A 564,796-nucleotide genomic window follows, 5' to 3' on the forward strand; every position below is an offset into this window, starting at 1 on the left:
TGTCAAGGGAGAGGCCCAGAGTTAGTGACACTTAGTTGAGCCTCAGGGAGCAGTGAACACTCACTCACCAGGCTGGGGGGCTGGGAAGCGGGTGGGCAGTGGAGCCAGGCTCACACTCAGACCACCTGACTCCCAAGGGCACACCCTCACCCTCCACAAAGTACTGGCAGTGATGGGTCACCTTCCCATCAGGAACATAGACACAGCCCTTCTGTGAGCCAGCTAGGGCTACCCGGAGTGGGTCACCAGCCCCTGGAGATGCTGAAGAGCCAGTGGAAGTCACAGGTGGAAGAGAAGACCCTCCGCTGCCTTCAGGAGGGTGAGAGCCACACCCATGGGTCGGGCATCCTGCGTTTTAGGTCAGGAGACGTGTGGTTACGGTGCTGTTTTCTCCTCCTCGCAGCCTAGCCAGGGCCCTGCTTGTAGGTGGAGAAGCAGAAATCTCAGGAGGTGATGGACTTCTTAGAGGGGAAGGCCGCTTGGAAGAGATCCTCCTGCCTCATTCTGAGGGGAAAGGCCTTGTCCTGACCCCCTACGCTGGCACACAGTATGTGGAGGAACTGGCCCCAGGATCCAACCCATCTACCTCCGCTGCCAGTACCTTCTCTCTTGCACCCACTGCTCCCCCACTGCCAGGGCCTGAGCCTCTGGTGAGGCAGCCCCATGACAGTGGGGACAGGGGGACCCAAGAGCAAGATGTGCAGAGGAGCCTGGCCTCTGGCAGGAGGGAGGCCATGGAAGCAGCACTGGAATCTGAGCACTCCTTCCTGCCCCCAGAGCTGCCTCATGGCCACTATCCCACCTCCCCACTCCTCCTGCCTCCCCATCCAGTCCTCATGTCTGTCCAGAGACATGGGAGCGAGTGCGAGAAAGTGCTCAGTGCCCCAGTGTGGCTGGACCAGGACCCGTCCTTGGGAAGGGTCAGTTCCCTTGGATGCCCAGGTCTCGTTCTCCATGTCCCATTTCCCTGTGGTCCTCCAGCTGCTGTCCCTTCTGCACCCAACCTGGCCCCACTCCGCCCCAGCTGAAGGCGCCAGCCTTGCGGAGGTCACCTGTGGGCAAATGGTTCTTGAGCAGGACTGAAATGGGAAGTCATTTTGCCTAAAACACAAACATTTCTCTACTGAAATGCACCACATACACTCCACCACCACCCCCCTGGCCATTTTCTCTTCCGCATAGAAAAAGAGGAAATGGGTCAAAATTTTCACTTCAGGTACACAAATGGTCAAGGGATGCAATGAAATTTTAAAAAATGGGAATCTATTGCATTAACTGAAGCCCAATTACATAAAGATTTCCATTTAAAATCTCCTCTGGATTTGCCTCTGAAGGACCTGATATCCTATTCCTCCAGCTTATGGTCTACAAGAAGAAAAAAATGTCTGAGGATACAAGGTTTGTTTCTCAAAATAATTACAATTTGTTCTTCCATTCATTGAAAAGGAGGATCAGAATTCCCCCTTCTCTTGTATTTCGGTGAGTGTGCTTAACCGTTAAGAGTTGGCGGGTAAGCCGGGCCTACTGGGCCTTCCAGCTTCTCTGTTTTCCTTTCAGCCTCTTTTCCCCTCTGAATTTTCTAACTTGAGTCAGATACATAAAAGCAAGGAGGTCTGTTTAGTGTAAGCGAGTGCATTCAGGTCTTGGAGGTCTTCCTAATGTGACAGCTGCCTTCCTAGCTCCTAAATTATGCATTATGTGGAGTCTGTTGAAAACTGACTATGAAAGAAAAACTTAGAAAGCAGCTAGCTTTCTGTGTAAAAGAGGCTTAGGGGAAGATTGAAGGGCAAATTCTGGCTTGCTCTCCACATTCCACATGAATTCTATTCTGTTGGGAAACAAGATTGCAACAGGAATTACAGCTTGGAAAAAATAAATGAGCCTCCAAGGTATGCCTACAGTGCTTGGACAAATACCTGGTACAGTTCGTTATGAAAAAGGAAATCGTTTCTTAGCTGATCAGGGACACACAAGAGTTCAGAAGAGGATGCAAACATATATTGACTTTCTTATCCAGTCCTTTCAATCAATGTGGAGCTAGTCTTGGATGACCCAGAGACCCTTCTCCTTAATTTCTTGTCCATGCCCTCTGCTCCTCTGCCCTCTCTGAGAACCTGGCTCAGTCCTAGAGCTCTGCCTGGAGTCATAGCTGTGGGGATATACACTTTCTCACATTCACTCCCATGTCTTTGGAGAGAATGGATTTGTTTCTGGCCAAAGCCTCTCAGAGTATGGGGAAGAATAAACCCATCTTCCCCTGGCTAATACTGACCAGCTTCCTAACTTGGATGAGTTATTATTACACTTAAATAATTTGTTGTTGCACTGTCTTACCAAAAACCCTCTTCCCATAGGAGGTGAGAAGGAGGAGAGGTGAGGGCAGGGGTGGGTAAGGGAAACCTGCCCCGCCATAATGCGATCGCCTATCTTTGAGTCTGTAACCAGCACTCAGTACTCTTCACTGTGTCTCATCAGACCCTGCAGTAATGGCAGCAATTGGAAACCAAAAAAAAGCTTTTCTGGGGTCCTTCCCACCCACTCACTGCCTGACCCTGCCCGACACCTGCTCACTGTACACCCCCACACTCTAGCTTCAGATCTCAGTTTAGATGTTTCTACCTCCAGAATATCTTCCTCAAATCTGGGTGAAGCCCACCACTGCGCTTCTTGGATCCTAGAACTGATCACACCCCCGTCTCTCCCACTAACTCAAAACTTGGTGACGGAAAGGATTTTGTTGGTGTCATTTACTGCTCTAGCCCTGTACCTTGAGCCGTGTCCAGTCAATGATCAACAGTGGTTTTGTACGGGTGATTGAGTTAGTGAATAAAAGGACAAATGCATCTCCTTTGAGTTTTTGGCCAACTCAGTCAGCCAGGCAGGCATCTTGTCAGTTTGAATATGCTACCAATATCCAAGCTTGAGATCCAAGGAGGGGATTTTGGCTAGTTTATCTTATCATTGAACCTCAAAGCTAACCCTGTTTGCTCAATCCAGAGTGCCCCAGCTTACATCACCCTTGCACAGATACTGTCTCAGTTGGACTTACCCACCATACTTTGAGATAGGTGCCTGTCAGTAGGTCGGGTTCCCTGGAAGCAGGGGCTGTGATGGGGATTCTCGTGCATGTGGTTTATCATGGGCAGCTCTCAGGAGACAAAGAGTGAGGGAAGCAGGACAACACAAGGGAAGGAGCTGAGCAAAGATGTGTGTTCATCCAGAGTCTAGCCTCTGCCTGATCCCACAGGGAGCTCTGGAGCACAAATGAACCACAGACTTGCTCCGCCTTGAGGCAGGAGGACTGGGCTTTTGTACCTCATAATAATTAGCAATTGGCTGTGGGCTGACTTGAAGAGAGGGCAAGGATGTAAACTCCCAGGCATTTCCCAGCAAGATGGTTTCCATCAACCACGGGCTCCCTTGGGAAGGAAGAAGCTGTGAGCTGTGAAAGCCAGCATCCATAGCTGCTAAGGGCGGATGCAGTGGCCAGGTTTTGGGGGTCTGGGTAGACCACCAACAGCACATACCTGAGTACCCACAAGGGTGCTGATTCAGAGAGAACAAGTAACCTGCCCAGAGTTACCCAGGTATTAACCAGCAGAACAGGACTCTGGCCCGAGACATCTAGGCTCTGAATCCCCAGCTCAGTTGCCCCAGTCCAGCCCCACCTACTAGGGCCTTTGTTGAGTACACCCTATGAGCCAGACCCTTTATTCCTGTTTTTTAATTAACCCTCCCAACTGTGTAGGGAAATAGGGGCTACTGGAGCCATTTTACAGTGCAGAAAAGTTGTAATTTATCTGTGGTCACAGGTTAAATAGATGATAGAACTGATATTTTCATGCAGACCAGCCTAGCTCCAAACCTGTATTCTTTTTACCAGTAAAGAGATCTTACTGAGTGTCAGAGTAATGGCATCTGTTCTTGGGGGGAGGGTGTAGCTCAGCAGTAAAAGTGCATGCCTAGCATGCACAAGGTCCTGGATTCAAACCCCAGTACCTCCATTAAAATAAATAAGTAAATATATAAACTTAGTTACCTCCTCCCCAAAACAAACAAAACCAATAAAAAAAAAATGACATCTGTTCTCAAATGTCAGTCACTGCCATGTTCATTAACGCGCTAATGGAGCATTAACACCCCCATGTTAGGAGATGAACTGAGACTCAGAGAGGTTAAGTGACTTGCTCAAAGACACCCAGCTAGTAAGTGGTGCAAAGGTTGGTTATTAATACCAGAACCTGGTTACAATTTTTCCTACATTTAATTTATAAATGCCTGTATAGGATAGTTGTGCTTAAACTAGCGGGGGCAAGCTCTTGGGGAAATTTCATGCTGTAGAGTAGATTCTGCTCAGCCAGGCCATTTGTCAATGCTGTGAAGTCATGATTTAAAACAGCAACAACGTTCAGGCAGCGCTGAGGGCCAGGACGGGAACTGACTCTGCTGCACTCACCTCCTGTCCTTTCCCTTATGTCCAGGCGGGGAGTGAGGGGAACAGAGCCAGCCAGGGCCCTTCCTGTCTCAGGGGTCCAGCCTTACCAAACAGAGGCCTGTGCTTGGCCTTGGCCCTGAGGATCAGGAGACAACTCTGCTCTGACCCCAAGGGACTGCACCCCCAAGAAGAGGAAAGCAGGTGCCTAGGTCTCTACCCGAGGTTTACGGGAGAGTGTGCGAGTGCCAGCCAGTCAGAGGAAGGAGACAACTTTGATCCATACCAGAGGCTGTGTCTGAAAGAAGTGGCCTTTGGAACCGATAAGCTCCAGGAAGCATCCTGGACACCTGATTTCTCATAGCAGAGGGTAGGGGGGTGGCGTTTTCCTGGAGTCAAGGCCTACGCAGCCAGGACTGTTCATTCCCTGCCCCTGCAGGTGACAGGTCCGGGAAGAGACCCTCGAGGAAGCAGACTTACAAAGCCGAGGATGCACCGGGCAGGTGTGGAGCCCAGCCTGGCCAGAAGGAGCGGGCTGGGGGCAGCTCGAGGCCGGCGTCTCCCCGGAGGAAACAGGCAGAGCGCAGGGGACGCCAAGAGCAGCTGGGGGAGCGGGAGCGGCGAAGCGCAGCAGAGAGGACCAGCGAAGGGAGGAGGAAGAGGGACAGGACGGCTTCCCTCAGGAAGCAGAGAGCACCCCCAAAGAAGGAAAAGGAAGCGATGTGGAAGCAGCTGAAGAAACACAGGTGTGTTGTGACCCGGATTCAGGCGCGTTTCAGTCTGCCCTCTCCCTCTACTCCCAGCCTTGTTCCCTTCCTTGATCTCAGCTAGATGTCCCCTCCCTAGTGAAGGGACGGCCCCTGCTGTCTCCTCCTGCCTCTCTTTGCCCCTGCCTTTGCTCCAGCCCAGCTCTCTGCGTCTGGTCTGCAAGGAACCGGGATGAGGATCACAGCCATCCCCAGGGGAGTGGCTGCTGGCACTGCCAACTCAAACCCCTCCTATAGTGTAGGTGCAAGCAGGGGCTCCGAGTGGGGAGGTGACATGGCAGCAGGACGGGACAAGATCCCAGTCATCCTGAATTTCAGCTGCTGACACACCAGTAGCTCTTGTTGAGAGCAGAGAGAAATTAACAAAATGAATTCAGAAATCATCACGATTTCCCACTCTGATCTGTGTCCTCTTCTGTGAAATGTGGCTTTGCTCTAGAAGACCTTCAAGAGTTCCACCAGCTCTGAAATTCTAAGATTTGGGGGTTTGATTTATTTGCTGTGTTTCCTTTGTTCCATTAGCATTCTCACACGGGTGGTGGACAGAGCCAGTTTATGGAATCAGTTGGGATTTTAATTTCATTTTTTGCTACTAATTTTGATGGGACATCTCCCTCTCTTTGCCTCCCTTTTTCACTTCACTCACTTCTCAGGCTGTTTTAAGAATCCCTATTGATAATAGGCAGGGAGGCTTTTGAAACAGTTGGAAACAATTTGAAACAGTTGAAGAGTTTTGAAACCAGGATTGTGCTGAAGAGTTGGTGCTCCTCCCACTGGGTTCTAACAGACTTTCTTTGCCTGCATCCTCATTCAGGTGTCCCACCAGACTTCTCTAACTTCACAGAGAGGAAATTGAGGCCCTCAGAAGGAGCCACTGGTTTCTTCCGTCACCCATGCCAGCCACCCCTGGCCCAGTTAGGGCCTTTGTCTACTATCTGGTTGTCCTTGGACATGAGCTAACAGGGTAAAGGATGTGCGGTGTCCTTAGCAACTGAAGGAGAACTTGAATGCATCACTGATGGGTCCTGGAGTATCCTGAATTTTAGAGGGAGGCTATCCCATCCAAAACAGACCACAGGTGTCTGGATGCCAGATACAAAATGGCCTTTGTGTCATTTTCAGCTGAGTGCCCTGGCAGGACAGAGAAAGATGAAGAATGCCCAGTCCTGTTCCCCAGATGCTGACAGTCTAGCAGGGGAAATAGAACAGGGCATCAGCTGTCATAAGACAAAGCAGAACGCAGTGTGTAAATGAGAAAGGATTTGATGAGTGTGTGTTGTTGGGGGATGGGGCATCAGGGTTCCTCCACAGAGAAGGAAAGCATTTCAATAAGGCTTGGAAGCACAGGTGGAGTTAGGACAAGCAATGGGAGGGAACACTATGCAGACTCAAAGGCAGATCTCCTAGGGTGTGCAGGAGATAAGACAAAAAGTCCCTGTGCTCCAGGCTTTCCAGCGCTCAAGGGCTAGGGCCCCCTCCTCTTCACTTCCCTCCTATGATCTCTCCTTTGCTTCTCAGGAGTTAATGAAAAGCTAAATCTCACAGAGGCTGCTGCAAACTGGTCTGTAAAACCTGCAATAACCAAAGCCCACATCCTGATATTTCCATGTAGGAAACTTGCCAAGTTAAAGACTTCCCAGGCAGAACCCTTCTCCAGCTCTTCCCTCACCACCCATCAGCTGCTGCCAACTCAGCTGAGAGTCACTGTTTTTGAGTGAAGGAGGCTGTGAGCAGCACAAACAAGAACTTGGATTTTGCAGCATCTGAGTACACACTCTTGTCTGTGAGATGGCGAGGGTCATCACACCGTCCAGCTGGGCATTCTCTGCAGCTGTGTTGTCCAGTACACTAGCCACTAGCCACTAGCCACTAGCCACATGCTGGGCACTTGAAATGTGGCTGGTGTAACTGAGGAACTGAATTTCTTTTCTTTTTATTTATTTTTATTTTTTACTGAAGTGTAGTTGACTTACCACATCAGTTTCAGGGGTACAGCAAAGTAATTCAGTTATACACATACACACAAATATATATACATATATTTTCAGATTCTTTTCCATTGTGGAACTGAATTTCTAATTCAATTTAATTTTAATTCAGTGTTAATACCACTGACTTAACCCAAGAGCTAGTGAATTTACTTAACTTGAACAGACAAATGTAGTTCTGAAAATGATTTAACTTTCAAGCCAAAGCATTTCTTCTTAAAAAAAAAAAAAAAAACTAATTTTGTCAATACAGAATGCGAAAGTCCAATGAAAATGATACTCTGTTACTTGACTCATTTATCAGGAAACTTAAGCATGTCTAAAACAATGTGGGTATGTGAATCTACTCTTTCAACTACATATATTATGAAATCTAAATACAGATTAAATATGTTCGGTGAAAATTTCACGTCTGATGACATCTGCTGTGAGGACAAGTCGAACGTCGGATTTTTAAGACAGTACAGAAAGAATGTAAAATATCTCGTTAGTAATTTTTACATTGACTACATGTTGAAATTATAATTTTAAATATATTGGGTTAAATGGAATGTATTATTGGTAGGGAGAGTACAGCTCAGTTGTAGAGCGTGTGCTTAGCATGCATGAGGTCCTGGATTCAATCCCCAATACCTCCCTCCATTAAAATAAATGAATAAAAATAAATAAACCTAATTACTTGCCCCTCCCTCCAAAAAAAACACACACACAAATTTTTGTCTGTTTCACATTGTTTATTTAACAACAGGTAATAAGAAATCAAATTTAACAGTCTGTACAGTGATCCAAACTTCATATTTATAAGTAATCAGCTTTAATTGCATGATTTACAAGTTGAGGATTTTTGCTTTCTATTTTCAAGAACAAAAAAAATTTTAATGAAATGTATTTTAAAATTAATTTTACCCACATCCTTTTATCATTTTAATATGGCTACTAGAATTTTTTAAATTAAAATACATGGCTCATATTTATTTCCATCAGGCAGCCCTGCACTGGGGTGTGTTGTGTTGGGAGGACCAGAGAAATGGAGATTGGGGAGGCAGCCCTGGCAGTGCCTTGGGCTGCAGGACAGAGTGGTGGCCTCCTCTGCCAGGAGGTGGGAGTTGAGCAGGGCAGGCCTGTGCAGGTGGTCAGAGCCAGGAGCGTGGGGAGCATGGCCCACCTGTCTTGCTGTGGGCTCCTCGCATCCCACAGAACACCTGAGGACCCTTGCCTCCTCCTCACTCTCCTCTGCTCCTCCCTGCCTCTGCTCCAGGTCTTCCTCCTCAGCCTCCAGTGCCTCTTGTGGGGAGTCTCTGTCTGAGGAGGAACTGGCCCGGATTCTGGAGCAGGTGGAAGACAAGAAGAAGCTCATTGCCACCATGCGGAGCAAGCCCTGGCCCATGGCGAGGAAGCTGGCGGAGCTCAGGTGAGCGGGTGTGGTCTGCCAGGGCCTCTCCACGTTCAGGAGGCTCAGCTCCGCTGATGGGCATGGGAGTCCCTTCCTCCTCTCCACCCCAAGAGGGCTTGACAAGAAGCGGGATTCACCCTCCCGCCCTGCTTTGGTCCCCCACCCCGTCCCCGACACAGCACAGCGCTGAGAGGGGTGCCCATAGAGCCAGGCCTGTTGGCCAGCGACAAGGATCTTGGCCCTCTGGCAACGCCCCACCCCTCACTGCCTGGCCAGCTCTTCTGTCCCAAGTTCTACCTCATCTGGTGGCTTCTGTGCCTCCCTCATAACCCAGCAGAGATGCCTCCTTCGGGGGGGCTTTCTGTGACCCCCACCTCAACAAGTTCAGACCTCTCGTGTTCTTCAAGCACCACAGTCTCTCCATGTGTCACACACTCACATGCAGCGTGGAGAGCAGGGAGAGGGTCTGTCTTAGCTACGCTTGTGTCTCAAATACCTACGTGGGGCCAAGCTTGCAGTGATGCTGCATGAGTACCATCTGGCCCCATACCCTCGCCCCAACTCCTATTTTCAACTCAGCCGCTTCCCTGGTTTCCGTAAGACAGGCCGGCACACCAAGCATTTTATAGCTCACGTCCCTGCTGTACTTTGGAGAGAAGGGCAGGAAGTTTTTACTTAAAAAGTCCCATCCAACGCTACCAACTTCCTCCAAGTCCCACCTCAGTCTTTCTACCACAAGTTTGGGGTGACACCCCCTTCCTCCTTCCTTCTGGATAAAGCCATTTTCCCTGGCTCCTCTCACACCTGAGTTGCCTCATTGCTCAAGTCAAACGCCTCGCCCTTTATCACATAGAACAGTTTGGCTGCCATATTTTGACATTCAGCCTCACTGTTTGTGCACAAGAGGCCCAGCAGAGATGCCGGCTGCGCAAACACAGTGCAGACCCTGGCAAGGAGCCTGGTAAACAGACCTTACTCCACTGCCCTGCAAATGTTTGCGTTTTCTCCAACTCTGCTGCAGGAAGAAATGGCTCCGTGCGTGCCCTCCAGGCCAGCGCTGACCAGCAAAACTTTCTCTGATGATGGAAGCGTTCTAAATCTTCACTAATAGCGCAGCCGCCAGTCACATGTAGCTAGTGAGCACTTGGCAAGTGGTCAGTGCAACTGAGAGATGGAATATTTGTTTTATTTTAATTTATTTCAATTTAAATCATCACCTGTGGCTGGTGGCTGCAGTTTGGGCAGTAAGGACAGCTGCAGGCAGTGGGCTGTCTGCCTTCCCACCTCTCTTTTCCTGAGTCTCTTCTTCCTGATCCCCCAGGGCTGGGTTCTTCCTCCTTCCATCTGTCACTCTGACAGAACCTCACCCCCACTCAGGTGTCACCTGAACACATCTTTTATTAACAGTGGAAAAAGAGCAACCTTGATGCTTATGGAAATGAGATCTCCAGCTGGCTGGAAGTCTTAGGGACCATGAAAATCCCTGAGGGCCATTCAGCTGGCCAGAGGAGAAGTCTGACGTCTCCTCCTGGCCTGTGGGGCTGAGTTCCTGCTCTGGATGGGAGTGGGAAGTGGCCAAGGCCTGAGATGTTGAAAAGACTCTTGTCTCTCTCATTGGAGCAGGGCTCCCTGACAGACAGTAATCTCTTCCCGCCAGGCCTCCCTCTTTCCTCTTCCCTCTTACAAGACTCCCTATCCCAGACTCAAGTCTCGGGCTCTCCAGCCTCTGGGTCTTCACCCCAGCAGTGCCGCTACCAGCCCACCTGGCCACTTCCTAATACACCCTGTGACACTCAGGCCACGTGTCCCCTCTGCAGGCAAGTCCCCATTGCCCCTCCCTGCATTCAGACTGAGTTAGTTACTGCCTCTCTGATCCCCAAGGCGCTGCCCCTCACTTGTCTAGATGCTCTTGTGTGCAGAGCTGTGTCTTACTCATCTTTTACTATTCTTTCTTTTTTTTACCTATCACCAACATTTGCTGAGCGCTCCCGTTATGCCAGGAACTGTTCTGGGTGCTATATGTGTAACAATTCATTTCATCCTCATAGTCACCCGATGATGTAGGTGCTGTTGTTATTGCCTCCATTTTCCTGATGAGCAAACTGAGACACAGAGCAGTCTAGTAATTTGCCCAAGGTCACACAGTGAGTTAAGTGGAATTCTGGCTCCAGAACCTGCACTCTTAAATTGTAATTGCCTCTCTAGAATTACTAGACATTCTAGAATACACCTCTTTGTCTCCTGTATGATTTCCTCTTCTGGCAGTAAAGTCTTCAACTGCAGATAGCATCCCCAGACTATATCATTTTTTAGAAGCGACGGTATGGGAACCCCAGTCTCTGGCCCACTCAGGCAGCTGGTTGACCTCAGCATAGGTGTTGTAGACAATCAAAGGAGGATGTTAAGGTATAAAAAGCAACAGCAGTGAACTGGGGCAGGCCTGCATTCACACCTCTACCATATCTGGGTGGCTTTGGCTGGCTTTTGAATCCCCCTCAGGCTGCTTTCCTTCCCTTAACCTCCCCAAGCCTCCCATCCCTCATTTGTTAAAGTAGGAATAATAATAATATCTCCCTTGCAGAGTTGTTCTGACAAATTCAAAATATTTATTTACGTGCCCAGCATATAGTATGCAATCAATAAATAGTAGTCATTGCTATTATTAAAGCATGAACATCTTTTGTGCCAGACGCCATGCTGAGCTCTGAGAGGAGGATGGTAAGCAAATATGAATCAGAGAAGACATCATTAATGTCCATGTTAGTAATGACACAAGGCAGGCTGTGATGTTGGCAGAAGAACCTCTAATGCCCATGAGTTAGGTAATTTGCTTTAATCATAGAATTAACCAGGTGTGTCCCTCAGCTTTGTCAGAAACCTGATGTGTTAGAAAACTACCCAAAATGCTTGCTTCCTTCAGAGAGATCTGAAGAATTCTACTTCCAGGAAGATGGAGTGGACATACTTCTCCATCTTCTTCCCACTAAGTACACCCTAAACCCTGGATAGTGTATGTAAAGCAAAAATTAGAAACTCGGAATGGTGGAGAGAAGAAGGCAGACTGGCTAAGGACCTCAGGGCCAAAGAATGACAGGGCATTGGGTTCCAGACTTCCTTTTTGCCTTATGTATCCAGACTGGATAATGGAGAAGCTGGCAGCCCCAAAATGCCAACAGACACAGACAAAAACAATTCAAGAAAAGTTTGCTCTCTCTAGCCGAAGGACCAGGAAAAGGACAGCCTGGCAAGGCGGAAAACTTGTAGACAATAACAACCCTATTCCAGCCAAACACCACAAGCAAAAGAGCAGCCCTAGTTCCACCCCAGCAGCAAAAGCCAAGTGGGGAAGCCTAGCTTTCCTCCATGCCAGGCTGTAACATGGTGCCCACAATGCTTCCACCAAGGTGCTGAAGAAGGCCAAGTGGGGAGCAGAGACTTTCATCCCTACTGGGCAGTAATGAACCCTCCCTCTCCCCATGGTATCAGTGGAGGCCGCATGGGGAATCTAAACTTTCACCACCAGCTGGCAGTTACAAGGTATCCCTTCCAGCCAGGATGATGTGAGCCTGAACTCCCATCCGTGGTGGGAGCCTGAACTCCCAGCTCTGCTCAGTAGTAACAAGGAGCTCCGGCCCAGCCCCAGGTGTCAAAGGAGGCCAAGTGAATAATCTGGACTTCCACCTGGAAGTAACCAGGCAGCAACCCCCTTCAGCTACTAGAGTGGTGTCGGTGGAGTCCTGCTTAAACACAGGATTTAAATATGATCCAGAGCTTCATAATGTAATATCTCAAATGTCCAGGCTTCAACTGAAAAATCACTCATCATACCAAGAACCAGGAAGATCTCAAACTGAATAACAAAAGATAATCAACAGATGCTAACATCAAGATGACACAGATGTTAGAATTATCTGACAAAGATTTTAAAGAAACCATCATAAACAGATTTCAGTAAGCAATTATGAACATGTGAAACAAATGAAGAAATAGAACGTCTCAGAAAATGAAAACATATAAAGAAGAACAACTGGAAATTTTAGAAGTAAAAAATATAGTAACTAAAATTTTTAAAAACTCAGTGAATGGGCTCAACAGCAGAATTCAGAGAACAGAGCAGAGAATCCATGAAGGTGAAGGTAGAACAAGAAGAATCACCCAATCTGAACTACAGAGAGAAAAAAGTGAACAGAGCCTCAGATACATGTGGGATTATACTAAATGATCTAACATTAGTGTCTCCTCCAAATCCGTTGTCCTCGATATGAAAGGAAAAAAGGAGTCTTAAAAGAAAAGAAGAAAGAGAGTGGGGCTGAAAAAGTCTTCAAAGATATAATGACTGAAAATTTCTCAAATTTGGCAAAACAGAAAGCTAAACAAAACCCAAACAGGATAAACCCAAAATAATCCATGTTCATACACATCATGGTCAAATTTCTGAGTACTTACAAGCAGTCAGAGAGCAACAATGCATTACTATGGAAGAAAAACAATTAGAATGACAAATTTCTCATCAGAAGCCATGGAGGGCAGAAGGTGTTGACACAATTCTTCAAGTGCTAAATGAAAAGAATTGTCAGCCCAGAACTCTATATCCAGGAAAAATATCCTTCAAAAATAAAGGAGAGGTGGGGAGGGTACAGTTCAGTGGTAGAGCTCATGCTTAGCATGCACAAGGTCCTGGGTTCAATCCCCAGTACCTCCATTTAAAAAAAAAAAAAAAAGGCTATACAAATAGATACACTCAAAAGTGCTTTAGATGAAACAAAATGGAGTCCTAAAAATGTTCAAGAAACCCACAGAAAAGCAGGAAAAAAAGGAAAGCAAAAATGGAAAACATAACAGAAACCAAGAAATAAAATGACAGGTTTAAACCATAATATATATATAATTACATCAAATGTTAGTGATCTAAATACATCAGTTAAAAGACAGAGATTGGCAGAGTGGATTTAAAAGATGATCCAACTATATGCAGTCTATAAGTAACTCACTTTAATACAATGTATGTGTGCTGAGAGTAAAAGGATGACAGAAAGTATACTACGCAAACATTAGCCGAAAGGAAGTAGAAGAAGCTCTGTAAATATCAGATAAAGTCAACTTCAGAGTAAAGAAATTACCAGGAAAGAGAGGGACACTACATAATGATAAAAGGACCAATCCACCAAGAAAACAGGATAATCCTACACACATACGCACCAAAGAGATCAGTGGCTTGGATTCTACAGTGTATTAATTTTCCAGTGCTATGTAACAAGTTACCCCAAAAGTTAGTAGTTCAAAACAATAATAAACATTTATTATCTTTTATTGTTCAGAAATTCAGGAGCCGCTTAACTGGGCAGTTCTGGCTTGGGGTCTCTCATAAGGTTGAGTCAAGATGTTGGTCAGGGCTTCAGCCTTCAGAGGATGGGGCTGGTGAATCCACTTCCAAGGTTGCTTACATGGATGAAAAGTTGGTTCTGGTTCTTAGCAGGGGGCTCAGGCCTCTCCATAGGCTGCTTAAGTGTCTGCCTAACAAGGCAGCTGGCTTTCCCCAAAAGAGGGGGATTTCAAAGGGAAAGCCACAAAACCCTTTATGTCCTAATCTCAGAAGTCAGAAACTATTGCTTCTACCATTTTCTAATCATTGGAAGCAAATCATTAAGTCTGGCCCACATTCAAGGGGAGAAGAATTCAGTTCTACATTTTAAAGGGAGGAATGTCAGATAATTTGCTAACATAGTTTAAAACCACCACATATGGGAAGCCAGGCAAACTAAGTTAACCTCAGCTGCCCTCAGATTGATTCAGTGACGTCCCTAGAGCAGATGCCGTGGCCTGGCTGATCTGAATTTCCACTTAGAGTGAGCTCAACATCTGTTTGATCCTTGTCTCCACAACTGAAAAATAAAAACTGCTTCGGGACAAAGGAAAACAACAGACCAGCATAGCCCACATCACCTTCAACCTCCAGCCACCTCCAGCCACCTCCAGCCACCTCCTTTTGGCCACCTGTGTTTTCTGCCTTTATCCAGATGTCTTCTGGAACTCAGGCTGGCCAATACACTCTCCCAGCATTCTGCATGGGACAGCAAAGCTCTGTAAGGATGCCACCAGATGCAAGCTGCCCTGTGTCTATTTTTACCTCTGCTTCTCAAAATTAAGTGTGATTTTGAATCTGATCTCCTTCACGGTGAGGGGGAGGTTTTGGAGGTATATAGTCTCTCTGAGAGATGCTCTAGGTCAACTTCAGAGTGTTCCCTCGTCCAGGCAAGTTGGGGAGCAGAGGGCTCCTCACATCAGCCCCCTGGGCTAGTACAGAACCTTATCAGCTGCTCAGTCCAGGAGCTGCTGTTTTCCCAGAAGGGGACGGGTGACTGCCTGCTAAGAGAAATCACTGAGCTCACCTCACACACATTTACATAATTAAGTCTCATAACATTATCCCCATTTTTAGATGAAAACTCTGCCACTCCAAAAGGCACAGAATCCTGCCTGGGTCTCTCTGGCACTAAAGCCACACAATACACCCCTTCTCTCCCAGCAGTAATCGCTGGCCACCCCAACTGTGTCTCCCCAACTGCTATTTGGGCCACTTTATTGACAAGAATATTTAATAGACAAACCCATCCACATATCTCTCCTGCAATCTTACTTGGATGTTCCCTCACTCATCCAACGTTCATGTACTCAACGAATATCTCCTGAATGCTGTATTTGTTTTTTACTGCTGTTCTAACAAATTACCACAAGCTTAACAGTTTAAGACAATATTCACTTATTAGCTCACAATTGTGCCAGTCAGAAGTCCAGCATGGCGCAGCTGGATTCTCCGCTCAGGGTCTCCCCAGGCTAAAATCAAGATATGGGAAGGCTGTGGTTCCCTCCCATGTGGGACTTGAGGTCCTCTTCCAGGTTCCCTGGCCTTGGACAGAATTCATTTTTTCTCTCTTGCCTTCCATGTGGTGTCCTCCAGAGGGGCCCCAGCAACAGAGGGTGGAGAATACTCTTTCTTCTAATTTCGCTGATTTCCCCATCTGCCACATCTCTCTCTGTCTCTCCTGCCTTCCTCGTCTTAGTTTCTAAGGACTCACATGATTGCATGGGCCCTTCCAGATATCCAGATAATCTCCCTAAAGTCAGTAATATTAATTACATCTGCAAAGTCCCTTTTCCCTTTCATAGGTGTACCGCCAGGGGGCAAAGGTCATGGGAACCAAAATTCTGCCTACGGTGCCTACCGTGTACCAATCACTATTCTTGGCTTTTGGGAAACTTCAGTGGACAAAACAGACAAAATGCCCCACCTTCGTGGAACTTACACTCTAACTAGGGATGTAAAACCCTTAGGGCTTTCAGCCACATACACATCCTCAGAGTTCAGATATCTTTTGCTTGGGTGTTAATTGAATTCCTGCCTTTTTCCCCCCCTAACCAGGGAGGCCCAAGAATTTGTGGAGAAGTATGAAGGAGCCTTGGGAAAGGGGAAAGGCAAGCGACTCTACGCCTGTAGGATGCTGATGGCTAAGGTGTGTGGTGCAGAGCCCGCAAACCTGTGGGAGGACTTGCTCAGCTCCTGAACTTGGGTGACATCCCAGGCCCCTACCCTGATTCACTGTTTGTGTTCGGCTTCCCCAGAATCCTGAGCGTGAGGTCCAGTCAGCCATTCTGATTTGTCCGGGAGTAGAAACCAACTGTATCCTGTCCATGTCTCTATACACATCTGTAGGGGGCGTCAATATACTTGAGACTTGTTTCCTCTCCAGGGAAGAACTAAACTCACAAAATCAGTGATGCTGAATCCACTAGGATCTTATTTTCTAGTCCCCCAAATCAAGACTCATTGACTGGGTGGAGACCAAGAAGGGCTATGGTGTCGTCTGAATCATACAGACGATAAACTGTGGTGTTGACAGGGCGTAGGGACAGCTCTGCTGTGTTGAGTTATGTCATAACCTGGTCTTCTGATGGAGGCTCGGGTAATGTTCTCTGATTGGACATTTATTGTGGAACTTACTGAATTAGCCTTCCTTTACCTACTGATTTGAAAAACTATCATTTTCATTCACTTAATCCTTGCATAGCGCCTGTTTTAGAGCTTTTATTGAACTCATCATTTCAGCTGTTAATTCTGTGCCTCATAGGGCTAGCTTCCTCTTTTTACCTTTGTTTTTCAAAAATATATTGGCCAGTCTTGCCTACGTTTTCATATGCATTTGTTTTATTTTGTTTGCATTCTTTTTTCCCCCCATATGCATTTGTAAAATCACTTTGGCAATTTCCAGTTATATCCCATTGAGATTTTTATTGGAAATTTTTTTAAATCCTTGATTTAATTTGGGAAAACTTAGCTATACAATATTTAGTCTTTACATCTAAGAATACCATACATTTCTCAAGACTTATTTTTACATCCTTCAGCAAAATTTGTCATTTTTCTTTATAGAGACCTTTTCCATGTCTTATGTTTATTTCTACAAAGTTTATGTTTAGTTGCTTTTGTAAATGGGATCATTTTCTGTTTATTTAATAACTAGATATTGCTGGCATGTAGGAAAGCTATATATTTGTGTATTAATTTTTTTTTAATGGAGATACCCGGGATTGAACCCAGAACCTCCTGCATGCTAAGCATGTGCTCTGCCACTGAGCTATACCCACCCCCACCCCCGTGTATTAATTTTTAAATCTGGTTCCTCCCTTGTACTCCCTTATTAGTGCTAATAATTTTCATCTGATTGTGGATATAAAGATGCTTCTTCTTGGGTTCTTCTAAATCATTCCTATCCTAAAGTGTGAGTTAACAATCCTAGGACAGTTTCAAATGATGATGGTGATCACAGGTCTCTGCTTTTCCATCACTTTAATGAAAATGACTCTAGTGTTTCACTTTAAGTAGATGGGAGTTTCTGCCTTGAAACAGATCTCCTTTCTCACTTCCATTTCATTGGAAATAGATGTTAGATTTGATCAAATACTTTTCCCTTCTCTTAGTAAACTTACTTTTATTTCTGGAATAACCTTAGTCATAATCCATTATTTTTAACTCCACAGGCATGTCTGATTTTTCAGTATTTTATGATTTTTACATAAATTTTCATAAGATTGATCTGAATTTATGTGTGCACATGCATGTACACATGCTGTCTTGGCAAATTTTAATACTAGGGCTACACTTGCTTTATAACATTAAATAAATAGCATTATCTCCTTTTTATGCTGTAAATCAGTTTCTAGAGCACGATCATTCTTTTTTTGGAAATCCAAATGACGACACCCTTAAAACTGTATAGATCAGGAAGCATTTTTATAGAATATCTTGGTAATTTTTAAAATATTTTTCCTGTTTTGAATATTGGCTTATTCAAGTTTTAACTTTTTTGGGGAGCCATCTTAATATTTTATATTCTTCCCCAAACTTGATCATTTCATCAAGATTTTCATATGTATTAACAGAAAGTTGTATATGGTAGTTCCACAGTTTGTGTAAGTTACATTCTATATATGTTAAGTTTGAATCCTTATTATTCCTAATATTACTTTTTCTCCCTTTTCTGTTACAGTTGCCTGACAACTATCTATGAGTCATTTTGTTAATTTTATCTTAAAACCATTTACCACTGAACTGCACACTCAGATCTTTTTTTTTCCAATTGAAGAATGTGTGCTTCAAATATATCTGATAAATGATTCTGTTCAATCATGTTTCAATTCAAATGTATCTAGCTTCTTTGTTAGGAAAAGGATGGCTGCCAAGCCTCTGTTCTTTGTGTTTACTTTCCCTCATTGTTTTTAATTCTTTGCTTTCTCTCTCTTTGCATTCTCAGAAATTTCTCAAGTTTATTCTCAATATCATTGAATCAATTTTCTTCTGTCTCAAAGTGTCATGTTAATTTTCATTCTATTACTGAACTTTTAGCAATCTTGTAATCAGTCCTTCCGTACTTTACCTGTGTTCTTTTTAAAATCTCTGGTTGCTATCCTTTACTCTAGAAGCCATATTTCTTGTATCCTACTAAGAATTTAGTTATGTTTCCTACAGGAAATGCTTTCCAAAAATCTCAAAGAATGTTGTCCCTTTTTCCTTGTTCTGCCATACTATTTCTCAGATTTCCCTAGTTGTTTTTAGTTATTCAGATCCAGATTTCATCCACAGACAGGATGTGCCCGTGTCTCCTTCGACCACTGTTTGAACTCTTCTTTCCTACATACAGCTGAAGAGCAAGACAGCTCAGAACCCAGTCCCAGGGCAGCAGCTACCACCTCAGCAGCTTGAGGAAAGGAGTCAGGGTCTTCCCCTACCCACACCCCAGCTCAGTTTTCTGATTCCCTGAACCAATGAAAGATGAGCGTTTCAATGCAGAGCTTCCTCCAGGCCTCTCTCTGCTTCTGCCCTGCCTGCCTCCAGGCATCACTTTCCAGGCTGAGATGCCCACAGCCTTGAGGGGCTGTCAAGTGGTTGCCAAGTGACCAACTGGCAGACGACGTCTCCAGGGACCTCACTTAGCAACTTTCGTTACTCCATTGGTCCTCAGCCTTGCAAGGATATATTTTTTACTGATTTTATCAGCACCCTGATAGGTGATCTGTCTCTCAGGGGAGAACTCACATTATTAAAGCTTATGAGACTGATAAAACCAGATACCAGATTCTTAATTTATAAGGAGAAATAACTGATGCAAGAATTGAAAATTTTTAAGTCCATGTCAACAGTGCCTTTTATTTTTGATAGTAGAGTTAGTTATACGGGAAGCTAAACCATAATCCCAATTCCAATTTTTTAATTTGCAATGAAAAAATCACTGTCATAAAACCCAAAATACTCACAGCCCAGGTGATGGGCAAATGCTTTCCTTACAGACAGACCTATAGAAGAGGCCAAATAAGCCAAAGCTGGGTTTTAAGCACAGAAATGGAACTTGGAAAGGGAGAGGAAGCAATGGGACTGGAGTGCCCAGTGTCCGCCATCTGCCATTCCCTACGTCCGTTCCTGCCTTAGGGATATCCTTGCCATTATTATCAACCAGCCTTTTGCTTATGGGCCCCTCTGCTCCTTGGCATCTGTGAGTATATCTCTCTTCTGCCAGGTGGCTCTACCTTCCTTATATAATAATTATCTGATCATGATATAGTCAAAGCCTTCAGGTCTGGAAGCCCACCTGTTTCCTTTGGATAAATTTTTCCTTTTATTCTTTAGTGAATTTACAAAGGCAAATATCATTTCCTTTATGAACAAATTCTTTTGAGACCTTTGCAATAATAGAAACTGATCTTAGGATTTTTCCCTACTTCCTCTTTGCCTGCTGTTTTCTATGAGTTGTTTTTTTTTTTTTTTTCAATTCCAAATGGATTTATTCCCAGAGGGTGGGGCTGTTGGAAAGCAGCCCTTTGAAGAGTTGACAGATTTTCACCCAGCTAGCAGGCAGGCAAGCTACTCAGGTTTCTAATTAGTACAAACTGAGTGTCAGAGCTGGAGCAGACCACAGAAATGGGCATAATGCCTTCCTAACTTCTTTTAGAAAAAAAAGCAGATTGTAGTTTCACCAGGAAAGAATGGGAAACCATAGGCTGACATCTCTTTATCACTTCCATCAACCTTGGAGTTTAGCAATAATTCCTGTCAGATTAAGGCACTTGGCTCTCTGCCAAATGTGGATGTAGGAGTTGTAAGATTTCTTTTTTCCCTTGAATTTTTGCTTTAAGATGAAGGAAGTTACTATCAGAGGTTGTTAAGCCAATTTGATCCCCCCAAATCAGAAATTGTATGCAGAATTCCTAAGTTCATGTATAAACTGTCCAAACCTGAAATTTTATCGGCACTGTAGACAAATGCAGGGTATTGTGTTGCCCTGGGTTTTCTCTTATTCACATCTGACTTTGGAAAGTGGAGATGTGAGCATCCACCGCTGGCAGCCTGGGCTCAGCAGCTCACACGTCGACCTCATGTTGACACATCAACATCTACGTGCGCCTCCATCCTCCCCCCTCCAGGCCCCAAGGCAGCATGTCAATGAACTGAGGGTGTTGCCTGTTTAATTTCAGAAATGGGCCAAGTTTAAAAGAGACTTTGATAATTTCAAGACTCAGTGTATTCCCTGGGAAATGAAGATCAAGGACATTGAAAGTGAGTATTTTGATGTCGCTGTGTTTAGTTGGTTTGCTGAAGGGTTTTCCAAGGGTTTGGACTGTGTTCTTGACCAACTGATTAGATTATGTCATAGGTTCTGTTGTATCAGAAGAAAAAACGGGCTTTGGACTAGTCAGACCAAAATTTAAATTATGCTTCTCCACTTTCTGATTGTAGGAACTTGGGTAGATAGGTTAAGGTTATTCACCTGAAAAGAAAACGGAGGTCAGGGTGTGCATTCCACAGACAGATGTGAAAATCGAATCCATCACACACACAAAGTGCTTGGCAGTGTTAACATCCCCCTCTGCCACCTTTACAACCCCCATCTCTCTCTCTTCAGGTCACTTTGGTTCTTCAGTGGCATCATATTTCATCTTTCTCCGATGGATGTATGGGGTTAACCTCGTCCTTTTTGGCTTAATATTTGGTCTAGTCATAATCCCAGAGGTAAGAAAAGAACTGCCTATATCTTTGGATAGTGTTGAGGCTTATTTATCATGACCACCATTTTCTTTTATATTTATCAAATACTCTGTTTTACAAAGAATCCATCATTCATTTTAAGTTCTATCCTCACATCAATTGTCTTGTTAGTGCAGTACAAATAATAGAACCAAAATATTTGTGTTTCTGAATTAACCAGTGGACCCTACATTTTTCTACCTTTAATTTCACTTTTAGATTAGTGGAGAATTCTTATCTCAGTGAGGCTTTTTTTTTTAATTTTACTCTAAAAAAAAAAAAGAGAGGGATAGAATGCATTATGTAATAATGTATTACCACCCTGCCAAAAAACCTCTTGCATTTGAATAGCACTCCTCACTATCCTCCCAGATATAATCTTATGCATGTAGGTAGGTCCTTACCTACAGATGAGTAATTGACAGGCAAAAAAAAGGCTAAGTGACTTTTGCAAATTTACACAGGAAATTTGTGGTGAATGAGATCCCAGATTTCCACAGTGTTGGCCTGGAGCATTTTCCAAGGGTGCCTGTGGTCCACCAGCACTGGGCACAGTAATTCCTATAGTCCTGCCTGAGCCACTTGGCCCTGGTGCTGGCAAGAAGAAATCTCTCCTTACCTCTAGCCCTTGACCAGCAGTGATCAGACTTTGTCCCTAAATTTTTGCCTTTATCAGAATATCATGTAAATAGAACCACACAGTATGTAGCATTTTGTGTCTGGCCTCTTTCATTTAGCACGAGGTCTTTGAGATTCATCCATGTTGTTGCATGTATCAATGATTTGTCCTTTTTATCACTGAGTAATATTCCATTGTATGGATGTACCATCGTTTGTTATCTATTCACCAGTCTATGGACATTTGGGTTGTTTCCAACAACCCAAGTGGGGCTATGATAACTAAAGGTACTATAAACATTCACATTCATGTATCTTTATCATGTATCTTAATCATGTATCTTAATTTTCTATTTCATTAATTTCTTTCTTGGTAATTTCTCTGGGTTTGTATTAGTTATCTATTACTATGCAACAAAAATACCACAAAATTTTGCTGAAAAAAATTTATTATCTCAGTTTCTGTAAATTGGGAGAGGCTTATCCAAGGTGGTATGAAGGCCAGGTGATGCTGTTTCTTAAGCTAGGTAGTGAATACACAGTAGTTAATTTTCTTTTCATTATGATCAAATGTACACATGTTTTATATATACTATTTTATATACAATCTATTCCCCAATATGAATATAAATTTTAAATCAAACAAAAAAGAATAGGAGGGAATTACCTAAAAATGATTAAGCTATAAATTTAAAAACAGAAATAATGTTACATTAAATGATGAAATACTAAAGCCTGTGTTAGTAAAAATCAAGAGAAATATGGAGTGCCCCATCCTAGTACTCCTCAACATTATTCTGAAATTTCTACCTAACACAATAAGTCAAAAAAAATAAATTTACACATTTTATACAAAAAATACAAAATTCTTTTAGTTTTGAGGTGATATTATTGTATACCCAAAAAACGCTAAGGAATCTACCAAAAGTTTCTTGAAGAAGAAAGAGTATATTGAGATGGCTGGAGTTTTTTTAAACATTAACAGCATTTTCTACACATTCAATATCCAGTTTGAAATTAAATTTTAAAATTTTGCCCTCACAATAGTAATAAATCTCTAAAATAACTAGTAATAAATTTAACAAATTAGAAGATTTCTATGAGGAACACTATAAAGTATTGCAGGAAAAAAATATGACCAAATAAACAGGAGGATACATTCTTTGAAGGGAAAACAATATCATTTAAAAAAAATCAATCCTTTCTAAATCAACATGTAAATTTAATACAATTCTGATTTTATCTACTTATATATTGACATAAAGTTGATTTACAATGTTGTGTTAGTTTCTGGTGTACAGCATAGAGATTCAGTTATACGTATGTGTGTATATATATACACACACACACATATATATACATATACACACACACATACACACACACACACATTCTTTTTCATATTCTTCTCCATTATGGTTTATTACAAGCTCTTGAATATAGCTCCCTGTGCTATGCAGTAGGACCTTGTTGTTTATCTATTTTATATACAGTAGTTTGTATCTGCTAATCCCAAACTCCTAATTTACCCCTCCACCACCACTTTTGCCCTTTGGTAATCATAAGTTTGTTTTCAATGTCTGTGAATCTGTTTCTGTTTTGTAAATAAATTCATTTGTGTCATGTTTTAGATTCCACATATAAATGATACCATATGGTATTTGTCTTTCTCTTCCTGACTTATTTCACTTAGTATGGTAATCTCTAGGTCCATCCATGTTGCTGCAAATGACATTATTTCATTCTTTTTATGACTGAGTAGTATTCCATTGTGTATATATACCATATCTTCTGTATCAATTCATCTGTTGATGGACACTTAGATTGCTTCCATGTCTTGGCTGTTGTAAATGGTGCTGCTATGAACACTGAGGTGCATGTATCTTTTCAAATTATAGTTTTCTCCAGATATATGCCCAGGAGTGGGATTGCTGGATCATATGGTGACTCTAATTTTGTTTTTTAAGGAACCTCCATACTGTTTTCCATAGTGGCTTCACCAATTTACATTCCCACTAACAGTGTAGGGCAGTTCCCTTTTCTCCACACCCTCTCCAGCATTTGTTATTTGTAGACTTTTTAATGATGGCCATCCTAACCAGTGTGAGGTGGTACCTTATTGTAGTTTTAATTTGCATTTCTCTAATAATTAATGATATTGAACATCTTTTCATGTATCTCTTGGCCACCTGTATGTCTTCTTTTGAGAAATGTCTATTTAGGTCTTCTGCCTATTTTTTTATTGGTTTTTTTTGTTGTTGTTGTTGTTGTTATTGAGTTATATGAACTGTTTGTATACTTGAAGAGTTAAGCCCTTGTCTGTCACATCATTTGCAAGTATTTTCTCCCAGTCCGTAGGTTGTCTTTTCATTTTGTTTATGGTTTCCTTTGCTGTGCAAAAGCTAATAGGTTTAATTAGATCCCATTTGTTTATTTTTGCTTGTATTTCTATAGTCTTGGGAGACTGACCTAAGAAAACATTTGTACAATTTACATCAGAGAATGTTTTGCCTATGTTCTCTTCTAGGAGTTTTGTTGTGTCGTGTCTTATATTGAAATCTTTAAGCCATTTTGAGTTTATTTTTGTCTACTGTGTGAGAGTATGTTCTAACCTCATTGATTTACATGCAGCTATCCAGTTTAATTTTTTTTAATAATTAAGGATGTGAATAAAGTCATATATATAAGGATATTAATAACAAAAAGGTGTATACATGAAGAATTAGAAATATTCTAATGGCCAAAAATAGGGAATTTTTTAAATTTTATTTTTTATTAAAGTGTAGTTGATTTACAATGTTAGTTTCAGGTGTGCAGCAAAGCAATTGTTATATATATACATACATATATAAACATATATTTTCAGATTCTTTTCCATTATAGCTTATTATAAGAAATTGAATATAGTTCCCTTTGCTATACAGTAGGTCCTTGTTATTTATCTATTTTATATATAGTAGTGTGTACCTGTTAATCCCAAACTTTTAACTTATCAATAGGGAATTTTTTAAGTAAGTTTATGATACATACATGTGATTAGATATTTTGAAGTCATTTTATTTTGAAAAATACCATATGCCACAGGGAATTGGTCATAAAATAACAGTAAGCTAAATAACCAAATTAAAACATATATAAAACTCACAACAACTAAAAGAGAATATATGAATATCTAAGAGTCATTATCATTAAGATTTGAAGTTAATAAGTAATTTTTAAAAACTTTTTGGGTTTTTTTTTTTGGAGGGGTAGGTAATTAGGTTTATTTATTTATGTATTTTTCTAGTGGAGGTACTGGAGATTGAACCCAGGACCTTGTGCATGCAAAGCATGCACTCTACCACTGAGCTATACCCTCCCCACAATAAGTAATTTTTTAATACTCTTCTATACTTTTTCACATTTTCTACAATGAGTGTGTCATACTTTTAAAATCAGGAAAAGGATTAATGTTTTTTAAAGAAAAAAGATATATGTGTCCTGCTCTGAGAAGGGATTTAACCCACTATGTGCTTGTCTCCGCATGTTTGCATCTTCTCCACATATAATCATGTTGTTCTGTCCCCACACAAGGTACTGATGGGCATGCCCTATGGAAGTATACCCAGAAAGACAGTGCCTCGGGCTGAGGAAGAAAAAGCCATGGATTTTTCAGTCCTTTGGGACTTTGAGGTACCATTGCCAACATGCCACTGCACTTCCATTTTGTGATCATGGATAAAAGTGAAATGTTGCATTTAATTATTGGAAAGCCAGTGCTTTAATCAAATGGGATCCCAGCACTATGCAGAATGAGCTAGCCAGCCATGTCCTCCTAGCTCCCTTCATGGGTCCTTTCTTCAGCCACGTACTCTGATGGATGTGAGTTCCCTGTGAGGCCATTGTTCCCCTCATTCTGCCAGGTCCATGTAAGGTAATCTTACAGGATGCTCAGGATGGTTTTTTCCTGGCCATAACCACAGTAAGACCCCAGGGCTATTGCCAGTCCAGCCTTTCCCCAAGCTTCACGTGGCATCTTCAACTGCATATCCTATGTGCTCCTCAAATTCAACATCTATCCAACCAAACCCACATCACTTTTTCGCATCTCCTTTATTGGAATCACCATTCATCCAACCATTCAAGTCATCCTACATTTTCTCTTCCTCACCACCACCATGCACATCCAGTCAATCACTAAATCTGAGCCTATCTACTAAACATCTCTTGAATCAGTCCCCTTTTTCTCCGTCCCTCTCACCTCTTCTTTGAATAACGCCCCCATTGTACCAGGACCACTGTCAGACTTGTCTACCTCTGCTCCCTGCATTGGCTTAGCCCCCAAAATCTCCATTCCCTCTGCTGCCAGGTAACCTTTCTAAAATGCAAACCTGACCCTGTCACTCCCCATCTCCAATATTCATTTATTTCCATTCCCAGATAAAATAAAACCGAGTGTTGTGAACTGGGTTTATAATTATTCATGACCTGATTGCTCCTCCCTCTCCAGTCCCATGTCTATCTAACACCTCACACTTTATGCCCCAATATTATCAAGTTTGGAGGAAGTCCAGTTGCTGCCACCATCCTTCACTCTGATAGTCAGACTCAAGACCCCTCAGAAACATGTGAAAGTGAGGTGGAATATTTTCCCAAGTTGTTTGGAACAGAGATGTTCCAAGTAACTATTATATCACTAAGAATTATATACTGCTACTAAGAATTTCTTTTATTCTTTACTTCATCCAAAGACCCCTGTTGAAACATGCTATCTACCCAAAAGCAACAGTTTATTCAGCAATAATCTGTGAAAATTTAAAATTTCAAAAACTTATATCCATCACATCAGTGGCTGTTTCTCAATAAATACTTCCCTGATGAAATCAATGGAGATATTAACAAATGGGATTTTTTATATTGTATAAGAAATGTGTCAATATTTGGCATATTTGCATAACTCAGTGAATCATTACTTTCTAGATGACCAGTACATGATGTTACATATTCTTTTTCATTAAAAGTTATTACAAGATATTGAATATAGTTCCCTGTGCTATACAGAAGAAATTTGTGTTTTTACCTATTTTTATATATAGTAGTTAGTCTCTAAAAATCTTGAACTCTCAGACTTATCCCTTCCCCTGGTAACCATAAGATTGTTTATACGTCTTCTAGTCTGTTTCTGTTTTGTAGGTAAGTTCATTAGTGTCTTCTTTTCTTTTTTCTTTTTTTAGATTCCACATGAGTGATATCATATGGTATTTTTCTTTCTCTTTCTGGCTTACTTCACTTAAAATGACAGTCTCCAGGTCCATGCATGTTACTGCAAATGGCATTATTATATTCCTTTTTATGGCTGAGTAGTACTCCATTGTATAAACATACCACAACTTCTTTATCCAATCATCTGTCGATGGACATTTAGATTGCTTCCATGTCTTGGCTACTGTAAATAGTGCTGCTATGAACATTGGGGTGCATATACCTTTTCGAGTTAGAGTTCCCTCCAGATATATGCCCAGGAGTGGGATTGCTGGATCATATGGTAACTCAATTTTTAGTTTTTTGGCTAATTTCTAATTTTATCCCAAATGTTAACAACACTCTCCTCTTCATTCTGCGTCTCTGTGCACTCTGTGTAATGGAGACATGGATAGAAGAAAGGAAAGAGGGGAGATATGAGGACATGGATAGACTCTGGAGCAACTAGTGGGGAGTGACGGGAAGAACAGGAATGTTCAGAACCCAGCCTTCTTCCCCTCGGGATCCCATCACACCCCTGAGAAAGAAGTCCCAGGCAGAAGAGCAATGTCTGATGACTGTAGCACTGAGCTTACAAACCCAGAGCATGGGCTTGTGCTGTCCCACAGGGCTACATCAAGTACTCTGCTCTCTTCTACGGCTACTACAACAACCAGAGGACCATCGGGTGGCTGAGGTACAGGCTGCCCATGGCTTACTTCATGGTGGGGGTTAGCGTGTTTGGCTATAGCCTGATGATCGTCATTAGATCGTAAGTATGACCATCTCATTTACAGGCTTTTTATTTTCCTCACACAAATAGTCCACTCCTGTGGCCACTCTGTACCTACTTATCTTCTTGTCGGGGATTTAGAGAGAAAACAAGGAAACAAATAAATAAAGCAAATACATATTGTCATATATGGTATAAAAGGCATAAACAGGGTAATGTGGTACATTCTGGGAGATGAGATAGAAATTCCTTTAGATGAGGCTGGGCACAGCATTTTAAACATACCAAGAGCATGTGCAAAGGCCCTGAGGCAGCAAATATCCTACTTAGTTCCAAAAACTGTCAAAAGGCCAGTGTGGCTTGAGGGAGAACATTGTACCCAGAAAGGAAAGGCTAGAGTAGTTTGTGATGCCTGTTTCTGCTTTCCCCAAAGCCCACCTTCCTCAGAAAAATTCTCTGCTTCTCTTTAAGTCTAGCTGGCAGGCGAGAACCGAGCTGGCACTTAACAAAGATATAAACAATGAGCCTAAACATGTGTATGTGGCTGAGAATGAACCATGGTGTCCTCTCTGGCCCCAACTCTACCTGTCTCTGTGGTCAGAAATGGCATTTTGATATGTCTGTGCCTCTTAATTCATATTCTCTGAAGAAAAAAATTGGCCCAGCCCATGAATTGCCTTGAAAGTCAGGAGACCATAGTCAGGGACCACAGGCTGTGCAGGGTGAGGGCACCATCTGCTGCCAGTCATCTGCTATTCACAAAAGCCTGCCTGGTGCAGTGACCCTGGGTGACATGTGGCTGCTACTGTCCCAGATAAATATAAGGAGATGGGCTGTTTTCCTGTTGAACCAAAGTGCTAACAAAGGCAGCCAAGCCCCTGGAGCAGCAATCCCCAAAGCAGACACATCAGATAGAGTCAGAGAGGCACAAGCCCCCATTATGTCTCATGGAGCCCCGGCCCAGAATTCTGTGGTTCCCACAAGGCTGATCTCCAGGAGGCTCAAGAGAAGGTGAGGACAGGTAGTATGAAATAGGTGGGTATCAAGGCAGGTCCACCTTGATGGACTTTCCTCCTGGCTTGCTTAAGAAAATGATGTATGTGTTACCTGGTTGCAGTGTCAACTGTCTCAGGGCTTATTGAATTTTGTATCAGAAAAAAAAATGTAATTTCTATCCAAGAAAACAGATGAATTAGAAGGGAATGTTCTTGGTGAGAATCAAGAATTCTAAAACATTGGCAGGTGAGTCAAGCCACAGGAAATCAGATGTCAGGATAGAAAACATGGTTAAGTGTCCTGTACCCTGCAGACTCCTTGTTACCCAACTGACACCACGTATGCTCACAGGGTCTCTGAATTTGGGGAGAAGGTGCCCTGCCCATCAGTAGTCTGGTTCACATTTATCTTGGCCCTTTCCCCTCACTGGATGCCTGCCATCTGTGCCCAGAGTTCCCTTGGGCTGACACAGAAACAGGGCAGACATAACCACAGTGGCGTGCACCCTGCAGGATGGCCAGCAACACCCAGGGCAGCACGAGCGAGGGGGAGAATGACAACTTCACATTCAGCTTCAAGATGTTCACCAGCTGGGACTACCTGATCGGGAATTCAGAGACGGCCGACAGCAAGTATGCCTCCATCACCACCAGTTTCAAGGTAGCCACCTCAGGGCCATTCCCACCTCCCAGGGGAACTTTGGGTACCTCTTGTCATCGGGAGACTTCTCCCTGCTGGGATGTGGGAAGTAAGATCCCCAGTTATGGTAGTAAGAGCTTTACCAAAAGTGGGAGCCTAGCTCTCAAGCCTTCAAGGAAGAATGCTCATGGCTGGTACCCACTATCTGTTTCTTAATATGGCAGAGAATCATGGATGCTGGGACCTGGTCCAGCCTGTTTCCTTGTGGAACTGCTTTATGCTGGGGGAAGTGGAAGGACTCACTCGGGGCAGCCGTTATCAACCTTCACACATGTTTGCAGGATCTGAGGAGCTTTAAAAATCTTCTGGGCCCCACTGCAGAGATTTTGGCATATTGATCTAGGGTGGGGTCCTGGCATTGGTTTTTTTAAAACTCTCTCAAGTGATTAGAACACCCAGAGAGAGTTGAGAACCCTGGCTTGGGGGTGTGAGAATGAAGGACTCAACTAAGTGTAAAACTCCACACTTGATTATCTCATCACTTTGTTCATAAGAGAGATGTGAGGTGGCCTGAAGAATATAGAACAAAAACAAGCCTGTAGGTGAGCAGATTAATGAAGGTTACTATGACACCCACCATGACTGTAAAACCATTCAGAGTTCTTGACAGTCCAGTACTTCCGGCTGATCAGTCTCGCCCCAGGGCCTGGCAAGGGTCAGATTTACATCGCAGTTGTGCTTGGTTGTCTTGTCTTCTTCCCACTCCTCTCCCCTGGCCCTTCTGGGAGAAGTGGGCCGCTGCCCACCGATACCAGTCATAGGCTACAGAAGGCGGGTACACCTACCAGGGACAGGGCTTGGGCTCAGCAAGTCACTGCATGGGTTTCACGAGCCCCGGAGTCTGTGGGCTTGGCAATGGGTGGAGCAGGGCGCTGCCTTGGTCCTCCTCCTCTTCTCCTTCCCACAGCCATGGGGAGCCTCTGGCAGAGCATCCAAGGGCAGGGCAGGGATCAACAGGGGCTTTGACCCTTCCTTCAGGACTGCCAGAGAGAGACAAAGAAGGTCAATGCCTGTGTTACCGAGTCCAGACTCATTCTGCTCGCCACATGACAGGCCAATAAATCGGGAGAGCTGGGACAAGGAATAACGACTTTATTTGGAAAGCCGGCAGACTGAGAAGATGGCGGACTGATGTCCTGGAGGACCATCTTCTCCAAGTCAGAATTCAGGCTTCTTTTATACTAAAAAGGGAAGGGAGTATGGTTGGTTGTTGCAAATTTCTTGGTGTCAGAATACTTTGTTCTTTGTTCCAGTAGGTCAGGTCATGGTGTCCCTGCAAATCTCCAAGAAGACAAATACTATTTTCTATTCTACAACTTTTTATCTTTATATGAATGGGAGAGTGTTATACCCTTAAAGTTTGGAGCCTTGAGAATAGGCTATCCTGTATGTTTCAGGCTCTAGGCGACGCTCTTTTATAAAAGGTGCAGAAGCAGCAGAACTAAGCACCGGAACCAGAGCACAGGGTTAGAGCTAAAGGAACAGATCTCATATAGAGTCAGGTTTGTTCCTCCCTATTACATCTATGAAATACTTTGAATATCTGGGAAGGAGAAGGCTTCTCCTCTGAGTCTGTTAAAAACCAAGATAATACACATACATAACCCTTGAGAACTGTGAGCACTAATGTATATTAACTGCCTGATGTGTTAGTAGAAACGGAACTTTAATGGACTATTAATTGATTGAAAAAGTCTCCTTCCAGGTACTTTGGTGTCCAGAGGACCTTGTTTTCCTTCCTGGCTCTGTCGTACACTAATTGGTCTTTCTATGAGAAACTTACTAATGCAGGAGACAAGGTTAATATTTAGAAGTCTATTGTATTTTTATACACTAGCAGCTAATAATTTAAAAAATTCTATTTACAATAAAATTACCTAAATTACAAAAAACTCCAAAGAATAAATTTAACCAAAAAAAAAAAAAAGTGGGAGAAAAGAACTAATTCTCCATTGGGCAGCAGTGCTCTATTGCCATCCCGTCAGAATTGTTTTATTTCTGGAAATATAGAAAGTAGTCATCTCAGGAACCCAACAACGATGGTTCCTGTTGGCTCCTGGCTGGTCATTATTCACATCTCATTTTCACACATCAAGGAATCAATAGTGGACGAACAAGAGAGTAACAAAGAAGAAAATGTCCATCTGACGAGATTTCTCCGTGTCCTGGCCAACTTTCTCATCATCTGCTGTTTGTGTGGAAGTGGGTACCTCATTTACTTTGTGGTGAAGCGATCCCAGGAGTTCTCCAAAATGCAGAACATCAGCTGGTACGAAAGGAACGAGGTAAGGAGGGCATGTTTGCTGAAGGGAACACTGCTGGCCGATACTGAAATGACCCTGGTACTTCTGCCCGTCAACTGAATTACTGAATTCTGGACGATAGGACTTATTTTAAAAAGTGACATCTCTTTCAAGTCAAGTAGTATGAACATCTTGAAGAGTCACCTGTTACTAGGCTTCTGTAGCTGGGGAAAGCTGGATTTGACTAGCATGTCAGTCAAACACATAGCCAGTTGTCTTAACACCAGTTATTAAAAAGATGATCCTTTCCTCAGAGCTCCACAGGGTCATAAATCAGTTGTCTAGTTGTGCATGGTGTGATTCTGGGCTCCCTTTTCTATTCCATTGGTCTGTTTGTCTTTTCCTGCACTCATAAAACATTGATAAACTATGGATTTACATCATGTCCTGGTATCTGTAGAGTGAGTTCTCTCATCAAGACCCACAATAAAACACATTACAGTTTTATTAGAATTATATTGAATCTATAAATCTCTTTGGGGAATTTGACATCTATAGTAGTTGGCAAAAATGCTACAAATTCTCCCCGTTCTTGCATTCCACATTTTTTTTTTCCAATGTGATTTTCTAGCTCCTCCCACAAAGAGGTGGAGTCTGTTTCCCCATCCCTTGCCTTAGCCAATGAAATAGTAGCAACCCTGATACAAGCAGACTTGAAACATGCTCGTGTTTTAGAATTTGCTCTCTTGGGAAGCTGAGACCTCCACCACGTGAACAATTCCTGGCTAGCCTCCTGAGTGATGAGAGACAGACGGCCCAATTACCTCCTCACACTAGGTGTTAGCAAATCAACCACCAGACATATGAATGATGCCATCACCCATCAGCTGACCACTGATACATGAATGAATCCTGGTGAGGCCAGCAGAAGAACCACCTAGAAAAAAATACTGAAAAAAATACTGACCCAAAGAATCATGAGGTAAATAAATCCAATAATGAGAAAGAATCTGTCTCCCCACATAAGGCAAGAAACGATAGAAAAAGAAATGTGGAACCGGCAGGACAAATATAAAACACAAAATCAGATAGATTTAAATCTAAATGTATCAGTGCTTATAATGAATGTGAATGGATTAAAGCTACAGTTCAAAGTCCACAATAACCAAATTGAATTTTATAAAAAGCTACATGCTGTTTACAATTAACTGTAAAACATCAAGTCACTAAGCTATGAGAGGGATACAAAAGATGCCCAAGATGGATTCTGCCTTTAACTGGATTGCAGTCACCTTAGGAAGCAGGATTGACAAGAATAAACTTTGGCACATCGAGGAATAGGCAGGAATAATGTGATCCAATAAGATGTTTTGGGTTACAGAAGTGTGGCAGGTGGAAAAGTCCACGTGAGCTGCAGAGACGGGGATTTTGTGGCAAATGCGAGAATTAGGCTGAGCCTTAGATAAACTGAAAGAAGGGCAGTGGTGGGTGTGGGGCTGAGATGGCTCTCCAGGTGGGAAGGAAGAACTGCATGAATAGGTAAAGGGGCACGAAGGTGATGGGAAGCCATCCCAACAGTCAGTGAGAGAGAGAGAGTGGGGGAGTCAGAACCAGCCCGGAAGAGTTGGCTGACCTGCAGTTTAATCAGCAGTTCAAGGACTCACTCTCCACTGGGTGAGCAGTTTTAGGTGCAGAGAGAACGTTCTGCTGTGGCTGACAGTTCAGTTATCTGAGTCAGCCAAAATGTAGTGCTTGCCAGGTCTGGGCTAGTAGGCATATGACTTATCTCTTCTGACTTCACGACAAGGACTGCCGTCACCATTTTACACGTGAAGAGACAAGAGGCTCAGAGAAGTTATATGACTTTTCCCAAATTACAAAGCCAGCAAGTGATGGGGCTGGGGGCCCAACCCCAGAGAGCTGGCTCCAAATGCCACACCCTGCACCACATCCCTCTACTGTTGGTTCCTTTCTGTGATCTGAGTTTCCTGCCTTCCATGCTCCTGAGATGAGAGCTACCACGGTGACTCATACCTAGCTCACAACTTTTGCAGAACACAGAGCACTGTTCCATGTGTTACCTCATTTACTTCTCAGAGAAAGTTTGCTATTTTTATCAATGCAAATAGCAACACTCGTGACATCAAGCAGTCGCACAGCAATTATGACCTGTGGGACATATGCTGACTGCTGGGGGCACGTTGGTGCCTTGGGCGGGGTCACACAGCAAGTTGCGGTGACCCTAGGGCATTTCCAGAGGCAGAGGAGGGGGCAACAAGGAGATGGAGATGCCCGGCCCTGCGGGTGCAGAGATGGTGGGGAAGTGATACTTACGGCACATGTAACCCCGCAGCTTTCCTGATTTCTCAGGTAGAAATTGTGATGTCCCTGCTTGGGATGTTTTGTCCCCCTCTGTTTGAAACCATTGCTGCTCTGGAGAATTACCACCCACGCATTGGACTGAAGTGGCAGCTGGGACGCATCTTTGCGCTCTTCCTTGGGAACCTCTACACATTTCTCTTGGCCCTGATGGATGACGTCCACCTCAAGGTAAAGACCACAAACTTCCCCCCAATTCCTAGTGCCCACCATATTTCCTTTTTAAAATATAATACATTCCTTGTGTATAATGTACATGAATTAAAGAAATTTTGGAAAGGTCAGAAAAGGAAAAGGAAAAAAATCATCGCCGGATCCGTATGACCCAACGGTTAACGTTTTGCTTCTGTTCTTTACTCTCTTTTCCTTAGGTTGTCTTTTTTCACATCATCTACATCTCATTGGGTACCCTTAAGATTTTATCTGCAGCCTTTCCCGTATTGTTTCTTAGCTGTCGTCAATGTTTACCAGTGGAGTAAGTGTCCACTGAGATGATAAGTCATGGTTGCATTAACCTTTCATCACTGTCACCAGACAGTTACAGTGCACCCACTCAGGCCCCAGGGGTACATCAGAGAGCAAGACGCAGTCCTGTTGCAAGGGTGATCACACTCTGGGCCGGGAGACGGACTCGTTCATCTCATCATGCTATGGCATGTGCCTCAGTGGGGGCCAGCCCGGGGCAGTGTGGCAGTGCACAGGAGGGCTGCAGACCCCACCGTGGGCAATCTTAGCAGACACTGAAAAAGCAGAAGGAGCAGCTTCTGCAAACAGGGAACTTCAGGTTAGCCGAACAGTTGAGTTGAGGGGAAAAAGTGAACACTGAAACTGGGAGAGGGGCCGGAGGCTGGTTCTCCTCTTCCCCACGCCTCCCTCCTCATTTGTGAGCCACACAAACTTTTCCCTGAGGTTAACAGGAAGATACTGGAAGGTTCTAAGCTTGGAAGTGACTGGATCTGGCCCTGGCCACCCTCCACCTCCATCTCTGGCTTCCCTCCTACCCTAGCAAACGGCTCCACTCTCTGGAGCCTCCCATTTCCTCCACAGGGCAAAATTCTCTCTGGTCTCTCTCTCCACACTTCTCCCACTGTTTGACCAGTTGACAGACCCTCGTGCAGTTTTGGCTCAGATGTCCCTGCCTCCAGGAAGTCTGTTGTGGCCCCATTATCTGATGTGGATGTCCATAGTCCCCAGAGAAAATTTCCCACAGTTCCCATCGCTCTTTTCTGTAGCTGTCTGTTCATCTGTTACTTAGCAGACTGTGAACTTTCAAAGGTAAGTTCCATTCACTCCTGTGTCCCTCCTATTCACTCCTGTGTCACCATTGCCTTATATACCCAGAACAGACCCTGAAGAAAATTCATTTCAACAGAAGAATGAATAATTGGATGGATGAATGGATGGATGGATGAATGGATGGATGGATGAATGAATGAATAGATAGATAATAACTTAGAGAAGAAAGAAGACCGGAGGACTCCAGCCAGGGACCCCTGTCTCCTCTGTGGATCGAAAGACTGGGAAGGGCATTTCTGGAGAGACTGTTGAGGGGAAGGGTGGGAGCCAGGTGGGAGGGTTGTGGCATGTGCTGGCTTTAGTTATTGATCCTGTGAAATCTGTTGGACCTTCTTTGGCTCCTTCCAACTCCGAGTCTCTGTCTTCCATCCTAGCTTTCAAATGAAGAGACAATAAAGAACATCACGCACTGGACCCTGTTTCACTACTACAACGCCTCGGGTTGGAACGAGAGTGTCCCCCGGCCACCCCTGCACCCTGCAGACGTGCCCCGGGGTTCTTGCTGGGAGACAGCCGTGGGCATTGTGTGTAGTTATGCTCTCCTGAAAGGGTGATCCCTCTTCTCATTTCCTTGTCATTCCTTCCTTGATATTTCTATTTTTTTTCTCCTTTTTCTGTTTTATTAAGTAGAGTTATTACAGTCAGACTGCACATACACATTATATTGCATGTAAATACATATATACAGTATACTGCACATTTTTTTAGTTTACATGTGTGTGCTAATTATTGTTTCTAAGAACATATTAGATCTTTAGTTTTTTAAACTTACATAGTTATCAAAGGAATAAAGCCAACTACAAAATAAGAATCAACAGAATGCGGTAATCCAATCATAAAGGACAGTCAAATGTGCTTACACATATTCAAGACATTTCTATTTTTAAGCCACCAGAATGTCAAGCCAGTATTCCTTAGGAAAGTCTCATCTTTTCACATTTCCCTTTTTTTTTTTTCAGTGTCTTACATATTTCTCTATATGTTCCCTCTAACGATCTCACATCACTTGGATTTATGTAATAGAGTTGTACTGCAGATTTCACAGAAAGCCTGAGGTTCTCCACCTGGAAATCATGACTAAATACTCCTAAAAATTGGATACAGGATTTTGTGTGTATATACATCAGTAAATTTTTCTGTAAAGAGAATTAAATGTTTTCATTAGAATGTCAAAAATGAACAACCACCTTTTCCCCTTATCCACTTTCACTACTGTTCCTGTAGCTTACTCAGTGTGAGCTTCAGTGGCTTGTGTTGGTTTCCTAGGCGGAAACCTGAAGTATTTACAGGTAACACAGGGACCAGCTCCTTCTCTTCCTCAGCGTCGTCTCTTTGCACAGGGTTTCTATCCATCTGCCACCTCAATGAGATTCAGAGTTTATTCTTTGTGGTTCCCCCTGAAGAATCCACTCCGATAGAGCATTAGACGACAGTATTTTTAACTGAGGATAATGAAGTACAATGGAGGAGTGGATTACATCAGACACTCCATCAAACACTGCCTACAAGTCCTCCAGCAGATACTTGCCTCCTTCAGGGTCTCCTTCCCATGGGGTCCCGGGGGCTTTTTCTCTCCAATTCCTTTTGTGGGGGCTCAGACTCACCACTTCTTGTCTCCTCTAGTCAGGATTCCCCCATTCTCTTCAAATCCTCCTCATCTTTAATGTGCAGAGCAACTCACATTTCTAAACCCATCACAATCTGTAACAGAGAAAGAGTCTTCAAGTCAGGAAAGCCCACCTTCTTTGGGAGGCAAAAGAGAGTTCATTACCTACATGATTCTTTTGAAATATTCTGCTATAAAATTTCTCATTTCCTGCTTCACATCTTTGGATGACATCTCACTTGCCTTCCCCCCGAATGTCCATCCCTGTCCCCATCACTGATTGAAGCTTATTTCTTTTTGAGTTTGCTGGTAATAATGAGTTTGAGGTGTTCTGTCCTGCTCACCCAAATCCATCACCACCTCCACCCAGAGGATTGCCTTGCACAGAAGGGCAGATCTGAGACATGTCTTAAATGAATTAACCTGAATTCTTATTGAGGAATAAGCCTGAAAACTCAGCAGCCATATATCCAGCTGACATTTATTAATCATCTTGTAGGATTCACAAATGAACAGAGCAGAGGGTGGGGGAGTATAGCTCAGTGGTAGAGTACATGCTTAGCATGCATGAGGTCCTGGGTTCAATCCCCAGTACCTCCATTTAAAAAAAGTTTTTAATGAATAGAGCAGACCCTGTGCCCCCTAGGAACTCCAAGTCTATTAGATGTCTTAAAGATTGTGATGCTATCTGGTAGATCTTTTCAACTTTTCCCCCCAAATTAATAAATTATACATACTTTACAAAGCAGAGAAAGCTTTGTTCCTTTGCTTTTGGCCCTTCTTCTATGTGCCTCTGTGAACACCTACATTACTTTCTCTATGAACCAAAAAAAAAAAAGGCCCAAGTAGCAGAGGGTGAAGAAAGCCAGCTGTTTTCCACAGGGACAATGGGCAGATTCAGTCTTACCTGGAGTACCTGGAGTCAGCCTTCAGAACCTAGATCTGTGCAACAGTGCTGATAACTCCCAAATGCTGGGTATTGCCAATTGCCAGGCAATTTGAATACATAATCACCAAACTTCCAAATAACCCTGCAAGGTTGAGATTATCAACTTAAAGAGGTTCAGAGACTATTCCAGAACAATACAATTAGCAACTTGCAGAGCTGGGACTTATAGGAAGCATTTTTCAAAGCCTGGGGTCTTTTATCTGCACCACCACTCTGCCACCACCATCAGAGGGTCATGGAGAAGAATACAGGTGGGTGGGGGAGAGCTTGTCCAGCTGCAGTCAGTTGGGAGAAGCAGGCCTGATCAAACCCTGACCATCCCTTGCTCTGTGTTCCTCTTCGCAGGAATTCATGAGGCTGACGGTGTCCGACATGCTGGTAACGTACATCACCATCCTTTTGGGGGACTTCCTGCGGGCTTGTTTTGTCCGGTTCATGAACTACTGCTGGTGCTGGGACCTGGAGGCTGGATTTGTAGGTCACCATTTCACAGACGTTCTGCAGGAAGGCCTTTCAGCCACCCTCTCTGATATAGTCAGATACATTCTGTGCATTTCTTTAGATGCTTAATATCAGTTTCTACTCTGTGAAAAAGTAAAGTATTTAATCTGTCTTTCCTTTAAGTGTCTCATTTGCCATTTTAGAGGAAACCCTGCTTTTTCCTGATGTAATTAACAGTATGACCTTCTTCTCTGGGAAATGGAGGTGTTTGGCCTTGGGAAAGGTGGACCACGCCCCTCAGTGCTGAGCGGGTGGGTGGTAGAGAAATGACAAAGCAGCATCAGCCCTCATTAGGGAAGGCGAAACCATTAGTCTTGGAAGTCCACACTGTGCAAGCTCCAGGGAAGTGATAGTTCTTAATTTTTGACGCTCTAATGAAATTCTAGAGTTAGGGAGGCTAGATATGGACATGAATGTTTCAGGAAGTCCTAGAACACACCAAGAATGCAATAACCATTGGTGCTGTCTTTCAGTTGTTGCTTTGAGAAACCTTTTTGACTCTTACTCCCTCCAGCTAGGACACTCCTCTTCTACAACTGCCTGGTAAAGTGCTCATTTATATGGGGGTCATTTCCTCTCTGTGGTGCCTTCTATGATCTGGCAGAGTCTCTGGCCTCATCTGTCCTGTGCCTGTCTCTTCCACACCACCTCACTCGCCCACCCAGTAGTCACTTATATTGGGGTGGGGACCTACTCCTTAAGTGATTTCCGTATTCTGTTTACCTGTGTTGTCCTCATCCTGGTGCACACAGCTGCATGCCTGGCCCAGGTAAGGCTTCCAGTACCAGTTTCCATCCTATTTTTTTTCTTTTAGTCACCAGCCACAGTTTTCACACAAGCCTACTCAACTCCTTCTCAGCAGCAAGGAAAACTTCATAATTTTATCTGAGAACAAGGAGGAAAGAACCTCATTCTCAAAGCAGATGCCATCTTTAACAGGAAGGCACGACATTGCTAAGATGTCACTGCCCTCAAATTAATTTATAATTTCAACAAGATCCCAAAATAATAAAATCCATTCAAGAAATAAGCATATGGAAATAGCCAGGAAATTTTTTTAAGAATGAAAGGGACTAGACCTGACATTATATTAAAACATATTAAGAAGCTATAATAATTAAAACTGGTATTAAGGAACAGACAAACTTATCAATGGAACAGAATAGGAATACGAGAAATAGATAAAATCTATATGGAAATTTAGTCTATAATAAAGGGAATCTTTCAAACCAGTGGCAAAAGCAGGATTATATAACAAATGGGTTGAGATAGCTGGTTTACCATTCAGGGAAGTTTACCATTCTCTTTCTCTCTCTCTCTCTCATTTCACCTAAACACAGGAGAATCAAAGTTTTAAATATCAAAAGATGAAATCATAAATTTCTAAAAGAAAACATAAATAAACTTATAATCTTGGCGTGAGGAAGATTTTCCTAAATAGGATGAAAAAGTCAGCAGATAAAAAGTTTTTAAAAATACTTTTAAATGTCAAATTTTAAATTCCCAAGATTTAACCCTCGTGTATTGGATTTTGCATGTTTCCTCCTTTGACCCCAGCTCACGGACCTTCCTTCCCTCTCTCCTGACCTCGCATTCCTCCTTCTCTCATTTCTGTCACTTTATCTCCATTTCCAGAAGATAAATTGGGAAGCACGATTAAGCTGGCCTCAGAAGGCCCCCAGACTCCCCAGGGCTCACACACCTTGTGTCCCTTCAAATAGTAGGCAAATGTCCAAAACTCTGAAAGTCAGAGTCAGGCTGAAAATCTGAATCTGGCTGTGCTCGTTCCTTTTTGTAAACTCCTCTCAGACTAGAGGAGGATGAGAAGGAAAAAGCGGAATTAGTGGAGTGATTTATTTTGTTTGTTTTTAAAGCTTTCTTTTCACTTGACTCCTCATTTAAGTATTTGCATTTTGTTATTTATTAGATTGACTCCTTGATTATCGTTTCAAGGTACATTTCTGATCAGAGCATTGATAAAATGTTCTCTTGAGGGTCAGGGTCCTCCCAAGAATACACTATCAACCTGCAGGGCCTAAAAGGTAAAAATTCTCACTTTTTTAATTAAGGAAGACATTAAAAAAAGTTTCAAGTCTGAGAACTTCAGGTCTTTTTTCAAAAGTTGAAAACATGTTAAAGAAATAGAACCTTGAGTCTAAGATACATCTCTGGTCATCAGAGCAGGCCCTTTGGGAGGGAGGGTCTTGACCAGCTGGCTGGTAGAAGGGCCTAGCTGGCACCACCTAACTCTCTCTCTCTTTCTCTCCAGCCCTCATATGCTGAGTTTGATATTAGTGGAAATGTGCTTGGTTTGATCTTCAACCAAGGAATGATCTGGTGAGTTATCTGTTTTCTCTGGGGATCACCTCATCTGGGGAGTCAAAAAGCTGGAATCCCAGGCTTTGCTTCATCTAAGAAGAGGCTGGACAAACCATCTGGACTCTCTGAGCCTCCTTCTTTCACCTGAGAAACAGAGGACAGGGGTCCATGAGAACCTGGACCTTGTCCAGCCCACCCATCTGCTACCATGGATGTAGAGGGAAGAGAAGAGGTAGGGAGAGAGAAGGAAGAAGGAAAAAAGGAAAAAGTCAGAAGGGAAAGAAAGGGAGGGAGGAGAGAAAGAGGTGGGAAGGAAAAGAAGAAGGAGGAAGGGAGAAAAAAGAAGGCGAGAGGGAGGAGATAAAGGAACTGAGGAGCCTCCCTCTGAGAAGGGAGTGAGAGGAGGCTGCACAACTTCAGCCAAAGGCTTTCAAGGGCTCATTACAAGCCAAGGTTCAATTCTTTTAATTTAAGGACTTCAAATCCTTTTCTGAGCAGCAATGCTGTTCTCTAGAGACCACAGAGAACCAGACAGGAGGCCATGTGATTAGCTCGATGGCTGGTAGGGGGCAGTGGTAAAATCCTGGCCAGAACCTAAGCCAGTAATGCTCTGAGTGTCTCCCCATCCTGAGGACTGGATGCCTATGGCTTAGCGATAAATGTCCTGGTTAAATGCGAGGCCCCTTCCCTTGGGACCTACAGAGAAAGCAGCAAGGCCTTGTGCCCCTAACCCATCAATCCCACTTCCTTCCTCCATCCTTCCCTGGCCTCTTCCGCTGTCGGGCCAACCAGGCGTGCGGTCTCTGCCCTTCCAGGATGGGTTCCTTCTACGCCCCGGGCCTGGTGGGCATCAACGTGCTGCGCCTGCTGACCTCCATGTACTTCCAGTGCTGGGCGGTGATGAGCAGCAACGTCCCCCACGAACGCGTGTTCAAAGCCTCCCGGTCCAACAACTTCTACATGGGCCTCCTGCTGCTGGTGCTCTTCCTCAGCCTCCTGCCCGTGGCCTACACCATCATGTCCCTCCCGCCCTCCTTTGACTGTGGGCCATTCAGGTACACAGCATTCTTGGTTGCAGGGGAGTGGCTCCCTCCACCCACCGGGGGCAGCCTGTTCAGAGATCCCAGGCTTGGAATTCCAGTCCTGGTGTCACATCAGCCTGTAAAAGGCCATGGGGCTCTGGACGAATCCTTAAGGCTATTCAATAGAGTTTTCTGCAGGCTGGAAATGTTCCATGTGTGTGCTCTCCAATATGGTAGCCGTGAGTCGCATGTGGCAGGTGAGCACTTGAAATAAGGACCAAGAAACTGAATTTCTAATTTTATTTCATGTAATGAATTTTAATTTAAATAACCAGAGGTGGCTAATGGCTACCATATGGGACAGCGCAGCTCTAACCTTTCAACATATGGATCATCTACTGCCCTGGTTTATTGCCGTAGGATCAGTAACGGGGGGTTCTGAAGGTGAAATGACCATACATTTACAAGTGCCATTCAAATGTGGAGCAGCTATTAAGACTGCTGACAGGGTCCCCACGCTCTACAGAGCACTCGCCAGCACTGCGGCTTCAAGGTGTAAGTGGACTAGCTTCAGAGGCTAGATTGGAAATTATATAAAGAGATAAATAAGTATGTAAAGAGGTAGGTGGAGAAACAAGGTGCATCTACTGCTCTCTTTCCAAATGGACACCCTCTGAAAACAAAGCCCTTTCTCCTCTGCCTCAAAAGGGATTCCATCGTTCAAGAGTTTGGGACATGCTGCCCCTTTGCTCCGCCACTTCCTCACTTAGAAATATACAATGCACACTCCTTTATTAAAGGCTGGGAGGAAATGTGCAGGAAGATACTGTGTGCAGGCCAGTGCCTCCATCCCTACTGACCACAGACCCTTTCTTCACGGAACACCATCCCAGGCCTGGAGGAGGGTGGGGCGAGGGAGGGGCCCACCTGCACCCACACAACCCCGAGGGCAGCACCTCCATAAACTGTGCGCCCCACGGCCTCGCCTACCTCTCTCCAATCCCTACCCCGCCTACTACGGGGATCAACACTCTGTGGGAAATGCTGACCTGGCGCTTCTCAGTTTGTAAGGGACTGACCTAGAGCCCTATGGCTGGTGGCCCACAGCAAGCGCCGGCAGAGCTCAGAAGAGTCATTAGCAGGAGAGCTCACAGCAGAGTGTGATGGGGCTGAACGAGGGTCCAGGCAGAAGGAGAGGGGGGCTGGATCCAGAGCAGAAGACCATAGGAGGCCTGGGCAACAAGCTGAGGGGCAAGCACACAGCAGAAGTGGCTGAAGCCTCTTCTGGATTCTTCCTGAGCAAGCCTTGGAGGGCTGGGGCCTGGGTACAAACACCAGTGCTCCCTTGCCTGAACCACCAACCGTCTAGGGCAGTGAGTAGGCCTGTGCCGTATCTGGCCCTCACCACCCACCCCATCCTTGCTCCATCACCTTCCTGAGAGGCCCTGACAGCCCACACCCAGGGAGCAGAGGAAGGGACGGGAAGGTGCATCTCAGGGGGAAATCTGGCTGCCCCCTCCTTCGGGTCACTCTGCTGATCAAAACCCACCAACAGCTAGAACGTTCATCCCTCAGATATTTTCACAGCTGCCCTCTCACTTCAGATCTTTACTCCAAGGCCACCTTTTCAGTGAGGACTTCCCTGGAGACCCTCACTGAAATCACACACACACACACATGCATGCACGCATGCACGCACGCACACACGCATGCACACACACACACTTCTTTTCATAATTTCTGTTTATTACATTTCTCTATCAACATCTAGCATATCATTATTTTTACTTTTTTATCTTATTTGTTGTCTGTCTCCCTCACCAGGCTATAAGTTCCATCCAGGTGTGATTTTTTTCTTCTTTCTTTCTTTCTCCCTGCTTTATACCCAGCATCTAAGAGAAACACCTGGTTTATGGTCATGCTCGAACCAGACCCTCCACCTCATGGAAATTCACCTTCACAGGAAGGAATTTAGGGTTTGGACCAGATCCAGGCAGGCAACATAAGTGAATGAGATGGTCAGCATTGCATAGCATAGAGTTAAAAGTAGGAGTTAATGGACCAAATCCAGGCCACCACCTGTTTTTGTAAATAAAGTTTTATTGGAACACAGCCTCACTCGTTTGCTTCCATATAATCTATGGCTGCTGTCTCGCTGCAACAGCAGAATTGAGCAGTTCCAACAGAGACCATCTGGCTCACAAAGCCTACAATCTTTGCAGAGAAAAACTGCCAACCCCCTGATTTAGAGCATCGTCTCTTCAGCTGGCTCTGTCATTTGCCAGCTGGGGCATCCTGAGCCAGTTACTTAGTTCCTTCCCCCTCAGCTTCACAGCCTGTGAGATGGAAATGACGGCAGTGCCTGCTTCACGGGTTGTTGTGAGGATTTGGTGTGCTGTTGTCTGTAAAGTCCTTAGAGGATGGTGTGAATCCATATAAGGCATACATCGGAGTTGGTTAAGCTTGAGCCCTGTCCAAGCTTGGGGTAGCTGGTACTCAACAAGGCTGGGAGGTGGGAAGCATTATCTACACCAGGAATCAGCTCATTTTTTCTTTCAGAGGCTGACAGTACATATTTTAAGACTCTGGAAATGACGAGGCAAAATCAAGCATATTATGTAGGTACTTCTATAACAAGAGAGAAACAAGTACCCACAAAGTTTTTACTTTTAATGGCAAAATTCAAGATATGATGATGAGTACGACTTTTAGTAATGCAGGTCTACCAATGAGAAGAATGGAATTCTTTGGGGCAGGGCAGGTGATAGTTCACATAATGGAGGTTCAAAGTTACTGTTCCCCATCATCAAAAATCAGTTGTCCTGCCCAGATTGCCACTTTTGCTGCCTGGATCCATGACTGTGCCAGAAGTGGCAACCCATCTACCACCATAGGAAAAAAAGGTTGCAATAAAGCCTTATTACCACTAAGCCATTGAACTGCTATGCAGTAGAGCAAGGCAGGATATTTGGTTTCTATTTCTGATTTTAAAAATTCACAGATATGGAAATGATTAAGTTATGAGAGCAAATGAAGTTTACTGTTGACACTGTTGATTCAATTGCACCTGGTAGATTCAGATATTTTCTGCAAATCATTTACTGATGAGAAAGACAATGAATAACCATAGTCTGTACACACCTGAAATTTCCCAAGCTTCATTAATTTGCTCAAGTGAGAAAGCCAAGGGGGAGGCTGGACAACCTTCTGCTAGTGCTTCTGAAGGATCAAGAGATCTAAATATTCAATCACGCAGAGGGTTCTTTTAAACATGTAACTTGATCCTCTCAACCATCCCAGCAGAAGCCAGAAACTGAGATGGAATTATCCAGGAAAGATCTGTGTAGGACTCTCTTGTGTAGTGGACTGAGTTCCCATGACATACATAGAAGACCCACCAGGTATCTGAGAAAGTTATATGAGCAGGAACACAGCCTGGACTGAAAGGGGCAGAGAAGAGACAAAATGAAGGCGAGCCGTTGGACTCCAAATATTCGATGAGCAGTAAACAGGTTGATAAAAATCTTTTCAGTTAAAACATGTGCTACTCTTCAAAACAAAGGAAGGATGACTCTGAGGCCAGAATCTTGGGCCTGGAGGGCAGAGCTTCAGGCACAGAGGATGGACCCAAGAGCATAGAGGGTTATTCTCAGGCCTTTGAAATCTAATAGAATTTGGCTGATTGGATTTTAAAATTGCTGGGAACTGGTTATTCCTTTCTTCCTTCCATTTCCTCCCTTTTGGAATTGGAATATCTATAACTGTTATCCTATGGCTGACCCACAATTAAATTTTGGGAGCAAGTAATTATTTTCTAGTTTCACAGCTCCTCAGATAGAGAGGAATTTTGCCCCCAAATGGATCACCCGCAGATTCTCCTCCATACCTGATTCAGATGATGAGGTTTGGGACTTTTGACCTGATGATATTGAGATGAGATTTTGGACTCTGAGTTGGTGCTGTAATGGGTTGAGACTTTGGGGGATGTAGGGATGGTGGTGAAAGTATTTTACAGGTGAATGAGTACGAATCTTTGGAGGCCAGAGAGTAGAGTGTAGTGGATTGAATAATGGCTTTTAAAAAGTCCAGGTCCTAATCCCTGGAATGTGTTACCTTATGTAGCAAAACAGCCTTTGCTTATGTGATTAAGGATCTTGAGATGGGAATTGTCTGGATTCCCAGAAGGGCACTAATCCTTATAAGAGTGAGGCAAAGGGAGATTTCACTAGAGAGGAGCAGTAAGTGGTGTGACCATGGAAGCAGAGAGAGATGTTCGACGTTTCTATTCTGCTAGCTTTGAAGATGGAGGAAGGGGCCGTGAGCCAAGGAATGCAAAGAACAAAGCTCTAGAAGCTGAAAAAAGGAAAGGAAAACAGAGTCCTCCCTAGAGCCGCTCTCTGAAAAGAGAGCAGCCCTGCCAACACTTTGGCATCAGCCCAGTGAGACCATTTCAGACTTTCTGGCCTCCAGAACTGGAAGAGAATAAATCTGTATTATTTTGAGCCACCAATGTGCTCATTTGTTCAGTAGGCACTGAAAATGCATCCATCATTGAATGCAGCATAATTCAGTGAGAAGACAATCCACACTCTATTGTGACTTAAAATCGTCACGTTTGAAATCCACTTGTCTTTTCTCATTTTTACATAGCGAGTATGCACTGGTAATAAATAATAAATTAAATGTTACAATATGGCTATATGCATGGCACTTGAAATGCTGTCCTGTTATAACTGCATCACTGCAATTTGTAGTGTGCTGGGTGACAGTGCTAAGCACTGAGATGGCCACCGATGTTCTCTACCCCAGCTGCTCATCTCTGCTCAAATTGTAGCACAAAAACAACCACACACAATATGTAAATAAGTGAGTGTGGCCGTGTTCCAATAAAACTTTATTTACAGACACTGAAGTTTGAATTTCATATTTCAGTTTTTATGTCACAAAATATCCTTCTTCTTTTGATATTTTTCCAACCATTTAAAAATGTAAAAACCATTCTTAGCCCACAGGCCATATGAAAACAGGTAGCAAGCTGAATTTGGTCCACGGGCCATTTTTTGCCAAGCCCTGATTGACAGTTTACATAAGAGAAAAGTGAAGCTTCTAGATGCAACATTTTAGAGGGCACTTATAACTTGACAGCCCCTTACTCGATGTTTTATATGAATTCATGTCTGTGTCCTCTAAACAATCTTTGGAGGCAAAAGCTATTATTACACTCATAATACCATATTATACTAGATTATTATTGTGCTATGTTATACAGATGAGGAAACCAGGGCTGAAAAATCTTCAGTATCTTGCCCAAAGATATCAAACCTCTCTACAGCACTATCCAACAGAACTTTCTATATGAGGGGGAAAATCCATATCTGCACCTCAAATACAGTAGCTATTAGTCATATGACTTGAGCACTTGAAATGTGAAACTGAGAAACTGAATTGAACTGAACTGAATTGAATTGAATTGAATTTTAATAGGACAGTACAGCTCTAGTGGGAAAAGCGAGGGTATGAATACAGGCAGAAAGTGAGTACATAAATTGTCCACAGTGTTCCACAACTAATAAATGGAGGAATGAGAATTTAAATCAGGAATTTCAAACCACAAAATCCAGGTCTTGGTACCCAAACTACCAACCAAAGCCAGCAGCAGCCAGCAGTCTGGGCAGGCATGTAGCAGTCTGCATAATAGTTCTTAAGTATTCACAGAAAATCAAAATTACTGTTGGGAACTGTCCAGGAGCCTCTCCTAGGCAATCCCATCTCCTGGAATTCTAATCTGAAGACAAATTGTAGGCACTTTTGAGTCATCATGCGAGCATCCATCACATCAGTCTCTGGAGAGTGGTCTCCATGCCCGGGGGCCCGGAGGAAGCTCCACGTTGGTCCCCGAGCTACATCACAGGCAATTTTCTCCCACGAGAGTGTGGGAGAAAACCCACTTCCATCTTGCTGAGGGAGGTGCCAGGCACAGGAGACGAATGTAGTTTGAGAGGTTGTGAGGCACAGAGGATGGCAGCCTGGGGCAGCTATAAACCTGAGCCAAAAGGGCAGCCCCTTATAGGGCGTTTCTTACTTGCAGTCCCTGTGGAGCAGAGCTCGGGTTCTTCCAGGAGAGCAGTGGTGGGTGGTAGCTTGGACCCACGGGGGCACCAACACAGCTGTTTATACCATAGGAGCTCCGAGCAGGCTGTAATGTATCCTCTCCTCTTTCCAGTGGGAAAAACAGAATGTATGATGTCATCCAAGAGACAATCGAAAACGATTTCCCAACCTTCCTGGGCAAGATCTTTGCTTTCCTCGCCAACCCAGGCCTGATCATTCCAGCCATCCTCCTGATGTTGTAAGTTAGCCAGGCTCTTACATGGCCCTGCCTCATGGAACCCTCCGCTTGCAGTTGAGAATTCCTTGGCAGGTCCTTCTTTCTCGCCCTCTTAATTTGGATTTCCCAGAAGCAAATCCTAAAACAAAGATTTAAATGCAAGTAGTTTATTAGAGGGGAGGCGGGAGGGAGTTGGAATAGGGAAGTGAGACAGAGAAGGGACAGGAAGGGGCATTCCTACTCCTGGGATGACGTTAATCCCGCTGGGAATTCTGGGAAACAGCGTACCTCTGAGTTATCCCGCTCAAGGGTGAGGGATCCAGAGCATGTGCAGACCAGCTCCCATCAGTCACTGGTTGAATGCTGCTGGGAGACATGGAAGGGGAGAGGCATCGGTTAATTCCCTGGCAGTTTGGGACAAATGGTTTCTGTGGAGGGGAAGCATCAGGTATGGGGTGAAGATACTGGCTGCTGCAAGTCTGTCAGGGAGCACACAGAAGGTGGGGCCTGAAGAATGAGGTGGTTGGGGAGGGTACAGCTCAGCAGTAGAGCGCATGCGTAGCATGCACGAGGTCCTGAGTTCAATCCCCAGTACCTCCATTAAAATAAATAAATAAACCTAATTACCTCCCCCCTCAAAAAAATAAAATTAATTAAATAAACAGAGAATGAGAAACGTCCACTAGAAATATCAGACCCCTGAGTCCCTGAGAAAGCTGGGGCCTGATGCAGCCTGTCCCTAGCTGGGCCCGCGGGACTTCTGCACGGAGCACCCTGTGCGCTGAACATTTGGTGCGTTCATCGCTGACCCTCTCACAGGCTGAGAACCCCCCTGAGATAGTGGAACTGCTCCAGAGAAGCACATTTTCAAAAGTTTTATATCTTATCAGAACAAAGAACATTAAACAAATCAGGGATATATTCCTTCAAGGTTTCAAAAAAAAAAAAAAAGACCAGCATTCACACAGCAAGTCAGTAGGGCCTCGACACCTGGGAAGGGAATCTTTCCATCAAAGGAGGACCAACACCGGCGTCCTAGGAAGGAAGGCATTTAATCTTTATTTTTAACGTGGACTTTCTTTACTTCTGGTCAATGCACCCTTTTCTTTAATAACCAAAACATATGTACAATGTGTGTTTGATGGGCCACAAACAGGCTGATCTAATTAGCATCAAATTCAAGTTAGCTCATGCATAAGGCAGAATGACTTTCACGCACCTCAATATGGGAAAGTTTTCTTTCATCAACTGTATGAATAAACCACAATTTACCCATTTCTCCGCATGGAGATAGGCTGTTTCCACTTTTTTGCTATTGCAAATGTGCTCCTTACGTATGTGTCCTCGTGCACATGTTCACGTTTCCCTAAGACAGACTTCAGGAAGTGAAACTGCTGGTTCAGAGGTGTGGGTTTCTTCAGTCTTTGTAGACAGCGCTGAATTGCTCTCCAAAACAGGTGTCTGCCTTACATCCTCATCTTCAGATGTCCTCTGCTTCTAGTCCTGGTGTGAGTGGGGGCTGCCATGACAGTGATCACCTGGACTGCCCTGTGACCGCCTGTGGAAATCCTAGAACCCAGACAGACACCAAGCCTGACCCTTGTGGGCAGCACAGGGAAATGCTAAACTTGTAAACAGCCTCGGGAGAAACACAGGCACCATGAGCATTTTCTCCTCTCTGACCTCCAGTTCCTCCCTAATAAACGGGCTGTGAATTAGGAGGGAGGATGAGCCTGGAGGGTGCCTCACCCATAGATAGCAGTCCCTTTGCCTGACCTCCCTTCTGGCCGCTCTTCGTCCTTGAGTCTTTGCTTCAGGAGGATCAGGACAGCCTGACCCACACTCTGCCAACAACCACAGGGTTCCTCCCCTCTGGCTACAAGACAGCCCGCAGCCCCTTCTTAAGTGGCTCTGGGTGGCCCTACCCTGAGGGGGAGGCTCAGAGGACCCAAGCTGGAGCAGCTGAGGCTTGAAATGCAGGAAGAAAAGTGTCAGATAAGGACAGGCTGACAGAGCACCCAATCCAGGTGCTTTTGTGGCCCCTCCCTCTCAGGTGGTACGCCCAGGTCACAGTCCCAAATCCTGGGTCCTGTGAAAGGGAAGCCCGGGCTACAGCCTCAAAGGACACCCTGCAACCCAGTCTGCTCATAGGGGTGGACTGAAAACCACAGGCGCGGGACAGACATTCCCATCAGTGCTCCCCGGGCAGAGACCCTTCGGGGTCGACGCACTTGTTTCTAGGCCAACGTGGAGCAGGTCACTTAGTTCCTCTCTCCCTCCTCTCTCAGCACTTGAAGCTGGTGGCAAGGGCCCTGGAGTCAAATGCAGGCTCCGACAAGTTCTAATAGAGGGGGTGACCTTGGGCAAATTGTTTCACCCCTCTAAATTCCAGGATACCAATCTGTAAAGAGGGGAGTCGTCCTTTCTGCTTCATAAGGTTTCATCAAAACCAGTCAGATGTGGAGTGGGCTAGAGATGTGTAGGTCATTTCCACATTGAGTAAAATAGAGAACAGGGATGCCCAAGATCTTGTCCATGTTAACTGGGGAACTTAGGATGGTAGGACCTCCCTCCACCCTGCCCAGAGGCAAAGCCTGGACACCTATTCCAGGAAGCCTGCCGTGATTCCTCAAGAAAGGCATCCAGCTCTTGTCATCTTTCAAGATCACAGTGCCCCAGGAGCATGCTTTTCTCTTGCAGCCTGGCCATCTACTACCTGAATTCAGTTTCCAAAAGTCTTTCCCGATCTAATGCCCAGCTGAGGAAGAAAATCCAAGCGGTGAGTCTGACGGGAGTTTTCAATCAAAAAAATGTTAACGTTTTTGGTTTTTGCTGATTTGCCCTGTGAGCCTGTTATGGAGTCCAAGCTCATACCGCTCGCCGCACGACTGGCCAATAAATCGAGAGCCAAGTTGTTGGGGCTAGAAATGGCAACTTGATTCAGAAAGCCAGCAAACCAAAAGGGTGGTGGACTAGAGTCTTAGAGAACCATCTTAACTCAATAAAATTCAGGCTGCTTTTATGTTAAGGGAAAGGGGAGGCGGGAGGGTTCACGATCAAAGGGCAAAAGCAAAGTGCAGACTTCTTGGAGCCACTTGACCTGCAGGGGAAGCATAACATTTCTTCTGCTTTCTCATGTAGGCTGGATGAAGGCTCCTGCAAAAGCTTCAAATTGTTAGCAGTTATTTTTACTCTACTATTTTTTTTCTCTTTTCTTTTTCTTTTTGTTTGTTTTTCTTTGTCTTTCATGGGAGTTTTTTGTTTGTTTTTTTCTTTCTTTTTTTTTTCTTTCTTACTCTACCCTTCTTATCTCTGCTTATTAGCAAGTTTTCTGGGCCAAAAGCAAATTTATCTGTAATAAGTAGTAGCCATAACTAGCTCAGGACCGTGAGATGGGGACTTAATGAGCTATTTGGGCACAAGCAACACCTCTCGAACACTTACCTCTGGGTGGGCAGGGCCAGAGGACATAAGCTCAAGAGTGAGGGAGGCGGTTCCCACGTGGTGTTAGTTCTGCTCTTCCTTGGCTACAAGCCCAATTGTGTTCTTTAAATGACTTTCTTCTAAACCAAATCCAAAAGTAGCCGTATGCGAGGAAGCAGCCCTGAGAGACCTGCATTTACATTCTGAGGGTATTTGGGAGTACATGACACTAATGACTTAAATTTTGAGAGGTTGCAGAAGTACAAGAGAAACTCAATGGATTCACCCAATGTTCATATATAATAAAAACCAGTACCCACAATAATTTTTACAGATTAAAACTAGTACTAGAAATATTAAAGAAAATAGTATTGTCAAAACGACATGTTGCTCGTGCCCCACGGCCCAAGTTGTCACCTAAGTCCTCTCCATGCTCGGGCAGCCTGTCTCAACATCAGCTGACACCCTGACAGCCTCCGCTCTCCCAGCCCCCACCCCGACCTCCTACACACGGTAAAGGGTGGACCCCAACTTTCCCTAAGCCCTGTCCTCCTGGCTTCCTCGCCTCCTCTTCTGGAACTAATTTCATCAGCCTCACTGTCAGTTCCCCACCCATACTTCCTTCTGGTGCTCCCACTGTCCTCCTGCCCAGGTATAGAAAACCACTGAAGTACCAGACTGGCAGAGTTCCTGTCCTGTCCTCCTCTGGCCAAAGGTTCTTTCAAATGCTGTTCAAACCTGAGTCCCAGGTGCCTCTCCAGTCAGTGGTGGGGACCAGAGCCGGCGATTTAAGGTGATTGCCCTCTAGAGCTCACCATCCTGGGCTCTGAACCTCAAAACCCCATTTCCCTGCTCAAGATCAACTTTTTTTTTTTCCTGCAGCTCCGTGAAATTGAGAAGAGCCACAAATCTGTCAAAGGCAGAGCCACAGCCAGAGATTCAGAGGAGACAGCTAATGGCAACTCCAAAAATTCCACCCAGCTCCAACTCCCCAAAGAAGGTAAATTCTATTTCATTGATGGTTGCTTTTTACAAGGCTACCTGGGAAAGTATAAAGCATAGGCTGTGGAATCAGATGGATTTGGGATTGAAATCAGACATCTGACCGTATGAAGTCGGGCAGATTAACATAAGAGCAATCATAGCGCCGACCTCGTGGGATGGTGCAGATGAGATGAGATTATGCCTGTGATGTGCTTCACAGACTTCCTGGCATAGAGAAAGAACTAATGAATGTAAGCTGGTAGGAGGAGGAGCTGTAAAATGGGGGAAATACCAGGCTTGTCTCCCCCATTCTATCCCCTGAGTCTCTCACTACATTTTCTAGGGTGACAGTTCTTTCTGTTCTTCGTTATTCTGTCTTCGTTTCTTGGATGATTTTGTCTTGTCTTCACGTTCCTTCCTGAACCTGTCATTTCCCACGTCCTATGCTCTTAATGTCTGGCTACTTAACCTGATGGAGGAGCACGATGGGTGTCCCACCCAGATCCCTTTAAGATGCTTGGAGGTTGGCTGATGTGAATTGCAGCTGCCAGGGATGGAGGAGGTGTTTGTTCTCCACGTTGTTTTGAGTGTTTTCTTTAGGAAGAGACACAGGGAGATTTGCATCTGGGAGCCTCTACTCCCACCAGAACCAGTGTGTATTCTCTGAAAGAAGAGCAGGATTGGAATAGCTGGAATAACAGGGTGAGAAAAGGCCACATACATTCCAAAGACGGTGTCACCGAGCTTCAAAGGGGAGTAGTCACAGACCACCTCTCTCCACCTTAGGAGTGAGGAGGGATCAAACTGAAAGAGACCAACCATCTCTGAGCAGATCCCGTCTTCCAAGGATTGCTCCTGTGTTAAAATTTAACAGAGTCAGTATCCTGTAATGTTGGCCTTGGATGAGGCTGTTGAATGAGATGCACAAGAAAAGGCTGGTGGTTTAGGAGTTAGACTTTTTAGTGCAGAAATTACTTATCACTGATTTGATGCCTTTACAAGACATCGGCAAGACTCTAGGAAACAGAACCAAGAAGAATTTAAGCCCATAGCACTACTTCCCTGAGCTCCAGGAGTGCAGAGAGTGACTGGGGAGGCAGATCAGGAGAAACAAGGGCACCTGTGTGCAGACCTTTGTCGATCCTGGGATGGTACTGAAATAAACCACAGACAAGTGGATGTAGCCAAAAGAGGACAGGAGGTCTGTGTTAACACAGAACCTACTCCCGATGCGTCTCCAAAACATATGGAAGGCCTTTTAAAGCCACAGATGCTCTTGTCAGTAAGATTAGCTGCAGTCCAGCCATTGATGCCCTGAAAGACTGGTTCAGAGAGGAAAACCACTTAGTGTGGAGCTGAGGAAAATGTTTGAAATCACCTAATCACCTAGTTTTTCCCTATGGGGCAGGAAATGGAAAAAAGGTGATATTTTGTTGTAATATCACCAACAGAAACAAGATCAAAAATGAAATGGACATGTTTGGACACTGATGGAAGGGGAAAAAATAGGTTTATAAAACATTTTCTCTGAGAAACCAGGAAACTTGCATTGGTTTGACAGTGGACCATTGGTGTCCCCAGAGTCCCAGCATCCCTGTCTACTGCACCCACTCCTGTCCCTCCTCTTTGCTGGCTGCTGGTCTAAAGTTTGCCCCTCTCCAACTCTGAATGTTTGTTACAGATGTAAAGCTCTTTCTTTCGATTGTATGCTGATGAATCACCATTGCGGTATTTGATTTTTAAAGCAATGAAAGTGTATCTGAACACGTCGGTGGGACTAGGGTGTGGGGGAGTGCTGAGGAAGGTGGTCAGCCTTTAACCTAGAAAACTCCAGCAGCCTCTATTCCTGCCCTCATTTGTCTCCTCTTTCTTGAAGTACTCCCTAGAATGACACCAGCTGCTGTAACAGAAAGGCCTAAGACAGCTCATGGCTCAAACACAATACAAATGTATTCCTCACTCAGCATAGGGTCCAAATATGTTTCCACCTGATGGCTACTTCCTCCTCAAGGGATGATGTGGGGAGCCCTGGCTCTGTCCATCCTGTGACGGCACCTGCATCGAGCTGGGGCGGGGAGGAGCCTAGAGGACACATATGGACTTGGTGCACATCAAAGCCTGGACTTTGGCCACAGATCACACCATCCACAATGGAAACTTACTCCATTTCTGTGGCCCAGGAACTGGGTTTGGTGAAGAACAAGCCAGGAATTGCCCCCAACTTGGAGTGAGGGGAGGAAGGAAACAGTGAGTGAAAGAGCTGGAAATGGATCTGAGTTCCAGGAGCACTGTCCTGGGGTTGGTCCAAACAGCTCCCACAAGCCTTCCTCTCGTCGTATCTGACCCTGGTAGCTGCCTGGGAGGCTGTCGTTATTATTGCTCCAATTTTATTCTCAAGAAAAACCAGGCTCAGAGAATCTAGCCTAAGAGCAGCATTCAAAGTCTAGTTCTCCAGCCAGCGGATCCTACTTGTCCAACGCGTCTGTTTATGCCGAAATTAGGTCTAGGTGCCCCTAGATGCCTGAGGGTGATCCCTTCTCACATCTCACATCTCACATCACTAGATCGGACTGAAATCTACCTACAGTACAGGGCAGCTCCAGAGAGGTCCAAGTCCATACCAGGAAGCTGTAGTGAAGCCTTGCACATTCTCATTCTTGTCTTGTTCATTTTCCAGGGACCATGCGTCACTCTGCCAGCCAAAGCCAGACCCTCGACCAGAAGGCACAGGGCCCTGAGGCCTCCAGTTCTGCGGGCAAGGCTGTGCCGCCCGCCTCTCAGCACCTTCCTATATCTCGGTCCCCTGGCGCCAGAACAGGCTCTGGCCAAGCCCGGCCTCAGGCTCATCCTTGGAGGTCAGCCTCTGGAAAGAGTGCTCAGAGACCTCGCCACTGACCATGGGGACTGGCGGAAGCCGCGTCCTGGGGTTAATCCTCGGGCCCCATTGGCTCACAGCCCCCAGTCGTTCTCTCTTCCTCTCTTCTCTCATCGAATGTGGGAACTTTGATTACTCAATCTCAGGCCTTGTTGGTAACCAAAACAGGAGGACCAAGGCTTCATCCACCCTTTAGGAGGGCGGGGACTCCCCAGGATCCTGGCTCAGGCGGCTTGGACCTGAACTCACAGCTGTTTCCTTCGGCTCCAGACTTTGCGGGGAGGAGCTGCGCCGGGCCCACCATCATAGGCTTTTCTCACGGAGCTCATGTTGGGACCCAGGCTTCTGCCAGCGCCACCTACTGGGCAAGGCTTGGTGGCTCCTGGGACCCTCAAGACGCAGGAAGCTTCCAGCGAGCTAGGGAGCTGGGTAGAGGAGGAGGGCATAGGTGAGAGGAGGGGTGTTGATGTAGGGTGCTTTACAGCTGGGATGCATTGTGAGAAAACAGTTTAAAGGTTGCCTTCATGCCTGCATTCTCGGGTTTGACCTTCCAGCTCATTCCATCTTAAAGCTTCGCTATTCAGCCTGTCCAGGGGTCATCAGGCATGAAAACCATTCTTCCTTCCTTCCTCTCTTTCTTTCTTTCCTCAACTCACCTAAGAATGACTTGAACTAGAAAGTCTATTTAACAGTTTCTCCAGAGAAATATAACTGGTATCTTACTGGAATTACCCGAATCTGCCTGTGCATTCCGTACTGGAGGGAAATGAAACAGACCCTGAATCTTACCTGTCAGAGGCAGTTTTACAGGCTGATCTTTCATTTCTAATAACCTACACGCTCAATGTCCATAAGGAGCGCCACTGCACAGAGTCGCGTAGGTAGGAACACATTTCTGGTGAAGATCAAGGGGACGCCTGATCGCCCTGTGACTCACACACTCACAAAAACTGGAAGTGATGCACCAGCCAGTAGGCGGACCTGGGCAGGGTACCAAGTGCATCCATGACACTGGTGATCCTCGACTCACATAGGCTTTGTAGAGCCCCAGCCAAAGCTGGCGCACCAAAGTTCCACATGCTCTAGAAGGGACAAGAAGGAATAAACCCGCCACACAGAATGGAACATTAGTCTCTCTCGACTCCAGCAGAAAGTGGAGGAGAAAATCTCCCTTGAGAATTTATATCCACAAGGCAGCCCTCACACAGAGGGTCTAAGTCCCCATGCCAGCTGTGTGTTTAAAAAAACTCAAATGGAAAATTTTAAGTGATCTTAAGTTAATAGTGCCTCCAAGAAAAGGGGATGGGTACAAAGAAACAAAAACCAGCCCAACAAATAGAAAGCATGTAATACAACAGAAATAAATCAAAATATATCAGGAATCAAAATAAATGCAAATGGACCAAACCCTCCAGACAGAAGACAAAAATTATCAGATGGATATTTTAAAATTCCATGTGCTATTTCCAAAGGATACATTTAAAACCTAAGGATAGGGTGTGTATGGACTTTATCCCTTTTGGGTCCCAGGAAATACAGTCTTCAAGGGCGAAATCACCAGGTGTGTGAGTGTAAGTTGGAATTGATTTTGAGTGCTGAGGATTCCTACTAAAGACAGCTGTCCGCAGTCTTGTGCCAGACTTGTGGAAAATGTAAAGAAAAGCCCAAGATCGTAGCTGGGCAGGTGAGGTATATAGAGCGTGCCCGATCTCTCTACCGCCGACTGTGTCTGGAGAATGAGCCATATAAACCTAACCTCCAAATTCTATTGTGAAGTTTCAACAAGCATCTGACGCACGTGAGACTAAGTGCCACGCATTAGGCTGACTGCTCAGTGAGTAACAGATGTCAGCACAGACATCCTCAGGCTCGGCACTGAATGAACAAAGCTTTTCTCCTGGACTCCTGAATGATCTTCCTAGAATGCTTCCCTTTCTTGCCTCTGTCGAAAGCAATGTTGCATATATGTGTAACTCATTACCAAAGAATGTTGCAGGGTTTCTTTGGCCTAGGAATTGCTAGAAGCCTCTGAAATTTGATGTGAAAAATTCGCATCAAATGAGTGCAGTGCCGCCATCTTGTGGTTGTTTCATGCAACTTCCTTTCCTGACGCTCTCCAGTCCCTGGTACTAAACCGCACATTCACTTCCGTAGTAAAAACTCTGGGTTGATTTACACCAGAATGACACAGTGAGCCATAGGCTGCCCTAAATAAAAGAGGAATGGATGCTGTAGTGTGTTGTCCTTCCCAATGGGTGAACACAGAGAAAGAAAAGGCCCCACGTGACTTTGCAAGGCTGGAGCCTGGAGCACCCCCAGGAAACCCGCAGCTCCCGGTCGACTTGCTGCCCAGGCAGGACATCTTCCCAGCTGGAATTTTTTGGGAAATCGGTCTTGCATATCACCTTCCAACTACTCTCCAATCAAACACTGCTTTATGGATAACAAGAGTCTCATCAGACCCAAGCCATTCATCCAGCCTTTGTTCAATGTTCGAGGTCTTACCTACAGCCTTTAGTATTGTGACCGACTAGTGACCAGGGTGAGTCTTACATCTCTAGCAGTTTCTTCTCTTCTCTCTGGCATTTGCTTCCACTAACTTTCCACCCTCCATCTCCAAATGACCTACACATCTTTCTATGAATACCTAAACTCCCTTCCAGCCATGAAGTCTTTCTCGGGAACCCTAGCCCGGACTGCTTCTGGTCAGCCTCTCACACTGCTGCACTTCCCCACTTCATTATTACAGTCTCGGAAGTAAGAGGTCATGGGTTAGTAGTAGCACTGCTTTTATTATCCTCCCAGGTCCCTGCATTGCTTATCCTCTTGCTTAAGATCTCTGCCCAGAATGTTGCCTCCTCACTGCCAGCCTCTGTAAAACAATGCAACATTCTTTAACACTTACAAACATTTGATGCATGGCATATTTACTTGATTTACTTGATTTTTGTCTCCCCCTGGGATGTAAACTCCATGTGGGCAGGGACTTAGTTTTGTTTACTACTGTATCCCCAGCACCTAGAAAGATATGTAGCATGCAATAGGTACACAAAAACTTTTTTTTTAAGTGAATGGAAAAACTGATTGATTCTGTAGCTTCTTGAACACCGACAGCTATTGCTAATTCCTCATCTGCAGATGTTAGACCACACAGTCTCCCCAGGTGCCCACTAACTCAAAACTTGCCTGTGTTCTCAGGGTCCCCAGAAAAGACCAGCTGAATTGCACTGCTTAGTCTGGGTTCTGAGAAGGTGAATAAATGTAGCTCTGGGCTCATTTCCCTGCTCACTCCTCCCACCACCCGCCACCACTCCAATCTTACTGTTAGTGAAGTGTCTGCAGCCTAAAATGAGTCCCCTGGGTCCAATACATGTAGAGTGATGCCAGCTCTCAGGGCCACACCAGCACTTAAAGAACTAGGCTGAAGTTGACAGAAGCCAGAACAACACAACCACAGTAGGAAATCTGAGGTTAGGAAGCCCAACTGCTTGGGGCACCCCAAATTGTTCTGATCAACAGCATCTTGCCTCCTCATCCAAAAAGTAAGTAATGTCCTCACCAGTGCAAAATCAGATGCAACCAGGCAGTGATGGGTGGCTGGGGTTTTTCGAAGAGAAAGAGGAGGAAATAATGCTTAGAAAGCCACAATGGAAAGCAAAGAGGACTTCAGCCTTTAATATCCATCTAAACAATGTATGGGTCATAGAAGCAATCATAATTGAAACTAGAATAAATTTGGAATTGAATTATAATGAAAATACTGCACGTCAAAATTTGCAGAATACAACTAAAACAGTAGAGGGAAATGCATATTGAAGAAGAAAAGTTTCAATGAGCCAAACATCCATATTAAGAAATGAAACAGAGAACAGCAAAATAAAGCCAAACAAGTAAAAGGAAGGAAATAATAAATATAAGAGCAAAAACTAATTAAAAAGAAAATAAACATACAACAGAGACAATCAACAAAATCAAAGTTCATTGTTTGAAAAGGTAAGATTAAATATTTTCTGAGAAAACTGAACTAAAAAAGAAGATAAAAATAAACATTAAGGATAAAAAGATCACAACTTTAGATGCTGCAGAAAACATAATGTTCTCCAGTTCAAATTTACATTTTAGACTATGTGGGCTACATATAGCCTTTGTTACATACTATTTTTTTTTAATCCTTTAAAAATATGAAAATTGTTCTTGGCTCTTGGGCCCTACAAAAACAAGCCATAGGTCAGATTTGGTCCCAGGGTCATAGTTTGGCTGACCCCTGCTCTAGGGGTGGGACATTCAGCCCAATGCAATGGTCATACAGCACAGGAAAGCTAATCCATCATTCATGAGGGAAGGGCTAGGATCAAAGTTGCTCTGGTAATGAGCCTGGTCCTCCCTGCCTGCATGTGGCAGGCAGGTGATCCCAACAACCATGCAGTGAGGAAATACACGGGTGTCACCTGGCATGGAACCACTAAAGGCCTGAAGTAAGGAGACCCAGAGCTCAGAGATTTTGAACATCTGGCTGAGATTAGTGTGTCTCAAAGGATAGAGTGCACAGGCCCAGGAGCCAGTCCCCAGCAGCATTTTACAGCAGGGCTTAATGGGGTCCCAAGACACAGCACAGGAACCTGAGCACAAAGAACTGAGATTCCCCCCTTTTCCCTCAGCCAGGCTGAGAGTGCTCTCACAAACCCAGCGCCATCTAGAAAAGAGCTGAAGAGAGAGGACATCTGAAAGGCTCTTGGCAACACTTTAAATCAGAAAACAAACGAGATAGCAATCATTGGCAAGTTTACACGCTGAACATATTTTCCAGGTTCTGATGTTTAATCAGTAAACTGTCCATCTACTGCTACCAGAAGTTGGAAAATGGAATGCATAACTGATTTACCATGTGAAACTAAACTGTTTAGAGATGCCCTGTCTACATGTATAAGTTAATGGCTAAAGTGATAGAAATGAATCAGAGCAGCTGGTTGTATAAAAAAATGGGGTTTTAGTAGATTCTATGGGAGGTGATGGGAGAACTCATCAGAGTTCAACAGAGAATATGTAAAATGAAATGTTGTCGTGCTGTTTACTGATAAAGGGGACAAAACAGCAAGATGAAAGTCCACTAACATTTGTTGAGTTCCTACTACATGCCAGGTACCACACCTGCGTCACACCTGGCCTCTAGTAGACGTTCAGTAAAATGTTTACTGAAGGGATGAATGGATCCTCCATCTTCACTCAGCAAAAGAAAGTTCAGGAAGGTTGGGTGATTAACTTAAGGTCACATGGTAAGTAGCAGAGCTGGAGTCTGAACCCAGTTTTGTTGACTGAGTAATATTTACTGCTGCTTAACAATGCATCCCAAAATTCAGTGAAGCTACCAAGTAACTCAAAGGGAAGGGAGGTATGGTCTTTGACATCACATGCTGCAGAGATGCCCATCCGGGTCAGGATTAGGAAGTATCAGGGCAGACAGTTTAGTAAAGAGAGGGAGGTAAGGAAGCTGAAGAAATATTTTTAATGTTCATGCCAATGTCTGCATCTAATCATAAGCCTTTCTGTCTTGCTAGTTGAAGTGCACTTTTCTTTAGCCACTTGTTAGCAAACTGCTTTAGCACAGTTCCTTTATAACCAGAGGACTCAAATCTATCCAAAATATGACTGTGGTCAACTTTGAGCTCAGTGACTCTCAGGCTTTTTGTATCTAATCCCCAGTAACGTGCATTTAAATAACATTTATATGCTAAATATATTTGTACCTGTCTATGTGTATGTTTATACATATGTATACGTATGAATGTTGAACTGAGACAAAAGTTTTACAAATCAGTACTCCTTATTCTATGTAACATAGTATTATTTCCTATATTCTTTCAACCTATTTTTTTTAACGCTGGCCAATAATGTCTAAGTTAATTCTGCAATTCATTAATGGATTCCAACTTCTCCTTTGAAACCCCCTACTGCAGGAGATAAACACCTGTAACCCCAGGAATATTTAGGATTAAGTATAGAAATAATGAGGTAAATCAAAGTCACAGCATCAATATTTTCCATTACATTTCCAAAACTTTTATTTAATTTGGCATTTATGTTTCAGAAAATTTAACATACTGATGTTGTAATTTTGGAATTTCATTCCAAAACGTAAAATGGAGTAACTGATTCCGACTCATCATTGTAAGTGGGTACATGTAATAAAATGTAAGCACATTTGTAAGGAATATTGAGACTGAGACTTTAAGATTAATCAACCAGTATTTTAAAATTTAACCTATTAGGTTTTAAGAGTGAGCTCAGTATTTGGATTTTGTCAAGTAGATGAACTGCTTAAGAAGAAAATATCTTAAATTTATAAATGCACTTCAGCTATGGGAATTTAAATTATAAAAATCCCCTTAAAATACCTTTAAATTTACTAGCATATATACTATTTGTGGGTAGCCAGGTTTTTGTTTATTACTATAACTCCACCATTAATTTTTATAGCAAAATTAATTTCAAAATAGTCGCCTGAGTGTCCAAAGCCGCCCCCGAGGACAGGGAAGCAGCTCCAGTTCACTCAGAACTAACCGGCGTTAAGAATTCAGGGCCCTTCACCAGGGCCAGCAACACGTGGCCCGGCAAAAGGAGCAGGATTCTGTCCAAGCAGGGGAACGAGAAACCGACCTAGAAGGAAGTGGGGTCGTCCTTCTTTCCTACTTATCACCTTCCTCCCTCATTTAAAGTAAGTAAATAAAATACAACTTAAAAGCACAGAGCCAGTCACGAGGAATCACGTTGCATCAGGGTCTGCCCAGCGCGCCGCAGGCCCCGCTTCCGCCCAGGTGAGGAGGGAAGGGCGTCCAGACCCCGGGCTCCGGAGAGGGTTGCCCACGAGCAGCAGGTGGGGAGGAAGGGGTCCTGGGGCGTGGGGTGCAGGGCGGGCACGGGTCCCGAGGTCCCCGGCGCTGCGGCAAGCGGGCTCCGCAAGTTTCCGCTGGGAAAGGTCGCCGCGGCCCGCGCTGGGCCTCCCGCCCGGATTTCACCCAGCTCTGCTGCCTATAATTTATATGATGAAAACATGAAGGACTGGACAGTTATGCAGAAAAGTGCCTTTCCAAACCGTTTGGCTGCCTGCAGGGCCCGGCCCGACCTGAGTGTCCAAGGTAACCGCGCCACAGCGGAGACCGGAAAAGGCCAGCCCGCCCGCGCTCGCGCCCCAGCCTCGGCCCCGCGGGCCGTACCACCCCGGCGGAACCCCCCACCGAGGCCCGGAAAGGTATCGTCCCCGGCTTCTGATTGGCCGACGCCGCAGGGGCGTGGCCTCCGGAGCCCGGTTCAGCGCGCCAGAGCCTGCTCGCCGCAGTGCGAGCCGGGCCGGGAGCGAGCGCCATGGTGAGGAGTGGTTGCTGGGCGCGGGTGATGCGGAGGCCGTGATTCGGGCCTGAATTTGGGCTGGAGCCCGAGCCGGGGCCGGGGTCTGCCCCGGGAGCCGGGCAGGGCGAACTCGGGGGCCCCGCTAACGCTCGCGCCTTGTCTCCCTTTCTAGGTGCTGCTACACGTGCTGTTCGAGCACGCGGTCGGCTACGCGCTTCTGGCTTTGAAGGAGGTGGAGGAGATCAGCCTGCTGCTTCCGCAGGTGGGTGGACGCGGTGGCCTCAGCAACTGCGCCGCAGCCCCTCGGGCCGCGCGGGCCCCAGCATGCACTGCGCGCTCCCACGTGGCCGGCCGCGCGTTGTGGGGTGCGCAGGGCCCGAGGGCTCGGGACCAGGGGGTCCTCACCTGCATTCGTGATTAGAATCACATTAGGAGCATTTAAAAGCAAGCCTGAACGCCGCCCCATACCGATAAAGCGGAACCGGGACTTAGGACCCATGATGCGTTCGGCTGGTACTTTCGTGTGTTCAAGTCTGAGAGCTGCTGCTGTTTTACTGCGCCCTAGAGGCAAAAGCAAGGGAAGGAAACCACCTACTGTTTCTCCCCCCAGGTGGAGGAGTGCGTGCTGAATCTGGGCAAGTTCCACAACATCGTTCGTCTCGTGGCCTTTTGTCCCTTTTCCTCGTCTCAGGTTGCCTTGGAAAATGCCAACGCTGTGTCTGAAGGTGAGTTGGCCACTGAGTATTTTAGAGAGAGAAGCCGAGATGTAGTTTCTGCCACTCTTGTCCTCCTAGGCTAGGGAGCTTGTGATAATACCCAGTGGTGGGAAGTACCTGATGTGAACAGGTTGTAATTTTAAATAACCTTCACAGAGCTCAAGGTCTGGTGAATATGACTAAATGTTATATTTAAAGTGCACAATCCAAGATGTATAGGCTTTATTTCCTGAAGGCACTGTAATAAGTGGCTTTTTAAAAATTTTTTAAATTTTAGTTTTGGGGGGATAGGTAATTAGGTTTATTTTTTAATGGAGGTACTGGTGATTGAATCCAGGACCTTGGGCATGCTAGGCATGCACTCTTATCACCAACCTATACCCTCGCCCTGATAAGTGATGCTTAAATGAAATCTCATAGCTGGCAGAGGCTGGTAGGCTAAATCCAATCACGTAGTTCTCTACTTCTCTGTTAAATTGACTGGAAAGGGTGATTTTGATACCAAAAGCCAAGAGAAAGAGGTTAGGTCCCAGAAAGCAAATTGGATACTGACTACTTTGTGCTGTAGGTATGCTTTAAGCTTTCATACTTACTAGGCCAGAATCCTTTTCTTCCTGTGCAGGCTTTGCAGTGATGACTTGAATCTGTCAATCCCCTGAGTGTAATCACTGATGTCTCCATGTCTCTGAGCAAAGCCTGAAGGGGAGGGATATAGGCATGCCATCCTAGCATGCTCTGTGAGACCAATGTCAGATCGGTCTCTCAATCAACAGTTGAGGGGACAAGGATCTCTTATGATTTAAGCATCCTTCCGCATGTTAGTGGGAGCTCTGTTCTTTGCCCTGAGGTGTTGTTCATGAGGACCTCCGCCTGCTCTTGGAGACTCACCTGCCAGCCAAAAAGAAGAAAGTACTCTTGGGGGTTGGGGACCCCAAGATTGGTGCTGCTATACAAGAGGAGTTAGGATACAACTGCCAGACTGGAGGTGTGATAGCCGAGATCCTGAGAGGTGAGACCACCCACTAACATTCTTTGGAGAGGTGGTAATTAGGTTTATTTTTTAACGGAGGTACTGGGGATTGAACCCAAGACCTTGTACATGCTAAGCATGTGCTCTACCGCTGAGCTATGCCCTTCCCCCCATCTAACATTGTTGACGTTTTGGGGTAAGGGTCTTCCAGAACTTGTTAGGGTGCTTAAGGTTGCTTCTGAGAAGCCCTCCTGTTTGGCTGCTACCCATGGGTGCAGGAGCTTGTTCAGAGCCCTTTTTCCTTGCTCACAGTCTTGCTCTCCTCCAGGAGTTCGTCTGCACTTCCACAACCTGGTGAAAGGTCTGACCGACTTGTCTGCTTGTAAAGCCCAGCTGGGGCTGGGGCACAGCTATTCTCGTGCCAAAGTTAAGTTTAATGTGAACCGGGTGGACAATATGATTATCCAGTCCATTAGCCTTCTGGACCAGCTGGATAAGGACATCAATACTTTCTCCATGCGTGTCAGGTAAAGTGCAGGGGCAGCCCCTGAGAAACAAGGTCTTTGGTCTGTGGTTTAGCTAATTTTGAACCCTGAGATCAGGACTAGCTCCTGTGGGTAGAACCTGTGGGGTAGGGCTGGGCCTCCTGGTGCTTACCACAGGCTGTGTTCTTACACTGACTGTATAGAAAGAGGAGGCAGAGTGAATCCACCCCATGTACACCTCAGCCCAGGCCCTTTGCCTGGTCTGTATTGTGAATGGGGGGACATGGAGTTAAGGTTTTGGATCTATCTTGTTCCCTTTTCCTCCGGGCAAAGAGTAGGTATGGAGAGGACTAGGCTGTAGCTTTATTTGAGACATGGCAGCTGGGCCAGGGAGTGATTGTGGCTCGTTGCAGGGAGTGGTATGGGTATCATTTTCCCGAGCTGGTGAAGATCATCAATGACAATGCCACATACTGCCGCCTTGCTCAGTTCATTGGAAACCGAAGGGAGCTGAATGAAGAAAAGCTGGAGAAGCTGGAGGAGCTGACAATGGATGGGGCCAAGGCTAAGGCTATTCTGGATGCCTCGAGGTCCTCCATGGGTCAGTACAGAGCCTGGCAGCCAAAATAAGGTACGGGGCTCTGAATACCTGGCTCCTGCATTCACACTTGGTGTCCCTTAGGCATGGACATATCAGCCATTGACTTGATAAACATCGAGAGCTTCTCCAGTCGTGTGGTGTCTTTGTCAGAGTACCGCCAAAGCCTACACACTTATCTGCGATCCAAGATGAGCCAAGTAGCCCCCAGCCTGTCGGCCCTAATTGGGGAAGCGGTGCGTCACGGGGAACACGAAAATGGGGGATTAAGGAATTACCGTGCATATTCATACTGTTATACTTGCTGACCCATCGTATCTTCCCCAGTTGTACTTGATGGGGAGGAGGTGAAGCAGGATTACACAGTTGGTAGGTTGGCAGTTCCAGTTCCTCTAATTCCTTGGCTCTTTCTCCAGGTAGGTGCACGTCTCATTGCTCACGCTGGCAGTCTCACCAACCTGGCCAAGTATCCAGCATCCACAGTGCAGATCCTTGGGGCTGAAAAGGCCCTGTTCAGGTACCAGTGAGGGCACCTGCCCACACTCAGGTGCCACTTCTGGTGCCCATTGCTTGTTTGGGGATCACGGTGATGGCTGACCAGGGCTCCCTGACCTATACAGGCCTCTGCTATGGGGGTGATGGCCAGTCCTGGTGTCTGAGTGATTCCCTGGGCCCAGCAAAGGGACCAAGTTTCCAGGTCAGCGACACTGGATGCCTTCCGTCTGCCTCTGGGAGCTGTGGGTTGGCATGAGGTGGGGTAGAGACCCAACCTGGCCTAAGGCTCACTCTGGAAACTGGAGGGAAAAGGAAGGGGAGGAGCTGCCTTGGCTAACAGGGTTGAAATTTCTGATCTTAAAAGTCTCCACTGAATATTCTTCTCCCAGAGCCCTGAAGACAAGGGGTAATACCCCAAAATATGGACTTATTTTCCACTCTACCTTCATTGGCCGAGCAGCTGCCAAGAACAAAGGCCGCATCTCCCGATACCTGGCAAACAAATGCAGCATTGCCTCACGAATTGATTGCTTCTCTGGTATGGGTTGAGGGAGTTGGCGGTTGGAGGGAGGGGAGGCTGACTACCTTAGCAGCTTCTACAATGATGGCAATATTTTTCGTCAACAGCAGTTCACCTAGTGAGTGTTGATACTCTGGGTCTGAGTGAAGCTGAAGGTAGAGGGAATACTGGGGGTGGGGACTAGTTTGTCACTTTACAGGCTGACAGGCTTTGTTTACCCACATATACATACATCCAGAGGTGCCCACCAGTGTATTTGGGGAGAAGCTTCGAGAACAAGTCGAGGAGCGGCTGTCCTTCTATGAGACTGGAGAGATTCCACGAAAGAATCTGGATGTCATGAAGGAGGCGATGGTGCAGGTGAGTTTGAGCTTTGCTAGGTGGGGGAGAAGCGATGCTGGCTGTTGGAGGTGATGAGCTCTCTTAGCCTGACCTTGTAGAGTGGAGGCAAAAAAACTGATTTAATGAGCCTGATCCAATAAAGCCAGGAGAGGCCCCAGAGCAAGGGTTCTTGAGAGCCTTTTCAGCACTTTTCTTTGGCCAGGCAGAGGAAGCGGCTGCTGAGATCACTAGGAAGTTGGAGAAACAGGAGAAGAAACGCTTGAAGAAGGAAAAGAAACGGCTGGCTGCAATGGCCCTGGCTTCTTCAGAGAACAGTAGTACTCCGGAGGAGTGTGAGGTCAGTAGGCAAGATTCTAGGTGTAGGATTTTCAACAGCAGAACAAAGGATATGCCACCTCAAGTCATGGTCTGGAGTGCAGGCTTTTGGACTGAAGTAAGGACCTGAAACCTGAAACTATGTCTTGATTCTATACGAAGGATATAGGTGCTGAGAGAGCTCACTCAAGAGCCCAGGGAGCTGGTTGTAGCAACACTGTTCTTGGGCGAGTGTGTTCTGTCCTCTGCTGTCTCCCAGGAGTCCTCAACCAGGAGTAGTGTAAATTCCTGCTCCGCTTGTTCTCAGATGTGTCCAGAGGTGGTAACATTTCATGGTGATGAGGGCAGGGAGGTCTCCATTGAACCATTCTCCCTGGGCTTGTCACAGTACCCAATTTGCCAGTGTTTTGGGATCCCCTCTGGAACCTTGCATGGCGGGGTTTTCTACTTGATGGGCTTAGGTCACTGTGTGTTCTCTCCACCCTCCAGGTTAGTCGGTGGGGGGCGGGGGGGACTTTGAGGTGAACTTCCAGGGCTATAGCCATACGATTAAAAATCCCAGAAACAGTGGGCAATTTTAACACCACTTCCACAGTCTTTCTGCCCTGATTACTTACCAGCTGGAGTTTCGGGGGGGGGGGTGTTCATACAGTGAATGACACTGCTCCATGCCCGTTTTCCCCTTTCCCCCGTCAGGAGACAAGTGAAAAACCCAAAAAGAAGAAAAAACAAAAGCCCCAGGAGGTTCCTCAGGAAAATGGAATGGAAGACCCATCTGTCTCTTTCTCCAAACCCAAGAAAAAGAAATCTTTTTCCAAGGAGGAGCTGGTTAGTAGTGATCTTGAAGAGACAGCTGGCAATGTAAGTCTTCCCAAGAGGAAGAAATCTTTCCCCAAAGAGGAACCGGTTAGTGACCTTGAAGAATCAGGAAATAAGAGTGTCCCCAAGAAAAAGAGGAAATTGTCCAAGGAGGAGACACTCAGCAGTGGACCTGAGGAGCCCGCTGTTGCCAAGAACAGTGGCTCCAAGAAAAAGAAAAAGCTCCGGAAGCTATCCCAGCAAGACTAGGATGGACATTTCCTGCATAATATTTCCCAGCCCACCCCCTATATCCCAGTAAATAAAAACAAGTTCAGAGTTCACAGTTGACATACCATGTTTTATTGAAAACACCTTACATGGGTGTGGGTGGGGCCTATGGGTAGGACAGGGCGCCAATAACAGCCTCAGTGAAGTCCTGGCAGGTGGCATAGCCACCCATGTCAGAAGTTCGAACCTGTAGGGGAGAATTGCAATCATCCCTGTGGCCTGAGCCCCACCCCTAACCCCACCACCACCTAACAGTCCCCTAAGGAAGCCAGCCCCAGACAACCTAGGCTCTGCCCATAAGGTGATTATGGTCTAGAGGTTTAAGGGCTCTTCTCTGGTCCACTGTACTGAAGGGAGGTGTGGTGTGGTCCTTGTGAGGTTGGAGGGAATAAAGGACTCTAGCCCCCATAGGGGTGCAGGTGGCCGATGACAGACTTGATGAAGTCGGTTGTGGTGCTGTAGCCGCCCATGTCTCGAGTCCGTACCTACAGCCACCACCGGCAACAGCCGTGGGGGAGAAGAGAAGAGAGCCCATGAAGGCGGAGGCAGGGCAGTGTGATGGAAATGGAATCCAAAGAGGGAAGACAAGGCCAGAAAGAAGCAATGCAGCAGAGACGCAAGGAAGCGGCCAGGTTTAGAAAAGCAGACCAGTCCACTCCTGTCTTCTGAGGGCCAGAGCCACTAGTGAGCCCCACTGCGGCCTGGGTGAGGTGGGAGGCCGAGCATGAGTGAGATGGGAGACGCAGATCAGAGCCGGGAGGAGGATGCCGAGGAGGAAACAAGACCAGGTAGGAGCAAAGATGGCAGGGAAATGGCAGATGAGAATGGGCTTCCAGGTGTGGAGAAAGTGACACTGGTGCCTCATCCTGCCAACTGTTCTCCCTCTGCTCCAACATCCCCCCAGAGGAAAAGCTGCAAGTTCTGCATTAAGACGGCCAATGAAAGAGCCAATGGATGGAGCAGGAAAGAGAAAATAGCAGGTGGGAACCAGGAGGCAGAGGAGAACCAAGAGGATGAAACAGCCAAGAGAAGGGAAATGAACAGCCCTGATAAGAACGGGGCAAGATCAGAGAGCAGATGCTCTGGGGACCCGGAGGGAAAAGAGGCCCCAACTCAGGTTCCCCAGAAAGTAGTGCTGAGACCCTAAACCCCACAGCCTTTCTAAACTCACCTTGCCAACTTTGATCACCTTCTTCACCGCGTCTGCAATCATGTTGGAGTGATGCTCGAGACTGTCAATGTGCACAGAAAGAAACTGAGAATCCCTGCTCCGTCGTCCCCAATTTCCCAACCTGTGCTCCCTGGGACAACACCCAGAAGCCTCCCACCCACCAGGACCTACTTAAGGTGCCGCAGCATGTTGGAAGCTGACAGCAGCATGGCTGTGGGGTTGGCTATATTCCTGCCCACCGCCTGGGCAAATGGATGCCGGGCGCCCTGTGGAGAGAGGAGCAGCCCAGAGTCACTGGGAGCAGACATTCTGCAGAGACTGCAGTCAGGAAAGGGCATTAGAAGAAAGGTTAGGTCAGAGGCACTGGGAAGATGCAAGGGCTGGGGACAGGAGCAGGCCAGGATCACAGAGGAAGGGGACACACTGGGGGAGAGCTATCAGGGGGACCTGAGTTCAGAAGAAGGGCACACAGAGGGCAGAGGTGACCTCACTCACCATCTCAAAGACTGCATACTCTGCACTGTAGCTCTCCCCAGGGACCACACCAGCTCCCCCAACCAGGCCGGCTGCCAGATTGTCAATAATGTTCCCATAGAGATTGGGCATCACCAACACATCAAATTGGTAAGGATTCTGCACCAGCTGGTGGGGAGGGGGGCAAAATGGTGGGCACAGAGTACAGAAGTTAAACCCCACTCGCTGCCCTCACTCAGCACTGAGAACAGAGACGGGAGGCCTCACCTGCATGCAGCAGTTGTCTATGATCATTGTCTCGAACTTAATCTTGGGGTAGAGTTCAGCAACTTCCTCACAGCACTGCAGGAACAACCCATCCCCAAGTTTCCTGTCCATGAGCCAAAGGGAACAGACTCAGCCAAGAAAGTGCAGGGGCTACCTTCCCAGGAACCCACCCCACACAAATCACATCCCTCACATGATATTGGCCTTGTGGACAGCTGTGACCTTGCCCCGCCCCTTCTTAGTGGCATAGTCAAAGGCGAACTTCGCTATCCGCTGAGATTTGGTTCGAGTAACAATCTTCAAGCACTCAATCACGCCCCTCGCACTCTGTGTAAGAGAGAAGCAACTGGGTGACACTGGAAAGGAGGCACAAAGGAGCTCTGCCTCTGTCCCACCTTCACCCCTGCCCTCACCTCGTGTTCCAGAGAGCTGTACTCCCCTTCTGTCTGCTCTCGAATGATCACCAAATCTAGATTGTTGTGTCGAGTCTTGTACCCAGGAAGTGACTTCACGTGGACTACGTTGGCAAACAAGTCCAACTTACGCCTGGGGGTGGGGCAGAGTCATGAGCACTGTGCCTGGGGCCCCAGTACCCCCACTGACCACGGGCCCTCCACCACCTACCTCAGCCGCATATCATAGGAAGCTAGTTCCCCCTTATACTCCATTGGGGTATGGATCTTTCCTGCATAAACAGAATCACGGGGGAGAGCTGTCAGTCACAGGCCAAGCCCAAGGGAACCCAGACTGGCAGCCAATCCCCTCAGTGACATAATGCAACCCAGACTCCCATCTCCCACTCCCAAACAAGTGGCTCTTAAGTGCCTCTGGAGACAAGGGGGAAAGGAGAATAATATACTCAGAGTGAGAAATATTTTGTCCACTGTTTTATTTTTAGTTACTATATTTCTATGTTGAAACTTTAAAATGACCTAAAAGGGGAAAAATTTCTCGTGTTATCGAAGAGCCTGGGTTCAAGGCTGAGAAACAATGCCGGGGATCTGTGACCCTTCTGGATGTTTCTGTGTCTACTATTTGACATCTTTCCAACAAACACTGAGTATCGACCATCTGTCAGGCACTAGGGATAGCGATCAAAAAACACAACACACAACTCCTGTCCTCAAGGGGCAAACAATGCTTTGGGGAAGACAGTTAATATGAAAGACATGATAAATACATGTGAAAGGTATTAACAACATGCCTAGGAGCACAGAGAAGAAATTCCCTCTGGTAACATCAGGCAGTATCATAGAACAGCTGGTACTTCAGCCAGAACTTAGGTTAAGTGAGTGTACTAGGTTGAATGGTGACCCCCAAAATGGTATGTTCATGGCCTAACCCCCAGAACCTGTAAATGTGACCTCATTTGGGAAAATAAGTGTCCACAGATATAATACAGATCTTGAGATGAAATCATACTGGATCCGGGTGGGTCCTAAATCCAATGGTAAGTCCTTATACAAGAAAAGGAGAAACAGATACACAGACACAGAGTGGAGAAAACCATAGAAGACAGAGGCAGAGATTGAAGTGATGCATCTACAAGCCAAGAAACACCGAGGAATGCCAGCGGCTGCCAGGAACCACCAGCAGCTGGAAGAGGCAAGGTAGGATTCTCCCCATATCTTCAGAGGGAGCTCTGCCAACACTTTAATTTTGAGATGCTGGCTTCCAGAACTGTGAGAGAAAAAAATTTCTGCCATTTTAAGCCACCAGGTTTGTGACAATTTGTTACAGCAGCCCTAGGAAACTAACATAGGGAGGGAGGAAGGTTCTGGCAGGTGGCACCAAAAGGAGAACACTGTGAGTAGAAGGAAAAGCAGAAATCAAAATACATGTATTTGGAAACTAACACAGTCTGGTGGGACCAAAACACAGAACAAGTGTTGTAAAAATGAAGGCAGAAAGGCCGAGGGTCAGCTCATAAAGAACTTATTTTCCTGCACTAAGGCTGGGCCTGGCAAAGTCATGCCAGTCTTTCCAAGAGAGGAGACGGAGAGAATGGACTGTAGGGGCAGAAGTGAAAGCCAAAAAAACCTAATGAGGCGATTACAGTAGGGAAGCAGAAAGAAAGACAAAAGAAAAGAGGCAGCTAGAAGTGGCATTCTAGAAACACAATTAAGACTTGATGGCTCACAATGTAGTCCCATGACAGACTCCAAATTCTTGGGGCCTTCCTGCATAGACATGATCTCCCAACTCCTGGGTTCTCAAGGGAGAGGAACAAATGGCCACCAATCAGTGGTGGGAGCTAAGGAGAGTTAACGGATTAACAAGCTGAGGAAAGCTTAATGAACTTTTATTCGTTAGATTTTAAATAATTCTTTCGGGATAGCAAGGTAGCACACATACCAATTATGGCCACTTTGTTCTCCTTCATGGAGCTCAGCACCTGCTCCAGCTTCTCCTCAGATGCCATATTCTGCACCTCGCTCAGGTGATGTTCCTGGAACTCCACTGGGACAGAGGCAGCCTTCAGGGACAGGTGCCAAAAATCACAGAGTCAGGATCGAATTAAGCCCTTTGCAGCCCACACCATCGTCCCTGCTGGCTGATTCCTCCAGGGCACTCACCTTGAAAACCTCCTTGACAGCGTGCATCAGCTCAGGCCCCACGCCGTCTCCAGGCAGCATAGTCACGGGAAAGGCGCCCTCCACCCTCACGTCCTCAGCCTGCGAGCGAAGCCAGCAGAGAAAGAGCTGGGGCGGGGGCAGGGGTGCTGGGGGGAGGGAACGGGACAGGGAGGCGGGGTAGAGGCCAGAAAAGGAGGAGTGAGGGGCGTGGGCGAGACTGGAGCCCAACTTGCGCTTACCTGGCTGCGCGAGGCGGCTTGCGCCACGGCCGAGGTACACAGGCTCCTCCATGCCCCGGGGTTCGGGGCGGCGACCAGCGCCTACGACAGACACATAAGCCTGTGAGGTCGGGTCTGGACTCCTCAGATCCCGAAAACTTTTCTGAGCCCGGTACAGACCCGCCGCTCTCCCGCCCGCCCCGGCGTGCCCCGACCCTCACCCGGGTCAGCCAGCGGACACCGCTGACGGCCGCCATGTCCTCCGTGGGAAGTCGCGTGGGAAGTGACGCCGGAAGCCGGAGCGGCCGGGTACCTCTATTTCCGGTCCGGCGCGGTTGCGCGCGCTTCTTTCTTTTCCTCCAACCGAAACCTCCTTCCCGCTCGTCTTCGTCCTCTTTCCCGCTTGTCTTCCTCCTCTTTCATCCTCTTCTGTTCACCCTTCCCCTGGAGGCTGATGCGACGCACAACCACTTTGTCAATTGCTTTATTTTCAGTTACCGTATGTAATTTATGTTGAAACTTCAAAACATCTAAGGAGATTTCATTTTTATCCAGTGAGGACCTGAGTTTAATAACAAGTTGAAAATCGGTATTGGGGAATCTGTCTTTTCTTAATGTTTTTGTGCCTACGTATTTGTCACTCTTTTAACCAATTTTCACTGAACAGTGGTATGTCAGACACTAAAGGCATTAACAAATACCATACAGTCCGTGGGAGAAGGTGTGTGTGTCTGGTTTCTTCGGTCTCCTAGCCCATCAAGTTTCCTTGTGGTTTTATCCTATGTGTTCTTGTTCTTTGCTCTGTAAGTTATTTCCCTAATAGTATATCCCAGACCTGAACTCCCCTGAGCAGGCTCGTAATTGGAGACAGAAATTACTTCAAGCATGTAAGTGTGACTAAAATAGAATTTCAGGCTGATTTTTTTAATTCCAGTCACGTGCTGTTTACAAATGACCTGTTAAAACAGATGACAGAGGAGGATTTGCCTAAACCAGTATTCTGGAAGTGTGGTTTTGGATCACTTGTCAGTTGTTTAAAATGTAGGCTTATGAGGCTCACCCCAGACTTGCTGAATCTGAATATCAGGATTCAGGCCCCAGAAAATACATGTTTAACAGGCTCCCCTAGATGACACACACCACTAACTAGGTTCTTTGTGACTTGTATATCTCATCCATCCGAAAAGGTGCAGGGCATTCTCCCACCCAAGGGAGAGAATGCAGTCATTCTAATTTGGGGGACTAAGCATAGTTTTTTCTGCATTCTTTTAGGCAGGACATTCTCTACAGTTGTAGGGTGAAAAGATTTAAATTAGATAATAAAAATGTAAGAAACTTGAACAAGGGGAAGCTATAGCTCAGTGGTAGAGTGCACGCTTAGCATGCATGATGTCCTGGGTTCCATCCTCAGTACCTCCACTAAATAAATAGACCGAATTACCCCCAGGAAAAAATACATAATTTTTTTTAAAGAAACTTGAACAAATGAAAAGTGCTGTGTAAGTGAAAGGCTGTTAATATTATAGCTAATATAATTTGTCAATGTATAATGAATAGAACATACTCCTCCATCTCCACAGTCAAAACTAGAGAGCAGCACCATCTTGCCTCCACACATTCCCTAGTCCCAGCGTCCACACTCCATCTGCCGTCACCACCATTTTTCTCTTCCAACTATTGCTCTTTCTGAGGGAGAAAAATTGGGAGATTTATGGTTTTTGAAACTATATTTTCCATTACTTTAGGAAATTTAAGATGGGAAAGAAGAGAGCTATGCTATCTTGATCCAATCACTGATCATCTAATTTTCATTCCAGAAAATACTTATTTTCTTGAGGGTAACTACAGCATTATTTCCATCCTTAAATTCTGCACAGTTCTGACAAACAGCATCTGCTAGTTGATAAAATGCCATGTGGCTGTCAAAAGGGTGAAAGGAACTGATGAAGTGTACCAGTTGACTCAGGCCGAGGAAGTGGGATCATCACTGTCTGAGGCTGTTGTGTTCTTCCTATGAACTTGGTGAGCTCTCCTGGACTTCAAGTCCCTATTAAGACATCTCTCACTGATACTACCTGAGAAGAGGGACATTTAGTCAGGACCCTTGAAAGGTACCCTTAACCATACTCTTGGGAAGGTGGGAGAGGTTAAACCATCTTGTTCCTTCTAATTGTTAGGAAGCATACATGAGCATTCAGTATGAGGCTGGGTGACTTAAATGTCAGTTTCCTAGGCCTATAAATTCTCCAGTACAGACATCCTAACCTGAGGTCCACAGAGCTCCAGGCATCCATAAATATAAATCAGTACCAAGAAGTTGGATGGGGAAAATCAAAAAATCACACCTTTATTCTCACTAGCCTCTAACTGAAATTTAGTGTTTCCTTTCATTATGAATATAAAGTGAAGTTATAGTGCTACCTGTAGTTCCCTTAACTTTGCCACTAATAGAAATTATATTTCATATCACATTTCAATTGTGGCAGATATCTTGAAATATCATTTACTCTCATCCCTACTTTGACATTATTTAACCAAATGCTAGATTTTGTTATTGGATGCATTAATAAAGCAGCACTCATTGTACTATATTACAAAGTGAGTTTTAAGAAATTATTATCATCATTATTACTATATATCAATATAATGAGTTTTCTTTGTAATGCTATTTGTTTTATTTTATGCATTTAAAGGCCCTTCTTAAGAAGAGGGCAGGGGATGGAGCTCAGCAAGATGTAGCCTCAGCTGGAGTCTACCTCAGCTTGTCCTGGGGAGATCTGAAGCAGGAATGATGTCTCAGGGTTGTCTCAATTTGAGGCAAGACTTAATAACCCTGCTTCAGTCCTGCATGTCCTAATCTTCCAGGCATCTCTGGCTCATGGAGGCTCCATCTGGCCATGGACAATCCTCCCAGGGAAGAGGGTAGCTGTGAGCAATTAATGACCAACACCTGAAGCATTTGGGGGGCTGGATGCACCAGCTGGCAAAAAAAAAGAACTGGACAAGGCAGCTACTACCCCGTGGAGGTGAGAACAAACATGGTGCCCTGTGACACAATGAGGAGAGCAGGTCTGTTTGAGGAAGTGAGGTACAGTGAGGAGTCATGAGTAAGACTGGTTCAAGTTCTAGGGCTGGGAGAAATGGAGAGGGATTTCTGAGCAGTACTAAGGATCCTGTTGGAATGATGACCATGAATTTATCATGGTATGATTGTGTGTGATTTCATGGAGAAAGCCAACACTTGGGTTCATCGAAAGGTGTATTTTGAGGGGGGAGGGTATAGCTCAGTGGTAGAGTGCATGCTTAGCATGCACAAGGTCCTGGGTTCAATCCCCAGTACCTCCAGTAAATAAATAAATAAACCTGGTTCCCCTCCCGCCCCCCCCAAAAAAACAAAAAAAAATTAAAATAAAGGTGTATTTTGCCACAGAGAGGTACAAGGGGGTTGAGGGTGTTGGCAAAATGGGATCGGGAGGGAAGTGAAGACAGACAGAAGAGAGTTAATGGATAGACAGGTGGGAAAAGGATCAACAATCCCCAAACAGTCAGAGTGGTGCTCATGGGAGTCACTGGACATGTAAGATAGAGGGAGAGGCGGATGTCTCCACTAGCCGTTTTGGAAGTGGAGCGGATGCCAGTGATAACGAAGTCCCAGGTTTCCCGAAGAGAGCTCGAGGAGACCCCTGCATAGAAGGACTCAGACCCACAATACTGGATGTGTCATCTGTGTCACCATGGGAGTCACCCAGGATAGTGCCATTGGCGGAGGCAGGGGAGAGGCTAGGATCTAGGTGCCAGAGTCTTCTCTTGATGAGCAAGAGCAACCAGGAGGTCAGAGATGGCAGAGGATGAGAAAGGTGATGTCAGTGCCTGGAAGAGCCCGAAAGTAGAACTCTTTTTTTCCTGTTAATTTTAATACAAAATTTTGCTTGGGTATTTTTAATTGGACAATAGGTAAATGATTACATTCCTCTTTTTTTTAATGTATAAATTATAAATAAGGCCAAAGTTTCTTACCACCCCAACCACAGCCCCAATCCTTTTGCCCTGTCCCCAGAGGCAGTTGTCTCCTTTGAAACCTTTTTCCTGGGCATGCACACTCCCTTACACACACGCAATGTATGGTATTGTTTTTAGTGTATGGATGTGTGCTTCAGAAAAAATCGTTTCATGCTCTATATACTTACTGTCTTATAATTTATCCTTTTCCCTCAACACAGTGTCTTAGAGATCCAAGATACCATGGTTTAGAAAATGAGCAGACTCATTGTTTTATTTTGCTGAGTAGTATGTGAATTTAGTAAATTTATTGAGCCTTTCTCAAGTTGATGGATACTAGTTTCTAGATAATAACCTGGGTTTAGACTATATCCTGGCTGTCTGAAATAAGACCTGCTGATCCCCTTGGAACTTACTCACAGGTGACTGAGTCCGGGACCCTGGGTGGCCTGATAGAAGCCAATACTTCAGGTTAGCTTCATCTTGCTGCTTGAAGTTCTAGTGATAGTAGCCTGAACTAAATTCTGTCTGAGACAGACTGAGCAGATTTGATCCCAACCTCTGTTGACTAGATTTATCAGAGTGACGAATGGAGTGGCATACTCATGAATATTCAAGTTCATCCAAGAATGCGTAGGGCCAATTGTTGAGACGGTTTGGATGCCACATGCCCTGAACACCACTGCACGTTTTTATGGGGCACGCCAAGAGTATAAGGCCCTGAACACTCTGCTTGTGCTGTTTCTCAGGGTTGTGTGTGCAGACAGCAACCTTGAAGAATGAAGTAATACCTCTCTCCAGGACAAAGAGCTTGCTTATTGCCTTCTCTAAAAGAGCTGGGCTCCCCATTCACGTGTTCCTCAGATGCAACACAAACCCAGTGTATGCACAGCACCCGCAGGGCTCCTCCGCATTCTCCCTGTGGGGCCTGGGAGCAGGGGTGGGCAAGAGCGACTGAGGCGAACATGATTCCTTTGCTACTTGTGGCTTTGAGTCATAAAGTTCTTTGTCTCTAATCCAGGAATCTCATGTCTTCTGCCAGCATCCATGAAAACAGTAACGGGTTAACTTACTAGCTTGAAAATAGGGCAAAACCAAATTCCAAATACTTACACATAGTGGGTGAAAAAGAATAAACAGTAACTGCTCGAAAAGGCCTTGGGAGAAAGGATGTCCTGGGGTGTTGCCTTAGTATGCCCAGGCTGCCATAACAAAGTACCACAGACTGGGGTTAGGGTTAGGGTTAGGGTTAGGGTTAGGGTTAGGGTTAGGGTTAGGGTTAGGGGTCTTCAACAAAGAGAGTTCTTTTCTTACAGTGCTGGAGGCTGGGAAGTCCAAGATCAAGGTGCCAGCCAATTCAGCTTCTGGCGAGTGAAACCAAGCAGGACCCCATGAAGCTTTCCTGGTGGCAGACCCCTCCATGTCCCCTGTTTCTTGTTTGTAAAAAAGAAGGCTCTTATCTCCCAGACCTTCCTGTATTCCCAAGAGCAGATCACTCATTTATGGTTCTGGAACCCAGGAGAAGAATATATTGACTGAGAGAGTTACCAGAGAGGCTGCTGGGATGTTGGAAATGGTTTATATCTTAATCTGGATGGTGGTTATATGGGTATATATGTGTATAAAAATTGACAGCAACCTTGAATTGTTCCCTGAGGATGCAACACAAATCCACTGTTTGCACAGCACCGACAGGACTCCTCCACATTGCCCCTATGCAACTTAGCAGGGCAAGGTATATTTGTGCAATTTACTGTGTTATGCATAATTTAAAAATAAAATAACATTTTTTTAAACTTAAAAAAAATTGGGCCTTGGGTCAAATTGATCATCCATATATATTTCACTGACATGAAATGATCTTGCTCGTAGAAAGAACTGCCCACATACAGCCTGGTGCAGAATATAGGACCCCTTCATCCATCACTCTTGTTCATATAAGGGGAGACTTCTATCACTGGGGCCCACACTGGGGTGTGCTTGAGTCAGTCTGCACGGGCTCTGGAGGAACTTACTGTGTATGTCTCTTCCCAACACACTCAGTAACATCATGTTGGTAGATTGAAGTCAGTCATGGTGGGAACCTATACAGCATGAAATTGTTAAGTGCTACAAATCAGGTTTATTTATTTATTTTTTTGAAAGGCAGTTGTTAAGCCCTTCTCATCACACTACTGGAACTTTCAAACCCCCAGCTTACCCACAAAGTAACAAGCTGAAGATAATCAGGTGATAATATTTAATTACATTAAATATAATAATAGTTAGACAATCTTGCCGGCTCCTGTCCTCCCAGTCCTTTCCACCATGTGGTGTGTTCTGAGAGCCTGGCTCCAACTGGCCGAGCATCACTGAAGAGTAAGAGGGAGAGGCCTTGATGCTTTCAGTCCCAGGAGCTAGCCTGGGTGACAGGCAGAGCAGTGCTAGGTGACAGACGGTAGGTGTGCTGAGCCCACCTATCTGGGGCACCCTGTGGGACCCCACTGACCCAATCCATCATGAGTTCCTGACCTCTACCACCCAGACAAGTATTCGTTCCACAAATATTTGTGCGTTAGGCACTGTTCTGAACACAATGGATACAGAAGAGATGCAAAGAGCCAAAACTCCCCATCTGCAAGAGCTGCAGGCTGGTAAGTGACAGTCCATTTCTATTAAGTCATATCTCTCTTCTGTTCCTCTCAGTCCCCTTTGACCTGATCTCTTATCTGACCCGTTCCTATCCAACTCTAGGTCCTAAGGGAAGATTTAAGTTTGGGGGAGTCTGAATCTTATACAACTGGGGGGGGGGGCTCTTTAAGAAGAAAAATACATTACAAATACACGACTATATATGAGCATGGGGACATATTGTAAGGAGCTCTTGGGCCTTGGGAAGGGCTTGTGTGGATGAGGATCCCTGAAGCTCAAGCCTCCTGGGGAGCCAGCCTCTGCCCAGTCCTCTCCCCACTTCACCCTGGACAAGGTAAACAATGGCCCCGTCACCTACCCCCTCCACTTCCCTAACCTCTACCCACCCTGCTACACTTCAGGGGAGATGGCTTCCTTTCCTGATGACCCCACAACAATCAGAAAAGAAATTTGATCTTGTCTCATAAATTATACATATAAAATTAAAGTATGCACTAAATATGGCTGTTTATGTAGTTTGATGAAGAAACAAAATGGCTAGGGTCATCCCAGAAGGCTTCCGGGTGGGCATGCCCTGACTCTCAGCCCTCCTCCCTGCTCACTAAAGCCTCTACAATTGGAGGGGGGCAGAATATATATAAAATATATCAGATTTCCTGCCACTGCCTGTGGGTAGCTAAGGGGCAGCCTTCCGGGGGTAGTGTTGGTGCTGTTACGGCTTTAGGTTAGAAACCTGCAGGTCCTGGGCCCTCTCTGAAGCTGGAAGATGAACAAAGGGTCCGCCTCGTGCAGATCGTGCTCCACCAGGAGAATGGTTCCCTTCCTCTTCCTCAGTGAGTATTGAGATGGAGACTGGTTGCCTTTGGGATGGTTTGTAATTGGAAGGGGTGTGGACAACTCGGAATATCAAGAGGACATGCAGCCTTCGCTCCAGCCCAGAGACTGAAGACGGGAGTACCACTCTCCTGCCAAAGTGTCCACCATTCTGGCTCCCACTGCATTGCTATTTAACATGGACCAACTCAGCCTACGTGGATCCTAAGGCCGATGAACACCTGTAGTGTGGGTTTTCCTGAAGCAGTTGAAGAGACCTCAGAAGGCGACATGGAGAAAGGCTAAGAGCTGGGGCATGCCCACCAGGAAACAATATGGGATGGCCCTAGCCACTTCTATTTCTTCATAGAACTATGTGAACAGCCATCTTTAGTGCATGCTTCAATTTTTAAATTCTTCCTACATTTTAATTCCCATCAGGGAGGTTGACTTGAAGTGGATCCAAGTGCCGACGTGACACTCTGGGGCCTCTAGGGGGCGCTAAGGCCCAACACACAGCCTGGCCAAGAGCGCTTCCGCTTAATGCGCCACTTTGGATCCTATTTCTATGGTGTTGCACCCCCTTCTGGAGAAAAAAAGACAGAAGTGGGGAGAGTTCTACTGATTTTTAAAATATTGTTTTAAGGCTAAGGCCTATGGGAAAAATTCCAAGCTCCTCAGCATGGCATCCTAAGCACGAGCATGATGCTCCAGGTGCTAAAAGCTTCTACCTTGAAGCAAGTGCAGCAAACCCACTCACTCAGCTCTGCCAGTCTTTACAGATGCTGGTCCTTCTGCCAAAGACTCCCTTTGCCCCTTTCAGGCTCAGTCCTTCTTCTATGATGGTCCCAGGACTTGCCCCTACGTCTTTAGCAGCCCAGATCACTCTGGAGTGACACTGAGTGTTTACAAGTCTTCCCCACCACACTGTGGTACCCATAAGGGCACGGCCTGTGTTTCAGTCTTTGCTTATTCCCTAGCGCCGGGCCCATGACAAAAGTTCCTCCCATGGTGTGAGCTCAAGTGTCCATGATGGAGAAGGATGAGGTCAGAGGCTCTGGGCCGGCAGTCTGGCATAAGCCTCAGCCTGGGCCAGAAATGACTGGCATTCTCGGCGGGCTTCGACCCAGCATCCTCTACCTGTGACCACCACCGCTCCAGCTCTCTGTGAACCCAGCTACAGCAGGCCCCCAAATTCCTTTCTCATGGAGAAGATACAGCAGTTTGAGGGAAGAAATGTGTCAAAGGAACTAAGATAAATAATACAAAATAAAAACACACATAGAGTTCCAAGAAAGACTTGCTGGGTCTAAAGCAGAAATACTTACCTCTGACCCCCAGAGCTGACCCCAAATTTTCCCAATGGCCTTTTACCTGCTGGGCCCAATGGGTACCCCTTGGTCCAGTGGCTCTAACCCAGAAGCCTTATTCTGGGGCTGCAGGCCCTGAGAAGCCTCAAACAGCATCCCAGTTGGGGTTTCTTTCTAATCTATATGGTTAAAATAGAATAGAAACCCACGCAATTCAGGAGCCCATCCAGACTGGCCTTTGCTCAGTGCCACTTTCCTGGGTTGAGTGACTCCCCTTTTTGCCCAGGTTAATTCTGAGAACCTCTCCTCCAAATCTACCCTGGGAAGAGTCTTCTAGAACCATGAAGATCTGCAACACTAAAGCCTTTCAACCATCATGAAAAAGAATGTGGACCCCGATGCATCCCAGAGAAGAAAGGTGTTTTGCAGTAAAGGCATAGCAGCTGGGGGACAGCTGGAGTAGAGGCAGGAGTTGAGAGGTGGGACCTGTGTCTGCATTTGGGAAACAGTAAGCTCTTCTGTGTCAGGCAAGCAAGGGACTCGCACAGCAAGGGAATGGAGGGAAGGCTGGCAAGAGCATTCGGATCAGGCATCAGAGGGCCTAGACTGTCCCTAAACTGGGTCCCCAAATGTCTACTTGGGGAGCCACGAGAGACACTTGAAAGTTTCTAAGCACGTGATGGCCTGATTTTAAAAACTATGGCTGGAGGATGGAGGGTGATTGGGGGTGGACATCTCGGGGCAGGAAGAGAACTAAGGAGGCTGTCATCAGACCGGGGCAGATCCCTCTTTCAAGCCAGGGTGGAGTCCAGTGGAGGACAAGTGTTTCATTGTTAAAGATATTCACTGTGGGCACTGGGTGGGGAGGAAGACGTGGAGGGCGAATCCTTAAGAATGAGACAAAGAGGTGGCTGTGGGAGGGGCGAGGAAAATACCAGAGATGAACTCCTGAGCCCCAAACCTGGTGGGCATCAGGAGGAGGTGCCATGGGCAGACACAGGGGAACCAGGAGGAAGAGCTGGTTTGTAGGGACTGGGCATGAATGTGCTCTGGGCACATGGAGATGAAGCACCCCAACCCCAGCTCAGGGGCACAGCTACTTGAGAGAGGGCCGCTGTCTGGAAGCAGGTGCCCCCCTCCTCCCCAAGGGTCAAGCCCAGCTCTGTCCTCACCAGTGGATGTTCAGGACTGACAGAAGCAGATGGGGGCCCGCCCTAGGACATTATTTCCTCAAAGATGGCCTCTGAGACTGTGGGAAAGCATGAGTTCTCCCGAGCGAAGGAAGGGGAAAGGGAGCAGGACCCTGGGGCTGGGGCGCCGAGGGGTACGAGGGGAGACGGTGTGCTCTGGTCACCAGGATGGTGTGTGGAGGAGGGGGTGGTGTGCAGAGCCCAGTGAGGCATGGGGGTCAGAGGGCCTGAGGCCGAGAGAAGAACAGACAGCAGCAGAGCTGGAAGGGAGCCGGACCACTAGGGCTATAAGAGCAGCTCGCTGGGGGCCGGCAAGGCAGCCTCGGGGGAGTGCGCTTGTGGACTCTCTCAGAAACAGGAGGAGCTCCAGTTGGAGGAGGAGGAGGCGGGGACAAAGGAGTGTTCTTTGAAGAATGGGGAGGTCTGAGCAGAGGAAAGAAGGAGAATCCGCACGCAAACAGATCAGATGGGACAACATCAGGAGGTGCAGAAGATGGCACTGAGCAAAGAGGTCCCTGAGTCCACATGCTTCTCCGGGTACAGGGGGAGAAGAGAATGGCTGAAAAGACCAAGAAAGGTTGAAAACCATGGACAGCTGAGAAAGACAGCAGGATTCTGCCAAGATTCCCTGTAATCTCTTCACTAAAGAAGAGGTAGGGTATCTGCGGGAAATTTAGAGAGCCAGACGCAGGTTTGAAGGTTGGACAGAGGGGTGGAGCAAGTATGGAATAGCCTTCGGGGTTTCTCTAGAGCAAAGCTTCTCATAGGTGATGTGTATGCAGATCACCTGGGATCTTATTAAAAGGCAGTTTCTGATTTAGCAGGTCTGGGCAAGGCCTAAGCTTCTGCATTTCTAACAAACTCCTGCTTAATGCCAAAGCTGCTGGTCCAGGGACTACATTGGGAGGAGCATGGATTTAGAGAGTCAGATAAGGAGATGGAATGAGACTGGCTTAACAATTCACTTTAAGGAGAGACCTACCTTTGACAATCTCACCTGGGATAAAAACTGAGACGTCTGGGTGGGAGTGACAGCCCTTGCAGGTGATGGAGAGGGGGGCATGGAGAGGGAGGGATGGTAGAGGACAGAGGTCAGAAGGAGGTGGGGGTGCTCTGGGGTGGTAGGAGGCCCAGCAATGTCCCTGGGACCCATAATTTGGGTCCATGTTGGGTGGATCACTAACTGCACACTTAGAGGCCCCCCAAAAGAGTATGGGAGTCAGTTGGGGCAAGAAAGCGGTATTCCTGGGGTGTCTGAGAGTGAAGCAGCAGGCTGGGCGGGCCACCACCATGCTGTTCTGCAGGGAAGTGCTGGACTCATTCTGGGCTTGCTCAAAGCCCGGCCAGGATACACCAGGCCAGAATGTGGGGAGAGGGGCAGAAACGGCTCAGCCCTCAGGTCAAGGGTGGGATGGTTTCTGCGAGGAGCTAAGAAAAGGGGAATGAAATCGGAGAGGGAAGATTCTCTGGCTGGGGAGAAAGAGGACGTCCGAGTCCTAGCTCAGTATCCAACTTGTGTCAGAAATCAAGAGGTTTCTAAAAGGCACAGGTTGGAAACGAAAATGCTTTAGTTTTAGGGAAGCCAGGGACTGGACTAAGGATGGCGAGTGCATCGACGCCGCTTGGCGTGTCTGGGGCCCAGCCTAAGAGGAAAAGGTTTGAGCCCTAGGCTGAGGTTAAACAGAGGTCAGGCTTGCCAGGGGAAATGCGGGGAGGGCTGCCAGGGCGAGCAATGAACACCAAGAGTAAAAGCTTGAAGGCGTCAAAATGAGCAGCAAGTGCAGGAAGTGGGCGTCGGTGTGGAGAGTACGGTGGGTCTTGGGAGACGAAGATGAGTCGAGAAGAAGCCGGGACTTCGTCCAGTGGCGACCCGGAGGCAGTAGACGTTGCTGAGTGCTGCGCGGCACGCTCCTCTAGCTTCGGCCGGGCTCCCCCGCCGCGCAGCCCCGTCTGCTCCCTGTCCCGGCCTCCTGGGCCGCCGCCAGTCCCTCCGGTTCCTTCCCGTGGCCTCGGCCAGGCCGCAGCCCCCAGCCCCGGCGACCGACTCGCCAGGGTCCGCCCCGCCGCGGCGGCCCGGGCCCGGCCGCTCCTCCCCCGATGATGTCACGTCCCTGGCCGCCCCTCGGCCGGCCGCGCCGCCCCGCCCCCGCCTCCCCCGGCCCCCAGTCCCCTGGGCCCGCCCGCTCCCGCCATCCCTCCTCCCGCCCGCTCTCCCTCCCTTCGGCTCCCGCTCCCCCGGGAGCGGCGGCGGCGGCGGCGGCGGCGGCGGGATGGCCCGGGCCCGCGGCCAGGCCCGGGGGAGCAGCGGGCGGCGGCGGCCGCGGCGGGGCAGCGCGGGAACCGGGCCCCGGGGGGAGTCGGCCGGGCTGCTGCTGCTGCTGCTCCAGGTGCTGCCGCCCGGGGCTGCGGCAGGGCCGGGGCGCCGGGGCACGCGGGGCGCCGCCGCCGCCGCCGGCGTCTGCTGGCCCGGCGCTGCCCCTGCCTTTCCCCGGGACGCGCGACTGTTGCTGCTCCTGCCGCCGCTGCCGCCGCTGTCGCCACCGCCGCCGCAGCCGCCGCCGCCGCCGCTGCTGAGCTCCGCGCCCTCAGCCTCCGCCTCCCGGATGGTAATCAGCGCCCCGCGCCGGCGCCGCGGGCGGGTGGGTGGGAGGTGGGGGCGGCGAGGGGGAAAGGGCGGGCAGCCCGGCGCCCCCGCCTCGCCAGAGGCAGCCCCCGGGGGCGCTCGGGCCCCCCCTCCGACGACCGCGGCCCTGGGCAGCCGCCAGAGCGCGCCTCTGGGGCGCCTCCGCGCGGACCGGGTGCCGGCTCCGCTCCCCGCCCTCCCCGCCCGCTCGCAGTTCGCCCGCCGGCGCTCAGGCCGCGGGGGAATCCCTCCATCTCCCCGCCCCGCGCCCCGGGAGGGGAGGGGACAGCGCCGGCGCTCGCGGACCCGCTTTCTCCGAGGGAGCGCCCTGGAGGCTAGCGCGCACTGAGCCACCGGGACTGGCGCTGCGCTCCTGTAGGCGCCCAGTGCCGTCGGGCGGGCGGAAGGAGCTGAGACGCCCCGCAGCCTCGGCGGGACCGGATCCCCGGCGGTGGGGGCGCCCACCGACTGCGCGCCCTTATGTTCCCTGCTCAGGACTCTCTGCCCCGCGGCGGGCTGAACCTGAAGGAGGAGCCTCTGCTGCCCGCCGGCCTGGGCTCGGTGCGCTCCTGGATGCAGGGCGCGGGCATCCTGGACGCCAGCACCGCGGCGCAGAGGTAAGCGATCGGACGCGACCTGGCTCGCTCGGGTTGGACGGCTCCGCGCCGCCTTTGCTCAGCTTGCTGAGCTGCAGGAGCGAGAGGGTGGAGGGATTCCTAACTTTGGCCGGTCCTGGAAAGCTCTCGCGCCCACCCTGCCCTGAGCGCCTGTGATTCCTCCTTTGCTTGTGGGGCGGGCCGGGGCGTGGCTTCTGCCTTCACTCCCGGCTGTCCTGGCTCTGATTTCTGACTGTCGCTTGCGGGCCAGCCGTCCATGGCTGAGAAGGAGGTCTCCCGGCTACCCGCAGTCTCACAGCTGCCAGCCGTCAAGGAACTGCTGACCCCTCCTTCTCAGGCAGTCTAACTGCCCCTCCTTATCCAATTCCACTGATCTCTGCCAGGAAAGGCACAAAACCCAGCCCCCTTTCTGCTTTCCAACGCCCCTCAGAGTTGGAGGATGGGGATGTGCAGAATTGGAGAAGCGGCTGGGGGCTGAAGAGTGGGAAAAAAATGAGGTGGGCAGTTGGCTTGGCTGGAATGATTGGAGCTGAGAATGGGGCAGAGCTGCTCAGGTCCCCTCTCTCCTCCAGGTGTTTTTCTGGCGGGTCCTGCGGAAGGCAGGGATCGCTGAAAACCCAAAACCCACGCTCATCCCCTCTGGCTCCTTTGCAGAAGTCTGGGAAGGGGGCCTGGGTGGGGGATGGATTCCTGGATTTAGAAAGAAAGTATAAAGGTTTGTTGACCTGACTCCCACAACACCTGGGATCCGGGCTTTTTTGTATCCCCAGTTGTGAGCAAGGGGAGCTCGGGTTTAGATATCCTACCTGGAGTTCTCAGTGGCTGGAACTAGGGAGGTGCTGCCTCTGCAGACAGCTGGGGCACCTGGGAGCTGGGCTTCCCAGAGGTCTCCCGCAGTCTGAAGAGGTTCTACTGGGGAGTTACCTGGACAGAACAGGCCTGGACACCAGCCACACATTCATATCCCCAATCCTGTTCAGGGGATACCACCTCACCCCTTAACAGACACACACCTTGTTTCATGTGCAAACAGAATGGTGTTCCTGCAACTCCAGTGCTTTCATGACTCGAGAGCGAGCGCCAGGGCCTCTCTCTGGACCTCACCTCTTCAGGAACAGAAAGGGTCTTGCCTCTGAATTAATTTACATACCTTTACTCATCATATAACTATATTCCAGAAAATAAAAAGGAAAACAGAAAACAAACCCCCACCTCTCTAATACAACTACTGTCAATATTTTAGTGTATTTCCTTCCCATCTTTCTTCCCATTAACATATTTTTTCCTGTGTTATACATACAATTCTGTATCCTGCCTGTTTTTCTGTGGGTTCTGGTTTTTTATTTAACTTGAAATGGTCAATTTCTTAGTCTTTTTTTCTCTACTACCGGCTGTGTGGTAAGAGTGGGTGGAGAGTTACAATGGGGCCTCTGGGTTTAAGATTCCTATTTCTCTCTGACCCACCCCTCTGTCCCTGACAGCAGGTCTGACAGGAGGGAGTGGAGGGAGGGGTGCGGTGGGAAGGAGGCAGTGCCCTTATAGCCTGTGAAGGGGCAGGAAGTGTGGGGACATGGCTCTTCCCCCAGGATCAGGTGTCAGCAGTGTTTTCTGCACTTGAGAAAGAGGTCTGGAGTGGGATGAGGAGTCCATTCTGAGTCCTCAGGGCCACATCACGGGGACTCAGAAGGCCTCCCCAGTTTGAAGAGAGGCATATCTTCAGGCCTGGTCTGCTTGACATCTCTGTCTCAGACACAAGTTGGGAGCCACAACACATTTGATTGCCTCTGGGCACCTCCTTCCAAGGGGAGCAGGCTACTCCTTTCTCCTCATTTTTCCTAAAGTGCTGTCATCTTGTTGGTTGGTTCGTGACCCCACCCCACCGCCAACTACCCCCACCCCACATCAGTCCTGCTCAGGTCTTTCCATCCTAAAACAGCAAGGACAGAAATTCCTTTCCCTGCCCCGCCCCCCTCTTCTAACACTGCCTGACTCCACTTGCCTGGGAGAACCCTCCCACCCCCCGCAGGGCTGCCTGGGGTCTGACAGCTGTCTTTGGTGCGCTCCTGGCCTTCACCCCACAGCCACCTGGTTGTCAAGGCTCCCGGCTGTTCCCTCTGCAGTGCCCATGGCCAGCTCTTAACCATGACACACTCTTGTCCTCCATGACTCTCCACCCTGTCTGGAAGGTTAACCTCCCCCAGTTTACCACCTCGGCCTTCTAGCCCACTGCCCCAGCCTCTCACCACGTCCTCAAAACCTGGACGGGGGCCAAAGCAATATTTCCAGAGAACTTTTCTCTGATCATGCTTCTCCCCAATTAAAAACTTCAGTGACCCCCTACTTCCTCCCAGGCATTCAGCATTCAAGACCCATCACAGTCTGACCCCAGACTTCCTCTCAGCCTCTATGTGATACTTGGCATCCAACAGTGTCGCTTGAAACAGTTCCCCTGCCCCCAGCACCCACACACCCACTGAATAAAATCTTAACAGCCTCCAGGACTGCCCCCTCCCCGCCCCAGCACCCTCCCAGGGGAACTGTTCTTAGTGCTGTCCACGGATGCTTGTCATAGGCCACAGTCAGCTGTGCCCTGCCCATCCCGGGCTTCCTCGCCCTGCCAGCCCAGCCCTTCCTTTAGGTCAAGCATGGGAGCTTGTTCATTCTCGCATCCACAGCACCAGGCTCAACAAGCTCGAGCAGTCAGTAGTGGGCAACGAGTGTCTCTGAAGGAAGCAGGACTTAGAAGCTTCTCAGATCCCTTTTGGTGGGGCTCTGCTTTCCACACTGCTGGTTTCCAGGATCTACCTGACCCCAGGAACCAGGTCCTGGAACAGCCGCTGCTTCCCAGCCTCATAATGCCAAGGTCTAACAGAAGATGGAGAAGGCCCCAAGCCTGCTAAGATCTATGAGGGAGGCTCTGCCAACAGGAAGGAAAGTTCTGAGCAAAAGAGGGCTAGGGAGAAAGAGTGCATACTCATACACTGGTGGTAACAGGGAAGGCGAGTGCCAAGGGCTGACAGGTTCTTCCTAGTGGGGAGCTCTGCACAAGGACCCCTGGCCATTGCTATGACTGGCCTTAAGCTGGGCCAACAGGACTTTATCTCCAAGACCCATATCCCAGCCCCAGGCCACCTTCTCTGGACTCCCCTGCAGACCCACATCCTCTTGCTGGGATGCTCAGCACGGAAGCAACTCTCCTCTCCTGACTCCCAGCCTTGGGAGACTTGGAGGATCCAGGTCAGCCCTCCCCATTGAGCTGGTCCCAGAACACTAGCAGGGCCCTATGAAGGAAGGCGGCTGGGGCTGCCTTTCCTGTAAGCAGCTGCAGGCTAGCCTCCCTGCTAGGAAATGCTTTTGTTTGCTTTAATAATTAATAGCCATTCCTCAGGCTGGGACCTGGCAGGCAGGCCTGGGGGTGGGTGGCGAGGGGTGGGCAGAGAGAAGCAGGGTGGACAGGCTTTAGGCAGAATTGAGAGCAGGGGGAAGTGTGGGAGAGCTGGCTGGTGAGCTCCTTCTCCGCCCTCCTCGTCCAGGGACCTGGTGGCTGGGGCAATTTCTCGGAGCAGGTGAGCAGAGCCTCTGCTGGGCAGTGGGAGCAGGGGATACTAAGCAGCCGCAAAGCTCCCTCTCCTGCAGGCCCTTCTGGGCAGCTGCTTCTAGGTGCCAGGTCCTTCTCTTGCCCGCACCATCACATTGTCGGAGTGGCTTCGCCCCAGTGAGCTGCTACTTTTATCTTCCCAGGCTCTGGGCAGGGCTAGGCCAGTAGATCTCGGCTGGGGTCAGGGATACCAGGCCCTGCTTGAGGATTATGAGCAGTCCCAGGGGCCCAAGAGATGCCTGAAGGGAGAGCCAGGGCCAGCAAGATGCTTAGAGGAAGAGTGGATGCAGAGGAGAGGAAGGGGAGACATACGTAGCCATGCGAGGATGGGAGGAAGAGGAGCTGAATTTAGCAGAAACGGTAGGGGAATCTGAGACAGAGGATGAGATGAGGAGATGTGCACTTTTCCCTCCTTCCTCCTGGTTGGAGGGATGAAAAAGAAGCCTCCCCACCGCCATCACTGTTGATCTCAGAGCTTCTCTCCATTTCCGCAGGTTCCCAGGTCGAGCAGGCCCTAGCAGAGGCACTGCTCAGAACTGCCAGGGCAGGCCAGAGTTAGAGGGTGGGGGGAAGGCAGAAGGCCTGAGGGTGCCTCTGCGGGGAGGCCAAAGCACCAATCCCGGCCACTTGTCCTCGGTGGGGTTTGAGATGCTTGTTTTAAATTGCTTGTCTTAGGGGGAGGGTAAAGCTCAGTGGTAGAGCAAGTGCTTCGTGTGCGCTAGGTCCTGGGTTCAATCCCCAGTCCCTCCATTTAAATAAATAAATAAATAAATAAATAAATAAATAAATAAATAAATAAATAAATAAATAAATAAATCCATCCTAATTACCTCCCCCCCAGAAAAACAAAAATAAATTGCTTGTCTTTATAATAAGCATGTAGTTGAGGATGTGAAGAGTTACGATGACCTTCTGAGAAGAGAGCAGAGCCAGACTGTATGTAAGGGACCAGACAGCTGTGGTGAGATCCCACAGGTGCTCGAGAAGGGTCCAGGGCATCCTGCTCAGCCTTGCAAAGGAGCATCTCCAGGGCCGCTGGACGGTCCCAGCAATAGCAGCCAGATAACCGCGGCACCCCCAGCATGCCCTCACATGCATCCCCTTGTGCTCTGGAGCACAGGCCACCTGAGCGGCTGAGGCTGTGAAGGTCAGGTTGCCCTTGGTGTTGACTTTCACCTGGATTCCCAGCACAGGACCCAGGAAGCCCACACACTCCCATGTTTGCTACGAAGCAGATGTCCTGCAGCCAAAAAATAGCTGCAAAGCTTCTGTGTCGCGGTTGCCTTTAACTTGGGGGCTATTTCAGAACAGAAGATGGGAAGGGGTCATTGGGCCATGGTGGAAATACAAAAATGGGCACTTTTTCCTCCCGCATCTGGGCTCTTCAGTACAGGAGCAAATGCCCTGCCACCTCAGCACCCTCCAGAGTGGATGGGAAACTGTTTTGAACATTTTGGTTGAAAACAATCTTAAGAAAGCAAGGAGATGTGTAGTTCATTTTGGAGTCTCACAAAAGTGGTTAATGTGGCTGTTTTCAGCACTCAGCTGCATTTATCTAGAACAGGCGCATATGGGCACGCTTTGTGCGCTAATCATGCTAAGTGAATGAGACATTTCTGAATTATATGCTCCAGCAATACGCGTACCAGGTGAGGCAGTTCTCATGCGTATCTGCCAAGCTGCACGCAGGCCCTTGGGCTGTAGCTTGCTGGCTTCCAACACACAGCGGGCTTCTGGATGGTTGGTGGTTGGTACCCAACCCACATCCCCTGGGGACCTTTGGGAAAGGGTCTGCTTCGCCCGCTAGCATCTGCCTCCTAAGACTTTCTTACACCACTAGAGCCTGCTCTGCCCACCTGCACACCAGATCAGAAGCACCTTAGAAATGACGTCTTGGAAACCCTCAACCAATGACTGACTGGGGCTGGTGGACCAAGACCTCCCCCAGCCCTCTGATGGGATAGCTGAAGCACATGTTCTAGACTTGTTTCCAGAGCTGCAGCTGCCCACAGTGGTAACTCTGGTATAACGCACCCATTAGGGACTCCTTTCCTCCTCTCTCACTCCCCATCCCCACCAGGGTTTCCTGGGATTACCTACCACACAAACTCTGTGCATTTGAATCCCTGTCTCTGGGTCTGCTTCCCAGGAAACCCAGATAAAACACTAACCTGTCCAGACCAGGGGTCTCCTCCTGCCTCCCTTCTCTCTTTTAGACAAAGGATTCCTATCAATAGACATCCTCGCAGTCTCTCCCCACACCCCAGTGGTTGTCTTGTGAATCTCATTTTGGAGACCACAGACTCAGAGACATTGGCCTTCACCCGCATCTCTGTCTCTAAGCCAGTGTGGGAGCACATGTCTGCTCCCAGGATGCCCTAGACCCCTCTCAGACCGCTCCATGGCTCCTGGCTCTACTTTCTGAGTTTTTTGAGCATATCTCTATGTTTCTTTCTGTTCTTTAATCTTGGTTTGTTTTCTCATTACAAGAGCATCAGCTGTTCCCAAGGGAAGAAAAGCAGAAGTCTCCCCCTTCCCCTCCCCACCCTCTCCTCTGGGGCTTGCAGCTCCGTTCACACACATGCAGTGGAGGTACCTGGGGGAACCAGGAGAAGGAAGGCACAGTCCAGACCAAAGCCTGGCACTCTAGCTGCCGTGGTGATCTTCACATCATTCTCCGTCTCGTGTTCGTAGAAAATACGAGGATGTCTTTAAACCAAACTTTTCCTGTTTCACCTGGGTCTTCTCACTTGTCCCGCAGGGATAGGAACAGGATCAACAGAGGCATTCACAGAGCAGCTGTCATCCGGGGCATGCCCAGCAGGGGTCTTGCCCATTCTGCAGTCCTCTCCTGGTCTGCAGGGGCCAGGGCTGTTACTTATGTTGTTCTGTTGTTCATGACAGTGATCCTGTCCCAGAGCTGTAAACTAGCCACCTCTGTCCCACTGCCTTGCATGGATGGGCGTGAGCCCAGAGGGTACTGTGCCTCAAATCCATTAGGCAAGGTGGGGAAGGGAGGATGATGCTGGTCTGCCTCAGGGCAAGTGGGACTGAGCCTGCTCCCGCTGTGGGGTAGGACACAGTGCACCCTCCATGCCCCACAGCTAGCAGCCCGAGATACTGGTCTGCAGATCCCAGCAGGGGTACCTGCTCCCTTTCCCCTCCCTGGGCCCCCCGACCTCTCTTCCTGGGAATTCCCTCCTGGGAGAGGGCAGGCAGGCCTTGTGCAGGGAGCTTGGCTTGGGGCTTAGGCCAGACTTCCCAGGTCTGGTCCTTAGGAGCCTGGCAGGAGCTGGCAGGCAGCTAGGATCCAGGACTGAGTGACATTTGTCAAGAGTGATGGATGGGAAAGGAAGCTCAGGCCAGCATCATGGCTTTACTCTTGGCCTGGGGAGTGCAGAAGCATCTGTGTAGAAAGGGGGTGTTGAGCAGTCCAGGGGACTGTGTTACTACTCAGCGTCCACCCCCCTCTAAGGCCTCTTTCTCTCTCCATACCCTCTCTCCCCACTCTCTGAGCCTTCCAGAGACCTTTCCTGGGCTAGATGACTGAGTAAAGGGCAGCGTGATTTGGGATGGCCCCACAGCCCACCCCCTTCTGGCCTTCTCTCCCCCCAGGCGGTCCTGAAACCTGTCCCTGGGGAGCCTCTCTCCCCCTAAGCTGGTCCTGGGGGCCCGGAGGGAGGAGTCAGGCTTGCTGCCTCATTAGCATATTCATCAACAGTAATCAGGGACCTGCTGCGATCAAAGCCCTCTTAGGGCTTCCCTGCCTCTTGGCAAGTGGAAAGCAGGAGGGTTGCGGCCTGGTCTTGAGAAGACTGTAAGCCTGAGGGGGAGGAGAAGGGAGGGACTGAGGGACGAAGAGGAGAGGGGAGGATGATCTGGGAGCAGAGAGAACCTCTGGTGAGGAGGAGAGGGTATTGGTGGCCCCCTCCTCCTTATCTTCGTCAGGGACAAGCAAGACTCATCACTTTTGGCTCCAAAATCAGCATTTCACATGGCCCACTGAGGCTCCCAAGCAGACTTTCAGGAGGAAGAACAATTTTCATTTTATTGTTTATGTGTTTACTACAATCTGTATGAATTAAAAACACAAACCTCTCCAGCCCGTGACATTTCAGATATTATGGCTTCGTATGCAGCCCAGTAAGATTTAGTTGACTTAAAATTACGTGAAGAAAAACATTAAGTAGTGATGCGTATGGCAGACGTTCACAGTGACACGTCCCCACTGGGACTCTGGTCTAGATGGTTCTCAAGGCAGTTACATCCTCGATCTCGCCTCTGCATCCCTGCAGCAGCCTCTCACTTTCCCACACTGTGCCCTCCCTGCCTGCAGCATCTTCTAAGCCCTGCCTGGCTTCCGGTGGCCTTTAGTCTTGTTTCCCAAACAACGTCCCTCCACAGAAGTACTCTGTACTCAAGTAACCATGGCAGGTTAGTCAACCTTCTCTCTCCCCACTTCACTTTTTGAAATCTGTGGTCCAGTGACACTAACTCTCACATCCACAGCCATTTCTTATGCTGTTTGTTCTGCCCTTTTGCCTCCTACTCCTGTTGAGCTCCTATTCATCCCTCAAGGACCAAGGGAAAAGCCATCATCTCCGTGAAGTCTTCCCTTCACCTCTCACAGAATGAATGAGTTTTTTCTTCCTTTGCTTTTATCATTTTTTATATAGTAACGTCTTTCAGGGAGCACCCAACACTCTGTCTTGTGTTACAGCTCTCTGTATCTGTCCTCCCTCCCCTTCCAAGTATTTCATTCCAGCCCCACGTGGTGCCACATGGCCAGTGCTTCGTATATCTTTGGGGTTCAGGGAATACTTGATGAATAGGGCTTGGTTCTTCTCCTCTTCTTGCTCTCATCCAGGCTTTGCTTCTGGGACTGCTTTCTGGCAAGGCCACAGCAGAAGATCCTCCTGCCCAAGGGAGCCAGTGGCTGTCTTTCCCAAAGTGTAGAGGCAGGTCCCTACACCTGGGGCGGGCATCCCCACCTTCAGCCATAGCCCAGGGGCCAGGCTGGGCAGACTGGCGGCCCTGAGCCAGCTGGATGTCTCTGAGAGTCTGACGGACTTTGTCATCTCCCAGGCAATGCCTCAGGCTCAAGAGCGCAGCTGTGAGCTGGGGTTCAGTGGGATATCTGTTCCCAAACTTCCCAGCTGCCCCTTGAGGCCCCAAAGGGCAGTTACAAAAGCCTCTGGTCAGTAAGACGGGTCGCTTGTATGTTTGGTCTTAGAGATCAGCCTTTCAAAATGCGAGGCCCCGGGAAGAGCCCGGGAAGGACCTGGCAGAGATGCCTCCGTTGCCACGTGCTGTGCTGTTCATTCCCACGGGAGCCTGGGTGACCTCAGGGCTGAGAGGCCTCTGTCTGGAGCTGAGATGGCCCTGGCAAGGGTGGAATGGGCCCGTCCAATTTCTTGCCCAAACTCTAGACACATCAGAGCCCAGTCCCAGCCAGCTCACGCCCCGGGACAGAGGCAATGGGGTCTTTCTCCCGGGAGGGCACTGCCAGTGGTTTCCCAGCAACTCTCCTCCCACAGTGGCGTGGGCCTGGCACGAGCACATTTTGAGAAGCAGCCTCCCTCCAACCTCAGGAAATCCAACTTCTTCCACTTCGTGCTGGCCATGTATGACCGGCAGGGGCAGCCGGTGGAGGTGGAGCGCACAGCCTTCATCGACTTCGTGGAGAAGGACCGAGTGAGAGGCTCGTGGGCTCGTGGGCTGGCTGGGAAGGAACAGGGCGGGGGTGGGGAGGGCTTCAGGGATCCCCTCCCACTGGGGTAGACGATGGATCAGTGGTGGAGGAGCAGAGAAGGGGTAGTGAACAGATGGAGGGAGGGAGGAAGGTTGACGGAGGTGGCGGGAGGATCCCTGGGAGCACCGAGCATCCTCCCCACCTTGTCCCTGCAGGAGCCTGGGGCTGAAAAGACTAACAACGGGATCCATTATCGCCTCCGGCTGGTGTACAACAACGGTGAGTGAGGCCCACTGCCCACTGCCGCAGCACCATTTGACACCCCGCTGACAGGGTGTAGGGCGCCTGGCTCCATCTGGGGAGGGTGTGGAGTGTGTTCAGTCATCAGAAGCCACAGGGACTCCCCATACAGCAAGCCCTCTCCGCCTTCCCACCTTAGGACTTCGGACAGAACAGGACCTGTATGTGCGTCTCATCGACTCCATGTCCAAGCAGGTGAGGCGGCCCAGGGGATGCTCAGGCCTGTCCAGCCCCTTCTCTGACCTCCATCTCCCATGTGGTCTAAGCAAGCATGCTTGTCCCTGCCCTCAACCCTTCCATGCCCCTCATCCCCACCAGACTATCTCCCCCCGTTCTCACCACAGCCTGCAGAAGGAGGTGTGGCGTTTGCCCTATGGACTAGAAGAAGACAATATTTGTACAGGTTTTGTCTCAGGTCCTGTTGTCTAGAAGTCCAGCTTAGATGGGGATCCAGGTGCACGTGATTTATTGAGGAGAAGGGGAGAAGGTCTCAGAAGGGGAAGGAGGGAAGCAGGACAGAGCAGGGGATACTCAGCAAGGATGTGGTCTCAGCTAGATCCACAGGGAGCCCTGGAGAAGGAATAGCACTAGAGGTGTTTCCCCTTGAGGCAAAGAGGCCAGGATTCTGTCCCCTGTCCCAGTCACTGGCTGGGGACCACTCCCAAAAGTACAGTGTAACCTTTCAGACATTTTCAGGTGAAGCAGCTCCTATCTACTGAGAGCTAACACTACCAACAGCTGGGGGATGGGTGCGCTGGCCCAGTGAAGGGGACTGGGTGGGACCCCAGAGCTTCTACGGCAGACCCCCAGCACCCCTAGGGCAGCTGAAGCCCTGAGGGATTGTGCAGGGGCAGAGCCCCTAGCCTCACGCTTTTCAGAGAAGTTGTGCCTGCTGGTAAGGAGCGGAGCTGAGTCTCAAGTGGGAAAACCAGGGGCCAGCAATGCAAGGTAGAGACTTGGACTTTCCCCCGCAGACATCTCCTGGCAGCCTCCGCCCATCCCCAAGGCAGAGAGAGAAATGGTGTTTCTCTAGAAAGCCTGTGGTCGCCATGGTGCAGGAGGCAGACCAGGCAGTGGCAAAGTGGGATGGCATGGGGGTCGGGTGTGGAAGGGCTTGGGGGATGTCCAGAGAGAGGGGGACCCCACAAATGAGGGATGGCTGGGAGGCCCAGAGGTTATAAAGTGGGAAGCCAGATTCGCAGGTTGGGAAGCTCACTTCCTGCTTCACGGCTGAGGAGAGGCTGGGAGACTGGTGGGAGGCTGATCCAACAGTCCAAGAGGCAGACTCCGGCCTGGCCTGAGGAGGTGATAGGGATGGGGAGAGAGGCTGAGGAGCTGGCGGGGCAGCCCAGAGGGACAGTGCTTGTGAGAACAGCGGGGCTGAGGGTGTGTCTACCCGCCTCCCCCCACCCCCGCAGCTGACCTTGGTCAAGGTCATCTGGGGACCTCCCTGGCCCCTGGGGCAGAACTGGCTCCGGAAAGAGCTGCCTGTGGACAGACAGAATCTGTAGACCTCGCCACTCTTGCCCATTCTTGGGGAAGGGTGTCCTGGTGTGGGGAGCCAGGCTCCCAGCTCCCACTTTGCCCTGCTAGCCCCCAGAGAGAGTTGTAGGGTGTCATCTTCCCTGGGGGCAGGGCCTGTCTCCCCAGCACCCAGTCTGGAGAGGAGCCTCTCTCCCACAGCCTGCATCCTTCCCCTCCCCCAGGCCATCATCTATGAGGGACAGGACAAGAACCCTGAAATGTGCCGAGTGCTGCTCACCCACGAGATCATGTGCAGGTGAGAAGGGCTGGGTCACGTGCACCTTGCCCCTTGGCCACGTCCCCGAGGATTCCCACTGGGCCCTGCCCGCCAGCCACCGCCACCGCTGCCACCAGCACCCTCCCCGCCCATCCCTAGGAAAGCCTGGTGTGGGGAGGTGATTAGGTAGGAGTGAGGCCCCTGGGCACAGTGCTGGCTGAGAGGAGGGTCCTTGAGGCCCCATTAGCCTGGCCTGTTTATGTGGCTTCTGCGAGTGTTTTTGTAAGAGAGGCCTCCCGCTGCTGCTGGGAAGCTTAACTAATAAAGCTCAGGGGAGGCCTTGCTGGGGAGGTGGGGGCAGGGCTTGGGCCCCTGGATTAGCTCAGGGGCTGGAGGAGGAGACTGCTGCCTCTTAGGTGAACTTCAGGGCACCGCCTGGGCAAGTAGGGTGGAGGTGGGGGGACACAGCTCTCAGCTCCCCCTCCCCATTCCCCCAGAGCTCGGCCTTTCTAGGCAGGGGCCCCCCAGGAGATGCCGGTCAGACAGGGTCCTCCGAGGCAGATCCTCGTGCTTGGAAAAGAGAATAGTGTTCATAAATCTGGTTGGGACAGGCTGCCTTTGGGAAGGGTAGTGACCAGGAGGGGGCTTCTGGAGCGCTGATCGCATGGTATTTCTTGGTCTGGGTGCTGGTTCCACGAGTGGGTTCACTTTGTGTTAATTCACGAGCTGCCTGCTAACATATGAACTCTTTTCTGTAGGTAGAAAAAGTAGACAGTAGGTGGCTAGCAGCCTGCCCTTTCCTGGATCCTCCAGGAGCAGCATGCCTTTGGGACAAGGGTTTCCTGGCCAACCTTATCCCCAGGGCTGGCCTCTGCAGGTCCCTGTGAAAGACCCTCATCACCCTTCTCCCCCAGACCCCTGGGAGTGAGCCCCTCTGGCCCAGAGATTCCATACTCAGAGACAGGAACTCAGCATCCTCACCCGGGGCCACACACACACACACACACACACACACACACGTTGTAATCTCCCTCTCCTTCACCCCCTTCCCCCTTCCCTCCCTCCTCCTCTTTCCTTCAGCCGGTGCTGTGACCGGAAGAGCTGTGGCAACCGGAATGAGACACCCTCAGACCCCGTCATTATTGACAGGTACTGCCTGGGGGAGGAGGGCTGGGTCCTGCAAGGCCAGGGCGGCTGGGATCAGCCACAGAGCACAGCAGTGCCCACCCCCGTGTTGGTGGCTCTGCGTGGAGAGAACAGCCCTCTGAGTGAAGCCCCTGGTGGCACACTTTCTGGGGCCGGGCTTAGGAGTTGTGTTCCCTGATGGAAGGACCAGGACCAGGGAGGGCAGGGATAGGGGGTGGGAGAGGCTGCGAAGGCTGGAGGGGCTAGCCGAGCCTGGCAGAGAAAGTGGGGTCTAGTCCTGGTTCCACCTCCGTGACTTGACTCTCTGAATGTCCGTTTCCTTTGTTTGAAAAATGGGGAAATACTTCGCAAGTTTCAGTCATAGGATTGTCAAGATGATGCAAGTGAAAATGCATTCTCCCACCATGATTTTAATTATTTTTTTGAATAGGAAATGCATATATAGGGTATAAAATTTGAAAGGTACCAGACAGCAAATGATGAAAAGTAAGCCTGCCTCAGCCCTATGTACAGCATACTGTACACACTCTTTTCTTCCTTACCTTTTTGTTTGTAACAATATATCTTACAGGCTATTCCCTATTGGAACATAAACCCCGCCTTATGCTTCTTTTAATGGATAAACTATTCACAAAGTGCAAAAATTCAAGAACTTTAAAAGAGCTGACAGCAAAGTGTCCCGCCTCTGCCTCTGGCCCATCCATTGCCCTCCAAATAAGCGAGCATTGTTACCCATTTCATCAGTATCCCTCCTGAGATGGTCTGTGCCAGAAAATGCAGGCTTATATTCTTTTTCTCATCTTTCTCTTTATTTTTATAAAATGGCATACTAAACATACTTTTTAAAACCTTTCTTTTTCTCTAAAAGATTATATATATATATATATATATATATATATATATATATATATATATATACACACACACACACACACACGTATATATATATCAGGGAGCTTATATCAGGACACAGTAAGTCTCCTTATTCTTTTTTTGCTATTGCAAAATATTCCATTGTATGGATGGACTATAGTTTCTTTATATAGTCTATTGCTGGACATTTTAGCTGTTTTCATTTCTCTTCAGGGGTAGAATATGCTGCCATGAATTACTTTGTCCATGTGTGAGTTTACATGAAGGATGATACAGAAGCACAATTGCTAGGTCAAAGGAGATATGCATTTCCACTTTTGATAGTTATTGCCAGGCTGCCTTCTGTAGGAATTAGACCAATTGATATTCGTTACCAGCTATGCTGAGAATGCCTGTGACCACACTCTGGCCAATTAGTATGTTGTTTATCCATTCAACAAATAGTTTTTTAACTCCATTCCGTGCCAGGGTCTCTACTGTGTGCTGTGGATCAAGCAGTGACCAAAATAGACCAAAAAAACCTTGTGTTGATGGGCTTATGGTCTAGCAGGGGAGATAGATATAGACTAACTGAATGAATAAAATGTATAGCAAGTTAGACGGTGACAATAGCTAAGGAGAAAAAGGAAGCCATCAGGGAAGATCAGAGAGCGCTTAGGAAAGGGATAGTGCAATTTCAGAGTATTTAAGGATGGTGTTGCTGAAAAGATGACATTTGAACCAAGATCTGAAGGAAGTAAAGGAGTCAGCCAAGTATGAGTCTGGGGGAAGAATGATCTTGGCAAGAGTGTACCTGTCATGTTTAAAGAACAGCAAGGAGGCCCGGATGACAGGAGTGGGGGGGACAGGAGGAGACGATGTTGGGGATACACTAGGTGGGGCAGGAGGAAGATTAGACCATGAAGGGCCTCGTGGGTTGCACAGAGGCCGTGCTTGTTGGCCGTTGTAAGGACTCTGGCTTTTATTCAGGATGACATGGAAGCCACTGAGGGTCCGAGAAGGATGATATGACCTGGTTTATATTTTGACACGATTTTATCTCTAGTTCCTGTGTTGACAGGGACCTGTAGGAAGCAACAGTGGAGGGAGGTGAGATAGGAAGCCATTGCAGTTATCCAGGGGAGATGCTGGAGGCTGTGACAGAGAGGGATGTTACAGAGGAGGTGGTGAGAAGTGGTGGGATTCTGGATACACTTCATAGGCAGAACAGACAGGATGTGTTACAGAGGGGAAGACAAGGTGGCAGAGCAAGAGAAGCCAAAGAAGGATCCAAGGCTTCTGACATGAGCATCTATAAAGGATGGGCTCCTATTGACTGAGAAGGGAGAGATTTCAGGAGAAGCAGGTTTGGGAGGAGGAAGGTCAGGGCTTTGGCTTTGGATGTGTTATATTTAAAATACTTGCTAAACCTCCAGGTGGAGATGTTGAGAAGCAGCTGAAAACATGAGTGTGGATCTCAAGGGGAGGGTCCAGGATACGGAGGTAGATTTGAATGAATGAAATAACTGAGGGAACTAGTGTTGAAAGAAAATAAAAGTCCGAGAACTGCGTCCCAAGGTGTCCAGGGTTTAGAGGTCATGGAGATGTGGAACCAGCAAAGGAAGTCAGAAGCCACAGCCAGGAAAGTAAAAGGAAAATCAGGGGCGTGGAGTGTCCTGGAAGCCTCTATAGAAAACCTGTTCTGATAAACAAAATGTGGTGTAGCCATACTGTGCAGCATTATTTGGCCATAAAAAGGAATGAAGCACTGATACAATGTGAATGAACCTTGAAAACATACTACATGAAAAAAGTCACAAAAAACCCCATATTATATGATTCCATTTATATGAAATGTCCAGAATAGGCAAATCTATAGAGACAGAACGTAGATACGTGCTTGCTTAGGGCTGCAGGGTGTTTACTAAAGGGTGTGGCACGTTTTTAGGGGGGTTTTTGTGTGTGTGTGTGTGGTGATAGAAATGTTTTAGAGGTGAAGGTTGTGATGGTTGTGCATGTCTGTGAGCATACTAAAAACCATCAAATTGTATACTTTAAATGAGTGAATTCAATGATTTATATGAATCGATCTCAATAGAGATGTTATTTTTTTAAATGCAAAAAAATATCAAACTATTCCAAAAGGAGGCAGTTGTCAGCTGCATTGAATGCTGCTCATGGATATGAGAAAAAGACTGAGAATTAACTATTAGATTGGTGACGTCAACAAGAGCTATTTCAGTGACTAAAGGGGCAGAATCCTGATACGGGGATGTCTAAGAGAGAACAGGAGAAGAGAGATTAGAGACAGTGGCTAGAGGAACTCTGGAGTTTCACTCTAAAGAGATCAAAGAAACAGGCTGGTGGCAGGAGCCCAGTGGAAGGCTGAGAAAAAAACATAGCTTGTTCATATGCAGATGACAAAAACCCAGGAAGAAATGGCAAAATGATGATGCAAGAGGTCGAAGGGGGAATTGCTGAAGCCACCATGTGTCCTCTAGTCAGCAAAGGGCAGGGCATCCCCTGCCCAGGTGGAGGACTGGTTTGAGCCGGGAGCCCAGATAGTTATCCACGGAAACAGCAGGGAAGACAGAACCTGGGTGTGGAAAGAGGTACATGGGAGTACCCAACAACACCCATGTACCCAACATAGGAGCTTGCCAACCTTCTTTTCTGATTGCTTTGTTTTCTCAGTGAGATGGGAGGATGAGGATGGAAAGGGTGTGAAATAGTTGTCCAGAAGAGTGAGTGGACCATGGAAATGTTCTGTGATTGCCAAGCGGCACTAAGGGCTCGCTTGGAGATTTGTGGTTATAAATTTAAAGTGAGACATTCCCCTAGCCACGCTGAGCCGCATGAGTGCGGTGGAGAACAGGTGAGTGGTTGCATGTAGCCAGAGCGAGGGGTTTGCTAGGTGACTACAGGGAAACATGAGAGAGCAAGGGAGTGACAAGTGTAAGGGCTGTTTACAAAAATGGAGCAAGAAATTTAAGCTGGGTAAGGAGAGGTGCAGGGGAGAGTAAAGAGAAGGCACGATGAATGGAACACAGGTTATGATGGAGCCAAAGAATTACTGGAGTTTAGGTACTAGACGGGGTGGGGGGGGCGACCTGGAGGTTAGAAGGTGGTTAGAGAGCGGGCTGTCTATAGATAGGATTATATGGAAATTGCATTTATTGGTAATGTGTAGCCAAGGGAGACTGGAGACAAGGTCACTGGAGGAGAGAGACTCGAAGAATGAAGAAGAGAGTGTGTTGGAAGATTTACCTATATTGATACTGAAATCCAGGAATTATGATTGATTTTAATGATTTTTATAGATCCTAGAGACTGATCCTTTGTTGGGGAAGTAAATATCAAGTATCTCAATGCCGCTGAACTTATCAATCTTTTCCTCCTGGATTTTATTCTGTGTTTTATTTTAGAAATCTTTCTCCATGCTGAGTCATAAAGATAGTCTCCTATATTTTCTTCTAAAGAGTTCACAGTTTTTCCTTTCACATTTAAGTTAGTAATCCCTGTGGAACTAATCTGGGGGCATGGTGTGAATTAAGATATCAATGGACTTATTTTTATTTATGAATCACTAATTATTCTGTTATCATTTATTAAATAGCTTATCCTTTCTTACTGAACTGCGGTACCATCTATGTCCTAAATAGATTTTCCTTCTATTTGCGGATCTGTTTCTAGACTCTTTGTTTTATTCCCTTGATCTATTTGATAATCTCTATGCTAACGTGACATTGTTTGAATCACTACAACTTAATAACTGATATAGACAAGTGTATAGGGCAAGCCTCCCCTCCTCTCTTGTTTATCAGGGGAGCACTGGCTATTTGGCCTTGTGTGTTTCCATAGAATTTTAGAATCCACCTATAAAGCTCCATTCAAACAAACACACGCACATCTTTGGGGGTTTTGATTAATATTACAATTAACTTATACATCAATTTGGAGGAGAATTCACATCTTTATGCTACTGAGTCTTCATCCATGAATACAATTTATCTCTCCATTTAGGTAGATCTTCTTTAATGACTTTCAATAAAAGTTTATAATTTTCTCAATAAAGGCCACTTACACTTGTTGTTTTCATTCATTCAATAAGTATTTACTCAGCATCTACTATGTACCAAGCACTGTTCTAGGTTCTAGAGATGCCACAATAAACAAAGCGGACAAGAATATCCATACTCATGGAGGGAGAAGAAACTGGGGAGTGGGCAATAAACAGTAATTATAAGTATGTTAGAAAAAATAAGTATGTTAGAAGATGATAAGTGGAATGAAAACAAATATATATACAGGGAAACATAAGAGAGCAAGAGTGGAAAGTGTAAGGGGTGTTTATATATATATATAACTGGGACATTATGCTGTAGACCAGAAATTGACACATTGTAACAGACTATTCCTAAATTGAAAATAAATAAAATGCTTATTCTCTGCACACTTGCAGGGGGTAAAAAAAGATGATAGGTGGAAAATACAGAGAAAAATAAAACTGATAAGAAATTTGGGGGTGGAGAAGGTGTGATTTTAAATGGAGTGGTCACAGTAGGCCAAAATAAGAAGGTGGAGTTTAAGGAAGGACTTGAAGAGGTGAGGGGATGAACCATTTGGTTGATCAACTATAGCTTATTTCTAGGTACAATTTATATTTGTTATTGTAAATTATATCTTTTGTTATGTCTTCTTTTTGTTGAGATAGAGAAATGCAATTGCATGTAGATCTTTGTCTTTGGATTCGTTGTTTTTTGTTTTTTTTTTTCCTGTAGATGCAGACATCTTATGTAAACAGTGACTTTTATTTTTCCTAGCCAATCTTTATGTATTTTCTTTCTTTTTCTCACTTTACTGCACTGACTAGAACCTCAAGTTCAGCCTTGAGAATATAAACAGTGGTAATGGGCAGTCTTGTCTTGTTCTTTATTTTAAGGAAGTGTTTCCAGTGTTTCACCATTAAAAGTGTTGCTGACTATAACTATTTGGTAGCTATACTTCATCAGGTTAAAAACAGTTGGTATGAGAGGTTTTTATTTTTTTGTTTCTTTTTCACGGACAGATATTGAATTTCCCATGTTGCTTTTTTCTACATGCATTGCATTGATTGTATGGCTTTTCTCCTTTAAACTGTAATGCACTGAATTTCATTAATGGATTTTTTTTAATACTGAACTACTCCTGGCATAAACCTAACTTGATGATGATTTACTATCTTCTTTATATGCTTCAGGGTTTGCTTTGTTAATATTTAGGATTTTTGCATTTATATTCAACACTGATTGGCTTGTAATTTTCTTTTCTTACGATATGTTCGTATAATTCTGACAATCAGCGGTATACTGGCCTCAAACAATTAGATGGGGCATGTTCTTTCTTTTACTATTTGCTGAATGAGTTTGTAAGAGTTTGCAATAATTTGTTCCTTGAAGATTTCTTATAATTTGCTTTTAGTTTATGGGGTTGATGAAGAGAGGATTTTTAAGCCATTTATTTAAATTTTAATGGTCATAAGACTATTCAGGCCTTTCTGTTTTGGTGAGTTACATTTTTTTAAGGAATTTGTACACTGTACCTAAGTTTGCAAATTTGTTTCCATAACGTTGTTCATAATGTTCTCTTATCTTTTTGGTCTCTGCTGTATCTTTAGCTGTGAACCTTTTCCATTCCTGATATTAACTGTGTCATATCTTTTTCTTTGATGAGTTTTGCCAGCAATTTTTCACTTTTACTAGTCTTTCCTAAAAACTGTCAGCTTTATCAGTCCTTTTCTGATGTTTTGCATTACATTAATTCTGCATTTATCTTCATTATCTCCCTTCTTAGTTCTTTGGGTTTATTTTGTTGTTCTTTTCTCATTTCTTAAGTTGGATGTTTAGTTCATTAATTGTTGACCTTCTTCTTTACTAATATAATCATTTAAGGCTATGTCATTTCCTTAAAATACTGCTTTTCCTGTACCTCACATTATTATATGTCACGTTTTCATTATCACTCGGTTCCAAGGATTGTTAAATTTCCATTATGATTTCTCTTTCAATACATGGGCTGTTTAGAAGTGTGTTTCCTTATTCTTTACCTGTAAATTAACTTTATGAGGTATAATTGATATATGATAAAATATGCGTAAAGTATACAATTAGAAACGTTTTGACATATGTATACACTGACGAAATTATCACCACAGTTGAGATAGTGAAGGTTTTCTTCATCCCTGAAAGTTTTCTCATGCCCCCTGGACTCTCCCCCTCCCTCCCCTTATCTCCATCCTCAGGCAAATGTTGATCTACTTTGTGTCATGGGAGATTTGTTTACATTTTCTAGAGTTTTGTATGAGTGGAATTATACCATGTGTGCCTTTTTTGTCTAGCTTCTTTAGCTCAGTATAATTTTTTTCATTTCATCCATGTTGTTGTGTTTATCAACAGTTCATTTCTTTTTATAGCCGAGTATATTCCTTTGTATGACTATAGCAAATGTGTTTGTGTCTTCATCTCTTGATAGACATTTGGATTGTTTCCAGTTTTTGTCTAGTACAAATAAAGTCTTATAAACATTTATATACAAGCCCTTGTATGAGCAAGTGCAAAAAATAATTAGGAGTGGAATGGTTGGATCATATGGTAAGTGTATGCTTCGTAAGTAATTGCCTATTTTCCAAAGTGGTCGGACCATTTCACATTTCCCACCAGCAGTGTATGAGAGTTGTAGTTCCTCTACATTCTCATCAGCACGAGAATGATCTATGCTTTTAATTTTAGCCATTCTATTAGGTGTGCAGTGGTATCTCACTGTGGTTTTAATTTGCACATCCCTAATGATTAGTGATGTTGAATATCTTTTCGTGTGTTTATTTGCCATCCATGTTTTCTTGGGTGAAGTGTCTTCTCAAATTTTCCACCTTCACCCCCTCCTTTTTATTGGTTTTTTTTTTTATTACTGAGTTGTGAGAATTCTTTAACATTGTGAATAAAAATCAGATAAATATTTTGCAAAAAATTTTCCCAGTCAGTGGCTTGTCTTTTCATTCTCATAACTGTTTTTTGAAGAACACAAGTTTCTAATTTTGATAAAGTCCAATTTATAAATTTTTTCTTTTGTGTATTGTGCTTTTGGTGTCATAGCTAAAAATATCTTTACCTACCCCAAGGTCACAGAAAATTTCCCCTTTCTTCTACAAGTTTTGTATTTTTAAGATTTATATTTAGGTGTAGGATCCACTTTGAGTTAATTTTGTACATGAAAGAGAAATATGGATTCAAGGCGTTTTGTTTTGCGATACATACATATTCACCTGTTCCAGCATTATTTCTTTTAAACTTTGTACAAAATCAGTTGTTTATATATGTGTGTGATTATTTCTGGACTCTTTATTCTGTTCCATTGATTCTTTGGTCTAGCTTTTATGCCAGTACCACACTGTTTCAATTATTGTTGCTTTATAGTAATTCTTGAAATCAGGTAATATAGGTCCTCCAACTTTGTTTCTTCTTTTTCTTTGCAATTCCATATGAATTTGAGCTAGTCAATTTCCGACAAGCCCATTGAGATATTGATTGGGATTACTTTGAATCTATAGATCAATTTGGGAAACTTGATATCTTAACAATATTGAGTCTTCTGACAGATGACCAAGGTAAATCTCTCCATCTAAATCTTTATTTAGAGTTTCCTCAATCTCTTTCATCAGTATTTTGTAGTTTTTAGAGTACAGATCTTTCACATCGTTTGTTCAGATTTACCCTTTAGAACTTCTTTATTTTGATGCTATTGCAAATGCTATTTTAAATTTCAGTTTCCAATTATTTGTTTCTGGTATATATAAACATGAATTTTTGTATAACTGATCCTGTAGCCTGCAGCCTTGCTAAAGTCACTTATTAGTTCTAGTAGCTTTTTAAAGAGTCCATCAGATTATCTTTATAGACAATCATGTCGTCTCCAAATAAAGACACTTTTCATTTATTCCTTTCCAATTGGGATGTCTTTTATTTATTTTTCTTGCCTGGATATACTGGCTAGACCTTCCAGTAGTACAATGTTAAATAGTAGTAATGGCGAAGATGGACATCTGTCTTGTTCCTGATCTTAGGTGGAAAGTACTCAGTCTTTCACCATTACGTATATATGTATTTATGTATGTATGTATGTGTGTGTAGCTATAAGTCTTTCATAGGTGCCTTTTATCAGGTTGAGGAAATTCTCTACTATTTTTAGTTACTGAGAGTTTTGATTTAACATCCAGAAATGGATATTAGATTTTGTCAAGGGTTTTTTCTGCATCTAGTAAGATGATCATTTTTTTTTAAGTTTAATTTTATGAATTACATCAGTTGGTTTCCTGAGGTTAAACTAACCCTACATTTCCCAGGTAAACCTCACTTGGTCATGGTGTAATATCTTTTTTATATATTGTTGGACCAATGATAAAATTTTGTTTAGAGTTTTTTCATTTATATTCATAATGAATATTTGTCTCTAGTTTTCTTGTAACTTTTTTGTCAGGTTTTGGTATCAGGTATGCTGATATAATGACCTCATAGAATGAGTTGGGAGGTAGCTCCAATTCTTCAATTTTTTAGAAGCATTTGTGTGGAATTGTTATTAGTTCTTCCTTAAATGCTTGGTAGAATTCACCAGTGAAGCCATCTGAGCCTGGACTTTCTTTGTGGCAAGTATTTTAACTGTAATTTCAATATCTCTAATAGATTATTCTATTATCTACTTTTTCTAGAATGAACTTCGGTAATTTGTATTTTTCAAAGAATTTGTCCATTTCTTATAAGTTGTTGAATTTGTTGGCATAAAATTGTTCATAATATTTTCTATCCATTTAATATCTCTAGAATCTGTAGTGATGTCACCACTCCTATTTCTGATGTTGGTAAATTATGTCTTCTCTCTCTTTTTTTCCTGATCATTTTGGCTACAGGTTTATGCCTTTTATTGACCTTCTAAAAGAACCCATTGGTTTCATTGATTTTCTCTATTGCTTATCTGTTTCCTATTTTGATATTTATTAGTTCTTTTTTTCTGCTTAGTTTGAGTTTAATTTCCTCTCCTTTTTCTACTTTCCTAGAGTGGAAGCTGAGGTCATTGATTTAAGACCTTTCCTTCATCTAAAACAGAATTTTAGTACTATACATTTCTCCCTGAGTACTACTTTAGGGTCATACCACAAGTTGTGATATGTTGTGTTTTCATTTCTACTTAATTAAAAATACTTTCTAATTTCCCTTTTGAGTTTTTTAACCCATGTACTATTTAGTTTCAAAAATTGGGGTATTCTCTTAGGATCTTTCCATTTTTGATTTCTAATTTAATTCAATTGTTATCAGAGAACACATATTTTGTATGACTTGAATACTTTTGAATTTATTGAGACTTGTTTTATGGCCCAGAAAATAGCCTAACTTGGTAACAATGTTTTGCATGACTTGGGAAGAATGTGTATTCTGTTGTTGTTGGATGGAATGTTCTATAAATATCAAACAAGTCGAGTTAGTTGATAACTGTTGTTTGAGTCTAGTATATCCTGACTGATTTTCTGCCTATTTTTTCTCTCACTGAGACTAAGGTACTAGAATGACCAACTGTTATTGTGGATTTGTCTGTTTCTCCAAATTGAGGCTCTATCAGTCTTGCTTCACATAATTTGAAAAACTGTTACTAGGTACATAGATATATGGGATTATTATGTCCTCTTGTTTAATTGGCCCCTCTCTTATGAATTCATGAAATCTACTTTGATAATAATACTGTCATTCCAGCTTTCTTTTGACAATTATTAGCCTGATAAATCTTTTCTACTGTTTTACTTTCAAGGCATTTCTTATAGACAGCATATAGTTGTCTTTTTTTAAAATCTGATCTGATCATCTCTTCCCTTTAATTGACATATTTAGACCACTTACATTTAATGTGATTATTAATATGATTAGGTTTGACATTTTCTTTCTATTTGTTCTGTCTCTTTTTTGTTCTTCCTTTTTTCCACTTTCAGATTATTCAGGTCAATAAAAGGCATAATTATTATTATTATATTCCATTATTATTATTATTATTATTATTATTATTATTATTATTATTATTATTCCATTTTATCTCATTTTTATTATTATTCCATTTTATCTCATTTTTGGCTTATTAACAAACCTGTTTTGTTACTTTAGTAATTGCTTTAGGATTTAAAATACACATCTTTAACTTATTGCAATCTACCTCCAGTTATACCACTTCATGCTATTATTATGAATGTAATTTTTATATATTTTATATAATACAGAGTACATTATTTTCATTTAAACAATTATTTTTAAAGAGATTTAAATTATATGAAAAACATGTTATATATTTATCCATATAGTTACTATTTCTAGTGCTCTTCATTCTTTTCCATAGATCTAGATTTCCATCTGGTGTTATTGTTCTTATGCCTGAAGGGCATCCTTTAAAATGTCTTATATTTTTTGAAAGATATTTTCACTGAGTATAGAATTATAGGTTGACAGTATTTTTTATTGTTATTTTTGTTGTTAATGTTGTTTTAAGATGTTGTTCCACTGTCTTTTCTCTGCATTCCCAATAAGGAATCTGATACTGTTGTTATCTTTTTCCTCTGTACCTACCATTTCTTTTTATCTTTGGCTGCTTTTAAATTTTTTCTGTTATTCATTTTTAGCAACTTGATTATGATGTGCTTTGGGGTAGTTTTCTTTGTGTTTCTTGTGCTTGGAGTTCATTGATCTTTTTGGATCTAGGAGTTTACAGTTTTTGTTACATTTGGAAAGTTTTTTTTACCATTATTTCTTCAAAAAATTTTTTGACCCTCCTCCTTTGGGGACTCCAGGTACCCAGATATTAAAATGCTTGAGATTATCCTGCAGCTCACTGAATCCCTTCATTTTCTTGGATTTTTTTTTTCTGTTTTTTATTTTGGATAGTTTTTGCTGCTGTGCCTTCAAGTTCATTAATCTTCTCTTCTGAAATGTTTCATCTGTTGTTAATCCCTTCTAATATATTTTTCATCTCAGGCATTGTAGTTTTCATGTCTACAAGTTCGATTTGTATCTTTTTGATATCTTCCATGTCTCCGCTTGAATTTTTGAACATGCCAAATACAATTATAATAACTCTTTTAATGTCCTTTTCTGGTAATTCTAACATCTGTGTCTATTCCATGTCAGTTTCACTTGAATGGTTATTCTCCTCATTTGGGACCTTTTTATGTGGGTGTATGCATGTTGGCATGCCTGGTAATTTGTGATTGGATATCAGACATTGTGAATTTTTCCTTATCGTGTGGTGGATATTTTTGTATTCCTGTAAATCTTTGTTCTGCGATGCAATTAAATTACTTGGAAATAGTTTGATCTTTTTGAGTCTTGCTTTTACGATTTATTAGATGGGTTTGCAGCAATACTCAATCTGGAACTCATTTTTCCCCACTTCTAAAGTAAGTTATTCCTGAGTACTCTACCCATTGTCCTGTGGATTATGAGTTTTTTTCAGTCTAGCTAGTAGAAACAGGCATTATTCCCATCTCTATGCGAGCACCGACTGTTTCATTCATTCCTTTTGAGTGATTCTTTCCTTGGCATTGGTTAGTTTCCTCCAAGGGGACCCTTTGCAAGTTTCTGGTTTCTCTTTCTATGCAATTCTCTCATTTGTGAGACTCTCCTATGAGTCTAGCTACTGTGATCTCCCTGGATTCTCAATTCCATCTCCTCAACACTAGGAGTTTGTTGTGCTCTGTCTCAGTTCCCTGTGCCTATGCTGAAGCCTGGAATCTCTCAAAGCAGTCTGCTGGGACATCTGTCAAATCTACCTCATCTATTTCCCATCTTTCAGAGGTCACTGTTCTTTGTTATCTAATGTCTCAGAAAATGTTGCTTTGTGTATTTTGTCTGGTTTGTTTTGTTTTCCGACCACAGATAAATGTGGTCTCTGTTACTCTATCTTGGCTAGAAGCAGAAGTGTGTTTCTTAATTTCCAAACATGTCATACTTTCCTAGTTATTTTTGTTACTAATTTCTAACTTAATTGTGAGTTTAAGTGGATCTACCATTTTATATATGCTCGTTATATCAGGATTGTTAATTGTGTTGTTCAGATCTGTCTTTATTTATCTTTGTCTGCTTGACCTATTAAAAACTGAGAGATGAGGTTATAATCTTCAACATGAACTTTCAGCTTACCTTTTTAGGTTTAATCAATGATATCCCACATAGATAAGCTAAAAGTTCATGTGAAAGATTAATATATAATTATGTATTATATATATTATTGACTATTTCATTATGTATGGACAAGTTTTAAAATCTTATAGCTTCCTCCTGAATTGAACCTTTTATCAATATTGATCCTTTATTTGTAATAATATTTTTGCTTTAAAGTTATTTTATCTGATATTATTTAGAGGCTCTCTCAAGTTACTTTTGGTTATATTTGCCTCATATGCCTTTTTCCATCCTTTTATTTTCAACCGTAATGTGTCCTTATGTTTCAGATATTTCTCTTTTATCAGTATATTGCTGGATTAATTTTTTTAATCTAGTCTATTTTTAACTGGCAATTTAGCTCATTTGCTTTCTTGAGATTATTTATTTTAGCTATTTTCTACCATCTTGCTTTATGCTTTCTGTTTGTTCCACTTCTACATTTCTTTGTTTTTCTTCTTACTATTTAAAAAATTACTATTTAAAAAATTGTTTGATATAGTGTATTTCTTTTTTTAACATTTTTTATTGATTTATAATCATTTTACAATGTTGTGTCAAATTCCAGTATAGAGCACAATTTTTCAGTTATCCATGAACATGTATATATTCATTGTCACATTTTTTTCTCTGTGAGCTACCATAAGATCTTGTATATATTTCCCTGTGCTATACAGTATAATCTTGTTTATCTATTCTACAATTTTGAAATCCCAGTCTATTTCTTCCCACCCCCCGCCCCCTTGGCATATAGTGTATTTCTTATTCAATTTTTTCTCATTACTGGCTTAGAAGTTTATTTTCTTCATTTCTATACTTTTAGTTATTACTCTTGAAATTTACAGTGTAGTCTTAACAAAGTCATAATTCCTTTCCCATTTATTTTAGAATCTTTGACAGTGGTATACTGGAGCTGGCTCATACTGATTTACACAAACTAATTGTTAGCATCTTTTCTCAACCCTGTATTTAGTGACATCACATTGGTTGCTTGAAATCAGCCATGGTGGAAATCAACAAACATTATAAATCAGAAGGCTTTCCCTCTCTGGAATTGGTTGTTAAACATTTACCAGCACACCACTGATCTTAGACCATTCTGTTACCCCTGCCCCATTTATAAGCCATGTAGTACAGATTTTTAATTGCTTTAAAATTCTACACATTGTTATTATTCTTTTTGTTACATATGAACAATTTTTCTTTAGATTTACTAAGTTTTTTGCTCTACTTTTTCTTCTTTTATCTCACAACTTCTTCTGGGGTCATTTTCTCTCTTTCTGAAGAACATCTTTTAGGAGTTTGTACTTTAGTGAAGGTCTGTGGTGGTAAACAGCATACTCACTTTTGTTTTGCTATTAATGTCTTTATATCACTCTCTTTCTTGAAAGATGGTTTTCTTAGCAACACAATTCTAGATTGATAATTATTTTCTATTTAGCACTTTTAAAATGTTTCCATTATTGCTGTTGAAAAGCACAGCACAGTTGGCACTCTATTGTGGGTAAACTGTTTCCCCTCTCCAGCTGTGTATAAGAACATCTCTTTGTCTTTGGAGTTCTTCAGTTCCATTCTGTATGTATTCTGCAGTTTCATTCTGTGTGTAGTTCTGGATTTTTTAAAAATCCTGCTTAGTATTTGCTGACCTACTTGTATCTATGGATTTATATCTTTTATCACAGCTGGATAACGTTAGCCTTTGTCTAACGTTACATCTCATTCATTTTCTCTCTTTTCTTCTTCTGGCACTCCAAATGACACCCCATTTTGGACTTTTATTCTATCCTCCATATATCCTAAATAACTTTATATTTCTAACCTATTTTTCTCTTCATACTACATTTTGGGTAATTATTTTTATTCATATTCCAGTTCACTAATTCTCTCTTTAGCTGTATCTAAGCTATTGTTTAATTCATCCAATGAATAACTTCTAATTTTGGTGATTTTATTTTTCATTTATAAAAGTTTTACTTAGCTTCTTTTCAGACAACTTGGGTGGTTGCTTGTTGCTTACTCATTTTTTAAAATTAACTTTATATTTCTTTAAAGTTGTTTTGCTTATTTGACATTTTGTATTTGGTAAGTGCAATACCTGAAGTCCTTGGGGTTCTAAATCTGTTGTTCATTATTTCTGCTGACTCTCATTCATGAGGCTAGTTTCTTGATTTGGTATTTTTGTTGTGGTGTGGTGATCATTTTAGCTCATATTTTATTGAATCAAATCAGGTCCGAAATGGGATATACTTTCCTCTGGAAGGATCTGTGTTTGATTCTAACAAGAACAGGAAGTACTACCCACCTGGGACCTTTTTGGGTTCCTCCAGGGCCCTCCTCTGAGGTGTCTCTGTTCTCCCTCCCCATGTTTATATTAGTGTTTGTCATAGTACAGCCTTACTATTTGTGTTAGCTTATAATTCATGGCTCTCACTCAGATTTTAACTCACTTGTTTTAGTTTTTAATATCCTTGGAGATTTTCCTTATTTTTTAGATAAAAGCTCAGGATCTAGTTGTAAGGAAGTCACTTCAAGATATGTAGTCTGCCATAATGCTGGAGGAGGAAGTCATCCATTTGGAATTTACTTTGGTGAAAGGTAGGAAATAAGGGTTCATCTATATCTTTTTCTGATAGCTGCTAGTTGTCCCAAGAGTGATTATTGAATAATCCATTTTCCCCCACCAATTGTAAATATCACGCATGATGCAGTCTAAATGTAATAGTGTGTATTTCTGGACTTCCCATCCTATTTCATTATACCTGCCATCTCTTTATTGACATGGAAATATGATGCTGTTTTAATTTGTGAAGATTTCTAACATGTTTTAGTACCTGGTAGATCTAGTACTCCCTCCCCATTTGTCTTATATTTTCCCAACTATTCTTAATTATATTTTTCATATTAACTTTACAATTAGATTGTTTAGGTCACCAAAAAATTACTTCCTGATGTCATTTTTTAAATTATGGTGAAAAATACATAATATAAAATTTGCCATCTTTACTATTTTTAAATGTACAGTTCAGTAGTGTTTAGTATATTCACATTGTTGTGCAATAGGTCTCCAGAACGTTTTCCTCTGGCAAACCTGAAACTCTATACCCATTAGACAACAACTCCCCATTTTCCCCTTCCCTCATCCTGACAGCCACCGTTCTACTTTCTGTTTCTATGAATTTGGCTACTTTAGATACCTCATATAAGTAGAATCATACAATTTTTATCTTTTTTTGTAACTAGCTTATTTTTACTTAGCATAATGTTCGTCCACATTGCAGCATGTAACAGGATTTCCTCCCTTTATGAGTCTGTATAATATTCCATTATATATATAATATTCCATTATGTATGTGTCTGTGTATGTGTGTGTGTGTGTGTATAGTTTGTTTTGCTATTCCTCCCTTACTGCCTCTCGTGTTAAAGGTTCAGCATGTGTGTTGGGGCATACCTTCAGTTGCTCCAGCAATTTACAACTTTGCCTTAACCTTTACTTCCTGCTTGTACAGGGATTCAGGGTCAGCCAGAGAAGAGAGACTAGGGCCTTCAGAGATCTTTCCTGTACGTGTGCTCTTCCCTGCACGTACACATGGCCTTCTAGATATCCAGGAACATATAAGAGCTTTTCAGTGCCCCCTATGAACATCTTATTCCCACTTTTTTCTTAAAAATTTTTGGCCAGACTCTTGTTTTCTCCAAACAATATCATTGCCTCAAGCAACAGCAGTGTTAAACAATTGCCACTTGTTTTCAGCAAACACCCTGAGGACAGGGCATTTCCCACTAAGAGAACTCTGAGTCAGGTCAAGTAACAAGTCCTGCCAAGAGGGCTGTCAGGGAGCTGCCAGACAAATCGCATAGTGACATTTGCCTGGGAATACAGCTTGTTGAGAAGCTCCAAACTCAATCTGTCCCTTCTAGTGGCTACTGGGCAGCCTAGTTTTCACAACTACCATGGTTGCAAAGACTATTGCACAGCTAGGGAGAAGGGGATGGGAACAGGACAAATAAAAATACTGCAGAGCTCTCTGTTCTTACTAAGATTCAACCATTTTTCTTGAATAAATATTCCTTGGATTGTTGCAAACCTTTTGTTAATTTTCAGAGTTCTGAAAAAGTTGATTTTGACAGTTTTTGCCTGTTGTTCCTATTGCTGTGTGGAGAAATGGATTTTTAAAGATCCTTGCTCTGCATTTCTCAAAGCTCTATCCCTGAAATTGATATTTTTTAATCTAGGTACAGAATTTTACATTGTTCTCTGTTAAAAATGATATAGGGGCTTCAGCACAGCATTCATCCCATCACAGTAATCTTGAATCAGTGAGCACCTGCTGTGGGGCAAGCACTATGATAGATGCTTGGGGAAAGAGAAAGAAGTTTAAACAATAATTCCTGCCCTCTGAAAGCTTACAGAGCAGTTGAGGAGACAAAACACAATTGCATAAGCCTTTACATAATGATAAAAGGAACTAGAGGACAACGTAAGGCTTTAAGACAACACTGTGCAAAAGAACTTTCTATAATGATAGAAGTGTTGTGTGCTGACCAATATGCTAGTCAATAGCCACATGTACCTAATGGTCACTTGAAATGTAGCTACTGTGACTAATGACTTGAATTTTAAATTTAATTTTAATTAATTCAAACTTCAATAACCCCGTGTGGCTACCTTATTGGATATCACAGCTCTAAGACTAAATATTTACGTGATAGGCCAGGATGACTGTGGTATAGAAGTGGGTAGGGAAGACCCCCTGCCATGGGAGGCCCACAGCCCTCCCCCTCTGGCTCCTGTGGGCTGTAGATACTATGGGCTATGGATGCTCTCTGGCATGTAGTTGTGTCTGGTGCACAGTGGATATTGTACAGTGACACTGTTGAAATAGGTGGTGTCTGCCACCTGGCAGAGGTAAGCTCTAGTCTCCCCTGTTGTGGGCAATTAGATGCCAAGCCTCGGTCAGACACAACCTGACAAATGCAATTTGATGAGAAGGGGTTGTGGGAGCTGCAAAGAATCAGCTCACCTTCCTAGCCCAACGGTGAATGCAATGTTCACTGTTTTTCTCCGCAGCCACAAAACAAGTTCACAGAGGCATCCATCTCCTTCCATGCTTTTCACTAGGGTCTCTGTTTCCACACCGATGCTGCTTCTGTCTAGGGCCCATTCTGACAATTCCTCTTAGGGAACTGAGTTCCTAGGACCTCCCTGCTGGGTCAGTGCTGAAGCGGGACTGAGGTTTTCCCTCTTGCCTGCAGAATGAACTTCATTTCCTTCCCCACTCTACCCCTTTCAGAGTGGGGAGCATTTGAGGGAAGGAGAAGCAGAAGGGGTTCATGAGAGATTCCCTCATGTGCCCTTGGGATCCTGTGGGCTGGGATGCCAGTCACAAGGACGAGGATCCCCCAAATTACCCTTCATTCAGAGCAAGGACTTACGGGAAGACATCTGGGCAGCTGAGGCCAAGCTCCCAGTCAGAGTGGCCCCGTGCTGAGGCAGGAGTGGAGCTGTGGTCAATGTCCCCAAAGGATATTGAAGGAAAGAAGGAGTGCAGACATGAGCAGACCTGGGGACTGTCAGAGGTGGAGTGGGAGGTGGCTAGTGAGTAAACTGTCTGCAATTTGATGATAAATTCTTTCCCTAAAGGGCTATTCAGTGTTGAGGGACTCACACCAACCCGGACTGTCTCGCTGCCTTCGTCATATGACTTGAAACGCAGTCTCACCTCCCTCAGCTTCAGTCTCCTCATTTGTAAAATGGAGCTAACTCTGGGATGCTATAAAGTTAGGTAAGATGCATTTATGCAGGGCCAGCATAGTGCTTGCTGCAGTATTATTTCATCCTCCACCCACCCTCACCCCAAATGATCACCTTTGAGGGTAAGTACAGCTGAGCCTAGACAGTAGCAAGGAAGTTCAGTTGGAGCCAAGGAAGGGCTTCCTGACTCTGACCACAGTCGGATGAGCAGGAGAGGAGTGTGAGCCTCTGCCAGAGCCCTGCAGGGTCTGAGCTGGGAATGGGTCCTTCTCTGAGTAGGTTGGGAGCAACACTCAGCCTTCTGTCTGTTCTCTCTGCCTTGGGTCTCTTGCCACATTGTGGAAGGTGCCAAGCCTTGCCAACTCCCACCTCTTCCTCACGTGATTTACAACCAGGGAGTGCCGGGGCCTCTGGCTTCAGAGGCTGACTCACCCACCCAAGGCCAGAGGAACACATAACTTCTTCTTCCTTCAGTCTCCGGACCCTCACCTTCCCCTTTACATCCCCAAATCACTCACAAGCACACCAGCCTTCCCTGTGGCTTCCATCTGCCCATCCATCCCCCAGTCCCCCAGCCCTCCTATTTTTTCTCAGTCCCACATCCTCTTCTGTTCTTCCCCTGAAATCCAGTATTCTGCATTCAGAGGACCTGCCCAGGGCTGAGGAAACACGTAGGGGATGTGTGTGTATTTGTGTGTCCACGCATGGACAAAGAGTCTTCATGCTCAGGTGACCCGCCCTCCAACCTGTCCCTGAAGCACCACATGGGGTGCCCAGGGCCTCCCATCAGCATCCTCTTCGTCCCCCTTCCCCTCCCCTCAGGCCCCATTAGGACAAAGTGGAGACACCACCACTCATGGGCAGCTGGGGGCCCCTTAGCTGTCTCTCCACCTCCTCTCCCGCTCTCCTCAGGCCCCATGCCCAGCCCCGAGGTTTGGAGAGCCTAGTAAGTGCCCTATCAACATGTTAATCAAATTACTTAGGAGCTAAAATTGACGCTGTTCATTAATTATACAAGATTATGCTAATTGTGCATGCAAATGCATGCAGGGGAACAGAAGGTGTTCAGGCGCATGGTGGGCCATTAGCATAGAGGATGGGGTGTGGGTGCATTGGCATGCTAATGTATGCGCCCCAGCTATTTATAGTCCCCCAGCCCATCTGCACTGCAGCCACCTCTGCCCCACGTGGGGATCATGGTGGGGAGGCCAGGTCCAGGCCTGGCAGGTGGCTATGGCCCTGGGGATGCTCAGCCTTGGCTGCGGCCCCAGGCCACGACCAGGAAGTAGCATGGGCCACCACCACTGGGGCCACCGCCATTGGGGCCACCCCCATTTGGGCTTGGACTATCACACCAGCCTCCTCATTCGCCTTTCTCTGGCCTAGGCCCTTTGGTGCCTAACTTTCCCTGGAAGCAAACTGACTCTTCAAAATGGCACAGTCAATAAGGGACCCTCTGCTGACTCTCCATCACCCACAGGATCCAAATCCTGCATGATTTGGTGCCCACTTCCTGAGGCCCTCGTCCATAGCTGCCCTCCTCGGTCTTGTCAGGCACCACTGGGCACCAAGCATGCCACCTACCCTTGGCAGGACTGTTATTCCCTTTGCATGGAGGGCCCCTGCCTCTTACTTCTCTGTGAGGAAAAGTGCCCTGGGTCCTCCAAGACCCCAAATGCCCATGATCACATGCAACTTCTAGGAACCCTTCCACCCCTCCCAGGCAGAGTGGCTGCTGCACATTGCACTTGGCAAGTTATCCTGCCAGGCCCACCATTCTATCTTCTGGCTGTACTTTGAGTTTCTCTCTTTCCTGCTGGATTGTAAGTTCCTTAAGATCTTGTTCACCTCTAGATTCCACTGCTTGACACATGGAAGGTGCTTAATACATCTTTTTTAATGGTTGTATTGAGGGAATGAGGGGTCCAGCAATTTGCATCCTCCTCTGTCCTTGAGCTGGGATCAGGGAGCAGCTGACAGCTGAAAACTGCGGAGAGCACGGACCCTGCCCCAGATGTTCCATTTTCAGAGGCTCATGAGCCCAAAGCCCAGGTCTTTGGGGTGAAAATTAGTGGAGGGCCCCCTCCCCCATTTCCCCATCCCAGGCTTCAGTGTCAGCTTGGCACTGGAAATAAATGTCTAGCTTTACTCTACCCCTTGCTGTCAATCTGTTTTCTCTCCCAAAGCCTTCACAGGACACTTGTTTTGAACACCTGTCCCAACCCATGTATCTTTTGCATCACTTCCTCCTTCTAGGTCTGCACTTTGTCTGATATGGTAGCCAAGAGCCTCATGTGACTATTTAATTTTTAATATTGAAAATTAATTTCTCAGTCACACTAGCCCCATTTCAAGTGCTCAGTATGGTTAGTGGATATCATTTTTGGAAAAGTTCTGTCAGACAGCTTTATAACCTAGATATCCTTGCTCCTGGCAGTCCTGTAGCTTCAGGCGCCGTTGGGCTCAGTCCAGCCTTTTCAGGTCTTAACAGCTTTCTTTTTGTAAGTGCAGACATAATTTCAGCTCTCAGTAAGTATCTCACAGGGATGTAGTGAGGGAAAAGCTGGTAGAAAAGTTCTCTACCTTGATTTCTTAGGATGAGATTCCTAGAAGCAGAGCTGGAGATGGGGAGTCTTGTGAAAGTGATTTATGGGAGGAGAGCTCTGGGGAGAAAAGGAGTGGGGGGCAGGACCGGGCAGGAGAAGGAGCTTAGCGAGGAGATAGTCTCAGCTGAAATCTAGCATCAGCCTGCTCCTGTGGGGAGTGCTGAGTGTGAATAGCGCTAAGAGCTGGTTCTCCTTGTGACGTCAGTCTTTCTTCGGCTGTGGGCTGCTGGTGAGGAGCATATGCTTCTGGCTGAGGGTAATTCTCCCGAAGTGGGGGCAACTGTGAGTCCTTTACAGCCAGCACACCCAGCAGCTGCGCATTGAAGGGATCCAGCCAGGCACCAGTCCCCATGATACCTGGACCCAGCCTTCCAAAGAGCAGCTCCATGCCGCTCTCCTCCCCACCTGCTGAGAACCCAGAGTTTAACAGTGGGCTCACATCCATCACCTCCATATTTTCCTTTTCGATTGTCTCTCAAGTAATGCCACGTGCGAGGGGAGCTTTCCTTATGCGGTGGCGTCACATCTGAGAAGTTATGTATAGGTCAAATGTTTGCACTTGAGTCATATTCAATCCAGCATTTGCTTCTTTGGTAGGGACTATTCCACTGACAAGGAAGGTTCATTTTAATTTCATCTTGAGTTGTGTTTACAGGGAGGAATGAAAAGCGTTTATAGAAATGATTAGAGGGCTAGACTACGTTCAGGATGTGGCAAAGTAGGTGTGCGGTGAACTGCTCTCTCACGTCCACCCTAGACGTCAGGGTCCTAAGGCGTAACTACCACCTCTTAAATGCTTTATTAGCTGGATGACCACTGTTCACAGCCCTTCATCTGGTCTCTTATTAAACTTTTATTATGGAGAATGTTGAACATATGGGCAGAATGGAATAATGAACTACATCTGTCCTTCGCTGAACTTCAACAATGACCAACTCTTGGCTCATCTGAAAGTCCTGATCTTGAATCCTGAAAATCTTCTCAGACTGAGAGCAGCTGTCAGTGTGACAATAGCCAAAGGCCCAAAACTAGGGGCAAGGGGACCTGAGTCTCTCCTGTGCCCCCCTGATGCATTTGTAACCTTGAGGAAATCCCCATGAAGTGGCTAACCTGGGACCTGCATAGCTTGCCTGCCTCTCAGGGCTGCTTTTGAAGGAAGGCTTGCTGCACAGTCCTGCAGGGGCAGCCTCGTGGCTGGGGTAGGGTTGGACTCTGAGAACCCCACTTGGAGGGACTTTTCCATGACTCTTGTCAGTGTCTGTGGTTCATAAAGTCCCAGGTTTGTACCATGACTTTGGCGTTTACTGTGACTTTGTAGCTTATCCTTGCTGACCCTTGGTTTTCTCATCTGTAGAGTGGGAATGATTGCAGACCTACCCACCACCTCAGGATTATGAGAGGATTAAACCAGATAATGCATGTGGTAGGCTCTGCAGAATTCCAAGCACTTGCTAAATGCTCGATAGATTAGTTCTGGATCACTTAAAAAATTTTTTTGCATCATTTTGCCTTTTATCTGTAACTCATGCTTGCATTTACGGTGGTTTCTTCTAGTAATTCTAATAGCAGCTCCTAGCACTTGACCTTTCACTGAGGTCCAAATGAGGAATCTGTGCTCCTAGAGAGCCTCGTGGCCACAATAGTGTTGGCACTGGGCACAGGTCCTTGCCCCAGGGCAGGGGATATGTAAAATGCTCACCCTCACCCTCGTGTCAACCAGCACTGCTGGCTTGGCCTCATCTTGCTTCCCCAGCCAGGGAAAAGGGGCTTCCCAGGCTTTCTCCAGCCCATAGGGCAGGGGGAGGGGTGATGCTCGGAAACACCCCTCATCCAGGCTTGGGGAGTGGAGGTGCTTCCATGGCAACAAGCAGGATTTCACAGCCCCTCAACAAAATGCACATTTCTTCTTGCCTTAGGTCCCTGTAGGGTGTCCCCCTACATCTCCCCCCCCACTGGGTTCCCTGACCCACCCCATTTCCCAGCCCCCACATCTACCTCTGTACAGATGTGGTTTGGAGGATCTGCTGCCCCACTTTCCTTTTCCCTAACTCCATTCTTATCCTTCCCAAACTGCTCTGCGTTCTCCTCCACCCCTCAGTGTGGGACAAAGTGTCACCCCATGATGCCAGCCTATGGAGAAGTCTCCTGGACTGTCCCCACGTTATCCTCCCACCCCTCCCTCCAGCCTCCAGGGGTGTGGATGAGTGTGTCTGTCTCCCAGTGGTAGGAAAAGTGGGGCCCAGAGCCCCCTTCCCAAAGCTGAGGGTAGCCAGGCACTGTTGGGAGGAGGGAGAAGTCGGGGCACTACTTTCGGTTCTCCTAGACCAGAGCGGAAGTGGTCCAACTCCAGGCCCCGTGATGCAGAATTTCTGAGACTAGCCTTGGAGGAGAGGACCTTTTGAGTGCTAGTTACCCTTGTTGAAGCATAATCTTCAAAATGTTAGAAATATAAATCTCATTCAAATTGTTACTGAGCATGTGTTGAAGTTTTCTGTAGCTTATTAATGACGGAACCAGCAGGATGGCAAAGCTGGTTCCAAGAAGGCTAAGAGAAACTGACATAAACATTATATATATGGAGGGAATTGAGGGCAGAGGGAGGGAGGGAGAGAGAGGAAACAGGATATGTGAAAAACACCTGAATAAGAATGCCAAGTTAGACACAAAGCCAGTTAATGTCCATAGGATAGTAAAATTATAAACTTTAGGGTTCATTTCTCTACCAAACAGAAATTATTTACTTCTCCCAACAAAAATCATTTGCATCTTAATCAGTTTTCTGCAAATTAGCACCTAACTTTACAGAGCCTCACTCTAGTTAATAGCACATATGAGTTTTTTCCCCAAGAGAATCAGCTAATTATTAGGTGGCTTTGTTAACATAATACTCTGGAACAGCATAGTCCAATATAAATATAATGCAAGCCAATATGCATTTGTCACTTAAAGTTTTCTAGTAGCCTCATTTTATAAAACAAAAAGAAACTGGTAAAATTAATTGTGATTGTATATTTTATTTAACCCTAGATACCCCCAATATTATTTTGGCATGTAATCAATACCAAAAAATTACTAGTGAGATATTTTTACATTCATTTTTTGTAAGTGTTTGCAAACCAATGTGTACTGTGCATTTACGGTACACTGCAATTCAGACTAACCATATCCCGAGTGCCCAGTGCCGCATGGGGCTAGTGGCTGCCTTATTGGATCCTTCGTCTCTAAAGCAGTGGTTCACGAACCTTAGGGTGCATCAGAATTACCTGCAGGGCTTATGAAAACGCAGATGGCTGAGCCCCACCCCCAGAGTTTCTGAGTCAGGGGGTCTAGGGGGCGGGGCCTGAGAGTCTGCATTTCTGTCAAGTTCCCAGGTGCTGCTGCTGCTGGTCTGGGCACCACCCTTTGAAAACCACTGTTCCAGGATGACTTTGAAAGATCTCACAGTCATCTTTTTGCCTTATTTTCAAGTTGTAGATAATTTCGTTTAACAACCCCGAAGCTGGTGGTGGGGCCACAGGCTCTCTGCAGTGTTGGCATCAGCTTGGCCCCTGACTGGGTGTGTGCTGGCTGGTGGCAGCCTCACCAACTAGCAGCTGGCAGTGGGTGAGAGTTTCAGCCGTTCCACCACCGAGGGCGCCAACAGTGTGCACCGCTGAGCTAGGGGCTCCAAGGGAAAGAAAAAGGGGAACTGACCCTCATACCGCCCGAGAGGGCCCGTGCCTGTGTGGCTGCTTTTTACTCAACGCCACTGTGCAGATAATGCCAGCCAGACTCAGAAACTGGGATGTCACAGGACAGGCCTGCATAGATGGAGGCAGGGCCCCGGGGTTCTCAGGGAGGGGTGGTCTCCAAAGCCTAGAAAAGCCAGAAGAGTTTGGCCAGACAGGAAGTGGGAATTGGTGTGGACCCAAAGGACACATGCAAACTGTACTGGGAGGGGAGAGGCTGGGACACCTGCCAGGCAAGAGCTGTGGGAGGGGTAGATGAGATGGCTCCCCCAGGGAGCCAGGACCCTGCAAGAAACAGCAGCCTGAGGCCTTGGGAGGCTGAAAATGAAGGCTGTCCCGGAGGCAGGACTGGAAGGCCCCTCAGCAACCATCAATTACTACTCTCCTGCTCCATGGATGAGGAAGGACCCCAGAGATGTGAAGGGATTTACTGCAGGCCACACAGTGAGTCGGGGACTGGAAAGCTCTCATGTCCAGCCCCATCCCACAGTTCTGCAGCTTTGGGAGTGGGTTGGGTGCAGTGGGCACGTGTGTGGATGTAAGGGAAGTGTATGTTCTTTTTGGGACACTCCCGTGCTTGTTGCATCATTGGTGATATCCAAGAGTTCGCATTAATCCCCTTCAGGACAGGGACTGAGTCCTATCCCATGTTTTGCCCTCTTCCTTCTAGGACTTTGTAAGGGAATCAGCACACGCATGTGGGATTTAAATGAAATGGTGTGCACCATGTGGGGTGTCTATACTCCATGTCATGTAAATGTGGGACATGCACGTGGTGACTGCTGTAGGCATAGGGGTATCTACACCACAGGGTGTCTTACAGGGATGCAGGGAGTCACCGGAGTGTCCACACTGGGCAAGTGTACCATTTGGGAATATTTGAGGTATCTGTACCTTGGGGCAATCTACTGAGATATACAGGGCATCTACACTGTGGTGACTACTGTTTGGGGGCATATAAGCTGTCTGCACTGCAGGGCATCCTGGAGGGGTGGATAAGGTGTCTACACGTGTATCTGCTGTTTGGAGTCTTACGAGCACCTCAGAATGCTCAGCGGGGATGTATGGAAGCTCCAAACTACATGAAAGTATTCTTTGGGCGGTGTCCACCGTGGATGGAAGTGCGTGCTGATGTAATGTCTCTATGGAGAGAGAACTGAAAGGGCTCCCAGAAGGGTACCCACTGTGTGGAGGAATCTGACAGGGGGTGGGGATGAGAGGTAGGACCGAGGGGAGATACATCTCCTGGAAAGCGACTGCTGCCAACTCCCAACAAGGGGCGGCTCCCAGGGGACCCCTCTGTCCAGGGGTGGTGCCCACCCCTCCCTGCATTTGGGCACCTCCTCTTTTGGGACTAAGCTTTCAGAGCCTGAAACAGATTGTACTCTGGTTTCATGTTTGTAGAGTTTGGAGGCAACTCCAATAAGTAAAATGGACATAAATTTGGTGTTCATTATGGGTGGCAGTTGGTGAATGGAGGAAGTTGCCTGGAGGAGCTCATAAAGGTGCCCAGGAGGCTGTGCCAGGTGCCCGGACCCCCACAGAATTTAGCCCTGCACACAACAGTGTGTAAAGGGCATCTCCCCAGATACTCACAGAGTCCTATAGGAGCAAAGGCAGATTATTGATAGTATCTTGAGTTAACTAAGAGTACAAAACCAGAGTATTATCCATGGTTACCTCACTGCGGGGTGGCAGGGCCAGTCAACTGCCTGGAAGGACTGGAGGATCAAGTTCACGTGTGTTTGTCTAAAAAGCAGTCACATCACTGCATACAGTGGGCTTTTCTCTAATTACTGGATGTGAGAAAGAAGATGTTCACTGTATCTGTGCGTGTGTCTGACAGGTACCCCATGTGTATGTGGTGCTCCATGTGGTTAGGTTTTGCTGTGCGTATAACGGATATAGAGTGTGCGTGAGGGAGATCTGTTTGGGGGAGATGTGCTGGGGCAGAGGGTCTGCTATGTGTGATCAAGATGTGTTGGGGGGATGTGCTGGTGAAGGAGGATGTGATGACGGTACAATATTTGCAGTGACTATATTTCAGATAATTATATACAGCATAAAATGGTGTATATAATGTACATCCTCATGGTCTTTCTGTGCATATACTGTGTAGGATGGGCATATACTGCGCACGAAGGTATAGACTCTGTGCAATGTGTGTTCCACGTGTGTTACGAGTATAGGCTGCATGTGGAGCACATATCGTATACGCTTCTACACGGTTGGACCCTGAGTCGTGGGTCTATGCTGTGATGGCTGTATCTTGTGAGGAGTCGCATATAAGGCACACAGGGTATATGTAATGGAGCTACTGTTTATGACGCATATACAGCTTGTGGCTGATGGGTATACTTTGGGGGAAGGAGATGCCATGTGATATGGATGCACTATATGTGTGGGCTCTTTCTATGACAAATATATATGGTGTGGGATAAGTTTACAGTGTGAGCAGCTACCACATAATGGAGTATACATTGTGTGCTGGGTCTAATGAGCACTAGGTATATATAGTATATATAAGGGACAGATTCTTAAGGATGAATGTACTTTGTGTAGATGTGATGAGTATATACTTTGCGAGACAGTTAAGCACCGTGTGATGTATGCACTGTTGGTGGTGGAAGGGTGTTCTAGCTAGTGAAGTCTTCGCTGGGACAGGTCTACTGCATGTGTAACAGGTACCCTGTATGTATGCAGCTTATGGTGGGAACTTAGGGTACGGGCCTGCGTGTGAGAGGGCGAGCCACCCTGCTGGGAGGGGGCATGGCAGGAAGCTATTGGATCTTCATCTGTTTCCAGAACCCCCAGACCCTTGAGTCCACTGACTCCTGTTGCAGGTTCTTCCTCAAGTTCTTCCTCAAATGCAACCAGAACTGCCTAAAGAATGCGGGGAATCCCCGAGACATGCGCCGCTTCCAGGTGGGTCCCCTGAAAATCTGCTCCTTCCTGACTGGGGGGGGAAGCTGTGGCCCTGCCACCCTAGAAAAGGCCCCAGGGGCAGATCTCTGCTCAGACCAGTGGCTGGGGGCCTAGTGTCTGCTGGGGGTGGGGCAGCTCCGTCTCAACTTATGCTGGCTGCCAAGGGAGGCTTCATTAGAGTCCCACTTAAGGAGATGCTAATTGTGACATTTTTACATGATTAACGACCCAGCTAATTTGCATAGCGTGAAGCAGAGAGCAGCTGCCCTTAGCGCATCCCCAACCTGCACACCCCTCCCAGTGAAGGATAGGGGGGAGAAGGAGATAGCCCCAATTTGCTCCCAAGGCGGGGCAGGCTCCTGCTGATGGCTTCTCAGGCCGATGCTGCCAGCCCTGGAATCAAAACTTTCACTTCCTCTTGCCTAAGACCCATTCCTGCCTTGGAGCCCCAGGGACACAGCCTGAGGTGCATATGGGTACAAAAACTGTAGTTGCTCGGCCCCAGGAGTCAGATTTTTTTCAGGGCTTTTGATTTTTCTAGCTCCTAGGGATCAGTTCCCCTGGGCAGCCAGAGATTGTGCATCCAGGAATGTCACCTGACTCAGCTGGTCCCCCTTCCACCAGCTCAGCCCCTCAGGGGCTGAAGCTCTTTCCCAAGCTGGTAACCCTGAATTCCAGCATCCAGACACCAGCCTCAAGTTGCCAGTGCCCCGTAGCAGTCCATTCCCTGGAGCCCCAGCCATGCTGGCCTCGGCTCTCCCCACAGGTGGTGGTGTCCACGACGGTGAGCGTGGACGGACACGTGCTGGCCGTGTCCGACAACATGTTTGTGCACAACAACTCCAAGCATGGCCGCAGGGCGCGCCGCCTGGACCCCTCCGAAGGTCAGGACCCCCGGCCCAGCCCTGGCTGCCGCGGGCCCAGCCAGCCCCAATCCCCACCTTGGCGCGGGCCCCTGACCTGGCTCCTCTCGTGCCTCCCAGCTGCCACCCCCTGCATCAAGGCCATCAGCCCCGGGGAGGGCTGGACCACGGGCGGCGCCACCGTCATTGTCATCGGCGACAACTTCTTCGACGGGTTGCAGGTCGTGTTTGGGAACGTGCTCGTGTGGAGTGAGGTGGGCCACTCCCGCCAGTCTCCCTCCGGGCCTGGGGCTGGGCCCTCCCCTCGCCGGGTCGGAACCTGCAGGCCTCCCCTCTCCCCTCGCAGCTCATCACGCCCCACGCCATACGGGTACAGACGCCCCCGCGGCACATCCCCGGGGTAGTGGAGGTGACCCTGTCCTACAAATCCAAGCAATTTTGCAAGGGAGCCCCTGGCCGCTTTGTCTACACAGGTAAGGAGTCGGGCGGGGCAAGGGAGGCCCAGGGTTGCGGGAAGGAACGCCAGGCACACTAGCCCTGGCGGTGGCTGGGTTAGTGAGTATCTACCGTGGCCACACCCCTTAAGCCCCTGCTGGGCTCTTCCCACGCCCTACGACGCCTCCTCTCCCGCGCTTCTTTCCCTGCACTTTTATGTTTCCCTCCCTGGCCTCCATCGCCTCAGTCCCCTCCTGGGAGAGAGCGCCCCCCACCCCTCCCTGCCTGGACATTCTCTCCGCCTTGGTCTTTCCCGCGAGAACGACCCCTCCCACTCCATCTTCTGCTCCCCGCTGTCAAGAATATCTCCGCCGGCATGTTTATTTCAAAGACGTCCCCAAATAGATCGCTGTTCCCCGAATCTTCCCGGGTCTCTTGGTTCCTCCAAGTCACCCTAGGCTTCACTCTGCATGCACACGAACACACACACACTTACCTTGCACGAAGCCAGTCGAGAAGTTAACACAAGACAGGAGTGAAAGCCACTCCCTGAAAATAGGGTGTAATCCCCGATCCAGGCTGGGACCACTGGCCAGTATCCTCTCTACCTCCAGCCTCCGGCACTTCTCCCTATTCTCCCACCCTACCCAGCAGAAATTCACCAAGCTCTCTGCGGGGCACTGGACACTCATTAGTGATTCTATTTACTGTTGAGGAGCTCCAGTATGGAGTGGGGGAGTGAACACAGCATGGGGTGGGTGGAAGTTACACGGTGGAGGAGCTGGCTGTCAGAGAAAACCTCCAGGAGAGAGTGTGGGCTAAACTGCTAAGCTGGAACCACGGGGGTGAATAAGGAGATCGAGATGAAGAAGGAATGGCAAGTAGGAAGACTCAGGAATCAGTGCCTTATGTCTGAGGGGAAAAGAAAAGAAATTCATTACATCTCAAGTTGGAGGCAGAGAACGCAGGTAGTATTTTGAGGCTGGTGAGATAGGTCCAGGCTAGGCTACTGGAGGAGCAGAGGCTGGGGGCTCCCAGAGCCTGGGCTGCTGCGCCCTCCCCAGAGCCCTGGAAGCGGGTCAGCCCCTTCCCTGGGGCACAGGCATACCTCTAACGGTCAGGTGCTGCTGAGAGGCCACGTGAGCTGGGATAAATTAAGATGGTTGGGGTTTTTTCTTTTTATATATATGTATACACACATACATACATACTTATATACATGTATGTGTGTGTGTGTGTGTGTCACACACACCCTACATACTTTATTCCTGATAAGACCAAATGCAGACAGAAAACTCTCCAGTCCTAGTAATAGTGAAGCTAACATATACACAGTTGCCTTTTTCCCAATCACAAATGGGATGGTACAGTGTATATGTGTTGATGACAAGCAGCTGGCACATGGGTTGGCTCAGAAAACATTTGTTGAATGAATGAGCAAGAAAGGAAGCCTTTCCGAACCTCCCTGACCCGTGTGCCTGAAGTTTTCCAGGAGGCCTGGGCTGGACTTGGGGGAAGGGGTCTGCAGCTAGGCTCCTGGATCGGTGGCTGGCGGGCTTGGCTCTGCGCGGGCGAGCCGGGAGCGGCGTCCTCCAAACGCCGCCCCTCTCCCCAGCCCTGAATGAGCCCACCATTGACTACGGATTCCAGAGGCTACAGAAAGTCATCCCCAGACACCCCGGAGACCCGGAGAGGCTGCCCAAGGTACTCAGAGGGGCGCGGCGGGGTAGGGATGAGGGGGTCCGGTGGTCGAGGGGGAGGAGGTGGCTCCTGGCTCCTCCGCCACCCGCAGGAGCCACCCCTCCGTCCCTCTGTCTCCTCCCCTGCCCCCAGGAAGTGCTGCTGAAGCGGGCGGCCGACTTGGCGGAAGCCCTGTACGGAGTGCCCGGCAGCAACCAGGTATGGCGCCTCTGCCCGCCTCCCCGCGCCGCCGGGCCCAGGGCTGCCCCTCTCCGGGCGCCCGCCACTGCCCCGGCCGTACCCGCTCCTGTCTTCGCAGGAGCTCCTCCTGAAGCGCGCGGCGGACGTGGCCGAGGCTCTGTACAGCGCCCCCCGCGCGCCCGCGCCGCTCGGACCCCTGGCCCCCGGCCACCCGCACCCCGCCGTCGTGGGCATCAACGCCTTCAGCAGCCCGCTGGCCATCGCCGTCGGGGACGCCACGCCGGGGCCAGAGCCCGGTGCGTCCCGCCCTCAGCCGCCCCCGCCGACCCCAGACCGCCCCTTCCCAGCCCGCGCCGCGCCCCTGACGGCCGCTCTCTCGCAGGCTATGCGCGCAGCTGCGGCAGCGCGTCCCCCCGCGGGTTCGCGCCCAGCCCGGGCTCGCAGCAGAGCAGCTACGGCGGCGGCCTCGGGGCCGGCCTCGGCGGCTACGGGGCGCCGGGTGTGGCCGGCCTCGGCGTGCCCGGGTCCCCCAGCTTCCTCAATGGCTCCACGGCCACCTCACCCTTTGCCAGTGAGTGTCCCCTGCCCCGGGGAGGGAGGGACTGGGCCCCAGGGAGCAGAATGGGGCTCAGCCCGGGCCTCTCCTTGCCCATGGAGGTTGGGGGAGCTCCTGGCACCTGTCCCATGAGCTTCAACCCTGGCCTTGCCTTTGGAGGCAAGGGCAGTCCTCCCTGTGTGCGACCTCTCTCTGCCTCAACCTTGGGACCAGGGCATTTCTTGCACCTTTAGCTCTCTTTGCTGACCCCAGGTGTACACATCGCTTCTAGCCCTCCCCTCCTCCTGAAACGGGCTTTAACACGGGGACATCCGGCTTAAACTTAGTGGACTGCCACCTTTCCGTCTTATACCAGGACTTCTGGAGGAGGCTGGTGCCCCCTGCCGGAAGCCTGAGGGAACTCAGGACCAAAGAAAAGTAGGTTTCCACCTGGCCCCACGCCCCCCAGGAGCTTCAGTCTGAACGGCAGGCAGGGATCCAGGCAGGGATCGGAGGAGGGAGGATGTGCTCCCAGCCATCTGATTGGGCAGAGAGAGCGAATTCGGTGTAATCAGATACCTGAATTCAGAGTTTGTCCAAATCAGGAGCTGTCTGACACTCAGCAAGTTACTTTACTTCGTTTCCTCTATGTAAAATGGGATCAGTATCACCTGTTGCCTAGGGTTGGTCTCAGACCTGAAAGTGCCAACTGCACATAAAGGGCCCAGACACAATTCAGAAAGAGTGTGTGACTTCACATCCCAACACTGACTGTGGGCACTAACCGTCTTCTGTCTGGCTTCTTGGGGTGGGGACCTGTCCCCTGTCTTATGTTTGCTGTAAGACCAACATAGCTGGCCACCTGTCTAGCCTTCCTTGCCATGACCTGCATCCTGGGTACTGCTCTTTTTGGCCGTTAGCCTGTCTCTGTCCCTCTGGCCTGGGCTCAACTTTGAGTGTCCTCTAGTGTCCCCACCAAGATGCCTGTCTCCCCTTTGCTCAGGCCAGGCTCCACGTCTCCCCCTTCCCTTCAGTTCTGGACAGTACTCATACCACCTCTCTCAGGGTGCCCCCCAGACTTGAAGCTGGTGGAATTTGGAACACTAGCCCCCCTTCTTCACCACACACACAGTGCAATCAGCAGTGGAGAAACACACTGCCCCAGTGGGCAAAGCCAACCACCTGGGGTTTTCCCACATTCAGCCTGAAGATTAAGGATTCTATAGCTGCTTAAGTCCCACTCCAGCATCAGCTGGGGATACCCAGGACTGACCCCGGGGGCAGTCCCATCTGGTGGCATTGTCCTATCCAGTCCCCATCCACTCCCCTTGCACACGGCACTTTGTAGCAAAGCGCCAATGGGCATAATTCTCACTGAGTTTGCCAGGACATGTCTGGAATGACATCCAGAACTGTCCCTGGCAGAGGCTGTCTGCTCAGCCCTCCCCCTCAGTCTTCTGCTTCAGCCACCAGCAGCCCTGGACTGACCCGCAACTTCCAGTACTACCCAAGCTGCACAATGCAGCTGTAAGTGCTGGGCCTTGAGAAATATAGTACATTTTCTGGCATTTGTCTCAAGCCTTCCACGGAGCTCTGTGGCCCTCACCAGCTAGCAGTGAGCATTGCTTAAAGGAGATGATGATCCACAGGGCTGAATTCAGAGGCAGCTGTTTAAGGCATCACTGTACCAACGAGGGGGCCGTGGAGGTGTGTTCTGAAGCCAAAAGCAGCTTTCTCAGGCTACTGATTTCTTTCAGGAAGCCCCCACCCTCACCCCATTGCCAGCTGCTTGGACAACACTCAAATCACAGTCTTATTGGTCTTTAAAAAAGAAAGGCAGGGAATTGGGTTCAGAAGAGGATGTGGAAAGGGAGATTCAGAGATGCCCTGGGCAGGAGCCCTGGAGGAGGAGGCTGCAAGAAGGAGGGGCAGGCAGAGGCTGTGTGCAGGAGGCTCCCTGACTATTCCCAGGAGAGCAAACCACAGCCCTCAGAGGGTAGGGGTTAAAGAAGAGGATCTCTGTACTTTTCTTTAAAATTGACCGGCTGGAAGAGAGAGATACAGCAGGTCTCCAGGACCGGGGCTGAAGATGACAAGGACCTGTGTTAAGCCGGAAGAGAACAAAGTGTCAGGGGTTGGGGGGAATGTAATTGGTAAGGGGAACATGTTTGTGGAGGGAGTTAGGGTTCTTGTATGAGCTGTGATCCTGGACAGAGGGGCCTTATAACAGGGATCTATGGGCACCCCCAAACTTCATCCCCGACCACTAGCCCCAGCCCTGCTATGAACCCTGACCTTTGACTCTAACCTTGATGTCCCAGGGCCCATCGATGTTTCTTAGCATCTCAGAATCCCTGTGGTTTTCAGCAGGAGTCCAAACCCGTTCCATCTCTGGCTCATCCCTCATCTTTGCGGGCACCTCCCAGTATTTGGTTTTGTTGGATGTTCTGGTTTTGCTTTCTTTTTTTTTTTTTTCTTTTTTTCTTTTTTTTTTTTACCTAGTCTGGCCTTCTCATCTCCAGCCCTGAGAAAGGGTCTCCAGAACCCCTAAAAAGGCAAGTGCTAGCCCACGACCCCAGAGTCTCCAAGCCTGCCTCTAGCCTTGATGAAATACTGGTCTCCCCAGGAGCCTCACAGCTCCAGTGAGCTCTGAGCCCTGGTCAGCAGCCCACACAGGGCCCACTGCTCATGCCAGGGCCGCAACCCAGCTGCTCACTCTGGTGCTGTCTCCCTGTTGTGTCTCCCACCACCTTTTCTGCTGCGCCTGCCCCTCCCCGCCCCGCCCCGGAGTCATGCCCTCTAGCCCTCCGCTGGCCGCTGCCTCCTCCATGTCCCTCCCTGCGGCTGCGCCCACCACCAGCGTCTTCTCCTTCTCGCCTGTCAACATGATCTCCGCCGTCAAACAGAGAAGTGCTTTCGCCCCCGTGCTGCGCCCACCCAGCTCCCCATCCCAGGCCTGCCCCAGAGCCCACGGAGAGGGGCTTCCGGGTAAGTACTCTGTATAGCCCAGCTGGGACCTGGCAGGACAGCTGGGCTTGAGGGGCCCACTCCATCCACATCTTACTCGAGTTTCATGCTGGTTGACCAGTTCTCTCTGAGAAGGTCTTTCTGGACCCCACCTCCCTGGGCCTCATAGCTAGGAGTGGTCCCACTCTGGTTGCTATCAAGTGCCCACTTGACCAAGGGGAAGGAGACTCAAATACCAGCTGGAGAAGGTCCAGAAACCATACCAAGGTCTCACTCCCATCCAGTTGAGCCCAGAGCAAAGACCCAACACTCAGAGCTGGAGGAACCCCACCATGGCTGCATGCCTTTGACCTGTGCCTCCCTGTGTGCCCCAGAGGGTAGCATAACACTGCTGAGAGAGACTGGGTCAGTCACTAGATGGAAGGGGACTGACCTTAGATAGGGTTTAGCCCAGCTTCACCTTCCTCACTTTACAAATAGAAAGTTAAGACCAGATCACCTCTCCCATAGCCCATTACTAAAATAATTGTTCTTTGCCATTTATCAGTCTCCTCCAAGTCAACGTCCAATTTAACAAAGCCTGGGTTCTAACCAAGGGTCAATGTGGCAAATCAAAAAGAGTAACATCCCGTAGAATAACATGACTTAGGGTGGGCTAGTATGATGCTCTAGGATGCTTTGAAGTGGTACACAGTCATATTTGGCTTTGTTTCCAAATTGTGGATATTTTTTCTTAACATAAGTATATCTGGAGCTTAGAATGCAGGGGATAGAGAGGACACAGGGCCATAATTTCTCCTGCAGTGAACCATGGGGAGGAGATTAGGCAGAGCCAAGGGTGATGGAAGTGAAGCATTTTGTGGAGATGTGGGAGGCAGACTTGCTGCTACATTAGGTGTCACTTCTGGAGGCCGACCTCTTTCCTTTTCTGTCCTGATACATGGCCACTTGCTTCCTCCCCTTGAGACAGGCCCTCGGAAGGAGACAGGGCTGGGAATAAGAGCCGAGTCATCTCGATTGAGGAAGCTGGGGGAAGGGCTTGAGGCTGCACCTCCTAAGAGGTCTGGGGGACACACCTCACCTAACTGTCTGCAGTGCTGACCCCAGGCTGGAGCTGGGGGTGGCTGACTACCTTCAAGACCCTTGATAGCTCTGCCCTCAAAAAATGCTGTATGCCCTGCATGCTGCCCCCAGTCAAGAGGGGCACAAGCGATAAGGTCCCCAGGCTACACGTGGCTTACCGCTCTCCTCTTTGGTTCCTGCAGACCAGCCTTTTGAAGATTCTGACAAGTTCCACTCTCCAGCTCGGGGGCTTCAAGGCCTGGCGTACTCCTAATTACGGTAGGTCTCTAGCTGGGTCTTGCCTCCTCCTCTGGCCCTGGGTGGGCTTTCTCTCCAAAAGACTTCAGCAGGGATGGGGAGTTGGGGTCCAGGTCTCCCTCTCCAGGGCCTATCTAGCCAGTTGTCAGGGCCACCCAGCCCACCCCAGTGGCCCAGGCTGAACGAGCGGGGAGAAGCAGCTTCCTGTCCCCTTGCAGCCAGCCTTCCTCCAGGACCTTCATCTCTCCGTCTCCCCACCAGGTCTGCAGGTGTTGCCCCCACTGAACCTGGACCGGAGTTTCCTCCAGGATTCACACCCGCTCCCTGGATGGCAGCACAGACTGATGCAGGGCCAGGGTTGTGGGCAAGCCTCAACCCCCAGGCCTGAATGGGGAGATGCCTTCCTCCCTGTGCTCAAGGGCCCCCCCGGTCCCACAGGCTTCTCTCACCTCCCTTTCTTGGGGCTGGTCGGAAGCCCCAGCACTGTGCTGATGCTCTTGGCAGGAGAGCATTCCAAGGAGGTGCTGGGATGCCGGACCTCACTCACTGGGTTGGTTCCTCTGGAAGAGATGGACCTCGTACAGACCAAGGGCATCGGGTGACAGGACCATGGGATGGGGACTGTGGGAAAGAGCTCAGGGAGAGGAGGCCTGGGAAGGTCCTGCTTGCGTCCACCCATCTCAACCATCCCAGCATCCCAAGTACTCTCCAGGGCCAGGGATGGTGCCCAGCAGCCTCCAGAGGCCTGCCTAGGCTCCTGTGGAGTTTCTGACGGCCACCTGACCCCGTGGCTGCCCCACTCCCTTTGAGGCCTGCGCACTCATGTTCACCACCTCATGATTCCCAGTGGGGGCTTTGGGTGTAGAGGGTACAGAAGAGGAGGTGCCAGGCTCCCTAGATTGTGGACCTTGCTCCCAAGGGATGTCTCGTGGACTCTGGCCCCGCACAGAAGATCTGGCTGGCCCCATAGAACCATGGAATGGGCCAACCGCCCCCAGCCTCATATTCTGCTCTGCTGAGGTTGGAGAAAATAAACCCAGATGCAGGTGGCCACCCAGCCTCTCTTGTCTGTTTCCTTGGCATGGGTCTGCTTTTCTCAGCAGTTCTGCAACTCTAAACCATGCCTCTCGGCAGCTTTCTTGTACCTTGGGCTTTTTCAACAGCTCCAGATTTCAGCAAGTATTCCCTGCCCCATATCTGCTCTTGGGTGTTAGCAGGCCTGAGGACCCAGGACACAGGCTCAGCCTTGAGAGCGCTGGCTGGAAGCACATTCTGGACACTGAGGACTCAGGCCAGGACCAAAGTGGGGGTTGTCAGAAAGACATTGCTGGGAACCAGAACAGAGCAAACAATTCTACCCAGATGTACAGAGGCTCAGAAGTGAAAGCCTTCCCCCTTGGAGGCTGCAGGGCCTCACCCGGGCTGGGCAGGGCAGCTTTTGGCTCCTAGGGTTGCCTAATTGGGTGACACCCCAACCGTCCTCCATCCTCTCCTAGGCACTTCCTGGCTCTCTTGTCTCAGAGTTTGGGAGGAGAGGTGGTAAAGAGGCAAGATTCCCAGGCTCACTTACCCACCTCCCAGGATGAACCCCAGTTGTCCCCCTGAGACATGTTCCCTAGACCTCAAAGTTCTAGCTGTCTGACGCTGGAAGCCACTTTTTGGATGCACTGTCTAGGGAGCCCAGTGTCTAGGCAGGCCTCAGGCTTTCTTCTCTCCCCTTCTGATAGCGCTCCTTGGCTCTGGAAACCCTGTCCTTCTGACCCATGAGCCCATGCTCTGCAGCCCTCTGGACACACACTTGCCAAGGCAGATGGGCTGATCCTGTCCTTTAGAGGCCTCCACTTTCTTCTCTTGTGTTCTGGCCAATCCCTGGGATTCATCTCACCTGGACCCATAACACGGGTAGCATCGGGTCATCCTGCCTTCTTCTCAGTACTCACCTGGCCTCCCCTCAGTTCCTGCTTTCAGCCCGTGTTGCAGAACCCTGGGGCCTGCCAGCCATGCCCTGCTCCACTCAGGCCCCAGGCAGTTTCCACTTTCCCGGGCCCTCGCAGCCTGAGCACCAGCAGGGCTCTCATCTGTGCCAGATGCAGGTTATTACTGGATGGTGGTCACATTCTGGTTCCTGGAATGGGTCAGGTGCTGTGATTGGCATAAATAAGTTGTGATCTTTGTCTTCAAAGGTCTCACAACTATGCTCAAGCCACCATTTGAGTCAGCACTGCCCACTCCCTGACCCACAGCAGGCAGCACTAATCAATTATGGTATTTGCTATGGACTGAATCATGTCCTCCCAAAATTCATACGTAGCGCCTAACCCCACCCCCTTTGTGGCTATAGCTGGAGATCAAGCCTTCAAGGAGGTGATTAAGGTTAAATAAGGTCATAAGAGTGGGGCCCTAGTCTGATAGAACTGGTGTCTTTGTACGAAGAGGAAGCGACTCCAGAGCTCTCTCTCCACCGTGTGAGGACACAGCAGGAAGGCGGCCATCTACGAGTCGGGACAAGGGTCCTCACCAGGAATCAAACCAGTGCACACCACGATCTGGGACTTCTAGCTTCCAGAACCATGAGAAAATAAATTTCTTTTGTTCAAGCTGCCTCGTGTATGGTATATTGTTCTGGCAGCCCAGGCTGACTAATATGGTGTTCTTTCCCATGTCTTTTTTGGGGGAGGAGGTGGGGAGGTATTTAGATTTATTTGTTTATTTATGTAACAGAGATACTGGCAATTGAACCCAGGACTTTGTGCGTGTTAAGCGTACGCTCTACCACTGAGCTACCCTCCCCATCCTTTTCCCACATCTTAGTTTTGGTTCCCCTAGAAGCACAACCTGAGACAAGTTCCCTGCTGGAGAACTCTAGAAGACAGTATAGAACACACCTCAGATTTTTCCCACCCAAGGGGCAAAGGATCTAGGATATTGATCCTAGTGGTCAGAGGCTTCTGGGGCAGTGGGAAGGGAGCACTGCCTTCCTGCACTTGCAGTTGGCCTCATGGGTGGTAAAACAGGTCCCAGAAGCTGGAGAAAGTTCTCAGGCAAAGAGATGCGGTGCTGGCAGAGCCAGACAGGTGTACACTGAAGAGGTAAAGATGAGGGGGTCTGGATGGAGCACAGCAGTGTCTGCACTGGAGGTGGCCCCTGGCAGTCAGCCTGTGGGAGAGAAAGTGGTTTCTCCTAGTTGAAGTAAGTTTAAGATGAGCATAAATTTTTCATTATCTGCAGGTCCCACCTCTCCTGGGACCAGGTGACAGAAAGTCTGCCCAGACTGTTTCCAATTGAGGTACCAAGATGTCAGGTGACAAAGCGACCCTCTCAGCATCAACCCTCCCCCAGGATTTTTTCCTTCAGAGCCAATGGGGATGGGAGTGAGATGGGGGTCAGAGGCTTGGTTGCTTGCCCACTAAGAGAGAGCAACCCCAGGAGAACCTCTGCTTCCCTTTTACATGTGTTTCCCAGCAGAAGCAGGCTGCCGTGCTCTGCGTCCTCTAATATCTTCTGGGGCTGCACCTGGCTCAGACAGGACCCCCTGGGGATAGGTCACTGACTTGGGAAGCACGCAGCCGCATTGACAAGCCCTACTGCTGACTGTTCTACAAAGCATCCTCTGTCTTTCCAGCTCTGCCCATATTGGCGTGACCCTTAGATTCTTCCAAAAAGAAAAATCTCCTAGAAAGATGGAAACTGCCATATACTGGGGAAAGGATGGTCTTCTCAATAAATGGCACTGGGCCAACTGGATATTCCTACGAAAAAATTAAACTTGACCTCTACTGCACACCATGCACAAGGAATCAATACAATGTTGAATAGAAGTAGTGTTAATGGACAATCCTGATCTTAGAAGGTAAAGCTTTTTTTTTTTTTAAGTTAACTTTTAACATTAAGTATCATGTTCGGTTTCAGAGATACCCTATTCCTAATTTTCTAAAAAAAAAATTTATGAATTATGAATAGAAGCCACATTTTATGAAATGCTTCTGTGTGCATACATTGAGAAAATCATACTTTCTCCATTATTTTGTTAATGTGCTGAATTGCATTCATTGTATGTCTAATGTTAAACTATTGCATTAGCTGTCTAATTGTATGTTTAACGGTAAACGCACATATATCCTTTACCCAGGGTATACCATTTGTTAACATGTGGCTCCATTCTCTTTCTTTCTGTTTCTCTCTGTCTCTCTCTCTCTATTTCTTTCTCTTTTCTTTCTTTATACTCTTCTCCTAGAAGACACCCATTGGCCCTCACCTCCCCACTTCTCTTCAGGAAGTTAGGTTTCTGGGAAACAAAATGCAGAGACCTGCAGACCACTTCAGTACTTCACTGTCATGTTACTTTTTGCTATCTTTGGGACTAGGGGAGGGAAAAACACACGAACAAAAACAAATCAATCCCTCACTAAGTCATTCTACCTAGCCTGTCTCTCCTCAGCTGAACTCTCAGCTCTGGGTCCCTGCTTTTGGAGTTCCAGAAAGGCACGAGTGGCCTCTGTGCAGGAACCGCTGCCTCCACTCACTTCCCAAAGGGGAAGATGTCCAAGCCTCTCCTCCCCCCGCGCCTTGCCAGGGAGATGGGGTGGGGGTAGGTTCTGGGTTTAGAGCTGCAGGGGTTGCCAAGGGGAAGGGGGGGCCTTCTGAGTACACAGACACCCCCCTCCACTGGAGACAGAATGGAAGGAGCTTCGTGACTCTAAAGATAGAGAAGAGGCTTCTCAGCAGGGCAGTATCAGAAACAGGACCGTTTTTGCACACTTTTTGACTGTTTTATTCCTTGAGAGAGAAAGAGCCAAGTGTTTAAAAGGGGAAGGAAAACACCGTCCAGGAGCAGGTCTGTTGTTCCCTGGCGCCCAGCATCCTGGCCTCCTGATTCTCCAGAGCCTTTCCTTCCTGTTCCCTGCCAGCCAGGGAGTGAACGCTGCTCCTGAGGCACCCTTGGCTGTGCAGAGGGCCCCTCGGGCTGGGCTGCCAGGGCTCCCAGGCACGGTGTGGATTCCTCCCCATGGCCATGTTGTTAGGGGCTGTCTGTCCATTTGGCACCAAGGCCAAGGGCCATGCCGTAGTGGGCAGCCGTCCAGTGAGTCCAGTTCCTGAAGGCCTGCCTCGGGGTGGAGGGGAGGGCAGGAAAGCCCTCTGGCCTGGGTCCCTGTCCCTGTCCCTGTCGCCTCTCTCGGGGCCCCGCCCACCCGGGAGCCTAAACCCTCTCCGCACATCCACCCGCTAGCTCAGGGCCTGAGTCCACCTTCAGGTGGGTGGAGGAGGCTCTGGCCACTTTGGGGCTGGCACTGATTCAAGCAGAGCCAGCTTTGGCTTCTGTGGTGAAAGCGGGTTTGTCTGGGCTATTCCCCAGCCCTTCCTGGATCGGGGCCTAGAGGGCCACCTCCCAAGACAAACTGTGGCTGCCAGTGGAATGTGGTCCAGGGGCTGCTCAGCCAGCCTGTCAGAGGAGCCTCTGCCGGTTCTGCAACGTGGAGCCATCAGGGGTCCCCAGGGTCAGGTCAGGCCAGGCCGGAAGCAGGTACCAAGAGGCAGGTACCAAGAGGCTACCAGGCTACCAGGCCTATCTCTCTGCCCTTTTTTGAGTGAGGTGGGGGCATCCCCTCTCTTGGTCTCACCTAAAAACCAAAAACCTATAATCAAGCTTTCAGGTTGACAGAATTCTTCCAAATCCGCTTCCTGCGGGGGAGCAGCTCAGTAGCAGCAGGTGGGCGATGAGGGGTTGCAGGGAGCTGTGTGCACGTGCGTGCGTGCGTGTGTGCCTGTGTGTGGATGTGGATGGGGGCTGCCAGGACAAGATGAAGGACAGCAGCAAGGTCTCTCTTTCCCTCATCTCAGCCCAGGAATAAGGAGGTGACATTGCCATTAGATCCATAGCTTATGCAGCACTTGCTATCAGCCATCCCCTCAGGCGGGTTCCCTGGAAGCAGAGCCTGGAGTGGCAGTCGGGCGCACGTGAAAGTGCTCCCTGGAAGAAGAGGGCCGAGGGGGACAGACTAGGGCAGCGGGAAGAGCTGAGTAAGAATTGTGGTGTCAGTGGAGTCTAACATCACGCCACAGGGAGCCCTGGAGCATGAAGGGCATGACAGTTGGACCCTCTTTGTAGCAAGGAGATGGCTCTAATACCCCTGTGCCAGTCAGTCATCGGCTGCAGGCTGCCAGAGCCGGGGAGAGCATGGAACCCCTGGGTCCAACAGCTCCCGCTTGGCCAAGAGCAATCCTTAAGGGCAGGGTAGCAGTGAACATTCCCAGAGTTAGGGGATGGGTGCAGTGTGGATGAGGAGGATCTGGTGAGACACTAAGGGCCTCCACTCCACCCATCTACCTAGTGCTTCCACGAGCAAGGGCCAGGCCTTTCTTCACGGCACCAGGGCTATTTGGGTGGTAAGGACCCCACCTTCTGTTTCAAGCAAGGGTTATAAGGAGTGTCCTGAGCTGCTGACAAACAAAGGACAAGGGTCTACCAGGGAGATCAGCCGAAGCTGTGCGGAGCTCTGTACCAGAGGTGGACACATAGCCAGTGGAGCAGCTGACTCAGTGGTGGTTCCTCATTGGGAGGGTGATGGGTGGGGTCTACATCGGCTCTGCTGATGTGAAGCTCCCTATTCGTTGCCACAGATGTCTCCAAAAGCTGACCAACCCTCTTGTGCCTGTCCTTGTCCCCCTCCCAATTCGGGCCCCATTTCCCTTCTCCTCTACCTCCCAAGTCAGGGGACCATCAGCTGGTCCCCTAGGAAAGGAGAGATGGCAGTCTTGCTGTCCATCTAGTCTCTTTCCAAGGTGTCACCTTGGCGTCACCTCCTGTTTTCCTCAAGTCCTCCCTTCTTACACAGAAGAGCCAATTCCTCAAACAAAACCAAGACTACTGAGCCTGCTCTGTTCTCCCTCTGAGCTGCTGGATAGCGAGCTCAGTTCTCCTGTGGGCGATGTAGACACTACTGATCTGCTGGGGGAAGATCACAGAAATGAGAAAAGAGAGGAGGAGGGAAGTCCAAGGGGATGCAGGACAGTGCCCCGAAGGTAAAGACAGCAGTGGGCTCCACAGCAGGAGCCTGGGAAGGGGGCACTCACTCCCCAGGAAAGCCAGCCAGAGGGAGCCTTAGGCAAAAATAAAAGATGTGTGGAAAGTACTTTATGCACCAAAAACAAACAAACAAAACAAGCAAAAGAGCAGGAGAGACCCCCACATGGGAGGAGATGGACTAGATGTACTTTCCCCTCTCCTTTCTGCTGAGTACAACTTAAAACCTTGGACATACATGAAACAAATTGTGAAAGGTCTCCGAACGGTGCAGACAAGGAGGCAGATTATCTGGGGACCTCAGTATCTCAGGAAAGACACTACGGTGAGTTCTGTGGGTTTTCTTTTCACCTCATGTATCCCAGGTTTGGAAATGAAGCTGGCAAACTCAGAAATGCCAATGGGTACAAAGAACATCAAAAGGCCCCAACAAAATCCTGCTGTCTCTCTAATCAAGAGACCAAGAAAGGAGCAAACTGGTAAGAAAGAAAATTTTAGACAAAAATGTTTCTATTCCAGCCAAAGCCCCGAGAAGAAACTGTAGCCCCACCTACACACGCACCAGCAAAGACCCAATGGGGACCCTCGGTTTCCACCCTGCCCAGGCTGCAAGGAGGTACCCCAACACCCTCGCCAGCGTGGTGTCAGAGAAGACCAAGTAAAGGGCCAAAATTTTCATCCCCACTGGCCGGGGATGAGGCCTCCCCACAGCCCTACTCTCATGTTCTTACAAGCTCCTCAGGGAAAACCGTGTGAAGGGCCCAGGCTCCACCCCACTCAGCAGTGACAAAGGGCCTCTCACCCTCCCTGCTGGGATGGTGTCACAGGAAGCCTAATGGAGAATCAGGACTTTAACCATGGTCCAGAGGTCAGAAGGCTATCTCCAACCCATGGTGTCAGTGGAGATCACACTTGGAGCCAGACCTCCCACCTCTGCCCATCAGTGAATAGGAACACTGCCCCCCAGGTGTCAACAATGGTCAAGTGAGAAACTTAGACTTTCTACCTCCACCTGGCAGCCCACCGCCTTGCCCTGGCAGATGGGTAGCAGAAGAAGCCAGTTGAAACATAAAATTTAAATAAGATCTAGAGTCTCATAGCACAGTGCAAAAATGTCCACGTTTCAAACAAAACCATTCATTGAACCAAGAACAGGAAGATCATAAAATGAACGGGAAAAGACCACCCACAGATGCCACATCAAGATGGCAGGGATAGTAGACTTCTCTGACAAAGATAAAACAATCATGATAAAAATGCTTCTGCAAATGATTACAAATACACTTAAATTAAAAATTGCAAAGAAATAGAAAATACCTGTGAAGAAATAAAGCACATGAAGAAAAGAGACAAATTGAAATATTATCATTGAAAATTACAATAACTTGAAATAAAGAGCTCCGTGGATGGGCTCAACAACAGAACGGGGGACGCGGGAGGAGAGCATTAGTGGACAGAGGACAAAGTAATGGAAAGGACCAAATCTGAACAGAAAGCAAACAGACTGAAAAGATAAACAAGAAGCCCCTCAGAGACCTGTGGGGCTATGACAAAAGAGCTAACATCAGTTAATGTCACCGGAGCCCCAGAAGGAAAGGAGAAAGAAGGTAGGACTGAAAAAGTACTTGAAAAAAATAGCTGAAGAATGTTCATGCCTCACTCAGGTCTTAAAGTCTCCAACCGCTGAAAAAGACCTTGTTTGAAATTGAATTAGTAACCTAACTCCATATATTTGTGTTTCTTATAAAGCTGTGATTAAAAGAACATCTGTAACTTCCAAGTTCCAAGAAGCCTGAGGAATTGGGTCACTATACTGGATGTGCTCCTGCAATCCTTCCTAGACGCAGTGTTTGGTAAGCCATAGTTTGACATTAAATTTTGAGTCTGTGGACTTGATTTTTTTTAAGATGTATCATAAAGCTACAGTAATCCAGACAGTGTGGTATTAGTAAAAGAAGACATGGGTACTAATGCAATAGACTAAAAATTCCAGAAACAGACCCACAAAAATATGGTCAACAGATTTTTAACAAGGCATAAAGGCATTTCAATGGAGAAAGAACAGTCTTTTCAACAAAAAGTGCTGTAAAAACTGGACCTCTATTTGCAAAATAACAAACCTCAATTTACATCTCATATATATAAAAATTAACTCAAAGAGATTATGAATCTAAAAGTAATGTGTAAAACTATAAAATCTCAGAAGAATGGATAAAGATGTGGTGTTAAACACAGTGAAATACTACTCAATAATAAAAAATGAAATAATGCCATTTGCAGCAATGTGAAAGGACCTAGAAATTATCATACTAAGTAAGTCAGAAAGAGAAAGACAAATACCATATATCACTTATATATCGAATCTAAAACATGATACAAATGAAATTATTTACAAAATAAAAACAGACTCACAGACACAGAAAACAAATTTATGGTTACCAGAGGGGAAATGGGGTGGGGGCGGGATAAATTAAGAGTTTGGGAGTTACTATATATAAAATGGATAAACAACAAGGTCCTACTGTATAGCACAGGGAACTATATTCTATATTCTGTAATAAACCATAATGGAAAAGAATATGAAAAAGAATATATATATATAACTGAATCACTTTGCTGTACACCAGAAACTGACACAGCATTGTAAATCAGCTATAATTCAATAAAAACTTTTTTAAAAACTCTCAGAAGAAAACATAGGAAAAAACCTTCATGATTTTTGGTTAGTCAAAGAATTACCAGATAGGACACAAAAAATACCATCATCTATAAAAGAAAAAAATTGATAAACCAAATTATCAAAATTTAAAACTTCTCTGCAAAGAACTCTAGCAAGAGAATAAAGTGACAAGCAAGAGACTGGGAGAAGATATTTGCAAATCACATATCAGACAAAGGACTTATATCCTACTCGCAACATTCAAAAATAAGAAAACAAACTACCCAAGTTTTTAAATAGACAAAAGAACCCTTTGTGGTCCCTATACAGGATGAACTGCTGCCTTCTTGCTGCTTTTAAGATTCTCTTTTTGTCTTTGGTTTTTTGACAGTTTGATAATATGTCTAGATGTAGATCTCTTTAGGTTTATCCTCCTGAAGGTCCATTGAGCTAAAGCAAAAATTGAGGAACAGAAAAGTAATCGGTGGTTGCCTAGAGTTGGGATGGGAGGAGAGTCCAAATGTAAGGGACAGCACAAGGGAATTATTTATGTCTGTGTCTATGGTGGTGGTTCTAAGAATCTGTGTAAGTGACTCATTGAAGTATACATTTAAAAAGTGGGTTTTATTATATGTAATATTTTAATAAATGAAAACAAGAACTTTTTAAGTTTATAAAATGTTCACACAAAGTTTAACATATATTTCTAAGTGAACACCAAAGGATTCCCACCAGATAAAGGAAACGAATATTGCTAACACTTCAGATGTGTCCCCTCACCCCCGCCCCCGCCATGTTCTCCTCCTTGTCTGTTACTCCATTGCTCCTCCCAGAATCAATCACTATCCTAACTTTTATCATAATCATGTCTTTGCTTTTATTATTTTATGTCTCCATAAACAATATGATTCAATTTTCCTTTGTGTTTTGCTTATTTCACTCAAAATTGTTTTTTTGAGAATCATCCATGTTGTGTACAGTAGCTGTTTGCTTTCACTCCTGTATATAATTCCGCTGCCTAAATGTACTATTTTCCATTCTCCATTCTTCTCTTGAGGGACTTTTGGGCTGATTCCAGTTTGGGTCTATTACAAATAAAGCTGCTGTGAGCATTCATGTATCTTTTTGTACACGTGCAAGAGTGTCTCGATGTATATATTGTACACCCAGGAATAGGGACACGTGTGCCTGCAGTTTTGCTAGATTAGGTGAAATGCTCTTCATCCTGTGATGTATGTCGGGTGTAAAGCAAAGGCAAACACCTCTAATGATACGTGGCAGGCATAAATAAGGGTTTATTGGAGGGAACTTCTAGGCAAAGAGTTGGGATAAACGCATATAATGCCCCCAAAGTCCCATTATCCAAAAGGTGGCTTGCCAGCCAGGAAGGGCTGATCTCACTGTTTAAAAAGCACCAGAATTTGGGGAAGGTATATCTCAAGTGGTAGAGCGCATGCTTAGCATGCACAAGGTCCTGGGTTCAATCCCCAGTACCTCCATTAAAAAAATAATAAAATAATTGCCCAGCTCCCCCACCAAAAAAAAAAAAAGCTCCAGGAGAGGGACTCCATTCTCATAGCACTTTACCTATTTATGAGGATGGTAGGAGGAACCTGGGGACCCCTTGACAACTATGTAATAGAGGGAGTTTCCGGCCAGGGAAATGTCTTGCTAGAAGTGGGGAAAATCCAGAGCTTGGAGTTCACATGCCATTTCGGTTATGCTGCACTAGCCCTTTCCAGGCTACCTAAGAGAGAAGGGAGAGATCACTGGAAACTTCCAGCAGTCAAGCCTGGGTGTGTTCAGTTATATCATTATATAATGTCACTTTGTCTCTGGTAATTTTCTTTGCCCTGAAGTCAACTTTGTCTGATATTAAGATAGCCACTCCTGCTTTCCTTTGTTTAATGTTTGTGTGATGCATCTTTTTTCATTCTTTTACTTTCAAGGTGTCTATATCTTTACACTTAAAGTGAATTTACTGTAATATATAGTCGTATCATGTCTTTTAATCTGCTTTGCCAATAAACTGTGCGCTTATGTGTACTTTTCAGTATATGCATTAAACTTCGATGAACCAAAACAATTTTTTGAAAAGGTGATGCTTGGAGGTGGGGAGAAAAGGAGCAGAGAGATGGGAGATGTGGCACTAAATCCCTCTTAGTGATCTGAGATTGAAAATATGAGAGGCAGAGACAGACATCTTGAGAAACAGAGACAATACCACAGCCCGGCGCTAGGCAGCGCTTACACAACAGGCTTCGTGGATGTATTTGTGCCATATTTTGCCTGTTAGTATTTGCCCCATTCCTGCTCTTGCAAGCTCTCCTCCAAACTGCAGGGGGCTTAGGAACCTGGAAACTACATTTTGTGGGCTACTTTGCAAACTAGGTTACAGTTAGATTTTTGCCAGTGGACTTCATATGTTGGAGTTTAGAAAGTGGAAGGAAAGGAAAAATTATTCTACTTCTGACTCTAGCCATGGCAGGTGACCATAAGTAATCCCTGCTGGCCTACGTGGCCACAGGTGACGGTGATGGTGGTTCCCAGCATCAGAATCAGCAGGGACAAGCTTATCAACACCAGACCAAGGGTGTTCTCAGCTTCCTGACTTCTAAGTTAAAAACTCCTTCTCCATTTTTCTCACCCAGCTCTTCCAACATCTTTATATCCAATATCCAGCATTAAATTTCCCTCTGCTTGAAATACCTAAAGCAGGTTGTTCTCTTGGCAAGATATTGACACAGACCTTACCCTGCGGTCTGAAAGACACTAATCAAATCCTGCCATTTGCCAACACTCTCCAAAAATGGCAGTGAAGCAAATTCAAATGCTTTCATCTGTTCTCTTTGGTTCTCTCCTTCATGGGGCTGTCCTTGGCCTCCCTTCCATCTAAACTCCAAGAACCATCACCTCTATCGCATCCTGACAGTTGAGTCCCCGTTGGTCTCCTGTGCTGTATTTCCCTCCCCTGTGTGCAACTCCCTGTCTAGGATCCCACAGCAGGCAGCCTCCGCCCTGGCGCGCCTCACACTATACTTAACAGTCCCGGCTCTTGACTGGGAGCCCCAGGAGGTTGGATGAACACCGTTTATCCTCGGCTCTTTGCATGCTTGGCCCTGAGCAGGGGCTTACAGAATGTTTAACGGTACCACCAGCAGTGGCGCCTGCTGCAGAAGTTAAGGAGCTGATGAGACGAGTGCCTCTGCCAAGCCCTCGTTCAGTAAGAACCCAGGTGGGATCTGCTTTCTACACTTTTTCCAGAAGTCAACTAATGAGAGGATGCAAGCATGTGCAGAATAGGACCCAGGAGGAGGGGATGTCAAGGCCTGGCCCAGGGGGAGGACCTGGGACACAGACACCACGGGAAGATTGGCTGAGGTACCACGCAGCTTTAATGAGCCCAAGCGCCTCTTCCCCCACTTCGTCCCTCCCCCCACCCCCGCCCCACCCTCGGCATCTCCTCCAGTTCTGGACAGGACCAGCCTGCCCAAGGCTCTGGGGCTTTTCAGCTGGAGGTGTTAATTCTTCTGTCCCCTCAGCCGCTCCAGCCGCCTCCGAAGATCCGGGGGCACCTTGGCCCCGGCTGCCAGCAGCTCGCGAAGTCTCTGTTTGGGAGTCTTGGTGAGACGGAAATTGCAGGGCACAGGGCCCTCTTCAAAGGTGACCCGGCAGCTCCGTGTCACTGTGTGGTAGCCCTCAGCACTGGCGGTCACCATGTAGTCCCCAGGGGTCAGCAGGCGCCAGTAGTCCCCACCCCATGCTGAGGAGAGAAGGGTAAGATCACAGTCCAGTGACCCTCAGCTTCTGGCCCAGGCTAGACCCTCCCCCACCACCACCACCCCGTCCCCCCACACACATACCCGTTGTTACATCATGGTTGATCCCATCCACCGCAATGACAGCATCAGCAATCCCGAGCTCCGTGTCCTTGTCCCTCACGACTCCCGCAATGCCCATGCGCACCTGCGTGGGAAAAGGTTTTCAAATCCCCTTCCCTTCTGCATGAAAATGTGACTTTCAGTTCATTTTCTGGCTCTGTTCCCTGCAAATCTGATAGAGGCAGTATGTGTACTCCATTCCCAGGTGACAATACTCTGGTGAAAACGTCTCCTGACTGATAAATTGCATCTGGCCCGGGAGAACTAAGTACCCAGCAGGAGGGCATATCTTTGGGCTTCCCCAAGTTCAATGACTCTTGTTATTGGGCTTGTCATTTAGAACCTTGGACACTATACTCATGGAGCCATTTCCAGGGACATGAGTTCCTGTGGAAAGTGCAGCGTCTGTGCCAGGGCACCTCCTAGACTTGCATCATCTGAGCCTTTTCTCAGAACAGCTCTGGGTCGGCTCCATGGACCACTGCCAAGACTGCTGTCAGGTCTACTCCGACCCGCTAACAATGTCCGCCGCCGCCCTACTGGCAAACCGTGCTTCCTGTCCTACATCTCTCCGGGTCAGTCTGGTGCCAAGTGTGACCCACAGCACCTGTGAGTCAGGACGTTCAGCCTGACCTTAGGAGACTCCTGTTGGCAGCTGCAACCGACATGGAGAACAGAAGGGCCAGGAGTGACCCAGGCAGGCTAGGGGTTAGGGGATTTGGATCCCACCTGTTCCAGGTAGGTGAGAAGAGCATCTTTGTTGTTCTCCCATTCCTGGGGCAGCTCATTCTCATGAGGGAACTTGTCACAGGACAGCTCCACAGTGACCTCAAAGCAGTTGGTGTGTAGGTAACTGAAGTCATTCATGCCTAGGGGTACCACAGACACTGGAACCTAGAGGGGCAGGATGGGAGCCCCGCCCCCTGGTCCCCTCCTCTGGGAGACACTTGCCGGTGACAACTGACACCGGCACTGTGACAGCCGACTGTCGTACTGGGGCAGAGTTAAGGAGATGGGGCTAACTCCACCCTCGGGCACATACTCCCAGGGACTGTGTGCCAGTCAGCCCCGTTGATGACGTTGCCATACAAGGAGAAGTCCTGGTTGTGGCAGGGTCGGCGATCTGGGTCCTGCATGACCCGATTAGTGCCCGCATAGACAGTGCTGAGCCAGCGAAACACAGCCTCATCTGGGGTAGGTGTGAGTTCGCGGGCCGCCCATGGAGTCCGAGTCATGTCGAAGGGGTAGGACACCACGAGCTCACCCCCGTGGAGGTTGGCGCTTAGCACAAAAGGGATCCGCTGCATCCACCTGATCACTGCCCGAGTTTCAGGAGCCACCTGGACGAGGACAGGTCAGGAGGAGCGGAAGACACAAAGGCCCCCAGGGTGGCCCTCCACCACTGCCCCCAGGATACTCACAGTGGCATTGGGCAGGGTGTAGTAAGTAGGCAGTGGCAGGTGATGGTTGGGGACAGTGTCAGGCACCAGCCCATCATCCTCTGCTTCCCACAGTGGTGTGTTGAGGTCAGCAAAATTATGGTTAAGATCAATTCCCTGATGGTTCCAGCGGCCCTCTGCCCAGCCCACCATCTCCGAGCCCTGCCAGGGATGGGGTTTGTTCAAGCCAAGCAGGCTCCAGGCACCAGGGCAGAAGGAGCAGACTGGCCACATGGCCTACCCGGCGGAAGGCAGTCTCATAGCCATCAGGGTTCATGGAGGGCAGCAGGTGAATGCGTGTCTCGGTGAGCAGCCGGGTCACCCGCGGGTCCCCTCTCAGGAACTCGCGGCACAGGAACTGCATTAGGAGCAGGAGCAACTCCCGCCCCAGGGCCTCGTTCCCATGCATGCCGGCCACGTATCGCACCTCAGGCTCTCCTGGGAGCACACAGGGGCTTGCAGCTGGCTCCCGCCCCTGGCTCCCGCCCCTAGCCCTCCCCTCCCACCCCATCTGCCAGTACCCAGCTCATGCTCCCCAGGCTGGTCCGACATTTCCATCACATACAGCTTCAGGCCCTGATGGCTCTTCCCAATGCTGTAGACGCGGGTGATGTTGGGGCACTGCTCGTTCACCTGCTTCATCAGCTGGGGACGGGGCGGAGAGTGGCATGGCACAGGGCATGAGAGGATCAGACCCAGATCACATGTGCCCATCAAAGGACTTCTAAAGCCAGTGGTGGCCCATACAGATGGGGACACCATGGCACGGTACAGGAGGGGGCAGTAGCAGACCGGAAGGAAGGGTCAGAACAAGGGAGGCACCACAACAAGGGAAATTGGAGTAGTTTAGGATGAGATGGGGGAGGACATGAGGGCATTCACAGCAAGTTATGCCCTGGTGGGCAGGGGACCTGAGACGGGCAGATCCTCCGAGCTGGGTCATAGGGGTTATGCCTGACCTTCCTCATGGCCTTATAATCGTGATGCCGGAAGTCCAGTGGGTCGGAGGATCCCAGCATGGGGACCTCAGGGAACAGGCTGTTAGGATCTGCTAGAGGGTGAATTCACAGTAAAGGTTGAGTTCACAGTGGAGGGAGCACCCTGCCCATCCAGCCCTTGTCTGACTACCCACCTGAGACTGGACAGGCCAGGATCTCTGCCCGGAGGCAAGATGCACCTCCCTGGAGCCAGGTCTGGGGCAGCAGGCGAATGAAGCGGGCCACCTGGGGCTCAGGCAGGAGGTTCAGCACTGGGGTCTCTGGGTCCGAGTTGGCAGGAAACACCTGGGAGCATCAAGTCCTTTGTCAGGGTAGCTCGAACCCCAGCAGCAGCCCAGCCCAGGACCCAGGGAAGGAGCTCAGGCCTCCCCATTCACTGGAAAACCCACACTGGTGGGCTCATCTGGAGACTTGCACTCTGTGTCAAACACAGACCCCTGCCCACAGCCTTTGCCAATGGGCAGCCCTAGACAGCCAAGCTTTCTGGCTCAGTCACAGCTCCTTGGACCAGTATGGCCACATGACTCAGGAGCAGCCAATCCTGAAGCTGGCCAGGACCTCACACTGTAGCCTGGGGTCAAAAGAGGTCCATGAGATAGAGAAGCCAGAGCTATGAGGAAGTGAGAAGTGAGGCAAGGACCAGAAGCCCATTGCCAGAAGGGGTGTTCCAGCAGGAGACTGAGGCATGAAATGGCACCCACTCTATGGAGAAAGTATTTGGGGAGGATATGTATATGGTCCAAAGCAGTGTGGCTCCTAAGGCTGCCTGCTGGGTACCACCCATCCTGACAACAATCCCCTTTCTCCTGGGATGCCCAAGTGGGCACCTATTCCTTGTCCTCAGAGGAGTCCCAGCCCAGCCCAGCCCCCTACAATGGGCCAGGAGCCCAACTCCCAGCCTAAAGGGCCCCAGCCACCATGGGACCTCTCACCGCGTCCATCCCAGTGCTGCGGTTCTTACTCCCCCACCAGGTCCGACTGTCATTGCTGAACTGGACCTTGTAAGATGTGACCCAGTCATACCTGGCAGGAAAGGTGGTGAGAGACCATGGTTGGTCCCCAGGACTCCCACCCCAGCCCTCCTGAGTCTGCCCATGACCTTCCTGGCCTGGGGCTAGGCTGCCTCACCTCCAGATGGAGTTTCTGCCCTGGGTGATAATGCCCGAGAAGCGGGTGGGGTGCCTGGCGTCCACCTGAAGCCACGGCTCAACGTCCTGCTCCTCGGCACACCACGCTCCATCAAAAAGATCACCATCCTCCAGGCCTGACTGTGGGCACAGGACATAGTAATCAGAGCCAGGTGGGCAGTGTCGGGTAGGCCGGAACAGAAGGTGGGGAGGGGCAGGGAAGAAGGTGCTAGGGGTTGCCTTGCTCGGAGGCAAGGTTGCTGACCTGGATGTTGAGCCGTCCTCGGTGTGGTCCAAGACCAAAGGACTGGCTGCTAGATGCATCGAGCTGGTTATCTGAAACTCGCAGGGACTCCAGGCCCAAAGGGGGACAACCTGGGAGAGGAGCAGAGCAGCGAGATGGGACCAGAGAAAGAGTGGTCAGGGCAGGTGGGAAGCTGAGCCTAAGCTTGCCTGTGTGCTGGACAGGCTAGGGGCGTGTCTATGCCCGGGAGGCCAAGAGCTCCGTTAGTACATGCCCGAGAGACTGCGGGTCTGGGCAAGGCCCCTGGAGGGGTGGTACCTGGTTCTTGCTTCTCAGGGATGTCAAGGGCCCCTACAGGGCTGGTGGTTGTTGAAGGCCTGGCAGTCGTTGAAGGCCTGGCAGTCGTTGAAGGCCTGGCAGTCGTTGAAGGCGTGGCAGTCACTGGGGGTATGGGGCGAATTAGCTTCTTTCGCTTCTTCACAATGACCTTTTTCTTCCTGATGACTCGAATCCGGATATGCTGTTCTGAGGTCCCTGGGGACCAGGGAGACACAGCACCAGGGAAGGGAAGAATGGCACGAAACCCCAGATGGAGAGGTCTGCCCAAGAAAGCCCGCAAGCCCACAACAGACCCCACCACAAGTATCTAAGGACCTTAGCATGAACTGAAAGGCCCGCACAGTCTGACCCCAACCCGCCTCTCTAGTCACTTCCCTGGCTCCTTCTCCCCTCTGACATGACAACAGGGTTGGCCCTCGCCAATAAAGAGCGACACTGCCCCAGGAGCTATTTGCTTGCTCCATAGGGCTGAATTTGTTCTTTACCTCCTACTTTGCCCTGGCTGACCCCTCCCCTGTCATCCCATCCACCACTTCATTTTATTCCCATTCCATTCACCTGATTCCCATTCTTCCTTCACATCTCAGCCCCCATGCCCTTCAAGGAGACTTCTTAGCCCCAGACTTGGTGTCATGCTCAAAGCCTCTGTGTCACCTCCATCATTGTGTCTGTCACTAAGCTGAAATGTCCTGTCTTTCTTGGCTGCCCTCCTCTTCGGCTTTCCCTAATTCAGAGAAACCCTTCCAGACCAGTTCCACCTGCCTCTCCTGAGAAGCTCTCCGTGGCTGCCATCCTCTTGCTTTCCCCTCCCTGCTCCCACATTTGAAAAGTTGGGAAGCCAGGCCACCTGCCTCTCGGCCTCCCCAGACAGTGCCCCGACCCTCCAGGCAGCCTCGCAAACCCAGCTGCTCCTCCTGTCCTCCGGCCCTTTACTTCCTTCCTGCCCCCCAGCCTCAAGCTCTTCCTAAAATAGTGTGTCTCGCTCTGCGCCTTTTAGTCTCCCTGCCTCTGTCTGCATCTCTTTCTCCCCTCCTCCTGGTTCTGGCCTCAGTTTCCTCATCTGTGAAAAGGGAAGGTTTGGGGCTGGAAGAGGCAGCATTCTGCTGGCTCCTGTCCCAGGCCGACTGACTTGGTTTGGCCGGGAAGTGAGGCTGCTGAGTCAGCAGCCATTGCACGGGGAAGGGAGTGTGTGTGAGTGTGTGTGCGCGGGGAAGGGTCGCCACACAGGCGCCAGGCAGGGAGTGGGGTGTGTGCGGCGTGGAGGGTGTGTGTGTGTGTGTGTGTGTGTGCGCGCGCGCGTGCCAGGGAAAGGTCGGCACACGGCGGGTGGGGGAGTGGGGCAACCGACTTGCGGGAGAAGCGGGCGGTGGGTCCGGGAACTCACCGTTCTCTTTCCCCGCGGGCGGCTGTGCCGGGCTGCTACGCGGGGCCGGGGTCGAGACCGGGGCCTCGGTGGTCGCGGCCGGCGCCAGGCCCAGCACGGAGGCGCTGGGTGCCCCCAGACCTAAACCGACGGCAGGCGCGAAGGCGGCCAAGGCGAGCAGGAGACCCCACATGGCGGGGTTCAAGGTGGGGACGCGCGAAACCCTCAGCAGCTGGTGGGTTTACCTCTTCCTGCCGGGGCTCCGGAGCCCCCCGCCCCTTCCTGCCGCCGCCGCACGCCCCCTGCGGCCTCCGGCCCGCCCACAGCCTGCTCGCTGGCCTCGGACCCGGGAGGGGTGCCGAGGAGAGGGGAGGAGAGAGGGGGAGGGGAGGAGGGAGGGGAGGAGTGGGGAAGGGAGGGGAGGGGAGGGGAAAGGAGGGGGGAGAGGGGAAGAGAAGGGAAGGGAGGAAGGGAGACGGGAGAGGATGGAGGAGGGGAACGAAGGGGTCGGCTGCCCAAGGTCTCTGCACCCACCGACCCCACCCCTCCCTCTTAGGCCCCCGAGGTCACCTGCTTCGCTCGAGTGCTGCCCCTTACAATAGGCAAAGCCCCTCGGAGCCCTGGATTCCCCGCAATCCTGTGAGGCTCCCGTCCCACATTGGGCACCCGCTGTGTACCATGCACGATGCCAGCTGCTTTACACGTGGCCTCTCAAACCTCATTTTACAAACTGGGAAACAGGCTCCAAGCGGCTGACCTAGCCGCGGCAGCGAAGCCTAGAACTTTGGGGAGGAAACTACAACTCGAGAGAGAAATCTATCCAGAGCCAGAGCCCCCTGCCGGGACGGGTGTGATGGACAGAAGAGTGAGGGGAAACTGAGGTGGCGGCTGGGGTACGGGTTGGGGAGGGCTGTCCTCCAGGAATCCTTCGGGAGGACACCCAAGGGGCCCAAGCAGAGGCGGCGCTTCCCCCCACTCCCCCGCCTCTCCTCTCTTTTCCTTTCCCTCCCCTCCCCTCCCCTCCGCCTTTGCTCACCCGGTTGCCACGTTCCGGGGTTATATAACCCAAGATGAAGAGCCCGAGCCTATACCCAGCGGGCTGGGGCCGGGGGTGGAGGGGCGAGGCTTGGTGTGCGTCCTGCCCTCCAGAACCTCACTCTCCTCCGGGAGCCAGCAGCTGTGGGTCTCTGTCTTCGGGACCAGCCCCCGATCCCCAGATTCCTGAGCGCAGGACCCTCCCCATCCCCCTCCGAGGTCCCCTTTGGCTTCCACACGCTAGGGTCGCCTCCTCAAAAGGAAGGAATTCGTTCATTGTGCGCCTCTGGCTGGTGCTTTGCCCTTGCGAGGAGCCCGCCAGAGAGACACTGCCATCCCCATGTAAGAAGCGATGAGCAGAGATGGCCAAGAATCCTCTGGAGTGCGCAAGGCCTCTGAACAAATGTTTTTTGCAAGGCCAGTATCCATATGAACAATTTGAATTACCCCAAATCAGCGTGTCAGCACCGTTCTGGCGGCCTAATCTCGCTAGATCTCTCGAAAGAAATATGCGCTCTGGGAGTTAAGACCCGCCTCCAGTAAGAACGAGCCTCACAGACGCGAGTCCGGGAGCTCCGCCAGGCATCTGGTCCACCTCATGCTCTCGGGGAGGAGAATCCCCGAAAGCGAGTAACCGGAACAGGACGCCCGCAGGTCCTGCTCCCGCCTTGGAGCGCCCCTCCTGGACGGGACTGCCAGGTCCCAGGCACCAGAGGGGGATCTAGAAAAACTCAAGGAGGGCGCCCTGACGCTGAAGGGCTGGGTCAGCGGCAGAAAGCCAGCCCGGCGGCCCCAGGCTTCACGGAAGTGGGAGGCCAGGAGAGGCTCCGGCGGAGCTAGAAGCGGGTCTATACAGGTCCTGAGGGCTGCTCTACTTCCTGTCAAAACCCAGCCTATCCACTTCCCTGGCTCTGGTCCCATCCTCATCCAAGTTTCACAGAGGGGTGCGAGTGGGTCGAGGATGAACCCGACTAGGACATGTCAGCCTCCTGAGGCTTCCACGCCCTCCGAGCCTTTCCCCTACTCACCACAGCAACCAAATCGTGTCAAGTTCCTCCTGACTTACATCCGAGGGGGCTCACCTGCAAGGTGGTTCCTGACAAGGTTCTTCTCCACCCACAACCTTGCCCTCCTCATCTCCCTGTCTTCTCCCGCTGGCTCATATCCCTCCAGCCACACAGGCATTCTAGCTATTCCTCCCATGCACCAGACCCATCCAGCCTCAGGGCCTTTGCACTGGTTCACCAAGTTTGCATCCTCATCACTATGATCACCTTTCAGGGTCACCTGCTTCCCTGACCGACCATTCTGACAAAAGTAAGCTCTATCCTCCATACATACTCTATCCTCTCATTCTGTTTTATTATTGTCTTCAAGACACTCAACACTATCTGAGATTATCTTGTTTTATTTGTTGTATGTTTACTGTCTGGTCCCCACCCCCATCTAGCAGGAGATAAGCAACCCCAGAAGAGCCTTTTGCACCCAAAATGTTCACAACTGTACCTCAGAACTTAGAACAGTGCCTGGTCTCCAGTCAGTGCTCAAAAGGTATGTATATAATATATTCAAGTTTAGAGGGGACCAAGCAGGGCAGGAGGGAAGCTGACCTCAGCAACAGTGCCAGGTTTTGCAGGAGTAGAGATGGCAGGCCATTAATTGGGACACCTGCCCCCAAAGGGACTGGTGGGAGGGGGCACGCTGGCCATCTCCCGCTGATCCCGTAGGGGTTCGGGTCTGCAGAATGCTCATACCTCTTGTGTCCCCTGCACCCCCTCATCCGTCTCCTCACCCCTCTGTACTCCTTGCCTCTCTGCCCTATTGCCACCTTCAGGGTCCCTTTGTGCCCTCTGTGGCCTTAAGCCCCTCAGCACCATCATAACTTCCTTATCCATTCTGTGCTCCCTGCCCAGCTGCTGCCTTTAGCCCTTGCTACTTGGTTACCTGGAGCTGTAAAGGTGCCAAGCCTGGAAGTAGGGTCTGAAGGTGGCGGCTCCCAGGGTGCAAGTTGCACAGCCAGATCTCTAGCCCCAGGACCCAGGTGGAGCATTTCTCGTGACCTCACAAGAGCAAGGATATGGTGCAAAGCACAGCAGAGCAGGGCTCAGCAGACTGGATGGAGACACTTGCCCCAAAGGGATTTGGCTTAAGAGATGGTCTGGGACTCTACTGGCAGCTTCCCAGCATGGTCAGGTGGCTGGAGGTGGAGACGATAGATGACTCTGGTGCCACACAGGCTTAATGTCATATCTCACTTCTGCTGTTCATTTTGTTTGGGTACCCTTGGAAGTAATTTCATCTCTCTGAGCCTCAGTTTTCTCATCTGTAAAATGGGAATGATAATATTATCCTCTTAGGGTTGCTGTGATGCAGTGAGACAATATGTGGTTCCTGGGGACCTCTAAGTTAACCAGATGAATAACACAATCCTCTTGCTTAACACAGTACTCTTGCTCCCACATGCATGGATGGAATAAAACAATGTCAGGAGAAGAAAGGAGGCTATGTGTCTGGCTGCACAAATTGAAAAGAAGCCAAATCTATTGCCTTGCCTGTGCCTCCTAGTCTCCCCAGTAGGTGCTCCCCCTATGATGTAGGTGAGCATTGATGGAGACTCCCATGGTACCTAAATGCACGGGGAGGCATCTCCCCTCACGGCCATCTCCACTCACCACTACCTCCTCCAGCTAGCTCTCTTGTACATCTATGTCTTCTAGAGCCTTGCTCCTCAAAGTGTAGCTAATGACCAACAGCATCAGCATCCCCTGGAGCTTATTAGAAATGCAGAATTCCAGCCCCAGACCTACTGAACCAGAATCTGCATTTTAACAAGATCCCCAGAGGCTTCAACCCCAGGAGATTCATGTGCACATTAAAAGTTGAGAAGCACTAGATGGAGGTTGAGAGCAACTCCATCTAAAATGCATGAGATTCACAGCTAACTTTGATGATTTTTGATGCTGTTGCTGCAAATTTTATCTCAAGCCACAAGAGTACATCCACATAACATTAGGAAATTGGTATTTCATTCACCCTAGGCAGGTATAATCCTGACCTGCACCATAGGACCATATATTGATTTGCTTTTTAAAAAACTAAATCGTTTTTTAATCAAAATACCACAGAATATAATTTTAAAGCGAAATCACATTTAGGCTTGTAAAAGAAGACTGTTTTCTTTGATTCTCTATTCCCAAGTCACCCACTTTTAGTTTCGTTTGTTATTTTTTCCATGTATTTACCTCCATGCTTCTATTGCTGTTTCTTGAATTTTTATGTTTAGGTGTTATCTGTAGACTTCCTGCTATGGAATTAAGGATTTAGCTTTCCTACCACCCTTCCCCCCAACACACACCAAAATACATCAAGATACACATTGTCTCCTGCCATCCTCCCAAAGAGGAATTAATATTCAGTGTTTATATTATGTTTATATTAGGACTATGTAAATATTATTGTTTAACTTTTTGTGTTCCCTGGCATTAGCAAACACTTTGATTTATGATTTGTTTGGTTGTCTAGGCACCAATTGCTAATTCAATCCCAAAGCTTCCAGGGGAACTGAACATTTATTTTGCATATGTCTAAAAACAGCAGATCATTGTTACCATTTTCTCCTGGAGACATCCTTCCTAGAGCATCTATCTTTTGATTCCAGGCTGGATTGCTTGCTTTCTCCGCCTGGAAACATAGCTGACATCTCAGGCCTTTCTCATCATCCCTCTTCAGTGTTTCACCTCATTTCTTAAATCCCATATTATCTTCCTTCTAAGTTTAATTCCTATTTTTCTGAAGGACATCCTCCAGCAGCTTCCTAAGGAAATGTATGCAAGGTCAAATTTTTGAGACATTGTATGGCTTAAAATGTCTTTATTCTACCCTTACACTTGATAACCATTTACACAGATAACATATTGCTAGGTTGGAAATAATTTTTCCTCCTAATTTTGTAGCCATCGCTTTATCGCTCTGGGAAGAATCAGAAAAAGGCAATTGATGAATGCCTCAAAAGCTATTGAGCCCATTACCACCAAAGATGCCAAGGCCACCAAGCTTGAGTCTTTGGATAGGGCCCACTGGAGATAGATATGTTGCCGAGTCCAAACTCATTCTGCTCACTGCCCAACAAGCCAGTAAATCGGGAGATGCGGTGTTGGGGCAAGGAATAACAGCAGACTGAGAGGATAGCAGACTAATGTCTTGGAGAACCATCCTGCTCTAGTCAGAATACAGGCTCCTTTTATACAAAAAATAAGGGAGGGGATGTGGTTGATTGTTGTAATCTTCTTGCTGCAGGCATTCTTTGTTCTTGCAGCCATCCCCACGCGCTAGGTCATGGTGTCCCTTTAAACCTCCAACAAAACAAAGGTTATTCTCTACTACAGAGATGCAGCTGGATTCTTGCTCTGTCTCCTCTCTTAGGGGCTGTATATTGTGAACCAAAAATACTGCAAACCATATCAGTAAACAAAGAACGCTGAAGCCATCAAATCATCAGCCACTGCCACCACCACCCCATAAAGACAAGCCTGCAGCCCAGCCTCTGCAGCCACTCACAATGGCGCACTCTGAGGGGACTCAATAAGAAAGGACAAGACTGGCCCTAAATAGCTAGGTGCTTGTCAAAGGAATGAGTTCAATGAGCCCAAGTGTTTCCTTCCTCCCATACATATAGAAAAGCACTAAATTCTTTAACTTGAGATGCCTGGTTTTCTTCAGATAACAAGGAATCTTTTATTGCTCCAACAACCTGGTCTTTGTTGTAAAGCTTCTATATATCCTAGCTCCTCCCCTACCTCTTCAGAGCAGGCGTCAGAGCGGATCTGAGAGGCTGTCATCCCAGCTCGAGTCCTCCCGCCAAATAAAACATAACTCAACTTCTAGGCTGCGCATGTATTTCAGTCGACAATATCCACCGTCCCCACCCTCTTCCCCATCAGTTTTCCCTCATAGTACGACATGTGAACAACGATTAAATTCTCTCAGTTATAACCCATTTCCACTCCTGCCTCTCAAGTCACTAAACTAAGATATGTTGGAAACTCTGCAACCATTTACAGATTCTCCGTGGTGAGAGGATCTTTCCCAGGTGACTGATACCCTCATAAATATTCATTTTCCTTAATTCCATACTCCAAGGGTATCCTTAACCTCCAGTTGGGGGTTACAATGTTGTAGCCCTCTTACATTCACATTCTGTGTTCCATTTCTGGAATCTCAGTATCTGGAACACCTCCCACAAACCATAGTGCTTCAGACGCCTAAACAGTCCTCTCCTGTCCCACCCCCATTGAGCAGGGCATGTGGGAGTGTGAAGGAAAAGCTGGGCTGGTCTAACAAGATAACTCACAGGTCTAGGAATGTGAAGGAGAGGCTGGGCTGGGCTAACAAGATAACTCACAAATCTAAGTATTGGAATACTGATCTGAGTTCTATTAGACTAACTTGTAAATCTAGGTTAATTAGTGTGGTTTGCTGTTCATGTTTTTTGCTAGCCAGCTGGGTTTTCAAAGATACATATCTGGCTTTGGAATGTTGGTTTGCTGCCTCCCCACCTCCACTTTTGTGATGATAATACTGCTAAAGCTGTTCCATGCCTATTGGCCTAATACCCCAAGCTTGTACTTTACCCTATAAAACCTCATGCGCACGTCTTGGAGGTGCTCAGAGCTTCGGAGCAGAAGCCCCTCTGAGCCCGCCGGTGTAATACATCTGAGTACTCCAACCCTCCGAGTGGTGCTTGTTTCTTGACTGGCCTGTCGTTTCCGTAACAGGAGCGCCACCCCAGAAAGTCTCAGGTTGCTTCCCAGCAGAGTCTATCTCTGCATTCCAGGGCTGCAGTTCTGAAAAATCCCACAGGCATCACCCTACTCTCAGGGGAGAGGAGAGGGGAGGGGACAGAAAGATTGAGTGACTTGCCCTTGGACACATAGCCTTGGGAAGCAACAAGACAAAGAAAACAGCCCTTCCTCCCTTGGTCAGCTGCCCAAGTAGTGATGGGGTTAGAATGCCTTCCTGGCAACTCAGATCCCCAAGGGAGGGCCCTGGGACGATGAATTAGCAGATTAGCAAAAGCAAGAGGATGAGTCTTAATTCTCAAAAGTCACCACCCTCCTTTTGGCTAAGCCCCACCTAAGCCAGAGCCATCAAGCTGTAGCCCCCTCCTTACCCCAAGACCCCACCTTGCAATATGTCACAATGCCCCCAGCTGCCCAGCCCCTCAGAATGGCTGACTGAAGTGGGAGGAGGTGAGGAGGGTATGGTGGGTGGGTATGTGGGGAGATTCCCGAGGAGCCCCAACTCCCCACCACCTGAGCTCACCCTTGAGTGTCTGCCAGGGCCCCACCCCCTCCCATGCTCCCACCCCACCCCCACTCCCTCCAAGCACTAGTCCTTCCTGTAACCTCCATCTGCCTCCATGACCCAGCTCCGTTTTCCCAGGCCCCAAGTCCTTGCCTATCCTATCCCAGCTTCTCCCAGGGGCCTGGGTGCTGGGGAAGGATCAGGTAGCCCAGTGGGTCTATGCGTGTACCCCTGGGGCCCTAGCTCAGTGCAGCTCGTGGACAGGGTCCTAGGGCTGGGGGCACTGGGGTTAACAATTCAAGCAGTCTTTTCCACAACTGGCCTGGCCTCGCTGCTGCTGCTGCTCCTGGTCAGCTTCCTGGCCTTCGACCTGCTCCACCGGTAAGTGGGCAGCAGGCTGGCAGCTGGGCAGCAGCCTGGCAGGTGGGCAGGCGAGCAAGTGGTCAGCCTCCCAAAACCACCTTTTCTCTGCACAGGCCTGCCAGTCCCTCCCGGCCACAGCACACACATCTCATAAGGGGCCAGAGTCAGGGAGCTGGTGAGGGTCCGGGACAGCAGGAGGCTCTACTCCTGCCCACGGCGGCCATCACAGGACGACTCAGCCTCCAGGCGGCTCTGCTGCTGCTGCTCCTGGGCCTGGGGCTACTTCTTGGAGCCAGAGGCATACCCTTGGCCCTGCTTGCCCTGGCTTTCTGCCTCCACCCTCGGACCTGAGAGTCCTCCAGAAATACACCAATTGTCCTCAAGCCTCCTTTCCTCCACCCTGAGCTGGGAAGTTGGGAGGATTACCCCCAGCCTGAACCTCAGGAGACTTCTGGCCCCACGATATGGACAGTGGATCCCTAGGTCTGAGTGTGAGGACATCGGTAAAAAGTGAGATAAAGGACAGGGAGCCCAGGGCAGGATGTGTTAGCCATCTCAGAGCCTGTAGATTGGGGGCGGTCATTCTGGCTTCTGTGGTTCTGGAGAATGAGGGTCCAGAGAGAGAGTCTTGAAAAAGGGCAGAGTGGGACTGAATATCAGATAGCAGTGAAGGGACAGGGACCTAGAGAGGGCTTCCCACAAGAAAGCATGAGAAACTACATCTTTGGGTTCACAAGGCTCCTCAGCAGCCTGGAGTGTCCATGGAGAGAGGCTCAGGAAAGCCTCACATCCTACAGTGGTTCCTCTCTTGGCTGGACCCCACCCCAGCCTGGGTCACAATGGGGCTCCTCTGGGGAGGGTGGGGGAGTAAGAGTGGGACTTCAAGGCTGGCTGCCAGGTTGTCCTGGGCGCTGCAGGAAGCAACATGACTTAGGTGGCTCTTCCCAGAGGTAAGACCCAGGCCCCAGCTCAAAGCCCCACCACAGCCATGCTGGTACCCTCCTGACACCAGCACCTTACCCGCCCTGAGGTCCCAGGCATCTCCAGGGCTGCTCCTGCAGCTGGCCTGGCCCTCTCCCCAGGTGCACCAGCCACGATGCAGCAGCTGCGAGTGGAGACAGATGCCATCGGGGCCGGCGAGGGGCCACAGCGTGCAGTGCCCTGGTCGACCTGGGTCACACGGGATGTCTGGGTGCGCTGGTGCATGTGCCACATGCCCCCTCGCTTGACCCAGTGGTGGACCACATCGGGCTGGCGGCAACCGCTGCAGCGTGTGCTGTGGGGTCTGGAGGGGATCCTCTACCTGCTGCTGGCACTGATGCTGTGCCACGCGCTCTTCACCACCGGCTCCCACCTACTGAGCTCCTTGTGGCCCGTGGTGGCTGCAGTGTGGCGCCATCTGCTACCGGCTGTCCTGCTGCTGGTGCTCAGTGCCCTCCCCGCCCTGCTCTTCATGGCCTCCTTCCTGCTGCTTTTCTCCACACTGCTGAGCCTCGTGGGCCTCCTCACCTCCATGTCTCACCCAGGCCACGCTGAGGACTTGGACCAATAGAAGGGCAACCCCATCCCGCTGCTTGTGTCTGTTGAGCCCTGGCCTAGGGCCTGAGGCCCAGGGGAAAGGGAGGGCAGTGGGGCCAGGGCCTTCCCGCCTCAGCAGGCCCCAGACCTTCCATCCCTAGCAGGGACTGGTCAGGGCCTGCGTGATGTTGCTGGAGCTGGCAGGGTAGACTGGCCTGACCTCTGGGCACCTCCCTCAAGCTGATGCTGCAGGTACTTGGTGTAGGGGTTCAGGGGTTTTGAGAAGAGAGGTTAGGGCAGAAGGCTTAGCCAGGGGCAGAGCTTGGCCAGGCTGTCAAGAGCTCTCACGTGCCTGTGGTGACACCGCCGGGGCCCCCCTAGCAGCTGGCAGCATCTTTTTCTTGCTGAACTGGCTCAGCTTCAGATTCATAGAGAAACTTCCACCTGGGTGCCCCCGGACTTGCCATTCCTCCCACAATCCCCTCTTTCCACTTCCCCAGGCTCTAGAAAGGGCCCACTGACAGAAACTTAGCTGGGAGAGGGCTGGTCAGAAGTCCTGTAAGACCTCAAGCCAATTCACCTCCCAGACCTTTCTGCCCAAGCATTCCCCACTCCTTAGACTTCTACCTCCTGCCTCAGTCCACATCCCCAAGTCTGGGAAATGGGCCAAACAGGATAGTGAGGTTCCCAGAGAGCACCTACTCTTTAAGACTTTGGTATAGAGAAACAAGGAGTCCCATTCCACCCACCTACGCAATGTGTGACCTTGATCAATTAATTCTTTTGAGCCTTGATATGAAGTGGGTCCTGTCACGGAGCTGTTGTGAGTCAAAGCCAATAATACCTATGTGTGAAGCACTTTGCAGGATATTGTATTGAACTCTAAAGAGCAGAAAGCTTCCCTAGGCCTTCAGAGAAATGTTCTGTTATGGATACAGTTTGGGTCCTACAATGGTTCACAGAGGATGCACTGGGTGTGAACAAGATGTAAAAGGTTGTGCACCATGAAATCTCAAAATATGCAGGTGTTGAACTCTTCAGATTGTGAAATGCTTGGGACTGGGGCTTGGTGCCAGAGGATGCTTGCACAGCTGTGTGAGTTGGGGAAGCATAGCTCATAGGTTGCTAAAACCAACCCAACAAGTTGCTTACAGCACCAGGAAGGCCTTGGAAGGTGGAATCCCTTTGTGCCCAGAATGCTGGCTGTTCACACATCAGCTAACCCTCCAAACTGAACAATGAGTGATCACTTATTACAAGTAAGGCCCTTGATGGACAGGTAAGACCCACCCATCTGACCCCTACTCCACTCCTGAGCCCCAACTAGTCCCTGACCCTCCTCAATTCCTGCTCAGTCTTGACCCCACTGTATATCTAACCCTAAAATCCCTGCTCCTAAAGCCCGCAACCCAAAGCCCCCTCTCCTGCCTCCCAAATGCTCAGGCCCTGAAGACCAGCCCCTAGAACCCAGGTTCAGTTTTGCTAAAACCCATTTGCTGTGGATTTTCATAACCCTGCATGCTACTAGTCAGACGCTTTCAGCATCAGTGTCTGAAACCCCAGGCACAGTCCTTCCTTTTGCCTTGTAGTTCTCCCTGGAAAAGGGCAACGCATGGCATGGAGCAGGTATAGCCTCGTGGTTAGCTTAGGTTCTGGTGTATTAGCCGAGGCTGGGTTTGAACACCAGCACTATCACTTTCTTTTTGGTAAAAATTGCTAAACCTTCTTGAACGTTATTTTTCTCTTGGTTAAAATCAAGGCAAGAACACTTTGGGGCCCCTGTGGGGCACTTGTTATGTGGGCAGAGTTTCTGGACTGACTCCTCACACCACTAACTGTAGCTATGCTGTTACTATCGCATTTTAGAGCTGAGAAGTCAGGCTCAAGATAGCCGCTTGCCAAAGGCAAAGCCAGGTTGTTTGAGTCCTTGTCCACCCTTGCAGGCTACTACAGGGAAAGCAGTGCAGGAAATAGAACCTAACTGAAGACCCAAGGGCTTCTCAACTCCTATTCTAAAATCTCCTGTTCAAAAAAAAAAAAAGCCACAAAAGAATAAAAGGAAAAAATAAAATAAAAATAGAATAAAAATTTAAAAAGTTCCTGTCAGAGATGAAGCCTGGATGCCCATCTTGAATTCATCACTGACTTGGCTGTGCACTGCTGGCCAGGGGCTTCACTCTGGTGCCTTAGGGCCATTCTGATGGAAAGAAGAGGTTTGGGCCCAGACCAGACACACTGAGGGGCAGGATTTTGGCAGGTGCAAGGAGAAGGCCTTCTTCCCTGCTCCACATAAATATATATCTTCTACCCTCCTGCTCTGCTGGTGCAGAGTAAAGTGGTACAGACAGACTGGAGCAGATGGGCAATACTTATCCAATTAGAGTAAAACAAACCCTGTGGCCCGGCAACCCAAAATGAATTCTCCCAGAGCCCCATAATGGCCTTGCTCCTCAAAATGTGGTCCCAGGACCAGCAGTATAGGCATCACCTGGAAGCTGGCTAGAAATGCAGAATCTCAGGCCCCACTCCAGGCCTGATGAATCGGAGCCTGCACTTTGACAAGACATCCAGGCGCTACACATGCACACTGTTTGAGAGGTGCTGCAGGTGAGGGATATGTTTGAGAACGATGATTGCACTCTCATTGGTGGTGGCAGGAGATGAAAAAGGCAAAACACAGTGGATCAGCATGTGGAATGGAAGCAGTTAGAAGGGGTGGAAGCTCTGTGGACTGATCTGGAAATGCTAGCGTTGCATGCAAAGAAGCTGAATGAGAAAGAATACAATTCTTTTTACACAAACTTAAAACACATTTTTGGCAGGACAAATAAGAACAAAAATTAGAATGGAACAGCCAACTCTAGGGTCAGGCAAATGGGAGGGGAGTATTAAGTAAGGGACCTTGCAGAAACGATAGAAAAATATCACGAACATAATTCCTGAAAATACTTTATTATTTTTATTAGGTTTATTATTTAAATGGAGGTACTAGGGATTAAACCCAGGACCTCATGCATACTAAGCACACACTCTACCACTGAGCTATACCCTCCCCTCTGAAATTACCTTCAATGTAGACAAAGTTATCCATTCAGACTTAAAATGCTTAAAAATGTAAACCTAGGAAGAATGAACATGCTGAAATGAAGATGTAAGCCTTTCCATTTGGGCCAAGAAGGGAAAGCTGTCCCATTGGCCTGAGTGACGTTGGCAGCGAGATCTGTTTCTTTGCCGTCCCTCCCCTACCCGACCTCGCAGCGTGCTCAGATGGGGTGGAGGTGAGGAGCCAGTAACCCGTGTGGCCTGGCCGGAAAAATGATCAAATCAAGTGGAGCATAAGGAGCGGAGGAGGTGTCAGCCGCGAGGAGCTTTGCAGGTGAGAAAGCAGAGAGGGGATCCACAGAGGCATACGCCGCCTAGGAGCGCCCGGTTGGACTTTCCTCTGCCCCAAGGACTGGGGAACAATGAGTAGGAGCCGCTGGGATGCGGGAGGGTCTGAGAGGATGGTGTTCGGGGGCTCATAAGACTGAGGTTTCACTAGAGATAGAGCAGTCAGGGGCCAACCTCGGGGGAAGGAGAGGGGTTCCTGGAAGGAGGAGGCTGCGCGGCGCGGGGGAAACCTGTAAGAATCAGCTACGGGAAGCCGGGAGGGGGCGCTCTCACCCAGACTCGTGTGTGCCAGGGAAAACGGGAGGCTCCGTCCCAGCTAGAGGGTGAAGGGAGCCGCTGTCCTCATTGATAGTCCGTGGACACAGAGGAGTAGCTGGGAGACTGGATCCTGGGGGAGGCTGCGGCGGCGGCGGCGGCGGCGGCCTGCGATCCGCTGGGAGGTCGCCCCAGGAGCAGATGCAGGATGCGGAGTTCTTCGCAATCACCTAGGTTCAGGTGCGCGCGGGAGAGCGGTCAGGGCGACAGCTGGAGAGCGCCGAGCTGACTCTTTGACCGTGGAGCCAGAATGGGGTGGGCTTGGGCCTGACGTTGGGAAGAAAATCCCAAACCCAGCTAGGGATCGGAGCGTTGCGGACACCCACAAGGGGAATGTGCTAATGTCAATCCGGGTAAATCGACACAGCACGCCCCCCCGCACCCCGCCCCAGCTCCCGGAATCACAGCCTGCGGACTGATCCGTGCAAGGTGCGGCCCACTGGCGGAGATCTTAGCTCTAGCTGCAAGAGTCGGGCTTGGCGGGGTGTGGAATGAGAGGGAAGAGGGGAAGAGGTATCTCACCGGCCAGGACACGGGCAGTGGCAGGGAGGGTAGATCGTGGGGCCAGGAAGGAGCATCTCCAGCCCACTGTCTTCGCTGACTCCTCAAAATCTCATTAACCGAAGTCTCTAGCCTGGGTCCCCCAATCAGAAATCCAGAGGCATTGAGGGCAGAGCTCATGAGGATCCTGGAGAAGGAAGGGCCCAATCCAGTTGGCTTCACTATCTCACCCATTGCTGTCCCAACCTTAGTCTATTATTCCATTCCTCCTGGGGGTAAAGAGCTGTTTGTTGTGAGGCTCTGGACACAATCAACTTTGGATAAGTTATTTTCTGCTGAGCAGACATCTCTATAACCTTTCAAATATTTTCCATCTTAAAAATAAAAGAATTTAAGAGCTGTTGCCATTACCGTATTTTCTGGCCGGTGTCTTCAAGTGTCTAACCAAAACCCAATTTTTAAAATTGATATGTGATACTGTATACTTGAAAAATGTTTGTAACATATATGAAAATTGTGAAGCCTTCTAAATGGAATACCACATCCATCTAAAAGCCAGATGTTAGGAGGGTAAGGCTTCCTCCTTTGGGTTCATCTTCTGACTATACAAGCTGGGATTCCCAGACAATGGCATGTGGAATTGTTGTTCACAGGAACTTTGACTTGATTCCCATTGTCAAGAACCTCTTCTAAGTTATAGAAAAGTAATGAACTACTGATACAACATGGATGAATTTCCATGTTGTTCCATTAATCCCATTAATCAGACTGAATGAAAGAAGCCACATGAAAAAGAGTACCTGTGGAATGATTCCATTTCCGTAAGATTCTAGGAAATGCAAACTGATCTATAGTAACAGGAAGTATGTCAATTATCAAGGGTGGCTTATGGATGGGGGTGGGAAGATGTGAGGAGGTGGTGGGGAATGGAGGCAGGGAGGGCTTATAAAAAGGCAGAAAGATAAATTTCATTATCTAGATTGTGATGATGGTTTCACATTTGTATATATGTTAAAATTTATCAAATTATACATTTGAAATGTATGCAGTTTATTGTCTATCAGTTACAGTTACCTCAATAAAGCATTTTTTTTAGGTCCATTTCCTTACGATCAGAAAGAGTTTATCTTTCACTAATGTACATGGTAGATGTATTTAAACACTAAAATGAACTCAACACACAATCTATGCAATGAACTGGATAATGTAACAGAAAACAAGTTATCTATTTTTGTTGGGAAACCTCCAGTTGGGTTAAGATTTTTTGAAAAAAAAATTCCCCAAATTTCTTAAGACTTTTTGTTGGGCTATACCCATAGGCCTACAAGGCCTGTACTTGCCCAACTTCAAGAGCTAGCCTTGAGTCCTTGACAGAGAAATCAACGGTTTAATAGATAGGGGTGGGGGTCTTCCACATCTGAAGCAAGGTCCTGGAGTGACTCTCCACCATGTGCAGCAGACAGCAGGCAGCACAAGGCAGTCTTTGCTCCCCAGGGCAGGGGAGGTTAGCAGTTAATAGGGGGAAATTGATGTCATTGGTTACCAGGGAAAGCAACAGAGGCACACAACCCCTCACTGCCCCTTTGATAAGACCAATCATTAACTGGGGCCTGGGGCAAGTGCGTAGGAAGGTCACTCATGTGAGTAGGTGTAGGTGAAGGGGGCACTGGCTGAGCAGGGGGATGTACAGAAAGCAAGAGAATAGCCACCTTGAGTGGCCTGACCATACACTATTTTTCCCTAAAAAATAAAGGCTGGTGTCACAAAGTGCTCATGTATCTTTTACTCCTTTCAGGAATATCTTGTTATGGCACAGGAAAGGATATTGGAGCCGTTCTTTAGAAAATCAAGAGTCTATGAATGAGAGGGAGTCTATGTAAAATTGTCTTCTTAAATGATTTGTCAATGGTCAAAATATAAATGGTTTTTGAGGCAATGAAGTTTGAGTTCTGTCATGCTTAATTAGCAAATAGTGTGCCTACACACTGGAGAAACGTACGTTTTTCATTGTTTTTACACCTCAAAACAAGAGCCAGGAAACAACTGAAGTGCATGTAATGACTTGTATGTGGCTATTTTTAAAGTTTGTTTCCCAGTCACAACTGAATAAAATCTGTAACAGAGGAGTCAAGTGTCTTGAACTATATACTTAATATGACAAGCTGAAAATAAAATAACTTCTCTCCATTTTATTCTGATAGATTTCAAATCTACATTGGGAAGCTGAAGAAAAGGTTATGAAACCTCACTGTGGGCAATGGGAGCCACAAAGAAAGATGGTGTGAAAATTAGGAAGGCAGATCTAGAATGTCAAGGACATGGAACACGCTGAACAGTCTCAAGGTGCAAACAGTGTGAGAGTTTCAAAATTAGGATGGCATTGGAAAGGGGAAAAACCTAGGCAAGGCTCAGTAGGGAAAGTGACAGGGAATTAGAGAAAAAGATGGCAAGCAACAGAGAGGGCTCCATGAGGCTGGGTAACTCATATGACTCTTTTGTGTAAATCAGTCTGGGTGTAGTCTTCCCTAGTAACACTGAGAAGCCCCAGATTCAGAGATGCAGATGGAGAAAAGAGTTTTGTGCGAAGGCAGGAAGGAATGAACAAGAAATTAGGCAAATTAATGAAAAGAAAAAATTACTTTTTGCAATAAAAATGATCTGAAATCTTATCTCTTTATCAAGAGGCTTTCTTTCATTTCTGTATGTTGCGTTCCACTTTTTGCAAGCTCATTTCAGGCACTGTCTCATTTGATTCTCAACAGCCCTGACAATGGTGCTCTCTAAAGGTTTTTATTAACTCACATTGTCTATACCAGTTTCCCCAGCACGGGTGTGTGTTAACTTAGTAGCTTCCCTTCATTTGCACTTAGTAGATTTCTAGCAAGGATAAAAAGTTTTCTGGTCTTCTGTCTCCATGTCCATTTGAGCAGGATGTTATACCCTTTGACAAAGTAAAATTTCAGTAACAAGTATGGAAAGTGAATGCCAGAGCTCTGCATCCCTCTCTTCCATCCCATTCTACTTGAAAATTATTTAGTGGGTCTCTGTGCTTCCTTATTACCAGCCCACTGCCATGCTGTGCCCCCACCCCCCCACACCACCACTTAGCCTACATGATACCCCTGATGCTTAGTAGTCACCAACCTCGGGTCAAGACCACTTGTCAAAGCCAAGACCCTATCCTCTTTCTTAACTTCCTTAAAAAGTTTGCCCAAGCTCCCTACCCCCACTCCATGCTGAAATTCTCCCTCAGCTCCTCCTCTCTGGCCCACCCACCAAAGAAGTTGGCCTATGATCACTTTGCTCCCATTGTACACTGTATCTATTAAATACGGGGTTTCTAATTGGCCTCCCACTTGACCATGGGAGCTTCTTTAGTTCCAACCACTTATTGAGTGTCTACCATATGCCAAGCATTGTGCAAGGTAAGGTATGTGCCTACCTCCAGGAGTAGTTCAACACTGAACGTACACATGAATGTGTGAAACCAGTATAGTTAAGAACTAGCCAGACCCAAAACTCCATATAAAATATTGGTAATTTTAAACCAGCCCTTGATATGTCCCAATCCCAAAGAGCTGCTGACAACAGGGGACCCCTCCAGGATCTTTGTTAAGTACATGTGTGTTCTGGTGAGGGTGTAAATGAGTGTGTGAGACAGCAGGAAGGACTCAGTGTGAGTTGAAAAGTCCAAGGTTGGAGAGACACTAGAGGCAGCCTCTCCAACTCTCAAGATCATGGTTTGGGAGATCCACTCCCCCACACAAAAAGATGCCGCTCTGTTCTTCCATGCTTTTATTGGTGACAGCAATGGACAAGAACAATGCCAGGCACAGGAGACACCCTGGCCCAGCACCTGGGGTGGCAAGCAGGCCCTGCAGGGCCACTGGCACATCCACCCCAGCACAAGATCCAGTCTACACGGGCCATGTCCCCGAATGGGCAGGAGGCCGTCTGTCCAGTTTGTATGTGTGGATCAGCCTGTCTGAGTGTCTGAGCCGCTGCTTGCAGGGCGCCCCCATCCTCGGCACATGGTAGGGGCTGTTGTGAACACAGCGCGGTATCCCCCGGTGGACCACCGGGCCCCGATGCTGACCTTGGGGGATAGGGCTGGAGACTGGAGGAGGCAGGGGGCCAGGCACAAAGTTCCCTCCAGGACCACATCCTACAAAAGAACCAGCAGTTATGAGAGTGGGCTTCTGGCCAGGGTGAACCCAGCTCTGCCTTCAGGCAGTTCTGGTCCTCCAGGGTGAGTTTTTCCAGGTGGGCTTCAGTTTTCCCATCTGCAAAATGGCAATACCACCTCCCTTACCTCCAAATCAGGAAATTGTGACAATCAATGAGCTAACTAATGAGTCTGCAGATGCTGTTCCAGACTCAGCTGTGACTGAACCCAATCCTGGGGGATACTCTAGGGCTGCCCAACTCCCCTCAGCCCACCTGGACGTAGGAGGCTGGGCTAGGGGAGGTTCAAGAGAAGGCTGGGAAAGGTATGATGGGAGGCTGTGGAGGCACCTACCTAAGTGGGGTGGCATCGAGAAGTCTTCCGTTGGATTATAATTGAAGAATTCATGGGGTAGGAAGGGCTGGCCTGGGAAAAAAGGGGGATCCTGGGGCAGGGGTGGAAACAGAGGAGGTGGGGAGGGCTGAGGGAGAGGGTGGGGAAAAGGCATGGGAGGGGGCAAGGGAGAGGGCGGGGGCAAGGCCAGCTGCTCCCCAAAGTCTGGGGGCTGCCCCTGGCTCCCCTGGAAGAGATGCTCTGGCTCTGGCCAGTCTTCAGTCCAAGGATCTAGGAATGGGATGGTTGTTTCAGGCAGGCCTGGGGAGCCAGGCTGCCCTGAACCCTGGCTGTCCACACGCCTAAACCTCTACTCCCACCTCTTAAGAGAACAGGGCACCTTCTGCTTCCTGCTTCCTGAGGTTCCCTCCTCCCCTCTCGTTTCACGCCAAGCCCAAGCTGTGTTCCTTCCTTCTTGCCTTTCTTAACAGGCAGTGGATCTGCCTTTGTTCTAACTTCACGCTCCCCTCCAGAGCTTTCTCCCTTTGTCGTCGGCTCCCATATCTTTAGCTTTGGCCTCTCCCAGCTCCTCCCCGCAAACCAATAAATAAGCTCAGTCAGTTTTCTCTCTTAAAAACAGAGATCCTGTCTCTTCCTTCTCACAGTAGTCCCTGGTTCCTTTCAAACTTCCACACACAGCATTCTGCCCGGTTGCCATTCCTTCATCAACTGCTCCCTGACTCTTTTAACCCTACTTCACTCCTTCAACACTTCTCCTAAATGTAACCACTTCCTCTCTTCCTGATAGTCACACAACATGACCAACAGCCTCTGTCCTCCTTGAAACTGCCACCACCCTCATCTCCTTTTGTTTCCTCCATTGGCTCCTCTTCTGTTCCAGCTCCAAAACACGATCATGGTTTCACCCAATCCGTCACAGTTCACATTCATGCCTTCAGCTGCCATCTCTCTGCTGCGCCCTATGACTCCAAATCTACTCAGCATCTCCACAGGAATGCCAAGAGATCTGCCCTGACCAAACTCACCAACTCATTCTCCCACCCAACTCTTCCTTTTGACGTTCCTACTTCTGTGGCTCCAAACTGGGTTCGGAAGACCAAGCCACCCCAAACTAGCCTTACAACCTTTAGAGGAGCCCTTCCTTTGTTGCAGATCAATTCTCTTGTCTAAAAAAACAAGGAAACTGAACCATTATACAATCAATTATTATATAATTCGCCTCCATGATGCTCCAACTCCAGGCTACCAAGTCCCGAATTTGACATTCTTGGCCTCTCTGTGCCCCGACGCCCTCTGGTGCTACTACAGCCTTCTAACATGAGTCATGTCGCCAATTCAATAAACACCATCCCATAGGCACTATATACACGACTGTGCTAGACACTGGGGTTGAAAGGAGTGAGCTGTCAACAAGTGAGGCAAGAACCTTGCCCTTGGAGGACATGATCCAGGGGAGAAGCAGACATGCAACATAACTCACGATGTCCCCTTTTACGGGCAGGCAGGAACTGAGAGCCTGATGGCACCAGCCAAGGGGCTCTGATGCTTCTGCTACACTGCCTGGACTGCCTTTCCTCTGTTCATCTTTCTACCCTCCAAGTCCATTCCTATTTAAAAGTATCCCCATTTCTTTCCTGTTTATCTGTCTTTTGACATGCTGCCTTACATGCTTGATGCTTACACAAGCTCATTCACGTACACGGAGGTCACTATACCGCTAGACCACACAGAAACCCAGGGGAAGAAGAAGACACTCTCAGTGTCCGCAACAGTCCTTCAAGGGGCCTCTACTCCCTTTGGGTATCTCTGTCCTGTTGTGTCTGAGCCTTAGGCTCTGAGGGCCCTTTTTGCATCACTACCCTCCCAACTTGTGGTAGGGCTCACCAGGGAGATAGTCACGCTTGGGCAGCTCCACACCCCAGGCATCGGCCACGTGGCTCAGAAGCAAGTGTGAGAGGTGGCGGTGGGCGTGCTGGTCCCAGTGGACCCCGTCCCGGTGACGGTGCTGAACTGCATGCCGGAAATGAAAGTGGAGATCCAGGACATCGAAGCAGTAGTCCCCGGCCAGTGTAGCGCTGTAGAAGTTCCCTTCAACCACATCCCGCCGCAGAGAGCCCGCCAGGGGCTGGAGCTGAGTGAGAAAGTGCAGCATCCAAGAGCCACAGAATGAAGGCAGGATTGGGAGGGAGGGTCCTCTATGTACCAGTCAGTTGCCCATCCTCCATCCTGAGGGGCCCCGGTCACTTGCCTCAGGCAGAAGGAAACCCCCAGTGACACGCTCCCCTAGGGGCATTGCCATGTTCCACACCAGCAGGCAGGAGTCTGGCAACACCTGGTCCATGCGCACGAACACCCGCTCCAGGTTCTCTCGGTAGCTCTCCATTGAGCAGCGGCCATACCTGTTGGGCAGCACAAAGGGTGGGCAAGAACACAGGGATGGATGGCCTCTGAGCCATACCTCCACCCTGAGTCAGTACTGCCCTCTCCCCAGCCCCAACCTGGAGAGATCCCAGAGGCAGGAGTTGATGATCACCAGGTCTGGGGCAGGCCCATACGTCAGCTCCTCCAGGACTCCCTCGAGGTACTCAGAGTAAACGCGGGTGAGGAAGTAGAATCGCACAAGGTGGTGGCCAGAACCTGAGCAGAACTGGCGGACCTCCCGGTACTGCGTCCCGTTGTGCAGCTCGCCCAGCTGACCGCCAGCCACCAGCTGGTCCTGTTCAAAACTCAGCTCCCCCTGCCCACCCCCCCCAACCCAGCTGGTCAGACCCATGCCAGGGAGGACAACCCTACCAGGCCAGGGTCTGAGCTTGCCCACCACTGACATGGCTAGTAGGCTTGCCTCACCTTGGCTTTCAACTGGGCAGCTGTGAGCAGTGAGTCTTTCTGGAGCAGGAGCACCAGGTCCTTGTACACAGCCCGCTGGACTGCAGGGAGACAGAGATCCCAATGCTGAGGCATGCCTCACTCCACCTCAACCCCTTTCAAGTCCAGGCCTCCCATCCTCCCAGGGCTGGGTTGCCTAAAACCACCTTTGTGGAGTGTTGAATGAGAAGCAAGAGAAAACGTGATGTTAAAAACTCCTGGCACTGCCTCTGTTCCTTCTACCTATATGCCATTCCTCAACTTGATGCACAGTGACTCAAGATCACCTGGCAGAGGTCAAGTCATCCAAGACATACACAATCCACCGCTTCCATGAGAGAAATTGTGGGGGACTGTTAGGAGGAAAAATGCTAAGCAAGGATGGGGTGAAAAGCTTGACAGGATACATCTGTCAGGACACCTGTAGTACCAGCTGGGGAAATAAAAAGAGAAAACCTACTGATTTGAAACTGACTAGGGATCAGTGAGGACGTTTGAGATAGAGATGATGGGTCCAGACACAGAACATAGGCTGCAGATGCGGAAACGCAAGTGCGATTCCAGAAGGGCACTCACTTGAGTCCCCCAAGATGACCACGAACTTGTTGTGTAGTAGCTGCTGGACTTCCGAGGCTTGGAAATGGACCATGGCGCTTCGCAGCGGGCGGCGAGGCTCCTTGTTCTCCAGACAGAAGACCATGCCGCCGCCAACTACGACGGGCTGTAGGGAGAGGCCACTAAGCCGCGCGAGGGCGGGGACTTAGGGCATGACGACCCCAGGGCCCGCCCCGGCATAAATGAGACTTGCGCTGGCCCCTCCGGGGCTACAGGGGCCGGGTGGCAGAGTTAGAGTGGGGCCCACAGTGGCGCCAGCCTCGACTACACCTGGCAAAGGAGGCAGGAGGTCACCCCGCCCGCGGACCTCCGGGACACCAGGGCGCTTCGCGCGCGGCGCCGCCCCGCGCCCCACCACGTGCCCGCCCCCGCCCCGCGCATGCGCGCGCCATCGTGCCAATTACCGAATCCCGGGGTTCCGCGCTGTTCACCTGCGGCCCGGGCAGGCCCACGTACTGCCCACGGCAGGCTCCGGGCCTAGCCTCATGTTCCCGCGCCCGAGGAGGCCGGTGGTGGGTTCAGCACAGCCCCTGCCCCGCAGAGCCCGTGCGTCCCGGTTAGCCGTCGATGCGCAGCCTGACGCCCAGCGCTCTCCATGCGTGAGTCGCAGAGGCCCCGACGGTGCCTCGGGCCTCCGCGCCCCGGGCGGCGATGTTCACAACTTTCACTTCCGGTCACCCATGTCCCGCCCCGCCCGACCCCCTCAACGCCCCAGGGGACAGGAAGGTGGCGGCGGAGGCCGCCACTGGGAGCAGGAACCAGGGCCCGGCCCACCCCGGCGGGCGCGAGGCCCGGGCGTGGGCGGGGGCGCGGCGGCGGTCAAGTGCAGCTGCCCACAGTGGTGATGGCCGTAGCGGTGGCCTCGCCACGTGACCCGGACGGGCGGAAGCGGAAGTGCCTGCCGGGATCCCGCGTTAGGCGGGTGTCCCCTCGCAGCTGGCCAGCCGCCGCCTGCACCAGCCATGGACTGCTACACTGCAAACTGGAACCCGCTCGGGGACTCGGCCTTTTACCGGTGAGCCGCCCAGCCCTCCCGGCCACGATCCGGCTTACCCTGCTCGCCCGCTCGGGTCCGCCCCTCTCCGACTCTCCCCGGGTTTCTATCAACTAACGAACAGCTGCCTGTGGCCCGGCCTTCCCCTCTCCGGAGAAGGAAACCGAGGCAAAGCCGGTGGTCACACAGATAGGGGCACAGCCCAGCGCTGAAGCCCAGGTCTGTCGGCTCCCGGAAGGATGCTCAGATCATGTTGAGGGTGGCCGCCCTCGGGTGACAGTGAGTGCCTGGTCTTCTGCCGGGAAGTGCTGCTGAACAGTCAGACCAGAGGGGCGCTTCTAGGGGAGGCGGGGTCGCACGGCGGGCGGGGTAACTGTGCCTACCGAGGCTGGGAGGAGGCGAGTCGGGAGTGAACCAGGGGCAGCGCGAGTGGGGACTCCATGTTAGGGGCAGCCCGCTCATGAGAGTTGTAGAGTCCTAAAACGCTAATCTTTCTAAAGTGTTGACTGATCATCTTATTACCCTGATTAGGATTTTTCAATGGCTTTCCTCCTTTGTTAGATAAAGTATAAACTTCTAATCATGTTGCATCTGTAAATCGGCCCTTATTTGTTTTTTCAACTCTCCTATCCAAATTTTGTGTTCCAGTTGCACAGAACAGGACCCCAACACACCAGGATGTTTCATGGCTCCCTGTGTTTGCACTAGCTTGCATTTCCTTCTGTGGGCATTTCCCTCTTTACCTCACTGGAGAGTTCTTGCTCATCCTTCAGGACTTAGTTCAAGAGTTCTTTCCGAAACTTTCCCTGACCGAATCCCAATAGAGTTGACGTTCAGCTGACTTTCCTTTGGGTCTCAAGGACCGAGGGCTAGGGTCTGTTATGTATGGCACAGTAGGGCAATATCTGTATAGCTTTCTTCTGCTAAACCAAGTGCCCTGAGGGCTGAGAGCATATTTCTAGCATCCCTTTTTCTCCAATGTGTATGTAGAATAGTGCCTGTTATGTAGTAGTTGCCTAATAAAGTTTTAAAAAATACTTTATTAATTGCAACTAAAGATCACAAAGACTTCGAATTGCCGTCTTCTTTCAATAGAAGACAACTGTGCTAGTTAAACTGTATACCATTGTTATTCACATATTAAAACTTTTAAAAAAACATTTTTATTGAGTTATAGTCAGTTTACAATGTTGTGTCAATTTCCATTGTAGAGCACAATTTTTCCGTTTTACATGAATATACATATATTCATTGTCACATTTTTTTTCCACTGTGAGCTACCACAAGATCTTGTATATATTTCCCTGTGCTATACAGTATTATCTTGTTTATTATTCTATATATGCCTGTCAGTATCTACAAATTTTGAACTTCCAGTCTATCCCTTCCCACCCCCCTCCCCACTGGCAACCACAAGTTTGTTCTATGTCTGTGAGTCTGTTTCTGTTTTGTATTTGTGTTCTTTTCTTTTTTTTTAAGATTCCACATGTGAGCAATCTCATAGGTATTTTTCTTTCTCTTTCTGGCTTACTTCACCTAGAATGACATTCTCTAGGGACATCCGTGTTGCTGCAAATGGAGTTATGTTGTCGTTTTTTATGGCTGAATAATATTCCATTGTATAAATATACCACATCTTCTTTATCCAGTCATCTGTTGATGGACATTTAGGCTGTTTCCATGTCTTGGCTATTGTAAATAGTGCTGCTATAAACATTGGGGTGCAGGTGACTTTTTGAAGTAGGGTTCCTTTTGGATATATGCCGAGGAGCAAAACTTTTTTGATACACGAAATGTCAGCCCTTAACACTTCTGAGATGGACAGATGCCTTGTGGCAATTTTTAGAAATGGGTTGAATTTGTTATTTAATTCTTATCTTTTATCATTGTGCCTGTACAATGTGAAAAAATTGCAAAAATTTAGTTAAAAATCAGTAAAGTCAGTAGAAAATAAGTGATTTAAACTGTTTTTGTGGCGAAGAGGTGTCAGTTGACATAGGTAGTCACATAATTTAGTGTTTATCACAGAGTGTACTTTCAAAAATACTAACTTGTATTACTTTTGAAAATATCTGTTGCCTACATGGGCTTGTTAAATAGGAGAGTACTGAAAATGATGATCTCATTGTCATAGGAGTCCCATTTATCATATGGAGTCTTAACTTTGTTTACAAACCTGTAAAGTTTGAAATGAGTGTAAGCGCTGAGTACAGGCCGTAGTCACGACCTGTATGGCTAGCCCACCCTTACCTCTGCTGTGCTGCCAGGAAGGGGTAGAGGTGTAAGCCTTGCTGTAGAGGTTATGTTACTTTTGCTCAAAGATATTGAGCCTTCCTATGTACTAGACACTCTGCTAAGTACTTTATGTGTATCAGATTGTTTAAGTCTGACAGCCCCATGAGGTAGGTATCATTATTTTAACTCCATCTTCCTGATGAGGAAACTAAGACACAGAGAAGTTAGATGACCAAGTTAGACAGGTAGTAAGCAGTGGGGCCAGGACTGGAACCCAGTCTTCTTCTAGGACCTGTCTTAAAGCATGGGGTTTTTGTTTTTAAGCAGAAAATAAAATATAGCGTTCTAGCTTCTCTACCAGAGTGGCAATATTTTAGGTGCAGACACTTGGTTTTATTTGTATTTGTGCATAGCCTTATGACAGGACTTAATACATGTTCAAGTAAGTGAATGAATGATAGGCAGGTGGCAGACATTAGAGCCTTATCTACAGGATGAGATTCTTTTGCATTGGAAGCACTGTTCTGGAAAAATCCAATTTGGGAAGGCAAGGAGAGAAAATGGTGACAAGTTCTTATGGGGCTCCAGAATTTTAGCCATTTTTATTCTTAAAACCCAATTTGGGATAATTCTGTTAAATAATTTTGCCCAGCCCTTTGTCAGGCTGAAAGTGTATTGGCCAATAAAGAGACATAGATCCTGTCCACTCTAATAGAACTTACAGCCAGCAGGGGAGACAGTTGATAACCACAAATGAGTCTGTATTTGTTTGAGCATAATTGGTGAGGTAAGTCGGAGGTAAAGAAGACTTTCTGAAGGAAACAGTACCCCCTCCAGAGGATGAGTAAATGTAGGTGCAGGGAGTGGGATGAGAGAAAAGCATATACAAAGGTCCTGAGGCAGGAGAGGCAGGGACACTCTCCATGTTTAGGCCAAACAAAGAGAACCATTGCGGCTGGGGGGCAGGACAAGAGATGAGACAGGTGCTTTTCTCTTAGGAGCCACACCCTGCAGGGCCTTATAGACCACCATTATTTGAAGAACAATGGAAAGCCTAAATGAAAGGATTGGTGTGATTGGATTTGTGGGATGTGTGTATGTGTTTTAAGTTCCTTCTGGAGACAATGAGGGGATAAGTTGGAAGTAGCAAGAAAGAATGGAGGCAAGGGAGACTGGTTAGGAGGCTGGTGGAATAGACCAGGGAGAAGTTGATTGTGGCGAGCACTGGACGTGGAGAGAAGGGACCTGTCTGGGAGATATAAGGGGGTAAAATCAAAGGAGATTGTGCTGGGTTGCACTTTTAAAAGATTACACAAAGAGACATTTAATTGTAAACAATGAAATTATTTTGGCCTCCCCCGATCAGATCTACCTGTTGTGTTCCCAGCCTGATGAGATGTGCCCCATCTCTCTGACTTCTCAGAAGCCATGTGCTATCAATCCACACCCTCCCTCAGCCACAGGTTTCTCCAGCTGTTGGTGTCCACCACCCCCTGCGTCAGGGTCTCCTGAAAGGCTGGCTGCATGCAGCTTCCTAGGCCAAATCTACTGTGTTATCTGTGGGGTGGGTCCTGGGAATTCGATGTGTGTTTTAACAAGCAACCAGGTGTTTCTTTGCTGCAGGAAAATCTGAAGACTACCACTCTGCATTGTTTTCCACCATCCCTACCCCTAAAGGCTCCCTATCAGATCTCAAGAACTGTACTTAAGTCTCTCCATCCTAACAAAAAATAAACATCCCTATTCAAGAAACAAACCAGTCCCTCCTCGTCAGCCCATCTTTTGCTCCCCTACCCCAAAGGTCTGAAAACTGCCATCTACACTTACTTCCACTTTCCCTCTTCCCACCCACCGCTCACTCTGGTCTGATCACCCTGTTCTCAGTGACATCCTGCTTCTACAGTGGGCACAGCTCAGGCCTCATGTGAACTTGACTGTCTGGAGCATTGGATAGAGGTGACCTCCCTTCTTTCTTGGGATTTGTATTTAACCTTTTAACTATAAAAATTTCAAATGTACAGCAAAGGAGGAATAGCAGAATGAACACCCACAGCCATCATTTAGGCTTAAAAATTGTCATCGTGTTGCAGTACATTTGCTTTAACTATTTTGTAGGTTAAGAACTATTAGAAGAAGGTCCAGTATACATAAATGTACAGAAAGTAATGCAGTGGACATCCCTGTGCTTAACACGCAGCTTCAGCAAGTGTCAGCAGCTTGCTGTTCGTTCTCTTTTCATCTTCCCTTCATCCTCCTCCCCCCACAACACACACATACTTTTTGAGACCATTTAAAGACAAACACAGATGTATCTTTTCAATCAAATACATTTTCTGCTATAGTTTAAAATAAATTACTCACATAACTTCAGTGTGCATTACTTTGGGAAAAAAAATGACAGTTGCCTGTAAAACTGCAGTAGTCTTTCACACCAAACAAAATTAACATTTGATATCTAACAACCAGTTCTTACTCAGACTTCTCCAGTTGTCTTCAGTATCTTTTTATCACTGGTTTATTCAAATCCAGACTCAGATAAGAATCATTCACTTGCTTCTCTAAATTAATTAAGTCTTAGTTAAGCCTCTTGTAAACTTGAACATTGCCATCTCCACTCTTCACCCCTACCTCTTGTTTTCATGACAAATTGGAAGGAGAGTGCCCTCCGCAAGCTGGGGTTCCGACCTCACTAAAGAAGGTTTAGTTGCAGCCCACTGGGTGGTGGAAGAGTTGCTGGTTTGCTTGGCCGAGAGCTGTTCCGCAGTCACTGGGCAAGCAGGACGCAGGCATCTCAGGCCCAGATAGGGCACAGGGGAGCCAGAGCTGAGGGCCAGGTTCAGGGACTTGCACAGGGAGTGAGAGCATCACTGTGAGCAGGAGACCGGGAGCACGTAGTGTCTATGTGGAGAGAGGTTCAGGAAGGTGGACGCCAGTCCAGGCCAAGGCTGTGCGGTCACCAAGGGACAGTGTGTTCTGGGCACATGGTTGGTGCAGTGTCACCAGATGTCCTCATACCCACACTGCTGACTGATCCTGTAGATGCTGCAAACAGCCAGAGGGCCCCTTCCTCCTGCAGTGTCTCTGTACTACAGCGCCCTCTACCGAGAAGCTTAGCATCTGGCTCGCTGTGGAGCACATATTAAAGGGTGAATTTGGAGCTGGGAAGCAGTAAGTTGATAACTGACGTGGTCCACCCTTTGGCTTCTCGGCTTCCATATGCGTCCTCAACACACTTTTGAACTCCTTCACAACAACCAAACAACTCTGTATTTCTGCTTAACAAGATACTACCATCCTTCTTACAAATAAACTACTCTTTCCCAAAATGAGAAAACACAGTCTTTGCACTGATCACTGTATTAATTACCCCTCAAATTGAATTACAGTCCCACTGAATATTTTGTCACCTAAAAATTTAAATTTGTGTATAAAATAAAAACGGGAAGGTGAGAAGACAGTGGCTAGTACATACATAGAAACACAAGCATAGAACAAGCACAGAGAAAATACGCAGAGTGCCTGCAGTCACTTTGTAATTGGTCACCAGCTCATAGTTGATATCTTTGACTTCCTTCTTCAGCTGCCCATCCCATATTTCCCTGGCCCTCAGCCTGAACCTTCACTACTCTGGGATTTTTACATAATGAAGTGACCCAAACCTTCATTTCTCAGTCATTTAAAAAAATTTTTGGTTGCTGATGTTTTTCATTAATCTTTACTGTTAGACATAGAAGTCCTTCGAGGTGTCCTAGATGGTCTCCTGGGTTTCAGACATAGTCCTCCTTGCCTCCATTGTGTAGCAGCAACTTGAATTCCCCTTGGCAATCAGGATAATCACTTCAGTCGGTAAATTAACCCCATTTTCTTGCCTGTTGGTTCCATTGTATAAGGAGCCCAGAATGGCAAGGTGGTGCTCTTATCTTCTGAGTCAGTGAATCCATCGGGTCCCCTGGTGGAAACATTCTCCCCTTAGGGACTAATAAGCACTCCAAACCAAAAGATCTCAAAGTTGCTGGAACTGGAAGCAACATTTTAATAAGAGAATCATTGGGTGTAATAGTGAGAGCACCCACTCCCGCTTCCACTCCTTAATTCCAGGTTCTGTGTATTCTGACTGTGAAGGTGATAACACCATGTCATGGTCTCTGATGCAAAGCATAAGCTTGCATCCTATAAGACAGTGCCTCATACTTTTAGAATATTGTCTCCCAATTGGTGCTGTAACGGAGTCGTCATTAAATTTAGGCCAGCCACTTCTGGGTAATGGGGTATAGGGTAAGACTAGTTGATTCCTTGGATATGAGTCCACTGCTGCACTTAAATTTGCTGTGCAGTGAGGTGCTTGATTAGATGCATGGCTTTGCAGGGTGCTATCGCGGTAGACAAGACATTCTGTAAGTGCACAGATGGTGGATGCTAGCAAAGGCATTACAGGGAAGGAAGACACATCCACACCCAGAATTTGTATTCCAGTGAGGACAGCTCTTTGCCCATGATGGAAGAGGTTCAGTGTAATCAGCTTGTAGACTGGTACCCCTGGGAATGATGCCATACTGGGGCCATGTGCTCGTCTCTGCTATTGGCAGATTAACCACTCAGCAGTAGTGTTAGCCAGGTGAGCCTTGGAGAGGGAGGCTCCCAAGACATCTACCCTAAGTGAAGTCATCACAGGGTTTTCAAGCACAGGAAGGCTAGTCTCGTGAGACACAAAAGGGCAAGCTACTTCCAGTGGTGAGGAAGACACAGAATGACTTGGGGGTTCAAAACTGTCATTCTCATCTGAGTCTAAACAGATATCCCCCTTCCAAGTTTCAGAATCCCTTTCTTTCCTAATTAGTACCCTGACTTTTACATGAGAAATGGTGTACTGGGGACTTCAGCTGTCAGTTTAACAACCCACACAGCTAAACTCTGCCTTTGATTTTCAGAATTAGCAGCTGTGTCGCTGCAAGAACTAAGAGACTTTTATGCTGTCACAGAAGCTTTCTGCTTCTCAGACCATGATTGGAGCTGAAAGTTCATGGACCTAAGCTTGTCATTTTCTCTTTGTAAATGTTCAGGTGCACTCAAAATAACCCTTCTACACCATAGCCTGTATAATCATCATTACTGCCATACGGTCAAGCACAGAGGTCACTCCCAAAACACGTGTTTGACTTGGTGTTTCACCACGGTGAACTGCAGGCTTGATTAGTTGTGATGCTTCTGCACGCAGTGGGTTACTAGCATCCATTTCCCATTGCAGAGAACTCAGCACTGCACTCAAGCCCAAGCATGTGACCAAACAAATCCCCAAATCCCATCTTTAGAGTTTTGTCTCCTGGGACCACTCCCTGCGCCAGTTAGTCTGGATCCATTCGGGAGACTTAAACCAGGAAAGTTTAATAAATATAAGGAATTATTAAACTGTGATAAAAGAGTAACTGTGAGATATAGGAAAAACTTAGACAGTGACCTAGGGCTAAGGGATAGTACCCCGAGAAAGCTAAACTTGGAAGGGGGGCCCTTCTCCAGGCTGGGGTTTAGACCGTGAGAAGATATAGTTGCAGCCCACTGGATGGCAGTGAATCTCACTGGTTTCCCCAGGGCCAGAGCTGGTCCATAGTTGCTGGGCAAGTAAGACGCAACCCTCTGGGGCTCAGTGGGTAGGAGGACACAGGCAGTCTGCAGCTGGGGGCCAGTTGTTTGGGTGTGCAGGGGCAGTCACAGAGCTGATGCAGGCAGCCTGGAGCACTCAGTGACTGGGTGCATGGTTGTGCAGAGGGGTCAGTGGAAACACTCAAGGGCACAGGCAGGGTAGCCAGCAGCCAGGCATCTCGTCATGCTAAGGAAGTAGGCCCTGGCGTGGTGGCGCGGGCAGGAGGTCAGGAACATCGTGCCTGTCTGAGGAGTCATGAGAAGGTGATCACCAGTCCGGGCCAGCCTTGGAGGTTGCTACATGGCTGGGTCAGAGCAACACCAAATGTTCTCACACCCTGGCGCAGGCTGCCTGCCCTGCTGCAAAGCAGCGGGAGAGCCCCTTCCTTGTGCTGTCCAGTGCCCTCTATTGAGAAGGCTTAGCCTCCTCACTGTGAAGGAGTAATGCTTAAAAGAACAGTTATCCCCAGAACACATATGGAAGGATGAGTATCTATTTCCCCATCAAATTTCATCTAAGGATTTTAGTAACAGAATGTCAAAAGAAATGCAAATGGGGTTAAAAAGCTCAAATACTGCAAAAGTATATAGCCTACATATTGTGAGTCTCCATTGTTTCCCAGCCTCATTTGCCACCCTCCCTAAGGGTAACCAGTGTCTCTGGCCTAGTGTAGAGGCCTGTGGGAGTTTTTCTATGTATTTACACACATACATGTGATTATATGTAAATATGCTTGTCAAAAATATTTGCTCAGTGTTTTTATTGCATAAATGGATTCATATGGTTCCTAATGAGCTGCAGCTTCCTTTTTTTTTTTTTTTTTTACTTAACAATGTATTTTAGCGATCACTTCATGTCAGTATACACAGTCACCTTGTTAATAGTCACATAATATTCCCCAGAACGGGCATAGAATAGTTTATTTAACCAGTCTGATTTTGAAGGAGTTTTTTTAAACTATTTTAAACAGTGTTGCAGTGAATTCATACCTTTGAATACTTGTGCAAGTAGTCTTATAGGTTAGACCCTTGGAAGGAAATTGCTAAGTGAGAGGGGTTACGCACTTACAAGTTGGATAGTGTTTCATTTTCTGTAAGGGCTGAACCATTTTATACTCCCAGGAATGTGTAGGAAAGTGTTCATTTTCCCACAGCTTCAACAATATTACATGTTATTTATTAGCCTCTTAATTTTTGCCATTCAGATGGCCAAAACATGGAAATAAATTTAAAATTCATTTTTACCTAGTCATTAGTATGTCTGTTCATATCTTTGACTATTTTTCTATTGTGTTGTTTCTACTAATTTGTGAAGAAACTCTTTATATGTTCTCCACGTTAACCCTTTGTTACAAATGTGACACATCTTACAGTGGTCATTTGACTTTTATGTATTAATTTTTAATGTACATATTTTAAGTTTTTATGTAATAAAATCTATCTGTCTTTTCCTTTGTAATTCTGGGTTTTGTGTCTTGCTCTGAAAGACTTTTCTGTAGTTTACATAATGAAAATGTTAGCTTACATTTTTCTCAAGTTTTTTTATGTTTAGTTTTAAAATATTTTCACATAAAGTGGTGTATTATTAGCCCTTGGCCATTTTTCTTTTACTTTTATTTTCACTTTTTACAGTTAATTAAAGCCTTTTGTATTTTTAAGAACAATATTCCTTTTTCATGTGTTACTTTTTTTCCCTTTTTGTAGTTTGTCTTACTACTTTGCTTTTGATGGACTTTTTAAATGTTAACTATTTTAATAAATAACCATTAATGTGGTTTAAAAACTCAGTTTCATTCCCATCTCTACCCCTCTTCAACTGATTCCACCCCTCACCTGCAAGTAACCACTGTTAATTAGATTCTTAGAAATTTTTCCAGTTTCTTTTTTTAAATAGAAGCAAATGTAAATATGTACTTTTTAACCCCTCTTATATAGAAGTACACAGAAGTTCTTAAGTTTTATTTAGACTCATTTGTTAGTCTTTTTCTTAGTGACTTCTAGGTTTTATATCATATTTAGAAATTGTTTCTACTTTATAAAAATAAGCAAGATTTGTTCTGATGTGGGTTTATTTTTGTTAACATTTAGATCTTGAATTCCACCTGGAAAATATTTTATTGCAGAGATTAAACAATGAAGTAGTATTTATTGGGGTTCTTCCCATATGGCCCATTGTCTCATTTCATGTATCAATTTGCACCAATTTGAAATGCTGTCTTTATTACATACTCTATTCCCAGATATTTTTCTGGATTCTCTTCTGTTCCATTGATCTGTTTACTTACTCCTGTGCCAAAAGAAGTTTTAATTAACTTTAGTTTTTAAGTGTATTTAATTTCTGATACATATCTGTTCTCACATTTTCAAATGTTCTTACGTATTATCCAGTATTTTCTCTCTCAGATGATCTTTTTTTCCCCACCGATGAACTGTAGAATCAGTTTGTGCTTTCCTCCCCACCCAGAAATTGGGGTGATTTTTATTGGAATTCTTGTGCATTTATAGATCATTTTGGAATATTTTTCCATGTTTTCTATATCCTTAAGTAAGCTTTGATGTGATTTTACAAAAAAATTTTTATTAGGTCTGTCCTTGGGTACCTTATAGTTTTATTGCTATCATGATTAGAATCTTTTTAAAGTTATGTTTCTAATTAGTTCTCACTAGCCTATAGAAAACTAATTGGTATAGAAAATACATTGATTTTTGTTGATCACTTACTGAGCTTTTTTAGTCATTGTTCCATAGACTGCTTTGGATTTTCTAAGTAGACAACCTCATTATTTGTGAACAGTAGCAATCTCACTACTTCTCCAAAATGGAAACTTCTCTTTATTTTTTTTTCTTAAATTATGTTGACTAGAGCTCCAAGAAGGATATCAATAGAAGGTAATGATGGGTCTCTTCCTGATCTTCAGTGGGAAGGCTCCTGAAATGATACTAGCTGAAACACCCTCCTTCTCGAATGTTGTCTTCTCTTGTTGACCTGGATTAGTGCCCACTCCTTCGCTGTCCCCTTTTCCCCACCTTCAACCATCAAGTGATGGCATTCCTCAAGCCTCCTACTCCGTCTTCTCATGCAGCACACACTCTGGTGATCCACACACATCTCAGATTGCGGTCATCTCATGCCACTTTGTAATTTCAGTTGCCTCCTGTAAGCCAAGCATTCACAGATTGGTATCTCCAACCCAGGACTCTACCCAGCTCTGGACTCACTAAAGAGCTCCTCTTGGATTTCTTTCAGGCATTGCTCACTCAGTACCTCTAAAACTGAGTTCAGTATCAACAAGCATTGAAGTGGACCCCTGGGTATAAAGCCCAGGGGTCAGATTCAGTGTTAAGAACCAGAAATAGAAGAAAGGCTCCCTAACCTGAGAGGCCCTCCTGAAGGGTCTTATTTCCTGCTAATGCAGGCCCCAGCTGGCCGCCCCAGCCTAGTCCCACCTCAGTCTGCGTCCTGGCTTATTGGCCGTACAGCCTGCCCTGCGGCATCCTCTGCTCCCTCACCTGCTGTCCCTAAGCACGCATGTGGTCAGTGAGCCTATATGTTTCCAGTCACCCCCCTCTCCCTGCCCATGGGGGTCCTCCTCAACTTTCCTGTGGAAGATGAATGGAAGCTTTAGGGGCTCCTCTGTGGCTCACCCCATCTGAGTGCAGGGTCATGAGGCTAACCTCTGCTCGCCTCTGTGTGGGCAGGAAGTATGAGCTGTACAGCATGGACTGGGACCTGCAGGAGGAGCTGAGGGACTGCCTGGTGGCCGCTGCGTCCTATGGGGGCCCCATTGGTAAGTTGCCCACTGCCGTCTCATGCTCTGGGACCACGGCAAGAACTCAGGGTCCTTGATTGCTGGTGGTCTCTCTGTTGGGTGGTTCTTGCTGGCATGTGCTACCCACCCCCACCCACCCTACTGAGATGCTTTTAGTTCTGGTTCTCCTGAGGCCTGCTGCACATGGGGTGGGCCTAAGGAGCTAGCTGTGAACTAGTTAAGCAGGCTACCTAAGGCCTGCCTCACACAGAGTGGGCCCGGGCAGCTAGGGCAGAAGGTTCCTTCTCAAACTGCAGCACTGCTGAGGAACCCCTGGAAGAAGGAGAAGGCTGCCAGCATAAGGCCGGTTCTCGAGATCTACTCAGCTTCCGGCATGCCTCTGGCCAGTATGCTGGTAAACACCCTGCCCTGGGGCTGGGGCCAGGGGTTCACCCTGAGGATGGCCTCAGGAACCTCCCTCTTCTCTGCAGTGGAAGAGTGGGCCCGTGGTGTCCCTGGGCTGGTCAGCCGAGGAGGAGCTGCTCTGCGTTCAGGAAGATGGTGTGGTGCTGGTTTATGGGCTCCATGGTGACTTCCGGAGACACTTCAGCATGGGCAACGTAGGGGCCCGAGGGGCTGGGGAAGAGGGATGGAGTCTGGGGCTCTGAGGATCCCTTAACCTACGGCCCCTCTCTCCAGGAGGTGCTCCAGAACCGGGTCCTAGATGCCCGGATCTTCCATACTGAGTTTGGTTCTGGGGTGGCCATCCTCACAGGGGCCCACCGCTTCACCCTCAGTGCCAACGTGGGGGACCTCAAACTCCGCCGGATGCCAGAGGTGCCAGGTGAGCCCACAAATGTGCCTCCAGACCATGGGACCATCAGAGGCAGAAGCTGTGGGCCTTGGTCACCCTGAGGTTGTCCTGTTCCCTGGCTGCAGGTTTGCAGAGTGCACCATCATGCTGGACCACGCTGTGCCAGGACCGAGTGGCACACGTTCTTCTGGCTGTAGGACCTGATCTTTACCTCCTGGACCACGCAGCCTGCTCTGCAGTGGTGAGGGGTCCTGTGTGGGAGTGAAATGAAGGGACTGGGGGAGGTAGTGGGGAGGTTCTGAGAAGTCAGTATCTCTGGTGTCCTCCCGGTCCTGCCCCAGACCCTCCCTGGCCTGGCCCCAGGAGTGAGCAGCTTCCTGCAGATGGCTGTCTCCTTCACCTACCGACACCTGGCGCTCTTCACAGACACAGGCTACATCTGGATGGGGACAGCATCACTCAAGGTGTGATCCTGGGACAACACAGGGGCACCATGCCTTGTCCAGGAAAGATCTGTTGGGGGTAGGGGAAGGGCTTTTCAACCAAACTGGTGACTGCTGGGGCATGGCTATGACATTCCCTGCACCCTTTCAGGAGAAGCTGTGTGAGTTCAACTGCAACATCCGGGCCCCCCCGAAGCAGATGGTCTGGTGAGGATGGGGGTGTTATGCTAGGGGTGGAAGTGGATGTAGCCTTGTCTCCTGGGACATGTTGATTCAGCCTGTCTACTGACCAAGCCAAGTGAGCTTATCTTCTCTGCCAGTGCACATTTGAGGGAAACCCCAACCCACTGTGGGCCCCAGATGCCCCTGGTTGCTGACAACACAGGGTGAGAGGGATGCAGACAGATCAGCCAGAGGAATGGGATAAGGGACAGCAAGCATGTGCAGGGCTAGACCCAGGCAAAGTGATGTGGGAGACATGGCTGTGGGCCAGGCATCCTGTGCGTGTCCCAGACATTTATATGTGTGTGTGTGTGTGTGTATGTGTGCTGCTGCCCACAGGTGCAGCCGCCCTCGCAGCAAGGAAAGGGCTGTCGTGGTGGCCTGGGAGAGGCGGCTAATGGTGGTGGGCGATGCGCCTGAGAGCATCCAGTATCCTTGGAGGGCTGCCAAGGGTTGGGGGGATGATAGCCTGCCCTACCCCATCTCTTCGTGCTCTTGGGAACCTTGACCAAGCTTGGGTTTGTGTTGGATGAAGACTCCTACCTGGTGCCTGAGCTGGATGGGGTCCGCATCTTCTCCCGCAGTACCCACGAATTCCTGCACGAGGTTCCAGGTGAGGCCCTCACAAGGGCACTGGGTGACCCAGGGCAGGGTCTCCTGGGCACCACGGCTGCCCTGGGCTAGTGCCGCAGAACAGGATCAGGGCATTGAGGCAGGGCTGAGGCTTCTTGCCCCCTTCTCCTACTCACCAACTCCATTCCTCCAGTGGCCAGCGAGGAGATCTTTAAAATTGCCTCGATGGCCCCTGGAGCGCTGCTGTTGGAGGCCCAGAAGGAATATGAGGTAAAGCCCTGGCTTTTCCCCCGGGCCCCAGGATGCTCTCCTTCCCCTCCCCCTTCCCCTGATGGGCCCAGCCCCTGCATCCAGCTGCCACCTGTCAGGACAGGGGTCCAGCTAGGACACTGGGCTGGGCTGGGCTGGGCTAGGGAGGGCTGGCTCAGGTAGATGGAAGAGACATAGTGTCCTCTGTGTGGTGATAGGGAGGGGCAGGGAGCTCCCACTATTCCCAGTCTAGGCACAAGTCAGGGCTACTATTGAGAGGTCTCAGGGCCCCCCATAGGCAATGGTGGGCTGATATGGGGTGGGGTGGGGGCTCCGACCTCTGCAGCCCGCCAGGCTAGCCCATTTGAACCACAGCCCCAGAGGGGTGGGGGCCAGACTGGCGGTGTTCCCTGCCATGACACATTGTCTCTTGCACCCTCCCTCACCCCAGAAAGAGAGCCAGAAGGCTGATGAGTACCTGCGGGAGATCCAGGAGCTGGGGCAGCTGACCCAGGCCGTGCAGCAGTGCATCGAGGCCGCAGGACACGAGCACTGGCCAGACATGCAGAAGAGTCTGCTCAGGGTCGGCCCAGGAGGCAGGGCTGGAGGGAGGGCTGCTCGGTAGGGGTGGGCTGGCAGAGGGGAAGCTCTCCTCTCTTGCCCTCTGGCTCTTCTTAGGCGGCCTCGTTTGGAAAGTGTTTCCTCGACAGATTTCCACCAGACAGCTTCGTGCGCATGTGTCAGGACCTACGTGTGCTCAATGCTGTTCGAGACTATCACATCGGGATCCCCCTCACCTATAGCCAGTATCCCCAAGTGTGCTGGAAGGGTGTTTACTGCCTTGGGTTGGGGGAAGGGGCTGGAGATGATGCGTAAAGGTCCTTGGCACATAGGGCTTGTTCCCCTGCTGGAACCTTAACCGAATAAAATACAGATACAAGCAGCTCACCATCCAGGTGCTGCTGGACAGGTACAGCAAGCCTAAGGGTGCTGGGAGGGGGCTGCAGTGGGCAGCATTACAGCGCCGGATGTGCTCCTGTGGTCTCTGCTCCTGACCCCCTTTCCTTGGGATCTGGGAGGCCCGAGTTCGAGGCTGGGGCCACTCTGCCCTCTTTCTACCCACCTCACCCCTGGGCCCTTTACCCCCCTTGCCTGCCAGGCTTGTGTTGCGGAGGCTTTATCCCCTGGCCATTCAGATATGTGAGTACCTGCGGCTTCCTGAAGTGCAGGGCGTCAGCAGGATCCTGGCCCACTGGGCCTGCTATAAGGTGAGGATGTAGGACAGAGTTCAGTGGCATTTAGGGGCTTCCAGACCCTGGTGAGGTGTAGCAAATATGAAGTGTAGACTGAAAGGGTGGGTCCTGATGGAGGCAGTGGGAGTGGGGGCTAGGAGATGAGAGCCAGGTGTGTATGACACCCCTTCCCTCTGCAGGTACAGCAGAAGGACGTGTCTGACGAGGATGTTGCGCGGGCCATTAACCAGAAGCTGGGGGACACGCCTGGGGTGTCTTACTCAGACATTGCCGCACGAGCCTATGGCTGTGGCCGCACGGAACTGGCCATCAAGGTAGGTGCCTAGCCTTCCCCAGATGCTCTGATGTGGGTAGTAGAGGCCCGCAGGCCAGCTCCTTCCCTGTGTGCCTTCCTCCCCACCCACAGCTGCTGGAGTATGAGCCACGCTCCGGGGAGCAGGTACCCCTTCTGCTAAAGATGAAGAGGAGCAAACTGGCACTAAGCAAGGCCATCGAGAGTGGGGACACCGACCTGGGTGAGCAGGGTTTGGGTGAGGTCAAGGCTGGGGTCTCTGAGTTGGGCAAGTGGTGGCAGGGCTGGAACCCCCATCCCACCTCATCGTCCCATAGTGTTCACGGTGCTGCTGCACCTGAAGAATGAGCTGAATCGAGGAGATTTTTTCATGACGCTTCGGAACCAGCCCATGGCCCTGAGTTTGTACCGACAGGTGTGTGTGGTGGGCAGGGTGGGGCTGGAGGCTCCGAGCCCCTGAGTTGGCCTTGCTGACTGCCCGCTTGCCCGTTGCCCCAGTTCTGTAAGCATCAGGAGCTGGAGACGCTGAAGGACCTTTACAATCAGGATGACAACCATCAGGAGCTGGGCAGCTTCCACATCCGAGCCAGCTACGCTGCAGAGGAGGTCTGAGGGCCACGGGGCGTGTGGGGCCCATGGGCTGGCTTCTTCTCCAGGTGTCTGGGCCTTGAATGTGGTGCACACCCCATCTGATCCTCACTGTTGAAGGAGAGCCTGAGAAGACATGAGGCCAGGATGGGGGTTGGTCCCAGAGGAGCCGGCCTTCCTGCTAGGGACACTAGAGCAGTGTGCCCAGCGGGTGAGGCTGGCACTGGCGACCCTGGGCACAGGGATGAGGAGAAAACCATCGGCTAGGTGGGGAAAGCTGAGGTGCTTTGTGCTGTGAGCTCAGGTGTCCCTTCTTGTCCTGGTAGCGCATTGAGGGGCGAGTCGCAGCTCTGCAGACAGCAGCCGACGCCTTCTACAAGGCCAAGAATGAGTTTGCAGCCAAGGTCTGGCCCCTTCTTTTCTGTGAGCCTCTTCTTCTCCCCTCCCAGTATCCTCTCCTTGTCTCTCTCATTCCTGTCCTGCCTCATCCCTGTCCCCAGGCCACAGAGGATCAAATGCGGCTCCTACGGCTGCAGCGACGCCTAGAAGACGAGCTGGGGGGCCAGTTCTTAGACCTGTCTCTACATGACACGGTCACCACCCTCATACTTGGTGGCCAGAACAAGCGCGCGGAGCAGCTGGCGCGTGACTTCCGCATCCCTGACAAGAGGTAGGAGAGGGCCCGGTCAGCGTGTAGTTCCTGGGATCCCCTGGCCCCTCCTGCAGCACCTCCACACCCAGCTTCCCCACAGGCTCTGGTGGCTGAAACTGACCGCCCTGGCACACCTGGAAGACTGGGAAGAGCTAGAGAAGTTTTCTAAGAGCAAGAAATCACCCATCGGCTACCTGGTGAGTAGGGCCCACCCTCCACCCCACCTCCAGTGAGGGTCCTCCTGGGGAGAGGACCAGGCTCAGAGACAGGCTGATGGCCTGTTCACGCATCTGTTCAGCTACTCCACAGAGTTAGTGGGTGCTTCCTGTGTACGCACGTTTGAGGGCCAGGCATGCGGGAGGTGGGCCCAAGTCTGCCTGCAACTGTTGGCGGTAGGGAGAATCAGCTGCTCTTCCCAAGGAGGACCATGGGGGACACCATGTGCCTGAAGGAAAGTCCTGTTGGAGTGGTGGTGGAGGGGCACAGGGAGGAAACATTTGCGAGGCAGTGGAGGATGTTGATAGGTTGGTTTTCTGTGGCAGGCGGTTCAGATGTGTGGCAGGTAGTAGGGCTAAGGGCAACCTGGGAGGACAGGGGATGCCTGCTGTGAGTGGGTAGCAGTGGATGGTGGAGTGCACACATGGAATTGTTGGGTTTCAGAGCTCCAACAGATCTTTGGTTTAGGTCGTTTCTGCCCTAAGAATGTTAGGATCACAACACTGTTGTGTACGTGTGTAACTGTTGTATGTGTATTTTGGGCAGGGTTGAGGGGTATAATGTGGGGTATAATGTAAGGTATACATACTGAAGGGTATAGTGTAGCTACTGGGCTTTGTTCATAAGAGAGGACAGGAGGGCTCTGCCTTATCTTTTCCCTTCACCCTCTCCCCCTTCTAAGCCCTTTGTGGAAATCTGCATGAAGCAACACAACAAATACGAGGCCAAGAAGTATGCCTCCCGTGTGGGTCCTGAGCAGAAGGTCAAGGCATTGCTTCTCGTTGGGTGCGTCTGCCGAGGGCCCCGAGGGTGCTGGGTGGCTAAGCCAATGGGCTGATGAGAGGCATGGTTTGTGCCCCTGGGCAGCCCAACAACGGCTCCCCTCCTGCTCAAATCCCAGGGATGTGGCTCAGGCTGCAGACGTGGCCATTGAGCACCGGAACGAGGCAGAGATGAGCCTCGTTTTGTCCCACTGCACCGGAGCCACAGACGGGGCCACAGCCGACAAGATTCAGCGGGCCCGGGCACAAGCCCAAAAGAAGTAAGGGGCCTGTCTGCACGTCTCCCCGAGCCCTGGGCCTGGCAGAAACGTCACTGCTCATCCATCTCTTCTTCCAGAACAAAGTTGAGGAGCTGGGGTGTGGTGGGAGCTGGGGTTCTAGTTGTAAATAAAGCTGAAACATTTTAGAGTGCTTGTATTGTGCAATCCAGCCTGAGCAAAAACAAGCTGGAGGCAGAACCAACCAGACACCTCAGGAGCTGAGGGCTCCTGTGTCGGGCTGGAGAGGAAGGTTCTCCAGCGATAGTTACAAGAGACCTGCCCCCCTCCACAGTTACTAAGGAAAGTCCTCGCGAGCACACAGGCCCTAGGAAGATTATGGGGAGAGAGGACGTAAAATGTAATGAGCACCAAGTCACCAAGAACCGCACTGAAAAGCATTGCACGTGTACACACACAAACACACACACGAAACTTGCTAAGCACTTTAGCTCTGTTTTCATTTATTTCACAAGACAGCCCTGGGAGACAGGTAATATCAGCCCATCTTAAGAGAAAATTAGGGATTGAGGACTAGGGAGCAAGTATGTGGCAAGACTGGGATTTGAAACCATGTTGGACATTTGGGGGCCTTAGAGCTGCTCCTTGGCTGTTGTGGTAACAGAGGAGGGATGACTCAGCCGGACCTGAAACAGGGCCTTCTGAGCTGGGGATCCTGAGGCTAGGCCCCTGATGTGCACTTCAGTGAGGAGTGGAAGACTGATGAGAGGCGTGCAGCCGCTGCATTGGAGGGATCAGGGAAACCCTGCCTACTGGACAGTGGGGAGCAATTCCTGAGTGGTCTCTGGGCTGAAAAGAAAAAGAGGATGGTGTTCTCCTTTAGGCAATTCTGCCAAGGAAGGGCTGCAGACTGGCGAACCTTGGCTCCACCCTCCCCCCCGATGGAGGCTTCACCCCTAGTCGGTAGGAATGCCTTCATGGCCTTCAGGGCTCCCAGTCTGTAGCCTCAGTCTACACTCCAGTGCACCTTGGCTTCATGCCCCAGCATCCCTACCTAACACTGAGGGCATTGTCTTTCTTCTTGTGGCCCCCTTTAGTCTAGAAGGAAGACAAAGGAGGAAACCAAAGCCCAGAGAGAAGGCAGGCCTCCCTGGAACTTCTGGCTTCCCCTCTTTAACGCCCCTAGGACTATGCTTAAAAAGAGCGAAAGACTCAGCTTGGTAAGGTGTTTCTTTTTCTTCCCCTACCTGGTTTGTAAATGTAAATTTGTGAAAATCCTGCAAGGGGATATAAAGCAAACTGTAAGACAACCATGTATTATGCTCACCACTTATTATATCGGTCAAGAATTTGAACAAGATAAAACAAGGGATAGTGCGTCTGCCCCACAAGGTCTAGGCCATGAGCTGAAAGACACAGGTTAGGGGTGACTTGGCAGTGGGGCCTGGAATCTAAAGGCTTGTTAACTCACATGTCTGGCAGTCGAAGCTGGTTGTTGACCTTAGTTCTGCCAGCCAGAATACCTGCAACCTGCTGTACCTCACAGCATAGCAGCCAGGTCCCAAGGACAGCATCCCAGGAGAGCCAAGCAGATAGGTACTGCCTTCCCTAACCTAGTTTTGGAAGTCACACAGTATTACACCTGCCACATTCTGTTTGCCAAGGCAGTTGCACAGGCCTACCCCACCCAATTCCAAGGGGAAATAGATTCCACCTCTTAATAGGGGAGTAGCCAGGCTCTGGAAGAGGATGTAGAACTGGAAATGTGGTCAGTTTTTGGAATCACAATCTGGTACTACCTATAAATCTTCTCTCTTAGAATCAACAGACACCTGGGGAAAGGAAAGGAGATTCTCAATGCTGGAGATTGGAGGAGAATTTTTTTTCCTCCTCCGTCTTGGCCTCACAATTCTTCACTGCCCTGGTAGCTCTTCCATGCCTTTAACAAATGTTTTCTCCAGCTTTCCTAACTAGAAAAGGGTTGGTACCATCCAGTCCTCTCTCTGGAAGGGGGGCGCTGGGCAGTGCATTTAGAATGTACACAATAAAAAGTCTATGTCCCCAAAGTAACATACAGCGTAGTTACTCATGTGATATGCGAACATTAAACACTGTACACATGAACTTTAAGAAATATGTGAGAAATAACAATAATGACATTTATACAAATAGTGTTTACAACTTTATACAAAGTGTGTGTACCTGTGGAGAAGCACTGGAATTTTCCCTGGGAAGAGTTGTTTGAAAATTAAAAGCAGTTTTGTATACTCTCTTGTAGAGTTAAACATTGCTTCCCACCCCCCACCCCCCACATTTTATCATGAAAACTTCCAAATATACAGCTAAGTTGAAAGAATTTACAATGAACACCTGTATACCCACCACCTGGAGTCTACCAGTAACATTTTACTAATATGCTTAATTTTCATACATCTGTCTGTCCATCTGTCCATCTTATTAATCCATCTTATTTTTGATGCTTTTCAAAGTAAGTTGCAGTCATTCATTTACCTCCCTCTGAATACTTCTGAATGCATTTCAGTAATTAGAATGCAGTTCATTGTGTGCTTTTTTTTTAAAGACAAAAATCTGTATGTGATGCTCAGATCCTAACTACGTTTGCTGAGTTTTGACAAATGCATACACTTATAGTGATTATTTTAAAAACAACTAGTTTGAGCCTCATCTGGAGCACCAAAAAATAAAAAACAACTAGTATTTATTTTTCAAATCCTCAGTTGCTCAACCATAATTAGTGTAAAATGCCTTTCTCTACCTTGAGTGATTTGCACAACAGGCTTGGACCTACAGTCACAGGTAGAGTAATCTTGGCCAATGGATGGAACTAGAATTGAGCCTGGGACCAGGATTTGGGGCCTCGGGTCAGAGAATTTGGGAGCATTTCTTCTGGTTTAGGATATCATTGGCAGCCCTGGAGTGAGAGTCAGGGCAAAGGTTCCTATAAGCCACCTTCTCAGGGTAAGGAGGCTGCAGTCTCTTTTGGGTATAAAACAGCCAAATGACTCTTGGGTATAGACAGTGAATGGCCTGGGAAGGCACCTGGCTCTCATTTACTTCAACCTTCTATCTTACTGCCTTGCTTTATTTTCATTACAGCACTTAGGAAATGTTCTTGTTCATTTGTTTATTGTCTGTCTCCCCATCCAGAATGTAAGTTCCTGAGAGCAGAGACCTTTTCTGTTTTATTCCCTGCTGTGTCCAGCACATGGTCTGCACTCAACAAGTATTTGTTGAGTGAATGACTCATTGTTCCATTTACTAGATGGGGAAAGGAGGCCCCAAAAGGGGAAGTGACTTGCCTAAAGAAATAAGCATCCTTTACTCCCATCCTCCAGCTCTCCTTCTAGTCCAGTCCTTTTCTCATAAACCTGTGACTGGGGTCTCCTGTGGGGTGGCTGAAAAGTGCCTACGTGTAGGGTGTGCTCCCGTCGGCTGGGACTAAAGCAGGACCAAGAGCAGGGCTTTGGCCTCCTCTCTCCTCACAAGAAGTCTGCCTCTCTCAGCTCCTCTCTTCTCTCCTCAGGGAGAGCGCTTTGCCTTGTGGTGATGGGGGTAAGCTGTGGACACCTGGGGCATCGGTAGGATGAGAAGTCTGGACAGATCTCTACAGGTGGGCAGCTGAGGATGGGACTCTGTTCTCTCCCGCTGCAAATAGGGTCTGTGTGGTCACCAAACTGAAATTCCCTTTTCAGGGTCTCAAGGATGAAATATGCAAGGCCCTGTCTCTCCTTGGTGTGAGGTCCTGTCACCTCTGCACACACACCACAGATGCTCTGACCACAGAGCAGCTGTCTCACGGAGAGAAGGAACTGCATTTCCTGAGAATGGGTTACTTGCCAAGCTGTACATGCCTGCGATTCTCAGAACAGCCCTGGGAGGTTCCAGGAAGAGAAGCAGAGGGAGACTCAGGTCAAGCAGCCAATGGCAAGGCTTGAAACCCAGGGGCTCTCTCTGACTACCACACTCAACCACAGCATTTCCCTAAGTGTGGTCAGATTCCATGGGGATACTTCAGATGAGCTCAAGGATGAATGCTTTTTATTTTAATAGCTATTTTAATGTAGATTAGGAAATATAAGTAGCACGTCAAACCCTTTTATGGTAGTGTTAAGTAAAACTATAAATTAAAAAAAAATTAACCAAAAGAAACATATTAAGGAATAGTAGTGTAGGTTAAATGTAGGTAAAGCAAGCCTAGTGGAGTTTGGTTCTGGGTGCTCCTATCCTGGTTACCCAGGTACCTCCTGTACTCGCAATCATTATTTTTCAGGATTTCCGAACAGTTAAGTTCGGACTTTTTCACTTTTCCTTTCGGTGTGCGGATAGTGTTGGGGCTTCCTGGGTAACTGGTTGGTGTGCAGAAGGACCTGCCCTTCTTGGTGCCCCTGGGTTCCAACAAGAGACCAGGGGTCTGTCAGGCTGAGGCGTCTTGGACTCAGCCATTTCACAACACTTCTGGGTCAGCCTTGCTGAGAGGCAGCGGGAGATACAACTGCTACTCAAGGAGGACTTCCCCGTAAGGGAGGAGATGGCTTGAAGGAGGCCCACTGTACCCCGTATTCCCTGGCCGTGGCTCTGGTCAACACATACTTATTCCACAAACACCGAGGGGAGCAGGGTATAGAGAGTCCTAAATTGGCGCCCCAACTCGAGGTGGTGGTGGGGACTGGAGGTGGTGGGAACGTCAATGGCGGTGAGTGACAGCTGACATGGGCTTCTCCTGCTCTGAAATGTCTCCGACGCACCATCCCTGCCGCGAATAATTGCCACCAGTCACAGGCCCTTCCCCTTAGGGCGGGCCGAACCTGGGACTCTGCCCGGCGACGGGTGGGAGAGGGTGGCTCAGGGGCTGCGGGCCTGGAAGAGAGGCTCCGCCCACCCCAGGCAGCGCGGGCTCCAGATCAGGGATGAAGGGTACCCCAGCAAGCTCCGCTTGAGCACTGCTGTGCAATGTCTCCAGCCCACAGACTCGCAGCCACAATCCCTGTGCGGTTCCCGCTTGGGGACTAAACCAGGGGAGTGTCTCAACCGCCACCGACCACGACTAATTCATAGGCCTTCAGCCGTGCATCCCCAAGTCCTGCAGCCTGGGAACCTGCTGCCGCCCAACATACGGACCACTTTGAGGCGCCCACGTGCGGCAGGGAGCGCTGGGAAGGAGGTCCGCGCCTTCTACCCAGTTCCCTACCCCAGAGGGAGACGCATACATCTCCCTGTCCTCTCTGCACTTTGAACCTCCTCTCTCGCTAGGCCTATCGCAAACGACACCCCCACTGCAGAGCAGCGCGTGTGGTGTTTCTACCCGCCTCGGTGCGAGCCAGGCCCCGGTACGCGCATCTGGAAAGCTGGGGAGATTTCCCTGCGGCTCGGTGGGGATGGCGTGGGTTGAGATGATGTAAAACGACAGCCACGGTACTAGGCCTCTTCCAGGGGCTTTATAGATACGTCTCCCTCCCCAATGAGAGCCTCCGTTCCTTAAATATCTTGCAGCAATTAGAAAAGGAAGGAAACAAAATTTGAATGGAACACGTCTGGAGATTGGAATGGAAAGAAGACTTCTGAGTTCCAGGCTGCCTTGGCCTCATTGGTGTAATTTGCGTTTGGCCTCAGTTTTCGCATCTGTAAACTGGGAAGAAGGCACACGTCCAGGGGGCTGGGACTATCGAGAGGCGGAAGGCCTTGGTCCATGGACGGCCAGTGTCCCTGGAGTCCGGCTTCCCAGAGGATTGGGCCGCGGTGGGGCGCACATCTCCCGGGCCACGGGTGAGACCTTGACGCCTCGCTACGCGGTTCTGCGCCCAGGATGGGCGGGCGGCGAGCGAGCACTCGGAGGCTCGCAAGGGCGGGGCCCGCAAGGGCCGGGAGACGCCCGTCCGGTGTGGGCCAACCAGTGCTCGTCTCTGAACCGCCAATGAAGAGGCGCCTTACAGCCAAGGCCGGGTCTGGAGCGAGGCTGCGGCGAGTGCGGCGCTGACTGAGGCGCGCGCGCGCGATCCCGCTCGGACCCTGGGCTGACGCCGCCATCACCGCCGCCCGCGCAGTTGCCCCTCAGCTGCTACCCCTTGCCATGGAGGCGAGGCCGCCGCCGCCGCCGCGGGGCTCTGAGCCGCGGGCCGGGCGGCGGCCCTGAGGGTGTGTGGCGGGCCGAGACGCCGCCGCGGCACCGAGGCGGAGCCGCCGTCCGCGTCCCCAGCGGTCCCGCCCAGCGCCGGACTCGGTGAGTGTTCGCGGCCGCCGCCGCCCCTGCGGGCTCTGGGGGTGCGGGCGGCCGTCGGGCGCGGCTGGGAGGGGTCCCCGGCCCGAGCACAAATCCCTCTTTTCCGGGCAGAATCCATCCGGCTTCTCCAGGGATCCCACATCCTCGTGCTGTCCGTAGGTGGGGGGGGGGGGGATCCCCGGAAACGCGCCCCGGGGCGCCGACCCCTCTCCACTGCCCGGGAACTTTGCGTCCATCCTCCTGGGCCCAGGCCGGGGCGCTGCCATAGTTCATTCTGAAAGAAGAAACTTGGACAGTGAGAACACAGTTTGCTCAGGTCCGTTTAATGGGAAGAAAGAGGAAAACTGGCATGAGAAAATTTGCTCTTGCAGTGACCAACTTTTACCTTGAAGCCCCCCCTGGCCCCTCTCCCAGGCCCCTCTCTTTTCCGTCCACTCCCAGCAGTTGAGGCCGCTTAAGAAGGGAAATCGGGACTCGGAGCTGCCCAGAATTCAAAATGAACCAATTGGGAATGCAGATCCCCTCCCTTTTTACTTTGGTAAATAACACAGAAAATATCGTTTTTGGAAAAATTATTTCCTAATTGTATTTCCTGAAGATGAAAATAATAGTAGCAGATTTGAGCCCAATGTTGAGGGTTTTTGTTTGTTTTTTGAGATCAGTGAATGATGTTTGTAAGACAGGAAAGGAGGAACGTTCAAAACCTCTCTAGGCAAGGTGAATGCCTTCAGAAGCCTGTGCCTAGGGTAGGGATTCCTGCTCTTGAACCAGTCACATTTCTCACAAGAGCTCTCTTTGCTTTCCACCTGTTTGCTGTTAAGGCAGCTCTAGAACAGAAGATGGTGGGCGAGGAGAGGACTGGCGGTGGAAAATGGGCGAACATCTTCCAGCCTGGCCACTCCTTTAAAAAGCACAGATCTGATGCTGTCACTTGTTTACTTAAAACTCCTTTGCCTTCCTTTTCCCATGGGATGGATGAAGCCCAAAATGCCTTATCAGGTCATACAAGGCCCTTGACAGTCTTGCCTCGACTTACTCTTACTTTTAGCTTAATCCTTCAATTCTCCTTCCCTTCATCCCTGTCTCTGGCCTTTCAGAGTAGCTTGATGGCCTGTTTACATGTTTGGATGGTTTTGCTTGTGTGAGCCTCTTTCCTCCCCACCTTTACCTGGCAATCTCCACCTCTTCCTTTAAAGCTCTTCTCGTTTGAGAAGCTTGATGAGGGCAGGAGCTGTCTTATTTAACTGTCCATCTCTCATGTTGAGAGATTTCTTCCTCCCAATTGTCTTATAGGTCCTGTCCCATCTCTTCCTCTTTATGCCTCTGTTCTGTTTACTTCCAGGTACCTACTTCCTGAGAGAATCTTTCCGGAGTGTTTCCTGCTTAGAATGCACACTTAGGGCTTTTAGTATCTTGATTCCTCCCCATCTCCCCATGTTCCCCACCTCGCCATCCAGCCCCCATAAGTGATCAGCAGGCAGGAACTGTTATATCCCACGGGTCTTCAGTCTGCTTGACTGTCTCTAAAAGGCTGAAAGCCCCATGTCTCTTTTTCACCTTGGCCTGCCTTAAGTGGCCTGTAATATGTGTACTCGGAGGCACGGTGGGGGATCCAGGAGACTGTTTACTGGGTACCTTTTAGACACTTGTTTACCATCTAGGTAAAATTGAGAACCAGAAAAGCCAGTCCTCTGATTTAAGTGCATTCATGTAGTTCTATTTGCCCGGCAGAGTTTTGGAGATACAAAATAAAACTGAGAAAGTCACATCTTTTCCTTTGAGGGGCTCACAGTTTAATGCAGGACAGATGGATACAAATACTTATTCACAGGGGCTATGAGCGTGTATAATAATAGTAGCTATTTTATGCCTTGTGTCACGCTAGGTAATGAATGAATAGTTTAATCCTTTCTACTGTCGTGTAGGGGCTTATTCCTACTAGGCAAGGGTGGAAACTGAGTCCATACAGTGTGCAGATGAAGGAATAGGTAGGATTTGAATCTTGGTAGTCAAGTTCCAGAGTGTCTGCCTGGCTGGATAGACAGCATTCCTTTCCTGGGTAGGAGGGGGCCTTTGGGTCATGAAGGATGGATAGGAGTTTATGTGTGGTGGACAGGATACAGGAGAGAGGGAGCAGCATAGGCAGATTTGGAGGTGGAAGGAACTCATTGTGCTTGGGGAGCAGGGAGAGGTTAAACACAGATGGATTGGGTAGAGGGAAGAAGGAAAGGAGAAAGGAGATAAGATTAGGCCATCTTGAAGGCCTGTGTGTGCTGAATTTAGGCAGTGGAGATTTTAAAGAAGGATTTTAGAGGGGGTTCAGGGACTTGGGCAGACTAGGCTTTGGAAAGGTCATTTGGGGGCAGTGTGGGGCCAGAAGCTGATGCCCTCCAATTTAGGAGGCAATGACCAGACCTCACAGAGGCAGAATTGCAGCCCCTGAGGCCCAGAGCAAGGCCTAAGGAGATACTGCTGAGTTTTGGGAAAAGATATGTGTGAGAAAAAATTCTACCAGTACCAAAGTGTGTACATAGAGAAATGTCTCCCTTCTACCCTGACCTCCCCATAGATGGTTGAAATTTCCAGTTTCTGTGGCCTTACATAGACACTATTCCTTTATAAATGTGTTTCTACCTATCCATACTCCTACCCCATGGTACATACCAGTCACACCTTGCTCTTTTTTACTTAACATATTTAGGAAATCATCACATGTTAGTACATATAGAGCTGTCACTTTTTTTACTGATGTTCTTTTACTTCATTGTATGGCTTCCCCGTAATTTGTAGCTAGTTTTTAGATTAAGCAACATTTAAGTTGTTTGCAGATTTTTCTTTTGTAGCATTGCAATGAATATCATTCTACGTACTTTGTTATGAGCTCATGTGTAAAATTATCTCAATAGTGTATTTCTCAAAGTGGAATTGCTGGATTAAAGGATATGTGTGCATTTTAAGTTTGCAGACATGTGGCCAAATTAGCACTCCGTGGAGGAAGTTGTACTAATTTATCCTCTCTCCAAAAATGTGGATGGAACTCAACAACTCTTCATTGGAGTATGCGTCAGGATGGCCTGGGATGCTTTTTCAGATATATGCCTCCTTTTCCCTCACCTAACCTCCTCCCCCGATGTGATTCTAGCGTTTTTCTTTCAATTTACAAAGGGAGATATTGAGGCTCAGAAGGATAAAATGACATGTGCTAGACAGTATGTGCGGGCAGTGGTTGTATTTTTAAGTAGCTCTGTTGTTTGTATTTGCCCAGCACCTTTCATTGGATGTGCTCAAAGTTGATTTGTAAAATTGTTGCATTATTTTTCTCCACCTTCATGTGGAAAAAATGAGTTGTAGATGAAACATGAATTATAAGCAAGAATCTGGCCAAATATAGAATCTTGTCTTTTTATTTCTAATGCAATAACTAATAAATGTTCCTTAATGCCAAGCCTGAATGAATTTTTAAGTGAGTCTGAGTACAACAAAAATAACAGTAGTATATAACTAATTTCATACAATTGAGCAGCAAACCCACAAATAACCCAGCATTAAAATTTGTCTTAATATATTCTCTGTAGAAAGGAGAATCCATTAAATGTGAAATTGCATTTACTTTACTCTAAATTCATATCCATTTGTGTCAGTGTATAGGCATTTTTTTTAAAGTTATAACCTTTTATATGTACTTAGCAGGTACATACAGAATATGACTTTTGTATTCTTAAATAACATCAAATAGTTTATGTTTGCTCATTTTGTTTATTATTTTAGATCAGATAATAGTGTTCTGTGCATTGATAACCAAAGTTTGTACAGTCTTTTGTATGTTTGTGTTTTGTTTGTTTTTCGGGGGGTAATTAAGTTTGCTTATTATTTAGCAGAGGTATTGGGGATTGAACCCATGAGCTCATGCATGCTAAGCATACCCTCTTCCACTGAGCTATATCCTCCCGCCCATGCAATCTTTTAAAAATTTTCCGTTTTCCCCTCCTTTTTAATATTATAAATGGTACTTATGAGCACCCTTGTTTAAATAATTCCTTTGGATTATTTTCTTGGACTCTTACCCCTTAAGTGGGTTCAATGAGTCAGGATATGGCTTCAGTGCCGAATTGCTATCTAGAAGGGTTGAACTAGTTTACAACACCATCAGCAATTTATGTGGCCCTATTTCCTGACAATACAGCTAGTGCTGTTAGAAACAAACCTAATATTTTATTTTATTGATTTAAAAGAAATATAATAGTGATTAAGGAAATTAAAGATGATTTAAAGAACTGGAAAGGTATCCCATGCTCTTGCATTGGAAGAATTAATATTGTTAAAATGGCCATACTACCCAAAGCAATCTACATATTTACTGTGATCCCTATCATATTACCCAGGACATTTTCCACAGAACTAGAATAAGTAATCCTAAAATGTATATGGAATCACAAAAGACCCAGAATTGCCAAAGCAATACTGAAGAAAAAGAAAAAGGCTGGAGGAATAACCCTCCTAGACTTCAAACAATACTACAGAGATACAGAAGACAAAACAGCGTGGAATTGGCACAAAACAGACATATGGATCAGTAGAACAGAATAGAGAACCCAGACACTTACAGTTAATTAATCTTCAACAAAGGAGACAAGAATATACAATGGAGAAAAAGTCTTTTCAGCAAGTGGTATTGGGAAAACTGGACAGCTGCATGTAAACCAATGAAATTAGAACACTCCCTCACATCATACACAAAAATAAACTCAGAATGGCTTAGAGACTTAAATATAAGACAAGACACTATAAACCTCCTAGAAGAAAACATAGGCAAAACATTCTCTGACATAAATCTTAGCAATGTTCTCTCCTAATGCTGTCTACCCAGGCAATAGAAATAAAAGCAGAAATGAACAGGTGAGACCTAATTAAACTTATGAACTTTTGCACAGCAAGGGAAACATAAAGAGAACAAAAAGACAAAAAGAAAATATTTGCAAATGATGGAACCAACAGAGCTTAATTTCCAGAGTATACAAACATCTCATACAACTTAATAATAAAAAACCAAAAACCCAATCCAAAAACGAGCAGAAGACCTAAACAAACAATTCTTCAATGAAGACAAACAAATGAACAATAGACATATGAAAAAGTGCTCAATATCACTAATTATCAGAGAAATGCAAATCAAAACTACAATGAGCTATCACCTCATACCAGTCAGAATGGCTGTCATTCAAGAGTCCACAAATGATAAATGCTGGAGAGGGTGTGGAGAAAAAGGAACCCTCCTACACTGTTGGTGGGAATGTAGTTTAGTGCCATTATGGAAAACAGTATGGAGACTCCTCAAAAAACTAAAAATAGATCATATGGTAATATATGATCCAGCAATCCCACTCCTGGGCATATATCCGGAGGGAACTCTAATTCGAAAAGATACATGCACCCCAGTATTCATAGCAGCACTATTTACAATAGCCAAGACTTGGAGACAACCTAGATGTCCATTGACAGATGACTGGATAAAGAAGTTGTGGTATATTTATACAGTGGAATACTACTCAGCCACAAAAAGGAATAAGATAATGCCATTTGCAGCAACATGGGTGGTCCTGGAGATGGTCGTTCTTAGTGAAGTAAGCCAGAAAGAGAAAGAATAATACCATATGATATCACTTATATGTGGAATCTAAAAAAGGAAAAAGACACAAATGAACCTATTTACAAAACAGAAACAGACTCATAGACATAGAAAACAAACTTATGGTTACTGGTGGGGGGGAGGGGTGGAAAGGGATACATGGGGAGATAAAAGATTTGCAGATATTTAAAATAGATAAACAAGTTTCTGCTGTATAGCACAGGGAACTATATTTCGTATCTTGTAACCCATAATGAAAAAGAATATGAAAAGGAATATATGTATGTATATAACTGAAACATGCTGTACAGCAGAAATTGACACAACATTGTAAACTGACTGCTTCAATAAAAAAAATGTAATGGTACTTTGAATTAGGTTTAATTTACATTTCTTTAGAGAAAGAGACTAGTAGCTCATTTAGATTTTTGAGTAAGTACAATGCTGTGATATGTATCATATCCAAGAGTTATGTAGTTAAAGCCAGCTTGTTTTTAAAGAAGACATGGTTGATAGGACAGAAATATTGTGGAAATTTAGCATTAGATCATATTGGTATGAAATCTAAGACTGGGTGCTGTTCAGTGGAAAACACCGTTCTGCCAGGAGTTAGAGATACCCCAGAGTAACATGGATGCGATATCTGTCCTTATGCAGTAGGTATTAATCACCTTATGGTAATCATAGGTGTGATCAAAGGGAAGGAATAGGATGTCTTGGGAGTGCCAGAGAAGTTCAACAGTTAAACAACATTTGCAGTATAAATAACAGAAAGACCCTGAGCTGGAAGGGGTTTGGTACCTTAGGGCAGTGCTTCTGTAACTTAAATGTTCACATGAACCATCTGAGGATCTTGTTAAAATGCCAAGTCCTGATTTAGTAGGTCTGAGGTGAGACTTGGAATTCTGCAATTACTAACCAACTCCCTGATGAAGAAGATGCTCCTGAAGGCAGAGCTAAGCCATTGAAGGATTTTAGGGAGGAGTAAGCTGATCTGATTTGCATTTGTGGAAAGTTCACTGTGGCTGCCATTCAGAGCAGTAGTTATCTTTTTTTTTTTTTGGAGCGGGGAGGTCAGCGTAGTTTTCAAAGTGACTAGATAAGATATTGGGATGCTGGAAACAAATCTTAGAACTTTATTACTTTTTATCTTAAAAACGATAAAATGTTACATTTAGGGACTGTCACTGGCATCTTCTTGAGTCTGTAGGTCAAACAGTGTTAGCATGTTAACACTAGAACTTTGGGTGTCCAGGAATAAGAGAAGGTGAGCAAGCAGTGAGCAAGCAGAGCTGCATTCATACATTTGCTTTCAGTGTATTGCAACATGTTGATAACAGTTTATATTACCCAGTTTTCATTAGACTAACCTCCACAAAATGGACAAGCAGCTTAAAATGATTCCTGCCAAAAAGCCAGTGACTGAAGAAAATATTAAAAATGCAAGCACAAGAAAACAAACAAAATGTCAGAGCTGACTCTTGTCAGCTCCTGTTATGAACTCTTGGTGAGCTATTAAATCAGATTAAGTCAGTCAGCTCTTACTACACTGGAAAGTATCAGGAAGCGTGTTTGAAACAGGGATTTACATCCTGTCATTAATAGAAATCTTGCTTTAAGTGTATGTAGAACCTGAGATATTAAATAATGAAATATGAGGCTATCAGTAGTACCAAGACATTTGAAAACTAAGTGTAAAGAGAATCTCTGCATTTTTTTTTCCACCAATGATTTGGGAGGGGGGCAGTGGCAACTAGGGTTCGTGCCTGCCTGCTTGCTTGCCTGCCTGCCTGCTTGCCTGCCTGCCTGCTTGCCTGTTTGCTTGCCTGTTTGCTTGCTTGCTTGCTTGCTTGCTTGCTTGCTTTCTTTCTTTCTTTCTTTCTTTCTTTCTTTCTTTCTTTCTTTCTTTCTTTCTTTCTTTCATTGGGTATTGAACCTAGGACCTTGTGCTTGCTAAGCACACACTATTACTGAGCTATTCCCTCCCCCTTCCCAATGATGTTTAAAGTCATAGGCTATTCAGTCAGAGGCTTTACATAATTTTACTAACATAATGATTAAAGTATATATTTTGAGGTTTCTTGTTCTTATAAAAGATAAAAAGGCACATACTATTGACAGGTTTTCCTGTCCACACTGCCCCCCCCCGAAAAAAAGACCGATGTAGTATATGGAAAATAATATGTTAAAATGCATACCTTTGTCAGCAAATACTCTTATAAGATGTATAGAAAATGTTGCTGACAACTTGAACAAACAGTATTAGAACAGACTTTCCAGCGTGGATGGCTTGCTATATGGTTATAAAAGTGTAGACTCTTCTGGCATGCCTTAGTATTTGCTAGATTCTCTTTTAATAATTTAAAATCCAAGAAAAGTCACTTCTTTTGTGAGCTTCTGGAGTAAAGTTGTACTGGAGAAGGCATTCTTAATAGTAAATGACTGCCTTCATAACACTGCTGCATGGAATAATTGTCTAAATGTAAACTACTGGTAGAATAGCCACTTTGACTGAATTAAAAAATCAAATTCATTCGTTGCCTTTTCGTGAACTATAGAGGCCGATTATCATTTATTGGTTATCTTGTGGTGGAGTTGTTGATGTTATATATTTTTCTTTTGCCAAAAGAAAAAGCCTAATTTTTCTGTGATAAATGGCTATCTAGTATATATTGTTTGAGAAATTAATATCCTTAATCTGCATCTTCAAGTAAAGATGTTACTTTAACAATGAGTGAGAAGGTAACTGCTTTTTTCTTAGAAAGAAACGTGCTATGGAATAGCATTTTTCCTATAATTAATAAAATAAGCTTTATTGAACTATATTTTACATACCGTAAAATTCACCCCTTTGATGCATACAGTTCAGTGGTTTTTGGTATATTTGTGGAGTTGTGCAGCCATCACCATTATCTAATTTCAGAACATTTTCATCACGCCAAGGAGAAACCCTGCATCTGTTACCTTCACTCTCCATTCTGCCCTCCCTCTTACCTTTGCAACTATCTTTCTGTCTCTGGATTTGCCAATTCTGGACATTTCATGTAAATGGAATCATATAAAATGTAGCTTTTGTGACTGGCTTCTTTTACTTGGCATGTTTTGGGGGTTCATCCATGTTGTAGCATGCATGAGTACTTCATTCCTTTTTAGAGCGGAGTAATATCCATTGTATAGATATACCATATTTTGTTTATCCATTTATCAGTGAATATTTGGGTTGTTTCCACTTTTCGGCTGTTATGAATAATACTGCACTGAACATTGATGTACAAGTACTTGTGTGGACATACGTTTTCATTTCTCATGGTTATATATCAGGAGTGGAATTGCTGGGCTAACTGGTGGTAACTGCTTAATTTTAGAGGAATTGCCAAACTGTGCCATTTTACATTCCTAGCAGCAATGCTCAAGAGTTCCAGTTTCTCCATATCCTCACCAACATTTGTTATGTTCTGTCTTTTTGACTATAACTGTCTTAGTGGTGTGAAGTGATAGCTCATTGTGGTTTTGATTTGCATTTCCCCAGTGACTCATGATATCATTGTGATTTTGTTGCACCTATAAAAAACTCTTACATTTTTACACTTGAAAAACTTAGAAACATAAACTTCTTACCTGATAAAAATCTGCAAATGTATTTCTACAGACAATTGCAGATAATCTGATGAAACAAAGGACCTAGGCATTGATCATCAGTTACTATTAAAACTATTAGGGAACTTCATAATAGAAGGATCAAACTGAAGATCTTCTGATCAGTCATAACATCTCTAAAATGACTACAACCAAATTTTATGTTCCTATGATGTGGTCTGATAGGAAAAATATAACAACATTCATTAAATAATCTTACCACACCAAAATCAAATCAAGCCTGACTGATTAAGCTTCTAGATCTATCAGTCAGCTTACAAAATGTAGTTAGAAAATTCAGAATGTGAGAAATCCTGTAGGACAAATTAACCTAGTTACTTCAAATAAATGGCAGGAAATAAAAAAAGTGGAGAAACTATTATGGATTAGAAAAGATTTGAGACATTAAATGTAATGTGTAGACTTTGTTTAGATCCTGTTTCATGCAAACCAACTGTAAAAAGATTTATGAGACCATTGGGAGTAATTTGAATACCACCGAATATATTAGGTGATTTTTAAACAATTATTTTTTTTAAAGATATGATAATAGTATTATAGTTATATTAAAAGGAAAGACTCCTTTCTTTTAGAGATAAGTACTGAAGTATTTATGGATGAAATGATACAATGTCTGAAATTTGCTCTAAAATAATTCACTGTGTCTGGTGGGTAATAGATTATTTACTGTATATTGATAATTATTGAAGCTGGATAATAGACATATTGGGGTTTATTATAGAGTTTGCTCCTGCTCTCAGTTTTACTGGGTTTCAAGTCAGTTTGTTGGAAATAAAAAAGTAACATCTTCTGAATAGTTTTCAAGAATAATTTCTCTTTCCGGGGAAGATAGACATTTGGTAGCTAGATTTAAAGGGAGATGTTTGTATAATTGGATAGGGTTGGAAAAATAAATATCATAATTTAGTAAACACAACCATAGCGCTTCTTCCTTTTGGACCCATGTTTCTTTTTGACTATGACAGCCATTAAAACCAAGCATTGACTTGAAATCAGACTTTCAGATTGCTTTGTCATAAGTATTAAAATGAGATTTTTCAAGCATTGTGAGAAATATTTGATCAGATAGATCACACTAAATCTTTTTAATTTAATATTAATATCTTAGTGATAGCAATGATGGTTTTTATACTTATGCATATAAAGCCCATATTGCAAATCATTATTTTATTACATTTGAAAATGAATGAGTGTTTTGTAGTGTTCATATGTATTAGTACCTTTGTCATACTCATTGGTGAACATATGTTGGGGATGTGCACATTGAATGATTGGCTGGGTATGCAGTGAAAAGGTTTCATTGTCATTATTGTGGAGAATGAATTGGACAGAGCATAGAGACTAATTTGGTGATTGTTAGAGCAGATTTGGCCAGGGATGATGGTGTTCTGGACAGATTTTGGGATGGGGGAGTGGTGATGGGGATGAGGATATGTGGATAATTATGATTAAGCAGTAGAAGCATTAGTAGGGTTCCAGAGTTCTGGCTTTTTGGAAGTGATGATTGTTAGTGAACTGAGCTTTTGTGTGTAGGAAGAAGTTAAAACCCGACTGCTATAAATTGTTCAGTAGTTTTCAAATCTTGATTGACAAATAGGTTAACCAGCAATTAGTTTTCAAATATTGGTTGACAGGTGGCTTAATAAAACATTGTAAATGCATTAATACTAATTAATAAAGGGAATGTCCTCCATTGATGTGTCAAGAGTGCATCAGTATGTGGAATGGTTCCAGGACTTCCACTGATCTTCTAAAAGGAAATGTAGGGGTGTGCGTGGGAGAGCTTCCACAGGGATGCTTCTGTTCTCCTGGTGCCCCTTTCCATGTCTCCAGTGGTTTGAATGCTTTACCCACCTTTCAGGGAGTGAGGCCAGTCGCTGAATTAGAGCTTCTGCCTCTCTCTGTGTGAGACTGCTCTCCAGTGCTCCTTGCTTCCCACCTGGACTTGCTCACTTTGTAAATAGGGGCAGAATTTACGGTGACTTTCAACGGGTGTTTCTCTGTTTCTCCATTTTGAGGTGTTAGCCTGGCCCAGGATCTTGGTGCTAGGTAGAAGTCATAGAAGATCCTTTCTCTTCTGTAGTTTGTGCCCTGAAAGCAGTAGTGCTGTTGGTAGCAGTTGTAAACCTCTAAGGCAGTGATTCTCGGTAGTGGCTGGCTGTGGTGGGGAGGAGGAGGTAAATTTGAAGAAGAATTTTTTTTTTTAATGGAAAAGGCATGGCTTTATGTTTTTTAGTCAGTGTGCATTTAAATTTTTTGCTTCATTTAAAAGCATGTATGCATTTGAATGACTGATACGTGTATGTGATAAAATATTCAAATATTAGTACTAAAAATGTACAGTAGGAGGTAATTCTCTCTCCCTCATCTTCCAGCTTACCCTTTCAGCAGCATCCCCAGATACTCTGAACAGTACTTGTGAAACCTTTCAGAAACGGTACATACCCATACAATATGAGAGTTACTTAAGGTTGACATTTCTACTAATATTTCCTACTTTTTCACTTGCACTCAGTTTTCAAAGGTACTACTTTGTAGAAGGCTGTTGTAGAGCAAGTAGTGGTTAACAGAGCACTTTGGTTGTGTGTGTTTTTTAACGTCTGAGTGGGGCTTTAGTGCTCAGAAGGGACTACTTAAAATTACTTGGGTTTCAAATTAATATTCGATTTACTTAAGTGGCAAATTAAAAACCTAATTTTCCGTTAGTCTTGTTACTGTAGTTACGAGCATTGTAATTTTTGTATGGAAATAAGAACAGTAACTTTCATTTGCTCTTTAATTAATGTTAATTCAAGCTTGACTGATTAGATTCCTCCATACCCCTTTGTTAGTGATTTTTTTAGATATTTAAAATACATTTATACCATTAGTCTGTCAAACACAGCCAGTCCTTGACAGGTCACAGTTACTGCCTTAACAAGCAGAGCACTTGAGCATTACTAAGAAATTAAATTTATAAATGTAGTAAAGCAGGTTCTTTTAAGATTTTCAGTGCTTTTCATTAGCTGAATCTGAATTACCACCATTTAAAAAACACGTATCCTAAACTTAACTCCGAAGAACCGTGAATTTGGTACACATCATCTGGTTACTAACATCTTTTTCTTCAGGAATGGCCATGTCACCCAATTAAGGAGGACAGCTTTTCCACCTAAGAGAGCCAGGGTTACGGGACTGAAAATAGACCACAGTGCAGTTATCGGTCAGAGGTTCAAGACTGAGAGAAGAGAGCTCAAGGCTCTGTGTTACCAGGATCGTTTCTGCTTAACAGGCGGCCTTCCTGTGTTAGATCCCCGAGTTTTCTGCATCAGTCGGGGAGATTGATGTCTGGCATTTGTTTTTGTGATCCCCTATATGTTTTGTTTTGGCTTTTTCAAATTAACCTCTTCCCCTCCCCCAAATCAGATTGGATTTTGTTTTTCTTTCATATATTCCTGTCAGGCCTTGTAGTTATTTTAATTTGGGGAGTTGGAAGTGACTAGAGTTCATATCCCACACCTGCAGTGCTTTGCGAAGTTGGGCAGAGTACTTGCCCCTTCTGACACTGTTCCTTCACCCAGTGAATTGGTTCAGCAGCAGTACGCTCTCATTGCACGTGTTAAGGATTAGACAGTGCGTGTCAAGTGCTCAGCAGTTCTTAGCATGTAGTAAACTTTCACTAGAGGGTAGGAAATACTATAATGTTTTTGATTCTATTTGTCTTTTCTCCCTAGTGGTTGGGATATAGTGTAGCTATGTACTTGGTCACAGAGTTATTTTTATCTTCTGGTTTCAAGGAGGGGAAATGTGGACAGGATGGGAGAGGGATGAGAGAGGGAGAAGAATTGAGTAAATGTGATAAACTGTACAACGTTTGCTCCCTGAACCATCTTCCCTGGGGTTTTGTGACACACTTTCCTGGTCTTTCTCTGCCTCGCTATCCACTTGGTTCCCTTAGGCCTCTCTTTGACCACTCTTTGACTTGCCAGAGTCCGTCCTTAGCCCCCTTCTGTTTTATCCTACACATTCTTCCTGAAAGCACATCCCTAAGCCCATGCTTTCTGCTTCCAGCTCCTTGCTAATTAGGAGAAAATTTGTCCTCAGCACTGGATGGTAACCAACTGGCCATCTCCATTGGGCTGTTTCCCAGGCACCTGTAACAGGCTCAGAACTGACCTCAGCTTCCCTTTAATTGTGTTATTTTTGTGTTCTCTGTCTTGATGAATGGCCCAGCTCCGTAACCCAAACCAGAAACTTGGGTGACGTTGTTCATCTGGTTGGTGATGTATTCCTGTCTGTTTTAACTTTAATGTTTCTTAAATTTGCTGGCTCTCCCCCATCTTTTCTGTCCCTTAGTTCTGGTTTCTTCTCACTTAGATGGCTGCTGCAGACTCCCTGGTTGTCTGCCCATTATTATTTCCTCGTTCCAGGTCATTTATCATGTTGCTGCCTAGAGTGATCTTTTTGACTTCTTTATCTAATCACAGCATTCCCAGTTTAAAATCCTCTGGATAAAATCTAGACTCCTCCTCAGAGCAAGCTTTTGTGATCCAGCCCCTCTTAATCTTTTAGTCTTACCTTTTCCTGTGCCCACTACATCTTGACCATGCTGTTCACCTTGTCACTAAGAATTACCACACAACTTCAGTGCTCATGTTTGTGTGTTTAAGATCATTCGTTGTCCACTTCTTTATTTGCAAATAAGTCGTTTGTGGGACCAGTCAGTGGAAGGCCAAGTAGTGCTGAACACACTAGGTGGCTTTTTTGTAGTTGTTTAAAAGGGAAAGCGGTGGGAGAACCGGTGTTATATATGACATGTATGTTTAGGCATGCCAAGCTAAAAAAAAAAAAACAAACCCAGAACAAGCTGTAGTAGTAGTCAACGCAATAGCCATGTTCTGAGTGGTGAATTTAATTCCAGCATTAAATCTATTGTTATGTATTTATATTGTTAATTTGAATCTCATTATTTTATATTTTTATACTTAATTTGTGAATTTGTTTTGATTTTATAGCTGTATGATAGCACAGTGTTATATTTATTCTTTAATAAAAATTTTTAATTAGCATTGGAGGTGTGTTAAGAATTTTGTTTTACTTTAAAAGGGTCTCTTTATCTCTCAAATATGAGAAACCCTGCAGTAGTGATTTTGTTTTGATCTTATTAATAGCTTTGCTCATACTGAGCGGAGTCCATGGGTGCTCAAATCAGAGGCAGTTTTCTATACACCATTTCTCATAATTGAATTTTGTTGCATTAGAAAAAAAACTTTGAAATCATGAGTTACAGTTGCTGATTGATAGCAAATCCAGCTTCCTTTGAAGGAGTCTGAAGACAGCACTGCCCTGAGTAGATGGTGACTCCATCTCTATCTGTATGGAGCAACTGCAGGCAGAACTGAGTTGATTATCAGCAAAGAGTTCAACTGCTCTAACCCACAACTGAATGGATAGACCAGGCTCCAACCCTCTCAGCAACTGAAGAGAGCATGATTTGAATGAGTTTAGTCTGAAAAAAATGTCAAAGTTGCAGTCCTTGTTATCCATCTTAGCTATAGAAAGGTATCAGTATTTCTAATCTGCCTAGTTTCAAACAGCATTATTTTCTGGTGAGTCCTCTGGTGAGTCCTCTGGTGAGGACAGCTCTTTTGGAAAAGGTAATTCTAGAAAACAGAACTGTGCTGTTTAAAAAAATTGTTGAATATTAACATCGAGCTCAGAATGATTATTTTCACTTTAAAATTGTTGATCCTAAGTCATTTTTTGTGTTAGTAGCTTAGAAGAATCATTTTTCTATTAAGGTAGTTGTTCTTGACATCAGAACAATATTTATCAGCCTAGAGGAGATAACTTCTTTTTTTGTCTTGTACATTTCAAATAATTGTGATAGAACTTTAAAAGAAGGGTGCAAGATTTTATATTCTATGCAGTGTTATCTGATCTGGCAGGAGTCTGTTGAATTCTACCCTGTGATTCTTAGAACATCTTGGCTGTTGACACCATTTATCAAATTGAGGATGTTCCCCTCCATTCCTTGTTGCAAAGAGTTTTTAATGAATGATGTTAAATTACATCCCATACTTTTTCTGCATCTATTGATATTTATATATTTCTTTAAATTGTCAATATGATGAATTACATTAATCAACTCTTCATGAGAAAATGCTATTTTATTCTTTTTTCTTTCAAGCTCATTTTATCGAATTTTTATTATAAAAAATACACAACAAAATGTACCACTTTCACTACTTTTAAGTGTTCAGTTCAGTGTACATTCGCACTGATTGTTGTGCTTTTGTCACCACTATCTATCTCCAGAACTCTTTCATCATCTCCAACTGGAACTCTGTACTCTAAATTTAAACAGTAAGTTCCCTGTTTCTCCCTCTCTGTAGCTCTTGGCAACTACCTTTCATTAAGTAGTTTTAAAATTAAACACAATTTGGTCATGATGTGTACTGTATTATCATTTTTATCTTATACATTGATGGTATCAGGTTCCTGATATTTTGGTTGGATTTTTTTTCAACAGCAATTCAGACTATTTTCTAATTTCCATTGTTATTTTTCTTCTTTGATTCATGGATTATTTATAAGTGTGTCTTTTAATTTTCAACCATGAGGGTTTTCTTTTTTATATGAGCTTATAGATTTAATTGCATTGTGGTTAAAGAATATGGCCTGTATGATTTTAGTCCTCGGGAAATCAATATTTGTTTGCTTTTTGGCCGAGTATATTCTTCACCCAGATTCTACATTATTAATGTTACATTATTAACATTTTATCATAACTGCCTTATCTTTGTCATTGTATCCTTCTAGCTATACAGTTTTTCTGAATCATTTGATAAGTTGCAGACATAAGGCTCTGTAACCTCTGAATCAGTATGTGTATCCTGAAAATAGAAGAGGATACTGCTGCCTAATTCACAGACACCAACCACTCAGATTTCACTGATCTCCCAGTTATATTCTTTACAGAAAAAGGAAACAAAACCCCAAAAGATCAATAATAACCCAACTTTCCCCCCAAAAACAAAAACAGAAAAACCTCTTCCCTTTCCCCTTGTCTTTCCAATTCAGAGACCATCCAGGACCATGCCTTGCATTTAGTTATCATGTCTCTTCAGTTTCCTTCAATTTGGTATTAAAATCTTTTCTTGTTTTCAGTGAGTTTGACATTTTATAAGAAAAGGCCATTTACTTTGTAGAGTGTTCGTCAATTTTGCTTAGTCTCCTTATAAACAGATTTAGGTTATGCATTTTGGGCAGGAACACCACAGACAAGATGAGTTCTCACTGCATCGTATCGGGAGGCACATGTCAATTTGTCTCATTCTGTTATGCTAAATTTTATCACTTGGTTAAGATGTGTGACAGATTTCTACACTGTGAAGTCAGTTCAAAAGTGTTTTGCACTTGATAATAAGTAAATATTATACCTTTTGTGGGATGATACTTTGAGGCTATATAAATAGTTCATTTCTCACCAAATTTTTACCTACTAGTTTTACCATCCATTGATGATTTGTGCCTGAGTCAGTTATTACTATAGTGGTTACCATATGGTGAAATTTTAAAAATTTCATCATTCCTTCTGCTTTCATCATTGGCATTTCACTGTAAGGAAAAGCTTTCTCTCCCTTTTTTCCCCCTTTTTAAAAAATAATTTAAATGTATCAGCATGAATTCCTGGAACCTATTATTCATTTATTGCTTATCCTCATGCTCAAAATTGTCGCAGATTTGGCCAAGAGAACCTTTTCAAGCTGGCTCCTGTGAACTTTTCTCATGTCCCCATCAGTCTGATCACACATGTTTCTTACTTTTTGGCATAGTGAGATTTTCCATGCGCATGTTTCACTGCCCCAGTCCTGGAATCAACGATTTCATCAAGAAACTCTGGTTCCTCTTATTAGAGGATGCATTTAGGAAACAAGATCTGAATGCCAGATATGTTCTTTGGGGTGTCATTGCTCTTCAGCTCTATTAGAGGTCAGAGATAGGATATTGTTTTAAAATGTACCTGGGATTTAACTTATAGATATGACTGATTGATGACATGAAGAGGTCAGTGCCATTAAAGAAAATTTATTATTCATGGTTCCCAGAGGCACTGTGCTATGCAGGGCCACATGGGAGAAACACCAGGGTCAGTCAGGAGGCAGGAGTGAGGGGAAAGTATGGATGAGAGCCTTTATCACTATGGTGGTGGGAATGTCCCCTATTGGGCAGAAGTGAAACACACATGTTGGGATTTGTGGTTGGAGGGCTTGAAATATATTTATACATAATACATACATACATATGTATACACAGACATCCATATCTACCTATAAATATTGGGGTTTTTTAACATTTTTTAAATTGAGTTATAGTCAGTTTACAATGTTATGTGAATTTCCAGTGTAGCGCACAATTTTCAGTTATACATGAACATACATATATTCATTGTCACATTTTTTTTTTCGCTGTGAGCTACCACAAGATCTTGTATACATTTCCCTGTGCTATAGAGTATAATCTTGTTTATCTATTCTACATATGCCTGTCAGTATCTACAAATTTCGAACTCCCAGTCGTTCCCTTCCCATCCCCCTCCCTATAAATATTGTTGAAAACCATGATTTTGCTCTGATACCTTTAATTCTCTTTCAGTACCACAGGCTTTTTCCTAGTCTCTTCTCTTTCTGAATTTGTATCACCTTTCTCTGACATTTAGAATCTCGCTTTCTGTCTTTTCTGCTCCAGCCCCCTTGTGGGTAACAATCTCCTGACGGTGAGGGCCATCTCACTGACCCCAGCCCCACTGAAAGTGCTGGCTGAGTACCCCTGTCTAGTTCTAAAATGAGTAAAGACAGTTCTTATTTTGCTCAGTTCCAATATGCATGAATTTCTGTTAACATAGTTTAACTAAATGACAGTTAATGAAATGCAGAATATAACTTGTGACCAGGAATAGCTTCTCTAAAACTTTTAAAATTTACTCTGACCCTGTAATAGCTGGTTAATACCTCCCTAGACATTATTCAATTGAAGGTAGCCTTTTTTTTCCAAGGAAAATTACAATCTTTGTGCTACTCTCAGCTGAACTTTACATAGCTCTGCATTTCCCTCTGTCAGTTCCTCTTGAAATAGTGGGTGGATAGCAGAAGAGAGGATATGTACAAAAATGTATTTTTAGTTCTTTTGAACAGAGGGGTTGCTCCAGCCATTGCTGTTGATGACAGGAAGTATATTTATAGCTCTTGGGAAGTAGGGTCCTGGTTTAAGAAAACCTGGGAGGCTGTACCTAATATGTTTCATTAAAGCTCATTTGTGCTTCATAGGAAATGAAGTTGAGATGAATGGAATCGTAACTTATGTTATGAAGTATAGTTATTTTCATAAGTATTTTCAATCTGCTCCTGAATTTGGAAGAACTTTCCATTTTGAAATTTCACAATTTGTAACACCTAAAATAAAGGACATTTCTAGAGTATACAGGATGTGCGTGGAGAGTTCAGATAGTATCAGGCAGTTGTATAGTTGAGAAGTTACCAAACTTTGTTCCCAATTAGATATTATTCATGAAGTTTTTGCTGGTACAGCTTCTATTGTAATATTCTTTTAAAGACTGAAATCAAAAATAATTGTTTATAGATCATAAGATAATCTCTGTAAAACCAATTTGGGGGTATTCCACTAGGCACCATATAACTTTCTCATAAGTTTGATTGGGACAGGACTTTTGCCATTGATTATCACGTGCAATGAACACATTAAACTCAAGTTAAATTATTCTGAAGCTTTCTCTCTTTTTTTTTTCCAACAAAGCAAAGAGTTGGTTTCCAGGGATACATCTTCTCTCTTACACTGGTCTCAGATTGATGCAGTCATGGAAACCAGGCAGTAAACTCATTCTTGGCAGCTGCCAGCACTGGTCTGATCCTTTCGTTTAAAAGCATGGAAGTCTTTAATAATTCATTTTGGGAAGGTTGGTGCCAAATGATTCCAGGTCATCCCCGAGTGGGGTTGGGAATGTTATCAAATACATTTAAGTGATTCGGTTAAGACAGGTTGCTAAACAAAACTGCAGTGATTTAACAAAGATTTTTATGTTTCATTTAAATTGGACTATAAAATACAGAATTATTAATGTTTAGTCCTTTTAAAGAATATTTTAAAACATTCCTAAGCATAATTTGAGGATTTTTTTTTGTTTTTCACTTTATGAATTGTAAAATGTTAAGAACTGTAGATATGCTGAGCTTTATTTAGCACAATGAAGATTTTCAACTGACCCACTAAAGCCTGTCCACTGATGAAATGAAAATAGGAAATAATGTGCTCTTTAGAATATTTTGTGGATTCTGAAGCTGACTGCCTTGGTTCAGATTTCCATCTCTGCTACTTACTATGTGTGTAACCTTGGTGAAGTTACTTAACCTTTCTGTGTCTCACTTTCCTTTCTGCAAAATGGGGCATAATAACATCCATTTTCATAAGGTTATGGTGAGGAGTAAATGAGCTAAATTAGGTAACATGCCTAACTTATAGGGAGCATTCAGTAAGTTTTGGCTATTCTATTTATACATAAGAAATAGAGTTATTGATGAGGTTGTAAAGGCTGAAAAATAAATCCAGAGGTTTGTACTGAGTTCATTTATGAAAGACCTTTAAAGGAAGGAAGATATTTTTTGACATAGGTACTGTTGTTTTTTTTAATTGAAGTATATAGTCAGTTACAGTGTGTCAATTTCTGCTGTACAGCATAATGTTTCAGTCCATGTGTACTATTTTTTAGGTTAACAAGGGTGATGGTGGATTTAAGAATCTCTTTCCTATCCCAAATGAATAAACCATCTGTTTTCTTGTCTCTTTTAAAGATTTAGTATTGGGTTTACATAACTTAGCAAGATACTTGTCAATTTGAGAACCAGTCATTGATTGTTTGATTGCTGCATGCTAGGTAAGTGCTAGGATTTCAAACGTGAATGAGACACATCCTCTTCTTCCCTGGACAGCTTCCTGTTTTGGAAGAGTGTGGATGGAGAACGGTGAAGAAGTGAGAATGACCTATTCTCACAAAACTTAATTCTTTATAAATTATGTTAAATGCTACACTAGCAGAATTTTAAATTAAAAAAAATGATACGGTGATAGGAGAGAGCACAACTTAACTTAAGAAATATGCAAAACTAATATGAAGAAAACTATAAAGCTTTACTGAAGGATTTTTAAAAGATATAAATAAATTCAATATTTATGCTGTGTTCCTGAATGTGAGACTTACTTATAAAGATATTGCATAGACATTAGTGCTCCTCAAATTATTCTACAGCTTTAATGCAAATTGTTTGTAAGCCCAATAGGATGAACCTTTTCGAGAGCTTGACACATTGCATATACAGTTCACTTGGAAGAGTAAATTCGGTAGTTGAGAAAATTTTGAAAAACTTTGAAAAAGAATGGTAATTGGAGGGCAGTAGAAGTGGGGAGGGTATGTGACACTGGACCCTCCAGATAGTAAAGTATATCAGAAAGTTAAAGATATTTAAGACAGTTTGGCATTAGAATAGACAAAACAAGTATTTAGGGCAGAACAGTAAGTTCAGAAACAGACCTGGACTGTATGGGAATTTAGAATGTGATAAAAATAGCATTTAAAAATCAGAAAAGAACGGAGTAGTCAATAAATGGTCCTGCAACAGTGGGCTGTTTGGGGGAAAAAGTAAATAAAGATTGCTAATTTAGACTATGCTCAAATAATCACCAGATTATAGAGTATACTTAACCAGATTACTGAATTAACCACATTTTTCATTCTTAAGAATGTACTGAGTGATTCTTAAAATAAGCTGAACATTAATGGCGGATAGACTACTCTTGCCTTCTGCAGTCACTGGTTGAATTTATACTTTCAGGAGTCAGTATGTTCTAAACCTGGTTTTATGCCAGTTATACTTAGTATTATAATTTTGTAGCCTAATTAAATATTATAAACCAAGGTGGGGGAGGGTATAGCTCAGTGATAGAGTGTGTGCTTAGCATGCATGAGGTCCTGGGTTCAATCCCTACTACCTCCATTAAGAAATAATAAATAATAAATAGATAAACAAACCCCAATGAAATATGAATATAAAATAGTATGTTTTTGAGAAAGTTAAGTTGAAAATCTTGAAAGGATTGGCTAAATACACGTCCTTCCCCAGCCAGATTAGTTTTGGGCATGAACACTTTAAAAGATTAAGGGAAAAAAATCATAAAAATCTTATTAAAGTTTCTGTGCTCAGTTGTCCCACGTTTTGTCTAAGTTCTTGTTTCATTCTAGAGAAACTGAAGTTTGAAATCATAGATATGTATATGATCTATGCACGAAAGAACATGTGAAACATTAATTAGTAGATCTGTACTCAAAAAAGATGTCTTGGCATTCGACCAAAATATTGGCAGGTGAATGTACAAGTATTTGTTTTAAGTAAAAATCAAGTATTTAAGTTACATACACTTTTTTTTTGAATACCTGATTTACTGTATTTTTTAATGTAACCAATCAGGCCCAGGTCTTATTTGTGGCAGATGTAAGTTTTTACCAATCCTTGGAGGAACTAGAGGAGATGCTTTTCTATGCTTAGGCTAAAGAAAACTTTCTCAAAGCAGCAATCATCAGACAAGGGCCATAGAGTAAATATTTTAGGCTTTGCAGTCCAAAAAGCAAAATTGGGATTCTTATGTAGGTACTTTATAACAAGAGAAAACACATTTCCACGAATTTCTTATTGATGAAATTCAAATATAATAATAGTAATAATAATTATTGTTACTCAGTACAACTTTTTGTAATATAGATATACTAATGAGAAAAATGGACTCCTGTCTTAGGTGATACATTTTGCTTAACTGAGGTTCAGAGTTAGTGTTTCCTGTCATCAAAATTGATTGCAAATGTTCATCTGTTAATGCTGATCTGTAATGAGATTTTACATATTTCATCTTTGAAAATATCTTCACACAGATGCACAGCCAAATACTGATATCAGCCCCCAAGCATATGATTTTAATAGTGCATAGTAATCACTTGGGAAGCATTTATAGAATTATATTAGATTTTTCTTTTAGTATTTGCCTTTTAGCATATCATTACATTGCAGATTAATTATTTCCAATTGAAGGTTAGGTGGAAGTGCCATAATTGCACTGTTAAATAGATTTTGAAATACAGAAATTTTCTTTGCATTTGCACTGAAGTCCTAAAAATGCTTCCAAAATTGTAGTTTGAGCTAAAAATATATATCCACTGCAAATTTGTTTGAAAATGGAGATCTCACTTCTTGTTTTAACTTTTGACAGCACAGGAAGTGTATAAAGCAGCTTAACATTACATATGATTCAAATATTTTTGTCTAAATGACTTAACTGCAATTTAAGTTTCACATGTAAGTCCTGTTCTGTACTATAATGTTAGGTTGAATTTATTAAATGTTATATAATCTGCAGCAAAAGCCAAGTTTCAAAGCTATTCATTTATAATAATAGTGACTGAGAAAGGTCTAATTGTTCTGAAATTTCAATCTAAGCCCCAAGCTTTAAAAAAAATTCACAGTGAAACTTTACTACTGCTAAGCCATCAAACTGCCGTGTGCAGGCAGGACACATTATTCTGCTTCTGTTTCTGACAATGTCCATGACAGCGAATGAAGTTTACCATGGACACTCTTGGTTCAGTAACATGATAGATTCACATATATTCCAGAGTACCTGCTGATAAAAAATATAATAACAATTATCTTACATCTTCACAAGTTTTGTAAATTACCCAACTAAGCCTTTTCCTACTCCACACATATTTTTACAGACATCATCAGTTATAACTCACCTTAGCTAATTCTACCTCAGGTTATTCTGAAGTAGTATTTTCTCAACTTTTGGCCACATAGACTATTCGTAGAAGCTGATTCTTCACAAACTATTAATTTGGCTTTGACTCCTTAAGTAAATAACATCAGCTAAGCAATATTAGTAACATCTAACTGATTAAGCAACAGGGGCTCTACTTGAAATCATTTGCCTTTTTTTTTTAATAGATTATTAATTTTACTCCCATTGTCCTCAGCTTTTGGAGCAACTGGTTTTGCTGTAAGTTTATTTTCTCTGAATACATTTCTTGAGCTCCTGCAGTCAAGCATGATTTAATTAACTCACAGTCGGCAAATTACTTTTCCTTTCTTGGCTAAAAAATGACCCTCTTGGAAACTTAACTTTGGTTACAGCCTCCTTTTTTTTTCTTCTCTCCCTCCCTTTCTCCCTTCCCCCTTTCCTTCCTTCCTTCCAGAAATTCTGCTGTGATGAGATATTCTGCTTTAAAATTTCCACTTTTCCTGACCATTGCTTTCCTGTGAATTGGAAATATTGAGATGACTAGTGAGTCTGGTAATGTTGTATAGAGAGTTCTTCTAGCACATCCATAGTGTCATTGCATAGTAAACACAATGCTTTCCCGTCCGACTTGATAACAAAATAATCCACACTCTCCACCGTGCTTTGAAAGTATGACAAAGTCCACTTTTCTCTTCTTGTTTTGACTTGATGACTGTGCACTGGTAATAAAAAAAAAAAAACGCTATCACAGTATGTTAATATGTGAATGTGGCACTTGAAACACTTTGACTTGTAACTTTGTCACTGTGATTTGTGGTGCACTGAGGAGCAGTGCAGAGCTCTGTGAGCACCACATATCCAGGAGCCTCTCAATTCTGCCATTGTAATGTTGAGGCCAGCCGCACGTAGCCAACTCATAAATGAGTGGTGCAGCTGTGTTTGATACTATTTGTAGACACTGGAGTTTGAATTTCATATAGTTTTCACATCATGCAATATCATTCTTTTGATTTTTTTTCAGCCATTAAAAAATACAAAAATTTTTCTTAGTTTGCAGGTCTTACTGAAATCAGGTGGTATGCTCACCTGTATTTAGTGTAAAGCATTACAAAGCCAAATTCAGGAAGGGAAAGATTGCATAACTCAACTGCATAAAAAGATAATACAAACAAAACTAAAAGATAAACTGCAGATGGGGGGAAATATTTGCAATCATATGTCAGGGAAAGGTTAAAATCGCCCTAGTATGAAAGAATACCTGCAGATAAGAAACAGACCAATACCCTATTAGAAAAATGGGCAAAGACAATTCACCAAATAAATACAAATGTCAGTAACTGTATGAACTATTGATCCAATACTGAACCAGGAAACACAAGTGAAAACATGGGAGGCTTTCACTTTGTACTTCATGAACTTGAGTATTGCTTGAGATTTTTACAGCGAGAAGATACTACATTTATCAATGTTTATAAAGAAACCAGAAAAAAAGTTTTCTTGTAATTTTTGAATTGCTGCTTGGTTTTCTGTATTCTTCAATGGAGATAGAAGAGGAAGAGTCCTATGCCTTTCCTGCCTCTGCTACACTGTACATGTTGCTTTGGTTCAGAAACCAGAGCATGTGGAATTGAGGCCCCAGAACATTCCCTCATTCTGGTCTTGTGTATTGTCTTGTGTGTTTTATTGGGACATGTTGGGTGCTGCTTGCATTGATGGCTTGTTGACTTCGAAGTCTAGAGTTTGATTTTTCCAGTGAAGCTGGAACTTTGGTGAATACATTAAGCATTATATAAATAATTTCGATTTCAAGAGTTTTGAGTTCCTTTAAAATTTTATTTTTATTGTTTTAAATAGTTATTAATAGAAGCAAGGGGTTGGAGAGAATTTTCTTAGTCAAGTCTTGTTTAAAATAATTCTGCTTGTAATAGGATTCTGTCTTTTCCTAGATTTGTTAAATGTTTCTAAAGATGTTTGGCATAGGTGTTAAATTTGTGGGCCTGTTACATACAAGCCAGTTTTTTTTGGGGGGGTAGGGGTTGGTTTTTTTTTTTTTCTTTTCTTTTTTCTAGTTCTGAATTGTCAGTCAAACAATAACAGAACCTGGTAGATGAATGACTGCTACTGCATTTGCTCAAGGCAGTAGGTTATCAAGGTAAATCACAAGCGATGAGAATTTTACTTTGCATTTTTTTTCGAATCTGGGGTTTTGGAATTTGATGTGTAGGAAGCATGCTGTGTTATTCTTTTCCTGTTTTCTATGTAGATGATTTCATTATATTAGACTTTGACTTTTAGATCTTGGTTTAAAATACTGTTGACTTACACACAAGTGGTAAGTATATTTCATGGGGAAAAGGAGTAATATGCTTATCTTGAAATAAGCTGATTTAATCAGGAGGAACCTTATCCTGGGCATGGCAGGAAATAAATTCCTGGCACCAATTTAAATAAAGTGTAACAGCTGTGATAGGGGAAGATGAGTAGCAGAGGGAGTAAGTAAAAAGTATAAATTATAAGAAGACTGGGAGAAAGTGACTTTGTGATCTAACTGTGAGAGACGGAGCGGGGAATATTGGGTAGATATGTACATGTCCCTCGCTATTTGAGGAAGGCATACTTCAAAAAAGTAGAGAAGATATGGGTATAAATCAATAGGAATGATATACCAAAAGGAAAATCAGTTTAAAGAAAAACAAAAACTGGCCTCAAACTAAAGATAAATGACTGCTTTCTAATAATAGATATTCAGACTTGAATAAGAAATTAGAAGATAGGAGTTCTGAAAAATATACAGAACTATTAGTCTATTAGCAAGTATAGAAAAAGTAAAGTAACTTGTTTTAAAATGTATTATTAAACTAATTCTTAATGAAAAAGTTCTGTAATCTTTCTTTTAATCTAAACTCTTTTAATCTAGTCTCACAAGTGTGGGCACACTCGTGAATTTGATGGGACTTTTTTTTACTCCAGTGCTTATTTTACATCACATTGCAAAAGGGATATTAAAGATGTGACTAAGTTACTAATAAATTGACTTTGCACCAGTTAAAAGGGAGATTATGTAGATAGGCCTAACCTGATCACATGACCCCTTAGAATCTGGCTCCAGAAGTCAGAGCAAGGAAGAGTCAGAGGATTTAAAACATGAAAAAGATTCAGCAAGAGGGAGATTTTTCCATTGCTGGCTTTGAAGATGGAGGAGTCTGTATGGCAAGGATTACAGATGGCCTTTAACAGCTGAGGATGGCCTTTGGATGAGCAGAAGAAACAGGGACCATAGTCCTATAACTACAAGGGACTGCATTCTGCCACAACCATGTGAACTTGGAAGAGGATCTTGAGCTCCAGGTGAGAACACAGCATGGCATAAATCTTTATCCTTGTGAGATCATGAACAGAAAAACCAGCCATGGTGTGCCTGGACTTCTGACCTCTAACTGTGGCAGTTTGTTATGCCTCTGGCAGTTTTCTCTGCTTTCTTCAGAACTTAGCTAAGCTTTTCAAAGGATGTAAGCATTTATCCAATGTTTTTAGATTTTTGTAGTTGGGAAGTTTTAGCAGATTTTCTAGACTGCTATATTAGAAGATAAAAAAGATAAGTCTGTGTGCTTTAAAAATTGAGTTTTAATATTCAGAAATATTGGGTGTCAGCCAGAGTATGAATTACCTTTTACATATTCATTTATTTCCAATTTTAAATGGTAGCTTCCTCTTTGAAAAAAGAGATTAAGAGCCTGATTTTCCTGTCTGTTTCCTGACGAAGCAAAAAGGCAGAAACTTGGTGAATAGCAAGACCAGTGGTTGCTATAGTAATCTTGGGACTTCCTGGCAATGGCTCTGTTAACAGTGGGAAATGGAACCATGGCAGTGTTCTCTAATTTGCTACAAGATTTTGCTTCTCATCTTTAGAGTAAGAAGTCCTGCTCTATCATGGAATTGGCTCTTCCAGTTTATTTTATTCATTGTTAGACAGTGATTAGAAAGCCTCACTGGCTGTGTACATTGCGCTATACTTAGCAGTTTTGTAATTATATGACAGTTATGATGCATTTCAAACAGGGGCTTTGAGACTTTCCATCTAGGTCCTTCTGGAGGAAGCCCTTTTCCTCCAGTGGCTATTGACATACCTTGGTTATATAGACCCTATTCAACTAGTGGGTGAGAACATAAATTTTGGAATCAGATATACCTGGGTTTGAGTCTCAATCTTGTCACCTACAGATGTTTGGTAGGTTATTTAATTGTTCTATGCCTCAGTTTCTTCATCTGCAAAATGAAGCATCTATTTTCTGTGCTTGTTTTGAAGATATGTTAAGTAATGTACACTGTACACTTTGATACAGTGCCTGACACATACTAAGCATTAATAAATGGTTATTATTCTGATCCTGGTTAAGCTGCTGCTTTTAGATGTGTCTGGTTATTTCTTTAAAAAAATGTTTTTTAGCATGCCTGGTTTATCCTTCTTTATATGATAACTTTCAAGATTTGATTATAGTTGAAGGTGCCACTTAGAAAGGAGAGGTGTGTAGAAGACATAAAGGTTGCTCATAGACCCAGCCCAAGTGGTAGTCAGCCACTGTAGCGGCATCTTCAAGGTTTGATCAAATTGGTTGTTTCAAAGACCCATACAGCATTTCATGTCCTTGAAAAGCAGAAAAAGCACCAGAAAACAGGAATTAAGCAGTTACTGAAGCATTGACCAGTAAGGATCACTATTATTTATTCTTAATAATGAATATGCTACATGTTTGCCTGAGCCTTTATTTAATGCGTTTTAAAATTTGCTGTGTTTTCCTTTTCCCTTTAAACCTTACTGTTAAGTTCAAGAATAAGCTGAACTAAAAAGAAACTGTCTTAGAATAAAGAAAGATTCAAGTTAGTAGGATACACCATTTACTCTCATGGTGGTGGAATTTTCTCTGTGTCTTGAACTAGGGGAAAGACTTAAAGGAAAAAAGAGCTCTTTTATAGATTGCTTGCAGGATTCTAGGAGGGACTCTGCTTGGCCCTGTGGATATTGTTAAGACATGTTTCTTAACCTTCAAGGATCTTACTGTCAGTTGAGGGAGGCCATATATAGTTACAATAGTTTGTGACAAGTACTTTACTGGAGGTAATGATTGACTCTTGTGACTAAGGGAGAGGAAGGAATTGGGACGACTAGGGTCCCTGGCTTGGGTGAGGGGGCAGACTGGAGTTGGCAGACTGACCTACTGACAGGTTTTGCACAGTCCACAAACTAAGAATTGTTTTTACATCTTTAAATGGTTGAAAGAAAGTCAAATCAAAAGAAGAATGATATTTTATCATAGTGGAAATTATATAAAATTCAACTTTGTGTTCATAAATAAAGTTTTATTGGACTCAGCTTTAAACTTTACCTGTTGTCTGTTGTGGCTCTTGTGCTGCAACAGCAGAGCTGAGTAATTGTGACAGAGGCGTGAGGACCTGCAAAGCCAAATGTTCACTAGCTGGTTCTTTACAGAGAGTTTGCTGATTCCTGGGGTAGATAGTGATTTTTATGCACTGAGTTAAGCAATTAAGGAGGAACAGATAAAAGAAAAGATAACGTATTTCTATGAGGGTTGGTTATTTGAATCAGTGTTACTTGTGAGCTACACAGGCCTAGAAGTAAAGGGCATATGTAGATCTGGGGCTCTGGAAATAATTTGAGGTTGGAGATAGAGGAAGGAAAGGTGAGATCCAGAAAGCCTGATAGAGGAGTGATTCTCAGTCCTGGCTGCACATTGGAATCACCTTAGGTACTTAATTTAAAACAACCCGAAAAACCCAAACACACATTGCCAGGGACACTTTCCACCCACACCCTCTGAAATTATGATGTCCTTGAGCTGGGGCAGTGGCAGGGGAGGAGGGCTAAGGAGCTTCCCAGCCTTTTCTAAAGTGGAGCCAGCTTTGGGAACTGCTGGTGTTGGTGAGGATGGAACCAACATTTGAGGGGCAGTTCTAGATCGATTGAGAGGAAATGCTGATCAAGCGATGATGGGAGTTGTGGCAGTGGTCAGATTCGCAGTTTGGTGGAATCAGTAAGGACTGAAGTCTCCTTTGGAGATCACCACTGACTCTGTCAAGAGCAGTTCCTGTGGAGACCGAGTGAGCGTGTGTATCAGAGGGTTTGTGGTTGGGGAGGAGAGACACTGAGTGTACATTGAGAAGATTGGCAAGGAAGGAAAGGGGAGAAAGTGATAGCTGGGATGGGGAGACATTGGAGATTAAGAGGGGTTCTTTAAGATGATAAAGGCTGTGTCTATTCATGTGCTGAGGGGGTCGGCACTCAGAAAGGAAACTGCCTGGAATGGCGGTATCAGATGCCACCATTCAGTTTTCATAGAAAGAGCTAGATTTTGAATAGTTCTTGGAATAACCTTGTTATTTTATCTGTTTTGGAAACGTATGTTTAATGTGCTTCCTGCATTTGGACACTGCTAGTATAGCTGGAAAGAGAAGTGGACATAGGCACTGAGACACAAGGCCAGGAACTGTTCTTTGCCCATCCTGTCTAGGGCACTGATCTCATCTGTGAGAAAAGGATGGTGACCTGAACAGGCTTCATTGTCTCTTCTAAAGGTCTTTAAACGAGTACAAATTTTAATTAAACAATAAGGAAGACTGTGAAATGTCTGTAAAAAGCATATGAAATGTCTGTGAAGCCCACTGCCTGACCTTTTAGTTCCTTAGTACCTGGGCATGTGTGTTTATGAAGAACCCCAGCAGTTTGTTTATGACTCACTCCTCCGTAAATTTGGGTACATTGTGTACAAAATATACCAACTTATCTTACCATTAGAGTATTTCCTCAGAAGCAGAATTTAGTATAGTTTTCTTTTAATTTTTTTTATTATGTACAAGTCATAGAAGGAATACTTAGATAGTACAGAGGTCCCACCATTAACATTTTGGTTTATTCATTGGGAGTCTTATTTTTTTCCCAGTTTTTTTTTTCCCTCCATCAATGTAAATAGTACACTTAATACATGTGCTAGTTGGGTTCTCCAGGAATCAGATTGAGACAGAGTAGGAGGGCAGAGGGCTTACTGGGGAGTAATGCCTATGAAGAAAAAGAGAAAGAAGTAGGCTGGACATGAGAAGCCACCAGACTGCAGCACACACCTGACAGAGTCTCCGCCGGACCAGACAGCCTCATAGAGGAGCATCTTACTGGTTGGAAAGGGCTAGACCATTGTTCCGCCACATTGCCCAGTCATTGGCAGGGGAGGGGGCAGTCCCAAGGAAAGGATGCCCTCTGTTTGAAAGCTGAGGTGGATTGTAAAGGGGTTAACAGCAGGAAGCTGTCAGCTAACCACACTAGTTGCAAGTAGGCAGCAAGTCCCTTGTTGAAGAGGGATCTGAGCAGTACATCTTTGTGTCTGCCAGGACATAAAATGTTCCATACGGCTCACATCTATTAGGATGGCTACTATCAAACAAACAACAAACCAGAAAACAAATGTTGATGAAGATGTGGGGAAATTAAAACCCTGTGCACTGTGGGTGGGAATGTAAAGTGGTCCAGCAGCTGTGGAAAACAGTGTGCAGGTTTTTCAAAAAATTAAGCATAGAATTACCATATGATCCAGCAGTTCTGTTTCTGGTATATGCCCAAAAGAATTGAAAGCAAGACCTTGAAGAGTTATTTGTACACCAGTGCTCATAGCAGCATTATTCACGATAGCTAAAACGTGGAAACAACCCAAGTGTCCATCAACAGATGATGAATAAGCAAAAGTGCAATAAACCAGTAACAAATACTGTATGAGTCCATTTATATGAGGTACTTAGAGTAATCAAAACCATGGAGACAGAGGGAATAGTGGTTGCCAGGGGCTTTGAGGGAGGGGAGTATGGGGAATTATTGTTTAATGGGTATAGAGTTTCAGTTTTACAAGATGAAAAGAATTTTGGAGATAGATGGTAATGTTGGCTGCATAACAATGCGAATGTAACTAATACCACTGAACTGTGCATTTGAAAATAGTTAAGGTGTTGGGAGGAGGGTATAGCTCACTGGTAGGGTGTGTGATTAGCATGCATGAGGTCCTGGGTTCAGTCCCTGGTACCTCCATTAAAAATAAATAAATAAACCTAATTCCCCTCACAGGAAAAAAAAAAAAAAAAAAAAGCAACCCAACCAAACAGAAACGGTTTAAGGTGGTAACCTTTATGTTATGCATATTTTAACACAATTTTTAAAAAGTGAAAAATGCTTCCCACAAAAATTTAATCAGTCGATCTGAGAAAGAGATGGGAAATTTTGTTTGTGCCAAATTTGAAGATTACAACCTGGGAAGAGCATCTCAGAAAGCTCTGATAACTGTTTCGCGGTTAGAAATCAAAGCATAGTTTTATCAGTTTTTTGAGATAGAGTGCTCTGCATTAAATGATATATTTTTGACAGTTTGCAAAATCCAGATCTAAGTGGATCATCCTGGTGGGTCATGTGACCCCTACAAGCTCAAGAAAGAATGTTATCTTTTAAGGAGTCTTGGTGCTGGAGGAATGTTGCTCTTGATGGTTGAGCAGGTATTCCTGCCGATGGGCGAGGTTTGGTTGACGCATAATGCAGATACACAGTGCACGGTGGGGTGCGAGAAGGTCAAAGGGCAGAGAAGACTTTTTTATGTTTAAATTTTTCTTATCTTGCCGTAAAATAAGAATTTTATTTCACACCACTTTTCCTTTATTTCCTTTATTTAACCTAAGTGGGTTATTTTGTGATCTTCATAAACTTTTTAAGATGGATACATAATATTCTAACAAGTGCTTACTTAGTTTATATATCCATTCCCTAGGTTTCTGAATTTTCTATATTAATAAAAGTACAGCAATGAATACCTTTCTATGAAGTTATTTACTGTATTTAGGATTGTTTTCTTTGAATAGACGTGCAGAAGTAAAGTAGATTGAAGAGTATAAACATTCTTAAGGCTCTTCATGTTGAAAGCTCTTTCACAGTGTCAGTGCAAGGTATAAGCAGCCGGTACTGTCTGATCCTCAACAGCTTTGGAACTTGTTTCTTTTTTTTTTTTTTTTTTAATTGATGTATACTCAGTTACAATATGTTGATTTTTGGTGTATAGCATAATGTCCCAGTCATGCATATATATACATATATTCGTTTTCATACTCTTTTTGATTAAAGGTTATTACAAGATATTGAATATAGTTCCCTGTGCTATAGAGAAGAAATTTGTTTAGCTATTTTTATATATAGTGGTTAACATTTGCAAATCTCAAACTCCCAAATTTATCCCTTCCCACCCCCTTTCCCTGGATCTTGTTTTCTTAATCTTGGCTAATTTGTAGCTGAAAAATGGTCTCTCTTTGTTTCTGACCTACAGTCCTGTATGGTCTGTGGAGGGCTGTGAATTGAGGGATTTGGTTAACTCAGTACTCTGTCCAAAGGTCCAAAGGGGAAGAGAAGATAATAATAAGAATGAGGACTCCAGAATCAGATTGACCAGGTTCAAATCCTGGCCCTGCTGCTTACCACCTTGTGGCCTTAGGCAAATCTCTGTGCATTAGTTTATTCATCTGAATAATAAGGATAATGGTAGCATCTGCCTTATAGGGCTATTTTGAGGGTTAAATGAGGTAGAACACATGAAAACAGAGTGATGTCTGGGCCATTGCATATGCTTAAATGTTAGGTATTATTTCAATATAAATTTGATTATTTTAATATCTTAAGATTTAGAATAGGAGAGAACATTAAATTCAGACTCTAGTCTTTTTCCAAGAGAGAAAACTGAGGCTTAAAGAGGTTAATAATTTTGACCTGGGTCACATAAGCTTATAGGTTGCAGAGCTTGGACCCGAAGGTGGGTCTTTGACCAATGCAGGGATTTTCAGCCTTTGGGGATAATTCTTTGTTATGGAATGGCTGTCCTGTGATTTGTTAGATAATCAGAACTGTCTTCAGACATTGCCAGATGTCCCCTGAGGGGACCTAGTGGTTCATAAGCCACCCTACAGTAGAACAGTCCAGGTTTTGGGATTAGGGAGGAAGGACGTGAATGCAGTTCTTGTGAGGTCTTCAGTGATCTGAATAGTTAATTCACTATTTAAGATGGAGCTTTGTCCTGTGGCTCCTGGAATGTTCATCATATTCTATGAGACATCTTGTTAGCGTGTACTCCTCTCCCCAGAGCAACCGGTGGTATTCAAATAGGGCTGTTTTATCTTTCTAAATTTTTTTCCCCTTTAGTTGCAGGTGGCACGACTGAAAAAAAGGTATTTATGGAATTCCAATGAGTGGTGATGGATGATGCAGTTCAAATAACTAAGGTAAGAGATATAAAACCAGAGCTGCAAGGAGATTTTGTCACCCAAGTTAGTGTCCTCATAAAATATAGCTGAAAGCAGATTCTCTCCCACTCCATTTATTTCCAAGCTATAGGAGTATAAATAATATTTTTGTAATTAAAAATGTTATAATTATCATCCTTTAAGACAATGATTCTCAACCTGGTCATGAATCAGAATCACTTAAAGACCTTTAAGAAGTGAAAGACCAAAATCTGTGCCCTGCTGTCCTGCCCTTGTTGAGTTAGTTTCTGTGAGTAGAGCACAGGTGAGTCTGATGTGGATCCTTGTTGAGGAACTAACGCACTGAGTCAAAGAATACAATGCTCGGTCTATGTAGCATTAAATAACAACTTGTGTTATAAAGGAAAAACAGGTCTTCGTTATTCAGCTTTCCCATTGCTCTAAGTTTTGAGTGGCAGTGTAAACGAGGACTACAGCTTTGGAAAACTGTTGGGTAATTTCTGCAATGGTAAACAAACATACATGTATCCAGTAACCCAGAAATTCCACTCCAAGGTATTGAGAAGTGAAAACATGTCTACATAAAACTTGCCTGTGAATATTCACTTGTAGCTTTACTAATTATGGCAAAAAAAAAAAGGGTGGATGGGGAGTAATCAAATGTCTAAAAACAGGTGAAAAGATAAATTATGATATAGTCATACACTGGGATTTCTACTCAGCAATAAAAAGGAATGAACAACTACACAACAACATGGATGAATCCTGCAGATTTGAGTGAAGGAAGCCAGACCCAAAAAAGTAGTTTTGTGTTTAGTTGCCAGAAGATATGATGATAGAAGTCAGTCTAGTGGTTCCTCTGGCAGGAGGTGGGGAAAGGAGGAGGTATGAGAGAACAGCATCAAAAAGATTTTACATGTTAATGTTTTCATATACATATTTTTTCTTTATTTCTTGTGGCAAAATACACAAAACAAAAAGTTTACCATTTTAATCAGTTTTAAGTGTACAATTCATTGACATTAAGTAAGTATACTTGGAGGGTATAGCTCAGTGGTAGAGTGTGCGCCTAACATGCACAAGGTCCTGGGTTCAATCCCCTGTACTGACATTAAAAATAAACCTAATTACCTCCTCCCACAAGAATGAATGAATGAATGAATGAATGAATGAATAAAGTAAGTACATTTACATTGTTGTGTAGCCATCACCACCAACTATCTCTCAACTGAAATTCTGTTCCCATTAGACACTAACTCCCCATTTCCGTCTCCCCTGAGTTCCAAGGGCTAAACTAAAAATTTTTAAGTTTTAAAATGGGGCACGAGAGGAAGGTCATATCCCAGATTTCAGGCGAGTCCCTGAGATGTGCCCCACCAGGTGAGGGCTCTTGGCTTCCTCAAGAGCAAGCCATGGTAGCATAAAAGCAAGTTTATTTAGGGAGATAACACGCTCCATAGACAGAGTATGGGCTATCTCAGAAGGCGAGAGGCCTCGAGATGTGGGGGTGGTTAGTTTTTAAGGACTAGGTAATTTCATATGCTAACAAGTGGGAGGATTAGTCCAGCTATTTTGGGAAAGGGGTGGGAATTACCAGGAATTGGGCCACCGCCCACTTTTTGGCCTTTTATGATCAGCGTAAGAACATTCCTGTGGGTGTGTCATTTAGCATGCTAATACATTACAATGAGTTTATAATAAGGAGGCTCAAGTTCTCCTGGAAGCAGACCTTTTCACCATTTTGGGCCTAGTAGGTTCGAACCAGTTTTTGTGGTGTCCTCAATGGCTGTGTTATTCTTTTTACTTTCAGTCATCAAACAATTTTAAAACCTCAAGCAGAGAATTGTTTAATTAGTGCATATGTATTTATGCATATATATATATATATATGTATGTATGTGTGTATATATATATATATATATATGCAGTACATGTATAACATGTACCTGTGTGTGCACACCCCCTTTCTACTAGCTTTATTCTTGGCATTTGAGATTTCTTTGTTATCGTTTGCTACCTAGCTGAAGAAATTGCTTTAGCCATTCTTTTAGAGCTATTTTGCTGACACATCATTTCCTTCATTTGCCAGTGTCTTTATTTCAACTTCATTCCTGAAGGATATTTTTACTCTGTGTAGTATTTTGGCTTGATTCTTTCTTTTAGCATTTGAAAAATATTGTACACTTCTTGTGGCTTCCATGGTCCCTGATGAAAAATATGCTGTCTTTCAAATTGTTTTTCTCTTACAAGTAGTGCATTGTTTTTCTCTAGCTGTTTTCAGGACTTTGTCTTTAGTTTTCAGCACTTTGAAGGTTTAATATCCTTAACTAAATTTGGAGAGTTTTCAGCCATTATTTTTCAAATAATTTTTCATCTCCGAGTTCTTTTTCCTCTCATTTTTTTTGAGGACTTTGGTGGAACAAATGTTAGATCTTTATTATTTTCCCGTAAGACTTTGAGGCTCTGTTCATTTCTTTTTAATCTCCTTCCTCTCAGTGGTACAGATTGGACATTTTCTGTTGATTTGTTTTTAAGTTCAGTGATTGTTTCTTCTGTCATTTCCATTCTGCTATTGAGCCCATGCAGTGTTTTTTGTTTTTTGTTTTTCAGTTTTAGTTACTATATTTTTTAAGTTCTAAAATTTCCACTTAATACTCTTTATATCTTCTGTTTACTGAGTATTTACAATTTCTTTTTGGAGGATTTTGAGGATATCTGCTTTAAAATCATTTCCAAATAATTTAAAATCTGTATTATCTTGGTGTTGGCATCTGTTGATTGCCTTTTCTTCATTCAAGTTGAAATTTTCATGGTTTCTAGTATGACAAGTAATTTTGGATCACATCCTAGACATTTTGATTTTTCTGGTTCTTATTTACATCTTTTTATTTAACAGGCAGTCAACCTGTTTGGGTTTAGAACATACCCTGGCCAACTTTTGTTGCCTGTGGTTCAAAAGTCAGTTTAGTTTTCAAAGTCTTGCTATGCTATTCTGGTCTGCCCTACTTGTGAACTATGAAAAGACCAACTTGAAACCTGGGCGTTATTTCAGAACAGTATTTAGTACTGAAACGTTTTGCTGTGTTTCTGATCACTCCTACACATGGGTCACTGAGAGGTATGTCTAGGATTTTGTATCGATATTTATGGAGGAATCAGTTATCTGGCTTCCTCTTTATCATAATCTTTCCCTCATTCTCTAGTTGAGCTGGGATTGGAGCTCCACCTTGTTGTTCCAGGGTGGAAATGGAAGACAGGGCTCCACCCACATTCTCTGAAGCTGCAGCCTGGTGGGGGCGGGGGAGGTGCTGCCTCATTAATACAGGGCCGGGTTGGGAAACAGTTCCTGGTGGGAGAAGGAGGGGTGCCACTTTTTTGTTGTTTGCTTGGAATAGGACAGATATCGTCAAAATACTTCCATCTTGCTGTGCCACCCTTTTCCTGGTCCTGTATCTAGAGAAAGCAGTCTTTTCTTGGCACTTTTTAATTTGTGCTCATTGGTATTTTCAGGTTATGAGCCTCTCCAGAGCTCAGGGCAGAACATGTTAGAAGTCAAACCAAACCAAACCAAACCAAAAATAGGAAACTTCCTGCTGGATCAGTCCTTGTGTCCCATGGTCCCTAACCAATCTACCTTCTTTTTTCTTCTTTTTAGAATGTTCTGTCGATTGCTTCATGAATTTTGTCTGGGGTTTTTTTTGTTGTTGTTGTAATTAGTGGGAGAAATAGGGTGAAATAGGCTTATTTCATCTTGTCCTGAACTGAGAAGTCCCTGTTTCACTTTTATATTATAAACATTAGTTTATGTACACTAGGCTTTCCCCTATGTACTTTTTTTCCTTAAGTACACAGTCTTGCATCTGCAAATAAGTTTTGGGGGGTTTCCCCAATAATTACATCTCATTTTGTTTTTTTACCCCATTAACTAGAACTTCTAGAAGAGAGGTCAGCAAACTGGCCCATCTTTTATATTCAGCCCACTGCTTGTTGTTTTTGTTTTTGGTTTTTTTTCTGTATGACATACAGATTCAAAGTGGGCTTTACATTTTTAAGTGGTTGGAAAAAAACTCAAAAGAATAATAATACGTGAATATTATATGAAATTTAAATTTCAATGTTCATAAAGTTTCTTTGGAGTACCGCTGGGCTCATTTATGTACATATTGTCAATGGCTGCTTTTATGGTGCAACAGCAAAGTTGAGTAGTTGCAACAGAGACTGTGTGCCAGCCCCTGTTGTAGAACATTACCAGATCATTGTAGTGGCAGTCAACATGCTTTTCTTACCCTGGTTTAATGATTTCAGTGTTTCGCTTTTCAATATGTCATTGGCTATTATTTGAGATAATTTTCTCAGCTGAAAGATTCTTTTGTTTCTAGTTTCTAAGGATTTTTGAGAAGTTGCCCTCACAAGTGTGATTCTTTTCCTTCATTCTCTGACTCATTGAATGGTACAAGCTAGGTAAATCAGAAACGAGTAGCATTTGACACCTTTCCCTCAGCTCAGGAGCAAATTCTTTATCAAATTCTGTGCAGTTTACCTCCTAAATATCTCCCTACTCGTAACACTTTTATATCTCTGCCAGTAACCTAGCCTCCTAACTGATATACCCACATCCTGACCTCTGTGCTCTATACCTATCCAGAGTGTTCATTCCAAAATGCCTGCCAGGTAAATCACCCTCTAGTAGAAGCAGAAGTCATGCGTCTATTCTTCAGAGGCTTCTTAATGCTCTTAGGTCAAAGAAAAATCTGCCTTACGTGGTCCTGACCTGCATACATCTCCAGCCTTCTCTGGTGCCATGCTCTCCCTTACTCTTTGTTCTCTAGACACAATGGCTTCTTTTAGGCCTTGCACCATTTCTGAGACCATTGGCTAGAATAGAGTTCCACAGCCTCCTTGCCTGCTTAACTCCTATTCATCTTTGATATTCCAGTTCAGGAGTCAGAAGTCCTCAGGGAGCTTTACCAAGCTCCCTGACTAGGTTAGATTTTCTTATGGGCTCTTAGAGTCCTGTAATTCTCTTCTCACATTTATCTGTTAGGTGAGTTGTTTAATGTCAGCTTTTTTGCTGCTAGACTGTAAGGTTCATGAGGGCAGGTATTCAGTTAGGTTTTGCTTACTGTTTCGTTTTTAGTATCAGGACTAGAACCTAGCACAAAATGAGTGTTCAATAAATATTTTTGTCTAATGAGTGCATTTTTTAAAAATCAAGAGTTTTACAAGCAGCTTTTCTGGCAATCATCAGGGTAATCATGTGGCATTTTATAGTTTGAATTATTTTTGTGGGGATTTTTATTACTGTGTTTCCTGATAGTAGACTGTTGTTTAATTTCTGAAGTAAGCCTTCCTCAGTCATGTAGTATAATTATAACATATCCTGCATTTTCTTGGTTAGAATTTTAAGATTTTTTTGCAGTTACTTTGTGTGCGTGTATGTGCGTGCGCACGCACGTGCTTTGTCAGATATTGATATCAGAGTTATCCTAGTATTTTCATGGTTTATTTTATTCTGTTCTTTTATTGTCAACTTTCCTATATCTTTATGTTTTAAATGTTTCTTGCAAACAGCACGTAATTGGGTTTTATGTTATTAGGTTATATAATTTCATATTTTAATTGGAGCTTTTAATTAATTTAATGTGATTAATATATTTGAATTTAAATTTGCCATCCTTGCTTTCCATTTGACACATCTGTTCTGGGTTCCTTTTTCTCTCCTCTCTTGCTTTTTGGATTAATTGGCTTTTTTATTACTATTACAGTTTTTTCCCCTCTTATCTTTGAAGTTATAGACTCTATCTATAATTTCTAGAGTGGTTACTCTAGAGATTATAACAAGTAATCTAGGCTATTAAATTAATATTAATAGTATGTTAGTACATTGGTTCTTAAACAATACAAAGATTTTGGAACATTTTAAATTTCTTTAATCTACCCCCCATATATATCTATTTTTGTTATGTATTTTAATCATATATGTTTTAAACCTCAGAAGACATTATTGTTTTTTATGATTGGTGTACATTTAGATCCACCCACATAGTACCATTTTCATTTTTCTTCACTCTTTCTGAATCTTTCGAGGATTATTTTCCTTCTGCTTGAAGAACATCCTTTAGTAATTTCTTACAATAGTTTTGCCAGTGTTGAATTTTGTTCACTATTTTTGGTCAGAAAATTTTTAAATTTCACCTCAAGATTCTTAAAAGATATTTTTACTGGGTATAGAATTCTAGATTGGCAGTTATTTTTGCCCTTTGAAGATATTCTTTCCATTGTCTTTTGGCTTCTGTCTGTAGTAGTCAGGCTTCTACAGAGAAACAGAACCAGTAGGATATGTGTGCATGTATATATAAAAAGATTTACTTTAAGGAATTAGCTTACCCAGTTATGGCAGCTTGGTAAGTTCAAAATCTGCTGAGGGGTTTGGGCAACAGGCTGGAGATTCAAGAAAGTTGAAGTTTGAAGATAGTCTGCTGAAAAATTCCCTCTGGTTCCAGGGAAATGAGCCTTTTCTTCTGTTCAGGCCTTCAGCTGGGTAGATATAGCTCTCTCACATTATGACAGACTTTACTCAAAGTCCACCAGTTTAAATGTAAATCTCATCCCAAAATACCTGCATGGAAACATCAGACTAATGTTTGACCAAGTATCGAGGGACCATGGTCCAGCCAGTTGACACATAAAATTAACCTTACAAGTCTATCCCTTGTCAACTTGGTACTCACATGCACTTCTTAAGCCATATTTAATCTCCAAATAAAGACAGTAGCAAGGCTGTGCTTCCACCACCATGTGATACATCTATCCTGCATACAGTCAAAAACTTAGCACCCCTTTTCTCAGAAGAAGATACAAATCTTTGGATGGTGTTAACTTTTCTCCTTGATATCTTGTAACTTAAATATTGAGATATAAAGTTAACAATATGTAAATACTATGATCAGCTGTTTACTCTTAATTTTTTTTGAAGAAAATATTTCTATATCTATTTTCTGTTGCTGCAAAGCCAAAGATCTCCAAACTTAGTAGTTTAAAGCAACAACCATCTACAAATAGTCCTCGACTTATAATGGTTTGACTTATGATTTTTCAATTTTATGATGGTGTGAAAGTGATATAAATTCAATACAAACCATTCTAATTTTGATTTTTTTTTTTCCTCTGGACTAGCAATATATGGTACAATACTTTCTTGTTATGCTGGACAGCAGCAACGAGCCATAGCTCCCATGTCGGCCACATAATCACAAGGATAAACAACATATACACTTAGAACCATTCTGTTCCCATTAAACCATTCTTGTTTTTCACTTTCAGTATAGAGTTCAATAAATTACAGGAGATACTGAGCAGTTTATTACAAAATAAAATGTTGCTCAACTGTTGGCTAATGTAAGCACTCTAAGCATGTTTAAGATAGTCTAGGCTATTGTGTTTGGTAGGTTAGATTACTAAATGCATTTTGGGCTTAGGCTTTTTTCAACTTAAAATAAGTTTATCTGGACATAACCCCACCAAAAGTCAAGTAAGATCTGTAATTCGTTTTCAGTGCTGTGAATCAGAGCCTGTGCTGGGTTTGCTGTTTGGTTCCTCTGTGGTCTTGACTGGAATTATTCCTACAGCTGTAGTCAGCTGGTGGTTATTCTGGAGTTGAGATTGTCTCAAGCACATGTCTGGCTGTTGGTGTTAACTTCTGCTGGAGCTCTCTATGTAAAGAGGTCAGCCAGGGCTTCTTCACATTATGGCAGCAGGGTTCCCAGAGAGCCAAATGGAAGCTGCAAAGTCTTTTAAGGCCTCAACTTCAAAGTTATGCCATCCCTCCCACTGCATTTTATTGACTCAAGCAAGTCATAAGCCCAGCTCAAATTGAAGAGGTGGGGAAATAAATGTTATCTTTTGGTAGGAGGAGTACCGAAGTCTCATTATAAAAGGTGTACACCCAGGAACTGGAGGGATGTTTGTAGCCACCTTTGCAGTCTGCCACAGTATCTCTTTTTTTTTCTTCTGAATACTTAAATTTTTTAAAGAAAGAAAATTCTTTTATTTTCAGAAGTATTACTTTGTTGTATTTAGACACAGACTTCATTTTATTTATCTGCTTGGGGTTCCTAAAATTTCTTAAGTCTGTGGCTTGATGTCTTTTGTCAGTTTTGGAGAATTTTAGCCTTTGTCTCTTCAAATATTTCTTCTGTTTCATTTCTCTCTTCTTGACTGGGACTCAGATTACATATGGGTTAGATCATCTCACTTATATTCTCTGTAGTTCATATCCTCTCATCTCTTGTGTATTTTTGATCCTCTTGCCTCCCTCTACTTTGTTCTGGATACTTCTTTTTGACCTATCTTTCATTTCATGAATTCTCTCTTCAGCTGTATTTTATCTGTTCTTAAATCCTTCTGTTGAAATCTTTGTTTTTAATAGATTTCTATTGAAATCGGTTGTATTTTCTCAGTTATAAAATTTCTGTTTGGTGAGGTGTTGTGTTTTTGAGTTCTACCATTACATTTTTAATAGCATTGACTCTTCGCTGAAATTCTCAATGCTGTGGTACCATTCTTGTCTGTTTTCTATAGATTCTCATGTTATTTCCTCATGGACCAGATGTTATATTTTTAAAGTTGTTTGTAGAAATAATATGAGACCCAGGATGATATCTTCCTTTAGAGGATTTATATTTGTTTCTGGGCTTGCCTAGGGATCAGGAATTATTTTAATCCAGTTTCAGCGATTGAGTTACTTTTAAGCAGGGGTAGGTTGACTTCAGTCTATTACGTGGGATACCTGTTATGTGTGGGAAGCTTTGCTAGGTGCTGGGTCGGTCATGTGAGCAAAGTAGACAAGGTCTTTGATTCACATGGAGCACAGTCTTGATTATAATTGACAGGTAAATACATATGCAATTAAGTTTTTTGAAAGCAATGAATAGACTGTTATGGTAATGAATATTTGGAGTGAGGAGGGAGTGAGCATGGTCCTATTATAACTAACTGGGGCAGGTTTTGTTTAAGCTGAGACCTGGCTGATGTGAGAGGATCAGGAGCAGAAGCTTTCAAACAGCAGCAGTGCCAGTATAAAGAATGAATGGCAAGAAAAAAAAATGGGGAGGGAGAAAGGTGGGGGAGAGAATTGGGATTCACTTAGAACCATAACAATGAGTTCTGGGGGACAGTACCGCCACCTTCACCCCACCACACCATTTTTCTTTCATTTCCCTTTAGAAAGATTAGTGAATTGGAAATTGACAAATCTAGGTTCTAGATCTAGCTCTGTGATCTTTGACAAGTTTACCTAATTCTTCATTCAAAGCAACATGGAGGGAGAGGAGAAGCAGAGGACAAATGTGGAGGTGGGATGACTAGTAATAAAAGGAGCACATGAAGAGAGAGACCATGTCAGATTTCTTTGTGTTCTTCACAAGTTTATACTGTTTGGCATGTATAGTAGACATTCTACACCTGTAGACTCAGCAAAATGAGAACAGATCAGATCACGTTTTTAATGGGAAATTAATCATAGAAGAGAAGAATAAGGATTTTCCATTTTATTCTTCTACTGAAAGGAAAGAGTAAATGAATCAAAATGAAGAAAAGTCATATTCATCTACCTCCTGGATGATAAGTTTTATTGGCTAGCCTGAAATGTGTGGGTAACATGAGAATGGTGGGTGAGAAAACACTTGAGATGTGAGCGCCTCAGGGACAGGAGCCTCTCTCTCCTTTGCATCCCCACCTGGCACAAGACAAGGAGTTTAGCTGAACAGATTAACAAATGAGTGGTTCCCTGCTTTGAAGCAACTTTGGCTGTCCTTACCTTGCCAGACAGGTTTACCATCCATTTGCTTTGTATAACTTCCAGGAAGAAGTTAGGAAACTATTTCCTCTTATAATATTACCAGCCCGAACTTCTGATCTGATTTATGGATTATAGAATTTAAATTTCTTCATAGCTAGCACTCAGAGAACATGTTGTTACACTGAGATAAGCAAGATCATACTCATAGAGCCTTGTGAAATGTATTCTGCCTCTGACCATAGAACCTAGGTCTCGAGCTGAAATTTGAGAGGGAAAGATGGAAACTTAGTAGAGTTATACTCCCCGTTTCTTAATTTTCCAGCCATTATGTGAGGTTTTCTTTTTCTAGAAAGAGACTAATTTGGAATAAGAATGAATTCGCATCAGTAAAAGCAAAGCTTTAAGTAGGTCATCTGACTTTGCTTTTGTGCTCCACATTCACTCTGGTTATAAAAAGGCCTTTCATGAATTTTCTAGGCTTTCATCACTGCCAGACTCTCCACAGGCATTGTGAAAGAATTAAACTACCCCACACCCCCCATGCCTGTCTCATGGACTCTTTCGTAGAGTACACACTGCACTGTGTTTAGCTCAGCAGGAGCTCTTTGCAGACACTGAATATATGAACAGTCCTCCTCCCAGATGAGAGAATTCAGTATTGATTAGTGCCATAGCCACAAAAGTCAGTGTCCACCAGTATATAATAGATATTAGTGACTTGCAGCCTGATTTTTGCCAAATTAGTAGGCCAAAGTTTGTTTACGTTAAAGTTGTAAATAAAATTGGCCAGTAGATAATTTCTGTCTAATCAGTTGGATAGGAGGTTGATGACTGCTTCAAACAGCCGACATCCTCTTAATTAACTTTTTAAAAGAAGATAATCAGCGCTGAAATAGTTTAAGTTTTGCCTGCAGGAGTAGAGGAGGAAAGTAAACATGGAAATTTGAAGGGATGGTAATGAAACAGCTTGTGGCATTACTGGGAGTAGTTAAGGATTTACATTTTACTGGCACTGAGACCCGTATATCTCAAGGAAATTACAACTACAGTTGGTTCTTGGACAACATGGGTTTGAACTGTGCAGGTTCACTTATATGTGGATTTTTTTTCAGTAGTAAATACTACATGATCCACAGTTGGTTGAATTCCGAGGGTGAGGAAACACGGATGTGGAAGGCCAACTATCCGTTATATGTGGATTTTCAACTTCATGGTGGGTTGACATTCCTAATCCCCATTTTTTCCAAGGATCAACTCTATGTAAGAGTTAGCCACTTCTATTTATTTTTTTCAAGGACTTCAGCCTATCAGTTACAATGAATTCCAAACAGTTCTGGTGAAATTAGTCTCTTGAGGGCTTTCCAGTTTATTTACTCTATTGTTCCTACTATAAAATATTCTCCAATAGCTTCTGAGTTTTTAGTCACTTAAATCCTTTATTTTTTCTAATCGTTAGTATCTCCTATCAAGGCTAGACTCTGGTTCAGCAGTTCAGCTATTTTCTTGCTAGTACTCAACCCTGTTGCTTATAGTTCTGTTACATTGACACAAGAAAACTTTAATTCTGTATCTTCTCCAAAACATCACTGCTTAGAGCACTTTTTTCTAGGCCCTTAGGGCTGCCCACTGTCAACATTTACAGCCATTTTCTGCAGCAGCAGTATTAGTCTTATCAACTCTTAAAACTTTATCCCACGATCTCCTCTTTTTTTTTTGCTTTTAATTTTGCTATGTACTTCACAGAAAATCTTGAAGATAAAAGCTCCCTCACTTTTCTACCAGTTCTCTTTATTTTTCTTGTATACCTTCCTTTTCTTTCTGTCTGATTCCTTCTTACCAGCATTTATAATTTATATGATAATATAAATTATCATAATAATTTTATATGATTTATATTATGATTTGTTCTCTTAACCTAACAAGCACTCTCCTGAGTGCAAATCAGTGGCTATTTTTACTGGGTATAAAAACCTTTATCTTGTCACCTTGATAGCTCCCCTAATAATTTGCCTATATGTTCTTGTGGATTTTCTATGTAAATGATAATATTTCCTGAAAATATGTAATCTTATCTAATTTTTATGATTCTCATTTCTTTTTCTTACTGCAAAGGCTGGGACCTCTCATACTGTTTTTCTTCTTTCTTTTTTTTAATTGAAATATAGTCAGTTTATAATGTGTCAATTTCTGCTGTACAGCATAATGTGTCAGTCATACATACACATATCTCATATATTATGAATAGAATAGTGGGTCAGCTTGTCTTATCCTTATGTTAAAGGGAATACTTTCAGTGTTTCCCCGTTGAAGATGGTAATTGCAAAGTTTTGTTGCTTTAAAATAACTTTTATTAGGTTAAGAGGTTTTTCTTTAATTCCTAATTGAGAGATTTTTTAAAAATCATGAATTCATGTGTTTTAATCCAGTGGTTTTTCTACATTAATTGAAATGATTATATGATCTTCTTTAATATGGGTGAGTTATACTTATAGATTTCATGTTAAAACATCCTTGTACACCTTGGATAAACTCAAATTGATCATAGGTTACCTTTTTTATATACCAAATTCAACTTGTTAATATTTTGTTTAGGATATTTCAATCTTTGTTATTGAGTGGAAGTGGGCCTTATAATTTCCTTTCCTGTAACATTTTTGTCCTATTTTAGTGTCAGGTTTCACTCACCTTTTAGAACGAGTTGGGAATTATTTCCTCTTTTTTTCTCAACTAATTCCAAAATGATGTTTGCTAGCACCAATGTGCATATGGTGGAACAAGCTCCCCCCAAATGGCTGCCACCAGTGTCTGTGTCCCCAGGGTGAGTTCCAGTTGCCTCATGCCTCTCTGGGAGGCTCTCCAAGATGAGCAAGTAGCTCTGTCCCAGGCTCCTTTCAAATTACTACTTCTGTCCTGGATCCCGAAGCATGAGACTTTGTGTGCACCTTTTAAGAGGTTATTTCCCATAGCCCTCTGGGACCTCCTGTAAGTAAGCCCCTGGCCTTCAAAGCCAAACTATGTGGGAGCTTGTCTTCCTGTGCAGGACCCCTGGGCTGGGGAGCCCGATGTGAGACTCAGACCCCTTGCTGCTTGGGGTGAACCTCTGCAATTATAGTTGTCCTCATTTATGGATCTCACACCCATCTTGTGTGGTTTCCTTCTTTATTTCTTTAGCTGTAGATCTTTTCTGCTAGATTCCAGTCTTTCGCATCAATAGTTACTCTTCAAATAATTCTAATTTTGGTGTGCCTGCGAGAGGAGGTAAGCTTAGTGTCTTCCTAATCCACCATCTTGGCCAAGCTTCATCCCTAGTTTGTTTCTAAAATTTATTTTATGCATATAACCTGTACTATATTCTGATTTCATATATCCAATAGTTTACTCCAAGGTATGCTTTAAGCAGAACAAATACTTTTCCATATTGTCCTTTGTCTTTATCTGCAGTATGTTTATACCAAACTGTTTTGTTTAATGAAGTAATGTAATTGACCTCCTTGCCTCCAATCTCATCTTTTCTCTAGGCCCCAATAGGTGTAACTTGAAAATAGAATTTAACAATTTCTTGCAGCATTAATGGTAATCTTCATTGTCTACCTAAGTTTATCTATGGAAACAAGCTTCTCTTGAGAGCTTCAGACTCTGCCCTTTATTTTGGACCTTTATTGCACTTTCTCTCAATAGAAGACCTATAATGAAAGTTGATTTCTTTGTTCCAGGTCTTCTTCAGAAGCCCTTCAGCAGTTTTTCAGATTCTTCTCTCTCACTGGCAAGGATTCAGTGTGCTGTTCCTGCTCCACCCTCCCTTGGTGGCATGTATCAGTTTTTTACTCATCAACACCCACCTACTCCTGCCTCCTGTGCTTGTCACGTGTCTCCTGCCTGGCTTGCTCACTGCTGCTTTTGTCAGTCTTAACAGCTGCCTTCTTCCATTCTTTGGCTTACTGCCTGACTTTCATGGCAGCTGCTCTGTCGTTGCCTCTCTGCCATTCTGCTCCTTCTCCTACCCTTCACCCCCACCGCTTCCCCATGTAGGTACAGTATGTCCTGTAGTGCTGGCCATTCTCAGTGTTCAGAACTAAGCTCATCACCTTCCCTGTGGTACATCCCAAAGTGATCATCCTCCTGTTTACAGTATTTAGATTCCTCTAAGTCAGATACCTGGGCCTTCCTTACCTCTGGCATCTCATTGTTAAGTCTCCAGTTCTGCCCCTGTAAACTTATCAGCCCTGCTCTGAGGTCCTCCTGGTCTGTTGGCTAGATTACTCCTGAAGGCTTTCATCAGCAACCCTCCTAACCTCAGACCACACCACTGTCTACCCTACTGTCAGTCATTGTTTTTAAAACCCGATTGTTATGGTCACCCTCCCTGTGTTAAAGCTTTTTGTGGTTCCTCAGTGTATTCAATGGAAAGTCAAAACTTCTTATTGTGGCCTACAGGCCCCTTTGTCATCTGTTCACTGCTGCTTCTGGCCTCATCTCCTGCATTTCTTTTACATATCTTCACAGACCTCAATCTTTCATGTCTGCCATTTTCACATTCATTTAGCAGATGTTTATTGAGGTCCTGTTTGATGCCTTACCTAGTTCTTTAGCCATTTCTGGAGTCAGATAGGCTTTTTCAAGCTTCAAAGACCTCTCTGCTTAAAAAAACTGTTTCTTGTTTCGACCCTTCTCTTGGCTAACTGCTTTTTGTCCTCCCAAGCTCATCTCAAGCAGTAACCCTTCTAAAAATTCCTTCTCTGGTCTGCAGTTCCAGCATCTCACTTCACTGTTAACTGACTAGCCTTATGCCAGGTGAATTTTTCAGGGTTTGGATAGTTCATTTGTGCCTCACTACTGGTTTGTGAACTCCTTGATGGTAATCTATATCTAGTCCATATCTAATCTGTCTGTATATTCTCAGTGTCTGGTGAAACAAGAAAGGAAGATCATGAACTTTGGAGTTTTAAAAGCCCTGAGTTTCAGTTCTGGTAGCCACTTAATAGGTATGTGGCCACGAGCAAATTCCTTAACCTCTGTGATCCTTAGAGTCTTCATTTGTAGAATGGAAAAACAATGTCTAACTCCTAAATTGGTTGGGGGGATTAATTGGGTTAAAGTACATAGAATGCCTAGTACAAGTGCCTACCTGCCTACCACATAGCAGGCAACCAAGGGTGTAGTTGTAAAAATAGTTTTTCTTCTTAATAATAAATAATAAAATGTTGACTGAGCAATTAGCTGAAGGAACTGAATTGAACTCTCCTTCTAGGTGCCTTTTCTCGAATCAGAGAGCTTAAACAGCTCTCGAAGAAGACCCTGGCAGAGCTTAACAGTCCTAGCTGCCATTTCTTTGTTCCTCCCACACCTGGGAGACATCCTTCAATAGTCTTTAAGCTTTTGAAAGGTCAAATAGTACTATGTAAAGAAAAGTCAGGTAGACTTGGATTTGAAATCTACTTCTACAACTACCAGCTATGTGACCATCTCTCAGTTTATCTTCAAAATGGGAGTAAGAGGAGTATCTCTCTTGTAGATGGCTGTGAGATTTAACTGAGAGAAAAGGCCAGATATTGGAATAAATATGTACCCGACCCTTGATCATATTTTATCAGTACTAATGTATCTTTGAATAGATGGACTCTGAAGGGAAGCTGTCAGAGCCTGAGTCTAAACTCTGGGGAATGTGCAGATTGGCTGAGCTCCCCTTTGCTAGTGGAAACTTCATAATATTGATTCCTTATAACATTTTTTCTTTAGCAAATGTAGGCAGCATTGTGCTTCCTGGCAAGAGCTCCTTCCAGAGCACCCTCAGCATTTCTCTTCCTCATCCATCACAAGTCATAATGTTAGGAGTTGGTCATCTTACCCTATAATTATAACTGTCTGTATCGGGATTAGGGTTGGTTGCATGTATCAGAAAATATATTTCTTTCTTGTGTATATGAAATCTGAAAGTAAGCAGGGCTGGTGTGGCAGTTCAGCAGTGTCATTAGAGAACCCAGTCTCTTTCTAGCTCTCTGTTCTGTTATCTTGAAAGTCACTTCAGGGTCTTAATGGCTGTTCCTGGGGCTCTAATCATCACATCTAAATTCTAGATTACTGGAGACAGGACAGGGAAAAAAGATGCCCACCCTCCCTTTTAAACTACCTTCCTAGAGCTCTCATAAAATACTTTTCCTTTTACCTCCTTGTTCAGAACTTAGTTACTTGTCCACACCTAACTGAGGAATGGATGTGTTCTCCTTAGTACTAGCACACAATTTTCTTTCTTTCTTCCTCCCCTTACTCTTAGGTGAAAATGGCATGTCTCTTAGGACCTCAGGGTTCATTGATGGGGAGTGTATGTCTGAGCAAGGAGTGTTTTTCTTTGGCCAGAAGCGAAAAAAAAAAAAACAACTTTCCGTAACAGATGTGTAGTATGGCTCTGATGGTTCCTTCATCTTGGGTGCAGGATACATATTTCAAATAATTCACCCCTGAAATGTGTGTAAGCATGTATAATTGATTGTTTATAAATTTAACATCCAAGGTTTCTGTGGTTCAAGAGAGACTCCCTATCCCACAAGGTAAGCAGCATGGTAAATTGTGGTAACACCAATATTAGCATCATAGGGTTGGGGAGGATTAAGTGAGAGGAGGCGATACAAAACACAGTGCAGGCTGGGCTTTGAGATGGGACAGCAGTTGTGAGTGATTTAACAGTTAATGAGCACTGCCTACCACCCACGTCCCCGCTTCAAAATTCAGACCCTCCTCATGATTCCCTGGAGAATATCTCAGATCTCTGATGCTGAATTTGAATTTTACAAACGTTTAGGAAATGTTCTTAGACACTCAAATATCAGGAAAACAATAATTGTGATTTCTCAGAACTTCCTTTGTTGTTTGTCCTAAGGCTTTTAAGAATTGCTAATGACATCTTGGTTTTCTTCTGTTATCTGAATGTTAAACTGCCCTGATTGAGTACCCTAATGTATGTGCAGTGGAAACACATTTTTTTAAGTAAGAAATATCTTTGTAATGAAAAAAGAACTGCATATTAGCCCTTTGGGTGTGGTGGGGTAGGAGAAAGAACACAGTGTGTGTGCCTTTGTGACCAATAAATTAGAGAACTACCCAGACCTTCATGACTCATCTCCCAACGCCTCCCTGCTCAGTTATTCTATACTCACATACCAAAGGCTTACGTTACGATTCACAAGTGTTTTTGAAAAAATGGAAAAATGTATAAGCTCGAGTTTTTTTTATTATTTGGCTTTCCTGAAATACATAATTCTGTCCTTACTTAGGGCACTGTTACCCTATCAAAAATAACATATAAGAAAGAAAAAGATGTCTAAAGAGCCTCCTCATTCTGTTTAACAGCTGCATAGTATTCTATTCATGAATATGCCATAATTTATTTAATTATGTCTCCCTCTCCCATTGATAAACATTTAGGTTTGTTGTTTGTTTTTTTTTGTTTTTTTTTTTTTTGGTCTTTTTGTATTGCAAACAGTGCTGCACTGAGTAATCTTGTACATAAGTCACTTTTAAAGTGTATCTGTAAAGTTCTCAAGTAGAATTGTGTCAAGGGGTTGGTACTTTAATAATTGAGATAAATATCTACAGATCGTATGAGAGTGCTTGTTCACACAAACCCTTGCCAATGTGGTGTTGTTAAAGATTTTTATATTTGCCTGTGTGATAGGTGAAAAATGATACCCCAGTATAGCTTTAATTTGGCTTTCTCTGATCATGAGTGAAGTTGAGCATCTTTTATTTAAGATGACTATTTGGTTTTCTATAAATTGTCTGTTTCATCTCTTTTGCCATCTCTTAATCTTTAATTAACGGCTGTAAAAATGTTAAAAAAAAAAAGGAGCCCTTTATGTATCAGGGAAATTAGACCTTTGTGAGTGAGTTGGAAATACTTTTAAAGAGCTCATTCTTTTAAAATATGGAGGTAGTTGTTCTAGTGGAATGGTGAAAAAGAAGCCAGATTGCCATGGAGACAACTCCTTCTAGAAATTTGGCTGTGAATTGGAGTAGAGAGAATGCTAGCTGGAGGACTGAAGTAGATTGAAAAGGATTCTTCTTTTCTTTGAGAAATTCTTAATTGTGTTTAAATGCTGTTATGAAAGGGAGGAGTTAAATCTAGGAGACGGTCGTAGGGGATCTATAGGACAAGGTTCCTAGGGGACTGAGATTCGTGGGAGGAATTGCAGAGAAGGAGGAAATTTGTAAACAAGGTGACTGTGAGTTAAGGCTGTGCCGGTCCGGTGGCTTTTGTTTTCTCTAAGGTGAAGGTAAGACCAGTAGCCAAGGATGTGAGAGGAGATGTCTGGAGAGGAGAGGAGGTTCTCTGAAATCATTGCTGTGGAGGATTGGGGGGGGGGGGGAATGAGTAGGGAAATACAGAAAGATTACAGAAAGTGTTCAGAGTTCCACTGAGGCAGAAATAGTGGTATCAATCTTGTGGGTTGTTTGATTTTCTTAAGGAGCATTTGGCAGTCCAAGTGTAGGGCTGACAGTTGGATTAGTTCAAGATTTGGGGTTATTTTCCCCATGTAGGTGTAACAGAAGAAAAACGTAGCTAAAGAATTTAGGATATTAGCAAGGGAGTGAACTGACACCAAGTTTTCTTGGTTGTGTAGGAAGGGAAATAAAGACTGGATGAGATACTGGAAAGAACGTTCAAGGGAGGTTCAAGAGACACAAAGCCTGGAGGAGTTCAGAGAACAGATGCAGTAGACATAATAGAGTGAGAACTGTGAGGGTAAGGGTGTCGGCTGCAGAGCGGGAAGGTGGGGTTCAGTGGGAGAACTTTTCCTGGTGCTGACAAAACCTAGAGGGCAGCCATTGCCATGACCAGCCCCCAAGGAGTGGAGGGATAAGGTGGTTGGAATTGAGTAAGTCAGGGAACTCAGAGGCTTGTCTGGATGTGAATTGTGGTGACTGTCATCTCTGGGGATGTTGAACAGTCTTCCAGTAGAATATTAGGACTTTGGGGTGGGAAGAAAACTGTGAGCCACATTGCAGTGTCGTCAGAGACAAGTGAGTACCAGAAAAAGCCCTCAGGAACAATGGCTGTTAGAGCAGACTCCAGGAAGAATGGTTTGCATATGGCATCCTTGGGGACTGAGGAAGCCTGTATCCTGACAGATTTGGATACTCAGAATAGAAGACGTGGATACCAGAAGAGGAGAAGTAAAGCATGGGTGTGGCTGAAGGTTAGTCAGGCGGTCAGGAAGTCACAGGAATTTACCTGAGGGTCTTCATATTCTCTGGGAAGAATGAGATCTTCACTACGGTTTTCCTGGTTGTGATCTATGGATATATCTTGTTAGTGACATGGATCTTAAATTCTGACCTACCTCTCCCTAGTTTCTGCATGCAAGTCCTCTCCAACTTGGCACCTGCTATGCATTTGTTCTTTTCCCTTGTATCTTTTGCTTCTCTTTCTTCTGCACTTTCCTTCTTTTAGTTTTGCTTCTTATATTCATTCTGTGTAGTGAAATCTGTTTTCTTTTTAACTCTTATTATTTTTATTTATAAAAAGATGCTCTTTATCTGAAAAATCTTATAAGTACAATATAAAGAAAATAAAAATCAGAAAGTACTGTGCCAAAATGTTTGTAGGTTTTTCCTTCCGGTCTTACTTTCATGCCTATACATTCATATGCATATATACATGTATAACTTTAGCTGAGATCAAATGGTAGATTCGGTTTTGATCTGGCTTTTATTTTTAAGCTTAAAAATGAAGGGTTTGTTGTATTTTCTTAAATTCTTTGAATGTAGCGTATCAAACAGCAACAGTTATCATCTTGAATAGCAGCATGATACTAATTAGCAACTTTCCCCTTTTTTCCCCACTGTTGGATATTTGGATTGTTTCTGTTTTCCACTTAGTGAATATCTGTATATCATTTTAATCTGAGTTTCAGATTATTTACATTTATTCAAGAATAGTAACTTAGAAATGGATCAGAGAACAATGTGGACACCTTTAAGATTCTAGTGTAATCTTTCTGGAAAGGAGTTTGTTATTATAGGCTAATAGGCCTTCCCACCAGCATTTGAGTTCTTTTCATGAGACTCTTGCCAGCTTCAATATTTCATGTCATTCATCTTTTCTAATTTGGAAAGTAAGTAAAAATGTTCTCTTATTATATTCCTTTGGTTAGTGGGGATGGTCAACACTTTTTCGTATATTTTCTTAGCTGTTTTCCTCTTCTGTAAAATACCTATTTAGGTTCTTCACATTTTTCAAAGTTAGAATCTTAAAGTTATATTATTTATAAGATAAGAGTTCTTGTTTTAATCCTTTGTCTTACTTGTTACAATTTTCCCAGTTCAGTGCCTTTTTAAAAAAAGAGTAGACTTTATTTTTTAGAGCAGTTTTCAGTTCACAGCACAATTGAGCAGAAAGTATAGAAAATTCCCAAATATTCCCTGCTTCTACACACACACGTCCCCCACTGCTGACATCCTGCACATTTATTACAGTCGATGAACCTATATTGACATCTTATCACCCGAAGTCCATAGTTTACATTAGGGATTGCTTCTCGCATTATACATTCTGTGGGTTTGGAAAGATGTTTAATGACATGTATCCACCATTGTATTACCATACAGAATAGCTTCACTGCCCTTAAAGTCTCTGTGCTTCACCTTTTCATTTTGCTCTCCTCCCTAACCCAGCAACCACTGATGATTTTACTGTCTCCATAGTCTTGCCTTTTCAAGAATGTTATATAGTTGGAATCATACAGTAGGTGGCATGTTCATATTGGCTTCTTTCACTTAGTAATATGCATTTAAGTTTACCCCATGTCCCTTAATAGCTTGATAGATCATTTCCTTTTCGTACTGAGTAATATTCCATGGTCTAGATGTACTGTATTTATCCATTCACTAACTGAAGAACGTGTTGGTTGCTTCCAAGTGTTGGCGGTTATGAATAAAGCAGGTTTTTGTGTGGACATTAAGTTTTCAACTCTCTTGGGTAAATACCACGGAGTGCAATTGCTAGGATCATATGGTAAGAGTGTGTTTACTTTTGTAAGAAACCACCAAACTGCCTTCCAAGGTGGCTGTGCCATTTTGCATTCCCACAGTAAGTAAGAGTTTCTGTTGCTCCACATCCTCACCAGGATTTGGTGTTATTAGTGTTTTGGATTTTGGCCATTCTGATAAATGTATAGTGGTGTCCCATTGTTTCAATTTGCGGTTTCCTAATGACATATGTTGCTGAGCATCTTTGCATATGCTTATATGCCATCTGTATATCTTTTTAAAAAATTCTTTTTTATTGTGTTATAGTCAGTTTACAATGTTGTTTCAGTTTCCGGTGCCATCTGTGTATCTTGTTTGAGGTGTCTGTTTAGGTCTTTTGACCGTTTTTTAATTGGGTCGATACTTTTGTTGTCGTTGTTGTTGTTGTTGAGTTTTAAGAGTTCTTTATTTTGGACAGCAATCCTTTAACTGATATGTCTTTTGCAAATATTTTCTCGCAGTCTGTGGCTTGTCTTCTCCTTTTGACATTGCCTTTTGCAGAGCAGTTTTCCATTTTAATGAAGTACAGCTTATTGATTATTTTTTTAAAGGCTCCGCCTTTGGTGCTATATCTAAAAAGTCATCACCATACCAAGGTCATCTACATTTACTTCTGTGTCAGCTTCCAGGAGCCTTACAGTTTTGCATTTACATTTAGGTCTGTGATTCCTTTTGAGTTAATTTTTGTGAGGAGTGTAAGGTCTGTGTCTAGATTTTGTGTGTGTGTGTATGTGTGTGCCAAACCATCCCAGCACCATTTGTTGAAAAGACTGTCTTTGTTCCATTGTGTTGCCTTTGCTCCTTTGTCAAAGATAAATTGGTCAAATTTATGAGAGTTCTGTATGTGGGCTCTCTTTCTTGGTCCCAGTGACCTGTTTGTTCTTTACCCAGTACCACACTATCTTATTTACTATTGCTTTCTTATATTACTGTTTGCTTTTATAGTAATCCTCCAACTTTCCTCTGCTCTGTCAAGTGTTGAGTTGGCTGTTCTCAGTCTTTTGCATCTGTATATAAACTTTAGAACCAGTTTGTTGATATCCACAAACTAGCTTGGTAGGATTTTGATTGAGATGGCAACAAAACCAGACTGGGAAGAACTAACATCCTGACAAGATTGTCTTCCTGTCATTAACGTTGTTTATGATTGACTTAGTAGTGTCAATTTTTTTTTTTTATTGTTAGATAATCCGTTTTTACCTTTGTGATTTATTCCTTGTGATGTTTTACATTACCTTTATCTTTGGAAAATCCTTCCTCACCCTGAGCTCATATATTCATTTTTTCCCTTTTAAAACGTGTTTCTAAGCATTTAATTCTTCACCCCATCTGGATTTTATTTTGGTATAAGAAATGAGGTGGTGGTCTAACCTTCTTCCCCCAAATACATAGTAATTTTTCCCAAAACCATTTCCTGTTGATTTATCAAGAATAGACACACATACACACACAGTAATCAGCGTTCCAGTCTGTTTCCTAACCCTTATGGAGGGAACTGTATGCTTTCCCAATTTTAGATTATGGTCACTAGGGAACTGGTCAGATCTTGTATGGCTGTACCATGGGAAGGCCACCGGCTGAACCCAGGTCTCTGCTAGGTATGGTTGCTGGTACCAGAGGCAAATTCCTGGGATGTTTATTTTTCCATCCTCCCTCGGAGATTCTCCTGTGCCTCTTGGGGAGGCATGTCCTGATTCCGTTGGAGAATCACTACTGTATTGAATTACCTCTAGGTTGTGAGTCTGAGTATTTTGCTGCCTGACTGTTTCCCTAGTACCTAGCTTAGTAAAGGGTACAGACATCTGAATGGATGAATGAGCCACTAATACCAGCGGGAATGTGCCACGGTCCTCTGATACGGTTTGAAGCAAAATAAAGATTGAGAACACCTGTATAATTTCTGCGTTGGAGAGCATTACATTGATGCAATCAGCTACCTTCTCCATACTTGTCATTCTGAAGCCACTAAAGCTGCACATAGCAATTACTTGGGGAGCTTCTAAAAGGATTGCTGCACCCCCAGAGATGTAGTCTGGCACAGGGGCTTTTTAAAGTTCTTTGCGTGATTCTAAAGTATAGCCAAGGTTGAGAATCACTGCTCTAAAAAGTGTTATTAAGTCTTACTTATATTTGTGTAAAGATTCAATTAATTAATTGGATTCCTGGGGAAGTGTGCCAAAAGATCGATTGATCCTGTGTGTACACAGGATCACAGCTAGAAAGATTTTGCTCCTTTGATGAGTAGTTTGGGCATAGTATTATGGGACCCTTACCTAACATGACTCTCTATTTTCCAGGTCAACATGGATATCTGGTTCCTTCTTGTTCTGCTTGGCAGTGGTCTGATACATGTTGGTGCCAACAACACTACTATAGGTAAATTGCCATTTAATAGGACTAGTATTTGGAATAGAATTTCTATTTTAAATTTAGTGACCCAAATATGAAGGCCTTAGTGGTATAAAAGAAAGAGAAAATACTAAAGTTTTACTAAAATCGGTGGTAAAATAGGTGTCTTTGGAAATCCCTGAGTCATTTCATATGCTGAGGATTGTTCTGTATACCACATACTCCTTTGTTTGTTGTTTGTTTTTGAGGGAGAGAGAATTAGGTTTATATATTTATTCTTTAATGGAGGTTCTGGGAATTGAACCTGGGATCTCATGCATGCCAAACATGCACACTGCCACTGAGCTATACCCTCCCCACCACATACTACTTTAAATAAAGAGATTATGTGTTCATTCCTGGAAAGTGAAAGAAAGGAAAAAAGAATTTGTTGCTACTTGAGATTCCTGTATATTGACTCTGAGAAATTAAGTAGAGAATTCAGTTTCTCCCTCCCTTAAACAGTAGTCCTTTGGAAGTGGAGAGAGAGGGTCAACATTAAATAAAAACACGTGTATGCGCGCGCGCGTGTGTGTGTGTGTGTGTGTGTGTGTGGTCTTTGGTCTCCGAGTGTTTGAGAGTGTAGTAAGGGCTTGCTGCCTTTGTGCCTCATAACTTTTGAGCTATCAAATTCTTTGTTCAATGTTTTCTCTTTTTTTTTGGTGTTTGTAGTTTCACCTTCAGTAGGTGTTACAAGATCTATTAAAGTATCTACAGCAGAATCACCTAAAGAAGAGACCACAACTTCAAATCCTACTTCTTCAGTAACTTCTCCTTCTGTGGCACCAACATTCAGCCTAAATCTAACTCTGGGACCCACCTATGTAACCACTGTTAATTCTTCAGACTCTGACAATGGGACCACAAGAACAGTAAGCACCAATTCTGTAGTCACTACAGTTTCACCAAATGGAACATGGCTTCCCGATCAGCAGTTCATAGATGCCAGGACAGAACTTTGGGAAGGGAATGCCAGCACCGCAGCAACCACTCCGGAAACTTTCCCTCCTTCAGGTACTAGAGATGGTTTCTATTTGTTCTTTCTTTTGCTCTTTAAGTTTATTTACCGTTTTATTATTTTGGGGTTTTCTAGCCATAAAATTTCTTGAAATAGGTAAAATTGCCAAAGGAAAGTAATGAAACTTAGATACAGGGAATTCTCAGGAATGTCTGGTTAACATAGAGTTAAGAGGAAAGTAGATTCTGGAAGATGTCTTGCTTTGCATGGGATCCTTGTTAGATCGGGGAGACTTAATTATGTTAAAAGGTAGAGAAGGTTGAAAATACAAGAGAAAGAGGGGAGCTGATTGATGATGCAAGAGGCTGAAGATGAAAGGATACTGAAACTGAGTAATAGGATTACCCTTGAAAAGGAAGGGATCCATGGAGACCGTGGGAAGAAGAGTGGGGCTGGGTGTCCAACCAGTTAGATGGGAGTGGAAGGCCTGTGGCTGGGAGTGGAGTTAGGAAAAAGAGGTCAGGGAAACAGTTAAGTTGCAGTGCCAGTTTGTTCTGGGCCTCAGCCCAGCCCACTTCTCTCCTTGAATCAGTCACTGATTGAAGTGGAAGTGGCTTCCAGGATAGAATCAGAGACCTGAGTCTGAGACCAGGCTGGGTAGGGCAAGTTTCTGACCTTTTTGAACGTTAGGGTCCTGGTCTATAGAAGAAGGTTGGGGGCCCCTCAAAGGACTTCTGTGAGTAGTAAAGGAAATTGTTGTTCCTTGAAAGCTGTGTAATTGTCATTCCTTTTTCTAGCAAAAATCACTGTTCATCTTCTTTGATCTCATCCCCTTGACTCATATCTTTGTTAGACAGTGAGTGACCCTTGGTGGAATCACACATGGCCCGTGGGGGCATGTTTGCTGAACTGAGTCTCATTTGGTTACTGTAGATGACACCTTACAATTCAGACCCTATACCTGCCAGCTTTAATCCCATATTTTCCACTGTAAAGGTTATGCAGCAATTTGCAGTTAAGAGCACAATCTTCTGAGCCACAGTTCTTGAGTTTGAATCCCAGCTCTGCCATACACTAGCTGTGTGATGATAGGCAAGTTTATTTAACCTCTGTACCTCGGTTTCTTCATCTGTAAGTAAGAATGAATATTAATGATAATAGTACCTGCTTTATTAGGATTAAATCAGTTAATATGGGTGAAACGTTTACAATGGATCCTGCACATGGTAAGCACTAATTTTAAGTGTTAGGCATTATATTAAGTTTCATAGAAGTAACTTCTATGAAATAGCCTATGGATTTTTTTAAGTAGGTTCTGTTTTATGTTTTACCAGTGAAGGAATTTTATGATGATGAAACTGTAACCTGTAACTTAGGGAGTGTTTTTTAAAGTATAGATCATGACTGATTCATGAAATCAGTGGTCCACCACAAATCTGTGTGTATCTGTGTTAATGGATGGTCCTATTCCATTTCTATTCTTTGCATGTTACATATATTATTTTGTAAAACTTTTTTCAGTTATATGCAAACACATAGTGAATAATGGTACAGATGTACTTCTTTCTATAAATTATGGCCATTGCTTAGAGAAGAAAAACAAAATAACCTGTACAAGCTGAATTAGTAAATGGAAAAGGTGAGTCTCACATAGGCCTGACTGTCTTTCACAGCATATGTTCTTAACTTCTATTCTGTCCAGTCTTTCATTTACCAATTCTGTAAGCTGACCAGGATAATTATCTCCTTTTAGTAGATGCTTAAATTAAGACTGTAGAGGTTAAATGATTTGCCTTAGATCTAAGGCAAGTAGATCTGTCAAGTAACGGGTTGGGCCTATTTCTCACTTTTGTGGTCTTTCCATACTGCTGTTAGGGAACTGCAGAGTTTTCTGTCGTCTCTCGTGGTTTCAAATTATGCTCTGGCTGAGAAACCAGTTATTTATAGTTAACACATTTCCTATCTCAGAGGAGATGAGACTGTTTCACTGGTGACTTTTATTCAAGATCAGTAAAAGGAAAACTTCATTGTATGTCAGGATGTCACACTCTGAAATCCAAATTCTTCTCATCACTACCATTTTACCAATTCTCCCGTAATTGTTACATCATAATTTTTGGTAAAATCAGTATTTGATGTTTTATGTTACTATGACTATGTAATATTATTTCCTGCTGAGCTGTAGGTATAATGTGGTTATTTTTTCTTTCTTATACAATTTTTTTTCTGGATTTAATAATTGCCTTGTATTTTTTTGTTTGGTTTTCTATTTGCTGTTGCTGTCCAGTTCTTCCCACACTTTCCATAGCCTCGTAATACAGGTTTCCACAAAGTCAGACCTGTTAGATAATTGTTATTTCTTTTTTACCTGGAGATCTTCCTCCTGAGCCCTCCGCTGTCATGTCTTAGTCAGGTCTAGGCTAGTTGGTCACCGGGGCTGCTGCTCAAGTGTCAGCCTGTGATTTCCCTTCTTTCTTGTTCTGGAAATTCCCTTTGCTGCTTCCTGGCTTCCATATTGTCTTTTTTCTTGGATTACCCCATCATTTGGTAGAAATGTCGCCAAGTAGCTTCCTGAGAAAGAGGTCCATGGGAGGTAAATTGCATGAGACCTTACATGTCTAAAGATACCTTTAAGGGTGTGTATAGAATTTGAGGAAATATTTTTTTCCCTAGAATTTTTAAAGCATTGCCCTAACTGACTTCTAATTCCTAGGCTTAGAGGCTGCTGTCCTGATTCCTAATTCTTTGTGTGTTTTTTAAGATCTTCATTGTTGGTACCCTGAAATTTCATAGAAATGTCTTGATGTGGGTATTTTTCATTCATTGTGTTGGGTACTTGATAGGACCTTTCGAGCTTTAGTCTTTCAGTTCTGGAAAATTTTTTTACATTCCTTCAAAAATTTTCTTCCCTGTTCCATTCTCTCTGTTCTCTTCTAAAACTCTTACTATTTGGATATTAGATATATCCTGAATTCTTTAATCTTAGTTTTTCTTTCCTGTTGACCTTTGCTTTGAGTCTTTCTCTTTTTTAAAATAAGCAAGTATAAAACATACGTATGCATACATACACATGCATACCTTTTTTCTTTCACTTATAACACAGATGATTAATATACAGTGTACATTTCTACATTTTATTTCTTTCGATTACCCTATAGTAAGGAGCTGCTTCATTGTGTGGCTTTACCTTGACGTGTTTATCCCATCTCCCCTATTAGCCAATGTTAAGGTTAGAGTACTCTTACAAATAATAGTTTGTCTATTCAAGCATATATGAGAATATAGGTAGGATAAATTATTTTAAGTGTGTATTTGTAAGTTTTAATTGGATATTGCCAGATCTTCTCTATTGGGAAATACGTTCTTGTAAGCTATGTGTCAGAGTGCCTGTTTCCCTACACGTTTCTTCAGTGCAGTAAATTATCAAACACCTGGATCTATGCCAGATTGACAGGTGAAAATTAATATCTCAGTGTAGCTTTACTTTGCATTTCACTGAGTGAGGTTGAACATCTTTCCATATTTGGAAGGATCATTTATATATTTTTTTAGAACTCTGTTGATATCCTTTACCTGTTTTTCTTATTAGCATGTCAGATTTTTCTACTCATTTGTAGAAGCTCTTTAATGTTAGGGAAATGAGCCCTTTGCCTACTTGGGATAAGATTGCAGATATTTTTCCCAGTTGGCCATCTAGCTTTTTTGTGTTGCAGAAGCTATCATTATCGATTTTTAATTTTTTTAATTAAAAAATTAATCAGTTTTAACTAAATATTTTCTAGATATTAGATCATATATAGGAAGGCATTCCTTACTCTAGTATTATAAAATAATTTTCTTTGTTTTTCTTCTAGACCTTTATGGTTTCGCCTCTGTGTGTGTATGTGCACGTGTGCTTAAATCTTTGATCCCTCTGGAATTCATTCTGATGTTAAGTGTGAGCTATGGATCTATTTTTTTCTGAAATGTTTAATTTTCCCCAGTACCCTTTAATGAATAATCTATTCTTTCTTCACTAATTTGAAATGCCACCTTTATCATATATTGATTTCTGATATGTATTTAAGTTCCCATGTGTATTTGAGTTCTCTTTCTGGGCATTTGTATCTTTATTAATCTTTTTCTCTGTCCATGCACAGAACCCTACTGTTTTAATAATTGTAAGTTTATAAAATACTTAATATCTGATAAGGTGAGTCATCCCTTGTTAATCTTATTTTTCAGAATTTTGCAAGCAATTCTTGGTTATTTTTCTTCATGAATGTTAGAATAACTTGTATAGCTGGAATAAAGTTTTTATTGATCATGTTAAGTTTATAGATTAACAGGGACAGTTGATATCTTTAAGTTTTTTATCCAGGAATGCTGCATATTCCATTTGCTGGAGTCTTTTATTTTGTATTTCTTGAAAGTGTTTTAAAGCTTTCACCATTTGTATTGCACATGTTTTGTTCAGCTTATTTCTAGATATTTCAAAGATTTTTCTTTTTATTTTATTGTTTTTCTTTGTTTTTTGTTAGTACAGATGGAGTGTTGTATCTTCTAACTGGCTGTTGTTGGGAATATGAAACCTACTTATTTTTTTAAAATGACATGCAACATTGTTTTTGTTTTAGTGTACAACATAAGGCCATTGATTTTGGTAGGTATATTTTATACTGGCCGTCTTAGTTTCTTTGGTGTTTGACATACTTTTCTTCAGTTATCGTAAGTCTTCAAATCATCTCATTCGCAAATATCTCTTCCAGATTTTCAGATCTCTTTCTTCAGTTTAAATGGATTAGTGAATACCTGCAGAACAAAGTTAGACAACAATGGTAAAGGTAGATAGCCTTGTTTTGTACCTGACTCTAAGGAGGATGCTCTCAGTGGTTTTTCATTAAATATGATGCTGACTCTTGGGTTGAGATAAACATATTTATCGTATTCAGGACTTATCCATTTATTCCTATTTTAAAGAGCATTTATGTCAAGAGTTAATGCCAGTTGCCTCTTGCTCATCATCAATGAGCAAGATCTATGTGATTTTTTTTTTTTTTTATCATTTCCTATGGTGAATCATATTAATAGATTTCCTAATTTTGAACTATTTACATTCTTGCAAAAACAGCTCAACTTGGTCCTGTATTTTGTTTTGTTTTGTTTTGTTTTGTTTTCTTTGGGGAGGGTAATTAGATTTATTTATTTCATAATGGAGGTACTAGGGATTGAACCCAGGACCTCCTGCATGCCAGCCATGTACTCTACCACTGAGCCACACCTTCCCTCAGTCCTGTATTTTTCCTGAAAGAACTGTTGCAATTTGTTTGATATTATTTTATTTTGAATTTTTCCATTGATATTCATAAGTTATTTCTAAATGTGATTGGTATGTGTGTTTCCTTTGTATGTATGCTGTTGTCAATAAATTTTGTCAGTATTTTGTTTTGCTTCATAGGAAGAATTGAAGTTTGCCTAGAAAATTGCTTTTTGTTCAGGTTTTCAAACTTACCTAAATGGAATTGAGGAAAAGTCATCCCTTAGGGTTAATTTCTTACATAGCTATGAATATTTCTGGTTTTATATATTTAAGGGTTTTTTTCCTATTTAGGTTGACTAACCAAATATCTATTTCATGATTTGTTACTTTTTTCTTCCAAAGAACCTGCTATTGTATATTTATGAGTTCTGTCATTTTTCAGTTTTTATTTCCTTAATTTCTTTTATTCTTTCTTCTTGTTTTCTCAGACTTATTTTGTACTTTTTCTGTCTTCCTCAACTGAAAACTTCATTTATTTTCATTCTTAATTAATATGTATTCAATGTTACGGTTTTTTTTATAAGCACAGCTTTAGCCATATCCCATAAATGTTCCTATAGGTAGTTGTATTTGTTAGGGTTGGTCTAAGCTGCTCTGACAAAGACATACCAAGATTCGTTGACCACTTAAATCACTGAAGACACAAAAGTGTCTTTCTCCCCAACTTTCACATTCCAGGGGTAGACAGGGAGCTTTGCTGCATTAGAGACCAAGTTGGGTTTCTGCTTTTTTGGTTTGTTTTGTTTGTTTTGTTTTGTTTTGCCATCCTGATGGTTGCCCTCATCTGCCTGGTCAGAGATGGCTCTCATCATTGGGTTCTGGTTCTAGTCCCTGGGAAGGAGGAACAGAGAAAATAGGTATGATTTCTTTCCCAAAGAATGTTACCTGAAAGTTACTCTCATCACTTTTGCTCACATGCCATTGACTGGAATTCTTCATATGACTACACCTAGAATCTCAGAAGTGTAGCCTCTAACTGGACAGCTTTGTGCACGGCTTAAAAAAAGTGTGAGGGTGGTTCTATACCAAAGGCAAGAAGAAGAGGAGAAAGATATTGGGGGAGAGTTGGTAGATTCTGCCACAAGTGTGGTTTGTTCTTTTTTAAGGTATTTTGCAGTTTGGTTTTGACTGTAATTTTCAACTGTTTTCTTACCTTGTTGATTTCTAGTTTTATTGCATCATGATAAAAGAATATTGTCTGTATTGTTTTTGCTACAAGGAATTTATAAGGGTTTATGGATATTCTATAATCCTTTGTAAAGTTTCTCTCTGTAGTATATATAGAGTTTGCTCTATACCAGTTAGAGTGTATTATCTATTATCGTTTTGGTCTTTTGTATTTTTAACTTAATTTTGCCCTGTTGCATTTTAATGGACTAAAAAATATGAAGACCACAAGTATCACTGTGTTTATACTTCTCTTTGTGTTCCTGTACTTTTTGTGAATATTGATGCTGCATTGTTTTTAGACTCGGAGAAGGACCAACCACTGGTAAAAGTTAGTGAATCTAGGCAGGCTTGTTTCCTAGTTGTTGGAGGGTACTTCATTCTAGCTCCAACACATATAAAGGGGAAAATATCCATATTCCTAGAGCTTATTTTGTCTTGCCTTTGATTGAATAATAATGTTTTTCTTTAATCTGAGTGAATGTTTCTATTTTTTACTTATTACACAGGTAATTCTGACTCGAAGGACAGAAGAGGTGAGCCATTCACCTTATGCCTGTTGTCCTTTTCACAGTGACAGTATCTGTTGTGTTTCCTCTGCTCACAGTCTGTGGTAACCTTGTGCATCTTTGGCTGTTGTGTGTTTACTTTTCCTTAAGTTGTTTACATATTAACATCATGGAGAAGAATAACAGAAACAAGTATTCATTATGTTTTTAAATGTAGATTACAAATTCTGAAAGCTATGATGTATCATAAACAGTTGCATCTTACTTTATCACGCTACCTTGTTAATATTACTCTTTGGTGATACTAGGCCATAATTTCTATGCCATCGTTAATTTCTAATTTCTAGGCCATAGTTACCATTAAACATCCTAGCTTTGTGTTGTTTTTTCTCAGTCTATAAAATGTCAACCTTTTGTCACTTTATACGGATTTTCGGCCCTCTAGCGTAAAGTCCCTGTGGCTGGAGATGCTGCGTCGGTGGTCTGATAGGCAGGACCGCTGAATCCCTGGTCACAGGAGAATAGAGCAGACAGGTACTCACGTGTAGAAGCAGCACATTTTGCTTAGGATAACGGTAAGGCTACCAACAAAGACTGTAAGATAGGTAGATCATCTAACTGTCTAAGAACTGGTCATTGCATTTGAGCTTGGAAAATGTTAATCTGTGAAGCAATTTTTCTCATTTTGATTTCCTATTTTATCAAGTCAGACTTTTTGAGATTCTTTTTCTTATTCCAGTACTTAACCATGCACAATTTTTCCTGCATAAGTAATGGTACACTTGAAGGTTTATAAAGTCCCATTAAATAGGGAACATTTGAATCAGAAAAGGAGATACTCTGTACAGCAACTGCTCTTTAATTTTAAAAAATTAAAAATAAAAAAGAGAAGTAGGTACGCTAACCCTTTATATGTTGTCCATCTGCCACTGTATTTGGTGAGGAACAGTGAGGTGTTACGCTGTGTACAGGTTTCCCTGGATGTTCCAGCTCTCACTTTCTTAAACTCAGGAACTAGATTTGATTAATGTAGCATCCTTGCTGATCACGTTCACTTACCAGATTCTGACTATCAAATGTAGAATTTAATAGATTTATATATATACTTATATATTTTCCCTGTTTTACCTAGGTAACTAATATGGATTTGAGTAGCTTCAATATTATGATTAAAAAGAAATAAATTACTTACTATTATTTAGATTATTATTAATTGTGACATACTAATATAATAAATCTTTTTAAGTTTACAAAATAATTTTGTATAAATGCCTTTGATCAAACAGGAAAATGAAGAGGCATCCATATTCTGAGCAGTCTCTAAAGCCTCATGTGTGATGATGATTTTACCAGAGCATATATTTAGGAGTATCGCTGTAAATTTTTAGTTCATATTCTAATTTTAAAGCCAAGTGCCTTTTGAGAAGTGAGGCTATTGTTTTGAAACATTTGCATTATAATATGTTTTCTAAGCAAATGATGTCTTATCCAGATGAATGAAGGGCTATAAATTCGAAATGCATTCCAAATTATTTTAGTAGAGCCAGTCTTTTCCTAATTTTGAAAAATATAAATAATATAAAATTTACCATTTTAACCACACAGTTCAGGGCCATTAAGTACATTCACATATTGTGCAACCACATCAGCACCATCTATTTCCAGAATTTTTTAATCGTCCCTGGCTAAAACTCTGTAAACCATTAAGCAGTAACTCCTCATGTCTCCTTCCTCCAGCCCCTGATAACCAGTGTTCTACTTCATGTCTCTAAATTTTTCTGTTCTATATGGGATAGAATTTAAATGGAATCATACAATATTTGTCCTTTTGTAATCAAGTTTTCGTTTAAAATTTTACTGGTGTTAATTTGGGTGATTTCTGTAACATATAGTAATGTATTAAATCTGGTTCTGGCATTATCTACCAAGTACTCTTCACCATGAAGTCAGTAGTCATGAGCATACTCTCCAGTTGTTTAGTCTTCACTAGTTTTACATCTCAGTTCTATTAGTTTTGTTCTAGGGGAAACAGACTCTGAGACAAAGATTCTCATGCAGCACCTTTGAGGCAATGAAGATGAAGGCAGTAGAACTGGATGGAGGGATGTAAAAGATGCCATATAGTCAGAGCAAAAGCAGCAATGACATCAGCTAATCCCACAGGAAGCTCTGGAGGTGGACTGGGGTGAGGGGAACCTTTCCCCTGGGCTTGGTTACTCTCTCAGGCCAAGGGCAGTTCCTAGGGAAGAACTTGACTGAGAGCTGTTAGCCATTAACCCTCCCAGCATCTGGACAGGTAGACTCTTCGGTCCTGAAGGAGAATCTGTAACGTCTACTGTTGTTCCAATGAAGTTTGAGCAAAATAGTGATGCATGCTCCCATTCATGAGTAGAGTTCCCCATCAAAGAAAACGCTGTTGAATGATTTTGATACCTGTATTAAGGCCGGGGAAGTGAGGGGCATAGTGGAATATTTGGGGAGGTAGTATATTCAGTGGTTAAAACTGGGCTCTGGTGCGAGACCATCTGAGTTTGTGTGTTGGCTCTACCAGTGACCAGCAGGGCAGGGTAGATATTTAATTCCCTGTGCCTCTCTATGCCATCTGCAAAGTAGAATGGGAGCAAATTTCCTTCATAGGGTTGTTGTGAGGAATGAAGTAGCACTGAACTAGTGCTTGGCCTAGTGCTAGGTGGGCATGAAGCAATTGCTAAGCACCTCCCACGACTACTCTGACTGTCATTGTTGATTAGGTAGGAGACTGAGGTGGTCAGTGATCTCAGTCATTCAGCTGGAATGTGTGGGAAAGGGCACTGTAGGCCTCCCAGGGCAGGGTTATCTTGTAGCTTAACTACCACGGTTGTAGACATCAGCTCACCCTCTGCCCTTGTACCTTTTAAACAAAATTCTGCGTAAATGTGTCTCATCCTACTTTTCATTATAACAGTTTTCCAAATTACATTTTTCACATGAAGACCTTATAACTGGCATTTGTTACATAGCAAGAACATAGGATAAAGCTGTTCTGATCCCACTTTATTTTAGATGTAATCATTTCTATAACTGGGTTTATTAAAAATTCTAGAGTAGTACACTCTTTTTTTAACATTTTTTATTGAGTTATAGTCATTTTACAATGTTGTGTCAAATTCCAGTTTAGAGCACAATTTTTTATACATGAACATACATATATTCATTGTCACATTTTTTTTTTGCTGTGAACTACCACAGGATCTTGTATATATTTCCCTGTGCTATACAGTATAATCTTGTTTATCTATTCTACATACACCTGTCAGTATCTACAAATTTTGAAATCCCAGTCTGTCCCTTCCCACCCCCACCCCCTTGGCAACCACAAGTTTGTATTCTATGTCTATGAGTCTGTTTCTGTTTTGTATTTATGTTTTCGTTGTTGTTGTTGCTGTTGTTGTTGTTCCACATATGAGCAATCTCATATGGTATTTTTCTTTCTCTTTCTGGCTTACTTCACTTAGAATGACATTCTCCAGGGACATCCATGTTGCTGCAAATGGTTATGTTGTCATTTTTATGGCTGAGTAGTATTCCATTGTATAAATATACCACATCTTCTTTATCCAGTCATCTGTTGTTGGACATTTAGGCTGTTTCCATGTCTTGGCTATTGTAAATAGTGTTGCTGTGAACACTGGGGTGCAGGTAGAGTAGAACCCTCTTAATATTTGTGAAGGAGTCCTCAAAAGCTATGGGGTTGTAGAACCAGGCAGGATAAACATTGTACTGCACCTTAAAAGTTTCTCAGCTCTCAGATCACCTGCTGTCCCTGGCTTTCTCCTTCAATACTTTGCTAGAGTTGGAGTCTAGAAAGGGGTTGACATTCTCGTTGAAGAGCTATTTGGGGATTATCATAGTAAATGACGTTATTATATAAACTCCACTTATGATGGCTTTCCCTAAGTACCTTTAATAATATATTCATTCAGCACCTATTCGGTGCTAAGGAGTCCAGAAAGAAAAAACAGAAAGGTTCCCTGTCTCGGGGAAGAAACATGTGAACACCAAGAATCAAAGTCCACACAGCTATGTTCTATTGGAAATACCATACAAAGTGCCTTGAGGAGAGCTTAAAAGACTCATTATACCTGGGGAATTGGAAGGAGGCGTGAAGGCGAGTTTGGGGCAGTTTAAGTCAATGTAGTAAGGGAAATGAAGATGCACTGCATAGGGTCGAAGTAAAGGAAACATGAAAGAGCAAGTCATGAGTTTGAGGAGCTGTGCCCAGTTGATGTGCTTGAGGTGGGAAGTGGTCAGGGGCAGCCTCAGTGGCAGTCATTGAGCTCGGGAGTCACCTGCCGATGTTAAGAAGGAAGTGGCATGGTCAGATTTTTGTTTTAGAAAGATAACTCCTGAGGCCCTAGGGAAGATGGATGGGCATAAAAAAATGGTAATTTGGCCCAAGACAACGGTGATTGGGTTCAGCCCAGAGGTTTGGGGTTCTTGAGGAAATTGATGACTTTTGCTGTTTTTAGACCACTTAACAGCTTACAAGGAAGTGCTTAAAACATTACAGCTCTGCCTCTGAGAGTTGATAAATACGTCTACCAAAAAGTGTAGAGACAAGACCAAAAATAGCTTTAGGAATTGAGGCTAGCGGAGTATGACTTTTACTTCATTGATTATTTTTGCAGTTGATCGAGATACGTCTGCATCCTTGGGTGACTCACTTGTCTACATGTGAGCCCTTAGAATGATGTAACCCTTTGTTTTCTTGGAAAAGGGATATAAGCAAATGGACAACTGTTGTACCAGAACACCATATTAGTACTTTTAAAATGCTACCCCCTGGCCTGAGTCTAGGAAGTGAACTTCTGTTAGAAAGGATGATTGGTGAGTGGGGCCTGGGAGTGGGGGCAGCAGGGAATGGGTCACGGTCACTGTTCCTGCCTTGCCCGCATCATATGTCGCCACCACTCCAGAGGGCCCTGAGATGACAAGGCTAAGCATGATGAGATGATGAGTCTGTCCACTTTAGGAGGAGCCTTCAGAGGGTGACTTCATCCTGAGCCTGACTCAAAGCCTGAGATTTGACGCAGGGAGCTGTAAATTCCCTCATGTTTGCTTAATAGATCTGTGACTCCTTCCTTCACGCAGATGTAGGGACATCTTTACTATCTGCATTGTCTTTAACCGCATCCAAAATGTGAGTGTAATTCAGATGTCAGGAGGTAAAATCAGACTTTTATGATAGAGTACTGTTTTGACATGAAAGCTTGGGGAACTTAAAATGTTGTTTTTCCAACAAACAAACAAATTCATAGAAAAAGAGATCAGATTTGTGGTTACCAGAGGCAGGGGGTGGCGAGAGGATAAATAAGTTCTAGGACTGTAGTGTACAGCATGGCAAGTATGATTAACACTGCTGTATGTTAAATGTGAAGGTTAAGAGAGTAAATCCTAAGTTGTGTGAGTTCTCATCACAAGGAAACAGTTTGTTTCTATTTATTTAATTTCATATCTATGTCAGAACATGGATGCTCTCTAAACTTACTGTGATGTATGTAAGTCAGATCATTATACTGTACACCTTAAACTTTCTGAATTTCACTACTCTTGGTACCTCATATAAATGGAATCATACAGTATTTGTCTTTTTTTTGACTGGCTTATTCACTTAGCATAGTGTCTTCAAGGTTCATCCACGTCGTAGCATATGTTTCCTTCCTTTTTAAGACTAAAAATATTTCATTGTATACATATACCACATTTCCTTACCTCTTCATCTGTCAGTGGACATTTGGTTGCTTCTACATTTTAGCTATTGTGACTAATGCTGCTATGAACATGGGTACTCTTTTGGGCATATACCCAGAAGTGGAATTGCTGGATCATATGGTGATTCTATATTTAAATTTTTGTGGGACTGCTGTACTGTTTTCCACAGCAGCTACACCATTTTACATTTCCACCCACAGTGCACAGGGGTTCCAATTTCTCCACATCCTGGCCAATACTTCTCATTTTCTGAGGATTTTTAGTAGCTGTCCTAATAGGTGTGAGATTGCTTCTCATTTAAAAAAAATTGATGCAGTGTCTTCTTGCACAAATTGCAGTGTAGACCAATCAGCGGCTCTCAACTCAGGGTGATTTTGTCCCCAGAAAACATTTGACAATGTCTGGAGGTGATTTTGGTCCTCAGTTGGGGGTTTGCTACTGGCATCTAGTAGCTAGAAGCCAGGGACATTGTTAAACATCCTACAGGGCACACGACAGTTCCCTGCTATGTCCTTAGTGTGAGGTTGAGAAACTCTGGTATAGATAAAAGAAAAACTGGCATACAGTGTTGCTGTTAGAGTGGAATGATAAGTACACGGGGATTTACTGTACTGTTCTCTTTACTCCTGTGTAAATGTGAAAGTTTTCTGTTATAAAAGTTATAAAGTATGTATGCAGCTTGTATTTTTTAAAATACAGAAGCTATCAGCACAGCTCCACTCTGTACAGAGTGCTGTTTTCCCCACTGAGTCTGAATGAGACACCACAGCTTGTTGCTCAGCCTGTGGGTGCACTGGCCCCGGGTTGGCAAGCCTTTGGTTAAATATCCTGCTACCCCAAGACCTGCTTTCATCCCCAGTCCTGGCTGACTCTGAACTTGAGGTGCTTCAAGGCTCAGGCTGGCAGAACTAATACTTGCCTTCAGCTGGAGGTCCTTCAGCTCTGATTGATCTCTTCAGCACTCCAGTCCCATCTGCTTTGTTCCTCAAAGTTTCTGGTCTACTCATGCCATCCTTTGCTGCCTTCCAGATGTGCTTTTCATTTCATTAGTATTTTTATAGTTCTTCTGTCATTTCAACATCCTTTTGGAAAGAGAAAGAAATACAGTTATGGATTCAGCCCAGTATCCTATCTTGAGCCAGATTTCTCGAATTACCTTCTTTTAATACCTAGTATACAGCCCTCTGTGATTGGCATTTAATAAAGACATATTTAGCAAGAAATCATTGATCCTTTTATTCATTCACTCAGTGTAGTCCAGTGTTTGTTTAGTGCTCACTATGTGTGAAATTCTGTGCTAGGTGTTGGGTGTATGGTGAGAAACAAAGCAGGTATGTAATCCTTGCCTTTGTGGAATTTATGGTGTAAAGGAGGGACACTCATTAATCAACTATACTCAAAAATATATAATTACCGAGTGTGAGAGGTATTATCAAGGGAAATAATAGAGTGTTCTGTGAACCTAATAAAGAGAATAATAACTGACAACTGACTGCGTACGTAATATGTGCAAGTTACTGTGCCAGGAACTTTACGTGGATGATCTCATTTAATCTTTAGAGTAACTAATTTTAGAGATAAGGAAGCTGAGACTTAGGGTCATAACTCAGTTTTAAGTCAGAAAAGACCTCTCTGGGAAGAGTACACTTGAAATGAGTGAACACTGGGTGACCAGGAATTAGCCAGGCAAAGGATGGAGGGAGGCTATATAACAGCAGCAGGAATAACATGTTCAGAGACCCAAGGAAAGAGTGAATTCAGCACGGAAGGATGCCAGTGGCTGAAGTTTAGTGAACAAGGGAAGAGTGGGAGGAGAGAGAGAAAGCAGGGGCTAAATGCGGAGGTTGTTACTGGCCAGGGTAAGGATATTAGATTTCATTCTAAAGGCTGGAAACCATCGAACGGTTGTAAGAGGGGAACATGATCTGATTTGCTTTCTTGGAGATCACTCTGCCTGCTTTGTGGAAAATGGACTGGCAGGGGACAGAGGCTTAGTGTGATTCAGATGAGACAGGATACAGATTTAGACTAGAGTGATGGCAACAGAATGGAAAAACGGGCAGACAAATTTGAGGTGTTAGTTTTAGCCCTAAAACATACTACTTGCAGCTGGGTTGGATGTAGGAGATAAGCATAAGGAAGAAATTAAGGGCATTTCCACATTTCTTACTTGAGTGACAGGGTGGGTAGATGACAATGCTAGCTGTTGAGTGGTGAGAGAAACTTTTTTAGACCCAGGAAGTTTGCATTGCCTGTGAAATTTAAAGTGGAGATGATATTATAGGCTCAGAAGAGAAAGTTCAGAGAGAGGTCTGACCAAACAATGCAAATGTGGAAATTGCTAGCATATCGTTGGAGCTTGCAGCCTGATCTGATCAACTAGATCGAGTATAGAGAAGAGTGCCGAGACAGAGCCCTGACGAAGTCGGGCATTTAGAGATCTGCTTTTAGAAGAGAAACGGCTAGTGAGGGAAAATCATACGGAGCAGCCAGGAAATAGAAGGAAAACCAGAAGAGTGCTTTGTTGTGGAAAGAGGAAAGTTCTTCAAAGAGGAGGGAGTAGTCAGCCAATTTGAATGTTCATTTTAATGTGAGAATTGCCGTCAACAAAGAAGCATAGTATAATATCTCCCATCTCTTTAAATAAAACAAACAAACTTTCCACCCCACATCTCCCTCCAACTGATGCTTTTCTCTGCATCTCTTGATGGTAATAAAAGTCCTCACTTCAAATAAGGAACCGGTATCTCCCTGTCTCCTCTTTTCATCTTTATTTTACTCCATTGGTTTTCTCACCAACTGCTTAACTGAAACCACTCCAGAAAAGGTAGCCAGTAGCTGCCCTCTTGTCAAAGCCAGTTTCACTTCTCTGTCTTCATCCTTCCTAATCTGTTGGTAGCATTTGATTGAGTTGATTACTCCCTCTTTGAAAAACTCTGTGCTTAGCTTCCATGACCCCACATTCTGCTGATTACCTCCTACCTCATGACTGCTGCTTATGAGTCAGTTTAACTAGCTGATCTTTTAAAAGAATGTAAATCCAGTTATCTCTCCCCTGTTTAAAGACCTCCAATCACATAGTGTTTCTCATCACATTCAGAATTAAATCCATACTCATTACCATGGCCTACAAAGCCCTAGGTCTCCTGGCTCCTGCCCACCTCTCCAGCCACGTCTTGTACCCAAACTGGTCTTTGTGCTATTTCTTGAACCCACCAATCACCAAAGGACGCTCACACTTGCTGTTCCCTGTGCCTAGAAAGCTCTTTGCACAGATCTTTGTATGGTGCACTTCTTCACATTATTTAGACCTCTGCTCAGTATAACCACTTCAGACCTTCCCAAACTAGTCTAAAGTAGCCAACCACTGCCCCCTCCCTAAAAATCATCACTCTCTATCCCCTTACACTTCTTTTCTTTACATCACTTGTCCCTGTCTGAAATGGTTTTCTTGTTTATGAGCAGTTTTCCCTCACTTCCCCCAGAGTATAGGCTCCCTGTCACTTGCCTGCTTGATCACGTCTCTACTCCCAGCGTCTAGAACAGTGCCTGGCCTACAGTTGCTGGTCCATAAATATTTTTCTGGATGAATGCTGCCAAGAGGTTGAATCGGATGACAGTGGGAATGTTTCCATTGGCTTTGACAATATCCCATTTGTTGGTGTCATTGACCAGCAGTTTAAATGGAGCACTCTGGGTAGACGTCAGAGCAAAATAGATCGTGTCCCCAGAGGTAAGGGGTTAGAGAAAGCAGTTGTTCTATAAGGCAAGTCTTGTGAGAAGTCACTGTGGAGAGAGACGTGGGGCTGGCTGTTGGTGGCTGGAGGACAGTAAATGAAGTCAGGAAGACAAGTCTTTGAGGTGACGATAATAGATGTAATCCAGAGCATATGTAACAGGGTTGACCTTTACATGGGGAGACCTGCTAAAGAGAATGGAAAGTGGTTCTGCTCAAAGGGATGAAAAATGGTAAAAATAGGTACAAACTCTGACTGATTATGTAATTCGTGGTGGGGGCATGAGAGTGGCGGAGGAGGAGACAGCGGCCGCTCCTGGTCAGCTGCCTTGAGGCTAAGTGTGAGGTGGCGAGGAAGCCAGGCCCTGTGGAGTGGAAACGGCAGCAGTAGAAGGAGGCAGAAGACAGTGCCCAGCGTTTCTGGGTACGTAGTGCTTAAGGATCTAATAGTGTCTCTGTGCCAGGAAACCGTTTGGATTTATGTTAGGAAAACTGTCTTTTTTCCTTCCTCTCCCATATTCCTCTAGATGGAGCCCTTTGAGCCTGGGAGAAAGTACACTGCTGGCCTTGCACACCCAGCTGGCCATCAGGCCTGGATGTGTTCATGCTTTCAAATCTTTGAGTATTTCTTACATGTTAAGCACTATTTTTGTTTTAGGCTCTATAGCAGTGAATGAAACAGTCTCTACTTTGAGAGAGCTTTTATTCTAATGCAGGGAGACAGTAAATAAATGCATAAGTCAGAGATGAGGTGGGCATGTCACCCTGGGGCCTCACCCTACCATACCTCCCTCTTAACCCCTTAGCCTTGGGCTGACAGTGGGAGGTGTTCTCTTTTCTCTGTCCCTCTCCTCATGCCCTGTCATCTGCAGAAGCACTGGAGGAGCCCTTCTTCCTTATCTGGTGTTTCCCTGAGCAGCTGATTGAGCCCTCCATTACATACAATGATAATGACATCTTTTGTTTTCTTGATTTCAGATGAGACGCCAATTATTGCAGTGATGGTGGCCCTGTCCTCTCTGCTAGTGATCGTGTTTATTATCATAGTTCTGTACATGTTAAGGTGAGCATACTAATGCTTCTACATTCCCTTGGACTGTGTTTCAATACCCCAGGGTCTCAGTAAGCCCACACAGTCCAGAAGACAGTAGGATAAGGACACTGAGAAGGATAGAGGGGAATGACTCATGATAGTTCTCCTCCCCTTTGCTTCCATCTGTCCCAAGTCCAGTCCTCCAGCTGTACTTCGACCTAAAGCCCAGGGCAGCAGTTTAGAGGTGAGCAAAGAAGCCACCGCCTGTTACTACTGAGAGGTGTTTGAAGATCTTCAGATCTAGCCCTATTGAAGCAACCCCTGAAAATGCCCCAGTGGAAATTATGTGCTCAGTGAAGGCCTACTTTGTTTCTAGTTGGGGCTTTGTCCCCATACTTCTCTAGGATCCCTGACCCTGTCATGCTGATCTGAACCATGTGAATTACAGGGTTCCCCTTCTTGACTTTCTTTTAGTGCCCTCTGGATATTACTCCCCAAACAGGGAGCAAAAGCCAGGGAGGGGGGAACCCAAGGGAGGGTAGAGGGAGGTGCATTTGCTCTCTTTCTGCTGAAGTCACCACCCTGACTAATTGAGTTTAATCTGCCCTTATCTGTGGCTTCAGCTGCTCTGTGCTCCCTCTGTTCTTCTGCAGGGATAAAGAGAGGGGAACCTTGTAAACCACTACAGTTTGTCATGTGTCTCACCTTCTTGCACGAGAGTTGCACCCACCCAGTGTGAAGCTCTGGGCTTCTCCCTGGTTGCACTGGGGAAACAGCAGGATTTTGTTTGGTACATTTGAATTTTGTTTGATACTCTTATCTCCCCCCACTGTATTCTACCCACACATCCTGTCTCCACCTGGTGTGGCTGTGATCTCCAGTAAATCCTGGAACGAGCTGCACAGAGGAGCCATTCAAGCCAGGACATACTTGGGGCTACCTGGGTTGGATTCTGGTGTGTGAAGGGTGAGCAGGAGCATGCTGAGGTGCTCAGTCACCATGGGATGGAGCTGCCTCAGCGTGTGCAGAACCTGTCTCTAAAAGAGCCTGTTTTAAAGAGAAAGGAAGATGTCATATGATATGACTCATCTGTAGAATCTAAAAAAAAAAAAGGACACAAATGAACTTATTTACAAAACAGAAACAGACTCACAGACATAGAGAGCAAACGTATGGTTACCGGAGGGTGGAAAGCAGGTGAGAAGGGGTAAATGGGGAGTTGGAGGTTCGCGCCTCCTGGGGGGTGATGGACATGTTGGGTTTCTTGACTCTGGTGGTGGTTTCACGGATGTGCACATCTGTCGTAATTCATCAGATTGTGCGTCTGAGGTATGTGTAGTTTACTGTTCAAAAATTATACCACAATAAAGTTGTTTAAAAAATGAATAAAACCAAACAAAAAAGAGCCTGTTTTCTCGGTAAAGGATATTTTAAAAGGCTGAATTGATAAGTGGAAACTGCAGAGCCAGTGGTTGGTCTCTCTTGACTCTGTGCTTAGTGTTTTGCTGTGAACATTTTCTCATTAGGTTTAAGAAATACAAGCAAGCTGGGAGCCATTCTAATTCTTTCCGCTTATCCAATGGCCGTGCTGAGGATGTGGGTAAGACACCCCTTAATGACGGGAACCTTCATGGAGAAGAAAATCAAGAAAACAGGCACTTCCCAATTCTAAAAGGAAAGGAAAAAAGAGAGAGAGCAGCCCTAGTGTTTGGATGCCTGGTCCATGAGATAGAACCCCTAATTTAGTCTCCAGAGAAGGGCTGTGTCCCTGGGGCACCTGACCAACCTTCCCCCTTGTGCACTGCAGAACCCCAGAGCGTACCACTTCTGGCCAGGTCCCCAAGCACCAACAGGAAGTACCCGCCCCTGCCCGTGGACAAGCTGGAAGAGGAGATAAACCGGAGAATGGCTGATGACAATAAGCTCTTCAGAGAGGAGTTCAACGTGAGTTCTTTGTGGAGGCTGGTGTGTCAGCAGGGAGGAAGGCAGACCTAAGGTCAGGCCTTTTGAGTCATGGGGTAGAAAACAGGTTTCTAGTGGGTTAAGAGGTGAGAAATTTTTTGCCAGATTCATCTGCCTTCTTTCCTATGGGATCATGGACAGGAAATGAAAAAAGATATACCTTACCTCTCTCATCTGCCCATCCATCCATTCATTCATCATTGCATCTGCTACTTTGTTTGTTTAATAAATACTTATCAAGCATATGATATGTGCTAGGTGCCAGGAACTTGCTGGAGACCAAAAACAGATCTAGTCTCTACACTCAAGGAATTTGCTATCCAGTAGGGAGATCTCCATAAACTAGAACAAAAATAACTATATAAATTGAAACAGCAATATAGGGCATGAAGACTGTTGGAGAGTCACAGGAGCCTGTATTAAGAGGTGGCCTATTAGGATCTAGAGCAGGGGGCCCAGGGTGTCTTAAATAGACAATAGGAGTAGATCAGTGTGGCAAGTGAGGACCATGGCGGACTGCAGGGCTGTGGGCCTCGTCTTGGGTAGTACATAGGTTTGTATGTTTCCTAATTCCCTCAAGGAAACAGAACATGTTTGTGAATCTACCAGTTAATGATTCCAGTCCACCATTTCTGATCCCAGGTCATAACTTCCTGAAAGAAATTTTTTTTTCATTGAGACCTAATCATAGGAAAGGGCACTGGGAAAATGGGGATGGGGAACATTCCAGGCACTGAAAATATCAGGAGCAATCTGTCTAATAAGGGTGGCTGAGGGAAGGGCACATTCAAAAAATAATAAAGGGCTATGAGTGACTGAAGGGCAAACTCAGAGTAGTAAGGGATGAAAATGTGGAAGAAGGCTGGGCCAGACTTTAGATTGTATAGATTGTCATGAGAGAAGTGGAAAGCCACAAATCAACTAGATTTGCATTTTGAAAAAAATAACTCAGGCTGCTAGTTAGAGAATAGCCCATGGGGAGGCCAGGATAGAGCCGGTAGTCCAGTTAGGGGCTGCAGCAGTTAAGACCAGAGGTGCTGATAGGCTGACATAAGTGGTAATGATTAGGGAGAGGGGAACAGATTTAAGGACTCAGAGGAACAGTTCCAGGGTTGGCTAATTCATCCACTTGGGCACTGTTAAACTCTCATTTGCCTTCATACCTTTCCACTCAGCCGTGTGTCGGCTTTGTGTCTTAGCTGGCTCCCCTCATGATGCCAAAATGGCTGCCCCAGTTCTAGGCACCACATGGAGGTAAACAAGATCCAGTGGGAACAGGATCACTGTTTCTTCCTGTGTATCTCCTTTTACTGGTGAGGAAAACTTTCCCAAAAGCTTCTGGAGACTTCTCTGGTCATGTGCTCCTTCTTAAACCAGTCATAAGCAAGGGAGAAATAGGCTTACTGCAGCTGGCTGAGACCAGCCAGATTATTTCTGAGAGGACAGGCAGATAGCGCACAGAACGGAAGCTCTAGTAGCATGGAGGGAAGAAGGAATGGTTACTGGGTGGGTGGGTCGGTCACCACTCATATCTGCCCCACCACTGGAGGGCTTGGGAGAGTGGAGAGTGATGTGGTCAGATTTGCACTCTGAGAAAATCACTGGCCACAATGTGGAGAAGGGATGGAAAGGAAGCAAGAGGTGAGGCAGAAGACCATTTACCAGGCAAGAACTAATGGAATAACTTGGACACTTTTTTCTGGCTGTTAGAAAAGCAGCGCCATTCAGTGCTTATTTTTGATTAAGAACATGCATCTCATCCCACAAGAAGCACCCCAGCCTCAACACTATAGCTCGATCTCCAGTAGGCACCCCACTGTTTTGTAATCTGTGGTGCCAGGTGCTCCTGGGTAATGGGTATGTGACCCCATAGCCATACTTTTTCTGTGAAATGAGTTCTTTGTTTAGAGGTACTTCCATGAGATCCCATAATAAGGCATTCCCCTGAGTACCTGGATAGAGGTGGTGCTCCTAGAGGCATGGCAGGCAAATTGAGATAGATGTTGTGGCAGCCACTTGCCATGCTACCACGGCCACTGTGTTCATGGGTTCATTGGGCCAGCACTGGGGTGGTGAGAGAAAGGGTTCTTGCAGTGAGTGCCACCTGGTGAGCATACACTGGAGCATAAATAGTTCCTGTTTTTGTGTCCCAGCCACCTACTACCCAGGGATTAGCTTAGAGACCGACATCCAGTGAAGTAGATAGTGTGATACCTTGCTTGAAGTCCTGTTCACTGGGCGGATTCCTCTTTTATACTCATTCAGAGTTACACCTTAAGTAGATTGTCCTGTAACAGAATGGTCTAGCATGTCTCACAGAGCTACTTGTGCACTAGGCTGGACTTTTTTCTTCTTCAGTCAACTGTTAACATCATCAGGAAGTCAGAGTGGGCGTGTAGCAAGCGTTCTGTACACGCCACTTTCAGCTGAATTCTACACAGGTCCCAGTTTATGACTTACTCAATCACATAATACTTAGTTTATGATGGGCAGTTGAAGTTGTATGGATACAGTGTCCCATGGTCAGGCTTACAGGCTCTACCAGAGCCCAGTGCTAAGCTAGGAACACAGTCTTGCTGACAGGATCACGGTCTTGTGCCCAAATTCTAAGATTTTTCATTATGATTCTCCTGCTCAGCCTTAACCACAGACACTTAGGGCCCCATAGAATCTACCAGAGCTAATTTCTCTGTGGCCTGGATCAGCTAGAGAGCCTTCTCTCTTCAGATCACTCAATAAATAAGTCAGAGAAGGACACCAGCGTGTGATACACTATCTCCAGGATCCAGAATTGCCAGCAAGCATCACTCCTCCCTGAAGTGGAGGGGGGAACAAGAAGCAGCAACTTGTCCTTTAAGTTGGAGGGGATGTCCTGACATGCTGCAGGCCTTTGACTTTCAGAAAACTTGAAGGCAGGCCACTCTGTTTTTATTTCTATGTTTAGCATATATTTCTAAGATACATAATATCCTGTCAGCTTCATGTCATCAGTATAGTTGTCCAGGTGATGTCCTGTGCAACAGTGGAAAAGAATCCCAGTGAGCCAGATCACAGCAGAAAGAGGTCAAGATGATTTATCACTGAAGCTGCTCCTGCCACGAGAAAGGGAAACTGCTTCGTGTAATCTTTGTACGTCACAAAGGGGAAAAAAGTACACTTGCTCATTAATAGTTATAGTCCAGGTACCAGGAAGGTAGGCACATCTGGAAGAGCGACTGCAGATCTGCAGCTCCACGTGGTCATCTATGATACCAGACTGACATTCTTAAAAGCTGTCAGCTCGTCTGTTTGGTAGCTTGCATGGGAAGTAATAGGAAGCATCAGAACAGCTAATACTAGTAGTTATTGAGCACTCACTGCATGCCATCACTAACCTCAAACGTGTAAATGGATTATGTCAGTATTATCCTGAAACTTTCAAGTCTCCTGTAGCACTTAGACTCTCTGTGACCCACCGAGGGACCTAGCCTTTTGGTAAGAGAGATTATTGCTCTAGCAGCTTGCATTTGCTCTTGCTACTATAAGGGTCCCTATCCAAAGGGTTATAGGACCAGTGTGGTTATTCTGCTGCTTGCTGTAGAATTCCATTCTAGCCATACATTGGGAAAATAGTTCCTAACGTGAGGCCAGTTAAAGCCAAAACTCCTTCCATCTCCTGGCCTGCAAGAGGCTCCATTCTAACCAGCATAAAATAGTGGCATTCTGGGTTCCAAGGAATTAGTTAGCTGAAAGCCAGAACCTAGTAGACCCCAAAAGGTGTATTTCCCTTTACCCAGTGGAGATACTGTGGTAAATGGCACAGATTCAGAAGGGAATATGAGGAGGAAGGTTCATGGTGTATGAGTTTATGTGCTGTGGCAGGGTTCTTTCTTAGACATGCCCAACATTGAAGGGTGGTTCTGGATCTTGAACTGACTCAGGCCCAGGAGTTAAATGAGCAGGGGCCCTTCTGTAGCTTGGGAGTCTAGTCAGGCCCCTTCAGCTGACCTGAGCTGGCTGCCTCCTATTTCTGTTATTGGGAGCGTCACAACACATCATCCACAACCAGAGATGTCTGAGCCCTAGTGAACCGTGGCCTCTGAGGCTTTTTTCATCCCACTAAGATTAAGAATTCCATATTGGAGGTGGCTTCTTCCAGCTGGGCCAAGAAGCAGCTGCACACCTTGAAGGACACAGGCTGCGGAGTTGGTGTCTTCTGGATGACCGAAACCATGGCAGGTCCAGAAACTGATGCCCAGTTCCATTTCACTAGCATCAAAAAATAGTTCAGCTCTTACACTCTCACAGGGAGAATGAACTGTGTACTGGCCACATATGGAGGCATTGCTTTAATAGTCTTATACTTCAAGTTAAGGTCTAGAAAAACTCCAGCTGTGAAAGCAATATAAACGGGTTGTAAACTGTGCCTCATCTGTTAGGTTCCCATGCCTGAAGAAGCTAATGTCGGCTCATCAGGTGATACTTGATTTGTTCAGTAAATTATGAACCTGGGAAAAAAAAAATTAAAGAACCCCATTTTGAAGCCAGTGTCTTCTTCTAGAAGATTCAAGCGCTTTCCTCGCCAGTGCACACCCTCTAGCAAGGTGTGCACTGTGACCCCCATCAAGGACACGGGGAAGGTGTCAGTAGGAAGGTTGAGCCTGTTGGATCCCAGGTGACACTGATCTCTTTGTGCCAAGAGCTTTTTGGCTTTTCATTGTTACGTAGCTGAATCCAGCATTTAGTCCAGGTTCCCACTGGCCACCCCACCCCACCATTAGAACCGTGGCCAGTTTCCTAAGCTGTTACACTAACTGCAGAAGTTCAGTTAACCATACTGTAACTAGAACTTTGGCCCTATTGAGTAATTATGCTCTTCCCTCTTTGGCCGAACATTTCCTAAGTCTATATGAACAACTGTTCCTATGATTTTTGATGATAGAACTCAGTGAATTCTTGCAGTTTCTTCTGGGTATTAGTTCTTTACTTTTCTACCTTCTTTCAGTATTTTACCCTCCAGATCTTGTTATGCTTAACATCCTCATTATCCATGAGCAGTGAGAGCTGGGCTGCGGGGCAGTTTTCATCATGAAAACAAGATGCAGTAGAGAGCATAATAGAGGTTTTTAGAAGTTGACTTTCTCCAACTCCTCTGTTTCCTTTCAGCATCATTTCAGTTATCTCATTTTAACTTAATACCCTGTCTTTTACATGACCAGCCAACGAAAGATGTGAATTCCATTGGCGTTTAGCAACTAGCAAAATTCTGAAATTCTAACATTTGATACAGTGAAGTACATAGCACGGTCATAGAAGGGCACAGAGTCTTGTGCCATTTTTGGAGGATGAGTATTTGATGTTGGAGCTGGGCTTTTTCTTGTTTTGTTATCTAAAATTGTCAGAAGTAATCCTCAGTTTCAACATTTCTCATCTCCCTTTAATTGGAACTCCCACTGTCCCCAACCCCTTTGCCATCAGCTAGAACACATCCTAGGTGACTGCAGGCCAGTAAGTGAAGTGACTGTTGTACAGTTGTGAAGTGTGAGTGGCTTGCTCTTTCCCATAATGAAAATTGGTTGACAGTTCCTTTCTTTCTCTTCATCTGAACTCAGTAATCAGGTTCACACTACCCACATTTCCCTTATCAGTCTCTTTAACAACAACCCCACTGTTACTAACTGCTAAATGAGTTAAGGTACTTTATTTAAAAACAAGAAAAGTCAGCTCAACTAAATTAAGCAAAAAACGAAAACCCATCAATTGGAAAGACACTGGGGAAGCTGGCAGAATCAAAGATGAGGTAGGCTACCAACCCTTGGGCAAAGCACATCCTATCCTGGTGGGTCTGGGGCCCTCTAGGAAGCCTCTGCTTCCTCCTGGGCCTCAAAATCCTAGGAAAGAGAATCTAGCTGATACAGTGTAAGTTAGGTGTGACTGTGCTTGCATTAGTTAGCCCTGGAAGGGAGAAGGAGGAATAACACATAGGAACGAACATGCCAATTTGTGTCTGCTATCATAGAGTGATATTCTTATAATCATGGGGTGAGAAAGGCCTTCCTAAACCAAACATGAAATTTAGAAGCCAGAATGGAATAGATTGAAAGGTAATAAATATATTAAAATGTTAAACGTCTCCATGAAAAATTACACCGTAAGAAAGTGGCCAGCTAGGGGAAACTGTTTGCCACAGGTAGACAGAGAATTTTCCATAATATATATAAAGAGCTTCTCCAGATGTGTAAGAAAAAAGTAAACGTTGCAGTAGAATAATTAGCAGTTCACAGAAGAAAAACAAATGGTCTATAAACATATGAAAAGAAGCTCAACTATTACCTAGTAATCAGGAAGTCCAGATTAAAACTAACCAGTATTTGGGGCCTGTTAGATTTGAAAATTTTAAAAGGTAGATATCAAGTATGGGCAGAGGTATGGGGATCAAGACACTCTTACACGCAGATGGGGGGTTTCAGTTGATACAGCACTGGAAGGATGATTTGGCAGTTTCAGCCAAAGTTTAGGGACTTACCCCATCTGACCTAAGTTATGGGGCTCTGAACAGAAAACCAAATATATATACTTCTACAAGGATGTCCATTACAGCATTATTTATAATAGCAAAGAAAATAAGATGAAAAGTATCAAACAGCAGAATGACTAAATGATTTCTTGCATCTATTATGAAATTCTGTACTATCATTAAATAAATGTGTTGACATAGAAAGACATGGGGGAAAAAAACGTATTAAAAAAAAAAACCTGTCTGTGTATTTGTGTGTGTGAGTGTGTGAGAATACTTTTTTTTTCCTGGAGGAATACTGTGAACTGTGAGCAGTTCTTCTACAAGGCAGGTAGAAGAGAGGAGGGACATGGTAGGGAACTTCCACTTCCTGTTATTTGACTTTCTTTTACAACAAGCATATTTTTTAATAACATTTTGAAAAATAGACTTCAAAAACTTTTAAAAGCTTTTTTAATACAGTGGGGGAAAAAAGAGCTAATAGAGCTTATTAACTTTAGCATAATATCCATTATGCTTTAATGGATCTATAGCATGTAGAATAAAGAGTTGGTGTCCCCAGCTTGAACTGTGCCAAGAGTCTTGTGGTCAGGTCTCCATGAAAAGGAACATCATTAAATGGGAAGTTGTTCTGGAGAAAAACTGGACCATGGGGGTGAACAGCTGAAGGAACAATACGTGTAAGGACATGACAGCTGTTTTCAGATATCTGACAGGCTGAAAGGATTTCTGTGAAACCCCACCATGGTTGAAAGTTCCAGGCAGTGGCTTTTGTCCTAAAGTTATAAGCTGGAAATTTATTGACCAGCATTTGTCTTAGAAGTAAGCACTAAATTTTTTTAAAAAGAAACACTTTGAAAAGCCACTTACTGAGTTCCTTAAAGCATATTTAAGGTTTAAAAAATAAATAAGATTTAGTTAGCTCCTGAGATGAAGAGGGTGGGGAGACAGCAAGGGAGAGAACTGGAGGCAGTGAGGTGGTCAAAATCTGTGCATTGTGATGTAGAACCCCCCACCCCCACTCAGCACCCTGCATCTTCAGTAGAGACAGCTTAATTCTTGGGTTCCCAGGTTAAGAAGCATGTATGTGTAATCAGGAGACAGGATTGTGTGGCATCTGAGAGGAGCAGAGGCAAAATAGCATCTCCATTGATGAGTTATCTCCAAATAAATGAATTGGAGCCAAAGGCCTCTGGGAATTAGCAGTAACTATGTCATAGGCTTTGGAATTCGACAGTCCAGGGGATTGGGAGTTCAGGACTTCAAGGGGCAGAGAAGGTGCCAACTGACACTGGGTTTTACACTAGTCAGTATAAGAGAGATACAAAAGAAATTGTGTATCTGGGTGTTAGGTCCTTCTAAACAGAACTGGTCCAAGGTGAGGTAAACTGTCTTGGAAGGTAGTAGGCTCCCCAACACGGCAGAGTGTTCGCGCACCGGTGACTGAGGTCAGAGTATTTGTAAGGGAATTCAAGTTTTACAGTGAATGAGGTACAGTACTACACTGGAGATGTCAGGCAGCGCAGTAAGGCAAGAAAAGAAATGAAAGATATTAAGGACTGGAAAGGAAGAGACAAAATACGTTTTTCACAGAGGAGAATATTGTCCTCAGAGAAATCCAAAGACTCATCAGGTACATTATTAGAATTAATGTTATTTTAGCAAGGTTGATAGATAGAAAAACAGTATAAAAATTAATGCATTTCTATGCATAAGCCACAATCAGAAAATATAATAATTTTAAAAGATGCCATTTACAATAGCATCCAAAATGTAAAGTACCTAGGAATACATTTAACAAAATATTTACAAAATCTTTGGAGAAAATCATAAAAATGTTTGAAGACATTAAAGAAAAAAAGCCTAAATTAGTGAAAGAGATAAGATCAATGGATTAGAAGGCTCAATATTGTAAACTTGTCAATTCTCCCCAAACTGATATATAGATTCAATGCAATTCCAATAAAAATCCCAACAGGTTTTTTGTGGAACTTGACAAGCTGATTCTAAAATTTATATGGAGGAGAAAAGATTCAAGAATAGCCAAGACATTCCTGAAGAAGAAGAACAAGGTGAGGAGACCTGCCTTACCAGATATAAAGAGTTATTATAAAGTTTAGTTATTAAGACAGTCTTGTGTTGGCACTGGGATAGACGGATTGACCAGCAGAATACAGTAGAGAACCCAGAGGCAGATTCGTGTGTAAATGGAAACTGATTTGTGACAGGAATGCTGTTGTAGTTTTGGTGGGGAAAAGAATGGTCTTTACAGTAGAGTGCTCCAACAATTGGGTAACCCTATCGGAATAAATGAAATTCAATTCTTGTCTCATACCAAACACAAAAGTCAATCCCAGTTGTTGTAAACACTGAAATTTGAAGAACAAGATGCAGAGACAATAATGTAGGAAAATATACTATGATCTCACAGTAGGAAAGTAGTCTTAAGACTTAAAATGTTTATAAAGGAAAAGATTGACTACATTAAAATGCAAATCTTCTGTCTATAAATAAATGCCATAAAGAAAATGAAAGGGCAGGCCACAGACTTGGTAAAATACTTGTAACACTTCTAACTGATAAAAGATGAGTGTCCAGAACACATAAAGAACTCCTACAAGTTAGTGAGAAAATAATCTAGTCAAAAAATGCGGAGAACACTTGACTAGATTCTTCACGTATGAAGAAACCCTGTTGACCAGTAAACTATGGAAAGACAGTAAACCTCATTAATAATCAGAGAAATGTAAATTAAACCAACATTTGATACATTTAAAGTCTGACAGTAGCAAATGTGGATGAGGGTACAAAACTAGTGGAACACTTTGCATTGCTGGTGGGAGTGTAAAATTGTACAACTACTTTGAAAAACAATTTGGCCTCATCTGGTAAGGTCAGAGATACTCACACCTGAAACTCTTGCACATGTACACAGGGAGGCACATGGCAGTTACTGCTCAAAGCCAGGATTATTACCTGTAAACAACCCAAATATTCATCAGTAGTAGAATTGATAAATGTTGATTTGGTCTTAAATGGAGCACTACAAAATGAATGAACTTTGGCTACATAGAACAACCTGGTTGAATCTTCAGAACATAATGTTGGGCAAAAAAAAGCAGGTCACAACTGGATCATGATTCCATTTTTTATCAAAGAATAGACCAAATATAAAAATATATTAAGGATACAGGATGTATGGGATACAAATAAAGCAAGGGGCTAATGAATACAAAATTCCAAGTTTACTTGTGAGAGAAGGAAGAGGATGTGATGAGGATGGGCCCGAAGAGAACTTCTGAACTAAATCGGGTGGTGGATGTACTTTTTTAAAAATAAATATAAAAATTGGAAAAAAATTTTAAACTGACACTTAAAAAAAAAAATATGCCTTAGCCTTGCTTCCCCAGTAAAGGCTTAAGCAAGGGATGAAATGGTCTTTGATGCCACCTAGCGTTTGTAGCATATTTAACATCTTAGACTCTTGGTTCAGCTGCTTCTGCCCGGCTCTCCAGGCTAGGCTTCTCAGAGTAGAAACTAAAAGGGGTCAGATTCCCCTTGTTTTCATCCCTCACCTAGGCTCTACAGTCTGACATTGTGCATCTAGCATGATGTTCTCTGTAGCAAACCCTTTATTTTATCTTGCCAAACAGTGAATGGCTCCTGTTTCTTCTAACTTTCCTTTTAGGAGCCTCAGCCTAGCTGGCGACCCATGTTTTCTTCATTGTGACTGGCGGGGGGAGCTAGGGGTGCTGACCGGGCTTTGAGGGGCCGGCATTGTCGTTACTGACCCTGAGGACTATTTTCAGGAATCTTGTTGTCACTTACTCTGTTCTACATCATTTGAGACAAGGGGTGTCCAAGAAGAACAGTGCCTCAGGGTTACTCACGAGGGCTTTTAAAAAACTTGTATCTCATCCTGCCCTGTGCAAGATGGAAACTTGTGGAAATCTGGCCTATCTGGATGAAAAGAAGACTGTGGGTGAACTGGGAAGTTGCATTTCTTAGTATAATAACATGCAGAACCTCCAGGGTTTTAACTGAAAAGAAAATCTCTTGAGTAAGTGAAGGTAGATGGACTTTGAGACCTTGACTCTTGTTATCTTAGGGTCTTCCACTTTAATTTTTCCTACCACTACCTTGCTGGTTCCCAAGAAATATATTTGCTCCTTCCTGACACTCGTGCTTCCACCTGGCAAAACTGTTTCCTTTTAGACTGGCATTTCTTTTATTTAATCTTTTTAAATTATTATCCAAGCTAGAAACCTGAGAGTCATCCTTAATTCCTGTCTCTTTCTCTGCCCAGCTTACCTTCTGTTCACTCTATCTCTAAATCTGGTAATTCTGACTTTATAATATATCCCAAATGCATCTGTTTCCTTGTGCCATCATCATCCCACACTTCTGTTCTTACCTTCCTCCCAATCCACTTTCCATATAACAGCCTGAGTGATTCTTTAACCCATAAGGTGGATTGCAGTTTAAAAACCTTGAATGGTTTCCTCATGCACTTAAAGTAAAATTCAGACTTTCTATTCGGGGACCTACATGGACATAATGATCTAACCTTGTCAATCTCATCTTCTCCCCCTTCCTCCTGACATCCCCACCAACCACACTGTCTATGTAACACCCTTACTGGCGCTTAATTTCCTCACACAAACCAAGCCTCCTCCTGCCTGTGGGTCATCACACATGCTCTTCTCTGTGCCTGGAATGCTATTTTCCATACTCATCCTTTCTCACAGAGACCTACCCTTAATCTGTATTGGGATATTTCTTGAGCTTTCTGATATTTTCTATAATAGCATTCTGTTCTGTTGCATTTATGGTGGTATATAATTCTGTATTTATTTGTCTGATATCCATCTTGCACTCACAAGTTTGTATTGTCCATGAGAGCAAGAACTGTGTATATGATTGATTCACCACTGTTTGCTCTGTGCCTAACCTGATACCTAACAGGTATACATTATATATTTGTTGAAAGAATTAATGAGAAATAATACATGAACCATAATTTACTTAACTGTTCCCCTACTGCTGAATACTAAGGTTGTTTTCAGTTTTGGGTCATCCTAAACAGTGATGAAGTAAATAATTTGAACATAGAGATTTTTGTTTATTTAGTCTAGAATCCGGAGTTGCTAGGTCAAAGGGTAGGAATATTTTTAAGACTTGTAAAACATTTCCAAATCACTTATCTGAAAGGTTGTCTAGGTTGGAATTTTAAACTACTTCTCTTTTTGCTTTTGTAGTTTTGAATATATAGAACATAGAAGGAGAAAATAGTTCAAATAATAAAGTTTAGCTTCCTACTCCTGTGAAATTAATTTAATGAATGCTTGTTCTGTGCCAGATGTGAGATTATCTTATTTACTCCTTATGTAGCAGATATTATTATCCCAATTTTACGGGAAACTTTGTCTAAGAAAGTTTAACAGATCTGCTCAAGTTCATACAATCCAGACTGTCTCATGTCAAACCCTTTATATATGTTCACATCCCTCCCAGTGCTAGCTGATTTACGTTTGCTCCAAAACTGCTGCAGATTCAGTATCACCGCACCCAGATCCTCTGCTTCCTAACTGCTGCTGCATCCATGTGAAATGCCTTCCTCACCCACCCACCTGTCCTTGCTTCCTGACCACGTGCTGCTAGAGTCTGGACTGCCATACCCTGCAGTCAGGCCCCTAGTTCAGCTCACCGTCCAGAGCCCTCCTGTGTGGTGTACTCTGGGATGCATCACTTCCTTAAATGTCCACAGTCCTATATACTGGGGTGGTCCATTTTTCCCAGCATTGTAACAGGCCCCTAACTACATAGTAATATAAAGAGCATGCTGTGCTCTGGGGATTCAAACTCTGAGGAGCTTAGAGTCTATTTAGAGGCAAGGTGCACTCTCTGTATTAGGCTACAAGTAGTCACCTGGGCCCATTTTTTCCCCGAAGAAAAGGTAGAACTTACTGCCAGGTCAGAGTTTGATGCAGCAGTTTGTGTGTTTGGTGTTTTTCCCTGTTAATAACTCCTAATTTCTCTTAACCTTTCAGGCTCTCCCTGCTTGTCCTATCCAGGCCACCTGTGAAGCTGCCTCCAAAGAGGAGAACAAGGAAAAAAACCGATATGTAAACATCTTACCTTGTGAGTGTTTATGGGGTTTATTGGGATGTAACCTGAAACTGCATCTGTAACCAAATATTCTGAGGGTGGAAAGAATCTTGTGATTGATCATAGGAAGGCTGATGATAAGAGTAGGGTCAAGACTTTGGGCTGAAAGAGGCTTTATGGCTCCCAGGGCAACCCAGGTGCTCACCAAGTCAGTTGGGGTACTTCACCAGGTTTTTTGTGGTGGGCCTAAGGTTCGTGGGAGTTAAGGAGAACAGTTTCACTAGGACCAAATAGGAAGTGCATGGTGCAAAGAAATTCCAATTCAGAGTTATCATAACTCCTTCCCAGCGTTAGCCATTGCTAATCAGTTTATAGCCTAACAGACATTTTTCTAGGCTAGTGATCTCTAGAATGGAACATGCATAATCCAGTGGGATGCGACAGCAAAATGTTTGAACTTTGCTTTATTTTTATAATTACTTTCCTTTTTTTTTTTAAAATTCATCCTTTAAAAAGTTCCTGGTATATTTTGGGGTGCATAACACATTAAAGACCACTTACTAGGCATTTACAGATACTTATGTCTCATTCATGTATGAATGTATGTATATATTATATATATTTTAAAATATAACTGGTATGCTGTTTACATTGCCCTGGCTTTTTCTCTTTTTTTCCCAATATACTTTGGAAAATAAGTCAGACGGAGAAGGATAAATACCGTATACTGTCACTTATGTGGAATCCAAACACAAAATAAACACAATAAAAACAAACTCATAGATACAGAGAACAGATTAGTGGTTACTACAGGGGAAAGGAATTGGGGATGGGCGAAATGGATGAAGAGGGTGTTTCCTGTATGGTGATGGGTGGTAGCTAGACTTGTAGTTATACAGATGTCGAACTATAATGCTGTTTACCTGAAACTAATGTAATATGATATAATATAGTGAAATGTAAAAAACAAAACAAAACAAAACAAAAACCTACTATATATTGATAGTTGTCAAGAAACAGAAGTATTCACTTTACTTTTTATCACCTGCTTACTATTCTGTATTATGGATATATCTTAATTTATTTAACTTAGTCCTCTAATGATGGTTGGGATGTGTCCACATTTTTGGTGTTATAAATAGTGCTTCAGTGACATCTTTATACGTGTGTATGTCTGCACACACAGTCACAGATACCACAACTGCTCAGGTTGCATCAGGACCAGTGAAAAAATAAAATTGGATTTAATTGAAAAAAAAATATTTTTTTTTCCAGATGACCATTCTAGAGTCCATCTGACACCAGTTGAAGGAGTTCCAGATTCTGATTACATCAACGCTTCATTTATCAATGTAAGGAACTTGAGCTTTTCTCAATATTACCTTGAATGACCATAGGCTACCATCTACTGGCTCCTTCTCAGCTGCACATTAGGAGGAATATTTGTTATTTCAGGTTTTCCTTGAGGAATCTTAATTTTTTTAAGGGACTGAAAAAAATTTTTAATGATCAAACAGATAGTTTTAAATGTATTCTTATGTTTACCCTGTCATCATTCCCACAGTTTTCCCAAGCAGAAATCTGAATCTAAATGTATACTTTTCTGTAAGAGTCAATGAGTCCTTTACTGAGCTTGTTGAGATAACTAAGAACAAAAGCACACCTTGCCCTCTGTAGTAAAAGTCAGGGAAAACAGGACAAGAATACCTGACACCTGGTGAGTCTGGTTAGTCATGTCTGCTGTGATGTGACAGAAGAGCTGAAACTGGAAGGAGATTTTTAAGGGCCATTTAGAGACTGTTTCTAGAGCTGGGGTGAGAGACTTGAGTATGTTTTATAGGCTATGGGGAAGGAGCCAGTAAAGAGAGAGTTTGGAGAGAGAGAGCGAGCAAGCCAGCTAGAGTGCGTGCCTGACTGCTGAAGCAGGATGCGTGAGAAGAATGCTGGTGGGGTTTGTGCACCATGTTCACAGCAGCATTGATCACAGTGACCATAAGGTGGAAGCAACCCAGTGTCCACCAGTGGAAGAATGGATGGATAAAATGTCGTATATGCCTGCAGTGGGTATACATAACCTTCAGCCTTAAGGGAAGAATCTCTGACACATGCTCCGTAGATGAACTTGAAGACACTACGCTAAGTGAAATAGGCCAGTCACAGAAGGACAAATACCGTATAATTCCACTTCTATGAGGTATCTAGAGTAGTCAGATTCATTAAGACAAAGTAGGGTGGAGGTTGCCAGGGGCTAGAGGGAGAGGGGGAATGGGAAATTACCGTTTAACGGGTAGAGAGTTTCAGTTGCGGGAGATAGAAAAGTTCTGGAGATCGATGGTGGTGATTGATGGTTGCCCAACAATGTGATAAACTTACTGCCACAGACCTGTACACGGGAAAGTGGCTGAAGTGATCAGTTTTATGTTATGTATATTCTACCATAATTTTAAAATAAAAAGAGGTTAGCGTTGAACATAAGGAAGGATACTTGTTCCTCTGAGATTGATGGTAAAGGAATATAGAGTAAATAGAGGTGGTTTGTAGGTGTGGGTAAATCAGGCTGAGGGAACCCCTCTGTTTTTTCTAAGAAGCAGAGTCAAGGTTATCTGCTGAAAGGGGGATGGGACTGTGACATAAGAGTACTAAGATCAATAGGAAAGAATACTGAAAACGGAATGAAAAAGGCATTTTTTAGCTGCACTGAGGGCCTCCCTAGGATGGGAATCATTGATGTCCGGGGTCCTCAGTTGTGTGATTTTCCCCAGCTGTACCCTAGGACTGGGAATATGCAGAAACCGTGTGGTACTCAGACAGAGGGGCTTAGGGAAGTCAGCTGCTGCTTCAAGTAGTCAGCCAAGGGCTTCAGATTCAGTAGAGAAAGGAAGAGATCAAGAACTAGGTCTCAAGAACGTGAGAGCAGTCTTGGGGTAAGAAAAGGAGAAGGCTGGAAGAACAAGAGACTGGTGGCTAAAAAATAGGCTGTCAGATGGGCTTGAGAAATAGAGCAGTCCAGGCAGCCTCACTAGAGTGGATTTCCTGAATATGTTTCATAGCGCTGGTCATGTTTGTAGTTAGAAGGAAAGGAACCCTGGTCGAAGTGACTGACATGGTAAATAGAGAAAGTGGAGAAAGGCTAATAACCAGCTAGGATTCCCAGGACTTAGATCAAAGGTTGTGATGAAGAGGTTGGGAGGAACAGGTTGACTTTAATGTTATATGGACAAGCATAGTGGTATCGGTCAAAAGCTTTCCATCTGCAGGTAAGGGGACACTCAACTAAAAGTGGTCTAGACAGGAACATTTATTTCTCATATAATCTGACGGCAGATACGGAGCAGTTCTAGAGTTGTCTTAGTCTGTGACTCAGTGACATCATTAAGAAACCAGGTGTTTCCATCTTTCTACTCAGATATCTTCAGCCTGTCAGCAATGTCTCATGGTCACAAAGTGGCTGCAGCAGTTCCAAGCATTCCTTGTAAACACAACAAACAACATAGAAGAGGAGCGTTTCTGCATATGCTTTTCTCTCTATTAGGAAGCATGACCTTTCCCAGAAGCCTCTCCAGTACAGTGCCCTTAATAGCCAGCAAGCCAGGATTGGATTACATGCTTATACCCTCTCTCCAGTCACTGGCTAAGGCATGGAGAATTATGATTTACCCTTCTAGGGCTGAGGAATGGTCCCCTTCCAAGCCAGTGGAAGGTAAATGTCCAAACAAAAGCATGGTTTTGATGGCAAGGAAGAAAAGGGAGGAATAGCTTTTGAGTTAGTAACCAGCAGTGTCTGTCACCATAACCAGTTTGGCTCCTTCCCACATTGAAGGTGAAGACAGACAAAAGTTAGTTGGATGTTAAGGCTGGTAAGCAGGTAAGATGGGTCTATTCATGGTCACGGTAAGCAAGGCACTAGGAGGAAACAAGCCTTCTCCTTTGACCATGCTTAGTGGGAGCTCACAGTGGGGCATCCTTGATGGTTATTGGAGAGTTATTAATAGGTACTATGAGAGTTTAGATGAAGGGAGTTAAATTTGGTGCACTTACAAACTCACTGAAAGTACAAAAGCAGGAAAAACCTATGATTAACCATGAGTAAGAGTCAGGGATTAAAGAAGATTTATGTTCCACAGTTTATTAAATTCTATCAACAGTTTTTGATCACCTGCTGTGTGCGGAGAACTGGAGGTAGGCAGAGGTTACAGAGATAAGATACGGTCCCTAGTGTGAGACACAGATAGATCATTTTCTGTAGGATGCAACTTGTATGAAGGAGATATTGCCAAGTGCTTTGGGACTTAGAGAAAGAAACATTCAGCCAACCTGGTGACCCAGTAAAGCTTAGTGTTAAAGGCTGAGTCTGAGTTCAAGAGAAGAAAAATGGGCAGCAAAAAGAGAACCATGAACAAAGTCAGAGTGGAAACAGTCTCAGTTATAATATACATGGTGAATTGTGGGGGATGAGGCTTGGGGGATTGGTAGGAACTCAATTTTAGAAGGTATTGAATGTCAGATATGTCTATTGGGGTTCTCAATTACAGACAGCAGAGTCCACTTTTTGTCTACTCTTTTAAGCAGTAAGTGTTTATTATAAGATACTGGGTAGCTTACAGAACCCGTGGGAGAGCCACAAGATGCTGCTCAGGGAGGAACGGCACAGCTTGGGATGACCCCAGCTACCCAACATGACTCGGAGTGAAACCCCTGCACAGGTGCTGCAGGAGAACTCAGTGCTTCTGCCGCCATGCCTGCCCAGAGACCAGATCTTCCTAGCACATCACCACCTCGCGTTGCTCACTTCTGCGTCAAGTCTTGTGTGGGACTGCTAGGAAGAAGCTAGGTCTTGTGCAGAACTGAGCTGCAAGGGAGTCTAGGGAATTTAGCTTTTTGTTTTTTAGCCTCTATAGAAAGAATGTCAAGCTAGAAGCTGGTGGGACTGGTTGCTGATTGAGCCACCTTATGGTATCTGCAAATTTTCATACAGCTAAGTGTTTTGATTCTAGGCAATGGGGTAACATGGAAAGGTGTTTAAAGACAAGAAGTGACATGGCCACGTTTGTATATTGATCACTCAGGTTACCGTGTGCAACATGGATTTAGGAAGGGCCAGCTGAGGACTGTTAAAATAGCAGGCCACAGAGGATGAGGGTAGAGGGTTGGAAAGGAAGCATCAAAGTAAAAACTACTTTGGAGGTAGAATTTAGTAGGACATGGTGACTGATTGTATATGAGATACTCTGTAGAGTATACATGGAGTATAGGGTAATCCACATGGACGTATCCCACATAGTTGGGCATTGATCTGGAGCTCAGAGGACATATTCCAGAGCCATGGCCTTGGAAGCCATTAGAGAAAGAAGAGTGAGCCCTGGGGCCCACGAGCCTCTGCCAAGACACATTGGGCAAGAGGTGCTCATTAGTGAGACAGAAGGAGACCAAGAGAGAAGAGCAGTGCAGAGGGCACAGAGTAAAGCATGGAGAAAATGTTTGGTGGTCAGCAGGGTTAACTGCATATGAGAGATCCAGTGGGAAAGAGGGAGCAGCTGTACCTTGGACTTGGAGTTTAGGGGCAGACAACAGCCTTTGCTGAAGCAAAATTAAGGCCATTTGTTGTGGGCTGCCAGTTACACTTGCCAAACTCTTTGTTCCTCCCAACATTATTGAGGTATAATTTACATAACAAAAATTCAGACACTTAAAATGTAGAATTCAGTGATTTTTAGTAAGGTTACCAAATTAAGCTATCACTGTAATTGTTTTAGAGCATTTTTAATGGCTTTATTGAGATGTTTAATTCCCAGTGTGGGCCCAGCCTCATCCCCAGATCCATTACATATGCTTCTGATGTGAAGGATTCTTGTCCATTAACACCAAGACCCAGACTGACAGCTGCTGAGGAAGCAGCAGAAACATGGTCTAGCCTAGGAGTTGGTGTTTGGAGGTCCTTATACCACTGTTCATTAATAATTCACCTTGAAAAGACAACCTAGACCATGTAATCTTTGTAATCTTCGATTCCTGCTGTCCAAAATTAATCCCATGAAAATTTCTAGAATGCAAATCCTTGTTAATTGCCTGGAGCCTTGTTAACTGGTTGGGAATATAGAGAATTTCATTCCTGTCATTTTTTGGTTTTCATTTTCTTTTTCTCCTCCATTCCTCCCCCACCCCACCCCCAGGGCTACCAAGAAAAGAACAAATTCATTGCTGCACAAGGTAAAGTAAAGTAATTTTTTGCTCTTGGTCTTAACCATGAGTGGGTTTGGGTTTTTTCTTCCAAATGCTAAGTAGATTAATCAGAGTACATTAGCTTTTCTGTAATTATTACTTGCCGAAAGAAATGTAACTTGCCTTGCAGGTTTATAACTAAGGACCTTCATCTTGATGATTTAGTATCCAGGGATCCTTTAAGAGAAGTTCTTTTCTATATGTGCATAAATAATACTGGTAAAGACTATATATACACATATATAACTAACACACAGACACACACACACACACACACACACACAGTGTAATGAGGGCCTTTATCTTGGGGCCCTTTGGGAACCTTAGGTTCAAGCCAGGCAGCTCAGATTTTGAATTTGGATTTACTCTCCAAAGAGGACTGGCCACCTTACAGGGTCCAGGCTGACTTATCTTCTCCTCCCATTCGTGGGCCTGAGCTCTGCCAGCATCCACAGATAAGTGGTCTAGGAACCCCCAGAGCGGGGACCCAATGCCATGGTCCTACATGTGCTCTGCACACGTTCCTACAGCCTGAAGTTCTGTACAAGTGTCCTCACCTTTGGGATCCTTGTAAAAATATCTTGATGTTTGCAGCACTATAGAGGAATTGATGTTATTTTGGTCCATCAAAGCCCACCTACCTACTCATGATGTTTCTGGCACCAACAACCACATGCAGTCTCTTCGTCTCTGTTTGTCATGAGGTCTTGTTGATGCTAAAGTACTTGTTAATTAAGGTCACCTTTGATTTCCTGATGGGCCTTTTCTCAGACTCCTACCCTCTTGAACCTCTCCACAGTACTTCACACTCCTTGAAACTCTCCTCTGTTACTTCCCGGCATTCATCAGCTCTCTTGATTTTTCTCACTTTGTAAAATATTCTTTCTCTGGCTCTTATTCTTTCTACCGCATTCCTTCCACCAGAATGGCCTTTCTTACTGCAAAACTTCTGTTGGACTCTCATGAAAATCCTGTAATGATCTTTCATTATCTGTGAAACAAGACTTCCTTAGCCTGGCCACCACCTCGTTAGATTCTTGTACCTTACCTATCTTCTGGCTCCGTCTTCTACCCCTCCACGCACCCCATCCAGTGACTCAGTCAACTCCTTGCAGTCCCTGGGTGTCTCATGCGCTTTCTTGCTGCCAGCCTCCTGCCTCTCTGCTTAGAGTGCCCCTTCTCCTTATGCCTCCTTTTCTTTTTACCAAAGGGAATACAAAGTTTTCCCCACTTTCCTCTTTTTTAATTTAGTGGAACCATTTTTATCTGTTGACTTCTTATCATAGATGACAACTTATTTAATCCTCTTACAAACCACCTCAGACTCAGTCAGACTTGCATGTCCCTTTTCCCAATTTTCCCAGTGGAGTTAAATCACAATTTGGGATTAAGATAGTACTTGTTACTTACATTCTTATTACTGTGCCAGTATTAGGCACAGCTGAAGCACATAGTATCATGATTTTTGGGGGTACAGTTTTGGTTTTCCTCTTCCCCAAGAGTTAATAATTGTCTTTCCCCTATTCATTTAGTTTTTTATATTGCTAGCACTGATTTTTTTCCTGCAAACTCTTTGCTGGAAGTATATATTTTCTCTGATACCTTTAGATACATGAGGCTTAATTTTTTTTTTTTAATGTTTTTATCTTGGGATCCTTCTAGAACCTTCTTCCTTCAGTTCTACTCTGGATTGGTTGCTCTCTAGCCCCTGACAGAGTAATTATCCTGTGCCTTCCCTTTACCAACACCCTGGGTGTTATGTTAGCCTCTTTCCTGTGTTAGATCCCATTTTTTCCCCTCTCTCTTTGTGCCCTCATTGTTTAGAAATCTTCTAGTGGCTTTCTAGAAAGGCTGTGTGGGAGGTAAATTTTAAATTCCAGCCTGAGCAATTTACCCAACCCCTCTGGCTGATGGTAACCCCCTCAGAGCATGGCAGGAAGGAGTAAATGAGGTATAAAGCACACAGCTTGCTATCTGGCCCATGACATGGGAGTCATGATTCCTAGTCCTCAGCTGTAATATCCTTGGGAGCCATTGTTCACGTTCTCTTTATTCTGACAACTTCACATCCCCACTTCACTTCCTAGTGAGGTGCCTGGCGCGTACATGGTGGATACGTGGGAAATACTCAGTTAGTAGGTGGGTGGAAGATAGATGGATTGGATATTTAGCTGGGGACATGTGGGCACAGGCTTCCGAAAGTCAGAAATGAATGTTCCCAATTTCACAGTATCTTTCTTCCCTTGGGATGTGTTCTCATCTTTGCTGTTCGCTATTTTAGGACCAAAAGAAGAAACGGTGAATGATTTCTGGAGGATGATCTGGGAACAAAACACAGCCACCATCGTCATGGTGACCAATCTGAAAGAGAGAAAGGAGGTGAGTGGAGAAATTAAATAGGCTGGCTGGATGACCCCTCATACAGGTATAACCAGCAGAGGATCTGCTCTGCTAGACCTCTGTGTTTGAACCTAGACTGTCCACCTGTTGTAGCTCCTGTGCCAGTCATTCATCCAGACAGAACCCAGGCCGACATGCCTACCACACTTTCGTGTGCCTGGAAGCCTCCGATGAACTCAGGGGTATGCCTAGGGCACACACTCTGCCTAGTAATGAAACATCTCACCTTGGATCCAGGACATCCTGGAAGAAAGGATTAGGTCATTAGCCAAGAAAAAACACAGAGAGGCTTTTCTCCCCTGGCATTTCTAGTCCCTCATTCCCCTGGGTTTTTGGTCCTCCTCCTGAGTCACCAGAGGAAGCTGTATGAACTGAGACCCTGCAGGGTGCAAGGAAATGTGAGACCCTGACCTGATTCTTCAGGCAGCTTTCTGACTGTTCCTTTTCTTTCTGTGGCTGCCAAGTCCATGCCTGGCCAGCCCCATCACTGGGCCACAGCCAGGACCAGTCCTGAGTCCTGGATCAGGTCCCGGAGAGGAATCTCAATTCATGACAGTCTTTGTCCAGGATGGCCTTGAGTCACCCTGATACCACACTGGGCTGTTGAGTGTGTTGATCAGCTTAGGAGGGATAGCTTTAGGGCTGGGCTTTAGATTCATTTTCTCCAACCCTATCTCTGGCTCTTAGAGGCTGTCCAAAGCCTAGTCACCAGAGAAGGCCTTGCGCCTGGTATGACAGGTTTACAGTCTGCATCAATCCACTCTGACTCCCTCACCGCAGGTTGCTGGTTCCAGGGCATCAGACAGGCTTGCCCCTAGAGCATGACCTGGGATATTGTGGAAGTGCAGATTTTGTCGGAAAAAATGGCTTCCAGTTTGCCCTGAACTGAAGGAATAGGGTGGGAAAGAGTGAGAAGTATAGGGCTGGGGCTGTGGATAAGTTAGGAGATTGTGCTAACCTGAATGGGAGCTGAGGAATTTCAAAAAAAGAACAGTTAAATAAGTCTTCAGCTGACAGAGGTGAGAGAAGAGGCCATGGGGGCTTTCTGAGGACTTCAGTCTGGGCTTTCTTTCATGGTCCTTTCCTTTCAGGCCCTTTGCATCTGCTGGGGGCGGGAGGTCTGAGGTCAGGGGGATGCATGTTTGTTTCTTTCCAGTGTAAGTGCGCTCAGTACTGGCCAGACCAAGGCTGCTGGACCTACGGGAATATCCGTGTGTCAGTGGAGGATGTGACCGTACTGGTGGACTACACCGTGCGAAAGTTCTGCATTCAACAGGTACTGCCTCCTGCCGCCTTTCTTAGTTCCATTTAGGATCTGCTGACCATTAAGAGGGCAGAACAGGCTGGGTCATTCCCCCCTGTTACTCAGGGTGGTCAGGAATCACTGAGTGTGCAGCATGTTTGGACTCTGAAACAGAGATCTGGGCTCCCAGGGAATTGAGGCTGGGGAGAGGGTGGTCAAAGCTAAGGGAGGGACATTGTCATTACTGGGAGAAAAAGTATTACTGAGATGGAATTTGGTCATCTTAGGTATGAACCAAGTGCATCAGGAGGTAGTGTAATCTTATGGGTTCTTGACTTACCTCTCCTCCTTTCTTACCCCAAAGGCTCCTGACAGCAAGTATGTGGTGGGCCCTGCTCCTGACCCTCCAGAGTGACCCTGGAGGCTTGAGCAAAGGTTGCCTTCAGCTGAGGGCAGTGTGGTGCTGTGAAAAGGGGGCTTCCCAAGAGTCAGGAGACCTGCATTTTAGTTCTGACCCTGCCATTTACTAGTTCTGGGACCTTAATCAGGTCATTTAACTTCTCTGAGTTTCACATTCCACATCTGTAAGCTGTAAATAATAGAAATAGCCCTGCCTACCCCATGGGGTTCCTGGGAAGGTTTTTTGTCCATGGTTACAACTTCCTTGGGAAGTTTATACTCTCACTTCCCTATTGTCATTGACAGCACAGCTGGCCCTGGCCCCTGACCTCTGCCTCCTTCCCCTGGTGCTGCCCCACCCCAGAGTATCAGGACCAACACACGGGATCTCTTCATTTCACAGGTGGGCGACATGACCAACAGAAAGCCACAGCGCCTCATCACTCAGTTCCACTTTACCAGCTGGCCAGACTTTGGGGTGCCTTTCACTCCAATCGGCATGCTCAAGTTCCTCAAGAAGGTGAAGGCCTGCAATCCTCAGTATGCAGGGGCCATCGTGGTCCACTGCAGGTCAGTGTGGCCTGACCCTTGGGTCCCTCACTCATACCATATTCTGCTCCCATGGCAGGAGCAGGGAAAGCTCAGGGGCCCTGGCTGAGGAGGCTGGTACAGAGCAGATGAGCTACTGGGGCCCCAGGGCAGCAGCCAAAGAAATTCCTCAAATTTTGGTACTGGGTAAACTAGAGGAAAGAGGGAAGGGCAGTCCTCCAAGACTGGGGATGGGGAGACCATTGCTGTGAAACCAAGAAGCTAGGTTGAGTGCTGCCTTGTGTACTTGGGACCTTCAGACCCTTCTAAGTGTCAGGGTTCCCTGGTCCTGTTAGCTAGAGGTAAGGAGTTCAGGTACAGTGGGGTTGTTGGCTCTGTGAGAGTCCCAGCTCTCCCCTGTAGAGTTAGAGTTTAGAGGCTTGAAGAAAGAGCCCCACCCTGTGCTGCCCGCTCCTTGTAAGTTCCCACGAGGCATGCTAGCTGTCCCCGTAACACTCCTGCTCTCTGGCCACAGTGCGGGTGTAGGGCGCACAGGTACCTTTGTCGTCATTGATGCCATGCTGGACATGATGCATACGGAGCGGAAGGTGGACGTTTACGGCTTTGTGAGCCGGATCCGGGCCCAGCGCTGCCAGATGGTGCAAACAGACGTGAGTGGTTTGTGGGTGAAATGAAGGTGGGGGGCATTCCAGGACCAAAACATCTGCCTGCCTCATGGATTACTTAGCCTCCCAGGTTATTGTTACTGATCATCATGCAGTGTGATGAAAGACCCTTATATATTGTGTAGTAAAAGAAACATGGAACACACAGGAGTTGTGCCTAGGGAGATCAGGAAGATGGGGCAGTTGTCATTTGCACTAGGCTCTAAGGATGTCGAACAGGTCCTGAGGGAGGCAGGTATGTGGGCAGCCGAGAGAGCCATGGCCACAGAGTTGTCATGCAGCTCAGCCAGGTCCAGGAGCAGCAATGAGATTGGCTCTGTGGTTAGGGCATGGAATTCAAAGGGCACAGCACCGGGAGGGAGGCTGGCACAGGTCCTGTGGGTCACTAGAATTTGACAGCCCCTCAGTTTGTCAAATCTGTGCTGTCTAAAAATATAAAAATAAATTTTAAAAGCTGGGGGGTGGGGGATAAAAAAAAAAATCTGTCCTCTCTGAATGAGCAGGAGTTGGATTTATCCTTCTCTTCAGGAGGGTGCCAGAGTAGGACCCTTCCTCCCAAATTTAAGAACCACCAGAGGGACTCATGCATTTCAAGTCCTGCCTTCCTGAATGAGAGCAGATCATTTTATCTCTGCTAGGATCGAAGAAGTGGGCTGGATGAAACGGGAGTGGGAGGGAGTGCTCTGGCACCTCAGGGACCGTGTTGTATGTAACTGGGGGCTGGGGCATCATCCGCATTCCAGATGCAGTACGTCTTCATATACCAAGCCCTTCTGGAACATTATCTCTACGGAGACACAGAACTGGAAGTCACCTCCCTAGAAACACATCTGCAGAAAATTTACAACAAAATCCCAGGGACCAGCAACAATGGATTAGAGGAGGAGTTTAAGGTGAGTTGGAGCTGAACCATGTCTTTCAGGATGAAGGATCCATGTGATCTGGGGAATCTAGAATGTTAGACCCCTTGTGGATTTACCAGCAAACAGTGAAGCCCCTTGTGAGATATGTGGGTGGTTAAGGAGGTGGGTCTCTGGCCCTTTACTCGCAGCCTAGTCATTCTCAACCCATCCTGCACATTAGACTCATTTGGGTTGTGTTGGGGGGATGGGACAGGCAGTGGTATTTTTTTAAGTCCCCCAGCTCTCCCTCCCAGGTAATTATAACGTACAACAAGAGCAAACTTCTTCTGTAAAGGGCCAGATAGTAAATATTTTTGGCTTTTCAGGCCCTGTGGTCTCTGTTGTGACTACTTAACATGCTGTTGTAGGACAAAAGCAGCCATAGACACTGTTCAAATGAGCATGGCAGTGTTCCCATAAAATTTCAATTGCATTGAAAAGACCAGATTTGACCCCTAGGCCGCAGATTGCTGGCCCCTGCTGTATGCCAGTGGGCAGTGGTTCCCATCTGGGGACATACCACACTCTCATCAATAAAAGTACCCCCAGAAAGCAAGAGATTCTGGGTTGTTATGGGGAAGACCACCTTCCTTAAACACTCCTCGGACTATAATATGTACACGAATTACCTTGGGATCCTGTTACAATGCAGGTTCTGATTCAGCAGGTTTTAAGTTGTGGCCAGAGATTCTAAATATATAACAAGACGAGGCCGATGTTGCTGGTTTATGGGCTACACTTTGAGTAGCAGGAAGATCAGGAAGGGACCTTGGAATCAGGAGAAGGGATGTACATTTGAGCCAGGTTTTCTAAAGAATCTCAGACAGCTTCTGGTGGTAGAACAGTGTGGAGAGAGGGAGGAAGGGCATACTCTGTCCTATAAGATTAGGTTCCTTGCTCCAGGATTATAAAGTTCCAGTCTAAGGGAATCCCAGAATGGTCTACAGAAGCCAGGAAAGCAGTGTTTCCCAAACACTCTTGGCTTATTCAGTGAGCTTCAAAACAGAAAAAACAAGAACATGTGGAGATGGAAGTCAGGGCTCTGGGGAGACCAGCAGTATGCAGCTAGGGTGGCCTGGAGATACAGGTCCAGTGACAGACATAATCTTGTCAAGTTCAGTTACTGAGATCAGTTAATGTTTCCCTTCCTCTTCCCAATTCAGAAATTAACATCAATCAAAATCCAGAATGACAAGATGCGGACTGGAAACCTTCCAGCCAACATGAAGAAGAACCGGGTTTTACAGATCATTCCATGTAAGAGCCTTCTCCCCACCCCAAAGCCTTAACGCCCCAACCCCCTTTCCCTTCACCCTTCCCACTTCTCAGGTACTAGTTAATGATCATCTTGGAGACAGGAATTATGGCATTGCCTCTTATTGCTCCCAGTTCTTTAGTGGCTTCTGGAAATAGCATGAAGGCTAAAGGCTTTCTGCCTCCTGGACTAGGAACAGGCATGTTGTTGTCCAGCTGGAGTTATATCTGCCCAGGCCTGGGGTGGGGAGGAGAGACAGACAGAGAGGGAGGAGAGGACAAGCGATGCTGGGGAGTCACAAGCCACTGTCCTTCTTGCAGATGAATTCAACAGAGTGATCATTCCAGTTAAGAGGGGTGAGGAGAACACAGACTATGTGAATGCCTCCTTCATTGACGTAAGTGGTGGCTATGTCCCCGGCACTCCCAACACTCCATGGGGATTCAGCTGGGTCTTGCAGTGCTGTCCTCCAGTGCTTGGAAGGATGGTCTTTGAGTCAGTCATCAAATACAGAGCTGATACGCACCCTGCACACTTAGGTCTGTCAGGCCCCCTAGAGCAGAAGGTCGGGGAACAGAGGGCAAACACCCAGTGTAATAGCTGGAGGGAAAGTTCACAGCACATACCACAGCCAAAGGCTGAAAACATTAACCTCTGGTCCTTCCCATTCCTGCTCTCTCCATCCTGAACCCAGCCCCACTTCCTTCGCCCTCATACAGAGAGACTAGCGTGCCAGCCAGGGTTTGTTCCTTGGCCAAAAGGGAGCTCTGCCTGGGATGTGTTTGCCTCCAGGCAGCCCTCATCCCTTCCCAGTGGCCTGTCTTCTCCACTAGCCCCTCCCTGATTAAACTGCCTCCCTCCTACTATTGGCCTGGCCTGTACAGGGCTACCGGCAGAAGGACTCCTACATCGCCAGCCAGGGCCCTCTTCTCCACACGATCGAGGACTTCTGGCGAATGATCTGGGAGTGGAAATCCTGCTCAATCGTGATGCTAACAGAACTGGAGGAGAGAGGCCAGGTGAGCTCAAAAGGGTCCTGGGCTATGGGTGACAAGAGATACGTGAAAAGGGGGGTAGGGGGGCACTAAAAAAAGAAAAGCTGGAATGGCCAGCACAAGTATCATCTCTCAGTCCACTGCCAAGTAATAGAAAGTGGCCCAGTGGATACCTCAGACTCTGTCCGTCAGATTGTCAGGTTTTTCCATCCTTGAAGTGGACCTAGTGAGAGTGCAGGGCAGAGGGGCAGGAAGCATTACTTACCGGTGGAGGTGCGGGGAGGGAGGACTTGCACACACAGACTGTCCTGCCCTTGGCCAGGCCTGCCGTCATTGGGTGAGGCTCTTCCCCCTCCACCTACCACTGTGTGTCTTCCTCGGGCCAGGGGAGCAGGCAGTAGCTCTTGCCCTCAGAAGCTTCTAAAATGGATAAGAACAGGTCATAGTAACATTCCTTACAAGCCTCACTGGCCTCTAAGATAAATTTTACTTTCTGTGCCACCTCCCGTTCCTCTTATCAAGTGTAGCTCCCAGAGGTGTATTAATGCCATAAGCCTAAATGATGCAGTGAAGGGGTGTCTCCATTTATCCAGTATGACACCACTTCCCACCCCCAGTTTAAATTCCCAGAGAAAAAGTCTGACCCCAAAATGTACATTCTGTATACATTAAAATCCCGAAGGAATTAAAACTTAAATTTCTCTTCTCCCTGTTTAATTTTTCTGCCCCATCTTAACCAGAGGGGTCACCAACATGCTTGGTTAGGCCTGGGTTCCCTCGTCAGCTGTAGTTTGGACCATCGTCAGAGTGGGCAGAGTAGCCCCAGCAGTTTCTGCACAGGGTCAGCTCAACCCAAGGCCACATTCCACTTCTCCAGAGAGACAATAGCACATGATAGCCTTGGGCCCTTGCCCACAAAGCTGTATCCCCATCATGGTTGTCAGCCCTGGACCATGCAAGAGACTTAGTGCTGTCTTGGGGAAGGAGAGTAAAGGACAACAGCAGGAGATTCTCTGTTTTAGCTTCTTAGGGATCCCGTTATCTAGAGTCTGTAACCTATAAATCTAAGATTAAGCCCCCGTGCCCGAGCATGCTTCTATTAGACTTGAGCACCCACTCCTCATCTCCCATCCCTCACCCACGGATGACACCTGGCTTGCTACCCCTTTTTTGGTTCCTTTTCCTGTCTCTGTTTTTGGAGGCATAAGAATGTATGTGGGTGATCATCTACCCTTGTCTTTGAGCTTCTCAGCTTCCTCAGCCACCCACTTCCATGGTCAAACCACGACCTTGTCATCCCCCCATATCTGCACTGCCTTTGGAATCTCAGCATCAGGCACCCTGCCCTGTTTGTCATCTCCTGTCCTTCCACCTCACTGCTTCTCTTACTTCAGTAATTCTTTGTCTTTATCAAGTCCTTAGAGCCGTCAGCTCCTCCATTTCCTCAACCTGTCACCCCGATCGTGTCCCCACCTTTCTTCTTACTCTGTTTATAGAGTTTTGGTGACTTGTCATTATTATACTCCTTCCCTTGTTAGCACCTGTTATTCCCTCATGGTCTCTTACTTTCATGGCAAGGTCTCTACTCTGTTAAATTCAATTAAATGTCTGCGTCTGGTAGCAGACATCACTGGAAGAAAACAGGAGACAGTGCTGAGTGGTCTTACATTGAATTCATGACCACAAATCTCATATGGGTCATTAGTGCCGCCCGCCAATCCTGCTGCCCTTCCTTCTTTCCTGTCCTCAGACTTCCACCATTCCCTCTTGCCTGTTCCATCACACTCATACCTTATCTCATGATCTCATTCTTCTCCAAGAAATCAGACAAGAATGCTCTCATCCTCGTACCCCTTAAGCAACCAGCCTATTCAAATCGGTATCCATTCTCTTATCTTGTCTCTGGTTGCAGTGGAAAAGTGTTCCTACATCTCAGTCCACCTGTCCACTGTGCCCTGGGCTCCTCCCCTCCTGTCTCCTCAAGGACGTCGCTGCTGTAATTATCTTCTCCCACCTTCATCAGTAAATAGTCCCCTCTCTACTCTTTTACCCTTATCAGCCTATACATTGTTACATTCCTATCTTTAAAAAAGAAAGATCTCCTAATCCCACATTTCCTTCTGTCTGCTGTCCCAGTTCTCTGTACCCTTTCCCAACAAAACTCCTTTAAAAAGAATTGACCTTCTCCCCTCACGTTCTCGCCTCATCTTCTTCCTTCTAGGCTTGACTCCTCCAGGACTGCTTCAGCCAAGATCACCAGTGACCGCCATCTTGCCAGTCCAAAAGTCATTTCTCTTATCTTTCTTCTTTGTCTATAGCAGTGTCTGAAACAGTCAGTACTATATATGACTACACCTATATGCCAGGAACTCTCAAATCTGTCTCTCGCCCAGTTACCCCCACCTTCCCAGTTGTGGACTGGTATATCCACATAGCTACTTGATATCTTCACATGGGTGTCTGTTAAGAATCTCAAGCTTCATATGGTCCAAATAAAACTTGATTTCCTCCTTTCCCTCATACTAGTCCATCTCACCCTTAGCCATCTCAGTAAATTGTGCCACCTTCCACCCAGATGCTTATATCGGAAGTCTTGGAATTACCTTTATGCCTCTCCTTTCCTCACTCCCACAGCCAGTCTGTCAGTGAGTTCTGACATATGCTGAGCATATCCACGTCTCTCCAGTGTAACCACTGTCCCGTCACACAGACCATTGTCTCTTACCTGCATCACTCAAGTAGCCTGGCAATCGGCCTGCTTCCATTCCCACCCTCTTTTAGTCATTTCTTCACGTGGAAGCCAGCGATCCTTTTGAAAATATAAATCTCATTATATCACTTTTTGTCTTAAAATCCTCTTTGGGTTTCCAGATCTTGAGAGAATATTTACCCATGAGTGCAACATTTAGAAAATTTCCCTGTTCGTATCTAGTCCCAAGACTTGAACTGGGTGCTTCTTCCTCTGTTTCCATTGCTTATTTTAAATCTCCTAGCTTCCATTTTCCCTCCTCCCCATCTTCCCTCCGCATGCAGAGTGGAGGGTGGATTCTGAGGTCACAGCCTCTGCTTCTTGAGAGAAGGGTCCCCTAGTTGTCAGAGCCTTGCATTCCGCACAGTCCTAGTCTCCAGCTCTGTGCCCTCATGTCTCCATCCTCAGCAGGACCCCAGAGCATTGTCAGCCCTGGGCAACAGTGGGTACAGCCCCTGCTGGCCCCTGCTCTGGATTCAAACAGCTCTTTCTGCCATACCCATCCCACGGCTGTGAGGGCACCTCCTAGGTCCCATTTAGGCCCAGCCTGCTTCTTCTGTGTTTTTATGCCCACACAGAGGGCTAAATTAAATAAGCCCTCACCTGGCTGAGTAGGATAATTGCCTGCCCCCAGTCCAGCATCTGTAATCATCTTACTTCATATCATCCCTTAAATCCTGTCCTCATCAGTTGCCCAGGCTGGCTTCCTCTCAGCACACCCTGGCTGCTTCCCTACAGCAGCAGTGTCGCCTTGAACTTCACTCCACGACAGCACTAGTCTGACTTCCTGTTCCCACCACACGTAATCCTCTTGGCTGGTCGTCTCCATTAGTCGGCCAGAGCAGGCTCCCCACTTGCTTTCACTGTTCACCAACTCCCTGTCCACAGTTTGAAGCGGGGACTCTGCATCCCTGGGAGTCCTCCTTCCAGTCGATTTGCCCCTTTTCTTCTCTGTTACGCTCCTCTGTCTAAACTAAGAAGACCTAAAATCTGCAGGCTGTTAGCTGTGGGACCGCAGTGTCCTGCCAGTGCAGTTCTAGGCCTCTACTCTGCTGCTGTCGAGCCCGTTTGTATCTTAGTGCTGGGAAGGAACTCTGGTCACAAAACTCTCTCCACCCACCAATGCCCTGAAACCAGTGTGGTCTCTGTTTAAGATGAGCCTAAATTAGATTTTTCTAAAGTTGTTCTGGTTGAGGAGAGGGCCCAGAGCCCTAACCCCCACGGTATCCCCAGGGATCCTAGTGGGCACACATCGGAAAGCACTGGTCTGCGGCATTTCTTTAATCCACTACTTTACCAATCCTCTGCTTTAAAAGGAGCTCGGTGTCATTTATAAAGAGGATGATGAATAATCACACATATGAAAAGCAAGAAAAGTCATCTAAATGGACTTTTAATACTGATTGTTTTTGGACTGGGAGACCATCGGGGATTTCTGTTTTTGTATTTAATTTCCCCAAATCTTTTCTAACATAGAGTACATTTATGGTTGAGGACCTTTGAATTGCCAACAGTGAAATATCTAGGATCTGCCCCAAAATGCTCTAAAGAAATAGACAGTATAACTGTACTTTGTTTTATTTCTGTATTTATACCCTGGCTTGTTCTGCAGACATCAATCACATTCATCTACCAGATGCTTAACAGAGAGCCTGCCAGATGCAGGCGTGTGCGAGGTGCTGGGAAAACAAAGGTGCAAAGACGCAGCCTCTGCCTGTAAGGAGCCTGTGCAGGCAGGGGCAGCAGCAGGCCACGTCTTGCTCACTAAGAAGGACAGAAACGTGAGGGCTAGTAGCCACTCTAAGACGCCACTGCAGGCTAAAGAGTTAACGAGGAAAGGGATGAAAGCACACCGTGGCCTGGACTGTAGTGAAGCACCGCGGCCGAGTGGGGGTGTGACTGGGTTCAGTTTTTCTGGATTAGCGGTCTGACATATATAAGCAACTATGAAATGTGACAACACCCCAAGGGAGCCAAAAAGGAAAAAAAAAAAAAAAAACAAAAAAAAAACGGGGAAGGGGGCTTGGAATGAAGACATTCATTCCTCCCTCCACCCAGATGTTGAGCATTGGATGCAGCTGTGAGCTGATGGTCAGCATTCTTCCCTGACCCTGTTAGTGTTGCAAATTAGACTATAAATAAGTAACAGCAAATGGTTAAGTGATTATCTCTGGTAGTGGAATTAAGTTAAATATGGATGTCCTGGTGAGGATCAGAAGTTAATTGGAGTGATGTTAAGTAATGGAATGACCCTCTTGAGTTTTTGATCCCATGGGGAAGAATTGTGTCAGCCTAAGTGGCTGTATTGAGAGGAGCAGGCTGCTCATAGGGCAGCCCTGCCTTTACCTCACATGGTATTCTGAGCCCCTCACCCTTCCCATTTGTCCCCCAGGAGAAGTGTGCCCAGTACTGGCCCTCTGATGGGCTGGTGTCCTATGGAGACATCACAGTGGAGCTGAAGAAGGAGGAGGAATGTGAGAGTTACACCGTCAGAGACCTCCTGGTCACCAACACCAGGGTAAGGTATCTACTGGGTGGGCTCCTCCCACAGGGAAAGTGGGGTTGCCCCTACCTCTCTGATCCTCGTTCTTCCAAAGGAGAACAAGAGCCGGCAGATCCGGCAGTTCCACTTCCACGGCTGGCCTGAAGTGGGCATCCCCAGCGATGGAAAGGGCATGATCAGCATCATTGCAGCCGTGCAGAAGCAGCAGCAGCAGTCAGGGAACCACCCCATCACCGTGCACTGCAGGTGTGTCCACCCTGGCCTCGGGAAGAGAGAGAATGTGGTGTGAGGCAGGGAGGGGGACGCGATGGGAGCGGGTATGAGGGATTGAGGAAAGCCAGGTGAGTCAGTGAGTACAGGGCAGTCAAGTCTGATGACCAGGACAGGCCCAGATGATAAGAGAGGATCTTGGAGTTTGAGCCTTACACTGTAAGTGCTAGGAAACAGCAGTCTCTAAGGTGAAGATACTGGGCAGGGGAGCGTTTGGGATGGTGATGCGGCACAGAGAGCAGCAGGGGTGACTGACAGCGGAGAAGACCAGCTAGGCAGTGTGGGAATGAGGACCTGGCCTCCTTAAGAAGCACAGGAAAACCAAAATGGGCAACTCTTTTGAAAACAGTTTGAAGAAAAATGAACAAGACTCCAAACTTCAGAAAGAAAAGGAGTCAAGGGCGTCTCCCAGGTTTGTGGCTGGGTAAAGGCCGATGTCACTGGCAGAAAGATAGTAAGGGAACTCACGGAAGGCGGGGGAGATTTTGTTTGGGGCATATTGAGATTGCACTTTAGAAAAAAAATTTACCATGAGTCTGTGGTGCTTTTATAATTAGAGGGGAAAACCTCTTTAAAAAGGGAAGAAGTGGGAAAGTTATAGCTTAGTGGTGGAGCACATGCTTAGCACGCATGAGGTCCTGGGCTCAATCCGCAGTGCTTCCATTAAAAATAATTAATAAGCAAACAAACTTAACCCCCCCCCCCAAAGAAGCTTAAGATGAAAAAATGAAAGGAAAGTAAAAATATATTGAAAACCTGCAAATTGGCTTTGAAGATAGAAAAATGAATAAAGGAACTTCCAGAAATATTCTTCAGCTGGCCAGAATGAAATACATAATTAACAAGAATTAAAGCACTGCTCATAATAGTGAAAGATGGTAAATAATCTAAACATGTATTAATAGGGAACTGGTTCAGTAAGCTCTGACATACCTCATACTACAGAGCTGCAAAAAATTAAGAATCTGTTTATGTACTGGTATGGAATAATCGTCTAGATTTATTGCTTGGTGAGAAAAGCAGTAGGAGACAGGGAAAGAATACATACATGTGTATGTTGGTAATATGCATAAATTATCTCTGGAAGGACACACAAGGACCTGGTGACGTTGGTTGTTCCCAGGAGGAACACTGAAGGGTGAAGGAGTGGAGTAGGAATAAGACTTTTCACTGTTTTGGACCTTTTTTGAAATTTTAAGTATGCTAATTTATTACCCATACAAAAATGAATTTAAAAAAATGTTTTTAAGAAGAAGAAGCGGCAAAGTACATCAGCTAATACAAATGGACAGTAACCATGAAAAGACAATAAACATGCTGATCCTTATTAGAAATATGAGAAATGGGAATGAAAACAATAAAACATGGCTTTTTGCCCAATCGGCAAATTAAAAGGATTCCTTGACCTACCCAAAAATAAATACTTCCTTCCCCGCACTTTTAAATCTCCCATGCTGCTCTCTCCCTTGGTCACCCTCTCTAGGCAAACCCCAGACTCCCTGGCTGCCCTGCGCCACGCACACAGCTGAATGTGGCTAAAGAAGAGCACCACGTTACAAGCCTCATTTTACATTTCTGTGACCTCGTGGCCCTTAGTGCTGCCCCGCGGTCCCTCTGCCTCTCCCACTCTTTTCGGGCCCAGCACCAAATCTGGCCTGCCTCATGGTTTTGTGGGGCAAGAGAACTATTGTCACATTTAAAAAAATTTTTTTTATCAATAGAAGAAAGTATTTCATGACGTGAAAATTGTGTGAAATTCAAATTTGTGTCCGTAGATAAGGTTTTATTGAAACATGGCCATGTTTATATCGACTGGCTGCTCTCCTGCTCCAGCAGCAGAACTGAGACCATACACAGTACTCATCACCTCACACTGCTGCTCAGCACACAAGAAGTCAGAGTTGTGCGGTTATAACTTAACTTTCCCTTCCCAGCGAAAGTTAAGATCATTTTCTATTTGGCTGTTTACGGAAAAGCTTGCCAGCCTTTGTCCTGGATGATTATTTCATCCTCCTCTCAAACCTCCAATACCTCTCTGTCCTCATATTTAAGAGATGACCATGTTTTCTATTTGCCTGAGGAAAGAGAAGCAGTCAGAGAGAATTTCCACCTGCTCCCACCACCACAGCTCCCCATCTGCCTGCAAGTGCTGGGGACCCTGCGTCCCTCCTGTTCAGTGAATGAGTTATCTTACCTCTCTCTGAAGCCAGCTGCATTAGTCCTCTATTGCTGCGTAATACTATTACCACAAACTTAGCACCTTAAAACAACACACAATCTTTGTGTGAGGAATCTAAGCAATTCTTAGCCAGGTCCTGTGCTTCAGAGTCTCACAAGGCTGCAGTCAAAGTGTTGACCAAGACTGTGGTCCCATCTGAGGCTTGACTGAGGAAGAGTCCACTTCTGAGCTCATTTTGTTTTTCAGTTCCTCGCAGAATTTTGTATTTTGAAGTTCCTTGCCACATGGGTCTTCCCAGCGTGGTTGCTTGCTTCTTCCAAGCCAGCAAAGGAGTACTTCCTTACAAAACAGACATTATGTTCTCACGTAACATAATCACATATGCATAACTATACATTCCATCACTCTTGCTGTATTCTTTTGGTTGGAAGCACATCACAAGTCCTGCCACACTCAAGTGAAGAGAAACTCACAAGTACATGAACACCAGGAGGCAGGGACCTTGGGGGCTAAGCTGAAGTCTGCCACATGCACCCCCCTTTTGGATATCAGTTCCATCCTCTTTTGTCTCCTCGAGGACCTGACTTCACTATCCTATATCATCAGGTTTTCTTCTGGATAACTACTATCGTCATACAAAAGTGCAATAACTTCTCCCATCTTAATATTTTTAAAAACTGTGGGCTCCAGTGCCCCTCCAGCTACCCCTCTATTTCTGTTTTCCGTAATAGTAAAGTTTCTCAAAAGATTTGTCCCTGCTAACTCTCCAGTTCCTCTCCTCCCAGTCTCTCTTGAGCCCTTTCAGTTACCCTCTGACATCATTGCAGCTGCCCTGTGAGGTCTCCCGTGCCCTTCACATTGCTGCGTCCAGTGATCACTTCTCAAGCTTATCCTTGACTTTCGTCAGCATTAGACTCAGCTGACCGCTCGATTCTCTGTGAAATGCTTTTATCATAACTTCTCTCCTGGTTTTTGTCCTCATTGGCTGTTCCTTCTGTCTCCTTTGTTGATTCCTCCCCATCTGCGGTCGAGGGCCAAGTCCTTGGACCTCTTCTCTGTCAACTGAGAGTCAGTCCCTTAGGTGAACTCATCCAGTTTCCTGGCTTTAATATCAACTCCTCAATCTTTACCACCAGTTCACCGCTTCCTCTAAACTCCAGATTTATATATCCAGTTACCTATACACTTGGGCATCTTCAGTTTAAAGGGATATTTCAGGACGGATCTTTCTTTCCAAGCCTGCTGTTTCCACAGCCTTCCCCAGATCAGTAAGTGGTATTTCAGTTGGACACTTAACTCAGGTAAGAAAGCCTGGAACCATCCTGTTCTTTCTCTCACACATGCATGTCTAATGTTCTACCTGCAAAATAATTTCCAAATCAAGTCTTTATCACACGCTCCACCATGGCCCTCTGTCCAGGCCACCATCCTCTCTCCTCAGTAACTGTACTGCCCTCACTGGTTTCCCTGTTTCCTCCCTCCCCCTTCAGTTTGTTCTCAGTACAGCACCCTGTGAGTTCCTTTTAAAACTTAGTCAGACCTCATCACTCCTTCGCTCAGAATCTTAACATTGGCTCACAAGGCCCAACATCTCTGAGGGCTCCTTGCCCAGGCCAGGCAGGGAGTGCACCAGGGGACTGGCATTCTCCCTGAGGGCTCTGACCTCACCCCGACCATGTCCCTCCCTCCACTGGCTTTAGTGCCTAGACACTCCTGTCCTCTGCCTGAGATGCTCGTTTCCAAGGACCATGTCCTTACCTTCTCAGGGTCTCTGCTCACATGGCACCTTGTTAGAGAGCCCTCCCTGACCGCCCTGTTCACAGCAGCACTTCCTTCCAGCCTGCCTCGAACCGCCATTCCTCTTTTTCCTTTCCATGTACTGCGTGTCTTACTGCCCGGGGATACTGCTACCCACCACAGTCCTACCACACAGCAGGCACGTGGTAAGGGTCTTGTGATGACAGTGAACAGTGTGGATGGTGTCAGGGTGAGAGTCTGGATTCGTGGGATTTAGGAAGAAAATGAGAGCCATGGAAAGAATTAGTCAACATAACAGCAGTGCAGGGGGAGCAGGGCTTGGCAGGGAAAGAGCGGGCTAGAACTCTGACATGCACAAGCAGCAGGCCAGGGCGACCCCGGCTTGTCTGTAGGTGGACAGTGATGGGCAGTGCAGGGGGTGGGGGGTTCCTCACCACTGTCGCACGGGTGAGTCCTTCAGCAGGCAGAGTGGGCCGTGCAGCAAGGGCAGCAGGGGTGTGCCGGGCCCCCCCAGAGCTGTGTGAGCCTGGGCTTATGTGGAGAGGAGCGGGCGGGCCTCCTGCCCCCACCCCCAGGAGCCCCACTGGAGGACAGACCTTCCCAGGAGCATCGGCCTCGGCCTTTATCTGCTCATCGCCATGGTCACTCACCTCCTGGGAACAGAGAGCCATTGCCGGTGTGATAATTACGTCTGCTTCTGCTTTGTTACAGCGCCGGGGCAGGGCGGACGGGGACCTTCTGCGCCCTGAGTACAGTCCTGGAGCGGGTGAAAGCCGAGGGGATTTTGGATGTCTTCCAGACCGTCAAGAGCCTGCGGCTGCAGAGGCCACACATGGTCCAGACACTGGTATGCTGGCCTGCGCATTTACCCATGCCACCCCACCACCGGCAGCTCTTCTCAGCCAGGGCCAGCTCAGGGGAGGCTCTTCTGAGGGCCTGTCTGGCCTTCAGAAGACTGTAACCACAGACTCATCCTTCCCCAAGGTGCCTCAGACAAACAGAATAAGCTCTGGGAGGCAGGAGAGCGTGGAGGCATATCAGAGCCCCACGCCAGGAGATGTCAGCGGCCTCTGCGAAGGCTAGAAGGGGGTGCCAGGTGCCCCATGGGGCTCTCCTTTGCTTCTCTGTGGGTCCTGGGGTGCGGAAGACTCAGGAGTACCTCCTCTCCTCTGCTCAGGCTCCCTTTTAAGAGGTCTCCTGTCAGTCTAGATGACCAGTGACCGCCGAGCATGGGGCAGACATGAGGTCATATCTGACTGACGCAAATCTGGGCCCATCCTCTGCACGTCCAATCACTTGCTCTCCGTAGAATGTGGCTGCACTCAGCCCAGAGGGGGAATGTTGTCAGATCTCTGGCAGGGGGCTCAGGTGGAAATCCAAAAACATTCATTTCCTCTTAATTTTCATTTTTTTTTAATGGGTCTGTCAGGAGCTGCAGGTGCATTGTTCTCTTCAGTAACATTGGCCTTTTCCCCTGCCTTTCACTCTCTAGGAACAGTATGAGTTCTGCTACAAGGTGGTGCAGGAATATATTGACGCATTCTCAGATTATGCCAACTTCAAGTAAGAGGCGATGAGGCCCCGTGGACAGGAGAATTGCCTTTAATATTTTGTAATATTCTGTTTTGTTAATATACCCCAAATTGTGTATATATCTTATAACTGTTTTAGAAATTGGTACATAGGCTTCTATTACCTACTAGGTGGAGATTTTATATGTAAATGTGTTAGCACTGATAGTCCTTTTTCCAATGTTTTATTGGGGAATTAAATAGTGTGATGTTTCGATTGATATCGTGAAATCCTCTGCCTGGAAATTGGGCTCTGTTGTTCTTGGGTTTATACATCTTCTCCTAAAGAAACACAAACCCACTCCAGGTAGCTCAGTATCAACTAAGAAGAAAAGCACAAAGTTATCAGAGCTCTTAAGGAAATTGTTTGTCCTGGTGCCCCCAGTTCAGGCTGCTGTCCCCTCCCTGCTGTGTAAATAACCTCTCCCCTCTCCACCCCTGCCCACTCTCACACCAGCCACATCCCACCATGGGGACTGAAGGGACCAGAGCGGTATCTCTGGCACCACACTAGGGATTATCAGGTAATAAAAGCTTTGACTCCCTGAGGAAACGTCTCTCCCTTTGTCTGGGGTAGGGCAGTTGTAGCAGCACTGGGGTCCTCCCAGGCCACTCCTGGCCGTGCCTTTACTGTTCTGTCTCAGCTGGCCGCAGAGGAGCCATGGTCTTCCTGACTCTTTCCAACAAGCACAGCCCTTCTAGCTCTAAGGCAGTTGCCAGGACCCTCCTTTCACTCCCAGCATACCTTTGGTGCAGTGGTCCTAGCCAGCCTCACACCCTGGGGAAGATGGCCAGGGTCCTCACTGCTTCTCTGTGTGGAGGGGCACAGAGGAAAAGAGGGGTGGCTCAGCTTTGGGCTGAGGTCAGCTTGACCTCTCCAGTCCTTGATGATTTGCTGCAAAACTACCTGGATCGTGTCGTTCTGTTCAGAGTAAGTGTTTATCTGCACTTACTGTGTTAAACAGCTTCCATTTCCTTTCATATCTGTCCTCATGTCCAGGACTTTTCATTTGGCAGTGCCTCACGTGCAGAGACCAGCAGGGTGGGCATCTTATATCCCGACTTGATTTTGAGCCCAACACGTTAGACAGTGTCTTAAATAAGGTGGATGTTCGTTTATTTCTCAGGCAACAGTCTGCCCAGTCTAGAGACCTAGTAGTATCCTCCATCTGGTGGTCCTGGTGTCCCTCGGGATGTTGTTCTCATCCTCATGGTTGAGGTCAGTGTCTTTAGAGCAAAGGGCAAGATCATTTTCAAGAACATGAAGCAAAAGTTGCACTTTTCATTTCTACTCATATCCCATTGGCTAAAACCTAGTCGTAAGACCACACTGAGCTACAAACGGTGCTGGGAAGTGTGGTCTTTAGTTGAGGCACAGCTGGGAGGGTGGGTCTGTCCACAGCCCCTGTCCTCATGGTCAGCTCATCTTGGGACCAGGAGAGGAAACTGGCTGCCACGGCTGTCGGTGCAGGGCTGAGAGAGCCTTGCGGCCCTCAGGGCCTTTCTTGAGGAGCAGCAGCCAGCCCTGGGCACGTCGGGGGCTGTCGGGAGTGAGAGATGGCACCCCAGCCTGGTCCATGGAGGCACGCTCAGAGATCAATGCTGCTGTGCTTCTTGGCGGAGGTGGAACTTGAACTGAACCCAAGGGGTGCTGGAAATTCAGATGAGTGAAAAGGAGGAAAGATCAGTGGAGCAGCACTGCAGAGGGCCTCAGGGTCCAGCCAGACGAAGGCACAGTGGCTCCAAGATGGGAGCCAGGTTCTACAGCAAGTTCTATTCAAGATACCAGCAGGAAGCAGGGCACCGCGACAGACCACCTCTGGAAGCTTGCGAGAAGTGAGTAGTGTCAGTCTGTAGAGGCACTCGGTTCTCCTGAGGAACTCCAAGGGCAATAAACTCAAAATTGAGTAGTTTTCAAAGAAGCAGGGATAAATTAAGCAGAGACAAAAATCTAAGGAATTTCCGGTAAGGATGCCATGTTTGGGAAGAAAACTTGTCTCCTTGCAAGCTGCCCATTGGTGCCTCTGTGTGACCAAGTCCAAGCAGAGGAAGGAGGGCAAGCCTTGGGTCAGCAGGCCACATACTGGTGACACATTCTTACACCCTGCACCGCCTCCCACCTCCCAGCAGGCCAGGGCTGGTGTTGAACAGCTGCGCACCAGTGTGGCCTGGCAGCTTTCTGCTGGGGTCCATGCTGAGTGGGTTGGTGGGTGGGCCAGTATCTTAAATATCACCTGGTTGCTAAACAGATATCTTCAAGCAGGAGTTAGCTCATCTCTGCTCCCCATCTCTCCTTCGGCTTACAGGGTATCACTCATCCCTCCCTCTTCACTTCTTTCTCTTCCTGTATTATTCAGGGCTTGCATGATCGCGAGACATTAACCTAACAGGGACTAGTCTAGGCTCAAAAGGAAGTGTATTGAGGCTCACGCGGCACAATTGTGTGGGAAGGGCAGGGGTGACCACTTCATCCAGTGCCCACCTCAGCCAGTCAGCTGGGACCCGTGGGGTTAGAGCAGGGGTGAGATTTCTTAGAAAGGGAAAGAGCAGCATCCAGCACAGTGGGCACCCAAAGCTTGGGGGCCTGCCGCACTCTAAGAGACCTTAATTCATCCAGGCGGCTTCATCCCCGGGCTTCCTTCAGTCTGTACTCCCACCCACCCAAGATGCCTGTCTTTTCATTTGGAGAAAAAAAAAAAAAAAAAAAGCACTTTCCTCAGGCCTAGGGTCTTCCATTCCCACACGTTCTTTTCTTACCCCTTCATCCTAAGCACTGAGCCCCGGGGACCCACCGTCTCTGTGTCCATTAGCTCCCACTCGGTGTAGCGACTGCCTCCTGACTCTGATCCTTACTCTGTGGCTGCTCCTCCACAGTCCCTCCTCCACTGTCCCCTTCCTCAGGGGTGGGGAATTCCTGCGGTCAGTCTGTTGTGGATCCTCAGCCCTCCTCCAACCCTGAGCTCGCACTTTGAGCTCCAGGTCCACACATCCTGCTTCCTTCAGTGACCACGGGGTAGCCCAGAGGCACCAGTCTCAGGCTCCCCACACCCAGGGGTTCACCCAGTCCCCAAAGCCCACTGCCCTTTCAAGCAGCCTCCAGCATTCTCTGTGTCTTCTCCCACCACACTCCAGGCCCACAGATCCCCCAGCATTTCCGATGTTGACTTTTCCCCATTTCGCTCCTTACCCCGGAGCACCCACTGCTGCCCTCCTGCCACAGCTCTCGCTAACTCTTCATCCTTCACCCAGACCACATGCTCAGCAGTGTGTGCCCCTCTGTGCTCCGACAGCACCTGAGCATTCAGCTCAAAATCTCTGCTTTCCCACCTGACTACGCAGTCCCCAGACTAGCATGATGTCAGCTCAGAGTTGAGCATGAGTTAGAGCTCAGTTGTGAACAAATGGCTTTCTGTGTTCCGCTGAGAAGGACACAAGGATGAATTCCAGAGTTTATAGTCCGAAAAGGAACAGCAAGTATTCCTGAAAGACTATGTTGACAGAAAGAAAAGGACTGGAGCTTTTCCCTGGGAAGCTTAGTTCTTGTTTGGACTTTTCAGGAAAAACCACAATCAAATTACAGGAAAAAATAAAGGCACCCTATTCCTCTTGTAAAATAAACACCAGGGCCTTTGAATAAAACATTCTGTAAGTCCAAACCAGAGCTAAGCTAGTGTCTTGAACTTTGAGTCATTTTCACTAAACCACAAAGCAAATGTCCTAAAATTTACTTTGTTAACTGTTCCAAAAGGGATGAAGTCCAGTTGCTGAAACAATTTCACTGATCATACAATCCGAAGATTTCTTTCAGGAAAGTCAATCTGAAAATTCACACGTGTGCTCCTGCCTGGGCAGCTGAAGTCTAGGTGCCCCAGACTGGAGCACATTATGTCATCTCCCCTCAGTCTTTGCCACAGGATTTGACACACCTGCTCTCCCAGTGACTGGCCACCACGATGCCCAGCCTGACCCTGGCCCTTCCATTTGCTGTTTAAATTGCTGTCCAAAGGCGGAGATTGGCTATTAACCCTGTAAACTGGCCTCTGCCCCCAAGGGACTATCGGCTGGCGTCAGAAAGCTGAGCTGACGCAGGCTGAGGCAGGAACCTGTTTCTCACATTCCCGGGGCAGATGTGCCCAAATCCATGACTGGTTCTGGGCTGAGCACAGGATGGGAAGAGGTTGGACCCTTGAGAGGCAAAATTATTCCTACCCACTACTGACAGAATCACAGAGGCTGCCCTGCCCCCTTAACTGGGCCCCCTGTCACGGGCCTGCTTGGAGAAGAGAGAGGCCACCCAAACCTTCCACCTGGAGTGACCCAGCCCTGGTGCCCAGGTGTGTGGATGAGGACGGTTCACTTAATCCATTTCACAGGTGGGCAAACACGCCCTTGGGAAGGGTGGTCATAGCTCTTCTCAGACCTCTTAACAGGCCGCTGGCCTCCCCACTCTTAGGCCCCAACTTTTCTACTGGGGAGAGCCCTGAGCTGGGTGGGACTCAGGGAGACCCCAGGCATTGCCTCTCTAAGGACCACAACTTGGGGAGTCAGAGAGGGCCGTGAGGGCTTTCTAGACCGAAGGGCAGGAGTTTGAGAGTGCAGCCAAGAAAGTGGGAAGATGAGACTTGAGGGGCAGGGGCCAGGCTGATGGCAGGAGACCTGTGACTTCAGATCCCTGGGGAGATGCGATGAGGGAGCATATGTCTGGTGACCCCAGGGCTAGCAGCTGAACATACACTGGGAAGGGAAGGGTTAGGCGGCGAGCTTGTCCCCCTCCCGTTTGAGACGTCACTTGAGTCTGTGGGCCCAGAGCCGGGGGTGGAACTAGCTGATCAATAAATCCCCGGGGCTGCCGGCAGGGTTCCGCTGCTGCCCGGAGGAGCCACCTAAGGAGCCTCTTGATCCACAGCTCTCCCTCGGTGAGTGAAGAGGCTGCCCTCCCCACGGGCTGGAGCTTCATTCTGGGCGCATGGCACGCTGCTCCTCTTCCCCTCCTCAAGTCCCTCTACTCCTGATCTGTGCCCAGAAGACCCCCTTCCCCTCATCTCCCCAGCAGCTGTTTCTGTGCCTGCTGCCCCTTCTGCTGTGTGGGAGGGACAAAGGATAGGAGCACTTGCCCCTGTAACCACCACACATCCATTCCACATGCCCAGCTGCCATGGAAGAGAAAGAGCTACCCCCAGAGAAAGGGGCCAGAGCACCTGCCAGTCAGGTCCCCCAGCACCAGGTGCCCTAAGCGCCCCCAGGTTGCTGCCTGTCTCTTGGAGAACGCCCCTGACCAAAGTCTCCCTTTCCCTCTCCAACCTTCTCTTGCTTCTGGATTCCCTGAAGGAAGAACGGGTAGGCCTGGCCTAGTTGAGGGGGCCATCAGCTGGCAAAGCCTCTGTGCCCCAGGGGCTATGGGAGAAGGCTAGTTGCCAGGAGCCCTCAGGGTCTGGACCCCTGTAGTCCTGAGGTGAGGAGCAATAGCAGAAGACAGAAGGACATTAGGAGACACTAAAGCTGCCCCTGAAATGCCAGCTGTTCAAGGGGACCCTGGAGGAAGAGGAAGGGGGTATGTATGAGAGTGTCAGACTCCTTGAGCACTGTCCACTGTCCATTGGAGCAGCCCTGCCATGGCCAGCTTTGGGCCAGGCCTCCTGTTGCTGCTGCTGCTGCTGCTGCTGATCACCCACCCTGGACCCTTGAAGGCTCAGCACTGGTCCCATGGCTGGTACCCTGGAGGAAAGCGAGCCTCCAGCTCACCCCAGGACCCCCAGCATGCTCCTAGGCCCCCAGGTGTGTTGAAGACTCTCCCCAGCCTAACTAAGAAGCAGGTGGTGCTGGTGGAGCTCCTTTTCCTACCTTGAGCCTTGGATGGGGGTGGGAAGGGTGGGCTGCAGCCTCAGTTTCCTTCTAAGGAAAGGTTCTGGGCACTGCAGCAGGCAGCCCAGGCCAAAATGCCCATGGCCTCCCAAGCGATGCCCTGGCTCTCCCTGAGGACAGTGTCCCCTGGGAGGGCAAGACCATGGCCCGGTGGCTCCTCCGCAGGAAGCAGCTCCTGGTGCAGACACTGCTGGTAAGTAGGGTGAAAGGCCCTCAGCATTGGCCGCCAGAGGCCATCCTAAGAACTGGGGGCTGGGGGTTGGGGAAAAGGAGACGCCACCTGCCACAGCACCCCCTGGCGCAGCTGTTGCTTCCATCTGCTATCCAGTATCCCAGAATTCTAGACAATTTATAATAAGATACTATGTTAAAGTAAAAGATTAGAAGTCACTAGTGGAGTAGGAGGAGATAACTGTACTAAAGACCTCCATAAATAAGGCAGAGGCAGCAATGAGATCGCCCAGGCTCCTTGACAGTCAAGGGAAGCCAATGGGTGTCAGGGTGGGCAGGCCTGCTGCCAGTGTAAAGAGGTGAGGGGTGCGACCCCACACTTTGCAGTAGGGACCTGAGAACCAGACGGTCACCGATACGTGCACTGGGAATGACTCAGAGATTGCAGAGCTGCCCAAGGCCAATAGCAGAAGACAAGTGTAGGGAAATGGTTTATTACAATTTTGAAAATTGTATTTTAAAGTGCACCAGGAGAGGAATGTAACTAAAGGAGAAAGGCCAAATCCCTATAAGGCAAGACCTTATCGCCTAATTTAAGTCGGTGTGAGCTCAAGTTTTTATACATCAGGTTTATTTAGGGTGGGCAACGCCCGTGCGCCGGGAGGAACTGGAGAATGTGCATGCCGAGTCCTCTAGGAGGCCAGGGCGTGTCCACAGGACTAGGCTCTGCGAGGCAAAGTCTTGAGGGGAGGAGAGGGGGAGGGAGCGAGCAAGGACGCAGCTCGGCAGTCAGGTGACCAGAGCGTCCGGTGGAATGACCGCCGCCTCCTTTCGCAGACCGGACCCCAAGCGCCACGCCCCGCTGCCTTCCAATAAAGGTGTGAGGTCCCCGAAGGTGTCCTCTCCTTTATCCCTGCTCTCTCCCACCCCCAGTAAGATCCTTCTTCGCATGGAGGCTGGAGGGATGCGGGCCCCACGGGGAGGACGCGTCCAGGTCCCGGGGGACGGGGCGGTCGAAGTCAGTGGGCTGGGCTGCAGGGGGCGGGGACGGAGCCCGCGGACTACGCGTCCCGTGGTGCCCCGCGGCCACTTCCGGGCCCCCGTGACGCCCTGCGGCGCGCCGGAGGCGGGGCGGTCTCGCCATGCTGCGCGCGCTGAGCCGCCTGGGCTTGCGGCCCGCGGGCTGGCCCCCTGCCCCGCTTCTGCTGCCTGCGCGAGGCCGCAAGACTCGCCACGACCCACCAGCCAAATCCAAGATCGGGCGCGTGGCCACCCCGCCTGCGGTGGATCCTGCAGAGCTCTTCGTGGTGACGGAGCGTTACCGGCATTACCGCCAGACGATGCGCGCCCTCAGGTGTGTGTGACCGAGGGGGAGGCGGCGGTCGGCGCCGTTCGGCGTGTGCGTTGGGGCGGGCGGGTAAAGAGAGTGCCGACCTTGGGCGCGTCTCGGCTCAGGCTGGAGTTCGTGTTCGAGGTGCGTAAGAAGGTGTATGAGGCCCGGTCCGGGGTCCTGGTAGAGCGCAAGGCGCAGGAGGAAGCCGCGAAGCACCGCGAGCTGATGGCCTGGAACGAGGCGGAGAACCGGCGGCTGCACGAGCTGCGGTGAGTGGGGCGGGACGCGAGGCGGGGCGGGGCCGCCTGGCGGGCCCGGGAGACCCCCCAACCACGCCCAGCCCCGGCTTCTCGCCTCTCGCAGGTTAGCCCGGCTGCGGCAAGAGGCGCAGGAGCAGGAGCGGCGGCAGGCCGAGGAGGAGGCCCGGCGGGCCGCGGAGGCGCAGGCCTGGGCGCAGCTCAAGGAGCAGGAAGTGCTGCAGCTGCAGGTGGGCCGCGTCTCGGGGGGTAGGGGGGCGGTGCTCGCTCAGCCTGTGCGGCAGAGCCCTGCGCGCAGCGAGGTGGGGCCCCGGCTATGTGCGGAGAGGAGAGATCTAGGTCTTCAGAGGGAGTTAAAAGCAAGGATTTGGTAGAGGAGTGCAAGGAGAGTGCCAGACAGGCGCGAAGACCGGGAGGTGAAAGTTGGCATTGCAGGGTTCAAGTGGCTAGCCGGTGGGAGGGGACCCCGCGTTCCACAAGGAGTTTGTGTCTTGCCTTAAGGGTGATAAGGTCACTGAAAGACTAAATGTTCTGGGCTAGGATGGTAGGTGTGAAACTTAAAAGCAGGGAGACCAGTTAGAAGTAATCCAGTGAGAGTGAATGAGGCTTGACTTAAAAGTAATAGAGGGAGAAGGACGAGTATTGAGAAAAATTAAGAAAGACCTAGGCCACATCGATGGACTGATACCACCCAGTAGTAGATTGTCACAGCTGGAATGCTTGAATTTTGGCCGAAATGTCCAGGGGGTGATTATCCAAGAAAGCTGTGTGTCACAAAGCTGCCTCATACTCTTCCACTGGAAGGTCAGTGGGACACTTAAGAGAGGACCTGGGCCCCAAACATCTTTCCCACAGGAGAGCTGGAGTCCCTCCCTCAGTGAGCTAAAGGCCAGCTAGCATGTGCTGGAAGGCTCCCATTCACCTGGCCTTCTCTCTTCCAATAGGAGGAGGCAAAAAACTTCATCACCCGAGAGAACCTGGAGGCACGGGTGGAAGAAGCGTTGGACTCCCCAAAGAGCTACAACTGGGCCATCACCAGAGAGGGGCTGGTAGTCATGCCACAGCACAAGGGCTCCTGAGGGCCCAATAAGGACAGTGCCCACCCAGGGGCCATGTGTGTATGGGGGTAGGAGGGTTGGGCCTGATCTGGAATAAAGCAGTTGGTATTTATGAAGAATGAGGCACAGCCTATTCCAGTGCAGCCCTCACTTTCTAGCCTCTGCACCCACCATGAAGTCAAATTCCCACACACGGTGCCCCGTTCTGCACCCTTGTACAACTCTCAGCAAAGCACCAAACCTTAGGAGTTTCCATCTCACAGAAATGGAATGTTAGTCCTCTCTAACAGCCAAGTTACCTCCCGAGTATCATCAAGGCAGTGGTTGGCAAATTGCAGTCCTTGGGCCAAATCTGGCCTATTGCCTTTTTTTGTAAATAAAGTGTATTGGAACATAGCCACATTGATTCATTGACTGTTTTCACACTACAATGGCAGAGATGAGAAGTTGCAACAGAGACTCCATGACTTGCAAAGTCTAAAATATTCTTAATGACTTATTACAGAAGAAGCTTGCTGAACCCTGATCTAGGCTCCAGCCAGAAGCAGGTATCACCCAGTAATTGAGACACAAAGTAACCACTGGCCAAAGACCTGCTTCTGCTTGATGCTGGGCTTTGCTGGTGTGCCCAAGACACAAAAGGCAAGAAGACCCCATATCTTCTGGTGGTGCTCTCCACCCTTGGCCTCGGTAACCTGCACTTGCCCTGGCAATGCTGGCTTTTTTGGCCCACACACCAGAGTACCAGCAGAGGCTTGGTTAATCTTTATAAGGTCAAGCACTTGGACCAAACCCTATGGGTGCCAGTAATACTTGTGGTTAAAGTTTACAAGGTCACATAAGTGAGCACATAGATCCACAGGCCCTATTCAGACCCAAGCCCTCAAGGAACATCCAGGATGAGGTTGAAGAGACATGTTTCTCTCAGCCAGACCTTGTGTCCCTTTGCCACCATTCACTGAAACTTGCCCAGATACCACCAGAAAGCAGAGTCCTAGAGCTGCTTTCCCTAACTCCCATGTTGTAGAGAGGTTCTGGGACCCTCAAAAAAATGAAAACTTTAGGGAATATAGGCAATCTCACATTCAGGTGGGGAAGCAGGTAACGAGGGTCAAGCAGAGGGCCAGTGGTTGTTGAGCCTGGGACCCAGCCCATCACGGCACTGCGCCCGAGGGCAGTGCCCTCCCTCAGGCTGATAATTGCTGTACTCTGCCTTGGCGCAGCTCAGTGGATCTCAGGTGCTCAGCTTAATTTCTGGGTGGGAGCTGAGGGGCACACATTGTAGACTATGGCTAACAACTATGGTTAGCAACTATGCTCACAGCTTTGGGCTTTGTTATGGTGAGGAGTGGGCCATCTAGTCCCTTGCAGTGGAAGCCTTTGGTGAGTTTTCACGTGGGACACGGCCTGTTTTGGGAAGTCCAGTTTCATTCTTGCCAAGGCCCTGACCCTCTATCAGGGTCCAGACACGCATCTGTCTTCAGGTACACAAGACAGCATCATACCTTCTTGAAGCACTGTTTCGGGGCTATTTTTCCTTCACTAATGTCCTGCATAGGGCTGTAACTACTTAGCATTCACCGCTGATGCCAGTGTGTCATGCAGAGCCACCTCTAAACCAAACCATTCAACATTTTTCTCAACCCACAGCCAACTTACTGATTTAGGCACAAATAGGCAGTTTACTGGTACCTTCAGGGTTAACTCAAGCCCAATCCCATGTGTACCTGCAGCTAATGGATTGTGAAGTGCTGGCAGGTTCACAGGTTATTTATCAGATCATAACCAGTCCAGGTTGCAGAGCTGTGTGGTGTCCCACGGAAGGATGCCTAACCTCCCGTAGAACCCTGATGATTAACCTGATGGGCACAGTCTTGCTCAAAAACACCAGGGTCTCTTCTGATTCCAAAAATGGTTTAGGTCTGCTACAGACAATGTGAGCCTGTACCTCACAGAGAATCTTCCCTTGTTCAAGGCCACATGTATGAGTAGTGTATTTGAGAGCTACCCAGTAAATGCATTTGGAGCACAATACCCAAGTGTAAATGCTTTCACTGAGATCTGAAGAGGCTGCTATGCTTTGTGCATGGTGGGGTTTAGATGATAGACTGGGGTACTCTTAAGTGCAATTTGTGTTTTACTTGAGAGAGGTGTGCTGACCCCCAAGAACTTTGCTGAGTGAGCAGTTTTTTCTTCAGGATTTGTCTCCCCCATCAAACATTTCTTTACCAAGACACCCTGGATTCTTGCCCCTTTCAATTCTCCAGGAAAAGCAGCATGATGTCAGCGAGGTGGATCACCATGATGTCCTCAGGGTGCTCATCAGGGTCGTGCAGTCATTCACTCCTGGGCTGGGTTGTGCTGGCACTGCTGCCGGGGCAAGGCTGGTGTAGTCCAAGTGGACAGGAGAAGAATTCATCTGCCACGTGAATGAGTGCCGGGTGCCTCCTTAATCTGTTCTGTCAAGGAGACCACACTAGACCTGAGTAAGCCTTAAGTCATTCCCCATATTTTTCCAGTACACTCCAAATTTGCTATGTGTGTATCCAATATTCCCTGAAATCTTTGGGAAAATTCCTTCTGAACTTACCCTGTGGTTATTTCCCTGACACAAATACAGAAGTGAAATGGATACCTAGGAAACAAGCCCAGCTGACTGCTGAAATAAGAGCAATTCTGAAATCTGACAGGAAGAGTGATGCTTGGAACTCCTTCCTTTCCAAATAGGAAGTCAAAAGCAATATTTGCACCCCTAAATCCTAAGACAGGCAGGCATTTTTCTTGATGGGTGCTCTGATGTCTTTCCTCAGTGCAGGTAAATACCTAAGCCATAAATGTGGACATCCACAGCAAGAAGCAGCATGGTCTGGGTAAGCTCACAGTGCAGGTTACACGGCCGTGACAGCAAGACCCTTGTAAGGAAGAGCACCCGGGCTGCCCCAAGGGCACAATACAGTGACATGAAGAAGGGCGGAGCTGCACAGCCCCACCCTCGCCAGTGCTCCCCGGTGGCTCTGCGGATCACCAGGATCCAGCCACCTTCCACCATTCTTTGGGCATTTCCCCTTGCTGAGGAAAGTCTTATACTCATACTCTTCTTTTATCTTTTTAATGCTGGCTACTGGGGGAGAAGATGGCCTGGGAGCGGGATTTTGTCTGGGAAATCTGTAACCGAGGTATGAAGGTCAGCCGGGGCCACTGGGCCTTTGCCTGTCGCTGCCGGAGCCCACAGTGCTGGCGCTGGCTGACCGCTGATGCTACTGTGGGACCTGCGGCGCCCCGTGTGGGGACCCAGGGGCTGTACTCATTGGCTTCCACCGCAGCTGCAGCAGCCAGAAGTGACTCAGAAGCTGAGGGGAAGTGTGGGTTTGTCCCTCCTCTGGCCTTACAAACAAATCCTCTGTCAGTGACTCCCAGGTGATTGTCATTATGCAGCCTCCAGCCTCCTGTGGAACCGAGCGCTATGAGTGAATAATTGGTGTAAACTGACTATTTAGAAACACTGTTTCTCCCAACTTACAGTATTTAGAATGGGACGGGCAGGATTGTTTTGTGAAGACTTTTTAAAATAAGGTGAAATGAAATTTGAGACAATATATTTTGACAAGGATTTATACTTTCTGCAATTCTGCAAAAATTATGAATAGCTACAAACAGCATATCACTAGCTTGTTTTTTAATCTGAGAAACATTCTGATTTTCTTTTTGTGCAGTCTAAAAAAAAATACTATACAAATGAATCTATTTACAAAATAGAGACTCACAGACATAGGAAACAAACTATACCATTTTTTCTTCTTTTGTGTGGATAACCCAAAGGTGACTGTGCAGGTGGTTTGGACCCTTTCAATGTTCGTCTTTCAGTTCTAGGAAATTATCTTACATTTTTCCTTTGAAAATTTACTCCATTCCATTTTCTCTGTTCTCTTTCTCTAGAACTCCAGTTTGTTGGAACATTGTGATACTTTTAAAAATAATTTTGGCTAAAAGCAAACATCATTTAATTCCAACTTTTAATGATAGACAAATTGGTTTGTCAAGAAGAGTTTCATGTAAATTATTTGTAAATTAATTTTTGTCAGAAGTCATCATTAAAATACATATTTTTTTAAAACAGCAGTTTATAAAGCTGTCCTATATCCGTTTTATCATCGTTTATCAGAATTGTCACTTCCTTCGTGAGACACACGGTTTTTTTCCTCAGAACATTTTATTGCTGCCTGTAACATTCAACACTTCAGAAAAAATTTTAAATAACAGATTTCCAGTATTTCAGTTATTTTCTGACCTGGCAAAATTTAGGTGTTTGGGGGGTTTGTTTTTGGATGACCTTTGCAAGTAGACAAACTGCTGTTAAGGGGATTTGGGGATGACTTGAGCTGACTGAGTCACACCTTGTGGCTTCCTGGGCCCTTTTGTGAGTTATAATAAAAATAAAAGAAGACCTTTGTAAAAAATCTCCAAGAGAGATGGGAGTGTTTCCATGATTGCCACACTCACTGCTTCAATCCAGAACTTCATATGAATAAATTAAAAATAGAAAAATCACCATGCTGTACATAGCTTAGCGATTACAAGCCTGGTACAATCTGCCTGGGTTTGAATCCCAGGTCCCCCCTTCTTACTACTTTGAGTATCTTTTGAAACATATATTTGTCTCTCTGTGTCTCAGTTTCCTCAGAAGTAAAATAGGAATAATACTGGTATCTACCCATGAGCATGTTGTGGCAATTAAATGAGACACTCATGTAAAGTTCAGTACAGTGCTTGGGACTTAGTAGGTGATCAATACATATTAAGTGCTATTTTTTAATGAGACTAGAGAATAGCCTCAAACTCATACCATGAACTAAAACAGTATGGCAATTCCTCAAAAAAAATTATGTGCCAAATACAGTCAAATTGGAATCAACTGCTGGAGGAAGTCAAGATTGGATCTGCAACTGCCCTTCCCTCCAGCAGAGGGCAGTCTCATCAAGACAGTGACAGGAGACCTATAAAAATTCTGATTAAGGAAATTGAAGATGATTCAAAGAAATGGAAAGATATCCCATGCTCTTAGATTGGAAGAATTAATACTGTTAAAATGGCCTTACTACTCAAAGCAATCTTCAGATTTAATACAATCCCTACCGGATTACCCAGGACATTTTTCACAGAACTAGCATAAATAATCCTAAAATGTACATGGAATCACCAAAAAAAAAAAAAAAAAAAAAAAATTGCCAAAACAATACTGAAGAAAAAGTACAAGGCTGGAGGAATAACCCTCTCAAACTTCAGACAATACTGCAAATCAAAACAGCATGGTATTGGCACAAAAACAGACATGGGTCAATGAAACAGAATAGAGAGCCCAGAAATAAACACACACAACTACAGTCAATTAATATTCGCCAAAGGGGGCAAGAATATACAATGGAGAAATGACAGTCTCTTCGGCAAATGATGTTGGGAAAGCTGGACAGCGCATGTAAATCAATGAAGTTAGAACACTCCCTCACACCATACACAAAAATAAACTCAAAATGGCTTAAAGACTTAAACGTAAGACAGGATACCATAAAAGTCCTAGAAGAGAACATCGGCAAAACATTCTGATATAAATTGTAGCAATATTTTCTTAGTTCAGTCTCCCAAGGCCAAAGAAATAAAAGCAAAAATAAATGGGACCTAATTAAACTTTCAAGTTTTTGTACAGCAAAGGAAACCATAAACAAAACAAAAAGACAACCTACAGAATGAGAGAAAATAATTGAAAATGATGTTACTGACAAGGACTTAATTTCCAAAATCTAAGAATAGCTCATACAAGCTCAATATCAAAAAACCAAACAACCCAATCAAAAAATGGGCAGAAGACCTAAATAGACGTTTTTCCAAAGAAGACATACAGATGGCCAACAGGCACATGAAAAGATGCCCAACACCGATTAGAGAAATACAAATCAAAACTGCAATGAGATATCACCTCACACCAGAATGGCCATCATCAAGAAGTTTATAGTAATAAATGCTGCAGAGGGTGTAGAGAAAAGGGATCCCTCTGCTCTGCTGGTGGGAATGTAAATTGGTGCAGCCACTATGGGGAACAGTATGGAGGTTCCTTTAAAATCTGAAAAGAGTCACCATATGATCCAGCAATCCCACTCCTGGGCATAATATATCTGGAAAAGATGAAAATTCTAATTCAAAAACATACATGCACCCCAATGTTCGTAGCAGCACTGTTTATAATAGCCAAGATATGGAAGCAACCTAAGTGTCCATTAACAGATGACTGGATAAAGAAGATGTGGTATATATACAATGGAATATTACTCAGCCATAAAAAGGAATGAAATAATACCATTTGCAGCAACATGGATAGACCTAGAGATTATCATACTAAGTGAAGTAAGTCAGAGAAAGACAAATATCACACTTATATGTAGAATCTTTAAAATGATGTAAAGGAATTTATTTACAAGACAGAATTTATTTATTTCTCACAGATACAGAAAACAAATTTATTGTTACCAAAGGAGCAAGGAGGGGGGGGACAAATTAGAAGTTTGCCATTAACAGATACACACTACAATATACATAAAATAGATAAACAACAGGGACCTACTGTGTAGCATAGGGAACTATATTTAGTGACAGAGACATCAGTGGTTTAATGGCTGGGGGAACTTACATGTCTGAAACAAGGTCCTGGAGCAACACTCTACCATGTGTGGCGGACAGTGGGCAGGATGTGGCGGCAGTCTTCACTGGGCAGGAAGGGTTTGGGGAGGGGAGGTTACCAATTATAGGGGGAATTGACATCAGGTTGGCTCCTTGGTTACCAGGGAAACCAGCAGAGGAGCATGCCCCTCACCACCCTTTGACAAGCTATTATGGTGGAGATGTTCCAACCTAAAGATCACTAGCTGGGGCTGGGAGGCAATCAGGTAGGCGTTTACTGATTAGGCTGGGAGATTTAGAGGGAAGGTCAGTCATGTGAGTAGGTGTAGGTGAAGCGGGCACTGGTCGAGCAGGGGAGGTACCGAGAGCAAGGGAACAACCACCTTGGGTGACCTGACCATGAGCCCATGGAGTTTTGTTGTTCTTACTGTAGTTTCAGTTCTGAATTTTCCATTTTCTCCTTCTTTATGTCATCTGTTTCTTTGTTGAGACTACCTCAGCCAAGAGGTAGAGTTCACCTTTATTTCATAGAACCTGCTTATTTCATAGCTGTTTTCATGTCCTTTTCTGATAATTCCAACATGTGTGTCATTTCATTGTTGTTATCTGTTGATTGTCTTTTCCTTTGCCAGCTGAGATTTCCTGATTCTTCACAGGCCAAATCATTTTCGGTTGTACCTTGATGTTTTGAATATTATGTAATGTTATGTTAAGAGAATCTAGATCTTGTTTAAATCCTAAGAATTTTTGTTTGTATGTTTGATCTGCAAACAGCTGATCAGGTTAGGTTCAGGTCACAAATTCTGCCCTGCCTTCCGTGGACTGTGGTTCTAATGTTAGTTCAGTTTTCAAAGTGTTTTGGTTTTTTTTTCGAAGTGTTTGCAGTGCTATCTGGATCAGACCCTCATGTGTCTCTTAGCTGCACTGTGGTCTAGCTGAAGTCTGAAGCCTGTGGGATGCTGTCTGGGGTCAGATCTGCTCATGCAGCTTGGAAATGAGCTCAGGAGTTCATACCAACTTTGTTCATCCGCTCTCTTTATTTTCTTTCTCTCAACAATCTTCCCGATACTTTCCAGCTTCTAAGGGCCTTCCTTCCTGGTCCTCTGGTCAGAAGGCTGGAGCTTTACTTTCCCTGTTAAGCCATACCCTTCATGTGACTGTTTGTGTCCAGAGCCAAGTGGTAGAAAGATGAAGATAAAAAGCAGTGGAACCAACCCCACCCCTACACTTAAACCCAGAGATCACACCACTGTCAGCTGTTCTGGCTCAAGCCATTGCCCAGGGAAAGTCACCGCCACCTTCTCCGTAGCTCCTATGGCTGTATCTTTGGCTCCTGTGGCCCCTGTAGCCGTATCGATGGCCCAACTCTTGGCAGGAATCACCATGAGCCACACCACCGCTCTCCTGGTGACTTACGCCATCGCTTCCCAGAGCATGTGTATCACAGCCAGGCCACACGGGTAGGGCTGATGGACACTCCCATGGGAGGTGTAGCCTCCCAGGGCTGGGGGCTGGGGACCCTTACTCACCCACTCACCCAGCCCTCCCAGGCCCTGTCCGAAGGGCTCACCCGCGAACTAGAACAAGAAACTACAGGGAATTTGCTTCTGAGAAGGGGTTAGGATGGTGTGTTTTGTCTCACCTCCCTTTTATAAGGGTTCTCTGGTCCATCTTCCTTCAAGCCTCACAGAGGGGCCTTGCATAGGAGCTCAGGCTGAAGCCAGCAGAGGAAGGGCTGACTGAGGGGCTGTGTGTCCTCCGATGGGAAGCTGGGGACATCCCTGGTCTTGCCCTCTCTTCTGCACAGCACAGGTACCAGCACTGGCTTTGGAAGAAGAATTACCCTGCCCAGAGGGAAAGCCAGGAAAGACTGGGAAGTGGGTGGTGGGGAGAAACGGCCTAATAGGGGTCTTTGGATATTTTGGAGCCTAGTTGAGCTGGACGATGCAGCTCCTGCGCCCGTGGGAAGGCAAGGACCATGATACCCCAGCCCAAAGACTAGGGGAGCATTTCTTACCTCGGCTTAGCCTTGAAATCCACAGGGCAGGGCCCATCACTTTCCAAAGAAATATTTTTAAAATTATTTTTGTTTATTTTGGGGGGCGGGAGATAATTAGATTGATTGATTGATTTTAATGGGGGTACTGGGGATTGAACCCAGGACCTCGCATATGCTAGGCAGGCACTCTGCCACTGAGCTACACCCTCTCCCCCTAACAAATTATTTTTAACAAAACAAAATAAAAAAAGCCGTGGAGAGCCACCCCATGCTCTTTGGTCGGAGAGGAAGCACTCCCGCCCCAAGGTTTGGGTGCCTGTCTGGGTGTCACTGCTTTTGCTTTGCTGCCACCTTTGCCCCTGTTTCTGCCGCCGTAGCAGCGCTGCCTGGTGACTGCGTTAGAAGATACCTTCCTCACTCCTCAGACCACAAAGAGAGGAGGACTTCTCTTGGAATGATTTCTGTTCACCATCGGACGCACGCTCTGAGTGCTGGCTGGGCAATACTAGCGGGGGAAAACGGTAAACTCATTGCCAGTTCTGTGGATCTTTGAATTCTGATCTCCTTCCCTGTCTGTCTGCTGCCATGTACATTTCCAAGTGCTCATGAAGTCACTCCATGTCCAAAATATACCCTTCCTTTCAGCGAGAGAGACCAGGTAGAGAATGCTTGTTCCATCTTCTGCAGAACAAGAAACTTCTTTTTTTTTATTTTAAACTTCTTTTGTTTTAGTTAAAATATAGTCAGTTACAATGTGTCAGTTGCTGGTGTACAGCATGATGTCCCAGACATACACATACATACATATATTCGTTTTCATATTCTTTTTCATTAAAGGTTATTAAAAGATGTTGACCATAGTTCCTTGTGCTATACAGAAGAAATTTGGTTTTCATCTATTTTTATATATAGTAGTTAATATTTGCAAATCTCGAAATCCCAAATTTATCCATTCCCACCCCCCTTTCCCCACTGGTAACCATAAGATTGTTTACTATGTCTGTGAGTTTATTTTAAACTTTTAAAGTGTAACATACATACATAAAAGTGCACAGATCTTCAATATTTAGCTAATTTTCAATTTTCAATTGTGAAAACAATGCCAGAAATAGAAGCACGTCTCATGCCCTTCCCAATAACTACCTGCCCACTCTCCCCTTAATTCTAACTCAATAGACTGAATATGCCTCTTTTTGAACCTCATATAAATGAAATCACGCACGTCTGTTCATACACATACTTTCACTTAACATAATGACTGTGAGATGTTTTCAAATGTAGTAATAGTTTGTTCATTTTCATTGCTTTCTGGTATTCTGTTGTACGCATTTATTTGTTCCATTTTTCTGGGTGTGGGCATCTGGGTTGTTTCCAGTGGGGCTATTACAAATAGTGCCACTATGATAAACATTCTTGGACATGTCTTTTGATGCTCATGTGTATGTGTTTCTGGAGCGGATTGTGGGACCACATGGTATGTGCATGTGCTTGAGTAACACTGCCAGCCAGGCTCCCCACAGAGTCGTACGTGCACACTCCCTCCAGCAGTGTCTGAATGCTCCCATTGTTCGGTATTCCCTTGGTAATGCCAGCATTTTTAATTTTAGCTATTCCAGTTGGTGTGTATCTCATTATGGTTTTAATTTTAATTTCCCCAATAACTAATGGGATAAATACCTTTTCATTTTTATTAGACAATTGTATAGCTTTTTTGTGTGGTTTGCTCCTGGCTCATTTGTCTTTTTCAACCGGTTTGTGGGAGTTCATTTTAGATTTTGACTATAATCCCTTTGTTGAGTATATATGCTGGCTAATAAGAATGGTTTGATCCACAAGAATCTTTGGGAGGTACTGACTGGTCATGAGTCTCCTAAAACTAAAACAGTCAAGAAGCCATTAAGGCTCACTTGTTCTACATGACCAGAAATACCCTATGGTGAATCAGGACCTAACCTAAGCCACCACAACATAGCATCCTAGGCCCTTACGCAGTTACCAGGCTACAGACTCAGAGCCACCTGGGTGAAGGAGAGACCAGATGAAGGAAGAATGCAGCACTAACATTAGCTATTCATCCTAGAAGTCTCCCTCCTAGCATTTGCCAAAGAGACTTGTGATCTATGTAGCTGCAGAGGGAAAAGAAAGTACCCAGACCTTCCTGGAAGGCACACTAATCCCCAGGGACCCAGAGCTCCACTGCAGTCCTCGGATCAGAGCTGAAGCTTGTGGTAGTCAGGAGGCGAGTGGGACGGAGGGAGCAGGAAGGAACATCCTGCTTTTTTTTAATGTATTTATGTTAGATGGTAGAAGATAAATCCTGTGAAAACAGAGGCTTACAATGTCAAGAAATTCCTAGGAATGCAGTGGCCTGGGGCCTGTTGGAATATCCTGTCCAAAGTAAAGAGAATTCCCGCACTGTGTTGACAGGAAAAGCTAAATATACAAAATTTCTTAAATCTAGCAAGCCCACTCAGAGGTATATACCCAAGAGAAATGATGCTTAAATCCACCAAAAGACATATAGAAGAATGTTCGTAGAAGCTTTACTCATAACAGCTAACAAATGAAAACAATCCAAAAGTTCATCAACAGAATAACAGGTAAATATTACAGCATATTCTTACACTAAATACTACCCAGCGATAAAAAGAATTGAACCACGGCTACATGCATGATTGCGTGTGCAAGGATGAGATAATATAGAACAAAGAAAGCCAGACATAAATGAGTACAGGGAAGAGTGTACAGCTCAGTGGTAGAGTGCGCCTAGCGTGCAAAAGGTTCTGGATTCAATCCCTAGTACCTCCATTAAAATAAATAAGTAAGTAAATAAAAACCTAGTTACCTTTCCCCCAAAAAAAAACTTTTTAAAAAAGAGTATATACCCTATGATTACTTTTACATGAAGGTCAAAACCTAGCAAAACGAATCTATTGGGATACCCATCAGAGTAGAGGCTGTCTCTGAGAGGATACTGACCAGGAGAGAGCCCAGGGCGAGTCTTCTATGGTGCTGATCATTTACGGCATTTTACAGTGTAGAAACGGGTTAAAAAAAAAAATCCATTAAGCTGTTCATTTAAGATTTGTTTACTTTATGTAAATTTTACTCTGATAAATAAAAGTGAAGAAAGATTTCCCGTCACAGGACAAGATGACATGGCAACAAATGACTGCATAAATTTGTTGGCCACGAAAGTAGTGAGCACGTCATATGAATGCCCTCTCTTATGTAAATAAGTGTGTGGCTCTCATAGTAACAGCAAAACAGTTGTCTTTCTACCCCTAAAAAAAAAACAATGGACAAGTTGCTATGCCTTGTGACCTTTGTCCCTGAAAAAGAGACACAGTGCACAGTAGACCTCTGGATATTGGGGTCCACACTGGCCACATTTGAATGTGCTACTCTGACCTATTTAGCAGAACCAGGGGGGATGTCAGCTTTGAGTGTCATCTAGGGCAAGAGGACACCACGGAAGGTACAGCTGCAAAGCAGGCATCCCTGCCTTTTAGGCCTTATGACCCAGCGGATCCCCACATGCTCAAGATGCCCACAGATGATCAGAACACTGGGGGAGCCTGTGACAAGCCCCAGTGGGATCGCACATCAGAAGTCCCTAGGGTTGGGGGAAGGGTATAGCTTAGTGGTCGAGTGCCTGCTTAGCACGCACAAGGTCCTGGGTTCAATCCCCAGTACCTCCATTAAGAAATATTAAATAAACAAACAAACAATTCTAATTACCTCCCCTCACCCCCCGCTCCAAAAAAGAAGTCCCTAGGGTTTTAGAACCTGTACACAAACCACCCAAACATCGCTGGTCTGAAACCATAAATACTTATTACTGCTCAGGAGTCTCTGGGTCTCCTGGATGATTCTTTTGCTCTTGGCTGGGCTCATTCATGGCGCGTGGTCAGCTGTGGGTCAGATTAGCTATGTGGGCAGATGGACTCTTCCTGAACTCATACTCCTTCTGAGGCCGTACTGTGATCTCATGGAGAGTCTGATATGTCCGGCTGACCAAAGAGGGAAAAATGGAGTCCAGCTTTCAGACGGTTCATATCCAGATGGCCAATAACTGTGGTGTTGCAGTCTTGCTGGAGTGGCCCTGAAGGACAGTAAGGAGATTAATTTCTCCAGCTGGCAGTACTTGAGGAATTACATCACAACCACTTAAACTAGAATTCGAGAGCCTTAGGGACAGATAAGTAGCCAATGATTTGGCTGCATAAGGGACTTGGGATTTAGCAGGAATATAATGCGAGCTTGTGGAAAAGTATGTGGGTTGACCTTGCAGAATGGACCTAAAATTGGAGACTATTTGTAGAATATTTGTGGAAGCTCACCATAAGGACTGACTGCAGTGGTGGCTGTAATCAGGGGAACAAGGTGACTTGTGCATGTCAGACATCCTCCAGCCCCATCCACCCCAATTCTTGCTCGTTGGACTCATGAACAAAGTAGTCATGGTGGCAGGGGTTGAGGCTGTGTGTGGGCTCAACCACACAGACTTCCCCTCACCAAAGCTGACCTGGCTACCAGCACTGCTGAGAATCTAACCCACCAACAGCAGAGACCAAGTTGGGCACCGTTCCCCGGCGCCCAGCCAGTCACTGCCCACCCCATCCTTCACAGACACACTGAATGCCTCATACAGCATGATGGATATCCTGCCAAACCGCTTTTGACCAAAGAACTCCCTTTGTAGGAAAAGAAGTACAATGGATTCTCTGGTCTTACCATGCATTCATTCATCAGAAGCAGCTGGCTTCAGAGAACAAGAGAACAGCCTATTGAAGACGGAGTTACGGTGCCGACTCAGGGATAACACTAGGGGGTGGGTTATTTTCTGAATCTGCAACCAATGTATGGGGCCATGTCCCCATATGCAGTGGTGTGGGAAAGAATGGTTAGTCTCAACAAGGAAAATTCATCAACAGTACTGAAACTAGTTGAAATTAAAAACTTCTCACTCTTTGTAGCTGTCAGATTTCCATTAGCAGTGCTCAGTCGCTCTGGCATGACTAGAGAAGGCAGTTTCAGCATTGAAGACCAAGGTTGTGTGGGACAGCTTTATGCACCATCTCAAAATCCTCTCAGCCCTACTCTTCCTCCAGCCACTGCTGGGGGACCACTCCTAGCCAGCTTGGCCGACTGGCTCTGCGCCAAGACCTTCAGGCGGCACTTCACGTAGGTGGAGGTGGTACTGCTCACCTCTTAAACAGTTCATTAGACACTTACCATACGAGACAGCAATTCTACTCATCAGTAAGAGAAATGAAGAAATACATCCATGCAAAGACTTGTACACAAATATTCATAGCAAGATTATTATAATAGCCCAAACTAGAAATAATTAAATGTCCATCAGTGATGAATGAGCAAACAAAATGTGATCCATCCTTGGACTACTTCTCAGCAATACAGAGGAATGAACTGCTGACACACGCAATCACTCGGATAAACCTCAACAACACTATGGCACGTGAAAGAAGCCAGGCCCAAAAGTTTACATACCGAATGGTTCCATGTGTCAGAACTTCCTACAAAGCGTGAATTGATATAGTGGTTTCCTGGGGCTGGGCGTGGGAGCAGAGAATAATGGCAAACAGGCATGAGGGACTTTTTCTCGGGATGGAAGTGGTCTAAAACTGGATTGTGGTGATGGTTGCACAACTGTATATTAAAAATCATCAAACCGTGCTCTTATGATGGAATTTTATACTCCATAAATTATGCCTTGTTGAAATGTTTTAAATAAAGAAGCTCAGCTTTAATATCAAGCAGCATTTGGCACAGCTGATCATTTCCTCCTTCTTGAAATCCTGTCTTCACTTCATACTCTTGTTTTCTCCGACTTCACCAAGGGTTCAGTCCACTCCCCCTAAGTGATCTTGCCTGTGCCTTTCAATATCGGTACTGATGATTTCCAAATTTATATGTCTGCAGCCTGGCCCTCTCTTCTGAACTCCAGACTCTTAAATCCAAATGCCTGCTCATGGTCTCCTTTGAATGTGTGATGGGGTGTCCCAAACGTTATATGTCTACACTGAGCACTTCCCTTCCCAACCCAAATCCGTACCACCCTCTGGGTCCCCATCCCAGCTGATGGCAGCTCCGCTCTTCCCTGTGCTCAGGCCAAAAGCCTTGGAGTCATCTTTTACTCCTCTTTTTCTCTCCCGCCTACATCCAACCCATCAGCAAACCTTAATTGGCACCTCCCGCTAAATACACCCAGACCTGGGCCACTTTTCCCCTGATGCACCCCACCACTGTGGTCCAGCCTGCTATCATCCCTCACAGGGATTGCTGCAGTAGCCTTCTCTTCCCTGCTCCCACCTTTTTTCCATGGCCTTTTCACAACACAGTATCCAAAGTGGTGCTAATAACATGTTAACCCAATCTCATTACTCCTCTGCTCAGAACCCTCTCTGGTTCCCCATTTCACTTGGCTTGATGTGACCCCATCCCATGTGACCATTCTGACCTCAGGACTTCAGTCACAGCTCCAGTCCCACTGGCCTCCTTGCTGTTCCTCGAACATGCTGGGTATTCTCACCTCAGGACCTTTGCACTTACTCTTCCCCCACCTCTAGAATTCTAAAGTGGCCCCTGATTTCCATACCTTTGTGTAATCTCCTCCTGTTGCATGTGGGTAGGACTTTCTTCTTCTATGGCAAAAGTGTTGGGGGATCACTCCCATGATTATACTACATCATTTAGTAGAGGTAAAGGGATAATTAAAGGCCCAAGTATCCAAATTAGTCAGTTTTATTTTAAATTAGGATGATGATCCTGGTGGGCCTGGCCTAATCAGGTGAGCCCTTTAAAAAGAGGTTTCCCTTCACGCTGAGACTTGAAGCACTTGAGACTCTTTCTCTCTGTTGCCGGCCTTGAAGGAGCAAACCGCCGTCAGTTCTACAGCTTCAAGGAGATGCAGTCTGCCAACAATTTCCCAGGCTCCAGAAAGAAGTGCAGCCTGGCTGACATCTTGACTGCAGCCCTGTGAGCCCTGAGCAGAGGACCCAGCTGAGCCATGGCCAGACCCACAGGAACTGTGGGATAAGAAGTGGATATTATATCAAGCTGTTACATTTGTGGTAATTTGTGACATAGCAATGGAAAACCAGTCCACCCTCAGATAGCCCCATGACTTCTTTCCTTGCCTCCTTCAAGTGTCAGATGTCACCTTCACAAACAGGCCCAGACTGAGCACCCTCAGGAAAACTGCACCGTGTCCCCACCTTTTCCTCCCTAGCACTTACTGCCTCCTAACCTGTTGAAATGTGTTTATTGTGTTTTTTAAAATTAATTTATTTTTTGGAGTGGGGAGGTAATTAGGTTTTTGTTTTTGCTTTAACAAAGATACTGGGGATTGAACCCAGGACCTGATGCATGCCAAGCATGCAATCTACCACTGAGCTATACCCTCCCTCCTTGAAATTATTGTTTAATGCTTCTTCCCCTCCACTAGAATATAAAGTCCCTGAGGGCTGGGACTTCTGTCTGTCTGGTTCACTGGTATTTCCAAGCATCTGGCCTGGGCCTGGTGCAACTTCAGATGACAGCTGTTGAACAGATGAAGGAATGCTGGCCCTGTGGGGCCATTAGGCTAAGGTAATCTATGTGCATGTATTAACCAGGGTGAGGTCAGTGTGCCCATGGGACGGGCGAAAGGCCTTCTGAGGCTGCCTCCAGAATCAAGCCCTTGGCCTTCTAGCCTGGCAATACCAATGAGCTGATTTAGGTGAGAAACAAAACCAGCTGCTGACTGGTAGTCCAGGTCCGCCTGACCTGCTCCTAGGGGTGACAATGACCTCATTTCTTCCTATTGCGAGTTGGGTTCCCCAGGGAGCGGACTGAGACGGAGTTTAACACGCAGGATGTTTATTACCAAGGTTCCTTGGCACCCAAGCCTATGGGAGGGAGGGGGGTGGAAACAGGACTGGGCAAAGGAAGAACTTCCCATGTAGGCCTCAGTTGACTCCACAGGGAGGTCCAGAACTGAAACAGTCCATGAAAGTTGTCCAGCATTGGGCCAAACTGGACCAGTCATTGGATGTGGGCCACCAGAGAAGGGTGTGACCTTGGCTCAGGTGGCTCTCTGTAACTGAGGCAGGCCCTGGATGAGCTGTCAGGCAAAGGCTGTCTGCTGACCACTCTCTCAGCAGCTGGGTGGCAAGTCCTTTTTTGAAGGAAGATCCCTGCAGCACCTCCCTGTTCATGACCACACTGACCAACACCCCTCCCACTGAGGTAGTCTGTCTTTCTTTTATTTTTCATTATTTTCGTTTGGAGATACCGTACATTAAAAATGGGGGGAAAAAAACAAGAAATCATTGTTTTTAAATGCATAAAATGAAAGACATGGAATTACAAAAGAAACCAGTTACATTTATGATCAAGCATCTAAATAGTAACACATTTGTGATACTGTCACAAATGTGCTCCATTATTTAAAGCATCAGATAACAAGATCGAGTGGCAGGTCCAGTAACTGCCGTAATGTCAAAGTGATGATGAGTCTGATTTTTAGAGACATTTGCAATAGCTGTAATGGGATAGGAGGAGATCTGTCATTTTCATTTGTGACAAAGCCATAGGGATTGCAGATTCCACCGTGGTTTCTTGCCTACCTCACAGTTGAAGAAAAGGCTGAATTTCAGTTAGAAGTGAGAGAAAATAAAATCTTTTCCTATCTGAGTTCCAGGTGCAAGGAAGTGGAAGCTGGTGTTGGGAGTGGGGGCAGAGTTCCAGGAAATTTGGATTCAGGAGGAGGAGAGCTTCCTTGCAGAGGGGAACTGGGATGCGCCTGTGGCTGGCAAAGGGGGCAGATGGGGAGTCCCTTCTGGCCTGGAGCGGCCCAAGTGTCCTCCCTGGCACCCCCTCCAAAGGTATTGGGAGTGGGCTACATAGTTCTTGGTTGGGCCACCGCGCCCCCCATACTCCCTATTCCACCCTAGGACCCAGGCCTCCGCACCGCTCCCATCCTCGAGCGGCTTCCTTCGCCCAGCGGCACTCGCTATCATCACCGGTCCATTAGCCATTAGCCTGATGCGGTGACCTTGACCCGGGCCTGGCCGCTGCAAATGAGTGGGTGCGCCGGGGGCGCAGGGCTTGACCCGCAGCGGCCCGCTGTGACCAGCCATGCGGCGGCCCTCTTAGACACGGCTCCGCCGGCGCGGCCCCCGGGCATAAAAGGCCGGGCCGGAGAGACCGTGGCAGTCGCCGGACCCCGGACCCAGCGCACCCACACCATGGCCGGCCTCAGCCTCGCCTGCTGCCTGCTCGGCCTCCTGGCGCTGACCTCCGCCTGCTACATCCAGAACTGCCCCCTGGGCGGCAAGAGGGCCGCGCTGGACCTCGACGTGCGCCAGGTGAGCTCTGGTCCTGCCGCTCCCGCCGCTCCCTTCCCCCCGCCGGCTCCCCAGAGAGCTGAGTGGCTTTTGATTCCCCCTCTTCCACCGCTGTTGGGGGCGCAAACAGCACCAGGGAGACCCCAACCTCCGGCGCTCCTCCGTTCCGCCCTCCCCCGCCCGGCTCCGCATCCCCGGCCTCTCGGGGTCTCCCGACCCAGCCCGGCCCCCTCCCCTGTCCCCGGCTCACCCCCGCCCTCCCGCCAGTGCCTCCCCTGCGGCCCCGGGGGCAAAGGCCGCTGCTTCGGGCCCAGCATCTGCTGCGGGGATGAGCTGGGCTGCTTCGTGGGCACGGCCGAGGCGCTGCGCTGCCAGGAGGAGAACTACCTGCCGTCGCCCTGCCAGTCCGGCCAGAAGCCGTGCGGGAGCGGGGGCCGCTGCGCCGCCGCCGGCATCTGCTGCAGCCCCGGTGAGTGGGGCCGGGCCGGCGGGGACCGGGGCCGGGCCGGCGGGGACCGGGGCCGGGGGCCCAGGACGACGTGCGGCGGGCCGGGGCGGCGCTGACCTGGCGTCTCTCCCCGCAGACGGCTGCCGCGCCGAGCCCGCCTGCGACCCCGAGGCCGCCTTCTCCCAGCACTGAGACCCCTCCACAGCCACCCCCAGGAATTATGAAAATGAAATAAAGCAGATTTCCCCTCCAACTCGACTGGCGTCTAAGTGTCAGAACTGGGAGGGGAGGGCCCTGACGGAGTCAAAGATCGCGGCGGGACTCGGCGCGGCCCGCGGCCGAGGGCAGAAGAGGGGAGGAGGGCCTGTGGTTCCCGCGGCGTCGTCCTGTAGGGGAGAGGGAGGAGGGGACCGTGCGGCCGGCCCCCAGGGAGATGGGAACAGACCCCGGCTTCCCTCTCCAAACAGAGCTGGGGGCCCACAGCAGGCGGGACTTGAGAGGAACATTCAAAGGTCCAAAGCAAACCGAGATAAGGGTCTGCCAGGGGACCAGAGGAAGGGAAGGCGGTCAGTGGGTAGTGAAAGTCTTCCTGACATTGGGAAGAAGGCTTGAGCCACACCCAAGGGCTGGCCTGCGGGAGAGGAGCTTGGCTGGGGCAGCTGAAGGGCCTTCAGCTTTCCAGGGAGCTGGAGTCTCAGCCCAGAGGAGGCCACTGGTACTCTCAGAAGAAGTGACCAAGCTGGGGGAGCTGGACTGGAGGAGCAGCACCTCCCTCCAAGGAGGCCCAGGGTCCCGTGTCGGGCTGAACCACACAGTAATGAGTGGGACAGCACCAGAGACTCTGCAGGACCGGGGTTCCCTGGAGCCCACGGCCACAGGAATGACAGCAAAATGTAAAAGACACGAACAGAGAGACTCAAGCAACCTATGTTTCTCATCCTTTCCTGGATCAAAGACCATTTGGGGGAATCTATAAAAGCCTAATCCATTTCCCCCAGAACATGCCCCCCATTCACTCACTCCTGCTGTGGGACAAGCAGTTTCAGAAGGTCCACACCCACACTCCCACTCCAAATAAAACAGAGCAATCACCATCTCTTAGCAATCTTTGAACATTATTTCTGTGGCTTTCTCCCACACTGGAGCAACGAGGACTCACTCAGTGGCCCCCCGCCCCCACAGCAGTGTGTATCACAGAGCGGAGAAAGAAAAAGTATGCTAAAGAGGACTGTAAGATTTTCTTTATATAAATTACAAAAACAGGCAAAACTAAGCTATGGTGCTAGAGGTCTTAGGTGTGGTAGTGACTGGAAGAGGGTGAGGGGATGCTGAGGTGCTGGTCATATTCGGTTTCTTGGCCTGGGAGCTGGTAAAACCAGTGTGTTTCATTTATGAAAATTGGTTCAAATTGCACACATGTGATTTGTTCACTTTTGTATGTATTCTTTTAATGAAGAAAAGGTCATTATTATTAAGAGCTAAGAAGAGAATAGCGGTGAGGCTCTTGAAAGCCCTGACGGTCAACAGCAACCCAGACTGTGGTTCTTAATGAGGCTGTGAGAGCAGGTCCCTCCTCTGACTCAGCACCTGGAGCAAGACATAACTGAAGGCCAAGTCCTGTTTAGATCAACTATGGGGGAATATGCGATACACATAAATGGGTATTTGAGGACCATGTCAAAGTTCTGTGGCCCCTCAGAAACCACACAGATGGAGAGGGAAGCAACTAGAAGGCACCACGCTATTTAACTAGAGAGACACACGGTTAGGGACTTGTGCATTTCCAAGCTTGGGCCACATCAGCAGGAAGTCCAGGATCTCCCTGGAACCTCACTCTCTGAGTGCCCTGCAGCCCCAGAGGCTTACACAGAGCAGAGCCATGTCAGCCCAGGTCTCCCCACCTGGAGAGAGAGTTCAGGTTCCCCTCACCCCTCCAGTGTTTTCTTTTCCAGCTTCAAAAACACAGGGTCAGATTGGCACCTCTTTTCCAGGAGAAGTTCCAGAGGTGGCATCAGGCTGGGTCCGGTGAGGAGGAGGAGCCGGGACAGCTGCACAGGGAATGTGTGCCGAGTGAAGCTGCTGGGGCCCCGGACGGTGCAGAGGCCAGCTCGCTGCCTTCTTCACTCTGCCTCCTGGCTCAGCCCCATGGCCTCTGTCCTCCTTGGAATGACTCCTTCAGTCCACCAAAGTGCTTGGGGCTTGTGCAGGGCAGTGGTTCTCAACTCTTTCCCTTTGTGTCACCAGCACTTAATGAACCCACTTTACAACCGGGAAATGAAATTGCTAGATAAAATGCCTACCCACACGTAGTTTCAAAAAACATAGAATTAGTCCTAGGAGTAATATAAAGAAAAGAAAAGTAATTTAGGACAAAGTAACACTATTTTACTATCTAAGTGAACAAGCACAGCTACACTGGGTGACATACACAGAATAAGGTCATCAGGTGATTATACTTGCTTATAACAAATACGGTGAAAAGAGATTGGAAGCCACCCTCTACAAGGAGGTCAGGAAAATAAGATGGTAGAAGCACCATGAGGATCAATATTCTCTTTTGTGCCTGAAAAAAAGATGGACTCAGACATCAATGAATCGCAAAGAGCGTATTCATGAGCCATCTGGGGAAATTTGAATAATGCTTGAATATTTGATGTTGTTGAGTTTTGGTTTGGGGCGTACATGTGTGTGGTAATGGTATGTGGTCATGTTTTTAATAAAAGTCCCTATCATTTTAGGTGCACACTGGCACGTTTACAGATGAGATGGTATGACAGCTGGGATAACTTGAGGGTGGGAGGGGCGAGTGGGGTAGAGATGAGAGAAGTAATCATGTGCTGGTAACTATGGAAGCTCAGGAGGGGGCGGGTCCCTGAGGGCTCCTTGTCTAGTGGCTCTGTTTTTTTTGTATATTTGAAACTTCCCATCATAAAAGCTAAAAACAAAATGATTGTAGTCGAGATAAACGTTCCAATATGAAAAGAAGGCCTCACATTTACTTTGTTAAAAATGATGTGCATTAATATCTATGAATTATGCAATGATACTAATTTGTAAATTCAAAATGCATATGTGTGCATCCCAGAGATGGGGGCCACCCCAGAGATGAGCTCTTCACAGCTGCGAGAAGCTTTAGGACAAAGCATTCCAGTCGGCAACCTGTAAACACCAACTGCTTCACTGAGAGTTTACTGCTGTGATTTTGCTCTGTCTCTCTGTACCACTGAAGTCCTCAGTATGATATTGATGGGCAGCCATTTCAGTTTTCTGCAGGGTTTCTATCCATGGGGTCAGTAAGTTTGTCCTGCTTCCATATCTACTAAATTTGGTATAATTTAGTTTTTAAAACTGGAATCCTGTGAAATTATACCAAAAAATGTTCCCAGCATCGTAAAAGATGATTGTCCATGGGGCAGAGCTCAGGAACATTTTTTCCCTTTCCGGATATTTTCTTCCATGTAGAGGGGTTTCCCAGAGGTAACACTCCTCCCTGGGGAGAAAGGAGTAGCTGATGGGGGCGAGTGGTGAGAGGAAAGGAGTAGGCATAACCCCACCCCTTCCTCTCTGATTCCTCTTGGGGGCCGGCTGCCATCCCAGCAAGCGCGTGCTCTCACAGCACAAATGCAGGAGCTCAGCAGGAAAATGCTGGGAAGGTCCAGCTCCTGGTGCCTGGGATGGGAAACAGCTCAGACCTCTTATTTGGCTCTATGACGCCTCCTTGCAGATATAAGTTGCATTCTCCAATATCCACTTTATCAGTAAGAAAGGTAGTCTTCTGGCTTCCAAATGTCACATTCTTTTGTTTCATTTTTTAATTGTTTCAGAATTCAGGGGTTATAGTTAACTAAGGTCAGGTTAGGCTGCCATAATAAAGACAAATGGTAAAGAGACCTTAGGGGCTCAAAGAAGCTCGATGTTTATTTCCCTCTGTTCTACCCGTCCTAGGTGAGTCCTACCCCGAGCCTAGATTCCTGGCTCTGTTCCACTCCTTCACTTAGTAGGGACCCAGGTTTCTTCTGTCGTCCCTAGGCCTTGTCATTGTCTGCATCGTCGGAGGCCAGGACACTGTAGAGTCCACTGGGTGGGAAGGGAGAGAGTGTGGAAGAGGCTCACTTACTGTCTTAAGACCCCAAGTTCACTATTCCTGTTACTCACATTTTATCGACAAGAACATGGTCATATGGACACACCTAAGTGCAAATGAAGCTGGGAAATGTAGCTACAATTCTAATACTACACAATTCCAGTCAAACTCCCAGAAGGATTTTTTTTTTTTTTTTTTTTGGTGAAAATGGCAAAGGCACTAAAATAGCCAAATCAATTTTGAAAAAGAACAAAGTTGGAAGAGTTACACTACCTGACTTCCAGACTTACTATAAAGCTACCACACTCAGGACAGGGTGGCAGTAGAGAAAGGATAGATCTATAGATTAATGCGCCAGATTAGAGAGGCCAGAAAGAGACTCACATGTATATGGTCAAATGCTTTTGAGAAACTACAAAGACAATTGAATAGCAAAAGAACAGCCATTTCAATAAACAGTGCTGGAACAGAATAATATCCAGATGCAAAAAATGAATTTCATCACTGGCAACCTACACAAAAATTAACTCAAAGTGGATCATAGCTCAAATTCTAATCTGTTTAAAACTTTGAAAGTGTTGATGATTACCCATAAAGCCACTATAAACATTCACATACGGATTTTTATGTGATTATAGATATTCATTTCACTTGGATAACTATGTATTTATGGGATTGCTGGATTCAATGGTAATTGTAAGTTAAACTGTATGAGCAATTATGGAACCGTTTTCCAGAGTGGTTGAATGATTTTGCATCCTCATCAATAATATATGAGAGTTCCAGTTGCTCTGTATCCTGATATTGTCAGCCCTCCTTTTTTTAAGCCATTGAAATGGCTATCTCACTGTGGTTTTAACTTGCATTTTCTTGATGACTAATGATTTATCTTTACATGTTTTTATTTGCTATCTATATGTCCTATGTGGTGAAGTACCTGTTTAAATCTTTTGCTCATTTAAAAAGTTGAGTCATTTTCCTATTATTAAATTTTGAGAAGGTGGTCTTTATATAGTCTAGGTATAAGTCCTTTATGAGCTGCATGATTTGTAAATCTTTTCTCCCAGTCTGTTGCTTATCTTTTCATTCTCTTAACAGTGTCCTTTCTTTTTTCTTTTTCTTTTATGGATCATGGTTTTTTTTAAATTTACTTTTATTTTTATTGAAGTATAGTCAGTTTACAATGTAAGTTTCTGGTGTACAGCATAATGTTTCAGTCATACATATACATATATAGATTCGTTTTCATATTCCCTTTTATTACAGGTTACTACAAGATATTGAATATAGTTCCTTGTGCCAGTAGAAGTTCCAGTAGAAACTTGTTGTTTATCTATTTTATATATAGTAGTTCATATCTGCAAATCTCCAACTCCCAATTTATCCCTTTCCACCCCCCTTTTCCCTTAGTACTCATAAGTTTGTTTTCTATGTCTTTGAGTCTGTTTCTGTTTTGTAAATAAGTTCATGTGCGTATTTTTTTTTAGATTCCACATATATGTGATATCATATAGTATTTTTCTTTCTCTTTTTGGCTTATTCACTTAGAATGATGATCTCCTGGTCCATCCATGTTGCTGCAAATGGCATTATTTTATTCTTTTTATGGCTGAGTAGTATTCCATTAAATAAATATACTACAACTTCTTTATCTAGTCATCTGTTGATGGACATTTAGGTTGTTTCCATGTCTTAGCCATTGTAACAGTGTCCTTTTAAAAGCAGAAGTTCTTAATTTTGGTGAATTCCAAAAGTATCAAATTTCTTCTTTTATGGATCTGACTTTTGGTGTTAGAGCTAAGAAATTTTTTCATAACTCAAGGTCATAAAGAATTTCTCCTATATTTTCTTCAAGATGTTTTATAATTTTAGAACTTATATTTGGATCTATGATAATTTTTTACAAAACCAAGCTGCCTCTTCCTACCTCCCTCTGTCTGGAAGGATTACTAAATTCCTATTAGGTCTGGTCCTGTGCCAGGTCTTCCCAGACTAGCCCTGAGTGGGCCACACTAGGGCAGAGTCAGGAGGCCAAGTCAGGCAGAGAAGCCAGTGTGGGCCCTGTTCTGGCCAGTCTTGTATTTATGTGGTTTTTTTTGTTTGTTTTTTTAGATTCTACATATGAGCAATCTCACATGTATTTTTCTTTCTCTTTTTGGCTTACTTCACTTAGAATGACATTCTCCAGGGACATCCATGTTGCTGCAAATGGCGTTATGTTGTCGTTTTTTATGGCTGAATAGTATTCTATTCCACATCCTCTTTATCCAGTCATCTGTTGATGGACATTTAGGCTGTTTCCATGTCTTGGCTATTGTAAGTAGTGCTGCTGTGAACATTGGGGTGCAGGTGTCTTTTTGAAGTAGGGTTCCTTCTGGATATATGCCCAGGAGCGGGATTCCTGGGTCATATGGTAAGTCTATTCCTAGTCTTTTGAGGAATCTCCATACTGTTTTCCACAGTGGCTGCACCAAACTGCATTCCCACCAGTAGTGAAGGAGGGTTCCCTTTTCTCCACAGCCTCTCCAGCATTTGTCATTTGTGGACTTTTGAATGATGGCCATTCTGACTAGTGTGAGGTGATACCTCACTGTAGTTTTGATTTGCATTTCTCTGATAATTAGTGATACTGAGCATTTTTTCATGTGCCTATTGATCATTTGTATGTCTTCCTTGGAGAATTGCTTGTTTAGGTCTTCTGCCCATTTTTTGATTGGGTTGTTTGTTTTATTCTTATTATGTCATATAAGCTGCTTATATATTCTGGAGATCAACCTTTTGTCGGTTTCATTGTTTGCAAAAATTTTCTCCCATTCTGTAGGTTGTTGTTTTGTTTTACTTATGTGTTCCGGGCAATCTTAAACACGCTGGACACTGAGCCCGGCTAGGGTGATGGCAGAGCAGAGCTCTAAGACCAGAAAAGAGCCTGAGGCTGACTGAGGCTGAGTCCCTAGGCTTTGCCCCAAGGCAGGGTGTTGGAGTCAGGGCTCAGAGTGACTTCTCTCAGCCTGGGCTCCCTCTGGCCTCCATCCTGACCTGACCAAGTCTTCAAGGATTTCAGAGGAGATGTTGCCTTTTGTGGCCCCAAGACCTGGAGCAGAAATACCAAGGAAAGGATGCAGAGAAGAAAGGGAGCAGAGAGAGAAGGGAGGGAGGTAGTGGGGGGGGGGCAGGCAGAAGAGGCAAGGGAGAGATGTAGTGGGACCAGGGGAGAAGCAAGAGGCAGGAGAGGGCCAAGGAGCTGCCTGAGGTGCAGGGGGAAAGGGGAATGAGGGAAAGGGGAAAGAAGGGCAGATTGGATAGAGGGGACAAAGCGGGACGGATGGACACAGAAGAGCATCTGCCAAATGCAACCGGACATCTGCCCTGAAGCTTCATGGTCAAGGCTGGAAGGTCCTAATGTGACTGTGTGTGTGTGTGTGTGTGTGTGTGTGTCCTTGTGTCTGTCTATGGGCCAGTGGGCTGTGTCTGTATTTCTCTGAGTGTGTCTGTGTTTCTCAATGAGTATCTCAGGGTCTGTATCTGTGACTGTGCTTAAGGATCACAGAGCATGTCCTTAATGATTTTTTTCTTCTCTGTATTTGGGGGGGGGGGGGTTGTGAGTGTGTGGTTGGTGTGGTTGTGTGTGTGTATTGGGGGGAGCTGAGGTCTCAGTGGGCTCTGTCTCTCACACTGGCTGAGTGACCTGAGTTGGGGTGCTTAGTTTCCTCCTGGGCAGACAGCACCTGACCCCCTTCTCTGTTCAGTCTGGGGTGATGTTCCGCTGGATGCAGGCACACGAAGCACTGCCGGCTTGGATGAAATGGGCTGGGGATCTGGGAACCTAGGTGGGTCCCTGAAACTGGTTGTGGATATCAGTGGAAACTGGAACTCCTGGAACTTCTGGTCACCCTTGGCTCACAACCCCCCACCCCGCCTCCCTCTCTCACTCTTTTCTCTCTGACCCTCGATGTCTCTCTCCATCATTTTGCTCTCTCTCTCTCTTGCTATCTTGTCCATCAATGTCTTTCCCCCCTCTCTGCCTTTATTTCCATCCCTCTGCAGGAGGATCCCCAACCCAGCCGCTCCACGGCCACTCTCTGGCACTGCCCCCCCCCGCCCCCGGTCGCCTAGTCCCTAGTTCTATCTAGAACTGTGCTGGCCCAATATCGCTTCCCCTACCGGATCTGTCCCTTTTTGGGGTGGATCTGCCCACGACTTCGTGTCTGAGAACTGGCCCCCCACCCTACCGCTCCCCTCCCGAACCCGGGAGAAGACGACGCACACAGGCCAGTGCCTTTTAAATGATTTATTTTTCGTGCTGCGAAAGTGGGGTGGGGCGGGCAAGGAGGCTCAGTAGACGCCGGGCTGGGCGTGCTCCGCGGGCTCGGGCGCCCCCGCCAGCTGCACCAGCCGTAGCAGCAAGGCCCCGGTCGGCCCGTCCAGCAGGGTCGCGTTGCTCCGGTCGCTGGCGCGGGCGCGGCGGGGGAAGCCGGCGCCCTCCCGGCACTCGGGCTCCGTCATGCAGCTCTCTGCGGGGAGCACGGGATGAGCGTGCGGCGCCGGGGCGCAACTCGGGGGGTCCCGGCCTCCCGGCCCCGGCCCGGACCCAGATCCGCCCGCCCGCAGCCCCCGCCAGATCCGGATCCGCCCGGCCCCCGGCCCCCGCCCCCCGCGCCGCGCACCGTCGTTGCAGCAGATGCCGGCGGCGGCGCAGCGGCCCCCGCTCCCGCACGGCTTCTGGCCGGACTGGCAGGGCGACGGCAGGTAGTTCTCCTCCTGGCAGCGCAGCGCCTCGGCCGTGCCCACGAAGCAGCCCAGCTCGTCCCCGCAGCAGATGCTGGGCCCGAAGCAGCGGCCTTTGCCCCCGGGGCCGCAGGGGAGGCACTGGCGGGAGGGCGGGGGTGAGCCGGGGACAGGGGAGGGGGCCGGGCTGGGTCGGGAGACCCCGAGAGGCCGGGGGGGCAAGGGCGGGGGGCTGAGCCGGGCGGGGGAGGGCGAGGAGGAGGAGCGCCGGAGGTTGGTGTCTCCCTGGCGCTGTTTGGGCCCCAAAAGCCGTCCAAGGAGGAGAATCAAAAGCTACTCAATTCCCTTGCTTTTCAGGTGACTGAGGACCAGCTCTCAGTGACAGCCCTCAGCATCCTCCCCTCTGTTGAGGGAGGGATCCCCCGTAGGCTCCATGAAAAAGACCTTCCTTCTCAGCTTGGGGTTCTCTGGGGCCTCAAGGTGTGCGCCCCTCTGTAGGCTGCCCGCCACCCTCCCCCTAATGCAGACTTTCCTGCTCTGCCCGTGATGCTCAAGCCCCATCTCTAGCCCCGCCCCTCAGAACACCCCCAGGTCCGCCCTCCCATGTCCTGTACCCTGTCTGGCTTTGCTTTGCCCTGCTCTGCGCCCCCCACCCCGAGCCAGTGGTTCTCACTGGGGCCCTGACCTCTGCTCACCCGCCATGGACCATGTGGGTGGCAGGTCCCCAGGCCCTAGAGAAGGGCATGAGGTGCCTAGGTGACTCGGCTTCCAAAGCTGCCAAGCAGAGGGATGGTGGTCTGTGGGGGCTGCCCATCCCCACTCTAGTTTATTCAACTGCTCAAAATTGGCCGCCTGTGGCCTCAGCAGAACTGAGCCTGGTGATTGGATTTCCTTCAGCTCTGTTGAAAACGGAGTAAAAGGGAGTGGACTGGACGTGCAGCTAGAGACCTGGGCTAGGTACCCAGTAGAACTTCCTCACAGGATGCTTGAGGGGTACTGCCCACTCAGGCAAGCTCAGAACAATGGCCACTTTCTGTGTGGGGCCTGGGGCCCAGGGCCCATAGCTAGGAGAGGGTGGGGGCTGAACAGGGAAGGCCTCGAGTGCTGGGGACAACGGAGCCTTCAAGCTCCAGCTGGAGAAGACCCCCAATGAGCACAGAGGAAGCCTCTCTGCCCAGTTCTCCCTGATCCAGCCCCAAGCTCAGTTACTGGGGAAACACCTCTCTTTCCTGCATCCGTTGTCTGCATAGGACGGCGTCCAGGAAGCCCTGCAGCCTGTCCTAGCCTGCCCCACAGCCTACAGCCTTGTCCCCTCGGCCCTGCCATGCCAAGCTTCCCTTCTTCCTCTGGGCACTTCCCCTGAAGCCTGCCTCTCCCACGACTTCCTAGCCCTGCACTGTGGTGCCATCCCTGGGCCTCTGCCCCTGCCCAGCAGCCCTGAGATGGGCCGCGGTCATACCTGTCTCAGCTCCAGGTCGGACATGGCCCTCTTGCCTCCCCGTGGGCAGTTCTGGAAGTAGCACGCCGAGGTGAAGGCCAGCAGGCTGAGGAAGCAGGCAGGTAGCATGGTGTCCGGCATCCTGGCGCAGGTGGGCACAGTGTACAGTGCTGCTCTGTGGACTGTGCTGCGCTGCTGTCGCTGGCTGCCTATTTATGTCCGCAGGTGTCCCCTCGGATGTGACGTGGCTGCCACCCCCCTCCCCAGTGGCTCCCCAGGAGCCCACAACCGCCAGGTCCCAAGTCGTCAGCAGTGATTCAGGCATCTAGGGACGCACGTGGGCCTGTCTGTGCAGGGGACGTGGGGGATGGGTGCTGGCCTCTGGGCTGTCATTGGCAGTGGTGCGGCTGAGGTGTGACAGCAGCTGCCATGACTGTGATTGCAATTCTCTAGATTCAAGAGAGGGACAACAGGGGTGGGCTGAGGGGAGTCACCTGGAGACCCATCTCTAAGCTTTCTGGCTGTCCAAAAGAGGCTGGGGGTCAATGGGCTCCGTCCCCTGACCCAGATCCCTGAGAAGGGGCAGGGGGACTCACGGGGCTGCTGTATAAGGTCCTGCCCCAGGAATGGTGGGCAGGTGACAGTCAGGTGTGCAGGACCCTATCAGGAAGGCTATCCCTGTGAGAGGACAAGTGACCAGGAGAGGCCTTTGTAGCAGCTGCACCAGGAAAGAAATTGCTGCCTGCAGCCTCCATCATGGAAGCAAGGGACCGACATGGAATCAGGGGCCGTTACCACAGGGTGATGGGGCAGGCTCCTGGGAGAGTCCGGGAGGCTCCCACCCCCTCACGCACCAGAGCAGGATCTAGGAACTCAGGGACTGGGGGCCTTGGGGACAGCTTCTTGGCATGTCCCCATCACTCCCCTCCCAGGCAGGAGCATGCGTTAGAGAGCTTCTATGGCATAAAGAAATCCAGAACCTGTAAAGTTGAAGGGTTGGGGGAGAGCCCCCTGGAAACTGACAGCCAGCTTGACCTAATTCCTACCCTGACCAGAACTCCAGTTTGTGGGGACCAGGGCAGGTACCAACTCAGGCCGGGGTTGGGAGCTGGGGCATGGGAGGCTTTGGGGCTGGGGGAGGGGAGAAGCCACAGGCAAGTGGGCACAGCCTGAGAAAGCAGCTTTTGGTGTATGACCCCAGGCTGAGGGGTTTAAGGGACTGAAGGCTCCTCGCTTGGCCGCCAGAGTGGCCTCTGGTCCTTGGACCCAAGCTCGCTGCCCTGCTCCTCTCAGGCTCTGCACAGCCCCCAGCTCATCCAGCCCCCAGGCTCTTGGCCTCCTCTCCAGGGTGCTGCTGGGAAGCTCCAGCCGCCTCCTGCCCACCAAGTGCTGGGCAGGGTCTAGGGTCCCAGGGGTGGGGGGCTGTGAGGATGCAGGAGCACCGTGGTCGGTCGGAATCTGGCCTCTGTTACTCGAAGCATCATGACTCAGGTGGGTCACTTGACTCTTCTGGGCCTCACTTTCCTCCAATGTGAAGTAGGGGAGATACTGACACCCACATCATGGGGTGAGATAATGTCAGAAAAGTGCGCACCATTGTAAAGCTAATTAATATTAATAGTCATATTGTATTCCTGTTAATGCCATCATTCTTAATTGTATTTTTTAAGTGGTAGCTTCTTTTTATTTATTTACTTGGGGGGTGTAATTAGGCTTATTTATTTATTTACTTAATGGAGGTACTAGGGATTGAACCCAGATCTCATGCGTGCTAAGCATGCGCTCTACCACTGAGCTATGCCCTCCACCCCCAATGCCATTATTCTTGTTAAGACCTGAAGAGGTTTTTCCAGACAGAGTAGCTTCCTGAGTTAAACCAGGAGGAACCTTTTCATTCTACTCATAGCCTAGAAATCAACTTAGCCTGAACTGTTGCCCTCCTGATACGCGGAGTTGTGGAGCAGGCCGCGGGGGGAGGCCAGAGGCCTGGCTTAGCCTAGCTGTGTGGCCTTGGCCCAGCACCTTATCCTCTCTGTACTTTAGGTCCAACTTACCATCTGGAAACCAAAGGGGCTACAGGAAATGAAAGGCTCAGGCTGTGGGACAGGCTGTGTCCCCACCAGCCGCGGCTACCTGGATCATCAATCTCAGATTTCGCTTCCCACACCAGGGCCCCTTGAAGACCCCAAGCCCCACCTCCACACAGACACCAGCGGGTCTGCTTCTCCACTGGCTGGAGAAGCCACACTGGCTGGAGAAAGTCCCATTACTGTGCTGACTGGTGACATTTCCAATATATCACCTCACACATCACATGGGCCCTCGGGACTCCCTCACCCCTTCTACCCTTACGTGTTCTCTTCCCAAGACTACTTTTTCACACCTTTGCCATCCTTAAGTCTCCTACACCTTAACTCACGATCTTGATTCAATGTCATTTAAAAAGAGAGGATTTAAGTCTTTCACCATTCCTTTCCCACCCACCCCCAGAGCCCTCCCACCTACCATCTTCTTGATATAATGATGTCATAATGGTTAGATCACTATTACCAGTTAGACTGCAAATATGCCCTCTAAGCTAAACCCTGTGGTATATTATGATGGCCTTTCCATTGCTGAAGAACTTTTTGTGTTCCCTGGACTTAGTGATCACCTTGGTTTTTCATGTGGTCCATCTGCCATTTTTATCCAGAAGTCAACATTTACTCTTCAACTCCCTCCTCTCAGGCTTCTGCCCAAACCAGTCCACTGAGACTCCTGTTATCAAGGTCATAACCTACCTCCATCTTGCCAGATTTGGTGGGCGTGTCTGTGTCCTCATTTTACATAATCCCGTAGTAGCATTCAGCATGGTTGAGCTCTCATCCTCTTTAAAAATATGCTTTTAAAATCCACCACACTGGATCTTCTTTTCTCAGTCTTCTTTTCTGGCTCTTCCTTTTTGACCTTGACTTCTATACATTGGAGCATCCCAGGACTCAGTCCTGGGTTCCTTCTCTTCTCTTCTCTTCTTAGGTGATTGCTTCTAACCCCATAATTTTATTCACTTTCTATAAATGAATGATTCTCAGATTCATACCTCCATCCTGGGCCTCTCCCCCAGGTGCCAGACCTGTAGCTACAACTGCCCAGTGGCACCTCCCTGTAGACATTTCACTAGGCCTCTCCAACTCGGCGTGGTTAAACAACTCCTGATTCTTAATTGCTCCCCTGGTCTTTCCCAGGTTTCTCTAACTGCAATGACGCCACCATCCAGCCAGCTGGTCCTCCCAGAACCTGGGACTCACCCTGGTCCATTGCTTCCCCACACTCTGTTAGTTCTACCTCTAAAATCTATCTCAAACTATCTGTTTCTTTCCACCTCTGCATTGGAATCTCAGAGTCTGCTGTTTCCTTGTCCTAAAAGTCTCACCTACCCTTCCACCTCCCCAGGGCTTCGCCTGGTTGTCTTAAGTGTCATCTTTCAAGAGAAACCTTCCCTAAGCTCCCTCCTGGAGCATCCCTCACCCCTGCCTCAATTATTTTCTAACTTGGGTCTACATTGGTGGGTTTAATAACACCTCCTACAACTTGCGGTTCATTTGTTTGTCTGTTTATTGTTTTATGTATGTGTGGCTGTACTCCCTCCAGAATGAAAGCCCCAGGGCAGAAAGAACTCCAATCTTGGTTCTGTACTGTAGCGCCACTCCTGGTACAGTGCTTGCCACACAGAGGGTTTTCAGTGATTATGGGAAAAGGAAGGGAGGGAGGGGCGCCCTGGGCACCAGCCCCGTCTCTCCAGGGAGTTACTGTGTGACCTTGGGCAAGTCACACCTGTTCCAAAGGTTGCTTGCTGTACCGACCCCATGTCCTAGTTCACTGAGGTCTTAAATGAAGCAGAAGAAGATGCTCTTAAAGGGTTAGGATTTTCTGAGATCTTTACATAACAAAGAGTTGCAGGCCTCTCGATTAAACCCCAAACCTCAAAATGTTCTTTAAATACTTCCTTACCCTTAGACCATCTTTTTTTGAGAACAAGTAGCAGTTGACTATCCTGATCTCCCATTCCTTTTTTTAAATTCCTCTTTTCTCAGGGTCAGCCCAGTGCCTGTACCACATGACATCTCTGCTATCCTCCAAAGAGGGGGGTGCTCTCATTTTCAAACAGGTCTGCTGCCAGCCGCTAGTAGTTGGCGTCTCATCTTATCTGTCTTCTGTTAGTCTGGCTCAAGGACTCGCAGCAGTGTGGACACACACATTCTCCATGAACTCCGCAGAGGTGAACGGAAGTGAGAAGTTGTAGGAGCCCAGGAACTGCAGACTGAAGAGAATCAAAGCAAGTGGCTGAACAGGGGTGACAGGCATAAAAAAAAACCGCTGGGCCTTGATGTGAAACTGTAGTTAGTCTGCACTAGGAGTAAGGGGGAAAAAAAACCCTTTCACTTCTTCATCAGAGGGAGGAAGTGGAATGTGATATTAATCAGATCTCTAAAGGGGGTTACATTTAACTTAAAAGAAATCAGAAAAGACATCATAAAAATTCTTACTTGCAAAAACAACCAAAATAAAACGCAAAAATAAACTAGGAAAAGTATTTTTGACAGACTCTTTTCTGCATTAAAGCCTGTACAGCGGCCAGGTGGATGGGTTCACATGTGGGGACTCGGCTCCAGCTCCACGTCCCACGGGGCCGGCCCGGCGCACCCACTACGGACAGTGGCTGCTGCTTAGGTGGGGTGGGGGGAGGGATACCGAGGCGGCCCCCTTGGCTGGGCTGGGGAAGAGCCAGGGGAGGGTCATATGCCAGCTCCCCAAGCAGCAGCCTGACGATCGGTAAGAAACGCCGTGGGCCGAGGGGAGCACAAGCCAAGTCAGGAGACAGGAAGCTCCGTGGGCCTTAGGGACCCGACGGGGTCGAGCGCAAATCGGGCGGCGCTGCCGGGGCGCACGGCCGGCTGGCTGGCGGCTCCCGGGAGGCCCGCGGCCGCGGCGGGACGAGCCGAACCCCAGCCGCCCGCCGCCCAGAGCCCGGGAGCACGGCGCCCGCATCTCTCTGCGCCGCCCGCCTCCCGGGCCCCGCGCTCCCGGCGGGGAAACGCGCGCGGGGCGGCTCCGCGGGGCGCGAGTGGAGGGCGGCCTGGCTGGCGGGCGGGCGGGCGGGCGGGCGGGGAGGTCCCGGTACATCTTCGGGGCCTGCAGTCTGCGGAGCGAAGGTTGAGTGGGGAGCTCCAGGAAGAGAGGGCTGGAGGGCGCAACTGGCAGGACAAACAGCTTGTGTGTGCAAAGGGGTGAAGGAGCAGGATCCTGGCGTGTGTGTGTGTGTGTGTGTGTGTGTGTGTGTGTGTGTGTGTGTGTGTGTGTGTCTGAGTGTCGGGGCGTAATACAGAGACGCACAGGCATGTTGAACCACAGACAACAGAGACTTCATCGCACTGAGTACCCGGCCGCGCTGTTCTAAGCCTTTTATATATATTTCCTCCTTGAGTCCTCGTAAAACCCTAGGAAGGAGGAAGTAATTTTTACCTTCATTTGCAGACAGGAAACTGAAGGACAGAGAGGTTGGGTAACTTGTCCCAGGAGGCACAGGCGATAAACAGCAGACCTGGGATTGGAACACAAGCCCCAGAGTCTGAGCCCTTCACCCCTGCGCTGCCTCGAAGCCCACCAATAGTGATTAAGCCACCAGCACATTAACCACTTCCTAGCATTCAGGGTTGGAAGCTGGTGGTCCTATGCCTGGCTGCGGGGGGTTCAGGATGTCACCTGGGAATTCTTTACCCACTTTGAGCACCTTCCACATGACTGGGTGTCCCTCCTCATGGCAAGGGAGGCAGCCACAAAATAGGCCTCCTCCTCTGAGCGTCTCCCTTCTCAGGGAGGAGAAATTTGCCTGTCTATCTTCTGCACTAAGCAGGGGAAATGCATAAACAGGGATAATGGAGAATAGCTAACATTCACTGCAAGCTGACAAGGTGTTCCCAGCACCAGACTACACGCTATGGAACAAGGCCATGAGATAGGTTTATCACCATTTTATTGATGTGCAAACTGAGGCACAAAGGGGTAAAGCAGTTTCCTGATGTGCCACAGCTAGCAAGGATCTGGAGCAGGATCCCAACCTAGCATCCCAACTCCGGAGCACCTGAGAGCACCCCAGGTTGTGATTCACTGTTTTGTTGGGGAGAGGGAACTCCAGGAGCTCCCACCATCATGTACTAAATTTGTTCATCTGAGGCCACCCTAACTTGCTTCAAAATAACCTGACAGGGGTGGATTGGGTGAGCGTAAGTACAGAAGAAATAAGACTGGCCGTGAATTGAGAATTGTTGAAATTGGGTGATGGGGACAGGAGAGTTGATTATACTGATCTGTATTTTTGTATATTTGTGAGATTTTCCATAATAAAAAGTTTTTTTCAAAATTATCAGCCCCACTTTTTTTGGGACTTGGGGTAAAATATGATTAAATATAAAAGTTGTGAGTCAAGCTAACAAAATGTTAAATAAAACGGGTTCTGTTCTCCCACCTTGACAAATACATGTTCATGATAACTCGAAGCCCAGGTTCATATTCGGAGTTCTGCAGCCGAACTTGGCAACCTGGGGGCACTGGTCTTTGTTCTGTCCCACATCCCAAGGGCCAAGCACATGAGTGGGCATTCCTGGCTCTGCCTGTCCACCTTGCAAATTGCCTCCCCTTCCCACCACGCAGGCAGGCACATTTGCACACGTGAGGTGTGAGGTGTAGTCCTCCTGGGGCACAGGCTCATGGACGAGGACTCCTCCAGCCGCAGACACAGCTGTGGGGAGGCTAGGCAGGGCTTTCTAGGCCACAGCCCACAGTGTACAGATTCTGGGTGGGCCTCTTCCCTGGTCTCACCCTAAGGAGAACAAGCTCTCTAGAGGCCAGGGCTGTCCGCTCTCATCTGGGTCTCAGGCATTTCTGGTCCTTGAATCTCCCAGAACCCCGCTCTCAGGAGGCACATGGTTCCAACAACTCAGCAACTTCATCGTCACCTGCCATAGGACACCAGGGTCCAAACCAGAGCATAAACATCCATTTCACTGCTTCTGCTCCTTCCTGGACAATCCTCCGTGGTCCTTATGTTCTTGAGAGTCGTATGCCCGTCCCTTAAGTGTCTGAATAAATCTCCCTCGGTATGCATCCAGTGGAGAAAGGGTAATGCCTTAAAAGAAAATCAGGGTGATATTATATGAAGGGGTAATGGATGCCCCACACCTACAAGTTCCACTGAGATATTTTTCTGAAATTAGAACCAGAATTCCATCTTTCTTGCCCCCACCCCTGACTTTAGCAGAACTGACTCTTCCTGCAGGTCGATGTGATACCCTGTCTAGACATCCCTTGATCATGTGCTTCTCCATCTCTCTGCCCCAATGTTCCTCTCATCAGTGTGTCCCCAGGATCCTGCAATGGGCCCCACACTGGCTCTTGTGGCCGAGTTAGTGTGCCACGCTGCCCGGGTGAGTGTCAGAGTCCTCTCTCTGTGCTGGCCACCCACAGCCAGGATACAAAGTACAAGCATAGGGATGTTTTCAGGCTTTCCCCTCCCCTCTCTGCTAAGAGGATTCTATGACAGCTTCAGAAACCATGTAGGGTCACTGTTGCCCACAGCATTGGTGGAAGCAGCCACAAACCCACCCAGAGTCAAGAGAAGGAAACAAGTGCCCCTTTGGATGGGAGGAGAGCTGACTAATTGGCAACCAATCATTGAAAGTAGTCACAGTGGTGTGAAATCAGGAGGAAAGGATGAGACTCAGGTTTGGAATAGGGGTTTCCAGGGAGCATTGAAAAGAAAGGTCTGGGAGCAGATGCACAAAAGTACTGCGGGAGATACACGGGAGGATAAAAGAAGAATTCTAAGAGCTGCTGAGTAACATCACATCATCACGTGAAACGGCATTTTGGCTGCTGAATCTGTGGTTTTGCTCCAGATCAAAGATGGAGCTGCACGGGGCCGCAACTCTGCAGGTGTTAAACAGACCAGCTGGAGCAGGTCCAGCTAAACCACGCCCAGCCCCACCCTTGGGTTCCTTAAGTTGAGGAAACTTCCAGGGTTGAGGCGCTTACCATCATTTCCGCCATCTCATTACAGAAGGTCAGTCTGCCAAAGCTGTCTCATGCTAGCGCGTGCCCCAGCATCTCATTTCCCCCGTGTTCACGCTCCCCCATCCCCTCCTCATTCCCAGGGGCCCGATCCCCCCAAGCCTGATCTCATCCTTAGGGTGGGAGGGAGAGGAAGGCAGGTGAGAGGGGCTCTCTCTGGAGGATCCTGATTTCTGAGACAGGCTAATTACAGGCTTCCTAATTAATGAGCCATGGGGTTGCATTTCATCAGCTGAGTCACGGTTGATGTCTGGGCCCTGGGCCCAAGGGGAGGGTAGGAAGCATCACATGTGTCTCTGCCTCCCCACCCTGATTCTCTACCCCCTCTCTTTTCAAACCCAGTTCTCCTTATGGGTTTACAGGGTGTCGGCAGCCCCCTTTCCCCTCTATGCCTGCTTCTGCTTCCTGATGCCTACCTGGGACTGTCCCCCAGTCTCTCCATCCCTTACACCTGCCCACTCCACCAGAACCATGTAGAGCTCATTGGTTACTGCTTCCCAATCACCCAGTTTCTCTGTCAAACTGGATCTCCCTCAGTCACACACATCGCACAACTGGGGCTGCTGTCTGCACTATGGCAACCACATCTGGAGGGGATCCTAGCACCCCCTGCCCTTGGCCACAGTCAAAGACCACTCCTGAGCCGCTGCGCCTGCTCCTCCCCACACCTTCCTCGGTCAGGTCAGTAACTCTACTTTTCCATTCACATTTCAACCAGAAGATGGATCCGTTTACCTGAGGTTAACTCTGCTGAGACTTTATTAGAGGGGAGCATCTTTTATTTTTGTGCCTAGAGATGTAATATTTTTGAATTTTCAAAAGCCGTGCTGTAGCTCAGTCACAAGTTGTTATTCTGCAATTAGTTGTATTTGTGCCTCTGGTTCCGGGTCGCACTGCAGACTTGGGCCCAAGTGGAAAGGTTCCTGTAAGTGGTAGAGTTGGGTGGTCTCCCACCAGATCAGGGCTGGTGGCGCCCCTGTGCCCTGCACCGTGTTCCAGTTCACTGGAGGCATCCTTAGGGGCTCTGTGGTGACAACATCCAGGCCACCTCTATGGAGGGGACTTGAATCTGCTCTTTGCCAGCTTCTACTACTTACAGAGCACCTCAGGGGTTAAGTTGGTGGCCTTGGGGTCAGTCAGATGAGCCTTTCTCTGAACTGAGCCTCGGCTTCCTCCTTCCACCAAGAGGTAAGGGAATTCAGTGAGTTAAAACGTATAAAGCACGATGCCCAGGACAGTGTGCTCAGTACATAGAAACTTTCTAAAAAATGTCTGAATGCAAAGGGTTTTTTTTTGTTTCACACATGGATGGCATTCAAAGTCTCCATAATCTCCATGATAATACACGCAAAATCACGCATGTGCAAACCACTTGTTCCTGGGCCCATCTTTGGGACAGGCCTGGCCCCCTACAGGGGGCAAAGTGCCTCTGAAGCCCCCCAGAGCCCAGCCCTGGCTGCTCAGGCTGCCTGCTCATGCGGCCGAAATTGCTCTCTTCATTTTTGCCAAGAATCCTGTAAGTGGGACAATTGGGTCAGAGGGATCATGCTTTTGTCACTTTGCTAGACATTCCCCTCCACAGAGGTTGCAGCCCCCGCATTCCCACAGCCTCACCGGCAGATTGTGGCCACATTTTGAGATTTGTGCCAATCTGATAAACAAGAAATGGTATTTCAGGGTAGTTTTTATTTCATTATATTATGAGCAAGGTTGAACCTTTTTTGACATGTTTAAAAGACCATTTGCATTTCTCTGTGTGTCTTTCTTATTGTTAGAAGCTATAGATTAGAATATTAACCATTGTAATGCAAATTACGTATTATATTTTCCCAGCTTGAAGTATGTATTCACTTTGCTAATGGTGGATTTTTTTTCTACGTAAAGTTTTTTTTTTGTTGTTGTTCTCAATTTTTTGTTTAGTCAAATGTATAGATTTTTTTCCCTTAATGGACCTGGATTCGGAAATCAGGAAAGTTTTTCTGACTTTCAGGTTTACAGGAATTCCTTCATTTTTCATTTCATTCTAGTTCTTAGATGGTTTCATTCTTCCAGTGACTCTAGCACCACTCACTGAAAGGTCTTTCCCCCTTTATCCGCGATGTCACCTTTATAGGGCGCTGAATTTCCATATGCAGTTGGGCCTATTTTAAAATCTGTTTCTTAGGTCTGTCTGTGTATTCATAGGTTAGTTCTCCCCACCCCAAACCCAAACTGTTCATTTTCAGCTAAAGTCACGGGGCGACTGTTGTGCACCAGCCTGTGCTGGGCGGGGGGCAGGTGAACTAGGCCTCTGGATGCACTGGCCAGTTCAGGGATTTTTTGGTTACTCCAGTTTGTTCTTCAAAAAGATCTTTATAATAAGAATAGTGTCTAATGACAAGGGCAAATGTCCATTAAATAATGTTAAGGGAAATAGCAGGCAACAGAACCACATGGTATATACACGGGCATCTCTTTCCTTATAGAGAAGTGTTGGAAGGGAAAAAAGCTAAAATGTTCGTGTGGTCATCTCACAATAGTAGGGTTACAGGAAGCACAACCTTGTTACTGATGCAAACCTTCATGGAGAAAACCTGCCGACCACCCAAGGCTGTCTCTTCCTCCCTCCTCACCTCCTCCCTGTGTCACTCTGCAGGTCATGTCAACCTTCTGGGCCACAGCATCTCTTTGTAAGGAAGGGAGGGCATTACAGGAGGGCAGAGGCTGGGGTTAGGGCATCTGCCAGGTCTGGGGGTGGGGGTGGCAGGTGAGGTTCATCTGAGTCTCCAGCCCCCTGTCCGGTTCTCCATTATAAGCCCCTACCCCCTTGCAGGGAAAGTCAGGAGACAGGTTCATAAGCAGTAAGGAGACCACCAAGGGCCATTCTCACCCAGTTCCTACATTGGCCCAGCACTGTCCAACAGAAGTTTCTTTGACGGTGGAATGTCCTGTATCTGTGCTGTCCAACAGGGTAGCCACTAGCATACTTGACTATAAAGTATGTAAAATGTGGCTGATGTAACTGAGGAACAGAGTTTTCATTTTATTTACTTTTAATTACATAGTCACTTGTGGCTAGTGACTGCTACCATGGACAGTGCATCTTTGGCCAATTCCCAGCCCAATCACTCCCCCTTCCCACCTAGAACTGGAAGGAAAGAGCCCGCCTGTGTAAGCCAACCGACAGAGAGGCCAGGCAGGCTAGAGCAGGCTGGGGAGAGAGAGGGCTGGAAGTGGAGCGAGGGCAGCTCTGCGGGAGGGGGCCAGCCTGAGGCAGTCCCGCTCGGGACCCAGCGGCCTGCACAAAGGCAGCCAGCCCAGCATCACAATACCGCAGGCGGGAGGTGAGCAGCAGCCTGGAAGCCTGGCGGGCGGTTTCCTCCAGGGGCAGGTCTCTTTGTCTACAGACCTACTTACAGCAACCCAGGCAGCAGAGGACCTGTTTCCTGGGGAATGGAAAAGCACCCCGCTCCAGCTGAGCGGCCTTGAGCTGGAGACCTACAGAAGGAAGCAGGTCTGGCATGGGGATGGGGGCCAGCTCGGGCCCCAGGACCCAGAAGCTGCAGGGGGTTGGAGCACTCCGAGCACCGAGCAGCTGCTCATTTTCTTGGCGATTTGGTTTTCCTACTTCTTCTACCTTCAGGACTACTTCTGAGTAGCCCTCCCTCCTGCCTGCCCCCGGGGCTGGAGGGCAACAGCAGAGTGAGCGTGAGTGAGGGCAGAGGGGCCGAGGGCCGGGGACTTGGGAGGACAGCTGGGACTCCGGGCAAGGTCTCACTCTGTACCTGGGGATGGAGATTTGGAGATCAGTCGCTGGGGTCCTGCCTCTGCTCTCAAAGGGCCAGGGCTTCGTGCCCCCAAACTGACTTCGTATTGAGTAAATGCTACAGGAAAGGGGACATGTGCCCCACAGAACCCGTGTGAGGGGGCAGTGGGGTCTGGAGCTGGCTCAGAAAGTCAGTGGAGTCCAGCTCCTTGAGTTGATTGGTTAACTGCTTTGTGTCTGGCCCCAGGCTCTGGTGAGAAGCAAACCTTTTGAGTCTAGCTGGCAGCAAGAGAAATGTTATTCCCATTTTCTAGGGGAGAGAAACTGAGCCCAGCGGTGCCTAGTGTGTTCCTGGAAAGGGTAGTGAGAAGACAGCTTCCTTTTGGGGAACTCTTTAAAATAAAATAAAAATAGATGCATCTCCAAGGATGTGAAGGTGGCTCCACCTGGGAGCAGGACAGAAACGGTCCATCACCGTGGCTCCCATGGCTGGTTTCCCAGCAGAGCTACCTGGGAAGCAGGAGCCTGTTCAAAATGCAGCTTACCAGGCCCCCTGCATGAGGGGAGGCAGCTCTGCCCTCCTCTGGGCACTCTGTGCTTTATGCTGGTCCCACGTGGGCAGCTTCCTCAGGCTCCCAGGTTGGGACAGACAGGACAAGCCCCAGAGAGACGGCCTCCCAGCAGTGAACTTGCTCTTGGGGAACTAGGCTGTTACCCAACCACCGCAGCAGGGCTTTTGCTGCAAATAAACGGTGGGGCTTTTCCTAGAACACACGCACACAAGAAGGGTAAGCCAAGCATCTGGAACGGCCCAGACATTTAAAGCCAAAGGACACAGGAGCCTCACCAGCCAAGAGGAAAGCCCACCAGTGCAGACCCTGGAGCCTCGTGGAGGGTCATGTGAGGAGGGGTCAAGGGAAGCGTCACCAGAGGCAGAAGGGAGGGTGGGATTGCCTCTCGGCAGCCACGTTTGTGGACATACACATCCTCTAGGAACTCTTAAAAACAGCTTCTCTAACTCCAACCCCCAATCTCTAAATTCTTGGATCTGGAGTCCAAGAATCTGTATTTTTAAGACACGCTCTCTTTGCCCCGTTAGTCTAAGAACTGTACTTCTCTCTGCCCCCTGCTGCAAAGCACGGAAGCCAGAAAGAACGCTGGCCTTCTCCCGGGGGGGTCCCCCTAGAGCGAGGCCAGGGGCCCGTGGGAGGGGCGGGAGGGCCAGTGGCTCAGATTCCCGGGTAGCCTCAAGGACCCCCCAGCCTGTCCACAGGTCCCTGTGATGAAATCTCAAGAACAAAAATATGAAGCATCACTGGGCTCCTCCCTCCCAAACATACTCAGAAGGGAATCGGGAATAGCATGTTGTATTTCCTCAGTGACGTTCTTCATGACTAGAATCTATTCCATACAGTAAACAGTTAGGAATACATATATTCTCTCTAGGACTCCATAAAACTAAATTTTGAGTAGAAAAAAAATGCAGCCTATAAACAAGTATTTTTTTCTAAAATAGGTCCCATGCAGAAAAGGCCCCTTCCCCGTCTGAGGACAGTGCAGCTCCATCAACATGCGGCTAAGTGAGCTGTCACCCGGTTAGGGGGCTGCTCGACCTGCCCCACCGGTGTGTACACCCCCTGCAAGCCCTCACGGTCAGGCTCCTCTGCGAAGGCGAGTTCTTGTCACTCCAGGCCACTGACCCAAATTACAGCCTAACAGGGTTGCAGTGACTGCTCACGGCTGCCCTGGGACAGTGCCACCTTGTGTGGGTGGGTGCAGCTATAGGATAATGATGACACAGACGGGAGGAAGCCACAGGGGACGTCAACCATCACTTTATTAAGGCTGGGAGTGGTCTGAGAGTCAGAGGGGCTGAGTCATTCACTGCCCAGACCCTTGCCTCGGTCCATTTCTGGGCGACACTGAAGTCGGAGGCTCTCAGACACCCCAAGCCAGTCTGTTGTGCTCCGTTCACATCCACCCTGTAAGATGAGGGGTGTGTGCAGACAACTTGGGGGGCCCTTGGCAGGGAGGGGCTGGCTCTAGCAGGCCCTAGGCTCTGGCAAGGGGCTGGAAGGGGTGCATGAAAGGGCAGGAACATGTCCCCCATCCCTCCCAGCCCAAACTATGGCTTTGTTATCCTATTGCCACTTGGGCGGCGTAGGGTGCCCCTCCCACCTCCCCTCACTCGGCAGGCCCCTGTGTGCACTGTGGGAGGGGAAAACAGGAAAGCCCCCAGGAAAGCAAAGGCCCCTCTGTGCTTGGGACCTGGCCAGACCTCAGGGGCTCTGACCCCCACTTCTGCTCTTGCTCAGCTCCTCCCAGCGATGGGTCTTCTCGGGTTGAGGCTGATCACTCAGAAGTGAACCCGCAGAACATCCTGGCTGGCGATGGGCCGCTGGCAGGCTGTGCATGTCATGGGCAGGGAGCGCTGCTTCTCACCCAGGCAGGGCCGGCACAGCAGGTGGCCACAGGGAAGCTGGTACACGGGCTCCTTTTTGAAGTAGGGAGAAAACACTCTTTTGCAGGAGGCACACTCGGGGCCCAGGATACTCCCAGGCTGCTCTGGTAAATCAGGGAGAAAAATAGGCCAGGGTTAGGGAAAACTGCTCTGGATCCAGGCTCCAACCTGGAGGGAGGGCACGTGCCTGGAGTGGGACAGGAAGCTTCTCTACCCTGCACCCCTGAGCAGCCTGGCTTTCTCCCTCCCTAGGCTGCCTCTGACTGATCTGGGAGGAGAGCGTGCCAGGGAGCCTGGGAACTGGGGGGCCTTCTCTTGATCATCAAATCTCAGTGCTCCAATAAATGCTCAAGAAAAGCCGCCTTCTGAGGGCTGCTGGGCAGCACTGGGCCCTTCCTGCTGCTCTCCCAGCAAGATGGACTTTCCTCTGGGACAGGGTGCCAAGGCCAGAGCAAGGCACAAGACTATCTTGATAAACAGCAAGAAGGGTGAGATATGACAAGAAGAGAAAAAAGCAAAAAATGGCCTCGTGTACCTGGGATGGGCAGGTCAAGGAGGAATGGAGGTCACCAGAGGGGCAGGGCTGAGGTCTGTCTGTAGCAGGCTTGCTGGCTGAGCCTGGCACCTGCTTCTCTCTAGCTCTGGAGCCCAGCAGCTCGCCTCTTAACCCATCAATCCCCTTCCTGTGCTGCAGGCTCTCTCCTTCCATGCTTCCCACAGGGTCTGCTGAATGAGGGCCACAGTGGGCAGGTACTCCCACCCTCCTCCCTAAGCTACACCTGCAGTTCTTCCTCCTCTCAGGGCCCTTGCCTAGGGCCGCTGCTCTTTCCCCACCAGTCCACACCCATCTGGAGAGGGCAAGGATGACCTCTCAAGGGAAGAGCCATAAGGATGAAAGGTAGCCAGCCATGCAAGAGTGAAAAGAGACAGCAAGTACAAAGAGTGGCCGGTCCCTTAAAGAAACAGAAAAGACAGAGGTGATGAGTGAGAGTGTGGCTTCAGATGAGACTGCAGAGCAGGATGCAGGGGGGCTGGGGCATGCAGGACCTCACAGGCAGCAGTTTAGATTTTATTCCAAGTTCAATGAGATGCCCTGGAAGGATTCTAAGAAGTGGAGTACCATGACCTGGTTTACATTGTAAGGAGATCCCTCTGGCTCCTGTGAAGATGATGAGCAAGGCAAGGGTGGCTTGGGGAGCATCAGGGGCTGTCACAGGAATCTGGGGGAGCGGAGCACGAGCCAAGGCCAGGGCAGCAGCAAGAGAAGGAGTGGAGAGGACCTCCCTGAGACCTACTTTGGAGAAGTATACACAGGACTTGATGATGAACAGAATGTCAGGAATGTTGACGGAAACCACGGATGACTTCCAGGTTACAGGCCTGACTAAAAGGCAGAAGATGCTGCTCTTTACCAGTGATGGGATGATGGGGGACTGGGTGGGGGGAACTTTGGAGGGTGCCTGCAGTTCTGAGTTAGAATTCCACTCAAGATATCCATGAGTTTCTCACACAGAGGTGCCAAGTAGCTGTAAGGGAGGTCGGGGTCTGAGTAAAGGAGAGGCAGGAGCTATAGGTGAACATGGCAGTCACCAGATGGGCTCTCACTTGGATGACACAGAGTATAGGGAAGAGGGTACCAAGACCAGAGTCTAGAATAGAAGGAAGAGTTAGCAATGGAAACTGAAGAGAGACTGTTTCAGGAAGGAGAGGCTGGTTAGCCCCAACAGGTGCTGCTGAGAGGGTAAGTGACCGTCGGATTTAGGGTCGTGAAAACTGCTGGTCACCTGGACAAGACAAGTTCTTGGGAATGGTCAGGATGGAAACATAATCAGAGAGACAGGGAGGTGAGGACATGAGAGAAAGGCAAGATGGCCTGGGATCCACCACAAGGGAAGGGACTAACTTTGGACAGGCAGAGGAATCAAGTGCACACTTTATCGTTAGCCCCACCAGATTTCACCTTGTGAAAAAGGCCCTGGGTCCTCTCACTTTGTATCCTAATTGATTCTGTCATCCAATGCGGTCCCAGGTCCATTTTAGGCACAACTTGGCTCAGTAAGCTACCACTGTTCTAAGATGCTGGTGAAAATGTTAACAAGAAGGGATAAAGATGATACACTCAACCTGAAACCGCCCTCCACATTCACATAAAGTACCCCAGGTGTCAGATGGGAGGCAGACTGTGTGAGAAAAATAAACAAAAAAGGAGAGACAAAAAAAGTCCTCAGGACAGAATAATTAACATTAGACCTTACCAAAAAGCAAAGCAGAGGGTAGCTAAGCCCTAAGTCCACAGAATTACTAAGAATCGACTAAAGAAAGCCTTTTTTGTGAAAAGTTAAACTCCACAGGCAGCCCCTCAACTTTCCCTGGTTCGAGCCCCAGGCCTGGGTGTCAGGGCTGAGGAGGCTGGGCGCAGAGGTCCACACAGCCCCCAGGGCATGGCCCAGCAGCCTGATTGAGGGCTCCAAGGAAACAGACAGGGCCCATCTTACCCGAGCTGGCGCCCGGCCTCCAGGAAGTACTGCTCCCTCTTGTGCCAAGGTGCTGGACCTGTCCCCTGGTCAGCCGAGCAGTGAAGGAGGGCATGGAGCCAAGGGTCGACGTCAAGGCAATTTCCAAGCTTTGTGACAGCTTTTGCTCATGGGACACTGGACCTGTTGAGAGATGCACAGACCACAATATCCAGAGAGAGAAGACCAAAACACAAGGTCCTCTGAGGACCCCAAAACAGTACTTCCAACCAACAGACACAAATGTAAAGAGAGTCCTCTCTAATGTCTACTAGAGGATTGTGATGACAGACGACCAGGAGTTAAAGCTCTAGGCTCCATGGCAGTTCTTACCCATCCCACACTGCTTTTAGGGTTCCTGGGCTCTGCGCTCTTTCCTCCTCCTCGACAAATTACTCAGCAGGCCTAGGCCACCTGGTGGCTCACCTGCAGAACTGCACCCTACTTTCTGAAGGCCTCCCTGCCTGCCAGGGAGAAGACTGGGGCAAGCTAACGTCCAGCCTTGTTCCCTGCCCCTATTCCCTCCCCAACAGCCTTAGCTGCTCTTCCTCTGTCTCCTCCCTCCGGGGTTCCCCGCCACTCTGCAAGGCCACTGGCCTGCACTCTCTTGGTGTGCGTGTCCTCTCTCTCCTTAGGTAAATTTAAAGCGAAGCGGTTGTCACTGAGTGGAATGATGAAGCCCTCCCTCTGCCCGCCCCACTATCTAGAGGGCCTTCTCAGGCTGTGTGCTGAGGACAAAGGCAATGGGGGAGGGGGACAGCTGCCCAAGAAAGGACCCAGAGATCTGTCTGGTAGCAGGGTCCACAAAACCACCCCAAACTGGGGTGTAGAATGTTTGGTCTACAGTATGTAGGACACAGTCTTATCAACTGGAGGCCTTGAAGGAGCACTGGTCAGCACGGTCCTGTGTCACCAACAAATCTGTTAAGGCCAACATCACTGGAGACCCCCACAGACATCAGGGTCTGAGCACCTTCCTCCTCATCTTGTTCCACTGCATCTCAGACGTTTCCAGGAGTTTCTGGGGGTCTTGTTAACTAAAATTTACACTCAAAGCCAGAGAAAACAGAGATGCAGCCTTTAAGTGCACTACTGCATAAGCCTTTTAGAACAAGAGAGGAAATTAAAGAATGATAAAATCTCAACAGACTGGTTTGCATAAGGAAAAAGAAAAATTTGTCAAAGAGCTGTCTCCAAAAGCACCAAGCACTGACAGTCACAGGGGAATTCTACCAAACAATGTAAAGAGCACATTTTTCTAATACTATTAGTTGCTCCAGAGTTTAGAAAAGGAAAATTTCCTAATTCTCCTTATAGAGCAAATAAACCTGACACCAAAACCTGACCAAAGATGGTGTGCACATGTGCATGCGTGCGCGCGCACACACACACACACACACACAACTGCAGTCCAATCCAAGGAATGTAAAAATCCTAAATAAAAACACTAGCAAACAGAACCAAGCAGCACGCTAAAAGAAGCATGACCAAATGGAGTTTCCTTCAAGAATATAACAACGATTCAACGTTAGGAAGTTTATTAATGTACTTCTTCACATTAAAAGGTCTAAGGATGAAGAAAGCCTCCAGTGCAACAATTCAGCAAAGAACTGACTCCTTCCCCAGTCAAGCCTTCAGATGGCTGCAGCCCTGCCAACACTGACAGCAGCCTTAGCGGACCCTGAAACAGAAAATTCAGCTAAGTTATACCTGGATTCCTGACCAGAGAAGCTATAAGATAATGAATATGTGGTTTTTTACACTAGTAAGTTTGGGCTAATTTAAGCTGGCAAAGCATAAAACAAAGGGCAAGTGCCAACTGTCACCTGGAAGCAGAGATGACAATGGGCTTGGACACAGGATGGGAGATTACCTGTTGAACAATCCATGTGTGTCAGACTGAGCTCACTGGCAGCTTTCATTTTCTTCGCAGTGTGCTCTGAGGTAGGGGGGGAGACCAAAAGGCTTGTGGTAGAAAAACAGGAAGCATTTAAGCCAAGGCTGCTGTCCGGGGCATGTTCAGCCTGCTCCATTTTCCTTTTCCGAGAGGGCAGAGCAATGGAAGAAGGGGTCAATGCCAAAGCAGTTGGTGCTCTCCCAAGCAGGTGGCAGCCAGGGACGGAGTGCTGGAGCAGGAAATGGTCGATCCGGGCCTTCAGGGACGGGTGAGGCAGGGGCTGGGAGTGTGGAGTAAAGGCTACTCCTGTGAAAGGGTCACTGGGCACTCGGCCCCATGCGGCTTCACTGCGGTTACACTTTTCCAGGGTGCTCTGGTCAATGACCTTGCCTGAGGGCAGCAGCATAGGGTAAGGCATGATCTCCAGGGTGATGGGATCCAGGAACTCTTCAGGTACATCCTGAATTACCTCGGCCAGCTCCTGTAGGCTGGAGGGGGCCTGCTGGCCCTCGGACTGGACCCCGGCATCACAGTCACTCTCCATGGGCAAGGCTGGGGCCTGCAGAGATAAGTCCTGAGGAAGGCTCTCTGAGGCAACCAGCAGGACACTGTCTATGACCTCCTGAGAGCAGGTTTTGGCTGGCTGACCCCACACTTCCAACCTCTTGATACAAGGGATACCACTGCCTGTCACATGGGTGATACAGATCTTGAGATGGGCCACATGACTAAGAGAAAGAGCCCCTTTATTCCAGAGCTCCTGGGCCACAACAGCAGGAGAGGGGAGTGTGGCATCCATCGGGCCAAAAGGTGGCCTGGCCTTGAAGCCCCTGTGGCTAAACACTACTTGGCTCTGGTTTTTCAACAAGACTTTGCCCACCAAGGTGAATGCTTCCTTGTCCAGGACGGATGGCTCAGCTGGGCCCAGGGTCCGGCTCTCAGGGGTATTCCAAGATGCTCTGCTGGATACGGCAGATGTGTACATTTCCAGGCCAGTGACATTCTGGCCTCCTCCAGCTGTGAGGTCTATGTTAACCCTACAGATTTCCACATTGAAGGGAAAAGAAACTGTCACATAGACTGGTGGCTTAATGAAATACTCTGTCCTAAAACCATGACTTCTCTTTGTGAGGTCTTCAGAGATGAGATTTTCTACTTCATAACCATCAGCTGATATCTAGATTTAATGATAAAAATGAGACACACTAATTTGATGAGGTCCACATGAAGACAACTAGTTTTCAAGAACTTGTCACTTTTAAGAAAACTCTAAAGAAAATCTAAAGTTCCTCACTTTAAATTTCCTCTATTACATCGAATTTTCTTGGGGTTTTTGTTTGTTTGTTTGTTTTTGTTTTTTGCAGGCATCCAAGATCGGGTCAAAGACTGAAGGCAACTGTGTCCCCGCCTACTGGCCATCCTTAAAAATCTGACAAACAAAACTCTGCCTAGCCAACCAAAAATCCCTTCAAAATAGTATTTCTGTGAAAAGGGGGCAAATATACAAGTGTTTTTTTAATTTCAGAGGATGAAAACATGCAGACTTAGGGGAAAACAAAGATGTTCACTAAAGCTCTCAATTTTATACTTGAACTCTACCAACTGTAACAATTTCCTTAGGAAAGTATAACAAACAAGCTTCTTGTAAATGTATGAATGATGAAACTTGGGGGAAAAAACGTGTACACAGGGACAAAGGCCACAAAAAGACTATGGGAAATTTAAAACAGTGAATATGCTAGGATGGGACTGTGAGTAGTCTCTTCCTCTTTTAATATTTCCAATACTTGTTATAATCAATGGAAATTTTACAATATCGTCTGAAGGAGTCAGCTTAATAACCTGGGAACCTGAAATAGTACGCTGTGTGCAGAAATTCCAAATTAGGGGAGGAGTTCAATTCTCCCCTTGGAGTTTCCTGACTCCCTGCTCAGGACTGTGGAAAGATATCCTCCTTTGCACAAAATGGGAGGCAGCTTAACTCAAGTAATAAAGAACAAGGAATCCAAGTAACAACTATATGCCATTATTTCTAGCATGAGAAGTTAGCAAGAACAGCAGCAGGGGAGAGAGAGAATTTCTACCTTCACTATGACTTTGAGTGAAATTAAAATTTATCATCAAAGGGAAGAGCACCCTCCACAAAATGAGTCACAGCTCAGCTTGTAACGGTACTGAGTGTAGAGGTGCAGCCTGACCCATGCTCACCTAAATATCATCTGGTAGAATCTAACAGATTGAAGGTGAAAGCACATTAAGCCTGAATTAAGTCTACATACACAAGGCTGGAAATGGGGAAAAACAAGAAAAGTCGATGTCATGTATTTATCTATGTATATATACTTGTTTTGTTTACCTTGTTGCAGTAAATTCTTGGTTTGAACTGTGGGAGGCAAAGATTTATTACCATCTTTATGGCTGTAAGGATAGCTTCCAAGCATCAGAAATAGCCTTAAACAAACAAACAAAAAAACTTGGTATTAGACAAGTTAAAATTCAAATCTAAACTTTTAGGAGTTGATTCCTAAGAGGTAAGAATCAAACAGGATACCAACAAAAACCTTAACACACACACTCTCAGCGTCTACACTCACTCTCTCTGTATACGACATGTGATCTGGAAACTGAATCACTGAAAAATTGCAGAGATTTCTTTTGCAGACTGTGTAGGTTCGTTCTCTGGCTGACAGCTGTTCTAAAGACCCAATGGAAGCAAGGGACTGTCAGTTCTGCAGGGGGGCTTCCACAGGGAAGGGAGGGTCAAAAGTGGCTGAGCTCAGAGAAAGAACAGGACTACTTGTGAAAAGGGTCACAGGAGAGAATCACAGTGGTGCTAGGCATCTTTGACATTGAATACTTGTTAATGCAATTATGTTTTTTTATTAGAACAAAAAGAATTAGAAGAGTCAAAAATACCATTATTGAGAAACAGAAAATCTTAGAGTTAGAAAGCACCTTAAAAGAACATCTAATCCAAATATGGCTGACCCTTGAACAACGCGAGTGTTAAGGGTGCCGACCCTCTACATGGTGGAAAGTCCACATACCCTCTATATCAATGGTTCCGCATAAGTGATTTCAACCAACCTTGTGTGGTACTGCAGTGTGTATTTAGTGAAAAAAAAAATCCACATATAAGTAGACCTGTGCAGGTCAAACCTGTGCTGTTCAAGGGTCAACTGTAGTCATTTTGATGACCAATATCCAGGGTAAGGGAAATGGATGAAGGTGGTCAAAAGGTACAAACTTCTAGTTATAAGTAAGTTCTAGGGATCTAATATATCACATGGTGATTACAGTTAACAACACTGTATTATATATTTGAAAGCTCCTAAGACAGCAGATCTTAAAAGTTCTCATCACGAGAAAAAAAAAAGTAACTAAGTGAGGTGACAGATATTAACTAAGCTTATTATGGTAATCATTTCACAATATATACATACATGTATCAAATCATTATGTTGTATATCTTAAACTTGTACAATGTTATACATCAATTACAGCGCAGTAAAACTGGAAGAAAAAAAATGACCAATGTCCAACAGCCTTTGTTACTCTCTGGGGAGAACAGCAGAGAAGTCACTAGAAACATCCTTCCCAGAGGTAAGCCTCTCCAACAGATCCGAACTCCTTGGATGAGGCCAGTCAGCCATTCTGTGTTTTTCCATCTGGCAGACAAGGCCATGAAAAACTCCCAACAGAGACAGGGCCACCCTCTGGAGTCTTTTTGCTGTCATGCTCAGTAGGTGCCGCTTGCAAAGGCCAGGCACACTGGGCATCTTGCAGCATCTTAGTGGGCAGTTTCTGCATGGTGAAGATCTACCATGAGACCTTTAAATGTTTATTGTCTTAGCCTAGCCCCTATGTCAGTTTCACATTATAAACACAAAGTCTTTTTTAATATGGTTTTAATATATGCTGAATTTTCTAGGAAGGGAGCTTCTAGGTAAATCACAGGAAGATCATACTTTGCTTACTTCTGATCTTTATCAAGAGGTGTTCACCATTTCTGAAAACCACATCACTGGAAGAAATGCTAATACAACTGACAGTCTGCATTTGTCTGCATTCTAGGTGATTCTACATATTGGTAAAAAAAAGTTTTTGATTACTTCTTAATACCTTACAGTATGGTCATACGCAAACAGTCACACATGAGAATAAATTTTATTATCACAATTTAAAATGTCTCCTTTACTTACTGTTAAGGCATTTGTATACACAAGTATGTTTGTTTTGTAACTACATAGGAAGGTTGTATTATCTTTGATTTTAAGTTCAGGACAGTAGAAGAAACATTACAAAATACGTATTATTGAAAGAGGGAGATGAATCTGATGGGGTAGCGAATCCTTGGCCTAAAGTCTCCTTTGTTCAGAAGCTACACTAAGACGCCTCGTGCTTCTTACTTTTTGAGGCGTACATGCTGTCCCTTTGCCAGAGCTTTCTAGAATCTGGCCTGGAATCAACACGGACTAGTTGATAGAATTCCTTTTTTGGAAGATTGTATTAATATCTCCAGGCTTCTAACACCTTCTTGTTCTCCAAAATAACTCAAAAGTAAGCATCTGAGGAATTACATCTGCAAATATTCTCAGGGCCCTGTGTGTACCCCATTTTGGTCAGGAAACCAGAACTCATTTAGAGCAGCCCTTCCTTCAATTCTCCTGCCCAACTAGGGCAGTGGCTTCTCATTAAGTTTTTGTTTTGTTTCAATATAAAATCAAGCCATTGAGTTTAATTTAATATGGAAGTATTAAAATTAACATATAGCCCAGACCAAGGAAACAAAACATTTCTCCTGAAAAAGTAAGCCTAAGATTTGCCAAAGGAGAACAGCCAACATGACTTTGACACAACACACCTGCAAGTACAGAACTAAGCTGGCCCTAGGTTAACCAGTAAAGTTAGCCAGCTCTGGGGTTTGCAAGGGTTTCCTTTTCACTGCCACAGGAAGTTCTCTCCTCCCCTCGTGCCCTGATGGGAGAGGGCTTTGGTAAGAAAAAACAGAGAAAGAAACTGTTATAATATCAAAATACTGAGAGGTGGTTCATATTAGAAAGATACGCAATCATCTCTATCCCCACAGTACACATCCTAGGACTTTTTTTCTGACTTTCAAAGACAAAACAAACTCTGGCAGAGATAACAATGCCAATCCCTTGAAGTACTGATTAGATTTCCCAGTTGGAGGCACTGACTTCACTGACATTTACATTCTTCCTATCTCCTGTTATCTTCTTGAACGTTTTACACTGTGGCCTTTTAGCTTGGATTTATTCTACATATCATGATATTCATTTATCTGAGAATGTAAATGCCAAGACCAAAGCAAGTTGGGCAGGGGCTTCTTGGAGCCATGATGAAGAGCTCAGGAGTACGAAGCCAAACGGAAAGATCTTCAAAACTTAATCTGAGTACCCAACTCAACAGTAAATGGTAGCAGAGTTGCCCAGGTGTGACCACCCTTAGGACAACGGCCCTTTGCCTTTAACCCCTGGTTCAGCTGATCACCAGATACCTGTTCCTGCGGGTGGACTTGAGAGATGACCAGGACGAAAAGGGCAAGACTGATCCAAGGGTTTTCAAACTTTCGCTATCTTATCACTTTAAAAAATTCCACCTCAGATACCTGAAAGCGGGAAATCCGACTGCCCTTCCAATCAACACAGTAATTTAAAAGGTTTATCTGCGCTGTATCTGCACTCAGCAAACCCTGGGCTCACTCTTCCAGGGAGTCATTAGACAAGGACCATCCAGCAGCAAAAACACAACTCTGGCCAGGGAAGCACAGACACAAAATGGCTTAGAGGAGGCCACCAGACATTTTATTTTATTTAGATCTCACTGACTGGTTAGCCCTAAAGTGTGTACTAATATCCTTATTTCATAGGTGAAGAAACTGAGGCTCAAAGATTAAGCTGGGACTCAGATTCCAAACCTTCCTAAACCACTCTGGTTATTGCCTACTTGGACACAATTTACCTTTTGAAGGATTTACCAGGAAGTTATACAGCTTAAAGTCAGATGTTCTACAGACACCTTACAACTTTTTTTCCCTATGTTACTTAGGTCAACGTTTGGTATTATTCATTAAAAAAAATCAATTCTTCCAAACTTAGAGTTAATGTGGCTAGGCTCTGTGATGTGGAAGTTTAGAAACCTTGACAGCCCTTTCCAACGTATGTTGGATCAAGCCTCAAATTGTTTTTTCTTAAGAAAAATCTTTAGGTAAGCTAGCCTTCTATTCAAGCATCTCACCTCATGAGGTGTCTCAACCTTCAGCAGAGGTTGTTAATTCCATTAGTCAGCTATTAAAGTACATGGACCTGTAACTGACCAGACACAGCCAACTTGTTCCCTACAGCACTTAACCAAACTCTAACTTGAGAAATTATGTATAGAGACTGCTCAGTCCATCCAAATTAAATTCTTTTTAGTGCCAGCCTAAGTATTACTTCTTGCCTCCTGCCTGGTACCTCTGGTGGCTGTTGCAATTATATCCCACAACACTATCTGACAAACTTCTTAGCAGTGTGGATCCTCATCTGCAGCAAAAAAATTAGAGTTCAGGTGTTTTGAGCACTAGCTGCCTTGGACTCCTTGCTTGGCACCCTGAAATAAATAGGGCACTTTCCTTCATAGATAGATAGATAGATAGATAGATAGATAGATAGATAGATAGATAGGTAAATGTAATACATTTATAAAAACTCAGTGGCCAATCTGTGAAGGTTCACAGGGACACCAGGGTGGCACCAGACACCAACTGACAACCATAACCGCGGTCTCTAAAATGTATTACCCCATTGAGCTGCCCCTCAGAACAATGTACTGGGCTATCCTCATGTTCATCCCAGCTATAACCATTACCACATTCCCTGCTCCGTTGCAGATACACTTTACCAAATGGTTCACTGGTTCTGTGTGGCCTGTTAGCAAGAAACGTTAAAAAAAAAAAACCAAACAGCTCTATAAAGTCGGGTGGTTTTATGAGGTTGTCAAAATGATCATTCTCTATTCTGCATGGTAGCCTTTCTTTGAGACCCATGAGAAAATTCTCTCCTTGGTCTCAGTACTAGGAACAGTTGCTTTTTCCAATCAACTCAATATTTTGAGGTGTGAATATGAATCATATAATTGATCATGGTCTTTGGCTGCTAGAAAGTTCAGAATGAAATCTGTGGCCCATCCCTCAAATTTCTCTTTGTCTGAATTCTTTACTTATTTTTGTCATAGTATATGTTGTGAAAGCTACCTTAAAATCATTTTGGAACAGGATGGGGTAGAAATAATAAACCATCCTCTTTTTGGTGAACATTTAGGTTGTTTGCAACTTTTTACTAATATTAAGATAAAAATCTTAAGTAGATTTTTGTCTCTCTTTTTTTTTTTTTTTTGTCTTAGTACAGTTTGACACTTTTTCCTTAAGGAGTCCCACATGTTTCTTGTTAAGGTTACTATTTATGAACAGGATCCTTTTATCCTGTTACTTTTTCTATCCAGTTATTCCTATGTTAAGGATGCTTTTCATTTTGGTATCTTTATTATGTGCCCAGTTGTCTTACTGAACTCATTGATTTTAACAAATTTTCAGGGTTTTTTGGGGGGAGGTGCTACAATCTCAGTAATAATGAGATCTTCTTTCTTAAAACAGTCACTCATTTCTGTCTCTCATCTTACTGCATTAGCTGGAACTGCTAGAATTACATGGAATAATATTAAAGTTGTCATGCTTGTTTTGTTCCCATTAGAAAATGCCTCTAGTGTTTCATCTTTGAACATAATGCTGATTGTAAGATTGAAATATTCTTTTTATGTTAATAAAGCACTCTAATTTTCATAGTTTTTTTGAAAATCAAGGATATGCTTTGAATTCTGATTTTCTCTATATATTGAGTTTTATTATTTTTCTTATTTGACAGATTAATGAGATGTAACACATTTTCCAATTTTAAATCATCCTTTTTAACCCTAAGATAGGCTCTGTTTGGTTGTGGCAGATGGTTCTTTAAATGTTTTTCAAACTGTACCAAATTTGGTTGCTCATATTTAATTTTAGATGAGATACCATTGTACATACAAGGAACATTCACAAGTCCTACGCTAGGCACAGGAGTAGAGATAAAAATGAAATGGTCAGGTGGTGAAACTATTCTGTATGACACTATAATATGTGGCCTTATGCCTTTGCCAAAATCCACAGAACTGTACAATACAAAGAATAAACCTTAATGTAAACTATGGACTAAAGTTAACAATAATATATCAATACTGGCTCATCAGTTATAACAAATATACCTCACTAATGAAATAGGTTAATAATACAGAAACTGTATGAAAGGGAGATGACGTATATAGGAACTCTCTGCATTATCTGCTCAATTTTTCTGTAAGCCTAAAACTGCTCTTAAGAAATAATCTAATGATAATAATAAAGACTGACTGGGGGAAAAGTGACTGGAAACAAATTAGGACTAGAGATCAAATTGAAAGAAGTGACTGTGACATTACAGGACTAGAGTAACAGACCCTTTAAAAAAAATCTTACAAATCATGGTATCCTTTTCTCTGGGAAACAGTGATGCCCAAACACTGTAGGATTCTACAGGACTCTGGCTGCCATTCAGGTCTTCATGTGATCTTTTCCTCTCTGGTACCAACAGCTCTGATCTTTTAAGGTAAGTATCTCCTCCTTACTGCTTAACCCACAAAAAAAAGAATGGCTCACCATATGAAAATACAAACAGCCTCAACCAGGAAGACCGTCTCCTCAGCCCTGCCTAGAAAATGGCCATGTTACATGAACTCACTGCAAATATTGTCCAGTAAGTACTTACAAATTATAGGCTCCTTATCCAAATTTAGCATCTAAGTACAAGAGAGGCTAAGCCTGAGTATAAATTGGGGACCACAGATCATGGCTAAAATGTCCTGCGGTTCAGAAAAGCAGCTTGGAACCAAATAATAATAATGGCTTAATAATATGGCATTGTAAGATAGCAAGATAATAAAGGTTTATAAGCAGATAACACGTCAACTTTCACTACAAAGGTTTTCTTATCATGAAATATTTTAGGTAAAAAGGTAAAGTATAGAATACAGTAGACATGCTTATACCCATCACCTAGATTTAGCACATGCTAACATTTTGCCATGTTTGTGTCCCATTAATGTACCTTAATGATAATTTACTACGTGCATTATCTTGCAACTTGCTTTTCTATTAAACATTATTAAGTTTTTCCATGTTGAAGTTTGTATATCTAGTTTATTCATTTTAACTGCTTCACAATATTCAATTGTATGACTAAAACACGGTTTATTTCTCCATTGCCCTAATGCTCACATTTTTAATTTCTTTTACTATAAAAAGCTGCAATAAATATTCTCTGTCTTTTTATGGGGGAAAAAAACCCAAAATTAAATAAAATGGTCCTGTCCTCAAGTCTTGAGGCATTCCAGACTTCCTTCCAACAGTGATTATGGCATACAGAAGTTTGTAACAGTCTTCTGCAGATGACATTGAGAGTAGGGAAGCATGGCCTAAAGCAATGTTTTTCAATTTGTGTTTTGAAATCAAGTTATAGGTTGAAGAAAAACATAAACTAAAAGTACAAAATACCAAAGTGCACATAGTACACTATTTCGTGAAACTTTTGTTTCAGTTTTATACAAATACATATAACAAACGTATATACAGGCTCAACATAAAACGTATTTCTTATTGTGGCCTTTGATGAAAAAGATTGAAAACACTGGCCAAAAGTATACTGAGAAGTCAGGGAAGAATTCATAGGAGTCAAGTTTAAACTAGAAACAACTAAGACACATGCCAGACCTCATGGGCAACTCTGAAGGACAGATACAACATACTAGTGGTAAATCGGACAATATGTGCTTGACTATAGGAGCCAAGAGGCAAGAAGAAAAACAAAAGGGGAAGGGCACTAGGGACAGGGACCAGTAAGAGTCAAGGCACAGAAATGGGATGTTGTGAGGCAAATCTAGGAAATGCTGACTATGCCATTCAGCTGGAGGAGGCAGGGCTGGGAGGGCAGATGGAGGTGATGGGGAGGACCTTGAATGTCATGCCAAGGGGTGTTAGACTACTTTACCTGCAGGGCTGAGGCAGTATTTTTCCAAACTGCAGATTAAGAATCAAGAATTCAAATTACTGAGCCATAACCCTCATTTAAAAAAAAAATAAGTAGAATAGAAAGAAAATGTCAGAGTGCATCATACACGAGGGTGAGCAGTGTTCTGTGAAACTTTAGTTTGAGATATATATATATGTATGAAACTGTATACTTATCTATCTAGTTATCCTGAATTTTGATATAAAATGTTATTTCTTACTAAGAGTTGTACTAAGGTTGTAATAAAAGAATTTGAAAGCTACTGGTCAAAGGGAAGTCACAGATGGCTTATAACCAGAGAGAGAAATGACACTAATGAAAAGTCTGCCATTAACCTCCTAGGTGACAACAGCAATTCTAAACCACTTAGAGGCAATTCACCCTTCAAGGGGTTTCCCTTTCCTCTGGCTGATGTGTTCGCACTTTCTTTTTTATACTATGTGAGGGGCTATCTTTGCAAATGGCTTTCTGAAGAGATCAAGGATGAATATCAAAGTACCAACTACTTAGAAATAAACTAGCAGTCTCAGTTCTTCCCTTGACATTTTCTTCCTCTATTTTTTTTTTAAGGGAAGGGATTCTTTAAGAGGAAGGAGGAAAATGAACTATGTATAACATATTACTGAGTATCTCACAAGGATTTCAAAGCTACCTTCTAAGAAATCTTTGAACTTTAATTTTAATTAAACTTTAAAATTTTAAGGTCACTGTAAATTCATGTGCATGGTAAGAAATAATACAAAGAGATCTCACATACCTCTTAACCACTCCCTCAATGGTAACATCTTGCAGTTACAGCACATGACAACCAGGAAACTATTGATGCAGGCCGCTGATCTTACTCAGATTTCACCAGCTTTCCATGCACTTACTTGTGTGTGCCTGTGTGTTTAGTACTATACAATTTTATTCTATGCACAGACTGTGTGATCATTTTTTGTGTACCAAAGTTAAGATACAGAACAGTTTGGATTCCTTGTGCTGTTCTTTTATTTTCTAAGTCCAAATGCTCTATTACTACAGAAGTCTTAAAAGTTCCTCACCCAGATCTAAGCTCCTCAACTGATGATTCCATGGATTCCTGCTATCCACACACACTGTCAGAAACAAATCTGAGCAACATGTTTTTTCTTGGTGTACCTGTCACTTAAATGAAAAATATGTGTAGAAAAATACAAAAGTAAATATAAAAAAAAGAAAAGGAACTTTAAATATTAGAAATATTATGATCACACATTTTTAAAAAATCTGTATCTAGGATTATGTACACCTAGTTTGGGAGGTAATGGTGGACATGCAGAAATTTAAAATATGCAATGTATTAGAGTGGTGGGATAAGCTGTTTTTTTCTTTTCGTATGTTTAAAGTTGTAAGTAGTTAAAAAATTGGTCTGGGTTCCTGAGGTTTCAGGATGATATAAAGAAGAATGAGGCTCCAGATACACACTCAGAGTATTTCCTGCAGCGTCCAGCCCGTAGAGGACTGGATATCCAGATGGAGGCAGACCCTTCTCCTTTGCTTCCCTGTACTCAGGCTGAGGAAGGGAAAGTGCAAGGGAAGGGCTGGGAAGGGATCCAGAGGCAGGGTGATCAACCATGCGGACTACTCAGGACGGAGGGGTTTTCCTGAACAAGGAATTTTCAGTGCTAAAACCAGAAAAGTCCTAAGCAAATGGGGACAAATTGGTCATCCTATCTGGAAGGTTTCTGTCTGTGCTTCCTTGGACCTTAAGGCAGCCAAGCAAAACTTTTTGTTGTTGAAGACTCAGAACTGAGGGGTGGGGAAGTGTGGAGGGATAATTTAAAAGATAATAAGGTGACCATGACACTCTGAACACCTGTGCACCCATCTTCCTTTGGCCTATGAAGAAGTTGCCATAGCTGAATTATACAAGCTGATTTTTGAGTCTCACGAAAATGTAATGGAAAGTAATTCTGGCAGATAGACATATTTTAAAGACTAGGCTCAAACAGGTTACAGAGGGAAAAAAAAAGAAAAGATTACCTGTCAAATAAGAGAAAAGCATTTAACCTCAAAAGAGTGGGTGGAATACCAATGCACTGAGCAATTTTATAAATTGGGCACTTCAGCTTTTAAAGAAGTACAATACTTCTCATAATTTCTAAATTGAGTTACTTGTCCATCCAAGTAAAAAATCTGACTTGTGCGCATTTTTCTTATAGCTGGTTAAAATGAAAGACAGCTGTCCCAGCCTATCCCACACAGTCACCCACCAGTGAGAGGGGCCCAGGAGGACCAAAGAAGCTTGCAATGTTATATACTTGGAACTCATTTACCCTTCAAGGGCTTAATATGTGCAAGGCACTCTGCTAGACACAAATGGACACAGTTTTTACTCTTAAGAAACTCATAGGATCAAAACAAGGAATGGATGGGCAAAGGGTTCAAATACCATTTAATCAGTGCCTTAATAGCAGTGTCAGAAAAATTGTATGGGAACCCAGGAAAGGCAGTCAGGCTCTCCATATACAAATCTGACCCCAAATGTGTCCCTCTGCGCCAGGGCCTTCTTCCATCTGTTCTTACCTCTTTCTTAAATCTTCAATTTATCTCAGACTCTTGGACCTTTTCCTCAACATGTAAACAACATTCAAGTCTCTTCTGCCCTCAAAAAAACCCCTGCCTTGGTGCTGTATTTTCTTAGGGTCGTCAACTTAGCAAATAAAAATTAAAAATGCCCACTTAAATCCGAAATTTGGATAAACAATGGATTTTTTATTTGTTTAGTTATAAGAATGTTCCATGTACTATGTTGGACATACTTACACTAAAAAAAAATTCAGAAAGGATCTTCCTCAACACGATAAAGAATGTTTATGAAAATCCCAATTAATATCATACTCAATGGTGAAAGACTGAAAGCATTCCCCCTAAGATCAGGAACAAGACAAGGATGCCTGCTTTCACCACTTCTATTCAGTTTTGTACTGTAAGTTCTAGCCAGAGCAATTAGGCAACAAAATAAAATTAAAAGGTATCCAAAGTGGAAAGGAAGAAATAAACTATTTCTATACACAGACGACATGATTCTATATACAGAAAATCCTAAAGAATACAAACACACACACAAATTAAAAGAGCTAATAAAAGAATTAAGCAGAGGTGCAGGGTAAATCAGTTGTATTTCTATACACTAGAAATGAGCAATTCAAAAAGGAAATTAAGAAAATTCCATTTACAATAGCATCAAAAAAATACAACCCCTAGGAATAAATTTAACTGAGGAGGTACAAGACTTGTACACTGAAAACTACAAAATGTTGCCAAAAAAATTTAAAGAAGATCTAAAGAAATGTGGAAAGACATTCTGTGTTCACAGATTAGAAAACTTGATATTAAGATTGAAAAGATACCAAACATCATTAGCCACTAGGGAAATACAAATCAAAACCACAATGAAATTCCACTGCACACCTGCCAGGATGGCTATTTTTTTAAAAAAAAATGAAAATAATAAGTGTCAGTAAAGCCATGGAGAAACTGTAACCCTAGTACATTGTTGGTAGGAATGTAAAATGGTACAGACACTGTGGAAAAGTCTGGTGGTTCCTCAATAAGTTACACAGAATTAACAAATGACCCAGCAATTTCATTTCTAGATATACCCCAGAAGTATTGAAAACAGCTGTTCAAATAAAAATTTATATATGAGTATCCCCAACAGTACTATTCACAATAGCCAAAAGGCCCCAGTGTCCCTCAGCTGATGAATGGATAAACAAGATACAGCATACCCATGCTATGGAATATTCCTTCAGCCATAAAAAGGAATGAAATACTAGAACATGCTATAACATGGATGAACCTTGAAAACATTATGCTAAGTAAAAGAAGCCAGACACAGAAAGCCACAAATTGTACAATTCCATTTATATGAAATATCCATATATGCAAATCCATAGAGAAAGAAAGATTAGTGGCTGCCAGGGTGTGGGGAAGGGGGAAATACAGAGTGATGGCTTAATGGGTATGGAGTTCCCTTCTGGGGTGGGTGAAGAAAATGTTCTGGAACTAGACAGTGATGATTGATTACACAAAACTATCAATATACTAAGTATTACGGAATTGTACACTTGGTTTAAAATGGCCAATTTCATGTGTACTTTACCACAAAACATTATTCATTACTTGTTTGAAATTCAAATTTAACTGGACATACTATGTTTTATCTGGCAATCCTAGTCCCATTTTAATCCTGCTCATTTCCCCTTCCACAAAACTATCAATATACTAAGTATTACGGAATTGTACACTTGGTTTAAAATGGCCAATTTCATGTGTACTTTACCACAAAACATTATTCATTACTTGTTTGAAATTCAAATTTAACTGGACATACTATGTTTTATCTGGCAATCCTAGTCCCATTTTAATCCTGCTCATTTCCCCTTCCCTTCAAAGGTTCTTGAGGAATTGTCTCAGTATTTGCAATCCATTCCTTAACTCTCATTTATCGAACACATGTGCAATGTGGCTTTTGCTCTGACAAATTGATTCAAACTGCTATTAAGGTCATCAATGATATCCAAGTTGCTAAACTGACAGATTTTTCAGTTCTTGCCTTAATTGTTCTCTCCCTAGCAACTGACTATACAAACCCTCTCCTTTTTGAAATACTCTTTCCCTTTGGCTTCTGTGCAGTGAAAGTTTCTCTTAGCAGGTTTGCGGTGTTAAAAGTCCTGCACATTCCAAAGAAACTGGCCCTTCACCAGTTCACGGGAGATAACCTCTAAGCCTTTGGAACATTCTGCCTGATAAGATTGTTTCATATACACCTAGGATCGTGGGCCACACCAGACAGTTCACACTAACAATGTGATTTATAGTGGGAGCCCTGGGCCGCGATGCATCAGTTGGGCCTCTGGAGGGGCTGGGGACTGAGTTACTAAGGTCAGCCATGTGGGCATTTCACGCCTATGTGACTGACCCCGAATAAAAATCCTGCACATCAGGCTCAGGGGAGCTTCTCTGACTGTCAGTATCTGTACATGTTGGCAAACAGCACTGCTGGGATGAATTAAGAGCTGTCCACGTAACTCCACTGGAAAAGGACAACTGAAAGCTTGGGTCTGGTCTCTCCTAGATTCTACACTATGTGCCTTTTTCTTCTGCTGATTTTAGCACATATCGTTTCACTATAATAAACCATAACTAGGAGTACAGCTTCTGCGAATCCTTCTAGTGAAAGGGGTCTTAGGGAGACCAGACGTACTTCTATGCCACTATATTTTCCTAAGTCTGATTATCTGTTCTTTTTCCGCCTTTATCACTGAATCCCTTTGCTCTGCCCTCCCTATAAATGCTGGTATTCTACTCTTGGTCATCGTCTCCCCTCCCTACCTGCAATGACCTCCTTTCCACCTGTCCCAGGAAACTTCACACTTACGGTTCTGCCACCTGACCTCATGCCCACTTGAGACCCCAGCCTGGAGCTTTCTCCCTAGAAGCCCGTATCAGCATGACCAGGGCAGATTCGTCTTGTCTCTTTTCCCCCTTCCAAACACCTTCAGAATTTAAACTTTCCATTCCCCTAGTTTTGGCCCTCACTGTCTCTCACATAAGCTCTTGCACACATCTGTGAAATATTCTCTCTGAATTATCTCATACAAGCCTATACCTCAATCTAGTTCTATCCTTTTTATTTAAAATTTCTAAAACATGAATCTGTCCAATTACTCCCTGACTTAGAACACTTTAGAAGCACTCTAGCTTCTGTAAACTGGGGCTCTTTGGCAAGGCCGTAAGGCTTCCGTGACCCAGATACTCTCTCTGTCTCTGGCCCCACACCCTCTGCCTTCCTTCCACTCTTAACTCTCTCCAGCAATGCCTAACCACTCTGAATTTCCAGACCACACTCACTAAACATTATCTATGTCCTAGGACCCATTCTGGACACTGGAGATAAATTCTAGACAAAGTTATTTCAAAGGGCTATCTTCCAACAGGGAAACCAGTAAGTAAAGAATAATTTCTGATACTGCTGAGGAAAGTGAGGAAAATGAAGCTAAAGCTGACAGAGCACAATCAAAGGCCAATTGGATACTGTTTTACTTAGCATAGATGGGGAAGTGAGTTTAATGATGGGAGGGACTGGTTTTAAAACAAATTCTCATTTGACCCCATGGCCCCAAGACCTCATAGACCCCAAGTGTTTGAAAAAGTTACCTGTATTAACTTACTTACATATATTCAGTCTTCTTATGCTTGTGGCTCTAATACAACCAAAGCTGAAGCCCACTAGACTTCCTATTATGGGAAGTAATACACCTCCTTCTCATCTGAGCTACTAGCCATGAAAACCATTCTGCCTGATCATCAAATTTGGGAACCACTGGCCCAAAAGGTATTCATATAATTCTACTCTTCTAGGTCCACTTTAGGAAGAAAATATTCTTGGGGCTTTGGTCAGGGGGAGGGGCGAGGGTAAGTTATGAAAGAGAAGTAGAAATGCAGAAGAGGAGGCTAAGAGGAATATATTACGCTAATTCTCAAATGGCTCTTTAAAAAAGGAAGAACCAGCAACTAAGGATAACCAATCAAATCTAAGAGACAATGAGAAGGACTTAATTTCAAAGAGTATGAAAAAAACATGCAGGGGGGGGAAAACTGAAATATAAGTGAAGTTGTAAAGATTCTTACCTTAAAACAAAGTATATGAAAACCATTTTTTAAAAATGGACTTTGGACAATTCCTGACTACACTTTTATCCTAAAAATTCAAAATAACCATGAGGTAAGGCCAGTAAAGAGAGAGAAAAATGAGACTGGAATTACTTGATCATAAGACATTTTAAGATGTTTATTATTTATCTGCACAAATTAGCAGCACCTTATACAACTGGACTAGGTTATAATTAATTCACAGTAACATACACTAGCTTCCATCTGCCACAGACAAGAACACAACTAAGTCTCCTCAACAGATGATTTTATTAGCAAACCTACATTCGGGCTTTTATAACTGTTTCGCAGCACCTGGCACAGTGCACATCCACAGCACTTATGAGTAGAACTGGACCTGAAGGCTCTTTAGAGAGCAGAGGTGAACACTTTCTCATGAAGGAACGCCAGCTTTTCAAAGCGAGTCCGTTTCAGTAGTGGTAGCCATTCCCAGTGGGATAACTCGACCACACGGTACCCAAGCTGATTCAGCTGTCGCCTCTTCATATTGTGCAGCCCGAGCAGATTCCTGGAACCATAGCAATACTGGTTCTTGTTTGTCAACTGAATAGCCAGCTTCACTTGTGGGGCCTGCATGCAAGCTGGGGGGCACAGATCAGCCATCTCCATGGCCCCCAATCTGTGTGCCACATTGCAAAGGGGGTCCGCCACAGGTATGGCCAACTTCTCTGATTTCATGGGCTGCCGCCCAGTGTCTGACACAGTTTCCCCCTGGAAATGTCCTCTTGATTTCCCTTTTAGTAGCTGATTCATCAAATCATCTGTAAGGCTGACTCCCACATGCTTAAGCCTTAATTTGGTCTCATCTTCAACGGAAGTAGCTTCTCTGTTAAATGGTAATGGCTTCATATTAACATCAAGCTGAACCTCTAAATCAGAAGATCGAGTATGAGGCAAAATCATATGGTGTTTGATGTACTGGGGCCCACCCAACATGGTCTCAAGTAAAAAGAGAGCCTCTAGGAATTCAGGCTTTGAGTCCATATCCTTCCTTGCTAAATTCCACACCATTTCCAACCCCTCTTGCTGAAGATGAGAGCTAAGACGACTGCCTCTGTAATCTGGACATTCAATGCCAACTGTACCATCAAGAGTATATAGCTCCTTAGTGACTTCAAACTTACTTTTTTCCTGAGCCAACTTAACAAACTCTGGACTCAAAGCAAAATCTATGAGGTCTGCTGGAAAGTACTCAGAAAATGCCAGGCCCAGCAGGCATGTGAGCAGGTGTTCTGGGTATCGATTGAACTCAGGCATCTTTCTGTGAATCTCATTTATCAGGCTAGAATAAAACTCTTCTGTATTGGGTGGCTTATAATTCAGAGTTCCAAATGACCACAGAATCTTGGCAACATCTTTACTTCGACAGTATGCTACCCTAGGAGGCAAAGACGCAGCCACAGCATTCATTATGCCTTCATCCAGGATGTGTAAGGCCGAGCAGGCAAGAGTCAGGTGCATGACACCCTGAACTCCCAGGGAAGGAATTCGCTGAGGAGCAATCTGTCCAAATTGCTTCATGAAATTTACGTGATCCACATGAGTGAAACGGAACATTTTAAGAATATTCACTAAGGCATAACTACTCAGATCATGCATGTCAGCACAAGCCAAGTCTCCAATTTTCCGCATGACAAATTCAGAAAGACCACTACTTGATTTAAAAAATCCCAAACAAATTGTACCAAACTCCTCTACATTGATCAAATCTATATACTTGAGGATCAATGATTCTAGTTTTTGCATTAGGTCCTGGGGTACCTGACGACTTTCACCTATAATGTAAATTAAGTGAATCAGCTGGGACAAGGATAGATCTTTCCAGTGCAAGTTCAGATAACTGAAAAAGATTTTTAAAAAACGAGGTACTCTGCGGCCCAAGCACCGCCAGAGATCAGCCACCAAGAGAAGTTGATCCAGACTCATCTCCCACACCTTATGGCAAAATTTGGTTTCAAACACATCTAGCATTGAATGGGAATGAGGGATTCGTAAACTGACAAAGGCTTTCAAAATACTGATCAGATCTGGGGCATCAAAGAGCTGTATGTTTTTCACACTCAGCTGGCAGAGCAGAGCAAAGCTGGCACTGGACAGCAAAACAGGATGCTGCTCTGCAGGCAAAGAACTCAGCTTACAGAAATAATCAACAATAGTTTGAGGCTGAAGATTATCTTGATAAACTGTAACTTTGTGCAAAATTAGTTCACCTTCTGAAACAGACAGGGGCTGGCAAGTCTCAGATCTATTATAGCTGTGAAGCTGGTATTCTGGTCTTAGCTGTAGAAAAACTCGGGGGTCTTCAAAGGAATCAAAAGCTTCCACATCCTCTTCATTAACTCTCATGGCCCTGGGTGATCCTGGCTTCAATGTGCTGACCTTAGAGGCAGAAGCCCTGCTGAATTCCAAACCCAGGAAGGTACTGCTAGTCGTCAGGATCCTCCAAGAAGTGGAGGTGTTATAAATGTTAACTTTTTTGGCAGGATGGCAGAGGCTTTTTTCTGGAAGGTCCTGTCTCTTGTGCCATGTGCAGCTTCCCATACTCCAACATGCCACACTTCGGGTCGCACTGCAGGCAAAAGGACTGCAAAATGCTTGATATCCTAAAGGTTTTAATAGCTTGAGATTGGCTGCCATTCTGGTGTCAGTATTGATCATTTTAGCAGTTAGAACACAGTCCTCACAGGTTTGATCAAGCAATTTCTTGTTTATATGGTGCTTGATTAGAGCTGGACAGGAAGGCATTCCACAGAAACTCCCTGGAAATCTTCGGCATATCACAAGAGCCATGGATCACAAATGACTGGGCCAGAATTGGTGCCAGATACTGAAAAAAGGGTAGACGAAGAATAAGTGGCTTCCACCTATTACAATACCAAAATTTACACATTAAGAATGGATTAAAACTACACTGCTGTCCACTTAAGTAAGTTCAATGCCAGTGAATGTGCAAACCACAAGATAGCATACATCAAGGATAAACCCCATCTGCCTTGCATAAAGGCACAGAAAACCTCAAACCTGGGGTACTACTGGGCAGTTCTTTGGACTGGCCCTCAGTCTGAATTTCCTCTGTCCTCTGGAGACTTCCTTTATGGTTAGAAAAGAGACAGTTGCTCCACTAACATCTAACAGGAAGGAGGAAAGCAGGTTTCCAAAAAGAAAGCTGCAAACAAAAGTGAGCAACCTATTCCATCTCTTTGAAATCAACACATAAAGAGCACACTTGGAGAATAAGAAAGTTGGTAAAAGCTCCGTGCTAACAGCAAGAGTAAAAAGTGGGATTTGGTGTAAAGTTTAATTAATTATACCCACAATAGCCCTCCCTATTCCTAAAATACAAAACTTGTGATTACAGAGTTTTGTTGTTCTAATGCTGCTCCTGTACCTTTCAGAAGATGCCTTTTCTCCTCTCCAGGCCTCTAAGAGTCCGAATCACTACTGCAGAGTAGTCATGCACTTGGGAAGTTAACTCAAAAACTCACTCATTTGGGTAGCGGAGGGCAGAAGGCCTAGGACCTGTTCACTGTTAATTCACTGGTGGGAATCAAAGAGCACCTCAAAAACTAAGCTCAGGGAGTACCAATTCATGCGACTGCCCTGCTGGCAAACCAGGGTACAGCAGCATAGCTTTCCACTGGAGGAGGCGGATTAGCAATGCGTCCAGTCAATAAGGTGTTGACTATCCTGCCTGTGAGCAGCACAAGTCCCATTTTTGTCCCACAGCAGAAACCATGAGAGGCTATGGAAATGACTCTGCTGTACTCCTGCTTTCTCCAAATGTTTACTGTCTTTCCTTCTCCTTGAGAATTGCCAAAGCCTGTGCTCGCTTTGGCAGCACATATACTAAAATTGGAACAATACAGAGAAGATTAGCATGGCCTCTGTGCAAGAATGACATGCAAATGTGTGAAATGTTGCATGTTTTTTAATAAAAACTGTCCAAACAAACAAACAAACAAAGAAATGGCAAAGCCTGACACGCAAAACCCAGGGAGCCCTAAGCTTCCAAGACATGGACTAGACAGGGCTCCTGCTGCAGAAAAGTCCATGAGGGCTCTGAGGGTACCAGGATGACTTTGTGAAATGCCTAACCAACTCCCCTATCAGTCTCTTCCTTCCAGAGCCCACAGCATAAGAACCAGGGGACTATAGGGCAGGCCAGTGGCATTTTTCGGGCAGCCCAGCTACACAGGTTTCTGTGGATGGCAGGAATGTATGTTCTAATTTCTCTGTGAACCAGAGTAGAATTCTTTCATACCAAATCTTTATACATTTGATTGTTTACTGTGGCCTGTGGACCATTCTGCCTACCAAGTTTCAACCTGTGGGTCCAGATGCTATAGATTAGGTGTCTGCAAACTATGGCCCAGAGCCTAAATCTAAGTTTTATCAGAACATAGCAGGCCATTAGTTAAATACTGTCTATGGCTACTTTCTTGCTACAAGAGCAGAACTGAGTAATTTTGGCAGAGAATATATGGCCTTCAAAGCATAAAATATTTACTATCTGGCCCTTTAAAGGATAAGTCTGCTATAGACTATTAGCTTACTTCTATGAATGCAGATGGTCAGCTTTTTAAAAATTAGAAAACATCAGGAAAACAGTACTGTAATTATTTTTTCTTTAATATTTAGATGATAATTAAAGATTTATGCCTGAAAACAGTCATGAGGGATCTCAATTAATACTGCAGCACAGGCATGGTGGGAACCAAGGAGAGAGCAAGTAATGGAACTCTTCAGCTGACAGAACAGGGCTTTTAAGGGTACCAAGCTGGAACCCAGAATTGGAACCTGGAATCTAAATTTAGTCCCCCACAATATACAACTAAAGCAATTGTTTAAAGTCCTTCATCTCATCTCGGGAACTAGATCTGAAAAAATAACTTAAAAAAAAAAAAAGACAAAATACTCTTTTACAATAGCAAAAAATTGAAAATAACCCAATGTCCATCTAGAGGGAGGAGGCTGGTTTACAGAATAAGTGTGTGTCAGGCATCAACACATGGAAAGCACATACAAATATTCAGTGGAACAAACAGAACACAAGTGCCATCACTTAAAATACACTTACATAAAAAGAAAATAACTATACAGCTTCCTTGTTGGGAGACTTCCTGCTAAACCTCTGATAAATTAACTTTTTTCTCCTTTTTATTGGGGTTAAAACTGTTAAACAGAAGAGTGTATGGATTAATTTAACAAAAACTTTTAAAAATAATTTTAAAAGCATACTAAATAATTTAAATTACTTCAATTAATACTACCTAAGAGTACTTAATGAGATTACTGTACATGGTCCAAAAATGAAAAAAAGAACCATTTCCTGGAACATCAAAGTTTGACTGGCATATATCCAGTGTTTTGAATTGATGTGGCTCTTTTTGATTTGCAAAAATACAGTCTAAGTCCCAGGGGGAGGGTATAGCTCAGTGGTAGAGTGTGTGCTTAGCACACACAAAGTCCTGGGTTCAATTCTCAGTACTTCCCTTAAAATAAGTAAATAAATGAATAAACCTAATTACCTCCCCCTCACAAAGAAAAACAAACAAACAAAAAATACACGCTAAGTCTCAAGATGGAAATAACAGGAGCTACAATTGTCTTAGGGCCTCCTCTGTGCCAAGCCTTGAATGAGCTGTTTTATCTGCATCAGTTCCAATCCTTACAACCTTTTTGTAAGGTAGGCTTTATTATCTCCAAATTGTTAACAAGGAAAAAGAGACTTTACAAGATTAAGAAACCCGCTGAAGATTACACAGCCAAAGGACAGAATGGTGTTTGACATCAAAGATTATCTGATTCCAAAACCCACATTTCTAGTGTACTGGAGAGACAAGAAAGAGTCAGATTACAGACAGGGGAATGGAGAGGACCCTGAACAATCTATAGGGTTTCTAGGTGCCAGGAAGGCTGGAGGGTTAAAACAGGTCAGCTCAAAAGCCCCTCATACCTCTGACAGTGTAGAATCCTAGCTATCACTATGGTTAGTACATACTACTTACAAGAAGAATCAAAGGAAGACCTCAAAGACCAACGTTTACCTACATGAAGGAATGAGGTTACAAGATGCCATCATATTTAGGTAAAGAGAACTATCACAATTGAAGGTTAGCAGAAGAGATATGTGATCCAAAATTTAGTTCAACATAGAAGAGAAGTAAAGGGAAATCCCACGATAATGATGAAGGAAGATGCCAGGACTACAGCTGTGAGCAGATGTAAAGAGCAACTAGTTCATGCTGGAAGGGATGGATATTACCTAGCAGAGAAGATTTACATTTCTGATGTATAATCTGAGGATGAACAAGTAATAGAGACAGAAAACCAAGCCAATAACAACAGTAACAAAAATTATTAACTCCAGAGAAAACAAAAAAGTTGTACAAGAGAGAAAATGTCATCATTTTACACTTTCTGTTCAGCTATAAATACTTATATAATCTTATCAATATAAACTTTGAATATCAGCCTATCCAAAAACTATGAGCAAACTATATTGGGAGGATGAAGGGGGGGCAGTGGGGTAGGGGGAGATAGAGTAATGATACAAGAGACCTAGAGCATCAAAGCCCATAACAAAGAAACCAAAAGATTTCATAGACATAGATATACCCTAGAAATCAAGAAACAGCAACACAAACATGCTATTTAAAATACACCAATGACTGCCAAAAGGAACAGACAAATAGCTGAAAAGTGCCTCTGTGTAACAAAAATGGAGGGAGAAAAGAAAGGGAATTAAATTCAGTGTTATAAGATCTGTCAAACTATTTAACTATGTAAACCATGTACGTGTGTAACTTAAAAAAAAATTTACAAAATGCATAGTCTAACAGGAAATTAAGATATTCGTCAAGAAGACAATAAGTGAACAGAGAAAACAACCTAAATAGTCAAGGATAGAAAGGTGGGGAAGAGCTCAGTGGCAGAGCAGGAACTTAGCATGCATGAGGTCCTGGGTTCAATCCCCAGTACCTCCATTGAAAAACTAACTAAATAAATAAATCTAATTATCTTCCCTGGCAAAGAAAAATAAATAAAATATTAAAAATTAATAAATACTCAAGGAAAATGTTGAAAAGTTATTCCTAGTGCAAGTACTTCCTACTGTCTGTAGAACCTCTTCATGGATGCCCAGTAACAGAAGTGATGACAAAATAAAGAATCTTAGAGCCATGCAGAGCCAAACTGCAAACGGCAAACAGTAGCTACTTTTTCACCACGCAACTTTTAGAATAACTGTATAGGCACCAGATCTTACATATATAGGTCTGAAATATAACCACTTCAGAAGCTGGGTCTTGAGTACTGTGCAGAGGAAAGGGAAGAAACACAAGGTAAATACAGAACCAATAAAGCAGAAGACTGGGGAAAAAGGCACTACAAAAGAGGGGATCAGGGTGTTTTGCCCAGATGGAGAAAAACACAGCTGAGAGTTAGTTTTTCCTTACTTAATGACTCCCATAGAATCCATGAGAAAGCTGGAAAGAACACTATGAGATGCCCAACTGACAACTCCTGATGCCCTCTCTAAAGGTTCAAAGACATGTGAACATCATTTTATAAAGCTCCTTTCCTAGTTTAAGGCTCCAAGTACACCCTCCTTCCCATTTCCTCTTTAGGGGTCCTCAAGAACCAAAGTGGAGCCTCAAAGACCACTAAACCATGGCTGTTCTGAAAGGCATTGCCCAAACAACCCTTGAATGATGTGACTTAGCAAAAGCAAGGAATCTTACCTTTCCACCTTCCAGGTACAGGTCTGAACAAGGCAGATCAGCTTCGTTTTAAACTACAGTCCAGAAGTTAGAAGAGGGGAGCCAGGCGGAGGAGGCAGCCATGCTAACTGTAGACCAAGTATATGACACCCTCAGCATATTTAATTTACCAGTTAACAGATCTCATCCCTTAATTCTGATTTGATTCTTTTGCTGGAAAAATTTAACTAGCTTATGTCCTGATAAAATTGCCACAAATGGATTCTTCAAACCCAATTTTTGCTTAGCAAATAATGTGTTGAACAGTCCTGAGAATTAAGAAAACAAAAAACTAACTTTCTCCAGGCCCTGGATGGAGTCTCCTGCTGAGAGTCTACAAACCTTGAAAGCCCCTGGTGAAGGCTTAGAGACTGACAGTAAGAACCTTTAGCCATTAACGTGGATGCTAACTGGGCTAGACTCTCCTCTTCTGTGCTTCTGTTTCCACATAGAAGCACAACCTGCAAGAGAGGTACTTGAAGGTAAAGCACTAGTGCAAAGGTGTTTAGGTCAAGATAAGTATCACACACAGAGCTAAGTCAAACCAAAATCAAGTCTAACAGCCTATCCCATCCACTTCCTTTTACTTTCCACACTTAGGGAGAGAAAAGAGCACATCACAATCATCTGTAAAAGTTTGTTTGTTTGCTTGTTTTTTAGCTTATATAGCTCTCTCTTCTTCTTCTAACTCTGCTATTCCTCTATCAGAACAGCAAGAAGGGCCTGGGTAGATACAGTCTGAGAAGGCCCCACAGATGATTCTGTTAGAGCCACTCCTCTCAGAGGGTTTCCTCTGGGTATAAGAGAATAGACACTCATGTCCTCTCAGCCCACCTAAATGGGACTACTGGAGGGCTGACAAAATCCAGACAGGTAAAGAGAAGTATCTGCACCCACAGTCATGTGAAAAAATTTCCAAATAAACAGTCCATGTACATATCACTGTTAGCACAACCAAACATTTGGTTTTATTTGCTTTCCTAGATTCACAAGGCCACACAGTATAGTATTTCAGACAAGTGAAGGGGGAATCTCAAAATTCTTTGAAATCAAATTTGACTTATTTGCTTGATGAATGACATGGCCTTGTTGGAAACCAGAAAAAAACTAAACCAATGAATGGGGAAGAAAGCCACACTGATAAATTAGACCTACATAACTACCAAAGGCCTCACTTTCTCAGCTGTATCATGCAGCACAAAGTCTTTAGATTTTATCCTGGTCTACCAGGCAGCAGCAAATTCATGCCAGAACTTGCCCAAGACCACTTAGAGCAGAGAGCCCTACAATCTAGTTCTGGAAAGGCGACTGTTCTTACTACCCACAAAGTGTGAGCACAGTGCAAAAAACATAAATTCAGATTCCAGTAACAATAAATGACTACAGCACAAAACATCAGCCATGTCGGTGCTAAAGCCCTTGGCTTCAGCTCCACAGGACAGAGCACTGTCCAAGGGTCTACAGTGAGTGGGCAATGAAGCATCATCTGAGGAGGCCAATGAACGTTAACTGGTATGAAGAGGGCCCAAAGCTCCCTGAGACAGAAGAGCTGTGTCATGATTTGCACGGAAAAAGAAAGAGCAATTATCTTTCTTATCCCTGGAGAGAAAAAAGGGGGAGGGACATCAGTAGGACCTTTAGGCTTGTGCAACCAGACACTGTAAAAAAAAAAAAAATTGGAAAAGGGTACATACATATTGTACTGATATTTACCGAAAACTCAACCTGTCCGAGGTACTAAACAAAACACCGCAGGGCCCTGCTGCTCACAGTGTAGCCTGCGGAGCAGCGGCATCAGCCTCACTGGAAGCTAGTGTGAACGCAGAATCTCAGGCCCCAAGCCAGACGTACAGAATCTCCAGACCCCTAAGTGATTCGCATGCATACTGAAGTGTGATCAGAGGAGCGGCATAATATCTCACTACCTTCTCACCCACAGCACTGTGAGGCAAATAGTTATTATCTTCATCTCACAGACGAAAAAATCAATGTTCAGGTAAGCCGCTTGCCCAAGGTCACAAAACTCCGGGTCGCCGAGGTTCTTCCTAGGGCCGGGCCTGCGAAAGCTGCCCACAGCCCAGGCCCGGAAGCCCGGAGCCCGGCCTCGGCTCGCGCCGGCCCAGGGCAGGCCAAGAGGGCGGGAGGCGCGAGCCAAGGCCCAGGATCGCAGGGAGCGGCTGCCGCGACCCCCTCCCCGGCCGCCGCCACTCACCTGAGCCTGGCGAGCGCGGGCGCCGCAACACCAGACCCCACTCCCGAGAGCTACCGGGACTTCTCCGGCTACACCCCCGGCCTCACAGCCTCACTTCCGGCCAAGTACTCGCTACTTCCGGCTGCTGCGCGAGTGACGGGTGCGGCCGAGGTTCAAAAAATGCTATCAGGGTTTTCCAAGGACATTCTCCACAAGAGGACGTTGCTGAGGAGCTGGGAGGAGTCTAGGACCTGCAGAGGGGAAACACCGCCGTGGATGGACGGCTCTGGAAGTCATTGAATTGCCTAGACACAGGTTCGAACCTCAGACTGCCACTCAGGGTTTTATGGTCTTGCGGAAGAAATTCTCTAAGCCTAATTCCTCATCTGTTCAATGAGGTAATCATGCATTTACAATAGAGATGTGTCTACAAAGTGCTCTCAGGAGGAGAATTAGTGATGGAAAGACGAGGCTGTTAGGAGAAATGGATCTGAGGAGCTGGTGAGGAGGCCAGAGCTACGGCAGGTGAGCCAGGGTGATCCTGCACCTTCTCAAGTAGAGGGGATCCCACTGAGTAGGTATGGGCAACTAGGCAAGGAAGAGGCTCTTGAGAGTTTCCAGGAGGACTTGGCCCCAGACTGTTCCTGGGGGCATTGTAGGCTGCTGATCAGTGTCGTCATTCCTTGTCCGTGCCTCGGCTGCTGGTCAACCCATCCTAAGGGCTGTGAGGGGGACCTGAGAAATGGTGCTCCCTCCAGGGCATCATCTTGTCGGGGAGACAAAACCAATGTAGGGAGGACACTTCACTGCAAGGAGGGGCAAGCCTGGCATCCCATCTCCTGCTCTCTGTGGAGGGCACTGTTTGCCTGGGGGTGAGCATTTGAGGCCCTAGACCACTGATACTGCTTCTCAGAGAGAATTCTCTCACTCAGGCCATTCCAGGGCAAATACTGTTAGTGCCTAATTATGACTCTGCCCTTTCCAGCAGAAGCCAGAAAGAGTCCAGGAAATGAACTAGAATTGCTTCTAGGCAGCCATAACAATCCCATTCCTCTTTGCCAAATACTCCATTTCCCAGCCTTCCTTGAAGTGGGAAGAACATGTGACTCAATTCTGGCCAATAAAATTTAAAGGGAACCATGAAGTTTCTGGGAAAGCTTTTACCTTCTTCATGTGCTGCTGCCTCAATCACTTCAGGGAGCTGTGGCAGCCACCTTGTGGCATGGCGAAGACAAGATGCTAAGGATGGGAGAGCAGAAGGATGAAAAGTCTAGGTCCTTGATGATCCAACCTCTATGACACTTATGATGCCTATGTCCAGACTTTTTGTCAGGTGAGGAAAAATAAACTACTCTCTTGAGTTCCTGTAAATCAGGTTTTCTTCATTGGGGGGCTGTTAGGATGGCCAATGGAATTATCATAAAGGACAGCTAACTGCATGAAGCACACTTGGGTCCCTTCTGCCTTTGGGGGCGCACCACTAATTACAAGTTGGTTCTCAGCCTTCACGGTCTACGTGTTCTGCCCTCAGACATCAGCTAATCGCTTTACAGTGGCTCAGGACACTGCAGGCTGTATCTAGTTGTCCCGTATCACTTGCCAGAAGGGTAAGTCTGGTGTCCAGATTCTAAGCTGGAACTAACTTGAAACCCTTTTGGTGACAGTCTGAACTGAAGAGAAAGCCCTATTGGGCAGAAAAGTGGAACCACTACTCCTCTTGGGCAACGTGGAGGAGCCTGGGCTTTGGGCCAACCTCCTGGCACGGCCCAGTGAGCACCTCGTTTCATGCCTCCTCTGGGAAATGTTTACTCCAGCTTTGCCCTCCACACACACCCCCCTTACCCAGGCCTCACCTCCCACACGTGCAAAGACACAAGCAGACCAAAAGAATGCCACTCAAGAGGCTTTCTCCATTTTATTTCTTTGGGAAAAGAGAACGAAGTCTTTCCATCACATATGGTAGAGATATATATTTATATATATTTATATATAATTTCTTTTGTCGTTGGAAGTCCCAAAGCTAAGTCTGTTCATATTTTTTTCTATTTTTTTTTTCCTACTAATGCCTTCTCTTCCCCCTGCCCCTCTGGCCCAGGCCCAGGTTCTGGGGCAGGTGCTGTGAAGGGTGAGTGGAATGGGCAGTGATTGCCAGGTCAGCCCCCAACCCAGTTCAGAGATCTGGTGAGGGCCACCAGAAGGGGCTGTGCAGAAGGACAGAGGCCACACAGAGGGGCACTCCTGTTTTTGTGGGGGATGCACAGCTCGTGAAACAGTCACCAGTCATGTGAGGAGGCTGGTCAGTGGTCGGGGGATTGCTCACAGTAGTTGCCAGCTCCCTCCACCCTGCCCCACAAACCCAGAATAGGGGTGGGAGGGAGAGAGTCAAAAGAGAGAAATACAAGGGCTGAAGGCCAAGCCTCCTCCGATTTTTATTGCTGGTGTGTTAGAAATTTGCCTTTCCCTTCTTATCTTGGGGAGATGGACTCTGAGAGGGCCACAACAGGAGGAAGTGACATTGGCTGTCCCAACCCCCACTGGTGGCCATACCAGGCCTGCCCTGGTCAAACACTGGGCTACCTTAGGCCCCTGACACCCAGGAGACACTGTTCCTCTCCATTCAGCCTTGCTCTTCAAGAGCAATCATAGCCATCTCCCCACCCCCCAAAACAAGGGCCTCAGGCTCAGGCTTGGGCCCAGTGGAGCTTGGAAGTGGGCAATGCACCAAAGATCAAGCAAAATTTTCTACCGGAAGAAAAGGTGAGGTTTGGGGGAAGAGATGGCCTAGGACAATGATGTTCTGAGCATGAAAGCAGTAGGCTGAGCATGAAAGCAGAAGGAAGCTGAGGGAATCAAGTTGGGGAAGACACAGGAAGACATCACAGACACTCATATGACCTCAGAAACTGGGTGAGGGGAGTGCCTGAGAGGCAGGTAGCACTTAATAGCTGTAGTTAGAGCCGGACAGTGGCCCTGGGTGTGGGGTCAGCCAAGCAGATGGGGCTGTCGTCTTGTGGATCCTGGCCAGAGTGGTGAGGGTAGAGCTAAGAAGCCTCCAGGTGACCCTTCCCAAGAACAGGAGGGCAGATCTTCCCTGGGCACTGAGCCTGCAGCCCCAGCCCTCCCCTCCAACACACACACATGGACACACACTCAGGACCAGGCCAGGCTCTGAGGCCTGAGCCCAAGAGACCTTGGGGAGGGAGGGGCTGGGCAGGTAGCCCTCTCAACCACAGGCAGGCCATCTGCTCCCACTTGTCCTGCCAATCTGCCCAAGGGCGGGAGAAAAGTGCAGAAAGGGGAGAGGCCATGAGCCCAAGGTCTGTCACCTTTAGCAGACCCCACGCGAGCCCCTTCAGGCTACATGGCCTAGGAGATGGGCACAGAGAACACCTCTGGACACAGGGTGGCCACCAGTAGCAGCCCAGAGCCACCAAGGGGCTGGGCACCTAGGCCTGCTACCTCTCCAACAAGAGAGGGCCAAGAAAGGGAGCATGGTCTCCCCTGCTGCCTGGGCCCCTCATTCCCACTCACTCTGCCTTGTCCCATCTCCTCCTTGGGAGGAGGGTGGAGCTGGCTGCCCAGAGGGGCAGTGGTAGAGCTGGGAGGCACCCAGTGGGGGGGGGGGTCCTGGTCACAGCTGCTTTGAGAACCTCTTTGGTCTGGGGAAACAGGGCACATGGGGAAAAGAGATGGCAGGGAGGGGATATTGGGGACTCTGGCCTTTGACAGAGTATTGGTCAAAAGGCCACACACCCAGGTAGGGGATCAGATTTCTGTGGACTCAATGCGCTCAAGGCGGGAGGGGGTCCAGGCTTTTTTCTCCTCCCCATGTTGGGGTGTAGGCGTGCTGGCACCTCCTGCGGCCCCACGCTCTCGCAGCCGCCGCTCCAGCTGCTGGTTGCGCTGGTACATCTCCACATAACTCAGCTGCAGCTGCTTCTGGTACTCGATGACCTTCTCCTTCTCCTCCAGCCACACGCGGCGCTCCTCTGCGAAGCTGGCACCCTGGCGCTCCCGGGCTCGCCGCTCAGCTGCCAGCTCAGCCTGCAGCCGCCCCACCTCCCGCCGCAGGGCCCGTGTCCCACTCTCCCCCCCAGCATCAGCCTCCCCGTCCAAGGAAGCCAAGGAGGTGGCAGCAGCCACCCCGGCCTGACGTCGCATCTTGGCCTCGTCGCTTTCGCAGGTGGCCAGTGCATCCTGTGGCTCGGCCGGGTCCACTGGGGTCAGCGCCGGCTTGAGGCAGGCAGAGGGCAGCTCGCCCTCACCCAGCTCCAGACTAGCCTGTTTGCTGCTGAAGGAGTCCCTCAGGCTGAGCAGCTGCTCTTCCTTCTCCCGCAGCGAGGCCCGGCCCTCCCGCAGCTGCGAGCGCAACCCCACAATTTCACTCAGCTTCTGGGACACGTCCGCCTGCGAGTCCTTCAGCTGCTGCTTCAGTAGGGATATCTCCCCAGCCTTCTGGCATACCTGGGCAGGGTCCAGTGAGAAGAGAAGTCAGGATGAAGGCAGAGCTCTGCTCACCCCCAACCCAGCCCCCATATCCAGCCCCAGTGGCACCAAGCTGCCCCAGGGCTCAGGGTCAGCTCCTCATTAGGGCAGAAATGACACATGGGCCCCCTCCTCAGGCTCGGGACAGGCATGGCTAATCTCACACAGCCCAGGGACAGCTCTGGTCCTCAAAGACACTCCTAGTTGGTCCCACCACTCCCTTCACTCCCTTTGTGACAGCTGTGAGCTGCTGCTCCGGTTTCTCCAGAGACAGAAGGAAGGGAACACAAATGACAGCCAAGCCCCCAGCCCGCACCTCCCACTTAGTTTCTTCCATCCGGGGCAGGAAGTCAGCCTGTTCCTTCTGGCAGGCGGCCACCTTGTCCTCCAGCTCTTCCCGTTGCCGCATCAGCCGGGCTGCCTCCTCCTGCAGCTGCTTCTTGTCCTGCTGCAGCCGCAGCACCTGCAGCTGTAGGCCTTGCTGGGCACGCTGGGCGCGCTGGGCCACCTGCTGCAGCTTCCCGCTGCAGCCCTGCCGCAGCTCAGCCAGCTCGCGCTCCCAGGCCTTCTGACGCTCCTCCAGCACCTGGGCCACCGCCGCCTCACTCTGCTCCAGGCTACGCCGCAGAGCTGCCACCTCCTGCTCCTTCTCCCACAGCCGCTCCTCTAGCTCCTGGATCAGAGCACTGGGCGAGGGTGGTGAGCAGGCCGCAAATGGCAGGCCTCCACCTCCGCCCTCCCCCGATCCCAGGTGGCCTGGCCGCCCCATGGATGAGGATGACCCGCTTTTGCTGGAGGCCCGCCCACTGTCGGAGGTCGCCAGATCCTGGTAGCCTGACCCACCGCCGCTGCTACCACCACCACTGCTACTACCATAGCTGGCAGTGCCGATGCGGTTGATGTGGCTGGTGGAGGCACTGAGGGGCGCCAGGTGCTGGCTATAGCTGGAGCTGTAGGTGGGCAGGCTTGTGAGTGAGTTCCGGCCTGAGTCTGAGAGGCCGCCCCCACCCCCGCCCGCTGGGGTCATGGTCCGAGACTTGTCCAGTCCACCCTTGAGGCCACCAGGGCCCTGTCGTCCCTCAGGGGTCCCGTTGGTCTGCGGGGGACACAAGTTCTGCATGGAGTGGAAGTTCTTGGGTACAACGGGCTTGAAGGCCGAAGGCCGAACTAGTGGCTCCGAGCACTGCATAAAAGCAAGGAAGGGGAAGTGGGCACCGGGATGGGGCTTTAGCCTTGGCCCCAGTCTCTTCCCTTGGGCCTAGGCTTGTTGGGCCCCACCTTCCACCTCCCCCTGCCCCCATCTCCATCCTGGGTGTCCCTCCTGGTTGGGTCTTCACCTTACACCCACCACCCGCCTCCCTACAGCTGGGTCTCTGCCCTAGACCCACCAACTGGATTTGGCCCCCAAGGCTCCCCAGCCCAGCTGCTATCCCAGCCCCTACAACCTAACATCCAAAAAGGCTCACTTCAACCTCCTCTCTGGGCTGCCTCCCATCCCCAGAAAAAGGCCCTGGGGACTGACCTGGTCTAGCTTGCCAGAGGTGGCCAGGAGCTTGGGCGGATGGCTAGGCTCACGATACTGTGGTGGGGCCTTGTCGCTGCCGCCGCTGCTGCTGCTGCCACCACTGCTGCCCACCACATTGCCGCACACATCTGTGTGGTCACTGCCCCGCAGCTCGCCGTTGAGGTAGAGTGAGTTGGCGAGGGCCTTGTCCTCTGAGGGGTAGCGGCCCGGCCTCTCCCTGCTGGCCCCACTGCCACGGGGGCCAGGGAAACTGCCTTGGCTGCCCCCACCCCCTGTGCGGGTGCCCACACTCTTCATGGCGAACTCCTGGGTGTGGGCCACCCCACTGCCCACACTGCCCATGGCCAGGCGAGGGTCTGGGGGTCCGAGCTCAGAGGGCCGAGGGGCAAAGGCCAGGAGGGGATCCCGCCCTGGGTCAGCGCGCACAGGCAGTGTCTCCAGCTTCGCCATGACTAAGCCAGGGGGGCACTGTGGGCACAGGTGGGAAGGCAGAGATAGGTCAGCCCCAACCCCACTCACACCACCCCAGCCAAGTCAGACTCGGCACCATCTGCACCCTGCCCCTCAGTGTCCCCTTCTTTACAGTGGGTACAAGAGTTCCCAAACATTCAAGGTGAAGGAATGGGGCTGGGGAAATAGTGATAGCTTGGTAATAGGGGACGCCTGTCGCACAACCGACAAAGGCCAACTCCTAGGGGCCATGCACCTACCCTCCTAACTTTGCTCAGCTCAGTATTCCACTCTTCAGCTCCCACCTCAAACCCACCCCCTCAATGAGCCTCCCAGACTCAGTGACCCCTCCTCAACTCTTCACTGCAACCCCCATAACTTAGGGGTTCTTTACTCTGGGTCTGGGCCCCTAGATCCCAACCTCATGGGCTGGGGAAATGGGGCTGGAAAGGGACAGCAGTATCTGAATCCAATAGGGAATCTCAGAAGTTAAGGGAGGGAGAGAAACCCACCCCTATCAAAAAATTGTGGATGAGAGTCCTTCCCGGCCCCCTAACCTACGGTGTTGCAGTCAAGGGCAGAAGTGGAGGCTCACTACCAGCGCAGGATCCTCTCCTTGCCTTTCCAAGGGAGTGAGGGGCCGACAGGTCCTCAAGCCTGGGACCCTCCGAGGCCCGGTCTGCAGGGGCCATGTGCCTCACTCTCGCTGTCGGGGCTCGGCCCGAACCAGCTGCGCGACTTTGGACGGGCCGACTGAGCCATCCCGGACTGCAGTTTTCTCCTCTGCGAAATGGGAGGAATGAAGGACCTACCTCGCAGAGCTGTCGCGTGCCAGGCACCCCCCAAGGCGGCGGGCGCGGAAGGGTACGCGGGTTTAGTGGGTAAGGTGAGCGGGAGCTGCGGCGGCCGCGCGCATCTGGGCCACCACAGGCGCGCCCCGCCCCCCCGCGGAGAGCCGGGGACCGCGGCTGCAGCGCGTGGCAAGGGGGCCCTCCCGGAGGTCTTCCCAACACGGCCGCACGGGAGCCTGGCACGAGAGGGCCCCCTCCCCATGGTCAGTACCTCGGTAGAGGCCCGGGGTCTGGCTGAGGCCAGGGCAGAGGACGCAGCGCCGCCCGCTGCGAGCGCCGGCCGTGCCTCCCTCCGGGCCTGCGGTTCCGACAGGTGGGCGGGGCGGGGCGGGGCGGGGCCTCCGCGTCCAGCAGCGCCCTGGAGGATTCCGCGCAGGCAGAACCCCTCAAAGAATTCACTGCCGCCAGGAAGACTTCCTGGATTACTTCCCTCCCCCTGCTCCTTGTGGACCTTGATCCTGCTCAGTTCACCGTGAATTCCTCTGAGTACTTCTGTGGACGTGCGTCCCCCCTCCCCCAAGGCAGGCCCACAGGAGCAGGGGGAGCAGGGCCTCGGGTTACCTGTGCTCAGGAAGGCCCTGCTTCCTGGTTCCTTTGTTTCAAGCCCGCACCTGGGAACACCTGCCCCAGAGATCCTCATAATCCAACCGGGCAGGGGCAGCAGGCAGTGCCGGCCGTGAGTGGAGATGCTCAAATACGTGTGCCAGAGATGGCAGGGAGCGCCCTTCAGGCAGGTTAAACCCTGCTCCCACCAGAAACCAGACAGGGAGCCCTCCTTCTCTACCAAGGTGAAGGGGTACAGGTGGCAGCTCTTGGCCCCTGTGCACTCCTCACACTGTCTTCTACCCAATTCTAATGCTGTGTTTGTCCTGTCAGGTTCCAGACCAGGGAAGCCTGACAAAACTCTTGCCCTTCAGGAGTCTTCTGGCCACCACACCTAGAATTACAGCCCTAGGTAACTCACCACGAAACCAGTCCACACTGCCTTTGTAAATTCCATTCTCTCAGCATCTGGCCCCCAGGTGTGGAGAACAGTACTTTACTACCTTCCTCCCTTAAGCCAATCTGTCCCATGTGTCCCATAAGGCTGAGACTTAAGATGAGGCAAGAGAGGCACCTAGGGTGCAACTTAAGTGCAGGACCCTGTGAGTGAGTGCCTCCTTACATCTGATGGCCTAGGCGCCTGTAGTGACTCACCCTGGCCCTGATCTGTCTCCACTCCCCTCATACTCCAGCCCAGATATCCCCCTCCCACCCTAAGCATGACTCCTTTCTCTTGCCATCTCTGGATGCAGTGTAGGGAGCCACTGGGGACTGGGAGGAAGGAGGTGAGTGGCCTGAGGCTTAAAACCAGTGGGAAGATCTGGGAAGGGTTTGGGAAGAAGAACTGACAAAACTTCACATAGATGGGGTTCCGGGGTGGGGCAAGGGAGGATCTGGACCAGGGCACCAGGGTGTGTGTGACACCCTTAGCGTGACAGGAGGAGAATGTTTGGGAGAAACAGATGTTCTGAGGAAGACTAGAGAAAGATATCTTTCACATACTGGATGGAAAGAGACTGGAATCATGAGCATTCAAGGGTGGTATGGGTGGGGCCCAGCATGTAGCTAGGGTGGCAGAGCCCCAGAAGCCTGGGTGGCAGTGTGGGAGCAGGAAGAAGCCAGGAGAAGGTAGGCCCTGAAGACTATGATGAGGTGGGCTTCAAGAAGACTATGATGGGAGATAGCTCCTGTTGTTAAAAAGGGGGCCAGGTAAAACTGCGATTAGAGAGGGTACCCTGAATTTGGCAAGTGGAAACATCACTGGTATCTATGACAGAATGATTTCAGAAAAGTGGTGCAAGGCAGAGCCAGACTACAGGAGTAGTAGGGAGGGTCTGGCGGGAAAGATGAGAGAGTTCCCTGCTAAAAGAGAAGGCCAGAGAGGGCAATAATTTAAGGTGGTTTGGGATCCAAGGGCTCTTTTCTAATTTTAGAATTAAACATGGTAGAAACCTGAGTATGTTGAAATGCTGAAGGAAGGCGTCAATATTGAGATTAGAGATCTGGCAAGGGGGCTGTGCCAGAAGCCTGAGTGTGGGCAGAAGCAAACCTAGAAGTGATCATAATGATTGTGAGAGTGACAATGTTTGGGAAGGTGCTTTGTAAACTGTAAAGTGCAGTACAAACATGCAGTACTACCTTTTTGGAGATCTAGGAAAGGAGAATCTGACCATAGGTTGGGGCTGATCATATGCCACTCTGACCCACTGTTTCCCTGGAGTGTGTGTGGTCCCCAGCCAGACCTGGATGCCTGAGTCCTGGACGGATGGAAATGAGGTCCCAGAACTGTTTTCTGACCCTCCTATCCCTGTGGTACACCTGGGGACACCTTGACTACCAACACACTGCAGTTCTCCCTGGAGCCTCGCCCCCCAAAGAGCTTCTTGACATAATTCTAACCTGTTGTGGTCAACCGCATGCAAGCATTCCCTGCCCCTTGCCTCTCCCAAGTTTGGGCTGCTACAGCTTCATTCCTCAAAACCCCAGCCAGGAGCTGGCAAGATAAGGAGGAGCACATGTTTCCCAGATGGACAGAAACTGAGCCCAGGGGAAGGGTTTGAGCTTCATCTGTGAGTCAGGGTCCTGAACTAGGCCAGGTAGCTGAGTATGGTCTGCAAAGACAGCCTCATGGCATCAGGTCAGCAACCTGGGATGTCAGCCTGTTGCCCTATTCTATCTCTGTCTCTGTACTATCAACCCTCAGTGCCTGGGACATTACAAACAGTATTAATGAGTATTAACAAAGGGGCCAACTAGACAAAACCTGGGGGTTACATGGGCAGGTCCCTCTAACCCACAGTGACCACCCAGCCCCTCCCTACCTATGTCCCTCCCAAAGCTAGTAATGCTCCACCATTCTCTTGGGGGTCTCAGAGGCCCCAAGCTCAGCCCATTCATCCCTTGAAGATCTCAGCAGCCCCTCCTGCTAACATCCTTGGTGGGCGCTCCTCACTGGCCTTTCTTGCCCTCCATTCCCTCCCCCATTCAGCTGCCATGGACTCTATAAAGGGCAAAGCCAATCTTGTCCTGCTTTGCTCAAATTCTTCCATGAGCAGTGCCAAGTGCAGTAGGCAGAGTTACGGAGGCATCAGCTCCAAGTGTAAATCCCAGCTCAACTGATTAGGGGTGGAACTGCATGCAGGTTATTCCACCTCGGGTTCTCACACCTACCTTACAGGAATTTTAAGAAGTGAATGTATTATGGGTAAATGCCTAACATTCCTCTCAGCCCTCAGAACCAGAGCAGAGCTTGCAGCAGGGCCCTAAAGGTATCTCTTGCTGCTCATCCTATTTCCCCTGACCTGAGCCCCTCTCCACTTCACACACAAAATCTCTTCTCAGCTCTCTGTGCCATCCTGCATCCTTCAAGGAGCAATCCAAATGCTGCCTCCCAGGACAGCATCCCTGATCTCCCCTGAGGGGAAGGGGTTTGGGAGCACTTAGCTCAGGCTACTCCAGAGAGATTTCATTTTGAGGCTTCCCTGGGACTAGGGGGAACAGAAGGCAGTATTGGGGGTCTCTGGGCCCTGGCACTGAGGAGATGCAGAGAGAATGCGTGTGGGAATGGTAGTTATGACCAATGCAAAGAGGTAACGAATCCGGCCAGGAAAATCAGGAAGGACTTTCGGGAAGGACTGAGAAAAGGTATTGGGGGCACTGTAGGGCTTTTGGGGGTGCAGAGGTCTCCAGAACTTCTTGGTGGGATGTGTGAGGGGAGATTCATCTTCCCTTGGCGACAAAGGGGAAGGGGCCCATCCCCTAGATCCTGGCTCTGATGAAGCCCGTGTTTCAGGACTGAGGGGGCTGACAGGGCCCCCACACACACCCCGAGCACACACACGCGCGCACACACGAGCCTCCGCACGGGGGATTGAGGGGGGGGGCGGGTGTTCGCCATCACCAGCAGCCCACGGCCCGCAGCGCCAACAGATAGAGACCCTGGCCACAGGTCACTGCGAGGAGGTGCCCGGGGTGGGGGTCGGGGGGTCTCTGCGGTGGGAGAAATCCCTCCCGCACCTCCCAGCGCTCCCCAGCAACGCGTGTGGCCCGGGGGGGCGGGGCGCAGAGGGAAGAGGTGACATAATCCGGGCCGCACCCCCTCCGGCCTCCACCTTCCCCGAGGCCCTGCGAAGCATCCATGACATCATCGGCCTCATCTCCACTCCCCTCACCCCCGGGACCCCAGCAGCGGGACGCGCCCCCTCCCCAGCTCCGGGTCCAGCTGCACGAGCCTCGCGGTGCAGCGGGCACGGAGACAGGTTGGAGCCGGGAGGCGCGCTGCAGTGGGCCTGCCTCACTTACTCGCTGCCTCAGGGTCCGGTGCTGGGTCTTCGGCGCGGGGGCCACCGGCCCGGCTCGTTGGCGCAGCCCGAAGCCCGCCCGGCGGGGCGCTAGGCGCGGGCCCGGCTCCTCTCCCCGCCCCTCCCGCTGCCCGCCAGGGCCCCGCCCACCCGCGGCTGCGGCAAACGCGGGCCCGCCCTCCGGCCACGCCCCCCGGGGCCACCAATCCCGGGGCTGGGGCGGGGCGCAGTGCCTTAACCCCTTCGCTGCGTCGCGGCTGGCGTGTGGGACACTTCTACTTCATTCATCCCAGGGCGCCACCAGTCTACCCTGAGCCCTTCTGCTCATCGCCTGCCTTTTAACCCCCAATACCTTTGGGCTCAGCCCCAGTCTCTCTTCGACAAATCCAGTGGGACAGAGCCCTCCTTGAACCCCACATCTTTGGCGACAGGGAGGAGCCCCTCTGGTTTGGGGAAGGGACTTTAGACGCGGTACCCCGAGCCCCATTCCTCTCCTGCTCTTGCTCTTCCGGACGCGGCCTCCCAGCGGACGCCTTGAGACCTGCAAATCTGCAACAGCGGGGGCGGGGCAAACCTCAGGTTGATCCGGCACCGCGGAGGAAAGACCCCCTACTCAGGGCGCGGGGACAAGCAGGCGGGCGTGTGGGAGGCTTCGAGGGTCCTTCACTGCATCCGTCAGCAGTCGGTGCCAGTTTGAAACTTGCTTCTCGCGGAGGGTCACCGTCCGAGGGAATGGGCGAGAGACGAGGGGAAAGACATACATTACAATCGATCAGGGTTTGAGTGCTTCACCCTGTGGCCCGAACCTGGCACGATGCCCGACCCCTCGGGGTGGGAGGGAGCGAGGTGGTTCGTCTCGGATCACCTCTTCGCACGTGCTTGCGGAGTCTGTGAGAGGAGTGCTCATTCTGCCCCGGGTGGTCCAGGAGGACTGCCCGGAGGAAAAAGTCTGGCTAGAACTGAGGCCTTAGCCTTGAATAGGGCAGGCAAACAAGCCAGGCCTAGGGTTCAGCATTAGCAAAAGCCTGGAGGCACAAAGGGTCTGTCCTAAAAACTGCAGCGTCTACACTCCGGCTGTTGTTTAACCCATTGTTTGGTCATCTGTTATCCTATTTTATAGTTTTTATTTCTGGCTAATTCGTTTTCTGAATTGTTCTATATTTGCTTTTATCTTCTATTGGAAGGCAGAGAGCCTGTTTATAATTCTCCTGGTTGTTACCTTTATGTTTATCAAATAAAAATGCAGTTTATATTCACAAATAATTCAAGTCAATGACAAATCATTCATTTTTATGTTCCTCCTTATGTAATGAGAAACTTAATGTGCCTTTCCATCTCTTGATCTGCTGCCCTCACACATACTTATACTTGTCCACTTAATCCAGAATGATAGACCCAGCTTTTATTTACACTTTTTTTAAGCCACAAAATCCTCTTTTTCAATCAGTGTTTTTTACTTTTGCCAACCCTTTGTTTAACTGGTAACAGTGTCGCTGCCAGTTTTTTATGTTCTGATTTTTCCTATTCCTCATTTAGACGCATCTGTGATTTCAGGGAGGACTCCGAATGATATGTTTCTCTAAGTCTTTGCCCTAGGTAATGCCTTTCAACTGTCTTTACACAAATGGTGGCCTAACTATTTGTAGAATTCTTGAGTCTCAAAATCTTCCCCTCAAGACTCTTTTGCTCTTATCCCATTGTCTTGAATCTTAAAATGGTTGCAAGTATACCTGAAACTAATCTATTGTTATATGTCAATTATATCACACACACAAAAAAGGTAGAAAAGTGGGCTGGTCTGATTTAGGCAAGCAATTTGCTTGGTGCTTGTTGGGATTTTTCTTTACCTTCAAAAGTCATTTTACTAGTATAAATCTCAGTATGGGCATTTTTCTATTAATTTTCCAGAAATTAAAAAAGGTCTTCTTTTCAGCTAAGAAGTTTTCTTCTAATATGTTCCTGTCTGTTCTGTGAACAGATTGGTTTGAGTTGGTGGGGTTTTTTTGGTTTTTTTTTTCCCTCCCCTGGAATGATCACATTGGACAACCACTGTCAATTAAAATCTCTTTGTCCCTTTTCTCTGCATCCTTACTCAAGTTTGCTTTTTTTTTTTTAAATTATCATGGACTTAATTTTCTTCAGACTCAGAGATATTCTGTTTTCTCTAATAAGATATTTAATCCTGTTTGTTTTATTTTCCTTTCATTTTAGCCAATTTCCACCCCACCTAGTCTTGATCTCAACTTAATCTCTTTTTATAGTTCAATGTGGTTTTGCATCTTAAGAACATCAGGAAAATAAGAGGAGAACAGCATATCTGACTCTGTTCTAATGCATATGAAAACCTTGATACTGTGGACTATTTTCTGGGAAATAAAACTACAAAAATAAGAAAGATGTTGAAAATATTATCCAAGAAATAAGTCCAAAAAAGGTTCTAGGCCCAGAAGGTTTAATGGAAGAATTTCTCTCAAACTTTCAGTGAACATCTAATTCCTCACCCTGTAAATCTGTATCAGAGTCTAGAAAAGTTAAAATGCTCTTTCATTTTATGAAGCCACAATTCCCTTTACATCAATTCCCAATAAAGGTAGCATAAAAAGGAAAACTGCAAACCAATCATACTTATCAGCTCAGGGAGGAGAAAAATTCCTAAATACAACTCAAGGAAATAAAGTATTATTACATATGAAATTAATAATCCATGAGTGTGTTAAATGAGCAAAAACAATAATCACAATAGATGCCAAAAAGTCATTCAAAAATCAATACTCAAAAGAACCCTCACAATTGACCAGGAATGGATGAAATTAACATTCACTATTTTGTGCTACTTTGCCATTTGGTAAAATCAGGAAGGCCTCAAATAGCCTAATCAAAAGTTGCCCTAGCCAAACAATCCTATCAAATGGACCAGGTGCAGTTTCTGCTTATCTCCGAGTAGTGGGTTTCAGGTCTCAGCCAGCCCTCAGAATTATTCAAACAAGCCAATCAGCTCCCTGCAGGAACCAGGAACAGAGCTTGCCCGCCACAGCCCCTGCTTGTTCACTGTATTCCTGAGTGCAACACCTGTGTGGTCCTGTGTGGCTTCTGGTGTCCTCCTCCCCTGGGCTGTGAGTATATGTGCTGCCAATCTCACCTGCTCAGTGTCAGGTTTGTGTTTGGCCATCCCCAGTCTCTGCCTCACCAACAGGGTGAAGAGGAGGCGATTAAAACAAGAGTATATCAGACTAACAAAAATTAATCCATGTTGGTGAGGCTGTAGGGAAGGAGGAACTCACAAAGTATTTTTGAGAGTATAAATTGGTAAAACCTTTTGGGAGGACAATTGGGTAATTTATTAAAATGAGAAATATGTATATCTTCAGACCCAGGGATTCCATTTCTGGGAAGAAATACTATCACAAATAGTATGATAGACTTAGAAAGACAGTCATTAATGTAACAGCAAAAACATTTTTTAACCTAAATACATCAACCTATTAATAGAAGATTGATTAAATGAATAATAATGCAACCAATGCAATGCAAGTGAAAAAAGCAAGTGGCAGAATCACATGTATACACACTATATGCTAATTTTCCTACTATTTTTAAAAGAATATATATGTACATGCTAGGAAAAGTCTGGAAAGATAAACACCAAACTATTAACAGTGGCTACCTTGAGATGGTGAGATTGCAGGGGGTATGGCAGAAGAGAGGACTAGACACTTTGGTAATATATTTTGCACTTTTTACAACAAGCATGTATTACTTTTTGTAAAAAAAATTAAAAGAAGTTTGCTTGGAAGAATAAACAGGTGAGACATTACATTGTAAACTGACTATAACCCAATAAAAAAATGTTAAAAAAAATAAACAGGTGAGTAAGCTCTGAAAATTTAGACACAGCAGGCTATTAACATAAACATTTGGTCAAAAATCCTTGCCCCAGTGGAGACTGCATTCTATTGGGAGGAGACAATAAATAAAATATATAGTGAATTAGAAAGTGGTGAGTACTAAAGAGAAGTTGAGATTGCAGGGGATCCCAATTCTGGATAAGGTGGAAGGCCTTGCTGTAGAGGTGACACTTAAGTCACAGACCAGGAGGGGAGGGAGCAAGTGTAAAGGAGGTTTCTAGGATACAATCATCTTACCTATAATAAAACAAGCTTTTCTTTTTCAATATTTTCTTGTTTTATTGCACTAACTAAAGCTTCTAGATTGAAAAATGGCTAAACATTATTTTAATTATAGTTTTCAGTAAGATGAGTAACTACAAAAGGAATTAACATTGTTAAAGATCTACCCTTTTAAACGGCAGTATCCCTAGACTGTTTCATGGCTGAGTTCTATGGCTAAATTCTACTAATCTACAGACAGATCATTCTAAACCATAGGAAAAGATGAAAAACTCCCTAATTCATTTTATAAAGGTAGAATCATCTTAATGCCAAAATCTGACAAATGAGACAAAAGAAGAAAACTATGTGATTGATTAATCACCTGTCTTCCCCATTTGCTTGTAGCATCTATAGATGCTTTAGACAGGATCTTTTTTTTAAAATTCTCCATCTTAATACCCTGGTAAGCAGAATGGCCTCCCAAGGATGTCCAAGTCCTAATCCCCAGAACCAGTGACTGTGTTAGGTTACACGGCAAAGGAGAATTAAGGTTGTAGATAGAATTATGCTTTCTAATAATCTTAAAATAGGGAGATTATCCTATTTTGTGTTGTTTTACACCATGAAGTTTGTGCTAATTTGTTACAGCAGCACTATAAAACTAATGCAAATGTGTAATGACACTCAAGATTCATTTGTTGAATGATGAATTGAAACCACAAAAACCTAGGTCTATAGATAAATGAGTAAAAGATAGAAGTATATCATTCATAGAATACAGATGGTCAATAAGCAGTTGTAAACATCTTCAGCTGATATTGAAGAGATACAAACGAAAACCTATCAAATTGGTAGACTGTTGCAATCCTTTGGTGGTTACCCAGAAGGGAGCTAGGGGCTTCTCTCGAGTGACTGGGCAGTTATTGCCAAATGCCAAACTGGGGAGCGGACAAGGCACTTAAATCCATGCTAAAGTTTGGATGTTCGTACTGCAGCTTTTTTTCAGCTGTGCTTGTCTATAAATAAGTAAAGGAAATAAAGAACTTTGGAATCAGTCCAAAAATTCCTGGGGATGACCAGTAAAAGTCTTGGGGGTTATCTAGCCCAATATAAAACTGTAACTGAAATGTTTCTGATCCAAGAATGCTGGAGATTTTTACAAGCTGTTTTATAAGCTGATTAGCTGATGTTTAAACACACACACACACACACACACGGCTCATTGAAAAAGAAAGTTAAAGGAAAAACATAAAAAATATTATTAGACTGTACTTCCTTTTTACCACTGTTCTTTACTAATTGCACATTTTACCAAAGACAGAAGATGATTTATGATTTTGTGTTCCCCAGGGTCCCTCTGTAACATTTTTCTTTTTTGTTTTTACATAATTGATGCTTTGTTTATATAATACTAAAAAAGAGACTTATCTCTACCTATATGGTATACCGTATCTGTACCTCATTGCAAGATATTTAGAAACAAAGTAAAAAGGAATACAAATCACCACACTACCTACCATCCCAACTGAGTTTTATGTACTTACATCTATTTCTGAAGCATGTTGGTCCTTCTTAAAGCCCCAAACAAATTAACTTTTTAAATGATTATTTCATCATGGAAATTATGATCATGCCCAAATTTCTAATGAATTTTATGGAAATATACAGACTCCAAAAATGTTACCAGACTTAATTCTTGTAAAAGCTGGGGTAAATTTGTCCAGCAGAAAGCTTTCTTGGTAAACTTTGTACATTACCACTGCAGATAAATAAGGTGGTGGCTAAATGAAACTTTTTATTACCTGCCTTTGGGGCCCAAATTTCCCATGTGTCCTTCACTTACCATTTGCCAACTTTTCATCTCCTGAGATGCTACCACTCCGCAGGGACAGAAGCTGAGATTCAGAAAAATGACAGTTTCCCAGTGATGATGGATTATATGTTCAATAATTTCTCATCTATTCATATTTGTCACTATGGTCTATTTTGATATGAGGCAAGATGTACAAACTAAAAAGGCACCAAGACAAATACCAAACTAGACATCAAATATGTGTCCACGCAACTACTATGGGGTTTAGCTCAACAACAACCTGACTTGACTTACCTCATTGATGAGAAAGAGTTAAAGGAAAATAAAACAACAGAGGTATTTATCTCAGTTACTCAGTTACAATACAGTTGGAACATTACTGGTTTTAGTTTTGGTATGATGATGATGATGATGATGATGATTATTATTATTATTTTTATTATTACTACTACTACTACTACTATTACTACCACTACTACTACTACTACTATTATTAATGAGGTTTCTGTATCATATGTTAGAAATTTAAGTCAAATTGTAAAATCATATAAGAAAGCTAAAATGACTAAAACTGGTCAGAGTAAATCTAGCAGGTTATATGCAAAAGTTTATATTTAAACACGTTTAGTGTTACAATGTTAGTACTCGGTAGGTTCTCTTAACAGGTTCCTTTACACATGTAGCTGTAATGAGCAATCAAACAATGCATTAACCAGTCAAAGATTATGTATGGCGCCAGAATAACCCAAGTAAAACTATTTTTTCAAGGTCCTTACTGTAGTCTACATTGCTCTTGGTACAATTCTGTGACTACTAAAAGTAATCTATGATACACAACTCCTCATTCAGATACTGCTCCTTGGCCCTCTCCTCAATATAAAAAGGAATAGACTCCTTAGAACTCTGTTTTTCAAACTGTAGGTTGAGATCTGTGAGTGGTTTATAAAATCAGTTTAGTCACCATCAGCATTGACACAGAATAAAGAAACAAGTATCAACACGCATCAAACCGTGGTAAGCAATAAATAAATAAACCTAATTACCCCCTCAAAACAAAAACAAAAATTTAAAAAAGGGGAGGGAGGGTATAGCTTAGTGGTAGAGTGCGTGCTTAGCATGCATGAGGTACTGTGTTCAATCCCCAGTACCTCCATTAAAAAATAAATACAAAAACCTAATTACCTACCCCCACCCCTCCAAACAAAAACAAAAAAAATTAAAACTATGATAAGCAAAGGATTAATGTGAAACTTTTGCTTCTTCATTATCTATGTATATGTACACACTGAGTCCTTAATATAAAATGGATTTCTTAGTAAGAGATGCTGTCAAAAAAGTTTGAAAAACACAGCCTTGATGGAATAGTCACCTCCCATCTTGGGGCCATGGCTTAGCACTGGAGGTATCTAGGGTATGCACTTGTGAAGGCTTGCTGTGGTGCCCTCAAACAGTAATCAGAGGTGTGGAGGGAGGAGGTGATGGAGTAATAAAGATTTGTGGGGTATAATGATTGCAAAGAAGGCTTAAGAAAAGAGTTACTGATTTAAAACAAATTAAACATCCCCCTGACCCTTGACCAAATGTAGCCTAAATCTCTAGGTTCAGCATTCGCCACCCTTCCCAGCTGAGTCCCACGCTCCCCTTCCATCCTCTCTCACCTTTGCCCTCACCTTTCCCTTTCCTCCACCCTCAACACTCCCTGCCCCTCAGTGAAACACAAACCTTAAATTCTGCACACCTGGCCTCCCCTCAGGGCTCACCCTGTGATGACAGGCCGTGTACCTGCTGGCTGGGTGACTGGTGGTCTCCCTGTTCTAATAGCACTGCCCCACCCCCATTTGTGGATGGGGCCATGTTTTGTTTACTGTGTTTCCCTCGGGTGCTTCACATCCTGCCTTGTACTCGGTATTTAATAATTTTTCAACTCTTGGCCAATTTTGTAAACAACCATGTTGAAAAGACAAGTTGTAGTAAATGGCTCTCCAACCACCGGCTTGTTGATATAACTTGAGGGTGCATTAAAAAACAGAAGTGGTGGCAAAACCAAACTGAACCAGACTGGACTCTACCGGGAGCAAGTGCTTTCAAAATAGACCAGTTGGGCTGGGCTGTTAAGATAAGGCACCCAGAACAAGCATTGTGTAACTTAGGAGTTACAAAAATCCAAACTTGTCTGATTGCTTGGAGCTATTAGCCTAGAGTTTCAGATGGAGGGGGAAAATCTAGGAAAGAGGGGCCACACAACCAGCCAAGGACTCAGAAGGGGCCACAATGAAGTCCTGGGTCCCTGGTTCTGAATCACCATCCCTCAGTCGTTATTTATATGCTCAGCCATCTGAAATAATCACCCTGGTGCGCCAGGATAAGTGAAAACTGTACCCTCAGGAAAAAATAACTATAAACAGAGCTAGCAAATAAGGAAACATAAACCTATGGTATTGAAATGTTCAGCGTTGCACATACAGATCAGTAATGCAATCATTATAATACTATGTGTGTCTGGTCTACTTTTTAAGGCGTAAAAGTATGTAAAACAATTTCATATGCAGCTGACCCTTGAACAACATGGGTTTGAAATACTCAGATCCACTTATACGTGCATTTTTTCAATAGTAAATAACTACAGTACAGCACAATCTGCGGTTGGGTTAATCTACAGATGAGGAACCTCAGATATGGAAGAACCTCGGATAGAAAGCCAGACATAAGTTATACAGGGATATTTGCCTGTGTAGAGGGCCAGCGCCCTCAACCCTCAGGTTGTTCAAGGGTCAACTGTACTAAATTTGGGGACTCTAAATGCCTAGAAGTACTTATGTAATAATTAGCGTTTAGATTGATCACTAAATAATGCACATAGGGTCATAGGTTCTTTCCCCTCCATGCTTAGTCCTTGTGACACAAACAATCTTAGAAGACTTCCTGGATGTGAGGAAGGGTTGTGACTTTTTCTAACTCCAGGCCTGTGGGCAATGTCCTGAGGGTGGAATGTGGGGGGCTGTGGCTGCCACAGCCATCGTGCTACGTGGATGGCAGTGGCTGAGGATGGTTGAGGGAAAGGATGGAAGAGACCTGGAGCTACTGCCTTGTTCTTCCAGAGAAGCCCTGTCCACTGGGATTTTAATTACTTGCTACTGTATGGCCTACCTTCCAACCCCACCCCCACCTCCTTCACTGGCTTTCATCCTTGGCTGCATGTTGCAATCTCCTACTGATTCTCCTTGGACCCCATCCCCAGAGATCCTGACTGAACTGGTCTGGGGTCCAGCCTGGAATGAGAGTGGCGAAAACTCCCCAGGTGATTCTGAAGGGCAACCAGCGCAAAAAACCACTGCTTTAACTGTAAGCCAGTTGTTCTTTTCCATTTGGAATTGTATGTTTCTATCTCATACTGTGGTTATCTATGTCACTTTCTTCCCTCCTCCTAGATTGTGGGCTCCCAGGTGGCCTTCCAAACAATGCATGTGTCCCTTCACAGCTCCAGGTGACTCCAGGTGCCCATCGCTGAGAGAAGTAGCAGAGTCATGCCTTACTTGGAATTTAGGTTCTATAGTCCATGCTTATGGCATCAAATGAGCCACCCTTGACAGTCCCTGAGGAAGGCTCTGCTCTGGGAGCCTGATGTCCTGTCTCCCCATCACCATCCACATAGTTTCCTCCTGGGCCGGAACAGAAAGCCGCCTCCTCCTCTACCAGGCACCAGAGGAAGTAGGTGGTTGTGTTTAGGGGCCACTTTACATAAAAAATACACATTTAAACACATGCCTCACCCTCAGCACAGCAGGAAGCTCATGCCATGAACAGCCCACAGGAACCAGAGTGACTGACCCTACAGGAGACACACATCTTCCATCTCACACCCACTCCTGAGCATATGGTCCTTACATACACCAGTAGGTGGAATCACCCACACCATTTAAACGTTTGTTAAGGATGTAGAGCTGAATTCATGTGATAGACTGTATGAAGCGATGTCCCTGCACTGCACAATTCTATGCAGCTCAAGCAGGTCCTCTCCTCCCTTCTCCCTGTCCCACCAGCAGCTAGCCCAGTCCCTCTCCTCCCTGACCTCCCTTTCCATCCTCTTAAGGCTGATGTTCCCTTGGATTCTATCTTTGGCACTTCTTGTTAACCCTTTTCCCTAAGGGCTCTCATGGTGATAAATCCTTCCCTAGTTTGGTAAGATGTGGCCCAAGAGGACTTTTGCTCTGGGAAGGAAGGAGAAGGGGAGTATGATCTCATCCAGGCCTTGTGGGCTGGGCTTGCAGGGCACAAAGGAACACAGTAAATGTTCAATGTTTGTTTGCGTTTTTTTTGAATGTATGGACACAGAATAAGAATAGAACTTCCATCTGCCTCCAAAGGATCCCATCCCCACCCCCAAGATATATTCAGAGGCCTAGATTTTCACCTGCTCATCTAGCATCCCAGGCCAGGCCTTCTGCCACACCAAGCCACACCAAGCTCACCAGTCCTCACAGGCCTTTAATCTATAACTGCTTGCCCAAACTCCATCACTGCCCCCAAGATGCTGGGGGGAAGGGGTTGGGGCGGATAAAGATACATGGCTAGGAAGGCCATGCCAGCTCTGAGTCCAAGGGGGAAAGGCTAGGTCAGGCTGGGGCCTGGGCAGGGGGCTCCCGGCCCCAGGCGATGAGGGAGTTGCTGGCCTGGGCAAGCTCGGCGATGGATACCCGGCCCCGCTGTCGGATGAAGTTAGCCACAGCAGCCAGTTCCTCCGGGGTTATGTAGATGAACTTGCCCCGGTCGTCAATCACACCTGTGGGGACATGCAGGTTGCAGGGCTGAGCCTTCCTCATCTGGCCTAAGGATGCCTACCCACCCAGCCACCCCTCCAGCCTGCCAGCCTAGCCCTTCCTAGCTAGGTGAGTCAAATCAGGCTTCCTTGCCTGTCTTTGTCACCCAAAGCCATCCCCAGGCCCTGGCATGTCCTCTTTGTAACTGTGTCCCCCTCCTCAGCACCCGGCATTGTACACTGCTGCCCTGACCCGGGGTGGTCATCCTGCCTCTGTGATAATTCCCTGCAGCTCCATGTGGCGGACACTCCCCAAGGCCAGGCCTGCAGTGACGAGTCTCATCCTCTCACCTGTCAGAGTCCCCTCAGCCAGCAGGTCCTGGATACGGTTTATGGCGTCCTATGGGGAGAACGATTCTCAGAGCAGAGATGGGCGCTGCCGTCCCCCAAAAGGCAGCTGCAACCTCCCTCCTACCACAGCCAAATCTCCTCTCCTTCTCATGGCCACCCTGCAACGTGACTCCGTGCTTCTCCAGTGGAGCGGCCCAGGGGAAAGGGGCTCTGGTGCTGGGGCCCCGCAGGACCGGGAGAGAGATTCTCTTCCAACCAGGACAGAATCGGTTGTGTTGTTTGGCTAAGAAGGCTGGTGCAGCCTGTTTGCAAAAGAGTTGTCAAAGTAACTAGATTTGGGCTGCATGAGTTACAGGGGTTGCTGGAGTGATGGGATTTGGACTTTTTCTTTTTTCTCCCTGCCTGTATTCCATCGAGTTAGAAAGGTGGAATTCCTGGGGTGCCAAGAGATTCCTACACTTTACTCACTCTTGGGTGGGGACAGGGTGGAAGGGGCACCAAGACTCTCCATCTTCAGGGCAGACCCTCTCTGACAGCCACACAGACCCCATGGCCACATTCCACATAACAAGCCACCTTCCAGGGCTTACCTGAGTCCGCAGGCCCATTTGGGAAGCCAGGTCTTCCAAGAGCACGACCTTGGACTGCTACAAAGAAAGGGAGGAAAGGGAGCGAGGCTGAGCTTGGGCAAATCCCTCTCAGCATTGGAACCCTCTGAGGCAGGCATTCTGCTCTGCTCCGCTCTGGGTGCAGATTCCTGCTCTCCTCACACACGACTCACACACTCTCCAACCACCTGTGGACAGAGATATACACATTCATAAACTTTCACGTCCCCCTGCTTGTGGGCAGAGATCTGCCCCAAACTACCACCTGCCTCACAGGCCCCCGGACTGAGGACCACCCTGAGACAGACACACGTGGAGAGCCACGCACAGCTGCCACTTTCTCCTCTGCCACCAGCCGCAGCTTTTTAACATCATGGACAGGTCGGAAGGGGAAGCATGACAGAGATGAGGGAAAGAGGTGACAGTCACCAAAAGCTATTTAAAAAAACTTTTTCCAGGGCTTGTGTTTGCTGAGAAGCTGCCAGGACAAAGTGCTGAGAAGGTGTGGGGGAGGCGATGTGGAATAAGACATAGCTCACAGCCCTGCCAAGGAAACGGCAAGAACCTGAAGAAGAACAGAGCAGGTAAAGGCCCCCACAAGCCAGGGCCTGGGCAGAAGCAGTACAGCTCAGTCTGGTCTCCCCTTTGCTCACTGCCCCCTGGCCTGACACACCCAGACTTCTTTTCACCCATCCTCTTCACACCCTACGAGGCATGGAGCTCTCCCTTAAAATAACTGTCACCAGCACTGCTCAGTGCTTTCCACACACAGCCAAGTTCACACCTTGAGGAGAAACTTTAGTTCCCGGGGATGCAGCCGAGGGTCCGCTGCTGGATCCTAGAAAATGCATCTGCCCTGCCTTCCCCACAAATAGACAGCATGTGACTTGAGAGAAGGCGGTCTTTTGCATTTCTGTGAATCTTCCATAGCAAATGAGCTGGGGGAGGAATGACATGATGACACCTCCCCAGCTGCAGATGGCATGTGACTGTTGGAAATGCCAAACTGAATGTGTAAGCAAGAAGGCAAGGGAGTGGCAGTTGGGCCAGGGGGTGGGCAAGTGCAAGATGACCTGGCCAGCGGGCCTCTACTGACAAAGCAGGGAGAGGGCACTGGGCTCTCTTGAGATAGCTTAGAGGGAGAATATGCAGTAACCCCAGGTGGTCCCTGAAAACACGGCCTAAGGGGTTGCTGGGGCCAAAAGTCTGTCTGGATAAACAAACCACCCAGCCCCAGTGAGAAAGGAGAGTGGACCGACAAGAGCAAGCTATGCCTATGCCTCATGTGAACTCCGCTGGAAATGGGCCTCCAGGTCTGAAACCCTAAGATGAAAGGGCCCACTCCCTTGGAGCCAGGAGGAAGCAGGGTGGGCTGTTTCAGGACAGCGGCTCTGGGAGTATCAGCTAGCACAGCCTGGAAAGACTTCTAAGCTCCAGAAGAGTTTGGAAAACCCCCCCAGAAAATGGCCCCTCCAGAGAGCTGCTGAAAGCGAGGGCCAGGACCGCCCTGGGGGCCTCTTCTCAGGGCTCTGCAGAGAGAGGGACCTGACGCTGATGCAGCAGGGCTTCCTGCAGGAGGGACTCAGGACTATGGTGCTGCCCATTGGCTGGGTGGGGACAGTGAGTTCCAAACAACACCAGGAAGATGTGAGATGTCCTGCCCAGGGCTGCAGCCCTCAATCAACTGTGGCAGGGTGGGAAAGGGCCCCATCAGAGGGGAATGGTCCCAGTCTGAGGGAGCATTCTCACTCTCAGCAACCCCGGCCCCCAGGCTGTGAGCCTAGCCCCTTGCTGCTGGGAGGTGTCTAAACCCTGCTCTCTTCTGGGAGAGGTGGGGGGGAGGATTATGCAAGCCCTGGCTCCTTGGCACCCCTAATGCCACCCCCACTGCCGCCTCCGCTCCCTCTGCACTCCTTCCCTCAGCCGCCTCTGCACCCCTGAGCTGCACTGGAAAACCTCTCCCCTCGTCGCATCCTTCGTGGGAGAGAAGTTGCTTAGCAGCAAAGCAGAACAGGACGTTCTTATGCAACCCGGAGCAGCATCCAGGAGGCCTGCGCTGCAGCTGCAGATGGAAGAGGGTACACCTGCTGCTCTGCCCTAGATCCCAAAGGAAACATCATCCTGCATACCCCAGAAGACCCAAGTTCCCGGTCAGGAACACATGGCAGGGGACACCTGTTTCACCTCAGTGGAACCTCCAAATGACAGAACTGACAGAAAACACATGTGAAAAAACTTGAAAACACAGTGACTCACTGAGCGTAGGGTCTGAAGAGCAGGGAACCTGTCAAGCCCTGAGTGTGAGGAAGCGATCAAAGGCTTGCACCTCCCACACAGACCACATCCTTCTGAGGAGAAGGGACTCTCCTGGTCAGGACCCCAGCAGCTCAGCCTCTCTTGGTCCCCCTGCCCCCTCCTGCACGAGCCTGACTGAACCGCCTGCAGCCCCGACTCGGGCCTACTCCCTCTAGGCCCTGAGGATGCACACGACACGCACGTAAGAAGCAGGCAGCTGACAGCCAAGCTCTGCTCTGCAGCTTCTTACCTTAATGTAGTTGATAAACTCGGTCAGGAAGCTGTGGGACTAGAGGAGCAGAGAAATCAAGGTGAGTGTCCTTCTTGCAGGGGCCACAGGGGTCTATGCCTACCCACCTGCCCACCCGAGTGGCACCTGTCTGCCCTGCCTGTGTGCCCCTCTAACCACCTGTGTGAGCAGCAGGGCCTCCCACGGTGAGGGGGTTGAGGCACCACCTCTCCTAAAGACCAGGTCTCCGGCTGCTAGAGCCTGCTGGTCCTGACGTCCACCCACCTCTCACTGCCTGACACAGAAGCAGGCGAGGAGCAGAAGGGTGTGTGGGATGAGGTGGCCAGTCTTGGTGGGCACTGGGAGGGGTTTCCCAGGGGTGGTGGGCCCACCTGCTCCTCAGTCATGGTCTCGGCCTCGCCCTCCTCCTCCACCACGAAGGCCTCCTTCAGTTTCAGGTACTCTTCATGCTCCCGCTGGGCCTGCTCCTCCCGAGCCTTCCTCTCCTCCTCCTCCTATGGACACAGAGGAAGCAAGAGTCAGACGTTTTCAGGTGGGTGCCCACCCTATCCCTGTTCTGGTCTCTGCTGGCCCATCACGGCAGCAGGGTGTCTAGCCCCGCCCTTTCTCACAGACAGAGCTCCTTCAAGACCTTGATCCCTCTGGCCCCCAAGCTGAACAGTAGGATCCCTCTTCTCTTCTCATCAGTTCCACCTCCCAGACAAACACTGCTCAGCTCCTTCCTTGAAAATCCTGCAGTGACCCCACCCCATAATACCCTCTAGTCACCCTCCCCTCCCATTTCTTGCCCTGTCAGTCCAAACTTCTCACCAACCATCCATCCCTCCAGCCCACTCCAATCTGGCTTCTGAGTACTCAGTTTCCGCAAAACAACTCCTGCCACGGTCTCACTCACGCCCTCCACCCCACCAGAGCCAAGGGACAACCATTAGTCCTCATATCCCTGTCCCCTCCTCCCTCCCTTGGCCTCCAGACCCTACCCTTTCCTGGATTTCCTCCTGCTCCTTGGGCCATTCTTCCTGCTTTCTCCATCACCCAGCCCTGTCTCTTCTCTCTCCTCCACTCTCTGGGCCATCTTGCCTTGCCCATAGCATCAACAATTATATCCTTGCCAGTGACTGCCACAGTTGTATCCCTGCCCAAATGTCTCCTCCCAAACATACGACGGCCCACATGACACACTCACAGGCACCTCAAGTTGACTGTGTCCCAGAAAGACCCTGTGATCTACTCCCCACATGTCTGATACTCTTCCTGAGTCCCTGGCCCAGTGAGTCACACAGCCACCTGGCCAGCTGCCCTTGTCAGAAATGAAGCCCATCTACCAGTCCTTTCTTTAACTTCTGGAAAACTCAGTCCATCCATGTTGCTCCATCACCACCACCATACAGTGCAACAGCCTCCCCCAAACCCAGCCCATTTGCCAGAATTCACAGTACGATCTGTTTTCAACACGAAAGTAAAGATGGGACGGGAAATAAACAAGATGAGCCTGGAGCATTTTGTGGTGTCAAAAAGTAAGAAAGTACTCAAAAAAACCAAAACAATGACGGTATGTCAGAGGTACACAGGAGCCAACTCAAAGAGCTCCCAATGGTCAAACTTGGAACAATCTAAGCAAAAAACCAAGTCAGACAGCATTAGATTATAATGCAAAATTCAAAATAAATATCTTTAAGTCCATATGGATATAAATAAATGAGTAAGTAAATATAGAAGAAAAGATAAATCTGCACAAAAGAACACCACATACCTTACGTAAATACCTCTTGAGGAAGTGAAGCATAACTCCCCACCCCTTCAGTGTGGGCTGTGCTTGTTCCCCCCCTTCAGTGTGGGCTAAGTGACTTGTTTCCAAGAAGGATGGGAAGGGAAGAGTAACATCACAGCGAAGAAATCTGGCAAACATAACCTTAGCCAGGGGATCAAGGTGAACATCACTAGTGAGGAGTCAAGTTGAGAACATGAACCCTTGATATGTTATGTTGAGGATGGCACTTCGCCTGTGGTCTTCCTTCCAGAAATCCGTAATCCCCGTCTAACCATGAGAAAAACACCAGCCGAATGCAAATTAAGAGACAATCTACAAAATACTTGCCCAATAATTCTCAAAACTGTCAAAATCATCGAAATCAAGGGAAGTCTGACTGTCACAACCCAGAGGAATCTAAGGAGACGTGACAATTAAGTGTAAAGTAACATCCCGGATGGGACTCTGGAAAAGGAGGGTATTTGGGAAAAACTAATGAAATTGGAATAATGTGCTGAGTTCACTTAATAATAATAATAATGTATCAGTATTAGTTGTGAGAAATCCAGCACAGTAAGGTACAATGTTAATAATGGATGAATCTGGGTGCAGAGAAGAGCCTCAGAATATTTGAGGTGCATTATTGGGATCAATATTCAGAAAGGTGAGAAATTCTCTTGACTAATGCCTCCCCTCTGCTGTGTTCTGGCTCATTTGCTACAACACCCACAGCCAGGTTTTCTGCCATCCAGTGTCCCTGGATGACAGGGCCAGTCAGAGGCCAAAGGCACCAGGCTACAGGGTCTTCCCAGCTGGGCAGCCCTGGCTCTCACTCTATATACCCTACATCTTTGTGATGTTCCTTTTCGTGGACACCTGGTTTTCAGAAGGAAGGAAGCACCTGGAAAACAAAGGCTGATTCACTACCTTTTTTTTTGCAGTGGCTTTCATTCCCTGAACATCTCCTCTAGGCCAGACCCCAAAGTGAACCTGATACAGGTATGATCCACCTTCTCTTTCAATGTCCTTTAAAAGCCTCAAGGCCCTCAGGATCCAGACACCAACCACCTTACCTCTCTGGCCCTATTCCTTCTTGCTTTCCCTGCTCTAGCCACTCTGACCATCTCAAAGTCCTTCAAATGCTTCAGGTATGTTCGATAAATCACATGCACAAAAATCCAGCCTCAGGCTAACTTTTCAGCAGCAGCTTTACACAGGCTGTGCCTGGAGCACAGGGACCATGTAAACCAGAGTCTGCCCCTGCACATGGTCCCTGGTCTATCTTTAGGCTGGAGGTGCTGGAAGCTGCATGGGAAGCAAGGCTGCCTGGTCAGGTATCAGAAGTCAGGATCGGGGGTCTGGCTCACCTTCTGTTCCTCCTCCAGGCGAAGCCTCTCCTCCTCCTTCTTCCACTCTGCCTCACGCTGGGACTCAAGGCGTTTCCGCTCCTCGCGCTCAGCCTCCTCTGCCTGAAGAAAGGCCTTCATAGGGGGCTATCTCCACCCATAGTTAGAGCTTGCCCGCCTCCCAAACAGGCCAGGCCAGGCCACAGACAAAGGATGCAGGATACAGAGCTAGGCAAGCAGCAAACACTAACCCAGCACACAAAGAGCCTCAAGGGCAGTGTCCATCACAGGAGACAGGGAAGGCAGGGCCCTTTCCCCCTTCTCAGAGCTGCACCCCATCCCTCCCGCTTGCCTCACGCTGGGCTTTTCGTGCTTGTTTCTCCTCCAGCTTCCGTAGTTTCTTGGCTCCAATTTTCCCTGACAGGTGAGTTTCCACTGGCTTCTCGATGCCTTCTTCCTCCTGGGCTGAAGACGGTCGAGAAAGACACCTTAGGTCCTGGCTAGGGAGGCCGGATGATGATGGATCCCCCCTACCCCTTGTCTCTCTCCTCATGGGGGATCCCCACTACCCACTTGCAAATATCACTAGCCCAGCTCTGCCTTCTACAGGCACCTGCCACACAGAAACTCATCTGGGGCATGTATGTTAGGTGTAGGGGAGGGGGAACCCATGGAGCAAGAAAGCAGATAACTTTAGATGCTGCATAGCCATAAAGAGGGAGGTTCCAGGTTCCACTATCTGAGTGTCTGAAAATCACAGGCAGGACTATTTGGGCTTTCAGAGTTCTCTGGGTTCTGTCTCTGAGCCAAACCTTCAGAGAAGGATGCCCCATAGGGAAATTTATCCCCACCTCAAATCTGAAATCATTTTCACTCTGATGAGGAACTGCTGAGGGTTCTGGGCTCAGTCCCTGGCCAGGGTTAGCCATTGGTCCCACTGGGCCCAGGGCAAAAAGACAGCCCAAAGCCCAGGACTACTTCAGGGCCAGCTAAAAGTTAAAAGACCCACTGATGGCTGAGCAGCAGGGATGTCTGACTCCAATTCTGAGACAGGAGGGATGGCCTCTTTTTTAAAGGGGCCAGTTCCCAAGAGCACAAGGGCAAAAGCCCCAAATGCCTTCTCCTCAGGCTCAAGCCAGCTGTTGAATACTGGAGAAGAGATATTCGTTCCCACAATCCTAACAGCATCAGGGACATAGAGGCCTCTGTCAACAAAATGCCTCGGTCTTCAAATGCTTCTTCTAGGGTTATGGGTGACACCACCCCAGAAACTGCAGAAGCTCTTGGACAGCCAGGTGAGGCCCTCAGGGATTGAGTGTGCCCACACCAGGAAGAAGGCTGAGACACAGAGTGGACTGAGGAACTCTCTAGGTCAATCTAAACACCCTTGCCCTCTTGTATGGACACTGAGAGCCAAAAATGAAGGAAGAGGGGGTTGGCTCAATGAAACAGGGATCAGGGTCCAGAGGCTGGGCCCTAAGTCTTCCCCAACCACATCCTTTGACTCCCAGACATCCCTCCCACACTATGGCTTCGCACCCCACTCTTTCACCCAGGTCTGGGAGTCCTCTCACCCTCTAACCCAGTCTTCTTCTCCACGAGGCTGGGCCCCTCTCACCTGGAATGATGGCCTCATCCTCATTCTCATCCACTTCCGCCCAGGCCACCCGATGGGCTCGACGTTGAGCCTGCAGGCGGCTGCCCAAGTCTCGACGGCGCCGGGGCCTGCCCCCAGGTCTCTGCTCCTCGGGCTCCAGGTGCTGGGGCTGGGCCACTCGGCCTGCTACTACTGGCTCCTCGTCATTGTACAATGGCTCTTGGCCGGCTGTAGGGAAAGAAGAATCATGAGGCTGATGGCAGGGGAAGCAGCACCCTGGAAGCCTCACCTTCCTCTGCTAAACTTCCTCCATGCTCCCACTGCCCATAACACAAAGTCCCAGCTTCTCCGTCTGACTATGGAGGCTTTCGTAATTCAAACCCAGATCTTGGTCCTACCCAGCGAGTTCATCCCTTTCCTTCCACCTGTGTTGATACTGTTTTCCTCTCAAGGCCTGACCTTCCCAGCTGGCCTGTCAGGATACTACCATCCTGCAAGATGGAGCTGAAACTCAACCTCCTCTAGGAAGCCCACTCTGACCTCTTCAGACCTCATTTGAATGCCCACTACAGGACTGCATTTATTTCTTGCCTGACACCACCATCCATGTTTTTATCCGACACCCCAATGGGAGAGCACTGAGTCTCTTCACTCAGAAGATTTGTGGGCTATTTGCTTTGCCTCAGCTTCCCTCTCCCTTGCCGCTGGCAGGTGCTCTGAAGTAGCTTGTGGGCCCAAGTAAGGGGAGAGACATATACACAAACCCGTAAGAGAAATGACGGGGAAGGGGGCGGGATTTGTTCTGTGCCCTAGCAGATGACATGGCCTCCTGGGAAGGGTGCGGAACAAGGAGAGGGTGCATGGGCGCAAGGGCGCTCTCCTTGAGGCGGAAGGAGAGAGCTTTCTGGAGCCACCTCATGCTCTCTTCAGCTCGTTGGTAAGCAGTAAACTCAGGTGCCCCCGTCTTGTCACCCGCTCTGGACCCAGCCTGGGAGGGACGGTAAACCCCTGTGGAGCCCCCACTGGGCTCAGAGGGGGATTGCCCCGATGAGGCGAGGATCTCTTTGGGGGTCATGAGAAAGCTGTAGGCACCCCGCCACTCTGCCTGGTCGGAGAGCTGGATTCTTGCACCGCGGCTCCCTGCCAGGACTCCATCGCGCACCTATACGCATGCGCCCGGCCTGTCTCACGTGCAGTGAGCGCCTGCCGGCGCCGAGTTCTCCTTAGACCAGACAAGCAAGCTAGCGCATGCGCAAGAGCCTCGACACGACGGCCTAGAGGCCCCGGAGGCCAGAGAACGCGCACCCCCACCGACCCTGGCGCGGCGGCATCTCCTACTACCTGCTGCCGCCCGGCCCCGGCTGCGAGTCAGGAAGAAGATAAGGCCGACAAGCAGAGCCGCAGCCACCAAGTACACCACGGGGGCCACCATGACGAAAGCTTCCAGGCGAAACAAATGCGTCCACCCTGAAGCCCGAGATCCCCCAAGCCCCGCCCAACGCCTGTGTAGCTCTTCCCGTTTCCCGTTCTAGACTCCGCCCACCGCTCGGGGCCCCGCCCAGGCCTCACGCTAAACTTAAAGCCCCTAATTCTTAACTTTAAAATGAATTCTGGACCTGTAAAAAAATAAATAAAGTGGAAATTATTGCAAACGGTTATGTGCAGTGTGACAACATTTATGTAAGTTTTAAAAGCGCTAGGGGGGAGGGTATAGCTCAACTGGTAGAGAGCATGCTTAGCATGCATGAGGTCCTAGGTTCAATCCCCAGTTCCTCTACAAATGAAGAAATAAACCTAATTACCTCCCCCCAACCCAAAAACAAACAGACAAAAATAAATAAATAAATAAGATCGTTAAACAATACCATATAGTGTTTATAGAAACTTACATATTCATAAAAAGTAAAAAAATCTTCTGAATGATAACATACCAACTTCAGGATTGCGATTACTTTGGGGGAGGGAAGAAGTTGGATGGCATTAAGGGCAGAGCTTTGCCTATATCTATGACACCTGATTTCCTTAAAAGGAGAGGGACAGAGACCAAACCTATATGCATAAATTGTGATATACTCTTACATTCAGACCTGCAGTTTTATACCATTTACAAATAACTTTAATTGGTTGTACAAGAATTAGTATTCAGTTTTCCAAAGTAAGCATTTGGAAATTAAATACCCAGAGGAATTTAAATTTTTCCCTTTAGTTCTTAAGAATCTGTGTAAAAACAAAACCCCAAAACAAAAAACTGGGGACAAATTACACCTCAATAAAGTTTTGTTTTTCTTAAAATACTAGGTATAGAATATAAACTCAAAATTTTTAAAAAAGCAAATAACTACTTGGAATCTGCTATTACAGGAGTATGAAGCTTTTTGTGTGTGATAACATAATAAATAAAGATCCCAAGACCCATGGTATCTGTGGAGGGAAGATTTGAAAAAATATGGACATGCATTAACACCTTAACATGTTCAATTTGGAATGGTGTGAACTTGAGCACTTACTATTTTCTGTAATATTTCATAATTTATAAACAAGCAAAAATGGCAGAATAACGCTTCTAAAATATACATAAATGTTGATAATCATTTAAGCTGGTTAATGGGTTTATAGAGATTCATTGTATTGCTCTTTTCTCTCTTTTTTCCTAGGTTTGACATTTTTGTGCAAGTTTGAAATTTGCCGTAATAAAATTATTATGATTATTATTGAAGTATCGGCGGCTACAAGGTGTCAACTTCTGGTGTACAGCATAATGTTTGTCATACATATACATACATATATTCCTTTTCATGTTGTTTTTCATTATAGATTACTACAAGATATTGAATATAGTTCCCTGTGCTATATAGAAGAAATTTGTTGTCTATTTTATATATAGTAATTTTTACTTTTTAATAAAACTTCTTGACTTTATACATTTTTGTGTATAATTTGTATGTGCACTGAAAGTTGTTTGAAAGGGTAAAACAACAAAATGTCAACAGAGAAATAACACTTCCTGCTGCCTTAAACAGATTATATATCACTTTAATGGTTTTCATTTGGAATTCTCAGATTCTTAGGTTCCTGGACCCCAACCACATTGCTTAAGGTTTACGGATGGACTGGATGGGGTGGAAGATGGCAGGGAGAACAACATGAGACAGCTGCTGCCCTGGTCCAAGCAAGAACAGAAGAGGGCTGGATTAATGACAGTAGCAGTGAACTGGTGAGGAGGAAACCGATTCAAGAACTATTTCAGAGGTAGAAGTGATAGAACCTGACAATCTCCTTAGAGGGCAAGAATTGTCCGTTGCTTAAATGGGTTCCCCCACAATTAAGGGGAATGCAATTCCAAAGAGATTTCCTGTCATATTCTTTGCTAAAGGAGGTAAGAATTCACGTTTTAATTCTAGCATAGTCTATTTAATGACTGAATAATGCAATCCCTTTCCTTTCTGTTCAGAACAACTGGGAAACTATCTCTATGCATTGGCTCATTAGTTAAGAGAAGCAATCAATACATTTGTCTTGTTTTGTTTTGTTTTATTGTTGCTCAGAGGATTTCCATCACTTGAAATCAAGAAATCTGACTAAAGATCACACAAACTTCTGCATAGTTTTGGGTAATCACTTATTTCCTCCCTCCCCCCAACCTCTTGGGCTCCAAGACCTCCAGATTTAGAATGAGGTCTATTTAAAGTGAATATCAATTCACAATACTGCCTGCTTTTAATAACCCTTTGTAGGCTCCCATAGCTTGCTAAGTGACTGATGTGCCTCCCCAGTCTAGATGGTTCTCCCAGCACCCAGTGCTCCCAAGGGTCATCGTGCTAATCATAGCACATGGTACTTGTTTGTGGTACACCAAGTGCCTATCCTCAGTCCCTGGCAAGCTCCTCCTAGCCTATGGCTGTAGCTGAAGCTTTCAACAGTCAGGATGTCAGCTTTGCTGAGGGGAAACTCCTCTGCCCCTCCACCTCCCTGAGGATTCACCATGACTTCGTGAAGAAGGAAGACAGATGACACAGAGGGAGGGCAACCATTCCCTGTTCTAACTCACTACTTCCCAGGTCAACTCCGAGAAGCCTCACAGATCATATGGTAGAAAGGGCACTGAATAGGAAACTTCAGGACCTGCCTTATGGCACAGTAATTCCTTTTGATCTGTGCAATACTCTCACTATGGTAAAGTCATTGAACAAAGGATTTTTTGGATATTCCCTGAGGACCAATTCTGAAGTCTAAAAAAAATTCACTGGGATTATCAGCGGTCTATAACATTAAGCAAAATAAGCCATCCAGGCACTGAGAGCCCTCCAGACTTACAATGATACTCCTCTGACAGGAGTTACCTCAATAGCAGTGCTGGCCCTGAATCTGCCCTTGCTGTTAGCCCTTGGTTGCTGAGTCCATGAAGGAGCCGGAGAGCTGAATTGTCCAATTGGGGTGTCAGCGGTGGGTCAAGGCCCATCGCACATGCAGGTCGCCTGGGCCACTTTCTACTCTTTACTGTGTTGGGAATGAAGAGATCTGGCTGAGACGGTGGCTACGGAGAAGGGATGATGGACTTGAGGGATGAGGTAATAAGGGAGTCAAAATACTAAAGTCCCAAGTCTGGGAGATGGGTGACCAGGCTAGCTCTAGGCTATGCCAGTTTAAAATCACAGTCAAGTAGATCTAAGCTGACAGGCAAGGAGGAGCTACGGGACTGGGGCTGAAGGTGAGGTCAAGATAAAGATCCGGGTTTGGGAGCACTTGCCCAGAAAGAAATAGTTCTCAGAGACAGCTTCAGAAGTGCCCGCGGTTAAGGCGAATCGCATAGAGCCTAGGCTTGCAGTTCATCATCGGCCTCGGGGTAGGGACGAGGGGTTCTTTGCTTCCCTTGGTGCCACTGCCCTAGAGAGGGGCGAAAGCAGGGGTGGGGCGGGTGGTTGGAATGGTCTCCTCTGGCCTAGAGAGCGTCATTTGGCGGGAGGGGCTGTTCTCGGCTCAACCTCCAGTGTGGGGAAGACCCTAGCAATTCGGACGCAGGGAAGCCGCGCTCGGCGCCCCAGGCTGCCCATCTGGAAAAGAGCGCTATACTCTCGAGGGTCTGAACAAGGCTTTTGGGCGCCAGCCTCGGCCTTTCCGCCGGGAAGGTGTCCGACTGCCGCCGCTACCGCTCAGGGAGCGCAGCTGCATCCAGAGGCTGCCTTTCCAGGACGTCAGGCCGGAAACTGAGCTGCCCCCTTCCGCCGCCAGCCGGAAGTGCCGGCGACTCGAGGCAGAAGGGCTTCCGGTGGATCTGCGGGTTACCGGGTTCACGATGGCTGCCTCCTTGGTTGGGAAGAAGATCGTGTTTGTCACAGGGAACGCCAAGAAGCTGGAGGAGGTGCCGGGAGGGTGTGGGAAGCCGACTAGGAGGTGGTTGAGGGGTAGCGGGTGGCAAGGCCGATGGGGATAGGGCGAAGAAGGAGCTTCCCGACGGAGGGAGGCACGCGGGTGGACGGAACGAGAGCCGGAGCCGGAGGGGTGGGTTGGATGGGGAACCTGATGGGCCGCGCGGAGTGGGACCACCACGTGTGCAGAGTGGGGACGACTCGGGGTTGACCTTGATAGAATGAGGGAGGGTTTTGAAAAGCTAGACCCCAGACCCAACTCATACATCCCTCTAGAGCTGATCCAGACCTCGCTCCTGGCCTGGGGATGTCAGCGGCCGGACAGGGCGTGGAGCATCCAAACTGAGCCGTCCACCCCCGACCATGGCCCATAAACGTTCTCAGCCTCTTTCCGCTTGTGTGGAATGAGAATGATGCAGGAGGTCTGCTTCACAGCGCAGTGGAGAGAAGGAATGAAGGAAGCAATGGTTCCAACCCGGACTTTGTGGCTAGCTGTGAGGATTCTGAGGGTTGATGGAATAGCTTTGGCTGCAACTAGTAAAGACACACAGGAAGCTCACATAAACCATCATGTGACAATTATGGGAACACAGTGGTAAACTGTCCCACAGGTCTTGAATCTTTCTCAGGAGTCCCTTTCGAGGGGACTCTGTAGTTCTCTCTGGATGCTCCTTTCTTTTCCTTTTTGAGGTCTTTCTGCGTTTTTCCCTTCTAATGGAGGAGGCAGTGAGGCTTCTGCCAGACATCAGCTCTGATTGGCCTTGCTTGGGTCAAAGATTTGTCCTTGCTCAGGCAGCCATGGCCAAGGAGATGGGTCATGTGTGGGGAATCAGGATGACACCCACTAGATACATCTGAGGCAAACTAGTGGGGCGCAGTCACTAGGGAACCTTTCATTTGTCCACAGCATAGGGACCAATGGCAGTTCTGTGCCATTACAGGGTGTCCTTCTCAGAAGCTAGAGCCCTGTGCTGATAAAAGGTTTGGGATCCTGAGGCCAGACCAGTCAAGTACACAAGCAGTGCCACCCTGAACAGAGCTCTATGCAAGATGGTGGGTGCCAGCTTCCAAGCCCATCTCTACCTCTGGTTGTGAATGTGGCTCTCCCACATTTAAAGAAGAGATTAGAGTGGCCAGAGGAGGCTCAGTAGAAAATACGGACTTGAAGTTGCCCCAAAGTAGGGAGTTTTAATTCTTCATCTCACTGTACCATGTTTGTAGAATGATGAAACCTGTGGACCCTTTCTCAGGAAAATATTTTTCAATGTACAAAATAAAATACATAGGCTAAGAAGGGAAATCAATTCTATTGAAGTACAATACTGAAAATGTTATAAATATTTCTGATCTAGTTACATATGCTTTATTAATACATTAGAGGATTCAATCCAGCAGTGTGTATAATTATAATTTAAACAGTGAAAATTGTGAATAATATTTTGAGATCTCTGCTACAAGTGTAATGGGATATGACAACTTCTGTGATTTAAATTGGTTTAAATGTCACAGAAATTGCTAATGCTATTTTGATTTGTTGCCTATATTCACAGTTGAAAAAGATGCTAAATTTCAGCTAGTGGTTAGTGACAATAAAGAGGTTTTTCTTTTTCCCATCCAAGTTCACAGACCTGAAACCTGGGTGACCCCCAAGAGAAAATTCCTGGCCTAGGAGGATAGAGAAGGGTTCTGGGAGCATTGAGAAAGGAAGAGGGTGTTCTGGACAGGTGGTTATCGTGAACAGAGTCATGAAGTAGGAGGAAGGGATAGGAGAGTGAGGAGATGGGGAAGCTGACCTGCTGGGGTGGGACCCTGAATACTGGGGTGAGGCTCATGGGCCTGACTTGGTGAGCTTTAGGGAACCAACAGGAGAAAGGTGGATGACAGCTTGTGTAGTAATGGGAATCATTAAACCAATGGTGATAAATGTTCTTTCATTTTGGAACAGGTCACTCAGATTCTAGGAGATAAATTTCCATGCACTTTGGTGGCACAGAAAATTGACCGTATGTCTGCTTAGTTTTTGTTGTTGTTACTGGTTTTGGTTTTTTTTTTTTTAAGATGATTCAGTTTCTCTGTCTCCCCTTGACCTGACTGTGTGTGTCTGTTTTCCTGATAAGTGCCAGAGTACCAAGGAGAGCCTGATGAGATTTCCATTCAGAAGTGTCAAGAAGCAGCTCGCCAGGTGCTTGTTCCACACGTGTCCTGTATCTGCACCTTTTGTTCTGGTGGCTCCTGGGGTCTGTGCCTGCTGAGGACAGGCAGAGAATATGGTGGGCACAGTTTGTCATGCCTTAAAGGACCTGCTCAGGCCTAGCTAGGCTAGAGTCGGTTTTGGCCCTGGAATATTGCTTTCTCAACCTTGACTGCGTAGTATCCCCCCAGATGAGCACATATACATACACACAGTTCTCTCTTCCCAGTTCTCAGGTGCATACATTCCAGCACCTACATTCTCCCCACACGTTTCCACCCTGCACTCACACATCTCTGTGGAGCTGCAGAAGAACACTAAAGAATCAGGCTATTTAGAGTATGAATCCCAGGTCTCCTGTCATTGTGCCCAGAGCAAGCTTTACAACCTGCCATGGCTTCGGTGTTGCTATCATTAAAATGAAGATAAGAGATCAGCCAAGGGCTGTTCCCCCAGCAGATAGGCCTCTATCTGCTGCTGCTATTGCAGATCCCAAGTAGCTGTGGGCCTGGCCTGGGTGGCCTAAGAATTCTGGGCAGAGGCGGGGCCTGCTGCTGGGCCAAGGTCTCAGGGCTGCATGTCCTTGTGCTGCAGGTGCAGGGCCCTGTGCTGGTGGAGGACACCTGTCTGTGCTTCAATGCCCTCGGGGGCCTCCCTGGCCCCTACATGTGAGTGAGTGCTCCCCCAACCCTTTGCAGGGCCCTGGCCACAAAACCACATGAACTTTGAAATGATTGGTTACTTGATATTGCAGGTCATTCACTATCTTGGCATCAAAATCAATATTTCAGATTGTCCTGAGGAAGGATTAGGGGTGGGGGAGAGGCATGCCTTTCTTTTGTAAAGTGTGAGAATGTGATTGTGTAAATGGAGATGGGCGAGGGAACCTGCCCATTGGAGAGGTATATTTATGGACAGATCACTTTCATGAAAGAGGAAATGAAGTTGAGATCTGCAAATGGATTTCCTTAAAACTATCCATTACCCTGAACCCCCTCAGAAGGTCTTTGTGTATTTCCAGGGTACAAAACCCCAATTTGCTGGGTCTTGGGTATGTATACAGTTGACTCATGAACAAGGTGGAGGGTTAACCTGCATATAACTTATAGTTAGCCTTCCGTGTCTGCAGTTTGTTAGCATCTGCAGATTCAACCAACCATAGACCCTGTATTACTGTAGTATTTGCTATTGAAAAATACCTGCTTTTATGTGAACCTGTGCAGTTCAAACTCGTGGTGGTCAAGGACAAGTGTGTAACTTTCGGATTGCCTATTTGCCAAGGGAGTAGCACCCCTGTACACTTACAGTATACATTGCTCTGTATTCTCACCAGCACTGTTTTATAATTAATTAGTTAATTAATTAATTAATGGAGGTACTGGGAATTGAACCCAGGACCTCGTGCCTGCTAAATAGCAGCTCTACCACTGAGCTAAACCCTCCCCTGGGGGAGGTAATCAGGTTTATTTATTTATTTATTAGCACTATTTTATGACGGAAATATTTTGCAACATGGGGAGTGTGAAATGTTATCACGTGCAATTTTAATTTGCATTTCACTAATTACCAGTGAGGCTGAGGCCTTCGTTGGTTTATCGATTCTTCTGTGCGTTGCCTGTTTGCTCTCATTCCTTTTCCTGTTGGATTATTTATTTTCATTCTGAATTGAGACATTTATCTTTCCTCCTTGGCTCTCCCAGGGCTTTAACCCCTGGGGGATGCAGCCGGGACAGGAGGTGATGGGAATATCCATCTGCTCGTGGTGTCTGATTCACCTTTTATTTCTCTTACAGAAAGTGGTTTCTGGAGAAGTTAAAGCCTGAAGGTATCATTCCCATTTGTCTCTTTCTTTAGATCTGTTGGGAATTAGGAATCTCAGGGTTCTAGGGGAGGACCCCCAACAAGTAATCAAGAATCTCAGGTTCCATCCCCTACCCGGAGCCTCCACCTACCTGTTTTGTCGTCTATAGTCTGCTGCTCACACTTCCCTGGTTCACCTCGCTCCAGGGAGCACTGAGATGTGGGAGGAGAGGGTGGGGGTGAAGTTTGAGGGACAGAGGGACAGAGGAGCTCTAGTTGATTCTGGTCTCAGAGAGGGACTGGCCCTACTGACTGCTTGCCTGTCCTTGCCTCAGTGGGGGAGGAGGGTGGGGTGGGGGCTGTCCCAACAGTGCATACCTTGAAACCCACAGTTGCAGGCCAGAATGTTCCCTGTTTAGGTACTTGTAAAAACACTTTATATTGTGGAACATTTAAAACAAGTACAGTAGTAGAACAGAATAATGAACCCCATGTCCCCATCACCCAACTTCCTGCGTTATCAACACAAGGCCTATCCGGTGATAATGTATAACCACCCCCTCCCTGATGCCAACCCTCTGAGTGGGGAGTCGGAGCTGGGGCTGGGCAGGATAGAGAGTGCTGAGCCCTATCTGCACCTGCCCGCAGGTCTCCATCAGCTCTTGGCCGGGTTCCAAGACAAGTCAGCATACGCGCTCTGCACATTCGCACTCAGCACTGGGGATCCAAGTGAGCCTGTGCGCCTGTTCAGGGGCCGGACCTCGGTGCGTACCCATGCTCCTTCTCCCGAATGCCGCCGGAGGGCGTTGTGACTCACGATGACACTGCAGGAGGTGGGGAAGGCGCCCCAGGGCCAGAACGAGTTACCAGGGCTTTGCTCAGTCAGGCACGCCCCTGGGTACCGCTGCTAGAAGTTCTGTCAGTCCCAGAACTCACCGGACCCCTGAGTCTGCTGTTTTGGGGAAACGCACAATGGCTCACAGCTGTTGAGGCCTGGTATACCCAGAGTGCTGCCCTGTATGCCATCCTGAGAAGCATATGTGGAAACTGAAGGTGGCAACTCCCAGGGCCACATCTGCAGCCCTCACTTCTCCGGGCCTGAATCTCCTTATCCCACTGCTGAGGCAACAGCTTCGCTTGAATATCTCACAGACTTTCCAACTTTTCATGTTCATGTAGAATCTTACTTCTTCCTCCAACTCATTCCTTGCACAGCTGCCCTTCAACACCCCGTGCTTATCTATCAGACCCTTAGGTTCCGCTGCTCCTCACAGGGTCTCGGCCAGCCTCTGGGCTGGCCTGTCCCCCCATAGCCCATCTGCTCCCTCCTTGTGGCAGGAGTGTACCTTCAGGCACATCACTTACCTGCTTTGTCCCTTCTGCTCAGGATAAAATCCCAAGTCCCACCGTAGCCCATGTAGCCCTGCACCAGTGGTTCCAGAGATCTTTCATTTTGCCCTGCCTGATTAAATTTTGTATTTTTGTAGTAAAAAACAGGTAACAGAAATTACCATTTTTAAGGGTATAGTAGTGTGCACTGTTGTGCAACAGATCTCTAGAATTTTCTCATCTTGCAAAATTGAAACTATGCCCACTGAATTACAACTTCACTTTCTCCCCTCCCCCCAGTACCTGGCAACCCCAATTCTACTTTCTATTTCTGAGAGTTTGGCTACGTCAGACACAGCATATAACGAATCCTGCGGTGTTTGTCTTTTTGTGACTGGCTTATCTCACTTAGTATAATGTCCTCAGGTTTCATCCATGTTATTAGGGTGTGTGACAGGATCTTCTTTTTTTAAGGATGAATGATATTCTATTGTATGTATATACTTTTTCTTTATCCATTTACAGGCATACCTCATTTTTTTGAGCTTTGCAGATACTGTGTTTTTTACAAATTGAAAGTTTGTGGCAACCCTGCATTGTCAGATGATGGTTAGCATTTTTTAGCAGTATTTTTAATTAAGGTATGTACATTGGTTTTTTTTTTTAGACATAATGCTATGGCACACTTACAGAGTACAGTATAGTGTAAACATAACTTTTATATGCAGTAGGAAACCAAAAAGTTCATGTGACTTGCTTTATCGCAATAATCACCTCATTGCAGTGGTCTGGAAGTGAGTCCATTGTATCTCCGAGGTGTGCCTGTATTAGGCTTCCACATTTTGGCTCTTGTGAATAATGCTGCTCTGAACATGGGTATGCAAATGTCTCGAGATCCTGTTTTCAGTACTTTTGGATGTTCTTCCAGAAGTGGGATTGCTAGATCATATTACCTGGTTAAATTTTTAAAAATTAGTTGTAGTGATCTGCTATTTTCACAGAAGCGTTCTCTCAAAAAATCAGCCGTTTGAACAGGCCCAGCTCCCTGCACTGTGACTGAGCAGCAGCTACGCCGCCGACAGGGCCTGGTCACTGCAGCCCCCACTGTTCCCTGTTGTCTCCTTTGGCTGTTTTTTTGCACTGTGTTGCTTGCCAGCCCCCCCTTTACCTGAGGTAGCCTTGTTTCTTCTCGTTCTGTCCTCACCTGTGCTCTCTAAACCCCAGGCACATTGTCCTTTCAGCGACGCATATGCCAGCCCCTTCTCCCTGTCAGGACCTTGGCACCGTTGTGTCCTCCACCTGGAATGTTCTTGCCCTAGCCCTCTTTATGTGGCCAAAGTGTCCCCTCCTCACTGAGGCCTTCCCTGAGCTCCCCATCTAAGTCACTCCCTCTTGTTGTTCTTGAGCCCGGCTCCCAGTTTGTTCCCTTTAAGGCACTGTGCAGTTGGTAACCAGTCATTTGTTTACTGTTGTAATGCCTGTTCTGCTTAAAGAGATCCATTCTCTGAAGGCAGGGCTGCACCTTCTGTGATCCTACTGCTGAGAATCCTGCCTACCTCACTGTAGGTATTAAAAAAACATCTGTTGCGTGGGGGAAGTTCAGAGTGGTTCAGTAACGGCCTTGGTCACACAGCTCCCCACTGGCAGAGGCGAAATCTGCCTTTGGTGTGAATGACTTGGAATTTATGTGGCTAATCCCCATGCTCTGCTACCTGCCTTCTGTTTTTATTTATTTATTTATTTTAGTGACTTCAGACAACTCTTTTTTGTTTGTTGCTTTTGTTTTTGGGGGGGTGGTGGTAATTAGGTTTATGACTTTTGGAGGGAGTAACTAGTTTTGTTTATTTATTTTAATAGAGGTCCTGGGGATTGAACCCAGGACCTTGTGTATGCTAAGCGTGCACTTTACCACTGAGCTATACCCTCCCCCAACCTTGTATTTTTAAAGGGTTTTTTTTTTTTTTTTTTAAACTCAGGGTAACCTTACATCTCATAACACTGGTTCTCTTTGTAACATTTTCCTTTTGGGACTTGCCTATTAAAAACAGTATTTATTGAGTTCATTTTTTTGTTGAACTTTGTGCTAAGTAATTTTTATTATGTTATTTCATTTAATTGTTAGCACCTCCCTTGTATTTTGAGAAATGTAATAATAGTAGCAGGTGTAGGCCTTATCTGCAAATTTCACGGCCCTCAAACTTCCTACTAGGGGAAAATGTTTTCTGTCAGTTTTTCAGAGTTGACTCTCTTCTTCAGTTTGTCAAAGTTGTAGAGAGGGTGGCTGGTCCCAGGGGTATCGGTGCACTGATCAAGCTTGTGGTTCCTCCCTGTCCTGGGGGGAAAGTAGTTCTGCTCTGCATTTTATTTATGTGTTCAGCAAACATTCCTTGGCACCCTGCACCCCTTAAAATAATGTTTTTAGTAAATAGGGTTTAGCTGAAATCATAAACTAACCAAACTCAAACTGGCTATTGCCCTCCTCAGAGTGCATCTCCCCCATGCGCAGCGACACACCTTTCCCCCCTTTCCTCCGGCAGGGCCAGATCGTAGTGCCCCGTGGCTCCCGGGACTTTGGCTGGGACCCCTGCTTTCAGCCCGACGGATACGAGCAGACGTAAGGAGCCCCAATTTCTTCCAGGGGTGTGGGGTCGGGATGGCCCTGGTCTAGGTTGGGTCGTTGCCTCGCCCAAGTGCAGGCATGCGGACATGGGTGGGGGCGGGCTCTGAGGTGCCATTCTGGCTGAAGGCATCTCCGCTGGGATGGACGCAAGGAATCTGGGTGGCCCAGTCCACAGTGGGGGAAGCAGCTGGGCGTAGCTGGAAGTCCGGGGCTTGGGCTCCAGCTCCACTGAGCAGCTGTGTGACTTCAGCGACTTCCCCTCTCTGACCTTAGCTTGTCAGTTTCCTGGGATGATTTCCTGACCCCCATTTAGTTTGGAAAAATGTTAACACTTGTTTAGCCTTTGGTGGGCTCCACACTAAACCCCTACAGTGCCAAGTGTTCTCAGTATTTTATACTAACCCCCTATATATACAGGACATGTCGGCCATTATTGGAATCAGGTTTGCCAGGCTGGAGGGGCCCTTAGGGAGCGTGGCTGGGGCTGTCAATAGCCAGACAGAGCTGAGGACACTATGAAGCAGCACTGTCCAAGAATGCTCTTTGGTGAAACAAATGTTATATATTTGTACTGTGCAGTCTAGTAGTCACTAGCTCCACGTGGCTGTGGAGCATTTAAAATGTGGTTAGGGCAACTGAGGAACTGAATTTATCTTTACTCAATCGTAATTGGTTTGTTTGTTTATTTATTTGCAGGGGAGGTAATTTGGTTTATTTGTTTATTTGATGTTTCAGTGGAGGTACTGGAGATTGAACCCAGGACCTCAGGCATGCTAGGCATGTACTCTACCACTTGAGCTACACCCTGCCCCGCCTCAATCGTAAATGGTTTAAATGTGAATGGCCGCAGTGGCTGGTGGCATAGTGACATAGATCTCAAAGTGACTTGAGTATGGGATTCTCCCCTCACTGGAGTCCTGACATGGATGGCAGGCCACTGGCCGGCTGTTCAAGGCCACCCCTACCCGCTTCCTGGCCCAGAGTGCATTAGAGGAGATTGCTGTGTTTGGCTCTGTCAGGCCCACTGCTTCCTGTCAACAGATGACAAAGCTGATCAAACATGCAGCTCATCCCCCTGTCCCCAGCTTCCCTTTAATGACTTTTAGACACACTAAAACAAGTTTGATATCCTTCCACACTCATTAATATGGGTTTCTACCTAAAGTGGAATTTGAGACTTCGTCCAATTTTACAGATTAACTCTGGCTGCCAGAAGCTACCCTTTCCTGGGGACTCTTGAGTTTTGGACTCCAGGTTAGGGTGGGGGGGCCCTAAATCTGAACTGCCTCTTCTCTGAGCTACTGCTATCACCCCTTAGGTATGCAGAGATGCCCAAGGCTGAGAAGAACATCATCTCCCATCGCTTCCGGGCCCTGCTTGAGTTGCAAGAATATTTTGGCAGCCTGATTCCTCCTGGGGCCAGTGATGACCACTCTGGCCAGGGATCCAGGGAGGGCTAGCCTGAAACCTCCTCCATCAGGCAGGCACCTGTCTAAGTACTTCCTTCAGAGTTGCCACTTCTGGAGAGTATTACCAGCTGTCTGGAGCAGCTGGCTCCGTTTGGAGAAACTTTGGCCAAGGGCCACCATCGTCTTGTCCTCGGTGATTCAGTGGTCTCTCCTACAGCCTGGGGTCCTGAAAGGACCTTGGGTGTTAAAACTGGCCTGGCAGGATTGAGGGTTTAGGGAAGAACCACACAAACAGCCTTAGGTGTTTTTTAAATGCAGCAAATAAAAATTCTGGAAGGTACTTGCTTCCAAGTAAACTGGGTATATCTGCTTTGAAACCTGCCTAAGGCAGGTGTTGGTCTTCTGAATCCCCTTTGGCAGGAGCAGGACACCTTCCAGGTTGGAGAAGGGGGCCCGGGGTTGGGGGTGGGGAGAGTGGCCAGACGAGGGCAGTGCTGCATCCAGGCTGTTTTTGGGTCTTTGCTGGCTGGATTATTATCTCTTTCCTTTTGTCCTTCAGCTCTCAGATCATGGGCTGACCCTTTCTGTGCCAGATCTGTGCTGCCCACCGACCCACTGAGTGACGCCACCACTCTGCTGGCCTCTATGGTGTCTGCTGTGTTGTGGGAGGGGCAGTGCAGGATGTTGAATGCTTTTGCTTTATTCCGTGTACATTAGAGCAGCTAAAATGCTGGTTTATGATTATAATGCCAAGTTCGTTTTTAGGGCTGGGAGGGGGAATGGAGTCCTTGACCCCAGTTGGGTTGACACTCCATGGGCTCTGGGAGGACTGACTCCACTGTCCCAAACCCTTACTGTGCCCTGGTGAAGCCATTCCCTGGGAGGGATCTCAGGGACCTGGGGTGACTTTCTTGCCTTTCCTGCAGATATTACTCTGGTAAGGAGGAGGTGTCCAACCCCAAGGACCTTCAGAAAAGCCTGTTGTGTGCAGCTGGTGGGCACCCTTGGTGCTGGCGTGTCACTCCCAGGCTTAAGATACGTCCTCTCCAGTCACTGTTCCTTAGTCTTGGCAGCATGGCCCAGGGCCTGGATTTAACAGTTGTTTCCTCCAGTAAAGTGCATCAGTGCGTGTGGGTGAGGACAGGACGTCATCCCTTTGCTCCCCTCTTGCTTGTGAAGCCCAGCTGGGTTGTTTCCTCAGGAAGCTGATGGCCATGCCCAGCCTCCTGGGTTTTCTCCTTGGTGGGGGTGATGTCTGGCTGGGACTGTGGCACATGGGGTGCTGGGGGGCCTGCCTGCTCCTCGCCTGGTGATTCTGTACGTGGCCCTAGCTGCAGGGAACAACCAGGCTTCTGTAGAGGGGGCCCCAAAGAAGGATCACATGCCATGGGGGTGAGTGGGTACATGGAGCTTGGGGCAGGGTACCCTGTCTCTGATCCTCAGCTGCTTCCTCAGAGTCCTGTCCTGTGTGCACAGAACATGTCCTGTCCCCCTTTTTTAAACTTTAGCTACCCATCCCACAAGCAGCACCATGAGTGTGCTTGTCCCCACCCCTACCTGCCCAGGAACAGAACTGCTTGCCTGGAGGGTGAGGTGCCTTGACTGTGCCCCCATCTCCATGCCCCATCAGTGCATCAGGGCTCCCACAGCTCCCACTTTAATACCAGCCAGCCAGCCTTCTGATTTTTGCCAGTCTAAGTGGAAGGTGCCATCTCACTATTGGGTTGCATTTCTCAGATGACCAGGGTGTTTGAGCATCTCTTGCCATTCCTATTAACATTTTGGGCTTCCTCTTCCCTCCCACCCCCACCCCCACTCACAGCCTTTGCCCCTTTTCTGTTGGAATCACTGTCTTTCTGTTGGCCGTGGGAATTCTTTGTAAATTCTAGATGGTAGTCCTTTTGTAGTCTTAGAGGTAGCAGATGTCTCTCCTCTGCTCCCTTGGTCTATAGTGCATCTGTCAAGCTCAAATCCTGTCAGGTGATGTGGTAGGGTCTGTGAGCTAGGCGCTCTGTCCACCGCTGCTGCTCTCAAGCTCAGATCCATATTCCCCGAGACCTGCTGCCACTGTCATGGACCCTGGCCAACCACCCAATGGCCGAGCCAGAAACATGGCACCTTCTCCTCTCTGTCAAATCCTCCCTCCCCAGTCACTGCCCTGATGCAGGAAGCAGCCCCACCCCATGCCTCATACTTTACAACCTAGAATCCACATAGACAAGATAGTTCAAAACTGCCGCTCTGGCCCACACACACCTATTTTCAGTCTCCTGTCAGGCTGCTCTGCAGAGGCCTCCTGGAGTCAGGGCCCTTCACCATCAGCCCTGCGGATCTATCTATCCCCAGTCACTGGGCTATTCACTGGCCCCAAGCCCTCTTGGGGCCCTTGCACCTGCTGTTCCGAGAACACGTCCCCTGCAGGTTCCTGGCAATGTGGCAGCACAAAGTCCTCCTGGATCTTCCATGTTCCCTGTTGAGCCAGCATCTACTGGGTGGAGTTGGAAGTAAGAGCCCTTAGACGGCGCTCAGCAAACCTCAGGGCTCTCAGGTGGCCTTCAGAGGCTGGGGCAGGGCAGCAGGGATGGAGGCGGCAGGTAGAAGCATAGAAACAGGAGCTTTATTCTCTAATGCGCACACAGCAATTTCCTTACACAATCAAGGAAATGGTTTCTCTTTCAGGCATCTGACTCTTTTATCAAAAGAAAATCCGTCCTGCTTAGTCCCACCCTGGGCAGAAGCTGCCCTGAGCAGTATTCTGGACCCAAAGCAAAAGGCTAGCGGGAGGGGAGCAGACACACACCACATAGCCTCCCTGATGCCCAGATGCCCTAGGCTGGTTGGGGCAGCTGTGATGGGGTACAGCCCAGAGCAGCACCCCAGAAGATACCCACATTTCCCCACACATAGCCACAGAGCCAGCCTGGGAAGAGCCAGAGGGATGGACGAGTGGGGTGTGGCCAGGGCCTCAGTGCTCAGCATCCATGGCGTCCAAGTACTTGGCTTCAATGATTTGGGGCAGCAGGTTGTAGCTGGAGGGGGAGGCAGGGAGACGAGCATGAGGTCAGAGAGGAGCAGGCAGTGGGCACCCGCCCCAGCCCGCCCCTCTCCTGCTCAGCTGAGTCCTTCCTGCCTTCTGTCTGCCCTCGTACCGGATGGGGATCATGGCAATCATGATGAGGGGAAAGATCATCTTCATGTAGGGCAGGGGGCTCATGCCAAAGGCACAGAGCAGCAGCAGCTGCAGGACCTGCAGGCCAGTGAAGTAGTGGATCTTCCTCTGCGGCACCCTCCGGATGTAGTGGGTGGGTGGGTATGAGGTCTGCAGGTGGCAGGGACCAGGTGTGGGCAGGTCAGGAGCCGCATTCCCCCTCCCACCCGTCACTCTCAGGGCAGCCACTCACCTGGTCCTTGAGCAGCAGGGCCATGCGCGTAAACAGCTGGTTGCCGTCGATGGAGGTGACGGCGATATAGAGGAAGAGGCCGTAGAGCACAGGCTTGGGGATCCACTGCAGTGGGAAGGGCAGCAGCAGGAGGGAGAAGCCCACCAGGATGCTGGCGCCCAGGGTGGTCAGCCGCGTCTCCATCACGTTCACGATCCTGCACGGGCCCAGTGCCCCAGGTCGCCTCCAGCCCTGCTCCACAGGGCCATGTGGGCTTCCCAGGCTGTGTCACTTCTGGGCCCTGGTCCCCTAAGCTATAGCCCTCCTTCAGTCCCATGTGGCTCAGGGCCAACCCCATCTCAGGGTCCGTGTGAGTTGCCTCACATCTCAAGGGGCTGCTCCCACACTCACGTATCATGAATGTGCCCGTGCTCCACACGCTCCTCCACCAAAGCCAGCGCCCGCACGTGCAGTGGGGAGTGGGGGTAGGCAGCATGGATCCAGGGCAGCCCAAACAGAGACAGCCCGCTGTTGATGATGGCGATGAGCAGGAGGTCCCAGTGGTAGGCAGTGCCCTTCACCAGCCTGCGGCAGACAGGGGCAGGTGTGGACAGAGCCCCGTTGGCCCCTGGAGGGTGGGGCACATGCTCACCCCGCCCTCCCCAGCCCTGCGAACCTGTTTTCTGGGGCGTTAGCCAAGGCAGCCACCAGGTTCTGCTCGATGAAGAAGAGCATGGAGAGGAGGAAGCCAAGGCCCATGGCGCTGCTGATGGCCGTTAGGGACAGCGAGCGCATCTCTGCCATCCCAAACAGGTCCTCGCTCGGGTTGTAGCGAAACTTGCTCACTGTTGCCGGGTACAGGCCCTTGCTCAAGCCTGTGTGTCCTCCACCCCTAGAGCAACCCACCCCACCCCACCCTACACCTGGCCCCAACTCACTCTTAATCTCCTTGAAGCCGTAGGAACCAATCAGGGAGAAGGTGAGAACTGAGATGGGGAGGGCACAGTCGGACAGGATCTCACGCACACGGGGGTGCAGGTAGGGGCTGGGGAGAGGCGGGTCTGTCAGTGTGGCCTGGGGGCTTGTGCCCCCTGCCCCCACCCGCAGGCATCCTCACCTCTTCTTGAACTGGTAGAGAGTGTAGCTCAGCCAGAGTGTGCCCAGCATGAGGAGGAGGCTGAGCACGGCGGTGTCTCGGGCCGGGGGCTCGGGGGCATGGTTGCCTACTGCAGTCAGCTCTGGTGGGCCAGCCAGGAGGCTGGTGTTGAGGGCAGTGTGGAGGCTGGTGTTGAGGCTGGTGCTGAGGCCCAGGAGGTTCGCTGGGGCAGCGCTATCTTTATACTCGTTCCTGAGGTGGTGGCCATAGTAGTACTTCTGGAAGACTGTGGACACAGGACAGCAGGACTCAGCCATCCAGGCTCTGGGATATGGGCCCGACAGCTTCCTCCAGGATATAGGGTGAAGGGGCCCAGAAGAGGGGAGGAGCTGATGGGAAGAGCTGGCCTTCTGTCAGCCAGGACCCCTTGACCTACCTGTCAGCCTATGACCCCACACCCTGCCCTTGTCCCTGGGCTCCGTCTTGGACTGTGGATCCCACCCAGTCCAGTGCTCTTAGCCTGCCTGGGGAAGCTGTCACCTTCCAGCACACAAGGCTGCTGCTCTCTGCCAGCCCTGGCTCCCAGAGCACCCTGGGCCACGGGAGCAACTTTGGCTTGCGTGCTTCTTGGCTGCCCTGTAGCCCCCCATCTGAACTCAGCTCCTTCTGCAGCAGATGGCCACTGGCTATACACTCACTTTTGACCATGCCCTTGACAGCATCCAGCACGAATGTGATGGAAATGAACAAGGCAATGATCTCCTCCGTTGACCTGCCAGCGGGAGAGAGCCCTCATCAGGTGGGGAGGTGCAGGGGAGGTTTCCCTGAGCCTTGGCATGGCCCCTGCCTCCTGCCATGAAGAGGACCAGGGTCCTAGGCTCTCCCCTTAGGGCAGTAACATGGTAGGGGCATCCCATCTGCTCTAGGGTTACAGTGCTGCAGAGGCTGGCATGGAGGCTGCCCCAGATCCCTGGCCTTGGTCTCCCTCCTGCTTGAGAGTTCCAGCGGCCCAGGGAATGTCCTGTCACCTCTTGAAGAGACTCATAACCAGGCTGAGGTTGAAGACGGCATAAAGCGTGAGGAAGAAACTGTTCCACAGGCCTGTCCATGCATAGAAGGTATTGAAGTCCAGGTTATAGTCGTCACAGATGCCACGGATCACTGCAGGCAGCAGGACAGGAGTGAGCAGTCAGGACTGGACTGGGGACAGGGACCTTGGGAACCACTTCCCCGTGCCACCCCCACTGCACCATGGATGTAGAGGGCCAGAGGCGCGGTTGTGAGAAGCACCACCAACGGCTGCCCGGAGAAAAGTGCGTACAAGAGGCCTCCAATGCTCTGCCCAGCCATGGTCTTCTGCACATCTGAGAAAGCGGGTGGTCAGGGGGGCACTGCAGCCCCAGATCCCACCCGGCATGCCCCTCTAGCCTCCAACCCCTCACCAATGGCCCCGTTCGTGTTCTCATCGTTGAGGGACCCAAAAGCGATTGTGGGCAGGAGGCAGGCAAAGTAGAGGAACAGGGTGGTGGTGATGTATTTGCCCACAGCCTTGTTTTTCCCGATAATGCCTAGAAGTGGGAGACGGGATGGAGGGTGTGTTAGGGACACAGGACAGGCACACGTGTTATCCTGAGGCCTGAGCTACGGGCAGAGTGCCGGGAGGGCCACGGGGCCATGTACCGTCGGTGAAGTCCAGCGGGTATACGGACAACCTGCGGGCGATGTCCTCACGGATGCCCTTCCCCACAGGGAGAAAGTCTGTGTGCTGCGGGGGCTGGGAAGAGGACACACAGCTGTCAGCCGGGTGACCCGTGCCCGCCCGCCCAGACCACCTCTGCCCAGTACCTGTGAGGATCTGTGGGTGTAGATGGTGCTCTCTGTGCTGATGCTCGAACACTGCCTCATTACAGTGAGCAGCTGTCTCTGATGTACCAGGGCCTCCTTGAATTCCTCCTCTGTGTGGGTCTTCAGGAGCTTCTGGCGGAAAGTGATGTCTAAGAACATGGTGGCAAATGTCCGTCCCACCTCCGTCGCAGTCTTGGTGCTTTTCTGGGAACAGAGTGGGAGAATCACACCTGCGGGTGCTATAGAGCAGAGGGCGCCCCGGGCCGGCCCTGCCCTGCCCCAGCTCTGGCCACTCATGGACACATGTTCCTAAGCAGGCGGCAGGTGCCCTTCCGTGAACTGGCAGCAGATTTAGTCCCCCGAAGTTCAAGCTCTAGTGGACCCTCCCATGATTTCCAGGTTAGCAGATCATTAGAACTACCATCAATCTAGTATTTTTCTTATAAACTCCAGTATTAGGTTTGTCCTAAGGAATGCAAATCTCTGTAAGCGTGATAATGAATTTATGACGGTGGAGAAAAATGTTCACTTAGCTACTTTTCACCAGGGGCACTTGCACTGTCTGCCAGTTTATCTGATTTTCAGAGGGCTTCCCGGCCCATCCGGCCTTCTCCCTCTTGCCTGGCCAAGGTCCGTGAACTCAGTGTCCAGCCTCCACCACAACAACCTGTCTCACGCCCCAGCCTAGGTCCCTGGGGAGTGGCATCTGCCCCTTCGTGCTGTCTGGCCCCAGGGTGGCACTGCACACACTGTGCTTTTTTGTGAGTTTTAGAACACGCTTGTTCTCCCAACGAGGAGCCAGGCATCAGGACAGTCGGCCTGTCTCAAGGCACCAGTCTCGCCATGCAGCTCTCAGGATTCTGCTCCTTCCAACCGTTCTGGTCTCCTTGTCAGCTGTTACTCCCTCTGACCCATGAGCTGCCCACGGCTTCCTCTCTCCCCAGCACATGGCAGAGATACCCCAGGAAGAGGGCAGGGTCACCCGGAACCCTCCTTCCCAGGAAAGAGAGCCACCTGAGACCCCTTCTTACCATCTTGGGTGGTGCCAGCACAAGGATGACGAACCGCACCTCGCAAGAATTCTCCCCCCAGTTCTGCGGGCGAACCAGGCGGCTGATGCACACGTGCCGCTTCAGCAGGGCCTTGTAGGTACAGCTGGCAGGGACGGGGAGGGAACACGACTCAACAGCTACCACCCTTGGAAGCTGGGGCTCCCCCTCCCCCAGGCTCCTAATTTTGAACCCAGTGACCTCTGCTAGGGAGGAAAAAACGACCAAATCGAATGGAGTGCTCACTCTACCCCGTAACTGAGTGGGCCTGCCTCTAGAGGGAAACAGGATGCCTAGCTCCAAGGTGGCGAATGGGGAGGCCAATTATGGTGGCCTGGCAACTCACATGATGCAGAGCCACGACTGCTGGTACTGGACCCCTGTGACTGTGGCAGTGACTCCTTGAATGGTATCTGACAGCAGGTGAACTGCTGACAGAGTGGAGGGGACAGGAGGGTCAGGTGGCCCACCTCCCTGACCTCCCGCCCAAGCAGGGGGACAGCCCTTACCTTTACCCTCCATGGGGGCCCCGGCATCAGTGAAGAGCATGGCCATGAGCACATCCAAGTTGCAGTCAGGCTCGGTATTGTGGGGGTCATGGGCCAAGCGGCACAGCATGGCCCGCAGCACATCATCCAGGGAGGTGGCCGTCTCATTCAGGATGATGCTGGCCCGAGCCAGGAACCCATCTAGGTCCCGGTGTGCACGGATCTCTTCCTCAAAGTTCTTTAATTTCAGAAACTGTGGGGACCCCACACATAGAACCACATAGGCCCATGAAAGTGACCTGCTGTCCCTGACTGGGCCCCTCCTCTGTGGTGGTCCCTGGCTGCCCATGCCCACCGGGACAGCACACCTCCTTCCAGGAAAGATGCCCAGCATGGCTGGTCCTGGCAGCTGGGCCCTGGCTAGCATGAGATCCCTGCAGGGAGCAGCGTGAGCTACCTCAGGGAAGCAGCCGCTGCCACACCCCACTAGTGGCCAGGACCAAATGTCTGCCATCCGGATGGGGGAGTGCTCACCTTGCGGGAGGTGTGGAGGAGCCCGGAGCCACGAGGCAATTCACTCCCTGCCAGAGGAAAGCGGGAGGGCTCAGGGTGCCACCCCACCCCTTCAGGTCTCTCCTGGTAGAGTGGGGCCATACCTGCCCAGTCCCCAGTCCCCTGCACAACCCCGGCCTGTCCCTGCTACAACCCCCATACCAGACTGGCTGGGCTGCACCTCGAGGTTGATGTTGACAAAAAAACGCACGCTGTCGCCAGACACAATGGAGGAGTTGACCGTGTCGAAGGCCTCATCCCCCAGGCTCGCCTCACGGGTTTCAGAGGCATCATCCGTGTCACACTTGAGGTAGCCTGGAGACCCAACCACCACCGAGAGAGACACCCCCAAGAGGGCCTGGCTGTCAGTGCTATGCATCAAAGAGAGGAACTCCAAGCCAAAGGAGCAGGGGCCTCTAGGCTGTCCCCTCAGCGCATTCTCGGTGAGTGGTGAGGGAGGCCTGCAGTGGGCCAGGAAGGAAGCCTCCAGCCCAGGGAGAACGAATATCTAGTCCTGGCCCAGCCCCGTTCAGAGTACGGCGGCCAGCTGGAGCCCCCACCCCCTCCCCCCACCAGCCCCCCAGCTTGCTCCAGTCCTCAGCTGCAGGAACCAGGGCCCTGCACTGCTCTGTGCCACGCGTACCCTTTAGCTAGAGAAAAACACACTCATTCCACAAACTCTGGGCCAGGCATGTGGTCCAATGACGTAGTTAAGACTGACTGACTGGCCTCTGCCTTCCCAGAATTGCCAGGTTACAGGACCTGGACTGGCTGGCTCCTCAGAAGTGACCCAAGGGAAGCCAGAGTCCCCGCAGCATCCAGACCCGTCCACCCCCCACCAGGCAGGCACAGGGTCTTCGAGCTCTTCCTCCCAGGGAGGGCATGCGGGGCAAAGCCTCAAGGCTGAGAGACCCAGTTCAGACATCAGACAAGGCCCAGGAAGCAGGAAAGCTAGCGAAACAGAGCCAGGGACAGACAGGGGACAAGACCCCCAGAAGGAGGCTTCATGTCAGGCCTCCACCCATGTGGTGAGGGACTCCAGAGCACAGAGCCTCCTGCCCCTTTCTCTTGGCCTGCCTCTCAGTCCCTGCAACTGCCCCAGAGCAGAGACTGCCCCTCCTATAGGAAGCCTTCCTAGTGACATGCAAACTTCCAGTCTGCTCTGAATCCTGCTGGGGCTCCCCACAGCCTCTCCTGGAATGACAGTCTGAGCCAGCCCTGCTACCCCATCCTGGCCCCTTGGGCCGAACTCGACTCCCCACCTCAATCTCTCACTCCTGAGGCCAGGTGGCTGGCACCCCAGGTGCCAGCTCCTCTCCTCCAAGCTGAGGACTTCCCTCCCTGGTCTCGAAAGAACCTTCTTCCTCCTCTGCCAGTCCTCCTAGGGCCCTCCTTGTCTTACTCTTTGCCCAGCTGACACCTCTTTCTGACTGTCCTTCCTGTGGGTCTCCTGTGGTATACCACTTGTAGGTGCTCCCAGGAAAGGAACCTCTGTAGCCCAGACCCCACCAGTGCCTGACAAACACCTGTACAGGCACAGGGAAGGGTCAGCAGCATGCCTCCACCTGCCAGGCAGTGACTCACACTGACTCACTTCCACTCCATCCCGCTGGTTTCCTCTGCACATCCCAGGCCCTGTTCCCCCAATGTCCTGTGCTCAGCCTGGGCCCTTTCTAGGTAGGAGGTGCTAGGCCTCCCCTCTCAAGGCCCTCATGGACTGGTGTCCCCTAGCTCCAGGTCTGCACTGCACCCAGGGCCCAGAGAACTATTAAGTCAAAAGATGTCCTTCCCCATTTGTCATAGAGCTCATGTCCATGAAAAATGCCTTCCTCCCCAATTCCAGGCCTGCTTTGCTTAGACTACTTAGTTCACCAGCCCCAACCTGTCCCAGTCTCCCTTCTGTCCCCCGTGCCAGCACCCACTACTCCCCGGCCTGCCCCTCACACTGCCCCACTCCTCCCCTACCCTGGGCTCTACCTAGGACCTACCCAGTGGATGCTACCAGGTCCTTGCAAGGTTCCTGGGATGCTGTGCCCCACCTCCATCGTATAGGCCCCAAACATATGTAACTGGCCCAACAGCGGCCTGGCACATTCAGTCGCCATGCCCTGGGGACCCTAGATAAGAGCACATCACCACTCTGTCCAAGCATTGTCCCACTGAACACCCCTCTGATGATCTGGCCAGCTCCCAGGTCTGGGCACAGGAGAGGCAGCACAGAGCCCACCCAGAGATACATGGAGGGAGAGAGCTCGGCTGGTGCAAGCAGGAAAAGCTGAGGTACACAGAGGTTACATTTCTTTAGAGGGACAATGGCAGCCCCTCCCTCACAGGGCTAGGCTGGGACTGAGGGATTTGGGCATATATATATAACACTTGGCCTAAAAGCTGATCAGATAACCAATACATTGTAACAGCAAACCATGGGTGATAACAGATGGTCCACATAGCCAAGGATGGGGAGCAGCCTGCCTTCCCAGGACTACAGGACCACCAGAGACCTGCCAGTATCCAGGGCAGTGTCAGCTGCCCCTCTGACCACACCACAACCTCCTGGAGGGTAGGACCCAAAGGCATCCCAGCACTGGCTGAGGATCAGGAGTACCCAGATGGATGGACCAGGTCCCCTAGAGACTTTTGATCAAGGAGCTTTCTCTATATATACATCCACACCTGAAAGATACTCACCTGCATCCTCAAGGCATCCATTCTGAGACATCACAGAATTTTCTGCAAGGCAAGCCAAAGAACTGTCACTAGCTCCATGGACCAGCTCTGGACAGTCGCCCACGCCCATCTGCTGCCCAACTCACACCAACCCTGCTGAGGCCTTCTTACCCTTCCCAGAGACCCTGGGAGAAAAAAGAGCAGGGGACAGTACTAGACATGGGCCCCTTGAGGAGCCAGAGGAAGCCAAGCCTGTTATTCGTCAGCCCATCAGCTAGGGGCTACCCAAGTGGGAAAGGACCCAGGCTGGGAGATGTTCTCAGCATGTTTTCTCCAGGAGTAATTGACAGTACCCGGTGAAAAAACGAAGGATTCGCTGGTTGTATTAGTCTCGAGGGTGATCCGTCTGGCTGCCCTCCCTGTAGCCTGCCTCCCTCTCTCAACTCCTCGCTGCCGAGCCCAGTAACTGGGCTGTCCTTCCAGCACATCTCGGCTCTCATTCTCAAGTTGGTCCCTGGCATCATCAACACCCATCATATGTGCAGTCACCCCCAACCTCATGTGCTCAGAATCACGCCAGGGCTGATCCCGCAACGACCTTCTTCCCTCAGCGCCACCCATTTTCCTGGCCTCCTGGGAGGCGGAGCCGTTAGTCTTCATGGTAGATGGGGCGGTGGGGGCTGTGCGTACTCCTTGCGCGGGACCCCGGATGGTTCGCGCTGTGCGAGTAAGGAAGCGACAGGAGGAGCCGCGTGCACGAGGAAGGCGTCTCTAGACTCGGAGACCCTGGGGGTGGGGGGCAGGATGCGGACCGACTCGCGAGGACAGCAGGAGCCCAGGCTGCCTCCAGAAGGGAGGGACGAGGGCAGTTAAAGCTAGCACGGGAGGCTTCAGGGATGGACAGAGGACGAGGGTGACGAGGGTACGGAAGGGTGGGGATGGTGCACACCCTACTCCCATGCCAGGCGCTTCAAGTGCACGTGCAAACTCCGGTTTGGCCCTCAGGTGTCAGAGCGGCCAGGGAGAGACTACTGCGGCCAAGCAGGGGACAGTCAGGGGCCTCGGCGACCCCAAGAGTGTGCAGGCTCCCGCGCAGAGCCGGGTGGTCAGGTGTCCGGCAGAACGTAAAATGAGGCTTTCCCAGGCGCGGCGTTCCCAGATGCTAAGAGCCCGACGCTCGCGGTGTTTGGGACCCCTCAACTCCGCCCCGCCATTTGCAAGCCGCTCACCCCTCCACCGGCTACCTTGTAGGTTCAAAACCTGATTTTAAACGGCTATTGCAGAGTGTTAAGCCAAGCACGCAGTGCCCACAAAGCCGCCCTGGGCCTCCCTCCACCACCTGCGTACCCACCGGACGCCCACTACCTCGCGGCCTAACTCACCCTGGGCGCCCCGCCAGGGCGGGGAAGCCCCCACGACCCTCTTGCCCGCCACGCCCGGAGCCCGTGCAGCATGCCGGCGGCGTCCGCGTTCCGCCGGCGCCTCGACGGCTCAGCGTCACTGCCTAGCACGCCTCTGCGACGGAGACCGGACGGCCTTCCCGCCGCAGGCACCCACCGCATGGCTGGAGATGGACCAAGCGTCTTGCGGCCCCGGCCATGGCCCCGGCGATCAGCCGTCAGGCGGCCGCACCCCCGAGGGCACGCCCGGACTCTTCACCCGGTGCCGAGGGACCCCAACTTCAGCGTCTCGCGCTGGCCGGCGGCGACACACCCCTGCGCCGCGCCTGGGTCCTAATGCCGCTCCGACGCCCCTCCCGGCCCGGGCGGCGTCCCGCCTGCAAGCCCCACGCCCTCAACCCGCGCTCCTTTTCACCTCGGACGGGCTGCTCCCTGGAGCCCGTGGCAACTTAGCCAGGACGCGTAGATCGGGCTCTTAGGACCCGCGGGCCCGCCCAGGAGTCGCCGGGTTAGAGGGTGAGCGGGACTGCGAAGTTTCTGAGACGAAACGCGGTGGGCTCAGAGACCCCCGGAGCTGAGCACAGCGGAGGGCCTCCCGGGCGTTGTCTTTAAGCTCGCGGCCGGCCCCCGCCCCCTCTTCTCGGCAGGGGGCCTCCGCAGGGCCCAGCCCTCCGGGGCCCCGCCCCCTCCATTCATGCTGGCTACTCGGGCGGTAAATCCTCCTACTCCTCCTCCAGGAAGCGCGCCACGACTAACTACACGGGCCCGAGCGCGTTTCCCGGGCTACGCCCTGGCCCGCGGAGCCCGCGGACCTCCCGGCTCGGCGGCGTCGGGTTTGCGCGCTGCGCGCCTCGCGGTTTCTCTCCCGGCCTCGTTGCGCCCTCGGCCTTCTCTTGGGTCAAGGTCTTGGCTCGCGGCTTCTTCCCAAGATGGCCTCACCGCCGGGTTTTCCTTCCAGGACAAGAGGGAGCCCGGCCAGGGGAGGCGCCTCGTCTTCTACAAGTAGGCGGGGAGTTGGGGGTGTGGGGGTGCACGCGCGTGTTCCTGTAGGGAGGCAGAGGTGTGCGCGGCCAGGCAAATCCAGCCCATGCGATGAACCTCTAGTCTCACCCTCGGTGGCTTCTAAACAAATGATCCCACAGCCCTCGGGCACCGGATTGACCCAGGAACTCTCCCCACCACAGTGTTAACCCCCCATCCCCTCCACACTCCAGTCACCAGCTCGAGGATTTCCCCATCTCACGTCCTGCTGGGACGGAGTTCTCCACTGCCCCTCAGGCATGAAAGAGGGTGGGCGAAGCAAGCAGAAGTTGAGCCCACTTCTAGGGAGCAGTTGCCCCGTGGCCCCCAAGGGTTCCTGGTGCGTTGGGGGAGCCCCATGCCTAGATCGGGTGAGTGAGGCTGACCCTGTTTCCTCTGCCAGCAAGATAAGAGCACATGAGGAGTGAAGCAATGAGGTGCCTCTCTTAGTAGATGAAGGACCTGGGGGTCGGGACAGCCCTGAACACCCTGCTCCCTACTACTGCGGGAGACCTTGCAGAAGAGACCTATGGGACTCCGACCGCGACTGACTCAGGGCTGGTGCATGCCTCTCTGGTTGGGGTGAGCCTGGCCTGGCAGGAGACACAGGATCACCCTGGGTACCTCCTCCACTCTCCACCTTGGGACCTTCTCCAGATGCCGTTTAGCTACACACCCAACCCATGGCACAGACTTCTGCAGTCATCAGAGTGGAGGATGGAGATTTGAGGGGAAACTGAAGACAGGTGGGCCGATTGCGAGGGAGCAAAGCTGGATGTGGGAGGTGCAAGGGTTGGATCCCTGAAAAGCTGCCCATTTTGCCCCCAGCCCCTCCGATCTCAGAATGCCATGTCACCAGAGGTCCCAAACACCTGGACCTTTCAACCCAGCTGTTCCAGGAAGCCACCCTGGAATGGAGGGGCAGCCTCTCATCCCCTTACTGTAGCCTAGTCTCTTTCCTGAGACCCTCACCACTGAGCTCACTGAGGAAACAGGAGCCCACAGCTGAGATTTCTCCCTGTGGTCTATGGACCTGACTCTCACAGGAACTGACACTGACCCTTTCTGACCCCTTCCCCATTGTAGCCTCCTGTGTTCTGCCCCTTCGGCTTCTGTTTCCCTGGTTGTCCTGGAGAAAGCCCCGGACCCTCGCACCCCTGCTGCCCCGTGAGAAGCTGTTTCCTTTAGTTCTCACACCACCAGCTGCCCTCTGTGGGTCAGAGGCTGAGGGCGAATACAGGTGCCCCAGGTCTTCTCCCCTTCCACCCCCATGCCCCACTGGGTCTTTACACACACAGGGGATTTAGGGACTTGGACATCAGCACACACGTTCCCTCCCTTGGGGTCTCAGGCTTTACTCAGACACAACCTTGAACTCTGGATTCCACAGGGCACTTAATGACTTTTTGAACTACTTTCAGCTGAGTTTTCCCCTTTTGCCACTATGCCTGTAGATTTTAGAATCCGGAGAGGTAACTCTAGTATCTCATTAAAAAACAAAAAATACAACACTCCCTTAATCTCCCTCTTCCAGCAGTTCCTCAGCTGCTTTAGAGCAAAAGTCTCCAAAGAGTCGTCTCTAATCCTCTGTCCCCATGCCCTCTTCCTACCTCTCTTAGACCCATTTATACACATCTTGTCTGCGCCACTCCCCTGAAACTCACTAAGGTCCTCCTGCTTCAGCTTTCTTTCCGGTCCCCTCCCCCACTCCCTAGGAGCACCCAGCACCTGATTCAGTGCCTCCTTTTTCTGGCACCATTTGCTTCTTTCCCTCTCACCTCCTCCCATCCAGCTTTCAGTGCTGGGCTGCCCCAGCTTTCCCTGGATCTGGGGCTCTCCATCAGCCACTGCTGACCACCAGGTTTCAGGACACCTGTCACCAAGCCAATGACTTCAACACGCCACAGCCTCCTTACCCCCACCCCCCAACCTGGACGGCTAATAGGGAATTCAAGTGAGATGCAGGTAAGAGAGGGCTCCTGAGTCCACCATTCACTACCATGCACCTGGCTGCTTCAGACCTGGGAGTCACCCCGACTCACCCACATCTGATCCATGAGCAAGTATTGTTGGCTTTACCTTCACGACAGAGCACAGTTCTGCCCACATGCACCTGCAGTCTGGTGCATCATCTGACCTTCCAACTTGCCCCCACCCACATCTACTGTCCACCGCCCATGGCTTCTCCTGGAGTTTAGGTCTAAATAAATAAATAAAAGCAAACTCCCTGCTGTGGCCTAGGAGAGAAGGGGTGTGAGGTAAAGGGTGCTCTACAAGCCAGTGCCTGCCTTTTCCCCATTTTATCCCAGACCTCCTGCTCCCAGGGGAGCACTGTTGCAGCCACAGTGGCTGCCAGCTGTTCCCCCAACACAACCAGCCCTCCCCTGCCTCCAGGCCTCAATATTCTGGGTGGCTGGAAGGTGTGTCCACAGCTTTTATTGTGGCTCAGGTCATCCTTCAGGTCTCAGAGAGGCCTTCCCCCGTTACACCATCTGAAGTGGGTTCCTGTTTCCTTCCGTTACAGAGCCTCATGGCCCCTAACTGCAGCACGGCTTTCTTCATTCTTCGTACTCTACTGCTTGGGCCCTGTCTCCCTGGCTAAACTGGGATCTCCCTGAGAGCAGGGCTGTGTTTTTCACCAGTGCAGCACCGGTATACTAGGTGCCCAGTAAATCCGTGACATTTTGAACGCATGACCGACGCCTCCATGTACAGTTCCTGGAGGCTTTCAAGCCATCAAGCCCTCCAGGTGACCTCTTCATCCTCCAGCCTCCACTCCCGCTTAGGTTTTCCAACCAGATTCCTGATTCCCTCTGCCTCCTTCCTCTTACCTGGACTCCTCAGATGTCACCAAGTCCTTGTATTTCTTTTCTTTTCTTTTTTAAATTGAAGTATAGTTGATTTACAATGTTGTGTTAATTTCTGGTGAGTGTATAGCATAGTGATTCAGTTACACATATAAATGTACATATATTCCTTTTCATCGAGTCCTTGTATTTCTACTTCCAGTCTGCCTGGTCTCACTGCCCTCGCCATCCTTGGACACTTGGCATGCGTGGTTTCCCTCACCTTGCAGCCTTTAACTTTTCCTGGAGTCCCCTGGGTTTTACAAGCCTCTTGGGGCTCCTTGCTGCCCAGGGCGGGCAGCCTTGAGCAGCATTCCCAGCCCCTCACAGCCCTTCTCCAGCTGTGGTTGTACTGCGGCCTCACTCTTCCTGGGAGGAAAGATGCTGTTCCTGCACTAGCCCTCCGGTGATGCTGGAGGGGACTGAGGGAGGAACAGGGCCTCCACTGGCCTTCCCTCTCTCCTGGAGGAAACCTCCATTCCCCATGGGTTGGTGGGAGGAAGACCCTTTGGTGCTCAACTAACACAGCATGAAGCCTTCTCCCAGTTACTATCTACCCCTACTGAGGAAGGTCCAGGCTCCTATAAGGGCAGCCAGGAGGGCAAGGAGCCCTGTGGAGGGCCAGCAAGGACCTGCTCCCCTCAGGATGACATCCTTCTGTGGGCAACCCCACCCATACTCACAGTCAGAATCTATTGCTCGACAGGTCTACCGGCTCTGCTCAATGATTTTATCTGACCAACAGGCTCTTGAGCAGAAAGGTTCCAGAGCTGCCCCATTGCCCTCAGGTCAGGCCCCTCTACCTTCTGACCTCGGTTCCAGTTCCACAGCCCAGCTTCTCCACCAGGAAACCCCTGGTGGACAGACACCACTAAATGCTGACCTGCTTTTGCTCATCCTGCTCCGAGGCATCCCTACGAGGGGCCAAGAATCTGCATTCCCAGCAGAGCTGGCCCCAGACTTCCCTGCTTCATCTACTGCCCTCATGCCCCACTTCACTGGAATCTTCAGCAGCCACTTCCAGCTGGTGAGTTCAGTGGCCTGTCACCCTCCTGGCCATCCCCACCCTCCTCGGACTTAATGCATACCCCGCTTCCTCCTCCTCTATGGCTCTCATTTTCACTGGTCCCCTGTGCCATGGCGCTACCCAAGGTTCTGCCTTGAGCTTACCCTTTGCGGCTGACACTGCCTGCGGCCCCACTTCAGGTTGTTTTTCAAATGACCGCCAGCTCCTCTCTGCTCCAACAGCTCCGCAAAGGGAACAGGATGAACCGAGAGGAAAAGTTAGTGGGAAGGCACAGGGCAACACCCTTGGGCAAGACCTCCAGAGTGTTTGGGTCTCGGATCATTTTTATCTGTAAAACAGAGGTTGAATTTGAGTCTTTTTTTAGCTAGAAAATTCCATGAATTTTTGGTTATCAAACCATCTTTTCTCTTCCTTTTGTCCTTATTTTGCTATTATTTGTACATTCATCCAGGCATGACATTTCAGAGTAAAGATGAAAGGTTTCTTAAAAATTTGAAGCCATGAAGGAAAAAAAAAATTAAACATCTTTACTGGTATGGGAAAAACAGAAAATGCAAATATATTCACACTTTATTTGGTTAGCTTTTAAAAAATAGATTTATAATCATTTATTAGTTTGACATAAAATTTCTTGACCCTGATGCAATTTCATTAACCAAATTATTTTGGTCAATTTAGCAATGCAGAGGCCTGGGGAAAACAGGAATAATTTGTGGATAAACAAATTTACTTTTCTTCAGATTTTTGGAGAATGAAACAAAAAAGTTTTGGACTTGTTTCAAAACCTTGGGTTTTTTTCCACTTTGGCTTTTTCCACTTCTACCTTGAAGTTATCCCCCTTCGCTCTTGACTGATTAGTCATTTTGTCTTGTCAATTGTTCCTTCAAAATCACTCTACTTGATCCACTTCTCACCCCCACCGATGTGGAGCGACACTATAGTCTACATGATCTTTTTTTTTAGGGGGAAAAAAAGATCAGACGGGCTCCCATGGAACACTGGCGTCCCCGGCTGTACCTAGGCACTGTGGAGTCTTTCCTCCTCCCCAGGGGGACAATTACCTTAGTGGCTAGAACATTTTCAATTAAAAAATTTTCTTCCCTTGGTTAAGTCACTATTACTATCACCACCGCCACAACAGAACAACTGTGTTTGCTATCACTTGTACTAGACAAGACTAGCAGAAAGCAAAAGTTTTTAAATCAAGTAGGTATCTGATTTTAGTAGAAAAGCTCAGAAATGGCCTGCAGGGGGGTGTGCAATGCTTGTCCAGGGGAGCAAGCCTTTCTTTGGGGGACCCAGTTCCCAAATGAAGTTGAGGGGCCCTCGTAAGTGTTCAGTGACACTCAGCCTGGCCAATCGGAATACTCCTGACCACTGTGCCTGATTCAGGGATGGGAATGTGACCCCAGACTTGGGGCCTGCCTCTGGAGTGGGAGGTTGGGTCTTGCCTTTAGGGTATTGGGGCTGCTGGTGGCTTACTGCCAGGAGACATTGAAGCCACTGAGGATGGAGAGAGGGCTCTGATGACATCTGAGCACCTGGGTCCCTCTGAACTTGAAGCTGGTGCCACCCTGGACTCCTCTTACAGCAACCAAGCCATTCCCTTTCCATCATGAGGTGGAAGTGGGGCTATGGTCATGTGTTCTTTGTGCACGACTGTTCCCTCAATTGTATGATAGAAATGAATACATCAGCATTTCTCTGTGCTCCTCAGAGAAACTTGTGATTTTCAGCAGCTCCACCTTCTGCTCCAAATCACTTTGCACATGTCTGTCCCTCCAGGATTCCCTGATTCTGGGCTCTGGCTCTGTCAAACATGCCCTCAGGTTTCAGTTCAGCAGTCTCCCTTCCTTACTGTGGGCCCTAGTTGGGGATAGGCCCCCTTCCTGATCCCCAGACTTCCTGGCCTCTAAGTCCTCCTGACCCTTGAAGAACATCCAGCCGGGGAACTTTTCTTCAGTTACGGTCTCTCCCACCTCAGCAATTCTTTGGGGGTAATCCCCAGACCCTGGAGGTTTCTGGTAAGTGCAAGCACAAGAACTCCATCAAGGTTCAAGCCCTGTGAGGGGGCGGAGAAGGGCGGTTGGGGAAAGAGGTGGTAAGGAGAATGATTCAGTGCTGCTGCCAAACCCCCTTCCCCAGTTCTCTCAGCCATCGCATGCAGTTTTGCATTTGGTTTGTACATGACTGATTCATTACATACAGCCTCCAAACCCAAGACCATCTTCCCAAACATCTGAGGGAGGCTGCGTGTGGAGGCTGCACCCTCCTCCTTTGGCGAGCTCCGAAATCTTCCTGGTGGGGCACTTCCCTCATCTGGAGGCCCCTGTATTGAAGGTAGACAGGAGGCGGGGTCTCTGTAGATGCACTACCTCTCTGCGGTGCCCTCCTAGTCAGCCCTTCCCAGAAATAGCAGAAGCCCCTCGTCCCAGCCAGGCTAGGGGATTTGAGTGGCTGGTGGGAGGAACGAGGCCTGTGGCCCTGCCCCACCTGCGGTGGGAAGCTTGCCAGCCAGCCCCAGGCTGGTCCAGCACGGGGTCCACTAGAGCTCTGGGGGCTCCAGCCAACCTCTCCCTTAGACCCTGCGGTTCCAAGGCCACTCGACCTGGGGAGCGCCGGGAGGGGTGCTGGGATGTAACTGGGTGAGGGCAGTGACTCTGCCACCCAGTGTCCTGCTCATCCTGTTTGCAAAGTGAGACCGAGTGGCCACTTCATGGCGCTTTGGCTGGGATTAAACCGAGTTACCAGCCTGTGAAGCAACAGTTCCTACGGCAGCCTGGCCCAGGCGGGTGCCCCACTGTCCAAGATGGGGGTGCGGGCAATGGCGGATGCGGGGACCCATGAGGGTGAGGGTGGGAGAGCTTTTCTCTGGGGCCCTGGGAGACTCTGGCGCCCACGGCCGGCTTCACTGAGTCCCTAGCTGGGATCTGGGACTCCCTGAGAGTGCCTACACCAAGCCACGGTGGTCTCATATGAATCGTATTCTGTGCGGGCTGCTCCGGGGTCTGGGGAAGGGAGTAGAACCCCTCCTGCGGCAGCCCCAGCAAAGAGGCGTCCAAGGGAAAGCTGAAGGGAGGTCCCCCGTCCCAGAGGCAGGCACCTCCTCGACCCCCACGGACACTTTGGGACCATGTCTACAGCAACAGGCAACTACAGGAGGCCTAGCTCGTTCAGTGATAGTTTATTGGTCCTTCGCGTTACATCTCAGTTAACAAGGTAAATTCACATACACAACTGCAGGTAAAAACATGTAAAATAATATAAAAATAAATTGAAGGCTACTTTTATAATACTTACTGAATTAAGTAGTGTAATAAATACTATAATAAGCAAAAAGCTTCAATCACACGATTGTTTCACTGAAGTTACAGTAGTGTTTGTAAATACAAGTTTTAAATTTAAGTTACAAATATTAAAGCACTGAAAAACTAGTATAAAAGTGAATTTTGGCACGTAAGTGAGCTCTTCTGTCATTAGTATTTGACAACCTGGAAATGAGGAAGCCATTTCTCACCTACTTTTTTGAGGTACAACTATCCATCTAGGTCAGCAACGTGGCTGCAATACTTAATAGTTTACAATCTTTGAGTTAACTTTTCCCTTTTGAGGAGCCCAAAGAGCAAACCCAGAGCTTATTACTGTGCAAAAATTCTCTGAAATCCTAACAGAATTTAGGAGGGAACTTCTTGTGACCCACAGGACCTAGTGGTCGAGTCCCCAGGACTCTGTGGGGCCGACTCCACTCCTTGCCAGCAGCCCCCTCCTAGGGTGATCCCTTTTCTCCAATTTCTGCCTCCTCCTTCCAATCAAGAAACGAAAAATCCCACATCAAAACATAAAATAACCCATAACTTCAGCGACTTCAACATTATCACACTCATTCTGGGTGATATAAAACTGAAGCTGCTAAAAGGAAAAGTTGGCAAAAAGCATGTATGCCCCTGGAGGACTTCTGCCTGTCCCTAGGAACCAGGTGTCTTTGCTGGATCCCTGATATCCACTTCTAAGGTCAAAATCTAAAACACAGTGTCATGGCCCTTCCTCTAGAGACAGCCCAAGACTTACCCTTCCATCTGGAGCACCCAGAGAAATCAAGTGGATATTAAACTTCACAGTCAGAACCCAGAGGCCCCAAAGGTTCCAGAAGAGGCAGTGCGGAGAGGAGGCATCCTCCCGGCCTCAGTCCTCAAAGAGCTCACACAGTGCACTACTAGTGTGCCTCTTCGCCAGGAGCACAGCAAGTGCGCCCCAAGGAATGCCCTTTCGCCAGTGTGCCCTTCACACTCCCGAGCAGGCTGAGGAGTGTCTATGCAGGCCCCAGCCAGTTTTGCCTTTTTGGCTTTGAGACTTAATGTTTTGACTTTTTTCAATCACAGTTTCATATTCAAGTTGAGGTAATCACAGTTTCCCCTCTAACAGGAGAGGAATTGGGACAGTGGGGCAAGTTGGTGAGAGAGCATTTCTATGGATAATGGTCAGAAACCAAGACCACCACGAGGTATAGCCCCACGCAGTGTTTAAGACCCGCTTTTATGGGCGGGCTCCGACCCCTCTTTAAAAACTCTTTGTGCAGCAGCCAGGAAACGGCTCGAGCTCCTAGAAAGAGAGCTTTCATTTAAAAGTTCACAGCAGCCCACCTGGAGGAGATGGCCTGTGGTTCCCCCCACCCTACCCACCCACCCCACCTCTCCCTTTTCTAAGGCTGCTCAAGTTTGAGTTTTTAAAAAGAGCTCGGTAGAGCTAAAAGAAGCTACAGTAACTCATTGCTTATCTCATCAATTGCACTTAAGATCTATGTTATTGACTCTGAAGCAGAGGCGGGCCCATTGTGGACCCCAGCCTCTGGCCAGCCAGAAGTGAGCAGCTCCCAGACTTGGGCTCCACACCTGGGCCCTTGTCACCAGCTTTGGGAGCTGGGACTGGAGCACATGGGCTTTTTCAGAAGCCTTTCTTCATGCAAGATTTCTTATTCAATGGTATTTGGAGTTTTGTTCACTGGACTTCAAATGCAATTTTTTCCCTAATACAAGTACATTTTACTGACAAGCCCTTAATAACTGCTTTACTACTTGCATTCAGGCCTCTGTGACAGACCACATGTGCTCCATCCTTTTTCTGTCTCTCCTCTGTGCCAGGGGCCTTTCTTAAAAACCCCTCTACAATACTAGAAACTTTGCTGGTTTTGCCTATGTGCTTCTTCCTAAGGCATGCAAAAAAAAAAAAAAAAAAAAAAGGTGAAATTCAGAAAGCATTTACAATCTAGGCAGCTGAGGCGCTGAAGTCCTAACAGACACCACCCAAGTATCAGTGCCTGTGACCTCCCCCTCCCCCACACTAATTCTGAAGGTCAGGCATGGGATGTGCTTGTAATTCCTCTCTGATTTTTAGTCCAGCTGGAAACAAAGACTATTAGAGGGAATTCTAACTTGAATACTGGAATTCTTTGACAGTCTTGGTCCTCAGGAGACAAACAAGTCCAGGGCTAGTCACTATGCTTAGGGACATGAGTTTCCTGAAGTTTGTGGCTGAAAACCAGGCTTTCCCTGGTAAGACTAGGGGAGGGATCGGTGCAGACTCAACTTCCTTCAAGGATGCCCCCCATAAGCGATCAGAACCCTGGGCCTAAGACTAAGCAGTTGCAAGACACTGCCCTCAACAGTGAGGCAAAGCATCGCCTGGGATACCTGAGCAGCAGTTTTGTTCTTGATTTAGGCGATGAGTGATGCCATCAGGGGAGCTAAAAACCAAACCCAAGAGGAACTGCTTATGTCAATTCAAAAGTCACTTCTGAAAAGCAACATGTCTCTCCCTTCAGTTTAGTCTATGAGGAAAATTCACTTCTTTTATAACAAGCTATTCAAGATCTCAGCCCAAGTTTCTGGCTGTGTGGGTTGGGACTGGCCAGGGCTTGTACTGCTCCCCCTAGGACTGGGCCCAGGGCCAGCAAGGCCGGAGCCTTCAATGGAAGGGGCCTAAGAAGGGAGGCAGGCGCTCCACTGGGGTGGAGGGCTCTCCTGGGGCAGTGTCTGAGGCCTGAGGCCTGTGGTGGCCTGGCCCCCCAGGCATGGCCACAGTTTGGGCAGCCAGGATTCTTTCTGTGTCCCAGCAGCTCCTCTCTGTGATCCAAATGCTTCTCCCCACCCTCACACAGTGCTGCAACAGCCCAAAGGAAACACTGATATCAGAGACCTAGTGGTCCAGCTGCACACAAAGTACAGTCCCGGTACGCTCCTCCTCCACGAGGACCCCCTCCCCTGCCACATCAGTGGTGCAGGTGATGCTCTTCAGCGCTGAACAGAGAATAAAGACAACATGCACTCAAGCCAGCACACAAAGGCCAAGGAGAACAAAGACAGCCTCTCCAGGGAGGGGTGTCTGGGAAAGCTGAGGTTAAGACATCCCACTTCTAAATGTCCATCTCAGGGTAGACACTCTGCAGCCTTCCTCTAGGGCTTCTGCTCAAAGAGGTCATGATACTCCTGCTGCTCCAGCTCACGGTTGTATTTCTCAATTTCCCGGTTGGCTTCTTCCACATAGTCATTCATGAACTGGTCCATGACTAGCATCTCATTAAGGAAGAAAGCCCTGAGCCTGGGGGCCAAAAGAGCTGCCCAGTCCCACAGGAACCTGTGGGCAGGTGAGGTAGGGGACACCAAGGTAATGAGTGCCCAGCCTGTGTAGAGTACCTGACAGGCTCTTTTTATATACTGGCAGCACCTGTGACGGGGGGGTGGAGCAGGGCCCTTCACGAGATCTTAGAACTGAGCCCTTCAGCTCTCACCAGCACACAGCAGCACCCCATCCATCTTTTCATAGATTAACTATTGTAATCAGACCTAGTCTCCAACTTGTAAATTATGACTCCCTGATGACCACAGAACTCAGGATGTCACCAGAGCTGCATGTAAACTACAACCCACTGTATAACCTCAGCCATCACTGAATGAAGGAGAAATGTAATTTTCATGACTCTAAGAGGACAAAATGAAACGTCTGCCTCTGTTGCTTGCTGTCTATTCCCAGAATCCAGCCTGCACGAGGGGCTGGGCTGTGGTGGCTCTTACAGCCAGGCTTTCACATCTCCCCAGCCTCTCTGCCCCAGATTCCAAGGATACGTGGGTGAAAATCAGTCTTGTCACCAAAGAAGTTGACAAACTGGGTGCCATTATAGAAGTAGCCTGCAGGTAGGGGGTCCAGGTGGCGCTTCACCTGTAGAAAAAGGGTCTTGTTAGAATTATCTGACCATTTTTAAAATCATTCACTCATTGATTAAAAACAAAAACAAACAAGCCTATCACCTGCGCAAGACAGCCCACTTTGCCCTGGGGAAGACTAGACGTGCCAGGGAATGAACACTTTCCCCCAGCAGCCGTCAAGCAATGACTGATGGAGGTTCCCCCAGATCTCAGGGAGGAACTCTGGGTGTTCCTAATGGGATTAAGCCCCAGGAGCCTACAGTGGTACTGGTATGACAATACCCTTCCCTTCTCTCTTTCCCACTTTCCTTTTAAGTGTCTTCTAGAATCATTTCCAAAATAAACCACCTGCACTCAAATCCTTGCTTAAGGTCTGCTTCTGGGGAACACACACTGCAAGGACTGCCTTCTGAGGTGCCCAGTGTCCTCACCAAGAACACCCAGAGTTCCCCAGGCCCTGGAGTCCCAGAGTCCTGCCCCACCTGCTCATTACCAGGACTGGTGGACACAGCTCACGCTGAGGCCTGGACTCTCTGACCCTTATAGCCTCTGCCTCCAAACCCATCAAGGAAAGGCCTCAGTGGTGATGGGGACTGGGGCTGAGCCTGGGAGTCAGCCTGGACACTGAGCGGGCTCACTGAGGGGCCTCTCGTCCTGGCCTTAGGCTTCTACAAACTGCCCACGAGCAGCTTCTGGATCTAGACAGTTTTCTCCTGGGCCCTCACTGGTTTATCTGCGGTTTATCTAGGACAGAGGAATGGGAGGAGGAAAGGACTCCTGCACGTACCTGAACAGGGTGACAAAACAGCTCCACACCACTTGTTCCTCCCACAGGCACCAGTTCTCCTCAGCCTCAAGCCCATGTCACCCCATGTCATCCTGCCCTCCTCCTCCCTGAGGCTGCAAGGCCAGATGGGCTAAGGTTTCTCTTTACCCAGCTTCCCTCCGTGGTCTGAGAGAAGCAAGACCTCCAGCATGCCCTACAAGCAGCTTGCCTCAGTCAGGAATCCTAAAGGATGGAGCTGTGCAAGAAGAGCCTTGGGACACTGAGGGGCGTGGGCCCCCAGGGCAGGGGACTCACGTGGATGTTCCTGATCTCCTGCTGGGTCAGCATCCCTCTGGTCTTCAGGGCTTTCCTCTGAGGTTTCTGTGCAGAGATGTAAAGAGGTGTCAGATCCCAAGAGAGCTGATGGAGTACCTGGGAGGGTGAAGGCTCAGAGCGCTGGGGGCGAGTTATGTGACTACGAACCCAGCGGAGGAGAAAGCACGAGCACGGTCATGCCTGGATACAACATCCAGCCCATCTGCCCCTTAAGACCACCTTCCGGCCGTGGAGTCTTACGTGCCAGGGGGAAAAAGTGGTAGGAGAGAGACTGGTGCTTTTGCAAATAGGCATGTTTCTACCTCTGCAGATTCTCAACCCTAAGCCCAGTGAGTGACAGACATGCAGACAAAAGAACAACTGAAAGTCCCATAGTCAGATTCCCACAGATTCCTACTCATTTAAGAGTTTATCCAGTGAGTCTGAAAAAGACACAGCCTGCAGGCAGCCACCCCTTAGTATAAAAGACAGATTCCAACTGGGCATCTACGGAAGACCCAGGCTCCAGCCAACTCTACTTCGAGTTCTAAAAGCATAAGCTTAACCCATAAGGCTGTGCAAAGAGGCTTAGCACCCAAAGCTTGCAGCATATTAGAGAATTTTAACTCCAGTCTGGATTTTCCTTTGTAGTATGGGGCGAAAGATGCTTGTGCGAATCCACAGCAAGCCCCCTCTTCCCCTGCACCTGTCTCCAGGGCCTCCAGGCTTACTGCTACCTATGCTTGGAGTCCTGGTTTATAAAGGGCTGTAAGCATATTTTTGTTCTTTCTCCTTTCTGGAGAGAGAAGCAAAGTACAGGAGATTCTGGCTCAGAACACAGGAGAGCCTTTGAATAAGGTTCAGTTAAGAAGAGACATTTTGCATTTAGAACACCAAACTGATCCATGGTCCACATGGAACAACTAAGTTTCACCTAGGTCCCAGTTAAGCCACCTAATAACTCCAGTTTGCCTTGGGAAGTAGCACTGGAAATGGCTGTGAGAACTTGGGCTCTCAGGGTAGGCAGCAAAACAACGGCCTAGAGTTTGCACCAGGGGCTTCCTCCCACTCTCAGAGAGTCCCTGAAAATGCTGGCTGAGCCTGGGAATAGTGAGCCAGTGGGGAGGCACCAGGGAGAAGGTGGAGGGGCTTCTGCCCCAGGGCCAGGAGCAACCCTGAGGTGTGCTGGTCATACTGTGCCAGGCCTGTCTGGGCTTCGGAAACCACCTGCTTAGCTGACTGCCTCAGCCAATCCTTGACGCTTTCTTCCTTCAGGGAGCAGCCGATGAACACAAGGTAGTATTCCTGCTGCCCACCGCTGCCTTGCGGTGTGCTTCTGGGGTCAGGCGGCGGCGTGGGTCCCTCCAAAACTGGCACGATGCTCAAGGAATTGGCCACAGTATTGTGGCAGACCTCCATGGTCCTCTCAGAGTCTGCAAGGAGAACTCATTAGTCCCCGAGACCCTGCCCCAAAAGGGTAAGGTTACAGAAAGACTCTAACAGTGCAGCTGGTCAGGGACAGATTCATGACATGTGCAGGAGGGATAACTGACATGACAGGGAGCAGATTAGAAGGGACAGAGTAAGGAGGAACAATGTATGTTTCTAGCTCGGCTGACTGGGTGATCAGGTGGACACCACTAACCCAGAAGGGGACTAAAGAGGAGGAAAAGGTTTGCAGGTGGGAGAAGAAAGAGCCTGACTTTGCATCTGCGGTATTTGAAGGACTGCAGCACCTTGAGTAGGAGACGTCCATGCAGTCACTAGAAGGAGAGGGTGGCTCCTGTGGAAGAGGTAGTTGAGAGAAGCAAGGAAAAGCCCCCTTGTAGAGGTGAAGGGGATGGGTCTCAGCTGAGGCCTGAGGCCAAGGGAGGAGGGCACGGCCAGTAGTACAAGTGCTGCAGGAGGGTCACGTGGGTGTCCACAGGGAAGATGTGACTGGGTTTACAGGCTGAGGAGCTGGGGGCTAGGACTTACCGGAGACACAAGAAAAGGGCAAGGTCCCCAAAAGGCATGATGAGAAAGGGACCCAAAACAAAGAGAGGTTAACCTTGAAGAAGAAAGGGTCTAAATAAAGAAGAAAAGGAGGTGATGATGTGGGAGAGGGAAGATGAAGGCATTAAGACCTCTGAAGCAAGTGAGGGGCTGTCTGTCGGAGCCTGAGGGAAGTGGGCTTGACCAAAGTTTCAGATTCAGTAACATAAACTCAAAGGTTAAGGATCTTGACAGAGTCTTTTATACAGCCTCTGTCATCTAATTCCTCTATCTGAACCCAGATGATCCCACGCTTACAACTCCCAGTGGCTCCCTACAGCAGACACTCCTTGGTTTCCTGCCCAGCATCCCCCCTCTTCCTCTAATACCAATTCTCCATTGGGTGATGGGTCCCAGAAGGCATGGCAGCTCAATCCTGGCCAGTGAGAGAAGTCTGCTGAGGAACCTATGAAGACACCCATGGGAAGAGCCAGCCTCTTGCATCAGCTGGGTGCTGTGTCTGGATGTGGTACCCAGACCTGCATTACTAGCTGGCAACCATGAGGGGTGGGGACCTAAGGGAAAGCTGACACCAAAAATGGAAGAACACAAAGCCATACATTATGTGGGCCTTCAGTGGCCTTGCTATGCTGCTTGACTGCTTGACTTCTTGCTAGGTAGCTAACACCTGCTAGCTGAGTCGGGGTTTGTTATAACAGCCAAAGATGCCCTACCAGATACATTCCCTCTCACTTCCCCCACCAGGCCCCAGCCACAGCAAACCCATTCTATCTCCTGCTATGTGCCCCTCGGGTCCACAGCACCTGCTGTGCCTCTTCCCTGGAATATCTTCCCCTTTCTCAATGCTGAGATGATTACCTCCTTGTTTTGACACCTTCCCTGAACCCCAGCTGAAGACAGACAGACTTTAGGTTGTGAGGGCTTCAGAGGTCTAAGGCTAACAAACAGGTCTGCTGAACAGAAGGGAGAAGGCGAGCAGAAGGCTCGCCGGCTTTGGTAGAAATGGATTCAGAGCTGCAGGGCTCAGCACTGGGTAGCTCCTGATGATAGTTCCAGAAGGAGGCCATGGATGGCTCAAAAGGGCTGTGGTACGACTTTCTGACAAGGAAGTCGAGGAGCTGTGAGGAGAGGCCTTAGACAAGTTCATCCGGGGGAAGGAGAACAGCTCCTCCACTGCGGAGCAACGAACATGGAGAAAGGTCGGGACCCTGACCGAAGGGATGACTAGAGGAGCCTGATGGTGTAAGACCCAGAGGGGAGGGGTCTTTGAGAGAGAGGCTGAGAGGCATCAGTGGTCTGCAAAGCACCAGCAAGGCTATGAACTCATGAGATATGAGCACTGCACAGTGTAGAGCTCCCAAACCCAAGCCCCAGTTACCTGAAAACTTTACTTTGCCCAGGATGTGGTAGATGTTTCCAGAGAAGGGACTTGGCTTGATGGAGGACTGAATTGCTGGTGGAGGAAGAGGACAAAGCTGTTACCCACCTGGGGGCAGAGGCCAAGCCTAGGGCGGCACAGCTGGGAGGGTTAGGGACTGGGAAGGGGCCATACTCTAGGGTCCAAGGTTCGCAGGTACCCCCACCAGATCCTCCCCAGTGTCTCTGCCACTGTTCCCAGGAGTAGGGAATCCTGAGTCTTCAAATGCCTCTGCCCGCTGTCAGATCCAAATGGTGAGAAGAGACAGCACACAATACTAAATGGTGCCGCCAGGAAGTAAGGACAACTCTGGAGTGTTCTTTTACCAGTGTCTGGGACATGTCCCAGCCAAATGCTTACCTTTACACTTGGCCACAAAGCGAGTCTTCTCCAAAGGACGGCCAAACCATACGCAGATCTGAACCATTAGTGGAAAGACTGATCCAGCATCAAATTTGCCTTCATACCTTAAAAGGTTTAAAAATTCTAAGTGTAAGTAATTGGGGTTTTGCATGTATTACATATTACATTGGGAAGAACATTTATTCCGTAATACTTGAATTCTCCCTTACTTGTATGCCATTTTGTGTACAAAACCCTTATTTGAAAGAATTTACATCTCTTTTGTCTTGAGATTGGGAAGCATGTTTGCTCCATTAAAGCAGGAGGTCTCACCTCCTTTAGACTAGTAACTCCTTAAAGTCAAAGACCCCTTCTACCTTTGAAGTCTGCCAGCGTTCCACCTGGGGGTTAGGGGTCCCTCCTGATACCCTTGGAGCTCTTCCTCAGGAACTTTCTTTTTAGCTAAGATATAACTGTCTTGTTCAGCCATAAGGAATGATTCACTTACCCTTTTTTTAAGTAAGTAAGATGTGACTCAAATTAGAGGTTCCTTCTAAAAATATGCCTGAAAACCTTCAAAACTACATACTGATCTCTGGTTTTCTGCTTTTTTTTGTTATTGTTGTTGTTTGCTAACAGAACAGTATAATCAGTTTTTTGCTGGTACAAAATACTGATGTCACGGTTGAAGGATGTAGAGAGGGGTCGGAGGGAAACGAGTAAGGATAATAAAGATGATCTGAGTGAACATGAGGGATCAATTTTGGCTAAGTTTTAATAGCTGTCTTCCCCTGAATCTTCAAACTAGTTATCCATGCTGTACAGGGATGAATGCAGCAGGATGGTTAGGAGTGTAGACTCTGGGGCCATACAACTTGGGCCTGAAACCCAAGTCTCTTATTTACCAGCTGTGTGACTCTGGACAAGTCATTTAACTCCTTGCTGCTTCAGTTACCTTATCTCTAAAATGAGGGAAAATGATGGAATCCACCTTGCAGGCTTGGTTTGAGGATTAATGAGATGACACTGGTTGAAGTCTTAGAGTGGCACCATCAACAGAACTTTCTGTGATGATGGAAATATTCTGGATCTGTACTGTCCAACATGGTAGCTGCTAGCCACAGATACCTTATTAAGCACTTGAAATGTGGCTTGTGTGACTGAAAGGCTGAATTTTAAATTTTATTTAATTTTTATTAATTCATTTATGTTTTATTATATAGCCAAATATGGCTAGTGGTTCCAGTACTGGAGAGTGAAGTCTTAGAACAATGTGCAGGACACTGTACATGCTCAAGCGATGCTGGAAATATGATGGCAGTGCACGTCACACTCTTCCCTCCTCCTCTCCCATCTGGAGGACAGGTTGAGGCTGGGAGGCCGGCTGCAAAGAAGAGAACATCCCCTGGGCCACAACAGCAGGGAACCTACCTAGCAGATGGGAACCCTAAAGGACTGACTATTCTCAGGAGTGACTCTCACCTGGGAGGGTTAGAGCTCCCTGGTTCCATGCCAGCCACCTTACTCTCACTAGAGGCTAGAGGAACACAGGATACTGTTGTGCCTGGTGCCCATGACTCCTTAAGTCTCAACAACCAGAAAAGGTCACAATTTGGAGCCCAAGATGTGGAGCATTGGGTTTGGCAAGGCCAGCGGCTATTAGGACATGGCAGGTTGTTCCAGCCACCACTGCCACCCTCATAAAGCACACCTGGTATTTTTACTTTCTCTTTTTTTTTTTCTGTAAATAAGTAAATCACTGGGTTTACAAAGAAATCTTAGCTACTTTTCAATGATGATACTTGCCAGCCAGGGTACATTAAATATCGAGATCGTAGCATCTGAGGACTTGAAAAACTATTTTCTGAGAGAATCAGCTCAATGTCTTCATTCCTTTGAAAATATACAGAAAACCCAGGTTAACTAGGACTATTAACCTTAACCTGCAGTTTGCTTCCTCTCCACACCCCCATTTACACATACAAGCACATTCATATACATTTTCCCCCATTATTTCACACCTAAATACTTCAGTATACATCGCTAAGAACAAGGACATTCTCTAACAGAACCACAATACTATTACAACATCTAAAGAGTTTAATACTGAGGACTAGCAGCACTGATATCGCCTGGGAACTTGCTGGAAAAGCAGGATCTCCAGCCTACTCCAGACCTACTGAATCAGCACCCTCATTTTAATAAGATCCCCAAGAGGCTCATATGCACTTAAAGTGAGACCCATTAATACACATCTATTTCCAAGGAGGCTCAGGCTCCAACCAAGAATTGCTCACCGAATTTACCACCTTTATTTTCTTTCCATCTGGAACAATTCCTCTAACTTTTCATTTTGTTTCTCATGGAGTTGACATTTTTGAAGAGTACATGGATTTGTCTGATGACTTCCTCATGATTAGAGTCAGTTAAACAACTCTGGCAAGATGAATGGCCAGGTGATGATGTGTGCTTCCCACAGAGTCACATGAAGGAGGCATATGATGTCAGCTTGTCCCACTAGTGGTATTGCTAAGTTTAATCATTTGGTCAATGTCATGTCTACTAGACTAGACCTCTCCACGGTGGAGGTACTTTTCCCTCTTTTTAAGTAGTAAGTAGTCTGTGGAGTGACATATACTTTAAGACAAGTGAATATCCTTCTCCCCAACAAGCTGTCATCCACTGCTTTTAGCATCCATTGATAATTCTTGCCTAAATCAACATATGTGAAAAGTTTCAAAATGGCGACGTTCTAGTTCTATAACTCCTTATTTATTTATTAGCATTCTTCTGTAAAAAAGACCTCTACTGTTCTGTCCCTCTCCCATCTTTTTTTAATCACCATGGACTCATTTTATTCCATGTGCTATAATCCATTATTATCATGGTTCTCTCCTAAACTTGAGCTGTCCCAAATTTGGCTGGTACAAGCTTCTTAAAGCTAGCTTCCATATCCTTCTGATGCATCTCCACTAATCTTTGAGTACTTCCTTGCTTTTCTGGCATAAAATGTACTAGGGTCACCTTGTACATTCACCACCTCGACCTGTAATTAGCCAATTCTCTAAGAAGTCCTGATACCTTGTAGTGGGGGATTGGTACTTAGAAACCAAAATCTAGAGGTAGAGGTATTAATTGCTACTGTGGTATTATTTCTGGTTCCTTTTAATGAAAAGAGCTAGGAAATATACATTTTTTAAAAAATAATGAATTTATATCGAGTTCTCCAGTTCAACTCCAACATTTGCAGAGTTTTCCCTTACTTTTCCAATTTCATGTTTCTAATCTCCCTTCTCTAATCAGAGATGTTGTTTGGAATCAGGGTTTCAACAGAGGATTATGTTCAAAAGCTACCTGAATGTGTATGTGTAGTTGTTATCACCCTGATATACAGATGGAGTCATTTTTTGTTTTTATTTTTTCCCTCATTGTTGATTCAATTTTTGAATATGTAAAATATTTGCATTGCTCAAAAGTCAGAACTATATAAAAACTATACACTTTCCAGCATCCTTATTGAGCAAAAACTGCTATAGACCAGATGTTTTCTCTTCACACTAACATACACATACAAAGCCACTAATTCTCTATTTTTAGTTTGCAATTTGGAACAAAGTCTATGAAGTAAAGATATAATTTCTCCATGTTCTCTATGCCATTTCTTTCACATCTTAACACAAGGAACATTGAGAGGGTCTTGACTTCCATTGTTCGATAAATGAGAATATGAATGCATCAAAACAAAACATCTCAAAATAATACAAGATACTGACACATGGGGTCCTCATGGTTATTTTTACACAGCACCAAAAGCACTTCAAAATCTGACTTCTACAAATGCTCAGGTCTTAGATACAGCAGAAAGACCTGGTGGGCCACAGCCAGAGTGCTGTATCTGAGAAAGTGGCTGGTCGTGCACAGTGAAGTCAACTGGCAAGTTTACCTGGTGACAATCCCATTTTCTGCAAGAATGAAGGCTGCGGTAGGATTGGCAGCTCTGATGAGGCTCTGCAACTGAACAAGGAGAGGGTGCCTCTGCTCCGTGGTGTGACTGGTGAATACCACATTACTCACCAGGCCTGGGAATAAAACCGAAAACGTCAGCCTTCAGAGTCTGATTGGGGCTAAGGGTTCGCACAAATGCGAGTCCCCGCTCCTTCCCCTGATCATCCCTTCTAGCAGCCCCCTCATGTAGACACCCCTCCCCCAGCACCATACACACAGCCATTATTCTGTTCCTCTTTCTGCCACTGCAACCTCTTGGAGTGAACAGCCTCAACTCTGTAGCTGCCTTACTTCCTAACCACCTCTGTCTTCTTAATTCTTCTTTCTAGCCAATACCTGGGGCTTTTTCATCAAAAGGCTCCTTCCAGATCCCATGTAATCAATTTCCTCAGAAACCGGTGCCAATGACTTTCACCAGGTCACAACACAGACAATTACCAAGCATAAACCATATGTCAGGTGCTAGCCATTCTCAAAGACTGCACAGTCAAGAAGGAGTCTCACCCGTGGACCCACAATTCCAAGGTAAGTGCTAACAAAGACATTCACATAGTGGCACAGTAAGGAAGGAAGGAAGGGCAGCCCATGTATGAGAGGTTGTGGAATGAGCCCAAATCACTCCCAACCTTTCTGTGAGAAACAGAAGTAAAAGTTACAGCACTACAGAATATACGGAAATCAGGGAAGTTACCACATCCCACCACACCAACAAAACTGTAATACCTGTTCCATCCTTATTCCTATTTAATTCTATACCTAAAAAGATTCAATGCTCATTGTCAATCTTTTTACTAGTACAGACTGGTTTTATAAACAGTTAATTTATAAGTGAATATCCCTAAACCATGACTTCAGCTTTCCTAAGTACCTTTGTAATTTTAAGATCCTGAATAATGAATATTCAGTGCAGAGGACTTTTACTAATACTCTTTACTTCAGTCAAGTGTTTAGTTTTTTTAAAAAAAAATTTAACTATACTTAGTTTTTGAGGGCAAAACTCACAATGTGCAGAAAGGTTCACAGAGAAAATAAATTTCCTTCCTCCCCAGCCACCTTTGTCCCTTTCCTGGAGGCAAGCACAGTTATCAGAGTCTATTCTAGAGATATGCTGGAAGTGTATATAAAATTTTTTTCTACAAATAGTGGCATACTATATTCATACTATACTATTCTTGTTTTTAATCACTTAAGCTATTTTTTTAAAAAAAAAATTTCTGGTAAAGCTTCCTTCCTTCCTTAAAATCTTCTCCAGTACCTTACCCTCCCTATCCTCCTCTCATGCCACCCTCCTGTCTCCCTGTCTCTAAACTATGAGAGCTTCTTTTAATGAAATAGGTGGTGCTTAAAGTATAAGGCGTATATTCTTATTTATCTTCTTCATATAAATGTAAAAAGATAGTATAATGTATAGATTAAAACATGGGCTGGAGAGCCAAGCAAACCTGAGTTTGAATTTTGGGTTCCACCAATTATTCATGGGTGACATCAGGCAAACTGCTCAACTTTTTCTCGGAGCCCAAATTTCCTCCTCTGTTACATGGGAACACATACCTCCAGGATAGCAGTGAAATGCACATCACAGGCTACTGAGAGGAAGAACTCATTGTATGTGCCCTGTCACCACTACCACCACCATCTCATCATCTGAGAATGGGACCCCAACATGTACACTACGGGGCCTGGACGGATCCATTCCTCAAAATGACAGAGGTGGCTGCGGTGTGTGGGCCCTGCACCACAGCAATTAGCAACTAGTGATAATTCCTTCCTCTCACCAGTCATACTTACAAAAAGCATTCCAAAACTCTAAAGATTGAATCCATCCTCAGAAATCCCCTGGGTGCATTCCATTCATGACTAGCGAACAGGGTTAGGAGCTTCATGCCAATGGTCGTGTGTTACAACGGGGACAGGGCACACACAAAAGGCTGTATACAATATGCCTGGGACCACAGATGTCAGGAGTTAGGGCTCGATTGCTGAGCACGGAACCTGCTTCCTAAGTGCTTATGGGCTGTTTGCGATCTACCTGTTCCTTGGTTCTGAGATGTGTGTCCCACTCTTTCCAGATATCTGTTAGTGCTCCACAGCAAGTCAGTCAGCCTTAGGCAGTTATGGCCCATCTGCCTCTGCACAGTGCTTGAGAGACCTCTGAGGATTCAAAGGTGACTTTCTTCAGTGGTTTCCCTTGACACCCAAGTGGTGAGTGCAGCTCGGCCTCCTCTTCTGGTCACTTGGTGAAAGGCACATCGACTGCCCAGTTCCCCAAACCTGGGACATACGGTCCATCCTCCACTCTCAGTCCCTGCTACCATTTGCCCTGGTTCAAACCATTGCTCTCTCTCTCTACTTTCAGGCTTCCTTTACTACAAGTCATTCTTCCTACTGTAGTCAGAATTAGCTTTCAAAAACATAAATTTGATCAAATCACTTCCCTACTTGGAATATTTCAATGCACTTCAATTCCTTTTAGGCTAGCATCTAAACTTCCCAGCTGCCTGGCCTGTCTGCCACGCTGCACTTCTCCAAGGCCCTAGGCGTACTCTAGTCACCATTAGGCCTTCAGTCTTGCTGTCCCTTCTGCCTGGAACCATCTTTTCCCTACTTTTTGTTGGGCCAACTCCTCCAATAGGTGTAGATAATTTGAATAGCACATCTTTCAGAAGTCTTTCCTAATCCCCCACGATTGGGTTAGAGTAGGTATTAGATAAAGGTCTGCTGAATAAATGAACGAATAAACCAACTATAATAACAAATACATGCAATCTGACCTCCGAGGCAGCTGCCTGAACAGCTAAGCTGTGGGCACCCACATGCCAAAATTTTTCCCACTTGCTAGTCTGAGCAAGTCTCATTCTTCAGATAGCTACCTGAAAAGGTTTCTAATTTATTGGTATATACATATTTTTGGTACAAAATTCATAAGCTTCAGTATAAAGTTTCTTCTTCCCTGTTCCTCTGGCATCCTGGGCCTTATTTCTCCTCCCCAGAGGAAACCACTAATAACCAGATTTGGGGTATGCCTCCTCAGATAGTCAATGCATATACACGTATACAGGAATAAACAGAACCACATTTTCTTAACAGCTTCTGCCACACTTAAAACTTCTATCCTCAAGGTCTTCATGTATAACCTAGGTATGGTAACGTAAGACTTAGGAACTCAAATGGAGAATAGATTAGCCCTTTGTTTATTCTGTTTTAAAAAGGTTTCTCACATGTCTTTCTGTTCAGAAGCTTTAACATTAAGATGGACCATCAGCAGCCAGAACATCAGGAAAACCTCCTAATGAAGATGTCTGTGCTCCCAATTCCCATTTAAAAAGGTCATTCTGGAGGCTGCCAGGAGGCAGTGAGGACAGCCTGGTGAGCCCAAAGCCAGAAGGCCATGTTCTGCTGCAGCCACAGGAAGTAGCTGGGACCTCTGAAAACTGAGTAAGGCAAGGTCAGGCGGCCAGGCCCAGGATGTGGCACAGTGGGGAAGCAGGCAGGGTTCTAGAAGGCTCAGCACATTCCAGAGACAGCAGACAGGGGAGCTGGCTCTTACAAGAGGCCCATGAGATTCCCAGCGCTGGAAACTAGAACAGCTGTGGTGGATCTTGCAGTGAGGAACCAGAAAAGGCTGAGAAAAGATTTATAAAGGCCACAGGACTCTGTTTACTATCTTCTTGGGCAAAAGAAACTGGAGAGTCTAACTAGCGCAAATGCCAACTCAAGCGGCACCCACCAGGGCCATAAGCACAGGCCTGGCCTGCCCAAGGAAAGACTAGGGTCTGGGTCTCTGACAAACACCTTGCCCAAAGTCCTGTTTGCCCCTTAAGTATCATGTAGATAAACCCTGTGGGCTTCAGATTCTAGGTCAGGAATTGGACATAGAAAACGGGTTTTTCTTTATGGGGAAACAAGCAAAAGGATTATCTCCGGCATTCCTTAGGCCAGCTATGCAAACTGCTACCTGCCAAGAGGAAATGCCATCCTAGAGGCAAGGTACAGCAGTTATCTGGAGCACAGGGTGAAGAGGTCACGACGGGCAGTTTCATCTTGCTTGGGCCAGGAGCTTCCTTCTGCTTTGTATCAAGAAGTGGATACTTGGATTTGGCCAATGTCTCATCAGTCTGGGCAGTGAGTGAGCAGCCTGGCCTGGCCGATTCTCAAGACTGGAGAAACGACTCTGAGGTCTGTCTGACCATCTCATTATGGTTAAAAGCTTCCAGAAGCCCAGGAGAAAACAAATTTGACTTCTTTTGTCTATCTACAGATACATCTAAAAGCAGGCCATGTTAGTAAAATATCTGCGCTCTGCTTTCAAGCCAGTATTATAAACAGTCTCGCTTGTTGTTTAAGCACTGAGATTATTTCCTAATCCTTGGATTTCTGTAATACACATCATCTTGGGGCTTCAATATAGTGGTTTTCTCATCATAAAATAATCCCTTGTTGTAAAAGCAATGAATCTAGGAGCTTGTCTCATGAACAGGAACAAAGGGAGGCAATTGCTCCTTCAGGACATGAAATGTCTGTCTTCTGCTGGCAAAGCCCACCTCCAAGTGAGCCACCAAATCTCCAAGGAAAAAGAATACTTGCCTCTTACTTCTTCCCTTCCCAAACAGCCCATGCTCATGCTGTGAGCCAGGACAGACCAGTCTATAGGGTCCTCTGCACCCAGATGCAAGGGGAAGATGTTTACCAAGCACTGTCACTGCACAAGCCCCTTGTAGTTCAGAAAACAGCATATATGGCCTCAAGGTCATGTGCCCACATCTGATCACATCCCTAGCTTTCTTTACAAAAGCATGGAATTTCACACATGTTGCTTTTGAACAATGAGTTGGAAGGCAGTGTTCATGAAAATGCCTACCAAATGCCAGACAGAACTCATTCTGTCTTGGCCTAAAAGGGCTTTCCTCTTGTAATACTGGCCCAGGTTCATGCACAGTAAAGACAGAGCACTTCCCTAAGGCTGTTCACCAGGACAGCCCAATCATCTTTCCCCACATGCAAAAACTGCAGAGGGAAACCAAAGGAGAAAGTACCAAGGAGTCAAGGTGCACCAGGGTGGCAATAACCATGTGGACAAGGGGCTGACTATAGTTCACTCGCTTGGCTTTGATCATGATCTCCATACATGTACCTAAGGACAGCTCTCCTTGGTTATCTCTTGGACCTGTTTTGTCCCATGCATTCTATTTCAAGGATACTGCCAATCTTCCCAATCTCCCTAGCTAGAAACCTGGAAGTCATCCCAGATACCTCCTTTCTCAACTCAGGCTCCATATCTAGTTCATACCAGATCCTATTGACCCACCCCCATAAAACCTTTTTAATCTACCTGGGTGGACACTGCGGATAGACCCAGCCAACCTCCATTCAACCCTGCTTCTGGGGTGCAGTGCCTAGAAAGCTATAGAGGCCTCTAAAAGCTGGACTTGAGACTCCCTGCTGCAGCAATCCAACACACATATTCTTCTCTCCAGTGACCCAGCCACCTGCCCTGCACAGCCCCCGGCTCAGTTCTTTGAAGACAACAGCTCTGGTATGCTCTGTTGCCTCCACTCCCTGTAGACTGGCAATGGGATCAGCAGAGCAAAATTGTGCTGGGGATGCCGAGTTATTTTCTTCCGTCTGATTTCTACTTGTTGGGGTATTTAAGGAAGCCCAGACTCTAGGTCTTCTGACAACCACAAGCATCTTGTCACTACTGTAGGAAATTCAGAATTTATTCTGAGTCTCCAGCCACCATAGATAATATGACTAAAAAGTACTGCTTCCAGGGTTGCCAGAAGGTAGGACAATGCAAGGTTGAGTGTAATCTACAAGATGGGTGGTTTATCTAAATGTTATCAAGGAGATGTGGAAAATTTCAGTGTACGTAGCAGGGAATTAAGGGAGAAGGTCTTACTGGACCATACTCTGCACTCATGGGACAGGAGAAATACATCAAGATCTTGCTGATTCAGAGGTTAGGAACACCTACTCAGTCCACAGATATTAGCTGGAAGGCCAGGGCAAACTTAAGACCAGCTCCGAAGAGGTGTTGCCACGGCAACTTATTATCTGCCTACCAAATACAATAAAAGTAAAAAAAAAAAATGCCAAAGTTTTCCCTGGACCAGTTTTTTGTTTTGTTTTGTTTTAGATTTCAGAACGGTGCATGGGAGCATAAAGAAAAGTCTGCTGCATCTAAACAGAAACTGAGAGGCATGCAGGCAGGAAGTGAAGCAATGTTGCTTACCTTGTGAACACTGGTCAAGACATTTAGGAAAGAGAAATCTAGGGAGAAAAAAAGAAGTATTTTAAAACTATTAATCTCAAATTTTTCACTGATTATTTCTCACAAAAACGTGAGTATCACTAACATACAAGAAGACGTACTCAGTGGGGCAACAGGTAGGCAACACTGAGCATTAAAGATAGTCATGTTTGTCTGTTTGTTTCCATTTTTATTGTTCTATTGAAAGATTCTTTAAATTTTGTAGCGCTTTACAATTTTCAAAAGTTTCACACAAGGATAGCCATGTTTATACAAAAGATTTTCATAGCTTTGCACCAAAGTTCCTTAAGCTAGACACCCCAAATATGGAAGTTCCCACGTGGCCAACTCCTGGTGGAATACTGAAGAGGGTACACTGGGGACAGGGTCAGCTCTCAAGACTATAGGAAATGGAGAAAGAGAGCTTGGGCTCCCTCCCAACCCCTCCAAGAGATACTGTCCTGATATTAAAGGGGCAATTTCAAGGGAAAGTGAGGAGAATTACATTTGCCTAACTACACCAGGAGTCTTCAGTACCAGAGTTGCCATGTTTCCCTTTATGTGTACAACAGAATCCTGGTTCCCCTTTAATCCCATTCAGAGCTCAAGTGAGTAAAATGCAGGAACCTGAGTGACTGCATCACAAGTGAAGCAGGAGGTGAGGGTGACTAATCCCAAGTGTGAGTTAGCTAACAACTGTAGCTCTGCAGTAAGCTCGAGAAAAACTCACCCTCTCGGTGCTTTAAAACTTCTAAAACATCACAGTACTCTTTTCAGCAAAGAAAGCTGACACTGATGAGAATAGGTGCCTTTTACCGAGTTCTTACCAGGGGCTTGGCACTGCAAGCAGCTCACAGACACAATTTTATTCTCACATCCACCCTGTACCTTGGGTACTTAAAAGCTGAAAAGAGTCAGTTTCGAGTGGCCAAGCAAGTCAAGCACTTTGCCCATGGTCCCACATGCAGGTAGCAAGTGGGAGGGCTTATACAGGGCCCCAGGTTTGTCTGGCACCACAGAGCTCCAGTGATTTCTTCCCCTGCAAGTAAGATGCTTTCTGAAGCACCCTTCTGAATTGCTGCTGGTCTGGCTGGCAGGTATTAATGTTGTTCAAAACACTGGGGGAATTTCCCTCCTGCAATTTTCTTGGTAGTGGCAAATCCTCATCTTTTAATTTGATTTCTGAAAACAGCCAGACACACACCATTTGGAACCAAATTTGGTGGATCCATGAGCTGGATGAATACCACTTTGGACTGTGGATCTAGTTCACCTGCCTGACTCCTTCATGAGTTCTGAAGAACTCCACAGAGGAAACTCCATGTGCTCTGAGCAAGGTCAAGAGCCCTGGAACAAGGAAAGAGACATTCACACCGGAGTCTCCCAAGAACAGAACTCAGTGACTTCACTGCACCCATAGCCCACTGAATGGCTGACTGCACAGCAAACACGTTCTTAGAAAGTGTCTGTCCCCATCAAGTATCTGTTTAGAGTACGTGCCCTTAAAAGCCCTTCTCAGGGCCCTGCTTGCTTTCTCACAGCAGTTCACATCAATTCACACCAAGACAGCTTAGACAAGGTTGAGCAATGCTCCCCCTCAAGGCATCTTATCCAATCACAGGCTGGATGCTCCCGTTCTACACCTCTGACAGGGTAGGGTCATTAGGCTGCTCATTTCATTCCATTTTATTTTAATGGAGGTACTGGGATTGAACCCACAACTTTGTACATGCTAAGCACATACTCTACCACTGAGCTATACCCCACCGCACAAGCTGCTCACTTTAAATAACTGCAAAGAAAGTACTGAGAACACATGGGTTTGCACATATATTTGATTCCCTAAAACTGGAATGTCGTTTCTCGTATCTTGGCATCTTTGGCATCCCTGTCCTTCAAATTCGTATGTTGGCTTTCTTTCCTAATCCAACTATGAGTTATCATTGCTTCTTTATATTTCTTACAAATTTACATGAGCCTTTTATTATGGTACTTCCTACTGTATATCATGATTAACTGTGTACATGTCCTGGCTGTGGCATTTGGAAAATTATTTAGCTTTTCCGAACATCAGCTTCCTCATGTTAAAATATGATAATGATGTCTACCTTAAATACCTACCACAATATCTAAGGGGGATTTTGATGCTTGAAAGGAGTAAGCATCACAGTGCCTGACAAATAGTGCAAAACAAATGTAGGCTCACTTTTTTCCTTTTCTTCGTATCATTCTCCCTACTAAACTAATATTATTTAAGAGCGTCTGGCACAGGAGTCTTAAGTACAGCAGGCAACTTCTACAACAACAAACACTGAAATAATGGATATACTGGTTACTGACCAGCTCTTTCTCTAAGTAACAAAAATAGCTATAATTATAATATATTCTTAAGCCTTACATAGATGTGGTATCATGCATTTTGTAGTACGCCAACCAAGTACTTGATTTATATAAAATTTTAGTCAATCAATAAATGATGATACTGGTCTAATCTGCCCCCAGACACGAGTCCCACTATTCCTATGTGCATTTCTACAAAAATGTGGATACCACAAGAGCAGAGATCTGAGCTGACTTATTCCTTGTTGACCCCCCCCAATGACTGTAATGGCACACAGCAGACACTCAATACTCACTGAAAGAAATCCATAAAGACAACAGGTAAATCTCATAAATCTCATACAGACTTGTCCTGAATCCAAACTAAGTCCACCTCTTAGATTAAAGAAGCCACACTTAACTCACCTCACAGAGAGGAAATACAAGCCCTACTATGCTCTACCTCCATCTATTTTTTTTTAAAATAAAGCATGATTAGAAGCAAAGAGGCAAATTATTTTTGCTAAAGTACCCACTTTATTAAAAAAAACCCACTGAATTTAAGAGTTTAAAAACTTGATTCTCAAAATTATAAATTATAATTATAATGTAAATGTAATTTACATTAATAATTTATAATGTAATTATAAATATAATATACAATCCATAATTAACATCATACAAACCAAAGACTTGAATTCAGAATATACGAAGAAGTCTTCCAATTTAATAAAGACAAATAACCCAATTTAAAAAAATGCGCAAAGGATTTAAACAGACATTTCTCCAAAGAAGATGCTGATAAGCAAGTGAAAAAATGTTTGATATCATTTGTATGAGGTAAATCAAAACCACAAGGAGATACTACTTCACATTAGGATGGCCAAAATAAAAAAGACAGACAATAACAAGTATTGGTGAAAATGTGGAGAAATTGGAACCCTCATACATTGCTGATGAGGATGTAAATGGTGCAATGGCTCTGGAAAATAGTTTGCAGTTCTTCAAAAAGTTAAATATATAGTTACCATATGACCCAGAAATTCCACTAAAGAAAACAGAAACCATATGACCATATCAAATCTTGTAAAAACATTCAAAGCAGTATTATTTATAGTAGCCAAAAGGGTAAATAACTCAAATGTCTATCAACTGATGGGTAAAAAAGATGTGATATATCCATACAATGGAATATTTGTCCATAAAAAGGAATGAAATACTTATCTATGCTACAGCATGGATGAACCTTGAAAACACTATGCTAAGTAAAAGAAGCCAGACACAAAAGACCACATATTGTATGACTTCATTTATAGGAAATGTGAAGAATAAGCAGACCCACAGAAACAGAAAGTAGACTAGCTGCCAGTTCGGAGGAGGAAGGAATGAGGAGTGACTAAATTGCACATTTTAAAAGAGTGAATTTTATGGTATGTGGATTACATTTCAATAAAGCTGTTGCATTAAAAAAGAAAAGCAATATATATAATACTATAAAATATCAAATGGTTTCCCCATCATCCAGCATTTGTCCCCCAGGAACTGACCATTTCGCAGAAGGGACCACTATTAACAGCTTGGTATGTATCCTTCTAGGTATTTTCTATGCATGTACAAATAAACATTTAAAAAATACATATTGCTTTGACAATCTGCTTTTCTTACTTTATAAAATATTATGGCCATTTTTCCATGTTAGTACATAAAAATCCACTTGATTTTAAAAAATACCTGCATAGCATTCCATCATATGAATATCCCAAAATTTAACCAGTTTTTTACTAATGAGCATTTGGATTATTTCCAGTTCTTTGATATTATTAACAGTGTTGCCTTGAACATGGAAGAGCACACTTGACATACTTCAGATTGCTCCGTACCTTCTAACCACCTTTTCCATTTTCCAGGCTTGGACTTAGGAAAGGAACCCTGTCTCTCGTAAATGGCAGAAAACTTCCCCAGCCTTTCTTGCAGTCTGGTGCAGGCATGTGACCTAAGTTCCACCAACTAGACTCCAAGGGGCACTGAGCGCAGTGAGTGAGAGAATGTGTGGTAAGCAGACTCCGTTTTCTGGTAGAGGAAGTGGCTGAGACATCCCCTTCACTGGGGCAGTCCTGCAGGAGGTTTGAGTGTTGCTCCTGGCTGCCTAGTCAACACAGACTGACCCTCCTGGAGACTCTGCAAGCTGTTATGCCATTTAGTAAATCCCTCCCCAGCTAAACATGCTGGAGTGGCCCTACTGTTTGGAATTAAGAATTCTGCCTGAAACAAATACCCCTATACATATATATTTTTGCACATTTGTACAAATATAACTGTACGATAAAATTCTAGCAATGGAATAGCCACATTTGTTTCCAAAGAGATATCATTTTACAGTCCTATCAATAGTGCATAAAAAATAAAAAAGTGTACGGATGTATGTATTTTCCTACGCTGCTGCTGTGTAATAAATCACCCCAAAACTAAGTGGCTTAAAATAATGATGATTTATTATTTCTCATGATTCTGGGGGTTATTTGGGTGTAGGGCAGCTCAGCTGGGGGGGCTGATGATTGTCTAAGACGGTCTCCCTCACAGGCCCAGCTGGGGTCTCAGTCTAGATGGTAGGAATGGATGGCTGGGCCTCTCTCTCCTCACGGTCTTTCATCCTCCAGCAGCCTAGCCCAGGCTTTTTCATGATGTGGTCTTAGTTCCCAGAAGCAAGAAAGGGCAAGCCCCAGTGGGTAAATGCTTTTCAAGTCTCTGCTGGTTTCAAACTTTTTAATGTCTCACTGGCCAAAGCCAAGTCACAACATCCAAGCCCAAATTCAGAGGGTGAGTAGATTCAACTCTTGACAGAAGGAGATGCTTTTGTTGTGGTCGTATTTTCAATCTACCAGAGTTGGCCATGCAAGCATTTTTTTTTTTTAATTTATGGGCTTAACACTGGCTACTTACTTTTTTTCTTAACGGAATGGGCTTAACTTTATTCAGTAATTTTCTATTCTTGACCATGGGTCCCCTAATTCTCTTATTCTATTCCATGTGCACCCATGTACATGAGCCAATCATTAGTTTTCTAACAGAGCATTATAGTAAATTACTCTCTGGATGGAATTAAGAAGTTTGGAAAATTCTTATTAATATCTAAAAAATCAGCAAATCTATAATCTGATTTATTGACAAGTAATATTTGTGATCTCCTATACTTCCTAATGTTTCTGATTTTGTCACTGATATTTTTACATTCCAAAACCATAATCACACACTACAGACCTGGGATACATTCCACTAGGCTAAAGGGAGTGAAACTCAAATAGTTCTATGAGGGGACCATGTAATGTCTGAAACTTCCCCGTGAGGAATTCTCTGGTGATGACACAGGTACTTCCAGACAACATTGGGGCAGTATACACTGTAAAACTGACTCAGAAAGTAACTCGGAAATGTGAGAGTAATAAAACTGATCAATAACTTAATAGCATCTCTTTGAGGAATCTACTCTAAGGAAATTATCTGAAATTTGAGAAATGTATATGGATACAGAGTTCCCACAGCATTATTTATGATAGTGAAAAGCTGGAGACATCCCATGTAACCAGCAGTGGGGAGCTGGTTAAGACAATTCTGTCCAGACACACACACAATTCCATAACCAATCAGAATGTAATTACCACTGTGAAACAGGAACACATGTGTCCACTTACATAATATGTTTATATGCTAACCTAAGAGGAAGAAAATAAAATTATATGTATACCACAATTATAAAAAAGCATCCACTTAAAAGACCAGAACAAAGTTCACAAAATTTATAACAGTTACATGGAGTTAGTGAGATTATGGGTGAACTGCTAACCAATTTTCCTTGTTGTTATATTACTTCCAAAGTATATACATAAAAAAAAATCACCTGTTAGTAGTGAGAATCAATGGCACTGACTGAGGTAAGATGGGTTTAAGATGGCTGAACCATATGAAAAAGTATCTGTGAACTACTCCAGTGCCTTGGGATACAAGGCCCCTCCCCTGCAGTAAAGAGGAAAAGAAAAGCCTGCCATGGGCATTATTTTTTTCTGGGAGAAGCGATTTCAAGTCCCACTGCCCTAGAAAGGGTAACTTTCCAGTGCACAGAGAAAAGTGGTGAGAAGCTGCCAGTCCAAAAGGGCCTTCTGAGGACCCAGCACTAATCAAGTAACAACTGTGCATTTATTATATAGAAGGTAGACTGAATCATTCCAGAAGACAAACACACATCAAGGTGTGTCTCCTTCTGGTGGCTGGGAGAAAATCGCTTTCTGTGTACTTCAGCACACCACACCCTGAGGGCTGGTGGTGGTCCTCAGCATATACCTGTGCTCCATGTAGCAGCTCAGGGGCTCCACGCACACTGTGATGGCACCAATGGTGAAGGAGGACTTGACATTTGAGTCTGGATGGGTCTGCAGGGCCTGGATGACATCAATAACATCTGTGTAGCTGGGGAAAGAGGAGGAAAGATGAGTTCACTGGTTGGGGCTATAGAGCAGGGGAAGCAGGCAGTGCTTGCTGAGCGGCTGAGCGAGCAAGGGTGGAACAAAACCAAAACAGGGAGCCTGCAACTGGATTCCTTGGGGTCACCCCACTTCGTGACTTGGAGCCCCTGGAGTTCACCGTGTTTCTGTATTCTGAGTCCCATGAGACCTAACTGGGCAAGACTGAGAGGAAAATGCCCACTCCCCACCCGCCTGAGGGAAGCCTGCAGTGACCCTGGGGCTCTGAGGGCGGGATTAGGTGTCTTTAGGCCTCTTTTCTAATCCAGGTAGGAGCCCCTGTGCTGGTCTGTTTTCTTTAATCGCTCTTTCCTCTCCTTCCATCTCATAGAACTGCATATGCAGGCAGGAAAAAGAGGATCAGATACCTCTCCAGGTCAGTAGATGCTTGTCGAACACCAATTGCATTCATATCTCCTGCCTGGAACTCCCTCCAAACTCCAGACTTCCAGAGCCAATTTGATATTTTTCACTTAGAACTTAATATGTTCATGATCCAACTCCCCCAAGGGAGGAGGCCTTGTCCTTCTCAGCAGAAGAGACTTCACTCTTTCCAGCTGCCAGGCCAAAAGATTTGTTTGGAGTCTTCTTTGACTCCATTTTCTCTCAATTTTCAAAATACAGCTACGCTCATACTCCAAGGTTACCACCGGGTCTAAACTGCTACCGTCTCCTGCCTATATCACCCCCCACAGCTTCCTTCCAAATCTCTCTGTAGTCGTGTTTAATGGACTTACTGCTCATGGTTAAGTGCCCCGACCCTGCTCCTTGGCATCACGTTTCCCCCTCTTCTAAAATGAAGTGTTTGGGGGCTTTTTATTGTCCATGTTTGGTATGAGCTGTAGAGTCTCTCATTTATTAGGGTAAAGAGAAATGAAAGATTTATAAGCCAATCCAGAAGATTTTGGTTATTTTAATGCAATAGATTTCCCTTAGAGAGGGTGGCTGGGGAATTCCCAAATTTTCAAAGTGTCCTTTAATCTTTACTGATTTTAATGGAAAAAAGTTAGAGTGAAGAACAGGCTCCAGGCTCCTTGGTGAGGCCAGGGCATCTGGGTGATGCATCTGGGCACTGCAGCCAGGAGCCACGGAGGCAGAGAGGAGGCCTGTAGTGTCACTCTACTTGTTATGGGGGACCCTGCTAAGGCCCTTCCTCCCTCCCCAGCCCCTGCCCCATAACCATCCTGGGCACGGCCTCTGGACAGCAGGAGGCAGCCCTCATCCCAGAGGGAAGCACACTGATCCAGCCGCTGGAGGCCATAACCAGCCACTTTGGCTACACTGTCCTGACTGCATGATGAAAGCAAAAAACTGGCTCTTCATGTTGCCTCTTTCTTGTCAGTATTCTCTTCATTAAAAACAAAAACAAAACAGAAGACAAAAACCCAGCAAGGCTTTAACTCTCTTTCCTCTGCAACAACAGATATTCCACACAAGTGTCTTTTGGACTCTCTTTTACATTTGCAATTTAAGCCTACAATTTTGCCTCCTTTTATATTAATGCAATTTTTGTTTTGAGAGATACTTTGTTTTAAATGTATATAACTTAAAGAATGATTTTACAATATTCCAGAGTATAAACAAATATAGCTCTTCGAATCCCTTAAAATTATTTTTTTTAAACTCAGATTTCCAGATTTACTTAGCTGTGTGTATATATTAAGTTCTATACAATTTTGTAACCTGTGTAGGCTCCTAAATGTACCACCACAATCAGATACCGAACAGTTCCTACACCATAAGGCTCCCTTGTGCTGCTCTTTTATAACCACCCCCACCCACCTCCTGCCCCCTCCCCTCATAACTCCTGACAAACTTAATCTGTCCACTATTTCTAAAATGTTATCATTTCAAACTACATTAATTCAATTTTTAAAACAGCAACTAATAGCGCCACTTGATGTCAAAGCTCAGTACCACTGCCCACCTGCTGCGTAAGTTGAACACGTGGAACCACCAGGCCACTCTAGGGGCAAAAGAAAACTGCCCCATAGCACAGAATCTTATAAATCAAAGGCCACATTCAAGGAATAAAATTCTCAACCTGAGAAGCCTCTGAAGTGTCCCTACATCAACAGCCTCAACACCAGGCTTAAAGGAGATGGATGTGCTGTAAAAGAGGCTGCCATGTGTTCCCTGCTGAGCCTCAAAAGAATGGGTCTGGCCTGTACGAAAAGTGTCGCAGTGAGCACCAGAGCAGGAAATCCATCTGAGGCTCCTGTGTCCTGGGGTTGTGACTAGGCAAGAGCTGGGCCTATGAACACAAGCATGGCCTGGCCATGCACAGCCACTGCTGCCCAGAGAAGCCAGGATGGCCGGCATCTCTGCAGACCTGCACAGTCAGAGACAGGGAGCCAGTGATGCTCTCTAAAGTGATGGAAGATGGAAATGACTTCAACTGCAATGTCAAGTGACTAAATTTGACTCCAGGTCCACACTCCCAATGATTCTTAACTCTGGAGAGGGGGCGGGAGGTGACGAAGTGCGGCAGGCCCATTCTTTAGACCATCAGAGGTGATGGAAAACGAGAGGTTTCAAGCCTTCTTATTCTGTGGCTCCCACATCAGCCCACAAGTAGGACAAAGGGGCTGACAGAAGGGAGGCCCAGAGCAGGTGTGAGAAAAAGGTCTTAAGAATAAGAAAGATGACCGGGCAGGGCACATACTCCCGCTTGCCCTCTGCAGGACCACTGGCCTAGCTTTCCTCCAATTCTCACCAACACACCCAGGAGACTAAACAGGGCTTTGGATGTGGACCTATTCTTTACTGGAAACCATTAGCCAATTGCAAATGCTCATTATTATGAGGACAAAAAACACAGCATAGCACAAAAGCACTTCGTGAGAACTGCCAAAAGCTTCTTAGTCATCAACTATAATGACACCAGTGAAGAGCACAGCCCATGTTTTCCCCACCTGGCACGTTCTCCTCTGGGCCCAGGAGGTGATGTGCCTGCATGATGGGTCTGCTTCCTCCCCAGAAGCTCTCAGAAAAGGTCAAGGGAAGCTCCTTGCAGCCAGGGTCCCCTAGTGGTGGTACACACTCTGTCAAACCTATCCTCAAAGGGTGCTCCTTGCCCAACTGGACTGTTCATGCTCCTCACTGAGGGTCCAAGGAAACCCTCCCGGACTAGCCATCCTGTGGATGGTGGGGCTCAAGGCTAGAGTGTGGGGGCTGTCACTGTAACTCCATGGGAGGGAGGACAGAAAAAGACGAAGCTCCCCTGCCTTGCCTGATGGCAAGGGAAGAGAATTAAGGGTCACTACTGTTACAAGAATTATCAAAGCATCTTGCCAAGATAACCTCCCTCTCTACTTTCCCCCCTTTGGGGGTTATTATGATGTTGAAGCCAAATTTAAAGCTTGTGTGTAATCTATACCAGCCACTCTGGAACACAGGATGACAACAGGAATCCATGCTTGCAGAAGGATCTCAGTGTAGCAGACACTTCTCATGAATGTGCTGTTTATTCTGTGCCCCAGGTTAGCCACACATGAAATAACAGTAACGGCGACGTTACCATCCTACCTCAGAAGGTGTCCAGCACTCACCCTTGTAACACCACCAGCAGCCTGGTCTTCTTGCGGATGTAGGCTGACAGGCGGGCAGAGCGGTTCTGTTGGGCCTCCAGGGCACTGGAAAGGTATCTCTGGAAGTGGGCAGCATGAAAACATTCGGAGCCGTCCATGATTTGACGGTATACCATCCACCTGGAAATGGCAAGTGTAACCTCAGCCTGAGGGTCACCTGATGGCCCAAAGTCTCAGCCAGTGGATTTAGATGAGACCAGTACTCCCATAGACACTCTGCCCAGTGAACCCACAAAGGAGAAAACAATACTGGCTCCATTGAAACAGGCAGAGGGCAATGGCTGCATGGGGGGCCCTGTATCCTAAGACCACTACTATTGGAGCTTCTGACAGGAAACACCTTGCCCCAGGGAAAAAGATCAGGTAAGCACATGACCAACAGATTTCAGAGCTGGGGAAGACTCCTGAACAGGCAGTGATCTCCTGAAGGACCATGCAATAAAATGGCTTCAGTCTGGTTCTCAGTAAAACTCCTGCTAAGTATAAGAAATGGGCAGGGTGAAGAATTCAGATTGTTTATAGAACAAAAGCAATGGAAATAAGGGGGACCTGGTCAGGAGGTCTGATATTTTCCTAGTATCTCTCCAAAACTCACCTCCTTAGTCCTCACAACCTTGCACTCTAAACTCCCAAACTTCTAGGCAATTTCAGTCTTCTCAATTCTGCTATATGGCCTCCTGCAGGACGCTTTACTTTGAGGCAGACTGATTAGATATTAAACACCTAGTTCAGTCACCAAGCGTTCTTTAGCAACCTGCCAGCCAAGTGGAAGTGATGGATGAATGATTTCCCCTAAGCCAGCATGTCCCAGTTGCACCTGAACTCACACAGTCCCCTTGTGGTCATGGGAGGATCACATCCACCAGCTCTCAAGTTCTCACCACCCTGGTCCTGAACTGCCCTGCTGACCATGCATGTTCCCAGGCCTCTGAGCACGCTGGTCCTGCTGCTACAGAGCTCTTGCCCAGATATCCAAGGGTTCATTCCTTCATTTCCTCAGGCCTTTGCTTAAATGTCACCTTCCCAGTGAGGACTTCCCGAGCACCCAATTCAAAACTGGCATCCTTCCCCCAGCCAGGCATACCCTATAGCCTTCTCCACTTTATTTTTCCAGAGCACTTTTTGCTAGCTAATATACTATTTTCCTTATCTGGTTAACTGTATCTTCCCAAACTAGAAAGTAAGCTCCATGAGGACAGAGATTTTCTAGCCTGTTTTGTTCATTTGTCCCTTATACTTAGAACAGTGCCTGGCATACAGGAAGTGCTCAGTACAAACGTGTTAAATGAATGGACGGATGGATGACCACTGTGCTGACACCCGCTACGTCAGTGCATGCTGAAGTTTTGCCAGTGCCTGGGCCTGCTTTCCCCAAAGCAAAGGCAGCAGCCATACTTACCTGCCATATTCCTTATGCAGAGTGACCAGAAAAGCACAGAGCTCGCTAGCGTGACAGCCTGGGAGGCCAGTTACAATGTTGATAATCACCTACATGAAAGGAAAGTCATGTGGGTTTGTGATTCAATTGAGAAGCAGCACTGTAAAAGGTTAAGAGAACTGACTTCGTGAACCAGGTTCTGTGGGTTTGAATCTCAGCACCAGTATTCCCTAGGTAGGTGGCCTTGGGTTCACAACACAACCTACCTTGTAGGGTGGGTGTGATGATTAACTGAGTTAATACATGTAAACAAAGTGCTTAGAACAATGTCTGGCACATAGCAAATACCATATAAAATGTACTGTCACTACGATACTTTTCATGGAGATGCTGTGACTAGATGAATTAAAATATAATGGAAAATGCTGAGCAAAAAGGAGGTCTGGGGCAAAAATGCCAGAGGCTAAACTGCTGTGGTAAACTCAGCGGAGGAGGGAAGTGGCCCTGGATGTTTCTGTCTGGCTGCCCCAGCCTTCCAAGCAGCATGGCCTGAGAGAAGGAAACAGACTGGGTGGAGGAAGCACTCCTGAACCCTGATGGGGAGAAGAGGAGCCAGGCTAGACTTTCCTAACCTTGGCACACAATTACATGAAAACAGGGCCCTCTTCAGGTAGACATTCCAATGCAACTCAAGAAATTCACTAACAAAGGAGTCAAGTGGTGGAGGGAAAGAACCATGCACCTGCTGAAGGATAATGATGTCCGTGACATAGTATGGCAAAAGCCTCTTTAAGAGTTTTATTTCACAATACACAAGACTCACTAGGACAGGCCTGGTCACAAATAACTTGGATTAAAGCTCAGCTTGGTGGCAGTCATCACTTGAGCTGGTCACACCAGCACAGAGATGGCCACGAATCCCTCTTCTTTTGTGGGAAATAGTTCTCCCTCCTCCCTTTTGACCAGACCCTTATGCTATATGCCTTTCTGCCCCTGCGAGCAGTATTCCATGTATCTGACTTCTTTATCCTCCTCCTATCCCAATTTCCGCATCTTGGTTCCCATTCCTTAGCATCCAGTCTTCAGCCTCTCAAATTCCAGCACATATGCTCACAGCCAGACACCTTCTTAAGGCCAGTCCTATAGCACCATGTTATATAAAATACATATATTAAAATAATATATATTATAAAACATATGAGATATAACATTTTCATTTTTAAACTCCGGTTTAATGAAAAAATGAGGCTCTTAACTGCTTAGTGCTTCTACTCCCTTTTGCAGCTGAGTGTCTTCTAGATTTGCACAGAAATAGATGCCCTCTTAGAGCATATTACAACATATGGTTCTAAAGAAATGGTGGGAGGGGTGAAGAGGAGGGGAGCGTGAGGCAGGAGTAGACTAAAATCCACTCTTGGGAAGACAGTGTTTATAAAGTATGCTGGTGATGCCAGCAAGGCCTGACTGACGAGGCCCTTCCCGTTATTAAGGTCAATGTGTCACCCATTGCCAGGTACATCCTTGTTGCAACCAGAAGGAGCTGATGGCGTAAAAGTACTGGGCAAGAGTTTAAAAACCTGCAGAAGCAATGGGAGGGCACAGCAAAATGCCAGGGTTTCATCATTGCCATGGGGGTAGACTGGAATTAATGGAGACGCCTGTACACAGTCATTGTATACAGCAGGTTTCATGTGTATTATTACATCAGTATCCAGGGAAGTGGGGAGTCTTAAAAAGGGACTCCGCCTGAGCTCCTACTGTTAACTGACACTGAAGATCAAGGGCAGGCTATAGGATTATCTTCCCACGAATCCCCAACATATCTGGTGAGGTGCTGTACCTTGTCGTTTTCTACTCTGGAAGTAGGGTTGATTTCAGGTTGTTGCAGCAGGACAGGGAGATGGGTCCTCATCACAGGTTCTCGACTAATGCTGCTGACAGCAAAATGCTGGAGAAACCTAGAAAAACAAAGACAATGCTATTATGTTACCATCACCAGTCTTGCCTAAATGTGCCCACTCACATGAGAAACTTCTTATTTAACTGCTGAAAAAGAAACCTTAGTGATTCTCTCTAGAGAATAAAGCTGTATATGATATGTCACTACTACCTTTTACAATGATCCTTAAGAAGCTATAAAGAAAAAGAAGCTTAGAAAGGACCAACACTGAAGTTTCTGACATTTCAAAAGCCAGAATTTTAAACATCCATAAACAGAAACGGAGCTCACCCATCCAGTTCTGGGAGTTTGGCTGAGAGTAGCTTTAGAGGACTCCGTTTCTCCCCAGCAGAATTGCTCAGGACAGCGAAGAGCTTCTGCGCATTGGAGTGTCTAGAATATCAAAGGTTCGCAGATTAGAATTCCATCTCCCTACAGCACACACACTTTACATAACTTGTTCTGACATTTTTCAAGCCAAAATCCTGTGACAAGCATCTTACTGACTTAATCAAAATCCAGTATTAATGCAGGATGACTAGTTTACCCACATAGGAGGGTTGACTTGAAACCCTTGGTAATACTACAGGTTTCTGATTCTTGGTGGATTTCATCTCTCCTGACTTCTGTTCCCCAAGGGCACTGGCTACCTGGGAGCTGGCAGCACTGAAATGACGGTCTTGGCCCTTTTAGACGCCAAGACCTCTGTGTTACATAATGTGAGTCAGCCTACAGAGAGAGCAGACACACACAGCTTAGGGAAGCAAGCACAAACCCTGAAGGCAGCCACTTACAATCTCTTTTGTTCCACAGATAATCCATCTTCCTGGATCACTTTTAAAGACAGCCCTGAGTTAGCCTGCTGTTGCCAGGGGGAGAAGACCTAAACAAAACAGAATTTGAGTAAAGAACACTTTAAACCCAACAACAGGATATGGAACCCACATGGGGATTTGATGGTTGCTGAAAATCTAGACTGTCAGTACAGAGAAAAACCATCATAACAAACAAGTTTGTTTCAAAAATAGAGGCCTGAAGCAATTCTGTTCTGTACTTTTCAAAACTAGAATTTCTTTCTGGGTTCCTCTCCCAGGGATTCTGCTCCTTCAGAGGCCAGGAAGCACAGAGGAAAGTATCGAGTGACGCTCTTCTGGCAGCAGGGGCATGTTCTTCCCTGGTGACAGGGCCAGACAGAAAGAGCAGTTCAAACAACTCCTGCCTAGAGGCAGATGGATGGCTGAAGAGGCTGCCTAGAAAGGACAAGCACAAGGAGGTAGGAAGGACCCTCTGGCAGTAAGACAGACACGGATCGGCTCTAGGAGCCACTGTGCAGCCAAGGCCAGCTCTTGTCTCCTCAACGTTCTGAGAATCTGTCCTGGGGGAGGGACTGTCCTCTCACAAGCTGCTGTGATCACACTTTTCCAAGCAAGTCCACCAGTCCTGAGACTGGCCACTCATACGGCTTTGGCTACTGCTTGGTCTCTAAGTGGGTCATACAATTCTTGGTAAGCTCCTCACTCGTGCAATCTGTGCTGAGAGCCTGAGGTGTGCAGCCTGCCAGGTGAGACCACTCACAAGGGCAGGGTCTGTGAACCACAGGGAGGGAGAATTCAGGGTGGGGTAGAGAGCTCTAACCCAGCAGGCAGGGCCCAACAATTCAATAAAGTAGCTAAAAGGGAAATTAGACTAGTGTCCTTGCCATTGAAAGGTGAGGACCTAAAGGAACTGAACAAAAGGATTTTTTGCTTCTGTGAAAAATCTTTTTTGTCCCTTGTAAGTCCTAACTAGACTAAGACCCAAAGGGATTAGAATAAGCCACAAACTACCCCCCCACCAACCCCCCCAACTCTCCCTCTCATCACCTCACTGTTAGCCTTGAGACACTACCTTATCAACTAAATTGCTAGGAAAAAGAGAGTAGTTGTTTTGCTGAATAAAGACTGATGTTACCTCTGAGTAAAATGTCTGGTATATTTTTGATTTGGGGAAAAGGGCAATCATCAGAAAATTGCTTGATCCATGGAAATGAACTGGGAGATGAGGCAGCAATGAACTTTTGAAATCTATCAGAAGGGCAGCAACAATACTGGTGGAATCCTAAAGAGAAAGAGGGAGCATCAGTGAGAAAAGCCATTTGCACAATACCAGCCCTCACAAGTACTGTCAGAATACATATGGCAAATGTCAGTGCAATTATTTTCACATTATGTCGTTTACTGGGGTCCAATTATAGATGTGTTTGCCAATATCCGGTTTCAGGAGATACAGGAAGTACAGGGCCTTTTCTCCAAAACTAAACATGTCAACTTTTTCTAGGGTATTAATCCCTTATCAGACATGATTTGCAAATATTTTCTCCCATTCTTTGGGCTGTTTTTCACATTCTTGAAAAACATTCTTGTGTCTTCTGATGCATAGAAGTTTTTAATTTTGATGAAGTCCAATTTATATGTATTTTCTTTTGTTGCCTTGCTTTTGGTGTCAAATCAAGAAACTATTGCCTAATCCAAGGACATGAGAATGTATTCCTATGTTTTTTTCTAAGAATTTAATAGTTTTGGCTCTTACATTCAGGCCTATGCTCCATTTTTGAGTTAATTTTTTTTGTATGTGTATAAGGTAGGGGTCTAACTTCATTCATTTGCATGTGGATATCCAGTTTTTTCAGCACTGATTGTTGAAAAGACTGCCCTTTCCTCACTGAATGATCTTGGCACCTTTTTGAAAATCATTGGGCCATATATGCAAGGGTTTCTTTTTAGGCTCTCTATTCTTTTCCATTGGTCTATACATCTGATCTTAGGCCAATAACACACTTTTTTGATTGCTGTAGCTTTACAGTAAGTTTTGAAATCAGTAAATGTGAGTTCTCCAACTTTTTCCTTTTTCAGATTGTTTTGGCTATTTGGTAGGGGGAATCCCCTGAGATTCCATATGAATTTCAGGACAGGTTTTTTCATTTCTGCAAAAAAGGTCATTGGGATTTTAATCAGAACTGCACTGAATCTGTAGACTGCACTGGGCAGGATTATTATCTTAATAATATTAAGTCTGCCAACCAATGAACATGGGATGCCTTACCATTTATTTAGGTCTTTAATATCTTTCAGCAACATTTTGTGGGTTTTCGTGTACAAGTCTTTCAACTCCTTGGTTAAATTTATTGGAATTGTTTTCTTAAGAACTTTTTGGATTATTCAACAATGGGGTAAAAATATACAACTGATTTTATCTGTTTATTTTGTATTCTGCAACTTTGGTGAATTCGTTTATTAATTCAAAGTTGTTTTTTTTTTTTGGTGTGTGTGTAGAATTTTTAGGAATTTCTACATATAAAATCATGTTATCTGTGAACAGAAATTGTACTTCTTTTTTAAACTGAAGTATAGTTGATTTACGTTTCAGTTGCACAGTAATACACAGATATATATTCTTTTTCAGATTCTTTTCCATTATAGGTTATTACAAGATACTGAATATAGTTCCCTGTGCTATAGAGTAGGATCTTGCTGTTTATCTATTTTATATATAGTGTGTGTATCTGTTAATCCCAAATTCCTAACTTAACCCTCCCACCTCCACTTTCCCCTTTGGTAACTGTAAGTTTGTTTTCTACATCTGTGAGTCTATTTCTGTTTTGTAAATCAGTTCATTTGTATCATTTTTTTAGATTCCATATATAAGTAGTATTATATATCTGGCTTTCTCTGACTTACTTCACCTGGTATGATCATCTCTAGGTCCACCCACGTTGCTATAAAATTTTACTTCTTTCTTTCCAATTTAAATGTCTTTTATTTCTTTTTCTTGCCTAACTGCTCTGGCTAGGACTTCCAATGCTATGTTGAATAGGTGTGGCAAAAGCAAGCATCTTAGAATAAAAGGCTTTTTTAGTATTTAAATTTTCATTATAAAAGTCGTATGTTCATTAAATAAAAATTTGAAACAAATATAAAAATAGAATAGAGAAAAAAGGTTAAAAAAAAAAGTCAACCCAAGGTCCCATCACCTAACTCCAACTACAGCTAACTATACTTTTCCTTCTAGTCTTTTCTTCCTATTCATTCCCTGATTTGCCTTTTTTAGGTAGTGGGAAATCATATTTACTTTTACAGTTGCATATCTTGTTTTTAAAACTTAATTTACCATTAGCATCTACCATGTTGTTGCAAACTATCTGTAAATATTTTCAGAGACTGCACCCCACCCCTCTTAGCTCACTCCTATGGCTGGACATTCGTATTACATAGTCTACTTCACCTTTTATCTATTCTACTTTTGATCTACTCTTTACTAATTTACTGTTACACATCGTAGAGTAGAGGCTGTATCTGAGGCACTTCCATTTATCTGTTAACTAACCTCATGCCCTCTGAACACTCATGACTTGGCACTCGGAGTTTTCATGTTGATAGAGCTCTTCATAGAAATGAAATAACAACTCATTTTTTTTAACTGCCAAAACGGTTTCCCTGTTCTGTGTTTTTGCCTTTTAATTCCCTTCTGAAATACTTTTTAGAGTTTTAAATTATTAGTCTGATAAATTTTATGCCATATCCATACAATGGAATACTACTCATTAATAAGCAATAAAAAGGAACGAACTATTGATACACACAACAACACAGATGAATCTAAAAATCATTATGCTGAGTGAAAAATGCCAGGCTCAAAAGGGTAGAGAATGTATGATGTCCATTTATATAACACTGTAGAAAATGCAAACTAATCTACAGTGACAGAAAGCTAATAAGTGGCTGCCTGAAATCAGAAGTAGGGGAAAAGATGACCCAATAATGGGCATTAGAAAACTTTTTGGAGGTAACAAAAATCTGTATCTTGGCTGTGCTGGTGGTTTCACGAGTGTATACATCTTTCAAAGCTTTAAATGAATGCAGTTGACTATATGTACGTATGTATTTATTTATAATATATTTCATTTAATTGAATATATCCAAAATATTATTTTAAATGTAATCAGATAAAGAAGTATTATGAGATATTTTACATTTTTTGTGGTATAGTTGATGTACAATATTGTATGTTTCTAGTGTACACAATTTTTAAGGGCTACACTCCATTTATAGTTACTATAAAATACTGGCTATATTCCCTATATTGTACAATATATCCTTGTAACTTGTTAATTTAAAGTATATTTCAGTAAATTATCAGCAAAAAATTAAAAACTCCTTAAGTGGTCAAATTTGACAATCTTCTTCTTTAGAATTTCTTGTATAATTTCTAAACTTAGAAAATCTTCCTGGCCCTAAAAATTTAACAAATATTCACTATTATAGTCTTCTTAACTGGACTTATCATGGTGATCACTTGACAATACACACATGTCTAAGAGATCAGACCTTAAAAGTTCTCATCATAAGAACAATAATTTGTAACTATATTCATCTTTCTACTTGAGAAATTTTAAAATACTTAATTTTAATTTACTAGAAGTTTATTTTGATTTTTGATATGAGGTAAAAATTCATTTTCCCTCAGATTAGGTAACTTATCATCCCAGCACTTGAGATTCATCCTCTTTTCCCTGATGTTGGAAGCTTTCACCTAACAGGGCCATTTAATCTGCCTTGCTGGTCTCCCTGCATTTTTGAATAGCCTTTAAGAAAGCAGGTTCTATGTGGAAGAAAGAATTCTTTCTGAATTGTCACAGCACTAGTTTTCGGAGCCACTAGACCAAACCACTTCACCTGGTCTCTGTCCTGGCTCCCGAACAAGCCGGTTCTGAGGCTGAGAGATCAGGCAGGGATGGAGCACCTGCCCTCTGCTCTGGTGTCACAGGGTGATAAGCTGTGCCCTGGCCAGAGGGTACAGGCTGGGGAAATTCATAGTTATCCTCCTCCCCAAAGGGGAGAGGGGGAGTGTTGATGCAGACTGGTGAAGTTAAAGGATGTTTCTGGGAGCGAAACTTTCATAGAGCTGGAGGGTATGTGAGGGGGTGGGGCTAAGCCCTCATGGGGAAAATGAACCATTTCTTTTCCTCTCTGGCTAATTTTTAATTCTTTCCCATGCTGAGTAAGTGGAACTCCCATCAATGTCACAGGAAGCTGCTTCTTTCCAGTTCCTAAGTGGGTGAGCTTTTGTGTCCCTGGGTGGGAGGGCATCTGTGAGGGGCTATTGGAGGCCACCTGCAGCCTGCTCTCTGGTTCTCTTCGGGATAAGTTCATTGGGCATAGTTAGTACCGGCCCTTGGCCCAGAAGCCCCTTCTTGTTAAGCCCTTTACAGAGCAGAGAGGCGGATGAGGCCCACAAGAGCCTCTCCATGGCCTCCTTGCCTGCCTTCCTCAAAGACAATGCTGGTTCCTAACATCGTGCCCTGTGGTGGTAGAGGTGGGGACAGGGAGTTATTTGATTTTCCCCTCAAAAGTGTGAGCATCTTTCTGAACACCAAAGCCATGAACCATAAAAAACCTACCCCATCATAGAACAAAATGGAATTCATGTGATCCTTGGAAATGATGATACTTCCGTGATGACGGTGGGAAAACAGAAGGCCACTAGAGAAGAAATGCACTTTCCCTGGAAGGAAAAGACAGCTTGTCAGAGGCTAGGGGGCTGGATTCTGGGGACAGGATCACAACGTTCTTCTTGCAGGTACCAGGGCTGGAGTGGGAACTAGAGACCCTCTGCAGTGCTTATGTTACATGATTTTTTTGCTGAGTCCCACACTCTGAGAAAGCCAATGTACCCTCCTAGGGCCTCAGAAAGAAATGAGGCATCAGATATAATCTTTGCATAAGAATTAGAAAAAGAAACAAGTGAATAAGTTATCAGCCGATGCAGAGAGGCAAAATTCACATTCATTTCTGGGTGTCTTCCAGGGAAATACACTACAACAGACTCCGGGTATGTCTGCCCCATTACTGAGTTTATATATGCTCCTTTCCACTATTTTGGCAGAAGCTGGCTCAGCTATGAAGAGATCATATCTCTCACTTAAGGCCCAAGAAAGAGCACTATGTCCTGAGCTGGAGGACTGGTGAAGGGTGCCAGCAAAGGGACACATGTGGTAGGCAGTACGTGGGTTCTACAGACACCGGAGGTCACTATTCTGCAGTTCTCAAAAGCAAGATGGGTGTGATGTAGACACTGAGTGTGGGTTCCCTGGGCAAAGATTAGGTCTAAGAAGAATTGCTTGTCTCCTGGGTGGTCAAGGTCACAGAGCAGCCCAGTATGGGCCCCAGGGAGTAGATCACAGAAACGATGAACAACTGAGGTGACAAGTTTTAAGGCTGAGCCTGGGCTTGCTTTGGGGACCCAAATGAAGCACCCAGGGTACCCATAAGACACCTAGGTGAAGCTGCTCTCTGGAACTGGTCCAAGCTGGATCCTTCCTGTTCCTGTAATAGCCTTTCTTTCCATGTTTTCACATATAGAGAAGAGATAAAGTAGTTCTTGGAGCTCAAGACACAGGGTTGGGGAACACTGTCAATATCTTAAGGCAGAGGACGGGAGACCAAGAAGAGGGACTGATTCCTTGAGCTGTAGCTCAAAAAACGTGGCCCCAAAGCTCTGGAGGTGGTAATGACAAGAAAGCCAAAGTCCAAGGTGAGGAATCCTGGAGACTCCAAGTTCTGAAGGCTTCCTGAGGAGGTGGGGTTTCAGGAGGCAGAGAAGGGCCTAGTGAGTCTGTGTGCTTGTGTGGGTGTGTTAATGGGGGTGGGTGGGAAGAAGTGGGGGAGGCAGAGGTAGATTTTAGGTACAAGAGGAAGGTTTGAAGCCTGAATATCAATGCAAGAACTAGATAACTAATCAGAGGGAACTAATGCCAACCTTGCCAGCCAGCCCAGTTCAAGGCATCCAAAGGTTCAAGTCCTGTAAGTCTCCCACTCCCTAACAAGTGAAGCCTAGCCACCCGTCCCCACAGCCATGCCCTCTGGCTCTCCTGACCGGAGGCATATCACGCCCCAGCTTCACGCAGCACCAGCTGCAAGTTCCTCAGTGTTGTCCCCAGACCACTGCCTCCTACGCTGGCACAATTATTTTCATTCCCTTATGAGACTAAGTCCCTCCTTTCCTTCACTGCTCACATCTACTGACCTCTTAATTATGCCACAACACTTCAAACAGCTTCTGAATGCACTCACAGTCTTCTCTTCCAAAGCCATCTTTCCCATTCCCTCTGAGAGAGACCAGGGGGCTGAGCCATTCCATGCTATGGCCTTGCTGCTCCTCAATCCCAGCTCTGTAGCAGTAAAGCAGAACCCAGAACATCTTCACGTCCGAAATCTTCAGCTCCAGAACCTACTTTCTGACTACCGCATCCTATCATCCTTTCAATACTATCTCATTCCCAAAACCTCATCCTCTGACATCACTGAGTCTTCAAAGCCTTCGGTTCCCCTATTTTTCCCTATTGCTCAGAGAATTTTGACTTTCTTCTCATCCACATCCAGGGCAGATCCCCAGGGACAAGACATATTTTCCTATCTCTGCTTTGTCAGGGAAAGGGATGTGAACAGACTGCACTCAGTATATACTAAGCACCAGGCATGTCATACATTACAGTTTCCCATCTTTGCAACAACTACATGAGGCAGTATTATCCTTAGAGGACTGATGGGGAAACTCAAGCTTAAAGAGATCTTCCCCAAAGTCACAGAACTACTTGGTGGTGGAGCCAAATCCAGACACAGGTTTTTCTGATGCCAGGGCACTGCATCACGCTAGCCACTGGTTCTCTTACTCTTTTCTCTTCACCTCTGTTCTCTCCACAGCCCATCTGTGACTAATTTGACAAAATGCCTTCTCTGCTTCCTCAACCTCAACAAGCCCACAGTGCTGTCTGGCAGTCCCACCACTGCTGTCTTCCGTCTCCTTCCACAAACTCCTCCAGGGTCCAGCCAACATCCTCAACACACGCCTAACACTGCAACTTCATAAACTCCAGCCACAAGATGACTCTACCTACTATCTGCAGAGAAAGGCAGGATCAATAGGTGTTATGAGGTAGAAACTGCTCCCCTACCTACTGCTTAGTACCTGGACCCTTCCATGTCCTGGAGTCACTGTCCACCTGTGTACCTCCAATGTGAAGTTTCTCAGGAACAAGCACCACTCAAAGGCCTCCTGGACAAACCTCAAAATCATTCCAATGCTTCCAAAAAAGAGCACAGATCTGAGAGTTGTAGTCACTGGGAAGACAGGAAAAGAGGTGGATAAAGGGGCCATCTTCAGTACTTTCTCTTCCTCTAGACTCCAAAGCCTCAAAACCAAACGGAAAAGAGGAAGACAGAAATTCCCGAAGCAGTGCTGCAAAAGCACTGCTATGGGGCCTGGCCCAGGTGCACAAGAGCTGATTTCAGTGCTGGTGCAGAGTGACTGCTCTGTGTGGCTGCTACCCTCCAGCTTGGCTCTGGGAACATAACTCTGTCATTATTCTCCTGAGAGTAAGACACATAAGATAACTGGAAGTCATGACTTTAGTGACTCACTGGGTGGCCCAGTGCTAGTGCCCTGGTCTCTTAGATACTAATCCACTTCAAGTGGTAACACTTTCAGTGTTTGTTCTGGATTCAGGACTGTCAAACTGTGGTCTGATGGGACATGCTTTTGCAGGGGTTACTCAGTGACTAGGGGAGCCAACTCCTGAAGAGATCTCCCTGGCTCCTTGCCTAATTCCTTGCTTGATGTGCTCTGTTATTCCTTCTCTATTCTGTGAGTCTAAAAAACCAAGGTAAGAGGAAGTTCTCCCTCACTACCCAAGAAGCAGTAGGGGACTACAGCAGGGCTCTGGCTTTGACCTCTGCATCCCCAGGAGTCTAACAGGAGAGGGAGGAGCTCTCAGGGCAAAACAAAACATCAAATGTTAATGAAGAATTTGGTTTTTCCTTCTTTACACAACTGGCTATACAAATAAAAATCCTCCAATGGCCCAGCCTGTGTCAACTGGGAACATTATCACTGCTGGGGAAATATTATGATGCAATGGCTGGGTAATCTTCATTGTGTGTGTGTGTGTGACAGTATGTGAAATATCCACATACGGTTTAAAGAAAAACATCATAACAACAAACCCTGATGCCTGTACATGCAGCACTCAGCCCAAGAAATCAAATATTGCTAGTACCTGTGAAGCCTCCTGAATGTCCTTCCTCAAAGGCCCTCTTCTCTTCCACCCAGAGGGAACCAACATCCTGAATTCTATACAGTTTTACCATACTTCAGTGTATCTACAGACTATACATACTGTAGTCTTGCCTGTTTTACTTTCGTATAAATGTACTCTTAATACACGTGTTCTGCTGTGACTTGCTTACTTCTGTCAACATCCTGTTCCTGAGTCATCCACTCTGCAGACAACACGCAGCCACAGGTAATATGCATGCTGTAGGTATGTGCTGTGTGATTCAATCATGTTCAGCACTTCAGAGAACCTTCTCTTTTCAAGTATTCCTCAACAGTTTCATATAGACACAAGGGAACACATGAGAGGGTGAGGAATGAAGGCAGCAGACAGCAGATGGCCACTGCCTGGGCCTTCCCATCACAGGAAGGTGAAGCTCAGCTTAGTCACTGGAGTTCTCAGGGTGCGTCCACTATTCCGTGTGGCAGTGGGAATAGCATCCCTGCTCCTCACTGCTAAATAATCTCTGCCTGATGGAAAAAATACTCCAGAATCTGTAAACCACTACAGGGAGAATGAAGGAGCTGCCAGAGTGCCAACCATTCACTGAGGCCTGCAGGAAATGGTAGATATATGGTCAACTGATATTCAACAAAGGTGCAAGGACAAGTTAAAGGAGAAAGGAGAATCTTCTTAACAAATGGAGCTAGAAAAACTGGATAGCCTCATGTAAAGCAATGAACATCAACCCATACCTTGCACTAGACATTCAGAAGCCCACACCCACCAGCCACAGTGGAAAACCTCATACTTCACAGGGATGGCAGGTAGAGTTCTCAGAAGGATTTTGCCTTAGTACCGGGGTAAAATTAGCCCTAATTTAACTGCTGCCCTGTCTGCTGCCTAACAAAGCTTAAAACAAAGGTTCAGGTGATAAGCCCAGAAGAGAAATATAATAATTATTATAACTGCATCCTATATGTTCAAGACTAGAGAAAAGAATGAACCATGTTAACCTGGGACATGAAAGATGTAAAAAATATCTAACTCCAACTTCTGGAGGTGAAAAATACAATGTCTGAGAAGAAAAATATACGGGATCAGAGTAATGACATTAGACAACTGCTGTGAGTTGAGCTTGTCCATGGTACTGCTGTCCCAGCATCCCTTCTGTTTGGCCAAACGGCCTGCAGGGGCCTTAAACTGACACTGGCTCCCTCATGGAAGCACATGCCCTAGAGTCACAAGCAAATGTAAGTTCCTGCTATGACTTCCCCAGCAGCCCTTGTCATCAACAGTCTCTCTTGCCTCCTACTGTCTTCCCCTTGTGTGCCCCCTATATACGACCCCCATGGAGCTTACCAAAACCCCTCTTTTTGGTTTAAATTGACCAATATGGCCTTAGCCTGGGAAATCAAAGTGCTCCATCCACGAACTCTAATAAAGGCACGTACCCTAGGTCCTGCCTGCACCTTGCCTTGACTTTCCCATGTGGCCCCTCAAGGCTTGCCATGTACTTCCTGCAGGACCTATGAGTAATAAACGTCTCTATCTCAATTTCTTTTGTTCAAATTGGCTCACCATCCAGCACCCTGTGCTCCATTTAACAAATGTTAATTTAACAAACTTATAACAATGCAGAACAAACGATTAGTAAATCAGAACACATAGAAACTATGTAAAATAAAACACAAAAAGAAAAAAGACTAAAAATAATTGTACAGCACATCAGGGAGCTGTAGGACAACTTTAGGCAGCCAAATATATGTAACTGTAGTCCCTGAATGCGATGGGAAAAAACTAAAGAAATAATGGCCAAAAAATTTCCAATTTGAGAAAAACTATAAATCCACTGATCCAAGAAGCTAAATGAATCCCAAGCATAAGCAACATGAAGAAAACCACACCAAGTCACACAAAGATTAAACTGCTTAAAATCTGTAGTAAGAGAAAAGAAAATCTTAAAAGCAGCTGGAATGAAAAGGTATCTTACATAGAAAGGAACAAAGGTAAGAAAGGCAGTAGATTTCTGCTCAGAAAATAATGTGAGTGAGCGAGACAGTGGAGTGAAGCAACATCTCTGAAGAACAGAAAGAAAGAAATGGTCAATCAACAATTCTTTACCCAGTGAAAATATCTTTCAAAAGTCCTGAGAGCTAGGACTTCCAAAATGGCTGTAAGGAGCTGGAAAATCCTCTCCCCAGAAAGCAGCCAAAAAACTGGACTGACTGTCAAATACAACGAGTTAAGAACTCTGGAAATGGACCAAAGTTGTACAACAAAACTGAGAAACACTGGAGGAATTCTACGGAAGCTTGGTAAGCATAGTGGAAATCTGTGTTTTAGCTTGGGGCTATTCACATTACCTCCCCTCCAACTCTGTGGTGCAGAAGTCTTATGAGGGAGAGGGGCAGGCCTGTCGGAGAGGTTGAGTTTACTTGAGGCAAAGCACAGAAAATTCTATACCTAGGGATACCAAAAACCAAAGCATGTACACATCTATCAAAACTCATCAAACTGTACACTGCAATAAGTGTAGTTTACTATACAGAAATTATACCACAATAAAGTTGTTTAAAAAATTCTTAAAAACAAAACAAAACCAAAGCAAAGTGGCAAATATTCAGGGAAGACCAACAAGCCAGAGACCTCAATGCTGGTTGCTGCAACCAGCCAGAAATGTAACAGGAAAATCAGAAGACTGAGGCAACAGATGACAATTATGTCTTTACATACAGCAAGAAAGATGTGTTGTAAGGCATCTTTCTGGTGTCATGTGCCCCAGGAGACTTGTACAGGAATGCTCATGACAGTACTGTCTGCAAGAGCAGAAAACTATAAATAACCCAAATGTCTACCAAGAATCAAAAGGATAAACAGCACATTTTCATGCAAAGCAATCCTATGGAATTGTGAAAATGAATGAACTATATGCCTACACACAACTATCTGGATGAATCTTAGGACCAGAATATTGAACAAAAAAAGCAAGTCCCAGAATAACACAATGGAGTATGAGTCTACCTGTATTAAATTCAAAAAGAAGACACTGTTTAGGGATATGTGGTAAAACTATGAAGCAGGCTGCTGAGAATTAGTATTGGGCAGCCTGCCTGACCACGATCCGCAGGGTGGGGAAGAGAAGGGCACATAAAGGACATGGATGAATGGCAAGCTGCATAACAAAATGTCTCGTGACAGCAGAAGTCCCTAACTGGGGAAGGGAAGATTCCAGAGCTGGAAACATTTCAAGAAAAAGGAACTCTACTCTACCCACAAGTAGTTCGCTGGGCTATCCCTGGACTGAAAATCGGAAGACCTGCACTATCCTTAGATGTTACCACTAACTTGCACTGGGGCTGCAGATATGAAGATCAATCAAGATAATGCATGCTGATGAGCTTTTTAAATGCCTTCAGGAGATGAGAGCAGATAAACCTCAGTCTCAACTAGAGACAGATTCACTTAGACCCAAACATTTAAGCCTCAGGATCTCCCACCTGCCCAAGCACCCTTCCAAGGCCCAGAGAAGACACTTAACCATTTTGTATGTGTTATTTTTCCTTAAGAAAGCCCCAAAGTGGTATAAATTTCAAACCCCATAAAACTGACCTGATCCCCAAAGTGGTAAAATACTTAACACACAGCCAGATAACACTCCTGTTTAAATTCTATGCTCCTATTCAATCTTCCTGTCTCAGGAAACCATCTCCTAATTCAAACTACATTTTCCTTGGGAACTAAGAAAGTATGAGATCTAAGCTTTTAAGTGTGTGACTAACAAGGCCCCAGAAATCCCTGGCTATGTCCTTTATTCTTGTGTAGAGATCTCAGGATTACTGAATCTTGCTGGATAACTTAATACAGTATAAGATTATTTTTCTAACAAGGTGCTTTGCTAAGAAAGTGCAGACTAATTTTGGCAAATATCCTTGCTAAATATTATAACTGGCTCAACTGTGATGGAGCACAACCACCTCTGTGTTGTGTCTACAAGCTGATTTTAAAATATTATGTAATCTTGCCCCAAGGCTGGGGGTACTGTCACATATTCCCCTGTCTTCAGCAAATGTTCCTAACTTCCTGGTCTTCTGTGTCAGGATCTGGAGAGGCAGAAATGCAGGGGCCATAGCACAGGCATGATAACAAATGCTACAACAAATGCTGTGCAGCATTTTGTGGACTGAAAACCAGAACCCCTTGTGCTTTGTCCTCTATGTCAATGGAGGAGCAGAAGCTGAACCAGTAATCTGAGAACAGAGAGGAATTTCCCACCGGAGAGAATATTTTCAAAAAGAACAAATTATCCAGAGAGGGAATTTGCTTAGCAGAGGTTGAGGAATTTGTGGAGTAAGTCATAAGTCCTCCTCTATAAAAAAGGCTGTATCTAACAGTGAAAAACAGGACTCATAAGAAAATATTATTTTGAGGAAGCCAAAAAGGAGCATGGAATGAATCCCCAGGAAATCCATGTAAGACCAACAGGGTTCTTGAGATTTTCATATCAGCAGAAATACTGCCAGCTTAGACTGAAAAGGACAGAAAGAATAGAAAATGAAAGGAGACCACTGGATCCCCAAAATTTCACAGGCAAGAAGCAGGCTGATAAAACTCATGGGCTACAAAGTGCCATCTTCATGAAAAGGAAGGATGACAGAGGTATAAGCCACAAACCTAGAGGGCAGACTCATCAGCCCAGAGAGCAAAACTAAGGGTTTAGAGGGCAGAACTGAGAGCCCAGGAGGCAGAGGTAAGGGTCATGGGGGACTATTCCCAGACCTGAAACCTAATCCAAGAACTGGAGTTTCAGCTTAGCTGAATTTCAAAGCTGCCCTGAGCTGGGTACTCCTTTTTATCTTCCATTTTCCCCCTTTTGAATCTGAATGTCTGTAACTGTTATCCTCTGCCAGTCCTACCTTGTATGTTGGGAGGGCTGTGGTAGATGACTTGGTTCTAACTTCACAGGTCCACAGGTGGAGAGGAATTGTGTTGAGGAGCTGTACTTAATGAATTATGCACCAAAGCCTCACCTACACCTGATTTCAATAATGCTGATGATGAGATTTTGGAGTTTTGAGCTGGTAGGATTTAAGACCCTGAACTGTTACCATAGGGAATGAGGATCTTGGGTGATTGGGGGTGATTCTATTTTGCATGGGGTAACTGTGGGGGCCAGAGGGCAGACTGTGGTAAGACAGCCCCCATGCTCTTCATCCCCTTATGTTACTCCTGTGTTCATGTAACATCATATGTTAAGAGGGAGATTATTTGAGTGGGCCTCCTCTAATCACATGAGCCCTTTATAAGTTTCCTCTTACTATACAACGTTATACGAACACAGGAGTAACATAAGGGGATGGAGGTCACGGGGGCTACCTTACCATAATCAACCCTCTGATGATGAAGCGGGTCACAGGGTGAGGAGCTCTGGGAGAAGCTAAAAGTGGTCCCAGCTGATAGCCAGCAACAGATCAGGGCCCTCAGTCCTACAGCCTGAAGGAACTGGCCCCTGCCAACAACCTGGATGAGACTGAGAGCAGGTTCTTCCCCAGAGTCTCCGGATACGAGCCTAGTCTGGCTAATGCCTTGACTTCAGTCCTACGAGACCCTAGACATGAATCTAGCCAAGTGTGCCTGGACTTCTGACCCGCAGAACTGTGAGATAATAAACGGATGTTGTTTTAAGTTACCAAATTTGTGGTAAGTTGTTACAGCAATAAAAAAACTAATCTGGATTTTACTGTGGTCCACAGAATCTATTTCTGGACATGTTGTTGCTGTAGTCCATTCTGAGAACAATCCTCAGGCAGCAACAAGAGGACCAAGTGCAGTTCTGGGGCCAGTCTTTCCTAGCACAAGTTTCCTCATCTGCGAAATGCGTGGATCAAAGAAGAAAAGCTGTAAGAAAACATTTCTACACTAACAACTCTTTTCAAATATCAGATGTATCATTAATCACAACACCCATGAGGATTACCTGCAAAAGAGGGACCCAGACAGAGTCAGGAATAGAAAAGTCAGAGCTGCTCACCTTCCTCAGGCAAAGACCATGGATTACTGGAATAAAGATATGCTCCTTCTCCTCTCGTTAGCAGAGCGCCCAGGAAACAGTCATCCCCCTTTGAAAAACAAACACAAAGAGCAGGTGATTTACAGCATAAGCATTCATAGAATTAAGTCTTGCCTAAGTCTGTCGATCTACAAAAGCTCCTAAGTCAGCCTCAGATACACCCAACCTCTTTCACGGCCTTTGGCATTGCTTGGCTCTTTGTCATGTTACTAGCATCTGTGACTTGTGCTGAGAAAAAGAACGTTATGGTCCTCTCTGAGTCTAGGTACCAAGGTCTACAAGGCTTATTCATATTCCAGTGGAATTATATCCTCTGATAACAGAAGCACCTTCTCCTTGGTCTAAAGCCTTAACTTCTCAGCTCTACACTTCTAGGCCAACCTGAGGTTTGCTTTTAAAACTACTGGGAGATTCTGGAAAAAAAACACCTAAAGGTATAAATGGTAGAAAGAATCCCTGTAACTGTGAACCCAATACATGGTTATTTCTAGAGCTCTGCTAGGAAGGGGAAGAATACAAACAGGAATTGAGACAAGGAGGTTCAGATCCTTTATTTTAGCAGTAATATGAAATATTTTAAATTGTTTTTATAAATTATTTACATTTCATTTTGATATAATGTTAGTATTAAGAATAAGAAGGCTGCTTACCATCACCGCTTGCTGGGTTTTCTCAGACAATTTTACTTCACTGTCTTCTACCTGTGTCCAAAATGAGTGCAAATTTTCAGTTTACTACCTCAAGGGCAAAACTCTGCTAGGTCTCCCCTGTGTTCGCGTATTTCCAAGAGAGCAGTCCCTCCACCACATCCAGTGTTCTCAGGCCCTGACAGCTGGCAGAGCTGGCTACTGGTCACCAAGGCTCAGAGCCCCAGGCCACGCTAGGCTCTCTCACAGGGACCTGAAATCCAGCTAAATGAGCCTATGATACGTGGAGACAGTATGTTAGTCTCCACTTACGTTTCACTTCAGAGAAAACCATTTTTAGAGGTGAAGGAAACAGAACATACTAAAATGTCTGAATGTATTCTCGTTTAAACATGTTCACATCAGAGGGTGACTCTTGCTCTTCTCTATTCATGTCAGAACTGCAGAAACAGAATATAAACATTCTGAAATAGGTCCTTAGACCATTACTAGACTCAATGCTGTCAAACTTTGTGTCCCAAGGCACCAGAGTTTCAGACCAAGTCCCACAGATGAAGATGGGGCCTTTCTACATGTACAGACATGGCTGTAAAAACTCAGCAGCAACCATTCTGACCAGAAAAGGGAGCATGTGATCCACTCCTCACTTTCTGTGTGACCTTGGACAGGTTGGTCAATTTCTAAGCTTCAGTCTCCTCATCTGTAAAATGAGAGTGTTAATTTCTTCCTTGCACAATTTAATAGGGACCCAGATTATTTAGTTTCTTTCTTTTTGGAACTTTTCCAAGATTATGAGAGTTAAAGAAACTAGATTTGTCTGTATAAACAGACGGAGCTGAGATAAAAACTTCTATTCCTGAATAGCAGCTAGGTCAGGATCTGACATCCCACCAGGAACCTAGGGAAGAGGGTCTTCCTCAAATGTTTCCCACAATTTCTCCACGTTTACTTCCGCTTCACCTGATGAATGACACTAACCAGCCAGGAGCAGAATCTGGGTATGGCGGCTGTCAGGATTATGGATCTGGTTTCTGTGGTAACAGTGCCATCTGTAGGAAGACCACAGACACGTTGGTTACCGCCTACCACCTGAGCATAATAGTACCTTGCAGCCCCAGCCTGCTAATGTCCTTCCCCTTCTCAGGAGTGAAGGATCCTCTTATTAGTATACAGAGCTGATGCCTTCCTCATCTGGGGATAGGCAGTCTAATGAGGGAATGGAGAAAGGTTTCCCCATGTGATTAACTCTATTTTTTTTTTTATGACAAATAGAAACACACATTTAAATGACGAGTCCTTTTAATCTATCAAGGTAGTCAGGTATATATATTAATTTTTATCAAGGTAGTCAGGTGTATAAAACACCAAACAAAACATCATCAGGCTCATCCTACTAGCACTAGGTATCATCATTCTCCAGAATTTTTTGTTAACATAATGGTTAAAAAAGTGGATCTAATTATTGTTTCAAATTGCTGACTACTAGTAAAGCATATTCACCCCCTGACCCCACAGGACCCTTGAACCATGCAGGGGTTAGAGGCGTTGATCCTCTGCACAGTTGAAAGTCCACGTATAGCTTTACAGTCAGGTCTACGTATCCATGGTTCCACATCCACGTATTCAACCAACCACAGACTGTGTAGTTCTGTAACATGTACTTATTGAAAAAATTCTGTGTATAAGGAGACCTGTGTAGTTTAAACTCATATTCAAGGATGTGTGTATATATGTATAAAGATAATATATATATATATATATATTTATATATTACAAATTATTTTGTTTTCTACTTTGGTGAACTGTCTGCTCATATTTTTTTGCCCATTTGCCACTGGGTAGCTGGTCTTATTAATTTGTAAAAGCTCTTCATAAATTAGGATATATACCCTTTGCTTATTGTAAGTAACCTAATATTTTCCCCAGTTTATTTCTGCTTTTGACTTAGTTTATGATTGATTTTGCCAAAAAAAAGAAGTTCAAGTTGCACTTTCCAAAGACCACATACACTTACCCTTTTCTTTAACCAAGATCTGAGATGTCAAAAATGATTCTGAGAAGACCACAGATCCTAAGCATCCTCTTCCTCCCAGCAAGTCAGGAATGTCATAGATGGTCATACAAGCCTGCATCAAAGGAGAAACCAGAGTTACACCAGCTGTCAGTCCTAAAACTTCAGGGAAAGACCCATAACAGACCACGTAATACTGCTTTAAGGCTGATAGCAAAAGAATACTGGTGAATTTCTAAGGAAAACTCAAGTTATCTTCAAATACATCTCAGAATTGGGGAGATGACTTCAGGATCACTCAGGCTTCCCTGCAACTGCTCCTTGGTCAGAGACACACTGGGCTAGAAGAGTATCTTTATGTTTCTATAAATTCCTTCAAACTGCTTATTCTCCCTAAGAGGCAGCAACAGCTTTCCTTCTTAACTGTAACTAGTGTCACATCCCAGCCTGTCCACACTTTCACCCACTCCTTCTTTAGTTTGGGCTAGAGTTTTAAACAAATCTGGAAAGGGGGATAGATGTTTTCATGGATATTTCGGGGGACATGTCAAAACCTGACAATGCTCCTTTACCAAAAAAAAAAAAAAATTAAAAGACAGTTGGTCAAGCTTTTATGGCCAAGACAAAAAAAAAAACAAAAAAAACCAAGGCTTCAGTAGGTTGGGGAAAAACAAACAAACAAAAAAACAAAAAACAGGAGCAACTTAGAGAGAGTTCCTAAATGGCTGGTAAGAAGGCTTTAATTAGTTAAAAACTAGTGAAAATGGAGTAATTCTCAGGAGAATCTTGCAGAGGAAATGCAGAAAATGGTATGAGCCAGAGTGAGAGTACAGGGTGCCTGTGAAGACCTGGTGATGCACACGGGGCAGGCAGCACAATGAGCCCTGCAGGTGTGCCTCCTCCTGGCCTGACACTGCTGGATGGCAAAGTGTAAAGATCCTGAAGCTAGAGCTCATTTTCACACCTTGCTGTCCTCGCCCAGGACCCTTGCTCTACCCTCAGGGCAGGGACCAAAGACCCAGGCCTCTTGAAGGGATTGCTAGAGTCTCAAAATAAGATGGCACAAGAGTTGAAAAGAAAAAAAACCACAGTTAGAGTCAAAGTCCTTAATCTTCCACGTTGTCATGATAAATGTACAAAAGAGACATGCAGACTTTTTTAGTTAACTTTCTAATTAGGCTTCACAACTGGAAGGTTTATCTAATCTGCTTCAAAGAATTTTGAGTATCTGAAGACACAGAACCTTCCTAGGCTATGTGGTTCTCTTAACTGACAATGAGAACTCTACTTCTTTGATTCCCAGATCAATTAGAAAGACAAATCCTGTGGGTTCCTAATCCCCAACTTTCTTATTTGGCCTCTGGTACTGAGGAAAGGGAGAGAGAACATTAAAAAGAATACAAGCAATATTTGTTAGACACTTGCTATGCACTTCCCACATGTGGCATGGGGAGAGAAAAAATATAAAGCATGGTTCCTGTCTTCAGGAAACCTGTAACGTACAGCTGGAGAGACAAGAGCATTCTTACACAGAAGTCGTCATGTGACACATTATTATAGAATTACTCCCTGATTTATGCAGTATAACCTGTGAGTACCATAGGAATACAGTACTTGTAGGGAGAAATCAATAGGGTTAGGCTTGAACTTCATCTCTGTCTGAAGAGGAGGGCAGGATTTGGACAGAAAACATTGTCTTATCTTTTCTTTCCTATTTCATTAGCTGCTATTAAATGCATACTTAACATAATAGTGTAATTCTACTGGACTCCTAGTCACCTACTGCAGTGCAAAGCATCTTCCAAAGCACTGCACAGGAGTCTAAGGAGAGAAGTCAGGGAATTTAAAGTCCTGCAAGGATATGAAGTATTATCACCTAAGTATCAGAAAGCATTTCCCAGTGTCTTAACAATGTCACCAAAAAAATCTCAATTAATTCTAAAAGCACATCAATACAAAACACTGACACATACAGGGAGCAGGTACGTTATAGAAACAGAAATTACTCACAACCTTAAATAATTACCCACATTATATTACTCTCGGTAGATGAGATAACATTACTGCTTGTCCACTGGTGATGGCGCTGGGCATGCATTTGCACCAAGTCATACACACTCGCCCACCCAGTTCCCTGTGACCAAAAGCTCACTGAAATCAAGGCTCAGGGAGTAGCCACAGAATGGACTCAAGGTACAACTTGTACCTATGTATACTACAACCAGAACCTTGGCAGGATGTCCACCATCCTCCCACGCATTACTTGCCAATCTTCTTTGTATCAGAATGCACTGGAATAAACAGAGGACTTGGTTGTGGCTGGGAGCAACTGGCCTAGAAACTCTGGTTCCCCAAGATCATGCCAGCACATCCCAGGACCAGTATTTCTGCATCTCTAATCCCATTCCCCTGGCCCCTCAGTGTGCCTTCAGCACACAAGTCAGAAGGCTCTACTCTGACTACCCCACTTCACAGGAGACTCAGGCCCCTGGTTTTTGTTTGTTTTTTATTTTCACAAGCTCCTGTTAAATAAGGGCGTCAACACAGGCCTTGGAACACATAGAAGTCACTGAAAATTCAGTCTGCATTGAGGTAGATTGTCCTCAGCTCCCATTTGCATGTGAGATCAGAGCAATCTCAGTCACTTGGAGGAAACCTTCTTAACCTCAGGAAGAGGTGTTTACCACCCCCCATCTCCCAGGTAAGACTCTGGGCCCAGAGGCGCCTAGACGTGGGAGTATGGACATGGTGGGCCTGGCACAGCTGCCTGGGCACCCTCAGAAAGCACAGGCTCTCCACTGCTGCAGCTGGAACAGTCCTGAAAATAGACTAGTTTTCTCAGGTAAGGGACGGGCTGTGCAAGACTCCCACCTACTCCCACCTCACCCCTTGTGGATGTCCTCTAAAGGCCATCACCTGCCAGCTGACCTGTAACAGCTCTGCTTACCGTCTTCACAAAGTATAAGCTATCTTCACTGTCCAGAGGCACGATTCTAGAAGAGGAAAGAGATGGGAGAGAGATTAAGTTTACAGTGTTCTTCTTTTTCAACTTAGCAGCAACTCACACCCTCAGCTCTCTCTCAGGGATTTTCAAGACACTGGATGGTATGTATGCAGAATTCCACTTGGAAGGAATTAGGTCCTCCACCCCCAACCCCAGTCTTTCCGTGGGAAGCATCAGGGTACAGCGTCTCAGCCGAGCACAGCCAAAGCCGAACCCAGCCCTCAAGTGATGCCACTGCCAGGTGGGGAACTGTGAGAAGACCATGCATGCCAGCAGTTACAAGGCAGCCTCTCTTCTTTTTGATCCTAAAACTTGGCTCAAACGAGGATGCACCACAAACATACTTACCTTCCCTGATTATTCACAGCATGTATATGAAAAGCCATCTTGGAGCTACAGACCCAAAACAAAATAAAACAAAAGTCAGTCTTCTCTTGCTGACCACTGGATTGGCATCTTCCCCAGACACTTGCCACTCCAGTGCACTTGTGCTGGGCCCTCACGGTCACCAGTCAGGTGTACGTCATCCTTGTATTAGCTACCTGCCCCAGGGTACCATGCCAACAGCCAGTGTGAGGCCAGTGTCTGACTCCAGTCATGGCTCTGCCTCTGTGCAGATTCTCAGAGCTATCTTGACTCTTGGACAGAGAAAAAGTGAACTATGTGACAGGACCGTTGTCCCCGGCAGACTGGGTGCAAGCTTCTATACTTGCCTGGGGCCTCTGGCCCACAGCCTAGACATGTTCTCCTGATCTTCCTCCTCTTCAACACCTTCGCAGTCAAGCTGCCGTCCCTGCTCGGAGCCTGACTGCTACCCACAGTCAACTGCTGGTAATTACGGGCATGGTCAGGCTAAGGAATAGCCAGAACACCCTTTGGCTTCAACTCTTTTTGTGAAAGAAAGTTTCTAAATTGTGTAAGCTTAGTTTTTGCGTTAACAAGTACTGGTCAGTCATATGCCAACTTCCCACGTTCCTCCTGGGAGAAGATTTGCTAACCTGATGCAGTCTGAGGGAAGTGACCACGTGGAGAGAAGGGAGGAGGGATCTAGGGTGGAGGACTGGCCCTGGAAGACTCTCCTCCTAGTGCCTGGGGGTTCTTTGTTCCTTCCTCCAGGTATAGTGGGACACCCAAGCCTAGGAGGCCTTGGGATTGAGAGGTGGCCTGCCCTGGAAAGGCTGACTGGGTTAGGCAAGGCCCTGAGGACAGGAGGAGTGGAATGATTATGTCAGCCATGCCGATGGTACCAGAGAAGACCCCACTGAGACAGCAGCTACCATTCACTTGCCCAATCACTCTATACGGTGGGAAGATGAGGAAATGCACAAGGTCCTGGGTTTAATTCCCCAGTACCGTCATTAAAATAAATACCTAATTACCCACCCCCAAATGAAACTCCCTGATACTGGTGTCTTTTGTCTCTTTTGCAAAAAAGTACACCAGTATACCAAGTGGTCCTCAAATGGGATAGAAAGTGTGGACTAAGCTATAGACAAAGACCACACAGAGATCCACTGTGATGTGCCAGGAGATGTGTGGTGGGAATACTGCCAGGAAGCCAAACTCCTAGGCCTTCTAGACCCTGAGACATGGCCAGGCTCAGGGGTTTCTACCATCCGAGAGGCAAATGAGGCCCACGGCAGACTATTCTAAGTAGTGACCATCTTCATGTGCCCAGGGCCCCCGATCTTAACACACCTCACCACTTATGCCCCCAGCTTCACCCTTCTGACCTTTGAACCCAGGTCTGTCGGGTCTCCTGTGGTTCTAGTATTGATCTGCCTCCCACTGCAGCCCCAGTCAGTGTGTCTGACGCTCATACAGTTCCTCCATCTTTGGCTCCTTGGCCTCTCAAATAAAGCCCTGATCATGAATGACTCTCCTTCATACATCCTACTGTTTTACTGGAACATTTCTCAAAGGGGAGACAGAATATCATATACAAGGGAGAAAGGGTTTTTTAAAACACAAACATTAAAGAAAAAATTTTACAGACAATATCAGTCATTGCTTACTATAGGGCTGCCTTAAACCGCATCAACTCAAAGGAATTTAACCCAGATCCCAGGGTCTGCTCAGCTACCTCCTTGGCCTGTAAAACCAGTAACAAAACAGAGAGAATTAGCTTTTACAACACGAAAGAGCATACTTAACTGATAGGAAGAGCCCTCCTAACATTTGGTCAGAACACTGCCCATCCCCTCTATGTGACTGCTTTGTATATACATCAACAGATTAAAATGAAAACATCTTGTTAAGGGAAACAGGTGCCTACTTTCTTTAGGCTGAGTTCACAAGAAAACACTTCATTCAGGCAGGTGGGCACTACAACCTGATCTGCTGGTGAGCTGTAACCAGCTGGCACAGTGCCATTGTGAGTTCTGGAAAAGTACTTTCTCCTCCCCTCTCCCCTGGCTCTGGGGGAGGGACCACTGCCCTCTGTTTCTGCACAGATGCCAAGAATATTTAAATAACTAGAGCTACAAAAGGTCAGTTAAAACACAAAGGTGCAGAACTGATATTGAAGGACAGCCTACTGTTTTGCATAAGCTTTTAGCTAAAGGGCTGAGAAATCCCAAGTATCAGGGATTCAAGTTCAGTGAGGAGGGGAGATGGCAAGGAGCTGGTAACTAGGCTACTGTCTCTTCAATGTCTACGACACAACCTTTCCAATGTCAAATGGCTTGCTTCAGGAAAGGTCCTACTGGCACTGGGAGGCATCAGCCCGACTCTTCTCATCTCCTTACTGGGGCAGATATAGAATCCAACTCCGCAGGGCAGGGTAACCGCAAAACAGCAAGGAAGTTAACAGTCAGAACAAGAACACATGCGCCTATCTAGGAGAGGCAAGTCAGATTTTCTAATCTTCAGTTATTTTTTAAAAACAGAGTAAATAGTAAATCAAACTAGGTAGCTCAAAACAAACTTACCTAACTTTATAAAAACTCACAATAGAATAATGAATATTTTTCTTTATTTTTTAACTTTTAAAAGCCTTTAAAAAAAACTACTGAAGTAAAACAATATACTACAGAATGATTTTTCTTTAACACAACCAGATATCTGCAAAGAAGTGCTGATTAGCTGCCATTCATCAGACAATGGCAGGTCACAGGCAGCACAAGTTCAGAGCTCGAAACGCATCTCCTTGTCTGGCACCCACGCTCACACGAAACTAAGTACTGTAAGGTGTCCAAGGGAAAAACAGACGGATAAGAAGTTTTTCATTAAAATAATTACTAAAGAAAGAGAAACATGGTATTTAAATTACCTTTGTTAGACTGGAAGTTTTAGCATAACATGCAATGGCAGCCAAAACAGCCTCCATAACAGCAGCATATAACTGGGACAAGAGCCTACTTTAAAGACAAAAAGTAAGGGTTAACTCCAGCATCACAAGCTGCATGCACATAAATGACATTCTCTAAGAAAATGACTTTTAAACAGAATGAGAAAGGTATAAAAACAGAACTTGATTTCTAAACCTTTTAAAAGTCATGTGCCCCATCTAATTTTTATTTTGCTTTTGTTAAACCATGATAAGAAGAACCAGTTCATCTTAATTCTGCTCAAAAGACCAGCCCTCCCTGTCTGTGATCCAACGGAGGAAAACCATGTGGGCTCCCTGACCCGCTATGAGGACCCGGAAGGTGTCATGACACAAACTTCCTGCTTTTCCAGGAACCAACCACACCCCATCTTCATGTTGTCCCCTCCCCAGGACTGCTAAAGGCTGGCTGCCACTGGAACCTCAGGATGGGAGACTTTTATCCAACTGAGGAGAAGATGGGTTCCATTTAAATTCAAATTATCAGCCATAGACCACTTTCTAAACAGTTTATCTGGTCTACAGAATACAGAACGCTTTGAGGAGAAGCATCTCCTGTCTACACTCACCCTCCTCCACCCCCAATCCTGCTCTTCTTGTCTGACCTCTCACTTCCCACAGTCATTTTAAGGAGGTTTATTTCTTTGCCAGGCAGGGACTTCCATGAAGATCTCTAGAAAATCCAAGTCTGGTTCCCTTTGGGGCAGGGTTTCTCAATCTCTGCATTTTGGGTCAGCTAATTCTTTGTTGTGGGGTCTGTCCTGTGCATGAAAGGATGTTTAGCAGCATCCCTGGCCTCTCAGAAGTATCCCAAGTTGTGACAACCAAAAATGTCTCCAGACATTGCCAAACGTCCCTGGGGGTGGGGGATGGGGAAGGACTGGGGGGACTGGTGAGGTAAAATTGCCCTAGGTTGAGAACCACTGCTTTAGGGGAACAAGACCCAGGATCTTATTAGGATAATTACAGAGAGAAGGGGCTCATCTATGAGGGCTGGAAAGGCAGGGAAGGCAGCTTGGCAAGAAGCTGCCTCACCTAAGTTTAAGTCTATTTTTTAAACCTAAGAATCTTCTAACAGGTAAAGGAAGGCAAAAGGAATTTGATAGCAGGAAGGAACACAGAAATGATCTGGTCTAAGGCTCTCATCTTACAGAAGAAACAAGTAGGGCCTACAGAGGTGGAGTAAGTTGTCCAAGGCCAAAGAAAACAACAGACTTGAATTCACGTCTGCTCTCAGCCTGCTGCTGTTTTCCTGTGCCACGTGACACTGCCAACTCCTTCAACCTCCTCCTTGGCTCCTACTCTGCACCGTAGGTAAGAGATTTCAGTTGGGTAGAAGCAAAAAGAAGAGAGAAAGAACGCATAACAAAATGACAGCACCAAGGTTCAATGTATCCTGAAGATTGTTGGCCAGCCCACAGCAGAGGGGTATGTCCTGGTAGAAGGTGCCCAGCACGGACACTGCCAATGAGCTTGGCCACTTCCACGTATGATGAGAATCCTTCGCACTTCATCACTAATGGCCAAAACTTTATAGAGGCCAACACCAAATACATACAACATACCCTTCCTCCCTCCCTCAGCCAGCTTGACTCAAACATCACTCAGTACCAACACTGACCTCCTCCTACAGACCCCCAGGCAAGAGCTCAATACAGAGCTACTTGGCTTCTGACTCATAAAATGGCCTGGGTGGGAGGCCTGAGGCCCATAACTAGGAACGGGACTGCTCTATGCCTGGATGGTGCTGCTGCCGCTTCCATGAGGACTCCATAAGGCCCAAGTTCCACCAGCCCTGTGATTCACCAAGGCACCTAATGTGGGCCCAACTACCTCTCAACACCACCCCCTGAAGCAGGGCACCAATGGATTTGGTTTAGGCAGGATGGCTAAGGGTCCAGAATGAGGATCCAGGGCAGTGGATTCTCTGTAGCCTGTCTCTGCTAGCCTCTGGGAAGCAGAGCCCACACTAGTTTGTGCTGGGATAATTAATTAGGTTAATAATAGAACTCTACTATGTTCATTACTTCTGAAAGAAAATTCCTTTATGGTATTCAGAAATTCCAGCATTACTATGGACTGATTATGTCCTCCCAAAACTCATGTTGAAGCCCTGATCCCCAATATGACTGCATGTGGCGACAGGACCAGGCCTTTAAAGAAGTAATTAAAGTTAAATGAGGTCATAAGGGCGGGGCCCTAATCCAACAGGATTGGTGTCCTTTAAGAAGAGACACCAGAGAGCTCTCTCTCCATGTGAGAAACAAAGGAAAGACCAGGTGAGGACACACTGAGAAGGTGGTAGTCTACAACTCAAGAAGAGAGGCCTCACCAGAAACAAACCCTGCTGGTACCTAGGTCTTGGACTTCTAGCCTCCAGAATTATGAGAAAATAAATTTCTGTTGTTTAAGCCACCCAGTCTGTGGTATTTTGTTATGGCAGCCCAAGGAGACTACTATAAGCATTAATGAGTTTATTTCCTGTCTTTGGTTTCCTGCTATATGCAGGGGAGAGAAGTCAACACTAGGTCTTTTCTAAAGCTGCACAGCCTGAGTTGAGATCCTAGCTCTGTTCCATAAGCCTGAGTATCAAATTCAGAGGAAACACTCCTCAGACCAGATGTGGTTCCACACAGATTCTCCCAATGGGTTTCAGAATGTTTTATTTTTTTGGAAAGCCTCTAATAAAAAATGTACTATGTAGAAGATATATTAAGAAGAGTTATGCCATTTAAATGCATGGGTGTGCAGGTAGGAAATCTCTGAGTTCTGGAGAGGGGAGCAGATAGCAAACCTGGCAGAGTCACCAGCCTGCACTTCAAGATGAGAGGTAGGAGCTGGAACCTCCTGGGAGACGACACAGCTCTGCTTGCCACTTAAACCAGATGTCCTACCCAATACTGATCTCAAAAGGAGGTGGCTGGGACAGCCACAACTTCTGAGTAACTCAACTTTGAGAAAGAAAAACATGTAACAGAAATGAAGACTTACATTTGTTCAGTTTTCTTGGGCAGCTTGTTGTCATCCCCTGTGAAAGAGGACCATGTATTAAGAATGTGACAAGATTAGAGGAGATGCAAACACTTCACAAAGAGACTAGAATTTCTTAATTTGAAGGAGATGTCAGGAGCTACTTTTTTTTTCTTTTGAGTTAAACATAGTATAAACACAAACAACAGTGAAACCTAGCTTTTCCCAGTATCCTCATGGACCTTCGCCTCTGACACTGACTTAAAAAATTTTTTTTTAATTCTTATTTTTTATTGAAGTGTAACAAAGTGTTACAATGTTAGTTTCAGGTGTACAGCCAAGTGATTCAATTATGTGTGTGTGTGTGTGTGTGTGTGTGTGTGTGTGTGTGTGTGTGTGTGTATTTTCAGTTTCTTTTCCATTATGGCTCATTACAAGAAATTGAACACTGCTATACAGTTGGTCCTTGTTGTTTATTTTATATACAGTAATGTGTATCTGTTAATCCCAAACTCTCAATCTATCCCTCCCCACCTCTTTCTCCCCTGGTAACCACAGCTTGTTTTCTATGTATGTGAGTCCATTTCTAGTTTGTAAATAAAATTTGTTATCTTTTTTTTTTAGATTCTACATATAAATGACATCATATGATATTTGTCTTTTTCTGTCTGACACACTTCACTTAATATGATAATCTCTAGGTCTATCCATGTTGCTGCAAAGGGCAGTATTTCATTCTTTTTTATGGCTGAGTAATATTCCATTGTGTATATATACCACATTTCCTTTATCCAGTCATCTGTCGATGGACATTTAGGTTGTTTTCATGTCTTGACTATTGTAAATAGTGCTGCTGTGTACACTGGGGTGCATGTGCCCTGACACTGACTTTGACAACCCACTCAGCATCACCACTAAATACCAGAGAAGACATGCAGAATCTTAGGCTCTGGAATGTTTTTGCCTCTTTTTAATTTTTTCAATTAGGAGGTATAAGTAAGCAGACTCAGATCTGCCTCTTTTTTCATCTCCTTAATTATCTAACTCAAGTAATGCTGCTTTCAGAGTTCCCCAGCTAATATAACAACACTCAGGAAAAAACCTGAGTCCTGGCATACTCTCCTCTGTGCAACAGTGCTGGGATCCTCATTCATTATAGAGGTTCTTCTCTGTGTCTCTTTGGATGTTTGCAGCTTCTGGTTACCCCAGCAAGGAGGGCAGCCTCAGTCAGCCTAGTTTTATGGCTGCCTCCTCAGCACAGAGCACTTGCTCCTGTCAATGTTCCCAGCTCATGGGTTCTACCATGGCCCTTTCCTCACCTTCCTCACAAGAACAGTGGGTACCTGGCTGAGTCATTAAAACTCCTGCTGCAGCCCATACCTCCTCCTGCTGTCTCCAACTAGGACTGACTCATCTTTGCCTTCCCTCTGATAACAAGCACACAGTCTTACACATAATTACACTTAATATATATATAGCTGATAATTATTCCTCCTGAAATACACTTTGTGAGAAATGTATTAGGTATATCAACTCACCATCTGGAATCAGAGAGGGAGTTAGAGGCTACAAAATGAGTTTCTGAGGAAAGTAGTAAATTGCGAGTCCATTTCTAGCTCCCGGGAGAAAAAATTCGTTTAGGTAAGTTGATGAGATGACAACTTACAAGGACTTACCCAAGTAAGGAACATGAGTAGCTCCAAAAAAGTATGTTCTTGAACAAGCAAGGGGCCCTTTTGGTGAAACACACTGTACTACCTGGATGTCAGGGAAAAAAAAAAAGTTAAAAAGGAGCAGGGACTTCAGTGTGTACTGTAAGAGAAACAAAATATAGGCAATGGAAATCAATTTTATTTCATTAACAGCTGATTTATTATTTTTTAAAGACATAGAGGGAAAGATCTCCTTTAACTGCTGTTTTTCCAATGGTATCTTGTGTTTTTATTGGCTGTATTGTGGGGTTGCTGTTGCGTCAGCCCAGGATGCTAATGAGTTAACAACCTAGAAGGAAAAGAGGAAATGTGCTTGGGGTTTGACTGTCATTAATATTTAGTCCAGAATGTTCATAGTGAGGACATTTGCTGACATGTGCAGATATGGTGGGGGGAGGGGGCAACTACAAATTCAGGAAAGAAGGGTGCTACCCAGCTCCCCATCTTCATCTGTATTTCATCTCTCTACACAGGCCTTCCAGAAGAGAAAATAACTTCTCTAAATTTTTAAATTCTTATTTTTCTTCCCTGTTTAGTTGTTCATTTATATAGAGATAGAAGTGGATGTCCTTTTCTCTTTTGAAAATCCGACATCTCGTCAGGATTCCTAGGATAGCAGATATAAAATGCAAAAATGCTAACACAAGAACTAAAGGAAAGGAAATTAGTACAGTACAAAAAAAAAGCTCCATATGACACAAATACTCATTCTATTTTACTCCATTGTTTTAGGAAGTCACAAGAGAATATATGGCATTTTTCTGTACTATTGTGAACACTGTGAATCTAAGTTCTACATTTGAAATAAAGATTTAATTCTGACTAAGCTAAAACTCATCATAGTGAATATGATCAACAGTGCTATGAGCCTAAATGAAAATTCATGTGCATATTTCTTCTAACTGTTGGTTAATAGGCTTATTTCCTCAATTAAAACATGTTCCTTAGATTTCCAAATTTTCCTTAAAGTTTTTAAGGTGCCATGTGTTTCAAACCTGCTTCCTTAGATGATGTCACAAATTTACATAAGCATATATTAACATTAAATTGATTGATATTTACATGATAAAGGAAACTGGTATAGTAGAATTTGCATATGTAAAACTGCTCAGATAATCTGGATTTGCATGCTTTACATGACATATATTAATTTGTAAATTATTCACAAATGGCACAGAAATGGAAAGGATAAGTATCTCACCTTGAAACAGAGCTGAATGAAGATCGTAACTATGAATGAAGTTCAGAACTAGAACCCTCACCACCTGAGGACCAGGTCTCAGGTAAGTTCCTTGACTTCATTAGGTTTCCGTGTTTGTAAAATAAAGATCTCCAATTATCACAGAAAGTTGTGTAAAGAACCTGCTAAATTTCTGTTTTATTAAATAGACTTTTTTTAAGTGCAGTTTGAGGTTTACAGAAACTGAACCATAAGTACAGAGTTCCTGCCTAGCTCCTCTCCTTCCCTGCCACTACAATTTCACCTATTAATGTCATATTATATTTGTTACAATTGATTAACTAATACTGATACATTATTATTAAAGTCCATAGTTTACATTACAGTTCACTGTTTATATTGTACACTGCATGGGAATGACATGTGTCCATCATGACTATATCATATAGTATAGTTTCACGGTCCTAAAAATCCCCTGTGCTTCATGTATTCTTGTTCCCTCTCAAACTCCAGGCAACAACTGACTTAGTCTCTGTAGTTTTGCCTTTTGCAGAATGTCATATACTGGGAATTAGCCTTGGCAATCTGGCTTCCTTCACTTAGCAATGTGCATTTCAGGTTCCTCTATGTTGTTTTGTGGTTTGATAGTTCTTTTTATCAGTGAAACATATTCCATTGTATGGATGTACCAGTTTATTTATCCATTCACCTATTGAAGGACACCTTGGCTGTTTCTAAGTTTTGACAATTATGAAAAATGCTGCTATAAAAAAAAATTCCTTGCGTAGGTTTTTGCGTGAACGTAAGTTTTCAACTCATTTGGGTAAATACCAAGGAGCATAATTGGTGCTAAAAGTATGTTTAGTTTTGTGAATCAAACTATCTTCCAAAGTGTCTGTACCATTTTACATTCTTACCAGTAATAAACAAGTTTCTGTTGCTCCACATTCTCTTCAGCATTTGGTGTTGTCAGTGTTTTAGATTTTAGCCATTCCAAGGTGTGTAAGGGATGGCTAAATTATTGCTCCAAACATTTCACAGCACCATCCTCACTGACTCTTCTACTAGCCCAAGAGATCCTTAAAGGCAGAGACCACGACTATATACTCCCTGCACCTAGCACAGTGCACCTAGCACATAGCAGACACTCAATAAGGATCACTGAATTAACGAGTGAAAGCCCTTTGGCTTTAGAGTTGCACAGACTTAAGAACGGAAGCTGGTTATGTCATCCATAATGTGAGTGTGTATTGGGGTTGGTTTCTTTTTTTGAAAAACTTTTGAGATAAAATTCGCTATTTTAAAGTATATAAAAAATGCTGTACTGGTTTTATCATTGTGCTCTTTTGTCCTGTCCTTCTTATTGTTCCATGATTCCTTCTTTTTAAATCATTTCCTCTTTGTTTTGACCGAACTTCCTCTAGTCACTCCTTTAGGATAGGTCTGCTGGCAACAAATTCTCTTAGTTTTCCTTCATCTGAGCATATCTTGATTACTCCTTCATTCCTGAAGATTTTCACTGGATATACATTTTTAGGTGACAGTTCTCTTTTGGCACTTGAAATGTAACGGTTAAGACACAACAAACTCAGGCTTTGAATAACTGTCTATTTTCAAGTTAATTTAAAATTCCTATTCTACTGATGATACTACTTGGATAACAAGACTTTGGTTTGTGAAAGTATTTTTTTTTTAACCTTTTCCTTTCAAATATTTAAAAATTAAATATGATGCTTTCAAATCACACTTAGTACTTATATAAAAATAGTTAAATTTTTTAAATTTTTTTTTGTCTGTGGGGCAGGGGAGGTAATTAGGTTTATTTATTTATCTTTTTAATGGAGGTACTGGGGACTAAACCCAGAACCTCATGCATGCTACGTATATGCTCTACCATTGAGCAAAACTCTCCCCATGAAAAATGCATAGTTTTTAATCACTTTTCACTCCAAAACAACTTCAAATTCAAGGTTAAATCAATACACTAATTAGAAAGGTTCCATTTATCCAGCTCCTCTCTTCCCTATTTGATAATAAAACCAATTAGGCAACAGTCAAGCCACTCACCATGTGTTTGGCAAAGCTCCCACTGGGACCAGTGCTGCGTACCAGGTGCCCTTCAGAAGGGAAGTTAAAGTTGCCAGCATTCAGGTTTTCTTGTGTGGAATGATTACCAAAGAGAACGAATGGCTGCCTATTAGGGCTAGAGTGGCAAATCAAAAACATGTGATTACAAAAGAGATTCCTGGCCAGGGCAACTTCCAAATGAGTGAGTTCTGAGGCTTCCCTGAGTGGCATCCTGCAGTCTCAGCAAGGCGGTCAGTACAGTCCACCTAATGCTCCCTGCGGGTTGAGAACACATGCCAAATGTCTCTGACTCCTCCTACTGACCCATAGGGAATCAGTTATTTAGGGACAAAAACTAAACCTAAGCCATGGTTATACTTCCAGCTTATCCTACCTCTTAAGGAGAAAGCTCTGTAAGTTTGCTGTCCATGATGCACAGATGGAGCAAAATCCCAGTTTTATATAATAGCGTTTTGATAGGAATATACATTTTCAGGAATGATAGCAATTGTGATACTCACACTGTAGACAGACAAAAGAACTGTTAACCACTCCTGAGTAGCTTTTAGGAGGGAAGGAGGGTAGGGTTGCAAATATTCTCACCACATCTACCTGTCCCTGCCCCTATCCTCCTCTTCCCTCTCTTCTCTTAGCTGGACTTGTCTTTTTATTTTTGTTTTTACTTTCTGCTCATTTCTCAGTCCACTTTAATCAACAACCCCCAACAGTCATTTCACTTAAACTGCTCTTGCAAAAGTCACCAACGCCTTTCATGTAGCATATAGCAAGTCCAGTGCAAAGTCTTCAGCCCGCCCTTCCTTGGTCTCTCAGAAACACCTGACACTCTCCCCTTGCAAGAGCTGTTGCTTTCAGTGCACTGTTCTCCTCTGTATTCATAGGGTTTTACCATCTGGTAAAACAGCTGTCTGTTTTCTCCCCTCCTCTCTCATGATTTGCTCCCTAAACCTGTTCCCCTTTCCGATCTTGCAGTAAATAAAACGCATCATCATCCATCAAGGGACTGAGCCAGGCCCAAGAGGCCTCCTTGACTTTTCCTGCTTCCTCACCCTCTAAACTCAATTAATTATCCAAATTCACTCCTGTTTGTCCCGTTCCCTCCATCCACATGGTCACAAGCCTAGTCCGTACTGGCATCATTTCTTCCCTGGACAACTGCAATACTTCCTCACAGTTTCTCTGCTTCCACTCTACTCTCCTATAATCTGTTCTCCACACTGCAGAAAGGACAATCTTTTAAACATTTATTTATTTCCAGGTGAAGGGCCGAATTCTTTCACAAGGCCAACAAGGACTTACATGGTCTGGCCTGACCAAATTCTTTAGCTCCACTGAAGGCCACTCTCTCTCAACTCCCATACTCCAGCCAAACTCATCTTCTTTTATGTTCCTCACATTCTCATCTCAAGACCACTGCTATTCTCCTTTAATTATCTTTACTGATCATTCACATCTTCCCCAAGAGGTCACATTCTCCAGTGTAGTCTTCATGGTATCATGTTCTTTTCTCATTCAAGGAGCCAGAGTTTGCAATTATGTATTTCTTTGTGAGGTTGCTTGATTAATGTCTTATTGCTCCACCACACAACACACTTCATAAGGGCAGACACCATGTCTGGTTTATGTTTTAACCATGTATCTCTTGCTTGGTATGTCGTATGTTCTCAATGAACATTCAATGACTAAAGGATATTTTTAAAAGACAGTTTCTGCTATGGATTGAACGCTGTGTCTTTCCCAAATTCATATGTTAAAATTCTAACCCCCAAAGTGATAGTATTAGGAGGCAGAGCCTTCGGGAGGTGATTAGGTCATAAGGATGGAGCCATTATGAGTGGGATTATAAAAGAGGCTCTCATAAAAGAGATTCCAGAGACATCCTTCGCCCTACCTGCCACGTGAGGTTTCAGTGAAATGACAGCTATCTAAGAGGAAGAGGGTCCTTACCAGACACCAAATCTGCCAGTGTCATGATTTTGGACTTCCTAGCCTTCAGAACTGTGAGGCCTCCAAACTGCTGTTATAAGCTTCACAATCTATGTTATTTTTGTCATAGCAGCTAAGATAGTTTTCTTTATCTCATTCTTTTCCCCTAAATTACCCTTAGTGTATATTGTGTGGAAAATCCTTTGCATTTCTTTTCATTATTCTTAAAAATACTTCATCAAGTTTTAGGCAAACAGGGACTCTTAAAAGTAAACATGACTCTAATTTTAATTCTGATGCTTAATTCAAGTTAAGCGACACTGAGCAGAAAAAGATGACTTTTGAGTCCCAGCCAGGGTAGTCTGTCTCACTATCAGATTGGACTGGAATTGGGGAAGAAAAGAAAAGGAAAGATCTACTCTCATTTATCCATCCAAGGAACCACCCCTGCTGAGCCCTCCTGATTATCATGGCAAAAGAGGTGCTGAATGAAACACTCTAAGAAAACAAATGCAGCAACTCTCATTGCTCCCATGCCTCCCTGGGGCTGGACCTTTATGCCCAAGCCCTTTTATTCCCCACAAGTCACTGCTGATCCCTGCCCAGCCCTTGGTCATTCTGCTTCCTCTCACTTTGCTGGGCCATGGATGGAATAAAAAAATCCTTTCTTTAGATTTCAGCAAGCTACAATGTTTTAAAAGCTAATTTAATATAAAACTGGTTTTAACACAAAAATATAAAAGCAGTGAAACAGATAATTTTAAAGAGTATGGATTTCTTACTCTGTCATGACTAAAGTCAACCCGTATTTTCCTGACTCCAGCTTCTGGACTTAGATGCTCTCCCATATCCACCCCCTTGTCAACACCATTTTCTCTATTACCATTCAACTATCTTTGCCAAGAATCTTACCTATTTTCAGTTATATGACTGGAGATCATTCCATGACTGAAGTAACTTCTGAATGGCTACAAAAGAAGCCAACGTTATATATATTAAGATCACAATTTTATAAAACAATCACAAACCCCTCATATATGTATGTATACTGTCTGTGTGTGTGTGTGAGAGAGAGAGACACGTATGTTGATAAATTGTTTTAAGAACATGGAAGGACATATGTGATGGATAAAAACATAAATTTTGGGGATAGACAGCAAACAAATACCAGCAAAGAAAAAAGATAAAATGCTACAAAAGAAAAAAAGAAAAGGAAGGTTAAAAAAAAGAAATTCTTGTCAGATTTTAGTTTTTAACTACTAAAAGGAAACTGGACCAACCACCATCTATGGTCCAAATTACTAACAATACAGGAATTTTTTTCCTGATATTAGAAAATTTCCCCAACATTTCCAATAATTAGAATTATGTTAATTCTACAAATTAGAATACATGTTAATTCTAATATCAATGTAGACTAATTTAAAATCAGTGGTGAGGAAGAATCCAAGGAACTCTATGGGTATGTCACTACATCCTATTTTTAAATTATTTAAATCTTTAAAAAAATTTTTAAAGATTTTTAAAAGATAAAAAGATAATTGACTCTTTAAATAAAAATAATAGCAATATACTGTGGGATATATAACATAATGTAAAAGTAAACTGCATGACAACAAAGATCAACTCCAGTTTCAAAGATCAGGGGTAAGGCTTGTCCTGAGTCACTGCGCAACACAGAAGAACTGAGGACTGGCAGTGCAAACCCAAAGCAGGCTCAAGGGCAAGATCAAGATCTCTCTTTTGATCCTTCCTGTTGCCATGGTTCTTGATTCACACACCTCAGTTTACTCATGGAGTGGGTCTTAGCCCGAACTAGTAACTTCACTATTGTTTGCCCAGAAAGAAAGCTTGGCTTTACCTAGAGGCTGTGCTATTCACATGTGGAGAATTACTCCTAGGCTTATTAACTGGTGTTCAACAGGATTCCTGGTTGACAGAGGTACCACTTCTGAAAAATGAGTATCCTTCTTGTAGAGAAGCTGGCACAGAAAAAAACCAACTTCTCATACAGGGGTTAGCATGGGAGTTAAAAACTTCTTTACAGCATGCAACAAAGCTTAAGGAAATAATAACCAAATTAGGGTTAGTAGTGTTGTATTCTGAAAAAAAAATTTAACAAAAATAAAAACAATAAATAAGTTAACCAGTTTTTTTCCTTCCCTTTTTGACCCTTCCCTTACATACCTCACCCGCCTGAGATTCAGATAGTTCTAGCAGGAACGGAATTTCTGTGTCAAAATTAGCAAAGAAGCTAGTCCACTGATGTTCAAAAGCCACCAAATCCTAGAAAGAAAGTGAAAAAAGATACTGTGTTTGATCATTTAAGGAAGTACTTTGAACACCAGAATTATGAAACTGCATCTCAAAATACCAGACCACATAAATATGTCATTTAAAAGACTAACCGCAGATCTTCAATGTCTGTCCAAGTCTTTTGTTCTCAGATCCACTCCCTATTTCCAGCTGCCATCAAATTTTAGCAGTGGAAGCATGATTAGATTCAGAAAGACTTGTGTTGGAAACTTTGCTCTGCCTCTTACTGGTTGTGTGGTCTTAGCAAGGAAATTAACCTGAGCTTCAAATGCCTTATGTGAGTAACAGGAGGATTATCACTTACCTTACAGAGATATTACAGGAATTAAATGAAATAACCTAGATAAATAGAAAGTGCTCACTACCAGGCCTTGCATACTATAGATCTGCAGTACTTGTCAACTTCTCTGCCTCTACTGTCGGCTAGCCGGTGGTGGCTAAGAACATCTGAGCCACCCCCTTGACTTCCTGCCATTTGTCTGCTCTCTCTAGCAGACACCCATAATGTACATCACTGGCCTCAGGGAAGCTGCATCTGAGACTGTGCACCCCAGTGTGGGTCTGTGCCTTGCCTGCTTGGCTCTGTCCAATCTTTTCGGGGTAATACCAGAATGCTTCATTTTGTAAGCCTCAAAAAAAAAAAAAAAAAAGAATCAACATAGCTATTGGTACAGAATACACTTTGTTTTTCAATTCTATTTAGAAACAAACTCAGAAGTGTGTTTCCATTTTAATGGCCTACATGGTGACATCCATTTTGGCTTGGGTCTCTGACAAGAAGCAGAGTTATACAGTTGAGCAGCAGCCATTCTCTGGCCCTGTTCTAGGTGAAAAACACTGTGTGCTTTGGGGGATACACAGAAGAAGACAGGCACTTTGCTCCCAAAAAACTTCTCCAACGGAAGTGGATATGTCAGTACTAATTATCGAATAAGGTGGAATGAATCATTAAACGTTGCTTTCAGCTCTATGCTATGACTAAAATGGAAGACAAAATGAATTATCGCTCAGAAAATAACTATCACTATATAGGAAATGTTCATCTATATACTTAAATCTTCCTAATATCCTTGTGTACCTGTCTATGTCCACTTTATAGATGAGGTGACTGAGACAATGAAGAGTAAAGTGATCTGAGGAGGCAATACTAACAAGAGCGAGAGTGAATATACATCTAGGTAAGAGATACCCAACGCCTGTGCACTTTGCACTACACATACCATTCTCCAACTGTTACCCAGCAAAACCAGTGCATCTGTGGAAATGGATACTCTGTGATGAGGTGGAACTGCTTAGTTGAATCTGATGATGAAGAAGGGAAAGTCTATCTTCTCAGACTCCTCAAGGCCAAATCCAGAAGACAGGCCCAGACAGACTTCAAGGTCAGGTAAGCAGCAAAAACTGCAACCCCCAGAAACATGCCACTGTGTCTTGGCCCTTGGCCACAAGGGAAGAACCCTGAACTTTAGACAGACCTCTTGGCCCTATGCTGCCATCCAGCAGTATCTGCTCTCAGGTGACTCAGAGGGGGAAAAGGAACTTAACTTCAATATTAAAAAGTATTTTTATGAATTACATGATGTAATAAAAGTAAGAAAATGAAAATAAGTAAAATAATGAAAACAACCAGTAAAGACTACCATCTGAAGTTTCTAAGACACAGAAACACAAATTATTTTACAAAGATGGAAATAGATTCTGCTTTCTGTTTTTTTCACCAAACATTTTGAACATCTTTCTAAATCAAATCTCAGAGTAGTCTGCATTTCCTCTCTATGGGATTGGACCAAGAAGCACTGGCTCTCTGGCCATCAAAGAGTTGCCAGCAGAGATTGGCCAGAAGGAATTAAGGCCTGTGGGCAGGCCGTATATACCGTTCTCTTTCCACACAGCTGTCCATGACCACTGAGAGTCACTACTGAGTTGCTAAAACAAAGTACCTACTCCTTAGTTTTGTTTGTTGCTCCTCATTGCAAACTGCTCCACCCACCCTGAATTTATTCTTCGAAGTTAAGATGAAAAATTAATGCCTCATCTTTCAATCCAGGAGTCAGCAAACTATGGCCTGTGGGCAGGCCATATATTTTTGAAAATAAAGTTTGCTTAAACAGAGACACATCCTTTCGGTAAAGCACTGTCTATAATGGCATTGTTAGGTAGTTCCAACAGAGCACAGGGCCCAAAGCCTAAAATATTACTATCTACTCCTTTACAGAGAAACTTCAACCTGTCTAACCCTTGATTCCTTTAAAGCATACACCAATTTTTTAACTCTTTTTACACCAGAGAAAGTGCAAAAAGGCACCCTCTGTACTATTTTTCTAAAGTCCAGCCCAATAGAAACAATGTCTTTAGGTGAAAACCTAAACCTTGGACCAGGCAGGCAGCCTTGTTCTCACCTCAGGTGAGGTTTCCTCAGAGCGGAAGAGGTAGTAGCACTTTTCCTGGTCCTCTTCCACTCCCAAGGAGTTCAAGATAGCAATCAGGGAAGCGACTGCTCAATTCTTCAGCTAAAACCAACTAAAATATATCCTGCGTTCCTTAATACATTAGTAGATAACTGAGCTGGTTGTAATATTTACAAGTTAAATACAGTGTGGCTCCTTACTTCTGAAAGCAAACTCTCCAGAGACATAGGATCCATCTTGCTGTAGACATTCCACAGATTCAAACTCACATCCTGCAACTATAACACAAGGGCAAAAACAATCAAATAACTGAGTCAATATCATTAGGACTATCAGAATTATTTTCTGATACTGAGAAGTTACTATCTTGGTGAAAACTCAGTGATTAGAACAATAAATCAAACTTTATCAATTGTATGAGAACCTATACATATTAAAAAATGCTATCCCATTCAAGGAAACTATCTTTTCAGAAACCTTGGTACATCTTCTGAATATCTTCAATGATAGGCATATATATATATTTACATACATACAGATATATAATTTTCATCTTTGTTTAAAATCAAAGTTTAATTAAAATAACACATTTCTATAGTTTAAAAAAAATCAAATACTAGTACTAAAGGCTTGTAATAAAAAACATTTAATCCCCTACTCCAACCTTTCACAAGCCTCCACTAGCCTCAATCCTCAGAGCCAACCACGTTGAATTCTTTTAACATTTTCTTTCTGGTAATTATCTCCATATTTTGTAAGCTCGAACCCTACTTCTTGATTTATCAATTTAGAAATTAAATATTGACTTATGGCAAAGATGTAGTTCTTCTATGCTCGTCCCCACTCTCACACCTCTTCTCTACATACACATAACACACTTTAACATTATCTAATATCATATATGACTTTTTTGTTAAACCAGTGGTTACTGTTTATAACATTAAAGACATATTTATCTATATCTGTTTCTATATAATTTACTGCAGGCCAAGTACATACCATATTCCTATTTGCTTTCTTAAACAAATTGTTTTTCCTAGAGCTACCAACAGCTTCACTTTTTTCACTTGTGTAATATTAAAAAAAATCCTACAATTTTCTTCTAACTTCCCCCACTTAATTTGCTGGTATGCTTATATGCGGGTTTATAAACAGCAACACTACTGTCATTTTGGGTCAGTTATGTCTTTGTTGCAAGGGGCTGCCCAGTGCACTGTAGCAGGCTTAGCAACATCCCTGGCTTCTACTTACTAGATGCCTCAACACCCCTCTGTCCAGGCAAACCAAAAGTATGTCCAAATACTGCCAAATGACTTGCAGAGAGGGTGGAGATGGGGCAGCAAAATCATCCCAATTGAGAACCACTGGCCTAAAAGTATTAGATAATCTATCAATTTTTTTTCTTCTTCTTGCTTCATTATGGTCTTGCTGTTATGTACGCTTGCTGTGCACGTGTAACTATCATTTTGACACTTCTCTTTGGTGTCATCCTGGAGCTCTCACATGATGGATCTGGTTCCATTGTTTACTTGTCTCCTTATTTTAACTTCTTTGTTTGCTGGAGCACATCCTCCAATAGCTTTCTAAGAAAGGGTTAATGGGAGGAATTTTTGTTTGTTTGTTTTAAAATGTATTCTGTCCTTATGCCTGATTTGTCAATCACTGATGCTCTTTCCATTCTTTTGGATTCTTTAGTCTTCCTGTGCTTCATCTTGGATAGTTTCTACTACTATCAATTCAAATTCACTAATCTTTTCTTTGGCAGGTTAATGCCATCTAGTGTATTTTTCATCTTAGATATTGCAGTTTTCACTCCTACAAGTTCAATTTGGGTCTCTTTTTTTTTGTCTGTTTCTGTTTAACATGTTCAATCTTTCTTCTAGCTTCGTGAACATATGGAATACATTTAGAGAAACTTTTAATGCCCTTGCCTTCTAATTCTAACATTTCTGTCAATTCTAGGTCAGTTGTGATTACCTTATTATCAGTCATGTTTTCCCGCTTCTTGGTAAACTGATAACCTTTGGATGCCAGATATTGTGAACTTGCCTTCTTGGGAGCCAGATATTTTTGTATTCCTATAAATATTTTTGTGCTTTGTTCTGGAATGCATTTAAGTTACTTGGAAACTGTTTGATCCTTTCAGGTCTTGTTTGTACAAATTGTTCGGAGGGTCCAGAGCAGTGCTCAGACTAGGGCTGAATGATTATTCCCCACTACTGAGACAAAACCCTCCTGAGGACTCTATCCAATGCCCTGTGAATTATGCATTTTTCCAGTCTAACTGATGAGAACAGGCACTATTCACAGCTCTGACCCACTGTTCTGGAATACTTCGAGATGTTTTTTTCCAGCAGTTACCTCACACATGAATGTACTGACAATAATCTGTTGAATACTTGGATTGTGGGTCAAGGAATGGGGGGAAGAGAAATCTTGGCAGATCTTGGGAGTTCTGTCTTTGGGCTGTTCCTTCCTCTTTAGTACGCTAGCTCCTTGGCTTCACCAGACTCTCAGCTGCATCTACTCAGTTCAGGAAGTGCACTGAGATCCACTTGGGTAACCCCACTGTGCCATGGCCTGGACATTTTCTCAAAGTGCAGCTGATCCTTGAATAACCTGGGGCTTAGGGGCACTGACCCTCTGTGCAGTAGAAAAATCCATGTGTAACTCTTACAGTCAGCCCTCTGTACATGCAGCTCTGCATCCACAGTTCTGCATCTGTGGATTCCACCAACTGCAGACTGTGGTACAGTACGGTACTATCGTCTACTAAAAAAACCTGCATATAAGTGGACCTTTGCAGTTCAGAACCATGCTGTTCAAGTGTCAACTGTAGGAACCTGGGGAAACTGCGAGGCTCACCTCGTGAGAGATTTCTATCTCTCAGGGAATCACTATTCTTCATTGATGTCTAGTGTCTTGAAAACCAATGCTTCACATATTTTGTTTGATGTTTGTTTTGGTTGGGGAAGGAGAGAAATCAAGTTCTTGTTGTCTTATTGTAGGTCACTTATTTTTTCTTCCTGAAAGCTTTTTATGATATTCTTCAACCTTTAGTGCTCAAAAAAGGCATAGAAAGATTTAAGGTTTTTTTCCTTCTCATCCACACTTGCTAAGAGATTTAACTTAAAAGCTTTTTTATTTCTCTTTATCACTGGACATGTTTTACTTATTTTTTTAAAATTTCTTTCCTTCTTGTATCTCTGCACCAGAAAGATTCTGGAACTCCTACTTACTGGATATCAGACCTTGTGCATTAGTTTTCTATGACTTTAAAGTTCTTTCTCATATTTTCTATCTCTATGATTTCTAAAATTTGACATTTTTAGATTTTCCTAAATTTACCTCTCAACTCCTCTGTTAATTTTATAAATTATAATTTTCCAGCACTCGTATTTTGCTTACACTCATTTATCACAATATAACATTTGTTCCACGGTTACCAAATAAATTTTACACTTCTCTGAGCAACCTAAGAGTTTTGTCTTAAGTTTTCCTCTATATCTTAAATTATCTTAGAGTCTCTTTTGGGAGGGATGGTAATTAGGTTTGTTTGTTTGTTTGTTTTTAATGGCGGTACTAGGGATTGAACCCAGGACCTTTGTGCATACTAAGCATGCACTCTACCACTGAGCTATACCCTCCCCCTTTCTTTGAGTCTTATTCAATCAGATTTTTTAAAAAATCTTGATCTTTTTCTCTCAGGTTACAGGTATTTAATCAAATGTCTGGTGATTTTCATTGCCTGTTTATATTTTCAAAAGGAAAGGCTGATTGGAAGCTTTCTGCTTTCAGCAGAGCTTGTCAACTATGAGGAAGTTTTTTAGGGAGAGCAGACAGGCAGGAGGCAATTATTACAGGATCCCTATCCCCTCATATTCTAAATTCCAAAGTGTAGAGAGCTTTACGCTCAGGCGTCAAAAACTACACCAGACAATGAGTTCTCTTTGTTTTCTCTTGTTTTTCAGTTTCTATGGAGAACCCTGACCCATTCACCTTGTTCCCCGTTCTTCCTAGGGTGGAGAAGGCAGCTGGTAAATGTCTGGTTGCCTGTCACTTGGGGATGAGGGAGGACAACAAAGACTATTACATAACCTTCAATTAATCCCTTCATTTTTAGTATCACGTTTCCATTCTCTATCCTCCATTTTACTACTTTCTTCCACATCGATTTAATCTATTTAGTTTCTTCCTCTGCACTCTGGAACAGTTTTACGAGTGTGTCAACTGATTAATTTTGAGGGGGCACTGAATTTGATTTCTATTTATTTTTAATTGAACTATAGTTGATGTACAAAATTGTATGTTACAGATGTATAATACAGTTATTCACAATTTTTAAAGGTTATACTGCATTTATAGTTATTATAAAGTATTGGCCATAGTCCCTGTGTTGTACAATATGTCCTTGCAGCTTATTTTAAACATACTGCTTTGTATCTCCTAATCCCCCACCCCTATGCTGCTCCCTTCCTTCCCCCTCCCCACTGGTAACCACTACTTTATTCTTTGTGCTTTTTTGAGTCTGCTGCTTTTTTGTTATATTCATTGGTTGGTTGTATTTTTAAGATTCTACATATAAGTGATACCATACAATATTTGTCTTTCTTTTTCTGACTTATTTCACTTAGTATAATACCCTCAAAGTCCATCCAAGTTGTCGCAAATGGCAAAATTTCATTCTGTTTTATGACCGAGCAGTATTCCACTGTGTATATATACCATATCTTCTTTCTCCATTCAGCTGTTGACAGTTGCTTCCGTATGGCTGTTGTAAATAATGCTGCTATGAACAATGGGGTGCATGTATCTCTTCAAATTAGTGTTTTTGTTCTTTTCGCATATATACCCAGGAGTAGAAATGCTGGGTCATAGGGTAGTTCTATTTTTAGTTTTTTGAGAACCCTCCATACTGTTTTCCACAGCAGCTGCACCGATTTATATTCCTACCAACAGTGTACAAGGGTTCCTTTTTTCCACATCCATGCCAATACTTGCTATTTGTTGTTTTTTTGATGAGTCATTCTAACAGGTGTGAGGTGGTATCTTACTGTGGTTGATTTGCATTTCCCTGATGATTAGTGTTGTTGAGCATCTTTTAATGAGTCTGTTAGAAAATTCTTTAGAAAATTGTCTATTCAGGTCTTCTGGACATTTTTTAATCAGGTTGTTTGTTTTTGAGGTTGAGTTGTATAAGTTGTTTACACATTTTGGATATTAACCCCTTATTGGTCACATAATTTGCAAATATTTTTTTCATTCAGTAGGTTATCCTTTTGTTTTGTGGATGGTTTCCTTTGCCATGCCAAAGCTTCTAAGTTTAATTAGGTCCCATTTATTTATTTTTGCTTTTATTTCTTTGCTTTAGGAGACAGATCCAAAAAATACTGCTATGATTTACGTTGAAGAGTATTCTGCCTATGTTTTCCTCTAGGAGTTTTATGCTTTCCAGACTTACACTTAGGTCTTCAATCCATTTGGAGTTTATTTTTTTATATGTTGTTAGAGAATGTTCTAAGTTCATTCTTTTATATGCAGCTGTCCAGTTATCCCAGCACCACTTATTGAAGAGACCGTCTTTTCTTCATTGTATATTCTTGCCTCCTTTGTCATAGTTTAATTGACCATAAGTGTGTGGGTCTATTTACATGCTCTCTATTCTGTTCCACTGATCTATGCGTCTGTTTTCATGCCAGTACCATTTTGGTTTTTTGTTTGTTTGTTTTACTGTAGCTTTGTATTAAAGTCTGAAGTCAGGGAGCATGATTCTTCCAGCTCTGTACTTCTCAAGATTGTTTTGGCTATTTGGGGTCTTTTGTGTTTCCATACAAATTTTAAAATAATTTGCTCTAGTTCTACGAAAAATGCCAATGGTATTTTGATGGAGATTGCATTCAATCTGTATATTGCCTTGGTAGTATGGTCATTTTAACATCATTTCTTCCAATCCACCTGTTTGGGTCATCTTTAATTTCTTTCATCAGTGTCTTACAGTTTTCCGAGTACAGGTCTTTTACCTTCTTAGGTAGGTTTATTCCAAGGTATTCTATTCTTGATGCAATGGTAAATGGTATTGTCTCTATAATTTCTCTTTCTTATAGTTCTTTGTTAGTATATAGAAATGCAACAGATTTCCGTGTATTAATTTTGTATCCTGCTTTACTGAACTCACTGATGAGCTGTAGCAGTTTAGAATTTTCTATGTTCAGAATCATGTCATCTGCAAACACTGATAGTTTTACATCTTCCTTTCCCATTCGGATTCCTTCTATTTCTTTTTCTTGTCTGATTGCTGTGTCTAGGACTTCTAATATTATGATGAATAAAAGTGGTTAGAGTGGACATCCTTGCCTTGTTCCTGACCTTAAAGGAAATGCTTTCAGCTATTCACAGTTGAATATGATGCTAGCTGTGGGTTTGTCATATGAAGCCCTTATTATGTTGAGGTATGTTCCCCCTATGCCCACTTCCTAGAGAGTTTTTATCATAAATATGTTGAATTTTGTCAAAAGCTTTTTCTGCATTTGTTGAGATGATCATATGGTTTTTATTCTTCAACTTGTTAATGTGGTGTATCATGCTGCCTTATTTGCAGATATTGAAAACTCCTTGCATCCTTGGGATAAATCTTACTTGACCATGGTGTATGAGCCTTTTATTGCATTGTTGGGTTTGGTTTGCTAATATTTTGTTGAGGATTTTTCCATCTAGGTTAATCAGTGATACAGGCCTGTTTTTTGTGTGTGTGTGTGTGTGTGGTGATATTTTTGTTTGGTTTTGGTATGAGAGTGATGCTGGCCTCATAGAATGATTTCAGAAGTGTCCCATCCTCTGCAATTTTTTGGAATACTTTGAGAAGGATAGGTGTTAACTCTTACTTAAATGTGTGGTAGAATTCATTTGTGAAGTCATTTTGTTCTGGACTTTTGTTTGTTGGGAGTTTTTAAACTACTGATTCAATTTCACTACTGGTAATTGATCTGCTCATATCTTCTATTCCTTCCTGGTTCAGTCTTGGGAGACTGTACATTTCCAAGAATTTTCCATTTGTTCTAGGTTGTGCATTTTATTGGCATATAGTTGTTTGTAGTAACCTCTTAGAATCCTTTGTATTTCAGTGGTGTTGGTTACAACTTCTTTTTCATTTCTGACTTTATTGATTTGGGCCCTCTCCCTTTTTTTCTTGATGAGTCTGGTTAAAGGTTTATCAATTTTGTTTATCTTTTCAAAGAACAAGTTTTCAGTATCATCGATCTTTTCTACATTCTTGACTGTTCTGAGTTGTTGATCTCTTAATTTCAAATGCATTTTACCAATCTTGTATTTGTACTCTCCTCCCTTTATGATTACTGCTTTTGATATATTTTACATCTAATTATTTTGTGCATCCTTTACCTGCTTGTGTTATAAATGATTTTACTACTTTTGTCTTTCAGACTTCCTAGTAGCCTTTTGTTTGGATGATTTCTTACCTTCATAATTTTCATGTTTCTAGTTGTGGCCTTTTCTTTTTGAGAAGTTCCTGTAACATTTCTTGTCAAGCTGGTTTGGTGGCACTGAATTATTTTAGCTTTTGCTTATCTGTAAAGCTTTCGATCTCTGCAACAAATTTGAATGAAAGCATTGCTGGGTAGGGTATTCTTGGTCATAGGCTTTTTCCTTTCATCACTTTAAATATATTGCAGCTGCAGAATTTCTGCTGAAACGGCAGCTGATAGCCTTATGAGAGTCCCCTTGTATGTTATTTGTTGCCTTTGCTTTGCTACTTTTAATATTGTCTTTAATTTTTGCCATTTAAATTACAATGTGTCTTGGTGTGCTCCTCTTGGGGTTAATCCTCTATGGGACTCTCTGTGCCTCCTGGATTTGGATGACTTTTTCCTTTCCCAGGTTAGGGAAGTTTCCAGCTATTATGTCTTCAAATATTTTCTCAGGCCTTTTCTCTATTTTCCTTCTGGGACCACTATAATGCAAATATTAGTGCACTTGACATTGTCCCAAAGGTCTCTTAAACTGTTTTCAGTTATTTTCAATCTTTTTTTTCCATTAAACATCAGTGATTTCCAGTACTCTGTCTTCACAGGCTGCAAGATTGTAGTTTTCTTACGTCTGGTATCTGTCGCCTGGTGGGTGAGGCTGGTCCTAGAGGCTAGAGCGGGCTTCCTGAAAGGCAGGCTGGGACCCAGGGGATTCTGGGGCTGGTGCCTGCCCGCTGGTGAATGGAGTTGGGTCCTGTGCTCTCTGGTGGGCAGGACCATGTCTAGAGGTGGCTGTGGGCTCAGGAGGTGTTTAGGCAGCCTGTCCACTGATAGGTGGGGCTGTTTCCCTGCCCAGTTAGTTGCTTGGCCTGAGTGTCCCAGCACTGGCACCTATAGGCTGTTAGCTGGGCTCAGGTCTTGGTACTAATAAGCTAGAGAGAGGATTCCACAATGGCACCCACCAGCACCAATGTCTGCATGGTAGAATGAGCACCCAGGAAGGGCTGCTACCAGTGTCTGTGCCCTCAGGGTGAGGTACAGTTGCCTCCTGCCTCTTTGAGAGACTCAAAAACCAACAGGTAAGTCTGGCCAGGCTCCTATCAAATTACCATTCTTTCCCTGGGTCTGAGTGCATGTCAGATTTCTGCATGTGCCCTTTAAGAGTAAAGTCTCCATTTTCCCCAAACCTGCAGGACTCTAGAAATTAAGCCCCACTCACCTTCAAAGCCAAATGCTCTGGGGGATTATCTTCTTAATGTAGGACCCCCACCTCCCCCCCTACGAACTGAGGAGCCAGACATGGGGCTTAGAACTCTCACTCCTGTGGGAGAAACTCTGCAAGGTAATTATTCTCCTGTTTGTGGGTCACCCACCTGGGGGTGTGAGACTTGACTATATCATGAGTCTGGCCCTCCTACCCATCTCGTTGTCATTCCTTCTTTATGTCTCTAGTTGTAGAAGATCTCTTCTGATAGGTTCTGCTCTTTTTCATTGATGGCTGTTCTGCAAACATTTGTGATTTTGGTGTGCTCAGGAGAGCAGGTGAGCTCAGGGTCTTTCCACTCCACCATCTTGGCCAATCTCCCTGATTTCTATTTTTAAATGCAAATTTTAATTCTACTAATGAAGTTTGAGACTTATTACAATATTTCCTTATATGTCATCCATCTCCCTTTTAAATTCTGCTTACTTTATCTCATTTCTCTTTTTACAAACTCCATTCTTAGAAAGCATAAAAGATTTTTTTTCCCCTCAATTTTTATTTTATTTCCTGGAGAAAAACTTTTTTAAAAACATACTGATCTATTCTTGCATCTCATATGCTATGGTCTCTTTCTTGCCTTCTATTGAATTTTTTCGTTAAGTCTTATTCCACCTTTCAATACAAAAATCTTATGTTTGTCCATAAAAAGGTTAATCAATGCTCACTCTACGGTTATTCTCTTTATTCAGAAGTTCGCTTTTAGAATCCTCCCCTTGGGGAGTTGGTTGATGTAAATGTACGTAACTAGGTCACATAGTTCTAGCAGCTGGAGAGTAAGGAGGAAGCTGGAGGCAGGGAAAGCCCTAGCAGAGGAACTTCCCTGTACTGCTTTCAGGAAGAAAGAGTTCTCTATATTCCTAACTCAGTTTGGCCTGGCCTAAATACCAAGTAAATCCAATGTGAGTCTGGCTTCCTTTCTCATGCTGGCACCTACCACAGCAAAGACAAAACATCCTCTGAGTAATAACTTTCTTCTGGTTATGGGCATGCAACAGAAGAGAGGTTTAAAAAATTATGTTATAAGTATTTGCAGTTCTCTTCTTAAGCTTTCAGAGGAGGCAAGAACTCTTCTGTCTCAGACAGTTATAAGGCCTTCAATATGTGAATCAGAGAAGAAGAGAGTATAATGGCAGAGCTGACCAGTAAGCCAAATTGCTCCATACTGTAAAGGACCAGGAAGGATGGGATAAGGAAGAGAACTGAGGTTGGGGGGAGTGAGATGGAGATAAAAGGTATCTGAGAGAATGAAAATTAGCAGCTACAGAGAATGGCAGGATCTGAAGAAAGGGATCTTGAGAGAAGACTTATAGTAATAACTTGTACCATATGTTGTGTGATGTTTTCTCCTCACTGCCAACACCACCCCCTAAAAACACCACCCTGTAGTAAAAATCTACATTAACTTAATAAAGGTTTTTTTTTTTGGAACGGGGTTTTGTTTCTTTGGGATTTGACTTCATGGTATGATGCACCTTAAGGCAGGAGCCAGAGGCCTGCCCTATCTGGGCTGCAGCAATTGTTCAGCCTCCTAGTACACTGCTTTCCAGCGCTAATCTAGTGGCAGCCCAGGGGTTAGGAGCACAGGCTTTGCTTTCTTTTTTTTTTTGTGGGGGCGGGGGGAGAGGGGATGATTTTATTGATTGATTGATTGATTGATTGATTGTACTAGATAATGTACCTAGGACCTTATGATGCTAAGCATGCACTCTACCAGGCTTTGAAGCCAGACTTTCTAGACAAAGTCCCAGCCCTGCTACTCACTGGCTACCAGCTCTGTGACTCTGGGAAATTCATTAACCTTTCTGTAAAACAGGAGCGGTAACAGTACCTACCTCAGAGGGTTACTGTATTAATTAAAGTAAATCCATGCAAAATGCTTAGAACAGTGTCTGGCATGTAGGAGTCACTGTAAATGCCTAGTTTATACAATTAATTAAAAATAATTATTACCATTATCACTAAAAATTTTAAGCTTCCTCTCTACCTTGTACGGCCTGCCTCCATTTAAGCTCTTATTCTTCTAAATTAGAGAGCATTATTGCTGATTATCAGGGGCAGCTCCCACAGTCTTGCTGAACTTCTGCTACTTGTAGTCAATGTGAGAAAACTGGTTCTGAAGCAGGAAAAGTGGACTTCTCTTCATCCATGTAGCCCAAGCTCCTTTACATTACAGAGTGTGCCAGATAAGCCTCCATTCATTTCTTGGGACACTGCTAGTTCTCAGAAGGATGCGTAGGAATGAGCCCTGGGCCTTGCTTCCAAAGGTGCCACTTACTCTAACCCTAACAGTACGCCCCCATTTCTAGCATGTCAATGCTTCTTCTCCCTGGTTCCCTGGGTTGGAGGCAGGTCATCTCAGTGGGGGTCCTATGGAGGCACATAGATACCAGGTCATCCTCCCTAATGTGTACCCTGGATGATCCCCTCTCCCAGTCTCATTCATTAATTTACTTAACAAATATTATTGGTCATTTTCTAGATGCAAAGAATTCTGAAATAAAAGATACTGTTCTTACCACAAAAGCTAACCCTTTCACTCCTCTAGGACACAGTACTTATACAAAATTCTGCACTGTCTCTTTCATTGCTCTTGAATAATTAAATTACATGAATTTCTGAGATATAAACAACAACAAGAAGACTGTTTTTGTCTCTAAGAACTTCCAGTCCAGACACCAGGGGTGGATGTGTGAGTGGGTGTGTGTGACAAATGTGTGTGACATAGTACAATAAAAATTAAAAGAAGAGTCAGCCTACGGTGCTGCAGTGAACTCAGAATGAGGAAAGGAGAGGAAGGAGGACAGAGAGGAACTCCAAGAATAAAGGACACAGGAGCTCAGTTTGGGGACAAGCTTAAACAGCAACTATTTCCCATTTCAAGTCTTTTAACTTGCTCCATGCCCTTTGGAGGTCGCTGCCAGCTTTTCAGAGTGTTATACAGATGAACACCCACCCTGTGGACCTTCATAAAAACAGCCCAACAGCAGATAAAAACCAGGGATACTGCTTTTCATACGTACCTCGTATTTCATGGTAAAAAATCCATCCCCTCCAATGCCCTCAAGTGCAAAGGCCTGTACAATTGGCCATTTCTCCACTACAAACATATCAAATATCTGCAGGTGACCTAGAGGAATCAAGTACAGCATGTATCAAATACCGTCCTGGACACAGCAGTCTAAACCCGATCTAATGTGGCCAGACAGCATCATTTCTCACGAGTTCACCACAGTCTCAACCAGCAAAATAAAACTGAAACAGATAAACTGGTTAGATATTAACACCAGAAACACAAAAATGAAAGCCAAAGAAAACAAACCATAATAAACAAGTTACAAAGATTCAGATTTCTCTATGGTGTATCTTCAGATTCTGGTTTCCTAAGTAAATAATTAACTAAGTAAATCAATAAATAGTGGCCTATTATATCTGACTTGTATCACTTAGTGGATATAATTATTAACAGACCCAAACTTGGCTCCTCTTCCTTAAGAACATAGCTAACCAAGTCCCTCAAGGGAAAATTACCAAATCAAAGTTTTTCCTTTCTTAACAACAAAAGCTTCAAAGGACAAGGTTTGTTTCTTTTTTAAATAAGATATAAGCACTGCTAGAGATTAACAAGACCATAGAAAAAATCAACCAAACCAAAAGCTGGCTTTTTGAAAAAGTAAATAAAATCGACAAACCTCTGGCCAAACTCACAAAGAAGAAAAAAGAGAGAGCACAAATTAGCAAAATAAGAAAGGAAAATGGAGAAATTACAACAAACAAAATAGAAATACAGAGTATCATACGAGAATATTATGAAAAACTATATGGAACCAAACTGGATAACCTAGAGGAGATGGACAAGTTTCTGGAAACATACTGTCCACCAAAACTGAATCAAGAAGAATCTGAACACTTGAACAATCCAATCACTAGAAAGGAAATAGAAATAGCAATTAAAAACCTCCCTACAAATAAAAGTCCAGGACCGGACGGCTTCACCGGGGAATTCTACCAAACATACAAAGAAGAACTCATACCAGTCCTCAAACTCTTCCAGACGATTGAAAAGGAGGGATTACTCCCAAACTCATTTTATGAAGATATAAGCACTGCTAAACTTGTTAATTTTTTCCCTGCATTTTTATACATTATTTTTGAGCCTCACTGACAGAATATTTTTAACAGCTACCCAAACTACTATTTCTCATTAGCAAGAGGCCCCACATCTACACTCTCTGTATAGCTGGCGCAGAACAGACAGCAGCTGCGGCTAACCTCGCATCAGTTCTTCTGTCTGACTGCTGGTAGCCTGCGGTGTTGCTGCAGAATCTGTAGTTACCAACATGAGCTTGCATAGGAAAGTTCCCAGATTTCATTCTGCTTGATTCTCTTCTGACTTTAGCAAAAATAGATCAATGGGCTTCCCAGCTGAATGCCTCCACTGAAAGGAGAAGGAAGGACATTCGATTCACATACCATCCAAGCAAGGCTCTAAGATGTCAGATACGTACCTTGGGAGCTGTAAGGGATGCCAATTCTACTACAGTCTCGAACCATGTCCACAAAGCTGGCAATTTTAAATTCTTCTGCAGCTTCCTCATCTTCATACTAAAGAAGGAAATGGAAAGGAAAACAGGCTATCATGAGACAACATACGAAGTCCCATATTTTCTCTACATTTTTACCAGTGGTCCCAAAATGTCCCAAGAGGGTGTTTTTAAAGCCAATGTTTTGTTTGCTGGTCAGAAACACTTGTCATTCCCTTCCTTATACCACACCCAGAAATAAGCTCAAAATGGATCAGAGACCTAAATGCAAGAGAGAAATTTGTCCTCAAAAATCCCCCAAATGCTTGTATGGAAAGAAAGGTTCTTGAGCCACACTGGATCATAATTTTCATGAAATCCTAAATCTTAAATCCCAATTTGATTTCCAGCCAAACCCTTGAAAAGGGTCCAAAGGGAAATAGAAACAAATAGCAAGAAATCCAAACACGGAAATGTCACAGAGCTTATTAAGTTCTCCTGGGGCAGTTCCTAGGCCTGAGAGCAAGGATCCAGTCGTGATGAAGAAGCAGGGCAGAAAGGTAAGTTTACAAGCCTGCTCTTAGGTTCCAATTTGAAGAGTTCTTTTTGTCTCCCTTAGGCATGCAATTTATCTATAAGGTAGCCTCATAATGAAATATGAGAAGTTTCACTAAAACAAATAAGCTTTTTTGTAACCACATTTTGCAATTTAACTTTTTTAAGATCTGGCCTCCTGTTCCACATCTACATTTTCCTCAAAGAGTGTCCCCAAGCGCCTAGTCTATCTCTTCTCACCTCATTTTCTGTCATGCAGTAGAAATGCAGGTTTCTCCAATGTGCTACATAGGGTAAGAGATAGCGATAGTTTACAGGATTACAGTACAGATGGACACTGTCTGATTTGATCAATATAATCACATCTGCAAGAAAAACAAAATTAAAATACAAGATTGTCATAGTCATTTCAGTTAGACATCTTCTGCCCACATAATCAGTAAAACCATCAAAACCACTTCAGAAACAAAACTCTAAACTGAAAATGCTTAAATCAGGCAACATGCTTCAAAGTGACTGTAGAATATCCAAGTGTTGACAGCAAGGATTTCCTTGTCCCCATGTAATGCTTCCACCACCTCAGCCTTCTGGTTATGGCAATGCAGGCACCGAGTAAGTCAAAAGAACAGCCTTCAGGGTGTTTTGCAAAGTTCAACAGAGTAAAATCTGTTGTACCAAACTCAGCTATGTAACACTGTGGAGATAAATAGCAAAGGAAACTCCACAGTCAAAAGCCACTGAGGCAGGAAAACAGCACCAAACATGGCCGGTGACTGATTCTCCTGCAGACATCAGTGTCTAGAGCTCTTGGCTTATGGCTTTTCTGGCTCAAGGCAACTGCAGGCCGGAGGGCATCACCTGTCAGTGCCTGTCAGGACATCCCTTTCCTGGCAACCTGGGAAGGGTTACTCTGTATACAAGGGAGAACTCTGTACACAGGAAAGACTGGGAGGAAGGAAGTGGAAGCAAGTGGGCAGGCTTCTATAAATAGATCAGCAGCTCACAGATTTAAGGAGGAACCATCAATCCATCAATGCTGGTGGGTCAAATAAATAAAGCAATCCCAAGGGTGCAAATAAAACCAGGCAAACTAACAAAAGAGCCATGGACTGAAGCAGGAATAGTAAAACAGTTTGAACACTGAGAAAGAAAGCAGTCACACTTTCAGATGGAAAGCAGAGGCTCCACTTTACGGCTCCTCAGAAACTAGAGCCATCAGGTCTCTTTCTAACAAGATGACAGTAGGGAATGGGCTGGAGAGGTGCCTAGAGGTGAGAGAGGAGCAAGGAGGGGAAGGGATCACTGAGACAGGAGGCAATGAAAACACAGTACACAGTGCAACAGACCATAATCTACAAAAACATAAGCCTGGTGAATATGGATCTCAGCTGACTGCACAGCTAGGTGGCCTCATAAAATAAAGCTCCATGATGGTGGCCTTTTTAAGCCACTCTGAGCTCCACACCTGGAGCTCCACAGACTCAACGTGTTCTAGGGAACACAGGATGGAGCAGCCTCTTCACGCTGACTGAGAGATAGGAAAGGGCCCCCTCTCATCCTACTGGGAGCCCTGCCCTCAATCACTTGCAGATCATCTGCTCAACAGTGAGAATTTGAAGTCCCTAAGGGCTTCCTGTGTGGAATGTACTCTACACTAATGTGTAACATCCTGCAAAGAATTAGGATCCAGTAAAAGAAATGATGCAACAGCTACAAAACCTAATTAAGCATTCTTAGGACTGATGTTATTACTGTCAGGTAAAAGAAGAAAGCACAAGAGAATTGGATGAACATGAAAATTGTTTTAAAAGTTTCTTTTAAAAATAAATCCTTCATGTTAGTTTCTTTTCCCCTCGTATAATTAGAGATCGAAATGCAGAAGCATAGATCAGGTAATCTCAGCTTTCAACCTCAGCACTACTGACAGTTTAGACCAGATCACTCTTTGTTGTGGGGAGCTGTCCTGTGTATTCACTGTAGGATGTTTAGTAGCATACCTGGCTTTTACTCACTCTACCCAGTTGTGACAATAAAAAATGTCCTCAGATATTGGCAAATGTCCCCTGGGGGATAAAATTCCACAGAATGATTATTTCAGCATCAGCTGTTTCCTTTCATGCGTGCCCCAGCTGCTTCACAAGAGCTGTCTCTTGTCCATTTTGATTTGTCTATTCCTGTGTCTTCTGACCCATCTGGCAGGCAAGTTATGATGCTAAGTATGTGATACCAGAGATAGCTCCTGGGCATCACCCCACAGCAGCATCAACACACAGTGAGTGTCTCAGAGCAAAGGAAAGGGGAATGTAAGCAGAAAGCCTGCATTGTAGTCACAGGCATCGTCATGAATTACAGTCACACAGAAAACAATTCCCAAAGACGGAGCAGGACAAAGAGCCTTTGTTCCTAAGCTGAAGATCCACATGAAGTCTTCCTTACCAAGAGTAGCCTGCAGGCGCATCCTTGACTCACAGCTTTAAGTGCTTTCATAGGACAATGGCACATAATATGAACCTCCCAGCACACAGACGCAGTGGGCAATTGAGAGGAAAACTAGTACCCTGACAAGAAGATATAAAGCCAAACACTGATGTTTACTTTTTTCCCTCTAAATCTGATTTATCCAAGTGGGGAGAGTATAGTTCATAGTGGTAGGGCACATGCTTAGTGTGCACAAGGTCCTGGGTCCAATCCCCAGTCCCTTCTCTATAAATAAATAAATAAATCTAAGTACTCCCCTCCCCACAAAAAAACAAACAAACAGCTAAAGCTGATTTATTCATTAAACTTACTCTGAAAACTATCTGTCACTAGTCTCTTATCCCGTAGGTGACCAACAGAGCTTAATACAAGAGCAAAGAAGAAACGTTTTTCATTAATACAAAAGCAAACATTTACCGGGGCTTCAGGCTATTTTAAATTTGATCATATTTTTCCATAAAAAGACCATGAAATAAGAATCCAAAGGAATAAATCACCTACTCCGCTGTGACACAGAGTTTACCAGTATATACTTACCATCTAGAACTTCTTCAGAAAACCCTGTTTTCTCAAAATCACTGGTATTCTGATTGTACAAACCAAACAGAAGGTAATTCGCCAGCTCTCTGCAGCCTTCATTGTACCTGCTATCGATTCCTGCAAGGCAAAGAAGGCTCTGATCAGCTGTACTGTACCACGGGGCGCAAACGAGCCCCAAGAGCTTGCCCCTGCTCAGCAACATTCTGATGGTTAAAGGCAGCAGCTCAGACCACTTTGGTGCCACAAACCAAACTAGGCAACTCTGTGAAAGAAGCAGGCCTCAGCATCAAGTATCCTTACTTGAATTCAAGATCTATATAGTGGAGACAGTCAAAAGGGACAGATTACTGAAGCTGTTAATTTAATCAAAAGTGGTTCTTGAGGACAGAAGGAACCAGAAAATATAGTCCTGCCACGGCTGGTTAAAGATTTTGCAATATTTCCCATTGGAATAGGAACAGGCATCAGAAAAGCACTTACTTCTCAGAGATCTTTCTCAGAGACCTTTATGAGATCAAATAAAGAAGGTAAAGTGGTTTGAAAAGAACTCAAATAAGTGAAAAGAGGAAAAGTGAATAAAACCACAGACATCCACCATTTCACAAATATTTATCAGGTCCAAGGCTAGCACTGCACTGGGTGCTGGAACTTGTAGTAAACAGGCCTACAAATGGTCCTCATGAAGCTTACAGTCTAGTGGGGCTGGGTCAGAGACAAAAAGGAAACTAAACAATACTGCCTTCACAACTGCCTTTCTATGCCCCAGGCACATATATTACCTGGTTCCTGGCTAAGTGAAGACCCAGAGCTTTGGCTCTGAACAAGAGGGACACGTCTTAAGGGCAGGAGGCAGCTGTCTGTGTGAGGCTAAGAGGAAGGGGTTGGGGTAGAAGGAGCTCCAGGAATAGAAATATGGCTGAAGCCTGGGAAACAGGACTGCCAATGGTTATTCAGACCAGTGAAGAGTGAAAAGTAATGGTCACTCAGATCAGAGGGGCCTAGGGACTATCTGTGGTAGGGGACTTCAAATATGGGATGTCTACTTTCTCAGTTAAGATCAAAGCAGCACAGCCTTCTAACCCATCCAACACTTCAGTGAATGGAGGGATGAAAAAGAATCAAAAGCAGGGATGACCTGGCCTACACAAGGCCTGGAGTTGAAAGGTCTATGGAGTTAAAAATAACCAGTGAACTGGGCTAGACTAGCCTCACTGTGAACCCTTAGAACCCTCTTCTAAGGGTTCCAGACATATAAACTGTCACAAAAACTGCTAACATTAAAAAGACTTACCATGTAAAAGTAAAGGTAAAAGATACTATATGTAAGCACTGTGCTCTAGTTGACCAAGTTGTTTCTCACAGGGGTATTATGGGTTAGCGAATATGATACTAATATACACATATACTGGAATCGAACAAGTAAGTGGATGGTGGATGGTAGGTGCCAAGTTTCTCACTGGTGGAATGGGAGTCTATAGATATGCAAGAAGAGGAGGCTAGAATAATCCATGTGGTAATGGGTTAGAGCTGGAAACACATCAAATTCATGGCTAGCTTAATATAGATACAAATGGTTGTGTAACATTAATAGATGTGTGTATAGTCACCAGTTAATGTTCACGCATTATTTCCTTACTTTGTCAGCTGAGAGGGCCAAAAGCAATGACATCTCAATAGCAGAGAGTATACCCAGCACACAGATCTTGGTTTTTGATACCATTCTTCAAAAAAAAAGAACCAAAAAAAAACCAAAAACAGGGCTCCTTAGAAAAATGGCTGATTCTAGGACTGGGGTAGGAAATATACAAAAATAAGAATGAGGTACCTTACAGTGTCAGAAAGTACAAAAGTCCTAAACAAACTAAAGCTTTTATGGGGCTACGTCAAAGGGAGGGACACAGGAGCCAGATGAAAGCTCTCCAAATGGCCAAAGCTGGAACAATTTGAAATGGTAGTGAATTTTAACCCAAAGTATAAAATAAATATATATGAGTCCTTAGTGATCCAAAATAAATGAACAAGAAACTGGTTCACTTCTGGGAATAAAATCAGACTTAAACAACTTTTATGACTCAATACTACAAATGTAAGTGAAAATGAGATAAAGAAGGAGATCAATCTGATATTAAGAAAAACCTCCAAGATATACCGTCAAGTAAAACTTTTAAGTTAACAACAGTATATATAAAATGTTCCCTTTTGTGTTTTAAAAAAATACAGTTGGCAATGTTATATCTAGGGAGTGAGACTGGGTGTCTGGGATGGTTAGAAAGCTTCATTCATTATTATTTGTGGATTGTCTTAATTTTTAAATTATATCATATGTTTTCATAATAAAAAAAAAGTTAAAGAATAAAGAAATGCCCAATTCTGCCACCCTATGGCCCTGGGCAAGTCTGTTTTATCTCCCAGAGTCTCAGTTTCCTCCTCTGTAAAAAAAAAAAAGACAACACTGCTCCCTTGTAAGGTCACTGTGAGGAGAAGTGAGATAACATGTCCCAAATGCCTGCTCTGTGGTAGGGGTTTCCTATCTCACTGAGATCTCACTGAAATCTCACTGAGGTCATCTGACCTCATTAAACAGCAACAGATTTCAGGGGAATAAGAACTAGGAGAAGGAGACTAACTTGGAGCTTATCTCACAGTGATACTATTATTATCTTCCCATGAACAGAAGCCAAGTTCCCCCATCCTTGAGTCCCACCTTGTTAAAAGCACTGACCTAGGATGCATAGGATCCCATCAGGCTGAGACTTGCTGCTCTGGGTCAGGATGCTTTGAACCTGGCGGAGTCGACTGCAGCTGCAATAAAAACAGAAATCAGCTTCCTGAGTACCAGCACATGAAGGCATGAGGAAGAGAATGACTGCTAGGGATGGAAACTGGTCCTTGCCTGGTTTTGGTATCAGAATCATAAAAAGGAATTGAAAAGCATTCTTTTTTCTCTTCTATTTTTGGAAGAGATTATACAAAACTGATCTGAAGACAAAATCTGAACTCCTGATTACAAACTCGATGGTCAGTGGCTCTCTGCCTCAACAAAGGATGGAGCCAAAGGCCCTCTCACGATCAATGCTGACAGGACTGGGGCTCAGCAGCTCACCAGAAGGACCTCCAATGACTTCTCGTTTTTGAAGTATGTAAGAAGAGTTCCCATACTGATTTACCCTAACTGTGGTCCTCACTGGTCTGTCAAAAGCAAAACAAAGACCAAACAGATAAAAACCAAAAACTGGTCTAAAGACCTAAAGGGAGCTATGACTCATCATCACAACTGGCCCCATAGAGAGTGTCAACAGATGGTACTTGCTTCCATTTCTATGCAGATCTCGAATTCCCTTGGTCTTGGGATATGCCCTTCCTCTCAAATAAAGCAAAAAGAGAGGCACTCCTAGACACTAATATCACTTCTAAGGACCCCATGCTCTCCATATCAATCTCTTTTCCTTCTGAGCAGTCCCAGAAAGAAGTGCTCACTTTCCTGCTTGAGACTGATCCTTCCACTGGGTCTGTCCCCATCACCTCCAGGTCCAGGATCTGTCTCTACTATTCATTCCCTAACACTCCTATAGTTAATCTTTTCCCCCTACAATCAATATATTCCCAGCCCTAAGATCCTTCACAAACCAACTACAGTAACTGTTCCATTCATAATAATCAGACTTCATCCTCACCCTCCCTGTTCTGATAAAGTGCCCTTACCCAAGCAACAGTACTTCCAGCCAAACAACACCATCTCCCTTTCTTGGGTTCCTTCCCTGCCCCAGATCCTTACTGATGTTCCAACACCCCAAGTCCAAGACTTAATAGTCAATTACCACTGTCTCCCCTGAAGATGTCCACAATCTTCCACCCAATACCAAAATCAGACAAAGACAGTTCCAAAAAACCCCCCAAAACCTAGAGATCAATATTAATCATGAATATAGATGTAACAACCCTCAATAAAATATTAGCAAATAGAATTCAACAACATATAAAAAGAATTATACACTACGACCAAGGGGCATGCAAGGCTGGTTCATTATTGGTAAACCAATCAATATAATCCATCATTTAATAGGCTAAAGAAAAAAAATTACACAACCACATAATTGATGCAGAAAAATCATCTGACAAAATCCAATACCTATTCTCAATAAAAACACTCAGAAAACTAGAAATCAATTGAGTTTCCTCAACTTGGTAAAGAATATCTACAAAAAAATATCTGAAGCAAAGTCTGGGATATACTTAATGGTGAAAGACTAAATGAGGAACAAGAAAAAGATGTTTGCTCTCATCACTCCTATTCAACATAATACTAGACATTCTGGCCAATGCAATAAGGTAAAAAAGAAAACAAAAGGCATAAAGATAGAAAAGGAAAATAAAACTATCCCTATTTGCAGATGACATAATGACCTATGTAGGGGCTCTCATAGAATCTACAAAAAAAAAATCCTATAATTAATAAGTGAATTCCATGAAACTGCAAAAGCAACATATAGAAGCCAATTGTATAAAAGCAATTAACACACAGAAACCCAATTAAAAATATATCATTTAAATATAAATCTAATAAAACATGCATAGGACTTACATGCTAAAAACTACAAAACACTGATAAAGGAAATCAAATAAGATCTAAGTAAATGGAGAGACATATCATATTCATAGACTGGAAGACAACATAATGTCAATTCTCCGCAAATTGACGTATAAGTTTAACACAATTCCTACCAAAATCCCAGCAAGATTTTTTGTACATATAGATGAGATTACTCTAAAATTTATATGGAACGGCAAAGGAACTAGAATAGCTAAAAAAGTTTTCAAAGAATAAACTGGGAGGAATCATTCCATCTGACGTCAAGACTTACTATATAGCTAAAGTAATCAAGACTGAATGATACTGGCTGAGCGACAGACACATAGATCAATGGAATGGAATAGAATAGCTAGAAACAGGCTCACACAAATATAACCAATTAATTTGACAAAGGTTGGAAAGCAATAGTCTTTTCAATGGAGGAAGAATGTCTTTTCAATAAATGGTGTTGGAGCAAATGGATTCCACAGACAAAAACATGAACCTCAACCTAAACCTTACACAAAAATTAACTCAAAATAGATAACAGATTTAAAAATTTAAATGTAAAACTATAAAATCTTTAGAAGAAAATAGAAAATACTCAGGACTTAGGGTCTGATGAAGTTCTTAAACTTGATACCAAGAGTATGATCCATTGAAAATTTGATAAAAATTTGATTAACATCAACATTTTAAACTTTTGCTTTGTGAAAGACCTTGTTGAGAGAATGAAAAGATAAGCTACAGATTGGGAGAATATATTTGCAAATCCCTTATCTGACAAAGTAAAATACATTAAAAACTCTCAAAACTAAACAGTAAAAAAAAGAAAAATCCAATTAGTAAGTAGGCAAAGGGCATGAAGAAACATTTTTTTCAAAGTAGATATAGAGATGGCAGATAAGCACATGAAAACTAGTTCAACATCATTATCCATTAGGGAAATGTAAATTAAAACCACAATGAGATATTACTATACATCTATTAGAAAAACTAAAATAACAGTGATGATACCAAAATGCTGGTGAGGATTCAGAAAAACTGAATCATTCATATATTTCTGAAATAAATTAAACAAGACACCAATAATGGAAATATATTCACAATCATGCCCTGGAAGACTTAATACTGGTAAGCTGTTAGTATTACACAAAGCAATCTACAGATTCAATGCAATTTCTATCCAATAATTTTTTTTAAGAAATAGAAAAATCCATTCTAAAATTCTTATGAAATCGCAAGGGACCCAAAATAAATAAAATATTGAAAAAGAAGGATCAAGCTGGAGGACATACTTCCTGATTTCAAAAGGTGTTACAAAGCTATAGTCATCATAACAGTTTGGTATTGGCATAAAGATACACATATAGACCAATGCAATAGAATAAACTCTTTTTGTGACTGGCTTATTTCACTTACTATAATGTTCTTCTGGTCAAATGATTTTTGACAAGGGTACCAAGATTATTTACTGAGAAAGGAGAGTTTTTTTCAACAAATGGTTTTGGGAAAACTGTATAGCCACATTTAAAAAAAAAAAAAATTGGACTCTTACTTTACACCTACACAAAATTTAACTCAAAACAGAATAATGACTCACATAAACCTAAAATGTAAAACTAAAACTATAAAAATTTTTAGAAGGAAACAATAGGGAAAATCTTCATGACATTGGATTTGGTATGACACCAAAAGCACAGACAACAAATGAAAAAATACATAAGTTAGATGTCATCAAAATTAAAAATTTATGTTCATAAAAGTATACAACAGAGTGAAAAGACAACCCACAGACTGGAAGGAAACATCTGCAAGTTACATATCTGATAAGAGGCTAATATCCAGGATATATAAAGAACTCCTACAACTCAACAACAACAAAAAACTCAAAATGGACAAAGGACTTGAAAGGACTTTGAATCTTCCAAAGAAGATACACAAATGGCCAATAAGCACACAAAAAGATGCTCAATATCACTAATCATCAGGGAAATGCAAATCCAAACCATAAAGAGATATTACTGCCATACAAATTTAAATAGTTAACATCAAAAAAGCAGAAAATATAAAGTGTTAGCAAGGATGAAGAGAAACTGGAACCTTTACACACCATTAGTGGGAATGTACAATAGCGCAGTTGCTGTGGAAAACAGCATGGTGGCTCCTTAAAAAATTAAATATTAAATTACCATATGATTCAGTAATTCCACTTTCTGGGTATGCAGTCCTAACAAATGAAAACAAGGATTCAAAGAGATATTTGTACACCCATGTTTACAGCAGCATTACTTGAAATAGTTAAAAGGTAGAAGCAACCCAAGTGTCTATGGACACAGACAGGCTTGATATATACATACAATAGAATATCGTTCAATCTTAAAAAGGACAGAAATTCTGACACACGCTAAAAAAAAAAAACAGATGAAGCTTAAAGACAATACAGTAAGTGAAACAGGTCAGTCACAAAAGGACAAATATTGTACGATTCCATTTTTATGAGGTACCTACAATAGTCAAATTTACAAAGACAGAACACAGACTGGTGGTTACCGGGGGCCGGGGGGAAGGAGTGGGGAGTTACAGTTTAATTGGTACCAGAATTTCAGTTTTACAAGATGAAGAGTTCTGTGGATGAGTAGTGGTGATCGTAGCACAACAATGTAAATATGCTTAAGGCCACTAAACTGTACACTTAAAAATGGTTAAGATGGTAAATTTTATGTGTACTTTATCACAATTAAAAAAAAATTTAGGGGGAGGGTATATAGTTCAGCAGAAGAGTGTGTGCTTAGCATGCACAAGGTCCTGGGTTTAATCCCCAGTACCTCCTTTAAAACTAAATAAAATATAATAAAATTATTACCCCCAAAAAGTAAATAATTTTTTAAAAAATTCAGTTAAAAGAAGCCAATGCCATGTAAAACTAAAAGAACGAGAGGGAGAACTTTTCTTATGTAAAAGAAGTTGAAGAATAAGAAAACAGTGCAAAGTATGAACCTTAATTTTATTTAAACAAACCAAAAAAAAAAAAAAAAAAAAACCTGGGAAACATCTATGAGACAGTTGAGAAAATTTGAATATGCCCTGGATAATAGATGGTAATATGGAATTACTGTTAATTTTCTTAGGTGAGATAATGTTATGGTGGTTACATAGTAGAATGTCCTTTTTCTTAGCAGATGCATGAGGAAGTACTTAGGGGTGAAGTGTCATGATGTCTGCAACTTGAAAAAGATTTAACAGGAAAGAATAAAGAGAAAAAAAAAATAAAGACAATGCACATACGGCAAAAAGTTAAAAATTGCTGAATCTAAGTGGTGAGTGTAACGTATTCATTGTACTAGTCTTTTCTGCATTGTTTGGACATTTTCATAATAAAAATCTGAGGGACATGTGGAGTAACTTAGGGTTTTAGAAGTGGCAGAATAGAAACTGGAAGATGATCAAGATTAAAGTAAGAAAAAACTTCTTTCCCTGGGAAATGGTTACCTGTCCCTCCCCACTTCCTCATGTTTAATGTAAGATTCATCTTGCAATCATTCTCTATGCTAGAAATAATTCGTCAAGCTGGCCCTTTGGTCCATTTTCCAACCCACGTGGACAGAAGGCTGGCTGACTGCCAAGGTTACCAAGGGCTCTCTGGTTTTCAAACTTACAGCCAGCCAGTGACAAAAGCATTAATAGGTCATGTGACCAGGAAACAAACAGCTCCCCAACTACTGCTATGGAAAGCTAAGATAATACTGAAGACAGAAGCAAAAAGACTTTCTTTTCTACAAGTATCTTGGCCAAATAAAGTGGAAACATATAAAATGGAGAAAGACCTTCCTCTTCCCAGAGTAAAACATTATCACCGTATCTCTTTTCTTGTCAAATGGGTAAAACTAAATTCAGTTCTCTTTTCCTTCAAACATTTTCTTGCTTACTGAATTTAATTTTTAACCAGAACACAGTCTATTATTTGCCAGTGAACCATTAAACTTGTCACTTACTGAAATATTTACCTATTTAAAAATACCTGGTAAGTATAAAGAAAACCACAATCACTCATATTCCCAGCACCCAAAATTAACCACTATTAACATTCTGGCATGTTTGCTTTTATCTACATTACTGTCTTTTTGAATTACATAAAATACTAATATATTACTTTTTGATTAAAAAATGGAATATTATATATACCCAGAGGTCACTATTATGGGTATGTAGTATATCCATCCAGTCTTTTTCTCTTTTTTTTCAATAGAAACTTTCAAACATAAAACAAGCCCAGCAATAGCTCTGCCCCCTTGCTGCCAGGCCTACCTGAGCACCGCTGGCACATCCTGGGCAGATGGTCTGTGGTCATCCACAAATTTACAGAGTTCCTCCTTCAGAGTACCTACTGACTCAGCAGACTCAACAGTGCAGTTTATGTTCAATATGCTATTATACACTGTACTATGCTTCTCACTTTCCTTGGATTCAGGCTCAGAATCTAGACATGATAGATGACAAGAAGGAAACAAGACCCAGACAGGAGCAGTTTGCCCAAGATCACAAGGCTGAGTAAAGATTAACAGCACCAGAACCAGAGTGACCAGATACCCTGACTCTGAACTTTTTCTTTCTGATATACTTCACTGATTTCCTGACAATAATGTCAGCCACAGATGCAGTATTTTTGAATTCTAAACAATCAAATCTGTTTTCCCCAGCTTCCATTTTATACATAATAGTTAATGCACTGCTCACTGCTTATATATTACTGTATACATAGCCAAGTATATTTTCCTCCATAATTTATGCTAACTCTTTGATTTTCAAAATTAAACAATTAAACCATGAATATATTCTCCTTATACTCTATATGCTTTGTGTTTTGACTGTTTTACAAAGTGAATCCTCATAACAGTCTGGTTCACTTTATCTTATAAAACTGCTGTGAACAATTCGGTGTGAATTCTCAGTAACATTTAGTCTGGGTGAGTTTTTGTGGGGGAGAGTTGTTTTCACATAAAATTATATAATGAGATACGTAACTGCTCTGCTACATGCTTTTTTCACTTAACACTGTACCTTAAGATCTTTCTAAGTTAGTATATAGAACACCACATCATTTTTAAAACTGCTGTACTATATTCTTTTGTTTTGATTTAACCAGACACTATGATTCAACATTCAGGATTTGTATCATTTTTGCTAATAGCAAATAATACTTCAGTGAGCAACCTTATATATCCATCTTCGCATAAGGACTAAGGTTCCCTCAAGGTAGCGACTAGCACTGTCAGGTTAAGAGGTATCTACATTTAAAATTTTGATAGATCTTGCCAAATTGTTTTCTTAAAACATTCACCTACAATATACCAGAGTACCTGTTTCTCCGTAACTTCTAAACTATGTGTTAACACTCTTCAACTAATGTTAATCTAATGGTTAGAATTTTCATTGTTATACAGTTACCCCTCAGTATCCATAGAGGACTGGTTCCAGGACCCCTCCTTGGATATTGAAATTCACAGATGCTCGGGTCCCACATGTAAAATGATGTGGTATTTGTACACAATCTATGTACATCCTCCAGTATACTTTAAATCATCTCTAGATTACTTATAATACCTAATACAATATAAAGGCTATATAAATAGTTGTAAATAAAATGTAAATGCTATGTCAATAGTTGCTTATGTGTGGCAAATTCAAATTTTACTTTTTGGAACTTCCTCTAACTTAAAACATTTTTTAAAATTTGGTTGGTTAGATCCATGGATGTGGAATCTGTGGATATAAAGGCCTGACTGTATTACTGCTTTATTCAGGATTTTTGCATCTTAGTTCTCCTTTGTACTCTCCTAGTCAAATACCAGGATTATGCCAGCATCAGAGAATACGTGGGAAAGCTTTCTGAGGTATATACTTCACTCAGCATGCTTTTCATTTTTATCTCCCCCTAGTAACATACACTGTGCCCTTTCTTGGCCACAGTATCCAATTGTGACTTACCCAGGAGCAAGCCAGGCCAACTGAAGTCCTTTCCAGGGATTTCCCGTTTCAAAGGTAGCAGAGAAAAGGCCTCTAGGGTCAGGGTGCAGGAAGAATGTGGATTTGGGGTTGTATGGATAGAGACTCTTCTTACAGCAGAGTCTTGGTTCTAGTTTTGAGGCCCTTGTTCCTGCAGCTCTTCCTACAAGACTATTCCTTCCAACCAAGTAAGCCAATATATTCATTCCCTTTTTTACTTTAATCTTTTGAGTTGGGTTTCTGTCACTTGCAACAGAAAGCATTCTTCTTATTACAAAATCAATCCTAGGAAATGTTTAGGGTTGAAGCATATCAGTGTCTACAACTTAACTCTGAAAGGCATTAAAATATAGGAGGGATTGATGGATGGATAGCAGGATAACTATATAATAAGGCAAACAGAGCAAATATACTAAGCCCAGAATCTAGGTATGAATTTACATGAATGTCCACTGAATAATTCT

At 45.7% G+C, this 564,796-nt stretch overlaps 21 protein-coding genes, 1 long non-coding RNA gene, 7 other non-coding genes and 1 pseudogene across 58 annotated transcripts in view; 20 read left to right on the forward strand and 10 right to left on the reverse strand.

The window, feature by feature from the left end:
- The first annotated feature begins 205 nt into the window (after window positions 1-205).
- Window positions 206-57,579, forward strand: TMC2 (transmembrane channel like 2). The gene is made up of 19 exons (XM_064475829.1): window positions 206-319; window positions 4,872-5,178; window positions 8,446-8,598; window positions 16,001-16,091; window positions 20,605-20,686; window positions 21,033-21,139; window positions 25,346-25,444; window positions 27,622-27,764; window positions 29,234-29,381; window positions 31,517-31,705; window positions 34,034-34,213; window positions 35,713-35,862; window positions 38,239-38,367; window positions 40,664-40,731; window positions 41,529-41,768; window positions 47,959-48,084; window positions 50,764-50,842; window positions 52,369-52,486; window positions 55,148-57,579. Exons 1-19 carry the CDS (start codon window positions 259-261, stop codon window positions 55,363-55,365), a joined length of 2,688 nt encoding a protein of 895 aa, XP_064331899.1. The 5' UTR covers window positions 206-258; the 3' UTR covers window positions 55,366-57,579.
- A 5,071-nt stretch (window positions 57,580-62,650) lies between these two features.
- Window positions 62,651-68,279, forward strand: NOP56 (NOP56 ribonucleoprotein). Its single transcript, XM_031434079.2, has 12 exons — window positions 62,651-62,707; window positions 62,862-62,951; window positions 63,300-63,414; window positions 64,253-64,414; window positions 64,704-64,902; window positions 65,274-65,461; window positions 65,543-65,694; window positions 65,875-65,975; window positions 66,343-66,491; window positions 66,712-66,833; window positions 67,018-67,152; window positions 67,827-68,279. The coding sequence occupies exons 1-12, from the start codon at window positions 62,705-62,707 to the stop codon at window positions 68,196-68,198; spliced, it is 1,788 nt and encodes a 595-aa protein (XP_031289939.1). The 5' UTR covers window positions 62,651-62,704; the 3' UTR covers window positions 68,199-68,279.
- Window positions 64,031-64,098, forward strand: LOC116147560 (small nucleolar RNA SNORD110). Its single transcript, XR_004131119.1, has one exon. It is a non-coding gene; the product is annotated as a small nucleolar RNA SNORD110 (small nucleolar RNA).
- LOC116147552 (small nucleolar RNA SNORA51) lies at window positions 65,016-65,147 on the forward strand. The gene has a single exon (XR_004131111.1). It is a non-coding gene; the product is annotated as a small nucleolar RNA SNORA51 (small nucleolar RNA).
- LOC116147558 (small nucleolar RNA SNORD86) lies at window positions 66,038-66,123 on the forward strand. Its single transcript, XR_004131117.1, has one exon. It is a non-coding gene; the product is annotated as a small nucleolar RNA SNORD86 (small nucleolar RNA).
- On the forward strand, window positions 66,550-66,620 carry LOC116147547 (small nucleolar RNA SNORD56). The gene has a single exon (XR_004131106.1). It is a non-coding gene; the product is annotated as a small nucleolar RNA SNORD56 (small nucleolar RNA).
- LOC116147546 (small nucleolar RNA SNORD57) lies at window positions 66,879-66,950 on the forward strand. The gene has a single exon (XR_004131105.1). It is a non-coding gene; the product is annotated as a small nucleolar RNA SNORD57 (small nucleolar RNA).
- IDH3B (isocitrate dehydrogenase (NAD(+)) 3 non-catalytic subunit beta) lies at window positions 68,269-73,211 on the reverse strand. Of its 3 annotated transcripts, XR_837814.3 has the most exons (13): window positions 73,147-73,211; window positions 72,947-73,027; window positions 72,708-72,806; window positions 72,487-72,607; window positions 70,756-70,816; window positions 70,545-70,677; window positions 70,325-70,458; window positions 70,132-70,234; window positions 69,886-70,032; window positions 69,562-69,656; window positions 69,391-69,451; window positions 68,503-68,704; window positions 68,269-68,406 (listed from the first exon to the last, which is right to left on the reverse strand). XR_837814.3 is itself a non-coding variant. In XM_010988285.3 (12 exons), the coding sequence occupies exons 1-12, from the start codon at window positions 73,180-73,182 to the stop codon at window positions 68,326-68,328; spliced, it is 1,152 nt and encodes a 383-aa protein (XP_010986587.1). In that variant the 5' UTR covers window positions 73,183-73,211; the 3' UTR covers window positions 68,269-68,325. The 3 variants fall into 3 exon arrangements, 2 of the variants coding, with proteins under 2 accessions (XP_010986587.1, XP_010986586.1); XM_010988285.3 differs by lacking the exon at window positions 68,503-68,704; XM_010988284.3 differs by having other exon boundaries at window positions 68,269-68,704.
- An 11,927-nt stretch (window positions 73,212-85,138) lies between these two features.
- On the forward strand, window positions 85,139-137,275 carry EBF4 (EBF family member 4). Of its 2 annotated transcripts, XM_064475830.1 has the most exons (18): window positions 85,139-85,474; window positions 85,987-86,108; window positions 95,244-95,400; window positions 95,614-95,677; window positions 95,838-95,893; window positions 97,405-97,478; window positions 98,520-98,588; window positions 126,591-126,672; window positions 127,439-127,556; window positions 127,656-127,789; window positions 127,882-128,008; window positions 129,586-129,674; window positions 129,804-129,869; window positions 129,970-130,147; window positions 130,234-130,422; window positions 133,177-133,374; window positions 134,619-134,694; window positions 134,935-137,275. In XM_064475830.1, the coding sequence occupies exons 1-17, from the start codon at window positions 85,139-85,141 to the stop codon at window positions 134,687-134,689; spliced, it is 2,130 nt and encodes a 709-aa protein (XP_064331900.1). In that variant the 3' UTR covers window positions 134,690-134,694; window positions 134,935-137,275. The 2 variants fall into 2 exon arrangements, with proteins under 2 accessions (XP_064331900.1, XP_064331901.1); XM_064475831.1 differs by lacking the exons at window positions 85,139-85,474; window positions 133,177-133,374; window positions 134,619-134,694; window positions 134,935-137,275 and adding an exon at window positions 132,889-133,168 and having other exon boundaries at window positions 85,972-86,108.
- TRNAT-CGU (transfer RNA threonine (anticodon CGU)) lies at window positions 90,383-90,456 on the forward strand. The gene has a single exon. It is a non-coding gene; the product is annotated as a tRNA-Thr (tRNA).
- Window positions 137,276-147,799: 10,524 nt separating the features above from the next.
- Window positions 147,800-154,020, reverse strand: CPXM1 (carboxypeptidase X, M14 family member 1). 2 transcript variants are annotated; one of them, XM_031434086.2, is made up of 14 exons: window positions 153,766-154,020; window positions 152,361-152,576; window positions 152,064-152,173; window positions 151,800-151,939; window positions 151,604-151,694; window positions 150,806-150,956; window positions 150,633-150,721; window positions 150,195-150,318; window positions 149,915-150,111; window positions 149,656-149,835; window positions 149,277-149,574; window positions 148,964-149,103; window positions 148,217-148,319; window positions 147,800-148,116 (listed from the first exon to the last, which is right to left on the reverse strand). In XM_031434086.2, exons 1-14 carry the CDS (start codon window positions 153,935-153,937, stop codon window positions 147,875-147,877), a joined length of 2,253 nt encoding a protein of 750 aa, XP_031289946.1. In that variant the 5' UTR covers window positions 153,938-154,020; the 3' UTR covers window positions 147,800-147,874. The 2 variants fall into 2 exon arrangements, with proteins under 2 accessions (XP_031289946.1, XP_031289945.1); XM_031434085.2 differs by having other exon boundaries at window positions 150,633-150,724.
- A 7,173-nt stretch (window positions 154,021-161,193) lies between these two features.
- C18H20orf141 (chromosome 18 C20orf141 homolog) lies at window positions 161,194-161,796 on the forward strand. Its single transcript, XM_010988301.3, has 2 exons — window positions 161,194-161,463; window positions 161,559-161,796. The coding sequence occupies exons 1-2, from the start codon at window positions 161,198-161,200 to the stop codon at window positions 161,794-161,796; spliced, it is 504 nt and encodes a 167-aa protein (XP_010986603.3). The 5' UTR covers window positions 161,194-161,197.
- A 745-nt stretch (window positions 161,797-162,541) lies between these two features.
- TMEM239 (transmembrane protein 239) lies at window positions 162,542-162,997 on the forward strand. Its single transcript, XM_010988300.2, has one exon. The coding sequence runs from the start codon at window positions 162,542-162,544 to the stop codon at window positions 162,995-162,997; it is 456 nt and encodes a 151-aa protein (XP_010986602.2).
- Window positions 162,998-170,949: 7,952 nt separating this feature from the next.
- On the reverse strand, window positions 170,950-176,021 carry PCED1A (PC-esterase domain containing 1A). 3 transcript variants are annotated; one of them, XM_031434091.2, is made up of 8 exons: window positions 175,600-176,021; window positions 175,130-175,274; window positions 174,536-174,615; window positions 174,187-174,425; window positions 173,937-174,087; window positions 173,573-173,819; window positions 171,689-171,958; window positions 170,950-171,334 (listed from the first exon to the last, which is right to left on the reverse strand). In XM_031434091.2, the coding sequence occupies exons 2-8, from the start codon at window positions 175,251-175,253 to the stop codon at window positions 171,087-171,089; spliced, it is 1,359 nt and encodes a 452-aa protein (XP_031289951.1). In that variant the 5' UTR covers window positions 175,254-175,274; window positions 175,600-176,021; the 3' UTR covers window positions 170,950-171,086. The 3 variants fall into 3 exon arrangements, with proteins under 3 accessions (XP_031289951.1, XP_064331903.1, XP_031289950.1); XM_064475833.1 differs by having other exon boundaries at window positions 171,689-171,760; window positions 175,573-176,021; XM_031434090.2 differs by having other exon boundaries at window positions 175,573-176,021.
- Window positions 176,022-176,031: 10 nt separating this feature from the next.
- Window positions 176,032-197,717, forward strand: VPS16 (VPS16 core subunit of CORVET and HOPS complexes). 4 transcript variants are annotated; one of them, XM_064475832.1, is made up of 26 exons: window positions 176,032-176,183; window positions 187,734-187,822; window positions 188,101-188,198; window positions 188,275-188,403; window positions 188,483-188,627; window positions 188,723-188,838; window positions 188,939-189,061; window positions 189,192-189,247; window positions 189,602-189,691; window positions 189,781-189,875; window positions 190,029-190,105; window positions 190,536-190,667; window positions 190,763-190,890; window positions 191,019-191,054; window positions 191,244-191,352; window positions 191,517-191,651; window positions 191,744-191,852; window positions 191,947-192,044; window positions 192,128-192,235; window positions 192,544-192,621; window positions 192,718-192,887; window positions 192,970-193,066; window positions 193,768-193,871; window positions 193,987-194,127; window positions 195,183-195,305; window positions 197,630-197,717. In XM_064475832.1, the coding sequence occupies exons 1-26, from the start codon at window positions 176,131-176,133 to the stop codon at window positions 197,691-197,693; spliced, it is 2,703 nt and encodes a 900-aa protein (XP_064331902.1). In that variant the 5' UTR covers window positions 176,032-176,130; the 3' UTR covers window positions 197,694-197,717. The 4 variants fall into 4 exon arrangements, with proteins under 4 accessions (XP_064331902.1, XP_031289949.1, XP_031289948.1 ...); XM_031434089.2 differs by lacking the exon at window positions 197,630-197,717 and adding an exon at window positions 195,905-196,355; XM_031434088.2 differs by lacking the exon at window positions 197,630-197,717 and having other exon boundaries at window positions 195,183-196,355.
- Window positions 197,718-200,032: 2,315 nt separating this feature from the next.
- Window positions 200,033-315,901, forward strand: PTPRA (protein tyrosine phosphatase receptor type A). Of its 3 annotated transcripts, XM_031434092.2 has the most exons (23): window positions 200,055-200,323; window positions 233,674-233,753; window positions 256,854-256,932; window positions 257,617-257,958; window positions 264,878-264,904; window positions 275,343-275,427; window positions 276,924-276,997; window positions 277,205-277,341; window positions 289,906-289,996; window positions 291,239-291,315; window positions 296,134-296,170; window positions 298,464-298,561; window positions 299,739-299,858; window positions 300,628-300,794; window positions 301,288-301,423; window positions 302,182-302,331; window positions 303,504-303,597; window positions 303,916-303,992; window positions 304,480-304,614; window positions 309,732-309,857; window positions 309,937-310,088; window positions 314,761-314,896; window positions 315,542-315,901. In XM_031434092.2, the coding sequence occupies exons 2-23, from the start codon at window positions 233,727-233,729 to the stop codon at window positions 315,614-315,616; spliced, it is 2,442 nt and encodes an 813-aa protein (XP_031289952.1). In that variant the 5' UTR covers window positions 200,055-200,323; window positions 233,674-233,726; the 3' UTR covers window positions 315,617-315,901. The 3 variants fall into 3 exon arrangements, with proteins under 3 accessions (XP_031289954.1, XP_031289952.1, XP_031289955.2); XM_031434094.2 differs by lacking the exon at window positions 264,878-264,904 and having other exon boundaries at window positions 200,033-200,323; XM_031434095.2 differs by lacking the exons at window positions 200,055-200,323; window positions 233,674-233,753; window positions 256,854-256,932; ... (3 more) ...; window positions 276,924-276,997; window positions 277,205-277,341 and adding an exon at window positions 285,847-285,927.
- On the forward strand, window positions 280,889-282,356 carry LOC135318524 (ATP synthase membrane subunit K, mitochondrial-like; annotated as a pseudogene).
- Window positions 315,902-319,659: 3,758 nt separating the features above from the next.
- On the forward strand, window positions 319,660-322,617 carry LOC105096036 (progonadoliberin-2). The gene is made up of 5 exons (XM_064475835.1): window positions 319,660-319,993; window positions 320,477-320,536; window positions 321,226-321,395; window positions 321,539-321,675; window positions 322,491-322,617. The coding sequence occupies exons 3-5, from the start codon at window positions 321,233-321,235 to the stop codon at window positions 322,527-322,529; spliced, it is 339 nt and encodes a 112-aa protein (XP_064331905.1). The 5' UTR covers window positions 319,660-319,993; window positions 320,477-320,536; window positions 321,226-321,232; the 3' UTR covers window positions 322,530-322,617.
- Window positions 322,618-322,761: 144 nt separating this feature from the next.
- MRPS26 (mitochondrial ribosomal protein S26) lies at window positions 322,762-324,697 on the forward strand. The gene is made up of 4 exons (XM_031434096.2): window positions 322,762-323,007; window positions 323,109-323,255; window positions 323,350-323,473; window positions 324,188-324,697. Exons 1-4 carry the CDS (start codon window positions 322,796-322,798, stop codon window positions 324,320-324,322), a joined length of 618 nt encoding a protein of 205 aa, XP_031289956.2. The 5' UTR covers window positions 322,762-322,795; the 3' UTR covers window positions 324,323-324,697.
- A 17,476-nt stretch (window positions 324,698-342,173) lies between these two features.
- OXT (oxytocin/neurophysin I prepropeptide) lies at window positions 342,174-343,023 on the forward strand. The gene is made up of 3 exons (XM_064496848.1): window positions 342,174-342,343; window positions 342,590-342,791; window positions 342,907-343,023. The coding sequence occupies exons 1-3, from the start codon at window positions 342,224-342,226 to the stop codon at window positions 342,960-342,962; spliced, it is 378 nt and encodes a 125-aa protein (XP_064352918.1). The 5' UTR covers window positions 342,174-342,223; the 3' UTR covers window positions 342,963-343,023.
- An 8,104-nt stretch (window positions 343,024-351,127) lies between these two features.
- On the reverse strand, window positions 351,128-353,216 carry AVP (arginine vasopressin). Its single transcript, XM_064475836.1, has 3 exons — window positions 353,039-353,216; window positions 351,519-351,720; window positions 351,128-351,365 (listed from the first exon to the last, which is right to left on the reverse strand). Exons 1-3 carry the CDS (start codon window positions 353,156-353,158, stop codon window positions 351,187-351,189), a joined length of 501 nt encoding a protein of 166 aa, XP_064331906.1. The 5' UTR covers window positions 353,159-353,216; the 3' UTR covers window positions 351,128-351,186.
- Window positions 353,217-366,687: 13,471 nt separating this feature from the next.
- Window positions 366,688-398,647, reverse strand: UBOX5 (U-box domain containing 5). Of its 4 annotated transcripts, none has more exons than XM_064475837.1 (6): window positions 398,553-398,584; window positions 396,323-396,429; window positions 374,096-374,190; window positions 371,716-372,916; window positions 369,825-369,986; window positions 366,688-367,362 (listed from the first exon to the last, which is right to left on the reverse strand). In XM_064475837.1, the coding sequence occupies exons 3-6, from the start codon at window positions 374,147-374,149 to the stop codon at window positions 367,307-367,309; spliced, it is 1,473 nt and encodes a 490-aa protein (XP_064331907.1). In that variant the 5' UTR covers window positions 374,150-374,190; window positions 396,323-396,429; window positions 398,553-398,584; the 3' UTR covers window positions 366,688-367,306. The 4 variants fall into 4 exon arrangements, with proteins under 4 accessions (XP_064331907.1, XP_031289974.1, XP_031289971.1 ...); XM_031434114.2 differs by having other exon boundaries at window positions 366,688-367,428; XM_031434111.2 differs by having other exon boundaries at window positions 366,688-367,433.
- On the reverse strand, window positions 388,670-398,627 carry FASTKD5 (FAST kinase domains 5). Of its 2 annotated transcripts, none has more exons than XM_031434101.2 (2): window positions 398,553-398,627; window positions 388,670-391,407 (listed from the first exon to the last, which is right to left on the reverse strand). In XM_031434101.2, exon 2 carries the CDS (start codon window positions 391,368-391,370, stop codon window positions 388,929-388,931), a length of 2,442 nt encoding a protein of 813 aa, XP_031289961.2. In that variant the 5' UTR covers window positions 391,371-391,407; window positions 398,553-398,627; the 3' UTR covers window positions 388,670-388,928. The 2 variants fall into 2 exon arrangements, with proteins under 2 accessions (XP_031289961.2, XP_031289959.2); XM_031434099.2 differs by lacking the exon at window positions 398,553-398,627 and adding an exon at window positions 396,323-396,432.
- On the forward strand, window positions 392,403-392,509 carry LOC116147518 (U6 spliceosomal RNA). The gene has a single exon (XR_004131081.1). It is a non-coding gene; the product is annotated as a U6 spliceosomal RNA (small nuclear RNA).
- Window positions 398,648-400,432: 1,785 nt separating the features above from the next.
- On the reverse strand, window positions 400,433-410,311 carry LZTS3 (leucine zipper tumor suppressor family member 3). Of its 6 annotated transcripts, none has more exons than XM_031434105.2 (5): window positions 410,187-410,311; window positions 405,549-405,774; window positions 404,539-405,009; window positions 403,333-404,199; window positions 400,433-402,995 (listed from the first exon to the last, which is right to left on the reverse strand). In XM_031434105.2, the coding sequence occupies exons 3-5, from the start codon at window positions 404,989-404,991 to the stop codon at window positions 402,297-402,299; spliced, it is 2,019 nt and encodes a 672-aa protein (XP_031289965.2). In that variant the 5' UTR covers window positions 404,992-405,009; window positions 405,549-405,774; window positions 410,187-410,311; the 3' UTR covers window positions 400,433-402,296. The 6 variants fall into 6 exon arrangements, with proteins under 6 accessions (XP_031289965.2, XP_031289962.2, XP_031289963.2 ...); XM_031434102.2 differs by having other exon boundaries at window positions 405,612-405,774; window positions 410,187-410,303; XM_031434103.2 differs by lacking the exon at window positions 410,187-410,311 and adding an exon at window positions 406,054-410,081 and having other exon boundaries at window positions 405,612-405,774.
- Window positions 410,312-420,398: 10,087 nt separating this feature from the next.
- DDRGK1 (DDRGK domain containing 1) lies at window positions 420,399-430,572 on the reverse strand. Its single transcript, XM_010988272.3, has 9 exons — window positions 430,402-430,572; window positions 429,082-429,288; window positions 427,816-427,928; window positions 427,485-427,586; window positions 424,739-424,861; window positions 424,368-424,406; window positions 421,805-421,861; window positions 421,215-421,263; window positions 420,399-420,887 (listed from the first exon to the last, which is right to left on the reverse strand). Exons 1-9 carry the CDS (start codon window positions 430,490-430,492, stop codon window positions 420,721-420,723), a joined length of 948 nt encoding a protein of 315 aa, XP_010986574.3. The 5' UTR covers window positions 430,493-430,572; the 3' UTR covers window positions 420,399-420,720.
- Window positions 430,573-434,303: 3,731 nt separating this feature from the next.
- Window positions 434,304-444,131, forward strand: ITPA (inosine triphosphatase). 3 transcript variants are annotated; one of them, XM_064475840.1, is made up of 8 exons: window positions 434,304-434,419; window positions 436,372-436,429; window positions 436,544-436,608; window positions 437,212-437,285; window positions 438,411-438,442; window positions 439,066-439,181; window positions 442,284-442,360; window positions 443,685-444,131. In XM_064475840.1, the coding sequence occupies exons 1-8, from the start codon at window positions 434,354-434,356 to the stop codon at window positions 443,824-443,826; spliced, it is 630 nt and encodes a 209-aa protein (XP_064331910.1). In that variant the 5' UTR covers window positions 434,304-434,353; the 3' UTR covers window positions 443,827-444,131. The 3 variants fall into 3 exon arrangements, with proteins under 3 accessions (XP_064331910.1, XP_064331911.1, XP_064331912.1); XM_064475842.1 differs by lacking the exon at window positions 434,304-434,419 and adding an exon at window positions 435,376-435,479; XM_064475841.1 differs by lacking the exon at window positions 436,372-436,429 and having other exon boundaries at window positions 437,212-437,289.
- A 2,239-nt stretch (window positions 444,132-446,370) lies between these two features.
- Window positions 446,371-456,876, reverse strand: SLC4A11 (solute carrier family 4 member 11). 7 transcript variants are annotated; one of them, XM_031434122.2, is made up of 20 exons: window positions 456,668-456,876; window positions 454,874-454,915; window positions 452,348-452,500; window positions 452,168-452,214; window positions 451,655-451,886; window positions 451,492-451,576; window positions 451,128-451,251; window positions 450,097-450,300; window positions 449,932-450,025; window positions 449,694-449,819; window positions 449,502-449,615; window positions 449,280-449,412; window positions 448,950-449,023; window positions 448,273-448,537; window positions 448,094-448,200; window positions 447,832-448,000; window positions 447,567-447,740; window positions 447,177-447,372; window positions 446,925-447,094; window positions 446,371-446,804 (listed from the first exon to the last, which is right to left on the reverse strand). In XM_031434122.2, exons 2-20 carry the CDS (start codon window positions 454,902-454,904, stop codon window positions 446,741-446,743), a joined length of 2,562 nt encoding a protein of 853 aa, XP_031289982.1. In that variant the 5' UTR covers window positions 454,905-454,915; window positions 456,668-456,876; the 3' UTR covers window positions 446,371-446,740. The 7 variants fall into 7 exon arrangements, with proteins under 7 accessions (XP_031289982.1, XP_031289981.1, XP_031289980.1 ...); XM_031434121.2 differs by lacking the exon at window positions 456,668-456,876 and adding an exon at window positions 456,410-456,493 and having other exon boundaries at window positions 451,492-451,573; XM_031434120.2 differs by lacking the exon at window positions 456,668-456,876 and adding an exon at window positions 456,410-456,493.
- A 777-nt stretch (window positions 456,877-457,653) lies between these two features.
- LOC135318526 (uncharacterized) lies at window positions 457,654-460,191 on the forward strand. The gene is made up of 2 exons (XR_010376659.1): window positions 457,654-458,018; window positions 459,797-460,191. It is a non-coding gene; the product is annotated as an uncharacterized LOC135318526 (long non-coding RNA).
- A 4,123-nt stretch (window positions 460,192-464,314) lies between these two features.
- DNAAF9 (dynein axonemal assembly factor 9) overlaps window positions 464,315-564,796 on the reverse strand; it is a 107,741-nt gene continuing 7,259 nt past the window's right edge. Inside the window, exons 2-37 of one of the 2 annotated variants that reach the window (XM_031434139.2) lie at window positions 556,479-556,558; window positions 553,754-553,873; window positions 550,979-551,103; window positions 550,169-550,265; window positions 548,684-548,790; window positions 537,119-537,196; window positions 534,382-534,480; window positions 533,107-533,162; window positions 530,251-530,386; window positions 526,968-527,049; window positions 525,313-525,349; window positions 522,265-522,349; window positions 521,009-521,085; window positions 519,342-519,386; window positions 518,937-518,982; window positions 515,993-516,104; window positions 514,957-515,027; window positions 513,982-514,032; window positions 513,293-513,380; window positions 503,611-503,714; window positions 499,125-499,271; window positions 497,969-498,057; window positions 497,466-497,567; window positions 497,076-497,193; window positions 495,257-495,345; window positions 493,819-493,977; window positions 490,089-490,214; window positions 483,417-483,454; window positions 477,123-477,258; window positions 474,986-475,072; window positions 473,198-473,304; window positions 472,799-472,873; window positions 470,653-470,858; window positions 469,426-469,491; window positions 468,264-468,357; window positions 464,315-467,707 (exon numbers count right to left, since the gene is read on the reverse strand). In XM_031434139.2, the coding sequence (XP_031289999.1) occupies window positions 467,595-467,707; window positions 468,264-468,357; window positions 469,426-469,491; window positions 470,653-470,858; window positions 472,799-472,873; window positions 473,198-473,304; window positions 474,986-475,072; window positions 477,123-477,258; window positions 483,417-483,454; window positions 490,089-490,214; window positions 493,819-493,977; window positions 495,257-495,345; window positions 497,076-497,193; window positions 497,466-497,567; window positions 497,969-498,057; window positions 499,125-499,271; window positions 503,611-503,714; window positions 513,293-513,380; window positions 513,982-514,032; window positions 514,957-515,027; window positions 515,993-516,104; window positions 518,937-518,982; window positions 519,342-519,386; window positions 521,009-521,085; window positions 522,265-522,349; window positions 525,313-525,349; window positions 526,968-527,049; window positions 530,251-530,386; window positions 533,107-533,162; window positions 534,382-534,480; window positions 537,119-537,196; window positions 548,684-548,790; window positions 550,169-550,265; window positions 550,979-551,103; window positions 553,754-553,873; window positions 556,479-556,558 (3,448 nt within the window). In that variant the 3' untranslated portion in view covers window positions 464,315-467,594. Of the gene's footprint in view, window positions 467,708-468,263; window positions 468,358-469,425; window positions 469,492-470,652; window positions 470,859-472,798; window positions 472,874-473,197; window positions 473,305-474,985; window positions 475,073-477,122; window positions 477,259-483,416; window positions 483,455-490,088; window positions 490,215-493,818; window positions 493,978-495,256; window positions 495,346-497,075; window positions 497,194-497,465; window positions 497,568-497,968; window positions 498,058-499,124; window positions 499,272-503,610; window positions 503,715-513,292; window positions 513,381-513,981; window positions 514,033-514,956; window positions 515,028-515,992; window positions 516,105-518,936; window positions 518,983-519,341; window positions 519,387-521,008; window positions 521,086-522,264; window positions 522,353-525,312; window positions 525,350-526,967; window positions 527,050-530,250; window positions 530,387-533,106; window positions 533,163-534,381; window positions 534,481-537,118; window positions 537,197-548,683; window positions 548,791-550,168; window positions 550,266-550,978; window positions 551,104-553,753; window positions 553,874-556,478; window positions 556,559-564,796 lie in introns of both variants that reach the window. The other variant, XM_031434137.2, reaches the window with a different exon arrangement.

The sequence above is a fragment of the Camelus dromedarius genome, chromosome 18 (assembly GCF_036321535.1).
Source record: "Camelus dromedarius isolate mCamDro1 chromosome 18, mCamDro1.pat, whole genome shotgun sequence".
NCBI classification, from domain to species: domain Eukaryota; kingdom Metazoa; phylum Chordata; class Mammalia; order Artiodactyla; family Camelidae; genus Camelus; species Camelus dromedarius.

Excerpts from the sequence above, each read along its gene's own strand:
- TMC2 (XM_064475829.1), top strand. The coding sequence starts at position 259 with ATGCTGAAGAGCCAGTGGAAGTCACAGGTGGAAGAGAAGACCCTCCGC. Across the intron at positions 8,599-16,000 it reads AGGAAGCTGGCGGAGCTCAG|GGAGGCCCAAGAATTTGTGG; the intron begins GTGAGCGGGTGT and ends CCCCCTAACCAG. Across the intron at positions 31,706-34,033 it reads GCTGGTACGAAAGGAACGAG|GTAGAAATTGTGATGTCCCT; the intron begins GTAAGGAGGGCA and ends CTGATTTCTCAG.
- NOP56 (XM_031434079.2), top strand. Across the intron at positions 63,415-64,252 it reads TGCCAACGCTGTGTCTGAAG|GTGTTGTTCATGAGGACCTC; the intron begins GTGAGTTGGCCA and ends CTTTGCCCTGAG. Across the intron at positions 64,903-65,273 it reads ACTTTCTCCATGCGTGTCAG|GGAGTGGTATGGGTATCATT; the intron begins GTAAAGTGCAGG and ends GGCTCGTTGCAG.
- IDH3B (XM_010988284.3), bottom strand. The coding sequence starts at position 73,182 with ATGGCGGCCGTCAGCGGTGTCCGCTGGCTGACCCGG. Across the intron at positions 70,459-70,544 it reads ACAGCTCTCTGGAACACGAG|AGTGCGAGGGGCGTGATTGA; the intron begins GTGAGGGCAGGG and ends TCTCTTACACAG. Across the intron at positions 70,235-70,324 it reads GTCCACAAGGCCAATATCAT|GAAACTTGGGGATGGGTTGT; the intron begins GTGAGGGATGTG and ends GCTCATGGACAG.
- EBF4 (XM_064475830.1), top strand. The coding sequence starts at position 85,139 with ATGGCCCGGGCCCGCGGCCAGGCCCGGGGGAGCAGCGGGCGGCGGCGG. Across the intron at positions 86,109-95,243 it reads GCCAGCACCGCGGCGCAGAG|TGGCGTGGGCCTGGCACGAG; the intron begins GTAAGCGATCGG and ends CTCCTCCCACAG. Across the intron at positions 129,870-129,969 it reads GAGTGCCCGGCAGCAACCAG|GAGCTCCTCCTGAAGCGCGC; the intron begins GTATGGCGCCTC and ends CTGTCTTCGCAG.
- CPXM1 (XM_031434085.2), bottom strand. The coding sequence starts at position 153,937 with ATGTGGGGTCTCCTGCTCGCCTTGGCCGCCTTCGCGCCTGCCGTCGGT. Across the intron at positions 151,940-152,063 it reads GAGGACGGCTCAACATCCAG|TCAGGCCTGGAGGATGGTGA; the intron begins GTCAGCAACCTT and ends CTGTGCCCACAG. Across the intron at positions 151,695-151,799 it reads GGCAGAAACTCCATCTGGAG|GTATGACTGGGTCACATCTT; the intron begins GTGAGGCAGCCT and ends CTTTCCTGCCAG.
- C18H20orf141 (XM_010988301.3), top strand. The coding sequence starts at position 161,198 with ATGACCCAGCTCCGTTTTCCCAGGCCCCAAGTCCTTGCCTATCCTATC. Across the intron at positions 161,464-161,558 it reads GCCTTCGACCTGCTCCACCG|GCCTGCCAGTCCCTCCCGGC; the intron begins GTAAGTGGGCAG and ends TTCTCTGCACAG.
- TMEM239 (XM_010988300.2), top strand. The coding sequence starts at position 162,542 with ATGCAGCAGCTGCGAGTGGAGACAGATGCCATCGGGGCCGGCGAGGGG.
- PCED1A (XM_031434091.2), bottom strand. The coding sequence starts at position 175,253 with ATGGTCTTCTGTCTGGAGAACAAGGAGCCTCGCCGCCCGCTGCGAAGC. Across the intron at positions 173,820-173,936 it reads GGGGTTTCCTTCTGCCTGAG|CTCCAGCCCCTGGCGGGCTC; the intron begins GCAAGTGACCGG and ends TTTCTCACTCAG. Across the intron at positions 171,335-171,688 it reads CTCGATGCCACCCCACTTAG|GATGTGGTCCTGGAGGGAAC; the intron begins GTAGGTGCCTCC and ends GTTCTTTTGTAG.
- VPS16 (XM_064475832.1), top strand. The coding sequence starts at position 176,131 with ATGGACTGCTACACTGCAAACTGGAACCCGCTCGGGGACTCGGCCTTT. Across the intron at positions 189,692-189,780 it reads GATGCGCCTGAGAGCATCCA|GTTTGTGTTGGATGAAGACT; the intron begins GTATCCTTGGAG and ends GACCAAGCTTGG. Across the intron at positions 191,853-191,946 it reads GAGTGGGGACACCGACCTGG|TGTTCACGGTGCTGCTGCAC; the intron begins GTGAGCAGGGTT and ends ATCGTCCCATAG.
- PTPRA (XM_031434092.2), top strand. The coding sequence starts at position 233,727 with ATGGATGATGCAGTTCAAATAACTAAG. Across the intron at positions 303,598-303,915 it reads GGTTTTACAGATCATTCCAT|ATGAATTCAACAGAGTGATC; the intron begins GTAAGAGCCTTC and ends TCCTTCTTGCAG. Across the intron at positions 309,858-309,936 it reads TCCTGGTCACCAACACCAGG|GAGAACAAGAGCCGGCAGAT; the intron begins GTAAGGTATCTA and ends GTTCTTCCAAAG.
- LOC105096036 (XM_064475835.1), top strand. The coding sequence starts at position 321,233 with ATGGCCAGCTTTGGGCCAGGCCTCCTGTTGCTGCTGCTGCTGCTGCTG. Across the intron at positions 321,396-321,538 it reads GCATGCTCCTAGGCCCCCAG|CAGGCAGCCCAGGCCAAAAT; the intron begins GTGTGTTGAAGA and ends TGGGCACTGCAG. Across the intron at positions 321,676-322,490 it reads TCCTGGTGCAGACACTGCTG|ACCGGACCCCAAGCGCCACG; the intron begins GTAAGTAGGGTG and ends CTCCTTTCGCAG.
- MRPS26 (XM_031434096.2), top strand. The coding sequence starts at position 322,796 with ATGCTGCGCGCGCTGAGCCGCCTGGGCTTGCGGCCCGCGGGCTGGCCC. Across the intron at positions 323,008-323,108 it reads CAGACGATGCGCGCCCTCAG|GCTGGAGTTCGTGTTCGAGG; the intron begins GTGTGTGTGACC and ends GTCTCGGCTCAG. Across the intron at positions 323,256-323,349 it reads CGGCGGCTGCACGAGCTGCG|GTTAGCCCGGCTGCGGCAAG; the intron begins GTGAGTGGGGCG and ends CGCCTCTCGCAG.
- OXT (XM_064496848.1), top strand. The coding sequence starts at position 342,224 with ATGGCCGGCCTCAGCCTCGCCTGCTGCCTGCTCGGCCTCCTGGCGCTG. Across the intron at positions 342,344-342,589 it reads TGGACCTCGACGTGCGCCAG|TGCCTCCCCTGCGGCCCCGG; the intron begins GTGAGCTCTGGT and ends CCCTCCCGCCAG. Across the intron at positions 342,792-342,906 it reads CGGCATCTGCTGCAGCCCCG|ACGGCTGCCGCGCCGAGCCC; the intron begins GTGAGTGGGGCC and ends CTCTCCCCGCAG.
- AVP (XM_064475836.1), bottom strand. The coding sequence starts at position 353,158 with ATGCCGGACACCATGCTACCTGCCTGCTTCCTCAGCCTGCTGGCCTTC. Across the intron at positions 351,721-353,038 it reads CCGACCTGGAGCTGAGACAG|TGCCTCCCCTGCGGCCCCGG; the intron begins GTATGACCGCGG and ends CCCTCCCGCCAG. Across the intron at positions 351,366-351,518 it reads CGGCATCTGCTGCAACGACG|AGAGCTGCATGACGGAGCCC; the intron begins GTGCGCGGCGCG and ends TGCTCCCCGCAG.
- UBOX5 (XM_031434112.2), bottom strand. The coding sequence starts at position 374,149 with ATGGTAATAAATCTTTGCCTCCCACAGTTCAAACCAAGAATTTACTGC. Across the intron at positions 372,917-374,095 it reads CAAGAATTTACTGCAACAAG|ATATCAGCTGATGGTTATGA; the intron begins GTAAACAAAACA and ends CATTAAATCTAG. Across the intron at positions 369,987-371,715 it reads ACACATGGATTGTTCAACAG|GTCCAGTGTCCCATGAGCAA; the intron begins GTAATCTCCCAT and ends ATCTCTCAACAG.
- FASTKD5 (XM_031434101.2), bottom strand. The coding sequence starts at position 391,370 with ATGGCTCTTGTGATATGCCGAAGATTTCCAGGGAGTTTCTGTGGAATG.
- LZTS3 (XM_031434102.2), bottom strand. The coding sequence starts at position 405,683 with ATGGCCCCTGCAGACCGGGCCTCGGAGGGTCCCAGGCTTGAGGACCTG. Across the intron at positions 405,010-405,611 it reads CCCCTCACTCCCTTGGAAAG|TGCCCCCCTGGCTTAGTCAT; the intron begins GCAAGGAGAGGA and ends CTGTGCCCACAG. Across the intron at positions 404,200-404,538 it reads CCTCTGGCAAGCTAGACCAG|TGCTCGGAGCCACTAGTTCG; the intron begins GTCAGTCCCCAG and ends GCTTTTATGCAG.
- DDRGK1 (XM_010988272.3), bottom strand. The coding sequence starts at position 430,492 with ATGGTGGCCCCCGTGGTGTACTTGGTGGCTGCGGCTCTGCTTGTCGGC. Across the intron at positions 427,587-427,815 it reads CACGAAAAGCCCAGCGTGAG|GCAGAGGAGGCTGAGCGCGA; the intron begins GCAAGCGGGAGG and ends GCCTTTCTTCAG. Across the intron at positions 421,264-421,804 it reads AAATGGGCCTGCGGACTCAG|GACGCCATAAACCGTATCCA; the intron begins GTAAGCCCTGGA and ends TTCTCCCCATAG.
- ITPA (XM_064475840.1), top strand. The coding sequence starts at position 434,354 with ATGGCTGCCTCCTTGGTTGGGAAGAAGATCGTGTTTGTCACAGGGAAC. Across the intron at positions 434,420-436,371 it reads ACGCCAAGAAGCTGGAGGAG|GTCACTCAGATTCTAGGAGA; the intron begins GTGCCGGGAGGG and ends ATTTTGGAACAG. Across the intron at positions 436,609-437,211 it reads GTCAAGAAGCAGCTCGCCAG|GTGCAGGGCCCTGTGCTGGT; the intron begins GTGCTTGTTCCA and ends CTTGTGCTGCAG.
- SLC4A11 (XM_031434126.2), bottom strand. The coding sequence starts at position 454,982 with ATGGGCGTGGGCGACTGTCCAGAGCTGGTCCATGGAGCTAGTGACAGT. Across the intron at positions 451,887-452,167 it reads TCCTCCACACCTCCCGCAAG|TTTCTGAAATTAAAGAACTT; the intron begins GTGAGCACTCCC and ends GGGTCCCCACAG. Across the intron at positions 448,001-448,093 it reads CGGCTTCAAGGAGATTAAGA|TGAGCAAGTTTCGCTACAAC; the intron begins GTGAGTTGGGGC and ends ACCCGGCAACAG.